The sequence below is a fragment of the Mucor velutinosus genome (assembly GCF_035048745.1).
Source record: "Mucor velutinosus strain NIH1002 chromosome Unknown tig00001542, whole genome shotgun sequence".
In the NCBI taxonomy this organism is placed as follows: Eukaryota; Fungi; Mucoromycota; class Mucoromycetes; order Mucorales; family Mucoraceae; genus Mucor; species Mucor velutinosus.
This window is the reverse complement of record NW_027041924.1, coordinates 876051-1396246: the sequence shown is the minus strand read 5'-3', so window position 1 is coordinate 1396246 and position 520196 is coordinate 876051. Positions and strand designations below refer to the sequence as shown.

General features: G+C 40.3%; 159 protein-coding genes and 2 non-coding genes across 161 annotated transcripts; 79 read left to right on the top strand and 82 right to left on the bottom strand.

Annotated features, from left to right (window-relative positions):
- Window positions 1-2412: 2412 nt before the first annotated feature.
- ATC70_005136 (uncharacterized protein) lies at window positions 2413-14857 on the bottom strand (the record flags this gene model as incomplete). Its single annotated transcript, XM_064824433.1, has 10 exons — window positions 2413-2523; window positions 2584-3084; window positions 3141-3233; window positions 3301-4794; window positions 4860-13446; window positions 13506-13897; window positions 13966-14175; window positions 14235-14525; window positions 14593-14750; window positions 14809-14857. The coding sequence occupies 10 exons, from the start codon at window positions 14855-14857 to the stop codon at window positions 2413-2415; spliced, it is 11886 nt and encodes a 3961-aa protein (XP_064677369.1).
- A 1853-nt stretch (window positions 14858-16710) lies between these two features.
- ATC70_005135 (uncharacterized protein) lies at window positions 16711-17349 on the top strand (the record flags this gene model as incomplete). The annotated part of the gene is made up of 1 exon (XM_064824432.1): window positions 16711-17349. One exon carries the CDS (start codon window positions 16711-16713, stop codon window positions 17347-17349), a length of 639 nt encoding a protein of 212 aa, XP_064677368.1.
- A 2994-nt stretch (window positions 17350-20343) lies between these two features.
- SNX4_1 (intercellular trafficking and secretion) lies at window positions 20344-22221 on the top strand (the record flags this gene model as incomplete). The annotated part of the gene is made up of 1 exon (XM_064824431.1): window positions 20344-22221. The coding sequence occupies one exon, from the start codon at window positions 20344-20346 to the stop codon at window positions 22219-22221; it is 1878 nt and encodes a 625-aa protein (XP_064677367.1).
- A 575-nt stretch (window positions 22222-22796) lies between these two features.
- Window positions 22797-24837, top strand: ATC70_005133 (uncharacterized protein; the record flags this gene model as incomplete). The annotated part of the gene is made up of 5 exons (XM_064824430.1): window positions 22797-22926; window positions 22992-23187; window positions 23240-23575; window positions 23640-23991; window positions 24055-24837. 5 exons carry the CDS (start codon window positions 22797-22799, stop codon window positions 24835-24837), a joined length of 1797 nt encoding a protein of 598 aa, XP_064677366.1.
- A 445-nt stretch (window positions 24838-25282) lies between these two features.
- CYS17 (Cysteine synthase 1) lies at window positions 25283-25531 on the bottom strand (the record flags this gene model as incomplete). The annotated part of the gene is made up of 1 exon (XM_064824429.1): window positions 25283-25531. The coding sequence occupies one exon, from the start codon at window positions 25529-25531 to the stop codon at window positions 25283-25285; it is 249 nt and encodes an 82-aa protein (XP_064677365.1).
- Window positions 25532-26641: 1110 nt separating this feature from the next.
- On the bottom strand, window positions 26642-28070 carry ATC70_005131 (uncharacterized protein; the record flags this gene model as incomplete). Its single annotated transcript, XM_064824428.1, has 5 exons — window positions 26642-27339; window positions 27415-27501; window positions 27567-27603; window positions 27666-27874; window positions 27941-28070. The coding sequence occupies 5 exons, from the start codon at window positions 28068-28070 to the stop codon at window positions 26642-26644; spliced, it is 1161 nt and encodes a 386-aa protein (XP_064677364.1).
- Window positions 28071-28231: 161 nt separating this feature from the next.
- Window positions 28232-28726, bottom strand: ATC70_005130 (uncharacterized protein; the record flags this gene model as incomplete). Its single annotated transcript, XM_064824427.1, has 1 exon — window positions 28232-28726. The coding sequence occupies one exon, from the start codon at window positions 28724-28726 to the stop codon at window positions 28232-28234; it is 495 nt and encodes a 164-aa protein (XP_064677363.1).
- Window positions 28727-30542: 1816 nt separating this feature from the next.
- Window positions 30543-31265, top strand: ATP1_2 (Alpha subunit of the F1 sector of mitochondrial F1F0 ATP synthase; the record flags this gene model as incomplete). Its single annotated transcript, XM_064824426.1, has 1 exon — window positions 30543-31265. The coding sequence occupies one exon, from the start codon at window positions 30543-30545 to the stop codon at window positions 31263-31265; it is 723 nt and encodes a 240-aa protein (XP_064677362.1).
- A 222-nt stretch (window positions 31266-31487) lies between these two features.
- ATC70_005128 (uncharacterized protein) lies at window positions 31488-32560 on the top strand (the record flags this gene model as incomplete). Its single annotated transcript, XM_064824425.1, has 4 exons — window positions 31488-31819; window positions 31877-31976; window positions 32037-32490; window positions 32544-32560. The coding sequence occupies 4 exons, from the start codon at window positions 31488-31490 to the stop codon at window positions 32558-32560; spliced, it is 903 nt and encodes a 300-aa protein (XP_064677361.1).
- A 44-nt stretch (window positions 32561-32604) lies between these two features.
- On the bottom strand, window positions 32605-34207 carry ATC70_005127 (uncharacterized protein; the record flags this gene model as incomplete). The annotated part of the gene is made up of 5 exons (XM_064824424.1): window positions 32605-32634; window positions 32728-33856; window positions 33911-33984; window positions 34034-34126; window positions 34178-34207. The coding sequence occupies 5 exons, from the start codon at window positions 34205-34207 to the stop codon at window positions 32605-32607; spliced, it is 1356 nt and encodes a 451-aa protein (XP_064677360.1).
- A 557-nt stretch (window positions 34208-34764) lies between these two features.
- On the top strand, window positions 34765-36030 carry ATC70_005126 (uncharacterized protein; the record flags this gene model as incomplete). Its single annotated transcript, XM_064824423.1, has 3 exons — window positions 34765-34777; window positions 34840-35065; window positions 35118-36030. The coding sequence occupies 3 exons, from the start codon at window positions 34765-34767 to the stop codon at window positions 36028-36030; spliced, it is 1152 nt and encodes a 383-aa protein (XP_064677359.1).
- Window positions 36031-38035: 2005 nt separating this feature from the next.
- ATC70_005125 (uncharacterized protein) lies at window positions 38036-39334 on the top strand (the record flags this gene model as incomplete). The annotated part of the gene is made up of 1 exon (XM_064824422.1): window positions 38036-39334. The coding sequence occupies one exon, from the start codon at window positions 38036-38038 to the stop codon at window positions 39332-39334; it is 1299 nt and encodes a 432-aa protein (XP_064677358.1).
- A 253-nt stretch (window positions 39335-39587) lies between these two features.
- On the bottom strand, window positions 39588-39660 carry ATC70_005124. Its single transcript has one exon. It is a non-coding gene; the product is annotated as a tRNA-Met (tRNA).
- Window positions 39661-44217: 4557 nt separating this feature from the next.
- Window positions 44218-47590, bottom strand: ATC70_005123 (uncharacterized protein; the record flags this gene model as incomplete). The annotated part of the gene is made up of 6 exons (XM_064824421.1): window positions 44218-45070; window positions 45144-45436; window positions 45517-46028; window positions 46112-46804; window positions 46883-47155; window positions 47224-47590. The coding sequence occupies 6 exons, from the start codon at window positions 47588-47590 to the stop codon at window positions 44218-44220; spliced, it is 2991 nt and encodes a 996-aa protein (XP_064677357.1).
- Window positions 47591-48030: 440 nt separating this feature from the next.
- Window positions 48031-48969, top strand: ATC70_005122 (uncharacterized protein; the record flags this gene model as incomplete). The annotated part of the gene is made up of 2 exons (XM_064824420.1): window positions 48031-48786; window positions 48859-48969. 2 exons carry the CDS (start codon window positions 48031-48033, stop codon window positions 48967-48969), a joined length of 867 nt encoding a protein of 288 aa, XP_064677356.1.
- A 4617-nt stretch (window positions 48970-53586) lies between these two features.
- ATC70_005121 (uncharacterized protein) lies at window positions 53587-56230 on the top strand (the record flags this gene model as incomplete). Its single annotated transcript, XM_064824419.1, has 5 exons — window positions 53587-53862; window positions 53919-55445; window positions 55494-55598; window positions 55652-56032; window positions 56096-56230. The coding sequence occupies 5 exons, from the start codon at window positions 53587-53589 to the stop codon at window positions 56228-56230; spliced, it is 2424 nt and encodes an 807-aa protein (XP_064677355.1).
- Window positions 56231-57579: 1349 nt separating this feature from the next.
- ATC70_005120 (uncharacterized protein) lies at window positions 57580-59410 on the top strand (the record flags this gene model as incomplete). Its single annotated transcript, XM_064824418.1, has 5 exons — window positions 57580-57712; window positions 57760-58404; window positions 58512-59165; window positions 59229-59337; window positions 59389-59410. The coding sequence occupies 5 exons, from the start codon at window positions 57580-57582 to the stop codon at window positions 59408-59410; spliced, it is 1563 nt and encodes a 520-aa protein (XP_064677354.1).
- Window positions 59411-60056: 646 nt separating this feature from the next.
- Window positions 60057-62747, top strand: ATC70_005119 (uncharacterized protein; the record flags this gene model as incomplete). The annotated part of the gene is made up of 6 exons (XM_064824417.1): window positions 60057-60269; window positions 60329-61001; window positions 61067-61121; window positions 61170-62001; window positions 62115-62474; window positions 62532-62747. 6 exons carry the CDS (start codon window positions 60057-60059, stop codon window positions 62745-62747), a joined length of 2349 nt encoding a protein of 782 aa, XP_064677353.1.
- Window positions 62748-62785: 38 nt separating this feature from the next.
- Window positions 62786-63456, bottom strand: CIR1 (putative electron transfer flavoprotein subunit; the record flags this gene model as incomplete). The annotated part of the gene is made up of 3 exons (XM_064824416.1): window positions 62786-62980; window positions 63036-63174; window positions 63239-63456. 3 exons carry the CDS (start codon window positions 63454-63456, stop codon window positions 62786-62788), a joined length of 552 nt encoding a protein of 183 aa, XP_064677352.1.
- A 4164-nt stretch (window positions 63457-67620) lies between these two features.
- ATC70_005117 (uncharacterized protein) lies at window positions 67621-68935 on the top strand (the record flags this gene model as incomplete). The annotated part of the gene is made up of 5 exons (XM_064824415.1): window positions 67621-67764; window positions 67821-67874; window positions 67935-68007; window positions 68060-68563; window positions 68625-68935. The coding sequence occupies 5 exons, from the start codon at window positions 67621-67623 to the stop codon at window positions 68933-68935; spliced, it is 1086 nt and encodes a 361-aa protein (XP_064677351.1).
- Window positions 68936-69123: 188 nt separating this feature from the next.
- ATC70_005116 (uncharacterized protein) lies at window positions 69124-70433 on the top strand (the record flags this gene model as incomplete). The annotated part of the gene is made up of 3 exons (XM_064824414.1): window positions 69124-69204; window positions 69268-70044; window positions 70098-70433. The coding sequence occupies 3 exons, from the start codon at window positions 69124-69126 to the stop codon at window positions 70431-70433; spliced, it is 1194 nt and encodes a 397-aa protein (XP_064677350.1).
- Window positions 70434-72298: 1865 nt separating this feature from the next.
- On the top strand, window positions 72299-73434 carry fcf2 (dTDP-fucopyranose mutase; the record flags this gene model as incomplete). The annotated part of the gene is made up of 3 exons (XM_064824413.1): window positions 72299-72448; window positions 72510-72763; window positions 72825-73434. 3 exons carry the CDS (start codon window positions 72299-72301, stop codon window positions 73432-73434), a joined length of 1014 nt encoding a protein of 337 aa, XP_064677349.1.
- A 934-nt stretch (window positions 73435-74368) lies between these two features.
- ATC70_005114 (uncharacterized protein) lies at window positions 74369-75536 on the top strand (the record flags this gene model as incomplete). The annotated part of the gene is made up of 2 exons (XM_064824412.1): window positions 74369-74519; window positions 74587-75536. The coding sequence occupies 2 exons, from the start codon at window positions 74369-74371 to the stop codon at window positions 75534-75536; spliced, it is 1101 nt and encodes a 366-aa protein (XP_064677348.1).
- A 1755-nt stretch (window positions 75537-77291) lies between these two features.
- Window positions 77292-78439, bottom strand: ATC70_005113 (uncharacterized protein; the record flags this gene model as incomplete). Its single annotated transcript, XM_064824411.1, has 2 exons — window positions 77292-77830; window positions 77887-78439. 2 exons carry the CDS (start codon window positions 78437-78439, stop codon window positions 77292-77294), a joined length of 1092 nt encoding a protein of 363 aa, XP_064677347.1.
- Window positions 78440-78939: 500 nt separating this feature from the next.
- Window positions 78940-81540, bottom strand: ATC70_005112 (uncharacterized protein; the record flags this gene model as incomplete). The annotated part of the gene is made up of 6 exons (XM_064824410.1): window positions 78940-80595; window positions 80651-80931; window positions 80994-81068; window positions 81128-81245; window positions 81310-81422; window positions 81498-81540. The coding sequence occupies 6 exons, from the start codon at window positions 81538-81540 to the stop codon at window positions 78940-78942; spliced, it is 2286 nt and encodes a 761-aa protein (XP_064677346.1).
- Window positions 81541-83246: 1706 nt separating this feature from the next.
- Window positions 83247-87243, top strand: ATC70_005111 (uncharacterized protein; the record flags this gene model as incomplete). Its single annotated transcript, XM_064824409.1, has 2 exons — window positions 83247-84630; window positions 84683-87243. The coding sequence occupies 2 exons, from the start codon at window positions 83247-83249 to the stop codon at window positions 87241-87243; spliced, it is 3945 nt and encodes a 1314-aa protein (XP_064677345.1).
- Window positions 87244-88424: 1181 nt separating this feature from the next.
- Window positions 88425-89398, bottom strand: YCK2_3 (Palmitoylated plasma membrane-bound casein kinase; the record flags this gene model as incomplete). The annotated part of the gene is made up of 3 exons (XM_064824408.1): window positions 88425-88980; window positions 89050-89238; window positions 89301-89398. The coding sequence occupies 3 exons, from the start codon at window positions 89396-89398 to the stop codon at window positions 88425-88427; spliced, it is 843 nt and encodes a 280-aa protein (XP_064677344.1).
- A 435-nt stretch (window positions 89399-89833) lies between these two features.
- FAR11_1 (Factor arrest protein 11) lies at window positions 89834-91325 on the top strand (the record flags this gene model as incomplete). The annotated part of the gene is made up of 3 exons (XM_064824407.1): window positions 89834-90346; window positions 90401-90469; window positions 90534-91325. 3 exons carry the CDS (start codon window positions 89834-89836, stop codon window positions 91323-91325), a joined length of 1374 nt encoding a protein of 457 aa, XP_064677343.1.
- Window positions 91326-91445: 120 nt separating this feature from the next.
- ATC70_005108 (uncharacterized protein) lies at window positions 91446-91745 on the bottom strand (the record flags this gene model as incomplete). The annotated part of the gene is made up of 1 exon (XM_064824406.1): window positions 91446-91745. The coding sequence occupies one exon, from the start codon at window positions 91743-91745 to the stop codon at window positions 91446-91448; it is 300 nt and encodes a 99-aa protein (XP_064677342.1).
- Window positions 91746-92349: 604 nt separating this feature from the next.
- On the top strand, window positions 92350-94664 carry CKB2_2 (casein kinase 2 regulatory subunit; the record flags this gene model as incomplete). Its single annotated transcript, XM_064824405.1, has 5 exons — window positions 92350-92403; window positions 92463-93212; window positions 93280-94260; window positions 94325-94555; window positions 94623-94664. 5 exons carry the CDS (start codon window positions 92350-92352, stop codon window positions 94662-94664), a joined length of 2058 nt encoding a protein of 685 aa, XP_064677341.1.
- Window positions 94665-94797: 133 nt separating this feature from the next.
- On the bottom strand, window positions 94798-96820 carry ATC70_005106 (uncharacterized protein; the record flags this gene model as incomplete). The annotated part of the gene is made up of 9 exons (XM_064824404.1): window positions 94798-95159; window positions 95215-95629; window positions 95689-95770; window positions 95827-95938; window positions 96000-96117; window positions 96184-96246; window positions 96319-96444; window positions 96513-96688; window positions 96757-96820. 9 exons carry the CDS (start codon window positions 96818-96820, stop codon window positions 94798-94800), a joined length of 1518 nt encoding a protein of 505 aa, XP_064677340.1.
- A 633-nt stretch (window positions 96821-97453) lies between these two features.
- On the top strand, window positions 97454-98377 carry ATC70_005105 (uncharacterized protein; the record flags this gene model as incomplete). The annotated part of the gene is made up of 5 exons (XM_064824403.1): window positions 97454-97570; window positions 97630-97711; window positions 97786-97820; window positions 97881-98235; window positions 98298-98377. The coding sequence occupies 5 exons, from the start codon at window positions 97454-97456 to the stop codon at window positions 98375-98377; spliced, it is 669 nt and encodes a 222-aa protein (XP_064677339.1).
- Window positions 98378-100714: 2337 nt separating this feature from the next.
- ATC70_005104 (t-SNARE coiled-coil homology domain-containing protein) lies at window positions 100715-101775 on the top strand (the record flags this gene model as incomplete). Its single annotated transcript, XM_064824402.1, has 4 exons — window positions 100715-100928; window positions 100984-101293; window positions 101353-101477; window positions 101534-101775. The coding sequence occupies 4 exons, from the start codon at window positions 100715-100717 to the stop codon at window positions 101773-101775; spliced, it is 891 nt and encodes a 296-aa protein (XP_064677338.1).
- A 104-nt stretch (window positions 101776-101879) lies between these two features.
- TMA22 (Translation machinery-associated protein 22) lies at window positions 101880-103048 on the bottom strand (the record flags this gene model as incomplete). The annotated part of the gene is made up of 4 exons (XM_064824401.1): window positions 101880-102435; window positions 102501-102627; window positions 102684-102873; window positions 102938-103048. 4 exons carry the CDS (start codon window positions 103046-103048, stop codon window positions 101880-101882), a joined length of 984 nt encoding a protein of 327 aa, XP_064677337.1.
- A 367-nt stretch (window positions 103049-103415) lies between these two features.
- On the bottom strand, window positions 103416-105167 carry ATC70_005102 (uncharacterized protein; the record flags this gene model as incomplete). Its single annotated transcript, XM_064824400.1, has 1 exon — window positions 103416-105167. One exon carries the CDS (start codon window positions 105165-105167, stop codon window positions 103416-103418), a length of 1752 nt encoding a protein of 583 aa, XP_064677336.1.
- A 7591-nt stretch (window positions 105168-112758) lies between these two features.
- On the bottom strand, window positions 112759-113451 carry ATC70_005101 (uncharacterized protein; the record flags this gene model as incomplete). Its single annotated transcript, XM_064824399.1, has 1 exon — window positions 112759-113451. The coding sequence occupies one exon, from the start codon at window positions 113449-113451 to the stop codon at window positions 112759-112761; it is 693 nt and encodes a 230-aa protein (XP_064677335.1).
- A 3662-nt stretch (window positions 113452-117113) lies between these two features.
- Window positions 117114-119143, bottom strand: ATC70_005100 (uncharacterized protein; the record flags this gene model as incomplete). Its single annotated transcript, XM_064824398.1, has 6 exons — window positions 117114-117314; window positions 117374-117943; window positions 118002-118394; window positions 118477-118626; window positions 118687-119024; window positions 119095-119143. 6 exons carry the CDS (start codon window positions 119141-119143, stop codon window positions 117114-117116), a joined length of 1701 nt encoding a protein of 566 aa, XP_064677334.1.
- Window positions 119144-120015: 872 nt separating this feature from the next.
- On the bottom strand, window positions 120016-121757 carry ATC70_005099 (NAD(P)H:quinone oxidoreductase, type IV; the record flags this gene model as incomplete). The annotated part of the gene is made up of 3 exons (XM_064824397.1): window positions 120016-120486; window positions 120544-120695; window positions 120752-121757. The coding sequence occupies 3 exons, from the start codon at window positions 121755-121757 to the stop codon at window positions 120016-120018; spliced, it is 1629 nt and encodes a 542-aa protein (XP_064677333.1).
- Window positions 121758-122628: 871 nt separating this feature from the next.
- On the bottom strand, window positions 122629-123113 carry ATC70_005098 (uncharacterized protein; the record flags this gene model as incomplete). The annotated part of the gene is made up of 2 exons (XM_064824396.1): window positions 122629-122735; window positions 122882-123113. 2 exons carry the CDS (start codon window positions 123111-123113, stop codon window positions 122629-122631), a joined length of 339 nt encoding a protein of 112 aa, XP_064677332.1.
- Window positions 123114-124499: 1386 nt separating this feature from the next.
- MSS4_4 (Phosphatidylinositol-4-phosphate 5-kinase) lies at window positions 124500-126278 on the bottom strand (the record flags this gene model as incomplete). Its single annotated transcript, XM_064824395.1, has 3 exons — window positions 124500-125764; window positions 125826-125997; window positions 126054-126278. 3 exons carry the CDS (start codon window positions 126276-126278, stop codon window positions 124500-124502), a joined length of 1662 nt encoding a protein of 553 aa, XP_064677331.1.
- A 1759-nt stretch (window positions 126279-128037) lies between these two features.
- On the bottom strand, window positions 128038-131974 carry ATC70_005096 (uncharacterized protein; the record flags this gene model as incomplete). The annotated part of the gene is made up of 11 exons (XM_064824394.1): window positions 128038-128961; window positions 129027-129240; window positions 129303-129415; window positions 129469-129550; window positions 129609-129707; window positions 129784-130891; window positions 130948-131059; window positions 131118-131427; window positions 131498-131600; window positions 131697-131801; window positions 131857-131974. 11 exons carry the CDS (start codon window positions 131972-131974, stop codon window positions 128038-128040), a joined length of 3288 nt encoding a protein of 1095 aa, XP_064677330.1.
- A 766-nt stretch (window positions 131975-132740) lies between these two features.
- Window positions 132741-133684, top strand: ATC70_005095 (uncharacterized protein; the record flags this gene model as incomplete). The annotated part of the gene is made up of 3 exons (XM_064824393.1): window positions 132741-132840; window positions 132898-133199; window positions 133259-133684. The coding sequence occupies 3 exons, from the start codon at window positions 132741-132743 to the stop codon at window positions 133682-133684; spliced, it is 828 nt and encodes a 275-aa protein (XP_064677329.1).
- A 30-nt stretch (window positions 133685-133714) lies between these two features.
- Window positions 133715-134167, bottom strand: ATC70_005094 (uncharacterized protein; the record flags this gene model as incomplete). The annotated part of the gene is made up of 1 exon (XM_064824392.1): window positions 133715-134167. One exon carries the CDS (start codon window positions 134165-134167, stop codon window positions 133715-133717), a length of 453 nt encoding a protein of 150 aa, XP_064677328.1.
- Window positions 134168-134334: 167 nt separating this feature from the next.
- Window positions 134335-135883, bottom strand: ATC70_005093 (uncharacterized protein; the record flags this gene model as incomplete). The annotated part of the gene is made up of 2 exons (XM_064824391.1): window positions 134335-135663; window positions 135716-135883. 2 exons carry the CDS (start codon window positions 135881-135883, stop codon window positions 134335-134337), a joined length of 1497 nt encoding a protein of 498 aa, XP_064677327.1.
- Window positions 135884-136543: 660 nt separating this feature from the next.
- Window positions 136544-137042, top strand: ATC70_005092 (uncharacterized protein; the record flags this gene model as incomplete). The annotated part of the gene is made up of 4 exons (XM_064824390.1): window positions 136544-136631; window positions 136692-136765; window positions 136822-136895; window positions 136961-137042. 4 exons carry the CDS (start codon window positions 136544-136546, stop codon window positions 137040-137042), a joined length of 318 nt encoding a protein of 105 aa, XP_064677326.1.
- A 93-nt stretch (window positions 137043-137135) lies between these two features.
- On the bottom strand, window positions 137136-138426 carry ATC70_005091 (uncharacterized protein; the record flags this gene model as incomplete). The annotated part of the gene is made up of 4 exons (XM_064824389.1): window positions 137136-138011; window positions 138076-138177; window positions 138232-138263; window positions 138345-138426. The coding sequence occupies 4 exons, from the start codon at window positions 138424-138426 to the stop codon at window positions 137136-137138; spliced, it is 1092 nt and encodes a 363-aa protein (XP_064677325.1).
- Window positions 138427-138553: 127 nt separating this feature from the next.
- On the bottom strand, window positions 138554-139500 carry ATC70_005090 (uncharacterized protein; the record flags this gene model as incomplete). Its single annotated transcript, XM_064824388.1, has 4 exons — window positions 138554-139156; window positions 139214-139285; window positions 139354-139395; window positions 139453-139500. The coding sequence occupies 4 exons, from the start codon at window positions 139498-139500 to the stop codon at window positions 138554-138556; spliced, it is 765 nt and encodes a 254-aa protein (XP_064677324.1).
- An 867-nt stretch (window positions 139501-140367) lies between these two features.
- ATC70_005089 (uncharacterized protein) lies at window positions 140368-141939 on the bottom strand (the record flags this gene model as incomplete). The annotated part of the gene is made up of 1 exon (XM_064824387.1): window positions 140368-141939. One exon carries the CDS (start codon window positions 141937-141939, stop codon window positions 140368-140370), a length of 1572 nt encoding a protein of 523 aa, XP_064677323.1.
- A 6578-nt stretch (window positions 141940-148517) lies between these two features.
- Window positions 148518-153123, top strand: ATC70_005088 (uncharacterized protein; the record flags this gene model as incomplete). Its single annotated transcript, XM_064824386.1, has 5 exons — window positions 148518-148698; window positions 148763-148965; window positions 149020-149180; window positions 149236-150301; window positions 150355-153123. The coding sequence occupies 5 exons, from the start codon at window positions 148518-148520 to the stop codon at window positions 153121-153123; spliced, it is 4380 nt and encodes a 1459-aa protein (XP_064677322.1).
- Window positions 153124-161271: 8148 nt separating this feature from the next.
- On the top strand, window positions 161272-163583 carry ATC70_005087 (uncharacterized protein; the record flags this gene model as incomplete). The annotated part of the gene is made up of 8 exons (XM_064824385.1): window positions 161272-161462; window positions 161516-161629; window positions 161683-161813; window positions 161868-161925; window positions 161987-162712; window positions 162765-162831; window positions 162904-163135; window positions 163195-163583. The coding sequence occupies 8 exons, from the start codon at window positions 161272-161274 to the stop codon at window positions 163581-163583; spliced, it is 1908 nt and encodes a 635-aa protein (XP_064677321.1).
- Window positions 163584-165340: 1757 nt separating this feature from the next.
- Window positions 165341-166681, top strand: ATC70_005086 (uncharacterized protein; the record flags this gene model as incomplete). The annotated part of the gene is made up of 3 exons (XM_064824384.1): window positions 165341-165541; window positions 165599-165722; window positions 165789-166681. The coding sequence occupies 3 exons, from the start codon at window positions 165341-165343 to the stop codon at window positions 166679-166681; spliced, it is 1218 nt and encodes a 405-aa protein (XP_064677320.1).
- A 3509-nt stretch (window positions 166682-170190) lies between these two features.
- ATC70_005085 (uncharacterized protein) lies at window positions 170191-171477 on the bottom strand (the record flags this gene model as incomplete). Its single annotated transcript, XM_064824383.1, has 2 exons — window positions 170191-170481; window positions 170545-171477. 2 exons carry the CDS (start codon window positions 171475-171477, stop codon window positions 170191-170193), a joined length of 1224 nt encoding a protein of 407 aa, XP_064677319.1.
- Window positions 171478-173875: 2398 nt separating this feature from the next.
- Window positions 173876-175195, top strand: ATC70_005084 (uncharacterized protein; the record flags this gene model as incomplete). The annotated part of the gene is made up of 2 exons (XM_064824382.1): window positions 173876-174862; window positions 174926-175195. 2 exons carry the CDS (start codon window positions 173876-173878, stop codon window positions 175193-175195), a joined length of 1257 nt encoding a protein of 418 aa, XP_064677318.1.
- A 726-nt stretch (window positions 175196-175921) lies between these two features.
- ATC70_005083 (uncharacterized protein) lies at window positions 175922-178188 on the top strand (the record flags this gene model as incomplete). The annotated part of the gene is made up of 5 exons (XM_064824381.1): window positions 175922-176049; window positions 176112-176325; window positions 176377-176791; window positions 176853-177562; window positions 177625-178188. The coding sequence occupies 5 exons, from the start codon at window positions 175922-175924 to the stop codon at window positions 178186-178188; spliced, it is 2031 nt and encodes a 676-aa protein (XP_064677317.1).
- Window positions 178189-178208: 20 nt separating this feature from the next.
- On the bottom strand, window positions 178209-179941 carry ATC70_005082 (uncharacterized protein; the record flags this gene model as incomplete). The annotated part of the gene is made up of 6 exons (XM_064824380.1): window positions 178209-178370; window positions 178426-178837; window positions 178891-179244; window positions 179301-179499; window positions 179557-179868; window positions 179923-179941. The coding sequence occupies 6 exons, from the start codon at window positions 179939-179941 to the stop codon at window positions 178209-178211; spliced, it is 1458 nt and encodes a 485-aa protein (XP_064677316.1).
- A 316-nt stretch (window positions 179942-180257) lies between these two features.
- Window positions 180258-182041, bottom strand: ATC70_005081 (uncharacterized protein; the record flags this gene model as incomplete). The annotated part of the gene is made up of 3 exons (XM_064824379.1): window positions 180258-181685; window positions 181748-181933; window positions 181988-182041. 3 exons carry the CDS (start codon window positions 182039-182041, stop codon window positions 180258-180260), a joined length of 1668 nt encoding a protein of 555 aa, XP_064677315.1.
- A 2143-nt stretch (window positions 182042-184184) lies between these two features.
- ATC70_005080 (uncharacterized protein) lies at window positions 184185-186275 on the top strand (the record flags this gene model as incomplete). The annotated part of the gene is made up of 14 exons (XM_064824378.1): window positions 184185-184294; window positions 184359-184404; window positions 184465-184551; window positions 184616-184668; window positions 184731-184863; window positions 184933-184957; window positions 185027-185061; window positions 185124-185195; window positions 185251-185314; window positions 185369-185440; window positions 185493-185572; window positions 185630-185696; window positions 185755-185876; window positions 185940-186275. 14 exons carry the CDS (start codon window positions 184185-184187, stop codon window positions 186273-186275), a joined length of 1302 nt encoding a protein of 433 aa, XP_064677314.1.
- Window positions 186276-187219: 944 nt separating this feature from the next.
- Window positions 187220-188038, top strand: ATC70_005079 (uncharacterized protein; the record flags this gene model as incomplete). The annotated part of the gene is made up of 1 exon (XM_064824377.1): window positions 187220-188038. The coding sequence occupies one exon, from the start codon at window positions 187220-187222 to the stop codon at window positions 188036-188038; it is 819 nt and encodes a 272-aa protein (XP_064677313.1).
- A 288-nt stretch (window positions 188039-188326) lies between these two features.
- ATC70_005078 (uncharacterized protein) lies at window positions 188327-188738 on the top strand (the record flags this gene model as incomplete). Its single annotated transcript, XM_064824376.1, has 2 exons — window positions 188327-188534; window positions 188602-188738. The coding sequence occupies 2 exons, from the start codon at window positions 188327-188329 to the stop codon at window positions 188736-188738; spliced, it is 345 nt and encodes a 114-aa protein (XP_064677312.1).
- A 312-nt stretch (window positions 188739-189050) lies between these two features.
- ATC70_005077 (uncharacterized protein) lies at window positions 189051-190852 on the top strand (the record flags this gene model as incomplete). The annotated part of the gene is made up of 4 exons (XM_064824375.1): window positions 189051-189468; window positions 189528-190294; window positions 190394-190532; window positions 190605-190852. 4 exons carry the CDS (start codon window positions 189051-189053, stop codon window positions 190850-190852), a joined length of 1572 nt encoding a protein of 523 aa, XP_064677311.1.
- A 1480-nt stretch (window positions 190853-192332) lies between these two features.
- On the top strand, window positions 192333-193193 carry ATC70_005076 (uncharacterized protein; the record flags this gene model as incomplete). Its single annotated transcript, XM_064824374.1, has 2 exons — window positions 192333-192640; window positions 192695-193193. 2 exons carry the CDS (start codon window positions 192333-192335, stop codon window positions 193191-193193), a joined length of 807 nt encoding a protein of 268 aa, XP_064677310.1.
- Window positions 193194-194117: 924 nt separating this feature from the next.
- On the bottom strand, window positions 194118-196366 carry ATC70_005075 (uncharacterized protein; the record flags this gene model as incomplete). The annotated part of the gene is made up of 10 exons (XM_064824373.1): window positions 194118-194172; window positions 194238-195059; window positions 195116-195166; window positions 195226-195274; window positions 195326-195416; window positions 195477-195569; window positions 195621-195917; window positions 195968-196065; window positions 196125-196209; window positions 196274-196366. The coding sequence occupies 10 exons, from the start codon at window positions 196364-196366 to the stop codon at window positions 194118-194120; spliced, it is 1734 nt and encodes a 577-aa protein (XP_064677309.1).
- Window positions 196367-200245: 3879 nt separating this feature from the next.
- ATC70_005074 (uncharacterized protein) lies at window positions 200246-201026 on the top strand (the record flags this gene model as incomplete). Its single annotated transcript, XM_064824372.1, has 3 exons — window positions 200246-200256; window positions 200661-200943; window positions 201003-201026. 3 exons carry the CDS (start codon window positions 200246-200248, stop codon window positions 201024-201026), a joined length of 318 nt encoding a protein of 105 aa, XP_064677308.1.
- Window positions 201027-201270: 244 nt separating this feature from the next.
- On the top strand, window positions 201271-201849 carry ATC70_005073 (30S ribosomal protein S6; the record flags this gene model as incomplete). Its single annotated transcript, XM_064824371.1, has 3 exons — window positions 201271-201366; window positions 201418-201724; window positions 201776-201849. 3 exons carry the CDS (start codon window positions 201271-201273, stop codon window positions 201847-201849), a joined length of 477 nt encoding a protein of 158 aa, XP_064677307.1.
- Window positions 201850-202247: 398 nt separating this feature from the next.
- Window positions 202248-203519, top strand: ATC70_005072 (uncharacterized protein; the record flags this gene model as incomplete). Its single annotated transcript, XM_064824370.1, has 4 exons — window positions 202248-202296; window positions 202360-202697; window positions 202757-203295; window positions 203354-203519. The coding sequence occupies 4 exons, from the start codon at window positions 202248-202250 to the stop codon at window positions 203517-203519; spliced, it is 1092 nt and encodes a 363-aa protein (XP_064677306.1).
- A 1129-nt stretch (window positions 203520-204648) lies between these two features.
- ATC70_005071 (uncharacterized protein) lies at window positions 204649-206134 on the top strand (the record flags this gene model as incomplete). The annotated part of the gene is made up of 3 exons (XM_064824369.1): window positions 204649-204715; window positions 204786-204953; window positions 205044-206134. The coding sequence occupies 3 exons, from the start codon at window positions 204649-204651 to the stop codon at window positions 206132-206134; spliced, it is 1326 nt and encodes a 441-aa protein (XP_064677305.1).
- Window positions 206135-206157: 23 nt separating this feature from the next.
- On the bottom strand, window positions 206158-208216 carry ATC70_005070 (uncharacterized protein; the record flags this gene model as incomplete). The annotated part of the gene is made up of 4 exons (XM_064824368.1): window positions 206158-206299; window positions 206364-206476; window positions 206538-207995; window positions 208085-208216. The coding sequence occupies 4 exons, from the start codon at window positions 208214-208216 to the stop codon at window positions 206158-206160; spliced, it is 1845 nt and encodes a 614-aa protein (XP_064677304.1).
- Window positions 208217-208304: 88 nt separating this feature from the next.
- ATC70_005069 (uncharacterized protein) lies at window positions 208305-210518 on the bottom strand (the record flags this gene model as incomplete). Its single annotated transcript, XM_064824367.1, has 2 exons — window positions 208305-209034; window positions 209092-210518. 2 exons carry the CDS (start codon window positions 210516-210518, stop codon window positions 208305-208307), a joined length of 2157 nt encoding a protein of 718 aa, XP_064677303.1.
- Window positions 210519-210894: 376 nt separating this feature from the next.
- TAZ1 (Lyso-phosphatidylcholine acyltransferase) lies at window positions 210895-212606 on the top strand (the record flags this gene model as incomplete). The annotated part of the gene is made up of 9 exons (XM_064824366.1): window positions 210895-211012; window positions 211077-211177; window positions 211228-211320; window positions 211372-211618; window positions 211675-211719; window positions 211777-211923; window positions 211988-212079; window positions 212134-212356; window positions 212413-212606. 9 exons carry the CDS (start codon window positions 210895-210897, stop codon window positions 212604-212606), a joined length of 1260 nt encoding a protein of 419 aa, XP_064677302.1.
- A 17377-nt stretch (window positions 212607-229983) lies between these two features.
- On the bottom strand, window positions 229984-230054 carry ATC70_005067. The gene has a single exon. It is a non-coding gene; the product is annotated as a tRNA-Gly (tRNA).
- Window positions 230055-231267: 1213 nt separating this feature from the next.
- On the bottom strand, window positions 231268-237237 carry ATC70_005066 (uncharacterized protein; the record flags this gene model as incomplete). Its single annotated transcript, XM_064824365.1, has 6 exons — window positions 231268-232683; window positions 232754-233996; window positions 234058-234617; window positions 234690-235556; window positions 235668-235863; window positions 235919-237237. The coding sequence occupies 6 exons, from the start codon at window positions 237235-237237 to the stop codon at window positions 231268-231270; spliced, it is 5601 nt and encodes a 1866-aa protein (XP_064677301.1).
- Window positions 237238-239121: 1884 nt separating this feature from the next.
- ATC70_005065 (uncharacterized protein) lies at window positions 239122-240446 on the bottom strand (the record flags this gene model as incomplete). The annotated part of the gene is made up of 4 exons (XM_064824364.1): window positions 239122-239669; window positions 239733-240138; window positions 240208-240235; window positions 240292-240446. The coding sequence occupies 4 exons, from the start codon at window positions 240444-240446 to the stop codon at window positions 239122-239124; spliced, it is 1137 nt and encodes a 378-aa protein (XP_064677300.1).
- Window positions 240447-242911: 2465 nt separating this feature from the next.
- On the top strand, window positions 242912-243848 carry ATC70_005064 (uncharacterized protein; the record flags this gene model as incomplete). The annotated part of the gene is made up of 3 exons (XM_064824363.1): window positions 242912-242921; window positions 243387-243708; window positions 243767-243848. 3 exons carry the CDS (start codon window positions 242912-242914, stop codon window positions 243846-243848), a joined length of 414 nt encoding a protein of 137 aa, XP_064677299.1.
- A 373-nt stretch (window positions 243849-244221) lies between these two features.
- On the bottom strand, window positions 244222-247516 carry ATC70_005063 (uncharacterized protein; the record flags this gene model as incomplete). Its single annotated transcript, XM_064824362.1, has 8 exons — window positions 244222-244368; window positions 244431-245519; window positions 245572-246492; window positions 246548-246626; window positions 246685-246713; window positions 246769-247061; window positions 247115-247179; window positions 247239-247516. 8 exons carry the CDS (start codon window positions 247514-247516, stop codon window positions 244222-244224), a joined length of 2901 nt encoding a protein of 966 aa, XP_064677298.1.
- Window positions 247517-248512: 996 nt separating this feature from the next.
- ATC70_005062 (uncharacterized protein) lies at window positions 248513-250175 on the top strand (the record flags this gene model as incomplete). Its single annotated transcript, XM_064824361.1, has 4 exons — window positions 248513-248615; window positions 248684-248742; window positions 248800-249951; window positions 250017-250175. The coding sequence occupies 4 exons, from the start codon at window positions 248513-248515 to the stop codon at window positions 250173-250175; spliced, it is 1473 nt and encodes a 490-aa protein (XP_064677297.1).
- A 1920-nt stretch (window positions 250176-252095) lies between these two features.
- Window positions 252096-253170, top strand: ATC70_005061 (uncharacterized protein; the record flags this gene model as incomplete). The annotated part of the gene is made up of 3 exons (XM_064824360.1): window positions 252096-252225; window positions 252358-252516; window positions 252572-253170. 3 exons carry the CDS (start codon window positions 252096-252098, stop codon window positions 253168-253170), a joined length of 888 nt encoding a protein of 295 aa, XP_064677296.1.
- Window positions 253171-253420: 250 nt separating this feature from the next.
- Window positions 253421-254510, bottom strand: ATC70_005060 (uncharacterized protein; the record flags this gene model as incomplete). The annotated part of the gene is made up of 4 exons (XM_064824359.1): window positions 253421-253612; window positions 253672-254162; window positions 254252-254397; window positions 254461-254510. The coding sequence occupies 4 exons, from the start codon at window positions 254508-254510 to the stop codon at window positions 253421-253423; spliced, it is 879 nt and encodes a 292-aa protein (XP_064677295.1).
- Window positions 254511-254691: 181 nt separating this feature from the next.
- Window positions 254692-257707, bottom strand: sed5_1 (Integral membrane protein SED5; the record flags this gene model as incomplete). Its single annotated transcript, XM_064824358.1, has 9 exons — window positions 254692-254877; window positions 254929-255619; window positions 255673-255945; window positions 256001-256584; window positions 256643-256814; window positions 256878-256951; window positions 257007-257084; window positions 257137-257251; window positions 257310-257707. 9 exons carry the CDS (start codon window positions 257705-257707, stop codon window positions 254692-254694), a joined length of 2571 nt encoding a protein of 856 aa, XP_064677294.1.
- Window positions 257708-264190: 6483 nt separating this feature from the next.
- Window positions 264191-265040, top strand: ATC70_005058 (uncharacterized protein; the record flags this gene model as incomplete). Its single annotated transcript, XM_064824357.1, has 2 exons — window positions 264191-264431; window positions 264493-265040. The coding sequence occupies 2 exons, from the start codon at window positions 264191-264193 to the stop codon at window positions 265038-265040; spliced, it is 789 nt and encodes a 262-aa protein (XP_064677293.1).
- A 940-nt stretch (window positions 265041-265980) lies between these two features.
- On the top strand, window positions 265981-267171 carry ATC70_005057 (uncharacterized protein; the record flags this gene model as incomplete). The annotated part of the gene is made up of 3 exons (XM_064824356.1): window positions 265981-266100; window positions 266366-267015; window positions 267093-267171. 3 exons carry the CDS (start codon window positions 265981-265983, stop codon window positions 267169-267171), a joined length of 849 nt encoding a protein of 282 aa, XP_064677292.1.
- A 150-nt stretch (window positions 267172-267321) lies between these two features.
- ATC70_005056 (uncharacterized protein) lies at window positions 267322-268271 on the top strand (the record flags this gene model as incomplete). The annotated part of the gene is made up of 2 exons (XM_064824355.1): window positions 267322-267940; window positions 268006-268271. 2 exons carry the CDS (start codon window positions 267322-267324, stop codon window positions 268269-268271), a joined length of 885 nt encoding a protein of 294 aa, XP_064677291.1.
- A 162-nt stretch (window positions 268272-268433) lies between these two features.
- Window positions 268434-268932, bottom strand: ATC70_005055 (uncharacterized protein; the record flags this gene model as incomplete). Its single annotated transcript, XM_064824354.1, has 4 exons — window positions 268434-268495; window positions 268559-268658; window positions 268717-268782; window positions 268846-268932. The coding sequence occupies 4 exons, from the start codon at window positions 268930-268932 to the stop codon at window positions 268434-268436; spliced, it is 315 nt and encodes a 104-aa protein (XP_064677290.1).
- Window positions 268933-269117: 185 nt separating this feature from the next.
- ATC70_005054 (uncharacterized protein) lies at window positions 269118-269802 on the top strand (the record flags this gene model as incomplete). The annotated part of the gene is made up of 3 exons (XM_064824353.1): window positions 269118-269304; window positions 269364-269650; window positions 269707-269802. 3 exons carry the CDS (start codon window positions 269118-269120, stop codon window positions 269800-269802), a joined length of 570 nt encoding a protein of 189 aa, XP_064677289.1.
- A 43-nt stretch (window positions 269803-269845) lies between these two features.
- ATC70_005053 (uncharacterized protein) lies at window positions 269846-270636 on the bottom strand (the record flags this gene model as incomplete). The annotated part of the gene is made up of 2 exons (XM_064824352.1): window positions 269846-270366; window positions 270429-270636. 2 exons carry the CDS (start codon window positions 270634-270636, stop codon window positions 269846-269848), a joined length of 729 nt encoding a protein of 242 aa, XP_064677288.1.
- A 625-nt stretch (window positions 270637-271261) lies between these two features.
- ATC70_005052 (uncharacterized protein) lies at window positions 271262-273542 on the top strand (the record flags this gene model as incomplete). Its single annotated transcript, XM_064824351.1, has 5 exons — window positions 271262-271517; window positions 271575-271826; window positions 271885-272857; window positions 272915-273385; window positions 273446-273542. 5 exons carry the CDS (start codon window positions 271262-271264, stop codon window positions 273540-273542), a joined length of 2049 nt encoding a protein of 682 aa, XP_064677287.1.
- Window positions 273543-273586: 44 nt separating this feature from the next.
- NdufA6 (ndufa6 NADH-ubiquinone oxidoreductase subunit) lies at window positions 273587-274027 on the bottom strand (the record flags this gene model as incomplete). Its single annotated transcript, XM_064824350.1, has 3 exons — window positions 273587-273825; window positions 273888-273944; window positions 274006-274027. 3 exons carry the CDS (start codon window positions 274025-274027, stop codon window positions 273587-273589), a joined length of 318 nt encoding a protein of 105 aa, XP_064677286.1.
- Window positions 274028-276596: 2569 nt separating this feature from the next.
- Window positions 276597-278959, bottom strand: ATC70_005050 (uncharacterized protein; the record flags this gene model as incomplete). Its single annotated transcript, XM_064824349.1, has 2 exons — window positions 276597-278699; window positions 278759-278959. The coding sequence occupies 2 exons, from the start codon at window positions 278957-278959 to the stop codon at window positions 276597-276599; spliced, it is 2304 nt and encodes a 767-aa protein (XP_064677285.1).
- An 813-nt stretch (window positions 278960-279772) lies between these two features.
- On the top strand, window positions 279773-280513 carry FOL2 (GTP cyclohydrolase I; the record flags this gene model as incomplete). The annotated part of the gene is made up of 3 exons (XM_064824348.1): window positions 279773-280049; window positions 280113-280184; window positions 280257-280513. 3 exons carry the CDS (start codon window positions 279773-279775, stop codon window positions 280511-280513), a joined length of 606 nt encoding a protein of 201 aa, XP_064677284.1.
- Window positions 280514-283394: 2881 nt separating this feature from the next.
- ATC70_005048 (uncharacterized protein) lies at window positions 283395-284528 on the top strand (the record flags this gene model as incomplete). Its single annotated transcript, XM_064824347.1, has 2 exons — window positions 283395-283521; window positions 283576-284528. 2 exons carry the CDS (start codon window positions 283395-283397, stop codon window positions 284526-284528), a joined length of 1080 nt encoding a protein of 359 aa, XP_064677283.1.
- A 3937-nt stretch (window positions 284529-288465) lies between these two features.
- On the bottom strand, window positions 288466-289012 carry ATC70_005047 (uncharacterized protein; the record flags this gene model as incomplete). Its single annotated transcript, XM_064824346.1, has 5 exons — window positions 288466-288521; window positions 288579-288657; window positions 288724-288786; window positions 288866-288892; window positions 288974-289012. 5 exons carry the CDS (start codon window positions 289010-289012, stop codon window positions 288466-288468), a joined length of 264 nt encoding a protein of 87 aa, XP_064677282.1.
- A 177-nt stretch (window positions 289013-289189) lies between these two features.
- Window positions 289190-291007, bottom strand: ATC70_005046 (uncharacterized protein; the record flags this gene model as incomplete). Its single annotated transcript, XM_064824345.1, has 5 exons — window positions 289190-289232; window positions 289285-289429; window positions 289486-290234; window positions 290294-290830; window positions 290892-291007. 5 exons carry the CDS (start codon window positions 291005-291007, stop codon window positions 289190-289192), a joined length of 1590 nt encoding a protein of 529 aa, XP_064677281.1.
- Window positions 291008-292674: 1667 nt separating this feature from the next.
- ATC70_005045 (uncharacterized protein) lies at window positions 292675-293196 on the top strand (the record flags this gene model as incomplete). Its single annotated transcript, XM_064824344.1, has 4 exons — window positions 292675-292758; window positions 292826-292957; window positions 293020-293118; window positions 293185-293196. The coding sequence occupies 4 exons, from the start codon at window positions 292675-292677 to the stop codon at window positions 293194-293196; spliced, it is 327 nt and encodes a 108-aa protein (XP_064677280.1).
- Window positions 293197-293676: 480 nt separating this feature from the next.
- Window positions 293677-294803, bottom strand: ATC70_005044 (uncharacterized protein; the record flags this gene model as incomplete). Its single annotated transcript, XM_064824343.1, has 4 exons — window positions 293677-293720; window positions 293774-294178; window positions 294254-294398; window positions 294453-294803. The coding sequence occupies 4 exons, from the start codon at window positions 294801-294803 to the stop codon at window positions 293677-293679; spliced, it is 945 nt and encodes a 314-aa protein (XP_064677279.1).
- Window positions 294804-295811: 1008 nt separating this feature from the next.
- On the bottom strand, window positions 295812-296750 carry ATC70_005043 (uncharacterized protein; the record flags this gene model as incomplete). Its single annotated transcript, XM_064824342.1, has 6 exons — window positions 295812-295845; window positions 295902-296126; window positions 296187-296293; window positions 296348-296388; window positions 296451-296553; window positions 296616-296750. 6 exons carry the CDS (start codon window positions 296748-296750, stop codon window positions 295812-295814), a joined length of 645 nt encoding a protein of 214 aa, XP_064677278.1.
- Window positions 296751-296922: 172 nt separating this feature from the next.
- Window positions 296923-298130, bottom strand: ATC70_005042 (uncharacterized protein; the record flags this gene model as incomplete). Its single annotated transcript, XM_064824341.1, has 2 exons — window positions 296923-297904; window positions 297961-298130. 2 exons carry the CDS (start codon window positions 298128-298130, stop codon window positions 296923-296925), a joined length of 1152 nt encoding a protein of 383 aa, XP_064677277.1.
- A 1457-nt stretch (window positions 298131-299587) lies between these two features.
- Window positions 299588-301808, bottom strand: ATC70_005041 (COX assembly mitochondrial protein; the record flags this gene model as incomplete). The annotated part of the gene is made up of 8 exons (XM_064824340.1): window positions 299588-299794; window positions 299857-299996; window positions 300056-300821; window positions 300917-300998; window positions 301102-301258; window positions 301311-301375; window positions 301432-301515; window positions 301570-301808. 8 exons carry the CDS (start codon window positions 301806-301808, stop codon window positions 299588-299590), a joined length of 1740 nt encoding a protein of 579 aa, XP_064677276.1.
- Window positions 301809-306645: 4837 nt separating this feature from the next.
- Window positions 306646-308225, top strand: PRP43 (DEAH-box ATP-dependent RNA helicase prp43; the record flags this gene model as incomplete). The annotated part of the gene is made up of 8 exons (XM_064824339.1): window positions 306646-306764; window positions 306840-306859; window positions 306918-307001; window positions 307060-307207; window positions 307263-307334; window positions 307391-307488; window positions 307561-307908; window positions 307963-308225. 8 exons carry the CDS (start codon window positions 306646-306648, stop codon window positions 308223-308225), a joined length of 1152 nt encoding a protein of 383 aa, XP_064677275.1.
- Window positions 308226-308501: 276 nt separating this feature from the next.
- On the top strand, window positions 308502-311902 carry ATC70_005039 (uncharacterized protein; the record flags this gene model as incomplete). The annotated part of the gene is made up of 6 exons (XM_064824338.1): window positions 308502-308765; window positions 308816-308925; window positions 308981-309604; window positions 309660-311403; window positions 311458-311679; window positions 311741-311902. 6 exons carry the CDS (start codon window positions 308502-308504, stop codon window positions 311900-311902), a joined length of 3126 nt encoding a protein of 1041 aa, XP_064677274.1.
- Window positions 311903-313388: 1486 nt separating this feature from the next.
- ATC70_005038 (uncharacterized protein) lies at window positions 313389-314963 on the bottom strand (the record flags this gene model as incomplete). Its single annotated transcript, XM_064824337.1, has 1 exon — window positions 313389-314963. The coding sequence occupies one exon, from the start codon at window positions 314961-314963 to the stop codon at window positions 313389-313391; it is 1575 nt and encodes a 524-aa protein (XP_064677273.1).
- A 923-nt stretch (window positions 314964-315886) lies between these two features.
- Window positions 315887-320436, bottom strand: ATC70_005037 (uncharacterized protein; the record flags this gene model as incomplete). Its single annotated transcript, XM_064824336.1, has 10 exons — window positions 315887-316300; window positions 316363-316537; window positions 316625-316749; window positions 316803-317264; window positions 317322-317373; window positions 317429-317721; window positions 317787-317927; window positions 317986-319746; window positions 319810-320179; window positions 320243-320436. 10 exons carry the CDS (start codon window positions 320434-320436, stop codon window positions 315887-315889), a joined length of 3987 nt encoding a protein of 1328 aa, XP_064677272.1.
- A 126-nt stretch (window positions 320437-320562) lies between these two features.
- On the bottom strand, window positions 320563-322261 carry ATC70_005036 (TPT domain-containing protein; the record flags this gene model as incomplete). Its single annotated transcript, XM_064824335.1, has 2 exons — window positions 320563-322149; window positions 322211-322261. 2 exons carry the CDS (start codon window positions 322259-322261, stop codon window positions 320563-320565), a joined length of 1638 nt encoding a protein of 545 aa, XP_064677271.1.
- A 672-nt stretch (window positions 322262-322933) lies between these two features.
- Window positions 322934-324686, bottom strand: ndk1_2 (nucleoside diphosphate kinase Ndk1; the record flags this gene model as incomplete). Its single annotated transcript, XM_064824334.1, has 4 exons — window positions 322934-323915; window positions 323970-324055; window positions 324130-324357; window positions 324408-324686. The coding sequence occupies 4 exons, from the start codon at window positions 324684-324686 to the stop codon at window positions 322934-322936; spliced, it is 1575 nt and encodes a 524-aa protein (XP_064677270.1).
- A 5360-nt stretch (window positions 324687-330046) lies between these two features.
- On the top strand, window positions 330047-331764 carry ATC70_005034 (uncharacterized protein; the record flags this gene model as incomplete). Its single annotated transcript, XM_064824333.1, has 3 exons — window positions 330047-330220; window positions 330281-330766; window positions 330832-331764. 3 exons carry the CDS (start codon window positions 330047-330049, stop codon window positions 331762-331764), a joined length of 1593 nt encoding a protein of 530 aa, XP_064677269.1.
- Window positions 331765-331852: 88 nt separating this feature from the next.
- On the top strand, window positions 331853-333512 carry ATC70_005033 (uncharacterized protein; the record flags this gene model as incomplete). The annotated part of the gene is made up of 3 exons (XM_064824332.1): window positions 331853-332978; window positions 333038-333349; window positions 333415-333512. The coding sequence occupies 3 exons, from the start codon at window positions 331853-331855 to the stop codon at window positions 333510-333512; spliced, it is 1536 nt and encodes a 511-aa protein (XP_064677268.1).
- Window positions 333513-334129: 617 nt separating this feature from the next.
- On the bottom strand, window positions 334130-337622 carry ATC70_005032 (uncharacterized protein; the record flags this gene model as incomplete). The annotated part of the gene is made up of 8 exons (XM_064824331.1): window positions 334130-334680; window positions 334739-335896; window positions 335946-336033; window positions 336089-336100; window positions 336165-336516; window positions 336571-337110; window positions 337246-337347; window positions 337414-337622. The coding sequence occupies 8 exons, from the start codon at window positions 337620-337622 to the stop codon at window positions 334130-334132; spliced, it is 3012 nt and encodes a 1003-aa protein (XP_064677267.1).
- A 1719-nt stretch (window positions 337623-339341) lies between these two features.
- TPK2_4 (cAMP-dependent protein kinase catalytic subunit) lies at window positions 339342-339560 on the bottom strand (the record flags this gene model as incomplete). Its single annotated transcript, XM_064824330.1, has 1 exon — window positions 339342-339560. One exon carries the CDS (start codon window positions 339558-339560, stop codon window positions 339342-339344), a length of 219 nt encoding a protein of 72 aa, XP_064677266.1.
- A 756-nt stretch (window positions 339561-340316) lies between these two features.
- ATC70_005030 (uncharacterized protein) lies at window positions 340317-342696 on the bottom strand (the record flags this gene model as incomplete). The annotated part of the gene is made up of 7 exons (XM_064824329.1): window positions 340317-341197; window positions 341251-341376; window positions 341430-341508; window positions 341587-341802; window positions 341856-342103; window positions 342178-342549; window positions 342600-342696. 7 exons carry the CDS (start codon window positions 342694-342696, stop codon window positions 340317-340319), a joined length of 2019 nt encoding a protein of 672 aa, XP_064677265.1.
- Window positions 342697-343291: 595 nt separating this feature from the next.
- ATC70_005029 (uncharacterized protein) lies at window positions 343292-347622 on the top strand (the record flags this gene model as incomplete). The annotated part of the gene is made up of 9 exons (XM_064824328.1): window positions 343292-343297; window positions 343353-343547; window positions 343606-343707; window positions 343777-344118; window positions 344182-344266; window positions 344329-344568; window positions 344619-346553; window positions 346614-347506; window positions 347566-347622. 9 exons carry the CDS (start codon window positions 343292-343294, stop codon window positions 347620-347622), a joined length of 3855 nt encoding a protein of 1284 aa, XP_064677264.1.
- A 7-nt stretch (window positions 347623-347629) lies between these two features.
- On the bottom strand, window positions 347630-349233 carry ATC70_005028 (uncharacterized protein; the record flags this gene model as incomplete). The annotated part of the gene is made up of 7 exons (XM_064824327.1): window positions 347630-347662; window positions 347717-347974; window positions 348023-348108; window positions 348163-348556; window positions 348627-348671; window positions 348729-348777; window positions 348836-349233. 7 exons carry the CDS (start codon window positions 349231-349233, stop codon window positions 347630-347632), a joined length of 1263 nt encoding a protein of 420 aa, XP_064677263.1.
- A 117-nt stretch (window positions 349234-349350) lies between these two features.
- VTC2_2 (Phosphate metabolism transcription protein) lies at window positions 349351-350247 on the bottom strand (the record flags this gene model as incomplete). The annotated part of the gene is made up of 2 exons (XM_064824326.1): window positions 349351-349861; window positions 349916-350247. The coding sequence occupies 2 exons, from the start codon at window positions 350245-350247 to the stop codon at window positions 349351-349353; spliced, it is 843 nt and encodes a 280-aa protein (XP_064677262.1).
- Window positions 350248-353004: 2757 nt separating this feature from the next.
- ATC70_005026 (uncharacterized protein) lies at window positions 353005-353611 on the bottom strand (the record flags this gene model as incomplete). Its single annotated transcript, XM_064824325.1, has 3 exons — window positions 353005-353256; window positions 353314-353430; window positions 353486-353611. 3 exons carry the CDS (start codon window positions 353609-353611, stop codon window positions 353005-353007), a joined length of 495 nt encoding a protein of 164 aa, XP_064677261.1.
- Window positions 353612-354140: 529 nt separating this feature from the next.
- On the top strand, window positions 354141-355092 carry ATC70_005025 (uncharacterized protein; the record flags this gene model as incomplete). The annotated part of the gene is made up of 5 exons (XM_064824324.1): window positions 354141-354304; window positions 354361-354592; window positions 354682-354752; window positions 354810-354942; window positions 354997-355092. The coding sequence occupies 5 exons, from the start codon at window positions 354141-354143 to the stop codon at window positions 355090-355092; spliced, it is 696 nt and encodes a 231-aa protein (XP_064677260.1).
- Window positions 355093-355399: 307 nt separating this feature from the next.
- Window positions 355400-362652, top strand: ATC70_005024 (uncharacterized protein; the record flags this gene model as incomplete). The annotated part of the gene is made up of 4 exons (XM_064824323.1): window positions 355400-355589; window positions 355659-360021; window positions 360088-362432; window positions 362495-362652. The coding sequence occupies 4 exons, from the start codon at window positions 355400-355402 to the stop codon at window positions 362650-362652; spliced, it is 7056 nt and encodes a 2351-aa protein (XP_064677259.1).
- A 110-nt stretch (window positions 362653-362762) lies between these two features.
- On the bottom strand, window positions 362763-364451 carry RPE1 (RIBULOSE-phosphate 3-epimerase; the record flags this gene model as incomplete). The annotated part of the gene is made up of 2 exons (XM_064824322.1): window positions 362763-364357; window positions 364409-364451. The coding sequence occupies 2 exons, from the start codon at window positions 364449-364451 to the stop codon at window positions 362763-362765; spliced, it is 1638 nt and encodes a 545-aa protein (XP_064677258.1).
- A 202-nt stretch (window positions 364452-364653) lies between these two features.
- Window positions 364654-366704, top strand: ATC70_005022 (uncharacterized protein; the record flags this gene model as incomplete). The annotated part of the gene is made up of 7 exons (XM_064824321.1): window positions 364654-364720; window positions 364783-365044; window positions 365096-365182; window positions 365239-365731; window positions 365787-366277; window positions 366332-366515; window positions 366570-366704. 7 exons carry the CDS (start codon window positions 364654-364656, stop codon window positions 366702-366704), a joined length of 1719 nt encoding a protein of 572 aa, XP_064677257.1.
- A 29-nt stretch (window positions 366705-366733) lies between these two features.
- ATC70_005021 (uncharacterized protein) lies at window positions 366734-367396 on the bottom strand (the record flags this gene model as incomplete). Its single annotated transcript, XM_064824320.1, has 4 exons — window positions 366734-367064; window positions 367122-367205; window positions 367258-367304; window positions 367361-367396. The coding sequence occupies 4 exons, from the start codon at window positions 367394-367396 to the stop codon at window positions 366734-366736; spliced, it is 498 nt and encodes a 165-aa protein (XP_064677256.1).
- A 723-nt stretch (window positions 367397-368119) lies between these two features.
- ATC70_005020 (uncharacterized protein) lies at window positions 368120-369312 on the top strand (the record flags this gene model as incomplete). Its single annotated transcript, XM_064824319.1, has 4 exons — window positions 368120-368352; window positions 368406-368521; window positions 368599-368842; window positions 368898-369312. 4 exons carry the CDS (start codon window positions 368120-368122, stop codon window positions 369310-369312), a joined length of 1008 nt encoding a protein of 335 aa, XP_064677255.1.
- Window positions 369313-370504: 1192 nt separating this feature from the next.
- Window positions 370505-371993, bottom strand: DEF1_2 (RNAPII degradation factor; the record flags this gene model as incomplete). The annotated part of the gene is made up of 6 exons (XM_064824318.1): window positions 370505-370521; window positions 370580-370815; window positions 370872-370987; window positions 371048-371712; window positions 371774-371876; window positions 371940-371993. 6 exons carry the CDS (start codon window positions 371991-371993, stop codon window positions 370505-370507), a joined length of 1191 nt encoding a protein of 396 aa, XP_064677254.1.
- A 405-nt stretch (window positions 371994-372398) lies between these two features.
- ATC70_005018 (uncharacterized protein) lies at window positions 372399-373598 on the bottom strand (the record flags this gene model as incomplete). Its single annotated transcript, XM_064824317.1, has 1 exon — window positions 372399-373598. One exon carries the CDS (start codon window positions 373596-373598, stop codon window positions 372399-372401), a length of 1200 nt encoding a protein of 399 aa, XP_064677253.1.
- Window positions 373599-374051: 453 nt separating this feature from the next.
- On the top strand, window positions 374052-375356 carry ATC70_005017 (uncharacterized protein; the record flags this gene model as incomplete). Its single annotated transcript, XM_064824316.1, has 3 exons — window positions 374052-374872; window positions 374931-375145; window positions 375205-375356. 3 exons carry the CDS (start codon window positions 374052-374054, stop codon window positions 375354-375356), a joined length of 1188 nt encoding a protein of 395 aa, XP_064677252.1.
- Window positions 375357-375538: 182 nt separating this feature from the next.
- Window positions 375539-376248, bottom strand: ATC70_005016 (uncharacterized protein; the record flags this gene model as incomplete). Its single annotated transcript, XM_064824315.1, has 2 exons — window positions 375539-376146; window positions 376209-376248. 2 exons carry the CDS (start codon window positions 376246-376248, stop codon window positions 375539-375541), a joined length of 648 nt encoding a protein of 215 aa, XP_064677251.1.
- Window positions 376249-376692: 444 nt separating this feature from the next.
- On the bottom strand, window positions 376693-378461 carry ATC70_005015 (MFS domain-containing protein; the record flags this gene model as incomplete). Its single annotated transcript, XM_064824314.1, has 4 exons — window positions 376693-377935; window positions 377998-378194; window positions 378271-378341; window positions 378407-378461. The coding sequence occupies 4 exons, from the start codon at window positions 378459-378461 to the stop codon at window positions 376693-376695; spliced, it is 1566 nt and encodes a 521-aa protein (XP_064677250.1).
- A 558-nt stretch (window positions 378462-379019) lies between these two features.
- TRA1_1 (transcription-associated protein 1) lies at window positions 379020-379466 on the top strand (the record flags this gene model as incomplete). The annotated part of the gene is made up of 1 exon (XM_064824313.1): window positions 379020-379466. One exon carries the CDS (start codon window positions 379020-379022, stop codon window positions 379464-379466), a length of 447 nt encoding a protein of 148 aa, XP_064677249.1.
- Window positions 379467-381345: 1879 nt separating this feature from the next.
- Window positions 381346-382691, bottom strand: ATC70_005013 (uncharacterized protein; the record flags this gene model as incomplete). The annotated part of the gene is made up of 7 exons (XM_064824312.1): window positions 381346-381369; window positions 381428-381575; window positions 381632-381742; window positions 381817-381966; window positions 382035-382249; window positions 382308-382465; window positions 382520-382691. The coding sequence occupies 7 exons, from the start codon at window positions 382689-382691 to the stop codon at window positions 381346-381348; spliced, it is 978 nt and encodes a 325-aa protein (XP_064677248.1).
- Window positions 382692-383046: 355 nt separating this feature from the next.
- Window positions 383047-384327, top strand: ATC70_005012 (uncharacterized protein; the record flags this gene model as incomplete). The annotated part of the gene is made up of 1 exon (XM_064824311.1): window positions 383047-384327. The coding sequence occupies one exon, from the start codon at window positions 383047-383049 to the stop codon at window positions 384325-384327; it is 1281 nt and encodes a 426-aa protein (XP_064677247.1).
- A 1158-nt stretch (window positions 384328-385485) lies between these two features.
- On the top strand, window positions 385486-389139 carry ATC70_005011 (FAD_binding_3 domain-containing protein; the record flags this gene model as incomplete). The annotated part of the gene is made up of 5 exons (XM_064824310.1): window positions 385486-385983; window positions 386037-386267; window positions 386326-386989; window positions 387044-388682; window positions 388746-389139. 5 exons carry the CDS (start codon window positions 385486-385488, stop codon window positions 389137-389139), a joined length of 3426 nt encoding a protein of 1141 aa, XP_064677246.1.
- Window positions 389140-389296: 157 nt separating this feature from the next.
- ATC70_005010 (uncharacterized protein) lies at window positions 389297-391972 on the top strand (the record flags this gene model as incomplete). Its single annotated transcript, XM_064824309.1, has 3 exons — window positions 389297-389599; window positions 389664-389811; window positions 389895-391972. 3 exons carry the CDS (start codon window positions 389297-389299, stop codon window positions 391970-391972), a joined length of 2529 nt encoding a protein of 842 aa, XP_064677245.1.
- A 4503-nt stretch (window positions 391973-396475) lies between these two features.
- Window positions 396476-401395, bottom strand: PCT1_1 (choline-phosphate cytidylyltransferase; the record flags this gene model as incomplete). The annotated part of the gene is made up of 1 exon (XM_064824308.1): window positions 396476-401395. The coding sequence occupies one exon, from the start codon at window positions 401393-401395 to the stop codon at window positions 396476-396478; it is 4920 nt and encodes a 1639-aa protein (XP_064677244.1).
- Window positions 401396-405712: 4317 nt separating this feature from the next.
- Window positions 405713-408970, bottom strand: ATC70_005008 (uncharacterized protein; the record flags this gene model as incomplete). The annotated part of the gene is made up of 11 exons (XM_064824307.1): window positions 405713-405831; window positions 405881-405998; window positions 406048-406404; window positions 406459-407464; window positions 407519-407793; window positions 407845-408079; window positions 408132-408254; window positions 408307-408559; window positions 408613-408783; window positions 408842-408874; window positions 408928-408970. 11 exons carry the CDS (start codon window positions 408968-408970, stop codon window positions 405713-405715), a joined length of 2733 nt encoding a protein of 910 aa, XP_064677243.1.
- A 679-nt stretch (window positions 408971-409649) lies between these two features.
- On the top strand, window positions 409650-411046 carry ATC70_005007 (uncharacterized protein; the record flags this gene model as incomplete). Its single annotated transcript, XM_064824306.1, has 4 exons — window positions 409650-409754; window positions 409806-410112; window positions 410172-410908; window positions 410960-411046. The coding sequence occupies 4 exons, from the start codon at window positions 409650-409652 to the stop codon at window positions 411044-411046; spliced, it is 1236 nt and encodes a 411-aa protein (XP_064677242.1).
- Window positions 411047-411887: 841 nt separating this feature from the next.
- ATC70_005006 (uncharacterized protein) lies at window positions 411888-412739 on the top strand (the record flags this gene model as incomplete). Its single annotated transcript, XM_064824305.1, has 5 exons — window positions 411888-411930; window positions 412020-412139; window positions 412207-412376; window positions 412446-412574; window positions 412632-412739. The coding sequence occupies 5 exons, from the start codon at window positions 411888-411890 to the stop codon at window positions 412737-412739; spliced, it is 570 nt and encodes a 189-aa protein (XP_064677241.1).
- A 1601-nt stretch (window positions 412740-414340) lies between these two features.
- On the top strand, window positions 414341-415180 carry ATC70_005005 (UPF0020 domain-containing protein; the record flags this gene model as incomplete). Its single annotated transcript, XM_064824304.1, has 1 exon — window positions 414341-415180. One exon carries the CDS (start codon window positions 414341-414343, stop codon window positions 415178-415180), a length of 840 nt encoding a protein of 279 aa, XP_064677240.1.
- A 347-nt stretch (window positions 415181-415527) lies between these two features.
- Window positions 415528-415911, top strand: SVF1_2 (putative cell survival pathways protein; the record flags this gene model as incomplete). Its single annotated transcript, XM_064824303.1, has 1 exon — window positions 415528-415911. The coding sequence occupies one exon, from the start codon at window positions 415528-415530 to the stop codon at window positions 415909-415911; it is 384 nt and encodes a 127-aa protein (XP_064677239.1).
- Window positions 415912-415937: 26 nt separating this feature from the next.
- Window positions 415938-417274, bottom strand: ATC70_005003 (uncharacterized protein; the record flags this gene model as incomplete). Its single annotated transcript, XM_064824302.1, has 5 exons — window positions 415938-416099; window positions 416162-416724; window positions 416785-416893; window positions 416958-417098; window positions 417173-417274. 5 exons carry the CDS (start codon window positions 417272-417274, stop codon window positions 415938-415940), a joined length of 1077 nt encoding a protein of 358 aa, XP_064677238.1.
- Window positions 417275-417504: 230 nt separating this feature from the next.
- ATC70_005002 (uncharacterized protein) lies at window positions 417505-419961 on the top strand (the record flags this gene model as incomplete). Its single annotated transcript, XM_064824301.1, has 4 exons — window positions 417505-417636; window positions 417688-418953; window positions 419010-419126; window positions 419188-419961. The coding sequence occupies 4 exons, from the start codon at window positions 417505-417507 to the stop codon at window positions 419959-419961; spliced, it is 2289 nt and encodes a 762-aa protein (XP_064677237.1).
- Window positions 419962-423680: 3719 nt separating this feature from the next.
- Window positions 423681-424445, bottom strand: ATC70_005001 (uncharacterized protein; the record flags this gene model as incomplete). The annotated part of the gene is made up of 2 exons (XM_064824300.1): window positions 423681-424126; window positions 424202-424445. 2 exons carry the CDS (start codon window positions 424443-424445, stop codon window positions 423681-423683), a joined length of 690 nt encoding a protein of 229 aa, XP_064677236.1.
- Window positions 424446-430005: 5560 nt separating this feature from the next.
- ATC70_005000 (uncharacterized protein) lies at window positions 430006-431615 on the bottom strand (the record flags this gene model as incomplete). The annotated part of the gene is made up of 2 exons (XM_064824299.1): window positions 430006-431341; window positions 431395-431615. 2 exons carry the CDS (start codon window positions 431613-431615, stop codon window positions 430006-430008), a joined length of 1557 nt encoding a protein of 518 aa, XP_064677235.1.
- A 646-nt stretch (window positions 431616-432261) lies between these two features.
- On the bottom strand, window positions 432262-434471 carry ATC70_004999 (uncharacterized protein; the record flags this gene model as incomplete). Its single annotated transcript, XM_064824298.1, has 2 exons — window positions 432262-432584; window positions 432650-434471. 2 exons carry the CDS (start codon window positions 434469-434471, stop codon window positions 432262-432264), a joined length of 2145 nt encoding a protein of 714 aa, XP_064677234.1.
- A 945-nt stretch (window positions 434472-435416) lies between these two features.
- ATC70_004998 (uncharacterized protein) lies at window positions 435417-436185 on the bottom strand (the record flags this gene model as incomplete). Its single annotated transcript, XM_064824297.1, has 4 exons — window positions 435417-435531; window positions 435590-435804; window positions 435864-435968; window positions 436021-436185. 4 exons carry the CDS (start codon window positions 436183-436185, stop codon window positions 435417-435419), a joined length of 600 nt encoding a protein of 199 aa, XP_064677233.1.
- A 180-nt stretch (window positions 436186-436365) lies between these two features.
- ATC70_004997 (uncharacterized protein) lies at window positions 436366-436935 on the bottom strand (the record flags this gene model as incomplete). Its single annotated transcript, XM_064824296.1, has 1 exon — window positions 436366-436935. The coding sequence occupies one exon, from the start codon at window positions 436933-436935 to the stop codon at window positions 436366-436368; it is 570 nt and encodes a 189-aa protein (XP_064677232.1).
- Window positions 436936-440092: 3157 nt separating this feature from the next.
- Window positions 440093-441238, bottom strand: ATC70_004996 (uncharacterized protein; the record flags this gene model as incomplete). Its single annotated transcript, XM_064824295.1, has 2 exons — window positions 440093-441057; window positions 441112-441238. The coding sequence occupies 2 exons, from the start codon at window positions 441236-441238 to the stop codon at window positions 440093-440095; spliced, it is 1092 nt and encodes a 363-aa protein (XP_064677231.1).
- A 1555-nt stretch (window positions 441239-442793) lies between these two features.
- On the bottom strand, window positions 442794-444541 carry ATC70_004995 (uncharacterized protein; the record flags this gene model as incomplete). The annotated part of the gene is made up of 3 exons (XM_064824294.1): window positions 442794-443117; window positions 443172-444419; window positions 444479-444541. The coding sequence occupies 3 exons, from the start codon at window positions 444539-444541 to the stop codon at window positions 442794-442796; spliced, it is 1635 nt and encodes a 544-aa protein (XP_064677230.1).
- Window positions 444542-445775: 1234 nt separating this feature from the next.
- Window positions 445776-446641, top strand: ATC70_004994 (uncharacterized protein; the record flags this gene model as incomplete). Its single annotated transcript, XM_064824293.1, has 2 exons — window positions 445776-445809; window positions 445863-446641. 2 exons carry the CDS (start codon window positions 445776-445778, stop codon window positions 446639-446641), a joined length of 813 nt encoding a protein of 270 aa, XP_064677229.1.
- Window positions 446642-446736: 95 nt separating this feature from the next.
- ATC70_004993 (uncharacterized protein) lies at window positions 446737-447204 on the top strand (the record flags this gene model as incomplete). Its single annotated transcript, XM_064824292.1, has 2 exons — window positions 446737-446790; window positions 446848-447204. 2 exons carry the CDS (start codon window positions 446737-446739, stop codon window positions 447202-447204), a joined length of 411 nt encoding a protein of 136 aa, XP_064677228.1.
- A 101-nt stretch (window positions 447205-447305) lies between these two features.
- SKS1_4 (Serine/threonine protein kinase) lies at window positions 447306-448703 on the top strand (the record flags this gene model as incomplete). The annotated part of the gene is made up of 4 exons (XM_064824291.1): window positions 447306-447601; window positions 447653-447762; window positions 447817-448041; window positions 448099-448703. The coding sequence occupies 4 exons, from the start codon at window positions 447306-447308 to the stop codon at window positions 448701-448703; spliced, it is 1236 nt and encodes a 411-aa protein (XP_064677227.1).
- Window positions 448704-449040: 337 nt separating this feature from the next.
- RPD3 (histone deacetylase) lies at window positions 449041-450139 on the top strand (the record flags this gene model as incomplete). The annotated part of the gene is made up of 6 exons (XM_064824290.1): window positions 449041-449271; window positions 449333-449632; window positions 449693-449746; window positions 449806-449864; window positions 449922-450027; window positions 450083-450139. 6 exons carry the CDS (start codon window positions 449041-449043, stop codon window positions 450137-450139), a joined length of 807 nt encoding a protein of 268 aa, XP_064677226.1.
- Window positions 450140-450757: 618 nt separating this feature from the next.
- On the bottom strand, window positions 450758-452178 carry ATC70_004990 (uncharacterized protein; the record flags this gene model as incomplete). Its single annotated transcript, XM_064824289.1, has 4 exons — window positions 450758-450830; window positions 450886-451858; window positions 451914-452059; window positions 452117-452178. The coding sequence occupies 4 exons, from the start codon at window positions 452176-452178 to the stop codon at window positions 450758-450760; spliced, it is 1254 nt and encodes a 417-aa protein (XP_064677225.1).
- A 1925-nt stretch (window positions 452179-454103) lies between these two features.
- On the top strand, window positions 454104-454334 carry ATC70_004989 (uncharacterized protein; the record flags this gene model as incomplete). Its single annotated transcript, XM_064824288.1, has 1 exon — window positions 454104-454334. The coding sequence occupies one exon, from the start codon at window positions 454104-454106 to the stop codon at window positions 454332-454334; it is 231 nt and encodes a 76-aa protein (XP_064677224.1).
- Window positions 454335-458847: 4513 nt separating this feature from the next.
- Window positions 458848-462033, top strand: ATC70_004988 (uncharacterized protein; the record flags this gene model as incomplete). The annotated part of the gene is made up of 8 exons (XM_064824287.1): window positions 458848-459675; window positions 459739-459837; window positions 459894-460010; window positions 460071-460181; window positions 460242-461085; window positions 461150-461287; window positions 461348-461827; window positions 461885-462033. The coding sequence occupies 8 exons, from the start codon at window positions 458848-458850 to the stop codon at window positions 462031-462033; spliced, it is 2766 nt and encodes a 921-aa protein (XP_064677223.1).
- Window positions 462034-474212: 12179 nt separating this feature from the next.
- MRP2 (40S ribosomal protein mrp2, mitochondrial) lies at window positions 474213-479369 on the top strand (the record flags this gene model as incomplete). The annotated part of the gene is made up of 1 exon (XM_064824286.1): window positions 474213-479369. One exon carries the CDS (start codon window positions 474213-474215, stop codon window positions 479367-479369), a length of 5157 nt encoding a protein of 1718 aa, XP_064677222.1.
- A 3622-nt stretch (window positions 479370-482991) lies between these two features.
- On the top strand, window positions 482992-484535 carry CLF1 (NineTeen Complex (NTC) component; the record flags this gene model as incomplete). The annotated part of the gene is made up of 7 exons (XM_064824285.1): window positions 482992-483072; window positions 483138-483287; window positions 483344-483518; window positions 483569-483627; window positions 483686-483875; window positions 483930-484330; window positions 484392-484535. The coding sequence occupies 7 exons, from the start codon at window positions 482992-482994 to the stop codon at window positions 484533-484535; spliced, it is 1200 nt and encodes a 399-aa protein (XP_064677221.1).
- Window positions 484536-485875: 1340 nt separating this feature from the next.
- Window positions 485876-487138, top strand: ATC70_004985 (uncharacterized protein; the record flags this gene model as incomplete). Its single annotated transcript, XM_064824284.1, has 5 exons — window positions 485876-486041; window positions 486128-486668; window positions 486722-486873; window positions 486926-487016; window positions 487075-487138. The coding sequence occupies 5 exons, from the start codon at window positions 485876-485878 to the stop codon at window positions 487136-487138; spliced, it is 1014 nt and encodes a 337-aa protein (XP_064677220.1).
- A 633-nt stretch (window positions 487139-487771) lies between these two features.
- ATC70_004984 (uncharacterized protein) lies at window positions 487772-493570 on the bottom strand (the record flags this gene model as incomplete). The annotated part of the gene is made up of 4 exons (XM_064824283.1): window positions 487772-491200; window positions 491254-492954; window positions 493025-493093; window positions 493148-493570. The coding sequence occupies 4 exons, from the start codon at window positions 493568-493570 to the stop codon at window positions 487772-487774; spliced, it is 5622 nt and encodes a 1873-aa protein (XP_064677219.1).
- Window positions 493571-493797: 227 nt separating this feature from the next.
- On the bottom strand, window positions 493798-494757 carry ATC70_004983 (uncharacterized protein; the record flags this gene model as incomplete). Its single annotated transcript, XM_064824282.1, has 1 exon — window positions 493798-494757. The coding sequence occupies one exon, from the start codon at window positions 494755-494757 to the stop codon at window positions 493798-493800; it is 960 nt and encodes a 319-aa protein (XP_064677218.1).
- Window positions 494758-494923: 166 nt separating this feature from the next.
- APA2 (bifunctional AP-4-A phosphorylase/ADP sulfurylase) lies at window positions 494924-496112 on the bottom strand (the record flags this gene model as incomplete). Its single annotated transcript, XM_064824281.1, has 6 exons — window positions 494924-495267; window positions 495326-495421; window positions 495489-495540; window positions 495604-495749; window positions 495812-495878; window positions 495963-496112. The coding sequence occupies 6 exons, from the start codon at window positions 496110-496112 to the stop codon at window positions 494924-494926; spliced, it is 855 nt and encodes a 284-aa protein (XP_064677217.1).
- Window positions 496113-496882: 770 nt separating this feature from the next.
- On the top strand, window positions 496883-497212 carry ATC70_004981 (uncharacterized protein; the record flags this gene model as incomplete). The annotated part of the gene is made up of 1 exon (XM_064824280.1): window positions 496883-497212. The coding sequence occupies one exon, from the start codon at window positions 496883-496885 to the stop codon at window positions 497210-497212; it is 330 nt and encodes a 109-aa protein (XP_064677216.1).
- A 3538-nt stretch (window positions 497213-500750) lies between these two features.
- ATC70_004980 (uncharacterized protein) lies at window positions 500751-502733 on the top strand (the record flags this gene model as incomplete). The annotated part of the gene is made up of 2 exons (XM_064824279.1): window positions 500751-502524; window positions 502591-502733. The coding sequence occupies 2 exons, from the start codon at window positions 500751-500753 to the stop codon at window positions 502731-502733; spliced, it is 1917 nt and encodes a 638-aa protein (XP_064677215.1).
- Window positions 502734-504704: 1971 nt separating this feature from the next.
- On the top strand, window positions 504705-504983 carry DED81 (asparagine--tRNA ligase; the record flags this gene model as incomplete). Its single annotated transcript, XM_064824278.1, has 1 exon — window positions 504705-504983. The coding sequence occupies one exon, from the start codon at window positions 504705-504707 to the stop codon at window positions 504981-504983; it is 279 nt and encodes a 92-aa protein (XP_064677214.1).
- A 3544-nt stretch (window positions 504984-508527) lies between these two features.
- Window positions 508528-509265, bottom strand: ATC70_004978 (uncharacterized protein; the record flags this gene model as incomplete). Its single annotated transcript, XM_064824277.1, has 2 exons — window positions 508528-508917; window positions 509212-509265. 2 exons carry the CDS (start codon window positions 509263-509265, stop codon window positions 508528-508530), a joined length of 444 nt encoding a protein of 147 aa, XP_064677213.1.
- A 379-nt stretch (window positions 509266-509644) lies between these two features.
- ATC70_004977 (uncharacterized protein) lies at window positions 509645-510824 on the bottom strand (the record flags this gene model as incomplete). The annotated part of the gene is made up of 5 exons (XM_064824276.1): window positions 509645-509929; window positions 509989-510071; window positions 510135-510589; window positions 510643-510751; window positions 510806-510824. The coding sequence occupies 5 exons, from the start codon at window positions 510822-510824 to the stop codon at window positions 509645-509647; spliced, it is 951 nt and encodes a 316-aa protein (XP_064677212.1).
- A 511-nt stretch (window positions 510825-511335) lies between these two features.
- Window positions 511336-511770, bottom strand: ATC70_004976 (uncharacterized protein; the record flags this gene model as incomplete). Its single annotated transcript, XM_064824275.1, has 2 exons — window positions 511336-511410; window positions 511471-511770. 2 exons carry the CDS (start codon window positions 511768-511770, stop codon window positions 511336-511338), a joined length of 375 nt encoding a protein of 124 aa, XP_064677211.1.
- Between the last annotated feature and the right edge of the window lie 8426 nt (window positions 511771-520196).

The following is a 520196-nucleotide window of genomic DNA, read 5'->3' as shown; positions in this document are numbered from 1 at the left end:
CTCCTCAGGGTGTGTGTTCCCTGAAGCCATTATTCCGAAATGACAGTGCCTATTGTCTTGGTTTGCTGTGCTGCTAATGTAGATGTATTCATAAAACTGGCCGTAAACGAGAGAAAAAGGTACGAATTGACCGTATATTTAGATTTACAATGCATCTTTATGTGTACCTAAAATTAGCTATAATATATATATTTGGGCATAAAATAGATCTTGTTATAAGAAAGAGAGAGAGAGACAGCGAACCAACAGAATCAGACGGTGATCGTCATCATAAAAAGAAACATTCTATAGCAGCAACAGCAGCAAAGAGTGGGACAGAAAGCTGCGTCCTGTTGTGCATTACAATAAACGAGTGTAGGTATCACAAACCATTATTTTTCTTTTGGTTTTCCCACCAAATGTCTTGTGAGAAAACAGGAAACCTTTTAGTCATTGCATTATGACAAGCTACAAAGCAAATGTATGATGTGGCTATCCTATGCGCAATGTATCTATGTAAAATATGTAATTTTTTATTATTAGAGGTCAAATGCATGAGAGCAGTAATTGAAAGCGAGAGATAGAGAGAGAGAGACATGTTGCTTGATCTGGCAGGTACTTCCTCGGATTCGCATGTATAAGGAACTGACCCTGACTCCCCACAAAACATAGCCTTATTTTTCATCTCAAATTGGCAAGTCTATTCTTGTGTTCAGTTGCAGAAGGATACTGTCTGCGGCATACTATTCATCCATTCTTGAAAAGAGTCATGTTATGTGTTACTGAAAGCATGCTTCAGCCTTCATGCTAGTCTATTTGTTTACCAATATCAAAAAATAGCATCGCAATGATAGGAATGGTAATAAATATACTATAGATATTCTAGCAGCCATCGACTAGAAAATGTGCAAGGCGAAATTCATGCACAACCGACATGTACGATGAGGGATCTTGAGATCGGATCAAAAAAATGTCCTTCGGCAAAATTTAAAAGATCCTAGAAAAAGTACACACACAATGTTGCTGAAACAGCAACATTCAACAACGGTTTTAACCTGGTGTCAACTTTTCTTTGTTTGGTGTTTGTGTCTAGTATAGAAATTCTGCCATTTTGTCCTTGTGATTACCTAAGTCATTTGAAAAAGGCTGGAATTCAGCTAATGTGAATTTTTCATTACAAGAAACAAAGTTTTTGCCCGGATTTCAGGAACCGGAATAATTCAATTCTCCTTTGTTCAGTGTGTGGATTTGCCAATTGATGTTTGTAAATGCGAACCCTATTCAGGCAGACGTCAATACGACGAATGTCATGGTAATACATGAATGGACGTCTATTTTCAGTAGTCATCCATTTTACGTGAGAATCATTATCTTAGTCCTAGTGTAAACCTTCACTATTGCATTCATTTCTAATCAAAAAGTATGTATTAGTAAGAATACATTTTGAAATTGTAATCGAGTTAGATGAAGTGACAAAGGATAAGCAAAACCTCGTCGTTGGTAGATTTGAGAGTATCCTGCAGTATCTATTACATCTCATACTCTTACAAAGGTAGATGTATGAAACCATGGCAACGCTACATGTTGTATAGCGCTTTGATGTTTCAGCTTAGGAGCGGTAGATGTCAATAACATTAGCAAGTTTTTAATCGCCATGTTTGCATCAAATAAAGCTGCGTTCACAGCGTTTTTCTTTGCTTTCTCTTCAGGTTTATTTCACTAGAAGGTCAGCTTATCAGAACGGTACCTATCAAAGCTTTCATGGCCATCATGCCGCGAAAGGGGCAAAGTACCTGTAAGTGGCGAATGATAGACATCTCTTCGTCTCTTGGAATTAATCACAAAACGAAACATAGACATCTAGTATGATACAAAAATGAGCTGTACAGTCCTACATACTGCAATACTCATGGGTACTAAATATATTTGAGTGCCTTTACAAGCAATGGCTCTCCAAGATCTGACTTGTTGCTCATTTGTCCTCTTCTGTTTTAGAAGAATAATCCGCTAAAAAACAAAGAGAACGAGCTACTTGATTATGGTATATTTATTCCAACATGCCTCACCATTTCCAACGGGAAAACATACACGCAGGCCGAAAATTACCACTTCGACATCTCCTCCACAGTAAACAATCATCATTTATGTATAGCCGACAGGTAGTGAGTGCATTGATGTGGCATTTCGAGTTAAAAATGTATTCGATTTGTTGTAATCATACATTGTTGATGTATCTATAATATGTTTCACGGTCAGAGATGTGATATATATATATTTTTTTGTGATAGCACGAGATAGACTGCGAGTTTGGTCAAAAAAACTTTGGGCAGACAATGCTGCTTCATTCACAGTATCAAGACAATAAGAGATGAATTTGTAGCAGGTAGCACTGCGCGGTGAAGTTTTATTGATTCTAGCTACTGGAAAGATGATCTACAACCATGGCATCCATGTAGATTCCATTTGAGCCATCTTTTGTGGGTTGCTTGCTTGAGAAATGAGATCAATGACGTTTTGACTGATAGGATGGTCAGCACTCATAGTCTATCATAAAAGTTATTAGCATCTCTTTCCAGGTTGCCGTCTCACACCTTGTTCTCTTACCTTGTCATTCTCTGTTCTACATGACAGGAATTGTGCTTTTGTAATCACTTGATTGACATTGGCTTGCACTCTCTCACGGAACTGCGCATCTGTCACAGATCGATGGTTAGACATGTGCCATGTAATCAACTCATCCCGCACAAAGAGACTCAAGTATTGATCCAGTTCCAAATCAGGTTCAGTCAAGCTACGCGCAGTGGCCATCAAGCAGCTGGTAAACAAGCCTTCCACACCCACAGGCGTGATATAATCTTGAATATTGGGTGTGAATCTAAAAGGCACAGTCTCTCCGTTTCCAAGCATAGGGTTGTTTTGGTTCCATCCAGGCAGTAATTCAGTCATCCAGATGCTGCCTGTCTCACGAGACATGGTGATTTTGTGAGGTGTACGGTGACCCACGCTGAAAAGATAAGACATGAATGTGGCAGTAGCATATTGGGCAATGAATTGCTTTCGATGCATCCAGTAATCCGTGTAAGATCCAAGGGTACGCAGCATATACTATATAATTGCATGAATAACATGTCCTATCAAAGAATGTAACATGCTGTACGAACCTTGCTCAAGATGTTGGCAGGCACCATATTCTTTGCAATTTCTTGGTTAATCTCCAGTCTCAAATTCAACATTTCTGTCTTCATGCCCACAACCTATGCAATGGCAAGTCAGTTCAGTTCCCCGTGTAGACATCTCTTTTTTTTTGCGCGTGGCACTTACATCTGTCGTCTTGTTTGCATTGTTCTTGAATTTTTCAATGAAATAAGCCAGTGGATCGTCTTTGTGCATATTCGTACTATCGCAGTGATCTTCATACACATCATACAAGGTACAGTAAGAAGGATCATCTTGCACCATACGCACATTGGGCGCCAGAGGCACAATAGCAGGTAAATGGAATCTCAGGTTTCTAGCACGACTCTCCGTTTTGCGCTCCAAGACACCATTCAAAATTCTAAACAGCTGCATCAATCGCTCCTCACGACGGAACTGACGCGCAGCAGGGTTCTGAATGACAAAAGGATGAAGACTGCCATCATGGCCACGAATGGTCAAACGACGGAAACAGTTGCCATAGCTACGCACCACTTCTACTTCAGGCAGGAATCGATCAATACGCAAAAAGTCGTTGGCGTTGTCCTTGAGCAACAAGTATTGGCCTGGAATCTCCACATCGTCAAACTTTTGGTGCTGGAATTCCACAAGATAATGGCTGCAAGCTTCCAGTTTCTGTTTGCGAGGACGAGCATCCAGCATGGCCTCAAACTTATCACGCCATAATCTCAGCTTGGCCACGTATTCCTCTAAATTCAATTTGGTGGTGGCGAAATCATGTACAAAAGCAGCCTTCATGTGTCCTGGATACAGACTATCGGCAAAACGAGCAATGTTGCCAATGGTGGCAGATGTCAGTTGCAAGGTGTCACTGGGGTTCATCAAACGAGAGAGCAATTGCTGAGCGCCTTCATTGTACAAGGCCACGACGAGACGATACATGTCTTCATCTGCTTGAGGCTTGAACTTGAGTTGGATTTGATCCACCATGGTTTCCATGGATAATGCCAAAAGTGGGTATCCCGTCTTGAGCATGGCCATGATTTCGTCCAACGGATGAGCAGGTGGCCCGGCAGCAGTAGTGGGTGTGCCTGGGCCAGCAGCGCCATTAGCAGAAGTAGCTGTAGTAGCAGCAGCAGCAGCAGCCATGGAAGGGCCTGTCAAGATGGGAGGAGGTGGGGCCTTGGTGTTGGCAGCTGCAGCTGTGGGCTCTAATTTGACTTCTTCTGCAGCAGCCGATTCCTCCTTTTTGCTGCTATCCTCGTCAGCTGGTTTCATTTCCGTATCTGAGTCCACCTTTTTGCTATCAGCAGCCTGGTCTCCATTCATTTCAGGCGTCTTTTCCTTAACATCCACATCCATTGCTTCCGTCTTGTTTTCATCTTTGATAGCATCTGTAGGCGTCTCCTTTGCTTCTGGGTTCTCACTAGGTGTTTCATCCTTCTTCTCCTTGTCACCAGACGTTTCTGTCTTGGAATCAGCACTCTCCTTGTCCTTCTGAGGCGTCTCTGGCTTGCTGGTGTTGGTATCCAAAGCAGATGTAGGTGTTGAGGTAGAACCAGCAGCAGCAGCAGCAGCAGCAGCATTCTTTGCAGCATTTGCAGCATTGGATCTTTTCAGCATGTCTTCTTTAGCCGTACGAAGTTGAAAGTGCAATGCCTAACATTGTCATTTCAGATGAGTCCATGTGTATCCATCATTATCTCCATGCGCATTTTACTTACCTGAGGAAATTGCTTTGCAATACGAATCAAGATGGCGCGCGCATGCTTGGCTTCTCTTTGTTGCAATCCCATCAATAATTGAGGAATGAACGTGATCCAATACCACACAGGCCATTCACCCTTGTACCCTTCAAAAGCACGCGAAATAGTGCCGTTGGTATCATCCAGACTCAACAGCCAAAGCACCCTCAAGAGATACTTTCTCGCCTTGGCATTCTTGTAGATACCCGCTGCTTGCAAGTAACAACTAACCGCATTGTTGGCCCAACTTAAATCCGTCGGATTTTCCTTGAATCTGCCATCGTTGTAGCGACCCCATTCGGCCCAGGCTCTTGGTAAAGACAGATCAATCTGCACCGCATTGACGAACGCTTCATTGGCTTCGTTGCATTGTTTCAATTTAGCCAAGAATTGACCCTTCAATGTAAAGAATTCAGCCTTTTGTTGCAGAGAAAAGTAGTTGAGGTTAGTGTTGGTAATGACATCCAAGCCAGCGGCCAGTGTTGTAGTGTCTTGGTAGTAGCATTTTGCTTGCTCGCGCAACTTGAAAAAGGCATCTTGGATCTCAATGTTGGGCAGCGTGTAAATCTTGTTCAATTGGTTCAAGCAGACGTCCTTGAGCTTGTGTTTGCGAGCCACATGTGCAAATTTGTTGATGATCCAGGCTGTTTCGTGGTAGCCGCGATAAGCAAAGGCGATGCCGTTCTGTTGTCCATTGGCTTGCTGATTAGGAAGCATTGGAATCATACGCAGGTAGACGCGGTTGATGGCGTTAAAGATGTGTCTACGCCAGGCCACAGCATCACTCCACATGTTGATATCATCCCAGACATTAGGCAAGCGATCACGCCATGTACCCAAGATGCTGCGAAGCTCGTTTGAGCGTTGTTCCAAGTTTTGGACATTGGTGCTGACCAGACTTGCAAACACTTGGCTGGCTTCGTGCAACTCGAGGTATTGCTGGAACACCTGCAGCAGAGGCAGATGGCTTTGAGACACGATACGAGGCAGAGCGTACCACTTTTGCAGGGACAATTGGACACCTTCTTCGCAAACACGAGTAAACTCCTGCAGTCTGTCATCAGTGGTTTGCGATTTGATAAGTGCCAGGTAGGCTTCCATGGCCTTTTGACGCGGTGTAGGTGCATCTGACAGCTGAGCCACAGCATGCTCTAAGCTTTCACGGTCGGCAGCCCAGTCAGATAATCGCCATGCACAATCCAACCATAGCTTGGTGTTACCATCATGCTTTGACAGGTCAGCCAAAATATCCCATTGTTGCAGTTTCTGAGAGCACGCAATCCAGTGATCCTCCCATAGCATGTACTCTGATTCAGTGAACGGAAGAACGCCACTACGCGCCTTGATTTGTGCATTTTCATACATGGTTTGTGCTTGAGACCAGTTGCCAATCTGCTCGCAAGACACTGCGACGTTAGTTTCAGCGTAGGCACTGCGACGTCTCCACAGCCCATCAAACATGTCGTCTTCATCTAAATCTGCATACAATTCAGACAGTGCATCCAGTGTGCGCTCGCGGTTATTGACATCGTCCTTGGAGAAAGAGTCCATAGCACAGCTGCTTTTCAGGGCAGATTGTTGCAGGATTTCCATCGAAATGTGCCAAGCATTGTGCGTCTTGCCGAGATACTTGACCAGATGAGGTGGCAGTTTGATGCTGGCATTGGTGTGTGCAATACCAGTCAACAGCGCTTGAATGACATTGGGTCTCAGTTCTGCTTGCTTGTTATGGTACTCTTTGGCCAATAACGTGATCATGACCTTGGCCATGTCATGTCTCTCGGTGCTGCTGAGCACAGACCAACACATGGGGAACAAATCTACCCACAGCTTGAAAGCCGTGTCATCATCCAGGTACTGCAAATAACGTGTGCTTGTGATGGCACTGTTGATATCGGAGGTCTGTAACTCTTTTAAAAAGGCTTGGTGTTGTTGAACAACAGTGTTGAGTTCAGAAGGCACATCCATCTCGGTAGGTTCCTCCTCATCAGCAGCAGCAGAAGCAGTGTGCAGGTTGCCAATGGACTTGATTGACTTGATTTTCAGTGTATGGGGTGTCATGATGTGAGTATTGACCTTGATGGCACCAAACAGCATATCCAGAGCCTGGTGAATCCAAAAGATATTGGCAAGAGACTCCCAGTTTTGCACGCCCAAAATGTAGTTCAAGCGCGTGTAGGTGGTACGACTAATACTGCGATCAAAGACACGCATAAACTGACTGCGGATATGAGGATTGTCATTACGAGTACCCAGCAGGAAGGCTTGCTCCAGACGCACCGTCAGTTCAGAACGAGCAAAAGAGGGGTTGCTGTAGATCTTGATGACGAGATCAAGGAAATCTTCTGTCAGTCGCGTATCATTGCGGCTCTCCAGGCTCATCATCTTGACCAACAAGCCAGCCTTTTCCTTGACGGTGGGGAAGGTCTCGGTCTTGTTGAGTGTCCAATCCTTGAGCATGTCCAAGATGGCGTGCAACAGTTGAACGTCAGGCGACTTTTCAATCAGTTGAATGAGACACGTCAAGAACCAACGACGCTGATCACCGAGATGCGAGATCCTCTTTTTCAGAAGATTAAGGCCCAAAATCAACAGATTGACTTGCGAATCATGACCCGAAGAAGAAGAAGAAGCAGCAACAGACGAGGTGGCAGCAGACGCGGCGGATGAGATGTGTTCTTTGGTCAGTTTTTGAAGCATCTTGACAATACCCGGCACAAAAGGATCTAGTTGTTCACTGCGTCCTGTGCTAGCCGCTTGAAGCAGCTTGAGCACCGCATAAATGTTGTTCATACTCGCCATACCATCTGTGATGGTGGAATCCACCAACGAAACAAACGCAGCGACATCAGGATGCTGAGGTTCCTCTCTGTTATCAGCACCTGTCGTCTGATTGATGGCGCCGAAAATGCAAGACAAAACAGGTTGAAGCGCCGTGTGCACCTTAACGTTATCCGACTTGATGCTGTTCTCCAGCAGGCGATAAAGCTGATTCATATTGACAAAGTACCATTCAGAGGGCTTGTGCGCAATATCAATATGGAGTATATCCAAGGCACTGCACACACTGGACACCAACATCTCGTTCATTTCCTTGATATTCAAAGTGCGTTCCAGATGAGTAAACTTGATATGGACATCAGGCCAGATTTCAGGGTCCAGGAACTTTTTGATCAGGTTCAATACACGCTGTACAAGACGACGCATCATATCAGAGGGCGTGTAGACACTGCAGGCAAGACGAACAAGATAGCCAATGGTGTTTTCTCTCAGTGTGAGTGTAGGTCCATACTCTTTGCTGGCATCAGAAGCATTAGCAGTGTTGGATGTGGAGAGAGCTGTAGAAGCAGCCTTGACTTGGCCATCTGCGCCTTCTGCCTTTGTCTTCTTTTGAGGTGTATCAGGCACAGCATCCGCCAATCTCTTACCAGAGGGAGACATGGGCACATCTCCTTGTTGCTCTTGCTCTTGTTGCTTCTTTTTCTGGTTCTGTAGACGCGTCTCTTCCCAACTCAACATCAGTTCTGTCAATTCCACAGTAAGTAGCTTGTTCTCGGGCGTAGCGTTCTGCAGCAAACCAAGCTTTGGCAGTGCATTGACAATCTGAGGCAGGAAATGTTCGCGGTAGTCGTAAAAGAGGGCAGGTTGACGCACCAATAATTGATACACATTGACCATTTGAGAGATACTGTGTGTATCTTCCACCACCACCTTACGCGTGAGACGAATCCAAGTAGGTACACGCTCATTACCAAGCAACGGTACACGTTTGGGAAGCACGGGAGAGATGATATCCAGACCTTGCTTGACCAAGGTGCGAGCCTCAGACAAATGCGCACGCAACAGAGCAGCGTAGACTTGAATCACAATCTTGCTGGGCGTCTCAAATGCGGTGATGAAGCGAGCAACAAGGACGTAGGCTGCTTGTTTACAGGTAGCATCTTCCAAACGCAAGTAGTGCCAGCCAAACTTGATCACGTCTTTGCGCATGTCTGTCATCAACTGTGGTGCGTATTGGATAATCATGGCTGTCAGTTGCAGCAGTTCAATACGAAGCGAATCCTCTGCATATTGGTCTTCATCGCCGCTAGATTCAGAGCTGAAATTGCCCCAAATCTTACTGTGCAATTGCTCCATCACTTTGACATCAAGCACTTGGGCACAGCTTTTCCGTGTCATGGTGACCAACAGGGCAGGATTGATGACATGGCGAAGCGCCATCATGCGCAGGTAAGGAGAGACAGTGATATCCGTGTATTGCTGCAAAAACTTGTCGATAATGAGACGCTTTCTCTCGGATGGATAGTTGAGGGCAACATCGTTGAGAAAGAACTCGCGTAGATAAGATAGATCCATGACAGATTCCTGTGCAAACAAAGCAGCTACTTCAAATGTGACCTCAATGTTGTCAGGGTTGAGACGCAGGTACGAGATGAAGATGTGAGACAGGTACAAGGACTCGCGTGTGGTCTGCAGACCTTGCTCGTCGTCCTTCTTCATGGTATCAAAGCGACCGGGCGAACGCCACAATGCCAACAAGCTTTCCAGAAGCTCGGGTTGGCCCAACAGCCACTGGGGATCATTTGCCACGATCTCACGCACAATCAGTACACCTTGGTAATGCATGGTAGCATTGTCAGCTACTTGGAACGTCTTTTCAATCAAGACCTTGGGCGATTTAGCCACCTCGTTGCGCAGCTGCTCTGCGTTTTCAGTACTGAGCACATCGATAAAGAGTCGACTGTGACGAGGCTGATCTAGGCGATCATAAAAGTAGGCAATGGTCTCTGTGGGATATCTGTTGAGGTACTTGATCAAGTTGGGTCGAAAGGGACTCGAGATGGAACGACGCAGATGGCCCTCCATTTCCAACACCACTGTGACCAGATCGTCCAAAAAGATGTGAGCAGCAGCAGGAAGTAGGTGGAAAATATTGAGAATAGCTACAATGATCTTAACTTCGTGGTTTTCGCTCAGATTCTTGTTGGCAGCCTCTTGCAATACCTTGGGTTCTGCCCATTGCTTCAGATGGTCCAACAGCTTCTTACCAATCTCCACCTTGAAATAGTTGGTCAACAGTTCGAGCAAACGCGCCAGACCCTCCAAACCAGCCACACTCAGCGTTTTGTGGTTGGACAATGTTGTCAAGATGGGACGCAGGCCTTGTTGCAGCAGTTCCTTGGGGAGCTTGTGTTGTTGAGCGAGCACTTGCTTTAGTCCACGATGCGCTGCTTCCACCACTTCTGGCGCCTTGGAATACAAGGATTTGAAAAAGACTTGAATGATACGAGCACGCGTGTGTGTTTGACGTTGGTTTGAGAAATCAGAGCATGCCATAGCGGCAGACAACAGCTTGATGCACACAATACGCAGGTTCATCAACGAGGTAGCGTTCTTATATTGAGAACTTCTACTGACCAGAGCCTGATCTTCTGCATCTGCGAGGGCCAATGCTTCATGCAGCAATCGAATCAGCTCGTCATTGAAATCCAAAAAGGGAGGTCGCAAGGTAAGGCAGTACGTAATGGCGTCAATGTGTCCAATTTGCATGGCAAAAGGAAGCGCTCTCAGGGGTTTAGCAAAGATGGGCGCTACAAGACGTTCACGCACAGGGGCCAGTAATTCGGTTACTTCGTTGCCGGTCAAATCAGCAAGTAGTTGGAAGGAAGATTGAATCGTTTCACGCACAGCACTGTTGGAGTTGGACAATTCACTCAACAGCAGCGCGATCAAGTTTTGGAACTTTTGTTGCGCTTCTGGAGACTCGTCGTCTTCAGGACGGTTGCAGACCTTGAGCACATGCGACAAAGTTTGTGTGGCTTCCACCGTATTGACATTGGCCATCTCTGGAGACGCGTCCTTGAGCACAAACAGCAGGGAACGAATGAAGTCAAGCTCATGTTCGCGCATCCATTTGGTGCCCATGTCCAATTGAGAGCTGATGATGGAGATACCTAGACATCCGCCACGTTTGCTGAACCATTCTTGTTTGTAGCAGCAAGAGCCAAACTGCGATGCGAATACACGAAAGATGGGCAGTTGCCATACGTAATCTTTACTTCCCAAGACCTTGACAGCCGTGTCGAAACAGAGCTGCACAGATTCCTCAGCACGCGCGCGAAGTTTAGCGTCTTCGGAGGAGATCACCTTGACAATAGCGTCCACTAAAATAGTTGTGTTGAGGCTTTGAACGGATAATCGCTCATCCATCATATCAGACAAGGGCTTGCTTCCTGTCTCCTTGGCTTCAATGGCCTCGCCAATGTGCAATAGCATGAAATGCCGGCAAATGTTTTCAAACAAGGGCCAAGCATCATCAGAAATCTCTGTCAGCGTGGATGCCTTGATAATAGCGACCATCATGGTGCGAAGTGCATCCTCCTGGCCCACACGTTTCGAGAGATACTTGATATACCCGTTGCCAGCTAATCTCTTGGGTTTCAAACCAGACTCTGAAAGTGCATCACCTACCACAGTGCTTTCGCTACTGCCTTCAGAGGGCTTTTCGTTTGGCTTACTATCCACATCCATGTCAGTGGCCGTGTCTTCTGTTGTTGTCTCGGTTGGTTTCTGTTGGTCCTCCGTTTGTTTATCAGCATCTGCAGCAGTAGTAGTAGCAGCAGTGGGTTCATTGGCTGTAGAGGATACAATGGCGTCTGCCTGCAAAAGATGTTGCTTAACGCGCTGATACAGTGACTGAGCCAAAGTGTCGGGCCCCTCATCCAACTCCAACATCATGACAATATTTGCCTTGAGGAATTCATAAGCCTGCTTCTTGTAGAATACATCAGCATCACGTTTCTCCAAAGTATTGCAAGCAACTTGAAGGCATTTATCCAGGGGAAGTGTATGAGGTGTACTGCTGGCATCAAACATGATTTCTACTGAAACACCACTCTCCACACGCTTGTCGTAATCCAGTCGGGGAGGTCTGTTTAGCATGCGTCTGTTTCTACCACCCAATTTACCCAAGATTCTCATAGCTACATGCGAGTGTTGCTGGCTGTAGGGCAAGGGACGCAGATGACTCCATAGAGCAGCCATGAGTTCCTCCATCACAGGTGCCATGATCTGATCCAGAAACTCGGGATTCAAATTGTCGTTGCAGAGCTCCATGGTTCTCAAGCCTTGTGTCACCAATTCATGATCTGCTTGAAGAGCAATTACCAAAGGCCTCATTAAATAGGGTAGATACGGTAGCAAGGTACTCAAACGCACAGGCACAGCCAAGCATAACTCGACAAACAGGTTTCTCATTTCAGTGCGATGAGCCAATGTCAGTAATGAGTTGAGATTTTCTAACAAGACTTGCAACAAGGGAGACACCTCCTTGTAGAGCAATTCAAATCTTCCACCACCAATGCTCTTGAACAAGGCACGCAACAGTAAAAAGTAGTTTGCTGGCTCTTTGGCCTTGGCAGAGAGCTTGAAGCAGGAGGTCACCAAGTTACCAAGGTAAGGCTGCAAGGTCACTTCATTGGCATCGGGAAACAGATTCACTGCCATGAACGCCAGACGGAACAGGTGGAGCATGACCGCTGAATAATGCATGTTTTCTTCGCCCAGATGGTCAATGCGATCAATCAAGAAGCGGAACAAGATGGCAGCAAAGCCTTGAGAAGAAATGTCGTTCACCAAAAAGTACTGAGCAATGTGCACCAAAGACGTGTTGATCAGCATGCGATCAAAAAAGAAGTTCATTTGAGATACAAAGATTTCTTGAAACACGGCTGGATCGAGCAACGTAAACACAATAGCAAACATGTCTAGAATCTCCTTTTCGGCAGCCACTTGCGTACCAATCTTGAGCGAGAGATCATTAGCGCCGATGGAACCCTCATCCACATCCTCTTGTTTGATGATCTCGTTTGGCAGTGTGCCATCAGGGCCATAATTCTCAATGTTGTAGTATTCAAAGCACATGATGCCCTCCTTGAACACACGCAGAAACACATGGATGTCATCTTCAGAGAATCCTCGCGCAAAAGAAGAGTAAATTTGCACATTGGCGTCAAGCGGTGGTGTTGGATTGCAGTGTCTCAATCCAATAAAGAGAGGCTTTAATCCAATGGCCAGATTTTTAAACAAGAAGCGGCCATCCTTGATGCCATCTTGCTGTGGATCCAATGCAAAAGAGGCTGTGTGAATGGACCGAGCTCTGTCAAAGTCAAAGTCGTCATTGATGATCCCTTCCATGTTATTTGCTGCTGTTGCTGCTGCTGCATTTGGTTCTGAGTCTGTGGTGCTTTTGGTGGATGTCTTTTTATTCTTTCTAATATGTTGTTTTAAGCATGACTTGAATTGAATGTTCAGGGCAGCAAATTTGCTGGCAAATGCATCCAAGATGCGCATTAGCAAATCTCGGCCTTCTTTCTTGTTGGGAATCTTTATAATACAGTCAATCAAGTTGAGTAACAGTTTGCCACACATGGTTTGTATGCTGGGCGCTAATGTAGCGTCATGTAGGTTGCGAGAGTAGATGTAGACTGTGCGGTACAGTTGGCTGGGCGTGAGTTCAGATCGAATATGGTGGACAAGATCTGCAAGCATGCTGTATGCCAAAGGTCTACAGCCATTGTAAGTCGCTGTTGTCTAATATTGACTGATCTATTGTGCAAATCTTACCTCAAGGTATCGTGCGATGTAACGCCTGTACCAATCAGCACTTTCTCATTGAGCAGTAGATCGATTTTTGGTACAAAAGAAGAGCGGAAATCAGTGGACAGGATGTGTCTTGTAGCTACCAGCAGTTCTTTTCTTGTGCCGGAGGATTCGGGTGGACATTCTCGCAGTAACCGTAACACAACATCTGGGATTTGGCTTTGAAATGATCGTAAAAGTGTTGCATAGCTGCGAAGAATGTAGGCCAAGAAGGACATGGTCTTGACTTGTGCGACAATAAAGTCATTGTAGACAGATCGGTTTTTGATCTCTGAACTGACACCCACAAATACTTCGCCACGGGCCTGCGCGGCATTAGCAGCCTCCGCTTGTGGTTTTGCTTGAAGACTCAATGTCTATTGCAGAAATCACAAAATGCTGTCAAATTATGATGGCGTATTTTTGATGGTTGTATCAAACGTACCTGGAATATTAATGGTACAAATTTCATAATGTTCTCTGTGGCGAAACGTCGATATGATTGAAACAATAATACCACAATGATGGGACATTCTGTAAGCACCTTGAAACTAAACATACTCTTTGGTAATGGTTTGGATGGCGATTCTGGTAATTCGGCTGCTGTTGGTGAGTTGGGTCTTGGGGATGTGGCTAATAATGGATTGGTGCCAGGCTAAGTCATCTCATGTTAGTCAACTTGGTCAAAAGCAATAGATCGGCAGACTACTTTACAGTGGCAGAGCCTATGGGTGTGCTGGGCGCATCAAATACATCTTTGACGGTTTGTTCCATATTTTTAAAGATTTCTTGCACTATATCCAGGAATGGTTGCACTTGATCCTCAAGAACATGTCGAAAACTTCGATGCAAATCAATGATAATTTTGACACATACAACAGCGTTGTCTTCATTTTCAACTCGCAGTAAATGCAACAGCATTTTACATAGTTCAGGTGCATATTCTTTCAGTGTATCTGTCTGTGGCAATCGATAAATAATCTCCAATATAATGTTGCGCAGTTTCTGTATTCAACGACATGTCAGTACAAGTGATTTGGTGACCCTAGGTCTGCGGTATAGTTCCTCTTACTTGCTCAGGCACGTTGCTTTGAAAAACTGGATTTCCGTTTTGTAAAATATCCACAAAGACTGGTATCAAAGTAGCCAAGAATCGAGAGTATTCCAAAGTTTGAAATACTTCTACTTGGTCTCTCAATTCATTTGCTATAGTTACTTTTAATGCTGGTGCTATATTGAAAAGAACAAGTCAGTATGGATGCAACATGATTAGCTTGGACACCTTTACCTAAATTTGGATCGCTTAGTCTATGCGCGTAGACTTGTAAAGTCGTCATATGCTGGGTGTATTAAGATGTGATGAGAGTTGTCTGGATTGAAACTACAGTGCTTGTTGATGAAATGTCGCTACAGAGGTCAATGTAATGTATTTGTTGGAAATCAGCCAGAAAATCGTCGCGAAATGTATGAAAAAGAGAAATCCCCCTCAATGTTGGAAAGTTCATTTCAAATGCTAAAATACCTGGAAATTTGGCACTCACGTGAGTAGACTGTCTTCTGAATGAGTTGTTTGTCACAGAAAGCCTGTCTCAATTTCGATGTGGCCATTGATGCAGTTGGCCAACTAAATGACAGGATGGTAAACCCCTTTGACTTTTGGATATTACATTTGTGTACTCTAAAGCAAATCGTCTGGCAGAGTTTTGGGTTGAGTGAATATGTAGATGTATGGTGAAAAGTATGTTTGATGACTATAGTCAAAATATCCACTATCAGCTACTAGCGATCCCTAGCAGCTTTTCTATTCTTTTATTGCGTGCTCGATGTTTCATCTATTGTGAATGCAATGTAATAGAAACATGGCATATATCCAGTCGGTAGATAGAATACTGTCAACATGTTGAGCGATCATCACTGTATATGTATCCAGTGATTATATACTCTTGGTAGATGATACTACATATATTGCTTATTACCATCACACAACATGTATCTCGCTTTGTTGGAAATTAAGTGAACTAATACACTCATCAAATTTGATAGAAAAAAACTTGTCTACCATATTGAATGCACCACTTCTGCAGATGTCAATCTCAAAAAGAAAAATGTCAGAAAACAGCATGAAACAGAACATGAGAGTTGTTATCAATCAGAGAATAGTTGCGCAATAAATGCAAAGACTGAAATCGTTTCATGTCAAAGCGTAATTATGAAATTCAAGCATGCCAACGAAGATTGCATAAATCTAATTTCAAGCTTGTCAAATGAATGAATATAGGGCTCGGAGCTACAGGGCTAGGAGTATGTAAAATAAACTATATACAGTACATTATACTACTCACAATAATTCATCCCCACCATATTAACTTGTTTTTTTATGAAACGTGGATACACGTGTCCTCCTATACAAGAACATACGTCATGATAAAAAGTATGTTGACAGAAATTCCTGTAAATGTAGTAAAAGGTGACTACATGCATGCAATCTAACAATGGTGTTGTAAACACTTCAAACACAATTTTTTAGATATGTCATCATGGATATACCAAAAATCATATAAAAAACGGGTCTATCGTAGAAAAATAAAGTTCCTGTAGATCATCAGAGATTTGATTCGGTATAGTTTGTTTCTGAAATGCGTGCTAAGTGAATTATCATAATTAATATTATTTTTTTTGGAGGTTCCAAAAAAAAAAATTGGGTTCCCAGCAAAATTGGAACCCGATTGGAGTGATAACTTTTGTTATAAGCCAATACTTTGTCAAATAACAATTGTTATTGATCTTTGGGTTCCAGTTTTCGTTCCAAGTGTGTATATTTGACATTTACATAAAAAATATTAGGATTTAATACATTCTAATGATATGTGCGTTATCCGAGGCCTTATCATAAAAAATATATGTATTCTTTTGGTTAATTAACACCTGAAAGAACTTTTTTTTTCGCTTTTAGTTTGTACTTATGTTCCTGAAATTTAATCAGAAACCCACTCTTTCTAGAATTTCAAAGGTATAAAGCTTTTTTTTTTTTTCAAAATGAAAACTGTGTGTCTGATCTTTTTGCTTTGTTTATAGAAAAGTAAAAGCTCACGTTGAGGAAAATGAAGTGCCCCATTCATTAATTATTGAAAGATTTGCTCCTGAAGTACAAGAGCAGCTTTCCAGCATCAATCGAAGTATAGCAAATACAATGCGAGAATTGAATGAACGTCAAAAGAAGTCGGATGAAATCCAGCAGCAAATGCAAAAAGTGTTTGACAATATAGTCACCGGAAAGCAGCAACTGCAACTGTCTTTTAGGATGGACCAAGGGAACCAAGCAGTAGCGACAACAGGCGCTGTCGCAAATACCTCTGCCTTGCCAAGATCAGAAGATGTATCGCAATCAAAACAATTTTCGAAAAAAGCCCAAGAAAGCCCACCACCACCAGATTACAACAACACCGCAGTTGCAACTATTTCACTTCCATATAATCAAGAAGGTGTACCGTTATACAAAATGAGTCGACAAGTGACAACTGTGTGTGATCTTTGGGACGAGTGGACAATAGGTCGAGATGGATTCTGGTCTGTTCAAGAGTTAGAAGACAAGTGGGGCGCTAAATGGAGAAGAGACGACAGAAAATGGTTCAATATCCGTAAAAAAATCATTGATTCCGTTGAAGACCTTCAGCTGGATCTTGGTCTCTCCCCCACTTCTGCTGTAGGCGCCCTACAAAAGGTGCTCAACACTCGCCACTGGTCTTTGGATCGCTTGGGCACCGAGCTCCAAAAAGGCGCTTTTTTTCCTTGCGAAGAAACGAAAAGAAGAGAATTGCAACACTTCTAGCTGAGCCTTTTTTACCATCAATAGTTGCATTTTCATTAATAAATATCTTTGTTTTTTCCTGTGGATTTTGTAAAAATCGCTTAAAATGTGTTATGTAAATCTGGGTCTCAAAATAGCAGGGAACCTCAAATGGCACCCACTACTGAGAGTTGGTAAATAATCCTTTATTATATTACCAATCGAGTAAATGTAAATACCATGTATGGCGTTTTACTATAGTCCCTCGAATCGCTCCAGTTAATAATTATAATAGAAGAAATTAGGTTGCACTTTAGCGCCAGCTTTTTTCTATTGCTTTCACTCTGGGACATCTTGAAACACAATTCAATTCTGATAAAGCCGAACCAACTTTTATTTTAGAGAACATTTCTTTGCACTTCTTTCAAAATCAAATAAAGACTTATTCAGGGCAGCACTTTAATTGGTCCAAGCAAAATTTCGAACTCCAATTTCCAATTCGGGTTCTATATTGAAATCCCGCTGTTGCCTTTTAAACGATGGTCGTTGAGAAAAGGATGATTTTAGAAAATAGCTCATTTTGAATAGATGCTGCTAGTAAAACTTTTTAAATTACTATATGAATGTGGAATGTATATGTAGTGAAAGTTGTAGAGAGTACTTTGATCGAGTAGGGCATGTTTGATGTGGGGTTATTGAGGGCGATGTCAATGAGTAATGATGGAAAATGTTCAAAATAGCCGATTTTCAAAGGGCCATACCGCTGGATTTTACTAAGTGAATGAGAGCTTCAAGCTTAATAGCTTTTGTTTTTTTTTTCAATTCTCTATACGATGGTATGACTATTATAGATAAATAAATAAAAAATTGGATATCTCCTGCTTATAACTCATAAAATATATGATTTTGAGCAAATTTATGAAGGGAACGTACACCTAGTACTTAAGACGCTTATATTATAATGGATATAATGTAGATCTATCGAATGGTCTTTGCTTTGTGTGAATCCAGTGAGTATTTGTCGAGATATGGTCAAAAAAGGGTATCATGCAAAATTATCGATTTTCCTTCAAAATCTGCCTGTGATAGCAAGCGAAAGATCTGGTGATTTTTTTGGTCAGGACAATATTATCAATATTTCATGAGAGGATTATGTAAAAACATTGAGTAAAGGCTCATTCGATAGGAAATTTTTTGGTCTACAATGTTTGGTAATGCTTAACAAAATGTTTTGATGACAGATAGTGATTAATCTTTAGAAAACAGTGAAAAAGTCGCAGAATTTATCTCATTAAATATCAGGTGAATAATGTACACCAAAAACTAAAAATAAATACCATTGTACTCTCCTTGCAATTCTCTACAAGTTTTATATAAATTTGAATGGGTGTTTACTATCAAGAATCAAGTAATTTTAAGGTCGATAGATTTCGGAATCCTATGGATCATCATTCAGAATAATAGAAATTGAATCTTCGTTTAGCCTTTGCATGTGTACACGGCACATGTATGAATTTGACTGAGCATTTTAAAAATCGGAGCGTACGAAAAGGGCCATATTAACTTGCTGGTTTCAAGTTATCAATATATACTTGACATGATGGAGAATCTTGATTTTAAGATTAGATAGTTGTAGCTTGCTTTGTTCGATTACAATAAGATTTGCAATTTAAAGCATGCATATTCCCCCGCTTAAAAATAGCATCTCCAATGTTGATTATCTCATGAAGTATGCATTTCCAGTATAATATTTCCACTTAGAATCTGCTCCAATACCTTGATGAAGCTTGTATTTGTTGCTTCAGAATATCAGATGCACTGTTATATGACAGCACATACTCTATAGCAGCTTAGGCACATTCAACTTGATACACATTATCAATTAACCTTTTGTAAAAAAGACTGGCAGAGAACTCCTCGGAATCAAGCCACTTGCGTCAGGGTATTGTCCATCTATACGCTTGTTGTATTAATTCCTTTGTTGCCTCCTGAATTAATAATAGTCAAACTCAAGCCAATCCTTTTGCAACGACGTATAAGCTATTTCCCAAAAAGTAAGACGTTTTGGCTGATGACAAACAAAGAATGCATCAGCAAACGAAAATAAATTAGGATAGACATTTAATTTTTGCTTTCAATGAAAGCTATATGGTGTGATTGAGGGAGGGGGGGGGAGCACTACAAGATTGGTGCAAGCGGATATACCTGTGGTTAGGTCTTGAATAGTGAGTAGAGCAAGTCTTTCACAAGATTTACCGTAGAGTTTTTTGAAAGTATAAATAGTCTATGCAATGCAATGACTCCAAGATACAAACCTCCAACAGTGATTTATTCTATATTATGGATGACTTCTACAATCGCAAGTTGTTGTCTTGTTAAGATCTGATTACCGACTTTAGAAGCTCACACTTGCAATGCATGCGGATGCTGTATATTCCCAGGTATTTACAGCAAAAAAAAAAATGTGTCCTGGATAGGATTGTGTGAGGGAAATCACTAGCAACAGGTGAAAACTGAGATATAAACAACGAATGGTGTGATGGTGGCATCAAAATTTCGTCTTATAAATGGGATCCTGTAGCACAAAAAATTGCTTCTTTTTCATGTTCTAAATTAAGCACCTGTTTCAAAAACAATGGCCCCAAAAGGTTTGAGTATAAGCAAATGTGCTTCGTATAAAATAACAGCATTTATTAATTTATTATCACCATTTAATATAGATGTGCATTCTAAATAATCAAATAATGACCTATTGTGCCGATTTTTTATGGATGTTAGAAAGGCATGGTACACACAATAAGAAAAGGGGAGGGCTAAAGTTTAATTGAGCGAGAGAAGGGAAAAATTCTTCGCTTCTCTCTATCTCTCTTTCTTTCTTCTTTCTCTTTGTTGCTCTCTATCTTTCTTTCTTTCTCTCTCTTTTTTTTAATACCTCTCTCTCTCTCTCTCTCTTTCTCTTTCTCTTGCCATATATCCATACTAAAAGTATACTTTAACTCATACTGAAAACCCTACCTCTCTTGACACACAAACAACATGGCAATGGTTATGACTGATAATCAACGCGAGCAGCAACAAGTTGATATCCCCTCTTTGCAAATCAACATAAAGGAAGCTCAGGAACAAAACCAAGACCCCGGAGAAGATGTACTGATACTGCTGGAAGACGAAGACGAGTTTCATTTGGATCCAAACGAGCAGGAAGAGAATCAACAAGCAGTATACTATCTTCAAGATCATGATGAGGAAGAAGAAGAGGAAGATGATAAAGACGACGAGGAGGATCAATTTAATATACCGCCAAATACAGAATTTCTACAGGAAGAGGAAGAGATTGAAGGAGATGAAGCATTCTATCTCGCTAACAGAACCTTCTACACAACATGCCATAAGATCTCGCGTCAGAACAGCCCATCATATAGGAAGAGACCGCCTTATACCTTTCTCGAAAACTGGTTGATACACAGCGTATTCAGCAAATCGCAACAGATTCTTTTGAGATTTCCTGTGATACATCCCAAAGTGATGATGACTGAAGGCGACTTTATTTATACCCCGCATCAGATGGCTACAGAAAGCACAAATGAATCTGATAATCAGCAGCAGCAGCAGCAGCAATACTATCAGAACGATGAGCATCAAGGACAGCAAATGGATTATGAATACGGCGATGAGGAAGAATACGACTATTATGATGATGCTTTCATTATTGGAGACGAAGGCGTGATGGTCATGAGTGCTTCGGCTCCCGATGCTTCACAGTTTATGGCTGAGGATGAGGATGAAGAGCAAGATGAGTTACATGCTTCGTCGCTGGTGATGGATGAGAACATGTGGATGGGCCACAGTCGATATAATTCTAGCGGGTTGACCCTTCATGTTGTTAATCCTGATGACAAACCAGAGGAAGACGATGATCCAATGTACCACAGCGTAGTTAGCTCCAACAACCCATACAAATCACTGGTCCACAATAGCAATTCGTATCAAGGTCAACTCCAAATGGTGCAAGAAGAGGAGGAGGAGGAAGAGGAGGAGGAGGAGGAGGAGGAGGAGGAGGAGGAGGAGGAGGAGGAGGAAGATAGATATGAGGAAGAAGGGGATGAGCGAATTGCAACGACAAATCAAGATAAATACAACGCAGCACTTGAGGGCCAGCACAATTACCAGCCAGCAGAAGGTGCTTTCGACACAGATGCACACAACATGAACCTTTCAATGTCACCAGAAGTACTCAACTGGTACCGCTCAGCAGATTTACGGCCTGTTACTCTTAGTACGCCCATCGTGGTAGACGATAGTAACGCATTATTAGCACCATTAATTAGCTGTGATAACGAACAGCAACAACATCATTCCCCTCATCACCATCACCATCATCAACAACACCAACAACATCATGCTCATTGTGGATGCAGTAGCAGTAGCAGCAGTACCAGCAGCGAAAACAGCTCTTGCAGCATAATCAGCAACAGTAGTCAGCGCACAGACCTTCGTACAGTACATTCCGACGAAAAGTCCATTACACAGCATTCGGCAGGTTCATATCAATCTTTGGCAGACATTTTAATGGAAGAAGAGGACATGCAGCATCATCAGATCAACTCCTATGGTACTCTACTACCAACGCATTATCAGAACCGATCCTTGACCATCACAGATTACAATGACACTCGCCACCATCCTTATCCATCAAATGCAATTTCACCCCTCATGCAGGTGTCTGTATGCCTTGTTGATGCAGCTTGGGTTGCTCTTGACCTAGCGCAAGCCTATGTGGAAGAAGCACCTGGAAATAAGGGGGCTATTGGGTTTATTACATGCATGTTTAGAATATGGAAAGTCTTGTTTTTGGGTGCGGAAACAATGCTAGGATGGGGCAATCATCGTTTGAATCCTCAGGCAGTTGTTTAAATATTTCATTAGATTACCCGTATATATTTATTTTATTTTATTTTTTTTTCTCATTCTTACTATCACTATCGCTACTTATTATTCTGTCGCTGCTACTCTTTAACCTTACGCTTTACATACTTGATATACATATATTATATACATACTAAACTCGCAATGATCCATTACATAACAAGACAAGCTGCTTGCTCTTAGAATAAGCTCGTAATGGATGAATCTGAAAATGGGCATCAAGGACAGCCAGCAGCTCGCATACATCATAAGGCCGTATAAAGCAATGGCAATGAGATCAAAATGCATTCTTGATCTTCGACGACCTACTACCAAGCGCCAGGGGTCAAATGCTTATGTTTGAAAGACAGAATCGAACCACAATCAGGTACATGCAACCGAGCGAAAAAAAATCATGCCACAATTTTCAGTAGTGTAGTAAACATTTCAAAATAGATCCATTTGAACCCTAAAAGCTCATGATTACACACACATGTAGAAAACAGTTTTTTAATATAAATGTATTGAGAATTATAAATTATCTCTTCTTCTTTTCTTACAGTTTCATTTACAAATTATATAATATGGTTACCCCTGATATGTCTATACCCGCCCCTGCATCCAAAGTCGATTTCCTTGTAGTTGGCGGTGGTCCCGTCGGTTTATTGGCTGCTAATCTCATTGTTCAAGCTGGTCTCACTGTTCGCATTGTTGGTAAGATGTTGATGTTGGGCCCGGTAGTATACATATGATGTTGATCAGACTCTCTTGCACATTAGATATCGAATATGAGCCCAATCATTGGGGACGTGGTGATTGGATCCATGGACGCACACTCGAGTTATTGGAAAGAGCAGGTCTAGAAGTTGAACTATTAAAGACAGGTGTTAAAGTGGACAAAATGTCATCTTATATGAATGGTCTCTTGCAGAAGGAAATTCCATTTGTTCCTGAGGAGACAGAGTCCAAGCATGAGTAAGTGATTGTCAGACGGGAAATAGGGTTGTGATGCTCAATCCATGCCTAGATACTTGCTCTGTGTTGGTCAGCACATTACTGAATCAAGCCTGCAAAGCCAATTGTCGCAATTTGATGTCCAGGTCGAGCGTCCTTCCACTGTAGTAAGCATGGATCGCGATGGAAACAAGGATGGCGAGTATCCTATTACTGCTACTGTCATGCATTTGCAAGAAGGAAGAGGCACAGAGGACGTTCAATGCAAGTATGTCTTGGGTTGTGATGGTGCTCACAGCGATATTCGTCAACAGCTTGGTATTACCAATGAGGGAGAGACGAGTGAGACGCATGCCGGTGTCCTGGATGCGCTTATTAGAACCAACTTTGCAAGCAGGAAAGAAGTCTGGTATGGTATCCCATGAATGAGTTACACATCCCGCACCAATCTTAATATTCCTTTATCTGCGTAGTATTGTGCAGAGTGATCATGCCAAAACAATCAGCATGTTTCCTAGAGAAAACGGCTTGACGCGTCTGTTTGTCCATTTCAATGAGAATGAACATGAGCAAAGGAAAGAGCAGCACAACAGAAACAAGATCATGCTCGAGGATATCCAAAGAGAAGCCAAAAGAGCCTTATTACCCCACCGTATTGAATTCTTGGGTATTCTGTATTGGTCAGTGTACGTGGTAGGACAACGCTATGCTTCTAGACTTGATTCAAAAGACCAAAGAGTCTTTCTCTGTGGCGATGCTGCTCATTCTCAGAGCCCAACACTTGGTCAAGGCTTGAACACGGGTCTTGGTGATGTCTTCAACTTGGTAAGTAGTCTTGTATTGCTATTGGCGTTACCATGCACTAAGCATAATACATGGTGTCGATAGATCTGGAAGATTGTTATGGTGGAAAGGGGTCAACTGGATCGCAAATTTCTCGCGACATATCATTCAGAAAGATGGCCCGTTGCTCAAAATGTACTAGACATTGACAGAATTGCAGCTAAAGCTGCTGCTGGACATAAAGCTGCAGACTACTGCGATGTGGTAGAGAAACATAGACTTTTCACAGCGGGATACGGTATCAGTTACGAGAAGAATAGCAAGGATGATGTGTCTCTGGTGTGGGCTCCAGGGGCAGAAGATGAAGCCATTGAACTCAAATCTGAATATCACATGAAGCCTGGTATGCGTGCTCCTAATTTCAAGGTATTCGGCTTTACCAGTGGTAAAAAGACGCGTCTCTTTGATGCCATTCCAAAGAATGGCAAGGTGCCCCAGTGGTTATCGTATACCTTGTTCGTGCTGGCCCATGACCTTCGATCGACACATGAGATTGTCGCTAGGTTTTTGGAAGAAACTAGCAAAGCAACCACTTTGTTGCCACCTACCAACGTTGTAGTTATCACGACAAGCACAGCGGATCAAGTTGCTGCCTACAAGAGCATGCTGGATAGTGACCGAGTGGTGATTGACAAACTAAACCAAGCCCAATGTCATAGAGCTTTCCATCGTAGAGCAGCTGGTTCTGGTAATCATCATTCAACCGAAGATGAAAAGGTTCAAGTAGTACTCGTGAGACCTGATGGCTATATTGGTACTATTATTAGGAGCGATGACGCTACTTTGTTAAGCAATAGAGTTTGCCAATACTTTTCAAATATTGTTTAAATAGACCTTGATAACCACGATACACTTTTTATATCCTTGCAATAAATATCTACACAGTTATATAGTATCAACGCTTTATGAACAAGCCAATCAAATGATGCTGTGGTCATGCATCTCATTCATTGCCTCGTTCGTTTGTTCCATGCCATCTGTTCAAGTGCTGCTTGAGATACTATATCCCAATGGTCATGTGTCTTGATCCATCTCTCACTAAAAGGATCAGTATACAGTTGATTTTGCGTAGCTTGCACTCGGCAGAAGCAATGTTACACATGAGGTAACGCACAAATGTCAAGCAATTTATGCAAGCAAAATAGCATACAAAATAAGAGTTTATTCAGATATTTTTTTTTGTGATGAATTTATAATATGTACAGCAAATTGAAGATGTCAGAATGACAACATCATGTTAAATAACAGGTTGAATAGATATGACCAAGCAAAGTTACCATTCTTTGCGAGTATATTTGCCTTCATACTTTTGGTTGAAAGCAGCCAACTTGACTTGTTCGCCATCCTTGACATGCTGCCATGGCTCAGCATTGGTTTTGTGATTCCAGACGACATCAGGAGCACGAGCTTGATGTGAACTCATGAAGACAATGCCAGTAAGAGCGCCACCGAGAATGACAAAAAGAGGATAGATTTCAGGCTGTGATGCAGAACGCTTGAAGAATTGAGAGATTTGATTCATTTTTGTTTAAGAAGAGTGTTGTATAAAAGAGATGTGAATTGATGTGAGAAGTATTCGAGATTCTCTGTTGCTTATATATGCGCAAATCAATGCAAAATAAATCATACGATTTAGGGTATCGAGGGATTATGACATTTGGACACGATTGGCTCCATTTTTCATCTCCATGATAGTGGATGTCTCACTCACTCATACAATAAAAAGAGAAAAATGGAAACAATAGCATGGGGTCAAAACTCAGCGAAAGGTAAACAATGGATTACTGTATTCATGCAAAACCTGTACAACAACATACAACGGTTTCTGATGCTTTTCTCGGTATGCAATGCTGTTGTTCGTTGGTGCCTAGACCAATTACTCGATAGACCACAATGCCAGACTTCCTGTATCTAATGGCGCTCTGGAAAGATAGAGGATTCTCTCCACATCCCTCACAAGAGATGTTCCATTTAGAAGGTGGAATGATGAAATGCAACCCACTTCTTCGGGGATTCAATTGAAAAGTTTCTTTTCAAACATCAACTCAGAACAGATTAACTTGATTGTAATGTACCCAAGTAGTATCCAGGCTTTCTGGGAACTGGGCCCGTAACTATAGTCTCCATTATGTGGCGAGATGACTGAAGTGGCTTACTTGCATTCAATTGACTTCCAACGGCGCATTTGCATCTTTAGAAGGGTATGCAGAGAAACGCAATAATTGCTTCATAAACATCATGCTTGCTTAGTGCTTATGTCCCTGTTATGCAACAATGATGGTAGCAATTGCCCTGTCGAGCTTGATTATTGACTGAACTGTGTTGCAATTCATATCAAATCTCACGTATTAAGGAATTATGGCCAGCGATGTATCGTTGCATAAATTCGTTCATCAACAAAGTGAAATGGACACCAAACAGTGGTCCTGACACTCATACTTACCCATTTATAGGTGCCTATTGTTCTTTTTTTGCCATTTCTGGCAGGTTTCGATCAGACACATCCTAAATTTGGCAGTTGTCATTCCAAACTTAGATTTGTTGGTGAGCTAATAGTGTTGCTGCTGCTGCTGCTGCTGCTTGTAGAGTATACAATTCGATTTTATTTTGATACAAGTGAGATGATGGCATATTATTTATCAGATGCAGAAGCAGAAGCGGATGCTGCCAAATCACTCTTCTTGGGGTCAAGTTCTTCATCCTCCTCCATCTCCTCTTCCTCCTCCGACTGCACTCTACTACTAGCACGACTACTTTCCACACTGTCAGACATCAATCTATTACGGTTACGGTATTTCCAGAGTTTATCGACCACATCTTCAGCTCCAAAAACTCCACTGAAGCCACGAATAAACTCATGGCTTTTGTCTTCCCACAACAACATGGTATCATTGATGGCCGTCTTGATGGTCTTTCTCAAATCTTGAATCGACTTTTTGGTCTTGATCTTTCTTTCCTTGAGGAAGGAGATATTCAACTCTTTAGCTGTTACGCCTCTTTCTAAATTTCTGCGCAGATAAGCGTCGTAATCACGGACAATGCGAGTGATAAGATCTGATGTGGATATACCGTCTGTACGTTCGGTAGGAAAAAAACGGCCTTGATCCTTGACAAATGCGTATACATCGCCGGATTCTTTACTTTGGTATGGATCCGCGTCATGAGCCACATAGTCAATCTGATGGCTATCCAGGAATTCCTGGTCGACAAACCAAGGAGCGTCAGAAATCACCTCATCCACCCATTTACAATGTCGAACTGCTTCATATCTCTCTATATCTGTCATGACTGTTTTGCCTTTGCGTTTATGAGTTTCTACATCACTACACACTGGATACAAAAGGGAATCAGTTATTTTTTTTTTTTTTGCTACCAGATGCGATCATTTCTGTGTGCTATACATGCCTCCAACCAATAAGTAGACATTGGGAAATGCCTTTTTAGCTTGCTCCAGGGCTTTAGCATGACCAAAATGAAACAAATCATAGATGCCTATTGTATCATGCCGTTGTTAAGACTATTACTGCCGCAACATGTGTGCCCGTGATATTTTTTACCATCGCAATAAATTCGGACAGGTCTGCCAATAGGGGGCTATGTAATATATGAACATGAGCAAAGGTGGGTCGTAGCCATAACACCATAAACACACTTACAGGATTGATTTTGAAGCCATACTGTTCCTCGATCCCTTCCGGTAAAGCAACAATGGCGTTGGCGTCAGATTCTTCTTCGCTTGTAGATGAAACAAAAGGACCCAAATGGCGCTGTCTCTTTGCCATAGGTATTAATTCATCTTTGGGCAAGCTGTGTGAACTGGAGAATGTAGGAGGTGGAGGCAGTAAAGTCTCTGTGTTGTCTTCATCTACATGGTGCCCATATTGTGAGATGTCTGCTCAAATAAGCTGTCTACCATACACTCATTTCATACCTGAAGCGTCACGAGAAGTGGGCTGATCATCAGGACCATCAGAGATGCTTTCGTCTTCTTCTATTTGTCTCTTTCTTTTTGATAGTCTGCGGGTTGAAGATGAAGCATGAGGCACAGCAAAAGAGCTCATAGTGGAAAAATATGAAAATAAAGTGAAAAGAAAAGAGAAGAAAAAGACCCAGTGAAACTTTACGATAGTTGTAACTTTGTGTATATAAACACGATGCTGACTTTGGAACCGGGGCATCATTCTTCATGAAATATCATCAAGCGTAGAATTGTGATGGCATTTTATTGCGATTTGTTCTTTTTCATAGTAACTACAGATAAGCTCTTTAAAATGGGATCGTCTTGGGGTAAGTTAGCCTCTAGCTGATCGTGCAACTCTTGGATGTAATCAATGGCTGCTTGGAGGACGCTCAATTTATGAATGGGTTGTTGTACAGTGGTTGGAAATTGGGATTTACAAGATGGGATCAGCGTCTTTAGCCTCTCAATTTTATCATTCATCTTCTCTCTTCTTCTCTTTTCCACAGCACTGTGCGATAGCCTTCTATTGTTTTCTTTGATGTTTGTTTTGGATGGGCTGGATGTGCGTGGACTGGGTGGTGTAGATGTTGAGGATTGCAATGGCCAGTTTTGATATGGTGATATTGGCGGAGGCGCAATGTAAAAATGTACAATAGGTGGTGGTAGCTGGATGGGAGGCAATCCTCCAGGTCTCAGCATGTCTTCTGATGGTGGACTTTGAGTGTGATGAATAGCAGTCGTGGGAGGTGTATTCATGTTTGTAAAGATGGGAGATGAAGAAGAAGAAAGAGTCGATTGATTAAAGATAAGAGGATAAATAAATAAAGGGAGAATACCTTACTGGAGCAGACTTGTTTAGACCTTCTTGGATCTCGCATCAGATATACATGGATTTAAGCATGACTCTATTCTATTCATTTATTGGGCCAATTTTGACATTGTGCACATGTGATGTGCCTTGAGCCAACTCTCGATCTGATTAGCGTGGACTTGACTTGTTGAATTGATTTGAAGAAAATTGTTTTCCCAGTTGCTGTATGGCATGAAACTCCTGCCCAGTCCCTTAAAATCTCTTTTTTAGAAATAATTGCTCAAGTAAAGTGTTTGAAAGAAGTCAAAGAGAGAGAGAGAGAGGCTCATTAGACCATCAATATTTGCAGACGATGTGCGAAAGGCCAAATAGTTTTGAAAGATCGACATTTGTTGCCAAAGCTAGATCAGACATCGCCAAGAAGATTGATTTAAGACCAATTACCGCTAATTACATTCGCAACAATAAATCCTGTTTTTATTGATTACCCGTGTAACTCGTGGTCTTTTCATCTAATCTGTTGAAAGTATCACAACAGAAACTCTAAAACAATGCTTTCTTTCTCGAATGTAGGGATGGAATGTCATGGAAACTCTACTCGGGGCACTTGATTGGACATGTCGATAGCTTGAGAGATTAAGGGCCTTTTGGGTTCAAGGAAGAAAAGCAAATAGAATGAAATGTTGCTTAGGTCAGCTTCAGCAAGCGCTATTTATTAACAAAGTCGCTGCTATCAACATACTTGAAAACGAAGAATTGGCAAGCGTAAATCAGTCCTAATAATGTCTATTAAATGATAGTGCGATAAACTAGGATTCATATTTGCTAAAGTCAATTCTATCAGATATAAAACCCCATAATTCAGTCAAAGTGGTTAAGCCGAGCTATAGCACTGTCCAATTCGCAATCGCCTTCATAAAAGCTTCCAACATTATCGATTACGTCCAAAGAGAGAGCATTGCATTCATTCTGCCAACCGCCAAAATAAATTAAAATACCGCTCCACTTTTGCTTGATTGGAAAATTCTGTTCAAAATCGACCCCATTGATCTATTCTGCAGAATTCGACTATGTGAAGTGTGGTGATTATCTCATGCTCCCTTAAGCTTTCTTGGACTACTTTTCGAGGCGCATACAATGGTACTAATTACCAGAGGTGTTTCTTAAACAACTATTGAGCCATGTTTGAAAATATGAAATAACGATTTGAGCCAAAATGTTGAAATTTTACATGTCAAGTTCTTATAAAATTGGTCTTAGGGGGTTGCATTGGATCAATAAAATCATTTTGATCTAATAGGTGCTATACAAAAAGTCTTCGTTTTTGGGGTCAAAAATGCGATTGTTTGGTTTTTGATGGCTTTCCATGAGGTACCCCTCATGCTTTTTGGGTTGATTTTTGATGATGTGTTTCCGGTCCCAAAAAAAAAGTCGAGCAACGGTATCAGTAAGTAGCTGCTAGTTGAAAGTAGTTGTTTAGTGTTATTTTGGCAATCGAAAACAGCTTTTAGCACGATAAATTGCTAGTCAAATACATACAAATTTCGCTGTATTTCATACAATTAAGAAGTAAAAAGTATTGCTATTGGTCACAGAGCCAGAATTAGCAATTTAGCGTGTGTTTCGGTCTATACTACATGCCGTCTGCCGCTCCCGGATAAATTCTGGCAAGCATTTCAAAAGGTATTTAAGACACGGAAGACCTTGCGTAGAGCGGTGGATTTTACCTTATTACACTTATATATATATATAGCCAACGCAATGCCTTCACCATCCGCTGTATCTCTCTCGTATTCTTGGCCTAATGGCAAATCTGTCGATAATACTCAAGTCGATTCCTGGGAATTGAAAGCCTCTCGTCGAGCACTCAAAAACCTAAAAACTCTGCTAGCTGGTCAGCCAATGCTTGATCTCATCAAGAATCAAATAGACGAGGCTGACGCTTACTATAAAGACATTATTGAAAAGTCGAATGGCGAGTTTAAGGAATCTCGTATCGATCTCAAAGCAAAGGGAATCACATTGACTCAATTCATGGCATGGTGGAAAGTGTGGATGGTAGAGTTACAACAGCCAGACATTAAGCAACAAGTTTTTATGGACACAATGGTACCAGCTCACCCAGAACATTATGCGCTTCCTGCAAACAAGGGTGGCATTGTCGAAACTATTGGCGAGCACATTGCGCGAGTTCATATTAGACCTTGCGCAAATCCCCCAGACTTTGTCAAGGCCTATGGTGATCCTTCGTATCAACATCTCCCAGCCATTGGCACTCTTGAAGACGGCAGTGTTCTGCTCTATATTTTACAAGAAATCAAAGATTCTGAAGAAGGCTGCGATTTCCGCTTGAGGCTCTTGTTCCCTGCCGCTGCCCCTCAAGTATTCTTTGACGAACATGCTGAACATCTTGCTATTGAGTTTAGAAGCTTCATCGATACCGCATTTAAATGGAACCAAAAGCACTCTGCTTCTAAGGATTGATTGACATGCTATGTTGTCTCATTTATATAAACTTAATAAATAACAAACTATGTGTTTTCGATATGGCTTTTATTAAATGCAACTGAATGTCTTTCACAATGAGGAGATTTTACATTTGAAAGCCTTACATCCCTTACGTCCGGAGGCCAGTCTCCGCATGATATAAATTTTTCAACAATCCCAGTGGCGTGCACTTTGTTTCTCTCAAATTAGATTCCTTTCATGTCAACAGCACCGTATTTCACTATTCTAAGCCCACCATTGCCACCGAATCCCGTTCTTTCTGATGTTCGAATCAATAAGAAAATAGACATTAATCATGACAAACAATTGAAAACGCTAAAGACCTATGTGGAACTGTTTCAAGATCGTAAATCATTCTGGATTGAAGTTGCTGTACTAGACCGTCTTCATTACAAAAACCTGAATCAACAAAGACCATTTCATCGGTTCAAGCGTTCCATGGAACTACGACGACTACTAAAGCGATTGAAATCTTTGCAGATTGACAAAGAGCTCGAGAGATTGTACAGTTCGTTCTGGGATGCCAAAAGGTAGCTACATCAGTTGTCGGCAAAGGATTACATGTATTGATAAAGATTCCTTTCTAGCTTGGATAAATGCACATTAAAATGGAATTATATCCCTAGCAAAGAGTCTACTCAATACACCCTACACCGACTCATTGGAGCTGCATTACTACTCGATAAGGTAAGTGGCATCCACATAAGGCGCTTGCTGATGAAAGGCATTAATCCCATCTCCTTCTAGATTAAAATTGCACTGATAGAAACTTACAGGGCAAACTCTACTTTGCTCAAGTTGGAGCATTTTGTATCACTTGCTATTGTCTACATGGGCATCTGCAGTCGACTGTACAAATTATGTCACGTTTGGGTGAATCAGATTGAAGAATGCTATCATATGCTGTATACTTGGTCCACTAGTTTTCCGAGTGGATTGAAGAACAAGGATCAGAAGCTGTTTACTGATCAACACAATCTACAGTGCGATGCAGATACACTTAAATCGGTTAGAACTCAATACGCTCAAAATGCATTGAAATCCAAATCATCGATACAACACAGAGTACATTTGGAGACCTATTTAGCGAATCAGTCTGTTGTTGATAAGGTAAAAAGCATACAGAGAGAGTGCGGCATCAGCAACGACAATGATTCAGAAGACATAGGTGAAGAGATGATGGATTTCGAAGATTTGGGAGGTAAATAGACTTTATGATGAGATGGCGTTCAATCTAACATGTGTTTGCGACAGAGGTGATTGAACGGTAAAATTACATTTTGCTTCTTTATTTTCTATTGATGTATAAATAAACTTAATTGCTTTCACGGCCAAAGTTAAAGTACTATCATTCAAAAAAAAAAAAAAAAAAAAAAAAAAAAAAAAAAAAAAGTATTATTAGTAAATGAAGCTTATCCATGGATAGAGAGTAAAATACCTTTTCACGGAACAAAAAGTGGCCTGGTCTCTTGGGATCTTCAGTACCCTTCTCCATGATTTCAGCCTTCTCAGCTTCAGACACAACAGATTGCTCAACAGAGGCTGATTCTTCTTTGTTCCAATCTCTCACCTTTTCCATCGTGATCAGGCGACGAGACCATTGGCCAAAGTTTTGCTCACTGTTGGATACTAAGGTCATGCAAGGATGTTGAGGCACATCGGCATTTGAGTATTCATCTACGACGGTGGGCAGCCAATACACCAATCTTCCTCCCAACACCAAATTCTCGGCGGCAAAGTTCAACAAATCAATGAGCACCTCAGACATTTCATAGGGCTTCGTGGGTGGATAGTAATCTTCGCGAGTATGCATTGGGATGCCATCATAGGTACGCATAGCAAGTTCTTTGCCATCATGTCTGCCTAATTTTTTGGCACCAGCACGCACACCGTATGGAGGATCAGTGACAATCGCATCTAGCCATTGTTGCGATCTCCAAGGATTGTGACAGATATCAAACACCAGAGCGTCCAGTACACGGCCCTGCAAGTTGTATTGTTCAATGTTGGATTTCACTCCTGATTTGCCTTTTCCACGAATCTGTCGTCCATCAATATCTGAACCCAATGTGAAGGAGCCAAAGTGAGCACAGGTAAACAAGAAACTACCTGTTCCCACAAATGGATCATACACAATCTTGCCAGGGGCAGCTAATGCTTGATTTGCCATCACTAGTGATAATTCTGCGTCCATAGAAGTTGTGCCCAAATATTTTCTCTTCTTCAAGTTGTACAAGTTGACCAAATCACGGCTGCCAGTGGCGATCAATCTACCCATATAGATGTGAATAGGTGCAGGTCTTTCTGTTCCATTTTCAAATCCATAATCAGCCAAAACGTGGAATTGCACCTCAGGATTCTTCATGTCAATGACACCTTGGAAGCCAAGGTAGGAGAAAGAGTTGATGATGGCAAGCTGCTCCTTGTATGTGATGGTGGATCCGAATGCTGACACGACAAATTTGAAAGAGCATGTCATGTAGTCGTTCCATCTATCGCTTGTCTTTTTCACTTGCTCGTGCACCTGCTCGTATGTCTCTCCATCTCCCCAGAGTTCGTAGATGTTTCTGATTCGATTCTATTAGTATGGTCATCATGTAAATGTCAGTGGCGCTATTTACTTGATCAAGATGGCTCTTTTGATGAGTTTCTGTGCCTCTTCTGTGGAATCAAGCTCGACTTTGAAAAAGGGGTTCTGTTGGCAAGATCAGTAAGATGTCTCTCGAGCACTTTTAGTTTCTTACATCAAGCTTGTACTCATCCTTGTTGTATTTCACATTGACTTTCTCCAATTTTGCAAGCGACAAAAATTCAGGAAGTCTAAACTCGTCATGAGACTACAATCGGGTCAGCATTTTGACACTATCAACTGTTCTCAACCAAGTTACCTGAGCAAACTGAATCAAAAAGGTTGGCATAATGTAAATATGGTTTTATCAACGGATTGAAAAATTGTTTTACTCTAATTGACAGTTGAGTTTGCTCCTCAAGCGGATAATCAAAGCTTTTTCTTTTCAACAAGCCACCGTCAGTTGGTTTTGTGTGATAATTACGAAACCTGCAAGTGAAAAACAGGGTTTCACCAAACATGTCTAACAGGAACGAGATGCCGAAAGTCAATTCTCATGGGAACACAGACTTTTGTTGTCATGGAACTGCCATTCATCCACGCAGATGCTTCCTTTTTATCGCTAATGCTTGTATTCAAATCAAGATTCATGCAATAGAGCACTCTATTGATATCCTCACTCTATGCATGATACTCCTCTTTTTTCTAAACCTTTACATCACGTGTGTGAATGATACCTTCGGGAATACTCCTTTTCCTTCCAATGAAAGACAACATGAATTGATCAGGCCTCTTTTTTCGAGAAGTGGAATTAAAAAAACCACCGAGTTTCTTTTTTTTTTTTTGCGTCTTTTCTCTTTCCCTTCTTTCTGTTCATATTACACAAAATCAAACAATTTCTAAACAATGGCGTCTTGGTGTAATTACTCTTGGAAAAAGAACAATCCATCAATGGCTGATTTACTCATCATCTCTCTATAGTATCTCAAATCACAAGTACTGTCACAAACATTGCTGGCCTCACCGAGGAGGGATCTGTAAAGACACCAGGTGATACAGCTAAAGATGGCCAATACTATAGCGAATTGGTAGAAAAGGATTACGAGTGGGCTTGTGCCTCTGGGTCGGCAACAGAGAACCAAATCTTTTACATGACAACCAAGACTGGTGGTTTTATCTTTGTTCAACTCATTTACTCTGCCATTGGGTAAGTTCAAATGCTGGTTCATGGCATAACAAGTACTAATTGCAACATACAGTCTCTGGAAACCCACTGTATCGTTCACTTGTCGTTTCTATGACCCCACTTCAAGCACAAACAAGTTTAAAAACTTTAATCAAGCATCTGAATTCACACTGTCCGAGGATCGCCGCTCTGTAAAGACAGAATTCTTCAACATTACACTGGATCCTACCTTGTCCAAGTTCAAGGTCTCCATCACTCATCCAGACTTGATTGCCGATTTGGATTATGCACGTATTGATAAGGGCTTCAAAGTAGGAGAAGGTAAAACTTATTTGGGCGGCAACGATCAATCATCTGCTGCTGGTATCGTATCACACAAGTTTTGGCCCCGTTGCTCTGGCAAAGGTACCATCATTATCGAAAAGCAATTCTATGAGGTGGATGCCCATGGCATGTTTATCCACGCTATCCAAGGTATGCAGCCTCAATTGATTGCTTCTAAATGGAATTTCGTGGATTTCCAGGCTCAGGATGCCGCACTTTCCATGATGCAATTCACTACAACAAAGCAATACGGTGGTGTTGAAGTCAACCAAGGCTCTATCGTTCTCCACGATAAACTGATTAGTGTTTGCGTTGAAAACAATGTTGAAATGATGGATCTCAAAAAGGACGATGAAACTGGGTATGATATTCCTCAACGTGTCAAGTTAACATGGAAGGGAAAGACTCTAAAGGAGAACGAGACGGATGAGGTCAAGGATGTCTCTGTTGTCATGATTGTCGATTTGAAAAACTTGATTGATAAAATTGATATTCTGTCTGAAATCCCCTGGTTCCTCAAAAAGCTCGTTCAAACATTTGTCGTAAAGCCCTTCATCTATCAATGGATTGACGATGCTACTGCTGAGATTATTGTTGGGGACGAGAAATTCGAATGCCCTGGCAGATGCTATCAAGAACTCGTCTTTGTCTCAGCCTTTTAGCATGTCTTTTAATGGAAAACAATACTAATTAGAATTCTTACACTTCATACCAACTAATAAAAAATTGACAATACATAACAATTCGATCCTTGTGGATTTTTCAAGCGCTTTTGGGCAATAATCTTTTTTTTCTCTGCTGCCGTTCATGCAAACAGATCAGTCAAGATTACACATAGTGTAACCTTAATGCTTTGGTTCTAGAAAGCTGGACATCAATAACGCATGGGTTAGGAAATATCACAACAATGCATGTATTGTAGATGCTTTCAACAGCTTACAATGATAAAAAACCAATAATGATATTCTTTTTAATCCGCTAGTTATCAGCCTTGCTGTAACAGGATTGACAACAATGAGCACCTGCCATTTTTGTAGAACGCTGAGCAATCTCACCAAGAGAGGACCTCAGCAATCCTTGGCTTTAAGTGCCAACGAGCAGGGGGCCAGTGATGCAAAGAAAATCAAGTTACTATTTGATACCTAAGCAATGCTTAAAACGTATATCTGGAATAGAAAATGTAAACCTCGGCCTCATCACAGCTTGGTGAATTGCTCAGGCATACATTCTTGCATATCTTGAAATATTGCGCGTGTATAGATATCATAGCAACATCCCTACACACTTTTGAAGCCTCAAATAGGAAACAAGTTGATCCTACAAGTATTTCGATAGACTGGCGCTATTAGATGCAAGGCTTCAAAAGAAAATACCATGTCTAAATATGTTATTATGTAACTCGCCATCTACTTTTTATTGGCTTCAAAAACATCTATTATTATTGCATTTATTATGATTAAAAGAACATTAAGTTTGCCAGCTTGCCCCGCCAGTTAAATTTTATTCCAATTCAGACTAATAGTCTTCCTTAGATTGGACAAATTTTAAAAATTTTCGACTTGAATAATCTGTTTTGCCATGTTCGATTAATTAAAATCTAATGATCATCCTCTACTTCTTTAAGTTTTCTTGGAGTGCTTTTCAAGGCGCATGTAATGGTACCAAGTAAAATAAATGTTTTGAATAAACTTATTGAGCAATTTCTGAAATATGAAATGAGGTTGTTGGCCAAAACGTCGATATTTTGAATATGGAGGTTTCACTAGAAAAGTTTCAAATGTTCCTTTGGATTGGGAGAAGCAATTTGAATTAATATATGTCATAGCAAAAGTCTTATTTTGAAGGTCAAAAACGCGATCGTTTAGTTTTCGATGAAAACCATGAAGGGCACCTCATGATGTGGAGTTGATTTTCGGTGATCCCAAAAAGGTTGCTGAAAAGTGTCAATAAGCAACCGCTAGGCGAGAACAACTGTTTGGTGCTACTCTGGCGGTCTGAAACGGCTTCTAAGGCGAGAAATGATGGCTTAAATGTACCCAATTTTAACTGTATTAGACACACTTTTGACTAGAAAAGGGGAATATCAGTATACTGCTTGCCCGTATATGAAATATCTCAGTTGTATACGAATATGGAACATCATATGAGCCAGATCCACAGATAATATGAGGGGTTCTCATGAATAAGTGGAGGGTTGAAATGAAAGTAGCAGTATTTTGATAAGATGAGTAAGGGCAATTGCTAGCTCGAGTGGCTGCTGCGTAGCGTAGGCAGACTCGTAGTTTTTAAAGTAGATCTAGACAAATGCACACAAAAAATGAATACATATGAGATGAAAAATGACGTTTTCTTTTTTTTACAAAATGTTTTGATATATATTAACTAAAGGGCTACACACAAAGTCTGTGTGTACCTGCTAATATTTGAGGAAATGACTTTGTTTCGACCATATACACTATTTTCAGAAATTATTGGGACATTTTTAAAAAAAATTGGTACTAATTCTGAATAAATATTGGGTCAATTTATAATTAAATTTGGGACAAATCTTGAACTATTTTGGAACACTTGCCTAATTAATATTGGGACACTTTTCGAAATTATAATGAGACAAAACTAAATGGGATTTGAGATGAAATCATAGTCGCTTTCTTCGTTATTCATAACATGTCAGATATCAGAATTTACTACGAAGACGGAATAAATGCTCCAGTCGATGGGCATGGAAACGAAGCTGTTGAGATGGATGTAGACAACGAAGCCTTCCCTCTCGGTAACATTACCAACTACAATACTTATGTTGATAGGAAGCCACCTGAAAGAGAATTGACCGTACTAAAAGAGAAAAAGATTAAAAATAAGAAAAATGTGCCCAAGACTGAATATAACAGCTACACAGACAAAGACAAGGCAAGATTCTTTATCCTTATCTACGACCATGGCATGAATCCTAATCAAGCTTGGAAAGCGCACGGCCATATATCAAGAACAACCGCTTACAGATGGTACGCAGAGGATCAAAAAAAGGTTAACAAAGAAATTGAGGACGATGAAGAGCCAGTTAAGAGAGCAGGTCGACCAAAGATTTTGAACGAAGACCATACGAAGCACCTAAAACTAGAATTTGAAGATAATCCATCAGTAACAATCGAACAAGCTCATGAGAGTCTTGTTAGGGCTTTCTCGGGTTTGACTATCAGCCAAACGACTATTTACAACTACATGACCAATGATCTTGCCTTGACTTTCAAGAAAGCTCATTTCCATTCCAAAGAAAGAAACTCGCCTGAAAACATTCAAAACCGGTACGACTGGGTAGTCAAATGGAGCCAAACCGACATGGATTACATGTCCAACTGTGTTTTCATTGATGAGTCAGCTTTCCATATTAACTTGAAGCGAACAATGGCTTGGTCAGAGAAAGGAACTCGAGCTGAAGTGCCTGTACCTCAAACAAGAGCGAAAACTACCACTATTATTGGCGCAACTAGCGTATGGGGAGTGTTGAATGTTCAAGTGAGGTTGCCTGGAACATCCAACAAGAAAAGAAAGTTAGCTGGCACTTCTTCTGGAAAAGCAACAACAACTGTGGGTACTGTAACTGGCCACTACTTTAACTTTATTGCGAAAACGATTGATATCATGGACCAGCATGAGCAATTCAAAGATTTTTATCTTGTTATGGACAATGCACCCATCCATACAGCCAAGGATATTGAGAGGTATATCATTCAGCGAGGTTACAGATGTGTTTACCTCCCACCATACTCCCCTGAGCTTAATCCTATTGAGCAATTCTGGCATGTGGTCAAGAGTAAACTCAAGAGGGAGAGGCTCTTAAAAACTGAAACACTTTCGACCAGGATTACCGATGCATGCAATGATGTATTGTACAGTGATCTTGAAGGTTCTGCTCGCTACTCTGTTAAGAAATTCGATGTTTGTTTGGCGAAAGAGCCATTGTAATAAATGAATTTTACTTTCCTGAAAATGTCTCAATGTTTTTTTTATATGTGTCCCAATATTAATTAGGCAAGTGTTCCAAAATAGTTCAAGATTTGTCCCAAATTTAATTATAAATTGACCCAATATTTATTCAGAATTAGTACCAATTTTTTTTAAAAATGTCCCAATAATTTCTGAAAATAGTGTAATGTCAAAAAGTCAAAACAACATTACATATCTACATGCACTGCATTTGCAAGAATGACAAAAAGTATAGCAGCAGTCCGTTTCGATCAGACGACCTCAGGGTTATGAGCCCTGCGCGCTTCCTGCTGCGCCATGCTGCTAGTTGATGTTTAGTTATTATTGAAAATAAATCTAACTAGTTGTTCTACGAATTTTTCTTATAGATTGTCACCTAAAATACTAGTAATAATCCATTGAATGTAACTTTTGTAGAATGTAACAAGAACTTAGGAATTAGGTTGAAAGACGATGTTTATTGAATACAATGTAGCTTATGCACTCGATACGAATTAGTCACCGAAATGATCACTGTTTGTTTTTATTTTTAAGAAAGTCGAATAACCCAATAGATGTGTAATGAAATAGCCACCCAAACGCAACTTGATTGAAAACCGAAATTCACCAAATAGCACTCATTCAAATTCATGCTATTTGGATCTATTAGTAAAAGCGCTCAAATGTACATCAACAACCATTTAAACATACTAAAGTAACGATACACGCTTATATCGCACATCGTGTGAATGAATCACTCCTGATCACAGTGTATTCAATCACACCCATGATGGTCGTAATAAGAGATGTTATCTTTATCCAAATAAAATCAAATCAATAACAAGCATATTCAAATATGACAACTATGTCCTGCTGCCATAGTTACACAATATCCCAGATAAAGGGTTCCAGACTTCAATAACAAACATCACACTTTAAACCATCAAGGTTACATTAAATCATGCTATGACGACAGCTCACCCAAGCCCGTCAAGGTTACTCAAATCGACCCTTATGGCCAGTGCTCTTGCATTGATTACCACTTTAAATCAAACATCAACAACATTTGTCAGATATCGCAATAGAAGAACCTATTGCTCTCTATCATCACTAATCCTACAAGCTAGATGCAAATGTATAAATACTCTTCTTTTTTTTACTCAATTCCAGGATCTTCAGTTCATTTGATACACAAATAAAACACAGTTAATTTCTATTTGTTAAGCACAAAGAATAAAAGGATTATTATTTGTAGCTTATAAAAAATGTTCGATATTATAAAAACAAGAAAAGACTTATTTGAATAAGATCAGACACAAAAAACTAGAGATTTATTGATGAAGACAAGAGTGATTCTATTTATACTAAGTTTTGAATGCCAAAGTAGCAATTTATCTTGTACAGCGCTTATCACATCTGGTGGACCTCAGCATTTAGATAGCTGAGATGTACTTCAATTATCATAGCTTGTCCATGTTGTTGCACAACACAGACATTGTGGAATTTGAGGCTTGATAGACTAAAATTCACGGAAAAAAAAGAATAAAAAAAACAGTAATGTCAACTTGATAAAGGTATTGTGGAATTTGAGGCTTTACAGACTAAAATTCACGGAAAAAAAAGAATAAAAAAACAGTAATGTCAACTTGATAAAGGTATGTTTTATTATCAAACTGACAGGTGTAAAGTAAACTGAAGTCTCTCTACTGGCCAGGTAGATGATCCTTCTTATATACTATAACAATGGATAAAAGTTCTATTAATTAGATTGACAAATAAGTCAACTCAGATCAACTAATGTCTAATCATGCTAAAAGACAACTCCAGCAAGCTAATCATGATTTAGCTCTGTCTGGATGAATAATTAGACTCTCATCCGAAGTACCCTGATCTATCCTTTCCATAAGGATAATTAATATCGATCTAGTAGCATGTATCCGATAGGTACAGTCTTCTTAGTCTATATTAATAGTACATATCTGAGTGTATATCGCTAAGCATACATCTTTAGCATGTATCTGGATATATGGCATGTCTATAGCATATCGTATGCATGTCTATAGCATGTCTCATATATAGTACAAGTCTGTAGTACATAACGTATCTGTAGCTAGTATCACGGATATAAGCATGTGTCTTATAGCGTGGATCATGAAGTACACATCTGAAGCAACAAGCTCATATTGCATTAATCTTGGTGCCTATCCAGATATGGTAAACATCCGTAGTCAATGTCGGAATACAAGTATAAGTCTATAGCGCTATCCATGTCCGTGGTGCCATCTATAGCCTATATCTTATATAGTATGAATCTTATAGTACTAGCGTATCTGAAGTCCATATCTTCTTATAGTATAAATCGATATCGTACATCTAATCCAGTGTACATACAGTTTATATCTAAATCTGGTAACTGGATGAACTGTCGGAATGCAGATCATAGTGGATGTACTCCACAGACATATTTACCCATCAAGAATACATTAATCTTTATAGACAGTTGTAACCCTTCTGGCACAACAATAATCATGCTATTAGTTGACTATTTGATGTGCCCTGCTGTGTCTATAGAATATAGTCTGATGTATGCTTTGTAGTGAATGTAGAAACCGATGAGATGTTGATGTGCTGTATGAGAGATATGATATGATGGATCATAGTGTGGAATGTGTCAGTAGATGTCATAAACTTCTGTTCAGTCCATTTAGATACGTGATTTCGTTGTTTGTCCCCACCCATCGTGCTGAAACTGACTTTTTAGTGTGTCCAGTAATAGCCATTTCTCCTTAAATATGAGTGTTTAACATTGTGCATAGACTTTAAATCTTGTTTCACGGCTGGATATGACATCTCCGTTGTGAACAACCATCGAAAGTATCTTGTTAAGCTGATAAACATGTCGTTTAATCTGAGCAAGTTGTTAGATTCAAACCTGCATAATAGCATTAACGCGCAAGTTTTAAATTTACTGTAACCAATCGCACATTTCAAAAAGAGAGATTTGAGACTTAAAATTAGAATAATAGTATCTATCACTTAGATACCAAGTTCCGTACAATGCAGAACATCTGGGTCATCAAACAAAACTGTAATATAGTGACTTCTTTAGCAACAAAATCTCGTACGCCTTATTTTTAGGCCAGATTCTGTCCAAACCTAGCCATTTTGAAGCACGAATAACTCATGCTACAGAGCGTTGTAGACGCTTGGAACAGGACTAAATCAATCTCCTTTAATACGCTTTACTTATTGATGCTTTATCTCAATTTTTTTTGGGTCGCTGCAAATTCATGAAAATCATCGTTTCTCCATGACTATTAGCAAGGCAAAACTCTTGAAAATCAAATGATCGCGTTCTTTACCCCAAAAATGAAGACTTGTCCTATGATACATACTAAATCAAATTGATTGTAAAGATGGAATGCAACATTGGAAACTCTTTCTATGAGACTTTCATATGCTAGATTTTGACATATTTACAGAAAACCTGTCTTTATATTTTTGGAAATTGCTCATTATTTTTGCTCTGAAAGCTGAAAGTAATCAGCACCATTCGATGCAGCTTTTTTAGTCCTCTAGAGATGTATTATAAAGTTGGGTGTGACAACGATAGTTTTCATAGTCGAATTTAGCAAAAACGTTCGAAGGATGTGAAATCAAGTCAAGTTTGAACACGAAAATACCCACTGCACAACTTCAAATTAAATTACCGCAATTAGGGCTGCTACGGTACAATACTGAGACTAAATCTACAGGCGGTGACGTCGGATAGGGTGCACTCTCATTATTCCATAAACCCGGTTTTTTTTCCCTTTTTGCAAAACGCGTTATGCATCAAACCATGGTCGTTTTGGAAACTGTTTGTTTGATAATAACACTCTAGCTTCCGATAACTCTGTCTTATACCGTTGGAAGAACTTGGTACTGCTTTTTTGACGTGGAATATGTTAGGTACCATTCGATAACGAGCACTGAAAGGCGTAGAATTAACACTACTAATTGAATTTGTTTATTAGGTTTTGATAATTCTTTTTGTCTGTTTGACGTGGATGCTACTGCCATCACTTCTCTGCTATCTCTGCTGTCTGCTTCTTTGGTTTATCATGTCTGGTGGTTGCTTCTTTGGTCTTTGTTTGGTCTCTGGTATCGTTCATTCCTTGGTTTTCTATGGTGCTGGTGTTGCTGCCGCTAACCTGGTCTTTCCTGGTCTGCTATATTTGGTGCATGCTTGTCACTACGGCCCAACTGATGTTCTCACAGAACATCGATGCGCTCTTTTGGGAACATCGATGTTCTCGTGAGCACCTCGATGTTCCCATATCAGAACATTTGGCTTTACACTGTGAAGATAGTTATCAGATATGCGCTTTTAAATGGTATGGTCAGACTTTTTGAGTTCTTTTGTTTATTTTTCGTACCGAACGCCAATTCGTAGCATCATTATCTACGAAGTTAGAAGCCTCCAAACTTGCTCAATTTGAAACAAATCAGGAGAAAAAATCACGTGACCCAAGTTTCTGGTTACTTTGAGTCGCTATGTCAAAGTGGTAATATTCCTGACTAACAAACTGAAGGTCGCCAGTTCGAATCCGAGCAAACTCGTTTTTTCTTCGTTGGACGTTAACCTTGCTGGGTTAATTATGCTTTTCTCAAAATGCTTTGATGGTCAGTGATGCGGATCCTTTTCTTTTATTATTTTTTTTTATAATTATTTTGCGCATGCCTTCATGGACAACAAAGCTGTAAGAGGTATACAAGTATGATTAATGAATGTAGCTATGTATTGTATTGACAAATGTATTATCTTTTATTTCGTAGCCTCAAGTGGGTAGTTTTACGCGAAAGCAAAAAAAAAAATCTGTATGTTGCGATTTCAATCCTCGTTAAAGGTTGCGAATATCGCCAGCATCGATCGACATATCTTGTTCAAACGCATGGTAGTTTGCAATGACGCTAAAGTGCAAGTCGTTATCCAAAGATTTCACCAATCCCACTTGCATCTCAACATCGTCAATAGAAATGACAGCATACTTGGGATCAATCACTCTCGGCACCCTTCTTGCAATTTGTTGTTCGACAGGCTCATTCATACGAACAAAAGGGACAGACCTGTCGTGAGAAGCAACACCATGATTTTTCATGGTTTCAACGAAAGCCAAAAAGTAGGTCGACCCATCATAGACATGTTGGAAAAAGAATATCACTCGCGAAACAAACCAACAGGAAACAGGGTGATTAAGTCGATTGAGGTGAGTTGACCTAAACATGACCAGATGGTTGCTTCTACGAAACTCATGCATCTTCTCTCTGTATATTTCTGATCCTATGACAGTAGAACCGATTAGAGCACGATGGGCAACCTTGATCGTCATTGACAATGGACTGTTCAGCCTTTGAAGAGAGAATATCCTGCAATAGTATTTCGACAAAGCACGCTTGAATCTTGCAATTGGAACACCATGGAGTTCAGCACGATCAGTACCATCGAAGCCAAAATGATGATCCAAATTTGTCTCTTCTTGATCAGGTTCCCACAACTGTGAGCTTGTTAGAGATTCTGGATGATTGAGGTATGTGATGGATGCATATGGCTGCGGTCGAATGCCTTGGAGGAACTCATTTGAGTCGAAGATCCTTTTCAGCTGGTTTCTGATTGCAACAATTTCAATCAAGTTGGAAGATTGCTTGCCTGTCCTTGACTTGCCAGTTATCAAATCACCAAACTTTCCAATGCTTCTGTAAAATGGATGATGTTGTTATGTAAGTAACTGGATGTGTGTGATAAACATAGCATGTATAGATGACTAACCGTTCTTGACTTCGTGAGGAGTAGGCTACAATTGGCCCCATTTCTCTTATCATCCACACTACATGTGTAAGCTGATGCATTACGGGACGGAAGACCGAAAGTGACAAGCACATGGCATCTCTCTGAGCTTTGCAGTAGTCAATGAAGAAGTCAATGCATTCATCAATCTCTGCCAACCTAGACTCAGTGAACTCCCATTGCAATGCAAGACAGACGCCTCTAACCAGCTTCATGATTGCTTTCCTAGCCTGTGGACTGGCTAATTCTGGGACAAAGAGAGTAGGTATGATGGTCTATTTCAAATCAGAATAATCAGATCCTAATTCACGCCTTACATGTGTACGTTTGCAGATTACAGTGGAACTGATCTTACCAGCAAATTATCAAGATAGTCAACACTGCGGGTGCCTCGTAGCTTCTCCACCAGATTCAAAAAGCTTCCATCAAATGCAACTGGTATATATGATCTTGTGTCCTCAATTGCTTTGCCAATCTCGAACAGCCGTTGCTTTGGAATGAAAAATGGATAATTTTCTCGCTCCAATTCACCATCTGGATATGTGTAGAAGAACTTTGTGTTGTTCGGAGACAGGTCGACAGTGAGCATCTCGAAGAGTTCTGAACCAACACCTCGTGCTAATGTATGCATTTCTTCGAATCCAAAGCATTGGGGTGCAATGCATGACGATAGCTGATTGAAAAGGCTAACACCGTTGAATCCAAGGTTGGACTCAGCCCTCTCGTAATCTTCATTCGTACGCATGCTTCCAGCATTTGGAAAGTACATCCCATGGCTGCGATTATCAGGGTGCATACCACGCGAAAGACACCAACGACAGCCATACTCAGATGCATGATGAGCACACTTGCTCCAGTCAAACACGGCTAGAATAAAGCAGGTAGGTAAATCAATTTCATGTTAGCCATTGTGGATGCTGATTAGTTGCTTTATCAATCAGGATAATTACCTGGAGTATCACCACCACAAATTAGAGGATGAACCTTCAAACGAATTGGCCCAGCATCATTTGTTTCGACTACCATTCCATACGTAGAAAGCCACTGGAGCTCTGCCAAGATGATGGAAATGAACGAGTCAAATGATTTGGGCTTCTTTTTTCCTGGAAAGATACAAAGCTCGTGCGTGTACTCCTCCTTGTAACGCTTGTGTGGATCGTAATTGAACACCATCAGATGAATAATTGTGAATAGCCGATCACCTCTCTTTTCAACTACAAAGCCATCATTCATGATCGCAACTGCGATATCCAGGTCATTTGTGAAATGCGTATTCTTGATGGACTTGTACGTGGCGCCGTCAAATACGTCAGCAATGATAACATCGGATGGATTTTCTTCAAGGTCTCTGTTGTCGTAGGCATGTCGGTACCGAAGCTCCTCTCTCGTTATTGGATTCGCAACTAATCGTGATACGATGTCTCCAATTGACATGACTTTCATTGTTGACAGGGCTCGACGATCTCCCCGTGCATCGTATCTTTCATGGGAACAAATATCACAAATTGTCTCCTCGTCATCTACTTCCAATGCGTACAGCTTACAGCCATTGATACACACATCATATTCATGGGATGTCAACGATGATTGGCGCTGAAGCATGCTTTGCACACGAGGGCCATGCATAATCTCCGGATTGCTTTCTATCAGTTCATGGGAGGGGGAGGATCGGAAGCTGGTGAGTTATTGTATAAATGACATGTCATTGCAATGCGAATTACCTCGACTAATTTTTTCTGTATCTCTCAAAACAGTGTTCATCAACCTGACCAACTTTCTGTATGCATCCCGTGGTATAGCAAAATCATTGACGATATCATACAGCTCAATCGAAACCAGTTCTGTGGTTGTATATGTATTTTGGTTGATGTCTTCGAGGGATCTGCAATCGTAGAAGCAAGCCTGATCTTCTGCATCTGGGTCGACTACTCCAACTGTCTTGTATTTGACATTTAGCAAATCAAATTCAAGCCCTGGTTCTTCTGGATTGTCTCCTGTTATCGCATGTGTGGAATCCGCTATTGTGAGTATATACATCTACTTTAGCGCTGCAATTCCTTACCATTATTATCGACAATAGGCAGCAGATCAGCAGCACCCGGCGTCTGTTCAAAGCCTGCGTAGTCGTAATCAGCATCGTCAGCAGCAGGAATCATTTCTTCAATATCACTCATGGCATCATCATCATGCAGCTGGTTTGCATGATCTGAATTGGCTGTGACTAGCGCACTGGGGGGAGATTGTGGCTGTATCAGCGTTGTTTCCATTGGAGGTTGCTCTTCCATTTCAACATCTTGATCTTCATTCAAAATGGGAGCACGACAGTTTCGGCGATGGTTGCGTAGAGCACGGGCACTGTCAAAGCTGGTATAGCAATTTGTACAGAAGGATGGCTCTGTTTCTCGTGATATACGGATTGAGAATGACATGTTTGGAGAAACCAAGAAAAATAGGCAAGTAAAAACAAATTTCAAGTGGCAGCTTTATATACTAATTCAAGTTTTATTTGCGCTCGCCAACAAATGCGTTTATCATCGTTTACAAGCAAGTGATACGTAGTCTTGCATATAACGTTTGGTAACTCAAAGTCCAAGATCAAGTAAGGAACGTGTTTCCTATGATGTGATATGTCGCCTCAGGCTACTTCTACGTCATTTCACTTTCAACATCATGTCAAATCGAGTGGTATTCACTGTGCACATATGCTTATACTATGGGCGTACAATGAGGTCAGCATTACTTGCATGAAGCCTGTGAACCGAATGACGTTCAACAACGTGGTGGTGTGTGCGCAACGAGATATACGGTATAACACAACTCTAAACATATCTTTTCTTTGCTTACTAAATTTTTATTATCAGCGCGAACCATGAACAACAACAACAACAACAACAACAACAACAACAACGCTGCCAGCATTGACTTCACCGCAAGACTCTTGCAAGAAATGATGGCAATGAGATCCGAAATCAGCCAACAAGGCGTACAACTGAACGTCTTGAATGATGGATTTCGACAGCAATTCATGTCGCCATTGGAAGACGCAGGCAGCGATTTGGCAACAAGAAGCATCCTGGATCCCACTTACAGAAGCCAGGTACTATCAAACAGCAACAGAAGAGGTCCTCGGGTAATTGAAGCAAACCCTACCGGCAGGGCCAGAGCTTCTCCTGTGGAGAGATACAACGCAATGCTCCAGCATCTACACAAACTATGCAATGGGGCATCTGTACCCGATTTGACACCAGGGCAGCTCAAATCGCGCAGGGAGAAGCTCCACCGCACAGCAAAGAGGGTCTTGGAGGCTATACTGGTGATGCATCCAAATATCTCGCATTGGAATGCCCTGGACCATGTGCAGGATGAACAGGTATATTACAGCCTGGCACTGGAGGAGCAGGCCCTGCAACGGGACAATCTCATGATTTGTCTCTGCAAGAAGCAGTGGTGTGCCAGGTTGTTGCTCTCCCAGGCCTTCAAAGCAAATAGAGCAAGCAGAAACCGAGCTGCTGCTGCTGATGCTGCTGCTGATGCTGCTGCTGATGCTGCTGCCAATGTTGCCAATGCTGCCAATGCTGCTGCCAATGTGTCTTTGCAAGAAAACGAGGCAAGAAGCCATCTTCTGGTAAGTAGCTCCTATTATTTGTTTTGGCCATGGCTAACATCTAAGTATTGGAAACATTTCAAATGCTTTTAGGAGACTGAATCAGCAATTGTTGGAGACAGTGATATTGCCCAGCTTGCTCAAACTGCCGGTGTTGGTAATGCTGAGGATGATGACAACCTTAGTACTACTAGCAATATGTAATGGTGTGTGCGTTTGTGAGATCTTGTATATTTCATCCAAAATAAAATTACTTTGCTTTTGTACATTTGATGCTGCCTTGCTCTATTGGGATTTGAGATGATGGATTAGCTGCGATGCCACATTTAAAATCACATTTGATAGGTCACTTCAGCTTAAAAAGTTACTTGATTTGGTTACATCAGTCTGATACTGTGCATGATTAGAGCGTGTTTCTATATTTTTAGATCGAAACTTTGTATATTTAGGTCATCCCTTGAGAAAAAAGTGCTTTTGTTTCTCTTTTTTCTTCATTTTTCATCTATTTTCACTTTAATTCTATCAGCATAAGAGACATGTACTCTGTAGCAGCAAGAAGAAGAGGCAGCATTTACCGTCCATGGCTTTAAAGGTGGAGGCTAGGTTTCAATGCCATTGAAGAAGGAATACCATTTCAAATGTGCGCCGTGGGAAGCTTCATATCCCTGCCATAGTATCCAGGATGGAATCTTCATTTACACCCTTTCGAGACAACAAATTTATGGTATGTCCAATGCTTCTTGCCATATAAAAGCTAACAAATATCTTGTAGAAATGTAAAGGCGACTTTGCCAGGTCAATTTCGATGTCGCAAGTATGCCATTTGGTTAACCGTTTCCCTCCATCTTGCTGGTTCCATTTATCTGCTTTCTTGCTTATCACTGTTCAAGTAGTAAGTCATCTTTTGCTGCATCACCAGGAAGAATCAGTCGTTACTCACCTGATAAGTTGACTAGTGCCAGCGTCGAGTGGGTCTGGCGGGTTTGGCTTGATAACTGAGCACATCTCTTGCATACTTTATGGATCCCCTTTTGCATCCAGTGAACAATGGCAGATGCTTCATAGTTGAATGATGCGGTCTATACATCTGATTCTTCTGACAGCATAAGACGCATTAACATTCGTTCGATGTTTTCTTTTCAAGAATGTCTGCTCCCAATGAGTCGCTGCCTGGTGGTGTGCTGTACTTTCTATCTGTCTTGTGAAAGAGGTATTGTAGTCATTACGCCTTTGCTGGAACGCTTTACTAACTTGATTCAGTTCACATCTTTGCTGATAGGTACATGCACATCTTTGATATTATGCTGGCTTTTGTACAATTCGTTGCTCTACATGGAACACTGTTGATGGCTTCAACCTTTTCATTCTATGCTCTCTCTGGATCTCGCCTGGAAACATCACTTTTATATTGCCCTAAAAACTGATAATATTGGGAAACACGAAACAGTTCATACTGATCCAGGCTATTATTCTCAATTATCTTTGACTCTACTATAGCCTACAGCATGACCATTACCACTACAAGGCTTTACTATTGCACGTTTTTGGCACGTAGCCTTCGTTTACCCATTAAAATTAACCAATAATAAATGTATAAATATTTAAACCACAATTTCTGAGCCAATGAAAGCTGCCAATATTTAAACCACGAATTATGGTCCAATAAAAGCTACCAATATTTAAGCTGATTCAGACCTTCAATGATCCCATTTCAGCTCATCGATAGGTTCATGCGCGATCATGAATGTTCTCATTTGAGAACATGGATTTGCTCATTTAAGAACATCGATATTTTGATTTGAGAACATCGATGCGCTCATAAACAGCTACATTTGCTCTTATTTAAGAACATGGATGTGCTCATATGGGAACATCTCGGATGTTCTTATGAGAACATCGGCCGACTTATAATAGATCTTTAGGAACGCCGATGTTCCCATATGAGAGCATTTTCCACTTTTTGGGAACATCGATGCTCTCGAATGAGAACATAAAATAGATTCTTATATGAGCACCTCGATGTTCTCATGAGAACATCAGTTGGGCCGTAGTGTGTTCTCTGGTCTGTCTCAGGTGATTGTCTATACTCTTCTGGTCTATCTGTGGCTGTGGTAAGTGGTAAGTATCTTCTTTCTTCTGGTCGCAAGGATATAAAACTTCTTTGAACGCTTATATCGTTGCTTCCTTTCTCGTGATAATGCATTCATGATGTTTGCCTTGTTGCGCTTTTTTCTTCTTTTTTTTTTGTTGGTGGTGTTTCCTCTGTGGCTTCACATGAAACAACATTAGTCATTATGTTGTATCGCAAACTTATAATACCACTATTGCTTTTGCAATTGTGCGTATTTGTGTCATGTTGCTTTACATCCGACTATTACTGCCATGCACGATGCTCATGTATGCATTTTTGTTGCAACAACAACGAGCTCTTTTGAGCATCTTTGATGCTGTATTCATGATATACTTTTCTTTAACCCACTTTGTGTGGGTGTCCTTTTTTTGCCTACATACTACTATACTCCTCCTATAGTGATATGTTCTTTTCTTTTTTCTTTTATTATTATTATGTTTCTTTTGAAGCATACCTTTTTTTACGTTGTGTGGATGTGCCTATCCCTGAAGCTCAACAAGACTTTATCCGAGGCTACGAGGTAGATAGGCTGCCTTCACTTGGTTATCGCTACTTACTTTAGTGATGATTGAGAGTCTCAACGACTGAATCTAAAGCTAGGTGGTGTAAGTAAGGCATGCTCTAGCACCTGGGGGAAATTTGATGATAGCTACCGCTATATTGCTATATAGCGGAACTTAAAATTTTGCCTCGCATCAAAACAGGGGGAAACCCTCGCAATTTTTTTTAAGGTCAGCGGAGTTTTTATGCAATCTGATTGGCTGAGAGGTTGAGACAACATAGGGTTACAACTAGTTGATTTCCTGTTGATGATCTGTCAATAAATTTGATTTTGTGTTTGTAATAAAAGGGTAGCCAAATGAATACAATTTAAAGCCTTCCTTATATGAAGCTATGATAAGGTGCAAGCGTTTGTTCTAGCATCGATTAATCACTTTCATATAAGCGATATCTTTTGAATTTATTATATGATAATAAAAAAAAAAACTTGTATAATAGTAGCCATAGTAGGTACTACACAGCAGTATAATAGGAACAGGATCCTCCCATCATTATCAAATGCCCCGCCAAACATGCGTTGTTTATCACTATTGTTTTCCAACAAGCTTCAGTTTCGTGCGTTACTATCTTTTACCTCATATAGATTCTGGATGAACGATAATATTTTCGGTTTTTTTTTTAGAGACTTGGGCCACCCAAATTTGAGTTTTGAACTACTGGTGGTGCTATAGCTCTGAAAGTAACATGTTACTCTAGTCAAATGTTGGTAAAAAATAATCATATTATATTAAATGTTCAGTCCCTAGACACTTTTACAGCCTTGATATTAATATGAAAGCTGAGTTTCCAGGCATCAATCAGGCCTGGTGGCTCATAAATGATTAATGATTTTACAATCAATCAACAAAAAACTACTGTTATTTCTACTTTCTTTCCTCTTCTGCTCAATGCTTTCAACGTTTTCTTTGAACGACGGCCCGAAGCGTCAGAGATTTAGCCAATGGCTGCGGTTGAGACAACAAAACGAACGTACTCGACCATCGAGAAAACCACGTCGTCGTAATAGAAACCTAAGTAACATATTCTTTGAAATACTAAAGAACGCGGAATTAAGAGGAGGGGGGTTTTTTTTTCCAAAGTTGATATTATTGATAACACCCGGTTTAATGAAACTGACCATCTTTGTTTATTATGTTATTCCAAGACTGAATGAAAATTAAAACTAGAGTAAATTTCGAAGGTAGTAATAGTTATTTGACAGTACTGCAGCAATAAGACCTTGATCGTGGATGAAAGACAATAGTAGAAGTCTAGAGGCAGTTAGCGAATACTCGCCACTGCGTAGGATTCTATGGACCTCCTGTCAGGAATGAACAACGATGGTGATCTAAGATAAGATGTTCTTCATGATAGTTTTGATGCAAAAACATTTGTCTGAATGGAGACAGGCTTTCAGGAACGATTTGTCATAGACTATCGCCCCACAGAAACCAAGGCATAGGTTAGCCATCTGATGGCACCACTCATGTCTCTTTGCTATGCCCAACTAAAGTGATCACACTACATTACGCATCTTTGCTCATGCTCAATCCTCATGGTGTATTATATGCTGTATAATACATTGCATATCCTATTCTAGATCATTACATGCCAAATGAAAATCGCAAAAAATAAACCAAGTTGTATGAACTGTTGAAGATCAATTGCTGTTACCTTGTCTAATCAAAGTATACTATACGACTTTCTTTGGTCATTATCCCTTACATGCGTTAAATTTGCATGAAATAGTATACAAAAAAGGTTAGTAGTTCAAGTTTATCAACCAGTGCACTAAATGAAATGTTGCTGATTATCACAAACCGTCTTGTCTTTATAGTCGCAGAATCACATCCGCCTTCCAATTGAGTCAACGAAAGACTACCATTCAGACTTGCATGTGATGACCGAGTTAATATCGTGGACATCGTTTATACTACCTATTTCAGACTTTGGAATGCAGTCAACTCGTCTTCAAATTTGTATGTGGCACAACTGAGAATGAAGGCTCATTCCACAAGACCAAGGTGTGTTTGTAGCTATGATACCACCATCATTAAGAGGATCCTCTTTCTTCACACACTCGCCGACATACACAAATACCCTTATCTTTCTCTCTTTTTATATAGATATACATTTCTGAAAAGAAAGCTATGAGTGCAGAAAGAGAACCTCTCCTACAGGATGAGCATGAAGGCCTTGGTGGTGGCAGTGATCACCAAGAAAGCCTCCGTCCTTCCTCCCGTCGAAATAACGGTATTCACAACGGAAAATTCACTCTTTTGGAAAAGGTCTTGTTCGCCTTGGCCATCACATTTTTCATCTCTCTATGTGTTGTAGCAGGGCTCTATACAAGACGTGTCTATGAAGAGAAGCCTAAAAACCCTCCACCCACTGTACCTGCACCTCCTGGAAGTAACAATACAGCAGTAAGATGAATTGTTTGTTTTTCTATGACTATCATGCTGATGAGGATTTCTGCTAGCCTATTTGCATTACACCTGATTGTGTCTTGACAGCAGCTCAAATCTTAAAGGATGTCGACTTGACAGCTGACCCTTGCAACGATTTTTATCAATACACCTGTAGCAATTGGGAAAAGAATCACGAGATTCCTGAGGGCAAGTCATCCATCAATTCGTTTGTATCTCTCGTCAATCAAAACAAGGACGCTCTCCGCATCATCTTTTCTGGTTCCTTTGATGACTTTTATGATCGCACGCACTCACCCGCTTCACAGTTGCCTGATCCCGAGAAAGTGATTGACAAGCAAAACTTTGAGAAAGTAAAGTCGCTGTATGACTCTTGCATGAATGAGGCTCTGATCGACGACCGTGGTGCTGAACCTATCTACCCACTGTTGAAAGAAATCCGCGACATGTACCCTGCTTCGTCCAAGGGCTCTTCTGAAACTCGTCGCTTGACTCAAACACTATCCTTCTTGGCAAAGAGAGACATTGGTGCGTTATTCGAGATCATTGTCGATGCTGATCCCAAAGATCCCAGTGTGAACTCCTTGCAATTGTACCAGTCTGGCTTGACTTTACCCAACAAAGTCTACTACACTCAAGATGAATCTGTCAAGGCTCTTTACGAAACCATCGCTGATACGCTGACCATCATCTACGAAAGCAAATCCAGCCTTGCCACCGAACTGTTCGCTGGATACGATGCCAACGCCACTGCTCGCTTGATTGTGGATTTCGAAAAGAGACTGGCATCCATCAGTCAGTTGCCTGAAGAGTTCCAAGATCCCGAGGCTACTTACAACCCCATGTCTCTCTCAGAGTTGGCTAAAATTGCCCCTAATGTTGATTGGGGACTCTACGTTAGCCATCTTTTACCCCCTAATGCTCCTCATCCTGGCAAGCTTGTTGTAACTTCACCTGCCTTTATCGGCAATGTTTCTACGCAACTACTTCAAGAAGAGACTACTCGCACTTTGCAAGCCTATTTCACTTGGAAGGTCATCTTTGCCTATGCTGATGCTCTTGGCGAGGAAATCCGCGCCCCTATTCACCGCTTAACATCCAAATTGATTGGCACTAACCCCAAATCCATCAAACCTCGCTGGGATACTTGTTTGGATGAAGTCAATGGCGCTATTGGTTTCTTGGCTGGACGTTACTATGTGATTGACAAGTTTGGCGGTGAGGCAAAGGAACGTGCTGATGACTTTATTAATAGCATCAAGGAAGTGTTCTTGAAGCGATTGCCTGAATTAGAATGGCTCGATGGTGCTACACGTGAAAAAGCTGTGGAGAAGGTTGAAAAGTTGATTCGTAAGGTTGGATATCCTGACAGCTCTCCCGATATCATGTCGCCTGTGTCTTTGTCCAACTTTTACAGTGAACTGAATTTGGCAAGCGATGACTATTTTGGTAACTATGTCAATGCTCGCAAGTTTGCCGTCTTGGACGGATGGCGTCAAGTCGGCAAGACACCTGACAGATCCAAATGGTTGATGAACCCTCAAGAGGTCAATGCGTACTACAACCCATCGTTCAATGAGGTAAGCTCAATTGTGCTGATGTGTACAACTAACTAACCGTCTATTCAGATCGTCTTCCCCGCTGGTATTCTTCAAAACCCCTTCTTTGGAAGCAACTACCCAGACTATCTGAACTATGGTGGCATTGGTGTTGTTGTTGGGCATGAGTTGACTGTATGTTTTGTGGATATGTTCAATGGATCAGGGATACTAACTGGGTGTGGTAGCACGGCTTTGATAGTATGGGCAGACACTTTGATGCCGAGGGCCGTCTTGTCCAATGGTGGACAAACGAAACAGCTGCTCAATTTGATGCAAAGGCGGATTGTTTTGTCAAGCAATACAGCAATTTCACCATGATCGATGAGAAAGGAGAAGCCATTCATGTCAATGGCAAATTCACACTGGGAGAGAATTTGGCTGACAATGGTGGGTTGGGAGAATCCTACATTGCCTGGAAGCAAAGATATGACAGCGATAAGGAGAACAAGCGTTACAACAATGTCAGATTACCTGGTTTAGATGGCTTGTCTCCTGAGCAATTGTTCTTTGTCAACTTTGGTCGTATTTGGTGCAATAAGGTGACACCTGCTCAAGCCAAGAAGGGCGTAAGTGTATTCTGAATGTGTATAAAAGTAGATAACCCATGATTTAATCATTGCCATGTACAGGTTCTTACGGATGAGCATTCGCCTGCCAAGTGGCGTGTCAACGGCGCAGTTCAGAACTCCAAATACTTTGCAGAGGTTTTCCAATGTCCATCAGGAAGTCCAATGAACCCTGTTGCCAAATGTGAATTATGGTAAAACTACCAACCTGAAGAATAAAATCTGAATTATTCCATCATGATATTTTGCAACAGCAGCAGGGAGATTTCAGTTGACTGTTGACAACCTCGTCCCTCCTTATACCATGACTTTCTCCTAATTGATCATGTAAATATAATAATAGAAGGATGCATACATTCAAAATTTTAAATGGAAGGAAGGCAAATCTCAAACAAAACCAGCAAAAGTCTTGGATGCTTGGCCGTGTCTTGCATCAAAAAAGACTGTGAGGATGAGCGTAGCCATGGCAATCATATATACTGTACAAAATACCGGGACATGATGCATTCTAGAGCTGTCAAATCCATATCGGCTCAATATGTGTTATCGTATGAAAACAACGCTAGTAATAGCCACTGCACACAAGCATGACTAATATGCCCATATTACGTAATGGGACAAGACGGATATTTCTACAATGCGGAATTTCATGCCCTACGTTGATGTAGAATTTCCAAAACTGCTGATATTTTATAGTGGGAAAACCCCAAAACGCAGATGATGGAAGATTCCAAATAGAAAAGGTACAGCAACCTTTATTTGTTTGATCAGGTTCTCCATTCACCACGTTCCAGCCAAACAAAGAAAATAGTATACTTGATCAAAAACATACATTGTATCTCACTAAAGCCATTTCTAATAGCATTATAACATGCAATTGCATACATGGTACATGTATAAAAAAGCAATTTTAAGCAGGGGAGTCTATACGCGATTCAGCATTGTCATCTTAATCGGGTGATACAACATCTTTTATCTTTGAACTGTAAATGTATCCAGAAAATCATGAATTCCCTTTTCGAGTCAAATGTTTGATCTCGCCAGATAAACACCAACGTTTCACTTCAACACTTGATAAACAAACATCCACACTAATAGTCCAGCAAGAGAGAAAGCTGGACGAGGAGACATGATAGGAGCGAATTCACCAGAAAAAAGGGGTGGTTAAATGTACATGTCAGGTTTGCCTGGATGGAACACAGGGATCAATAAGGAGCCCCATCATGGCTGTACACCATTTGAATAGGACCATGATGCCCTCTGCTTCGTGACTGGTGCGCACACCTCCTCCATAGCGTATGCCACCTCTCCATCTCTATACACACTGTATTTGTTCAAATAAGCATTGTCTCTTTCTGGATCTCGGTAGCATAAACGTTTTAAATCTATTTTGACCCATGAACTTCTTTTTTTCTTTCCTTTTTCCTTTCCCTTTTTTTTTCCCTTTCTTTTGTCTCACTCATATTCCCTTTTTCGCAACATTTCTCTCTCTCTCTCTCTCTCTCTCTCTCTCTCGCACACTCTCACATTTGGTTCCTTAAATTACCATGGATAGCATAAAAGCTGAAGATAACAACTTTGCATTACCACCTGCCAGAGATTTGTTGAGAACCTCATCTTTGTCTGTTGAAGAGAAAGACGACAAGATGATGATTGATGAGCCATTCATGGAGACAACAGGTATTGGAGGGCATTCAAATGATGAACGCTGTATTCACATTATGTAGATGCAAAACCAGTTCTGCCTTCCATGCAAGCAATTTCATCTCAAACAGATGACTATATTCGACATCGTATGTCAGACATGTCTGTATCTCAGCAGCAACAGCAACAGCAGCAGCAGCAGCAGCAGCAGCAGCAACCACAGCGTCCATATGACTCAGCATTGGCGACTACAAAGCCATTATCGCCCCTGGAACCAAGCTCACAGCAAACATACTATGAACAGCTCTCATACTCTCGAAGGGGTTCTGCAACAGACCCAGCCGCATTTCACAATCACAACTTCCGCAGACCCTCCGTCACAGACATGAGCAATTTGCCCCTACCAAATTCAACAGTGGTGAGTAGAAGAGGGTCCATTGCAACAACAGATTACGACTATTCATCAAGATCTCCATCTCCTTCACCTTTTACTTCTTCCAAAAGATATCACGAGAACGACGCAGCTGCTCCTCATCCTTATGCATTCAATAACAGTGGTAGACGGGATTCTCTGCCCAGCAACAATTTGCATCACCATCATATTTCAAACGGCAACAGTAGCAGCAACTCATATGAGCCCTACCAAAGAAGACATTCAATTGCTACTGCTGAACCCACCTACAACCACAGTAACAGAAACAGCGTACCATCATCCACCAAATACAGAGGTATTACAAAAAAAAAAAAAAAAAAAAAAAACGCAAAAGAGTGAATATGCATGAATGTACTGATCCTCGTATAAATATATCTAAAAAAAAAAAAAAAAAAAAAATAGCCTTCAAGTTTCCTGCAACTATTCAGGAATCGCCCAATTACAGAACCTACTCTGCACCTCCTAGCCCGCCGCAATCAGCATTAGGCAACGTGGGTCATCAGGAGCTCATGCATGAAAACAGAGACTTGAAATACAATGGTACTCCAAGCAGAAAAAATAGCATCAGTCGACTACCTTATACCTCAAACAGTAACAGCAGCAGCAGTGGTGGTGGTGGCGGTGGCCCTCTGTTGCCTTCTCGTCGTAGACCTTCTATCCTGGACGACTTGAATGATGGGCCTAGTGCTGAACATTTACTCGTAAGAAGAGCATCCATGCCAGTTGTCACATCATTGCACCGTGGCCACTATGACAGATCGAGCATACCGCCCCCACCGCCTTTACCTCAACAGCAACAATCCAGGCTCCATGAGCTGAGAAACGAAGATGCCAGTGAACCCTATATCAGTAGACATGGGCCTATGAGCGATGGCATGATGGAAGAGGAGAAAAGAAAGGAAACTCCTTATTCCCGCTCTCCAGAGCTACGCATTAGTCATAAATTAGCCGAACGTAAAAGAAGAAAAGAGATGAAGGATTTGTTTGACGAACTTCGAGATTCCTTGCCAGTGGAGAAGAACATGAAGACAAGCAAATGGGAGATTCTTAGCAAAGGTGAGCGGCGCTGTGCTTTTTGTAAGTTGCTGTAGCCATTTAACGATGATGCATTTACCATAGCCGTAGAGTATATATCCCTATTAAAACGTCGTGATTATGATATGGAGGCTGAAATCTCAGGACTGAGACGTGAGATTGACATGATTAAAAGAGAACGAGCAAGTTCGAGGTGAGAAGTATGCTGCTATTAAGTGGAAGTTGATACTAATGTGTAATGTAGCCATAAGCCGCCATTTGCATGATGATCAAGGTTGCCTTTTCTACCGTCATCAACAACTAGTACAGTAGCACATCCATCTATATATCTTGAAGCAATGTTTACAATTTATCATAATCTTTATACCATATCACATCTTTTTAATCTTTTGCTTGACATCTAAATATACATTATATACACTTGAGAAGGCAATTGGAAGCCAGAGCTATTGACATCGCAAACAAGCACCTGTAACATTTGAGGGCAATCAAATCTCTTTGTAACTGTTACAACACCCCCCCCTTTTTTTTTCAGAGATAAAAATAGCCTTTCAATATATAATTGCATGCTCCCGTATCATCTTTAATGCGATTTGGCAGCATTGGACCCACATTGCAGACTTTGATGACAGCACCAAACAACACAATATTTTGTCAGTTTCGACTATACATCCAACTCAATTGAATGCTTTAGGCTCACTTGTCTACATGCTGCTCACGATACAAAACGTCGCATTCCTGAAAATCATGTAATTTTGGCATTGACACTGATTTACAGGCGGAGAAGCAGGGTGAGGGAGCAAAAAAGGGACGTGATAAGCAGCTGTCGTACAAACTCATCCTTTTAAACCTTTTTCATTTATAACGCTATCATTTTTTTTTTCTTTTTCTTTTTACATTAAACCAAGAGACATGATAACATACTTTATTATAAACAAGCTAGGCACGGTTGTTTATCAGTCAACAAACACAAAAAAGCATCTCTCCAGTAATACAGCCACTGCCAACGAAAGCCAGAGGATACGCTACTTGCCTCTGCTTGTGATCAAAGATCTGATCAAAGCGAATCTCAACGACGTTGTCCAGTACATCAAAGTGGGAAACAAGACGGTCGCTTTCAGAGAGGTGAGTATTCAAAAGCAAGCACACGTTCTTGCTATTGACAGGCTTTGTATCTACAACAGCAACAGAATCTTTTGTATATAGCTTGCACCAAACGACACAATATACCAATCTCACTGCTACAACAACACTTGCGAGTTATGCACAGCTTTATAAAATTTCATTATGGACCTCATTGGTGTCTTCACATTCAGGGCAGCAGCAACAGCACCAACTACAATCGCAATAGCAGCATGAAATCACTCACATCATCAGATCTCAATGCCTGTCTATCCCTGTTGCCATTTCTTTGCGGTAAATTATCCATGCGATCGTGTGATAGCTTGTGTTTCAGTGAACAAGTGCAAGTGAGCGATGATCTACGATGTCGGTTAATGGAGAGTATGATGAATTGCTGTAACAGTGCATTTGTTCACCAGCACACACATCAGCATGGCCACCACCAGCATCATCATCGCAACTCCTTTTTTTCATCTGCCACAGCGTCATCTTCCAGAACAACAAACAGACCCACCTCCATCTTTGATTACCACCACTCTCAAGATAGCAGCAACAGCAGCAGCGTTGTGTCAACTATGACCACAACATGGAGTTATTGTTATTTGTTTGCGAGAGAAAAGCTCGTAACACAGTGTCATAATAGCAGCACTATAGAAAACAATGATCTGCCTGATGAGTTTATTTATTTTTTAAAGCTGGTAGTATCACAATTTATGCAGGAAAAGCAAGAGTCAGGTACTTGAGGAAAAGAAGCTAAACCAGGTGGTAGATTATTTACTTTTTTGTTGATTGAATCATAGGCAATTACTACCTGAATCACATACGGACAACCACATTACCGCAAAACATATCAAAGTAAGTTGTTACGAGGTTGCCTTCTCCAAGTGTATTCATTCCATCTAGCTCTCCATCCAGCACGGATACCACTGTCATTGCCCATTCCAACACAACAAATACCACCATCACAACAAACACTACGGGGAAAACCTTAAATAATAACACCACCACTACTACAGCAGCATCACCTACATCCACTAAATCAGAGACGTCTGCTAGCAACACAACCAATAGCTCCAGTCAGCCATCCTCGCTTGCATATGTGTACGACGCCAACTCTAGTTCAGCTCCATTTAAAATAAGGGAGAAGTCCGCATCTTCAGTAACTGTGGTATCCTCAGACTCTTCTGTATCCTACTGGAGCAATCCCTTGACAAACAGCAGCAGTATCCAAGCACATCACTTGGTGGCGCCCATGAAAGCCATGGAGATTGACCGTATACCCGCCAATGTACTGCAGCCACAGCATCATAATCCTCAACTGCAGCAATCCATGATAGCCGACATTTTGAATGCGGATGATACCACCAACAACATGTCTTTTTTGTCAAGCAGTGTGCCCTCTGAATCTACTACAGCCACATCCAATACAACAGCCACCACGTATAGTCAACAAAGAAACCCCTTCCAAAGAGTTTCATCTGCGCCATCATCCCCCACACACCGTTCTAGATCACAAAGTGTGTCCACAACAGCAGGAGGAGAAGATTCTTCGTTGAAGCATTTGCTCACCAACCTGATAAACGGTGAAACAAGCTATTTGGATCAAACAGAAGATGTCAAATTGGTGCGACGTTGGGTAAAGTTGGATGGCCATATCTATTTAGCCAATTTCCTGCTGATATTAATCAGTGATGGGTTGTGTGCTGTTGTTGTCTGCAAAGATGATCCTGACAAGGTAATTGTTACAACGAGAGAGAGAGAGAGAGAGAGAGAGAGAAAGAGAGAGAAAGAGAGAGAAAGAGAGAGAAAGAGTCCACACTGCTTTACTGATAGACTTCTGCCTTACAGCACCCTACAAATACCAATACCAAAATGCCACCCACAAGCACAAAATCTACCTGGAAACCTACATCATTGCAAGTGAAACGGTTTAAAGCATCCTTAAAGTCATGTTTATCCGATTTCACTACATTCTTACTCACAAAGGAAGCAACTCATTTCACGAATCTTTCATTTGCTGTGACCTATCCAGGCCTCGTTCACTTTGTTCACTTTGACAGGGGCATCATGACAGCGCCTTGTTTGGTGGATCTAAACGATTTGGACAAGAATCATGAACTCTTACATGAAGTTTATGGAAAATACAATGCCGCCATCACAGATCGGTGCAAATGGGTCTGGCCCAACGAACCCACCCTGAAGAAACTGGTAATACAAACAAACACCAACTCAAATAGCAATGTCAGTTAATGCCATTACCATTAGTGCAATGAGATGATCCACTTGGGCTTATGTTATCGTCAGGATCCACACAGATCCCGAGTATTGCAGGAATCCAATGACCGTGAATATTACTTTCTCTACCAAAAGACAAAGCACCAAGAGCTGCTGGCCATCTATTTCTCAATCATTCCACCCAACAGGCTCTGGAGCATGCATCAAAAGCTGTTCAATGACATCAGTCAACGTGTGCAAATCTAGCGCTTGTATTTATTTTTTTCTGTACATATGTATGATTTCTATTCTCTGGGTGCAAAGGTCAAGTTGCTTGGTAAAGACTCTCTGTGTTCTTCAAAGTAATCTGCAATGGTGGCCTTCTTTGCCAATGCCTTTTCACTCTTGAAGTAGTCCAGAATGTCCTTTGTAGTTTCGAAACTGTTCAATTCATGGTTGGGGACTTCTTTGCCAGTTTGTTTGATACTCTCCTTGACAATCTATCATAGCAATGATTAAAACCCTTACTTGTTCATTAAAGTGTACATATCTTACTTGAAATTTGGTGTTGCTGTCATTGACAGGTAATTCCTTCCAGTTTGTCTCGGTTGCGCCTTGCACATGCTGAAGAATGACAGATTTGACAGTGGATTCTAATTCTGCTGCATCAGTCAGGATGTCAGTTCTCTTCCAGCTAGTAGATATTGCAAATGTCAGTAATCCAGCCGCATTTCCACTGAAACCCCCTTATACTTTACGAAACAATATCATCTTCATCCTCGTATTTAACATTAAAGGTGACCTTGGGTTCTTCAGAGGTGTGTTGAGCAGGGGTAACTTGTTGTTGAGGTTGTTCTTTCTTTGCCCAGGGATTCAACTTTCCAAAAAGACCTTCGCTCTCTGCCATCATGGCGGGAACTGTGTGAAATTGACGTCTGGAAATAGCTGAAATTGCGATACGTTGACAGGCAAACATGTTGATTTATAAATGTAGAGAAAATAGGAATGGTGAAAGTGGAAGGGGGTATTTGAGCAATCCAAATGTGGGGTGTTGCGTCGTGACCATTTTGTCTCGATTGCAAGTCTGAAGGGCGGTAAAGATATGGAGTGCTCAACTAGAAAACATCTGGAGCTGAAAGTATGAACACATAGTTGCAATGAATCGTACTGGGTCAATTCCAAAGTTGTTGCAACTGACCTTGGCTTTACAAGTTGACAATGATCGAAATATGAAATTTGAGCCAGATTGGCTCTTTACGAGATTGATCCAATGACATGGTCAGGCATAATAAAAAGCCTACTATCACTGCTTGACATGTCAATCCAGACTGCGAATGGGAAACAATTTTGCTAGCCATGCAAAAATCACATATTCGTGGATCAAAAAGTACATCTTATTGTACACAGTATACTGGATGCAGACTATCTATTGCGTCTAAAATGTCCTGCCTGCCTTACAACCGCCATCGCCTCACTAATAAGCTGTATCATTGTGTTATAATACTGCGATACAACAGTGCAACTCAACCTGGACATTTGGATGTAACAGCATGCTCTGAATCCAGATTAATGCATACAATGTCTTTACGCCTTTGTATCATAACGAAAATGTGCCTATTAACAAGCAAATGCCCAAAGCACAGCCAAATTTGACAGCTTTTGAAGCTTCATATCTTTACATGTAAACGTTTCTGAGCCACCGGAGTGACACCAAACAACTGTACTCGAGTAGCAGCAACTTTCTGACACCTTTGCTCAACTTTTTCGAGACCCAAAAAACATGGCCAAAAATCGACCAAAAAGCATGAGGGACACCTCATGGTTTTCAACGAAAATCAAACGATCGCTTTTTTCACCTTGAAAACGAAGATTTTTACTATGGTATGTATTAGATCAATTTTTTTTTTTTTTTTTTTTGTATTATGTATTAGATCAAAATTTTTTTGTATTTATGTATTAGATCAAAATGTTCCTATCGATCCAAGGCAACCCCTGAAACCACGTTTGAGAGGTTATCATATGCAAATTTTCGACATTCTGGCCAAAAACGTTATTTCATATTTTCTGAAATTGCTCAGTAAGTTCAATCAAAACATCTATTTTACTTGGTACCATTGGGAGCGTCATAAAATGTACTCCAAGAATGTATTAGGAAGCATAGGTTGATCATCACGGCTTATATAGTCGAATCTTACAAAACAGATGAAAGAGGTTGAAAAAAGACGCAATCTGGCCAATCTTGAACAGAAAAAATGTACCGAGGTTAAATTAATTTTGGCAGCGGCCTCGCTGCTGCTGGCTGACCCAAAGGCCGTTTCGATGATGTGACAATGGTGATTGGGATGCTGATTAATGAGGTTCACCAGCCTGGCTTACCATCAAAATATACATATGTAATCGCAGCTTTCTAATCATGATTTTTAGCATTTCAACATGGCATGTAAGCAGTACGTGTTTCACTGATTCATGAAAAGAGACTATTGGCACTGTCTGACAACCTAGATCGGTATGCGATGAGGATATCTTTAAAACTTGTGTCATGATATTCATTAGGGATGATGACTGCAATCTCGTTGACAGTTGGCAGGCTCTGAGTGCGCGTATTTTCGCGAACAATTAGCTCCAATCTCACTTGACTTTTCAGTCGAATATGAACATGCTCGTTGACAAAATTTCAGGCTTATCGTTCCTCCTCTTTAGTCAGAACCTCATGAGCATGATTGTAAATGCGAACAAAGGTTTTTTTTATATGCATCTGATTAGTCACGACGATTCTTTTTTCATTTAAGTCTGTTATAAGATTTTGGAGAATAGTGATTGCCTAGACTATGGCTTTATGTTTATTATATAAAAAAAAAGGATAAATCACGGCCAGACAAAGGGAGGAAAACTAAGACCAAACGAGAGAGGAAAGCCAAAGCCAGACAAAGAGAGGAAAACCAAGACCAAAGGAGAAAGGAAACCAAGACCAAAGGAGAGAGGAAAACCAAGACCAAAGGAGAAAGGAAAGCCAAGACCAAAGGAGAGAGGAAAACCAAGACCAAAGGAGAGAGGAAAGCCAAAGCCAGACAAAGAGAGGAAAACCAAGACCAAAGGAGAGAAACTACTATCACTCCAATAGCAGTGATAACAGTTCACCAGAGAGGGTCGCCAGGCCAGAGTAGGTATCGATAGCCCGACTATTTACAACCGAGTGAGTGAAAGGAGGGTTGACCGCGGCGCACACAAACGATGCCCCCCTAATCACCCACGCCCATCAATAAATTTAGGGCGTAAAGCAGTTTTAAGCAGAGAAACAATATTAGTAAAAGGAACCTTTTGCATTCATAAAAGATACGTACCAGTTTGTATATGATTGCATATGGCCGCTTTGACTCGATTTCACCTCCAGAAAGAATATCAAAGCAGCCATACAGAACAGTTCCCTTGAGGATTGCATTCCCTAGATTGGATTGCTTTCATACACAGGAGGAACTTTTCCTTACTTTGGGCAGATAGCACACGAAGATTATCAGCTTGGTGAGCCGTTACCTCACCAACTACCTACTCTTCAATTACACTGTGTAGACCATATGCAAAAGAGCACATGATGTAACATGTATACGCGAGATCAACAGCTTGGTAGGCCGTCACCCTACCAACTACCCTATTCTCGTAACGAACCAATACGGATAGCGTACATAGCAACACGAAAGTTACTAGGAGATGGCATGTATTCCGTAGTATACGAATGGACGCATTTGTGGCTAAATCCGGTTTGGGGAGAGTTCAGACTAATACTCCATCATCGAATGATTGCCAAGATAGATCTGTATGAGAAGGCAAAGCAACCCAATCTCTTCGTAAAAAGCAGCATCTTTTCAGAGCCAAGACCAGTGACAAGCCGGCCAAGGATATAAAGGCACCACTTGATACCGCCAAAGGACCAGATAGAAAGAGACCAAGACCAGATAGAAAGAGACGACCAAAGGAGAGAAACTACTATCACTCCAATAGCAGTGATAACAGTTCACCAGAGAGGGTCGCCAGGCCAGAGTAGGTATCGATAGCCCGACTATTTACAACCGAGTGAGTGAAAGGAGGGTTGACCGCGGCGCACACAAACGATGCCCCCCTAATCACCCACGCCCATCAATAAATTTAGGGCGTAAAGCAGTTTTAAGCAGAGAAACAATATTAGTAAAAGGAACCTTTTGCATTCATAAAAGATACGTACCAGTTTGTATATGATTGCATATGGCCGCTTTGACTCGATTTCACCTCCAGAAAGAATATCAAAGCAGCCATACAGAACAGTTCCCTTGAGGATTGCATTCCCTAGATTGGATTGCTTTCATACACAGGAGGAACTTTTCCTTACTTTGGGCAGATAGCACACGAAGATTATCAGCTTGGTGAGCCGTTACCTCACCAACTACCTACTCTTCAATTACACTGTGTAGACCATATGCAAAAGAGCACATGATGTAACATGTATACGCGAGATCAACAGCTTGGTAGGCCGTCACCCTACCAACTACCCTATTCTCGTAACGAACCAATACGGATAGCGTACATAGCAACACGAAAGTTACTAGGAGATGGCATGTATTCCGTAGTATACGAATGGACGCATTTGTGGCTAAATCCGGTTTGGGGAGAGTTCAGACTAATACTCCATCATCGAATGATTGCCAAGATAGATCTGTATGAGAAGGCAAAGCAACCCAATCTCTTCGTAAAAAGCAGCATCTTTTCAGAGCCAAGACCAGTGACAAGCCGGCCAAGGATATAAAGGCACCACTTGATACCGCCAAAGGACCAGATAGAAAGAGACCAAGACCAGATCGAAAGAGACCAAGACCAGATCGAAAGAGACCAAGACCAGATCGAAAGAGTGAGAGGAAAGCCAAAAAAAAAAAAAAAAAAAAAAAAAAAAAAAAGGCTGAAAAAACCGAAAAACCGGTGCACTTTTGCATAAAGACAATACAACGCGTTTCAGGATCGCGTTCGGAAACATTATCATGACGTCGATATCACCCTCCCTAACGGCACTACGCTGCAAAATTCTTGAGTGGCGTAAAATTATAGGTTTCACTTGGAAGTCCTTTGAATAGAAATTTGGATACTTTTTGAGCTCAAACCAAAACGATTTCAAATCATGGCCGAAAAGAGAAAGGATACATCGAATGGCGGCAGTGGAGCCCTCATCAAGCGTGCCAAGCAAGATGAAGAAGACACCAGCAAATCACTCATCAACCTATCCAACCAAAGAGCTGGCACCAAGAATGCCATCGTAGGAACTGTACGCGTGTATGTCAGTCAACAGTCAACGTACAGTACTAACGTGTGGTCCTGTAGATTAAACGTACTTCTGGACTCGAAGCGCCTGTGATGCAACTGATAGGTCATGATGTAAAGATACAAAATGTCGATATTGAATATGACAGGATGTGCTAATGGGAGAATCTGTAGGGCGAGATTTACTCTTGTAAGTTTGATCAGTCAGGCGAATATATTGCTAGTGCTGGATTCGATAGACAAATTTGTAAGTAGAGAGCGCTCTGTTTGCTGACAGGCATACTCAACAATACCTATAGTATTATGGAATACGTATGGAGAAGTCAAAAACTACGGTGTATTGAAGGGCCATACAAATGCAGTGATGGAAATTCATTGGTCTCGAGACTCAAACCAGATATTCAGTTGTTCAGCCGATAAAACTGTTGGCATCTTTGATGTCAAGGCAGGCACGCGCACACGCAGATGGAGAGGACACACCGGCATCGTCAACAGCTGTCAAGTCGCACGCAGAGGAGCTGAATTGGTTGTATCTGGCAGTGATGATTGTACAGTAAAGATTTGGGATAGTAGAACAAAAGAGGCCGTCAGCACATTTGAAAGCGACTACCAAGTAACCAGTGTGTGCTTTAGTGATGCTGGCGACATGGTTTATTCAGCAGGGCTCGATAACGATATCAAAGTGTGGGATGTGCGCAAAAATCAGTTGGCATACACTATGAAGGGACACATGGATACGGTTTCGGGCATGTCTCTGAGTCCTGATGGCAACAATTTATTAACAAACTCCATGGATAACACAGGTATGGGGAGGTGCACAAAATGGCATTGTGTGTTTTTGCTCATTCATCTTTGATGCAACAGTTCGTATTTGGGACATCAAGCCATTTGCTGCCGCTGATCGCTGTCTCAAGATTTTCGAAGGAGCACCTCATGGTTTTGAAAAGAATTTGATCAAGCCATGTTGGGCAACAGATGGCAGTCAAATTGCATGTGGTTCCGCCGATAGATCAGTCGTTATTTGGGATGTAGATACTCGCAAGATTCTTTATAAGCTTCCTGGTCATAAGGGATGTGTCAATGATGTCGACTGGCATCCAAAGGAGCCCATCGTCATGAGTGCAAGTACGGATAAGACACTCTTCTTGGGTGAGGTTAAACCCACAAAATTGTAATAAATACACTTTTTTCCCAAAATGATTGGGACACTTTGCGAAAACGTAAGGGACAGAATTAAAAAAACAGATGGGACAATTCTCAAACAAAAATAAAAGTTGACTTGAGACACCTGAAAGAGTGAATTGAGACAAATTGCAAATGGGACACGAAACAAAATCATCTTCACCTTGTAATAATCATAAAAATGACTGCCTACAAATTTTATCAAGAGGATGGCATTAATCCTCCTGTAGACGAATATGAAAATGAGCCTGTCAACATGGAGGTAGATGAGGTGAACTATCCATGAGGAGACATTACAAACTGCAGTGTCTACTCCGATAAAAAGCCTGCTGAAAAAGAAAAGGTTACTCGCGACGTTGAGATGAAGAATGCCAAATACAAGGACACGTCTACTCGAGCCCATAATGTTTATACCGATCAATATAAGGCCAGGTTCTTCAACTTCATATACAATGACGATATGACCGCCGGCAAAGCTACTAAAGCTGCCAACATATCTCGGTCTACTGCGTACCGATGGTATAAAGATGACCAAGACAAAATCAATAGGAGAAGCGATAATGGCGAAGACACTCCTGGCTCAACTGAGACGAAGAAAGTTGGCCGATCAAAGCTTCTCAACGATGACCACAACGCGCACTTAAAGAAAGAGTTTGTGGACAGCCCTTCTGCCACTATAGATCAGGCCATGGAAAATTTAATTGGAGCTTTTCCTGGCTTAAAGATCAGTAAGTCGTTGGTCCATCAATATATGGTCAATGACTGTGCCTTGTCATTCAAGAAGGCCCATCTCCACTCAAAGCAAAGAAACTCCCCTGAAAGTATCCAAAATCGCTACGAATGGGTTAAGAAATGGGAGCAAACAGATATGGACTACATGTCGAACTACGTCTTCCTTGATGCATCTGCTTTCCTTATCAACCTGAAGCGAACAATGGCTTGGTCTGAGAGGGGAACTCGTGCTGAGGTGGCTGTTCCTGTACTGAGGGCCAAAACCACAACTATTCTCGGTGCAGTAAGTGTTTGGGGCATTACCAATGTTCAAGTAAGAATACCAGGTGCCTCTGTTAAGAAAAGAAAGATAGGCGGAGGCTCTGGCAAAGTAGGATCTGGGGGGGTACCGTAACAGGGCATTGTTTCAATTTTGTGGCTAAGACACTGGATGCTTTGGATAAGGATGATAGATTCAAAGGCTTCTATATCATAATGGATAATGCGCCTATTCATACGGCCAATGACATTGAAAGATATATCATTCAGCAAGGCTACAGATGTGTATATCTTCCTCCATACTCTCCTGAGCTAAACCCTATTGAACAATTTTGGCATGTCGTAAAAAGCAAGCTGAAAAGAGAAAGGTTATTGTCAGACGAGAACCTCACTAGTAGAATAGCCGATGTATGTAGCAGCGTTTTGTATAGCGATCTTGAGGGATTTGCTCGTTATTTTGTCAACAAATTTGAGGCATGCTTGAATAAACAGCCTTTGTAGTAAATAGGACACTCGAACCTCTGAGTTTGTCTCTTTTCATTTTTGGGAAAAAGTGTAAAAAAGGAAGACCGTGCTTATTACGCCGATTTTTGTTTGGTTTATCTACCTCTTGCCTTACAAACAGGAGCAATACAACCATGATGCTGCTTGATACACCTTGAGTGCTGCTCATACATTTAAAACATATTTTTGGAGCAGAATGATCATCGATAGAAACAGCTGTCAAACCGCCGTTCCTTTCTCTCCTCTTCAAAGCTTTGTAAAAGATCCCGGTGACTCCATAGTTCTATCCCTTCAAGCGGATCGAATCTTTGCCAAACATATCGGCTCGAAATAATACCAAAGACGTGCCTTTGGCTTGCGTTTAGTATAGTTTCTCTCTCTATCAAATACATTAATATGCATATACTGTATATATTTTTGCAGTAATGATATCCGGTCTACTGGTTTACAAAAGCAAACATATTGTCATTCTCTTCTCTCCTTTTGTTCCTGGCTTTCTGTTTCTGCTTGCTTCTTGATTTCTATTGTATTTTTTCTTAGTACCACCATCAGCTTAGGTGTCCTTTCTTTTTCTTGAATCAAGAAGGAACGGCTCTTTGCTGTAATACATGCTGAAGATCTGGCCATCATCAATTGTAGAAAGTTGCTTTCTTTTAACTGTTAAATTAGTAGTGATTTATTGATCTGTTGTGTCAGAATTAAACTTATACGTATTATGCGTGATAAACCAATTGATATTTTTCTTCCTTTCTCTTTCTCTTTCTATCGCAATATTCTGTTATCAAAGTTTCTAAGTTTATGTAAAATCTCTTTATGTACAAAGCAACAATTTTGAATAAGATTCGGTCTGTGAAAGAACAAAGGCGCTTAGAAGAAGGTATAAATATTGCAGAAAATATTGCATAACGTTTCTGTTAAACAGTTTTCAAGAAGGAGTTGGCTCTGCTAATAGTACAATTGTATGCAAAGACTGCAAAGAAACTGGTCATTTTTCAAAAGCTTATTTCAAATGCAAACTTTATAAACAAATCAATGCCGATGATGGTAAATATACATGTTTTGAAAGAGTATTTATAGCCTGTTTGTTTCTGATGTTATTATATCAAAGTTGGGACGTTCAGCAAAAAACGCAAACAGAGTGACAGTGTGAAAGCCGACAAAAGACATGCAAAGAAGCTTAGAGCTTCTTCCAGCAATGAAGGCAGCCAAGATATATGCAAGAAGTGTCACAAGACTGGCCATAAATCAGCAAGATCACCAAAATGTGAAGCTCATATCGCCTCCAAGCAAGCCACACTCAAAGAAAATCTTGGCCAGGGATATCAAGCTTTCACCAGAAAGCTGCCTCTCGACAACTGTGTCCACCAACAATATATAAACCGCCTGAAGCCAGCAATCATTTCTGTTAGCAGAGATATACGGGAGATAGTATTCCGTGCCAAGCTCTTTGTAAACTATTATATTACACTTCGCTCCCAACAACAGCAAAACAATGATATCCCTCACTGTATCTTTACTCAACAATTTTGGTATTCCGTCTGTCAAAATGGTGAATGCAAAAAGAGTTACAAGCAGTACAAACATACCATCAGATATACTAGTAGTCTGGAATAGATTTAGATCTACTCATAGGACTATTGTTTATGAAAAAAAGATTGAAGGAGGAGCCTCCCAATGTATAGCCGAAGTGTGCACTGAGATAGCTACTAGCTACCAGAACAATATAGTAGAGAATTTTGAGGCGCATCTTCTGAAATATCTATATTACCAGCTGCAAAACATTTTCAAGGTAAAGCAAAAATATAAAGCACTCCTTCTAAAATATATAACTCACACACATATATATATATGACATATAGCAAATGGATCCTAACACTGTGAAAAAGATTGCCAAAGATTATTCCTACCAATACGTGTGCCAAGGAGATCCAATATGGCCAAACGATTTGACTATACCCTCAGGCTTCTTAGAAGATGCTATAAAAAACCGTGTAGACCAAGAATGTGAGTCAGTAAGAGCTCTCATTGATCAAAGGGTGACCCTGATTACTCTATCCTCTGCCCCCCGAAAAGGTGTACAAATGTCTCGAGCACATCTTGAATCAATATGAAGGAGAACACGAGCTTCACCATGCCTTTGATGTTCGGCGGCTTCCTATACCAAGATTATTCAGTATCTTACCAACACCTTCAGTGCACTGGAGATCTTTGGCTATCAGTGCAAACGCGTTGTCTGTCTTTGTCAAGAATCCATTGCCTAGAGGCTATGCCAATCAACTTCGATTGTTTTACCAAGTATTCAATTTCAAATTACTAGGCTATAGCAGGTAAATACAATATCTCGAAATCTAAAACCAAGGAAAGACACCAACTTGACTTTAACCATAGTATTGAAGAACTGATGCCTAATGGAGAGAATGACGTGCTGTTTGGCAATATCGTCAGGTCTGATGGCTTCTGTGTTGATTTTCTCTTTTATAAAAGAACTTCTGGTACAGCGGACGAAATATCAACAGTAAACCACGATTTGGGTATAAAGGATTTTACCATAGAAGAGGTCACCCAATTGTATAGACCAAGTTTCCTTGACCCTGGCAGAAAGACAGTGTTTACTGCAGCTATTGGACTAGATCCTGATGTACATCAAGTGAGACGGTGCACAACAAAAGAGTACTACCATTTGACAGGCTCCACAGTGTATGCAAAGAAGTTGCAACAAGAAAAGGACACCGCCGGAATCACCGCAATTGAGTCTGCTATACCTTCAGCGAAAACTGCCAGAAATACCCAATTTTTACGATATGTAGATTACATACTTGCAAACATGGACACGTTGTTCACCTTTTATGGCTTCAGTACTGCTAAACATCGGTTTAACTTATACCAAGGAAAACAAAGAGCTCCTGACATGATGGTCAACATGTTGTTAAACGGCGGTGCTAAATACAATAAGAAGAAGCGTTTTAAAAAAGAAGAACAAAAAACAAAAACGACATAACAAGAAAACGAAGCCGTTGCACAAGTACAAAAATAAGAAAAGAAAGAATAAGCAACAGCAGTACAGAAAGTAAGTTCATTAATTCAGTTTCATGTGTTCCTATAAACCTACTCATTTTATGCACTTTACTAGGCGAAATAAGTGGAGACCTTTAAAATATCAGGAAGAAGACAAATCCAAAGTTCCACTTGTTGTATTTGGAAACGGAATGTTTGGAAAGGATCTGGTAAAACTGAAAGGGCTTACGCTGTGGTGTTGCTGGGGTCATGTAGAGATGTCTCAAGAAACGAGAAGCTGCTGGTGATCTTCTAGTCATAACTATTGACGAATTTCTGACCTCACAAATTTGCAATATATGCAAAAGTAGGACACTGACAGGCCATTCAAACGTCAAAGGTCAAAGTGTACTTGTCTGTACAACATGTAATACACTTTGGCAAAGAGATGTAAACGCTGCAAAAAAACATGATGTCCATTTCTCTTCCTGTCTGGATCGACAATGCAATACCCGAAATCTTCAGAAGAAACAATCGATAAACGTTACGTTCTCCCATCGCCGTTAATCAACACGGTTTCCCTCTTTGGGATTTAGATTATTACAGGTAAAAAAAAAAGTCTGAATGATCATCTCCATTAGTCTCAAAACTGACTCTTTTCTGTCTCAACTTCATTCTCTTATTTGTCTAAAAAAAGGTAAACACACTGTCCAAAAAAATTAATTTTGATTCGCCCAGAAAGAAATTAACATTGTCTGAACTTGAAGTGTAAAAACTGTATAGCTTTCCGTCTTACTTTTTCCTCTTTCCTTGCTTCTCTCTCTCTCTCTCTCTCTTTCTTTCCTCCTTTCTCTACTTTATTACATTACCTTATGTCGAATACAACGTCATTTCTATATCCCATAACTGAAGATCCGCCAATAAAGCAGCACGTCAATATGGAGTTTCCACTCACGATTGATGATAAAGAAGTGTTTCGGCTCTCGATTGCCTCTCAATCATCCACCACGACTACATCCGCGAGCACTTCCAGTCAAAGACTCAGTGTAGCCAGCAGTAGTAATGAAGACGATACGCAAGTGGCTTATTGTAATGTATCGATATGATTGGAAATGTTTGATACATCTGGGATTAACTGCCTCACTGTGTTATATAGGTCCACCAAATAATCTTGCAACCACATCTTCACTATCACCTTCTTCACGATACTTACTCTCTGGTTACTCAACATCCGAAAACCTTCGCAATAGAGTTTTAAGCAGATTCTACCCTTCTTCATTAGCATCATCATCATCGTCATCCAACCGTCATCAGAAATCACTCTCAGATCCGTTCATTGCCACTACTGTTATGCCGTCTTTATCTTCTCTAGATTTAGGCACGGAAAGCATAACGAACCACGTAGATCCATGGTGTATGTCCGTCAAACTAGCGATAGATACCTGTATTGTATCCGATTGGCTATGTAAATATGAGCAACCGACATTTGCATTCTCCCGATCATGGAAACGCAGGCTCTTCGTCCTTGTTGACCGCATTGTGTATAACTTCAAATCGTCCAAATCCACCACGCCAGCCAAAGAACATTTTGTATTAACAGATGACACATTTGTGTTTGTTACCGAAGAATTCAAAAAGGGCTTCATCATTGAACTGCGAAAACCCCTCTGCAAATGGTTTATTCGATGTGAATCAGTGAATCAAATGCGATGCTGGTTGGAGGCCATGAAGAAGATTGTGGCATGCATTAAAATTGGATACGATGGCTTGCTGAACAACTCGATACTGGCTTCCGTCAAGCTGACTGATGATTACCGCATCTTGATACCTTCCAAAGTTGCAGCCATTCGACTGGATAGAAAGCAGCACTACCGACAGAGTTTGCCTGTATCCATGACATTCAACAACAATAATACCGACATCTTACATAACCGAAAGAGGCCTCATTCTTCGTCCTCAAAGAATCGACAATCTTTGGCCGAGATACCAGACTGGGAGTCCATTTTACCACCTCAATTACCACCACCTAAAAGTAAACCACCACCTGTACCATCATCATACACATCAAACAATAACAATAACAACCTGCCTACTGTTTCTGAATAATGAAACTTTGTTACCATTTAGGCCTTACCCCCATTCCGATTTTGTACACTTTTTCCTTTTCTCCACTTGCTCTCACCCCCCCCCCCCCAACATTACACTATATTATACACACGCTCACCCTAACACACACACACACACACTCTCTCTCTCTCTCATCATTATTCGCATTCTGTTTTTGTACCTTTAAACTTGTATATTCCACATTCATTTCCACATCTCTTAACTGATAATAATACATACATATAATAACTTTACAGTAAAACAAACACCAGTTTTCGTTTATTCATTCATTTGATATTAGCTAATCTCGAATTGAAATGTATCACAAACTTATTAGTGGATTTCATAAGCTGAATGAAAATATCAGGCACATCCTGTGACATAGAAAGAAATCGCTTGAAATCATGTGCATCCCCCCTGTAGCAAGGTAAATATAGATTGCTGTATATAATTTCATACCATACTGTGTGTTATTATGTAATGTCTCGAGTGGTTAAAACATATACATGATGCAAATGCACTAAAATTCCATGCTGACCGAAATCTTATTGTGAAATAAAGTCAGCCAATGTCAAAATATACATGAACCTGCTTCCGAAGAAGTTTAGCCATCTGGATACAACGTTTTGTTGTACGGTACACATTGATATTATTTGTGAGGCTGAAGTACAAGAATATAAATACAGGTTCTTTCCGCTATTTACCCCTACAACAAGAGAAAGAAGAAGGAGGAGGAGGAGGAGGAACCAGCTTGGTCGAATGTCTCATGTAGGAGTTATTACATTTATGCCATATGGTGAATGACATTATTTTACGTCGCCTTGACAACAGAATAGGAGAGCTTATACTGCTCGATAGAAAACGTGTTTTTTGGGAGGCAAAAGCATGTCATCAATTCATCAGCTACGGAAAAACACAAATAATGATGATTAGTATATTTTCATGTTAGTAGCGTGTACCATGTATGCAAAACAATCAAACATTTCATGTTACATTTGACACATCTCTGAGTTTAGCAGCCAATGCCGTTTCAAATCAGCTCTACTTGACGGACCTCTCACAGTTTAACCCGGTTCTGTTTTATGCTTCCTGTTGGATGTTACACCTGAGTACAATCCCTTCTTTGCACCAAGGCAAATGCATGCTGTAACATCGGAAGTCAAGCATTAAATCCTGTCAAACTCATGCGCTCTTCTCTTGAGCTTTTCTCTCTACACGTACTATGAGGAAACAAAGTATATATATATATATATATATATTTATGTTTACATGTTAAATATGAGCTAGCGTTTATCTTTGGCTCTAAATTACATTTCATATGTAGCAGTAGCAGCAAATCTATTACAGTGTTAAAATTGAGGGGTTCCAAGATCAGAGCGGTAATTTAACCTTCTTTGGATCAAAAAGCTTATTTCAATGCACACGACGTGATGACTCCAATAGTACACCTCAACATGACTAATGGCACATGCTGATATCATATAGAGTCTCTAGGGCTTTCAGAAAATCAAGATATATGTAGTGATTGAATGGGTAGTGTACATGTATCATAACGATTTAATGCCAATATGCATTTATGTTTTCAGATGCATTCAACACGTAAACAAAAGAATGGCGTGTTATGTATTTGGTCTAATATAGTATACCAAAAACCGATAGATATAGATGTATATACATTTGACTCATATATGTATGTTTATTGAATGCAAATGGTGTATATATATATATATATATATATATATATATATATATATATTAATAGCAATAATCTTCATCCGTAAATCCATTCACATAATGCATCATGGTTTCAGTGACAGAGTCAGAGTAAGACATGGCATTCACAGCCGCTCGCTTCTTGGCCTTGGGTTGATGGATAGGGTGATGATAAAGATGATGGTTGTGTCTTTTAGCGGACACAAGCAATGATTTCTTCTTGTTCATATGCTGCACCATTGTTTGTGGTTGTACAAATGATTGGCACTTTTGAATGTAAAGGCGTAATTCTGGAAGTGATATGCGGCGAGCAGGATTGAGACAAAAAATGCGCAATAGTATGCGTTCTAGTTCCTCTGATATACACGGCAATATAGTTCTGAAGAAATGGCGTGGATTGCGAACATAGGCAGCAAACGTCGAGTTCTTGATGGTGGCTTGCTTCCAAGGATTTCTGCCTGCTGTCAGATTGATCAAAATGACACCCAGGCTCCAAATGTCATTTTTCTGTGTGCTGTATCCTTTCAATGGCTGTTGTGGATGCGCATACGTAGGTTGTGCAGCAGTAGCTCCTTGGCACTCTAATCAAGAATATGAGTTTTATTTTATCAATGTGCATCTATCATGCTGTGTGTACCTGGAGAAAAATAAAATGTTGATCCACATCCAAATTCGTTTGATACAGAGTTCAAAGTGGCCAAACCAAAATCAGCCAGTTTTACTTGCAATTGAGGCCCCAGCATAATATTTTCAGGCTTTAGATCACGGTGAGCAATGTTGTTTTGGTGGCAAAAGTGTACAGCGTCAATGATCTGTAAAAAGATGTGTCGAATGGCATCATTGTTACCCACAATGTTGTACTTGTTCTTTGTAATGGCAGCGAATAAATCACCTTCTGCTGTGTATTCAATCACCATGAATGTTTTGTGATTTTCCTGTACCACTTTTTCAAATTTGAGAATGTTGGGATGGCCCGATAGGTAAGCATGGATATCAGACTCTTTGTAGCTAATGTTCATGTGTGTCAATCGTTTGACGGCAACATAGCGGCCACTCAACACATGGACTCCCAAGTAGACAACACCGTAAGCGCCAATGCCGAGGATAGAGATGAGTCTGATTGAACAGTTGTCTATCGTTGTGTTTAATAAGCTTTGTGCTTCCAGTAGTGTCACTTTTTGAGAAGGCATTGGATGTATATATTTATAACGAAATGAGGAAAGAGAAGAAAGAAAGAAGAGGAGAAGCGAGAAGAAACGAGACGGATCTTCTCAATTGCAAGATATTTGATATATCGTAAATTGCATACATATACAACAACAACAACAACAACAACAACAACAACAAATTGATACATCCCCTTAATCTAAACATGAATTTACTTGTTGATGCAACGTCTGATTGCTCAGTGTACGCAGTGGCCATGAAAAACGATCTTCACAAAACCGCTAAATTACCATCTTGCTTTTTTGTCTCCCTCTTTTGTTTTCTGCTTACTCCTTGTCTTTCTCCCTCGGTAATCAAGCGTCATCAGTTCTGTTCAATTGACATCTCCTTGTTTCCATTCTTTTGTTTGTTGTATCCTCCTTCTTGCTCGCATGGTTGATTCAGCTTTTTTTTTTTTTTTTTTTTTTTTTTTTTTTATTTATTATTATTATTATTATATTACTATTTGGTTGAACAAGAAAATCTACTCTGCAATTTCACCATCTTCTAAAGCTTCTTCAATAGCTGTTGTAAATTCTTTCACTTTTTCTGCTTCAGTGAGTTCAGGTATAACAGGCTCTGAGGCTTGTTTGGTTTCAACACCATCATCATGTGTGGTAGTGTCAGTAGTGGTGATAGGTGTCGTAGTAGAGGTGCCAACACTGGGCTCAGCTTCTGATGTGGTGATGGCAGTAGCGGTTGTGTTTTCCGCAGCGGTAGGTTTATCAGCAGTGGCATCAGCACGAGCAGCAGCCGTATCATCAGCATCGGTACTAGATGTAGTATTAGTATTGGTGATGATAGCGGCTGTAGTGGTTGTAGTGGCGGAAGATGGGGAGGAAGTAGATAATGATAATGCGGTCTCTTGAGGAGGTGGGGTAGGAGGTGGTGGTGATTGAGACTTTATTGATTTGACTTCTCCTTCCTCTTCACTGTCTGCGGCTGTTGCGTTGGTAACGACAGGGCTTGAGGCAGCAGCAGCAGCAGCAGCAGCCTTTTCAGGCTCATCTGAATTGCCAATGGCTGTGTTGTTTGTGCTGGATGTCGTATCAGCTTCTGAAGACGGATGTGCTGGTAACTGACTATCAGCTGTGGTGGCTGTGGTTTCAATGTGTTCAGCTTCGACAAGAGGAGCAGTAGCTGAAGGTTCTGACTCACTAATGATTGCGTCAGTAGCAGCAGATGGTGATGTTGATGTGGAAGGCTCTTTTGTTTCAACGGCCTCTGTCATGACTATATCTTCTTGCACTGAGGCTGTATTCTGATCATCAATTACCATGCTCTCCATCACTGTATCTTGTTCCATTTGCTCTACTTTGACGGGCTTGCTCTCTTGCTCAACATTTGGAACTCTGCCGTGTTCATCGTGATTGTCATTACTATTCAATGCAGCGATTTGATCCTCTTCTTCCTGTGACATTTGAATATCCATATCAGATGGTTTATCATCGTTGTAATTTCTCTCGTGCTTGCTCTTCAAATTGCCGCCTGCGCCTTGTGCCTCTCCTTCATCCGAGTCGTAGTATTCGTTTTCAGGCATAATGCGACGATCCCAGTAGTTTTGGCCCATTCTATTGTCTGGATCTTGCTCATCTTCGTCTTCTGACATGTCGTGATCACGAGGCACTTCTTGCATTTGTACACTGGGAGCAAACAGAGTGCGCGATAGATTCTCAAACACTTCAGTCTTGATTTTTTCCAGGTAGTCGGGTGTGTTCATATTTTCCATGTTGCTAGGTCGTACATCCAGCTTGTAATCGGGACCAAAGTACTCGTAATAGTCGTTGTAAGGCATGTCAGGGCCCATTTCTTCGCCAACGACAACACCCGTTTCGTAAGCCCATGTTCTGGCCACGTTTCGCATAGTGTAGCCACCGCCACCCAGCACAAGGGTAGGCAGGTTGAACTTTTTGACAAATTTGACGCAATTGGCATGGCCCTTCATGGAGAGGTTGAAACAGCCGAGCTTGTCTCCGCTCAAGGAATCACCACCACACTGCAAAACAACGGCAGCGGGTCTGTACCATTCCATGACCTTCTCAATGACAGGCTCAAATGTAGATTGATAGCTATCATCGTCAATGCCGTCTCTGAGAGGCACATTGACACTGTAGTATTTGCCTTTTTGCACACCAACATCCTAATGCTATCATAAGTCAACCGCGCCACCATGCGTTGTGTTGCAGTATTCTTACCTTCAATTCACCAGTTCCTGGGAAGAATTCACCATACTTGTGGAAACTAACAGTCATGACGCGATCTGTTGTATAGAAGGCCTCCTCGACACCATCACCGTGATGGACATCAATATCAATGTACAAGACACGAGCATAGTATCGCAGCAACTCAAGGATACCCAAGACAATATCATTGACATAACAAAATCCAGATGCTTCAGACTTCTTTGCGTGATGAAGACCACCAGCCCAGTTGATGGCAATGTCGCACAGCCCGCGATTCAATCTAGCAGCTCCCTCTACATTCAAGATACTGATTAAGACAATATGCATGGAAATGTCCTGACGTGTCTGTCTATACCCATTGATCCACCAGCACTCAATCCACAGTACTCGAATAAACCTTCAAACACAGGCGAATCATCACCCACATTAACTATAGAGTAGGAGTATCAGTAGATGAATCTGAATGCACTTGCATCGCCATGTACTTACATTTGGCTTGATCTTTCTGATACGAATCCATATTTTCAGGAGTGACACGCGATAAGAATTCAATGTAATCGTCTGTATGAAATTGGGTCATCTCCCACTTGTTGGCTGGTTTCGCTCTCTAACAAAAGAAACATGTCTTTGTTTAATCTATTGCTTATATAAACACATTATAACATAGTTACATAGATTTCCATCTTTTTGTACAGTCCATAATTCATTACTAATCCATGGCACATTCTAATTCGATGTGGGCGCATGGGATGACCAGGTCCATAATGGTAATTACCAACGTTGGCTACATGGACATACACACACACATGATTAATTCTCTCTCTCTCTCTCTCTGGTTATCTCATAGCGTATAGATTACCATCATAGAAATAACAAACACGTTTCTTGTCTTCTGCTGCCATTTTTGTATTGTATGTATCTCTAGGTGTGAGGATGAGAAAAAGAAAAGAGAGATATAAAATTTTGATTCTTTAACCCTATTATTGCCAAACATGCGGCTATTCAAACCAGTGAAATCCCTTCCGTTGTTCCTTGCTCTCTCCCACTTTCATCTCTCATCCACTGAAATGCAAGCAAAGAGTTTAGCCGTTGGATTCTAAAAAAAAAAAAAAAAAAAAAAAAAAGCACAAACCATCCGTAACAGATACTTTTGCTTTTCTCATAACATCTTCCTATCTGCTCTAGTAAGCGTTTCAGTTCAGGGTATACATATTCCTCAATGCCATTGTCGAATGTATTTGGGATTTGGTTGGATGCTATGAAGAAGCAAGAAGATGTGATGCATACAGCTGTTATACTACTCTGGTAGCGCTTCTACATTGGCGGACATCAAGTTAGAAGAAAGCTGCTGATAACCTGTCAGGAGGTCAAAGGTGCAAAATAGCTACAGTAACAGAGACATCGCCTTTGATTTGTAGAGATGTGCGCATCATGTATGTATATACAACCGTCTCGATTTATGGGATAGCTTATCAGCATTCCTGCAATGGCACCATTAGCCTACTCCTGTAGTCCAGCATATCTCAAGACACCAGAGAGGCATCATCAGCCATGGCACAAATTTATGATCAACCCCTCCCCAGGGCCGCTATTGACAACATTGAAAGCACTCAAATATGCGCAGGGCTTTGTAATTGAAGCATTGAAGCATTCAGTGGATCATTTCTCTCTCACTTTCTGTGGAGCTTCCAATTCCCAGCTTCAAACGGCAATTAACGCAAATTTAAAGACTTATGCTCACCAACATATCTCATCCTGCGATATTCCTGTTGCATTCAGTCAACACAACAGATGGTTGAAAGTTTTCAATCTCTTGTGTATAATGATGGTGGCACTGATTGGACAGAAGACAATTTAGAGAACACTGATTGCAGAAAATGATGGTGATATTGGATTGAATGTAGGTGATATCATCTGCGCGATAGTTCCTTGGATAGCAAAAACCAACTATACATAGTCAAGGTAGTATCTTCTCAAAACAATAACAAAAAAAAAAAAAAAAAAAAAAGAGACCCAACGTAGCACGTTTTAAAAGAGCAACCTGATTAGAGACGAGTTCTTTAAGAGTAGTAGCGATGCCAAGCGATGCTACTGTGAAACTCGCTGTTCCCTTCTTGTTATTAGCTTCATACACACTGGCTGCCTTCATGGAAAGGCATTCGGGCAGCCAGCCAAAAATGATTAAAACTCAGAATCTACATTGTCGTGTAACACCATATCAATGGTATAAAGATCCAAGCATCCACATCAATAAACGTCAGTCTTTCTTCTTCCTACATATTATAGTGGTTCCTTTATTCCTGAACAATACATGGTGAGGCTCCCTAACTGAATTCTCGAACCCGGAAACCACTAGATATATCAAAGGCTCACACTCGACTACACCAAATCACACATATCGCAAGATCACACATATCGCAAGATCACAAAACATCGCTCCAGCACACAGCTGCAATCACCTACTCGCAAACAGGCCCGAACAACAGAACCAAAAAACTACTTCACGCAGCAAGTAAAATTTATCGCATCCCTTCGAAAGGTTTACACCACAACAAACAGTACCTCGTCTATCACATCATCTTATCACACCACCCCACAGTCCGTTAACATGGCCGATTCCAACACCAAGGAGTTCATCCAATACATGAACCTTGAAAAGGTCAAGTCTATTGACATGCCACGGTATGAATTGCATTCTAGCTTACGTACCTACATCAAAGAATTTGAATTACAGGCAAATTTCGTAGGCATTGAAAACATGGATATCTGTACCGTCCAACTAGGTCGCTTCATGCCTCCCGTCATCAAAAACTGGTTACCTACCTTACCTTCCTCAGTCAGACAAAACTGGGCCAACGTAACTGAACAAATGCTGTTACAATTTGGTCGTCCTGCCGACGAGGAATATCGAGAGTTCAAGTCCAATTTGAAGCGATGTCAACAACCCAAGCAGGAGTCCATCAAACTACATAGTGCTAAATGGAAACATTTGCTAAGTCTGCTGCCGGATAATCATATCTCGGATGCTCATCAAATATCTTTATTTACTCAATCGCTACACGACAGAGGATTACGTGCTACATTAACAGCGTATGTAGAACTCGCTAAGGTCACAACGGTGCAAGAAGTTATCACGAAGGCCATCGATTTTGAACACAAGGCTAGGCTCAATGATAATACTGATGAACAAGCACACTTTTCGGGATCCCACACTCAATCCACGATGGATGACCCAATGGAAGTTGATTATGTTAATAGCTCAAACTCGTACAAAGACAAAAGTACTAAAAGACCATTCAGAAATAGCAAAAAGTCATTCAATTCCAAACCTCGTTCACGATTTCCTCCGGATCCTGTACCTCGATTATACAACAAACAAGGACATCCTGTCTGCGGTCACTGCTTCGGCGAACATCGAAATTACGAATGTCCCACACAGGCATCCTCTGTGCATCAGACAGACACTATTGAACACCCAGAGGATGACTCAGGATTAATGGAATTGGGGTCCCCGGTTCCTCTTAATCACATTCGTGCTACTTCCATGCATGCTATTCGAACCACTCAACATGACAGTTTCACTCCCACAACTAAAATCGTCATTGGAGATCACACTATTCATGCATTATGGGACACAGGTTCTGCTATCACTGCCATGGATTATGACACATGCGTTACACTGCAGTTGACAATAGACAACAATCAGATCATCAGTTACACAGACGTGAACAATCGTACAGCACAAACGATGGGTATTACTAAATTGAATCTTTTTGGTTACGAAACGAAATTTCATGTTATACGCGGTTTGGCTCGTCAGGCTATCATCGGCTGGGATTTCATGTGCAGATTTCAGGTCAATATGAATACTAAACTCAAAATGTTCACACTACAAACTGACAATCATCTTATAAACTTACATTACGAGACCACGGCTACGAGGCGTTGTAACATCCAATTAACCGATTCCCAAGACGCTCGGATACAAGATGGTATTACAAGAGTTCAAAGAATTATTACGCAAAGACTCGGACAAGCCCTCAGTTACTACCAAAATGGAATTCACCATCGACACGGGAGACCATCCTCCCATTTACATTCGACCAAGACATTACCATCCTGACATACAATCGAAGATCGACGCCAAGCTCTCTGAACTGGAACGCAATGGAATTGTCAGCAAAGTCAACTTCACGGATTGGGGCTTCCCAGTAACAGCGGTCCCTAAGCCAAACGGCTCTCTTCGCATATGCGGAAACTACGTCAAACTAAATGCGATCACAAAGACTATCAAGTATCCGTTTATCAACCTCCATCATGCACTGCAGTCTCTGGGCAACGCAAAATATTTTTCAAAAATAGATCTCCTGTCAGGCTATTTTCAAATTCCCATTGCTGCTGCTGACAAGCCCAAGAGTGCCCTGGTAACACCTAACTCTACATATGTTTTTAACACGATGGCCATGGGGATGAAAAATGCCCCAGCACACTTTCAATTATTAATGGATCAGGTACTCGGGGACATGAGATACAGAACTGCTATCGCTTATCAAGACGACACCATACTGTTCTCTGATACCTTTGACAATCATGTGCTCCAGTTACGCAAACTCCTAACGAGACTGAGGGAAGCCAATTTGACCATCAACATTGAAAAGTGCCAATTTGGGCTAAATCAAATCAATTTCTTAGGTTTCATTGTCTCTGATCAGGGTGTCCATGCTGACATGGATAAAGTTACACCTATCACTAATCTACGGGCTCCCACAAATATAAAAGAGGTTGAAAGGTTACTCGGCATGGCAGGAGTGTATTCCAAGTTTATATCCAAGTATCAAGTAATGGTGGAACCAATTCGACGCTTGAAGATCAAAGATGTACCATTCGCTTGGGAATCCGAACAGGAGCACGCGTTTCAAGAACTCAAAAGGTCTCTCGCTGCATTACCTTACTTGAAACAACCCAATTTCAAACTTCCATTCGAGCTTCATTGCGATGCTGCCACCTCAGCAGGCATTGCTGTCATACTCTGCCAACGGTACGATGACACACCTTACCCTCTCTCCTTCGCATCCCGCAGTGTCACCAAGTTTGAAAAAAACTACTCCATCCGTGAATTGGAAGCTTTAGCCATCATCTTTGGGGTTAAGAAATTTAGAATGTATCTTGAATGCAACCAATTTACCGTATTCACTGACCATTCATCCCTCCAGTGGCTTCTTAATACCGATGCGGACAAACAACCCAGACTTTGGCGATGGTGCCTCTTTCTACAGGCTTATGATTTCAAGGTTATATACATACCTGGAAAGGTGAACCATGCTGCGGATACACTATCTCGTGCTGCGATTCATGCAATTGCCTCTCATCATCCGGACATCGATTGGGCCAAGGAACAAAGACTGGATCCCATGTTACGACCATACTTTAACAACACGAATGTCAAGTACTCCAAGCATAAAGTCGTCGATGGCATAATATACAAGGTAGAAAACAAACAGCACAAGACCATAGCCACAGACATGTACATAATGGTACCTAGCCATCTGGTAGCGAATCTGATCAGCAAACATCATGACTCCAAGTTTGCAGGACATGGCGGTATCGCCAAGACCAAGGCTTCCTTGGTAAAAGCGCACTTGTACTGGACCAACATGACTCATGATATCAATGCCTATATTCAGAAGTGTCAAATTTGTCAAAGAATCAAGGGACATGTTGCTACTAAGCATAATATGACCACTACCCATGGAACAGCTCCGTTCATCAAGGTCGCAATCGACTACTTTGGTCCTCTGCCAACGTCAAGCGCGGGACATCAATACGTGTTGGTGGTTATAGACACATTCACAAAATACGTAGAACTATATCCTACCAGGTCTACAGCATCTCAAGAATTGGCTTCCATCATGTACACTCAGTTTATATTGCGACATGGCGTTCCCAACGAGATCATGTGTGATAACGGAAACAGCCTTGGATCACAATTCGCCCAGCAAGTAGCAAGATATGTAGACATCAACATCGTATACACACCGCCGTATCATCCATCATCCAACGGGATAGTGGAACGATTCATGAAAACACTACGAACAATGATTTTATCATACACGGATATCAACCAGATTTCTACAAGATGGAGCAGCAACTTGAGGATAATTCGATTTGTATACAACAATATGTATCACCATTCTATCAAGACGTCCCCATTTGAGTTGGTCCACGGGCGCACAGCACGCACACCATTATCAACGATAATACCAGAGAAATTACCGGATTCATACAATGAACAAGACACCCCGGAATCACACTTCGCGAAACAGTTACAAATCAAGCTTCAAGTTACATTTGAACATGTACACAAACATTTGGAGAAAATATATGATAATCAAAAACTAACACCACAATTTGAAATCAATGACAAAGTATACATTTTCAACAATCGTATTTCCACTCGCAACAATCCAAGAAAACTACAAGTAGATTGGATAGGTCCTTGCACAATACAGAAGGTCCTGTCCACCACAAGATACGATGTAATCAATGATGCCACAGGTCAAAAACACAAAAACACCCATGTGTCTTTTCTGAAACCATCTCACTGATCAACTTCTACCTATCATCAAGCTTTTTCCTATATTAGGTTTTTTAACGCGATTTTCATTCATACATTTATATCATAGTCCTTATTTAAATTCTATATCTTATCACAGCGGTGGGATGTCGTGTAACACCATATCAATGGTATAAAGATCCAAGCATCCACATCAATAAACGTCAGTCTTTCTTCTTCCTACATATTATAGTGGTTCCTTTATTCCTGAACAATACAACATACTGATGAAGATTGGATGAGTCTTGACTTTTTCGACTTGAATCGAGCGATTTTACGATATTCGACTATGTAAATAGTCATAATCACTCGATACTTCCTTATGCTTTTTAATAGTACTTTTCAAGGCGCTTCCAATGGTGCCAAGTAAAATAGATGTTTTGATTGAACTTACTGAGCAATTTCAGAAAATATGAAATAACGTTTTTGGCCAGAATGCCGAAAATTTGCATATGATAACCTCTCAAACGTGGTTTCAGGGGTTGCCTTGGATCGATAGGAACATTTTGATCTAATACATACCATAGTAAAAGTCTTTGCTTTCAAGGTGAAAAACGCGATCGTTTGATTTTCGTTGAAAACCATGAGGTACCCCTCATGCTTTTTGGTCGATTTTTGGCCATGTTTTTTGGATCCCCAAAAAAGTTGAGCAAAGGTGTCAGCAAGTTAATGCTAGATAAGAGGGACTGTTTGGTGCTATTCTGGCTGTCTGAAACGGCTTATATCTCGAGAAAACAATGCTCAAAAGCAGCTAAATTACGCTGCGACTTGCATGCTTTTGAACAGTAAGAAGCAATCAAGTATGTATGTATGTGTGTATCCTACTTAATTTCATGCAAGTAAGCATCCTGGTAGGCGAGGTGGGTGTAGGCAGACCTTGAGTTACTTGGATACACTCAGAACAACTCATATACACATTGAGCTGCTCAAATGGCAGTGTGTGGTAGCTCAACTGGCAGCTCAAGGTAGCACCCAATCAATCTGGGTAGGCTTAAAGTAAATAGCGGTAGACTTGAGCAGGCCTGGGTATGTCCAGTCTTAACTAGTCTAGCATCTGTTGAACGATACCGTTCACAATAGCGATATGTCATACCTCATAAAAACATACGTGATTTTAAACCGCTCAATCTCTCATAGAGCAAACGCTTGAAATGCATCAGATTAACTCTATGTTTATTTCTTGCAATATTGTGCCAGTAGCTTGTTGGGTTCACCGTCTTTGCGATCTTTTCCCAAGGATATCAACTTGAGCATTGCATTCTTGAAGTCTTCAAAGAACCGATCTTGAGCCTCAGCGTACAGTTTCGTGTATTGCAGGAAAGGTTCTTGCAGCATGACCATGTCTGTAGGCAACATCATCAATTCATGCGTCTCTTCATCTTCAAATTGTCTAGGGCCATCCCACTTTTTTTCCTTCCATGTGCGCTCTAGCAGCATCTTGTAGAAATTGTTGGTAAATTCAGTTTGGTTTGGTGTCCATGGCCCGTCGAAGCCTTGATGGCTCTTGTGGCATTCACCTACTGCATGGGCGCCCATCAATGCCACTGTGTCTTGCACCGACATGCCCAAGCGATCAAGAAAGACATCAATGACGTGATTCTTGCCTAGCGAGCCATCAGGTAGACGGTTACGAGATGGTATGCTGTCCTTGTCGTTGGTGTCGTATCGGCCGCCTTCCCAAGGAATGTGAGGACCGCCCATTTGCTCCACTGCAACGCAACCACCAAGACTGAATGTAATGCGAGGTTTGTTAAGTATACAGTGTAGTCTCATACACTACATAGACTGTAGTACTCACGTATATAGATCTGCGTATGTGATCCAGGGGTGCTTTTCATGAACAGGCTCCAATGCGTTTCTGGCATTTTCCAGGCCCTTATTAGCAGGATCCGAGTATTGCTCCTCAAAGCGCATTGTACCACCCTGACTTCCTCCATTGTTTTGATGTCGATCATAAGTAGCACACGAATGCCATGTCAAACGAATCCTACCAGCCTATAATTAGTCATCTACTCTATTTACAGCCATCTCGCAGCATCAAATGCTTACATGGATGGCCCAAATGTGCCTTTATCGTATCGTTCCGTTGGAATGGCAGCAATGATATCTCTTCTCACGGCGCTGTAATCGCCAGCTTTACTCGTCATGGTTCTGATCAAAATAGCCAAACTCTTCTTATACATTGAACAAGAAGGAAACCACTCAAAATCGCATCAAGACACCCGAGTTTTATACTGAAATCCCATGTAAAACCAATGTTGATGTGTCTGATTATTGTAACATTTACCCAATCACATGGCTGTTTGTCCTGTCCTGTGTACTTTAGCCTCACCTATTATACTCTCAACGGAAGATCTACACAAAACTGGTTTCTCAACGTGAAACAAGCGTCCTCATCTTTACAGGCGTAGAGAGAAGCAGCCAGCTAGCCCGTGTATTCCTGCATGAGTGCACTTCAAATACACATTGCATGCCGGACCGGCAGGGGAGAAAGAGTAACACGATTTAAGTGATACTCTAATTTTGTTACAACTACAGTATCTTTACCCTTTTCCAGCTGTTTTGCCTCTATTGAATACATCATGAGCTTAGACGATGATCTCTCACTATCATTTGCATCGAGTATGGGCATTGGGAATATACAAGACGAGTATCTAGACCGCTCCAACTTATACACAGACTTGGACCAGCTTGAAAAATCAGTCGATGCAGAATTTGAAGAATACATGAACAGAGCACGCTCATTTCCATTCAAGCAAGACAACAAGCCATTAGACAATGTCTCTGTTCATTCCGACTATGAGATAGTGGGGGACAATCCAGCGAATCAAGATGTTGATCAAGAGGACATGGATGATGGCGATAATGATTCCTGGCAGCGTTATTTAGCAAACAGACATTCAGACGAGCATTATATTCCACTGGGAGGTCCAAGCTTCTCAAAAAGTCATAGTCGGTCAACGTCTCCAGGTGAATACTTTGGCGCTCGTTCTTTGCCATTTGATTATGATTGGCAAAAACAGACTGACGAAGAGGAAGAGCAGGAGGAGGAGGAGGAGGAGGAGGAGGAGGAGCAAATTGACAATAATACACATGTGAGTAGTATGGATTATGCTGCCTGTACAAATCAACTAAAATCCACATGCTAGTCATCATATAGAAGCAGCAGCAGGAGTCGACAGAAAACCGCCATCCAAACATCATTGGATTCAAGATTTGTAAGTAAAGCCCAATTGTCATTCAACAGAAAACTGATCAACCCCCCCCCCCCCTCCCCTATAGATAAGCCTGCCGAAATCCTTGGGCATCTACCCCAAATACGAGCTGCCCGACATAGAATTACACCACCCATATACCCAGAAGCAGACGTATTCAAACGGGTTCTCTGTTTCGTCCACCCGTCAACAATGCTCACCCAGAGAACAACAGCAACGACAACGGCAACGAGAGCTGCAACAGCAACTCCAGAATGCACAATCAGACAACAGCGACTACCATCAGAAAAGGGCTCCGTCATCATCAAACACCAGCACCGAATCCTCTTCCCATGCTCCTTTATCATTATACGCTATCGAACCCGCCTCTCCTCTTCAGTTTCTCTGCGAAATATCACCGAAAACCATCTACGCCAAAGTGATTCATTTGAAAATAGAAAACACCAGTTCGACATCTGTGAGGAACTTTTCATTATTTTCAGCCAAAAACATGCTTGATTTTGAGATGAGTGAAGGTTTGGTTTTGGAGCATGAGGTAGTAGAGATCAAGATCAAGATTCAATCCAGCGCTTTGGTTCAGTATCAGCGACAGCATTATCTCAAAGATGATTATCCACCCTTGTCTGACAAAATTCTGGTGCTGATAGATCATCGACATGTAAACGAGTTGGATGTACAGATCGATTTCATAGCGCTGGAAGATCCAGATCCAGAAGAAGTGCAGCAAGAGACGGATGCAACTGAGGAACTAGATAAAGAACGACAGCAACATGTGAATGAGCATAACCTTTTGTTATCCCATCGACCCAAATGCCGATTCTGTGCACTAGAAAAGGGCTACCCACTGTATAACCTGTAGTAAATAAATTCTAGTGTTTGCGAGAGTGTGTGTGTGTGTTTGTGTGTGCGATTTTATTGATTTTGACAGTTGAAGTGTAGTGATAATAAACGAGAAAAACAGATAGACAGTATAGTTGATCTACCAAGATGACTTCTTAACACCTGGAAGTTCACCATTCAAGGCCTTTAAACGGAACTGAAATCTACACAACTTGAATTCACGGAGCACACCACTGCCATGACCAGTGGCGACACAACGGTTGTGAATGTATGTAGGTGAAGAGTTTCTAGGCATGGCATTGAGTTGAAGTTGTGCTTGATGGCGCACACGAGCAGGTAATGTCTCATTGCGAGTGATGTATCTGAATGCTTGACGAGTAATTTCGTTGTTGGCAACTGCTTGACGAGCGTTGATATCACGGAGTACACGGCACCTCATTGTGGTTGTATTGTATATGTGTAGGGTTGGAGTGGTAAGGCAAGAAAAGAAAAAAGCAGGTTGATGGGAGCCTGTTGCAATTAGAAAAGGGTAGGGGTTGAAATTCAATTGTAGGTCCAAGGGATCCCGCAAAAGGGTCACACTGTGGATCAATTAGAATAGAAGCTTGCAAGACGGCAGCTCAGTTGAATGATGGGTCAGAGGTATACATACAACGCAGCATCCCTATTGTTGACTCAATTCAGCCCTGGCTTATGACTAGAGACCATGATCAACTTGATCAAACGAGTGCCAATGTCCATGGCCATGTCTGAGTTTGGGTAGCCTATATTCTACTAGAGACTTGGTCGTTTCTCATTCGAAATCTACCCTTTTTGTGGACATACAGAGGCTCACCGTACACTCCTGGACGCTGCACCTGTATCTGCCATACATCTGCAATGGAGTGCCATGCTTCTATTGTCTAGAAATGAGCATAATCTGTCGGTGACGTACCAAGAGGTGGCTTACAAGGCAGGATTCGGCACTCCGCGTATCCAATGTAGACACCAAATGGGCTCACATCACTTTTTTCTTGTATTCTTTACACACTTTATACATCATCATGGATCCTAAAGAAACAACCAGTGGATTCGGAAAAAACCCCAGACCTCCCAAGGTAAATACCATTTGGATGCGAGGCATATCTTTATACTTACGCTTCAATCTACTTGACAGGTCAAGAACAAGAGTGCCGCACCCGTTCAAATCACGGCTGAACAGATCCTTCGTGAAGCTCATGACCGTCGTCTTGAGCCCACACACAACATCCCACAGCAAAAGATTGCCGATTTAGAAGAACTATCAGAGTTTAGACAGCGTAAACGCAAGGAATTCGAGGACAATATCCGAAAGAATCGATTGAATATAAGTAATTGGATTAAATATGCCAACTGGGAAGAGAGTCAAATGGAATTTCAGCGTGCTCGTTCAGTGTTTGAGCGTGCTCTGGATGTTGAATGGAGAAACAATGCCTTGTGGTTACGCTACATTGATATGGAACTGAAGAATAAGAGTGTCAACCATGCCCGTAACTTGCTTGACCGTGCCACCACCTTGCTGCCTCGTGTTGATCAGTTTTGGTACAAGTACACCTACATGGAAGAGACGTTGGGCGATGTACCCAAGGCTCGCAACGTGTTTGAGCGCTGGATGAAGTGGGAGCCAACAGAGAATGCCTGGATGGCGTACATCAAGATGGAACTGCGTTACAACGAAAAGCAACGTGCTCGTGCCATTTATGAACGATTTGTCAGTATTCACCCTGAGCCTGCTAACTGGATCAAATGGGCCAAATTTGAAGAAGAACACAACAACCTCAACAAGTGCAGAGAAATCTATACAGCTGGTTTAGAGTATTTGGGAGAGGAAAAGATTGATCAAAAACTGCTGGTTGCATTTGCTAAATTTGAGATCAAGGCCAAAGAGGTAGAGTCCTTAACTGAAACTAAAGGCTGAAGGATGTGTTGCTAACCAACAACGCTTGTCTGTCTAGTTTGAAAGAGCTCGTGTTATTTTCAAGTACGGTTTAGACCGTCTTCCCAAGTCAAAATCACAATCCTTATACAACCAATACACCAATTTCGAAAAGCAATACGGTGATAAAGCAGGCATCGAGGATGTAGTCATTGGCAAAAGACGCGTGCAGTACGAGCAAGAGATTGAGGAGAGTCCAAAGAACTACGACATTTGGTTCGACTATGCAAAGCTGGAGGAATCAGCAGGTGATCCCACTCGCGTGCGTGAAGTGTATGAAAGAGCCATTGCGCAGGTGCCACCAGCAGAGGAAAAGCGATTCTGGAGACGATACATCTACCTCTGGATCAACTATGCGCTTTACGAAGAACTGGAGAGCCAAGATATAGAACGCACACGACAAATCTACGAACAATGCATCCAACTGATACCACACAAAAAGTTCACATTTGCAAAGATCTGGTTAATGTACGCACAATTCGAAATTAGACAAATGCAAGTGGGACAAGCAAGAAAGCTGCTGGGAAGAGCCATTGGCATGTGTCCCAAGAATAAGCTCTTTAAGGGATACATTGATTTGGAATTCCAGTTGAGAGAATTTGACCGCTGCCGTACAATTTACACTAAATACCTAGAATACGATTCCTCCAATTGCTCAGCCTGGATCCAGTTTGCAGAATTAGAAAAGAATGTGTTGGATGAAGTGGAGAGATGTCGTGCCATCTTTGAACTCGCTGTGTCTCAAGAGAACCTCAATATGCCTGAATTGTTGTGGAAAGCATACATTGATTTCGAAATTGGAGAGGAGGAATACGACAAGACAAGAGACCTATATTATCGCCTGTTGGAGCGCACAGAGCATGTCAAGGTGTATATCAGTTTTGCACAATTCGAGTTGTCTATACCTTATGAAGGAGGTAATGAACAAGGTGTGGTTCGTGCTCGCAAGATCTTTGAAGGTGCTTATAGCAAGATGAAGGAGAAGGAACTCAAGGAGGAGGTAGGTTTTATTGGTGGAGGCTTTCTAGGGAGAGAAGCATACTGACATGGTACCGGATGTACAGCGTGTCTTGTTACTTGAAGCATGGAAAGACTTTGAAGAAAACTATGGCGATGATACAACAAGAGAGATTGTCAAGAAGAAGATGCCCAAGGTGGTCAAGAAGAGAAGAAGAGCTGCCGATTCAACTGAGGACAACATTATTTGGGAGGAATACTTTGACTACATCTTTGCAGATGATGAAGTACAAAACCGCTCACTTAAATTCTTGCAAATGGCACAAGCCTGGCAAAAGGTAAGTTCAGTTATACTGCATTTCAGAGTGTGTGGCGTGACTAACACTGGGATCTGTATTATTCTAGAAAAAGGAGCAAGGTGGCGAAGAAAATAGTAATGAAGCCTGATCCATGTGTTTATAATAAAATGTCTATAGTGTGTTTCTTGACAAATGACTTGCTTTCAATGCATTGCATTTTACGGATAGATAATGAGCTTTATTATCTTTAGACTGTGCATTCCGCTACAATCTACTGTCGCTTACTGCATTATTACTGGATTTTTTTTTTTTTTTTTAGCAAAAAAGACATCTTGAGCAGATCCAATGGCCTTGAAAACAGCCTTCACTTTGCTGATGAAACCTTTAGGTAATCCTAATGTCAACAAGGAAAAGAGGACAGTTTTGCTGTCAGAGTAAGGAGGATAACGAGCAATCATGACGCTCTCTAAACCAGAGGATTTGATCATTGTCGTACGTTCATGCGTGAAAGTCTCAAAGGACTTGATCCCATGATAAGATCCCATGCCACTGGGTCCTACACCGCCAAAAGGTAGAGCAAGCTCTTGCACTTGCATCAATAAATCGTTGACAACGACGCCTCCAGATTGAGTTTGGTTTAAAACTAGCCAGTTGCATTAGGATACTCATACTACTCACGTTGTCACCATGGTACTTACTCTTGTTTCTTGTAGCGTTATCATCTGTGAAGATGTACAGTGCTAGAGGTGTGTCCTTGGAGTTGACAATGCGAATAGCTGCATCCATGTCTTCTACGGGTACAATGGGAAGAATGGGGCCAAAGATTTCTTGTTCCATGAGAGGATGTCCTGAAGGTGCCACTGGACCTACTACAGTAGGAGCAATGTAAAGGTCTTTTCGGTCTGTCTTTCCACCCACCACGATTTGCTTGGGATCAACATCATCAAGGAGCTTTTGAAGCGCATCAAATCGACGTTCATTGATCATTCTGCAGTAGGAATCCGACCTCTGAGGATCATCTCCAAACCTTGTTTGGATTGTCTTTCGACAGGCATCCATGAATTCATTCATTTGATGTTTGGAAATCAAGACGTAATCTGGAGCAACACAGATCTATACTACATTATGAGCACACTCTTTGTTTGTAATACAAATGTAGGCATCAAACTCACTTGTCCTCCGTTAAAACATTTCGCCCACATCACCCGACTAGCTGCAGTTTGGATGTTGGCATCAGGGGCAATGATAACTGGGCTATGAGTAATAGATGAGTGGACATGCAGTGCTTTGCCACTGAAGAAACAACTTACGATTTGCCACCCAATTCCAACGTAACAGGCGTCAAGTGTTTAGCTGCTGCTGCCATGACAATCTTGCCTACTGCACCGTTGCCTGTATAGAAAATGTGGTTGAATGGCTCAGCTGGTGTACAATTTGGATGAGTATGAGAAACAGTAAATAGAGTATAGTAATCGCTAAATACCCAATAAAGCTGTAGTCTCCTCTACAGCGCCTTGTACTACAGAAACAGAACGTGGATCAAGGTATTTGGGCACCATTTTAGCAATGTATTCTGCTGTATGACTAGCCACCTCAGATGGCTACAAACCGTATCATCATGAATATGATTTCCCTTTAGATGCGTGTGTATTGTAAATTGTTTATACCTTGATCACAGCACAATTGCCTGCAGCAATAGCACCAACAAGCGGCAAGAGAAGTAAATGAATCTATTATATCGTTCAATAGGCGATAAGTAAACAAAGCACCGCGTAACGCTGCATTGTGCGAGCAATACAAACAGGATAATTCCAGGCTCCAATGATCAACACGACGCCTTTTGGCTCCTTACGAATGGTGCATTTGTCCAGTGCATTGACCTTGTATTGCGGCTTGACCGTTTTTGTCTTGGTCAGCTTATCAAGGTTCTATATATATATATATATATACGTTAGAAAAGGGCTGCTCTCCATTTTAGGGCTATACATTTACTTACTGCAAGCATGTACTCAATCTCACCAACGACAGGTGCAATTTCACCAGAGATGATTTCAATTTTGTGCTTGTGCAAATCCTTCCCAACCGCATCAATAATGTCTTGCTGATTCTCGTTGAACAATTTCAAGAAGCTTTTCAATTGCTGTCTTCTGTATTCCTTGTCCTTGGTAAGACCTTTGATAGTAAATAGGGGCTCAATGGATTGCCAACATTGAATGCACAGAAGAGATCATCGTTTTTACCTGTTTGAAATGTCTCTCTCAAGGAATTTACAATTGAAGGAATTTCAGCTTTATCTGTATACATGATTATTTAAAATTGAAAAAAAAAGAAGAAAAAAGAGAGATGCTAAATTAGCATTGTGCTGCATTTATAAGAATAAGCTTTTTTCTTATGTGTGAATTTCAAGTCATTTTCAACTTTTCACTCTCTCCTGCATTTCAGGTAGTACAGAAAAGACATCTTGAATGGCCTTTGGTTGTTCTGTATTTACGTTGGGTTTCTATAGTCACCGCCATCACCGCCAAACAGTCATTCAATTCATAAAGCCTTTACTGCTCAAATGTGGACGAGATTCAACTTTTGTTGAAAATCGACAGTTGCTCAGTGCAGGCGGCCTCAGAACTGGAACTCCTTAAATTACAACAATTTGAATATCTCAGATGTTCTTGATGAAAATTGGATCGACAGGTGAGGTTGGAGTCGAGTACAATGCCATTTTCCTTTCAATGATGCTGGAGTCAACGTGGTGTAGTGCTGAATCCAATGACGTTCCAGATAGCCAGATCATGCTAAATCATGGAATCAGGCGAAGGATATTCCGTGCTACCAGTGGGGGTCCAATGTGTCACTTTGCGGCCAGTCAATTGTTCCATAGAAGAAACATCAGTGAACGATGTTTGCTTCTTCTTTGTTTTCTCTTTTCCAAATTATAGAAATATGCCATCCAAAGGATTGAACTTGTTGATTGTAGCTGCTGGTCTCGGCGTTAATTTGTACGGTTTGTATGGCGTAAAGTTTGGCTTGCCCATCGTGGGATATGGTGGTCATTTCCAAGTAAGTCGATGTAGTAAAGCAAGGTGCTGTACTCGTTGTTAAGCCTTGCTGCTATGTAGTTCTTGACAATTGTGGGGCTTTTGGTGGCTACATTATCCTCTATTGTTAGAATCGTCAATTTGTTGACAGGCACATTGAGACGTAAGTTTGACCACTGTTTATGTGTGCGTGTGTGTAGAGATGTCTGTGCGCTAAGTTAAGCTGTGATGTTTTAGCTGTTTACGAGGCATTAACAGCCATTGCCACGCCTGTAAGTACATACCAACTGATTTAGAGAATGTCGGTTACTGACGACACATCAAAAATGTAGGTAGAGGGATTGATCAGTGCTCTTTACTGGCCTATTGTATTATACGACAAGAAGATGTTGGTGCCCGATGACACCATCTTTGATTTACCTTTGGCTTTGGACGTCAGTTTGCATCTCATCCCTACCATTGTCTGCTGGGTTGACTTTATGGTATTCAATACTGGATATAAGCGATCTCCTATCCACATCTTGGCCATCTACGCCTTTACCATGATCTATTTTGTGTGGGTCAACATTTGCTATGAGCATAATGGTTATTGGCCATATCCTTTGTTGGGTATGTTCAAGAACGACGCACAAAGAGGCGCCTTCTTCTTGGGCTGTGGTTGGTTTTGCTCTCTTTTATACAAGATCAGTAAGTGTATAGTCGAATTTGTTTGGTATGAATGATGTGCTCATCTTTGCTTTCTTGTACAGTTGCTAAAGGACATTCCATGATTCATCCTGGCGATAAGAAGGAAACTGTGCAGGATCTCAAAAATAAAAAGAGTCTGTAAATTTCTTTCTTTGCGAAGCAGGAGATATAGTAGAAAAATTAATGCAAATCAATAAAGCCAGCTCTAGGTGTGGCGAAAACAGTTGTGTATCAAGTCGAATGTAGTAATTTATGACTCTGGAAACAGATATACTGTACTGTACAGTGTATAGTCTGCAGGCCTACCAAAAGCCTCACCATGAGGTCAGAAAACAATCGACAATCACTAATTCCAAAAGTAACTAAAGAGTTTGATGAACTACCTCATTGAGAAGCTTACCAGCTTACAAAAATTGGCATACAACTATACCAAATTCTCATTAGAGGGCTAAAGCCACATGGGATGTTACTAGATACAAGTTGCTTACTGTCATGTTCTGCATCAAAAATCTCTTTTGTAAAGTCGAAAATTATTAGATGCATACTATCTATTGCGTCTCAATGTCCACCATGACTTACAACCGCTACTACCTCATTAATAAGCTGTATCATTGTGCTATGATACTGCGACACAACAGTGCCACTCAATCTCATGTTTCCAGCTGAATATTTGGACATAATAGCATACTCTGAACCCAGATTAATGCGTATAATGTCTTTACGGCTTTGTATCATGACGGAAATGCGCCTATTGACAAGCAAATGCCCAAAACACAGCCAAACTTGACAGCTTTTGAAGCTTCATATCTTGACATGTAAGCCTTTCTGAGCTACCGGAATGACGCCAAACAACTGTACTTGAGTAGCAGCAACTTTCTGACACTTTTGCTCAACTTTTTGGGGATCCAAAAAACATGGCCAAAAATCGACCAAAAAGCCTGAGGGGTACCTCATGGTTTTCAACCAAAAAAAAAAAAAAAAAGTTTTCAACGAAAATCAAACGATCGTGTTTTTCACCTTGAAAGCGAAGACTTTTACTATGGTATGTATTAGATCAAAATGCTCCTATCGATCCAAGGCAACCCCTGAAACCACGTTTGAGAGGTTATCATATGCAAATTTTCGACATTCTGGCCAAAAACGTTGTTTCATATTTTCTGAAATTGCTCAGTAAGTTCAATCAAAACATCTATTTTACTTGGTACCATTGGGAGCGTCATAAAATGTACTCCAAGAATGTATTAGGAAGCATAGGTTGATCATCACGGCTTATATAGTCGAATCTTACAAAACAGATGAAAGAGGTTGAAAAAACACGCAATCTGGCCAATCTTGAACAGAAAAAATGTACTGAGGTTAAATTAATTTTGGCAGCGGCCTCGCTGCTGCTGGCTGACCCAAAGGCCGTTTCGAGGATGTGACAATGATGATTGGGATGCTGATTAATGAGGTTCACCAGCCTGGCTTACCATCAAAATATACATATGCAATCGCAGCTTTCTAATCATGATTTTCAGCATTTCAACATGGCATGTAAGCAGTACGTGTTTCATTGATTCATGAAAAAAAGACTATTGGCACTGTCTGACAACCTATGTCGGCATGTGATGAGGATATTTTGGAAGAGAGCTCTCAATTCATTTGGACATGGATGGTATGCTGGCTGATCTAGGTTAATTTTTATGTCAGTTCATGATGATATATAGTAGTAAAGCGTTTATCCATTGTCAAGGGTATAGAAAAAGAGTGTCGATTAGTGAAAGATATAAGACTGTAAAAAAAAAATCAATGCGATATCAACGGTATAAAACGTGTGAATGATGTATATGTAAAATAAAAGATGGTTGCAATATCAACGAAGTTTCTCCTTCATCATGTTATTGACGATGACTTTTATTACCCCATCCTGCTCTTCATCTCATGTTTTCGAAACAACGTGCTGTACGGTCAATAATTTCCAAGTAAATCAAAGACCCTAAACCATTTGCATAATCCAGTGGTACCTCACAAGATGGCATGTAATAGTGGGTGTGTATGGCTTTAGGTCTTTTCCTGCTTGCATTTTGCACAATGCCATGTCTGTTTTTGACCATTTGTATTTGAGAAACAGCTACTTGCTTCGTTGTTGTCTAGCTTGTGTTTGGAGTCTGTATGAGGCGGGCACTCAAAGATCCACAGGTATTGAGGTATATTTCATGCTTTGTTGTGGTTTGGCAAAGGGCCAAAGATGTGCTGTGTATTTTACCAAAAGGAGGAAATAGCTTCTTCTCGCCCTAGATTCATGCTAGAGACTTTATAGCAGTAAGATCAAAGAATAAAGAGATGCAAGGTTTAAGAATAGAGAGATATGCTAAATTAAAAGCTAAATACGTGTGTGTGTGTGGCGCAAAAATGGGCTAGCAAATACCATTGGCCGAGACAACACAAATATATAAATTTGCATCAATTGACTGAAAGGGTTTCTTTTGCTTTTACAACAATGGAACAGAATTCTACATCAAGACCTTACAATAATACGCTGTCAACATTCCTAGATCATGTCAAACAGTACCTTACCACCATTCCGCCCGTAACTAAAATCGCGCTATACACTCCCATCATCATTTGTATCCTCGATAGAATTGTATTTCCTCTGTTGAGCTTGCAATTCGATATTTCCTCCTTGATATCACTGAATGCCGTTAGTTTTCAAGGTACGTAAATGCTATGTCTCTACAGAATTCCATACTAAATGACAACGCGTACTAGTCTACAGGCTTGTATTGTATCCATTTGCAACAAATAGCTTCATCCAGTTGTTCATCATCGATATCTGGTTACTTCCTGAGCTGTACAAGCTGGAGAAAAAGCAGGGCTCACTGCGATTCTTATGGATTCTGCTCGTCTTGTTCACCATCATCCCGGGTATTGTCTACTCTTTAGTCATGGCATCCATCACAGCTGGTAAACTAAACACACATATACTGTTTGTCTGGGATTGTCGAGGAATGGCAGGTTGGGTCGTTGGATTGGTCTTTTGGTCATACTTGGAAGATGAAGAGGATCAGCAGGATAGAATGTAAGACAGACGAGCATTTGGAGAGGATTTTAAGAGACTGAAGCCATACATTTCTTTAGGATTGCTGGTGCTATTCGCATGCCAAAGAAGATGTGGCCTGTGCTCGTGTTTATTTTCTTTATCTTTTTGGTGCAAGATGCTTCTGTGTTTCTCAATATCAGTGCTGCCATTGTTGGCTTCCTCTGTAAGTACGACTTGATCTATCCCGACCACAGCCACTCATCTACTGCTTGTGTATAGATGCCAAAGGAAAGCTTGGCTTCCTGGTGCCTTCTGAAGACAAGTTTAATGAATACGAGTCCAAGAGCTGGCTGCAATTCTTTACTAGATCACACAACTTTGTTTCGATCGACTCGGCTGGCAATAGCTATTTACCCATTTTCATGCCTACCAATGCCAACACACCCATTCGTCCCTCCTCCAGTACAAACAACAATACACAAAACCAATTCCCTGGCCAAGGCGTTCGTTTGGGTTCTTGAAAATAAATTTATTTGACTCTATGTAGAAATGAAAATGGCATGGAAAATGTGTAAGTGAAGAGAGAGAGAGAGAGGGGGGGAGTAATGATAGTACAATTGGCTATTTAAACCAATTCAGCAGCTTCAGCGAGTTGTCTTTCAGCATCGTATTTCTCTGAATCCGGGCTCCATGCAACACCCACTTGAGTCAACATATCCATTAAATTCTCCTGTGCCTTCAGTGCCTCCAACTCTTCCTCCGTCTTGCACAAGATGGAACCAGAGAACCCTAATGAATTGATGGAGAACTCAAATTGCTTGCCCTTGTGTTCAATGGTAGCAGTTTCCTTGGAACGAGGCACCAACATCATGAAATCTTGGGTCATCAAAAAGTTGTAAGATGTGTCGAGAGGAAGCGAGTTTTCACGCAATTGCTGAAACATGGCATCCAAGATACCAAAGAACATTTGAGCCAAGTAGTTGGTGAGGGATTCTCTGTCCTTGGCGGCACGGATTATGTTGTTATCGAGTCCAATGATGACATGGACAAAGGGGAGTTTGTTGATGGCGTAGATTTGGCCAATTTGACGGTCGTAGATTTCGTCAAAGAGCTGCTTGAGAGGAGGTTGGAATTCGTAATCACGGTTCAATGGGATCACTTGAATATGCTTGTGTCCTTGGCTAATCCAAGTTGTCAGTATGTGCTTGATTGGCTTGGCCTCACTGTCTCTGCCTCTGTCCCTTACCTAGCACCCGAGTTGGGTCCACAGTTATAGAATGCAAGTGTTGGTTGAGAGGAACCGAAATCCTTGATGGTTTTGAATGCTTCATAAAGCTCATCCGGCAAAATAGGATCAGTTTGCTTTTTGAATTCTAGAAATAATCGATGGTGAGTGTGCTAATGCTAGCTATATAGGATGACGACTTACCTTTGGTCACAATGAGCAAATGGCAGGGAGTCACGGAAAACTTGTTCAAGAGAATCATGTGGTTATCGAGTTCCTTGACGACCAAGGCAGGATTGGGGTTCAAGAAAGGATTGTGCTTCTCCTCACCCTCCTTCTTGTCTTGCTTGGCCTTGGCCTTCTCAGCAAGGGCAGGAACCAAAGAAAGGATAAACTACGTTGCTGGTGAGCTCTCTTTTGGCCCTCCCTTCATGCATAGCTCCAACAATAATACTTACGTTCATACCTCCTGATTCCTTCTCAATTTCAGTTGTCTCGTACGAGACTAAATCTTTATTCTCCTTGGCAGCATCAAACTTCTTTTGTACTTCTCTAGTGAATGCAGACATGGTTTATATCTTGGTAATGCGTGTATATAGCGTAAAGAAAGGGGAGCGCGCGTTGCTCTTTTTTCCTCGTTTTATATAGTCTTCAGATGGTATCGCTGAAACCTATCAAAGGCCGTCACCGTGAAAGATCATGCTAGAATCTGTGGATGTTCCTGCCTGCCTTATTGAAAGGCAGAAGATCCATGTGTGGTGGAGTTTATCAGTCATCTGTCTAAAGGGGGTTTCTTTGATCTACCTTACCATTGATACAATTTTTCACTAATAAATACGTCATTTCAAAGAGGTTGTTTTATTTTCCAGAGAGTATTCAGCATGCTGAGTGATGTGGTATATTACATTTTATTGAAATTACAGGAACAAGTAGAATTTACCGTTTGAAAACAGAATTTATAAATTTAGTGGCCAATCCGCCATCCACTGATTTTGATCTTCTTACTACCGGATCTTTGGACACCAGTTGATTTGACACGACAAATCGATTTTGCTGACTAGGTAGACATGCAATGTCCAGTAAGATATGCTTTTGTCCACTGGAGCCAAACGAAAATGATGAATCATTGTCAAAGCACCATGCCGTAGCCTTATTCAGCGACACTATCACGGGGCCGCATAGCTGCGATTGCTTGCTCAAAGTGATCACATCATCTGGTAAGAACGACGTCGTTGCTGTCGTGTCTGCTGCTACTACTGTCGCTGGATCATTGTCATTCTCTTTCTGCTGCTGTTGCTGCTGCTGCTGCTGTTGGATCATTTGCTGCTTCTTTGATGTAAGCTTGGCATAATGATGATCTAATTTCCGTTGATTCTTCACATCAAATGCGGCCCATAAAGCAGCTTCTTCATTCTGCGGTTTGTAACACCAGATGTAATGTCGGCTTTGTAATGCATTCATCTTTTGCGACAATTTCAACGAATCCCGTCTAGAGAGTGCGGTGCTACCACCTTCTTCATTTTTGGTGCTGGATGCTGCTACTGCGGATGGAGCAGAGCCAACTGAGCGTGGTGATAAGCTGCTGGATATGGCACTGTCATTCTTGGCATCAGTATCATTTGCTTTACTAGTAGTGCCAAGTCTCAGTGCTTCGTTCAATGACACATAAGTGGATGGATCCCATGATTTGTGAGCGAGATTAGTACTACTTTGATTGTCCCCTAAAAGGGAAAATGAGGAGAGTACAGTTTCCATCATGGATCTTCTGCGTTGTAGGGGTACTTGCATAGGCCGTGCCATGGGTGTGGATGGTGTGGTCTTTGGCTGCTGTTCTTGCTGTGCTGGCGATGACTCTTGATTTGCGTTCGTGGTCCCTGTTTGATCTGTTTCATTGACTGCCTTGCTCTTGTTGCTGTTGTCTTGGATGCTCAAGGTATTAAACAAATCATTCAATAAAAGTGGAGGTGGCATAGGCTGTACAAATGAAAGCATGGCCTGCTGCTGTTGTGGATGATGAAATGCAAATGAGGGTGGGTAATTGGCACTCGCTGATGGCAATGGCATGAAATAAGGTTGTGTATGGTTGATCATGGGTGCTTGGGGCATTAACCCAAAATTGTTTGGAATTACGGGCATCATTGCATCTGTAGTACAAATGCCTAGAATCTGCTGCTGCTGCTGTTGCTGCTGCTGCTGCTGTAAGTTCATCATGGGATCTAGTATCATGGGTTGTGGATTAACAAAAGGAGTTGGCTGTATCCACGCTTCACTCTTCTTGAGAGAACTTTTATGGCGAAGCCGAGAGTGCTGTATATTTCGGTCTTTCCTTTTTGATGGTGATGCTGATCTTGCCCCGTGGCGATGATGAGGACTTTGGTGGTAATAGTAAATATCATTAGTCTCGTCTTCTGCTGGTTCGTAGTAATAATAGTCAGGGGCTGGGTAGTAAGTATCTGCATATCTATTGGGTGTGAGAGGGTGCTGCGTGAAGTACTCATCCATTGTGCCTGGTTTTCTGCGGAGGCTAGTATCGTATTGCCCGTGTCTCTTGTTGTTAATAGGTTCTGGATAGTAGTAATCATTTTCATCGTACATTTCATATTGATTGGGCGACAATGGATGATGAAATTCCTCCCAATGTCCTTGATTTTCATAAAAGTCAGGATGGTATTGAGGGTATGAGTACATTTCTTACAGTGGAGGTATGATGGGTGATGTAAGGAAGAAGAAGAAAAAGAAAGGGAGCAAACCTGTTTCCAATTTATAGTTTTTTTTTTTTTTGCATCTGTTTGACCGTAGTTGGCATTGCTGACACACTGCCATCACGATGTCGGGTACTACGGTTCCTTAGATCTACACTAGTGTCTATTTACAATGATTGCAAAATCGTCATTCAAGCGGTAGAATGACTGGACACGTTTGCATGGAACACAGACTCATTCTTGGTACTGCATCAAGAGCCAGTCGTTACACGGTGCTTTCAGTTACAGTAACAATGTGTATTTTTAGATGATGCACGGATCGTTTCTTATACAGTAGATGTGTAGCACCATTTTATCGATTGTTACAGAATACGCCACTCACATGGATGTTTAATTTTTGATGCTGTATTTCACCCTTGGGTAGAGTTTTGAAGAGTGTGTGCGATGAGTTGCATTGCATCAAAAATTGGCCATAGGACTTTGTCTGTCCGAGAATAATTGCGCGCCTCACAGTGTACAAGCGACAGGAGATTAATGGCTGCCATGGTTGCAAATAGAGCTTGCAAATTTCCTGTTTTAAATGTCTTGGCCAGTGCTTATTACATTGACGTAGGGAAACATATAGCACTCTAGATTGCAAAAGAGCTCTTGTTGTTTCGTATGCAAAATATTATAGCAAAGACCCTTCATGTTGCTGCAAGGAGCAATGCAAATGTTACAACAACATTTTTGATCCATGCAGTAATCACACACGTGTGAAAACACTGTAATCCTTAGTATATTGGCTGTTCGCAGACACGGTTTATTAACTGAGGCCATGCATCATTGCTTGGCTTGTGAAAAGCGAGTTTTTCAAATGTATGTAATTATTAGAAATGCTTGCTCTATATACCATAGATGCCAAGCTTTCTCCTAAAAATTCTTTCTAATGCTTGCGGAAAGAGCAATTTCAAATGAGCTGTTATGCATACTTTGCTCCAACTCATTTGTAAATACTCTTCAGACATGACATGAGTTTGGGGTATAATCAAATCCGCTTTGCTTACCAGAAAAATACAGGATTTATTGGTCTTTATCTGTTGATTACTACCTTATTGGGCTTGGGTCAAGCATTTGGCGCAAAAAAAACATCAAACAGCTCATTAACAGTGTATTTGGCATGAATCTATTCTTCAAGGATATGATTAAAGAATAATGTATCGGATGAACAATGACTCTTGTTGAGGCTTTGCTGGACAAGGTCTTTATCTTCAAGGAAGAATTGATGAGCGTGTCTATTCGATATGAAATCAAAAGCTTTCGCTCACACTTCTCACCTTGGAATGTTTATTCTTCAAGCAATTGATAGAGGTACATCTGAAACGAAAAGGGGTTTTCCGTTCTACATATATCATGCTCAAGAGCAGCTGCCTTTTGCTTGAAATCTCTATTGAGAGCTTATCAAAGAAATTGATCTACCACGTATACCAAGATTCTTCTTGACGAACATTTGGTTAGCATACCACCTAGTTGCTTGCATTGCGATGCTCTTTGTATACGGCAAAGAAATGCTATCCTAGGTCACTGTGGCCTGGTTGCTCTCCATTCAATGGACTTGCGGCCTCTCCGCTCAATGTGCTTGTTTAGTTATTCTTTCACAGCAACCGTCTACAGTTTAAACAATCATGTAGAGTTAGGAGGAGCTGTGTATTTTCTCCAAGCCTTAGGACTTGCCGGTATAGTGCCACTTTATAGTTATTGTGGTAAGAAGGCTATAAGATCAAACAACTACTTCGCAGCATGCGTGTAGATAAACCTCCTCGTGGCGCTGCTGGGCAAAGTTCTTCTTTGTGGAACAACAGGCAACGAACTACAACTTTATGTGCAAGTTTCTTATCTAGGATCTAGGATCTCTTCACTATGATACATGGTATACTTTATGAATAAAAGATGGGTTCGACACGTTATTCGTATACAACAATTTATTTTGTTGTTGTTTTGTGGAATGAAGAGAGTTGTAGACGGCCAGAATAGGGCCAAATCGCTCTCCTTTGATACACTTTACTTACTGATGCTTTATCTCAAAATTTTATGGGTCATTTCAAATCCATGAAAATATGAGGATTTTCATGAGTACTAGCAAGGGAAAATTCTTGAAAATCAAATGATCGCGTTTTTTACCCCAAAAATGAAGACTTTTTCTATAATACATATTATATTAAATTGATCGTAAAGATGGAATGCAGCACTGGGAACTGTTTTTATGAGACTGTTATATGCTAGATTTTGACATATTTACAGAAAACCTGTCTTTATATTTTTGGAAATTGCTCATTATTTTTGCTCTGAGAGCTGAAAGTAATCAGCACCATTCGATGCGGTTTCTTTAGTCCTCTCGAGATGTATTAGAAAGTTGGGTGTGACAACGATAGTTTTCATAGTCGAATTTAGCAAAAACGTTCGAAGGATGTGAAATCAAGTCAAGTTTGAACACGAAAATACCACTGCATAATTTCAAATTAAACTACCGCAATTACGGCTGCTACGGTACAAGACTGAGACTAAATCTACTGGTCGTGACGTCGGATAGGGTGCTCTCTCTTTTTTCCCTGCCGCCATTTTTACCCTTTTTGCAAAACGCGTTCTGCGTCAAACCATGGTCGTTTTGGAAACTGTTTGTTTGATAATAACACTCTAGCTTCCAATAACTCTGTCTTGTACCGTTGGAAGAACTTGATACTGCTTTTTTTGACGTGGAATATGCTAGGTACCATTCGATAACGAGCACTGAAAGGCGTAGAATTAACACTAATTGAGTTTGTTTATTGGACTTTGATAATTCTTTTTGTCTGTTTGACGTGAGTGCTACTGCCATTACTTCTCTACTATCTCTGCTGTCAGCTTCTTTGGTTTATCATGTCTGGTGATTGCTTCTTTGGTCTTCGTTTGGTCTCTGGTATCGTTCATTCTTTGGTTTTTCTATGGTGTTGGCGTTGCTGCCGCTAATCTGGTCTTCTCTGGTTTACTATGTTTGGTGCATGCTTGTTCTCTGGTCTGTCTTCAGTGATTGCCTACACTCGTATGGTCTATCTATGGTGGTAATAAGTGTTAAGTAACTTCTTTGGCGTTTGTCTGCTCTCTGCTGATGGCATTCGTTCTTTAGTTTTTCTATGGTGCTGGTGTTGCTGCCACTAATCTGATCTTTCCTGGTCTACTGTATTTGGTGCATGCTTGTTCTCCGGTCTGTCTCAGGTGATTGTCTATACTCATCTGGTCTATCTGTGGCTGTGGTAAGTGGTATCTTCTTTCTTCTGGTCGCAATGATATAAAACTTCTTTGAACGCTTATATCATTGCTTCCTTTTTCGTGATAATGCATTCATGATGTTTGCCTTGCTGCGCTTTTTTCTTTTTTTTTTCTTTTGCTGGTGGTGCTTCCTCTGTGGCTTCACATGAAAGAACATTAGTCATTATGTTATATTGCAAACTTATAATGCCACTGTTGCTTTTGCAGTTGTGTGCGTTTGTTTTGCTTTACATCCGACTATTACTGCCATGCATGATGCTCATATATGCATTTTTGTTGCAACAACAACGAGCTGTTGCGAACATCTTTGATTCTGTATTTGTTATGCTTTTCTTTGACTCATTGCGTGTGAGTATCCTTCTTTTTTCTTTGCCTACATATACTACTATACTCCTATAGTATTGTAGCATGTTCTTTTCTCCATTCTTTTTATATTATTATGTTTCTTTGAAGCATACCCTTTTTTACGTTGTGTGGATGTGCCTATCCCTGAAGCTCAACAAGACTTTATCCGAGGCTAGGAGGTCGATAGGCTGCCTCCACTTGGTTATCGCTACTTACTTTAGTGATGATTGAGGGTCTCAATGCCTGAATTTAAAGCTAGGTGGTGTAAGTAAGGCATGCTCTAGCACCTGAGGGAAATTTGATGATAGTAACAGCTATATTGCTATATAGCGGCGCTTAAAATTTTGCCTCACATCAAAACAGAGGGAAACCCTCGCAAATTTTTTTTTAGGTCAGCGGAGTTTTCAAGCAATCTGATTGGTTAAGAGGTTGAAACAACGAAGGTCTACAACTAGTTGATTTCCTATTGATTTGTCATTAAAACTGTTTCGTTTTTGTAATAAAAGAATGACCAAATGGATACAATATAAGTTCTTCATTCAAAAGTAAGATAGTGATGAATGCAACTATTCGGTCAGGCATTTATCACACAGTTTTATGTGGAGGATATTCTTTAGTAAATTCACTATTTAAGTACATGTTTTCCCATGAAACCCCTCAAATATCTGAAAAACAGGCTCTCCTGAATTGAAGCTGTAAGGTAGCTACGAAGAGTAGTATTACCCGAAGCGCATGACAATTCTATACAACCTCAATAATCAGTTTTGAAAAGGATTACCCAATTCTCACTTTTATAAATTGTTTCCCAATCTCCATACAGCGAAAAAAAAAGTCATCTGTCGTATCATCTTTATATATGATTATGTAATTGTTCATTGAGGTTTGATACAAAGATCAAGGCTTCCCGCTTTGATAGGCAATGCCACACATTCAATTCTAGGCAACGGCACTGTATTTTTGCTATGGACTGGCATGTGATGCTCTGGTAGTCTACTAAATGTACATACAGGACAGGAAATGGGTTTTTTTTTTTTATTCTTTTGGAAGGAGGTAAGTTCAGGTACACACAGGATTTGCGTTATTTTTCGATTACTGCCGTAATGTTTTTGATCGACTGCCTCAAAAGAAATATATTATTTAGATAAAAGAATGTAAAATTAATCTGGTGAGGGATATATTTATTATATTAGAAATAATAGGGTCTATATATTATTCGAAACAGAACAACTGAAGCGAGGCTAAGGTAGTATTAAATGGAATGATCCGGGTGATAGAATAATAGATCCAGTATACTGTCTTGAACATGCCATAATTGGGATTGTCACTGATTCAGTTTCATGTCATAAAAGGTTACGATCTGATGTGATCTTTGTGTGAACTGAGAAATGATCTTCGCAGTTAGCAACATCCGGATCTGTCGGTACTATTTAAATGGCAGCTCAAGGGTGTTAGCCCAGCCGAATATGTCGTCGACCTTGATTTCATAGTGTGCCGTAGCCTTCTCAATAAGTTGCTGCTTTCAAAATATCTATAGATAGTTGACATGTTGATGTGTTATGTTTCGAAGATCAGATGACTGTAGCTTACTATGTTGAGCTCTAGGAAGTCTTCCAGTTGAAGATATACATATTCTCCTCGTTTAAAAATCACATCCCTACAATGTACAATAATGTCGTTTAACTCACGTGCTAAGCTTTTTTCAAAGCAAATCCGTCTTCAAACTGTATACATATCGTTCAAATTGGAGTACTACAAAAGAAGCATCTATATTTTGATAGAAACAAAAACTCAGCACTAATCGTGTGGTTTGAAGGATACAAATGAACTCAAAAACGACGAGAGATAAAGTTAGTAGAGTGATTAGTTGCTATTATCTGATTTTGCCTCCAAAATACACCTGCTTATATTTTGCTTCTATGTCTACAAACGCAGAAATACATGTAGTGGCATGAGCGTATTTCCTTTTGCTGCTAGCTCAAAAGTACATGCTGCAGACCGAATGTTTTTTTTTTTTTTTTTGGTGGTGATAGTATCTAGCGTACCTATCTAATCAGAAATCATGATATTCCACCAATGTTCGTATGTGCAAAATAGTAGGTTTAATTTTAGGACATGAAATGTCCTCGGGGCATCTTTATAGATCTATGATCAAGGGGATGGGTGAGGGGTAAACTGGGGTTGTCTGGGTAGAAGAAGGGAAGGAGGCAACATTGTACACCTTCTCTAATACAGGATATACACTGCTTTCCATATCGCTGTTGCGTAGACTACTACAATATGTAGCACTAAACGGAATTTAATGCTGCTAGAAGATGCATGTACTTGGCGTCAATGTGATCATATATCGTGTAAAGTCAACTTCTCTGTTGATATCTATAGTATCAAATCTGTGAATCAAGTTAGTATCTGCTTCCATTAGTAGTCTCCTGGAAAACAGGTCAATGACAAACAAGAACGACTATCTTCTGTGGTGTATGCTGACCTTTGACCTTGTCAGATACATGTAATACCTTACTTTTCCTGATTTCTCAGCGTCAGCTGTGTCTTTTTACATGCGCAAGATCCAAGAAATCAAAAATAATGACAAAAGTAGTTGGCTCAGATCTAGCTTTTTTTTTTTATTCCTAGACATGAATTGGGCGTTACGAACATTTGTAAGCACATCGATAAGACGCTTTAGGTATGTATGTAGGGTTGTGTAGTGGCTTTAATTTATTCAAAGCGGAAATTTCAAAGATTTGAATCGGAAAGTTCTCATGTATGTATGCAAGTACATTTAGCTTCCAAAACATGGAAAAATTAGAATCGAATGCAAAGCACAATTTTTTTCTCATGTACATTGATACGCCCAAATCCCTTGTTTTTTTAATAAGTAGTAATTGGGTATTTGCTTGATAGAGAAATGCCATAAATAAAATCAACTCCTTTATTTTCTAGTGCCTTGTGTCCGTAAAATGTCTCACACTTACCCCTTTGTACCCCTCCCCCTAAGATTTTTTCTCGATAGTTATAGGCCTGTAAACGCACTGTTTTCAAATCTGGGTGTATCCTTATTGAGCGGGGCATTTGTATGTGTACAAACATGAGCAACTAAGCATATTGTCTATTTGTCTATTTGTCTATTTGTGGCAATGTTGAATGTATGTGTATACAGAGCTCTTGTCCGTTGTTTGGCAACTAAATTCAGGCCATGTGCTTCACACAAGTACATTCGGAATTGGGGGATAGTGAAGACATACAAAACAAACAAATCCATTTTGCTAAAAGTGCTAAAACCCATGAAAAAATCAGTTGATATAATCACCATTTTGTAGAAGCCAAGTCAAAAATGGTGGAATTGCATTTATTGATAAATATAGGTAATAGGTAGTATTTTTTTATATATATTTTCTTATGTCTTTATCTCAATTGCACCCGCCTCTTCACTCTGCTCTATTACTCATAGTGTACGCGGTTCAGTCAATAAACAAAATATACATATATATATAAAGATAGTAGGGAAATTGGTCAAGAAAGGGATTCTTATTGTTTGTACATTATCAGTGGATATTGTATTTCTCAAAAATGGTCTACATTTATCTGCTACCTCTATCTTTCTCCCTGAATCTTGTTAGAGTTAATACAAACTTGTTTATGTGAATACAACAGATTCAATAGGGAAACATCCAGCTCCTCCCTCTTTCCAATTGTGCCTACACTTGAATGATCACAGACACATACTATATATCATTAACGGCTATTCAGTTCGATATTATAGATGTATGAATTTATTCATTTATGTAAAAAGGAAGGACGACATGTAGATGTATATTTATATATGTAACGGTACAAAAGAAGGGGAAAGGGAGAAGGGGTATAATTTACTGTATGTGTTTGTAATTTTGTGCAATGTATGTACGCATGGGAAGCAAAAAAATAATAAAAAAGGAAAAAAAAAGCTTAGAATCTTATAATAATAGTGAGCGGATGGATGGCAAAGGCTCTGGCTTGTCTGCTAGTGCAGGTTTGAATTGCTGGTGATGTTGATGTTGTGCGAATTGAGGTATAGAGGCAGCACAAGTGCGGCTAGTATAGGTCTGATTGCTACTATCCATAAACAATTTTTTGTATTCAAAAAGAGATTGCATGGGCTTAAGACACAAAGAAACAACCGGTTTATCCTGATAAACATTGCATTCAAGTGGTTGTGGCTTTACAGGAGGGAAGGATCTCAAGGGAGGCAGCTTGATATGGTTTGATGGGTGATGAGGTGTTCTGTGCAGAAACTGAGACTGACTGAAGTCGGCAACGGAAGAGGGATGGTATCTGATTTGGTGTGACATGGCAGATTGGTGTTCCACCATATGGACATCTTGTTCTTGATCAGTGTCATACAGAGGTTCATGGGTTCTTACATGACGGATCAATTCATCTGAGCGGGAGAACCTCTTGTTGCAGCCTAAATGCGTACAGTGATGCGGTTTCTCGCCCGTGTGGATCCTTATATGTCTTGTGCAGTGTTCGAGACGGAAGAATGATTTTGAGCACATGGGACATTTGTATCTTCGTCTACTGTTTTCTGAAGACGAGGAGGAAGAGGAAGAGGGGGATTTCTTCCTAGGGAATGATTGGGCGTGAGATTGGTAAAAGATGGACGACATATTGAAGATGGTTCAGAGAGAGAGAGAGAGAAAATGAGTGAGAAGCAAAAAGAAAAGAAGGATGGCGTTGTAATCTTACAGATCATTAAACAAATTTATACTTTTGATTATTGTTGCACTAAAAAAAATGCATCTCATATTGGGGGTGGAGGCGGGGGATTCAATTCGCATTATGAGAACATATTTACATTTGGGAAAGAACAGAGCAGGAAAGATGGAACATATTTGTGTTTGTTTTGTCAGAGAGGGAAGAGAGGAAGGGGCGCTTTTTGAGGGGGGAGAGGAGACATGATTTTGAGCCAATACACCCCCTTGTGTATCTCATCCTATTGACTTGATTTAGTTTGATCGGCTGTGCCTTGCACTGCCAAAATCGTCTTAAATATAAGATTCTAATAAACAAACAAACGCACTTGTCTCGATCTGTGATTCCACTTCAAGATCGATAGCAAGTATTCATGCAATATCGCCTCTCTTGTCCCCCACTTTTGCTTATATAAATAGTGCACTCCTTAGACAAAAAAGGCTCCTTGATTGTCCCACCCAAACTAAGTAATCATGAACTTTCCTTCTTTTTTCTTCCATTTCAAATAATACAAATGAAACAGTATCTACTAGTTCAAATATCGTCAGGAGCAAAATCTACATTTGACTCTATTGTTCTAGTGCACAACAAGGGAAAAAGAGAAGAAATGTAAATAGGGGCAAGTTATTCAATGACCATAAGCTATTCACTTACTTTTAGTTACAACGCAATGGAGTGATCTATTCATGTAGCAAAGTTCAATATCATAAAGTTCATCAAGGAGGGCGGGGATAATTCATGCTTGATTTGTATATATCGAAATGTATAAATGATTTGTGAAATGTAAGTACATGGACGAAAAATAAATAAATAAATAAATAAATAATAACGATAAAGAAAAGAGTAAAGTGAAAGAGATATGTGCCTTTATATATACAAAATGTTGCAAAAAAAAAAACGAAACTAATAAGAAGGTTGTGTATATACATCATATTCTCGTCACTCGCGAGCCAACGCCATATAGCATCTATACGTTGAGATACTTTCCATAAGCTTCTATACAGACTTATTTGTTATTGAGACTTTATACCATCGAATACTATGGATACCCCAGAGAGATAGCATATCAATGTGTCGATGCAATAACAACTCGTGCTACACGTGTTATTACCGCGCAATAAAAGAGCAAAATGTCAATACAAAAAACGAGTTGTACGAATCAACCAAAAGTATGTAGCAAGCTGATCTACGTAAGCTATGATACCATTCACACTTTTGTTTTTGCATACAGCTCAATGACGAGAAATGATCCAAATTAGTCCATCGTTTTCTCGAGGCCCCTGAAGTTTTGTATAAATATTATGGTTGTTGAATAAACATTGCTACCCCTCCTCCTGCTTCTCCTTCTAGTCCTCATCCTCCTCGACATTTTATTCCCGTTTTTCTTCTCGGGTGAAAGCAATTGTTTTATCCACAATCAGTTATTAAAGTGATCGGACAGCCTTTTAAGGGGTGCATGGAATATAAAGAAAGCTGCAAATCATCACCATCGCGAGCATCAGAATTACAGTGTAGGTACAGTGGCACATGGTATCGTATAGAAAGTACAAGTCGCTCTATCTCGCTATGCTCGATGTCGGCGTCGCCCTGCAAGCTCTCGCCAAAGACATTTTAAATCGGATATGATAAAATTTTGGTATATCAAGTAGATTTTAAACAATTATTAGTAAAAAAAAAAGGTTATCTCAGAGCCATGAGGAGAAGAGGAGGCATTTCCCTCAGCACCCTTTTTGCTTACACTGATATCAAACGAAGCCTATTATTGAGACGATATGAAAGGAAATTGCAGCATTTGTTCACCACAATCTTCTTTTTTAGATTGTAGAATTGCCATACCATTCACTGTTGCTGATACTCTAAAGATGGCGACATAAAGCTGGCCATGCACAAATACAGGACTTGTGTAAGATCTACAGCGACTTTTTTGAGATATTGTCATTGCAAAAGACACATTCATGAGGCAAAAATCCCCCAAAAAAAAGTATTTGCACTAATCAATTGCCCTTTCAATTCCATGATCCCTATTTAATCAGCATCGCAATCATCATTGTCATCAACAGAAAGGCATTTAGGTCAGCCAGCAGCAATGCCGCCGCCAAAATTAATTCAAACTCAGTTTATTTTTTCTGTTCAAGATTGGACATATTTTGTTTTTTTTCGACTTCTTTAACTTATTTTGTGATATTCGACTATATTAACTGTGATGATCACCCTACGCTTCCTAATACATTCTTCAAGTACTTTTCAAGGCGCTTCCAATGGTGCTAAGTGTAATAAGTATTTTGACTGAAATTATTGAACAATTTAATAAAATTTGAAATGAGGTTTTTGGCAAAAATAGTCATATTTTGCATATGAAAACTTCATAAAAGTGGTTTCAGAGGTTGCTTTTGGATTGAGAGAAACATTTTGATTTAACACATACCATAGTGAAAGTCTTCATTATCAAGGTCAAAAACGTGATTGTTTGATTTTCGATGAAAACCATGAGGGGTACCTCATGCTTTTTGGTCGATTTTTGGACATGTTTTTTTTTCGGTCCAAAAAGTTGAGCAAAGATGTCAGGAAGTTGCTACTACTCGAGTACAATTGTTTGGCGTTATTCTGGTGGCTCAGAAAGGTCTACATGTCAAGATATGAAGGCTTGAAAGCTGTCAAGTTTGGTTATGTATTGCTTTATAGAGTTTATTTACATGGCATGAATCGCATCTTTGGTAGCTGCGGCTTGCTGGAAAGGTAGTTCTGTAGCTTGAGTAAATTTTAATTCGAATAGAAGGAATATTGATTTCGGTAGAGCTGATTCATGCAAATTTTGATGCGCTATGTTGCTGGTACGCTTATATACAATAGAAATGAAAACCCGAATTTGCTGCTGAATACTATGGTTTTGAACCTTCGCTTCGCTGCGATCAAGCCCTCATATTATAGATCAATGTTACCAAGTATTGGATTAGACGCCTGATTACCATGGCTTTGCACCTTTGCTTCGATATGGTAAACCCTCTCTATAAACTAATGCTATCAAGTGTTGAATTAGATGCATTATTATTTTCTTGGAGATAATGAGGCGGGATTCTTCTTAGCTCTGAAATAAAAGCGGCAGGCGCTCTCGGTGGTCTTGTTGCTCTGGATGGTCTTAATGTAGCTCTTTGTCTGGTGTAGTTTCGGGCACGTTCCTGAAACAAAAAATATATAAGATTCATTCAAATGTTTGTTTTTCATTTCTTTTCATTTATTTATCAAATTTCTCTAGCTTGAGCAGGAGGCATGACAATTCGATTTGGTTTTAACAGAAAATATTTCATAAACTTTATGCAAAATGTGATGCTTGATGTTCTTGTATTATATGATGTTAAGGACTACAAGACGAAACATTGTAAATATAAACTGATTTAGTCTGACAAGCTTGGATATGCAAGTGCCTGAATTACAGCAAAAAGGGCGCGCTTTCAGATCGCTAGATTAGAGTTTATGCGGCCACAAGATATACATGAAGTTATTGTTACAATGTCGATTTTGTTTGATTTTATCATGTAAAAATATATAAATGCCAATGAGTTCTATTCTATATTTCTGCTTAAGGAGTACATCTGCCAGTGAAGCGAGGATAGAGACTGCAATCACGAACAGTATAACGGTTGAGAAGCCAAGCAAGGAAACGCTCAACACCAAGACCGTAACCACCGTGAGGAGTAGTACCATACTTGCGTTGATCAGTGTACCAGTAGTAAGGAGCAGGGTCAATGCCAGCAGTACCATATGCTTCCAATAATTCCTCCTATTAAAAAGAGCCTTATTAGAATACTAATCATTGGGAATATACTATGGCGCACTTACTCTGTTGTCCATTCTCATACTACCACCAACAATTTCACCAACACCAGGCATCAAGACATCAACACTCTCAGTGACACGTCTGTCAGAGGGAACTTTTTGCATGTAGAAAGCCTTGATCTCAGCAGGGAAATGAGTGAGGAAGATAGGGCGACCAATCTTGTCAGTCATGGCGCGCTCAGGAGCTTCAGGAATATCCTCACCAAATTGATAGTAAGAACCATCTTCCTTCTTGATTTCGTTCTCCTTCAAGTAAGTAATGGCATCTTCATACTTCATGCGGAGGAAAGGACGAGCGGGCTTCTTGAAATCAGGGTTCAATTGCTTGACCAACTTGGAGGTTTCCTCATCGGCCAAGACACGATCAATGACAAAGCACATCATGTTCTCAAGATGGTCCAACAAATCGTCAAACTTAATGAAAGCCATCTCAGCTTCCAAGTGAGAGTATTCAGATAAATGTCTACGAGTGTGAGACTTTTCAGCACGATAAGATTCGGCAAGACAAAAAACATCACCAAGAGAAGGAAGACATGTCTCGAGATAAAGTTGAGAAGATTGAGTCAAATAAGCCTACGTTACAAAATTAATGAGCACACTCAGACTATCCTAGTCGTATCAATTGACTTACGTTCTCGCCATAGTAGTTGAAAGCAAACAATGTGGAACCACCCTCAACTTGAGTTTGGACCATACAAGGAGGAGTGACCTCGGTAAAGTGTTCCTCGTCATAGAAAGCACGGAAAGCCTTGATGACTTCAGCTCTAGCTCTGAGGACAGCGGAGGCGGTCTCACCACGAAGGACAAGATGGCGGTTATCCAAGAGATAGTAAGGATCGGCATCAGGAGTTACCTTGTTGTTGAAGGCATCATCACCGCTAGGAGCCTTACCAACGATTTCCCAGTAATCGGCAACCAACTCATGGTGGTCAGGAGCAGTCTTGCCTTCAGGGAGTTCGTTGATGACACCCCAAACAGTAATAGTGGATTCAATGGTGAGAGTAACAGCATCCAAAGAGTGACACTACCGCAATATTTACGTTAAAACACGGCCCTTTCCTCTCTCTCTCTATCTCTCTCTATCTCCCTGAATTCTCTCAACTTACCAATTTACCGGTCAAAACACATTGCAAGTAACCGGAGCCATCACGGAGGATGATGAACATCATGTCCTTACCTTGGACACGGAGACGATGAACCCAACCGGAGACCTTGACACGCTTACCTCTGCTGGCAACAGCTTGACGGATTTTGATCTACATATACGCACATGTCAATCAATGATATCATATCGTGTATCGATTCAATTGCCATACTTGTTGAGCCTCAGGAAGAGATTTGTCTTCGGTGAGAACGACAGACTTAGCGTACTCAAGAGCCTTGGCTTCATCTTCTTGCTTCTTTTTCAAATCAGCATCTTGCTTTGACTTTTGTTCCTGGAGCTTCTTTGCCTTCTTTTGTTGTTCAGCAAGCGATTTCTTGGCCTTCTTCAAAGCAGCGCCAGAAATGTCCTTGAATCCTTCAGCGTCCTTTTTGATTTGAACCTTAATGTTATCGCCCTTGACTTCAAGAGCCTTAATGACAGTTTTGAAGGGGGCAGCTTCTGTACCGTTGCCATTGGTGTCGCAACCAGCAACTTCGTCGACAAAGACGGCTATTCAATAAAAGATGGGCGTTAATGACATGAGTACAACACGGTTCAATCTGGAGGCCATGATACCTACTTTCAGCGATACTAAGCTTTTCTGTAGCTTGAGCTATATCAGTAGCCATTTTTTATATAATGTATAAATCCAGGTGAATTGATAGTTTCAAGAAAAAAAGAAGAAATGGGTGAGGTCGTGGAAATTGAATTAATATATCAAATATGCCCTAAGCCACTTATGACACATCTTCTCTCTTATTCGACTGGCTTTCATCTGTCTCCTGACAGCTTGCCCGTTTGGTTGATAGGTATCTTTTGGCATTGCAAGTTGCACAAAAGTAACATGACATATACCAGTCATTGTAACTCTTAACTGCATGAAATGACAAGCTATTGAGAGGGTAGTCTTAATAATAATTGAGTTTGCCTTGTTAACATTGATGGACTTGCTGCTAGAATAGATTTGAAACTCATTTGACATGTCTGATCTGCAAGACCATTATAGTCAAGAGTTGATATCTTGCTATTATATTTTGACCTGCTCTGCCTTGAACATAGATCGCATCATCGATTTTCAGTCAAGTCAATATGAAGAACGACAAATTGATTCTGCTTGAGATGATAAGCGCAAATAACAGCATATAATCTGGTATCTGAGGTAACAGGGCTATTTATAGATCTTATGTGCTGTAATCTGGTACGCTGTATCCAGCCCTAAACTATGGCGATGTACTTTATTGCAAACCTGAAAAAGTCCTTTACAAATTGTACAGTAGTCGCTCTATATAAGGCCGTCCTATATAAGGCTATGCGGGGAATAAGGCTGAAATTTTTCAGGTTTTTTTTTTTTTACCAGCTATTTAGCCTTAATAGCCTAATTTTATATAAGGCTACAGATTCTAAAAATTTTAGCCTTATTTCATAGTGGTGATCGCTGAGATTGAATTTAAGGCCAATCAGATAATAAAAAATATATAGCTTTTATTGAAAAATAACACATTTAAACAAAATAATCACGTAAATCTGTTTGATTTTTCTCTGCTACTTCCTCCGATCTGATATCGTTCAGATTCCTACGGATAGTTTTCAGCATAGACTTTTCTTTTTCATCCATTGGGATGGTATGGTACAAGATAGTTTCATACGCATGCTTCAACTTCTCTCTTATCTCCTTCGTATCAACATCGTAAATCTCTACTGGTTCTTCCTCTACCTCAAGCTCTTGTGATCCATGGGTAACATCATCGCCATCCTCAAATTCAACAATCACGGGATTAAAAACGATTGCATCAGACTCATCTGCATTTAGATCCAAGTCGTTTACTTCAGTTACCAATTGAACCCCATCATTACTTCTGTTTCCAGGAAGTTCAGGGATGATTTCGTTCAACTGGCTGACTAGATCATCGTCTAAAGGTAGCTCGAAAGATGGGAGTACATCCTCCGAGTCGACTCTCTGTCTCTGAGCAAACTTAAAATCAAGGATCTTCGTATGATCCCAGCAATTTTAGATTGTTTGAGGCTTAACTTTGATCCAAGAATCAGCAAGAAAATACAGAGCATCCACCTCATCCATTCTGTATTCCTCGGTAAGATCAAGGCTTACCCCAGCAAGATACTTGTTCACTGCCCTGTAGTATTGGTGCCAACGAAACTGAGCCTTGAAGTTCGCAATGATTCCTATCGAGTGTGTGATTAGAGATGAGTACGTATATCAATGAAATTTGTTGATTTACCGGCATCCAAAGGCTGCAACTTGCTTGTTGTGTTTGCTGGAAGGAAAATCAACTTAATATTGCTGAATTCTTCTTTCAATTTATGCACTGAAGCATTGTCAACCAAGAGAGCAACTTTTCTTCCGGCGTAAACGAAAGACGCATTCAAACGTTTTACGTACTTCCTAAAGATATCGGTGTTCATCCATGCATTGGGAGATGAATGGTACTCCACGTAATGGGATTGCCCGATGTTGGTGGTTCTTCTGTACAAAGCAGGTTTTTTGTTTGCTGCCTTTGGTGTCTTTCGTTTCCCAATTACAATGGGGTGCCCTTTATAGGATCCATCATAGTTGGTGATTAGTCCAACTGTGAATCGGTTCTTGCTTTTTCTTGAACCACCTAAAGGTTCCTGACAAATGGTGCGAGTTGGTTGTTGCTCGTAGTATAAGCCAGTTTCATCAAAGTTGAGAATATCTTTGGGATCATATGGCTCCAACAATTCTTCAATCTTTCTGAGTTCTTCGACAATCTTAGATGATGTTAAGTCGACTGAGCTTTTTTCACCATATAAATGTCTTGACTTGACACCAATTCTCTTGAAAACATCGGTTAGCCATCCATCTGAGAAATGGATTTGCTTATTCTTTGGCAATTCATGCATGCGGTACTTTCTGTGTGCGACTACTTTTGCAAAAGCTGCAATAGTTCCACGATTGACAGGAAGAGATTTTGCATTCATGGCTTGAATGTACTCCAAAATGTCATTGTCCAATTGTGGCATCGTCAAGGCTCTGCTGCTTTTTCCCTTCAAATTTCCTCCTTCGTAAGCTTTGATCACCTTGTCCTGTGAATTCAAGACGTTCGATACAGTTTTTTGCTTGACTGAGTGATGAAGGTTGAATTCCTTTTGAGCCCATTGACCGAGTTGCATTTGCGTCAGATTAGGAAAGTGCATGTTGTGCATAATAATGCGATACTTTTGCTCGATTGTGAGGCGATCTCTTGATCTTTGATTAAGGCACATGATAGGATATTACGTTCAATAGAAGTAAAATAAACAGATAAATGAATGTTACTGGGGAGGTATCAAGTTGATTTATTTGATCAACTATTATAGTAATAGATTCTACGCGCACGACTTTTTTGACAGAAGTCACGCGCGCCAGTTAAGGCTATGCGGGCAATAAGGCTAAAAAAACCTCGCCAAAAAAGTAGCCTTATATAGAGCGACTACTGTAAATGAAATTGTGATCCTCATTATCCGTCAAATTGAGATGGACATTTGTAGATGTAGTTGACCTCTGATCTATCCGCTTCTTGTTCAAATTGGATAGCCAGCATCTCACCAACAAAAGATATAGTATTACAGTGACATTGCAGCCAAAGTATCCCCACATGGCTCCATAATAAGACGGTGCTTGAGCATCTACAATCATCAATGAACCAACGAAATTGCCTAATGTATAAAATATCATCACCACGCCATTGTAAAAGATCTTTTTCGAGTAGCCAGATATAGTGGAGGTCAAGACTGTCAATGTCAATACAAACGACCTTACTTGAGCCCAAGTGAGGTAGTAACCGATCAGTTTTATAGCTGTATTTGGCAGTATTGTCAGTAGCAGACACCTCACCATAGAAATAGCTGATAACCCACATGCTGTGAAAACGAGCTGTTGTGTTCTGCGATGAATAAGAACTGCAATGGCAATATAAATGACGGTAAAGACGCCGTTTGGGATTTGAAGTAGAATGGAAGTGATGCTGTCAAATCCAAGACCATGTACAAAAAGAGTGCTGTATAAAAGGAGGCTGCCATTTTGGAGGTTGTTGCACAGCACTGCCAAGCAAATTAACCAGAATCGTGCTTCTCTGAGTGCTTCCCAATAATGACGCTATTCAATAGTGGATATTCTTACCACAGCGTTGTCCTTTGTGCGTTCTTGCATGATGGTTTCTTCTTCTTGTGTGATTCGCAATAGCCAATAGTTGGGACAATCGACTAGCATGAAAAAAGCTATGAGTCCCACTGTCACTGTGATAGTTCCCCATATAATGTACGTCCTGTATATCAATGTATGTGTAAGATACATCAATAACGCTGTTATGACTCGATTGAGCATGCTTACTATTTCCACACAGATATACCATGAGAGCTGCCCATCTTGGCAATGCCGACAAACGCAGCAGTACCCACAACGGAACTTACAGCATTACTAAGAAACACAAACCCCAAAGCCGCTGATTGCTCACTACGTCGATACATAGTGTTGAAAGTCAGCAAGATGGCAGGGTAAGTGCCTCCTTCAAATAAACCAAACAGAGTACGGCAGACCGCCAACCGATCAAAATCTTGCGCTAATGCTGTCAATGCTGTCATGATGCCCCACACGATCAACACGATGCCCAAGTATCGGCCCACCGGAATACGTTGAAGCAGACAGTTGTTGGGTAGTTGAAATGCCAGGTATCCCAAGAAGAAGAAAAAAACCTAACCAACTGTATTGAATTTTGTTCATGTGTGTTTCTTGTAGAATACCAAGCACTGCTGCCACGCTCAATGTTGACTTGTCTACAAACTAATGGCTCTATCGTAAGTATATATAAAGTTTCCCTTGATGTGAACGCTGATTATATCTGAAGAAATATGATCATGCCAGCAATAGGCAAAAGCGTACAGTGGATCTTTTTGAGCAACTTCTTCTCTGCTTTTGATTTGACGATTGGTGCGTTTTCAATGCAACATTGCTCTATTTGTGGTATAGATAAGCTTGATGGTATAGTATCAAGAGCGCTGATGACTGTATGATTTGATGCAGGGCAACCTTCTTTGATATCTCTCATCAAGTCTTTTGTGTGTGGAAAAGAGGAAAGAGAAGCCAACATTGAGTGGCCTTTGTATAAATCTGATGCTAATTGATAAACTGGCTCCTGCCTGCAGTTTTGCGTACAAGTTACTTATTACTTCTCTGTTTTATATGTGAAAATCATCAAATATGGCCTCCCAATTGACACTTCCATGTATTTGCTTTCTTATCCTCTTACTAGTCTTTCCTTTTGTATCTGATGTTAAGAACTGTTGTGTGATATTTTATAATGGTACTTGATTAAAAAAAACATTTTTTTCGCACAACATTTGTTTATTCATAGCCTATTAAATACCAAATGCAACACTATACGAATCTACTTCTACTTCTATTGATTGAGCCCTATAAAGAGAAAAGAAGCCACCAAAATGGTGAAGAAAATTGATTAGTAAACCTTAGAATATGTCAATTCAAAAAGTAGAACATACAAAGGAATCTTGCAAGAAGTCTTCTTCAAAGTCGGGCGTAAGCACCAAACAAAGCCAACCTCCTTGTCCACCTCTCAGTAAACGGAACTAGTACCCTTGACGAGAGGATTCAGAGATTGCTTGAAAAGCACCTCTCTAATTGGAAACGCTATAAACTGGTTGTCAATTAAACATAGTTCTTTTTCAAACAACATCTGTCTCAACTGAAAAGAATCCTAATTTCTAACAGCTTCCCAAAAGGCTGCCGACAGGATAAGGAGATCCACGTTTACTTGAAGCTTTACTATTGCAAGAAAAAGCCAACACGCAAAAAATGAACTTTACCAGTAAGCTTGATATCAATACTTTACTCGCTGTCAAGTTTTCTTGTGTTGGCGAAATTTATCATCATGTGAATTCAAAACATACAAACACAAACATATCAGCGTCAAGTGCAACATGGATCAATGTAAGAATGTTTGATGGCTTTATTTACTGCATTTTGACTTTCACATGCAAAGTATACCTCTTAAAGTAGGCGCTCAATGAGAACATGGCTGCAAATAACGGCAAACAAGCTATTACAAAACCAAATGCATAAACATCCATATTGTGAGCCTTGATAAAAGATAGGTCGCGCTTGACATCTCTGCGGTGATGGAGAAGAGTGTCTTGATGCATAAAAGCAACTTCCTCCACCAGGTCAGCACCCTTACCAACACCTGCTTTACTCTTGATCTGAACCAATGCCTGGAATCGATTGACGCTTGCTTGGAAAGAACCGTCTTCATCCCTAGCCACCCGCTGTATTACTCTGGCAGCCTCTTGTCGAGTGTCTTTATAGTTGACCTTGAGACCCATACCAAATTTTTCTCCCATCAACGAATTCACAGGTTGATCAGCAAAGAATGGGAAAAAGACCAGACGCTTGCCGGCGTGCAATCCTTCATGCCATGAACCGGCCCCAGCGTGTGTGACAAATACAACGGTCGATGGATGTTCGAGAATGGCTGTCTGAGGCGCCCAATTGAGGAATACAATATCATCAGTCGCTTCTTGTTTCATAAGCTCTTGAATGGCATACGTAGTGTTGGATTCTGTGGTTAATCTAACAGGAAAGATACCATCCAAACCTCGTGTTGACCAAATAATGCCATCAATATCACCTGCTTCGTATGCTTCTAGCAGCCCAGCCAGTAGGACAGTGATCTCACTTTCGGTAGATACGGCATGTTGTCCAAATGCAATGTACGCCACACGCTGATGACTGATGAGAAACTGTTCCAACTCGTTTGACAGTGCACTGGCCGCCGTTTTCGGAATGATGGGGCCTATAAACTCAACCAAGGGCCCCAAAGGCCTCGCTGGCTCAAAGCCGAATGCAGTATTGAACATTTTTATAGAATTCTTCCATCTCTCTTCGTGCGGGTACACTGGATCTTTGATACCCAAAGAAAGGTACCGTTGCTTTTGTTCCTGAATGAGCGTGTACGTCTTGAGAAATATCTCGACAGGTTCAATCAAATGCTTATAAACACGCTCGCTAAATGTCATTTCGAGGCTGGTTGGGGCTCGCATGAGCAAATCGTCGCTGTTGATGTACGGTGCTTCTGTGTCAGGCGTTACAGCAAGACTGTTTGTGATGAGAAAGGGGATTTGAAGTGTAGTGCTGGCCTCTTGACAGCTGATACAAAAGTGATCGCAGACAGCGACGTCGATTTGTCTTGACTTGAAAAACTCCAGAGTAGTTTGATAGTCTAAATAGCATGATGTGTCAGTGTATTACTGTTAGTGTAAACGAAAGAGTAGATAGTGTACCTTCTTCAAACGTGGCTCCCATCACTTTTATAAAATTCACACTTGTACTTGCCAGCGTCGCTTGTCTGATATTCTCGGATAACAGCTTGAACGCATTGTTGTTTTTGGTATCATCGCCCATGGACACAGTTTCTATCGAGGGAAAGTTCTTTCCAAACTTTTCGTGGCCATCCTGCAAAATGTGCGCGTTAATAAACGGCATTCGTCACGATACCAATCAAATATTACCTTTGTCAGAAAAGTAGTAATATGGCCTCTCTTGGAAAGCTCCTCTATAATGGAAAGAACCCAATTTGCATGAGAAGAACCACCACTAAAGACACTAAAAGCAATCTTCTTTGGCTGTCTGAATGTCTGTAATGTTGCGTTACTGGCACCTTCTTGATTGAGAGCACAAGCTACAAGAGAAACAGCCATCAAGCAGCATGCTACCAGCGATAAAAGTGGCTTCATGGTCAATGTGTACAAAACAAGAAAGAAAAAGGATGAAATTTCATTCAGATCATCGGCTATAGCTACTTATATGAATCGATAAAGAAATACCTGTAGATCATGCATACATTGATTCTGCACGCCTAGATATTATACTTTAATTTTGCGAATCCCATTCTCTCATGCAGCTACCTCCTTGGATCAAAAGATAACCAGAAGCTTTTTAATTTAATACCTTGAAGATTATTAATGATGTGTAATCTTTCTGGTTTATGCAAATTGCGTATGTAAGCAAACGTAAACAGAACATGAGCTCACAGTGCATACTGTTACTCCGTGCCATGTGTACCGTCCTTGATGCATTTCAGCCAGGGTTGTATATAAAGCTGCTTCAGGTTCTTTTTACATAATAAAAACTTTTCCCTCAGGTTCTGTAGGTATCAGGGAAATTACTCTATCTATCCACCAGGGGGGTGACTCAAGATAGAAAGTCTATTAAAATCAAGAATCTTCTTGGGATGACTAACCCTTATAAAGGTTAGTGATCTTCATTAGGATTCCAATAAAGTGGGTTTATTTCAAACTTGCGAGGCATTGTATATACAAATAGCTGATCCATTTTATCTCTGATCCAAGTGTATTCCGATTACTTTTTCCGTACCACAAGCATGTAGACTCGATAAGAGATTTTATGAGAGTACTGGCTGGCAAGATTTCATTTCACGCTACGGGTTCACGGTGGGATGAGCATTATTCAGAAATTAAACCTATCAAATGTATACATGCGCAAAAATAGTGAATAACAGTAGTAAGCCTAGGCTGTATAGCCTTTTAACTCGCTGTCACCCTCTTATTAGCTTTACAGACATCAATTGTCTTCATAATACGACAACCAGTAGCCTTTACCAGCCAAAAATCAAATTGAATATTCGTTCGAGTTTTCTCTTGAAATAGAAATGTCTGATCCATTTTCGACTTTGTTGAACTATTTTTGCAAGATTCGATTATATAATTGGTGATGCTCATCTCCTACCTCCTTAAGCTTTCTAAAAGTACTTTTCAAGGCGCATCTAATGATACTTGTTATAGCAGGTATTTTGAACAAGACTATTGATTAAATCCATAAAGTATGAAATAGCTATTTTGGCCAAAACGTCAAAAATTTCCATATCAAGGTATCATAAAAGCAGTTTCAGGGGTTGCTTTGGATCGAGAGAAAAACTTTGGTTTCATACATACCTTAATAATAAAAGTCTTCATTTTTGCGGTCAAAAACGCGATTGTTTGATTTTCGATAAAAATCATGAGGTATCCCTCATAGTTTGGAGTCGATTTTTGGCCATGTTTTTTCGACCCCCCCAAAAAAAAAAGAGAAATGGTATCAAAAAGTTAGTGCTGGATGAGAGCAATTGTTTGGTGCCATTCTGGAGGTCTAGAATGGGTTCTAATACGAGAAAACACGGCTCAAATACACTCAAATTTCGCTGTGATTTGCATAATTATGAGTAGCAAGAGGCTATGCAAGTATGCTGTCTACTCGTATATACATTGTTTTCATTAAAACAAAAGTAGAGCATCGCACGAGAACTACATTTACAATTTCAGATTGTTGGTGGACAGTTCTAGCACAAGACGGGAGGTTCAGACATAAAATTTCGGTATATATATATATATGTATAAAGAGAGACCACATGTACTCCATGTCAAGGCCATGTCGAAAACACAAGGCGCGCGTGATATTACCCTTTCAATAAAGCATTGTTTTTTATTACAAGAAATCCTAGTTACTAAGGATATCCTTCACCACAGGAAAGCGACTAATAAAGAGTTTCCCCAACTGTTCTTGTGTATATAGACGAGAATCCAACTCACGCACGGCTTGTCGTGCTTCCACATTATCTGTATTGCCTTCCAAAATGGCCTTGATGCGGCCCTGCATACCAGCCACCTTGATCAAGCCATTTACAAAGTCTTTAGCTTCAACATCCAGGTTTCCACATTGAGCATTGATTTGTGCTTGCGACAAGAGTTCAATGCGTTTATCCAAGTTCAAAACTTGAGAGGGTAGTGTGGCCAGTTTGCACAGACAATTGAACGCGTCTGCATACTGATGTTTTTGTCTGTAGAATTGGTACATGAAGCCAAGCGATTTCTCTCGATCAGGGATGTATTGTTCAAAGTATGGTATCAAGTAGGGTGTTTCGTATTCCAAAAGTTTGCTTTCAAGTCCATGAGACAAGAACCAGTTGTACAGTTGATAGTGGAATAGTTTGTCGTTGCTGGCCATGGCGTTATCAAACACTTTGGAGACGTAGCCAGACAAGTATCGACTGGCAATGGGGATGCGATTCTCAGGGACTCCCTTCGCTTGCAACTGCATAGCATCTTCCAGTGCATTGAAGATGTGTTTGTAAGTGTCCAAACGAGCTTTCAACAACTTGTCTGCGATTTCATTCAGGGATGCAACAGATTCAAATGCGGCCAGGCCCTTGTTTTGGGGATCTATCTGTTTAGCCCGTTCCAAAGCGAGCTCCAGAACACCAGTGTGGAAGGAGCATTCAATGTAGATGAGACAGATGGACCCTAATTTTGCATCAGAGATGCAGGCAGCCGCGTCTTTAAAGCTGTATAATGAGTTTTGCAAAGATTTCACTCGTTCCACATCTGTTTCCTCATGCATGGCTCGTCGAAGATATTCAATACCCTAATATACATAAAGTCCATTGAGCTCAGGGCTGTAAACATGGTGACAAGCCACTTGCGTCTTACCTTGAAGAAGGAAATGTCATTGGGACCAAAAAAGGAGCTGCAGAATCTTTCTAGATGCTTGCTCACAAAATCAAAACCACCCTGAGAGTAACTGGATCCGTATTTCGTAATGGCAGCAATCACCAGCTCGCGCGTTAATTCTCGGCCCTCTGTTGTTGTGAGAATTGCACTGATGTCCAAATTATAGATCTTTGTTTGATGTTCGTTATGTAAGCTGTGTGTGTACGTAGCACGTTAGACAGGGCTCTAGAAGGAGCTACCATGATGATAACTTACTACTCGGCGATGATGTGCTGTACTTGCGAATCAAACAGGAATTCTATAAAGGACAAAGCCTCGATGCATTGAATGAGCATCAGGTATAACTCGGTTGCTGATTTTTGCTCAGCCTGTCAAAAGCAATGAGTCCTTGAGCTCTGTTATATATGCATAGGATGCCTACCAGTTCTAAGGAAACACTATTGCTATCAACAGCTTGAAGTCTAGGATCTGAGATGCTTGCAGCATTGTGGAATTTAGGGTTGCTACAGTCGCACAAATTCAGTTGTAGGCCACCATGCAATTTTTAAATGAATACATTACCGGTCCATAAACCTTTTTAATTGATAGAGGTTCTCTTTGGTGTTTGATAACGTGCTCTGTGTTTGAGTATAGATGAGATGTGCATTCATGTCATTGCCACTAGTTGGAGGAAATAGTCAGAAAACGACAAAACCTCAACACATACACACACACACACACACACACACACACTTACTGGTTAGCAAATGCCTTCAATTTCCACACAGGCGATATAATCCTAGCAAAATAAAGCACAAATCCATCGTGCTTTCCGCTGTAGGCGACATCTGTTTGACCAATAGCACGTCCTAGATGGTTACCAGGAATTTGCGTTGGTAGCGTCGACGTAGGCAAACCACCATAAGCAAAAAAGGTGTCATTGGCCTTCATTTCAATATCCCTTTCATCACTAGCACACGCAATGGACAGGCACATGGCGCATGACTCTACTTGACCATATCTCTCAAAGAAGGACTGTATCAATTTTGTGTCTGGCTCCTCTCGTGTCTTGATGAATATTTTGTATAGGATATCTACAGGTCTCAGCTTGTTGAAAAAGAGGACCGAGAGTGTGGAAAGAGCCATGAACTGTCGAGGAGGGGATGCTAATTGCTGAGAGTTTTCCTTGATATAGTGTCGACCTACAAGATGCTGGTTTGTCTCTGTCACTGCAAGCACTCGTTCATCCAGTTCAAGTGCAATGTCTGTCTCGGTGTAAGTGGGTCTCGCTGGCTGTGTAAATGTAGCAGGTACTATTGTTGATGGCAACGTCGGTGTTGTAGCAGCCTTAGCCGATGTCACTGAAGTAATGCGGAGCGTGCTAGAATCCTCCGTCTTGGGAATGACAGAGACACTGATACCGCAATCGTAATAAGTCTGAAAGTAGGTGGGTGCTAATTCACCAATATTTCTCGTCAACGTAGGTGGAGGAAAGCGAACATGTCCTAATTCTAGTGCGTTTGGTTCAAGGGGTAACTGGCTGTTGCTGCTTCCAATCACACGGAACGAGTCTTTGTGATGTGAAAAGTATAAACGGTATCCAGTGGTGGTGATAGCCATCAAATGAATGTGCTTGGATTCAGCTTTGGAAATGACATGCAGTGTCTCAATATTGAGATCAGACGAGTTGGGGATGCGGTTAAATTGGCGACATATTTTAATGGCGTTCTCTTTGATGGTGGACAGTGTGCAGATTGACTTGTAGTTGTTGAATGGGTTTCCCAGGTAAACCACTTCAATAGCATCGGTCTTCTTGTACAAGATATAAAGCACCTTTCGCTCATTGTCAATGACAAAGGAACGTGCTATTCATCCTGCGTGTTAGCATGGCACACGACCTACATCTTGATCATTGGCTTACCTTCAGATGGGGAGTTCATATAGTTGCGAAGCTGTGGCAGGATATACTCCATGAAAGAGGATTCTGATCTCTTGATGAGTTTGCATCCCCTTGAAAGCCATTTCATTGGATTCTATCGATGAAATATTTAGTACAGCTCACCTGTGTCCATGATGATGCTATCCTCCTACATGATATTCAATTTCGTAGACATTTCCACTTTTGCCTATAGTGAAGATTCTGCCATCGTCTGTGCCTCCAATCTGCTCCATCTGTTCATCGTCTGCTGGCATGGCCATGTTGGTAGCGAATAAAGAGATTGTATCCGAATTGGTGTTTGATTGTGCCTGCGCGGTGGACACAGCCAAAAGAATGACTTGCAATGGTGTGGAAATGACCAAGACATATTTGATATGGTCACCAAAGACATCTGGTTTAGGCTTGACGAGTTCGGCTCTGACAATGATTTGGTCTTGGTCTGAATACTCGTAATAATCGTTTCTACCAGAGATACAATGTCCACATCAGTATTACCATCCTCCACGTCCAACATGTCAGTTCCAAAACTCACTCATCGTTCAAGTTCCAAATGTATAAATTGCAATCAATTGTTAGCCAAGCTCGGTTGATTTCAGGCAGCAAGCCCATAAAACAGCGACACTGTGTTTGCGAGTCTAAGATGGGGGCAATCAGTTGTCGTGTTTCCCCCCCCCCCTCCCTCTCTCTCTCTCTCTCTCTCTCTCTCTCTTTCTCGCCAAATAACTACTCACCGACAATTCTGTTGATGAACCTCTTGGGAATAGGCACTCGATTTGTTCGCACAATCTCTTCTTCTGGAGCAAGTAAAGGCTCGATATAAGATTCAACAGGAGACCCTATCGTCCGTGCGTCAGTTGATTTCACTTCAAGATGAAAAGACATTGCACATACCGTTCAGCAAGGTGGCCAAGTCTGGACAATCTTGGTCGCGGTTGATGGCTTGTTCAATGAGCTTTCCTGCATTGATACTCGTCTCCTGCGTGCTGTTTGGTGGCATTAAACTCGTCATTTCTCGGTCAGTACTCAATATGGATGAAGAAAAAGAGGCAAACAGAAAAAGAAGAGCAGCAGCAGCCTTTCATTGTCGCCTTTGATTTACGCGGTTCAACTGCAACATTGGGAAAGAGGGATTTTTTTGTGACATCATTTCCCAGCAGTCCAAATGGAATGCTAGTTGTTTGGATGGATTTGCATGAAATGGACGCCTGCTTTCTAGTTTGGCTTTTATTGCAACATGTAGATGTTGTAGAGAAAGAGGTTGGATCGCTTCCACCAATGTCAAATATACATCAATGATAGACGAGAATGAATGGGCTACGCTACGACTGTTTGATCCCTGAATACAGGATTCTCATCAACAGCGTACTTGAATGTACACATTGGATTGCGATGGATTCGACATGACACCAGTACACACTATACTCAATGCACCTCTACTGTATGGGCTATGTTATAAGAGAACTATCCACATGGCCAGTGCTAGCCATCGCCATGTGGCAGCTTTACACCCGACATTTACCCAACATTTGATACGACATGCCCTAGAAACACATCGTATTCAGTTATACAGAATACCAGGGCTTGTTCTTTTCGCTCTGATGCTGCCATTCCAATGCGATTTCACTCTCCAGACAGCACATCAAGAATGGTTCAAATGCATGGCAATAGTTGTTCTGTCTAAATTGGCAACCCAAATGTTGAAATCCAGTTGTTTATAATTCCCCACTAGAGAGTTTATTTGTTTCGCTCTTTTTTCCCCCCCTCTTCATTTCAACATGCTACAAAAGAGGAGCCTCTTCACTATAGGGGCTGGCATTATTGCAGTGGTGATCGTCATTGCTACATTTGCCATCTATCGCGCTACCGTCATGGACTGTAGGTTGCAGCTTGTGATCCATATGTTTGCTTGTTGCTCACTCATTCATATTCTAGTAATTCAATCCGTTGCTGTGGAATTGCGTACTCAGCCCTATAGTTTTCTTCTCTTGACACTGCTCATCATCATCACCTCAGTGCCGCCCATGATTGGATTCACATTTGCCTCTACACTCACTGGCTTTATATATGGTTGCCCTGGTGGTATATTTCCTGCTCAAATTGGTGCTTTTGTGGGCGCCATCGTTGCCTATGGACTCATCAAGAAATACAATTTCAATCGATTCATTAAACTATCGCCATCTAAGCAAGAGAAATACACAGCCATTCAAGAAGCCATCGAGCAGGGAGGCTTCAAGGTAAATTTGCTTTGTACTCTGATCTGTGTGAATCCAGTGCGTTAACAAAAAGAATACAGATGATCATGTTGATTCGACTCAGTCCCATTCCTTGGCCAATTCAGAACATGCTCTTGTCGATTCTACCCACCATCTCAACACAGCAATTTGTTTTGGCTTCATTCTTGTCATCCTTTAAAGTCTCAATGGAAGTATGGATCGGATCACAGCTGGCAGATATATCCAACCCAAATTTACCACCTTCCGCACACCGTGTTGCTATGATGGTGATGGGCGTCAGTGTTTTTATACTCGTCGCTGTAGCATGGTGGCTGTATCGATTGACCATGCAGAAAGTGAACGAGATGGCGGCAGTAGGCCGTTTAGGGGAGAAATACAATCGAACTGGTAACGAGTTACATGATATGGTCTCTGTGGTAACGCACGGCCCATCGTCATCCACACCATCCTCAGGCAATCAAAGTCCATCGAAAAAACAAGAATAAAACAGTGTGCAGAAAGATTTTATTACTGGATTAAGCGCTAGGAAGTACAATTTGTGGAAACTTTTGGTTGCATTTCTTGCATACTGTCTCTCGTTTACCTCTGAAACCACAACAATAAGGAATGATGAGTATAGCAAACAACAAAGATGAGGTCGTCAGATGCATGCGTAAATCATGGTAGCCACCATCTTTACATGTGGGACCCAAGGATTGCTCAATTTGATGTCTTTGTGCGATAAACTGAGGGATGATGGGGTTGCCTTGCGCATCGTAGCCTTGAATGCCTCTTGCTTCTGGAGGTGTGGCGCCTACGACGCCTGGATACCTGTTGCCATGGCTACTCTCTATTTGTTGTTGCACTTGCTGCTGTTCTTTTTGCTGTGGTGTGATGCCGTTTGTATTGGAAACACCATAGCTAGGCAAATTGCTGGCGTAGTAGTAGTCTTTATCATTGGCGGTGGGCTGTTTATTGTCGAAATTCATGGCGATGTATATAGTGTATAGAAGAAAGACAGATTAGGCTATTTTATTGAAGAAAAACCGAGGAAAAAAAAAGCAAAAAGAGAAACATGAATGATGCAATAATGTAAAATATAGAGTGTGATTCAGCATGAATCTAATAGCTACGCCTCTATATTTAGCTGGTCAGGTTAAATGGGAAGGGGGCTTTGACAGATCACACCAGCGCTGCTACTACTGCTGCTACTGCTGCTACTGCTACTGGTGTTGTTCTCTTCTTCCTTTGATCTTTCTTCAGCTTTCAATGCTTCTTTTTGCCAATTGGAAGACAACAAGACGACAACGGTGATAAAACAAGCAACAATCAAAGAGCCAGCTAAGGCAGCCCATAGACCAGATAGCTTCCAGCCTTTGCTGAAGCACAGATAGAACCCAATAGGTATAGCAAACAGATAATAAGAGGCCAAGTTGCACCAAGCGCCTACATGTTGACGACCCATACCATTCAAAGCACCATCAGCGATACCAGCAATATTGTCAGCAAACACAAAGAGAGCCACCAAGGGCAAGACATTGCTGACAAGTTGAGCGACTTCAGCATCACTGGTAAAGATATAAGCCCATTGTTTACGGAACACAAGCAATGCCACACTGTTTAGGGCGGCGACACCCGTAGCCACGCATAATGTAGTGCGAACAGCGATACGAGCTTGTTTAGGACGCTGAGCACCCAGCAAGTTACCAACACGGTTGGCGGAAGCAATACCGACGCCAAAAGCCAATGTATACAAGGCAGTAATCGAAGTTAAAATGATGCTCATAGCGCCCAAGTTGGGGGTATCAATCCAGCTTGCCCCTAAAGCAACAATTTCATAGGCCCATGTCTCGGTACAGATCAACAGGATACCAGGGACAGCGAGTTTGACCATAGGACCCCAATGACGCATATTGAAAGCAGCCGATGTAGACCAAGCAGGCCATGCTTGATAGCCATCCACCCAGTAAATGTAGAGAGCCATCAACAAGACGATCAGCCAATACGACAGACAACTTGCCATGGGAGCACCACTGAATCCAAATGAAGTAGCCGGAATCCAGACCAAGGCATAATTCAGGAGCAGGTTGATTGGAGTAGCCAACATCAACACCATGGTAGGAGCACGAAAAATGCCTTGTGCTTGTAGCATTTTCTTGAGCGCTTCAAACAAGGCAAAAGCAGGAGCAGCCAAGATCATCCAACGTACATAATGACCAGCGAGTTGTGCCACAACGGGATCTTGACGTAAGAGTAAAAAGATGTATTCCGCATGCCACCAGATGCCTATAATGGGAATATATAACAACGACATGAACGCAAGGCAGCGTTGCACATGGAGACCGACAATGGTCTTGTTGTCCGAGCTAGTGAAGGATTGAGAGCAGAGGGTATCGAGTGAGAGCGTAGCACCTGTGGCTACAGATAAACCAGTGATGGTGACAAACATGCTGCCCAATGTAGCAGAAGCCAATTCATTTGCGCCCTGCCCTACTTTATCAGCACACATGAATACAAACAAGACATCAACCACTTACCAAATGGCCAGCAGTAATGATACTGACACTTTGCAAACTATTCTGCAGCAAGTAACTGATCACTAGAGGCATTGCATTCTTGAGTAACCATTTCAACTCATGTCGATAGCCCTTATTCTGATCTTGTCTTTTACTCAACAAGAGTGTTGATTCGGATACGGTTGACATTGTTATTATTATTAAATCTGATATTGGACGATGATAGGATTAAGAAAAAGAGATTATTTTTCATTCAATTGCTTGTTAATGCCAACAGAAGTGTGTGTGTGTGTGAGAGAGAGAGTATATATATAAAAGGGGTAAGGGAAGAGAGAGAGAGAGAGAGAGAGGAGAGAGAGGGAAATGTTGTGATTGGAGTAAAAAAAGCTTTCCTTTATATATACAAATTTTTCTATTGGAAGCAACATCTCCGAAATGCTTAAATATCAGGATTTCAAATGGGATTGTATTACGCTGAACAAAGTGGTAGAATTACTGTTTTCAGTAAGAGTATCAACCTTATGAGTAATCAGCCATGCAAATGCTCCACTCATCATCATCCGTTGGCTTGTGCACACAAGCAAAAGGTAAAAAAAAAAAAAAAAAAAAAAAAAGCCTACAAGATCAAGATGATCTGATGTTTTGGTGCTTTATCTGTTATCTATTTGTTTCACAATCAAGAGGTAGGTTCACAATTAAGGATAGAAATGAGCATATGCTTTCATTTGCACCCTAATCGCTGTGCTGTCGGCTCTGTGACTCTGTGAGAGTGGGGTTCAATTTTCAACATCCATACAACCCATACCCCAGGCCCAGCATATTATTTTATTCATCTTTTACTTGTCTACAATGCTCGCATCTGTTCGTTCTAGTCTCATTCGTGGTGTTAGATACTCACACACTGCTGCCATCAACAATACGGTCCCTGCTCCTCGAGGTGAGTACGCATGACACGAAAGATTGCATCCAAACGCTGATCATTTTGCTCTATGGATAGGTCAAATTCAAGATGTGTCTACATTTTTAAAAGCAATTGGCCGTGGTTGTGATGAAGTTGCAGGCAAATTCGAGGTAATGTTTGGGTTGTACATGGTCCATGTCATTGACACTCACACTTTTCAATATAGACTTGGGATCAATTATTTACCACTGGCAGTCGAGCCATGAAGACTGACATGGGCATTAGCACAAAGCAAAGAAAGTGAGTATATGTCTGTCTGACATAGCCACCCATGGATGCATCCACTCACCTTGAACACTTGCTAGGTACATTTTGAGCTGGTTGGAAAGATACAGAAATGGCGTTGAGCCTTATGCCATTGCTGTTCCTGGCCCCAAAAAGAAGTAAATCAATCCACTTTATTTGATTTGCAACATGTATAGAAATGATATATAAATAAATAAATAAATAAAAAAATGCCTCAAGCTATTACTACCACTACTACCAGTCGTTGACTTTGCATGGATTGATCGATCTACCTCCTTTAGCAGCCAATCCAGTATCTAAGCTGAAGTTCCAATTATGCTTTGTACAGATCAAGCTACGGCCCATCACTTGACCCCAGCTAACTAGATCCACCTTTTTGTGAGGACAAAATCGATCTGCTTCGAATACATCACCATCGCTGGTTTTTATACGGATGCGATTACTGCTGACAGCCTTGATCGGACGACCCGTGAATACTTTGGGCTTCTTTTGCATGGCGGGTTCTTCAGGTTGTAGCTGCTGCTTGGCTTTTTTTTTATCACAATCCGAATCACTGCTACTATCGCTACTACTACTGCTGCTGCTGCTGCTACTGCTGCTAGATGTACTTGATTCAGTGCCGTTTGTCATTGGCTGTCTCATGACAGCAGCAGCAGCAGCTGCTGCAGCTGCAGCAAGAGGAGGCGTACCACCTACTGTCACTGGATCCAATTCAGAAAAGGAAACAGATTTCTTTCTACCACCAGCAGACGTGGGGGACAAGGGTTCCTCAATGGTAGTATCCACTTTTAAGTTTTGAATTGTGTTACGAATCGTCTCAGGATCTTCGCTGACTACACCTTCTGTAAACAAAGGCTTTTCATCTCTACCATCTGATAACGTAAAACTGCCGTTGGCAATGGGAACACCCAGGTTCTTCATCTTTCGCTTCTTGTCCTTTTTTTCCTTCTTTTTCTGCTTCTTCTTTTCCTTGTCCTTTTTATTCTTCTTGTTGCTCTTGTCGAGGGATTGTCCTTCAGGGTTCAATGCCTTTCTAAGGAGGTCTTTGACAATGGGCAAGAGTTCAATGGCTTTCCAACTGCTCTTTGATAATTCACGTAAATCGCTGACCTATCAATACCATGTTGATGTTACAATGACAAATTCACAAAGGGTGGTGATCATTGATGCATACGTAATACAGTCGATTTAGCTCCATCGTATGGATGTCTTGATTGATTTGTTGCTCGGACCATTTGTGATCTTGACCAATTTGCTCTAATAAAGTGGAGGTTCTCTAATCCCTTGTGAATTAATTTAACCCATTTAAAAGCTAATTCATAAAATTTACCATCGAGTCAGGCAGTGGTATATACTGAGTATCTATAATAGACTAGCTGATAAGAAAACAGAGGCTCTCTCTCTCTCTCTCTCACTCTATCCACTGAGATGCCCACCACCTACCCATGCCAGATGAACTTTGACTCGCAAGTCCAGATGCAATATAGCTTTCAAATAGATTGTAGCCGCCTTTATTTTTGCCCATCGTTTATTGTAAGATGTGGATGGTGTGAGAAAAAGGAAAAGAAAGGGAGTATAAACATACACACAGCGATCTTTTTTTATATATATATATATTTATAATTTGATCATTCATTCCATCATCTTTTGGTTTACTCTGCTTTGCTGTGTGACTCTTTAAACTCTTGAATACGGTAATTTGTCAAGGACAGCTCATTCAATAACTCGTTGACCTGATCGTTATATCCACTGAGCGTATTGTCAAACTCCAAGCCCTTGTCGTTCGCATCCTCCAAGATGTCCATCAACTCGTCATAGATGCCTTGATTTTCAATGATCTCTTGTTTGTTGGATTCGATTCTGGCTTTGATCTTGGTCATTTGTTCAATCTTGTGGTCGATCTCTTGTGCTTGCTGTGTCTTTTGTTTGAGTTCTTTACGAGCTGCTTGCACTTTTAACGACAATGCCTCCTTTTCTTTGATGGCTTCCTTCAATTCGTTTTCCAGCGCTTCTATCTTTGATCTCGTTGTGCTTGTGTCTGCGGTTTTGGGCTCAAATCGTAAGAAATTGGCTTCTTTGCGGTGGTGTATATTGATCTTGTTTGCAGGATATTCAAAGAGCTTCTCAATGGAATGTGGTGAGGGTGATCGTCGAGGCTGCTCTGGGATATATACAAGGACTTCTTCTTCTTTTTCAATTTGTACTTGTGTTTTGATGGCAGTTGTATGTGTTGATTTCTTTTCTTGGCTGTGCACCTAAATGGCATTAAGTAAGATTGACAACTCTCCAACATTCGCTTGTCATCAGCTTACCTTTGTATGATTGGCCGTTGTTTCCTTCAATCCAGGCTTTGAAAGTGGTTTGTTGGCATGTTTGGAGCTTTCCTACGAGATAATACATGTCTGTTATTAGGATATAAACCTGACGAGAGTGCTAGTGTTCGGGAGCGTACCTTGCTGTTGATTGATTTGGTTGAATCCAATAACGCCTTTTGCTATTGAATGAAACACAGGTTATTATTGTTTGGAAGCCATCAGCATGTCGTACGTACGTTTTCTCTCTTTTCAGATAATGGCATAACGTTTTCCTTGGTACTCATATTATATCTTTTTAGATGTTGAAAAAAGAAGAGGGATACAAATGAAAAAATACAGCTTTTTACTGGTGACTGGTTGCATCAAAGAGATATCGCGTTCAATCATCCGCGCTCTTTGGATTGCATTGCTGTCATTGATGTAGTGTTATACTTCACATGCCACCATAGGCTTGTTGTACGTAAATGCACTTACCGAAATCGTCTGTGCTCTTTAGTTGGCAAGCTAAAGCGAACAGAAAAACATAGGATATACGATGTGTATTGTGCGCCCGAAACCAGTGTTCTTTGGCTTTTTTTTTTTTTTTTTTTTTTCTCTCTTTTCAACAAGTGTGTCATCTTCAAGATGGCGTTGGCAGCCCAAATCTACTCAAACATGCACGCTCTTTTATCTGTAGCTTCTCTCGATGTTTGGCTTTTGAATGGTAATGTTTTCAAGTTTCAATAAGCCTCCACTAGCCCACGCTCTAGTCTTGAACACTAGACTAACTGTACTGTGCCTGTCGCGTCCAAAGCGTTGTTTTGAGAAGAGAATGCGCTTGTTTGTTGCCAACTTTATGTGATTGCATCGATGAAGAATGGAAAATACGTATATCCTGTTGGAAAAAACGCATGCCGACGGTACCAACGTATCAGTCACTGTAGCGATGAATGAGAAGGCTTCGCTTCCATCGGTACAATAGTTGACCATGAACCTTATTCATGCACGGATAAACAGCAGCACCTGGATGATGAGGAACCCATCCAACAAACAAGCGTTCATAAATGCACGAAAGAATAAAAACTAGACAGATGCATTTATATGTATATATGTAGTGGGAGGGGTAGTAATAGTAAAAGTTGATATATATTTTTGCATAGACTACAGCAAGTCTAATGAGCATGCTCTTTGTCATTAGCCCAAGTCTCGGCATTACTTTTGGCCACTTCATTCATAAAGCCAACTTGATCAGCCACAGACTTCAATGTACCCAAAACAACGCCGTTTCCAGTAGAGAAATTATACATGTAATAATGGAGACCCACTTCATCGCAAAACTTTTTGACCAAAGGGACGCATTGACGCAAATTATGGCGAGGAAGTCGAGGGAATAAATGATGCACTGCTTGATATTGCAAACCACCATGGAACCAGTCAAGCCACTCTGGACAATCGACATCCATTGTGGTACGCAACATTTTGGCGGGGAATGGCTCGTCTGGGCCTCTGTCCTCGGTTGACATGCCGAAATGGGACAATGTAATCTGCACATGAAGAGGGAATGTCAGCATATACGACACCATAATATAAGCGATACGGATGTTCCAAGTAGGCAGCGTAGATAGCAGTGCACCAAACCAGACAAAGAAGAAGCTAATACCAACTAGCTCCAGAGTTCTGGTACGGACGTTCTTGCAAGTCAACAGGTACGCAAATGATAATCGATGCAAATTGAATCTACCAAAGGACAGGATGAGGTAATACAAGTAGTGCTGGTGTCTGATGAAGAAGCGAGAAGCAGCATCAAACGGCAGTACACGCTTGTAGTAGGTGGAATAGATGTTGTTGAAGAATTTGGTGGTGATGGCCATGAAGGGGAGATGCTGGATATCGGGATCGTGCTCTGGATGATTTGTCACGATATGGTGTACGTTGTGATTGTCCTTCCACCAGCCCAAACTGAGCCCACCGATGAAGTTTGCGATAATGACACCAATAACATGGTCGATTTCAGACTTGCCAGTAATTTCATTGTGGCCCGCATCATGAGCTGTAAATACAAGTTGATGCCAAAACATGGCCATGAACGCAGCGCCTGCCATATAGTGCCATGTCTCGGTGCCATGCAGTGTAAACCACAGCGACAGAAATATAAGCAGTGTGTATCGACATCCCTCTCTTGCGTATTTCCAGTAATTACATTTGAACAGCCCCTTCTTGTATAGTTCAGCCTCTAATTTTCTGTATGCCATTCTGATTTGATCACCGTTTAAATCTTTTTGGAGCACTGCATCCTTCCTCAAGTCGTGTGCGTGGTGTTTATGCAGATCTTGAATGGCATCATCGTAAGCTTGTACGGTGAAGCCGCCTTCCCATGTCGCTGTCAGCACTGGCTTGTCCTCTGTTGGCTTTGTAAATGTGTGTTGTTGTTTCATCGATGCGGGTCTTATCACATCTGGCATATAGTCGCCAATGCAATAGAGGTTGATCATCTTTTCATACACCTGTGGAGGATGCATGGTACGGACTTCATCAGTGACATCTCTGCCCAATGCACTTTGCAGCGCTGCCTCACCACCTGGATGTTTGGCCAAAAAGTTGTTGACTCGATATACCTTTTGCTCATAGATGAATACAGAGTCTCCTTGCTTGATCAGCTCTTGAAACTGTTCTTCTGTGACAATGTTGGATGAACGCGTGGAGGTGGATGAGAGTAGTCTATCAGCCACTGTGTTTGGGGGCATTTTGTAAGAGGGAGAATGTGTAGAAAGACAACAAAAAGGAGGCAGGAAAAAAGTAGGCTATTTAAACAATAAAGAAAAAGGAACCAAAAAATTCAAGGGAGTCTTGTTGTACAGCTTTATATTTATATCCTTTCATATCCTTTAAATGTGCCAAGATGGAGTTCTAATGCCGTCGCTTGTGTATCTAGCAAAGCGTATTAATTAGCAAAGACCAATCGTTCCCCATGGGGTGTTTCAAATGTGTATGGTTGATTGGTCTTTTTTGCAACTTGTCATCGTTATTTATCATAGTAGATACAGGGCAAATCCATCAGATACACAAACAAATAAACAAGGCGAGCAAATTAAGCTTTTTTTTTTTTTTTCAATATGGGTACGCAGGATGAAAAACAACACGTTATGTTTTCAAAGAGATCTAAAGTTAGCATATCAATGGATTGGTCGACCATGTGTCGGAAAGGGTCCCGATTCATTGTGCATGTATCAGTCTATATTGAATAGAAAAGGAGGTTGATATACAAAGGAGAGATGCTGCAAATCCTACAAAACAGTGTTGAAATGGTTCATGTAGGACGAGATCAAATATTGCTGTCTGTTGAGAAGCTTCTTTTTATAAACATTTAACTTGTACACTCATCCGAAATGCCTGTTCATGTGTGTTCATGTAAACGTATTATTATCTAATACATACACGTGTATATATATATATATATATATATATATATATACTCGAGTGTTTCATTGCTGCTTGTCCTTCTTGTTATCAAAACTTGGCACCTGTGGCTGAAAAGAAAACCGAGAAAGAGACACCTGATCCAATACACTTGGAAATCAAGGGTCTCTTTTATAATCAACATGCGCGTCAGTCAAGTATGTCCCTTGCATTTGCTTTATGCTTTGATCCTATACAGATCATAAAATTACCCAAACACGACATAATTCTTGATGTATCATTTTATATAGCAACAGCAACATAGTTACACTAGATCTCAATAAAAAATAGGTTAATTGGTTTATGTAAATGCTTGGTATTCCACCTATTCCAATCTACGATGGCCTGTTAAGGCAAGAAAAGCTTAAAACAAACTTGTGTCAATTTCCTACAGCGTGTCATTTCAAACACGATCAAAGTTGAATGGATGCATGAAGCATAAATCAACATAAGAAGGCGCACTGGTCATGTATATACACTTACACTCTTCTGTGTACTATCAGCACTTGTTGATTCAAAATCTGATGCCAAGTTTGGTGTCACCCACGATATCCATCATAACATTGCTGTTGGACTAGATCAGAATTCTCGCGTCGTACTCGATATTTTTTGTTGACGAAAAAAAAAAATAAAGAGAGAAGCAAGAGCAACAGGTCTGTAGCAGCATCAGATGTTGGCTGGATCCAGTGCCTTTTCTCTCTGAATGATCTCGTATTCATCTCTTTTGATTCGGGAGAAACCAGTTCTGGATCACATCAAAAAGTGATTTCTCTACCGCATTTACCATTTTTTCGGATACCGTTTGAATTGGAATGTCTAGTGTCCTGGTATTTCCTTGTACAACAAGACACAAGATCAGGAATTGTATAAAAAGGTCAACATTTTATTCTCAAGCTTTGTTCTGGTCTGTGAGAACAAATGAGAGCCACCATGTTGTTTTACTCTTCATGTTAATTCACGGGACCTGCCTGTATTTTTTTTTTCTGTACCTGGATACTTGGGATATCGTAAACATTGACCTGCATTAAAACAGGAAATCAGAAGAGCAACTAAAAGTACCTGATACGTTTGGATAAAGAGCCAGTCGACTGATCTGTTTAATCGCAGTGAGTTCTGTTCTTGCTCACGGACGGTTGTTTGTATATTCACATTGGAGAAAACTTTTGGTGCAACGCTACTACAAAAATCGATCTACATCAAATGAAGCAAGCCCTGATGCACTAGTGCAGCGTCTCAATCTACTAGCAAGAAGAAGAGACACCAGTATATTTGCTGTTCTAAAACTCATATGACATAAATCGTGATTTCAACCAGAGTTTTTCATATACGCACAATCGACTCTGAACACTTTTGATAGTTGCTTGAAACCGAGCGAATTTTTACTAACTTACGAAGCCAGTTGATGATTTCTACTAGCTGAACCAGTCTTTCTTCTTTAGCTGTTGTAGATTAGACCCAAAAACAGAGATTGCTACAGTATTATAACTCGTACACATATACACTAAGCATTGATAAAACTTTGAAACACGTTACGATGAGCTATATCAAACAAATTTCTCTATTTCATTACTTTACTAGCCGATCTATCTCGCTACGCTCGATATCAGCGACGCCCTGCAGACTCTCGCCAAAGGCACTTCAAGTCAGAGATAATAAAAATCTGGTATTACAAGTGCATTTTAAACAATGACTATATTAGGCATGAAACTTGATTTAAAAGACATAACTTGGGAGGTACATAGTATTTTTTATGCAGCATTTACGCTATATTATTATAAGACTTCTGGTTCACTACATCCTCCGTCCGAGTCGCATTTTCTGGCGGCGGAACTGTGGTACCATTCGCGGGTGCTGCTCTTGAGATGGCGATACAGCGCTGGCCATGCGTAAATACAGGACGTATAAGAGATCTACAGCGACTTCTTTGAAAGGTTATCATTGCAAAAGGCACCTTTATAAAAACGCCCAAGAGAAAGAAATTATTCGGTCTAAGCAATTGTAATTTCAACTTTGTAATTCCCATTTGATCAGCATCGCAACCATCATTGTTATCATCATTGTTATCATCATTGTTATTATCATTGTCATCATCAGAAAGGCATTTGGGCCAGTCAGCAGCATCGCCTCCCGCTAAAATCAATTCAAACTCAGTTTATTTTTTATCTGCTCAAGATTGGACAGATTTTGTCTTTTTTTTTTGACTTCTTTAATCTATTTTATGATGTTCGACTATATAAACTGTGATGATCACCCTACGCTTCTTAATACATTCTTGAAGTACTTTTTAAGGCGCTTCCAATGGTGCTAACTGCAATAAGTGTTTTGACTAAAGTTGTCGAGCAGTTTAATAAAATTTGAAATGAAGTTTTTAGCGAAAATAGTCATATTTTGCATATGAAAACTTCATAAAAGTGGTTTCAGAGGTTGCTTTTGGATTGAGAGAAACATTTTGATTTGATAGATACCATAATAAAAGCATTCATTATCAAGGTCAAAAACGTGATTGTTTGATTTTCGATGAAAACCATGAGGGGTACCTCATGCTTTTTGGTCGATTTTTGGACATGTTTTTTTTCGGCCCAAAAAGTTGAGCAAAGATGTCAGGAAGTTGCTACTACTCAAGTACAATTGTTTGGCATCATTCCGGTGGCTCAGAAAGGTCTACATGTCAAGATATGAAGGCTTGAAAACTGTCAAGTTTGGTTATGTATTGCTTTATGGCTTTTATTTACATGGCATAAATCACATCCTTGGTAGCTACAATTTACTAGAAAGACAATTCTGTAGCTTGAGAAAATTTTAATTCGGATAGAAGGAACATTGATTTTGGTAAAGCTGATTCATGCAAATTTTGATACGCTATGTTGCTGGTAATATACAGTATATATTAGGAGATATCACGTACAAGGTCATTCGAAAGCCGTTAATTCAAAGCCAAGAATTCAACTTTTGTATATACCGCAGAGGGTTTACACCTGATATATCGTATGCAATTGTGAGCAAGTGGCAATCTTGCATTTAGCAGTGAGATTCGCATTTGGGTGAGCATTTTGCAATGATTCAATCCATAAAATACAAGAATTTGCAACAAAAAAAAAAACAAAGGATGATGTTCATTCTATGCTATGGCACGTTTCACGTCATAGTCCCCCTTTATATTAGCTTTAAAACGCCAATGGCTTTCTCGGTGAGAGCATTTGTGCCTTCGCCAGCAGCCGTCACCAAAAGCTAATTCAAAGGCAGATTTAGCACTGCTCCAGATTGGTCAAATTTTGATCAAAACCGACTCGATTCGTATATTTTGCAAGATCCGACTATGTAAACTGTAATAATCATCCTATACTTCCTAATGTAGCGTCCCTGGTGGTAGGGCGAAGTGGTAGAACTCCCGTATGCCAACGGGAGGATCCCGGTTCAAATCCTGGTGAACGCAAGTTGTTTGATTTTTTTGACGTAGTACTGATGTCCTCGTTTGGTGTTTTTGTACTCTATCCATTATCTATATTTTGACGATTTCCGCAAGACTGTATTGGCTCTAGGTGTCGCACCTTATTAGCAGTAGATTTCTTTCCCAACTTAATTCAAAAATATCTTATTCCCCTTCTTTGCAGACATTGGGTCCACCAACAGTCTTTTCTTTCCCTCAGCATGACATTTTAAGGACTTTAAATAAAACCTGGAGCTCGACTCCCCTACAAAAAAAAAATACTTCCTAATGCTTTTTCAGAGTACTTTTCAAGGCGCTTCTAATGGTGCTAATTAAAAAATATGATTTGAATAGACTTATTGAGCACTATTCAAAAATGTAAAATGAGGTTTTGGGCAGAAATGTTGAGATTTCATATATGGCGGTCTCCCGAAAGCACTTTCAGGGGTTGCTCTGGACCGAGAGGAACATTTTGATCTATTATATACCTTAGTAAAAGCCTTTAATTTTGGGATCAAAAACGCGATCGTTTAGTTTTTGTTAATTTTCCATGAGGTACCCCTCATGGTTTGAAGTCGATTTTTGGCAATCCCAAAAAAGTGGAGTAAAGATGTCAAAAGGTAAGTGCTGGATGAGAGCAACTGTTTGGTATTATTCTAAAGGTCTAAAACAGCTTCTAACACGGAAAAACATGATTCAAGTGCATCCGAAATTCTCTGTGCCTTGCATAGCTGGAAGTAATAAGCGATATTGCAAGTATGATATCTGCCCGTATATGAATTGCTCCCAATGATGCAGACGTGGTGCGTTTCGAGAGAGTTAAATCCACAGCTATAAAGAGCTCTTACGTGATAGTGAAAGGTTAAAGAGCGAAGTTCTAGTGTATATTAGTTAGTAGTGCAGAATATAAAAGTTTTTATATGACTGATGCGTGTGTTTGGGATAATTGATGTTAGCAGAAGTGAAGCATGGCAAGCATGGATATCTTTAGCCAGTCTGAAACCAGTTACAATTCCTGTATCACTTGGTATCACCTTGTACCAGCATAACGGTGCATCTTTTGGGGGCATACTTTACTCACTGTATCCCTTGCCAATGGGTTGCGCATTTGCAGCTTTTATACCGCGAATTACTGATCTGCCAAACACAAGCTTCTATCATTTAGGCATTCCAGAAACTTAAGTTGAAGTTGAAATGTCAAGCACTGCTTTGAAATAGCACAACTTGATTTAGAAACGATTGACAAGGTATCTAGATTTATGATGAACCGGAAACACATCACATTGACATTTGTGGGAGCGTTTTTTCTCATCAATTCTCTACGATAGGTCTAGCAGAGAGACCTGGATGTTCCATTTGAGTCATGTAATGGAGCTTTATTTCATGCATTATATGATATTTATCTACTTTTGAAGCAAGATCACATTTTGATGATGGTTAAGTGGTGTGCAGGATAATGTAAAGTGCTGCGGCAACATGTTAGTTTTCCATGACGAGATAAATTACTTACTATGTATTAATCTAGATTGCCCATGACCTGATGGAAAGCAGAAACGCCGAACAAGACGCTCTGGTTTGAAACAAACAAAATTTAAGTGTTCTTTCTGGTGCTACCAAAAGGCTAAATGGATTTGCCAATGTAGGTTCTTGGTATCCATCAACAAGCAAGATGATTGGGAGGATCAGTGCATGCACTCTGGAAAAAAACAAGACATGTTACACAATCGTTTCAAGAAGCAGAAGTTTGATCTGCAGGCAATGGTGCACACTTGGTCAGTGACGTTTTGCAGAATCCAAATCTGACAAAAAGGAAACATTTGCTCAAATTACTACCAAACTTGACATGAGATACACGTAAGATAGGTCGATAAAAGGTCCCTTGCTGGCAGCTATTGCAATTCACATCCTATAGTTGATTTACTTTCGGAAAAATGGCTTCCGAGATCACAGATCGAGAACTACAAAAAATTTTCTTCCCAACTTCTTTCAAATTTTTCACGCCAACAAGGCTCTTTTGTGCGATGATTTTTGACGTTTTGTGGTGAGATCTAGAGAGCGTGGATTGTCAAGAAAGCTTTCAAAAGCATCCACTGGTGGTATATGGGACTTGATTGATTATTAATACAACACCAAGACACTGAATTGAGTTTGGAATCATCAAGATCTCTTTTCCGATTTTGTAAACTGTCCACGTAACGTTTGGCACATTTAGTGAATGATCGAAGCTTCTAATTTGCTACTGCGATCCTTTTTTAGGGTCTACTGCTGCGGTTGATACCTAAAATGAATCGATTCGGTATTTTAAGATTTTCTAAATTGAAGGGCAAATCAAGATATAAATACCATGTTGATTCTGGAAAGAAAAATTTTCTCTTGTCTTTTTCCTTTTTCTTCAGTCTCACTTTTCTCTCCCCTCTGATTCAGCATTAGCATCATTACATGGAAGAGAAAAAGAACGCTCTGTACACTGAGCAAGTAGAAGAAGCTCATTTGAGAGATCAGCCGAATTATGCACATTCAAACAACAGCACCATTGATGCAGATGTCAATGCCAACAAAGAGAATATCGGCCACAACGACACATTTGGCGAATCAGAAGCAAATCAAGTCAACATTGAAGGTAAGAAAAGCTCTTTTTTTTAGCCCTGACATTGCGCTCATTCAACATCCAACTGGACCTATAGATGCCAAGAATGAGTATCAAGAGCTTCGTCGAGAATTGAGTACAAAAAGTCAGCGCTTATCACTTTCCAAAGCTGAGGAAGGTGCATCAAATTCCGAAGACTTTGATCTAGACCAATTTTTACATGGCATTTCCAAAGCACAAGATGAAAATGGACACAAGCGCAAACATCTAGGTGTTGCTTGGAGAAATTTGCATGTGGAGGTACGCTGGCTATTTGTTGATCTATCAATACCATACGCTAAACATGCACAATAGGGTCTTGGTGCCGACGCTTTCACAATTCCGACTGTCATCAGTAACATTCTCTCCGTTGTTCAATTCTGGAAATTTTTCCAAAAGAGCAAGGCCAGTACTAAAGTGATCATTGATGATCTTTCTGGTTGCTGCAAAGACGGCGAAATGCTTCTTGTCTTGGGGTAATTATCATGCTTGATCAAAATTGTCTTGTTACTAACATTGATTCTTCCATAGTCGCCCAGGAGCAGGCTGTACCAGTTTCCTCAAAGTGATTGCCAACATGCGAGACTCATATACCTACATTGGTGGTGATGTGAGTTACGGTGGTATTGATCCCAAGACCTTTGCTGAGCGCTTCAGGGGTCAAGTCTGTTACAATGAAGAGGAAGATCAGCATTACCCTACTCTTACTACCAAACAGACGCTCCAGTTTGCCCTCCGCACCAAGACTCCTGGAAAACGTATTCCCGGTGAAACCAAGAACGATTTCGTTGATCGTGTACTCTACATGCTTGGTAATATGCTTGGTTTGACAAAGCAGATGAACACCATGGTCGGTAATGCCTTTGTGCGTGGCTTATCTGGTGGTGAACGTAAACGTCTTTCCATTGCTGAACAAATGACAACCAGTAGTACCATCAATTGTTGGGATTGTTCCACCCGTGGTCTCGATGCCGCTTCAGCTCTTGATTATGTGCGCTCATTGAGAATTATGACTGACGTATTTGATATCACTACCATTGCTACTTTGTATCAAGCATCCAACAGCATTTTCAGCTTATTTGACAAGGTGCTTCTCTTGGATGAAGGTCGTTGTATCTACTTTGGTCCCACCAGTGGAGCCAAGCAATACTTTGATGATCTCGGTTTCCATTGTCCCCCTCGCAAATCTCTTCCTGATTTCTTGACTGGTCTTTGTAATCCTTTGGAGCGTGAATTTAAGCCTGGATTCGAGGATTCCGCACCCAAGCATGCCATTGAATTCCAAGAAAAGTACTACCAATCTGATGTCCACAAGGCTATGATGCGTGATTTGGAAGACTATGAAGACAAAATTGCTGCCGAGAACAAGGCGAATGCTTTTGAAGATGCCGTTCGTGAAGAACATCAAAAGCGTGCTCCCAAGAAGACTCCTTACATTGCCTCTTTTTTCCAACAAGTCAAGGCTCTTACTATCCGTGAACATCACTTGCTTATCAAGGATAGAGAAGCTCTAATTTCTCGCTACGGTACTATGCTTATTCAAGGCTTGATTACTGCCTCTTGTTTCTACTTGCTTCCTCTCACGGGCAGTGGTGCTGTAAGTGGATTCTATCTGTACATAGTTTGTTGATTTACTAACCGAATTTTCAGTTCTCTCGTGCTGGTGCCATCTTCTTCTCGGCCATGTTCAACACCTTCATCTCTCAGTCAGAATTAGTTAGATTTTTGATGGGCAGGCCCATCCTTGAAAAGCACAAGCAATATGCCTTGTACAGACCTTCTGCTTACTACATTGCTCAAGTCACTATGGATATTCCTTACAGTCTGGCTCAAGTTTTGCTCTACAACATTTGCTCGTACTTTATGATGGGCCTCAATCTGACAGCTGGCAGATTCTTCACTTCATTCATCATTCTCTTCTTCTTGACAATGTGTATGACTGGATTCTTCCGCTTCTTTGGTGCTATCACTTCTAGCTTCTTCATGGCTACTCAAATCACTGGTGTCTTGCTTATTGCCACTACCACTTATACAGGTTATACCATTCCCTATGACAAGATGCACCCTTGGTTGTTCTGGATTTATTATATCAATCCCATTACTTATGCTTACAAGGCTTTGGTTTCCAATGAAATGGAAGGTCAATTGTATTCTTGTGAGGGTGTTGGTAATGCTGTTCCCTTTGGACCTACTTATCAAGACTGGAACTATAAAGTCTGTACTATGGCTGGCGGTAACCCGGGCGAGAATTTTGTTCGTGGCGATGATTACCTTCGTACTGCTCTCTCATATAATCCTGAGGACCTTTGGGCCCCTGATTTCATTGTTGTCGTTGCCTTCTTCATCTTCTTTACCATTCTCACTGCTTTGGCTATGGAATACGTCAAGTTGAACAAGGCTGGAAGTTTGACCAAGCTTTATTTGCCAGGCAAGGCTCCTAAGCCTCGTACTACTGAAGAAGAAGATGAACGTCGTCGTCAACAAGACAAGATCACTGAAAACATGGACAAGATGTCTACTGGTACTACCTTTTCATGGCAACACGTCAACTACACTGTTCCCATCAAGGGCGGCTCCATTCAATTACTCAATGATATCAATGGTATAGTCAAACCGGGACATCTCTGCGCCTTGATGGGTTCTTCTGGTGCTGGTAAAACTACTCTTTTGGATGTACTCGCTCGCAGAAAGACTCTCGGTACTGTTTCAGGCGAGATCTTTTTGAACAATGAAGCTCTTATGACTGATTTCGAACGTATCACTGGTTACTGTGAGCAAATGGACGTCCATCAACCTGCTGTCACTGTTCGTGAAGCTCTTCGCTTCTCTGCTTATTTGCGTCAACCTGCTGAAGTCTCCAAGGAAGAAAAGGAGGAATATGTTGAGCAAATTATTCAACTCTTGGAAATGACCGATATTGGTGATGCTCAAATTGGTCAAGTCGAAACTGGTTTTGGTATCTCTGTTGAGGAGCGTAAGCGTCTTACTATCGGTATGGAGCTTGTGGGCAAGCCTCAATTGCTCTTCTTGGATGAACCTACTTCTGGTTTGGATGCTCAATCTTCTTTCAACATTATCCGCTTTATTCGTAAGCTTGCTGATGCCGGCTGGCCAGTGCTGTGTACCATTCATCAACCTTCTGCCATTCTGTTTGAACACTTTGATCACTTGTTGCTCTTGGTCAGAGGTGGCCGCACTGCTTACTATGGTGAAATTGGTCAGGACTCTCGTACCATGATTGATTACTTTGAGTCCAATGGTGGTCCTAAGTGTTCTCCTGATGCTAACCCTGCTGAATACATTCTTGAAGTCGTCGGTGCTGGTACCGCTGGTAAAGTCACCAAGGATTGGGCTGAAGTGTGGCAAAACTCAGAGGAATGTAAAAGACTCGATGCTGAACTCGATGAAATTGAGGCTAATGCAAACAAGAATCCCACTCGTGAAGCTCATACCTATGCCACATCAATGACAACTCAATTCCGTCTCGTATATGGTCGTATGGCTCTTGCTTACTGGCGTTCATCTGATTACAATATTGGCCGCTTCCTCAATCTCATGTTCACATCGCTTATCACTGGTTTTACCTTTTGGAAGCTGGGTGCTAGCTCATCTGATATGATGTACAAGATTTTTGCTTTGTTTGGTACCTTCATCATGTGTTTCACCATGATTATCCTGGCCCAGCCTAAATTTATGACAGAGCGTATGTATTTCCGTCGCGAATATGCTTCAAGTTACTACGGTTGGTTGCCCTGGGGTGTCTCTGCCATCTTGGTTGAAATTCCTTATGTCTTTTTCTTTGCTGCTACTTTCATGTTTGGTTTCTATTGGACTACCGGTATGCAAAACACGGCCTCTGCTTGTGGATACTTTTACATTACCTTTGTCATCCTTGTTTGCTGGGCTGTCACCTTGGGTTTCGTGATTGCCGCTGTAGCTGAATTGCCCACTATGGCTGCTATCATCAATCCGTTGGTTCTCTCTCTTCTTATCTTGTTCTGTGGTTTGATGCAATCTCCTAAGGCTATGCCTAAGTTCTGGAGTTCTTGGATGTACTGGTTGGATCCTTTCCATTACTATATTGAAGGTCTTACTGTGAATGAACTTGAAAACTTGAAGATTGTCTGTACAGATGGCGATTTGTTGCGCTTTTCAGTTCCTGAAGGCCAAACTTGTGGTCAATACACCGCTGATTTCTTTGCAAATGGTGCTCCTGGCTATATCGCCAATCCTGATGCTGTTCAACCTGAACAATGCGGCTACTGTACCTACAAATCAGGCCCTGAATTTTACGAGGGCAACATGGGATGGAGTGCCGCCAACAAATGGCGTAACTTTGGTATTTTGTTTGCTTTCTTTATCTTCAATATCATTGTCTTTTTAGGCCTTGTTTATTGGAAGAGAAAGGGCAGAAGATAAGCCTGCTTTATTTATATAGTTACTTTATTACACATGTACAAATTCAATCTTTAATTAATAGCATTCATATATAGACCTTTTGTTATTGCTTTTTTTTGCATTCTAAATATTGCAGCATATCCCCCTTCTTTACAACATACATAATTTTGTGAATAAATGATTTTGTTTATCAGAAAGTAAGTGAATCATCATGCTTCAAAGCTATATTATTCTGGTTTGGTGATTCCATAATTCATTGAATGAACAATGAATCAAATGCAACCGATAAATTTAGTCGATGATGTTGGTGTTCTTGTTTAAGATAATAAATTGTATCTAGCACCCCTATCACCCTGGCCACCACATTTTATACCTTATCTTCACATTACCTTCTTTAATTCGAATAGTATATAAGCCGTCTTATGATTTCCCAATAATATAATAAACGATTTTCTTGACATGAGTAAATTCATGGTCTTGTTAACTACTATTATTAAGTTATTTATGGTGAATCAGGGCTCTCTACTCAATTCAGCAGCATTGGAGCAGTTGCTCTTGCAACTACCCTGAATAAACACCGTTTTTTGTTATGTCAAATGTTCTGGCAAGGTCTCACACTAAGACTTCTGGGTTATTCTTGGGTCCTTTGGGTAAATCATGCTAATCGTGATTTACAAATCATTTGTTGGATAGATAGTAAGCCTACTTGTATTATCGTTCATCATCATGCTGTAAGCTATAGCGTAATGAAAAGTATATAAATGCATCCTCTGGATGCATTCTCAATAAAAACGCAATCGTTCTTTGGCAGATTCAATTTTACATTGTATTTTGACATAGCATTGTTGTGGCAACAACGTAAACAGCACTGCGCTGAAGAAGTACTTATATAACTCCCCTTAAATAATAAATTTAAAAGACACCCCTTACATCAAACTGTGTAATACCTTAGACGCCAGATCAAACAACTCTACCTTACGGCACTATTGAACAAAGAAAAATTTAAATGTTATCCGTTAAGATAATATCGTTTTATTACAGGAACAAAATCATACTAAATGACAAATCAACAGGAAATCAATTAGTTGTAGCCCTTCGCTGTCTCAACCTCTGAGCCAATCAAATTGCTTCAAAACTCCGCTGACCTAAAAAAAATTTGCGAGGGTTTCCCCCTGTTTTGATGTGAGGCAAAATTTTAAGCGCCGCTATAATAGCAATATAGCCGCTGCTATCATCAAACTTTCCCCAAGTGCTAGAGCATGCCTTACTTACACCACCTAGCTTTAAATTCAGGCATTGAGACCCTCAATCGTCACTAAAGTAAGTAGCGATAACCAAGTGGAGGCAGCCTATCCACCTCCTAGTCTCGGATAAAGTCTTGTTGAGCTTCAGCGATAGGCACATTCACCACAACGTAAAAAAAGGTATGCTTCAAAGAAACATAATAATATAAAAAGAATGGAGAAAAGAACATGCTACAATACTATAGGAGTATAGTAGTATATGTAGGCAAAGAAAAAAGAAGGATACTCACACGCAATGAGTCAAAGAAAAGCATAACAAATACAAAATCAAAGATGTTCACAACAGCTCGTTGTTGTTGCAACAAAAATGCATATATGAGCATCATGCATGGCAGTAATAGTCGGATGTAAAGCAAAACAAACGCACACAACTGCAAAAGCAACAGTGGGATTATAAGTTTGCAATATAACATAATGACTAATGTTCTTTCATGTGAAGCCACAGAGGAAGCACCACCAGCAAAAGAAAAAAAAAGAAAAAAGCGCAGCAAGGCAAACATCATGAATGCATTATCACGAAAAAGGAAGCAATGATATAAGCGTTCAGCGAAGTTTTATATCATTGCGACCAGAAGAAAGAAGATAATACTTACCACTTACCACAGCCACAGATAGACCAGATATTACGCTATCATCGGGTATGAACCAAAGAACGAGCATGCACCAAATACAGTATTATACCAGAAGAGGCCAGATTAGCAGCAGCAACATTAGTACCATAGACAAACTAAAGAACGAACGCCATCAGCAGAGAGCAGACAAACGCCAAAGAAGTTACTTACCACTTATCACCACCATAAATAGACCATACGAGTGTAGGCAATCACTGGAGACAGAACAGAGAACAAGCATGCACCAAACACAGTAGACCAGGAAAGACCAGATTAGCGGCAGCAACACCAGCACCATAGAAAAATCAAAGAATGAACGACACCAGAGACCAAACAAAGACCAAAGAAGCAACCACCAGAAATGATAAACCAAACAAGCAGACAGCAGAGAAAGCAGAGAAGCAATGGCAGCAGCAGCATCCACGTCAAACAAACAAAAAGAATTATCAAAGCCTAATAAACAAATTCAATCAGTGTTAATTCTACGCGTTTTAGTGCTCGTGATCGAATGGTACCTAGCATATTCCACGTCAAAAAAGCAGTATCAAGTTCTTCCAACGGTACAAGACAGAGTTATCGGAAGCTAGAGTGTTAATGTCAATCAAACAGTTTCCAAAACGACCATGGTTTGATGCTGAACGCGTTTCGCAAAAAGGGAAAAAAAACGGGTTTATGGAATAATGAGAGGGCACCCTATCCGACGTCACCGCCTGTAGATTTAGCCTCAGTATTGTACCGTAGCAGCCCTAATTGCGGTAATTTAATTTGAAATTGTGCAGTGGGTATTTTCGTGTTCAAACTTGACTTGATTTCATATCTGTTAAGCACAAAGAATAAAAGGATTATTATTTGTAGCTTATAAAAAATGTTCAATATTATAAAAACAAGAAAAGACTTATTTGAATAAGATCAGACACAAAAACTAAAGATTTATTGATGAAGACAAGAGTTATTCTATTTATACTAAGTTCTGAATGCCAAAGTAGCAATTTATCTTGTACAACGCTTATCACATCTGGTGAACCTCAGTATTTAGATAGCTGAGATGCACTTCACTTATCATAGCTTGTCCATGTTGTTGCACAACACAGACATATCTACCCATCAAGAATACCTTAATCTTTATAGACAGTTGAAGCCCTTCTGGCACAACAATATCCTTCGAACGTTTTTGCTAAATTCGACTATGAAAACTATCGTTGTCACACCCAACTTTCTAATACATCTCTAGAGGACTAAAAAAGCCGCATCGAATGGTGCTGATTACTTTCAGCTTTCAGACCAAAAATAATGAGCAATTTCCAAAAATATGAAAATAGGTTTTCTGTGAATATGTCAAAATCTAGCATATGAAAGTCTCATAGAAACAGTTCCCAGTGCTGTATTCCATTTTTACGATCAATTTGATCTAATATGTATCATAGAAAAAGTCTTCATTTTTGGGGTAAAAAACGCGATCATTTGATTTTCAAGAATTTTGCCTTGCTAATACTCATGAAAATATGAGAATTTTCATGAATTTGCAATGACCCAAAAAAAAAGAGATAAAGCATCAGTAAGTAAAGCGTATCAAAGAAGGGTGATTTGGTCCTATTCCAAGCGTCTACAACGCTTTGTAGCTTGAGTTATTCGTGCTTCAAAATGGCTAGATTTGAACAGAATCTGGCCTAAAAATAAGGCGTACTAGGTTTTGTTGCTAAAGAAGTAAGTAAATTACAATTTTGTTTGATGAACCAAATGTTTTGCACTGTATGGAACGTAGTTTCTAAATGATACCGTATATACTAACCAAGAAGTTTTACTAACAGCACCTGTCCAAAATTTGCAAATTTTTCAAATCTCAGATTTCTTATTATCACCGCATCCGATCTAAAATCCAATTGAACCATCATTTTCTACGCATAAAACTATCATAGAACTTTGTTACTTTTAAAGCTTTAGCATCAATTTTTTAAAAATGGAAGTTCGAACGTCCAAAGGTTGAAAACCTCAAAATCAAAAAACATTTTGTACACCAGTTCTTCATAGGTAAAAAGATTAGAATCTCGTTAAACTTAAATATATTGCAGAATAATGATATTGGAGCAAGTTCTTAGTGGGAACATTATATTGAAAATGCATACTTCATGAGATAATCAACATTGGAGATGCTATTTTTAAGCGGGGGAATATACATACTTTAAATTGGAAAAGTTATTATTCTTAAATAAAGCAAGCTACAGTTGTCTAGTCTTAACAACAAGATTTTTCAACATGTCAGGTATCCATTGATAACTTAAAACTAACAAGTTAATATGGCCCTTTTTGTACGCTCCGATTTCTAAAATGCTTGGCCAAATGCATACATGTGTGGTGTACACATGCGAAAGCTCAACAGAGATTTAATTTTTATTGTTCTTGTGGAATTTGAGGCTTTACAGACTAAAATTCACGGAAAAAAAAGAATAAAAAAACAGTAATGTCAACTTGATAAAGGTATATTTTATTATCAAACTGACAGGTGTAAAGTAAACTGAAGTCTCTCTACTGGCCAGGTAGATGATCCTTCTTATATACTATAACAATGGATAAAAGTTCTATTAATTAGATTGACAAATAAGTCAACTCAGATCAACTAATGTCTAATCATGCTAAAAGACAACTCCAGCAAGCTAATCATGATTTAGCTCTGTCTGGATGAATAATTAGACTCTCATCCGAAGTACCCTGATCTATCCTTTCCATAAGGATAATTAATATCGATCTAGTAGCATGTATCCGATAGGTACAGTCTTCTTAGTCTATATTAATAGTACATATCTGAGTGTATATCGCTAAGCATACATCTTTAGCATGTATCTGGATATATGGCATGTCTATAGCATATCGTATGCATGTCTATAGCATGTCTCATATATAGTACAAGTCTGTAGTACATAAAGTATCTGTAGCTAGTATCACGGATATAAGCATGTGTCTTATAGCGTGGATCATGAAGTGCACATCTGAAGCAACAAGCTCATATTGCATTAATCTTGGTGCCTATCCAGATATGGTAAACATCCGTAGTCAATGTCGGAATACAAGTATAAGTCTATAGTGCCATCCATGTCCGTGGTGCCATCTATAGCCTATATCTTATATAGTATGAATCTTATAGTACTAGCGTATCTGAAGTCCATATCTTCTTATAGTATAAATCGATATCGTACATCTAATCCAGCGTACATACAGTTTATATCTAAATCTGGTAACTGGATGAACTGTCGGAATGCAGATCATAGTGGATGTATTCCACAGTTCTGAATGATGATCCATGGGATTCCGAAATCTATCGATTATAAAAGTACGCATTTCTTGATAGCAACCACCCCTTCAAACTTATATGAAACTGGTAGAGAATTCAAAGGAAAATGCAATGATATCTATATCAAGTCTCCGGTGTACATTGTTCAACTGATATTTGGTGGGATAATTCTTGCAATTTTCTAACTTTTTTTTAAAGATTAATCAGTATCTGTCATCAAAACATCTTATTAAGCATTACTAAACATTGTAGACTAAACAATTCCCTATCAAATGAGCTATTGCTTGAAGCTCTGGCATAACTCTATCATGAGATATTGACAATATTGCTCTGACCAAAAAAAGGTCACCCAATTTTTTTGCTTGCTATCACACGTAGATTTTGAAGAAAAATCGATGATTTTGCATTATACCCTTTTTTATTATATCTCGACAAATACTCACTGGATTCGCACAAAACAAAGACCATTCGATAGCTTTACGCTATATCCATTATAATGTAAGAATTTTAGGTACCAGGTGGTGTATCTTCCCTTCTTAAATTTGCCCAAAATCTTATAATGCTTGAGCTACAAGCAGGGGATATTCAAAATTTCTTTATTTATCTATAATAACCATACCATTATATAGAGAATTAAAAAAGAAACAGAAGCTATTAAGCTTGAAACTCTCGTTCACTTAGTAAAATCCAGTAGTATGGCCCTTTGAAAATCAATCATCCTGACTATTTTCCGGCATTACTCATCAGCAGTAGCCGCACATTTAAACACGTCCTACTACTAGAAAAAGCAGTAGTTAATATTGTAGAGAAAAAGCATCCCTATCGAATAAACCCTGATTCAAATGCTCTAGCATGATTTTATCATCAGAAATCAACAATTTTGCACCTCCAAAAAAACTGCCACTCAAAATTTTGCCCTGCTCTCGAACAGATAAATTTGGGCCGAAAATCGATGATGCTGAAGGACGGCATTTTTGGTCATATCTTGGGAAAGGCGCATCAAATTCAGATAAAACAAACAACCAACTAATAGCTTTTTTACTTGGGGTCTTCCGTGATTTAAGAGTTTCAAGCCCCAAATATGCATTCTCTTCCTGATTTTCCCGGAAATTTTGTATTTTACGACTTTCAGGCAAAAAACTTGTCAAACTATTCCAAATAATAGAGATATATTAGCCACGTAACTTGGTAAAGAATTAAGATGCATGTGCACCAAACGAAACCTGTTGTGGTGCCAGAAGGGCTACAACTGTCTATAAAGATTAAGGTATTCTTGATGGGTAGATATTGTTGTATTCACACATCTAACTGCTCCTGAATCTCAATATCGTAGATTGAATTCAGTAATAAACTATGCACATATGGAGCATATGTAAATAAGCTGTATCAACATGTAAACGATAACCATGATATTCACATAAGCTAAGTTTCAGTAAGCTATTCTCTATGTGTCAAAAAATAGCAGATAAGGAATGTAAGTAATTAACGTTGCCAAGAGCAACTAAAGATATTTAGACTGATCATCTATATCTGAAATATTTACCATTTAGCAAAAGTGATGATTGACACTAAAACTTAGCTTGAGAACACCATTCTAGACGGGTGTGTAAGCAATCCATAAATCATACATATAAATAGCAGTAGACATTCACCCTTCCCTTTTCTCTCCATCTGATTTTACTGAAATAAGCTTATATCCATTCTCACGTACTTTCAGACATTTACAACAATACTATATAGCTTGTACACAACGAAGCTTATTATTTTATTGTATAGTCTCGAGAATCAATAAGGGGGATATGTTGTACTGAATCCGCACCACATAAAGTTAAAGTATTGCTCATTGTGTGGAGCCAAGAATTAGCTATCGTTTGAGGTCTTACTCGAAGCTGCATCGCTCGTTTCCATAGATCTGCCGTGCGCACCAGTAGATCATCAGCCCCAGCTTAAATTGTTGAAAAAACGATCGCTCAAGGCTGACTTTTGCCACCGTGGCGCATATAAATTTCTTCTTGTATGCCAGCATTAGTCAATGCTCACTGTTCATTTATATCATAGACTTGAGCACCACATAGGCTTTCATGTGCTGTTATTAAGGAAAAACGTCTTTTTGCCACTGTAAAAGCACTGTAATTTGGGGTGTTGAAAACTTAATTTTTGAAAGTATGGTAGGCGCCTGAACGAGGTCTCACTCTGTAAAGTAAACACAGGAAATCAAAAATAAGTTAATAGACAAGAAGCCTGGTTGAGTTGGCAGTTGTGCAGCTTATGGCGTCGAAATACTGGTTTGTGTTTATTGATTACCCTACGCTTTACTTGCTTAATTGTTTGACAACCAATGTAGTGAATGAACTCCCTTTATACCTTTAGCAACTCCTTCAAATGGGCAGAGGAACAACGGCTTAGCACTTGAAGTATCCGATAGCTTTCATTGTAAAGAGCCAAGTGCGTGCACATTTGGATTACAGAAAGGCCATACAGAAAATACGTGTCTCGTGTTGACCTAATAAAGGATGGTATCTGCCTTACACACTATATATCCATAGCTTGATAGAGCTTGATTTTGATTGAATATTTGTTCATCTTGATACACTATGCTGTACTCATGCACAAAGTACATGAGATCTGCATTACCAATAAACAATACAAAAGCACCCCCCCCCTTCGTACAAAGTCTTGAGTCATTTCAAATAGAATGTTCTAATGCTTTTAATAACAAAAGTACAAGGTGCAAGAGGCAGCAGCATAGAACGAGGCTCATCATTTGATGTACCTATGTACATGTGTTATAGATTTATGCATGATGATGCCTCTGAAAATTAATGCATAAAAGCAAATTATGAGCTACTATTGCATTTTCAGCAGATTATGTACGATAAAGACAATTCTCCTTTTCTTTCTTCTTTTTTCTCTTTTATTCTTCATTTGCTTTTTTCTTTTATACTTTTCATACACTAACTACAATAAAATGGCATTAGGTATCCCACCGCCAGATTCAGTTATAAAGGAAGGCATTTTCATACAACCATTAACCCCTATTGGCGATAGTCTCATTGGGTCGTTCTTTGTGGGCATCATACCGTTGATCGTTGTGCTCGCACTGCTAGGTATATTCCGTGTACCTGCTTATGGTGCGGCAGCAAGTGGACTCTTCACTTGGTAAGGTAGTGGAAATGCATTTCGTTTGGTTCATGGATGCTCATGCTGGTTAGTATATTCATCGCTATCTTTGGTTGGCATATGCCAGCTCAGCAAGCATTTGAAGCAATTGGAAATGGCATTGTTTACGCACTTTGGCCCATTATGTGGGTTGTGGTGAATGCAATGTAAGGTTGCATTATTAGACACGCTGGGTAGGCGATATAAACACATTCTTTAGGTACTTGTATAACATTACAATTCGATCTGGAGCCTTTCATTTATTTCGAAAATGGATGATGACCAACACACCTCCTGATAAGAGAATCATCCTGCTGATTATATCATTTTGCTTTGGATCTTTACTAGAAGGTTTTTGTTTCATAGTTAGGAAGAGATGCTCGTTGAAATAACATCAAGAATTAGGTGTAGCAGGGTTTGGCGTGCCTGGTGCCATTTGCTCGTCCATGTTGGTATCCTTGGGGTAAGTTATTCAGGTATCTATTTAATGTGTCTTGGCTGAACAAAAAAGAATTAATGAATAGTTTTGATCCGTTCGATGCGATTGTATATACCCTGTTATTCAACACAACGCCTGTGGCATTTGGCAGTTTAGGTATTCCAGTAACAACACTTGCATCCCTAACTGGACTGCCTGTCATGTCGCTGTCGGCCATGATGGGTCGTCAATTACCATTTATCAGTGTACTTTTACCTGGATATGTATTATCAATTTTCGCTGGATTCAAAGCTGGACTTGTTGAATGTTGGCCCGTGGCACTTGTGGCAGGCTTCGTCTTTGCCATTGTACAAGCAGTGTTTGCAAATTGGGTGGGTCCAGAATTACCAGATGTGATAGCTGGCTTGGTGTCCTTAATTTCCGTAATGGGGTTTGTACAGTACTGGAAACCACCTTATCGACGAGAATACGAAGCCAATATGGACTTTTTACTCGCCAACGACTCCTCAATGACGACAACTTCAGTCGACGGCAGCAGAGAGCATTTTGACGACCCAGCAAGCCCAAAAAAGGGGAAAATGATGGTGGAACATCAGGAATCCACAGCGTCCTCTACTGACTTTTCATCATCATCTGTGGATGTTATATCAGCAAAGAAAGATGGTGGTATTACTCATCAAAATGCGACAGAATCCCAAGTTATAGATACCGCAGAAACAAGACAAGAGCTGGGTAGTATGGAGAAATTGACCTGGAGAGAAACAGTTTTGGCATGGGCGCCATGGATCACTGTAGTCATTGTTGTAATGATGTAAGCGTGAAAAACAAGGTTATATCGAGCTTAGCTGACATGTATTCACCAGATGGTCTTTTGCAAAAGTGTCGCATGTAGGTCAGATTAATGTTCAATGGCCTCATCTGCATGAAAAGGTAGGACTGATTTCATGGATCACAAACCAGTAAACCAGAAAAAAACTAAGTATGGCAACTCAACATGCAAAGGTTTGGCTTACGCTGTATGGGAAGAAGTACGATGCCATCTGGGGCTTCCAACCCTTGGCCACAGGAACCGCTATTTTAGTATCTACCATACCATTTTCAGCTCTGGTTATGCTTCATGGAGTTCATCCCCGAATATTCCCTAAGGCTTTAAAGGATACCGCTGTGCAACTCTACAGACCCGTTGTCACAGTTTCATTCATAATGGCATTTGCGTACCTTTTAAATTATTCAGGTACTAAAAAAGTATAAATATCATACATACAATCTATTAATACAAGCATGTAAATATAGGTATCGTTTATACAATTGGTTACCAACTGTCATCTGTGGGTCGTGCATTTCCGTTTTTGTCAGCATGGCTAGGCTGGATTGCATGCTTTCTCTCAGGCAGCGATACATCAGCTAATTCATTGTTTGGTAATTTGCAAGTGGTGGCTGCCAGGGAGATTGGACTCTCAACTGTATTGATGGCTGCTACCAATTCTGCCGGTGCCATTACGAGCAAAATGGTGTCTCCTCAAAACTTGACTACTGGTGTCTCTACCATTGGCTTACAAGGCAAAGAAGGGCAAATTCTGAGACGCACATTAATACACTCTGTCGGTATGTGCTGTATCATGGGAGCTATGGCTTGCATCCAGCAATACTTGATTCCAGGGATGATCCCACCTGCCGAGTGAAAAATGCAACTTGTTGGGCAATGGATGTATAAATATAGATCCAAAGATCTAAATAGTGTGAGTGTGTGTGATTGCAATAAATTAAAATTGTATGTGCTACATCCCCCAATCCTTTAAAATCATCCTATCTAAAACTGTAATTTAAGCTTTTTGGGCTTATAAATTACGATAAACTGTAATATTTCGTCATACGCGCACAATGTTTGTGTTTTCTCGTATTTGCTGCATTCAGGGATTCTTCCTGGCCACAGTTATTTTTAAACATTGTCAACACGTTCAATATTACTATAATGAAGCTACCGTTTTTGAAGCGATTTAGACAATTTTGAAACCGACTTGAGGATGTCTATCACGATTACGCGAGTCAAACGTAATTCAAACGGTGGATTTGTAACAGATTACCCGGTGTAAGCAGCATTTGTCTGGATTTCACATTTTCTGCTTGGATCTAGTGCTCCACTATACAACTTTTCATCGAGTAAAAGCAGCCTGTATAACAGATAAAATACAAATGTTCATTTCCGATGTTATTTATGTGTGTGTTCAATCTAACAATAGTTGCAAGAAGTTTTCTTTAAGCAGAACATTAGGTCTCTAAAAAAAGAGTGTTTTGCTAAAAATAAAGAAATCCAATCTGCGAAAAAAAAAAAAAAAAAAAAAAAAAAAAACCTTGTTGGTACTGATGTTGTTTGTGTTTACTAAAGTTTGTTTCTTATACATTTGCCATTACATTTTAAGTTGCAATTGCATCCAACAACGTTTATCAGCCAAAGGTCATATTCATAATATAATTGAAAGGCGGCTGCCGTGGCTACCAGGGTTCAATTCGCTTGAATCAATCGTGATGGAGCATTGGTAATTTAAAACTCATGCATTGCGAAATTTAAGATACAGGAGTTATTTTTAGATGCTAAACTAGTATCAATGGCAGCATAAATTTTCTTTATAGCGCGAGGGTTTCTTATTATCGTGATTGCGCTGTCAGTCAATAAGGAGATAATATTATACTCAATCAAGACGGCACTCTCATAGTGCGCACGTACAATCATTCCCAGCAACTCATGCCGCATTGGGCTTGCACCGAGAACTGCAACCAAAATACAAGCAATCATTCAATTGGCATTCCATGATAGCAACTACATTTCCCATCACTCGGTTTGCTCGAGCAAATGTTGAAAGATCAAGGTACACAAAGAGATATTAGTGGTAGATCCAAATTCTGATGCAGATTTATTTTTAACCCATACATTTTATTCTGTGCCTGACTTTTTGGGCTGCCACACAAAACGTGGTTTTCAATATTACGTCTATCAATTTTATATTACACACAAATAACTTGCATTTTATTTTCTCTTCACCCCTTTCCCTCACACACGCACACTCAATTGATATCATAAAACTTCTACATGCGGGGAATTTAAACCCTTTTGTTCTACATACAACATTTTAGGCATATGATGATGTATTTGGGTTTAATGCACCGACTTAAGCTACCGATTTTTATTTTTAAACCTTTTTTTTTCTTTATTTTATATAAGCAACAAGTTTTTTGATATTTCCCTTTCCTTTTCCTCCTTTCCATTAAATTCTACACATCAATTGATTTTTCTTCTTTTTTTTTTGCATCTGAAAAGAGAACCTCCACCGAAAAAAAAGGGAGGCGAAGTTTAAAAATAAGAGCAAGAAAAATCAAGCGACATTTGCATTTATGCTATCATTCAGCATTTGAAGAAAGATAAATAAAAACTGTATTAAACATGCCTCCGAAACAGCCAAGTGATGCTTGTAATTCAACAAATTCTAGCATTGCTGCAGATGATCAAAATCAATCGTTCTATCAAAATGCAATCCAGACGAGCAATCTGAGTGACATCTCGGTGGGTGAATTGCTGGTGAAATATCAAGACAATTCGCAATTGCTGAATCACATACTAGCAGCAAAGGCAGAGGAGGACAAGGTGAGTACTGGTAGTGTGTATGAGTGGTAGAATGAATAGCTCATGTAGTGCATACAGAGAAGAACGGCGGAGGAATGGCGCCAAGCAGAAGAGGCTCGTTTGCAATCCAAATACATTGAATTCGAATTGAATCAACGTCAGGAGGGTAGCAATAGCGACAATGATATCAGTCAATCATTAGGTAAGATCTGTGCTGTCAATTGGTATCGTGGAAGGGTCTGCTCATTAATTTCATGGCTTAAAATAGACAATTTTCTGATGCATCATCAGCAAAACGATGCCACCATGTTTGATCCATTATACTTTGACCAGCAAGCATCAGATCAGCCAATGCAATTCTCCTCATCTGGTCTACCGAATTCCTTGCAGGCAAGGCTGGACGTGCCTCCATTACCTGGCACATCTATATCTGAGTACGCGTTCATGCAGCATCAATATCCTCAAGAAGCTGTCAGTGTCGCTTCCTCCTCTCCTTCCATAGATCTACTTTCTCCTTCGGCATTTGACATGTATCAACATCAGCGACCCCAGAGCATGTCTTGCTCTCCTCCTGACATGGATGATCTACCTCTCTTTCCTTGCTCCAATACCACAACAACACTGACACCGGCCCCTATCATTCCATCACACACACTTCCTAGTAATACCAGCAGCCAGAAACTCCACCGCTCGACAAAATCACCCAGTCAAAGCCCTGTGCCCGCAACTACTCCTGCAGTCTCCTCTTCCTCTTTATCTCCTCCTCCTCCTCCCTCTCATTCACAGCAAAATAGATCCAAATCCGGAAGATCAGCTAATATGCACAGAACTCTCTCTTATGAAAGCGTCATGAGCCTTGATGATTTGAATATGAACAAGAAATCTGGCTCCTCTCCTTCAGCACCACCCGCGCCTCCACCACAGCCATTAGACCATGACAAGGTGATGGAAGCACTTAGAGCTAAATTGCGCCGATCCTCATCTCCATATCAGACTACGAGACGAAAGCCATCTCCAGAACCTACACCACCACCAAACACATATCCAACTACTGGTGTGCTATTACTCAATCTAAAGAGCCGTCGTCGTACATCATCAGTGACAAAACGCGGTAGTGGGAGTGGGAGTGGGAGTGGTAGCGGAAGCGGTAGTAAGTCGTAACGGTTAGTTTACATGTATACATATGCACACATTTTTTCTTTTTCATTATACATATTCCTAAAGATCATAGATAATTCCTTCCTTTATACATTATGCCCTTCAATTTCATCATGCCTTATAAATATATATATATATAAAAACTCATTGTATGCCTCCTTCCCTCTTTTTTCATAAATAAAGCGCGTTCATTATACACTGTAAAAGTTGGCTATACAAAGGCTGCTCAACATACAACTCACTCGTCAAGTTCCGCTTAATTCATCGCCGGATTCCAGCTCTTTGCTTGTGATTTGCATTCAAGAATTTATGATATTTCGGTACGCATTCACTGACCACAGAGAAAGCAAGAAAAGGGCAAAAACTATTCTAGGAATGCGTGGTGTTTTGGATAAGCTGCTGTCTGCCCGAGTTGTGCGACACCCTGGGCAGATGATACGGGCAAAATCTTCTTAATTCGTCAGATTGCAGCTTTGACTATGAAGAAATTGAAAGACTAATACCTATTTGGAGAGATCGAAAAGTCAGGGAACCTCAAGATCACTCTCCTAAATCATGCGAACTAAAATACGATTCAGCCATATTGCGAGTTATAAATATCTACATGTCATTTGATGAATATCACTGTATAGATCTGAATTACACAAAAAGACATTCTATACCCATGCTGTCTATCAATCTAAAAATAATAGTATAATCTAAAGCCTGGTAAATTGCGAGTTTTCTCTCTTCCATTGCTATATTGCTACTGTCTCTTTTGCAAAATGGCATTCAGCTGAGTATTGAACCACAGCAATGTTCCATTGTATGACATGTATTTGATTGTGTACAAGGCCATTGTACCACCCACAAAATGAAAGTTTAATAATTCAATCGGAAGGATGGGTGTTGTGAGTGCAACATGGCACAAGCGTGGAAGTTTAGGATTTTAAAAATAGATTTATTTCTGCTTCTCTCAGTTTTGTGAACGCATAAATGTCTACCTTGTGAATAATCAAGGTTTTTCTCGAAGCATTTGCTCTTACTAATCACATCGCTGTTTAGGTAAAGATTCTTCATTCAGACTTAAATCAACACTTTTTAATTGTAATAGAAGCAGCTCATTGAAGTTTGCGCGTAGAGCGATTTGGCATGATCTCCCAGCGCGTTGCCTAAGAGAAATGAGTTCATGTCTATAATTAAATTACATTTGAAATGATGCTGCAGTAGACATTTGATTAAAGTTGTGGTAGAATACCACAAAGAGTGTACCGTTACTGATAGGTTGGATATCTGTATAGCTTGCTTAGGTTTTATACTGTTGATATACATTTAGTCTCGTCGCGTAAAGCCGGATTCACATTGAACAAACACTGCATACTCTTTTTGTTATTTTTATGAAGACATACAGCGTTGTTTGGAGAGAAGCTCATCCCACATAATTAGTTGAGCAAGAAAGACCGACTTCTTTCACACATTTGATTTTCTTGGTGGCAAAATCGCTGAATTAAAGCTCTCATAATGATAATTCAATGTATGTGAGCTTTCAGATTAACATTGTGATCAATAAGACATGCAACGCAAACAAAATATGTCAAGTTTGGAGCAACTCCTCATCGGATTTCTCACAGACTCGAGTTTCATTGCACTATTATATGTAGCAATAGCCCAATCGCTAAATCGAAATCCTTGCCCTGATTGCGGAGACAAAACATTTGATACCTGATTTTGTAGCGTGTGCTTTTTTGAGTTACATAGAGCCGCTTTGAAATAATAACAATCAAGTCAGCTATAAACATGCGCTGTTTACAGGAGCAACTATTGCATAGCCTTGGAATTAAATGTTATGATCCATCTAAATGCTAAATACCTATCTATGCGCGAGTTCGGCCGTGGTTTGCATCTTTAGAAAATCACATAAAGTATATGACACCATAAAAACAGATGTTGTCACTATGACTGACGCTGCGATTTGAATACAACTTAGTCTTGATTTTGATGTAAAAACTGAAGCGGTGATGAGCTGTTCTATATTTAAATCCTACTGCATTTATGAGAGCGACATTTAGCCGTAACCGATACTTGAAGGTTTATCCTTAAATAAGAGGTTTGATTGATGCATCCAAGTCTTCCTATTAATATATGCGAAATGCCCCCTTTTTACTTGGAATCATCATGCAAGAATTCTGAATAAACTACCTGTAACTGAAGATTGGACACTTCTCAGGGAGGAGTGGGGAGAGAGCTTCACGTCTATACACTCGAGAGCGACCATATAGGGGCAGACAACATACTTGTATCATCACCTACTACTCATAGTTATGCACTTCACAGCGAAATCTGGGTATATTTGAGCCGTGTTTTCTCGCGTCAGAATCCGTTTTCGACCTCAAGAACGGCACCAAACAATTGGTCTCATCCAGCATTAACTTACTGACACCTTTGCTCAACTTTTTTGAGACCTGAAAAACATGGCCGAAAATCATCTCCAAACCATGAGGGATACCTCATGGTTTTCATCAAAAATCATTAAGATTGTCAAATCTTAGGCAACTCTCCCATTAGTTTATTATTCAAGATTTATATATGGCAAGTCACTTTGTCTCCATACACTTGTCCATCTCTTTGATGCATTTGTTTTATTTCTAATTACTATCAATAAAATAATATCATCCAAAAAAAAAAAAAAAAAAAAAAAAAAAAAAGTTTTCATCAAAAATCAAACGATCACGATTTTGGCCTCCAAAATGAAGACTTTTACTAAGGTATATATTACATCAAAATGTTTCTCTCGATCCGAGGCAACCCCTAAAACTTTGTTTGTGAGACCCTTATACGTAAATCTCGACATTTTGGCACAAAACCGTTTTCCATATTTTTAGAAATTGCTCAAGTAGCTAATTCTTAATACCTATTATAATTGGAACCATAAGATGCGCCTTGGAAAGTAGTCCAAGGAAGCTTAAGGGAGGTTTTTTTTTTGTAGGGGAGACGAGCTCCAGGTTTATTTAAAGTCCTTTAAATGTCATACTGAGTGATAGAAAAGACTGTTGGTGGACCCAATGTCTGCAATGAAGGGGAATAAGATATTTTTGAACTAAGTTGGGAAAGAAATCTACTACTAATAAGGTGTGGCACCTAGAGCCAATATAATCTGCTTAAGGGAGGTTGGGACGATCACCACATTTCATATAGTCGAATGTAGCAAAATAAATAAATCAAGTCGATTTTGGTTACAATTTAGCCAATCTGGAGCAGTTGGATTATCTGATTTTAAGTTTAGGTTTGGTGCCTGCTGGCTGCTCGCAAACTCATTCCCTCAACATCTAGTACACGACACAGTTATATTGGAAAGCTATTCTCAGCATTTAGATTGAAATTGCAGTTTAATTTAGAAAGGGTTGTGTCTTGCAAGACAGTGCAAAATGGCCGCTGATTTTAAAAAGCGATTTATTTCTATTAGAAAAGTAAAATGGCGACGATATGGTACAATGGAGAATCTAATTAAGAAGAGGCAAAATGAATCAACACAACTAATTGGAGGTGGTGCTGTTATGGATGGCAGGATATTTAAAATCGGTTTCCCAGTAAGGTTGTAACACATTGTTACAGGTCATGGCAGACACAACATTGAATGTCTTTTTGACAGTTGGCAACCATGCTTCAGTCATGTTTACAGTGGCATGATTCAGCTCATGCTCCAGCACCAAGACACCTTCCTTATTCTTGCCAGCCTTCTCTTGCTCCAGCCAGGATCTGAAATAACCGTCTACTTTTGCTGGAGGCAATTTTCCTCCACCTGGAGCTGGCATGTCCCAATCATTCTATATAACAGACGACAAGAAATCAGTAAATGAATGTGGTAAGCTACTGATAATACAACTTACGGTATCACGGTTCCATAGCACAGTTCTCATACCCATCTGATGAGCAATAGCACGAACACGGTCATCAACATCACCTTGAGGAGGTCTCCAGCACTTGACTGTAACACCAGTAGCTTCCTTGATAGCCTTCAGAGTCCAATAGAGCTCAGCAACAACTTGCTCGTTCGTTTGAGTTGTCATGGGAGGATGTGACCATGTGTGAGAGCAGAGAGTATGGCCATCAGAGAGAGCACGACGAGCAGCAGCAGGGTATGTCATCACATTGGAGCCAATATAGAAGAGGGTAGCCTTCAAGTCTTCCTTTGCTAAAAAGTTGTATAATCTAGGCTCTGCATAGGGGTTTTCAGTCTTGGCATCATCGTCATCTTCATCAAGAAGGTTGAATGGTCCATCATCGTAAGTGAGACCCCAATCACCCTTAGTAGGACAAGCGTACAGATCAGGAGGCAAATACTTGACCTTTGGCTCAGTACACATGTTGGCGGACCACCAACAATCTGGATCAGCGTCTTCATCATAACCATCAAAGACCAGATCGTAATTCTTGACCTTACGAACCTTATACTTGGGAACAAGGTCCCAGTTGATTTGCTTGATAATTGCCTGAACTTCGGGATGCTTGGGGTCTGGCTTTTCCCAGGCGCCTGGATACGAGCTGAGGTCTAACGTTTCTCTTGATAAAGTGGAATTGACATCAAGAGGACCATCGTTGTACTTGGTGAGAGCATCTTTGGATACATTCAAGTTGGAGAACACAGGAGAGATTTGAGGGGCCCAGCCGTTTTGAGTGTGAGTAGGAAGAGTGATATTGGCAGCAGTCTCTGAATCAGTGTTAGTAGGAACAGTGATATTGGCAGTTTGAGGTGCAGGCATGGCAAAGACCAACTGGCCAGCAGTTGCTAAAAGAGCAGCACTGATGAATGAGATTTGCATGTTATAGATATGAACAATGTGGTGATTGATGAGAAAACCAAAACTATTTGCTCTGTATTTATACCCTTTAGATCAGAAAAAAATCGTGCGTGATATGATGAAAGTAGAGATGCCGTATCGTCTATAAATAAATATGAATCAAGCTCGTTTCTGTAACGCAATAAACCAGAATTGCAAGCTATAACAGCGTTAAGTATCCGCCAGCATCATTTGGATCAATTACCCTGTTGTAAACCTTCTTCCTTCCGTTACTCGTTCTACAATATTTTGTCTGACTTGCATTACAACGCATTGAACTGTCATAACATGATGGTAAAGCACGCATTGTTTAGGGATTAAAGAAGCGTGTACAGCCGTTGCAATTGCCACTGTGCGCTTTACCCATTTTATTGATATGACAAATATAATCACATTTGTCATCATCGTGTAAAAGTTGTGTTTTTTTCAACAAGATATAAATATAACATGCTGTGAGAAGCGCTCCGCTTGAACATGTCTTTATCAGTTGATACCTGGTAAAAGCAAATGAACAACTCATACTGAGGTTCTTTCAGAGGCTTGTCGCCAGAAATTGTGGTCTTGCGTGAACATAGGAAATTGCAGTAAATTCACTCACAATTGAGGGTCCTATTTCATATGAAAAAGTTTGATGTAAGCATACAATGCGCTTTCTTTTTGAAATCCAGGTCTAACAAGAGGTGGGACCCTTCTTTCTTTCTTGCCCCGATTTCGTTGCTTTTGACCTAAACTGAAACGAGATGTTCATTTCTGCCTCGGATGATGAGATCATTTGAACCTTATATAATTGCAGAATACAATCGAGAATGAACACCCGTCAATTCAGACGGATATTCTACAGTGTGTTATGAACGGATAGGTCGGCTAAAGTTTGTCTATGTAGAAAATCCAGAAATTATTCGTAGGAGAAACGGATGCAAAGGTAAATATCCCAACATTTTGCAATGCTGTATTTTAGCGTAGCTACTTTCAGGAAATAGGAAGCTCGTGCTATGCGGCTGGCAAAGTGCTTCAAGTCTGACAGGTTATTATGCCAGACTTGCATGTTAAGCGCTCAACGATCCAGGCACATTCGATACAATTACTTAAATTGCTCATAACATAATTACTATCGCATTTTATATGTTTGTCAAATAAACTTAAAGAACACAACTATACGGTCAAGCATCTGAAATACAACCGTACAATTTCTTAATGAGACTAGCCTGCTGCAAATGGGGTACAATACACATTTCAAATGGTTGCAATCCTCATCAATTGCCCTGTCCCTGAAATTTCCATTAAGCGTAATGATGCCATCATGTAACCGTGGTTAGTAACTATATTTGATATGTAGATTGGATTGGTAGGTCCGCTAAAGATCGGTATATTCATTGTAATGCTATATTATAAGTGAGCTCAAATCTCGCTCCAGCTGCCATAACGTTCTGCCGTATTCCATGTAAAAATAGCGAACAGGAAACAACGTGTTTGTAAATCCTGGAGTTCAAAATCCTGTAGTTCAAAATCCTGGATTCTTGTCAATTGTAAACAAGCAGCATCACAGCATGCTAAAGCACATGAAGGTAACAAGCACAGCGATGCTCTATATACATTTTTCACTGACATTTGAATCGCAAATTTCCGGCTCTATCTACATTCGCGTTCTGCACATGTGCGCATTGATCACTTTAATCCTGTGTAGTACAAATCAATGCCTTGAACGTACATTTGGCTGCTGAATCAAAATGTCAAAATGACTACAATGTGAATGATTTGACATGATATTGTTTTCCCGGGCAATCTTCTTGTACAAATACTTGCCATGCTCTGCAGTTCTGGAGTCAGAGCTTATACGACGAGCAACATTGCAATTAATTATACAATATTAAGCACATTTATTACCTCGCTGTTGGAAAATTGCGATACAGTGCATTGTGTTATTCCCATATTTAGAGATTTACAAGTTTCCCGGATAAATGAAACTTGCTTAAAGTAGATATATATATATATATAGACACTCGTTTGAATGGGTATGATAGCCGTGACAGTTGTAGAATCGTTTAGTAACACATCTAAAGGCGGACACGCTTATTCAAATAACTGTAGAAGCAGTTGGTAAACTCATTATTGCAAATGCAATACTTGCCTTTAATTTACACTTCTATAAATGCATAGACAATCAATACAATGAAGCACTCGTTCAAGTTTGTTGAGCGAGCCCTTGCCACATGTCATGTCATTATGAAATATACCAAGTGCTTCGATGAAACCAAAGGGTAGCAGATTTATTATGACTTACCCTTTAATTTTTTGGAACTCTCGGCTATGATCCGTATAAAAAGGGTACCAATTCGTTACAAAGAAGAATCGACATTTTGTTTATCAATTACTGGACAACATGCAACTTGCTCTCATTGCTGCTGCTCTCCTCGCAACTACTGGACACTATGTCCTCGCTGCTCCTGCTAATGCTACATTGACATCTGTCAATGCTACCATGACAACCCCCGATGCTCCCATGGCAACCATCATGAATGCTACTATGACAACTACCAATGCCACCATGACAGCTGGTATTGCTACTGTAACCACTACACCTACTGTTACCGATTCTTGGGCTGCTCAAATCTCTCCTGTTTTCTCCAACATGGCTATTTCTCCTGAGCCTCATTTCAACAATGGTACCATTGATACCAACTCTACTCTTTCCAGAGAAACATTGAACTTGACAAACTATCCAGAAGTCTGGAAAAGCCCTGACCCCAAGCACCCCGAGGTCCAAGCCATGATCGCCCGTCTCGATTGGGACCTCGTTCCAAATATCAAGAAGCGCAAGTCCAAGAAGGGTGATTTAGTGTTCAAAAAGTACGATGAAGACGCCGATCCTGATTGTTGGTGGTCAGCTAGCGGATGCACTGAACCCAAGCTTTCTTATTTGCCTCCTGATTTATATAATTGTCCTACGAAGGGTGATTGGGGTCTCACTTACGATGATGGACCATTCAACCTTCTTGATGAAGATGACGATGATGCCAAGACTGAAAACCCCTATGCAGAGCCTAGATTATACAACTTTTTAGCAAAGGAAGACTTGAAGGCTACCCTCTTCTATATTGGCTCCAATGTGATGACATACCCTGCTGCTGCTCGTCGTGCTCTCTCTGATGGCCATACTCTCTGCTCTCACACATGGTCACATCCTCCCATGACAACTCAAACGAACGAGCAAGTTGTTGCTGAGCTCTATTGGACTCTGAAGGCTATCAAGGAAGCTACTGGTGTTACAGTCAAGTGCTGGAGACCTCCTCAAGGTGATGTTGATGACCGTGTTCGTGCTATTGCTCATCAGATGGGTATGAGAACTGTGCTATGGAACCGTGATACCGTAAGTTGTATTATCAGTAGCTTACCACATTCATTTACTGATTTCTTGTCGTCTGTTATATAGAATGATTGGGACATGCCAGCTCCAGGTGGAGGAAAATTGCCTCCAGCAAAAGTAGACGGTTATTTCAGATCCTGGCTGGAGCAAGAGAAGGCTGGCAAGAATAAGGAAGGTGTCTTGGTGCTGGAGCATGAGCTGAATCATGCCACTGTAAACATGACTGAAGCATGGTTGCCAACTGTCAAAAAGACATTCAATGTTGTGTCTGCCATGACCTGTAACAATGTGTTACAACCTTACTGGGAAAATGTCACTTATCAGGCTATTCATTAATCTCTAACAACTATCATCTTACATCTCGATTAGACTTACCGTAATAATTTGTACATTTTACCAATAAACTGCAGCTCATTTACTTTTGTATGCCTGTTGTCGGTTCTCGCAATGTCAAATCAGTGATGGCATCAACGATATTTTAAGACATTTAGTGTTACAGAACAAGCCAGTGCGTTGTGTGCCTGAACTTGCTTATCCACTTTCCAACATGTCAGCCCATCCCTCAAATGAGTCTCAATATCTGAAGCTCAACTTTTTTACATGCGGTACATGCTCCTCCTCCTTAAAGGTAGACGAACTATTTTTAAGGAATAAGCTGTTTTTACAGGAAATCAAAAATACTCTATATGGAGTTTCATTTCAAGTTAATTTAGAATGTTTTACCATGTTTGTATATACATGAAAAGCTTTTGATTCGTTATCTGAGATCCCATCAAGGTGCTGTGTACAGAATTCACAAATGTTTGTGAACTTCATGTGTCGGCATAATCCGAGCAAGCCATCTATACAGGCAGAAATCGAGCCGAACCATGGTTTCATTGGCCAACTTGCCTTGCTGCAGAACGCAGGTTTATGTAATTTAAAATGCTTTCCAAACCAAGCCAAAAACATAAGGTAAAACGGTCTTTGATATTTTAGCTTACTTTTCTTCCCTTTCTTTCGCTTTTCCCTTTCTTCTATTATACTTTTTTACCTGCATTTCTTTTTCAGACTTTCAAGGAAATGGATGAGAGATACATGGCATCACTTCCCAAGTCTACAGCGGGCAAGAAGGGCAGCAAAAAGCATGCCAATCAAAGCGATCCTAGTAGCAATTCAACGGTACCTGACTTTATACAGAAATTGTTTCGGTTAGCATATAAAATTACTTCATATCAGGTGATGAAACTTATTTAGATCTATTCCCCTGTAGCATGCTAGAAAATCAAGCATTTAAAGATGTATTCTGTTGGGGTCCCTCAGGAACCAGCTTTCTAGTCAAGGATACCAACGAATTTTCAAAGTCGATTCTACCAAAGCATTTCAAACATTGTAATTTCGCTAGTTTTGTTCGGCAGCTAAACAAGTATGACTTTCACAAGATAAGAAGCAATACCGATGAGACTCAAAAGCTCTACGGGGATCAGGTAAGAAGAGCAATAACAACTTGATCTCCCTTGTATTAATGCACATGGTAGACTTGGGAGTTTGAACATTCGCATTTCAGACGAGACAGAAAAGATTTGCTGGAAGAAATCAAGAGAAAAACGCCTGGAAAGAAAAAGAAATTTGATAAGGAACAACAGTTACAACAAGATCAGTTACTCTCTCAAACACCCTCTCCTACGCTTCAATACAAAGCATCCAATGCATCGTCCATGTCCGAGATGGCAGCATTTCAGCAGCTGAATAAACTGACGAAAAGCCTTCAATCTCAAGTTGATCTGCTCAAACAATCGCAATCCGAATTGGAATCTACCTTGGAAAGCATGAGTGAAAAGGAAAAAATCATTATGACCGAGCTTTCGGGATTGCAGCAAAGCCTTTTAGCCAAAGATGAGCTGCTCAAGGATTGCCTCAAGCTGCAACAACAGGGAAACTCAAAGCAAGCAGGTAAGATCGGGTTAGAATTGCAAGAGAGCAACTTCATTCTCATTACAGAATCAAAATGTAGATGTTAAATTGGAAAATCCAGAAATACCCATTATTTCATCATCTGATGCCGTATCTACGGCAAATGCATCTTCTCAGGCTTGGGCTGAACAGCCATTGGAAAGCTTACTGACTGATATCTTTTTACCAACACCATCTCAGAGTTCAGTAGATACAGCTTCTGTTGCAGCAGCAGCAGCTCAATTAAATGGATCTAGTCTCATTGGCTCCTCTATCAAGACTTCAGACGGACTAACGTTTTTAGCACTTGGTAGACTTTCAAATAGTAAATCAGACCAGCAACAACAACAACAACAACAACAACAACAACAACAACAACAACATCATCATCATCATCATCATCATCATCATCATCATCATCAGCAGCAGCAGCAGCAGCAGCAGCAGCAGCAACAACAACAACAACAACAACAACACCACCACCATTTACAGCATCAGCATCCCCAACCACAGCCATATCCTCACCCACCACAGCAACAGCCACAACATCATGTGCTCTCTGAAACCCCCACTATTCTAGATAAAGGGAAAAAGAAGATGATGGCTAGTTGGACAACACCCCCACGTGTGCTACTCGTCGATGATGACTCTGTTTATCGAGATGTGAGTGGTCGCATGTTGAATATGGTGGGCTGCTCCATTGATCTAGCAAAAGATGGGTTGGAAGCTCTACAAAAGATGAGTGTAGAGAAGTATGATTTGATTCTCATGGTAGGATATGCTGGAAACATCTAGAAAAAGAGCAAATCATGACATTGACACTGTACATGTAGGATATTGTCATGCCCAAAATGGATGGTATTGCTACTACAAGAAATATCAGGCGGTATGACTCACTCACACCAATTGTTTCCATGACATCTAATTTCACACACAATGATATTATGGAGTACATCGGTATCGGCATGAATGACATTTTGCCAAAACCTTTTTCAAAGAATACGTTGTATGACATACTGGAGAAGCACTGTTCCCATCTCAAGATTATTCAGCAACAGCAACAGTTGCAACAACAACAACAACAACAACAACAGCAACATTCACAGACAGAGCAATTGATGATTCCCAGACTTTTAGATGATAACAATCTATATACCCCAGCGAGTGCAACATCAACCACCACATCTGCTACAACGACACCGACCACACCCAACACCACATCGCCTACTCAGCAACATCACACCAACAATTCAGATTACTGGCAGCCATTAGACAACAGCAATAGGAAATTGATATGGTCTTCATCTTCACCTGCATCTTCCTCTTCCTCTTCTTCTGTACATAGTCAGACTCCACATAACAAAAGACAAAAACTACATGAATTGTATGATAATTGAAATAAAATATTTATCTTTCTTTAACATCTTCTATGAACGATGGAATCGCCAAATTCTTCATATTCTTTTCGTGATACCCACAACTGATGGAATGTACCCAGGGAGGCCAAGATGGAGCCACCCAACCAGCTGCTACTTTTACGCTCAGTGGTATTACCAGCAGCATGAATCTTGATTTTGCTCTATTTCTTGGTGTTAGTAACTGTGCGAGTGTTTTCATAGCGTGCCACCACTTACTCCTGGTGCTTTCAATGGTAATTCGTGGTTCAGTCTCTCATTGAACCCCTTGAATAATGTATCTCCTCCAGTGACAACCACATTATTGAATAAAAGTGGGCGTAAGTCGATATCACAGTTGTTTATGCTGTTGTACACCATATCGTGCACCCCAATAAACTTGCTGTCCTTTTCTTGATCTACTTGCATGGCATCGTCTTTTTCTGTCGTCTCTTTTTCCTTGTCCTTGTCCTTGTCCTCAGAGGCTTCTCGATCCTCATGCTCTGTTTTCTCTTCAGTCTTTTTAGGAGCAGTACTATCGTATACATTGGGTTGGAAGAGCATTTCAGGAAGCTTGAATCTGTCCAGACCAAACGAATGACTGAATCCGTCAGGGAACTCGAACGTCTTTTTTGACCTTGAGGACAAGGCACTATCGTGAATGAATGAGTCAAATGTGGCATGAGCCCGAAAAGCTCCACTTACTCTTCCTCAAACCCTGTATCAGCTACTTGACATATGGTTTCCTTGAATTCGTTGAGCACTCTGTTGATCTGATACTCGTTAAAGCTGTCTGTAATGCCCTCTAGTGGACGAAGTTCAATGTCTGGCTGCTGATCCTTCTCTACTGCCTTCTTTTTGGCGATTTTGTAATGAGGTGTGATGGTGTAATTCAATTCAGCATCAAGTTGTTGCTTGATTTTGTCGACTATACTGTCACCAGCAAGAGGTTGATGTAAGATCCCCTTCTTCAACACAAATCCATCATACACTGGCACTGCGCTTGTAACTCCTCCTCCTGAATCAAGTACTAATGCCGTGGCTCTACCTACAGAGAATCTATTCAACGCATGTCAATGTAACTGTGGTTTGTAGTGTCTGTCGAGTCAACATACGCTGTCATGACGGCATCGGGTGTGAGGTAAAATGCTGGAAAATCAAACTTTTCAAATGCTAATTGCATTGTCTTTTGTCGGTTCTCTGGTGTATTCCAGGCAACTTCAGTGCATAGTAATGGATGATTGCGAGGATCAATTCGAAGCATTTGGTTAAACGTGGCATCCCAAATATGTTCCACAGCGTCCCAATCTTCCACTGTTCAATTCTAGCGCTCAGTGTGTGTTGCATCTCTTTCAAAGGTCCGTTATTTACCTAAGCCGTTACTCAACGGGCTCTTTATTTCCATGTTGCTTCTGAATGTGTTGATCTTGTTATCACCAATATAGTACTTTCTTGTGGTTTTAATACCAGTTTGTTGGGGTGCTGGTGCTGGTGGTTGCTCTGACGCTTCTGTCATGACAGTATCTTCAGCATTTGTTTGCTCAGTGGGTGCTTCCGCCACTTGCTCTTCCACATCTACATAGCCAAAGCTTGTAGGAAACATCACGCGAGGTGTATCTTCGCCTGCATAGCCTGCACGCGTCATGGTAGAACCCATGTCAAAAACAAGAGCATTTACTTCATCTATGCGTAATTGTGGTTAAAGCAGTGAGCTATCAAGTCGTCTTGTCATATTACCTCCTCCATAAGCAACCATGATATCGATTTTATAGTAAATTAATTGACTAGAGAGTCTTCAAAATGAAAGGAATCGAATGGTGGCCATTGATTCTCTTGAATAATGGTTTGATTCACAGTCGCCAAAGGACAGGTTGTGTGTGTTTAGGGTTAGAGACAAGATTGGCAATGATCCACCTCACATTACAAAAAGTAGTGTTGGAGCAAAAACTGCAAGCTTTATACAAATGACATGTATACAAGCTGTCATTTTTATTAATATAAACGTATTTTTTTAAACATGTATTTACAAGGAAAGAAGGGGAATAGATATATATTTTACTGGATCAGATAATTTAGACATCCACCTTGCGTTCCTCACCGATACTGCGAGCAGTACCAGCAGCCAACTCACTTTCCCATTCTAATTGCTTGTTGATGGCACCGAGATAAGCCTTGGCAGCAGCAGTAATGATGTCGACATCAGCAATGCTGGAGGCAAATGCAGCTTTAGCGACACGCTCATCTTGAGCAGCAGCGTTTCCATTGATGGCGTCGGTATCAGCCTTGACTTGAATCTCGGCCTTACCCAAAGCATCACTGCCCTCACCAACAGCGCTAATATCAAACTTGGTAAGACGGAAACGACGGCCCACACTACGTTGAATAGCCTCAAAGATAGCGTCAACAGGACCGTTGATACCTACAGCAGCATCACCAATTTCCTTTCCAGCCTTGACATCAAAGAGCTTGACACTAGCCATAGAAGTTGTGGCAGCACCGCCCACCACTTGAGTAGAGACAAGAGTATAGAAAGAGCTAGCAGCATGAGAACTGATTTGGTTACTGAGAATAGCAAGGATATCGGCATCATTGACATTCTTCTTCTTATCACAGAGAGCCTTGAAGTCATCAAAAGCAACTTGGAAATCGTCATCGGTAATATCACCAAAACCAAGGTCCTTGCATCGCTCGCGGAAGGCATTACGGCCAGAATGCTTTCCAAGAACAAGGTTGATGTCAGTAACACCCACAGTTTCGGGAGTGATAATCTCGTAAGTTTGACGGTTCTTGAGAACACCATCTTGATGAATACCAGATTCGTGAAGGAAAGCATTGCGGCCTACAATAGCCTTGTTGGGTTGAACCATCATACCAGATAAAGAAGACACCATTTGAGAAGTACGGTAGATCATGGTAGTGTTGATAGTGTGGTGCACAGGGAAGAAGTTGGGATGAGTGTGAATAGCCATCACCACTTCTTCCATGGCTGTGTTACCAGCACGCTCACCAATACCGTTAATTGTCACCTCTACTTGACGAGCACCATTGGAAATACCAGCAAGCGTGTTGGCAGTAGCTAAACCAAGGTCGTTGTGGCAATGAGTAGAGAAGATGGCCTTTTCAGAGCCGGGTGTGTTCTGGACGAGGTACTTGATCAAGTTACCATATTCTTCGGGCATGTTGTAACCGACAGTATCAGGGATGTTAAGAGTAGTGGCACCTGCTTCAATCACTTTACCGAGCACTTGACAGAGGAAATCAGGATCGGAACGGCCAGCATCTTCAGGAGAGAACTCAACATCGTCGACAAAGGAGCGAGCCAAGGTGACAGCAGCAACGGCACGCTTGATGCATTCGTCACGGTCAATCTTGAGCTTGTATTTGAGATGGAGATCAGATGTAGCAAGGAAAACGTGGATACGTTTACGAGGAGCAGATGCAATAGCTTCAGCACAACGCTTGATATCGCCAGGTGTGGAGCGAGCAAGACCACAAATTGTCTACAGCATAACAACGTCAATTGTCAATTGCCATCATCAGGAGTATATCAAACTTTTCTTACCATAGGATGACCAATCTTTTCTCTGCCTTCCATCATAGGGCCGACTTCATTCGCAATACGTTGTACTGCTTCAAAATCACCTACCGAAGCAATAGGGAAACCAGCTTCGAGGACATCGACACCAAGACGAGAGAGGGTCTTTGCAATCTCAATCTTTTCCTCTGTGTTTAAAGTGACACCAGGAGACTAATGATAGTTTAGCATTGATGGATTCGGGATTCCATTTGTATGCATTGTTACCTGTTCACCATCACGGAGAGTAGTATCAAAAATAATGAGCTTATCAGTAGACATGGTGTGTTGTAGTTTTTGGGGTTTTTTTTTTTTTATAAATGTAATAAAGAAAGAGAGAGAGAAAAAAAAAAGAAAAATGCAAAACACCAAAGTCTATTTTATACATCCATCAAATAAAAGTATAGGTTATGACCAATTTGGTACATTGGGCCAATCAAAGAAATTGATCTGCTTGGGCCATTATTACATGTAGCCAATCATATACAAAGTATCGCATAAGTCATACATGGTGGCACAAACACAGTTGACTTTGAGGAGCCTCTCTCTATCGTTCCCCACAGCTTTTTCGTTTGTAATAGCTGCTAGGCCATGAATTTCTCAGGCGGATAAAAGATGAGCATGTCAATGTGTAAATCAAAGGCTGACGCGTGGGCGCACCAGGCCGAGATGTATACTTTTACTGAATGCCATGTATGAGCTGATGTTATTCGAATTGCATTGTAACGTTCGCTCAAGTTTCATGACTCACTCGAATCAAAGGTTGACATTTTACCGCGGAAATTGGAAATATTACTCTAAAATGGGACCTAATCCATTTGAATGGACGTGAAATGTCTCTGTGCGATGATAAACATAAGGGAAAGCTATGATTTCTTTTGTATTTTGTGCTCTCTAAATGTTGCATGTAGGCAATAAAGCCTTCATGTGTGAGTCTGGGCAATGGTAGATCCGGAGATCGCTCAGATGGTTGCTCTTGGCAGGTATATGGATGAGATGTCTATATTCATGATTTGTAATGCAGGCCAGACCGATGCTATGTCGTCCCTGACTTATTTGATGCGCTTTGGCCGAATACGTTATGTTTCTCTACTTTGAAACAACTTCTCAATCAGAATGAGTGTATAAATTAATATGACTTAATCAGAAATGCATTTGGGCCAGCCAGCAGCAGCGCCGCCCACCGCTGCCGCTGCCGCTGCCGCTGCCGCTGCCGCCAACATTCATTCAAACTCAATTATTTTTTTCTCTTCAAGATTGGACAGATTTTGTCTTTCTTCGACTTCTTTAATCTATTTTATGATATTCGATTATATAAACTGTAATGATCATTCTACGCTTCCTAATACATCCTTGGAGTACTTTTCAAGGCGCTTCCAATGGTACCAAGTAAACTTGATGGCTTGAATGAACTTACTGAGCAATTTTAGAAAATGTGAAATGAGGTTTTTGGCCAAAATGTCGAAATTTTGCATATGAAGGTCTCATAAAAGCGGCTTCAGAAGTTGCTTTGGGTCGAGAGAGGCATTTTGATTCACTATGTACCATAGTAACAGTCTTCATTTTCAAGGTAAAAAATGCGATCGTTTGATTTTCGATGAAAACCATGAGGGGTACCTCATTGTTTGGAGGTGATTTTCAGCCATGTTTTTCAGGTCTCAAAAAATTTGAGCAAAGGCGTCAGTAAGTGAATGCTGGACGAGAGCAATTATTTGATGCTATTCTGGTTGTCTAAAACAGCTTCTGACGCGAGAAAACACGGGTCAAAGGCATCCAAATTTCCCTATGTTCTGTATATTTTTGAATAGTAAGAGGTTGTGCAAGTGTACTATCTGCTCGCACGTGAACTGTTTTCATTAATACAGACGTGTAGTATCCTACAAGAGCCAAATCTACAGTTACAGATCAATAAATATAGGCTTTCATGTAGATGTTTCTTGCTAAGCTCGAGAAACAGCGCGTTGAATTCATCAGTCTCACATGAGGATAATTCAGTTGTACTGGGATCATGGTAAACGATTATTGTGATCTGTATTTCGGTGTTCCTATCGGTTTCATCTTTGTGTAAATGCATGAAAGCATAAATTTCACTGGCAACACCAAGCTAAAGCGCATAATATATATACAAATGCTGTGACATAAAATATCAGCCAACTGTGTGAGCCAAGGAGAGTGCACTTTGCAACAATTTTTGTAAGCCATATAGTTCCATCATGCTTACATCGCCATGAGCAAACCATCATATTTTCTACTCGATAGCAGCCATCATCCGTCATTGGCTAAACGGTTTAAGCTTGTTGTGGTACCTTCCTCTCTTTAGTGTTCGTATAAATACCACAATCAATATTTGCGTAAACGTGTTCCTCCTCTTCTCCTTTTCTTTTCGTTTTTTTTTTGTATCTGCATCCAACGTACTAGTTTACACATGACTAACTCAGGCTATCAAGCTTTCCCTGTACTAAATCAGCAATTCATTGTGGATAAAAAGTTTCAGTTTATTCGTGAAATGGGACAAGGTGCATACGGTGTCGTATGGTAAAGTATACAAGTAAACAGAACAAAAAAAAATGGAATATCAGAAGCTTACAGGACGGCACAGTGCTGCCAAAGACACAGATTCAGATGAACAGGTGGCCATCAAAAAGGTAATAGACAACCGTATGGTATCTGATGTATACGCGCTTACATTTGTGATTCCATAACAGGTGTGCCGTATATTCGAAAAGACCATTCTTGCGAAAAGAGCTTTGCGTGAAGTCAAGTTGCTAAAGTTTTTCAATGGACATGAAAATGTAAGGCGATGATGGGCCGTGGATAAAAGAGGAAAGGTCTGATTGACGAGATACATCTTCTTAGATCACTTCGGTTCTTGACATGGATATCGTTAATTTGCAAGACTTTAATGAAATGTACGTATAGGCTGACCAGTGTGCGAGCGATTGTCAGTGCTCATTGCCTATCCATTGTGTAGTTATCTCGTGCAAGAACTCATGGAAGCTGATCTTCACCAGATTATTCGCTCCGGTCAACCGTTGACGGATGCTCATTTCCAATACTTTGTCTATCAAATCTGTAGAGGACTAAAGTACATTCACAGTGCCAATGTAAGCACACAGAGACTATTTGGCAGCATTAGATTTCATGTGTACTAATACATAGTCTTTGGTTTCAAGGTTTTGCACAGAGATCTCAAGCCAGGTAAGTTACGAATAAACGGCATAACACAGATCACGTATTGGTATTTATCATGTGATAATTTATAAACAGGCAACCTCCTTGTCAACGCTGATTGTGAATTAAAGGTAATACCACACAGGCTGTACAGTGTGTATGTGATTCGTATATTAAATCAAGACAATCATAGATTTGTGATTTCGGCCTGGCTCGTGGTTATTCTGAGAACGATGAACACAATGTTGGTTTCATGACTGAATATGTAAGTTTATCTGATGCTTGATTGTGGACATGGTGTAACGTTGTTTGTTTGAAAGGTTGCAACAAGATGGTATCGATCACCCGAGATCATGTTGAGTTTCCAAAACTACACTAAAGCCAGTGAGTTTCTCTTGAAAGACAACTTGTTTAGTTAGTAACATTGTCTGCTTGTAGTCGACATGTGGTCTGTAGGATGCATTTTTGCTGAAATGCTTGGTGGAAGACCGCTTTTCAAGGGAAGAGATTGTGAGTTTTGAGAGCATTGCATCTGCTTAGCTGTTACTCATTTCTGTAATAGATGTGGATCAGCTGAATCAAATTTTGGGTATCCTTGGTACACCTGATGAAGAGACCCTATGCCGTGTAGGGAGCGAAAGAGTAAGTTGTCAAGATGGCAATGCTAAAGGAGTTTAAATTGACGAATGTCCTCTTCAGGCACAAGTTTATATTCGCAGTTTACCTCGCATGCCGAAAATTCCATTTGAGAATTTGTATCCTAGAGGTATGAAATGCGGAAACGCCGCATCAAAACCAAGCCATTGATGTCAACTATTATATAGCGAATCCCATGGCAATCGATCTATTGAACAAACTATTGGAATTTGATCCATCTAAACGCATTGATGTGGATGAAGCATTAGCACATCCATACCTTAGTGCCTATCACGATGAAGACGACGAGGTAACATGAAAACATTCAACAAGACGACAAAGCTAAGCCGAGTTTTTTTTTTTTTTTTTATAGCCCACACATAGCTCTACTTTTGATTTTTCATTTGAGGTGGTGGATTCAATCGATGAGATGCGTCGCATGATTGCACAAGAAGTCATGTCTTTCAAAGCCAACAAGGAGAGCTCTGATCCACGCTATGCTGGTAACAGTGGCACAAACTTGAAGCGTCGTGAAAGTATGTCTGCTCAGGATCGTGAAACATTGGCAGCAGCACAAGCTAGAGCCACGCTCGAACCTTCAGCAGCTGCTGATTCTGGGCTAGCTGTTGCTGAAACTGCCGTGAATCCACCCACTACTCATCCTATGGAAGTCGATGATTTGGAAAGAGAACTAAGTGGAGCTATCTAATATAGCGATATCTATCAACCATTATATACCTCTTTTTTTCAATTTTAAGCTTACTCAATCAATAAAAGGAGGCCTAGTCGCGGCCTCGTATGTAGGTCATGCTTTTATAACATTTCCTAAGACGCACAAAGTTGAAGATGGGTTTGATCTGACTATGCAGTGCTGCTTATTGCCAGATAGCATTTACCAAGTGTGATGTCCATCAAGCCGATGGATCAAGTGATTGCATTCATAGTAAATGGCATGCCGCGTGCTTTTGATATGTGCCAGAAGCACAATTCTTGCCACGCCAAAGATGGATTGCTGCTGATAGAGTAAACAAAAAGTAAAGATATGCTCATACATACACTGAGATCAGCTAATCAACTTGATCAGTAATCTACAAAAAAAAAATTGCGGCAATAAAATGTTGCGAGACACAATTGCATTCTATTGTAAACTTGTAGGTGTGACCAATTTAAGAACAGAACAAGCTTTCATCCAAACATTAACATAAAAGGTGATTATTCTTCAAGCAGTGGTTTCATTGAGCTATAAAAGGTGATATTTGTCAAGACCTACCCTACTATGTTCAATAATGTTGATTTGGTGCCTGAAAAAAGCTGCGAGATCTCTTGAAAAAAAAAAAAGAGGCATGCACTATTCAATCATCATGAAATGTGCCTCGTGTAAATGTTCAGGCAAGCACAATACATGGACCTTGTCAATATCTAATAGCCAACATCAAGTACTGTGCTTACGGAATCAAGTACCATACTCTGTAACAAGGTATCATACGAAATCTGAGCTGTGGTAGAATGATATACACAATACATTGCCTATACGGTATTCCGCTATATGTCCAATCTCAGAGATGGTAATGCTATCCTCATCAATGCCTAGAAGGCTCCAAGAAAACAATACACAAGAGAACCTTTTCAAATGACGAGTTAGACAGGAAAGTCATGGAGCTGCTCAAGATTCAAGTTTATCAAGCATACCAGCACAAATGGGAGGAGTTCCTGAAAAACCCAGGGTCGTCCAATACCGTTGAAGACTTTAAGAAATCTCTTTCCACTAAGTCATTGCCCAACAAGATGGTGTCCAATGTGCATGTAGTGATGGAAAAGGAGCTGGGAGACATACAACCAGGTTGGACTCATAACGTAATTGCCCGATTACGACAGGCGAAGCAACTCTCCACTACGAAATACATTAAATCGTTCTGCGAAGAGTTGAAGAAGAAGCTAGAGACGGCACAAGCTGCAGAGCCAAAGACTGGTGGATCAAGTGCTGGTAAATCAAGTGCTGGTAAATCAAGTGCTGGTAAATCAAGTGCTGGTAAATCAAATGGTGGTGGATCAAGTGGTGGTAAATCTAAGAACGATGAACCTGAAGTTGATGATGACAAACCCACTGGGTCAGAGGCAGGTGGTGCTGGAGCTGATGGTGCTGGAGCTGGTGAGGCAACTGGTGGAGCGATGGTTGATCCAACCATAGAGCTTCGAAGTGTATCTCATTCTCTGAAGGCCATAATTCATCCTCGTTTTGATCACGGAGTCTTTCTTGGAGTGATTACAAAGTTCCAAGCTAATTGCCACTCATGCATTCGCGGCTTGTCGAAGGCTGTTGACATACTGGTCGATTTGGTCTTGGCTGGTCAACATGCGACACAGAAAAAGATGTCTTTCTTTGACATCAAAGCTGTTGATTTATTTGATTGTGGTTTGAGCAAGAGCGTCAATCCCATTGCAATTATTGACGACATCAGTGCCAGTGTTTAGGAATTATTCGTTTCTAGTGGCTTCTCTCACTCTTTTTGAGTCGATCAATCGGTTTCAAATGCTGCAAGATTATTCTGACACTGCAACCTCTCTTGGAAAACGAAGAAACATTCGTCAAGTATGAAATGACAGCCAACAAGAGTCGATAATGCTGCCCTCTCCAATAGGCGAAAGAAGAGGAAGAAGTCGTCAGTCAAGAAGCTACAGAAAGGAAGGGCAACTGGACGAATCCGCTTGAAGAAACTTCACCAACATTTGGTAGCCAGTGAAGCCAGATCTGCTGCAACCATGTCCACCTTCAACAAGCCAAAGATGGTTTCCTTCATAGGAAACTGGCGTCGCAATACTCAGTACCTCCGTGGCCACAGCACTCGATATATGAAGCCGTACATGTCAACGCTGTCCACAAGAAGCACAGTCAGATTGGTGGACGAATACAATTCTACAAGAATTTGCTGCTCATGTTTCAAGGCGACACAGAAACAACTGGTGCGTGGTGAGGAGAATAGAATGAAGAGGAACCTCGGTGCCGTTACATGCTTTAACCCTGAGTGTCCAAAAAGGCTGGCTAAAACAAACTACCATGAATCGTGATGAGCAAGGAGCGAGTAACATTGCCCTCATTGGTTTTTCGGCACTGGTCTCACTTGACAACAAGGTGTTGCCTCCTTTCAGTCGAGCTCAAAATCCTGATAAGTAAGTTGGCCTTTTCACTGGGATCTATCAGAAGATTTTTTGACCTCTTACTTTTTTTATAGGTACGTCTTATCCCCCCCCCCCCTCTTTTTCATATGTCTTTGCACGCCAGACTGGCAATGTGAGGACACCCGCTTAGTCGGTGAATTATTGCAATAACACCAATTGTAACCTGACATCATAGACTCATCATGCAGAGATTGATTTTCTATCAAGGAAACCTTATTTAGGAACTATAACACTACATTGTTTTTTTTTTTTTTTCCTTTCTTCTTCTTTCTATCCACTTATTTTCAAGATAAAAAAGCAACTACTGATGGTTCAATACCTTATACCCAAATTACTCTATATTTGTTTGTATGGCGTATTAGGTTCAGCCATCCCTTATCTATCGCTGTTTTATGCAGACAGCTTGCACCTGCCATCAAAGCAAATTGGTATCATTCTAGCAATTGCGCCGTTCATTCAAAGCGTAGCGTGTCCATTTTGGACACTGCAAGTGGACAAGCGGCCTCAATGGCATGGCGCTTTGATGGCCATCTTGATGCTGGTTGGTGGTTTCAGTGTGATAGCGCTGATGTTTATACCCGTGCTGATACCTCAAAATGCAACATCCGCTATCTTATCCATCACGATTGCGCTTGCAGTGAGCTTTGCGTTCTTTGGCCAGCCTGTTACTGTGCTGGTAGACAGTGCTGTATTGAAGATATTGGGAGAGAATGGAATTTACTATGGTAAGGGCGGGTCAGCAAGGATGAGGGGTACACAATCTAAACTGCGTCAAAATGGATAGGTGATCAGCGATTATGGGGATCGATATCAAATGGCGTTTGTATACTCATGGTTGGCTTTTTTATTGGCCAATTTGGCATCAACTGTGCGTTTTACATATTTGGAGCTAGTGTAATGGGATTCATCGCCATTGCACTTTGTACAAGTGTGATTCCGTCAGCGCAAGAGGGCAGTTTAACCAACGTGGCAGACGGGGAGCGGGAACCACTTTTGATTTCACAAGGAAATAACAAACCAACCAAGGGATTTTACACAACAGATCCAAATACTGACATGATGCTCGACCTGGATGTGCCTTCATCTAATATGCGACGTCTCAGTAGCACCACCAGTAGCCACGCGAATACACTGCTTCTAGATGGCGAACACAGCCTACTAAACTTACAACGCACCGTCACCTCTCTGGCCGCTCGGGATGTCTATGACGAGTCTAGCCTGCTGCTGGATCAAATAGATAGCTTACCGCCCTTGGGTCTTGCATTGTCGCATATACCCACCGTAGATACCTCATTAGCGGTATTTGCCAACATCATGGACGAAGAAGAGAGACATGAACTGAGCGTAAGTCTCAAGAGCACGATATTCGGATCAGTCAAAGTTTGGACATTCTTGTTGATGACGCTGCTATTTGGCGTATTCTACTCGATGGTTGCACAGTTCTTGTTCCTATTTTTAAAGCAAGACTTGAATCTAAGTTCATCCATCATAGGATGGACAGGTCCACTTGGAGGAGTTACAGAAGTCTCAACCTTCTATGTGTCACGGCTGGTAAGTACTGTTGTATGTGTGTGTGTGTGTGTGTGTGTGTGTGTGTGTGTGTGTGTGTGTTCTGTGTTTCTTATTAAATGGTGCAATCTATGTATGTAGTTGCTGAAAAAGTATGATATTCGTAGTTTGGTCACTTGCTCACATTTGACCATCATACTGAGAAATGTAATCTACAAGACATTGGTTCCAGGTCAGCAAAGCACGGTTTGGATAGCACTTTCCTTGCAGCTATTGAACGGTATGTAACATCACATCTTGAGTGATACCCACCACACAACTCACATCTTGTTTGTTGTTGCTGGCTATTAAGGTTTTTCGTATGCAATGATTTGGTCAACATGTGTGTCAGAGGTTGATCAAATGTTTCCAGTGAACCAAAGAGCTGTTGCTCAGGGCATCTTGGCTGCCTTGTTTTCAGGCCTTGGATTTGGTTTGGGCTGTATTCTAGGTGGTTTTGCATATGACAATTACGGGTCTCAAACGTTGTTTAACGTCTCCATCGCTGTAGCCATTGCTAGTTTGGTTGTTTTCTGGTGTGGAAGGCTGAAAAAATCATAATGCACGTTACTTGGCCCTTTGGCGCATCATTGATATTCCCTCTCCCGTTTCTTTTGTTTATATCTCCTTCACTCCTGTATACGGTTGTTACCTACTCCCCTAAATACAATTGACAGATGAAATAAGCTAATCAAGATTCTGCGAGATGATGGAATTTCAAGAGCCTTCTCTTTCATATTGTTTGTTATATGCTTGAAAATGTGGGTTGATCTTTTAATCGTCTTCTTTATTGGATAATTACCCACACATTGGCATTTTGTGCCACATATCATAGAGAAAAGCTTAATTTAGAGAAGCCGGGCTCTAATCTCCTATTTGTGCATATCTGGATAACCGACATTTGCCTTCCTCACTAAGGTTTTGTTTGTTTGGCATCTTCAGATTGTCAAATTTGCGCTAGTATTGGATCACGCTAGAGGGGAGGGGACAGGGAAATCGCTGATCTGTGCTTTATTTCATTATATTATCATGGATGGTTCTAGCAGCATCCCCCCCCCCAGAACGATGTGTCTATATTCACTCTTAAACAAAAAGTCAAGAGACGGATACCACAAGATGGATAAACAATGCATTTGGCAAGGCAGCACCGAGAAATAGCTGATACAGTTGATGTTCTTAGCTTCATTGTACATTATATGAGGCATATTTTATCTGAAGACCAGATCTGGTCTTGTTCCCTCTTGCAACAAACGCATTGTTGGATACAGTATGAATTTTGTTATTGGTTAGTTTAGCTACCGGGGCCTTGCTTTTTAGGCTTTTAGTCATTGAGCAAGAAGATGATTTGAGAAGAATGTAACGACACAAAGAATCTTTCGTGTAACAGAATCTGGAAAACATGGTGATTCAGATTACCTCTTCTAGATTTCCCCTCCTCTGCGCTTTTATAGGCTGCTTCTTTCTCTTCTATATATGACCTTTCTCCGTTTCTGTAATTTTTGTAAGCAATTGTCAGCATTTTCCTAGTTGATCTCGCATAGCAATTTGAGCTGCCAGGAAAATAGATGTTTGATTCTTTACTTTTTCTTAATTTTTCTTATAAAGAAGATCTAGAATAGATGATTGAGTAGCAGTAATAATAGACGCATCACCACGCACCCACAATAGCTACTTTCTAAACATGTTTCTTGTATGACATTTTATGCAGCGTTTACATGGCCTTTTCTTGAATCTACTTTTAATGAGCTTAGGGTAAAAAGAAATTGGCTATCAAGATGTAATTTGTACTTCCAAAAGAGACTCTACACATAAAAAAAACAGACCTCCTTATTTTGGCATTTTACTTTCCTTATGACCAGCAGCAATGCACGTTCCTAATATAGCAGTGGTTTTCCCCAATCTTGATATGATTTTGACGCATATCCTCACTCAAATGATTTCGCACTGTACTACCAGTCGTTTTTCTATTTCACTATAAATATCCAACATATATTCTAGCTTCTATATTCTTTATTCTTCTTTTTGCTTCTAGTCTACTGATATGAATCCTGTAAATCAGCCGTACCAACCACTGTCGCCTCACAGCGTATCCTATAGTGATAACGCCTTTGTCTCTCGATCCTCTACCTGTTCCTCTTCCTCGGCGTCGTCTTCTTTGGCTACTCCCGAGCCTGAATTTGATGACCAAAAGACAAAGAATAACATTATCCAACATTTGGTCTCTCAGCCGCCACCAAAGCCGAAGAAGCAGTATCAATGCCCCAAATGCTTAAAAAGCTTCACTCGTCCAAGTGCTCTTCAAACACATTCTTACACTCATACGGCTGAAAAGCCTTTCCAATGTCGAAGGTAAGTTACACATTTACATCTGCGTTGTGTGTCAAAGATTAACACATGTATTAGTCCCAACTGCGGTCGCTCATTCTCTGTTGTGTCCAATCTAAGACGCCATTTCAAGGTACATCAAAAAGCTGCTGCTGGAGACAAGTTGTCGGCTGAAGATCGACTTCGTTGTGTTCGCAATCTAATGGAAAGAAGTAGCAGGATACTCGCAAACAAAAAGCAGATCTTGCCTTACAGCAATGCTGCATCTCATCTTTATGCAGCACACCATGAACCCAGAAGGACATCCTACCCAATACTGCCCTTACCGCCACAGCAACCACAACCACAGCACCAGTATCAGCATTATCCTATTTTGCCTGATTTGAGCATAAACAACGATAAGTTCATGATGCAAGGTCCTCATCAAAACATGGTTTTGCCCCCAGAGTATCCTGCAAATGCTACATCTAACTCCAAGATACCAATATACTGGGTCAATCAATTTGGTGCTCCCACGCCATGTACTCCATTTGCAGATAGCGGTACATCTCCTAACGGTTCAAATACTCAAAATTGAAGAAACGGCAAGCAGATGACAAAAATAAGAAATCCACTCGTTTGATTCTATATCCATCATACACACACGCATACGCAAGCACACACACATTACATCTATCTTTTTGTATATACCATGACACTTATTCTTAGCTCTTGCTTTATAAGCACTATTCTATTACAAAATTATGCTCATTTTTTTTTCCGCATGCACACGTATTTTTTTTTTTTTTTCCATATATCGCCTACTATAAGTTACTCAACTCTAATAAAAGTTTCTCTTCCTCATGTTAGTAATCATTGACACTAGCCGTAAACAAAAAAAAACGTTGTGTTTAAGCTCTTTACGATAGCTCCTGTACTAGAGAAAGTATGCTCTTCTTCGTCATGAACTAGCATCCGTATCAATTAGGTGAATGTCTATATACAAGGAGGATGATACTTTAGCTACAAGGCGTCCTATCTCCTTGATCTTTTTGAGATGGTCGAGCTCTGTTTTGTTGTGCTGATCAATCGCCTCACCAATCTGGGGAACTGCAGTTTATATATATTGGTATAAGCAGAAGCTTTTTCGGGCTAGACAACTTGATTTCAGTACGGAATAAGCTTTTTCGTTTGTGGCACATTTGATAGGAGCTGCTGTGCCTAATTGCAATGAAAAAATATTTTATACCATTCTTGTCAAATATCATTTGAACATGTATGGTTTCAAATGCAAGAGTCCAATTGTCCCAACGGTATACTAAGGTCACAATCCTTAACATTGGTTTAGACAAAATGGTAATTTTAGCCAGCTTGGTCACCCTACATGTCTTCCGAAGCGCAAGTTGTTGCACAGCATTTTGACAAAAGCAATAGAATGTGTATTTGTGTACATTTCACGGAACATTCTATTTTCCATTTATCCTCTCTGGGAATACTCAAAGCAAAAAAGATATCTTTATTTTTATGTCTGTTTTCTGGCATTCTTTGTTAAGTGTGCATTTTCACCATCATCCAAACTATTGTACATCATACAAACGTGAGTCATTCTAGTACTGCGAATCTTTTGAAAACAATAACTTACTCTTCTTCATCGTCGTCTTCGTCATCTTGATCTACATGTAATAACGCACTCTGTTCACCTCCCTTGCCTCCTTTGGGGTTGTGATAGCCACTGCCAGTATTCTTTTTCGTGCTCAAATCAGACAACTCGACGTTTTTAGTGATGGGTTGATGATCGCGTTCATCCTCCTCATCTGTGAGCTCTCCGCCCAATTCAAAAATGGCTGCATCATCGTCGATTTCATGATGGTTTGCATTTGCTCCACCCAATCCGTTAGGATTACTGCGTCCTCCTTGATGTGCTTCTTGATCTTCGGCTCGTCTCAATCGCTCTTCCAAATCCAGGGCTTCCTCTTCATCTTGACTGATTTGCATCAAACCATAGCGAGCATTGTTACTAGTAGGTCTCCATAAAATGACAATAACCAAAAACACGATAAAGTACAAGACATTCAGCAAGCCGTCCAGCATGACCCAACGGTATTTCCAGTTGTTGGCAGCCCAATCAATGGCCATACGACCAGAGAATGCAAACATGTTGATGATAAAGATGGCAATCACGGCGAGCACAGAGAACAATAAGAGGCGATAAAGACGCTTGTACATGATCACCTTGACATGCTGTTTGCGTAATTCCAAATCATGGATAGTGCCTGTGATAGAATTGAGTGTCCAAACGTAGAAAGTGGTCATTGTAATGGAGAGAGGGAAAATCACCAGCAAGATCAAAAGACCTGCTGTTTCTGGTGACAAAAGCATAGTGCCTAGTGTGTAGATGACACCGAAAAAGAAGTGAGTGCAAGCGAGGATGATGCATTTCTTCATCATGGATCCAAGACTAGGCCTATAACGTGCGAATTAGTACAGGTACTCTGGTGTTGTATATACAAAATACATTACTTGACCACACTGTAGCCCATACACACAATCAGCAGCATGAAAAAGGACATACTAGAAAATAGACCATTTAGCTCGTCCATCCATGTCTCCCAGCGTACTTTCTGATTTACCTTGTTCTACCTGCATTTAATAATGCAACAAGTGCTAAAAGACCATAAGCTATACAAAAGATGAGAGTCTTATATTACGAAACGCACAAGCAATGCTTACAGGTCTTTCCAGTTTGGTTATACGCTTCCCAGAAACCAAAATTGAATGCCATTTCGACAATAAGATAGAAAATGGCTGCTGACAAAAAGTGCTAGATGGATCGTCTCTGAGCATCTCTCTCAAAAGGCCATGTACACGAATGTTTACTTACTTGAACAGGCAAAATATCATCCCAGTTACGATAGCTTTGAATAAACCAAAAGATACCCACAGCTAAATAGACACAAGCGAAGGTTCCATACAACTAGACAACGTCTGAGTAAACTCTAGTATTACCTATAAACATCCAACTTACCAAAAGCTTGGGATAATCAACAGCTGGTAATTCGCCATAAGGGAATTTCCATTCAACCCAAGCCTCAAACCAAGTGCCATTATCGTTTCCTGCAGGAACCAAAGCCACACAGTAGTAGCCAGTGTAATCCACTTTATACAAAGCCATTTCAGTTTGATTTCCTGTCATAGTAAAAGTAGATGTCAAGATGCTGGAGCTGTTCTGTTTATCAGATGGAAGGTTGGTGATGAATTGTCCAATGTCTGAGGACGAGCAAAGTTTGTGAGAAACAGCTAATTGATCGCAAACGTATACAGTCTAATGACAGTTATCAGTACACTAGGTCAGTGCGATAAGAAAGGCATTACCTCTCCACTCTTTTCATCGTAAGCTCCAAGATGCTCGAAATCCTGCCATTCGTATACAAGCAATGAAACGTTGCCACGAGACTCTTTTCCAAGAGACACTGTATCCAAAGATTAACGTTGGCTTTACGACGATGGGCTCTGCTAAATGAAAACTTGCCTTGGATAAATGGTTGGGATCCACCAGGAATAGATTCTTTGCTCCACACACCTGAGCAAGAGGTTGCTGAATAGTCATCGCTGGTCTAGCATAAATGCATTAATCTCGCATTGTTTTTTTGGGTCTTGAGAAGTCTGTAGTATAGTTACCAAGCGAATTTCCTCGGCATGCAATGTACTAATAAACGTTGCCAAGATACAAAAAAGAAGAAAACCCACTTTCCATGTCTTTATGTTTGCCATGGCTGTTTAATATATATATATATAAATGTATGAACAAAACTCGGGTCTACAGATGGCTGTTGCTGTTGTTATTCTTGTTGTAGTAGTAGTTTATAGTAGTAATGCTACTCTTTTATCAAACAAATGGTATATAGTCTACTCGTTGAAGATTTCACAGTGAAATGACTCGGATGTATTAGATATAAACCAAATAACTATGGTACAAAAGAAAGAAGAGAGAGTAGTGAGAAAAAGGTTTGTTTCGCGACGCATCTTGAATTTATATGTACATAAAGCGTAGTTTGTTTCTTGTCATTGTTAGAGTGGGTCGGTTGTCGGCGCCAAGAGAATTACTCACTAACATTTGATATCTCACACAGGGGTTCAAAGTAAAATCAATTTGCATTCGAGCAAATTACCATATAAAGAGCACTAGATACAGACTATATTGCGTCTGAAATGTCCAGCGCGCACTACAACTGCCATGACCTCACTACTAAGCTGCGTATCATTGTGCTATGATACAGCGATACACCAGTGCCACTCAACCTCATATTTCCAGCTGAATGTTTGGACGTAACAGCATGCGCTGAGTCTAGATGAATGAATACAATGTCTTTCTGCCATTGCATCATAACAAAAACGCGCCTCTTGACAGGCAAAATGTACAAAACACAGCCTAGTTTGACAGCTTTTAAGCCTTCATATCTTGACATGTAGACCTTTCTGAGCCACCGGAATGACGCTAAACAACTGTACTCGAGTAGGAGTAACTTCCTGGCACCTTTGCTCAACTTTCTGGGAACCCAAAAAACATGGCCAAAAATTGACCCAAAAAGCATGAGGCACCCCTCATGGTTTTCATCGAAAATTAAACGATCGCGGTTTTTGCCTTGAAAAATAAAGACTTTCACTATGGTACATTGTGAATCAAAATGTCTCTCTCGACCCAAAGCAACTTCTGACGCCGCTTTTATGAGACCTTCATATGCAAAATTTCGACATCTTGTCCAAAAACCTCATTTCACATTTTCTGAGATTGCTCAATAGGTGCATTCAAACCATCAAGTTTACTTGGTACCATTGGAAGCGCCTTGAAAAGTACTCCAAGGATGTATTAGAAAGTCGGGGCTGATCATTGCAATTTACATGGTCGAATAGCGCGAAACAGCTTAAAGAAGTCGAAAAACAACAAAATCTGGCCAATGTTGAGAAGAAAAATAGCTGAATTCGAATGTTTTGACGACGACGGCGGCGGACGGCGCTGCTACTGACTGGCCCAAAACCTTTCTGATGATGACAATAATGATTGCGATACTGATTAAATGGGGATCATGGAATTGAAAGAACAGTTGCTTAGCCCAAATACTTTGTTTTATGAGTAGTTTTCCCTGTAAAGGCGTCTTTTGCAATGACAATATTTTAAAAAAAATCGCTGCAGATCTTACACAAGTCCTGTATTTATGCATGGTCAGCTTTATGTCGCCATCTCATCAAGAACAGCATCAGCGAATGCGACAATTCTACTACCAAAAAAAAATGTAGTACGAACGAAGAATGCAGTATAAAAATGCTGCATAAAACTTGATCTCTCTTTGACATTGTTTCAATAATAGCTTCCGTTGATACCAGTGTATAAGCAAAGGGAGTAGGAATATCTCCCCCTCCTGACTCAGATATAGCCTTTTTTTTTAACTATCAATTGGTTGTTTAAAATCTACTTTTATGCCATATTGTTATTATCTCTGATTTGAAATGTCTTTGGCAGAGCCCACAAAGCGACACCATCATCGAGCGCAGCGAGATTGATCGGCTAGTACTTCATATACTCTAAAGACGTGTCATCATGGTCATTCAAAGGGATAGAGCATTAGAACCTTTAGAGCGTTCAGAACACTGAGCACCGGACAAGGCCTAACCTTTGTTCGCATTTGAAAACATGCTCATGAGATCCTGAGTAGAGAAGAAGAAAAAACGACAAGCCTGAAATCATATCAACAAGGATGCTCACATTCAACTCAACCCTCAAATGAGACTGGAGCTAATTGTTGGTGGACATGGACGCACTCAGAATCTACCAACTGTCAACAAGATTGCAGTCGTCATTCCCTATGGATATTATGATACAAGTTGCAAAAATATGCCCATCACACACCGAGATAACTTTTTAGCCAGCAGCAATAGTCCCTTTAACATGAATCAATGAAACGCAAACTCCCTGCTTGCCATTGAAGCGCTGTAAACCATGATTAGGAAGTTGCAATTACATGTATTTTCATGGTGAGCCAGGCTGAATAGCGTTATCAGGTATGAAAACACCCAACAAAAGCAAAAAAAAAAAAAAAAGTATTCAAGCTAAGCGATACTTCCTTCAGATTCATGAATCCCATTTGCCCAACATCCCAATCATCATAGTTATTGTCAGAAAGGTATTTTGGTCAGCCAGCAGTGCGAGAATAGATTAAAACTCAGCTATTTTTCTTCTCAACATTGGCCAGATTTTGTTGTTTTTCGACTTCTTTAAACTGTTTTGCGTTATTCGACTATGTAAACTGCAATGATCAGCCCCTACTTTCTAATACATCCTTGGAGTACTTTTCAAGGCGCTTCCAATGGTACCAAGTAAACTTGATGGTTTGAATGCACCTATTGAGCAATCTCAGAAAATGTGAAATGAGGTTTTTGGACAAGATGTCGAAATTTTGCATATGAAGGTCTCATAAAAGCGGCGTCAGAAGTTGCTTTGGGTCGAGAGAGACATTTTGATTCACAATGTACCATAGTGAAAGTCTTTATTTTTCAAGGCAAAAACCGCGATCGTTTAATTTTCGATGAAAACCATGAGGGGTGCCTCATGCTTTTTGGGTCAATTTTTGGCCATGTTTTTTGGGTTCCCAGAAAGTTGAGCAAAGGTGCCAGGAAGTTACTCCTACTCGAGTACAGTTGTTTAGCGTCATTCCGGTGGCTCAGAAAGGTCTACATGTCAAGATATGAAGGCTTAAAAGCTGTCAAACTTGGTTATGTTTTTGCTTTATAGCTATTATTTACACGGCATGAATCACACCTCTGGTAGCTGTACTCTTCTGGAAGGGCAATTCTGCAGCCTGTGCAATTGCTAGTTCGAATAGAAGGAATATATATTTTGGTAGAGCTCATTCATGCGGATTTTGATGCTTTATGTTGTTGGTAAGCTTGTTAATAATGAGAATGAGAACCCAAAATTGCTGTTTGAACACTATGGTCTTACACCTTTGCTTCCCTACGGTAAAACGCTCGTTAAGATCACTGTTACCTAGTATTGAATTGGATGTTTAGATACTATGGTTTTGCACCTTCGCTTTGCTAGGGTAAGAACCTTATATAAATCAATGCTAACAAATGTTTGATTAGATGCTTGATTGACATTGTCTTTCACCTTCGCTTTGCTACGGTAGAGTTCTCTTATAAGTTAATGTTTTTGTTGCAATATATATATAATGATGACGTGCCTCTGCTATCATCTCACTTAGGATAACTAGCGGCATATGGCATTGATTTCATACATTCACCAATGACTCTTGAGACGTCAGTGAACATTGGCAGTTTACTCGCGCTAAAGACAATCAATTATGGTCGTTATAGCGTCCATATTCAAACGACATATTGGAAAGCAATGTTGCTATAGTATGGTGCCTCTTTAAGAGATCTGCCTTACACATGGCAGCGCTCATATTAGTGTATGTGAGTGGAGTCTTAATGCTGCACACAACAGGCACCGAAGCACTCCGGTTCAATATACAATTTACTCGCGGCAGTCCGGTAATTTTTTTTTTTTTTTCATGGAAGGCTTGCTTTTTGAGAAAGAGCATTTTGTGATTGACACAATCAACAAAGCTTGAAGAACCTCCTCTTTTTATCAATATGTCAGACCGGTACGTTAGATTAAGATTTTGAGATAGATGCCTACAATCAGCATGTTGGATGAGAGAGAGAGAAACAGAGATGAAGTAGGAAGCATGATGAGCAACGCTGAGATGACTATACGATGGATGGATTAGACATGATGGATGGAAAAAAAAAGAGATGAAATGTGTGCCTTTTTTCTACACCTGAAAGTAAAAGGTCGTAGGCAACAGCAACAACATACCTCGCAGGTACTATTTGGTCCTGTAGAGTAAACCACATGTCAACATAGCAGTATGAGTCAGCATGGGATATTAAACATTTGACCATTGTAACCTCTCCTCTTTCTCTCTTTCTTGCCCGACTCTTTTGTGGTGTATTGCTTTCGGGATGCATATGAGTCCAATGTACTAACATAATCCTGTATATATAGTCTTTACAGTAAGGGCCGTGTTTTGGGTTTCGAGCGTGCTAAGCGTACCCAAAACCCCAATGTCTCCTTGATCCAAGTTGAGGGTGTCCAAACCACCAAGGATGCTCAATTCTACCTCGGTAAGCGTGTTGCCTATGTCTACCGTGCTCAACGTGAGATCAATGGTTCCAAGATTCGTGTTATCTGGGGTCGTATTGCCCGTACTCACGGTACTAACGGTGTTGTCAAGGCTCGTTTCAGAAAGAACTTGCCTCCCAAGGTTTTCGGTGCTTCCGTTCGTGTTGTAAGTGTTTATCTGAGATGGGGATTTACGGCCTTGAAACTAATCTTTTTTTATAACAGATGCTTTATCCTTCCAACATCTAAATTGTGTAATCTTTAAAACCATAATAAACCAAATCATTTTGAAAATATCCATCAGCTGTTCCAATTGTATCCATGCTCACCTACTAAAAAAGATCACATCAGATTACAGAGATTGACACATTTGTCAAGTTGAGCCAATCAGATAAACATGCTCAAATGAAACATGTTCAAAAAGTTTTATCAGATTGAAATGAAGATGATGACCATCATTCCCTTTCTTTTCCTCTGCTTTAGTGTATACAACATGCTCAGAACTGCTTTCCACATATCCAAGCAAAGCGCGGTGCTACACGCCAAGAGATCCATGTTGCTATCATCTACAAGATGCTATCATGAAAAGGTACATGTGGCATTTTGCGTCAACAGCCGCGCATTACTAATCCAACTCTAGGTGATTGACCATTATGAAAAGCCTCGCAATGTCGGATCCTTCCCAAAGACAGACACGAACGTAGGCACGGGCCTTGTGGGTGCTCCTGCTTGTGGCGATGTCATGAAATTACAGATCAAAGTAGACGATATTACCGGTAAAATCACAGATGTTAAATTCAAGACGTTTGGCTGTGGTTCAGCTATTGCCTCTTCCAGTCTCGTCACCGAGCGTGTTCGTGGTATGACACTGGATCAAGCTGGTGCCATCAAGAACACAGAGATCGCACAGGAATTATGCCTACCACCTGTCAAACTTCATTGTTCTAGTAAGTGCTCTGATATCAGTCATCCGTCTATCTCTAAACTATGCAATCTAGTGCTTGCCGAGGACGCCATTAAATCAGCCATCAGAGACTACAAGTCAAAGCGCAAAGCTATGCATGTTGCATGAAAAAAGAACTCGACTACAGTGGTAACACAAGCATACCATCTTCAAACACCTCTCTTTCTCTTTCTCTTTTTGTGGGTCATCTCGCCCCTATCGTCGTCTCGCTCTCGTTCGCTTTGTGATGTTGGGTTAAGCTGCCGACTCTTTCAACCCCCCATCTTGCCCTGTAACTTACACTGTATGCTACTTATACAATCAATACCCTTTCCTTGCATTCTCTCGCTTGCCCTGTATTGACGAATAAAATTGTAGTCCATCGTGTTTGTATGTTTATGTTACAAAGTGGCGTGTGAAGGTGAAAATTTAAGGAGATGCTGTTATAATATAAAGGGGATGTTTGTTTTATTTCGTAATTCTTTCTTTATTCCCTTTTTCTCTTCTTTTCCAGCAAAATACACAACATGTCTGCGGTTTATACCGTGTTTTTAACCATTGGATTGTTGTTATCAGGTATGTCTCTAGCTTGGAACTCCATAGACATATGCCTAGAGATAGACTGACAACGCCAAACAGGCGTTTCTATCCCTTTGATATTAACGTTTCAGGATAATCAAAAGATTTACGTCAAACAAGATGACAAAACACCAGATGAGCAAGAGTTTTACTATTTCAACCAGCCTCTACTGCAAACGTCCATGATATTCCTGGGTGAGCTCATCTGTATCTTGATTATCCACTTGGTGACAAAGACGCCCTCCATGCTGGATAGATCTATGCTTGAAGCTGTCCAGCCCCACAATCCCAACTCATACAGTGATTATAATGAGTGGACGATGCCCCGTACTTCAACCTGGTCTTGGTCTGCTGCTTGGTTTATCCTGCCCAGCGCATGCGATTTAATTGCTACGACCGTAATGTATAGCGCCATGGAAGATGTATACATGATGAAGCTGACCTATGCCACATGCAGCTGCTCAATCTAGGTTTGATCTATACCAGCCCCTCTGTATACCAAATGATGAAGAGTAGCATTGTTGGCTTTTCTGCCATCTTTAGCTGTTTGTTCCTTTCTCGCAAGTTTTTGGGTAAGGAATGGGTATCCATCTCTGCAATACTTATAGGCACTGTCACCATCATCGGCTCTGTTCTCTACAAGGATAAGTTCAATTACTGGGGCCCTATCTATTTAGTTGTAGCACAACTTTTTGTCGCTGCTCAGTTTATCTTGGAGGAGTATCTGATGGATCGTTTCAATCTTGATCCAGTCAGAGCCATGGGCATCGAGGGTATTTTTGGTACCTTGTTGCTGAGTGTTGCATTGGTTATCACTGCGTTATTCGGCCAAAACGTATTTGATATCACGCAAGGGCTGCAAGACGTATTCAGCTCTTATGTTTTGTGGCAAAGTGCCTTGCTGTTGGCATTTATGGTAGCTATCTTTAATTTCTTTGGTTTGGCAGTCAGTACCACGATCGGGGTACCTGGACGTAGCATGATTGACACATCAAGGTTGGTTTTTTATATGTAAATCGTTAGCACATCACTGACTCATTGGCATCAAAAATAGAACCGTTCTTACTTGGATTATTGCTGTTCATTACGGTTGGGATTCTTTCTCCTGGTTGGAGTGTGTCGGTTTTACCGTCTTGGTGGTTGGTGTCTTTATCTTCAATGGTGTCTTTACTAGCTTAAAATCAAGCGTTGTTGGTGAATCAACTCCTTTATTATCTTGAGATATCACCACTTCTATCTAGTTATGTAATAAAGTCGTTTTCTTATATACTATTACATAAATATTATGTTGGTCGATCCAATTAAGAGAGAACAACGATAACAATTTGCGTTACATACCAGCCAGGGATCTGCAAGCTGGAGAACTCTGTGCGTTTCAGATGCTGGTCGATACTAAAGTCAAAAACGGCTGTACTCAGTAACTGCTCACCTTCATTCAAGAGTTTTCATGCACTTGATTGCATTTGTTGGTGAGTTGGAAAAGATCGGTATGATTAAACTTGTGTGTCAAATGCATGAATAACCCAGATCACGTTGTAATAATGAATTCATGCTTGTTTGCTAATGATCCAACTTGAGCTGTGTTCCTTTCAATACGTAATTGCAATATGTTGGCAGCATGTGCGAAATTCCAACTGCTTGGAAGGCTACCCCAACAGCATCAGAATCAGCCAAGTCACCGATTACACTGCTGGAAAAATGGGCGACTCAATGAATGAGAACGGAAATGCGAGTACAGCAAGATACGTGTGAGTTTTACAAACCCATTAAAAGTATACATTGCTTTCCTTCAACTGAACGGTAGATCAAGTTTCAAAAAAAGGTCTTTTCAAGATGCCGCTTTACCTGCCTCCTCATACAATCTCTCTCAGCCTTCTTCATTTTGCTCATCACTTGTGCCACAAACGGCGATGTTTCTTTCAGATTTAGGCCAAGTTTTTGCGTAAAATTACCAAGACGTTGCCTTGGCAACCTAATCGACTAAGATTTGCAACCATCGGCATATCAATCCAATCGATTTGTGCTTTGTTGATGACAGTAAATGTCCATGTAAAGAACAGACCAATACGAACTTCTTACATCCATTTGGTTTCTGATGGAAAGTAAAATAGAGCAATATGAAGCTTAGGAGCTGCTTCAGGGGCATGGCTGTAAGATTACAGCTTGTGATAAAGAAGATCAATTTGCTAATCCACGGCGAAATGGGCATTGAACAACGATTTGAAACAAGCATTTATTTAAAGAACCGTGTTACAATAATATGTAAATTCCACTTCATCCAAACTTTATATCTTGGCGTTTTTCTCTCTTCCCGTTTTTTTTCCTCTTTGAATTCCATTCTTTGTAGCCATGCCAACTACCTTGCCGCCTTTGAAGATCGTGTATGCTACTCCCTGGTTTGGCACTAGAAAATTCAGTAAGGGTGTCCTGAACGCAACATGCTGCAATTGATATCTAACACCCTCCCCCCCTGAAACAATGAACAGTGGAAGACCAGAAAATCAGCGCAAAAGAATGCCCCATACCAGATGATTTCGACATTGATACAAATGAAAGTCATTGGTGTACACTGACAAGCACAACGGATGATATGGAGGATGCTGCTGCCTTGATATTCCATGCGCCAGATACAATGCTATTCAAATTGCCAGATCGTAGGTTTAAACCATATGAGGAGCATGCCCTTTTGTCTTCCCAATGCATTCGTATACTAATCATGTCTCTCTCTCTCTCTCTAAAAACAGATACCACCAATCAGCCCTGGATATTGGAGTCATTAGAAACGCCATTTTCAAGTTTATTCAGAGCAGATAAGGACATCATGACCAAGTTCAACTATTTGGCTTCATATCATTTCAAATCCACCTTCTTATTCTCGTATTTTTCACCTGCGATCATGGATGTCGTGAACAGACCACTTCCCAGGGACTTTATCAAAACAAAAACCAAATCTGCACCTATTTTATGGATAGCCAAAAACTGCAGAGCAACCAATGGAAGAGAGAAATACATTGAAAAGCTCATGGAATACGTGGATGTGCATAGTTACGGTGATTGCTTAAACAACAAGCCATTTCCATCTGACAAGTCCCGCACAGATCTCATCGCGGAATACAAGTTTTATTTGTCCATTGAAAACTCTAATTGCCAAGATTATGCCACTGAAAAGTTATATGATACCTTGGCCTTATCAGCGGTGCCTATTGTGGATGGACCCGCTAGCTACGCTGGCTATATACCAACAAACCGCTCTGTCATCTACATGGATGCGTATCCCGATCCAAAGGACTTAGCAGATTACATTAATTATTTACACAACAACGATACAGCTTATTTAGAGTACCTGTCATTCAGACAACACGCCATTGACGTTGCACCAAAAAATAGACTAGAACCTGAATTCATTAGTCGCTGGAATGATACCATGGACTTCAACCAAAAATCAAGCTACTGCTCTGTGTGTCGTGGTGTGTTACCTTGGTGGTCATACAAAAGTGATCCAAATCAAAAGCTTACCTACCATGACCCAAATGAAGCCAACCTCTTCTTGGTGGACGATACTTGTTCTGCCTCGGGAAAGTGGAATTATATTGCGGATGGTCCCCCTTATCAGCCCAAGTGGACGCCCAGACCTCGAGACGAATTCACTCGGCCCAACTCAACATTACAGGAAACGACAGAGACTACTGCCAATGACACGTTGACAGCCATAGATTCAAGCCAAACACAGAATGCACAAGACATTGCCTATAGAGTTTTAGTGGCTAATGTTTCTTTCATTGCCTTGTTTTTCGTATTTATTGTATTTTTATATAGAGAATCTAAAAAGCATTAAGATGGGAATAGTTTACATTGGATTTATCGTGTTTTATAATGCAATGACTCAATAAAATGCTCAATATCGTTATTATGTACTTGGATGACTGTTTGATCGAAACTGTCAAACGATATTCTAGCTTTGGTGCTTTCCACGGCTTCTTCAAATGCCAAGCCAAATGTGCTGCCATGAATAAACAGTGTGAGATTTTGAATTTGAAAAGTGGCAATCTCATATATAAACTTACTTTTTGCGCACTTCGCCGAATATGGGTGCACCTGAGAGTGCGATGACTAGACATGTATTGTATTCTTCATCAAACGAAGAGATGACAATGGGTAAATTCTTCTTTCCGTGTTCCTGAATGAAGTTTAAAACGGTCAATTGGCTGGCACATCTACCCTGAATTTTAGCAACTTACTCTGTACGCATCTGTCAAGAACAAGCCAAGTTTTGTCAATGAGGAAGGGTGTTGAAACATGGGTAGTTCAGCTGTATTTCGTATATTCACAAATCGAAAGTTCTTTAGCAGCTTGACCATACGCTTGTCAATGACGGAGGTGCCTTGTCGTACAATTGCTTTTTGAGTTTCCATGCACAACCGCAAGCCTTGCGAAATGATCCTTGGTGATGTATCTTTCAGAGCATCATAAGCGGTATAGAAATTTCGCATCCACCAATCCCTTCTCCCACATCGTAACTCTGCTGTGTCTGAGGATAAATGTGTTGGCTTCCAGTCATCGTCATTGCCATGTCGATGCTCAATTTCAACGCCTAACCGAATAGCAGCAGCAGGACTTGTCTCTAGAATGGTCGATAATGAATAGACAACATCACTTGCTGATAGACAGCACTCCCATCCATAGCTTCTCGTAAAACTGGGGAAACAAATATCAGTGAGGCCGTACAGTGGGGCCACCACTTCGATTTTGTTTCTGAGCATCTGCTTTAAATCCATGTCCATGTGGGTATATACTTGTTGACATTGCTGCAAAGAGAAGCCCATCTTGGCAAACATGTTGTTCAGTCTCTTTTTTCCTGCGTCTTTCCAGACCGCTAATTTACTGGATATATAGCCAGAATGGTACATGCTGTCGTATAAACTCCAGTGCCTGAACATCATGAATCTGTATTCGTCCTCTGATCTGATGACAGCAGTGTTTTTGTTTTGCGAGTGATTGTCGGCGCCCATGTCTACGTTGAGTCTTGCTCTGTCATCTCGAAATATATCCACCTGCTCTCCATACTTGATCGTATCAATTCGCTCAAACACATATTGCGATGTCACTCCAACAATGGCCAGCCATAATAAATCGTTATTCGTCTTTCCTAATTGTTGCGCCAAATTATACACTGATCCAGATACTGAGTTTGCAAAGAATACACCTTGGTTGTAATAATCCATGACTGTATGGCGGGCCTTGCGTCTTTCGCTTCTCTGCGCTGGCGTCAACGCTTCATTGAGCCGTCTTCTTTGTCTACTGCGAGGATTAAGTGGTCTGCCATCTTCATCTTCTTCTTCCTCTTCATCGTCCTCTTCGTTCGAATCTTCATCCTCTGCTGCCATCAACATTTCGAATGCACTGATCGCCGTCCCCATTTGATGTGAATTGCTTTCATCATCAAATACGCAAATGTGATTGTTGTCATCCAGCAGGTTTTCCAGCAACAGTGGTCGATGGCTATCAATGATGTACACTTTTGTATCCGCATGCGCCGTAAACAAGTTGCCAATCATGATGCTTCCCCCACAGTTGATCATGACGATGGAACGCAAATTTTCATCTTTGGACACAAGCTTCTCGTTGGCGTCTTCCAAATCCTTCATGCCTGAAACAGGAACAATTTTGTGAGGTATGATATCACTCCTTAACAGTGCCTGATGTCATGTGTGTATGTGTGTGTGTGTGTGTGTGTGTGTGGTTACTAAAGAGTGAGCGAGCATGCCATTCTAAGCATCCGACATACCTGAAAGATGTGAACCGCACAAATGGAATCTACATCAGAAGCTGCGAATATAATGCAATTGCCTCCCATGGCAGAGTCTTGCTTGATGTATTCATATGCTTCGTGATAGAGACTATTTGTAATTCTAACCATAAATTAAATAATGAAAAAAAAGAGACACGTATAATCGCGAAAGTGTACCAGAATTTTTTTATTTAAGCGCATTTCGCGAATTGAGACATCAATGATCCTTTGACAGTCCCATGGAGTAAAGGTCTTCTCCTCCCAAAGCCTTGTTCATGGTCTCTAGGCCTCGTCTAAACTCTTGCATTACAATCTTGTTTGAATCCAGTCCGTAGGCGTCGAATACTTGTCTCCACCAGCGGTACCAGTCGCTAATTTGGTCATAATTGATACTGTACATGTCTAAATTCAGCCATTGCACCAACACAGCATGCCACTTGGTAAAGAACTCATTCTTGAGCAATAGGCCCAACACGGTATCCGATAGTAGGTTCTTCCATGCCAAGCACCAGATGAACGCATCCAGGTTCTGGTTTCTGGGATCCACTTGGAACTCTTCTCGAAGGACAAGCGTTAATTTCGGTAGAATGGATTTCGATGTAAACTGCTCTAGTTGATCTGCTGTCCAGACATCTTTCCAAGGTGATATGATATGCAATGCTGATTCGTCAGAGGGATGCCATTGACGCAAAACAACAGAGAGCTTGTGTCGAATATGAGTGAATAGTTCTGCCAAGCGCCATGCTTTGAGTGTGGGGAACCAAGGATGGATCCATGTGTGGATCATGATGGGGTCTGTGCGAGGATTCCAGTCAGAGACAGCTCGGCTGATTTTGGGTAATATGAGTTGGTGAATGATGTTCTCGTGTATGAATCTCGGTAAGACGGGTTCCCATTCTTCCATTAGCTGAATAAGAGGATCAGGGTCGTGAATATCCCATTGATTACTATGAAACTAAATGTTAGTATACGACGCTACAAAAAAAAAATAACTAGACATTTACTTGATCGCGCTTCGCACTTTGTTTAGCCAAATTGTATTCATCATTGTCTCGAAAGGGGTGCAAATCAAACTCTTTTGTGTCCTGTTACGAGTCCATCCTCTCTCTGCATCACTATCATCGTTCTTTGTCAGTAGCATTTTCCACTTTTTGACATCAGCAACGCCCCACGTAGGCTCCTCCAAAACGTTCCAACTCATTGCTTTGTACTTCATGATAGGCGCCCATACAGATATCACCAGTGCATCAATGTTCATCGCTTTGACATCGTCTATATAGTCTCTTTCTAGCACTTGGAACTGTTCTCCAAATAAAGCTGTAATGTTGCCCGTTTCAAAAGCACCCGTAGCAAGTGCGTCTTTGCTGATCTGCTCCAATTGACTAGTAATCATCTTGAGTTGCTCTAATTTTCGTAATTGCTCTTGGTCTTTGTCCAAGTTTTCTCTGATTGCGCCCAATTCATCTTGCAAAGACTTCATTCTAAAGACGTTTGCTTGCTTTTCCCTTGATAGGTTCTCTAAATCTGCTCGCGACAGATCCACCATCAATCGCAAGTTGTGTCGCAATTCGGGTAATCGAGTCGTCACTTCCATCAAGGTCGGTGAATCTGTACGTTTGATATCTGCCAAGTTGATCTCACGGACGCCAGGCCCTGTCATATCAATGATCTTTTGCTGTAATGGTGGTATGTATTGTTGCTCGGTTTCTGCTAGAATTTCAGCCGCTGTCTTGTAGATTGTCTTTGGCTTTCTCTTTCGATGAATCTGTTGTTCCTTGGCAGTCGTGGGTGATACATCTGATTTCCAGGCGTTGCGTCTCCTTCCTTTAGGCCCTTGCTCTTGATCTTCTTCGTCTTCGCTAGGACTCTCGCCTCGGCGTGCCTTGGCCTCCATTTTGGCTTGTGTTGTACGTTCATCAAATCCTCTAAAACTCAAACCCATTCGAGCAGGACGCAATTTTGTCTCCACGGGATTGATGATACCTTCACCCTCAGCACCGAGACCTTTGCCTACAGTCCAGCCCATCTTTTCCAGCATCTTCTGGCCGAATCCCTTGGAGTGCTTGTTGAATTGTGCGAATCCTGGGCCTGGAGGTGGTGTACTCATGGTGGATCGGCTTCGCACTTTCTCCTTGACGGGATCTTTCTTTACAGGTGATGCTTCTGGTGTTTCTGATGCTTTCTTCGCTGGCAAAAATGAAGGGCCAAGGCCCAGTCCACCTCTTCCTAAACCTCCACGCATGTCTTCTTCGTCATCTTCGTCGTCGCTCTCGCCAAATCGTGCTTGCCGGCGTCTGTTGCGTTGCTGCCCAGAAAAACCAGCAACTTCTGCATCGAGATCGTCTTCGGTGATGTCAAAATTGATTCTTCCAGTTTCCTCGTCATCTGAAGAGTCTTGCCCATCGTCCATGTAATCCTTGCGTCTTCCCATATCGCAATTTATGCTGTTCTAGTGAAAGAGAGCGCTTTTTTTTTTCTTGGTTGTATCGACGATGGGACATGAAAAGCAAAGGCTCGTGACTGCCGCAGACATTGCTTTATGGTGTTTGTACGATGGATTAAGCATAATGCGACGTAAAATGCCCTTGGAAATGTATATTGACTGCATTGCAAACAGTATCACTGGCTTTACACGTGTTATGGCCAGTAATATGGCAATATATCACTTTCAATAGAGGTGAACTCATCTCCAATGTAGCATCGTTCGCAATGGGGACATGCGTAACACATCGGTCCATGAATTTATAATCCATCAAATCAACCTCTGCTTTCGAAGTGGTCTTTCTTCAATCCTTTTACTTTTCATCATGTCTGTAGAAACGTTACCTTTCGTATCGGTCCAAGCTGATTGGGACGAAGTTGTAAGAGAAGTCGCATCGAATACCATCCCTGAAGGCACATTTTGGATTGCTTGTTACATGACAGGTTGGAACCTTTGGAATACGTAAAATATACAAGTGAATGTAACTTCCCCAATTCTTCATACTAGGCAAAGAGAGTGTTCAGGGCTCAGTCGATGTGCGTCGTGTAGACAATTACGAAGCCACTCTCGAAGGAAACAATGGCATCAAAGTGACCATGTTGAACTCTGTATGACATTTGATCATGATGTTTGCATGTAATACTGATGGATCCTATAGCGTACCTTCAAAGTGGATTGCGAAGCATTGGGGGTGAAGGATGTCACTGTGTTTAGCCCCAAGAACCAGTTCTATCCTGTCAAGGACAAGGCTGTAAGTTGCATCTACTGGTGATTGTGCTTTTAAGCTGACATGTTTACCAAGGTCACTTGCATTGATATTTCCCCCAATGGCAGCTTGTTTGCTGCTGGTCATGGTACTGAAGTCTCATTGGGATCTGTCAGTTCAGGAGAGATTCAAATGACTCTCAAGGGCCATATTAGTGATGTTACGACTGTCCAATTCTTTCCCAGTAACTTGGTGGTATTGACAGGCGGTTCAGACTTCTTGCTCAAAATTTGGTCTGTATTGAACGGCAGCAACCCTGTTACACTTCAGGGCCATACTTCAGGTACATTACAAATGAAGCAAGCAGTAGCGCAACATGCTCAAATCCCATCTTTATAGCTATTACTAGCACAGCTATTATTTCTCAAGGACGCAATGTACTTTGTAAGCATTTCTACATCTAATTACAGCTGGAATATTCCCTTGACCACTTTCTTTTAGCATCATCCCGTGATGGCACTGTCAAATTATGGAATTGTGGTACATCTTCGACTATTGCAACTATGGGAAACTACAAGTTTGCCATCAACAAAATGATCCTCACGAAACTTCCAGCTCAATACAAGCCTGCTGAAATCGAAACTTTGGGTAGATATATATATATATACAGAGTAGAGAAATCCCCAGTATATCACTAACGAAATTGGCATAGACCCCATGGAGGTGGATACAGCTGATAAACTTGTGTTGGTGGCCCTAGACGATGGAAGTGTGCGTGGTATTCATGTGGGCACCAAAAAAGAGGTACATGTTACAGTTATTCCTCAGTGGATTTGATGTATTAATTCGTCTGCATAGATCTTTGCCACATCCACCAGTGATACACCTCTTACTGCTATTGCATACGAGCCAGAGACAGAGACCATCTTCACCGGTACTAAAAATGGCGTGGTGCAATGCTTTTCTATCAAAAACAGCCTTGCGACCCCTCAGTTGCAATGGAAGCGAAGTGGATATGCTATCACATCTCTTGCTATCAAAACGAATGAAGATGGTGAAAAGGTACTCTGTGTGAGTAGTGGTAAGTTCGAGTATAAAGCATCTTCTAGAATGGCTTGTATCTAAAGCATATTTTAGCGGATGGAAGTGTTTATCAAACTAGATCTGTAGCAGCTGTGGTAGCAGCTTCTGGCAGTGTTCATGTGGATGCTGAGTTCTCAGGCAGTGAATTGGAGACAGTGTATGACATCAAGGTGATGCCAAGTGAGATTGAAGCAGGTTGTCAACGCATAGCATGTGCTGTTCGCGATGGAAAGATTAAGGTTTTTTAATAAATCACGGCCATACCATCAAATTGGTCAAATCGTTGGACTCGACTACATTGAATACTTGTTAACTGACGGTTAGTAGCCCTTATATTGAAATGCTTGGGATCATATTTGGCACAGCCTGTCAAATAATTAAGCCATTCAGCTGTGTGCTTGTGATTCGGATTCTTGTTGTCATTGAGAATTCCCCAAAGCCCTTCATAGTCGTCCAATCCATCAGAATCTTTAAGAGGACAAGATGGTGCGCCACTAGCATATTTAGGATACGTTTTACACTTTTCACCTGGCATGAGCTTTTGCAGGATAATCTCATGTTTTCAACTATCGCCCATATTATAGGCATAGGAAAGCGCATCACCCACCTTTTTTGAAGCGAAGCAAATCTAGTTTAATGTCTTCTTCTTAGTGCACTTCGTCGTTTTCAAAGATACCATCATCGAATCAATCTTTGTTGGTAATCATGATGCCCTCTGTTGTTTCAAATTGATGCAAATTCCAATTAAAGCAATCCATGGTAGTTTGAATGATGTGATAAAAGTTTGTAAGAGGAGTGTTCAGATTCTATTATCATTTTCTTGGCCACACTTTTGGATTCAATATATGATTCTCTAGTACACGATGCGTCTTTCATCCCTTGAGTGTTTACTGACCATTTATTTCTCATTCCTTATGAGTAAATAGGACGATTCGCATACTTCCATATGTGAAGATACAGTTATCAGTACTTGAGCAATCACTGTTTGTTTGTTTATTAAGTGCTGCTGGATCAATGACCGATTCAATATTAATTTCGATGTGATTAACGGGGGTGTATCCTTTCTCTATTGTTGAAGGAGCTGCAGTAACATACTTTCCTTTATAAAATTCTTCGAAGTACATGAGTGAGGAAAACCTCATTCTGCTATGGCCATAAGATTAATTGTCGAAAATACTTTGAAAATAGCTCGCTAACCATTTGCACTAATGGTTGCATATTAGAAATGATATCAATAATTTGAAATTTGCTTCATCATTTGCAAAACGCTAGGTTGAAATATGATATGATCGTATACAACACATTTCATTCATTGTGTTGGCCATGTGTAATAATAGGTATGCATAACAGCCTTCATTTACTCAATTCACATGCCTATATTCCTCATCTCCCTTGATGTGTAAGTTTTTCTCTAAAGGTATTATAAGTGATTTTTTCTTCTAATTGCTAATGCCACTAAGTGCACATATCCATTAACATTTCCTTATAAGAAAAATGGGCTTCAAATAATTCGAACTCCGGTTTCGGGGTTTTTGGTTGCTTTGAGACCCCGCTCTTGCCCCTTAAACGAAGGTGCAATTGAAATTTGCGTAGGTAGCATGGTTATTGAGAAAAAGAAGATTTAAGAAAATAGTTAATTTTGAATAGATGCTGCTAGTAAAACTTTTTAAATTACTATATGAATGTGGAATGTATATGTAGTGAAAGTTGTAGAGAGTACTTTGATTGACTAGGGCATGTTTGATGTGGAGTTATTGAGGGCGATGTCGATGAGTAATGACGAAAAATGTTCCAAACGACCGATTTTCAAATGGCCATATCTCTGAATTTTACCAAGTGAACGAGAGCTTCAAACTTAATAGCTTCTGTTTCTTTTTCAATTCTCTATACAATGGTATGGCTATTATAGATAAATAAAAAAAAAAGTTGAATATCCCCTGCTTGTAGCTCATAAAATATATGATTTTGAGCAAATTTATGAAAGGAACGTACATCTGGTACTTGAGATTTTTATATTATAATGGATATAACGTAGAGCTATCGAATGGTTTTTGTTTTGTGCGAATCCAGTGAGTATTTGTCGAGTTATGGTCAAAAAAGGGTATAATGCAAAATCATGGATTTTTCCTCCAAATCTGCCTGTGATAGCAAGCGAAAAATCTGGTGACGATTTTTTGGTCAAGACAATATTGTCAATATTTCATGATAAAGTTATGCCAGAGCTTCAAGCGATAGCTCATTCGATAGGAAATTTTTTGGTCTAGAATGTTTAGTAATGCTTAACAAAATGTTTTGATGACAGATACTGATTAATCCTTAGAAAACAATCAAAGAATCGCAAAAACAGTCGTACCAAATATCAGGTGAACAATGTACACCAGAGACTTAATATAAATACCATTGTATTCTCCTTTGAGTTCTCTACAAGTTTCATATAAGTTTGAAGGGGTGTTTACTATCAAGAAACGCGTAATTTTAAGATTGATAGGTTTCAGAATCCCATGGACCATCATTCAGAACAATAGAAATTGAAGCTCCGTTGGCCTTCCGCATGTGTACACCTCACAAGGATGAATTTGACCGAGCATTTTAAAAATCGGAGCGTACGAAAAGGGCCATATTAACTTGTTGGTTTTAAGTTATTAATGGATACCTGACATGTTGAAGAATCTTGTTGTCAAGACTAGACAACTGTAGCTTGCTTTATTTAAGAATAATAACTTTTCCAATTTAAAGTATGTATATTCCCCCGCTTAAAAATAGCATCTCCAATGTTGATTATCTCATGAAGTATGCATTTTCAATATAATGTTTCCACTTATAAGTTGCTCCAATATTATTATTATACAACATATTTAAGTTTGACGAGATTCTAATTTTTTTTACCTATGAGGACCTGGATGTACAAAATGTTTTTTGATTTTGAAGTTTTCAACTTTTGGACGATCGAAAATCGATTTTCCAAATATTGATGCTAGAGCCTTGAGACTAGCATGTTCCTATACCAGTTTTCTGCCCTCTAAACGATGGTGCAACTTATATTTGCGTAAATGACATAGTTGCCGAGAAATTTAAGATTTTCACAATTGGTTAATTTTGAATAGATGCTGCTAGTAAAACTTTTTAAATTACTATATGAATGTGGAATGTATATGTAGTGAAAGTTGTAGAGAGTACTTTGATTGACTAGGGCATGTTTGATGTGGAGTTATTGAGGGCGATGTCGATGAGTAATGACGAAAAATGTTCCAAACGACCGATTTTCAAATGGCCATATCTCTGAATTTTACCAAGTGAACGAGAGCTTCAAACTTAATAGCTTCTGTTTCTTTTTCAATTCTCTATACAATGGTATGGCTATTATAGATAAATAAAAAAAAAAGTTGAATATCCCCTGCTTGTAGCTCATAAAATATATGATTTTGAGCAAATTTATGAAAGGAACGTACATCTGGTACTTGAGATTTTTATATTATAATGGATATAACGTAGAGCTATCGAATGGTTTTTGTTTTGTGCGAATCCAGTGAGTATTTGTCGAGTTATGGTCAAAAAAGGGTATAATGCAAAATCATGGATTTTTCTTCAAAGTCTACGTGTGATAGCAAGCAAAAAAATTGGGTGACCTTTTTTTGGTCAGGGCAATATTGTCAATATTTCATGATAGAGTTATACCAGAGCTTCAAGCAATAGCTCATTCGATAGGAAATTTTTTGGTCTACAATGCTTAATAATGCTTAATAAAATGTTTTGATGACAGATACTGGTTAATCTTTAGAAAACAGTCAAAAAATTGCAAAAACAATCGTGCCAAGTATCAGGTGAATAATGTATACCAGAGACTTGATATGGATACCATTGTATTTTCCTTTGAATTCTCTACAAGTTTCATATAAGTTTGAAGGGGTGGTTACTATCAAGAAACGCGTACTTTTATGATCGATAGATTTCAGAATCCCATGGATCATCATTCAGAACAATAGAAATTGAAGCTCCGTTGGCCTTCCGCATGTGTACACCTCACAAGGATGAATTTGACCGAGCATTTTAAAAATCGGAGCGTACGAAAAGGGCCATATTAACTTGTTGGTTTTAAGTTATTAATGGATACCTGACATGTTGAAGAATCTTGTTGTCAAGACTAGACAACTGTAGCTTGCTTTATTTAAGAATAATAACTTTTCCAATTTAAAGTATGTATATTCCCCCGCTTAAAAATAGCATCTCCAATGTTGATTATCTCATGAAGTATGCATTTTCAATATAATGTTTCCACTTATAAGTTGCTCCAATATTATTATTATACAACATATTTAAGTTTGACGAGATTCTAATTTTTTTTACCTATGAGGACCTGGATGTACAAAATGTTTTTTGATTTTGAAGTTTTCAACTTTTGGACGATCGAAAATCGATTTTCCAAATATTGATGCTAGAGCCTTGAGACTAGCATGTTCCTATACCAGTTTTCTGCCCTCTAAACGATGGTGCAACTTATATTTGCGTAAATGACATAGTTGCCGAGAAATTTAAGATTTTCACAATTGGTTAATTTTGAATAGATGCTGCTAGTAAAACTTTTTAAATTACTATATGAATGTGGAATGTATATGTAGTGAAAGTTGTAGAGAGTACTTTGATTGACTAGGGCATGTTTGATGTGGAGTTATTGAGGGCGATGTCGATGAGTAATGACGAAAAATGTTCCAAACGACCGATTTTCAAATGGCCATATCTCTGAATTTTACCAAGTGAACGAGAGCTTCAAACTTAATAGCTTCTGTTTCTTTTTCAATTCTCTATACAATGGTATGGCTATTATAGATAAATAAAAAAAAAAGTTGAATATCCCCTGCTTGTAGCTCATAAAATATATGATTTTGAGCAAATTTATGAAAGGAACGTACATCTGGTACTTGAGATTTTTATATTATAATGGATATAACGTAGAGCTATCGAATGGTTTTTGTTTTGTGCGAATCCAGTGAGTATTTGTCGAGTTATGGTCAAAAAAGGGTATAATGCAAAATCATGGATTTTTCTTCAAAGTCTACGTGTGATAGCAAGCAAAAAAATTGGGTGACCTTTTTTTGGTCAGGGCAATATTGTCAATATTTCATGATAGAGTTATACCAGAGCTTCAAGCAATAGCTCATTCGATAGGAAATTTTTTGGTCTACAATGCTTAATAATGCTTAATAAAATGTTTTGATGACAGATACTGGTTAATCTTTAGAAAACAGTCAAAAAATTGCAAAAACAATCGTGCCAAGTATCAGGTGAATAATGTATACCAGAGACTTGATATGGATACCATTGTATTTTCCTTTGAATTCTCTACAAGTTTCATATAAGTTTGAAGGGGTGGTTACTATCAAGAAACGCGTACTTTTATGATCGATAGATTTCAGAATCCCATGGATCATCATTCAGAACAATAGAAATTGAAGCTCCGTTGGCCTTCCGCATGTGTACACCTCACAAGGATGAATTTGACCGAGCATTTTAAAAATCGGAGCGTACGAAAAGGGCCATATTAACTTGTTGGTTTTAAGTTATTAATGGATACCTGACATGTTGAAGAATCTTGTTGTCAAGACTAGACAACTGTAGCTTGCTTTATTTAAGAATAATAACTTTTCCAATTTAAAGTATGTATATTCCCCCGCTTAAAAATAGCATCTCCAATGTTGATTATCTCATGAAGTATGCATTTTCAATATAATGTTTCCACTTATAAGTTGCTCCAATATTATTATTATACAACATATTTAAGTTTGACGAGATTCTAATTTTTTTTACCTATGAGGACCTGGATGTACAAAATGTTTTTTGATTTTGAAGTTTTCAACTTTTGGACGATCGAAAATCGATTTTCCAAATATTGATGCTAGAGCCTTGAGACTAGCATGTTCCTATACCAGTTTTCTGCCCTCTAAACGATGGTGCAACTTATATTTGCGTAAATGACATAGTTGCCGAGAAATTTAAGATTTTCACAATTGGTTAATTTTGAATAGATGCTGCTAGTAAAACTTTTTAAATTACTATATGAATGTGGAATGTATATGTAGTGAAAGTTGTAGAGAGTACTTTGATTGACTAGGGCATGTTTGATGTGGAGTTATTGAGGGCGATGTCGATGAGTAATGACGAAAAATGTTCCAAACGACCGATTTTCAAATGGCCATATCTCTGAATTTTACCAAGTGAACGAGAGCTTCAAACTTAATAGCTTCTGTTTCTTTTTCAATTCTCTATACAATGGTATGGCTATTATAGATAAATAAAAAAAAAAGTTGAATATCCCCTGCTTGTAGCTCATAAAATATATGATTTTGAGCAAATTTATGAAAGGAACGTACATCTGGTACTTGAGATTTTTATATTATAATGGATATAACGTAGAGCTATCGAATGGTTTTTGTTTTGTGCGAATCCAGTGAGTATTTGTCGAGTTATGGTCAAAAAAGGGTATAATGCAAAATCATGGATTTTTCTTCAAAGTCTACGTGTGATAGCAAGCAAAAAAATTGGGTGACCTTTTTTTGGTCAGGGCAATATTGTCAATATTTCATGATAGAGTTATACCAGAGCTTCAAGCAATAGCTCATTCGATAGGAAATTTTTTGGTCTACAATGCTTAATAATGCTTAATAAAATGTTTTGATGACAGATACTGGTTAATCTTTAGAAAACAGTCAAAAAATTGCAAAAACAATCGTGCCAAGTATCAGGTGAATAATGTATACCAGAGACTTGATATGGATACCATTGTATTTTCCTTTGAATTCTCTACAAGTTTCATATAAGTTTGAAGGGGTGGTTACTATCAAGAAACGCGTACTTTTATGATCGATAGATTTCAGAATCCCATGGATCATCATTCAGAACAATAGAAATTGAAGCTCCGTTGGCCTTCCGCATGTGTACACCTCACAAGGATGAATTTGACCGAGCATTTTAAAAATCGGAGCGTACGAAAAGGGCCATATTAACTTGTTGGTTTTAAGTTATTAATGGATACCTGACATGTTGAAGAATCTTGTTGTCAAGACTAGACAACTGTAGCTTGCTTTATTTAAGAATAATAACTTTTCCAATTTAAAGTATGTATATTCCCCCGCTTAAAAATAGCATCTCCAATGTTGATTATCTCATGAAGTATGCATTTTCAATATAATGTTTCCACTTATAAGTTGCTCCAATATTATTATTATACAACATATTTAAGTTTGACGAGATTCTAATTTTTTTTACCTATGAGGACCTGGATGTACAAAATGTTTTTTGATTTTGAAGTTTTCAACTTTTGGACGATCGAAAATCGATTTTCCAAATATTGATGCTAGAGCCTTGAGACTAGCATGTTCCTATACCAGTTTTCTGCCCTCTAAACGATGGTGCAACTTATATTTGCGTAAATGACATAGTTGCCGAGAAATTTAAGATTTTCACAATTGGTTAATTTTGAATAGATGCTGCTAGTAAAACTTTTTAAATTACTATATGAATGTGGAATGTATATGTAGTGAAAGTTGTAGAGAGTACTTTGATTGACTAGGGCATGTTTGATGTGGAGTTATTGAGGGCGATGTCGATGAGTAATGACGAAAAATGTTCCAAACGACCGATTTTCAAATGGCCATATCTCTGAATTTTACCAAGTGAACGAGAGCTTCAAACTTAATAGCTTCTGTTTCTTTTTCAATTCTCTATACAATGGTATGGCTATTATAGATAAATAAAAAAAAAAGTTGAATATCCCCTGCTTGTAGCTCATAAAATATATGATTTTGAGCAAATTTATGAAAGGAACGTACATCTGGTACTTGAGATTTTTATATTATAATGGATATAACGTAGAGCTATCGAATGGTTTTTGTTTTGTGCGAATCCAGTGAGTATTTGTCGAGTTATGGTCAAAAAAGGGTATAATGCAAAATCATGGATTTTTCTTCAAAATCTACGTGTGATAGCAAGCAAAAAAATTGGGTGACCTTTTTTTGGTCAGGGCAATATTGTCAATATTTCATGATAGAGTTATACCAGAGCTTCAAGCAATAGCTCATTCGATAGGAAATTTTTTGGTCTACAATGCTTAATAATGCTTAATAAAATGTTTTGATGACAGATACTGGTTAATCTTTAGAAAACAGTCAAAAAATTGCAAAAACAATCGTGCCAAGTATCAGGTGAATAATGTATACCAGAGACTTGATATGGATACCATTGTATTTTCCTTTGAATTCTCTACAAGTTTCATATAAGTTTGAAGGGGTGGTTACTATCAAGAAACGCGTACTTTTATGATCGATAGATTTCAGAATCCCATGGATCATCATTCAGAACAATAGAAATTGAAGCTCCGTTGGCCTTCCGCATGTGTACACCTCACAAGGATGAATTTGACCGAGCATTTTAAAAATCGGAGCGTACGAAAAGGGCCATATTAACTTGTTGGTTTTAAGTTATTAATGGATACCTGACATGTTGAAGAATCTTGTTGTCAAGACTAGACAACTGTAGCTTGCTTTATTTAAGAATAATAACTTTTCCAATTTAAAGTATGTATATTCCCCCGCTTAAAAATAGCATCTCCAATGTTGATTATCTCATGAAGTATGCATTTTCAATATAATGTTTCCACTTATAAGTTGCTCCAATATTATTATTATACAACATATTTAAGTTTGACGAGATTCTAATTTTTTTTACCTATGAGGACCTGGATGTACAAAATGTTTTTTGATTTTGAAGTTTTCAACTTTTGGACGATCGAAAATCGATTTTCCAAATATTGATGCTAGAGCCTTGAGACTAGCATGTTCCTATACCAGTTTTCTGCCCTCTAAACGATGGTGCAACTTATATTTGCGTAAATGACATAGTTGCCGAGAAATTTAAGATTTTCACAATTGGTTAATTTTGAATAGATGCTGCTAGTAAAACTTTTTAAATTACTATATGAATGTGGAATGTATATGTAGTGAAAGTTGTAGAGAGTACTTTGATTGACTAGGGCATGTTTGATGTGGAGTTATTGAGGGCGATGTCGATGAGTAATGACGAAAAATGTTCCAAACGACCGATTTTCAAATGGCCATATCTCTGAATTTTACCAAGTGAACGAGAGCTTCAAACTTAATAGCTTCTGTTTCTTTTTCAATTCTCTATACAATGGTATGGCTATTATAGATAAATAAAAAAAAAAGTTGAATATCCCCTGCTTGTAGCTCATAAAATATATGATTTTGAGCAAATTTATGAAAGGAACGTACATCTGGTACTTGAGATTTTTATATTATAATGGATATAACGTAGAGCTATCGAATGGTTTTTGTTTTGTGCGAATCCAGTGAGTATTTGTCGAGTTATGGTCAAAAAAGGGTATAATGCAAAATCATGGATTTTTCTTCAAAATCTACGTGTGATAGCAAGCAAAAAAATTGGGTGACCTTTTTTTGGTCAGGGCAATATTGTCAATATTTCATGATAGAGTTATACCAGAGCTTCAAGCAATAGCTCATTCGATAGGAAATTTTTTGGTCTACAATGCTTAATAATGCTTAATAAAATGTTTTGATGACAGATACTGGTTAATCTTTAGAAAACAGTCAAAAAATTGCAAAAACAATCGTGCCAAGTATCAGGTGAATAATGTATACCAGAGACTTGATATGGATACCATTGTATTTTCCTTTGAATTCTCTACAAGTTTCATATAAGTTTGAAGGGGTGGTTACTATCAAGAAACGCGTACTTTTATGATCGATAGATTTCAGAATCCCATGGATCATCATTCAGAACAATAAAAGTTAAATCTCCGTTGAGCTTTCGCATGTGTACACCACACATGTATGCATTTGACCAAGCATTTTAAAAATTGGAGCGTACGAAAAGGGCCATATTAACTTGTTGGTTTTAAGTTATTAATGGATACCTGACATGTTGAAGAATCTTGTTGTCAAGACTAGACAACTGTAGCTTGCTTTATTTAAGAATAATAACTTTTCCAATTTAAAGTATGTATATTCCCCCGCTTAAAAATAGCATCTCCAATGTTGATTATCTCATGAAGTATGCATTTTCAATATAATGTTTCCACTTATAAGTTGCTCCAATATTATTATTATACAACATATTTAAGTTTGACGAGATTCTAATTTTTTTTACCTATGAGGACCTGGATGTACAAAATGTTTTTTGATTTTGAAGTTTTCAACTTTTGGACGATCGAAAATCGATTTTCCAAATATTGATGTTAGAGCCTTGAGACTAGCATGTTCCTATACCAGTTTTCTGCCCTCTAAACGATGGTGCAACTTATATTTGCGTAAATGACATAGTTGCCGAGAAATTTAAGATTTTCACAATTGGTTAATTTTGAATAGATGCTGCTAGTAAAACTTTTTAAATTACTATATGAATGTGGAATGTTCGTGTAGTAAAAGTTGTAGAAGGTGATTTTTATGACTAGGTCATGTTTGATGTGGGGTTATAGAGGGTGGTATGGATGAGTAATGACGGAAAATAGTCTAAATGATCAATTTTCAAAGGGCCATACCGCACGATTTTACTAAGTAAACGAGAGCTTAAAGCTTAGTAGCTTCTGTTTCCTTTTTAATTCTCTATACGATGGTATGGTTATTATAGATAAATAAAATAAAAAAATGAATATCCCCTGCTTGTAGCTCATAAAATATATGATTTTGAGCAGATTTATGGAGGGAACGTACATCTGGTACTTGAAATTTTTATATTATAATGGATATAACGTAGAGCTATCGAATGGTCTTTGTTTTGTGCGAATCCAGTGAGTATTTGTCGAGATATGGTCAAAAAAGAGTATCATGCAAAATCATGGATTTTTCCTCTAAATCTGCCTGTGATAGCAAGCGAAAAATCTGGTGACGATTTTTTGGTCAAGACAATATTGTCAATATTTCATGATAAAGTTATGCCAGAGCTTCAAGCGATAGCTCATTCGATAGGAAATTTTTTGGTCTAGAATGTTTAGTAATGCTTAACAAAATGTTTTGATGACAGATACTGATTAATCCTTAGAAAACAATCAAAGAATCGCAAAAACAGTCGTACCAAATATCAGGTGAACAATGTACACCAGAGACTTAATATAAATACCATTGTATTCTCCTTTGAGTTCTCTACAAGTTTCATATAAGTTTGAAGGGGTGTTTACTATCAAGAAACGCGTAATTTTAAGATTGATAGGTTTCAGAATCCCATGGACCATCATTCAGAACAATAGAAATTGAAGCTCCGTTGGCCTTCCGCATGTGTACGCCTCACAAGGATGAATTTGACCGAGCATTTTAAAAATCGGAGCGTACGAAAAGGGCCATATTAACTTGTTGGTTTTAAGTTATTAATGGATACCTGACATGTTGAAGAATCTTGTTGTCAAGACTAGACAACTGTAGCTTGCTTTATTTAAGAATAATAACTTTTCCAATTTAAAGTATGTATATTCCCCCGCTTAAAAATAGCATCTCCAATGTTGATTATCTCATGAAGTATGCATTTCCAATATAATAGTCCCACTAAGAAGTTGCTCCAATATCATTATTCTACAACATATTTAAGTTTAACGAGATTCTAATTTTTTTTACCTATGAGGACCTGGATGTACAAAATGTTTTTTTGATTTTGAAGTTTTCAACTTTTGGACGATCGAAAATCGATTTTCCAAATATTGATGCTAGAGCCTTGAGACTAGCATGTTCCTATACCAGTTTTCTGCCCTCTAAACGATGGTGCAACTTATATTTGCGTAAATGACATAGTTGCCGAGAAATTTAAGATTTTCACAATTGGTTAATTTTGAATAGATGCTGCTAGTAAAACTTTTTAAATTACTATATGAATGTGGAATGTATATGTAGTGAAAGTTGTAGAGAGTACTTTGATTGACTAGGGCATGTTTGATGTGGAGTTATTGAGGGCGATGTCGATGAGTAATGACGAAAAATGTTCCAAACGACCGATTTTCAAATGGCCATATCTCTGAATTTTACCAAGTGAACGAGAGCTTCAAACTTAATAGCTTCTGTTTCTTTTTCAATTCTCTATACAATGGTATGGCTATTATAGATAAATAAAAAAAAAAGTTGAATATCCCCTGCTTGTAGCTCATAAAATATATGATTTTGAGCAAATTTATGAAAGGAACGTACATCTGGTACTTGAGATTTTTATATTATAATGGATATAACGTAGAGCTATCGAATGGTTTTTGTTTTGTGCGAATCCAGTGAGTATTTGTCGAGTTATGGTCAAAAAAGGGTATAATGCAAAATCATGGATTTTTCTTCAAAATCTACGTGTGATAGCAAGCAAAAAAATTGGGTGACCTTTTTTTGGTCAGGGCAATATTGTCAATATTTCATGATAGAGTTATACCAGAGCTTCAAGCAATAGCTCATTCGATAGGAAATTTTTTGGTCTACAATGCTTAATAATGCTTAATAAAATGTTTTGATGACAGATACTGGTTAATCTTTAGAAAACAGTCAAAAAATTGCAAAAACAATCGTGCCAAGTATCAGGTGAATAATGTATACCAGAGACTTGATATGGATACCATTGTATTTTCCTTTGAATTCTCTACAAGTTTCATATAAGTTTGAAGGGGTGGTTACTATCAAGAAACGCGTACTTTTATGATCGATAGATTTCAGAATCCCATGGATCATCATTCAGAACAATAGAAATTGAAGCTCCGTTGGCCTTCCGCATGTGTACACCTCACAAGGATGAATTTGACCGAGCATTTTAAAAATCGGAGCGTACGAAAAGGGCCATATTAACTTGTTGGTTTTAAGTTATTAATGGATACCTGACATGTTGAAGAATCTTGTTGTCAAGACTAGACAACTGTAGCTTGCTTTATTTAAGAATAATAACTTTTCCAATTTAAAGTATGTATATTCCCCCGCTTAAAAATAGCATCTCCAATGTTGATTATCTCATGAAGTATGCATTTTCAATATAATGTTTCCACTTATAAGTTGCTCCAATATTATTATTATACAACATATTTAAGTTTGACGAGATTCTAATTTTTTTTACCTATGAGGACCTGGATGTACAAAATGTTTTTTGATTTTGAAGTTTTCAACTTTTGGACGATCGAAAATCGATTTTCCAAATATTGATGCTAGAGCCTTGAGACTAGCATGTTCCTATACCAGTTTTCTGCCCTCTAAACGATGGTGCAACTTATATTTGCGTAAATGACATAGTTGCCGAGAAATTTAAGATTTTCACAATTGGTTAATTTTGAATAGATGCTGCTAGTAAAACTTTTTAAATTACTATATGAATGTGGAATGTTCGTGTAGTAAAAGTTGTAGAAGGTGATTTTTATGACTAGGTCATGTTTGATGTGGGGTTATAGAGGGTGGTATGGATGAGTAATGACGGAAAATAGTCTAAATGATCAATTTTCAAAGGGCCATACCGCACGATTTTACTAAGTAAACGAGAGCTTAAAGCTTAGTAGCTTCTGTTTCCTTTTTAATTCTCTATACGATGGTATGGTTATTATAGATAAATAAAATAAAAAAATGAATATCCCCTGCTTGTAGCTCATAAAATATATGATTTTGAGCAGATTTATGGAGGGAACGTACATCTGGTACTTGAAATTTTTATATTATAATGGATATAACGTAGAGCTATCGAATGGTCTTTGTTTTGTGCGAATCCAGTGAGTATTTGTCGAGATATGGTCAAAAAAGAGTATCATGCAAAATCATGGATTTTTCCTCTAAATCTGCCTGTGATAGCAAGCGAAAAATCTGGTGACGATTTTTTGGTCAAGACAATATTGTCAATATTTCATGATAAAGTTATGCCAGAGCTTCAAGCGATAGCTCATTCGATAGGAAATTTTTTGGTCTAGAATGTTTAGTAATGCTTAACAAAATGTTTTGATGACAGATACTGATTAATCCTTAGAAAACAATCAAAGAATCGCAAAAACAGTCGTACCAAATATCAGGTGAACAATGTACACCAGAGACTTAATATAAATACCATTGTATTCTCCTTTGAGTTCTCTACAAGTTTCATATAAGTTTGAAGGGGTGTTTACTATCAAGAAACGCGTAATTTTAAGATTGATAGGTTTCAGAATCCCATGGACCATCATTCAGAACAATAGAAATTGAAGCTCCGTTGGCCTTCCGCATGTGTACGCCTCACAAGGATGAATTTGACCGAGCATTTTAAAAATCGGAGCGTACGAAAAGGGCCATATTAACTTGTTGGTTTTAAGTTATTAATGGATACCTGACATGTTGAAGAATCTTGTTGTCAAGACTAGACAACTGTAGCTTGCTTTATTTAAGAATAATAACTTTTCCAATTTAAAGTATGTATATTCCCCCGCTTAAAAATAGCATCTCCAATGTTGATTATCTCATGAAGTATGCATTTCCAATATAATAGTCCCACTAAGAAGTTGCTCCAATATCATTATTCTACAACATATTTAAGTTTAACGAGATTCTAATTTTTTTTACCTATGAGGACCTGGATGTACAAAATGTTTTTTTGATTTTGAAGTTTTCAACTTTTGGACGATCGAAAATCGATTTTCCAAATATTGATGCTAGAGCCTTGAGACTAGCATGTTCCTATACCAGTTTTCTGCCCTCTAAACGATGGTGCAACTTATATTTGCGTAAATGACATAGTTGCCGAGAAATTTAAGATTTTCACAATTGGTTAATTTTGAATAGATGCTGCTAGTAAAACTTTTTAAATTACTATATGAATGTGGAATGTATATGTAGTGAAAGTTGTAGAGAGTACTTTGATTGACTAGGGCATGTTTGATGTGGAGTTATTGAGGGCGATGTCGATGAGTAATGACGAAAAATGTTCCAAACGACCGATTTTCAAATGGCCATATCTCTGAATTTTACCAAGTGAACGAGAGCTTCAAACTTAATAGCTTCTGTTTCTTTTTCAATTCTCTATACAATGGTATGGCTATTATAGATAAATAAAAAAAAAAGTTGAATATCCCCTGCTTGTAGCTCATAAAATATATGATTTTGAGCAAATTTATGAAGGGAACGTACATCTGGTACTTGAAATTTTTATATTATAATGGATATAACGTAGAGCTATCGAATGGTCTTTGTTTTGTGCGAATCCAGTGAGTATTTGTCGAGATATGGTCAAAAAAGGGTATAATGCAAAATCATGGATTTTTCTTCAAAATCTACGTGTGATAGCAAGCAAAAAAATTGGGTGACCTTTTTTTGGTCAGGGCAATATTGTCAATATTTTATGATAGAGTTATGCCAGAGCTTCTATAGCATGTCTCATATATAGTACAAGTCTTTAGTACATAAAGTATCTGTAGCTAGTATCACGGATATAAGCAAGTGTCTTATAGCGTGGATCATGAAGTGCACATCTGAAGCAACAAGCTCATATTGCATTAATCTTGGTGCCTATCCGGATATGGCAAACATCCGTAGTCAATGTCGAAATACAAGTATAAGTCTATAATAGCGCCATCCATGTCCGTGGTGCCATCTATAGCCTATATCTTATATAGTATGAATCTTATAGTACTGGCGTATCTGAAGTCCATATCTAATAGTATAAATTGATATCGTACATCTAATCCAGTGTACATACAGTTTATATCTAAATCTGGTAACTGGATGAACTGTCGGAATGCAGATCATAGTGGATGTATTCCACACTATATTTGCTGTTGAAAGATGGTGAATAAATGTGGAGTTGATTCCCATTAGTGTGCTTCTTCCATCATTAGAAAACAGAAATGTTTAAGAGTTTTGAATTAACATCTGTCAAAATGATACGAGGCTGAGTGTTAACTGGTTTGTAATTCTTGGATATAGAGCTCAGAGTATAATCGAATATAGTCACCTTTCTTTCCCCTTTTCTACGAAATTTTTGGTCATCAAACGGGGTGATTCCCTAGTTTTGTGCGGTAATGGCGCACATTATGGTCTCTCCCATCTCGATAGTTGACAGAGTACATAGTCGCTATGTTTTTCCCTTACCAAGGTTTTTTTTCAATATAGAAGAAAAACGTCAGGAGTAGCCAGGGTATGTGATTTATCACATATACTGAGTCTCTTCTGCTCTCAACTGTGGATGATGGGTTTCACTGACGTGAACGTTTGGTTTGTTGTTGGTGTGGTTCTGGTTGTTCTCTCTCTCGCTTACGGCTTCGGTCGAGTATCTTTGTTCTCTCGCAATAACCATCTGATCAAGTGCTGACAGTACTATTATCCTTAGTCAAAAATTTCTTGGTGTGGAATACATCCACTATGATCTGCATTCCGACAGTTCATCCAGTTACCAGATTTAGATATAAACTGTATGTACACTGGATTAGATGTACGATATCGATTTATACTATGATCATGAGAAGATATGGACTTCAGATACGCTAGTACTATAAGATTCATACTATATAAGATATAGGCTATAGATGGCACCACGGACATGGATGGCACTATAGACTTATACTTGTATTCCGACATTGACTACGGATGTTTACCATATCTGGATAGACACCAAGATTAATGCAATATGAGCTTGTTGCTTCAGATGTGCACTTTATGATCCACGCTATAAGACACATGCTTATATCCGTGATACTAGCTACAGATACTTTATGTACTACAGACTTGTACTATATATGAGACATGCTATAGACATGCATACGATATGCTATAGACATGCCATATATCCAGATACATGCTAAAGATGTATGCTTAGCGATATACACTCAGATATGTACTATTAATATAGACTAAGAAGACTGTACCTATCGGATACATGCTACTAGATCGATATTAATTATCCTTATGGAAAGGATAGATCAGGGTACTTCGGATGAGAGTCTAATTATTCATCCAGACAGAGCTAAATCATGATTAGCTTGCTGGAGTTGTCTTTTGGCATGATTAGACATTAGTTGATCTGAGTTGACTTATTTGTCAATCTAATTAATAGAACTTTTATCCATTGTTATAGTATATAAGAAGGATCATCTACCTGGCCAGTAGAGAGACTTCAGTTTACTTTACACCTGTCAGTTTGATAATAAAACATACCTTTATCAAGTTGACATTACTGTTTTTTTTATTCTTTTTTTTTCCGTGAATTTTAGTCTATCAAGCCTCAAATTCCACACTTGGGTCCTTCTCGTGGGAACACACTCTTTGCTCCAGTAACAATTCAAATTAGCAGCCATGCCCCTCTTGTCCCTCTTGTGCACACGCTTATAGACTAGTTGTTTTAGGTAAAATAATCTTCTGGTAACATGTTAATAACATAATAAATACGAGTGGTAGTAGCTTGCGTTCCTCCATACAAAAAAAAAATCGAATATAGAAAACATTTAAGAGTTTAATGTCAAATTGTAGCAACAGAAGTAGGATCCAATATAGTAGTAAACAATGAAACGTAGTTTATTCAATAGCGAAGGCAATTTACAGCAAAAAGAGAGATTCAGTTACAAAAAGTTTAAGAGGTAAAGCTGCTTAACAGCTAAATGCAACAGCACACTACAAGCACTACATCTCGTAAAATGTGCAAAAAGATTGCGCGGTCGGGGAATCGAACCCCGGCCCTTCGCGTGGCAGGCGAAGATTATACCACTTAACCAACCGCGCTTTGATGTTTTATCAATTCAAACACAAAAATATATAGATTTTTAAAAATTGCTTGAGCGATGCTACAATTATGAGCCAATAAGAGTATTATTCCTGAACTGGTGCTCAAGCCTTGTGCACTTGCATTTCGTGATCTATACCTCAATCTCAGAGTAAGCTGGACCCTCTTGCATTTATTATGTATGTTGGCGTTGGCAAACAGCTTCATTGTTACTTCATTGAATATATATATGATTGAAAGATAGCATGCTGCATGCTCAAAGCATTGTTGGCAGCTTGGATTTTTTTTTTGATTCCCTGTCGACATTTTTATTACAACAGGATCTCCACCGACAACCTACACATTGCACAAAAACAGCTCAGTATGATAATATTCATTTTTTTTCAATCAAAAATTGATTTGTGGTACTAATTTGCAACATAAGTGACATGTACAGTGCTTTAAATCGAAAGAACCAAACAGGGTTCTATTTCTAAGATCTGATACGATATCTGACAAGCTGTACTGTATTTGACAAACTTAATTGACTATATCTATCCGTTTCCAACATTTACACTGACTTTGCGATTACAATACTCTCGCTGCATTAGCTTTTCAAGTGTAATTTATGAATATCATTATCAAATTAAAGGCGCAACATTATATACGCCCTGTAATGAGGACAATATCCTGTATGTAGATTCGTCTTTTGGAGCAAAGATGTCTAATAGCGGGTGTTTATCGATATGTTCGAGCGAACAATAGTTTTATTGTCCTAATAAAATGTAGCAACAGTAATATAAGTATATCTTTCATTCACTCGTTATATAAATATTACTGACGACATTTTTCAACTCTCAGTTGAATAATACTTGACATACTTCTAGAAAGCTAAAATGAACATGTCAGCGTCTTCCTTTTCACACTTCTTCAACAACTTTCTCATGCACAATGTAGCTTGGCGAAAGAAACTGTTTTGTTCTTTATTCTTTTTCTCTTGCAACTAAATATATAGTACAGCTTTGCAACAGATATCGAGGGATGAATAAAAATACACAGAGTGCATCTTTTTAATAAATAATGATAATAAACTGATAACGACGTATATACAGCAAGAAATATATAATAATAATAGCAACAAAATGAGTGTAAATGGGGAATATAAATATGAAAAAAATAATTGATACAATGAGGAAAACGAAAATATTACATAAATTAAAACAAGGGAAGGGATTAGTCATATAGATTAGTATTTTGAAGCATAAGGGAGAGATAGTCTTGGGCAGCCTGAGAGCCTTTTCTAGCAGCAAGTCGATACAAATCATCTGCTTTCTTTGTGTCTCGAGACACCACCAAGCCTTGTCGATAGAATTCAGCCAGCTTGAACATGGCAGAGGCTTCATCTTCTTCAATCTCTTCATCCAGTAGCATCATGGGTAGTATTTCTTGCGAGGACTGTTGGTCGATCAAATAAGCTTTACTCACAACCTCGCCATACCAATGGAATGCTTGACGCAAGTTCTTTTCTACACCAAGGCCTTGCTCAAAGCATTCACCTACTTGTAAATAGACACGGTAGCCGTACTTTTCTTCTTGTGCAAATCGGATAAGTGTGGCAGCGGCTTCCTCTGCTTGCACAGTGACATTGGCCCAACCATGGAGATGATAACGAGCAATCATGATTTCAGAGAGAAACTTGTATTCTTGAGGTGCATGGAGATGAGCAGCTTGAAATAGTTGGTATGCACGAGCACGGCTTTCCAGATCATGATGCAAGATGCGAGCAAGATTGAATTCGGCTTGCCATCGGTCAGGTGCAGTGTCGTACTTTTCAAACAGTTCCACCGCAATTTCGAACTGTTCCAATGCAACAGCTAAATCAGGTGCGACAAATATGCCATGTTGATGGTAAATACCAAGATAGAAGGTTGCTGTCGGGTGCTTTTGTACTGCAGATCTGCAAAAGAGGTCGTAGGCCTTTTCAAAATCTTGCGGGATAATGACGCATTCTTCGTCTTGGTCGTCCTCCTCCGTGTGCTCCTGTTCGTCCTGATCCTCTTCCTCTGAACGGCTGGATACAATGACTTCTTTGCCGCGATGATAGAACAATCCAAGTTCGAATTGGGCTTCTCTCAAACCCAGCTGAGCAGCATGCTGCAGTCTCGACAGCCCTTCCTCTTGTTCTTCCAAAGAGTAGTCGTCATTCAGGAACAATACACCTAGCTGAAGCATGGCTTCTTGTACATTGAGGTCAGCTGCGGTTCTAAGATATTCAATCGACAAACAAATGTCAGGTGGCAGCAGGAATGAGTTACTATTCGATGGTGAGGGAATGCCCTTGAGATAATACAAGCCCAGTTGGTAGCAGGATGGACCGTGGCTGTCACTGGTGGCATTGACAGCCAGATTGTAGAATTTGCAGGCTTCCATGTCCTTGTTGACTGTGGCTTCAGTTGAGATGCGTTCTTGGGCGTACATGCGAGCAATGCGATAGAAAGCTTCGGCATCGTGCGTTGTATCTGCTGCACGCGCGTACCACTCGTATGCAAGTTGATCATTTTTTACTGTGCCAACTCCGTTTTCGTAACACTGAGCCAGCGTATTGTAAGCATGAACGCAATTCAGGTCATTGGCGCATATCAGCAGCTCCTAAAAATAGCCCCTCATTTAGTCAATTTGTTTGTTTGTTTGTTTGTTGTGTTACGTTTTTCTTTCTTACCTGGAAGCCTTTTTCTGGATTCAATTGACTGCCGCCGTATCCCTCAATGCAATAACGTGCGCAGAAGAAACGTGCTAGAACACTGCCTTGACTTGCAGCTTTTTCAAAAAATTCTAATGCGGCTGCGTATTGCTTTTGTTCGTACCAGGCTTCTGCTGCGTAGACTGTGGCATCCATATCACCCAGAGCAGAGGCGCGCTCAAAGCATTCAATGGCCAAATTCTTTTCATCTTCCTCGCATTGGAATCTTGATTCGCCTTCTTCCTCATCATCGTCATCACAGAAGCTGCTATGCGTGTTACTAGGTGTAGGCAAGCTGTGGTGCTGGTTCGTGTTGGTAGCAGAAAACTTGATCTTGGTTTTTGTGCAATTGTTGTAGGTTTTGCCTAAAAGAACCAGCGACTCTGTGTCACCTGCATCGCCAGCCATGTGGAGGTACTTGAGTGCTTCTTGCAGGTACTCTTGTTGCATTAAAGCGTTCAAGAAGGGGACATCCAGCTGTTTAAGGTACTTCTGGCCGAGGACGCGCATGGCAAGAACATGACCCAGTGATGCAGCTGTCTTTTGATACTGCAGCTCTAATTCGCTTTGGTTGATAAGACCTGCCATTTGAGACAACATCCATATGCTCTGAGCGTGCGATTTAGCTGCAGATAGTTTGAACCAGTTGGCTGCGGTACGTTCGTTCATACCTACACCATATTCACCTTGGAGATAGATCATACCCATACGATACTGTGCCTCCGTGTATCCCATATCAGCACTCTTGTTCAAATAGGACAGAGCCAATGGAATGTCCACAGGTACGCCTTGAACCAGCCCGCTGCCATAGATGTCAGCCAGATTGAAATAGGCAATACTGTCATTGAGCTCTTCCGCAGATTTACGGAACCAAAAGATGGCTTGCATTGGATTCACTTGAGTACCAGTGCCATTGAGATAGCAGCAGCCAAGCGGTTGAAATGCCTGAGGAAACTGGTCTTGAATAGCAAGTGTAGACAGCAAGTCAAAAGCAGCCTCAGCACTGATGGTCTTGTTGGACATGATGAGGTTTTGAAGGAGAGTGGGGTTTTCTTGAGCGAGAGGAATGTAACCAAGAGCTAAGCGAGCTATCATCATGCGAGCCGTCTTTCCAATTTTGTTGTGTGCGATTTTTGTTTGTTTAGATGCCAAAACATAGTAATCATATGCAAGCTCCATGTTGCCAATTTCGTAATAGAGTTCAGCAGTAGCTGAATAAGCGCTAATTGACACATTGTTGGTGAGATTAGGTACTTGATGTATGGCATGCTACTGGTACTTACTATGGGTAACCTAATGTCGCAGCACGTAAATAATGCTCAACGGCAGTGTCCATGTTCTTGTCAACACCAGTACCTTTGTGGTAACAGTCGCCCAGGAAAGTAATGGCCTCAGCATCGTTTTTTGCAGCTGCTTTGCTCAGTAAATCAACGGCCATTGCATAGTCTGTGGTCAAGCCTTTTCCTGTCAGATAGATCTTGCCTAGTTCACGCTGGGCATAGGTGTCGTTCTTTTCTGCAGACTTTTTGAGACATTGCACAGCCTTGACAAAATGTTGCTGAGCTAATTGTGGTTGGTTTGCATTTGCTACCATAAACTGCAGATAGATACGAGCCATGTAAGCCATGGCGTCCGATACCCCGAGTCGAGCAGCCTTCTCAAACCATTCCAGGGCAGTGTCTAGCTTGGGCTTGTTGTCTTCTTGCGCAATCCCCTTGTAGTAGCAGAGGCCCAGCGAATACATGGACATGGGATGGCCCTTGATAGCAGCCTTTTGATACCATGGAAAGGCATCAGCGGGGCCCTTGTGAGGGATTACATGATTCGACATCATATATGCAACCTAAAATATGCATGACAACGTTGTTGTTCCTTGTTAGTTTACATTCAAACACGCACGCTTGACTTTACTCACCAAAAAAGTGGCGTCATTGTCACCAGCATCTGCAGCAATCAAAAAGTGGTTGAATGCCTTTTCACGGTCAATATCAAACAAGCCTGGAATCCCCTCGTCATAAATAGAGCCTAACCAATAATGAGCATGAGGGTTGTTTGTAGTTTCAACCAGAGTTTGCAGCATAGAATGGGCCAGCAAGGGATCGTACCGCACGCTTGGAATATCACGGCAGAGATGGTATCGTGCAATGGAGAGTTTGGCTGTTTCAATCGATAGGGCGTCCTTGTCGGCAACGCCCTTCGTCAATACCGTCGTGTACAAGCGAAAAGCGTCTGTGTGTCTTGCCATCTTTTGCAGCAAAAGTGCTTGATCGATGTACGCATTGCAAACGTATGGACTGTCTCCTTCAGCAGCCCTGGCATAAAATGCAAGTGCTTTTTCCAAGTCAATGTCGACACCTATACCGTGTTCATGGCATTTACCAAGGATACCCAGAGCGCAGACGTCTTTTCCAGCAGCAGCACGCTTATACCATCGAATGGCCTCACGTTCATTCTTCTTTGTTCGTAGTCGGCTGTCTGAATTGGTTGTATTATCGTGTGATGATGACATGATGCTGCCTTGCTGATAGAGTTGGCCCAGTACACGTTGCGCATAAGGCAAACCCGCCATTGCAGATTGCTTAATTAAGCGAATGGCTTCCTTGTGGTTCTTTTGTCTACCCAATCGACCAAAATAGTAAACCAGACCGAGTATATACTGAGCTGCATGATTATTGTTCTCGACAGCTGCCTTGTAATGAAGGAGAGCCATATCATTGTTCTGCTGGATACCTTCTCCTTTATCATACAAAATGCCCAGTTGTACGTGCGCACGGCTATTGCCCTAAAATTACAAGTGAAACAAGGTTAGTCCACTGGCAAAAGAGAGAGAGAGAGAGAGAGAGAGAGAGAGAGAGAGAGAGAGGAGATAACTATTGCTACGACTACAACTTACCATCTGCACAGCCTTTTCAAGCCATTCGATGCCTTGTGCATAATTAGCCTCTGCTATTAACCTGCTGCCTAATGCAGCCTGTGCATCTGGAAAGCCTCTGTCCGCACTTTTTCCATAATAATGCTTTGCTTTTTCAAGATCTTGTGCAATATCGAATCCTCGCTCATAATGAACACCGATAAGGAACTGTGCATACCTATAACAATGTGTTGGTATTTTTATACAAAAAGCATTACATAATGCAAATTTACATGTTGTTGTTTTCGGCACTCTTCATTAAATAGTTCAAAGCTTCTTGTGTATTCTGGCTAACACCTTCACCTTGGAACAACATGCGGGCTAATGTGCATTGCGACTCGCCAATGGTAGACAGTATGGACTCGTTGGTAGCCTCATATTCGCTGGCGTTTTTAAAGCATTCAAACGCGGCTAATTTATCTACCCCCTGGATTTCTTTATGAACAGCAGCAGCAGCGGTTCCATCGAGATAACAACGGCCTAGAGCGTAGGTTGTCTCACATGATGGATGTGATTTCAGCAGCTTCCATCCACGTTCAATGTTGACCGAAACGCCCAAGCCAAACATGAAGCATTTGGCAAGATACACGATACCAATACTTTTGTAGCTGTTTGGCAGTGATATATACTGGTGCATAGCGAGGTAGAATTGATTCCAGTCGTAGCCATCATTCTGTTGCTGCGCCCTTTGATATGCCTCCTTAATAATTAAATGATGCGAATGCTGAGGGTGTTTCTCTAGCTGATCGAGGATATCAAACGACGAAATGCCAGGCGGCACGTTTGTTACTGACGATGATGCATGATGGTGGTGATGGTGATAATAAGAGGGCGGTGCGTTATTGACAGAAGAGGCCTCCAGTACAGGATAAAGCGATTTTCTTGAAATGGTCGATTGATCTGTGATTTCGGTAAATGCAGATGTGTTTGCTTCGATCTGAGAGAATGGGTCATTCGATAAGGTTGTCCAACCACCACTGCTTATATTGCTTTTGTTCGAGTAGTCTGTTGTTTGCGTTGTATTATTGCTAATAATAGATAGATGCTTCGTCGCAATTCCACTGCTACATCCTACCACGGATGGCGAGTTGGTTCGACGCATTTTCTTTGATTTCAGTGGATCGTACGGCGAATGTGAGCTGCTGTTTGATGGCGACGATCGTTTGGTCAAAATGTAGTTGGATTCGGCCTGCTCTGGTTGTTGTTGTTGTTGTTCTTGTACATGTTCTATTACCATGGTTTGATTAGGCAATTGGTGTTCTGTTGCACAGGTACTCGGAGTTTCGTGCAGTGTCGTAGCAGCAGTAGCAGTAGTAGCAGATGTTGGATGATGTGTCGATGGTAATGGTGTGTTATTATCATGATTATTGGATGTAACCATCTTCTTTTTTCTGCTCTTTGGCGTCAGCACTTGCTTGAGATGATTCCTCTTTCTCTGATAATAGTGTTGATGCGACCAAGATCTGTCATTTGTGGCTGACCTGCTGGCATGATTGATTCGAGAGATAGCATCCTCATCGTCAATGATACTTTTGCTGGGTTTCGCCCCCATTAAAATTCAATTGAAATATATTTAATGCAAATATAAAAAAAGTAGCAAATGAAGAAGGAAGAAGAAAAAGAAAGGAATGCCGTTTTTTCTTTCGTTCTCTTTTTATATTGTTTAAATAAGCTGAGATCAGGTGTTTTCCTGCAGCAAAACTACAGCAGCAACAGAAGCAAAAATTTTGAGTGTCTAAAAAAAAATGGATTCCAAAGGGGAAAGGAGAAGGAAGCAAAAGAAGAAGAGGAGGAGAAAGATGATTTGTTTGGAAATGAAAGGAGATCTTGTATAAAAAAAAAAAACCAGAGAAAAGAGAGAGAGAGAGAGAGAGAGAGAGAGAGAGGAAAAGGACGAAAATAAAAGGGGAGAGGCAAGACAAGAGAACCAAGGGGATAGAGCTTGCTGATGAGCTATGATGGTACAAACCAGATTCCCAAATTTGAGTGAAAACCCTCCAAAAATGTACATGGAAAAATAATCAACTAATGCGTTTACTGTTTCATGATTCAATGTAGAAAATTGATACATCTCATCATTCGCCTAGAGAGAGAGAGAGAGTGAGAGAGTGAGGGCTTTGATGTTACTCGCCATAATGTGGCATCCAACGCCCGTTGAAAGCGAAATTGCATAGACTGAACATTCAGCAAAGGAATTGTACAAATGGAAACACATGGAAAGCAAGGTTCTTGTTACCTCTTTATGTAACCAGCCTTGTAACTTGAGAAATCATGGCTATGCTTTGTTGTTGTACCCCGCGGTCGGACATCATCTTGTTACGCACCTCGTTGTTAAGCAAGATGTGTGACGAAAAGAACAGCAAAAACAACAACAAAACAATAGTGAACTGGTGATACACGGATTCTCATGATGTGCGTGTCTCTCCCCGATCGAACTCTATGGTCTGAAACGTTGTAAGATATCAGGAGGAGATCTGATCGAATAGCGACATCATTGGGTTCTTGAATTGACGTTATTTCGAACCATCACCAAGCTGTGCTCTTTTTTTTTTACCAGTCTGCGTTTTTGACCCAATACACACATACACATACATCATGTGTCTGTGTGCTGTTTATCCAGATTCTATTTACTGTTTCATAATGCAGGTGTAAGAAAGCCACAATATCACTTGTTGACCAAACATCTTATTGTTGCCATTGTGTACATGAAAACAAAAGAAAGCCAGAATTACAAGGTTGATGTAGCATGATGGGCGATACTAAGCCTTTGACCCATTCTTGAATGCTGAATTGACATTCAACGGGAGCTGTAGCATATCAAAAGGATCAGCTGTGCTTGTGTGTGTGTGTGTGTGTGTGTGTGTGTGTGTGTGTGTGTGTGTCAAACCACGAGCCCTCCACCTTGTAATTTAACCATTTAAAATGTTATTTGTTTTATCTCATTCGAATGCTGGCATTGTCAAGAATCACATTGTCTGTCGTCAATTTTGGGAAACGGCTTGTAATCAGATTACAAGTGTGTGTGCGCATAATTTAAACTGTGTTTGTTATTGTCATCTTGTTTCATGTTGTTTGGGTTATTCTGTCGTCATTTACTGTCTTGTTGTCTTTGTTCTGGATTTACATCGAGCTGTTGCCAATGTGCGCTGTAGCAACGATGACGGACAAGTGAACTATGCATGCTGTCATCTTGCTCATGTGGCAGACATAGCTTCTGCTCACTGTATTTCCCCCACGATCGACTCTGTGGCGATCACCATGTAAATGTGGCAACCGTAATGTAAACACAAATAAAGAATAGAACAGGAGCATTTCGTAAGCATAGTTCTGATATACAGCATCCCAAACAGCGTTTCCAGGGCCACTGAAAACACAAGAGAATCCTAAACCAAGATCAACATTTCATGCGGTATATATAACCTTTATTTTATAACATTTAAGCTTCTTTGTACATCCAACCACCCTCGCCCATAGTATCTATAAACTTGGAATCAGCTCTAGCTATGATCTTTTCACGCAAATCGCCGTAAATAGCCTCTCCTTCAACAGAGTTGAAGTGCTTGGGCTCCCATTTAGTTTCGTTTGTCTCACGTTCCTTGCGAAGAGCTCTTTGTTGGTTTTCGATGGCTGACTTTTCGCTGGAAGCAGTAGCATAATCTCCAGCCTTGAGTGCCTCAGATACCTTTTGCCAGATACGACGAGATTCTAATTCATCTTGTTCTTCTACAGGCCTGACAAAGGGCTTGGGCTTCTCCAAAGTAGTCAAATCAAGGAAATCCTCAGTCTTTTTGTTCTTGGTCAAAGTGGATTTACCTGTCCATTGACCCTCAATCACGGTAGGAGTAGAGAGCGATTCATGAGTAACGGAAGCCTTGAAGTGATGAACTTCACCAGAGATCCAACCCTTAGTGGTATATTCGATAGAAGCAGCAAATCCGCTTGTGGATTGGACAAAAGAGGTACCGTACAACTCAACATAAGGTGCTACAAAACAGATCCTATCAGTCTCACATGTGATTTCTTTTTTTTTGTCTGTAAATACTTTACCAGCGTACCAAATACCATTGACAGATACAGAGGGTAGTGTGAACAAGTAAGTTTCATCACGTTGAGTCAATTTAAGTGTACAGTAGCCAATCTGATCCACCAACATTTGTGTACCTGAAAAGCGAGTCTTTTGACCGTCATGACCATTGACAATAACACCTGCTTCCTTGTTTTCAATGTAGAAACCAGACACAGGAGGATGATGGGAGACTTGTTCGCAAACAATACGGGTATTATCATCCCATTTACAGAGGAATTGCTCACCAAGAATGGGGTTGAAGGGCTTCTTTTCCCATTCTCCCTTGGGGACACGGCTAGAGAAAGAGCCGTTCAAGGAAGAGATGAACCACTTGATAGCAGCGTAGAAGCGTTCTTCAGCGTTATCTGATTTACCGACAGCACTCAACTAGGTAGTAAAACAGACGTTAAACACCCTGTCTATATCCCCCCTCTCTAACACACTTGTGATACTTACGAGTCCAGGTTGATCAGCCCAAAAGGAGCTATTGATTAACATGAATACACAGATTGCTTTGTACTCTTGTAGCTCGTTACTTACGAATATTCCAATAATGAGATGGGGGCCAATAAGAACGATGGGCAGGTCAAACTGGAGAGATCTCCAGTGAAGGAGGCCAAGGTCTTTAGAAAGGAAGAGAAGCTGCCTTGTTGATCAGCGGGGATACTTTCAAGGGTATTATCTGAAGAAGTCATTCTACAAAAAAATAAGATATAAGGATATCAGAAGAGAGAAAAAGAGAGAAAAATTAAAGGGGTCAAAATTTTCTTATTTCAAAACTATTTTGCCCCTCCTTTTTTCGTAGGTTGCATTGTGATTCGCTCAAAACTATGGGGATACCTATAGAGTTAAATTGCAAAAGATATACGTTGGCATTGCCATTGAAACCCAGTGCTCACTGTGCATGTCAAGTAAGATGGATGAAACGTTTCAAAACATGAGCATCGTACCCGTATCTTATCAAGTACTCTTTGCATCCCTTGTGAGAAGCTTGAGTTCACTGACAGTGTGATCATCATCTGATAGTTGCACTCGCGAAGACTGCGATTGTGATGAAGAGAAAAAGCAATCATCATCATGTCACAGTGAGTGGGTTGTGCCAGCTGAAATCCTCGGAACGAGAACGGTAGCTGTAATTGGAACGCTCAGGCTGTAAGCTTATCTAGGCTGATAGGCAACTTACGCTGACGATGTCAGTAAATACCCCCAAACAAATCAAGCCGCCACACGTTAGACATGCATTATTTCCGTGCCAGCAAACCTACGCGTAATGCCAAACAAACATCAAGCCAAACAATTCATTCTACGCTTTCGGTGGCTCTCTACCTTCTTTGCATGGACGAGAACCAGCGCTGGTAATTGCCTTTGTCCATCTCATTAGATACCGTGAGCTTCTTTGGATATCCTACTCTATAAACGTTTTAGTCTTTTGTTGCTACGTAAGAGGCATTCATCATTGTGAATCTGACTCTTTTAGGATGCTCCACATTTGTTTCAATGGAAGAGATTCATATAAGGGCAGTTGCTATACTAGAATTACCTTTTACTCCTCAAATATATGCAAAAGCAGCAAAAATTGGGTGCATTTGAGTCGTGATTTCTCGTGTTTAAGGCCGTTTTAGATTGTCAGAATAGCACCAAACAATTGCCCTCATCTAGCATTTACTTCCTGGCACCTTTGCTCAACTTTTTAGGGACCAAAAAAACATGAACGAAAATCGACCAAAAAGCGTGAGATACCCCTCATGGTTTTCATTGAAAATCAAACGATCGCATTTTTCACCTTGAAAATGAAGACTTTTATTATGGTATGTATCACATCAAAATATTTCTCTTAATCCAAAGCAACCTCTGAAACTACTTTTATGAGGCTTTCATATGCAAAACATGGCTATTATCGCTAAAAGCTTCATTTCAAATTTTATTAAATTGCTCAATAATTTCAGTCAAAATGTCTCTTAAAAGGTACATTGATTTTGGTAAAGCTAATTCATGCAAATTTTGATGCGTTATATTATTGGTAGGCTTAATAATAATAGAAATAAAAAGCTGAATTGGCTGTTTGAATGCTATGGTTTTGCACCTTCGCTTCGCTAAGGTAAAACCCCTTATAGGTCAACGTTACCAAATGTTGAATTAGATGCGTTATGTTCTTGGTGGAGGGACCAAGTTTCCCCCCTCCCCAATGCTAGCTTCGCCGGTGGTTTTTTCGAGCCTTGTACGGTACTCAGTGCTTTAATTTTTTTACGTCTCTGATCTCTGATCGGTCACTCCGACGTTTTTTATATAGTTTTCTGGTAAATACTAGAGATGATGGTGGGTGGCAGATGTCAGACATTATGCTCGCAAGATTCAAGGCATGCAGCGAGCACCAGAGCGGGATTTTAATTCGTTGTGGAGGCAGGCAGAAATGATTGCTTGGCTTACTGATGGCCTTATTGTGAGGCAATCAATGCTTTTGAAGCCAGGAAGACGAAGGTTGCGGACCAGGTATTCCTACATCGTAGTCTGGCTAATGTCGGCTGCATTTATTTGGTATTTTTTATTTATTTATTCTAAAAGTGATATCATTGGACTGATCTGCTGCCATTAGACTGAAAGAGATGTTGCCAGTATATCCATGTCCCAAAACACGTATCCTGATGCAAGTGTCCATTGTGGATATGGCAAGTCTGCCTTTCTTTAGTCCTAATGAATGAATTCACCTGTGATTGAAGCAGTATTCACAACCTAGTCAAGCTCTCTCGAAAAAGTGTACTAGAATTGCAGATTTAATTGGCATCACCTCAAATGCCATTGCATAGGCAAGTGATTAGGCACACTCATCACTGCCGCATGTAGGCTCAAGTACCGTCCTTTGCATCCCATGTCAAAAAAAGCAGGCTAGTTTTTTTTTTTTTTTTTTTTTTTTTAGTCTCATTCGGTGGCATTCCATAGTGATCATGATGCCGTTTCCCTGCAAAAAGAGACACGGTGTGAATGCAGTGATGGATACAATGGATTTAATGCAGACGATCAATGAATAAAAGAAAAAAAAAAAAAAACTTCTCAGTCACTTTATTTGGCAATCGACGGGCTTTGGAAGCACAACGCTGTCGAACATTTAGCCTTTTGAGGGGATCAGAGAAAGAACTTCCTCTCTCATCCGTATCTCTACGCAATGCCTAAAGGTGCGTTCTAATCATCATGAATTCAGGAAAGCAGCGTCGATCTCTGGGTAGTGTCATATTGTATTCTATTGCAAGCAGCAACTAGTAGATGGATGGATGGATTGGGACATGATGGGATGGGTAGTTTCCATCGAGGGGGGGGGGGCAGATTGGATGCAAAATGTATGGCAATATGGATCCATCCATCAACAGTATTCAAATCAATCCATGGAATCAACTGCAATCGATTCAGCTCGTCTTTGCCAACAGAACCCTGTTCGAATTATATTGCCATCTGCTTTTTTCATGGATATGGCACCACCTCGTCGCCCAACCTTTTTGTACTTGACAGCCGCGCATCAACGCCCAGATACCATGATATGATATGATATGACACAGCCTGCACATAGAGAAAGAGAGAAAAAGAGGCGCTGCTTTCTTGTTGATTTAGTCATGTTGAATGTTGACATTAACGTGCTGTTCTAGTTAGTGTTTCCGGCACAAAGTACCGTATGACCCTCGGTCTCCCCGTTGGTGCTGTTATGAATTGCGCTGATAACTCTGGTGCCAAGAACTTGTATGTCATTGCTGTCCGTAACATCAAGGGTCGTTTGAACAGACTTCCCGCTGCTGGTTGTGGTGACATGGTTGTTGCTACCGTCAAGAAGGGTAAGCCTGAATTAAGAAAGAAGGTTATGGCCGCTGTTGTCATCCGTCAACGCAAGGCCTGGCGCCGTAGAGACGGTGTTTTCCTCTACTTTGAGGATAACGCTGGTGTCATTGTCAACCCCAAGGGTGAAATGAAGGGGTAAGTTGCTTGTTTACGAGTGTTTAAAAGAATGGAAAAACTAACATGGTACTTGCAGTTCTGCCATCACTGGTCCCGTTGCCAAGGAGTGTGCCGATTTGTGGCCTCGTATTGCTTCTGCCTCCGGTACCGTTGTCTAAGGTGTTTGATCATTTGAAATTTTATATCAGTTGTCTCCTTTACATTACCGAAATAAAAGTCATTGAATCGTAACATCATAGCTATACCCTTATGAGGTTCCAATTGTTGTGCTTGTCCAGTGTTTTGTCTAGGTACTACATGATTTTATGGAAGGATGGCATTTACAAGGCACGTAGGATCTGATAGCTTCCAGGCTGAACATCTGAAATAAGGCCAGTAGCTGTGCAGTGTGATTTTCACATCACAAAACTGAGCTGTTCAAACATACATACACTGACAATCATTTGGAATGACAAAAGGATACGCTCATATAGATGGAGAGAGTAGAACAACACTTTTGAGAGAGTTTTTATGCAAATTAGAACGAATAATTTAATATTTTGTAGAGATGGTTGCAGAAATTTGAGACACTTGCTGTTTCAACTTGTCCTTATCATACATGGTATAAGCGAGTTCGTCCAGCGGTACACTGTCGAGCAAACGAATTGTAATTTTGGGTGCTTGCTTGACACCCGTTGACTAGAAGAAAGAGAGGGAGATGAGCATTTTACAAGATTTGTCCATATTGACCCAATATATACCTTGACCAACGGAAACAATCGGTCGCCCAACGATTGCTTCTTTTCATGGAGTGGCAAGCCATCCAACGTTTTTAGAAATTTGCTAATCTCTTCACTTAATTCCTGAGCATTCATTGTATTTGAATCCAGGACTTTGGGATTGGTAGATGTACTGGGTTTGTTGTTTGACGCTGATGGTGGAGCAGCAGCGCTTGCTCCATTTGTTGCGCTTGCCGTTTTTGCACTGTGAGCCATTCCAGTCTTTGATGGGCTGGCAGCAGCAGCAGCAGTAGCAGCAGCAGCAGCAGCAGGCGAAGACGCTGTTGTAGGCGCAGGTGGAGGTGCAACAATTGGAATAGCTCGAGAACCTTTAGGAGGAAGAGCAACATGTTGAATGTAACTTGGCGCTGGCTCTTCTTTGGGCTGATAATAGTAGTTGGTCACCATCGTCGAGACAGGTGGAGGCGAAGACATATGAACAGTTGGCTCATGGAAAACGAGGTTCTGATGCATTGGTTGCTGTTGCTGTTGCTGCTCCTCAACAAAGATCTCTAAAGCATCTTTGGCTTGCTTGATCTTGGCCTTCAAAAAGACTTTATTGAACAAACAAGTGGCAAGATCCTTCTTCCTCAGTGTTAATAACATGTCTACAATGTCGTTCAAGTTGCTGTCGTTGCTCTTTTCAACAGCTAGCACAGCTTTTGTGATGGTTTGTCTTCGTGTTTGAGAGCTTGTTTCAGTCATGACACTAGCCATAGACTCCACAGAGCCTCGTCGACGAAAACTAGGTCTCTCTTGCTGCTGCTGCTTTTGAGCGTGAGGTGAATGGGACCAGTAGTTATTTGCATTGTGATATTGAGGTGGAGGTGGAGATATATGCTGTTGCTGGTAGTAGTTTGGGTGCTGATATGCATTGTTTGTTGAAGCTGAAGTGAGTGTAGTGGCATTGGTATGTTGAGGTGTGTTGATGAATGCACCCGATGCCAATGTGGACAGTGATGGAGGCTGTTGCACACTATCAGTAGCTGACGGAATTCGTTTGATAGGCGTGTTGTAGGTATGCTGTTGCCCTTGATAGGGTTCATATACCTTTTTGCTCGATCCTTGGTACTACATGAAACGTCAATACCGAATGAATACCATGTGTGGTAACATTACATACCTGGTTTGTTTGTTGCTGGTGCTGCCTCGGATCATACTGATTAGATGCACCCATGCTGCTCTGATGGTGTTGATGATGACTCAAGTTGCTATTGTTTCTTTCCATTGGCTGGTGGCTTGCCTTTAGGCCATCTGAAGAGGGTGGTGCTGGTGGAGGTGGCTGCGAAGGCGTATAGGTTTGTTGATAACTATTGCCATTAGTGCTGTATTTCTGTTGCGGCATCGTCAGATTACCGTATCGTTGATCGATACTATTACGGGTTCTTGTATTATTCTTGTTGTTGACTCTGTTGCCGTTCGTATAATACCCGCTACCGTTGCTCTGCTGCTTTTGCTGTTGCTGCTGTTCATACGCATTCTGGTGCGCAGGGGATGATGTGAAGGATGGAGTAGGAGGAGGGAGAGGGCTTAGTCTGTTGTACTGCTGTTGTTGCTGTTGATGTTGCACCAAATGGGGTGATACAGAAGTAGCAACCATCTGTTGACGTGAGGCACCGTTAAAAGTAGACTGAGTAGGTGACACACTGACGTCTGCTTCACGGGCTTTCTTGGGCTCATGAAAGGCAACAATGACAGGCTTTGACAGGATGAATTCACCATTCATTTCATGCTTTGCCTTTTGAGCTTCATCTGCTTTACTGAAACTGACAAACCCGAATCCCTTTGATTGTTTTGTTTGTGCATTCTTCATGACACGGGCCGAGATGATACGGCCAAATCTTCGAAAGTTGTTGAACAAATCAACGCTTTTCACATTCAAATCTAGATTCTTGATATAAAGATTGGTGTAATCGACCATGCTGGACCCGTCGCTGCGAATCACAGATGTGGGCGACGACGCTGTGTTGTTCATGGGCGCAGGTGTCGGTGGCAGCGGTGATGGGGGTGTGGCGATGTGAGCGGTGTTGGCAGTATCCAAAGTCTATATGATGATGGCTTTTAGTGATGATAGCATCTCATATTAATTTTACACATACAATGTCCTTTGTTTCGATAGAATGCACTGATGACCTTGCTGGTTTGCTGCTGCTGTTGGGAATGATAGGGAATACCGAGCTAACTCTGTTTTTTCAGCAGGCCGTGTCTTGTCTGATGAGCGATATGATTTACTTACATGGTGTTGCCTTGCACACTCTTGTTATTCTGCACAAAAAGAGGTGAGAACATGAGATGAAAAAGAACATTCGACAGTTTTTACCATCATGCTTTCTGCGTCTTGTGCATCTTGTGGATTGAAGTATTGTACCAGGGCAGTCCCCTTAAATGTCGAAGCTTGTTCCACCAGGATCTTGCATAAAATCATAGGTCCAAACGGACGGAACAGCTCATAGAGCAGGTTGTTGTTTGTATGACCTGGCAAGTTTTTAATGTGTAGAATACCTGCATGTGCTTCAGGTTCTGGGTAATCACTAGACGGAGGGTTTATCTTGAGCTGCAATCGCAGACCAGCCCGGAAAGTGACACCATTCAGCAGCGTATAAGCACGATCAGCTACAAGTTGATTTAGATGCATGTTTTGCAATACAGGCATACTATGAGCTTACCCATTTCTTTGCTCTTGAACTGAATGTAGCCAGATGCAAACTCACGGCCACGGTTCAGATAGATTCTATATATGCAGTTTTTTAAATATCATGTCGATCAACTGTTAACTGAATTTAAGGGTACCTTTCAGGGCAGCATGATTTGACAAGATCCATAATTTCAGTCTCAATAACAGAGTTTGGTAGCCCATCAATGTACAGCTTTTCAGTCACCAAAAAGCTGCTGTAGTACTCTTCCGATAGGGGAGACGCTTGCCGATGCGGTTTGGTAGCTGTGGTGGCATGTGTTGCCATGGTGCTGTAGTCTGAGGATGTATCCACCATGAAATGATGACTCAGCCTGTTGGCATTGGTCTTCTTTGGCAATTTTACCACAGCTTTGGTGACAAACAATTCAGTCATTGTGCAATTGGTATAATGTAACGCGTTGAAGAGAGAGAGAGAGAGAGAGAGAGAGGGTCAGGATCAAGCTAGGAACAACAGAGCAAAACAGAAAAAGGAAGAGGTAAGGCAAGTGTCCGCGCTCAAATCCTTTAAATATGACAGGGAAAAATCAACCCCAAGCGCAAGTGAGAAAGAGAATAATAAATAAACAGGTACATGTAATAAACAAAAGATAAATATCGTTCTTTTTATTCTACCTAGCTCTTTGCTCTTATTCTTTTTAACCTCTCTCTCTTTCTATTAATGCTTGTCTGTCCTGTCAGTGGCTATTTGCGTAATGATTCTCAATCTTTGAGTAACAAATGTTTGGAAAAAGAAGCATAGGGGTGCTGTGATTTTTCATATCATCATACTTTATGCGTCTCATCTGTTTGTTTTGCAAAGAGAGAAAGAGAATTCAGTTACACACATTCTCTTGAACCTGGTGGATCCGGGTGCCTTAATCTGTTCTTCTCTATTTGGCCCAGTGGATGAGATTGGATCCGCTCCCCCCCCCTCTCTCTCTTTCTCGACACATGATTTCCCTCTTTTTTTATTTCTTTCCCTCGTTTTTAATTTCATTACCACTTGGTAACAGCATAAAATGGCATTAGCAAATTCTCTCAAAGACTACTCAATGGGCCAAGTGCTTGGCAAAGGTTCATTTGCAGTTGTATATAAAGCCGAACACAAGGTAAAATATATGCCGAATAGCTCTGACTCAGTTTTATTGACGCTATCTACACTTAAGCCTACGAAAAAAGCAGTTGCTATCAAATCGATCAAACCAAAGCTCATCCTGAATGCTGATACCATGCGCTACGTAGAGACAGAGATAGAGATTATGAGAAGTATCTGCCATCCTCATTTGATTAGGTGCAGAGACTACATTGTAAGATCAAAATTTATGCTACATATTTCTGATTTACCAAACTCATTTTTTTTCAGAAATCTAATTCACACGTATATCTTGTTATGGAGTATTGTTCGATGGGCGATCTCAATGGCTATATCAAAAACACCTACCAAAGCCAAGGAATGCCAGAAGACATTGTTTTACATTTTCTCGGTCAATTAGGTAAGTTCTTGTTATAACATGATAAAATGAGTTGATCTTGTTCATCATAGCTTTCTTTTTTTTTTAAGCTTCTGGCTTGAAATATTTGCATGACCAGAATTTGATTCATCGTGACATTAAACCTAAAGTAAGGTATATATCAGGACGTTGATGAATTCATGGTAGGACTCAATAATTTTGACAGAATATCTTTCTCGTAACACCACCTACAACATCCGCAATCAATGTACCTGACGTTAAATTGGGCGATTTCGGCTTTGCAAAAGCGCTTCCAAAGACGAGTCTGGCCATGTCTGTCTTGGGATCACCAATCTATATGGCTCCTGAGGTTTTAAAAGGGGAGCCTTACAACTACAAGGCGGATCTATGGAGCCTGGGTGTAGTATTGTACGAATTGATGACTGGACACACATTATTTCAATCAACAGACATGGAAAATCTCCGTACAACAGTGGATGCATACAGAGACCATATTCCTTTCAAAGCGGAAAAGTATGTCTACAGTACTGAATTGAAAGATCTCGCCAAAGTACTACTGAAGAGATGTCCCGAGGAAAGAGCCTCTTGCGAAGAACTTTGCCATTATGTGACATTGATATCTCAAATGGATCGCCAGAAGGACATCGCCCTCAACTCATTGATCGATAGCAGTGAATTCCAACAGATTGAAGACGAATACATTGTCATTGAATGCGAACCGCCTCTAGCATCGTCCATCATATCACCAACGCCACCCTTGATTCCAAATATCCAAAGAAGTCATTCTGTCGACAATTATAAAAAGAAACCCACGCTGCCACCAGTAAGGGATAGGCGACATAGTGCTGGTGCGAATGCATCCATGTTGACTAAAGCAATCTCTATGGCTTCGTTCAGCTTATTTGGAGCTCACAGATGCACTGCTAGTACAGAGAAAGCGCCAGAACCTTCTTCCTCATCATCTACAATAGCCGGAGAATCCATTGTCGAAGAGGACGACATTGTTAAATATCTTAGCGAAAACATTAATCACAACACCACCACACTGAACATTCGATTATTTGAGACTATAAACTGTTTGATCAAACTATACAATAATTTGACCCACTCTAGTCAGATGTATGCGGCAAGACAAACACTGGGCGAAGAATCCGTTGCATTGGTGCGGAAGATTGTTTTTCTGTTGAGTAAAGCTGTCATGGTCAAGATGAGCCCTAGATACACAGACGAAGAGAGAGATATTTTAAGATGGGCAGCAGAGGAATTGAACAAGTTCACAATGATTCAATCAAACTACAAGAAAAAGATCGATCAACGGGTCATTCAAAGATTGCTGTACGATAATGCAGTGGAGATGGTATAGTATCGGTGATTTTTATTATTATTCAATGCAAAACTGCTAACAATGGAGTGTTGCTGTAGAGTCGTGAGGCAGCTGTTTCACAGCTTGTGGGCGAAGATTTGTTTAGCTGTAAAACAAAATACGAGGAATCAGTCCTTTTGCTAGAGGCCGTATTGATATTACCTCCTCATCAACATGTAAAACAGAAAGATGTTGTCATTATTGAAAACTGTAAGTAAAATCCATATCATATCTGAAATTCAATTAAAAAACTTTAAATATAGTAATTGAGTCTCTCAAGAGTCGAAGCCAGAAGATCTCGCCTAACATACTCTCCATACAAAAAGAAATTGAAACTTTGAGATTATGAATGCCTAATTTTACGAGTAATTAAATAAAATTATTGTGAACGATGTGCAAACCAAATACCCATAAAGCCACAACTAATAGGTTAAGCTTAATGTAAGGGGTGCCAAATATTTTATTCTACTGTCATACTGCTATGATTTGGATCATGCATCTGTCAAGCATTGTCCATCATGATGGACAGCTCCTCCTTTTGTAATTTGAACCGGCGATGAAAAAATTCAGGGCAGACGTTTTATTGGTTCAGGCTTTGATTTGATGAATTAAATCGTCAGCTTGAGCACTCTACGTTGTTACGACGTTTTACTTATGTCTGCTATTATAAAAGTGCTATTTCGCTCGGCTTATATGAACAAAAAAGCTGCGGGTTTGCTAATTACCTAGAGAAAGACAATTTTAGATCGTTTTGGTTCTGAATACAAATCATTTGAGGCAGGCGGGAGCATCAAGAATGGCTTAAATAGTCAGGGCCTTTTAGCGCCAAATATCTTTTGGAATTGAAGGTCCAAAACTTTGAAGTGAAATACAAAATTTTCGCCTATTCAAATGATGCATTGGCATAAAGCATAAACTTCCAGTGCACGCACCACCTTTATTCAAGTGCAGCATATCCATTTCTGTCATGGAGATATGTGAAAGGAGAACGATCAATGTTATATTTGATGAAATGAACACATGATGAAAGGCTCTATTGTGTGTATTCTCTGGGCAAACTAGAATCAACTTTTACTTGACCAATGATGTTCAGGAATTCTTAATTGCAAATGTACGCCTCTTTCGAATGAGCGTTCTCTTCCAAAAAAAAAAAAAGATTCAATCAAGCGTCTACCGCATCAGCATTGAATTTCGAATCGAGAACAAATTTGAAATTTAGCTCTATTTGCCTGCAGTTTCTTTCTTGATTGAGATTGTTGGAGATCTTGGATAGATCCCATCCTTGCACGATTCTTATTGCTATCACTATATGAAGACATCTGATAAATAAACATGTTGCAAAAGCATTCATAGTTTAGTGCCAGCATTATACTGAGAGTCATAGATTGGCTTTGCTGCTTCCAATACATCTCAATTCATGATGAAGATGTATTAAATCATGAATCTCAGTAGGGATTATTTTTTTTTTATTCACGCTGAGATGATATGTTGAAAGTAGTAGATTGAAATATGGGTGTGAATCGGAAATGTGCTTGGAAAACTCGCTTTCAATATTTCATAGAATGTAGGCAATGCTGATCCTTTTGAATAATCAACTATTAACATATAAATCACCTTGTATATGTACGACAAAAATAAAGGTGCGTGTATTCTTTGGATTTGGTCATCAAATTACTCCGCCCTTGCAATAAGAAATTTGTTTTTTTTCGTATTTATTTTCTTCCATCTCTTTCCATTTTGTATTCTTTTTCTTTTTGTTCGACCCTTTTTTTTAACAACCAGAAAAATCCCAAGGCTTTTTTCTTTTGTTTTACAAATCAAGTACTATTTTACATAAAAAGGTAGGTCAGCAAAAAGAGACGGAATCAAGAAAAGAAAGAAACTAAACGACAAAAGCAAAATAGAACCCCTTTCTACTTTTTTTTTCCACTGCCATTAAGAGTCAGTTTGTAGCGCCGCCTTTCATATCGTTACCTTCTTTCTACTCTTCTTTACTCTAAAGCCCATATAATCAACTGATAAAAAGGTAAAAAAAAACGCCTGGTATGATGTAAAAGTTGGTAACAGGTTTTGCTGATATGTTTGCTTGAAAAAAACACCTTGTAGCTCACTGCGTATCATCGTTTATTTACTCCAAAATGACTGTTCCAACTCCTACTCCCATTTTAGCCAACAATGCTAACGTTGTTGCTACTCTCAATCAACCTACTGGCCTTCCTAGACCAGCGGAAGCTCCTCCTAAACGTAACCAGGTCAAAAATGCTTGTAGTAAGTACCATTTCCTTTCTTTCTTCGCGCTTTTTTATTAGTCATGATATACAGATTTTATATATGAAAAAATTTTCACTTGAATTATGTGATGACGACATCTAATCTTGTCTATTTCTAACATTACTATAGCCAATTGCCAAAAAGCCTGTAAGAAGTGTGATGATGCAAGACCATGTCCACGTTGCGAGAAGTATGGCATTGCTGACTCTTGTGTTAACTCGGTAAGAAAAGAACGCAAGAAGGGCATCAAGCGTGGTCCATACAAGAGAAGACAAAAGAACATTGGAGGTAAATAATTAGGAAATTACACAATGGTGGGATCAAATGCTAATCAAATGTTCAGAAGAAAAGCCCAAAGAGCAACAACAACAGCAAGAACAACAACAACAAACACCCATCTACCAAGCTCCTGCTACTCAACCCCCCACTGTATCCGCTACAGCAAATGTTGTTCCAACGGCTGCTACTGTCGCTCCTGACTTTGGCTATCCTACTCAATTGAGCCAATATGCCTCATCTTACGAATCCTATGGCTACGCTACAGTCTACAATACGGATGGCACCAGCAAGGAAATAGTCCCTGGCCAGTATGTTCTCCCTGTATACTCTGCTTATCCTGCTCCCATCTTGGTCAACGGTAACACTACAGCACAAGCTTCAACTGCAGGTGAGGCTACTGCTACTACATCTGATGCCAGCGGCAAGCCTGATGCTTCTGAGTGTGCCAAAAATCAACCATTAACGCCCGTCCCTAGCACCTCCAACTCTTCAGGCACAACATCCCCATCTGAAACTCATGACGAAGATGAGCGATTCACTCGTTTGACTCAACTTTGTACTGCTGCTCTTCGTGAGAACAAGGAAGCTAAAGAGAAGGCTCAGGCATGTGCTGGAGGTGGTGAACAAAATGCTGAGACTCTCGTCAAAGAAGAACCACAATAATCCATCTGATCCATATCAAATCAGGCGTGATGATGCATTTTTTAATATTCCTTTTGCTTGCTATATCTTCTCATCTTCATCTTCATGATAAAATAGCCTTTGCCCCCCATCCCTAAATATCAACAAATTCATATATAAATATATCAAGCTCATTTAAGTGATTTCATTCTCTATGGTCTTCATTCTCTTTTAAATAAAACTTTTATTACTATCATACAATTAGCTTTTTTGACAGGTTGACTCCGATTTTTTACCAGCCGTTGGCTTGGAATGCGCGGATAGAAAGTTCGTAAGCCGTGAATGTTGCGCCTGCTGCAGGAATACTTCTCAATACTGTAGGTGTGAAGCCACGGAAGAGGCCTCCAAGACCATCACGTCTATATATTTGCTTTAGCACATGTGTGATATACAAGCCTTTAGGAGGTTCTACTTGGTTCTGAACCTAATCATCCATAGTTAATTGATATACCCATTTCCCTATTCAATGCCAAGGAGATTTACCACTGATTTCACCACATCCAAAGGGTATGAACACACCCAGTAGCTGACGCCACCCATAGCACCAGACATCATCAGCTGAAGCACGCTTGCCTCTTGACCCTGAGTCAGATGTCTCTTTGTGAACTCAAACCCTGAATAGAAACCAGCATAAGCTGGGATCTCGCGAGCAATTGTAGCCCACAATCCTCTGAATAGTCCATGAGCAATGCCGTCTCTCTGGATCAAATACTTTGCACAATCAATTGGGCCCGTGAAATGACGTTTTCCATCGACAGATTTGGATCCAAACTGTGCTTGCATCTTGATTTTGAGTAACTCAACAGGACTAGCTAGGATACTATTGACAAAACCAGCGCCGGCACCTGCTAATGCAATTTTGTCCAACGAGAGCAGCTCATCAGGATGCGTCTGAAGCTTGCTTTTGATGGATGAGTTGGCTGCAAACAAAAGCGCATTGACTGCACCGATACCAATCAGTGGACTTGCCATACCTTTCCTCGACAAAAAAAAAAAAAAAAAAAAAAAAAAAAGATTTTCAGGAACACACACCCAAATCAAGGATTCGAATCCAATACCCTACCTTTATATAGAGCAAAGAAGCCCTCTTTTTGTACAGTTTGCACAGTACAATCCCAGGCGCCTTTGAATCTGCCTTGATCCAATTGAAGTCTGACCTTGATAGTATCTAAAGGCTGACCCACAATGACTTGAGACATGCCACCGAAACTAATTTGATTTGAAAGCTTCATGTAAGCCTTGTTGAATATGCCATGTGTCGAGATTCCTTACTTTCCAGAGATAAAGTCGGCGGTTGCAGAGGTTTGCTTGTTTCTTGACATGCTTATGATGCGGTTTGAAATGAAAGAAAGTGTGAAAAAGACAAAAAGATAGTGAGGAAACGCTAAAATGAAATATAGATTTGTCTTTATTTCAAGATGATTGCGTGCTTTCTCCCACACTGAGAACAGTTGATATGACAAATACATATGGACTCCGAAAGTAGCATTTTATCATATAGACTTAAGCTTCACACAATCCACCCGTCAACAGTGTGGTGCTCATGATCCAAACAACATGAACCACCATCAGTAGGAAGCTGGGAGAGCTTGATTCGCTCCAAAAATCGAGAAGAGCAAACATTATAACAGGATACAGCGCACCGGGTTTTGCTGAATAGGGAGAGCAAGAATAGCTACACGACGCAATCTGGGATGAACATGTTAGAAACGTGTTACACCAATCCAGAGCATAGGTTACCTTCAACACAACAGTGACAATCTTTATAATCTGGATAGAATGATGATCGGATAACCAGCGAGTAGATGGATGCGACTCATCCAAATCAGGAGATCCGAGCAGCAATCGTGGCGTCTCTTGCGCTGCATCCGGCATTTCTTCTTCATCATTGACATCTTCGTCGTTTTCTGCCATAACCGTATCCTCATCTACCTCCACGTTTCCCAACAAACGTTGACGTTTTCGCAATGTATTGCTATCATTGGATGCTGAGCCGTCTCGACCTGTGGACATGGCAGAGGATGAATGTCGGTGCTTTGTTGCAGGACGCTGTTGGGAAGAGCTAGAGGGATCTATCACGTTTGCATCTACAATGATAGTGTCGTCGAGAGGAGACGGCGACTTGATTGTTGTTGCAGTGGGGTTTCTGTTGATGGATGTTGATGGCGCTGTATTACTTGTGGAAGAGCCATTCCATTCACTGGGTATATCTTGAAATATGGACGCTGTTTCATCTCGTCTGATACTTCGAAGCTTGGTCAAAATCTCGTTGCAGGAAGGGCGCTTTGAAGGATCAATGGATAACAGCATGCGAATGAGTAGTTTCAGCTCGTTTGGTATGTCGGATGTTATATTGGGATTATTCAATGCCTCAGTGTACAGTGCTGGATCGTTTTTGTAAATGTCGAATCTGGACGTTGGAAATTGCACACTATTCACAGCTGTTAGTTTGCTTAAAGACGATCAGGATTGATGGATACTTGCTCTCTGAAGTCGAGAATCTCTACTCTTAATATCTCCACATCATCAATCACACTGTAAGGAAGCCTGGAATAGCAAAGAAAATACAAAACCATGCCAAGGGACCACATGTCTGCCTTTGGCGAATAATCCACTGTGTTTCTACCTCTTGGATCAAGCTTGACATGTTCTGGAGCCATGAATTCCAATGTACCTGTGGCTCCAGTTCGATTATCATCGACACGAGTCTCATCCAAATCCTCGCATTCACCAAAATCAGAGATCAAAACTCGGGGTCTAGATGTACACCATCAGTCAAATAGTACTCTAATCCATAAACACCATACTTTACATCCTCTGATGGCCATTTCGGCTGCGTTCATCGTATTGCAGTAGTAAATTTGGCGGTTTCAAGTCCCTGTGCACAATGTTTTGCTGATGCAAATGAGCAAGACCTTGCACAATGTCCAAAAACAAGGACCAAATCTCAGTCATTGTCAATAAGCGTCTGGATACAGATGTTATAGGTGCAGATATATCCTGCTCTTTCTCAAAGGACTCTTGTGCCTGGTATTGCTTTCGAATGCGTTCGCGCTTCAGCTCTTTGGAGGACATGCGTCTTTTCTGTTGCATGTTGGCGGCAGATGCATTGGTTGATGTCTTTTCCGGTTTGCTGCTGCTTACACGCTCAAAATACTCTTCCAAATTGCCTCCATTCGCACATTCCATCAAAATAAAGAGACAAGGCACTTCAGGTCCAAAGGGCGTCAATCGATTGTATTCCAACCAAGAATGTTTATAACTGACAATGTTGGGATGTCGAAGTCTTTCCAATAGATGAACCTCTCGAAGCATGCGCACAAGCCATGGATGGTTGTTACCAATCGCTACCTTTTTCACTGCATATTTACCCAGTTTAACACCGTCGAGCATGTGCTGATTTATAAGAGCCATCAGACCAAGATGACAGATGCATTTATACAGTCTTGCTTACCTCGCACAAGAATACGCTGCCTCGAAATCCTTTCCCCAATTTGTTCATTTCCACGAAAAACTTGGAATAGTACCCTTGGTTGAATGCATTTGCGTTCAAATTTTGTGCACTGATAGGTGGCGGCCTCGCTGCGTCTGTGCTGAATGTGCTTGATCGAGACTGTACTGGAGAACTGTGAGAAAGCAGCGCCTGTCAGTTGATTTTGACCTGTTTTCAAGACTTGCATTGCACTTACTTTGCTGCCGTGTTTGTCTGCGATGATGCCAACAAACGAAAGTAGTTGCGATCCATGAAATCCGGTTCATCCCTCTAAATAGACGTCGTTGGTAAATCTTTCGCTCCAACCCTCAAAATTCATACAAACTTTTGGTTTGGGCCTTGATGAGGCATTATGCAAGGATTGGTGACAATAAGGACAATAATTTTCTTCATTTGATTTCATCTATCACAACTTCAGAGATGGCGAATATATTTGATTAGCTGCAAGTACATACTTGAATCGGTGTGTTGGGATCGAGGTGTGCGAAATGATCTGGCAAGTAGTTTTGAACAGTGACTAAATGACTATCTTGGTTATATAACACAAGTTGGCCTTTTTGGTTGTTTCGTCTAAAGGCGACGTGAGTAAGTTCAATGCTTTGCTGATGCCATGTATACGGTAGCTTACGCTATTACAGTCCATTCACGGTAGGGGACAAGCTCAAAATGCTCTCTGTTATTGACAAGCGTATTATTGGTGGTGGAAGAAGAGGAACCAGACACGCTACCCGAAGCTGATGCTCCTGCCGCCGTATTCTCGATCGCCAGAGGGTAACCTATAGAGCGAGAGCGCTGTCTTTTGTTGTGAGAGTTGTTATGAAGAGCATCGAAGAGCAGAGGATGTTGGGTTGCTACAAAATGACGCGGGCTGTCGGGAGAGGGTCTATAGTCGCTTGGTAAATAGGGTAAAGGTGGTGGCACCCTATTTTGTTGGCTATTAGCACTACTGATCAGGGCCATCGCCTCGCTCGCTTCCGGTTCACTTGCTCTACGTTTTGATATTGAGTTAGTTGTTATGGTATCCATTCATGAAATAAAGAAAGTCAAAAGAAAAAAAAAATACGAATTCATGCATCTTTTGTACTGGTTTATACGCTGGACATTGATTTACACTCAGGTTTTCACACACAAAAAAAAAAAAGACTGGTTAAAACATTGGTGATTGGAATGTCAAAGAGCAGCTATAAAGCCATCTTACGCATTTTGCACATTGAGGGCCTAACTTAAAGTTCAAAGCTGCTTGAAATGCTGAATTAAAAGAATATCAAGAGACAACAACTCACACAGGCAATAAGAAATGGGGTTATATCAGATGTTAGAGTTGCCCTCGTTGCTACGGTGCACTGAGATTTAGCATCATTGCGTAGGTATCGTTTGTGAGCACTTCTTTTAAAACATAGAGAAAAATGTCTCAAGTCATAAATGTATAGAATTTTATGATTCATAATGATATATTAGTTTGGAACGTACATTAGGAGCAAATAAAGCCAGATAAGAACACTGCTTTTAAGCCAAGGTGTCCCAGCACCTACTTGCTCATACATTGACGCTGCCACATACCGAATTTAGCGTTGATCACCCTTGATCTGGCATTACTGAGCTGCTGCTGGCTTAAATAAAACTAGAGTGATCCCGCAACATCAAACAGGATGCATATTTTCGCTTTCACTCGCTCAAACGCAATCTCTTTCATAGCGACCATTGCGTATTGAATAGTGCAACGTTTGATAATAATTTCACAGCTGCATGTATACAGAAAAGCCTGCTTTTCATGTTTTTAAGGGCATTCAAAGATAAGCAAGTACTAAATCTGTACCAACTTACCTGTAGCAGTATTTGTTACGTAGACTTAACTTATTGTCATAGTTTGAGGTCTTATTCGAGGTCGTAGCATCAGTTCAAATGCTTCTACAGCACCCAATAGGTCATTCCCAGCCAAATTGTCGAAAAACAATCGCTCAGAGCTAACTATTGCTGTAGTGGCGCATATAAAATTCTTTTTGTGCATTGTTACTAGCCGTACCGCTCCCTGAATTTATTTTATAGATTTGAGCACCACGTTGATGCTTTCGTGGTGTTATATATAAAGAGCGTGTTTTTGCCACTGTAAACTTCAATTTGACGACCAAAAAACCATTTTTACAAAGAAACATCGTAGGTGGTCAAACGAGGTCTCATTCTGTCGAGCAAACACAGGGAAGCAAAGGTTAATTGATGGAGAGACCGGGTTGAGTTGATAGTTAAACAAAGAATAGCGCCCAAATAGAGTGCTCTTTTATATTTATTGGGTTCGTTACACTTTCTTCGAGTAATTATTTAATAACTAAAGCAGGGACTGAAAATCCCTTTATACACTTAGCAGCGCCTCAAAATAGACATATAATGGCCGTGATATAAAGGCTGTGACATTAACATAGGGCTTGGAACAGCTGTTCCACAATTTTTGTAGAATGCGCAGCACAGCTTTAAACGTTTGCCACAACACAACGAAGTAAGATATCATCAAGCAGCGGATTTTATTATAGCGTCACCCATCATCTGCTCTATCGACTTATTACTCGTAATTAATGGTAATTACCAAGTTTTTATGTATAGCTTATTACTACTCAAAAATGGCTTATTTCGGAAATCTTTTACACCTCTGCAACAATTCATCCCATCTAAAATCTAATTACACCATCATTTCCCTCCTAAATTTGCTTTAGTAATATACTAATTTCAAAGCTCTCGTATCGATAATGATGTACCATTTTTAAACCAAATCGTTGAACGCAAAGAAACTCGCAGCTCAAGCACAGATCATAGCAGATCATAACACTTTGACATGAAACGGGATAGAATTACTGTTCCAGTTATGGAATGTTCAGGATAACAATTTAAAGCTATTATCCTATCACCTAGATGGCCTTATCTAATACCTTGTCCTCACATCAATTTCCGCATTACGACTAGCACAGTATTTGATTCTGTTTGTTAAGCATAGAGAATAAACAGATTATAATTTGCAGCTTATAAGAAATGTTTGATAATACCACAAAAACAAGAAAAGACATATTTGAATAAGATCAGGCCCAAAAAACTAAAGATTTGTTGATGAAGACAAGAGTTATCCTATTTATACTGAATTCTGGATATCAAAGTAGTAGCAATTTATCTTGTAGCGTGTTTATTATCACATCCGGTGGACCTCAGCATGTAGATGGATGAGATGCATTTCAATTATCATAGCTGGTCCATATTGTTGCACAACACAGACATATCTACCTCTCAAGAATACCTTAGTCTTTATAGACACGTGTAGCCTTTCTGGCACAACACGGTTAATAAAGCAGCGCTCATCAAATAGACAGTACTTGAACAATCACCAATTAAAATGCTAGAGTAATAAACATGCAGCCTTATTGTGTACATCGTTGTTTGAGTGGGTTATTCTTGATTATTACAGTGTATTCAATTATGAATGTCTAACATCGTGGATAGACTCGAAGCCCAATTTTATGGCTAGATATAGCATCTCCGTTGTGGGCAACCGTCAAAAGTGTCCTGCTAACTTAACGAACATTTATTCAATCCTAGCAAGTTGTTAGAATCAATATTTACGTAATATCATTGACACCTAAGTCTTCAAATTACTGTAAGAGCGTAATTCAAAAAAAAACTTTATGCCTTATTAGAATTACAATAAAAGCAACTATCACTTAGAAACTAAGTTCCGTACAATGCAGAACATCTGGCTCATCAAACAGAACTGTAATTCACCTACTTCTTTTGCAACAAAACCTAGTTAGTGCGCTTTATTTTTAGGCCAGATTCTGTTCGAATCTAGCCATTTTGAAGCACGAATAACTCATGCTACAAAGCATTGTAGACGCTTGGAATAGGACCAAGTCACCCTCCTTTGATACCCTTTACTTACTGATGCGTTATCTCAAATTTTTTGGATCATTGCAAATCCATGAAAATTCTCATATTTTCATGAGTATTAGCAAGGGAAAATTCCTGAAAATCAAACAATCGCGTTTTTCACCCCAAAAATGAAAACTTTTCCTATGGTATATATCAGATCAAATTGATCGTAAAGATGGAATGCAACATTGAAAACTCTTTCCATGAGATTTTGGTATGTGAAATCTCAACATTTTGGCAAAAAAACATGTTTTCATATTTTTGCAAATTGCTCATTATTTTTGGTCTGAAAGCTGAAAGTAATCAGCACCATTCGATGCCGCTTCGTTAGTCTTCTAGAGATGTAATAGAAAGTTGGGTGTGACAACGGCAGTTTTCATAGTCAAATTTAGCAAAAATATTCGAAGGATGTGATATCAAGTCAAGTTTGAACACGAAAACACCCACTGCACAATCTCAAATTAAATTGCCGCAATTACTGCTGCCACGACGACAGAAGACTGAGGCCAAATCTACTGGCCGTGACGTCGGATAGGATGCCCTCTCATTTTTCCATAAACCCGTGTTTTTTCCTTTTTTGCGAAACGCGTTCAGCATCAAACCATGGTCGTTTTGGAAACTGTTTGTTTGATAATAACACTCTAGCTTCCGATAACTCTCTCTTGTACCGTTGGAAGAACTTGATACTGCTTTTTTGACGTGGAATATGCTAGGTACCATTCGATAACGAGCACTGAAAGGCGTAGAATTAACACTAATTGAATTTGTTTATTAGGTTTTGATGATTTTTTGTCTGTTTGACGTGGGTGCTGCTGCTGCCATTGCTTCTCTGCTATCTCTGCTGTCTGCTTCTTTAGTTTGTCATGTCTGGTGGTTGCTTCTTTGGTCTTTGTTTGGTCTCTGGTGTCGTTCATTCTTTGATTTTTCTATGGTGCTGGTGTTGTTGCCGCTAAACTGGTCTTTCCTGGTCTACTGTATTTGGTGCATGCTTGTTCTCTGGTCTGTCTCTCCGGTGATTGCCTATACTCGTATGGTCTATCTGTGGAATACATCCACTATGATCTGCATTCCGACAGTTCATCCAGTTACCAGATTTAGATATAAACTGTATGTACACTGGATTAGATGTACGATATCGATTTATACTATGATCATGAGAAGATATGGACTTCAGATACGCTAGTACTATAAGATTCATACTATATAAGATATAGGCTATAGATGGCACCACGGACATGGATGGCACTATAGACTTATACTTGTATTCCGACATTGACTACGGATGTTTACCATATCTGGATAGGCACCAAGATTAATGCAATATGAGCTTGTTGCTTCAGATGTGCACTTCATGATCCACGCTATAAGACACATGCTTATATCCGTGATACTAGCTACAGATACTTTATGTACTACAGACTTGTACTATATATGAGACATGCTATAGACATGCATACGATATGCTATAGACATGCCATATATCCAGATACATGCTAAAGATGTATGCTTAGCGATATACACTCAGATATGTACTATTAATATAGACTAAGAAGACTGTACCTATCGGATACATGCTACTAGATCGATATTAATTATCCTTATGGAAAGGATAGATCAGGGTACTTCGGATGAGAGTCTAATTATTCATCCAGACAGAGCTAAATCATGATTAGCTTGCTGGAGTTGTCTTTTGGCATGATTAGACATTAGTTGATCTGAGTTGACTTATTTGTCAATCTAATTAATAGAACTTTTATCCATTGTTATAGTATATAAGAAGGACCATCTACCTGGCCAGTAGAGAGACTTCAGTTTACTTTACACCTGTCAGTTTGATAATAAAATATACCTTTATCAAGTTGACATTACTGTTTTTTTTATTCTTTTTTTTCCGTGAATTTTAGTCTGTAAAGCCTCAAATTCCACACTATCTGTGGCTGTGGTAAGTGGTAAGTATCTTCTTTCTTCTGGTCGCAATGATATAAAACTTCTTTGAACGCTTATATCGTTGCTTCCTTTCTCGTGATAATGCATTCATGATGTTTGCCTTGTTGCGCTTTTTTCTTCTTTTTTCTTTTTTTGTTGGTGGTGTTTCCTCTGTGGCTTCACATGAAACAACATTAGTCATTATGTTGTATTGCAAACTTATAATACCACTATTGCTTTTGCAGTTGTGCGTGTTTATTTTGCTTTACAGCCGACTACTACTGCCATGCACGATGCTCATGTATGCATTTTTGTTGCAACAACAACGAGCTCTTTTGAACATCTTTGATGTTGTATTTGTGATATACTTTTCTTTGACTCATTTTGTGCGAGTATTCTTTTTTTTTTTGCCAACATACTACTATACTGCTATAGTAATATTCTCTTTTTTTCTTTCTTTTTACATTATCATGTTTCTTTGAAGCATACTTCTTTACGTTGTGTGGATGTGCCTATCCCTGAAGCTCAACAAAACTTTATCCGAGGCTAGGAGGTAGATAGGCTGCCTCCACTTGGTTATCGCTACTTACTTTAGTGATAATTGAGGGTCTCAATGCCTGAATTTAAAGCTAGGTGGTGTAAGCAAGGCATGCTCTAGCACCTGAGGGAAATTTGATGATAGCTACCGCTATATTGCTATATATATAGCGGTGTTTAAAATTTTGCCTCACATCAAAACAGGGGGAAACCCTCGCAAATTTTTTTTAGGTCAGCGGAGTTTTCAAGCAATCTGATTGGCTGAGAGGTTGAGACAACAAAGGGTTACAACTAGTTAATTTCCTATTGATCTGTCATTTATCATGGTATAGTTGTTGTAATAAAAGTGTCATAACCGAATGCATACAACTTGAATTTTTTTTTATTCTTAATCATACTTCCTTGTAAAAGTTAGTTTTCTGGCCCAAATTAGATATGCAAATAATCATTAGACTGTACCAGGAGACAAAATATCTATGTTCACCACTGGTGAAGACAATCTTGTCGATTCTGTCCACAGCATTACCGAAAATCTCTTACATTTTCTATTAAAATTCAAATCAAGGATGAAGCATTCGGTTTGCCTATTGCCAAAGTTAATGTGTTACGGGATCGTTGGTAAACGGCAGGAAACAGAAACAAGATTATATACCACTGCAGCTTATAAAATTACTAAAATTATCTTATTTATTATGTCTTAATAAACTTTTATCTATACAGCTTTATAGCTCGCTACCTCTGTCATTTCGTTGATTTTATTATATATTTACATGGTTCCTTAAATTCCTTATATATCTCATGATAATGGATAGGATATAAACCTGTTGAATTCTGTAAATTGTTAAATAATTCTTCATAACTTTCGCCTTCTGGTGTGTATTTATAATACAGTTGTTACTGTAAAAGCTCCACGGAATCGAGATCTCAAGGCGACTTTCAGTGCCGTACAAATAGGTGCAGGCATCAAGCACATGCAGATTATATCTCTAAATAAGAAACAAAGGACTGTATAAAGGATGAGTTTGATTAAAGCATTCACAGATACACAAAGCCGAATAATTAAAGCTGACGTGAGTCGTATCACATTCTCACCATTCTTCTTTTGCCTTTTACTTTTTTCTTATTCATCGTCTTTAGTAAATGAACAAGACAATTGAGCTACTTGCCAGCAAAGGTCAAGGTACTATAAGACTAGATCTCTATTACCAGCCGGGAATCGCTCTCTTAACCATCGACAATCCCAAAAGGCACAACGCATTATCCGGAAAGATGATGGTTGAGTTCCATCATGCCGTCTCTAAATTGGAGCGCAACTCAACAAATGATCTAGTTGCCCTTTTAGTAAAGGGAGGAGGTCAATCGTCATTTTGTGCTGGTTTAGGTAGATTAATTACTGGTATGCAGCTAGCAATCTTCTCAAATTCTCATTGATTTATATATAGATCTCAGTTTTGCTCGTGAACATGTGAAATCCGCAGACATGTCTTTGGCCATGAATGAGTTGATGCAACAGACAATCGAAAGACTTTATCGACTGCCCTTAATCACAATGGCTGTGGTAACAGGAGGTGCTATCGGCGGTGGGTCAGAATTAGTTACAGCATTTGATTTTGTCTGTATGAGTCAGACAGCATTTGTTCATTTTGTACAAACCAGGATGGGGGTGTCGAGTCCGTGGTCTGGCGCAAGACGTTTGGTGGCACTTGTGGGGAGAAAGAAAGCTCTTTTATGGATGGCAGGCGGCTACCGATTGACTGCACAGGAGTGCATTGAAGGAGGGCTTGCAGACTTGATAGTAGAAAAAGACAGTGAATGTTTGAATGCAAGTTTATTATACTTGAAGCCATTTTTGGTGGATGATAGAACCGGTAAACGAGTCTCTCCCAACGCAGTGAGAGGTATGAAGCAATTGATTTCACGTCAAATGAAAGAGGATGATGGAGATTTTGAAAAGAAGATATTCGCTGGCACTGCTTTCTCAAAACTTTGATTTTATTTACGTATCATCACAGCTTTTACATTTTGGCTCAACCAATTTAACCCTTCAAATAAACCTTCGCCTGTTGTAGCGCAGGAAGGATGAACATACCATAGTCTATCACGCATTTTAGTCAGGCCCAGTATTTCAGTAACCTCTGCAGGTGTAAATGCTCCTGGAAGGTCCTGCTTGTTTGCAAAAATTAATAACAAACAATCTCTCATTTCTCTATCTGACATGATCCGATGCAATTCTTGCTTTGCTTCTTCAATTCTGTCGCGATCCTGTGAATCAATGACAAATATCAGGCCCTGCGTACCAGTATAGTAATGTCTCCATAAATTACGAATCTTATCTTGCCCTCCAACATCCTTTTCATGCCATGTCAATACAGTGCTATATTGAGCATAAGCCAAACTTACACATTACCCAAACGTTGAATTTCACATTTTTGTACGTAACTGATTCGACATTGAACCCCACAGTTGGAATTGTAGTAACCGATTGATTTAGTTTTAATTTATATAGAATTGCTTCCTTGTATTAGATCAAATTCAATCATGTAATGACACACATGGAAATCGCTTACTTGTTTTGCCTGCTGCATCTAATCCCAACATCAGGATACGCATTTCCTTGGTCCCGAATATCTTGTTTAGCGCTTTTGACATGTTGGCTCCCATTGTGTATGATTAGAATGTTGAAAGAAAGAAAGAGAAAAGGCAAACCTGCCACAACATTTTCGTTTTTGATTCATCAACCATACTTGCTCCTTTTTTCCCTTTTGCTCGCCATTGTATGTGAGCCAAACAACTTGAAAAAAGTAGTTTTTCTAAGGAGACTTACATTTAAGATTGACAGATTTTTATTGGCAGCAGTCTTCTTTCTCTCTTCTTCCATCCACTTGAAAACACGTCCTTTCTTTTCCACACATTTAACAATCAAAAGCAAAATGGAGGATGCATTGTGGGCTCAGTTACAGAACACTTCGCTGGAGGAAATCGAAGATAAGCGTAGAATAGAGCCAGAATCAGGTTCAGAATCAGAGCAGGACGATCATAATGAATCTTTGGTAAGTTTTTTAACCCCACATCCATCATTTCATCCTCTCTCTCTCTCTTTTCATTGCGTCTCCTAAAAAAAAGTTACCCCTGAATTTTTGTTTGCCTGTAACCATGGTAACAAAGATTGGAGATGTACCCCCCCCCCCCTTTTGTAAATAAGCTGCCCAGGGTAACCCGAAAAATAAATAAGATTTCTACCAGCATATGATTTACATACATTCCATCTTATACCATGACTAACAAATTGTCTCCCACACACACAACCTTATACAGGTAAATTCTATTCCGCACGAAGAAAGACAATCAGGACCCCACACTGGACCTAAAGGAGTGCGAGCAGATTATGATTATCAGCAACAAATACAGTTAGCGTTGAAAAACAAAGCACGTGCAGATTATAATGCAAGCATGTTGGCCAAAGCACCTACAACTACCACCTATTTGCAAGATGCCAAAGAGCAAGAGCTACTGATATTACAACAGCAACAGCAGCAAGATGAGCTGGATGAGGATGATCTCAAATTTTACAGAGAAAAGAGATTGAATGAGCTAAAAAGATTAAAGCAAGGAAATCAGTCGATCCGACAACAACAAAAGCTATTTGGAACCTACCACACGATTGATGCAGATGACTATGCGAATGAGATTGATGATGAATGGAGGACGATACCTGTGATTATCCACATATATGATGATAGTCTACCCAAATGCAAAGAACTGGACACCATCTTGTTTGATTTAGCACAGAAATACAGGCTTGCCAAGTTTATTCGAGTATCAGCTAATGATCTTGACTTTGATCTGGTTGGATCACCAGCCATTTTAGCTTACACAAGTGGAATATTGGTTGCAAATTTAGTGAGAATTATTGATATAGCAGGGTCCCGGTTTGATATAGATGCGATAGAAGATACATTGCTCAGGTACGTCATATATTCCTTATGTCATGCAAAATGATATATATAGTTAACCGTATTTGTAAAAACCGCCAAAACATTAGACACGGTGCCTTATCTGACAATGATCTCTACGATATACCCAGTGTTGGCTCTGATGAAGAAGAACAAGATGATGAATAGCGTCATTTAACCCCGTGAGGACATCCTTTCCTTTGATAGAGTCACACAGAAAAAATTTCATTGCATAAATATCTCTCTCTCTCTTCTCAATTGATATAAAAATAAAGCTAAATGTCTTCTTTGAACCGATTACAAACAATTACATCTCATATGGTCTCTACAACTCTCCAATCCGCTGCAAACACACTGCGTGGCAAGCAAATTACAAAGCCAATCATCTCATTCATCGGTGGTGGCAACATGGCCGAAGCTATTCTCTGTGGTCTCCAATCAAGCGGTCATCCCAGCAAGCATTTGCGTTATTCTGAGCCCTTTGAGCAACGTCGACAATACATGCAATCTAAATATCCTGATATGATCGGCTCTGATAATAATCAAGAAATCGTTGACGGTGCAAATGTTGTTATTTTGGCCGTAAAGCCTCAGGTCCTTCGCTCGGTAGTGAGTGATCTCAAATTAAAAGCGGATACATTGATTGTGTCGATTGCTGCTGGCATCACTACTGCTGATATTTATAAATGGATGAATACCACTGATCCTGCTGCTATTGTGAGATGCATGCCAAATACACCTGCACTGGTCGGTGAAGGTGCTGTTGGGTTATTTGCTACTGACGCTGTCAATGAGGATCAAAGAAACATGACTGAAGAAATTATGAAGGCTGTAGCCAAGCAAGTATCCTGGGTGGAAGATGAATCACTGATTGATACTGTTACGGGCATCAGTGGCAGTGGACCAGCCTATTTCTTCTTGATTATGGAAGCCATGCGTAAGTATCTCATCAGATTACGTTTTAGACCATGCTTCATTCTTATTCAATCACATTTACTATAGAAAACGCTGGTATTGAAGCAGGTTTATCATCCGAAGATGCCAAGGCATTGACACTGCAGACCTGCATTGGTGCTGCCCGCATGGCTCTTACATCAGAAGACGATCTGGCTACACTACGTCGCAAAGTAACTTCTCCCAAGGGAACCACTGAAGCAGCCATCAACTCGATGGAGTCCAACAACATTAGAAAGCTTATGGCCGATGCAGTGTTCTCAGCACAAGATCGTGGCAGAGAATTAGCAGAGCAATTAGGCAAAGAACTTTAAGGCATTTTTCAATCACATTTTCACAAGCAAAGCATACATATAAATTCACGCACATATCAATAAATTCGAGCTGCATTATCAGACATCTTATCAAAGCAATCGTGACATTTTATTTACAGGGCCACATACACACACACACACACACAAACATATTTGGCTCTCTCAGAGGAACATATCAGGGCATTTTTGAGAGTATTCGACCACCTTATTTGCCAATTCAAGATCTAATAAATAAGTGTGAATGACCTCTTACTCTTATCATTGCCTTTTATATAACTTGTACTAACCGAAATCATTTCCAAAGTTAGTCGTCTTGAATTCTTTCAGGGTGAAATCAGGTTCGACTTGTCCAATGACTTCAATGTAATCTGTACCCCATTGACTCTCCTAATGATATGATCAGTACCGTCGTGGTCCTTGTGCGATGTAAATAAAGAAGACTTACTCCATTCAAGTGAACCAAGATTTGGCCGTGATCTGTTGATTCGAGTACTGCGGTATTACCAGAGAGCTGTGCGATTTCGCAGCGGCTTAATACAATCCACTCGCACCTTCATCAAATGATAGTACTTACCGAGACAAGTTTACCAGTGACACGCACTGTTTGCCCAACAAACTTTTCTCTCAGGGCAGAGTTGATGCGAGGTGTAGGTTTATCCATTTTTCTGGTTTGTAGTGTTTGAAAGAGAAAAAGAAAAGAGATTGGAAATTGGCACGCGCAAAAACGCAACTCGCGTTCTACTTGCAATGCTATCAATGCAAACCAGTCACCGAGACAAGATCAGGATATATAAAGGCAGAGGAAAATCTTTTTCGACATTTCAATACATTTCTGGGAGCATCACAATGGCATCAGCAGCAGCATCAGCAGCAACACAACATCCTAACAAACTCGCCTTTGAGGAAGGCGTGTCTTACATCTTTCATAACTGGACCGCATTGAGGCTTGCTGTCGAGCAGGATTGGGGAGGCGTCGATTCAGCCGAGAAGAGGGAGTGGTTCATTGATGTAATCATTGATCACTTTGGCAAGCGTAAGTGTGGTGGTTCTTCATTTGCAGCTCCAAATCTGCATGGCTCATACGGTTTGTAGATGGAAAGAAGCTGGACATTGATGAAGTAGAGGATATTTTAGCACAGATCATGACAGATGAATTCAATGCTACACTGGAGGATGATTCGCCTTATTTAGTTGCTAAACATTTGATTCTGTTATTCAACCAATGCATCAATGGCAACTATGAAGAAGTAGAGCGTCTCCGTGAAAAGGCAAAGACACAGAATACCTTTGTTGCCTCCACATGTGTCCAGCAGGGCGATGACAGCAATGACGAGGATGAAGGAGATGAGGGCCAAGACACCAATAGCAATCACAATGATGTAAGATGAGGGCCATGGCGATGGTGTCGATATAATAGTCTAATCGCAATGTCTAGGGCAATGGTAATGATGATCAAGACGATGACATGGATGAGGCACCTCAAGAGCCCTTAGTGGACGCTGATGGTTGGGAAATCGTGCGTCGTAAATAAACTACTGTCATGTAATAAATCTATTTGTATATACACATATCCTTTATTTAAATGCCTTAAACTCCTTTGCAAAGTTTTGTAATTCATCCAAATCTTCCTTGGGAAGCTTCACTTCCTTGACTGGAGGAGCAACGGCAGCAGCAGCAGTGGCCTTGTTCTTGGTCACCTTGGACTTTTTGTCTGTCTTGGCCTTCAATGCCTTTTTGTTCTTTTGCTCTGCTGTGGAAGCCTTCTTGTCTGATGATGGAGATGCTGGCACTGGCTTTTTATTAGCTTTTGACTTGTTGCTAGTGGATTTTTGTTGAGTGCCTGTCAAGATTGCTGTCATGTCCATATTCATGCTGTCCTCGTCCTCCTTTCTCTTCTTGTCCTTTTTGGCTTGCTCTTCCTTATCAGCCTCTAATTCTTCTTCTGTCTTGACAGGTTTAGCCTTTTCCATCAAATCAGCCCAAGACGATCCAACACCGCTCTGGATCACTCTTTGCACACGGGATTTGTCCTTTTCATTCAAGGCAGGGTAACCTCTAAATTGTTCAATTGGCACACGCACCAAGAGTTCAGGCACTAAAGAGTAGAGATTACGAGTTTGACATGTGCTTGAGTAGCAATGGATCAAGCTGACTTACCTTTGAAACACTTGAAATGATACCATGTATGCTTGGCTAAATCCTTCTTGATCTTTTTACTCTTTCTAAAGATCTCGGCTACACGCAGGGATTTGTGGGGAATCGTCTTTTCACAGGCGGCACATTTAGATTGCTGGGTCTTTGCGTGCTCGATACAGTAGGTTGTAATGGAACCGTCGGTTTTAGCGGTGGTGTTTTGTTCAGTCATTCTGTCAAAATGTAAAGAGGGTTTGCTACAAGAACAAATTTTTTATCGTAGAATTTGATCGTCTCAAATGAATATAGGTTGTATTGGCTTCCCGGACCGGATGAAATGTACAGTCCAGATGGCTTTCATCATGCTCCTGAGACAGATCCAGCATTCATGCTTCCATATGGGAGGCCAGAAAAGGTAGTTGATTCACCATTCAGCAACATGTAGTTAGAGCCATGCTGCCTTCTTTTGGCAGCTCTTGTGTTGGCACATGCTGACGAGTTATGGACATGCTCAACCAGCATCATCTCATGCGACATGTCTTGAAGTAATGGCATCTTCAAGCTAGCATCCATGCTCTGCCATGCAGGGCTTGCCTTGGCTGTTTGCTCTTGATGGCTATCATCTTGAAATGTCAAATTATATCAATAGCGTTGATTGCAGACACCTTTATCAGGGACATTGTCGATATCCAATCAACTGAATGATACTGCGGCTTTGCTTAGACTAATGGATTGTATACTACTGGCTTTCAAAATGTCACTCGTTTTACTTGCAGTGATATGGCATGTCTTGAAATAAATGCGGAAGCTCTTATCAAGAGCTCTCTTTCTTTGCACTTATTAGAAATACATTGACAATGCCCGGTCGTGGAAAAAGAGGAAATGGACGAGGCAGAGGCAGAGGTGGAGCAGGTGCCAGAGGACGTGGCAGAGGCAGAATCAGCATTGGCGGCGGTGGCAGAGGCCGTAACAGGGAACTCATTCCATCGGCTATCGGCTACGTTTACCGTCCTCGCTCCAATGTAGATGAATTCGACGACGATTTTAGAATCTATGGGCAGTTTGGCAGTGACCAAGACGATTCCGAGAGTGAATTTTCACCTCATGCTAAAAGTAAACTATCAATGTGTTTTTTGCTCTATATCAGCCTGACTGATACAGTGATGATAGAAGGCAATGGCAGCCAAAAGCAGCACAAGAAGAACAAGCTTGGTTTTTTCAGAGAAAGTAGACCCTCCTTTGGCTCCAATTACGATGACAACTACGACGATGCCATGGATCGTGCTGGTTTAGGAGCATCCTCTTCCTCCAGCCAGCAAAATGCCGCAGTAAATTCAAACCAGCAATTTGCCAAAGGAAAATCAAAGTACCTGAAGACAGTGCTGTTCACCAAATCATCCTCCTCAATCGACTTGACCAAAGGTACATGGACTTGTTACTAGAGTGTGGGTGGAGCATGCGTAGTAACCTCTGGCTTTAGAAGCAGAAAATGTTGTCATTGAACAGGAGGCCATTGTGTCCGAGCAGCAACAAACTGTGCAAGAGTCTATGTCTAATTTGTCATTAGAAGACGCTACAGTGGATGAAAAGCTTCTAGCCAAGAAGGAACTCTGGGGCATGTTGAAGGGAAAAAATCCGGCCACCAATGTCACTGTAGAAACATTCGATTACGCTGAATTCACTGCCGCAGTACCTGACACACCAAGCCATGGTACGAAGAACAAAGTGGACGAAGCAACAGACTCCTCTGATCAGGAAGATATCAATTTGTCAAGTGAAGATGAAGACAAGCAAGATCAAGTTGAAGACACATCTGATGATGAGATTGATCTAGGCACATCATCTGACGAACAAGACTTTGCGCAAAGTCTGTCCTCCGAAGACGAAGAAGATTATCAAGAATTGTATGACACGGAAGAGGATGAATTATTGGAAGACGACATGCTCGTTATGGAAGACTACTTGGAACACATTGAGTTGGATGATGAAGAAGACCTGAACGAGTTACTAGCTTGGTCTGCTATGCAAGAAGGCAACTGTGAAGTAGATCTAGAAGACGATTTGTATGACTATGCAACGTTGGATCAGCCATCTACTAGAGAAATTCCTATCATGGAGGAAGAAGAAGCCAAATTTACCAGCAAAAAGGGAAAACGAGCCACTGCTGTTGACGAAGACACAAGAAAGAAGGTTGGGCACCGTACGCGAGATGACAACTCTGTAGTGGACCCAGAAATCTTTGGACGAACATTGAAAGCAGCCTTGGCCGATGTTCCACCGGGACTGAGACCTGGCATGAGAAGATGGTATGAAAAGCAGCAGCGCAAAGAAGACAAGAAAAAGAAGAGGGAAGAGGCCAAAGCACATCGAAAGGAAAAGAAGAAGAATGGCAAAGGAAGAGCCAACGAGATAGAAGACCCTGATTTCACAAACCAAATGGCGAAGATTGACGAGTAAGTGTTTAGTGCGAGAGATTCAGCAAGAATGAAAGCTAAATATGGATACTACAGACGTATGCGTGATTTTGTTCAAGATGACAGTATTAGCAGCTTCCAATTCGCACCCATGGCCACCAATGTCCGCAGACAGCTGCATGTGCTTGCCGCAGTATACAATTTGAAATCCAAAAGCACTGGTGGCGGCGGATCAAGATGCACCATTGTCACCAAAACCCCTACAACTTGTATACCCAATGATCGACGCTACATCAGTCGTTACTTGTTAGACATTCAAACGAATATGGATGAACAGAATCGTATTATTGGGAAAAATAGGTCGAAAGGTGGACCGCCTCATCAGAAGGGCAAAAAGAAGTTTATCAATAGCAGCAAAAAGAACAATAGCAGTGGTACATCGACACCCAAACAGAAGCGAGGAGATGGCCAATTCCCTGCTGGGCCATCGCACGGTACGGTGGTCGCCTTTGACGCTGCTCCTATTGGTGAATCTAATGTTGGGCATCGTATGCTCGCTGCTATGGGGTAAAGTATATAGTATATGCAAATGTCAAACTCTAGACTAATAGGTTTTATTTGAATTAGCTGGAAACAAGGTGAAGCATTGGGATCAAAGAGTGAAGGTATTGTTGCTCCCATTGAAGCAATCATTCGTAAAAAGGGTAGAGGTCTTGGATCGTAAATCAATGCTGCTGGTTGAATCATGAAATAAAAAAAAAAATGCTTCTAATCCCAAAGTTGCTTTCCAAGTTTGCGCTTCTCTGCTTTTGATTGTGCTATTTCGATTCTCTTTTCTTCTTTGTCTGCCACCATAAGAGCTCTAGCCAATTTCTTTTGCTTCTTTGCACTGACTCCTCGCTTTGTAGTAGCCTTTTTAACTTTATGTACTGTAGGTGCTTTGGTGCTTGTGATGGCTTGCTTACGAACGTTGAGTAAATGCAATTCATGTTCAATACGTTCCTTGGCTACATATAGAAATAGAGCTGAATACAACAGGTGCTTGGAAGGAACAAATTGTGATGATTACCATTTTGTGGTTCGTATTCTGCATTGGCATATTTGGATACACTCTTCTTTTTCTCAGCTATGTTGTAAACATTTACATTGAGAAAAGATCAATTAATGTGTCCAGTGTTCATCTTTACCTTTCTTTTGCACTTTTCCCATCTTGAAGAGATATATTTTATGTGTGTGTTTGTTGAAAAGATAAGGTAACAGTGAAAGATTCTTGAAAACCTAGCGGAAAAAGTAAAAACATGGACAGAAATACCCAGTGGCTTTTTTTTGGCCAATAGATCAGAATCAGGGCATGATTTGTGTGTAAAATGACCTCGCATTACTAGCAAATACGGCAGCTCCTAGTAGTGTACAGACGACAAACCAATTGATGCCTTTCTATAGGGGACATGGCTACTAGCATTGACAGTGTTGGGTCATTCAAACGCTCATGAAATGTTAGAATTGCTCTGGATAATTGATAATTTGTGCAAACGCCAGACTGTTTGGATGACCAGAACAAGCTGTACTTGTAGAACTTTGGTTTGGTACTCTAGGAGAATAACTGAATAGTATGAAAGAAGTTTAGCATATACACAAGTCTATCTATGATATAGATTAGTCCAGTGTCCTTAGTAGAGCTGCTCATTCCGCGCATCACAGTATGCAACTAATAGGGTTTACCCCGAAAGAAATTTGCAAAAAGGCAAGTTACAGTAGCTATACAAAGCTTCGATGCTTTTTTGTTTGCGCTTTCTTTCTCACTAGTTTCATAAATATCGATTTTCTTCATGAGAAAGGCATTTGGCCAGCTTAAGCATTTTGAGGTTCCAACTTGTTGTATATTTGTCCCAGGTTGGATAAACTCCAAACAAATTCGACTTCTTTAATCTATTTTGCTTGACTTGACTATATAAATTGTGATAATTATTCCATACTCCCTTAAGCGACATTTAAAGGACTTTAAATAAAACCTGGAGCTCGTCTCCCCTACAAAAAAAAAAAATACTCCCTTAAGCTTTAGAGTACTTTTCAAGGCGCATCCAATGGTATTAAATACGAGAGATGTTTTGAATAAACTTATTGAGCAGTTCGTAAAAATATGAAATGAGGTTTTTGGCAAAAATGTCGAGGTTTTATATATTACAGCCCCACAATAGTGATTTCAGGAGCTATTTTGAATCAAGAGAAACATTTTGATTTAGCATATGTCATAGTAAAAATCTTCATTTTGAAGGTCAAAAACGCGATCGTTTGATTTTTGATAAAAATCATGAGGGGTACCTCATGGTTTTTGGTCAATTTTTGGCCATGTTTTTTGGGTGTTCCTAAAGTTGAGCAAAGGTGTCAGTAAGTTGGTGCTAGTTGAAAGTAACTGTTGAATGCTATTCCGGCAGTCTAAAACGGCTTTTAACGCGAGAAAACACGCCTCAAGGGCGTTTAAATTTCACTATGCTATACATATTTTTGAATGGTAGGAGATATTGCTGGCATACTGCGCACCTGTATATGAAGTTTTTTGTTGATACAGACGTGGAGCATCATAGAAGAAAGAGACCTACAGTTGTGGTGTGTCCCGCGTAATGGTGATCGGTCAAAACGTGAAGTTTTTGTACATATCAGTAGGATAATGAGAAACAATCACTCCCAAAGCGTAGTTAGCTTGACAAAGAGTTGTGTATTTTCTGCTAATTTGACTGATTATTCTTATAATAAGAAATCAACCAAATCTCTCAACTTTACAGCGTTTCTTGACGCTGTATTTTAGGCACTACATAACTGAATGCTGTCAAATCCATTGAAACAGCGTACAATTGTCTACTTACTATAAGCTATAACACAGATCAAAAAGTATCAGAGGGTAGCGTGAAGGACGGTACTCCTATTTTGATTCCAACTGACTCGTCTGTTTTTTAAAAGGATGCCACTATTCACTTCTCAATGTGCATATATTCTGAATGTTTATGGTCCAGCAGACCGGGCCGCGGTAAGATTACAATTTACAGCAATAATGATGGTGTATTTTCTATCGTCAGATCATGCTTATATTGAAAGTGTAGCACAAATTGTTTTTATGGGATTTCCTGACCTGATACTCACAGAGCCAGGAGAAATCAGCTTCAAGGTGCATCAAATGGATAATTTTCTGTTTTATTGAATGGTACAGCTACAAATATAGGCATAAACAAGAGAGTTTGAATAAATGAGTAGAACCATTCCTGAAAAAGCTAACACAAATCTGAGCAAAGAAAAGGAGATGAAATCGGCTATCTTCAAGCGTCAAGTTACACTGAAATTGGCTACAACAATCAATATTATCATAATTTAGGCAGACAGTAAGCAAATCATTTGCTGTATATTAGTGCGACATTTGCAGCAAATACAACCTGCATAGAAAAATGTTATGATGTGGCCATCAATGCCGTCTCTTTCTTGCAGAGAAATTTGCTTCTCTTTTGCTATATATGTTAAACAAGAACAGTGCCGAGATATATTTAAACTGAACAAATAGCAAAAGACAGTTGTTGTTTTATGGTTGTACTAGGCCATTCACTCTTTGTATCACTCTGCTCACTCGCACACGTTTTTCTTTGCTTGAGCGAGAAATCAGACTAAAAAAAGATGCATGTAATACAGGGGAAAAATAAAAAACCATATGATTTGTAAAAAAAAAAAAAAAAAAAAAAAAAACATAGAAAGGGATGTTTATTCTAAATGGTATAACTGCTTCTATAGCAACTTAGTGAACAATGACAATCTGTCCAAAAGAACCCTCCAGACCTTGTAATTCACTCACACTCACAACGCTTGCTGTGTCGCTCCCACTTCCGGAATGATCCAAGACAAGGCTCTCTCGGTTTCTTCTTTGACGTCTTTGTTGCTGGTAAGTTTGCCTTTTGGCAGAAGTGTTTGAACAAGAGCTTGATCGCTTATTGATCATATCATCGTCATCTTCTATTCCGCCGCCATTGATATCATCAAATAGGCCCACGGACCCCACTCTTGCCAAGGTCATCTTTCTTCGATGTTGCATTACCTGCCTGAATGTATTCAATAAAGGGGATGAAGCCAAGAGTTTCAGGTGGGACATGAAACTATAATATCCGCAAACTGCAACAAGTCTATCTCGGCAAAACCTGTCAATAGGCAACCAAGGTTGTTGCTGTTGCTGTTGTTGTGGTTGAAGTCGGGATGTACCGCTGTTGCTGGTGTTGATGTTGCTCTTGCTGGCGATGGGTAATCTCATTTTGAATTCACACACTCTTAGTATATTACAGCATGCACATTTGGTCTTTGGAGGCATGATGACCGAAGAGGAATTAACACTATGTTGTGAGGAAGAGGATATATGGCTTGTCGCAGGAGATGTATTGGTAGACAGCGAAGAGGAAGTTGTGGTGCTTGTTATATTAGAAATGTAGTTTGGATCATGCCAGCCCTGAATTTCGCACTTGTTCTTGGAAATGGCATCCAACAGCTTCTTTTTGAACCACGGAGATTTCCACCAACCTTGCGATTGAGGAAAGAATAAACAAGGTTCCACATCCTCATTAAACACTCTCTTGACAAATGGAGTCGACGGTATCACTGATGTGTTACTTTCCATGACAGCTTTGAGGTGGTGCTGGAATTCGGCTAACACAAAGCCATCAATATGTATAGTGTTGGCATCATGGTGTCTGGTGTGATGCATGCTGCTACTGCCACTGCTGTCTATGGACGGTAATCTCATGGCAGATCGAGATGAGAGACGATAATTAGAAGTTGTGGGTGTAGGAACAGGTGATTTGTGTTGCTTTATTTGTTGTTGTTGATGTGGGTGCTGCTGCTGCTGCTGCTGCTGAGAGTAACGACGTGAGATTGTACAGCTTGCATTGGCACTTTGATGCACTACCGAGTCCAACTCTATCAACAGATCCTTGACTTGCTTCAGCCTCAAGTCTCGTGTATCCCAAGCGTCTAGTATTTGAGATAGCTTGCCATTTGTTTCGCGGTGGATTTGGATGATACCATCTCTGTCTGTCACTTCATCCATCAAAATTTGATTCAGGGATAAGAATAATGCAGATGTAATGTCTCCAACATCTTGCTCCAGTAGTTCCTTGTCTTGTTCCACAGCTGATCGAATGTCTTCCTCTTCTGACAATGCAGATGCAAGGGAGCTGAGATCTCGTTTCAGATAGGCTTGTCTCTCTACTTGTGAATCGAGTTGAGATAGAAGCTGTTTACAGTTTGTACAAAAGCTAGTGTGGTCTTGGTCATCGTTCACAGCGTAGGTGGTGGGCAATGTCAAGGAAGAATCATTGTTGCCGTGGTGATGATGGTGGTGGTGGTGGTGTTGAAGGTGCTTATTGTCGCTGCTAGTGGATGAGCAAGTGGAAAGTGAGGATGATAACTCGTCTTCTGTTAAATGCACTGGGCCTTCATCATCACATGCCTTTTTTTTATTTACTATGGCTACTGGGTCGGTTGAAGAACGGTCTGGTATGTTGTTATTATTGTCTGTGAGCCTCCATTCTGCTACGGCTGCTTGTCGGCGTTCCAGTTCGCCTTCTTCCAAATCATCGATGCCATCGTCCCTGATGGGCTCCTCTTGTTGTTGTACAGAAGAAGAAGTGGAAGAAGTTTGTCGAAGATAATTTAGACATAATGTTACAGTTGATTTCATTTGTTCCTCCATGTTCACATTGTTGATGAATAAATCGGATAGCAGAACAATGACTTCCTTGCTATTGAAATCTGTCTTTTGCAGTTTGCTTGATAGATGTGTGATGTACTGATCTTTCTGAGACAGACCTACTAGCCATTCACCTCGATCATGTTCATACTTTCTATGGATTGTCTGTTGGCTGTGTTGAGTTTCTTACTAGTGTATTCATAAAATACAAAAAAAAAACTTACTGATAAATCATGCTCCAACTCGACAACTCTCGATTCCAACTTGGATATAATGTCTTGCGCTTGCAGCAGAAAGGGTAGAACGTCTTGTTCTGTAAATTCTTGTTCAAACAAGCTGCTCGTCTCATCTTGAAGCAAGTGCTCTTTTTCAAAGGAAATTCCTACTTCAGATACCGAGTCTGGTATACTTTCAATAACATCCATCTACGTTTATTTGAAATGTTGAAAAGAATAGTAAAAAAATGGGTATATAAAGAAAATGGATATATCAGCAAGTGAGGATATTGTTTGTGTATAAGAATCAAGGGCGGGCGGGCGGTTGAGCGAGCGAGTGTGGGTGGAGTGGATGACTTTACTAGCGTGTGTGTATGTGTACAAACAAGCCTTATTTTTTTTTTTTACAGGTACTGTACACACACACACACACACACACACCACAACCTCCGCCCTTCATCTGTTGCCCTGAAATGTGTTGGAGGATGTGGTATGCAACAAGGATGAAATGGACCTGATACAATTGCAAATGAGGTTAATAAATTTGATATTAAGGCATCTGGACGGAAGCTGAATACCATGCCATCTCTCCCCATCTCTCTATATCGCTCTTGCTATCTCAAATGTCGAGACATATACACCATCATCATTTTCCAAGCTAAAACTAAAAATACTTGCTGTAATACGCAAAAACTCATGGTGTAAAACTAAAAAGGTGTGTGCGCACACTCTCTTTTTTTTTTTTGCAGGTACGATTCGACGATCAGTAATAAATTTTTGTGTTCACTTGCATTCATCCTATCATCATACATGCTCATAGCAATATTTTTTGTGTTACTATTCCGGGAAGAACTTTTTCGTTGTTAAATCTCCACTTGTATTATTAAATCAAAAATACACTCGAAGCAATTCCACAGAAATCGAAAGGGTATATAAACCACCATGTTTATTCCATCTTGCTTTCTTCTTGTTTTCCTTTCGATTCATTAATTCACTCTTTCTTTCCTTAAATAAATTAAAAAAATGAAGTCTGTCATCGCTGCCATCGCTGCCATTGCCGCTACCGTCGTCTCTGCTCAAAACATTGTTTCCAGCCAACCCTCCACCAACCAAGTCCTCACTGCTGGTACCACTGCCAACATTGTCTGGGCTCCTGTTGACGGCACCATCTCCACCATTGACCTTCGTCAAGGTGCTGCCTCTGCCCTCACCCTTCTCCAAAACATTGCCACCAACGTCCCTGCTTCTACTGGCTCTTACTCTTGGAACATCCCTGCTACCATCCCCGCTGGTACCGATTGTAAGTTGCTTTGAATGGTCAATGATCTTGTTGCAATTGATATACTAACCCCCAATGATAAAGATGCTCTTTCTTTCGGTCAAAGCCCCAACGTCACCTACACTCCCTTCTTCACCATTAAGGCTGCTGCTGGTGGTAAGTTTATTGTGTGATACATGTGAGGGATTGGGAAATGTTTGCTGACTCAAATCATTTCGAACAATTTAGGCGCTGCTTCTTCCGGTGCTGCCTCCTCTGGTGCTGCCTCTTCTTCTGCTGCCCCCGCCTCTAGCGCTGCTTCCGCTGCTAGCTCTGCTACCAGCAAGGCTTCTTCTGCCGCTTCCTCTGCCACCAGCAAGGCCTCCTCTGCTGCCTCCTCTGCTGCCTCCGCTACCACCACTCCTGCCGCTTCTGCTGGTAACAAGAACATGGCCGCTGTTGGTGCTGCTGCCGTCGCTGGTGCTGTTGTCGCTGCTTTGATCTAAATTATATCATTTCCAACTTCTTTTTTTTAATTTATAATTCCCTTTTCACCAAGATTTCTCTTATATAGCAATTTTTTTTTTTTAATATCGATCCAATATGAAAAAAACTACCCATATTAAACTTTCTATACTCTGTATCACTTCTCTAATCAATTCAATGTGTCCTTGCTTTATCAATCACTTGCAATTGACTACAATCAGATCGATCCTTTTTAGTCTGTTGAATGTTACATTTACATTATATTACGTTCGATGATGGGAAAATAAAATAATTGAACACCAAACAAATTACGGCATCTAAAATGTATAATAATAAACGGCCCTGTTCTTGTGTTACGAGATGCAACTGTTCCATATTTCTATAGGTAATTTCTTCTTTTTAGAGATATAACGAATAAAAAGAGGAAAAACGTGCAAGACTTTGCTGCTGTGCGTGCTTTTCGATGATGTATCTTTAGAATGGAAAGCCGAGTGATGCTTACATGAATGATTCCCTGATTGTTTTTGCGGAGACTGCATGTCAAAATGTATAATCTATATACGCGCGAGCTGGTGTAGAAAGATGAGATGTGTACATGCACAGAATTACACGCGCTCACAGTGTTTATTTGAGATTCAGTGCAGAAACAAGACCATTTATTGTTCATACTATAATTGCATTCTTCTTGGCTCTCTTATTTTCGCTCAAAGCGATACAGCAGCTTGACTCAGGTAGAATGCACTGGACAGCATTGTAGATGTATAAATACACTGATACTTCTTGGGTTTCCGGGAAAAATCGACATGACATCAGAATGAGTCTACATGATAACTTTATATTTCATCCTGCTAAAAAAAACACAACAAATATATAGATAAAAGGAGGGGGGTTACAAAGGGAAAAAGTTGTCATTTTAGGCTGGAAAGGTGTAATTTTTGAATGAACGATTAAGACATCTTGCAATAGTTATCTCTCAATGAATATTGGTTTGTGCGTGCGGAAAGTTGGCTTTGTACAGATGATGTGGTTAAACCATATCATCCGCATTGGCAAAATGTATAGAACACTAAAAAAAACGCTCAACAATAACACACACAACTTTAATCTTATTTTCCACCATGTAAAATGTTACTGTTCATATCGTCGGAAAAGGAGCATCAGCGTTCACGAGATTCTCGGATTCTTTTGTATATTTGGGTTAGTTGGCGTGCTTGAGTTTGCAAATAAAGAAAAAAAAACACTTGGCAATGGAATAGAATGATCGCTATAATCCGGCATGATTTGTACAGCTATTCATAGTTTTCCACGATGTTCTATTTTTGCAAACATCAGTCAATATAGGCTAGACGACGCATCTACCAACAAACAGTTTCAGCCTTTGCATACTCATGTACAAGCCTATCATTATCATATGAATGGGAATCCAATGTTGTCACACCTTTAAAATTGAGCATATTTTGTTGAAAGGACCAAGAGAGCAATCAGCATGTCTCCTTTCGCATCCAATGCTAAAATTATACTTGTTTCGTACGTACTTTTTTCCCATCGAGTATTCTTTCTATGATTCCATTTACTCCTCTTTTAACCCCTAGGTTTGAAACAAATCTTAATTGACAATGGATCGCCATCTTATCTCTTATTGTACCATGATTGGTAGCGTTTCAAATTAATAAAGACAGACCTACTAGAAGTCCTGTTGCCAGACAGCATGAGGCATCCTATGTGAATACTAGATTGAAAACGAAAAGTGGAATCATCTGGCCATCCCTATCTTTCGACCTTGCTAACACTCTTGCTTCTACATTGTGGCTTGATAATCTGGCAGAGAAGAACCTCTGAAATGCCTGTGAACTCATCTCCAAGTTATACCGAGGAGGCTAGCTTCACTCTTACTTAATATCACTGTTGTCTTTCTATTGCCACATGAAATTTTTTTATAAATGAGGTCTGATTGCAGATATGACTCCTTCGATGTCTCATATTTGCATATGTAAAAAGAATTTACATACGAGCAGGCAGCACATTTGTTATGTCTCTTGCTATTCAGAAATTTGCAAATCACAGCAAAACTTGGATGGGTTTGAGCCGTGTTTTCTGGCGTTAGAAGCCGTTTTAGACTTCCAGAACAGCATCAAATAATTGCTCTCGACTAGCAGTTACTTCCTGACACTTTCGCTCAACTTTTTTGGGATCGCCAAAAATCGACCAAAAATTACATCAAAATCATGAACAATACCTCATGGTTTTCATCAAAAATAGCCGAATTGATAAGATTGTCAAATCTTAGGAAACTCTAAATAGCTTATATATGGCACGTCACTTTGTTTACATACACTTGTCCATCCCTTGATGCGTTTAATTTATTTCTAATAAATCAAATATCATCCAAAAAAAAAAAAAAAAAAAAAAAAAAGTTTTCATCAAAAATCAGACGATCGCATTTTTGACACCAAAAACGAAGATTTCTACTATAGCATATATCAAGTCAAATTGTTTGTCTCGATCCAAAGCAATCTCTGAAACCACTTTTGCGAGGCCTTTATATGCAAAACCTTGACATTTTGGCCAAAAACCGCTTTTCATATTTTCTTGAATTGCTCGATAAATTCAGTCAAAACATTTATTTTACTCGGCACCATTGGAAACGCCTTGAAACGTACTCCAAGAATGTATTAGGAAGTACGGGCTGATTATCACATTTCATATAGTCGAAAAAATTATAATGCGTTGTTATAGCAAATAAGAGTACGAAATTGCTATAACATTTGGTTATAGCAAAGGACACTGTTGATTGGCTAGTTATTAGCTGTTCAACTTGATATTTTAAAAACTATAATGCGTTGTTATAGCTCTGTGTCTTTTCATATATTTCCGTGTTATACTGTTGTTATAGCTAAAAATATGGCAGACGGCGTCAACCTCAAGACCTTTTCTCTTCCAAGGAAGTATTTACCCGGAACCGATTTAATGAGCAAGCTCTTGTTAGCTGATCAAGATGTTATTAATATTGTTGTCTCAGCAGTTATTGGTATGATCTTAAATATGCCTGTTAGTATGCTACTAATTCTTTTCGTTTGTGTAGGACCAAAGGCAAAAGATCAATACATTGCCATTCCAACTGAGTGGATTGATTTCACTCGCTCTGATGTCGCGTACGAGCCAATCAACTGCTCTAATGACCTACCTCGTATTCTAATCGAGATTCAAAACAAGGCAGATATGAATTTTTATCAACGACTAATCGACTACTCGCGTTCGGTTTCTAGACAACATAAAGCGTCTAAGCTCCCTATTGTTGTGGCAATTGTGATTAATTCGACAACCAGATATCTACTTGAAACTGAAATACCTGGTTCTCGTATCCCTTTCGCAAAGCAGCTGTCGAGTATTGGCTGGGCCAGCTCATGTCTATTTTTCAATGCAGAGACTATTGCGCCCTATCTCAACGAAACCCCGTTAAACCCATTACTTGCACTTGTTCACTGTCTTATTGAACAAGAGACATCATTTATCAACTTTACACAATGCAATGATCCAACATTAATTTGTCTGTATACCAAAATGAAAAATATATTTGGTAGCCATATCCATGACAACGAAAACTCTATCCATGCATTAAAAAGTGTATGTGCCCAATCAAAATCAGAATGCTATAAGGCAAAGGCAGCCCTTGAAAATCAAGATCAACCTGTTGGCGTGCGTATTGAAACAGCCGTAAACATTTTGAGTAATGTCATTGCGTATGTCGATGGAATAGCACAAAAGCGACGCTTAGAGGATCCATTATCCGATTTCGAATTTGCTGAGCAACAAGTGGACAAAAACGGACACATACCATGGAAAGCTCAATTTCAACAGTGGAAAATACTGGGCCGCTTTGAGCAGTATAAGTCGTACAAAAGTGCTCAAAGTGCTTATCACCGCGCTATGAAAAAGCAAAAGCAAAAGCAAAAGCAGACTGAACAACAACAGAGAACACCTGTAGTAACGTCCTCATCATCATCGCCTTCCGGAGCAAGACAGTCATCATTTTAAATTGAATTTCTGATATTAGTTATTGATATGTTCCCCTTGTCATAGTTAAAAAATTAGGAAAAAAAAAGTATTCTAGGCATTAAGAACCAACGAAGGATCGCTTGATAGTTGAGCGTATAAATTGCGCAGAGAAGACGTAAAGAAGCAGAGAGGCGTTGTTGTAGCATTAAAAGGAAATCACTTAAACGATTTGACGCCGTCTGCCATCAATTTTTTTAGCTATAACAACAGCTATAACAACACATTATAATTTTTGAAATATCAAGTTGAGCAGCTAATAACTAGCCAATCAACAGTGTCCTTTGCTATAACATTATGTTATAGTACTCTTATTTGCTATAACATTATGTTATAGTACTCCTATTTGCTATAACATTATGTTATAGTACTCTTATTTGCTATAACCAAATGTTATAGCTATTTCGTACTCTTATTTGCTATAACATTATGTTATAGCAACTTTGTACTCTTATTTGCTATAACATTATGTTGTAGTACTCCTATTTGCTATAACATTATGTTATAGTACTCTTATTTGCTATAACCAAATGTTATAGCTATCTTGTACTCCTATTTGCTATAACCAAATGTTATAGCAATTTCATACTCTTATTTGCTATAACATTATGTTATAGTACTCCTATTTGCTATAACATTATGTTATAGTACTCTTATTTGCTATAACATTATGTTATAGTACTCCTATTTGCTATAACATTATGTTATAGTACTCTTATTTGCTATAACCAAATGTTATAGCTATTTCGTACTCTTATTTGCTATAACATTATGTTGTAGTACTCTTATTTGCTATAACATTATGTTATAGTACTCTTATTTGCTATAACATTATGTTATAGCAGACACACCAGTTCGCTAAGTCCCTGAAATGCTATTTTGTACTCCTATTTGCTATAACATAATGTTATAGCAAAAAAAATTTCCCAATACGACATTGTCTAAGGCTTACCGAAACGGGCTCTTCTGCTTTATAATTCATCCCTTTTCCCACTAGTTTAGCGGATACGTCCATTATTTCAAATGTTGTATATTTCGAAATATGTCGTAACCAACTACACATCACTAATCACTATCACTAATCACTATCACTAATCTGAAATATATACTGTAAAACATTCTAAAAAAAAAAAGTAAACAAGCTGATCATATCCTTTCAAAAATTTGTAGTATTGAGAGCTGGGCAAAGGTGAATAAAGACACCGGCGAATCCAGCAATGGGAGGGGTTTAGCCCCTCCACCAAGAACATAATAATGCATCTAACCCAACATTGGGTAGCATTGATTTATAGGAAGGTTAGGAGCTTGATCGCAGCGAGGCGAAGGTTCAAAACCATAGTATTCAACAGCAAATTCGATTTCTCATTTCCATTGTTAATACGTTTACCAACAACATAATGCAACAAAATTTGCATGAATTAGCTTTACCAAAATCAATACGTCTTCTATTCAAATTAGAAGTTGTACAGACTGCAGAACTGCCCTTCCAGAAGACTTCAGCTACCAAAGATGTGATTCATGCCGTGTAAATAAACTCTATAAAGCAATACATAACCAAATTTGACAGCTTTCAAGCCTTCATATCTTGGCATGTAGATCTTTATGAGCCACCGGAATGACACCAAACAATTGTACTTGAGTAGTAGTAACTTCCTGACATCTTTGCTCAACTTTTTCGGCAAAAAAAAAAGGCCAAAAATCGATCAAAAACCATGAGGGGTACCTCATGGTTTTCATCAAAAATCAAACGATCGCATTTTTCACCTTGAAAATGAAGACTTTTACTATGGTATATATTGGATCAAAATGTTTCTCTCGATCCAAAGCCACCTCTGAAACTACTTTTATGAGGTGTTCATATGCAAAATTTCAATATTTTGGCCAAAAACCTTGTCCCAGATCTTTTGGGATTGCTTATTAAGTTCAGTTAAAACATGTATCTTACTTGGCATTATTGGAAGCGCCTTGAAAAGTACTCCAAGAGTGTATTAGGAAGCGTTTTTTTTTTTTTTTTTTTTTTTTTTTTTTTTGTAGGGGAGTCGAGCTCCAGGTTTTATTTAAAGTCCTTTAAATGTCATACTGAGGGATAGAAAAGACTGTTGGTGGACCCAATGTCTGCAAAGAAGGGGAATAAGAAATTTTGAACTAAGTTGGGAAAGAAATCTACTACTAATAAGGTGCGACTCCTAGAGCCAGTACAGTCTTGCGGAAATCGTCAAAATATAGGTCATGGATAAGAGTACAAAACACCAAACGAGGACATCAGTACTACGTCAAAAAAATCAAACAACTTGCGTTCACCAGGATTTGAACCGGGGATCCTCCCGTTGGCATACGGGAGTTCTACCACTTCGCCCTACCACCAGGGACTTGTATTAGGAAGCGTAGGGTGATCATCACAGTTTATATAGTCAAATACCTTAAAATAGATCAAAGAAGTCGTAAAAAGACAAAATCCGTCCAATCTTAAGCAGAAAAAAATAAATGGAGTTTGAATGAATTTTGGCGGCGGCATTGCTGCTGGCTGACCTAAATGCCTTTCTGTTGATGGCAATGATGATTGTGATGCTGATTAATTGGGGATCATGAATTTGAAAGGACAGTTGCTTAGCGCAAATACTTTTTTTTTGGGGAGCTTTGCCTTATGAAGATGTCTTTTGCAATGACAATATCTCAAAAAGCCGCTATAGATCTTACACAGGTCCTGTAGTTTACTATGGCCAGCTTTACGCTGCGATTGTGATGTACAAACGTTGCATAAAACTTGAACTTCTTTCACATTGTCCCAATAATAGGCTTTGTTTGATATCAGTGTAAGCAAAAAGGATATTGAGTGAGATACCTCTTCTCCTCCTCCTAATGGCTCTGATATAACCTTTCTTTTACTAACTAAGAATTGGTTGTTTAAAATCTACTTGATATACTAAAATGTTATAATATCTGATTTAAAATGTCTTTGGCGAGAGACCACAGGGCAACGCCGACATCGAGCGTAGCGAGGTAGATCGGCTAGTACCAATGTACTCAAATGCAGAAGTGCAGGGTTGAAACAGCTGCTAAGATTAAATACTGTGGCATCATTCTCGTGTTAAAGTGTCTCTATCATCTTTCTGCCACTATGTATACAGCTGAATCACCATCTTCAATCTATAGTTGATAGTGGAATCACCTGCTCATTGAACGGCAAAGTAGGATACTGCGTTTAGGCTACGCTCACAAATGAAGTCGGTGCTCTACAGGAGATGACCAGGTATTGATCAAAGCGCTTGTCTATGTTTCATAAGCAATTGTGTCTACAGTGATATATCTAAATAAGAAATTGGCGAAATTGGATCTACATTATTGCCACGTCGAGTTACGATTCGGTGAATGTATAAATGGCATAAAAAGCATAGCAACAACATAGCACTGACATTTGCACACCAGTTGATCAGATAGTCATTCATGTAGAGGACACTTGCGTAAGGATTCCGGCGATAGAGCAAATGGCGTACATTAAACAGAATCACTGTAATTCCCTCGTTTACATAGATACACTGTAGCTATCATAAAAGCAGCGCCAATAGACAAGATACAACAGATCATATCAATCTTTACTCTCACTAACTAAATGAGTGTGCTGGAAGCATGCACAATGCATATTTCGCTTGCGGCTGTCGTCTTTCTAAACATCAGCAGACTCTGAAAAGTTCCCCATCTTCTAATTATCCAATTTCTCGTATAAATAAAGCATCCAAATCCCAAATACACCATAAATTCATATTCATTTTGTCAAAGCTTTGAGAATCCAACTATTTTTTTTTATTATATGCTGTTTGCTTGCAAGTGAGAGGTGAGAAAGTGGGCTGCAAAACCAAAAGAGGCGTTCATGTGTGTATCTGTGTAGGTTGATGTGCTTTCGACTTTTTTTTTTTTCCATTTAATTCTCGACACCTTGTATCAGAGTGATGTTGTCGCCCTTCAACATGAGACGGCCTATAATGAAGTGTCAATGTCAAGAGTGCATTTACCAATCTTTTGAAAAGTACTAACCAACTTTGAGTCTAGTATTGTTCTTGGTATCAATCTCTTCAGCGCTGTCAAGAACCAAGTTCATGAATTCATCGAAACCCTAATTTAAACGCGTTAAGATACGTTTCATCTTGTGATTTATGTGTCTATGATTGCTTCTGCTTACAATGATTTGACCCTCAATTCTTAAATCACTTTTGTCAAACAACCAGATTTGGACTCTGGATTTCTAATGGAATTGCAATTAGGTTAGTCGTCTACTCGTTATACTTGTCTAGGTTCTCGACAGGTGCTATCCATCGACTTACGTTTTGAAGGTATCTGAAAATCAGATTCTAAAAAGGTTAAGAAAAATTTTCAATACAACAATTCAATACTAGAAACCGTTTTTTTTTTTACGGCCAAGATCAACTTACAATGGGTTGAACCATAATCTTTTGCACTTTAGAAGACATCTTTATATATTAACAACTAGTACTCTGATGGACAAAGGGAAGAGTGGACGAAATTTGATATGAAAAGAATGAAAAAACTGTTGGAAAAGTAGTCATTTGAACCCCAGTGATGGATTGGTACGTCACTGAGAGATGTGTGCTATGGTTTATTACACTAAATTGTATCAAGCGATACACCTACAGCTCCATATCTTCTGTCAAATCAAGACTAGATCCCCATCTATATGATTTGTTTAGTGTACTGAAGCTTTCGAACAGCAATACCAACTTACACTCTGATTGTATGATCATCACTCGCAGACACAAACTGCATTGGCTCTGAAGGACACCAGGCAACGCAGTTCACTGTATTCTCATGTCCTTCTAACGTCTCCAAGAGCGTCTCATGATCTCGACTCCAAATATATACACGATTGTCTGTAAAAAGGCCATGTCAATAATGTTGTATAAATCACATTTCCACATGTCTGTACCTTCACTGCCACTAATTACAAATGATTCGTTATGCCCGCCCAATGTTGATCGAATAATGTAGGTATTCTGCCTCTGCCCACTGTACTTGTGCACCAGAATTCTCTCCTCCAGGTCCCATAAGTGCAATGTTTGAGAGTCTTGCACATTGACAAGCGCATATCGGCCATCTTTTGACAAGGTTAATGACGTGATTGTGCCTTCTTCTTGGATTTTGACAGTTTCTGTGATTCTCAAGCCATCCACATCGTACACAGTGATACATTTATCCAGTCCAATCGTTACAAAGCGCTTGCCGTCTTGAGTCATCTTCATGTCGGTGGTGCGTTGCACTGGCCAACGAGTGATGGGTTGCGACAAGGTGATTTCAGAGTCCCATAAACATAACACTTTATCGCAAGCGCCCGAGATGAAATGCTGATTGTCTGGCAGCCATACACAGCTTGTCACTTGATCTTTGTGGCATTGGTAGGTATGGAGTAAGGTGCCGTGATAAGGATCCCATAGGCGTATCGAGAAGTCTGTGCCACAGATCAATAACTTTGAGTCGTCAGGCGACCACGCACAGTATGATCCACTCACATCACTCGTTAATTTCTGAACTTGGCTAAAGTTATCCATATCCCAAATGATGCATGTCTTGTCTTTAGATACAGATGCCAGATATTTACCGTTGTTCGAGTAATGGACGTGCCAAATTTCGTCTGCATGACCGTTGAGCGTTTTGATCGTCGTAGAAGGAAATGATGCTCTGCATGAAATAGAATGAATACCAGATTTTGCATGCATCGCGAGGTTGGCTATACTCACTTGTCGCAGTGATGGTCAGAGTACAAGGAGAGCTGTGTATCTTGTCTAGGGTTATGGTAAAGGCAGTTTCTCTTTTGCCATTCGAGCGACTGATTGATCAGATGGAATAGGCGTTGTTTTGGTATCATGGCAGCAGGATCAATGAACTTTTGAATGTCTGCCAGCAATTGCTCTCTCGATGCCCCCGTTGTGCCGTCCCACGAGGCTTGCTCCTTGATATCGTCCACGTTAGAGCATAGAATAAGACTCGTGAGAAGGTGTAATCGCTCCGTGTTCTGTCCCAAGGGCGTAATTTCTGTTCTCAACACATGTAACGCCTGCATTGTCTCTTGCATTTCTAGTAGCTCTAGAAACTTTTGCTGTCGAATCAAGAACTGGACTTTGGGTATGCATGTTTGTGGATTGATAAAGGGCACTTGTGATAAAAGACTCTCTGCATTATGCCACTGTCCTAGGAGGATGCTTGATCTCAATTCAACAATGTTCTTGGACTCGAGATTGTAGCCTGACTCTGCTTCCAAAGCATCAGCCGCTTTTCTACATTGGATAGAAGAAGTTAGTATGCTTGCATTCATGCCACAGTTGCAATCATGCTTACTGATAGCCGAGATCCTGGAGTGATTGCAGCATCAGTCTAACAAGCTCCTCTTTATTGATGTTGCTCGCTGGAGATTTGCGCGGGTCTTTGACGGGATTGTTCTTGGTTATCTGCATAGCTTAGACGTGAAAGTGTGAAGAAAAATAATGATTGAAAAGGGAAAGAAAAGGAAGCAAAAGAGAAATGAGCATCTTCTTCCCACATGTGATCACAATTCCATATCAAACTCAAAACACATTGGTGCACCAACGCAACCAGTGGCGACACCGCGTCACAATGACCCGTATTGGGTTTCGTTTGCTGCATATAGATAATGGTACGAGCTGTCACCCTATCTATCTCGAGTCAAACTGGCAAGTTTTCTGGCTTATTTGATACACTAGATACTGAAGAATCTCGTTGAAACTTGCCTAAAGCCGCCACATGTTGCCTATTATGTAGTTATTTAGCCTACAGAGAATTCACTTTCATTGGTACACATGAAAGGATCAAGATGCAGCCAAATGTCAGCATTATGTTGCTGTTGTTTTCGAAATCAACGAGCAATGGTAGCTACTACACGGTAACAAACGGTACTCCAGGATGTTCCGAAAGTACCTCAATGCTGCCTATTATTCATAACCGCAGTGTAGCAAAGTGTTGCACTAATCACATTTGACAAACGTTTCTCAAGGCAGAACTTTCTAAGCGATTTTCCTAAATGGCATTCACAGTTCTAACCACACATTGAGAACCAAGTATGTTATTGAAGCATCCGTCAAGCCAAATGTTTATTCAAATCTTCTTGATGTTATGCAAACTTAATTGGGGTTGATTTGCTTCGATAGCCAACATGTAATCACAAGTATCATACAGTGCAACGTATAGTTGTAATGCACATCTCCTGCTGTGCTGGGTGCCTTGATTCCCAACTCTATCAACTATATTAAATGACATGTACTATTTGTCCACCGTAGTTCAATGTTTCGCCCGGTATTCTCACTTTGATTGGTAACTCGAGACGATCATGTTGATTGGATGAACAATGCTACATCCATTAGGTATCTCGATCCTGTGGAGCGCAGCTATAACGACAACAGAGACAAGAGAGATGTCCACAAGCCGAGTGGTGGTTGTGCAACACCATTTCATGATCGACAGTCTTTTGCTGACCCCCTCTCCATATATGGCTCCTCAATGAAACTGACGTAAATTTTACCCTATTCTAAACAGGGAAGGGGATCCGACGGGCGAAATGTGTGTCATACTGCCATCGTTGTGCGCACATGGAATAATGATTATCTCATACATGGGCCTATAGCGGTGAAAGCGCTTAGCATGATTGTTTCATCAGCAGCACTGATGCTTGTATACTGTAGTTTATCTTCCCCTTTTTTTAATCAATATGAAGCAGCATGACGACATGATGAAGATTCCAATGGAAGACCCCATTTTTTTCTGTTCAAACAACCTAGCACTAGCGAAAATGTCTTGAATTCATTCAGGTCAAACAGCAACAATAACGGAGGGGAATGGAGCGCGGGATGTGCGGCAATTGAAACAGCCCAGGGTATCTGGAAGGGTACCGAAGCTTACAATACATGAGGGACAATGGAATTTACGATAAATCAGATGGAAAGTTATGGAGAGAGAGGGGAGGGGGGGGGGGGGGGGGGGGCTTGTAAATTGTTTGAAAAAAAAATATAAATTTCAATTACGACAGGACGTATTTCAGATTTCTTCTTTTCCCTTCTTACAATAACACTTTTTTCTTTCAACCCCCCACTCGCTTATATTATAAAAGATGTCTACTCCTGGTGCAGGTAACGCTACTGCTGGTGCTAAGCTTTTCAAGACTCGTTGTGCTCAATGTCACACCGTTGAAGAGGTAAATGGGTTGATCTCCTGTGCTAGGCTTGGCTCAAATGTTGACCTTGTTTTGTTTAATTTTACAGGGTGGACCCCACAAGGTTGGTCCTAACCTTCACGGTTTGTTCGGTCGTAAGTCTGGTCAAGCTGCTGGTTACTCTTATACCGCTGCTAACCAAGAGAAGGGTGTCGTTTGGGATGATCAAACCCTCTTCGATGTAAGTTTCAAAAGTGTTGCGTGCAATGTTCCTTTTTTTATTGAAATTTTGCAATACATTAGTACCTCGAGAACCCCAAGAAGTACATTCCCGGTACCAAGATGGCCTTTGCTGGTTTCAAGAAGCCCAAGGATCGTGCTGATGTTGTCGCCTACTTGAAGGTAATTTGAGCCGGATGCCTCTGCTTATAAAAACAATTGTACTCACTGTGCCTTGCCCTTTTATAGGATTCTTGTTAAGCAATCAACGTGCTGAGAAACAGAAAATCAAATTGAATCATATATTGTGAAGGGAGCAACAAGGTCATAGCAAATGATTAGTATTTATTCTATTTATTTCTCTATTTATCTTATAATTGTTTGTGTCCAAGATGAACTTGCTTGCCCTTTTCGCAGATCAGTTTGATGCTTCGTTTCAATTCGACAAAATATTTTAGAATTCTCTTTACACTCCTCTTCTCTTTTTGCAATTTTTATTCTTATTAAAACTATCACTCTTTCATTAATAACCAAGTAACTGTCTGTTTGTTTAATGGTTTGTTATCAAGGATGACCCCAGTACATACAAATTTGATGTTGCCATCACATTTTTTAATGGTCCGATTTGAATGAAATTTTTTTTTTTCTCTTTAATTTTATGAAATGAATAGATATGAATATATATATATATATATATATATATATTTCAAGGAACGTGATGGTGAGCCAAGGAGACATGGATCAATCAAGTGCAATGCTCAATCTCTTAATATCGTTTTCGTCAACTATAAGAAATCATGAGTAAAAGCAGCCCTGCACATTTCGTCCGACAACCTACTTCTCATGGAGCTTCTGTTGGAAGATCTGCTGGCTGCAGAAGGAACGTTATTGCCGTTGTAAGCATTGAATGATTGCCTCTTGAAATCCATAGACATGGGCCTGTTCATGGTTCTCTGTTGCTGTTGTGCTGGCGTATTCATGTCTTTTAAGAAATCCATTGGGCCATCGTAAGGACGGATTTTAGCCAAAGCGTGTGTGACATTGTCAATGTAGGCCTTTTTAGCGGTAGCAGGATGGTCGAAAATAATCAAAGCACGAGTATCTGATAGCCACTTGATCTTGTATCCACCACGGCTACTCTCATAGCTTCTAAAAATATCATGTAAATGATGAGTTTTAAAGGCAGGAGGAAAATCATAACAATCCAAAACGACAGTTGGTTCATCCACCATTGGTACCTCCACTATACATGTACAGTAATAATAGGTATTAGAACTCCACATTTCGCCAATAGCAATTAATTTAAATCGCTGCTAACCTGGTAAATCCTGATATGAATCCATGATACGACTTGCTCTTTTGCTCTTTCTTTTGTCATCGTCATTCATGCTGTATCGGTCGTACTGTCTAAGGATATTTTCCCAGTCCTCACTCTGTTCATTGTGGTTATCGTAATCCAAAGACTAAATCGTACAAGAATTAGGACCACGCTCGAACGATACCCCTATATGACTTACATAATCAGCATCATCATCACCCAAGAAACTGTTGCGACTGTAGCGATTGTTGCTGTTGCTGTTGTTGTTGTTGTTGTTGTTGTTGTTGCTGTTGCTGTTGTTCGCATTAGATGAAGTGGAGCGACGATAGCCCATCATCGAGGCCCTCTTGTTGTTGTTGCTCAAAGATCCAGAGGAAACGCTTGACTCGAGTTGTAAATCATGGCTCATGGAGGATCGATATTTGTTATTATTACCATTTGTGCGTTTTTCGTCGTCTTCGTTGCGACGATGAATAGGTACGTAAGCCAACATACTACTACGCTTATTTTTTAGTTGCTGCTGATGGGGAGGAGGGGAATAGACGTCCATGAGAAGGTAAGGAAAGAATGGGGGTATAGTATCAAATGTAGATGGGAGGAGGAGGAAGTAGAAAAAAGGGAAGAAAAAGAGTAAAAATACACTCACACGCACGTTGTTGTCTCCCACCTTATTTATATGAGTTTCAAAACCATTAATTGGCTCTAGACGGAAGGGCTTAATGTCGCTGCTGTCTTATGGCGTTTGTCGTTTTCTCGGATACAGAACTTCATCTCCCTAATACTAGTTGCACTCGAAAGGATTAGATTTATGTGTCGATACCCCCCTTTTCTTATGTTGAATCGTCAGTTACAAACTATTGCATTTAGCGGAGAGATCTCTCGGCATGGGAGATTGGATCCAGCAAAGAAATATATTGGAGCAGTGCATTCAGAATGTGGGTAATCTGTTCTTTCGCGATACTTTCTTCTACCCCATGTGATAGGTCCAGTTAGCATAGATCAAAGCGTCCTTTATGTGTACGAATCAATGTTTGTTTCTAGCAAGGCGTAAATCGTATACAATGACGCTCTTTGTTTGCGATTTTTCGCCTCTGAGCAATAGCTGATGCTTTTTTTACAAGGTTTCTTGCCAATCATATCTGGTTCTGCTACATATTTGACATTGGATGATTGCCGTCGTAATCCCTCGCATTGGATGTATTCATCATCACTCGAGCTCATGCTTCTGAAGGCTGCCAAATGCCTGCTGATTCCCATTTCATCACGAAACTAAACTCCAATAATAATATTTAATATCTATCGAACGTTTATATATGTACAAGCACTTTTGTAAGCAAACAACACAATATATACACACTTTTTGCCCTCCTTTTCATCTCTTTTATCTCTTTTTTTTTCTTTTGAAATGTTTCTTTTTATCATTCCTCTTTTTCTCTTTTTTTTTTAGACCTCTTTTGTGTGTGCATTGGTGTGGTTCTCCAAATGAAATCATGCATTAAAGTTTTTAAAAAAAAATAGCAAGGAGGATTATAAACAAAGTAGACGAAAAACAAGTTATCTAGTATGGTGAATAGTAACCACCTCTTCCACGGCTAACAAAGTAGTTGAGTATGCATGCCTTACAAACCAAAATGCTGCTTCAACTTACCCTCTACCACGATAACCATACATGGGTGAGTGTCCATAATAGCCAGGTGGTCCACCCATGCCACCACGGTATCCTCCACGGCCACGACCTCTTCCACGAGCAGAGAATCCAGGGACATTTGTACGCTTGGGCTTCACACTTAACAAACGAGAACGGAATAGACTCTCATTAAGTGCGACAGCAGCATTGACGAAGCTAGGTTCAGCAAACTCGACATATGCAAAACTAAAGGTTGTCATTAGCAATGAGAGCAATCTCAATTCGACTATAAAGCATTCAACATACCCCTTGGGATGGCCAGTGAATTTATCGCAGAGAATTGTAACTCTGTTGATGGTTCCGCAAGATTGGAAATGAGCTTGGAGTTCTTCAGGAGAGGCTCCATAATCAACCTTTTAAAGCATATTAGTCTCAAGAGCGCCATTCTGTAGTGGGTGGGTCCTTACATTTCCAACGTAGACTGAACGAGCATCGACAGCTTCTTTATCTAATGAAATGGTGCAGTCGAATCAGAATTTTGTAGTGATATTGTACCAAACAATGCCATACCTTCTTCGGGTGCAAGTTGTTGCTCGACTTCGGCTTGCATGTCTCTCAACTTGGCAGCCTCGGCTTCCATGTCTTTCACTCTTTGCTTCATAGCCTCCAATTCCTACATTCACAGCATTGTCGTTATAGTGTGCGTTCAACAAGTATCATTTCGTGTGGCTCTACCTTATCAACTTCAGTGGAATCTTCAGTAGTCTCATTGGCTTCCTCTGTTGTGGCAGAGGGCTTTGAGTCAGTAACAGGTTCCAAATCTTTCAAGTCATCAGACTCGTTGTTAAGTTCGTCTTTCCATTCGCTCATTTTGTATACGTGGATTCAAGTTTTAGAATTTGAAAGAAGAAAAGAAATGAAAAAATTTAAACGCGCTTCATTTTTGCGTCTAGTTTAAATGGACTTCTTTTCTTTACGTCACTTCGACATGGAACAGCACACGCACATCACAGCAGGAAGATGACAATACACACAGTTTTATTTACAATTTGGACACAAACTCACTGGCATTTCTCTTGGCCAAAGCTAGTTTTTGCTTAAACAAGTCCTCAGCTCCTTGCCAGACGGAAGACTGATCTCTTGTTCTTAGAGTCAGCATCGTTGGCAGCAGATCATGAGAGAACATGTCCGAGCTTTCGCGAGGCAGAAGAGTAGGCAGATGGTCTATGGAGATGACGTCCAGCGGTCGAGGGTTGCTTGTCTTGACGGGAACAGTGGGCTTATCAAATGTTGTATTGATGCTATACACAGGGATAGGATTATTAGGGTTGGTTGTATCGCAACTGACATCGCAAATCACAGATAGTTTTCTGTCGCGGCCATCAATCATCTCTTGTGTGATAAAAGGTGGGATCTTTTTGTTTAGATAGATGCAGTTGACAAAGATGTCAGAAGCAATGATTTCAGGAAAAGGCCCTCCACGCTTAGTTTCTTGCATATCCCACTTGATGATGTTTTCCTCGGGAATACCTGCCTTACGAGCAAAGTCAACAGCACCAGAGCCGCAACGACCAAGAGCCCCCATGACCATCAAAGAAGGATAGCGGTTACCATTCAACGGCAATGCAGCAGATAGTCTCTTCTTGGCATAGTCAATCAAAGCTTGTTCATTAGGGAAGGGCTTCAATTCACCAAAGGTTTCCGTGGGGTTTGTCTTTTGGTGACACCAGACATCTAAACTGACAGCTGCACCTGCAAAACCAGCCATAAAGCCAAAAGCAGCTACACGACGACCCTGCTTATCATTCAAGAACTCGAGATCTAAAACTGTGCCCTTTCCTGCTTCGAAGCGATGTAATAATTCCTTCCAGCCGCCTTGGTTCTTGAAGCAATGAGCAAAGAAGATGTGCGTGTGATGCAAAGGAGAATCGTCATTTTCAGGAAGCTCCTTCAAGCCGACTATATAAGCATCAGTAGGTGCCTTGCTTTTCCAGCTTTGAAAGGGAACAATTGTACAGCCAACACTATATCAAATTGAAAATGAGTATATTGCATTTCTTTAGTCGAACAAATACGTTACTCTGCATATTCCTTGTCATCAAAGATACGTTGCGTGGATTTCTCAACTGTGATTTTAAAGCCTGCATCAAGAAGCTTCTTTGCAGTAGCGGGCGTTAATGCTGCACGGTGCTCCATAGGCTTAGTTTCGGCACGAAGCCAGAGATGAGGATGACTTGTATTACGGGGCATGTTAACAAAGATGTGTATATGAGAAAGAGTTGAAATTTAGAGAAAAACTTGGGTAAACGCGGAGGGGTTTTTATGTCAATTCATTTTGCAGCATGAAACCTCACCAAGCTTAATTCCTCTTTACATCTCAGAGACGTAGTGTTAGTTGAATCAAAGATTGAACCAATTGCGGTTGTTGGATTGACGGAAAACAAGATGGATAAAATAGACGATCACTGATAACAGATTATCTCATCAGCCTACATGATTTAACATAATCATCTGATCGCGAGCTGATATCCAGATAGAGAGATATTTACCACTTGATCAGATACTGTAGGAATAATAAGCAGGATTTCAAAAAGCTGTATATAGACATTGATCTTTGATTGAAAGGTGGTCTTGCGTCAAGTATTTTGATAGCTTCAAAAACTTCGATTGCCTTCAAGAGAAAGGCATTTCGACAGCCAACAATTATTTTAATCTCCGATGTGTTTTTTTTTTTTCGTTCCAGATTGGTCACATCGTGGCCAAATTCGACTTTGTAAATCTATTTTGCAAGGTTCGACTATGTAAGATGTGATAATTATTCTATACTTCCTTAAGCTTTCTTGGAGTACTTTTCAAGGTGCATCTGATGGTACTACATTTGATAAATGTTTTGAACAAGGTTATCGAGCAATTTCTGGAAATATGAAGTGCGGTTTTTGACCAAAATGCTGAGATTTTACATATGAAAGTTTCGCAAACAAAGTTTCAGAGGTTGCTTTGGATTGAGACAAACAATTTGACTTGATATATGCTATAGTAGAAATCTTCGTTTTTGGTGTCAAAAATGCAATTGTCTGATTTTTGATGAAAATCATGAGGTATCCCTCATGGTTTTTGGTCGATTTTTGACGATCCTGAAAAAGTTGAACAAAGTTGACAGTAAGTTAACCCTGGTTGAGAGTGATCGTTTGGTGCTATTCTGGCGGTCTAAAACAGTTTTGAACCCGAGAAATCGCGTCTCAAATGCATCCAAATTACGCTGTGTTTTACATAGTTTTGGGTAGTAAGAGGCAATGCAAGTATGTTGTCTGCCAGTATGTAATCTGTTCTCATCGTTCTAAAAAAAAAGTCAGATTTGTAGTTACAGGCTGTTTTTGCCGATAGTGGAATACTGAAAAGTGATATCTCAGTGTTTATATAGGACATGCATAATCATCATATCAGCTTCCATTATATAAACATTGGGATGTTAATATATGCATTGTACATAGTGTTTCCAGCGCTTCTAAACGATGTATTGAAGTTTGGATACGTACAATAACAAGGGATAATACCTATTGTAAAAGACCCTGAATATGGATGGTGTAAATACACGCCATTTATTTGGCTTTCTTTTTCCATACACAATCAAGAGCATCTTCTCTGCATGGCAAGATAGGTTATAATGATATAGGTTTATTCATGGTGATATAGGATGCTGTTCGAAATTATTTTCTTTTATTAACGGTAATTTTAGTACCAAGCTCAAAACTTTGAATGAAAAGAGAGCAGATGACTGTAAGACAACTAATCAATGCACAGGATCCATAAGTGTAGCGAAGGCCTATCTTGTATGCGTCAAGCACAATGTCAAGGATATCAGGGGGTAGTAAACCTCTGACTTCGGTCATTGATTTACGAGCAATCTCAATATACTGCATCAAAGTAAAAGGGATGTTAATCCAGAGTATGTTTAGCAAAATCCAACTCGACTTACCAAGTCAGCATTAGGTCCAGTGATTTTCTCTACTAGAATATGTTTGACGATGCCTTGAAAGATAGCAGATGTCAAAGAAATACCAATGACGCCGCCTACAGAGCGGAAAAGGTAGGACATGGACGTGATTGTTGCCATTTCTACGAGATGGAAGTGTCAAAAACTAATACAGTTGTGAGAGCGTGTGCCGAGTGCTTACCCGAATGCTCCACGCAAGAGTGCATTGCGATTAAAGTACATGTAATGATACCGCCCATGGAAAGCCCATCAGCTGTCAAACAAGCCAGCAGGATGATTTTGGGTGTATGTGGCGTCCAAGCAGTATAGCCTATCATGGAAACCATTGATAATACAGCCCAGCCAATGGTAATCCTGCGATATTCACCAGTTCTTGACATGTACATACCAGCAAGGACCGAGCCGATAGAGATAGAAGCTGCTTTAGGTAAAAAGTAAAGACCAGCAACGGATGGGGTTAAACCTAAAAGCGCTTGAAAGTAAAGAGGTGTGATATAAATCAGAGCAGTGGTAGCCATAACACACCACAAGTTTGTCAATGAACTGGCTAATGGAGTGCGGCTGGATATAATCTCCCAAGGCATTAATGGGTGAAGGGCATATTTGGCTTCGATGACACAGAACAACAGAGCAAGAACGATTGAGCTTGCAAAGCAACCCAGTACGAGAGGATCACTCCAGGGCTTGATGTTACCGCCCAAAGAAGTGGCAATTAGGAACCCGATGACGGCTAATACAATTGTGGTTGCACCTGCATAATCGATGCGCTTCAACCTTTCACGGAAGGTTTCACCATCTTGGTTTTCTTCCAAATTATAGTTTGTCAAAAGCTTTGTAGCGACATAAATGGTCATTAGCATGAGCGGCAAATTGATGTAGAAGCAGAAACGCCACCCAAACGAGTCTGTGATAAAACCACCCAATGGAGCACCAAGCACAGATCCAACCTGCACAACACAAATGAGAAAATTTAAGATTTAGTTAAAGTGTTACACATGGAATAATTCAGTAGTAATCAGAAAAGATTATCAAGGGTACTTACAGCATAAGCAATGTTACCGTAGCTTTGAAATCTACCTCGCTCTCTTAAAGGAATCAGATCTGATGTGATGACTGTGGTCATACTATGTCATATATATATATATATATATATATTTGAGTCAGTATGATTGTTAAACTGTGAGCAATGTGTATTGCCCTCTGTCTGAGTTGGCTGTATCACTATACCAGTTGATTCCTCCGCCTCCTACACCTGCAATTGCACGAGCAATGACCAATGCCCATAAATTGGTTGCAGCACCGCACAGAAAAGACCCAATGAAAAATACAGTGCTAGCAAATAGTAATGCTGACTTGCGACCAAACACATCCGAAATACGGCCATCTGTTTATGATTACTACTAGTGCTTGACCTCACCTCATCTACTTTCACTTACATAATGGCTGTAATGCTGTATAACTCAACATGTATGATGTTGCAATCCACACAATTTCGTTTGATCTGAGCAAGACAAGGTTAAATCGTCTGAAATCCCAGAACTGATAGTAGCATTTTACCTTTTGAACTCAGTGCCTATTTGTGGGTAAATTGTAGCTACAATAGAAGAATCTAAAGAAGACAGAACAACAGCAATGTACAAGCTACAAGCACAGTGTCAATACAAAGATCGTTGAAGTGATTTCTATACATTTTACCCAAAGAAAATAGCAAACACTGAGGACCCTTTTAGTCTTTCTTTCAGTAGGTCATCTGCATTATTCACCGATGTAGTGTCATCTCCATTGGATGTTGTGTATTTCAGACTGGGTGGATTAGATGTCAGGATGGTGATCACTTCGTCACTGCTTCCACTGTTGGCATCACCGACATTTGACCTGTAATTTGAGCTGTTGCCATTATTATTTAATAATGGCGATGATTCATTTCGAGCCATCTTGATGCAAATGCGAGCAAGGATAAGGAAAGAGATGAGAAAGACGACAGAGCAAAGATCTTGAGTTTATTTAATTTCAAAATTTTTGAGCATGAATTCGACCTCAGTGAAATTATTAGTGGCCCACATGAAGCCCGAGACCCGGTGTTTCTCTGTTTGCGCATCAAAAGAGTGAACACAAATTAGGCAGGTAGTAAGAGCATATTGAGCATGTTAGCAGTGTGGGGAACAGGGGTAAATTCGAAAGAAAGATAACCACTACATACCAAGACAAATTCCTTACAACAGCCCTCTTAGATGTGACATATTTACATATGCCATTGTCTACATATACATCAATGTAAATGTCCCATCAAGATAATCTACAATGTGTGTAATAGGGTTTGATTAATGTTACATATCCGTAATCCGGATGAACGATACATGCCTAATATAAAAAGTTTAAAACATTTTATTAGTCTATAATCAAAATCAATTCAAAGCGAGCACTATTCGACTGATTCAAGAGCTTTGATATCTGCTAGATCCTTTAAATAACAACAAAGATACATGTTCCAGATGTAAAGCTTAAAATATATTGATACACTTAAAGTTGTATGAAATATCAACTAGGGCGATCCTTGTCACTTGCAGCAGCGTCAGGTATATATTAATAGGTAGACCACTGGTTGATTCCCCCCTGGCGTTTACTAGGATATCACTGAATTAATCAGCCGATTTTGAATAGGCAGTATTTTCGGTATTTTTCGTGCTTAAGATATAGATTCCCATTCAAATAAACTCAGGCACGCTCATTACTGTCAAGAGCAGGCTCGTACAATGCTATTTATGTTTCTGGAGAAACGTGCAACTCATGTGACATTGTACAACTAAGTACGCAGAAATTACCACAGCTACAGCAGTGCTCGAATGCAGTTGGCAAGATGTGTTCATAACCTCAGTAAAAATAAGTCTTGTAATATATTGAGTCTATTGCTTGATATCTCATAGACAAGGCGATGATAGTAAGGATCTAACATGCGGAACATCTTTATGAACAAATTCTAGAAAGTTTGGTATATCTAACCTGTAGATTGGAGTTTAACAGTGGCTGATATTCCATTTACTTCAAAATTCCTAAAGGTTTGAGTTCAAAGAGATCAATAATGAATCTTGGAAACAATGGGAAATCTTGAGCATGGTTTGGCATTGGTTAACAAACTCAAACACTACAGAACTCTCCCAATCTTGGAAACAAGTTAAAAACATGCAGTAGATGCATCGACTGTCCTCATGAATATGAAAGCATCTCTTGATCTGTATTAAGAAAGCTTTGACATGCTGCTAGGCTAAATCAGACTTTGCCAGAATGCGATCTGTGTTAGAGCCATGCTAGGAACGTACAGGCAGGGCAATCTTTGCAATGTGATAGAATATCATAACATGATAAATTTATAGCTCCTAGGCACTTTTACGGCCCTAACAGGAAAACTGAGTTGCCTGGTATTTTGTCAGGCATGGTTCATATATGATTAGAGATCTTATAAATTACTCTCAATCAACAATCAAGTTTCTTCTAACATTTTAGCTATTATTAATTTTGCAATATTGGCCAAATATCTGTCGCAGCGCGGTCTACCTGATTGTAGCTTGGCTCTCACCAAAGCGAAGCGTAGGCCAGAAAACCAACTGAAGAGTCGAATTGCTTATCGTAACGTAGTAAATTTATGGTCCCTACTAGGCACTTTCAAAGCATCAAAAAGGAAAAAAATTGACCTATCAAGTATTTTGATAGACTGGTGTTATTAAATATGGAATGTAAAGAGAATAGAATGGCTAAAAACAGTACTTTGTAATTTGCTATCTACCTTCCATACGTTTCAAAAGCATCTATTACTGTGTTGCCTTCATGATTGAAAGGGTATTGAGTTTGCCAGCGTACCCCACAAGCCAAAATTTATTGCAACTCAGACATTCAGTCTATTCTAGATTGGACAAATTCTGATGATTATCGACTTGATCAAACTATTTTACCAGATTCGACTATATAAAATATGATGATCATCCTATGCGTCTTTAAGCTTTCTTGAAGTGCTTTTCAAGGCACATCCAATGGTACCAAGTAACGTAAATTTTTTGAATAAACTTATTGAGCAATCTATGAAAATATGAAAAGAGGTTTCTGGCCAAAATGTCGAAATTTTACATATCAAGATCCCACAAATGTTGTATTCAAAGATACAGTATTAACAAATTAAGATAGATTTCAAAAAAGGAAGACTATAAAAAGTAACCAGATACGAAAACTTCTGATTTATTAACTGATTCAAACACATCCTATTTATAAGAGATCATTACTGATGAATCATCAATCTATCTTGTTGTTTCAACTGAGTCAATACATCGTATCATGTTTATCTAATATCAGTCAATTGAAGGATCTGATTCGTTCAATCAGCCATGATGATACGATCTGTAGCCATCATTATCCTTCACTATCAGAGACCATCATAATCGATTATATGATTCACTTCTGTGTCGAACCTAATGTCCTAATGTAGACAGTGAGAAACAATGTAAATCATGATCCGACTCTTGCTGAGTTACTGAATGTCCGCAACCGCTACAGACTCAACAACAAAGATGCTTTCAGGACTTGCGTTAGATCGATAGAAACATTTTGATTCAATACATACCATAATAAAAGTCTTTATTTTCAAGGCGAAAAACGCGATCGTTTGATTTTCGACGAAAACCATGAGAGGTTCCTCATGCTTTTTGGTCGATTTTTGGCCATATTTTTTAGGTCCCCAAAAAGTAGAGCAAAGGTGTCAGGAAGTAAGTGTTAGATGAGAGCATTTGTTTGGTGCTATTCTGAAGAACTAAAATGGCCTTGAAGGCGAGGAAACGCGGCTCAAATACATTAAGATTTTGCTATATTACGCACATTCTTGACTAAAAAGAGATAATATCTGTATGATACTTGCCCGTATATGAAATAGCTACGTGTATATGGATGCAGAGCATCACATAAGAATCAGATCCACATATATAATATAAAGGGTTTTCATGTGTAAGTGGAGGATCAACATGAAAGTAGCAGTATTTTGATAAGATACGCAATGGCAATCGGTAGCGTGCGCTGCCGCTGCGCAGGTTGGTTCTCTCTGAGCGAAGCAAAGGTAGAGAGCCATCCGAAGCGTAAACACTCGTATTTAATACAAAAGTCAATTGTTCGTATGTGCATGTATTGAAATGGATCATTTAAATGCCGTGTTAACCTGAAATCGTCGTCTGATGCTATACATGTAAGAATCATTAATCAACGTTGAATTCTGCGTATTTACAGATTGCTAATTTGCTAATGAAGCTACAAAATTTCGTTCTCTGAATTATAAATCAGAGTTTTGCAATTCTATCAAAACAGGAAGAGAGTAAATATCCAATTGCTTGTTGCAGCAAGTCTTTTGAAGCATTTTGTACGTTTAATTTGATTTCACACTTGCATTTTTGGGTTTATAGAGCCGTATTTTGCATTGTTCTCAGATGGAAACATATTTTGGAGTTGTGATTCATCTTTAGATCATTCTGATAAGAATGGGCTGTCAAGGCAATGCTTCTTTGAGACATTTCATATGTCAAATGTGACTTTACGCGCAAATCAAACAGCAAGAAAGGGTATGACATGGATGTGCCTATAGCAACTTCGGTTTACTACGGATAAAATATTAGTTCCTTAATCAAGAAAACGCAATGAAAAAACCAACATCAAGTACGTATAGTCAGGGCAGTAACATACGATTTTATTTCAATCATGTAATAGGACGCAATCAGGAACAGTAGCTGAGACGATTTCTTTTTATTTAGCATAACAAAGATAATATAGCATGAGCTTTCTATCCTAGAGCAACATTTATCCCCATTTTGATGATATAATAGTCATACAGCTCCTCTACAAAAGTCTCGTGGTGCTACAAAAGAGTGCAAGAAACATACAATGAAATGAGTACAGGGTACTACAAGCCGCACTCCATTGCCATGTTTGTACAAATCCATTGTACTATTCCATGACCAATATTTCAATAATATTAGACATTCGATTGGTCCTATTTTGATTGGTCGCTGATAATAAATACGCTTAGGAAATCAATCTGATAAAAAAAGATCTAGAGATCATTGAAACCATCGTCATCAGCAAATGCATGAAAATCTGATAAGGCTGAAAAAAATGATTTAGATTAAAATCGTATCTATCATAGTTTGATTCGTTCTTTTGCCCTATTATGGTAGAATCAATGATAAGCGCCTTCGTAATATAGCATTTTTGTGCATCCAGTGCTTTGTGAAAAGAAAAAAATACATTAAATGGAACAATAAGAAGGATGCTTACTTGAAATTCAGTCAGCTCAAAAAAGACCAATTAGAGTATTGATAACTATCAGATCTCTTCATCAGGGCCAAACCACCTTTGATACTATTCATTGTTTGAAACAGACCAACAACAACAGGCCATTTTTATCTTGGAATCAAAGCTGCATGTAAGGCAAAACAACCATATGGTTACGAAGTATTCTGTTAATCGGATGATTGCGGGGATGAATATAAAGAAGAATCCAAATGTTCACAGCGCATGATACATAATTCACAGCGGAGATGGGCCTTAATTTGATACAGACAAAAAATGGGGGTCAATAAAACCAAAATCACTCAAATTTTATACCACAGGGGGGTCTAATGATGATATGCGAGTTTATCAGATTCACTGTCACGAAAGAGTTTGTTTATAAATAGAGCCTAGGGAAAAAGATCTGATAAAAAGTTGTTTCCCATCTCTTGCATATCTATTTGTTTATCCATCATGAGTGCTCCTACTACCTGCCCTGCTTCCTCTGTCAACAAGACCCAAGATGCCTGTCCTCTTACTCTTGTAGATCAAGAGCCCCAGCATACTAGCTTGGCTTCCGCAGTCGAAAATCGGTAATTTCATCAATTCCAAGATCTTTCTGACATCCAATACTCACTAAAACTTCACTTTTTTGTATCGCTCATCAGTCCCACTACCAGAAATGAAGGTACTGATGAATTTGAACCAGAAAATTGTAGTTTAGATACCCAACGTCGACTTTTTAGGTGGCTGCCCCTTTGCATCAAAGGCCAAGGACGACATTAAGGATATGATGACTCAGTCATATGTTGATCATCCCATCACACATGGTAAATATGTACATTTGCGTTCCTATCAAGCTCAAGTTATTAAAGCAACTCAATATAGAGGTCAAGATCAGCAACTTGAATCATTACTTGCCCGAAACCAAATCAAAGAAGAGTCAAGATTTTCTTTCTGATCCTCAGCTTGCTATGGCTATGAAGGAAGGCACCAAGGTTATTCACAGTGCTGCTGAAAATAGTGTCTTTACAAAGTATGTACACATTGAATTTTGTTGTAAGGGATATGCTAATAAAGCCCATGCTTAGGCGCTTCATGAGCGGCACCATCAGCATTGATGAGTACGGCAGATACATCAACTCGTTGTACTTTGTATACAAGTAAGAACCTAAAGTATGGCGCAATTCAGAGATAGATAACTCATGGCTCCATGTAGAACAATGGAAGATTTGTTGGCTCAACACAAGGATAACCCACTCATCAAGCTGGTCTATTTCCCATACGAGCTTACTCGTGAAAAGTCTCTGATGAAAGGTAAAAAAAAAAAACCAAGACACACAACAAGTATTTCAAGACTCCACTTTATTAACGAGCCAATATCATTAGATCTTGAATATTACTATGGTAAAGACCGTGTTGCTGAACTGACTGATTTCAAGAATATCACTCCTGCTGTCAAGACTTATGTCAATGCTTTGAAAGATGCCGCTGAAAAGAACCCCGCTCTCCTGATAGCCCATAGCTATTCGCGTTACCTGGGTGATCTCAGTGGTGGTCAGATTTTGGCTAAACGTTTAAAGAAGCATGTGCTCAAGAGAGATGTCACTGACGCAAGCTGGGATTCCTATCATGGTCTTGAGTTTTACAACTTCAATCATATTCGTAGCCCCAATGAATTCAAAAACCTCTACCGCCAACGTTTAGATGAATCGCCTGTAACCCAATACACCAAAGGTAAACTAAACCGTGTGTAATGCTTTGAATCGCCATTACCTAACTTGAATGTAGATTTGATTGTTGCTGAGGCGATCTATTCTTTCGAATTAAACATTGCTTTGTTTGATGAGATCCAGGCTCTTTCTGACAGCAAGCAGTTGCACCCCACTGTAGACTACGACGATGTTGAATCCATCGATTCCGCGCTTGGCACTACTGGTGAAACGAAGCACGCTTTCCTGCCCAACGCTGACTGGCTTGTTGGATTTGCTACTGGCATGGCCACTTTTGCTGTTGGATTGTCGCTCTACCATCGTTTCTCTGACAGCTTGTAAACACCTTGACCAACTTGTCTTCTTTTATTTATTTTTGGATCTGATCCAGTGCTTTCTCTCTTGAAAGACACCTTATTTATTCGTTTTGCTTTTCTAATATCGCATCTCATCATTCACCTTTTCATACTGGCGGCACCTCAAATCATATAAACATGGCTTCATGCTGTGTTGTCCCAAAATTGCATTAATAAATCCGCAGTTGAAATATAAAATCGTTTTGCTACGCAGTTGACTGGAGACTTGTCTTTCTTTCGCTTTTTATACTCTTCTTGGATTATGGGTGTTCAGGGTCTTTGGTCTTTAGTTGGCCCAGCAGCAAGACCAACGCAATTAGAGTCCATGCGACAAAAGCGAGTTGCAGTGGATGCATCCATTTGGATTCACCAATTCATGCGAACCATGCGCGATAAAGAAGGAAATGCTCTGCGAAATGGCCATCTGATGGGCTTCTTTCGACGTATCTGCAAACTGCTGTTCTTTGACATAAAGCCTGTGTTCGTGTTTGATGGTGGCGCACCAACACTTAAAAGAAGCACTATTGTAAGTTTCCAGGTGGATCCAATGACGCCAATTGATCTAACTCCACATAGAGAGAGAGACGAAAGAGAAGAGAAGGTGTCAAAGAAAATCTTAAGGTCACTGCAAAGAAAATTTTGAGCGCACAGGTGAAATCTCGGGTTTTATACCAGGAGGAGCAAAAGTAGGGCATTTCCATCACCGTAGACGTTATGGGATACTAATGGACATTGTATCAGGTTACATGGTGGAGATCATGCAACTTCCAAAGACCAGGAATACATATACTATGATGCAGCCAAGGATGTGCTGTCAAAGAAGCGAAAATTGGACCAGTTTGAGCTGCCTGAAGTCGACAGCATTGAAAACCGCACCAACAAACTAGACCCACGATTATCGACACATGAAGAAATCAGAGATTTTGTGAATGAATTTGATCCCAACGAACTCGACATTGATTCGGAGGCTTTTTTTGCCCTGCCACCTGAAGTGCAGTATGAAGTGATTCAAGATATGATGTGGAAATCTAGATCAACCTCTTGGGCTCGATTAGATGAGATGGTCCGCGGATCAAAAACAGCTTTGGATTTTTCGAAACAACAGATCAAGTTACTGAAGCATCGAAACAAAATGTCGCAGCGATTGATGCAGGCTAACAACGCTTCCAGCGGCACGAAAATCGAGTCTACTCGAGTAGCAGGAGAACGAGGCAGACAATATATGCTGTATAAGAACGAGGATATCAGTCAAGGTTTGGGCTGGAAGTTACCTGGATTAAGCGCTGCAGAGCCCGTCATTTTAGATCCTACTGCCACAGCGGATACAACCAGACCTGAACCGAAATTAGAAGTGCCTGATGGAAGGTTTGTTGTGATTTGATGCGCAGATAGACAGCTTTGGTCTCATGTCTCGATTTAGTGATTTCAAACCAGCAGATGAAGAGCCAACAGACAAAGTTGCTGCAGCCATGGCAGCCAACCCCAAATTAGCAGCGTTGTTTGACGGTTTACTCAGTGATGATGATGATGATGAGGAGGAGGAGGAGGAGGAAGAGGAAGAGGAAATGGAGGACGTTCTCCCTGAGAAGCTTGAAGATGACAAACCCTTGTTTGAGAATAACGATACGACCAGCAGCAGCGACATTGTGAACGACATGAGAGCATACGTGGTTGATGATGATGACGACGATGCTGCAATGAACCAGGTGATATCCCGCATCTATGACACAGATAACTTGCCGCAAGACTCATTTGAGGAAGTTGGAGACGCTGACCAAGAGGATGGTGGTGCCATTCTTTCATTGAGTACAGATGATTTCTACAAGCTGTGGTTATCTCGGGTGCCTGATGCATTTCTGTACCTACATTCATTCAATGACGAATACAAGGCCATTTTGAAGAAAGCCATAGACGAACCAAACTTGGATCAGCTAAACAGAGATCTTCAATCTGTTCGCAGGCAGTTTGGAAAAACAAATGAAGGTGACGAATTAACATTGGAGGCCTTGAAGTTTCAAGAGGCATTCTTAGAATCAACGTGTCGATGGAGAGAGCAACGAGGCGCTACACAACAAGCTGCTATTCATTCACCCCCTTTGTATCCTACAACCGACAAAAATATCATACTGGACGATAACGACGAAGACGATATTCAATTTGTAGATGCCTCAACTACCAAGGACGATGCATCCACAGACGATGAAGCACGCACTGCATCAAATTATGTGCATCTAGACATACTGCAATCATCATTGTACTCAACTGCCCCTGATACCCATGTGGAGTCTGTAAATAATAACAACACAACAAACAATGTAGAAAAAGTGAACAACATAGCGTCACCTCCAAACGATAGCATTGAGCCTCTTAGCCAACACTCACCCAGTCAAAGTAGTGCTGCCCCGCTAATACCACACGCAGAACCTATTAACGATGAAGCTGCATTGAATGATCCGGTTGCAGGAAAAGATGCTCATTTGGAAGCAGCAGCAAGTGCGAATCTAGTGGATCATGGCTATAACTCAGAGGACGAGGTTCCAGATGTTCGGGGAGAAGAAGACGAATACGCACGTTTCGTGTCTGACATTGCATCTAAGAAATTAGAGGATGTTCGCACTGAACTGTACAAAGACCTGAAAGAATTGAACAAGCAGCAGCGAAAAGAATTGGGCAATTCAGATGACATTACAGATCAGATGGTGCGAGACATCCAGGAGCTACTCAAACTTTTTGGTATCCCGTATTTGGTATCGCCTATGGAAGCTGAAGCTCAGTGCGCAACATTAGAGGCTTTGAAGCTTGTAGATGGCACGGTGACAGATGACTCTGATGTGTTTTTGTTTGGTGCCTCTCGTGTGTACAAGAACATGTTTAATCAGCAGCGTTATGTGGAGTGTTACCTAGCACAGGATGTTGAAAGAGAGATGCTGCTCACAAGAAAGAAACTGATCCAGCTGGCCTTTTTACTTGGAAGTGATTATACAGAAGGCATTCCTGGCGTGGGCCCAGTCGCTGCTATGGAGATCTTGTCTGAATTCTCGGGAACAAAAGAAGGTGAAGATGATGGCCAAGAGGAAGAGGAAGAACCACTGGAGGCGCCTTTGAAGAGATTCAAGGAGTGGTATAACAAGGGCGTAGACGAGACACCTTTCCAGAGAAAATTTGTAAGTAGCAGTAAATCTTGACTTATTGCCCTGCTTGACTAACCTATTGAATAGAGAAAGAGACATGATGCATTGGATATACCAGACGATTTCCCAAACCCCTTGGTGATCGCAGCCTATTATCATCCAACTGTGGACGACTCTGCTCAAAAGTTTGAGTGGGGACAACCTCAATTAGACTCCCTTCGTATATTTTTGACAGAAGCTTTTGGATGGTCAGAAGACAAGGCAGATCAAGTGCTGTTACCCGTGTTGCGTGAAATGAATAGTCGCAAAGTAAGTCTTCCATACACACATGCTGTACCCTTTGCACCACGACTAATCGTGTGTTTTTTAGTCCACGGGGGAGCAAACAACCATTGGATCCTTTTTTGGAGTGACAGGAACCGTTTCTTCAGGCGGTGCTGCTGGTCAAGGCAACAGACATTCTAGTAAAAGAGTGCAAAGCATTGTCGACAACTGGCGTAAAAAGCAAAAGAAGAGCAAAAAGAGCAAGTAACGACATTTTGAGCCATTGCTACAATAAACATTGCCTTTGCCTAATCCTCATGACTAGCTAAAGTGTGTCTTGAAGCTATGCATAGCAAACAGATAGAAGGCCAACAGGAGCCACTTTATATGACTGAGACTGATAAAAGGGGTATTTATTTACTAATGTGATATAGGATGCATTCAGGATAGTTGTATCTGGCTAGAAAGGCCTCCTCAGCTTTGCATATTTGTTCATGTAGCTCCTGTTTATCAATAACTACGTTCTCGATATCGGGTTTTAAGAACAGTGGCCAGTCTCCCAAGGAATTAGCGAAGCAATCTCCCAAGGCAGTTGTTTAAGATCAAGATATGAACCAATGTTGATTTCTCGAGGCACCAACCACAGATTGCATCCAATGCATATAGCAACCTTTCAAAGTCGCAGCATGCCTCTTTGTCAACGCAATCTTGGGGATCTCCCTGCTGCCTAATGTAGAGATACAACCACACCTACAAAGTGTATTTCGCATGCCAGATTCTCCTGTCGCCACCATTCCTTATGGTAGCTTGAAAAATACGACTTTTAGTGACTCAAATCACCACTATAACATTGGGTACCTACACAGCACGTTATGACGCTTCGATTGGAAACGAGCCCCCCCCCCCAAACAGGCTGGAGTCATCATCCGAGGGACCGCGATATTTTTGATTCCCTGAGTTGCGTACTGTAATGTGTGTTGTAACCCTTTTCATGGAGACAGCATTGGCTTTGTGGTTGCATTGGTGAAATCAATTGCCAGATCGTTCCTCGTCAGCATATCAAGTTTTGATTACTTTTCGACATATGGCGCATCCAAGTGAATGGCGCTGCATGTTTAAGAAGCGGTTGGACTCACCAATTCTCTGTTCTCTTGGAGATATACCGCTTTCCGTGGCCTATCACCTCGGTTAAGTCTGTAAGGATTTACCAGAACTGACTGATAAGAGGTGTTGGTGGATAATATTGGAAAGAAATTGCGATGCGCTTCTTTTTTTCCTCTAGAAGATCTTTTCAGGACTGGAATTGATGTTGAAAATGACAGAATTAAGCAGTGTGGAAAGCGCAGGCCAACCAAGTTAGCTATCTCTGTGGATGATCGCTGAAGCCATGGATTGCTGCAAGTTAAGCAGCATCATGACTGCAAAGCAAACATACATGTAAGGATAACTCTATCATCACAAGATTAACACTTAATATGTGCATATCATGCATGGAAGGGTCTGATAGATATGATATAGATGATTTGATAATGAGATCGAAACTTTCCATGGCTAAAATAGCACAACTCATTATTTGCATAAACCATGCTTCTTTTATAAATCAAACAGTGATACTTTGTATTAATTATTCAGTTATAATTTTATTACATTTATACCATGGTGGTCTACGTTTAAGTTAAGGAAAGTAAAGGGGAATAAAGAGGATATTACGATATATAAAAAATCAAAAGAGTATCAGTAGATACTACACATAATTACAAAGAAAACTTGAAAGTCTTAGCAACTACTTTGGACTTCTTTGCAATCCATTCAGTAAGGCCATATTCAGCACCACCGCCATTGTGATTAGGCGCATCAACTCCCTCAAACAGATTGTCATAAGATTGGTCATAATTCCAGCCATAGTTGATGCCAGGTGACAATTGCTTGATGGAACGATCCCACTTGATATCAGGAGCAATAAATTCACGGTAAGCCATAATATGTTTACCAAGGGTATCATTGTTGAACAGTTGCTTGACGGTATCTTGAATATAACCTTCAAATGTATCGGCCAGCTTTTGATTTTGCAAAAAACCATTGATCAAGACAGCACCCGTGTAGTTGGCAATGTACTTTTGATACGTCCAGTTGAGAGGATCTACGGGCAAGTTGACACCAAAGGTACCGTCGTAGTCTTGACCGAGATAATACCATGTGTTGTTGTTTGCATAGTCCTTGTAAGCACCGTCATTGGTTTGCATTGCCCAATAACCATCCCAACTACCACCCAGATACTCCATCACCATGAAACGCAGGAATTGATCCACATCAAACATCTCTTCAAAGTCCTTGATATCATCGTCGTTCTTGACATCGAGTTGATGGAAAGCCTTGGCCAATGGATAAATAGCTTCTGATCCTTCAGGAGAACCGACAGTGGGCTTGAAGCTTCCGTAACCATAGGGGTCTTCAATGTATTGGAAACCAGCACCAGTAGAACCATCAAACAAAGGACCCATTTGCTTGGGAGGGTTGCCATTGTAAAAGACAGAGCGAATGTAGGAGTAATCCTTGACGTCGTCCAGCATGTTGAATGTACCAAACCCACGGCCATTGATAAAGTAACGCACCATATTCGCTTGATTGGCATAAGTACCCATAGCGCGAAGACAATCCGCATACAGCTTTTCACGCATTTGAGTGGGATCCTCTTCCATATGGCGAATCTTGAAATTGTTACGTTCATTGATGTAATCACCTGGTGAAAGAGTCCATCTCCAAGATTGTTTGGCGGGATTGTTCTTCTTGCCAGCGCCAGAGATACTGAGTGAAACATTGGTAAAGGTCTGAACATAGTCTCTGGCCACAATAGCAAGATCTACAGTGTACCGATCCTTGGGTGTATCTTTGATCAGTGTGTTCATATCTTGACTGTCGCCTGTAACAAAGATGCTGGGAATATAGTTGGTATCAAAAAGATCTGGATCTTGATATGCACGAGTCCACTCCTTGCCGTTATCCAAGGGACGAGGGAGAACAGGGATATCTGCAACAGTGATAGGACGGGCATAGAAATCATTGAATGTCGAGCTGCGATTCTTTGGTAGATTACGATCAAAGCTTTCCACCTTGCTATCCGAGACATACGAGTAGGTAGACGCAGAGCCAACATTGACGGTGCCATTGAAGAAGGGGACATTGGGAATAGGCGCTTTGAGTGTCGTCGTCACACCATTGACCTTGACCTGGACCTGTTTAGCATTGGGAGATACCACATTGAATGTCACTGAAGCAGCTTGAGCCGAAATAAGCATGCAAGTTGCAAGCGTAAAGAGAGTGAATTTCATTTCTGGAATAGATGATTTGAATAAGGTACACAAGAAGAAGAAGAAGAAAAAAAAAAGGGAAACATGGACCAACATTGGGCACGATTTATATAGGGAAATTTGTTTTTGACAAGCAAACTATCAAACCACAGGCTGTGCTCCGATCCAAAAATAGAACCTGATATGTTTTTTTTTTGGTACGGATGTAAAATAGAAAAAAGGAGTGTTTAAATAGAAGCAAAACATGGCCTGTCTCTGTGCGACGAATAGAAAATGCGGGATTACAACATGATGCGTCTTGTAACTGTCATACATGGTCCAAGCGTCTGCTGTTTGGTGTAACTGTCATAACATCTGGATGTGTGTATTATGTATGCAGGTATCTGTATTATGTATTGCCCTCTCCCCCCCCCTGGTTTAGGTGGATTTGACCCAAAAAATCAAAATCGTTGAGTAAACTCAAAATTAGACATATCCCTGAAGAGTGTCTAATAAGCAACATTTGACATTGTACCATCTTTTAAGCGCTATAAAACTTGGCCTATCCAAGTCAACAGATCAGTGTAGGTGGGATCATTGTGTGCCATGTACGCCAAACAAATCAAATGTACAATGGCACCATCCATGCCTAACACTAAAAAGTGATGCGTATATGTCTGCAATTTAGACATGCCCAAATAGATATCAAAATCAACTATAAATACTGTGAGGCTCGGGATGGATCCCAATTGAATCCATGTTACTGGATTCTTGTTGAGTGCCATAATGTTGTCATTATTCACTCATGAAACCTCTACTTTTCAGTTACCATACTTGGGGAATGGACTGGCCGATCAGGAAAAGGTTCCATCTTGCTGATCAAATCAATGCCAAGGATGCGTAAGTGATATCCAAGGGTCAATTAAGGTTTTTATTTCTATTTTTCCTTTTCAGCTCCCTGATGTCTAAGCTACCTTGGAAGTGGTGGTTGTGTTTTGCATTAGTATCTTTGCCTGTGTGGAGAGTGTTTCGAGCAGTATCTTGCCGTTGTTTTCATCCTCGTTGCTACCCTCTGAAAGCCTCTCTTGCGTGTGTTCTCCACTAAATGCTACCACTGCAAAGCACATTTGTATCGCATCATCCAGGCCATCACTATCGGAATCCGTTACTGATATAAAGCCTTGCGTTAATCGTCTCAATTCAGCCAAATCCTGTATCAATGCATACAGCTCGGGATCGGTTAATGATTTATCTTCACTGAGGGATCTCACACAAGTGCTGCAGATTGCCTCAAAGTTAAGCTTGTCTAGGCGAGAATGCCTGATTCTTTCCAAAATACTCTCTGAGTGGTGGAGACTGATCAGATGAACCTTGATAATCTATTTTGGGATACGGATCCATTACTAATCCTGCAGTCATTCGACCAAAAGGAAAACTTTACCTCCAAGAAGGCACGATAGGCGCTGCGAAAGACCTGCTTTTCATTCATAAGCACTTGCTTGGCCTTTTTGAGTTTGCGGTACAAGTTTTTCAATGTCTGAGCATCATTCGATTCTCTTGCCAGTTCAATCAGAAATAACGTGTATTTCTTTACAAACACATAATGCTTTGCAGGCCTACAAAGAGGTGTATCAGTACACGTGTGCATGAATGTGTCTCGTGATGAAACAAAGTGCCTCACAAGGCTCGACATAGAAACCTACAATTCAAACCCGTGCTTCCAGATGTTGGCATGGTGCTTGCTATTTCCCTTGAGCGAGAACAGCTGCAGCAAAGTGGATTTGGCCTCCTCAGTCTGATGGTACACATGATAGTACATCCAAGCCATCTAATAAACACATGTTAGCCATCTCATCCAACCTCGTTTTGTGCTTGACTTACTCTATAAATAACACGATGATGCAGTCCTTTGCTGTCCGCTGCTCTGATTTCAACAAGACGTTTAAAGATGGAATTGTAGGCATTGGCCGTATCGACGGGTAGGTATCCTGAGAATATGGCCAGTTCATTCAAAACCCTATCTGTTGCGGAGGTGCTGGGTGCGGGTCGCTGTTGTTGCTGTTCCTGAGGCGGCACTACAGCCATATTATCAGCACTGCTGCCCATAAAAACCACATCTGGATCCTTCTCTCCTTGTTGTTGTTGTTGCTTCAACGATGACGCCTGTTGCAGTAACTGTTCCTTGTTCAAAAATTCGAGTACAGTATTAGCATCGATCTTTCCTTGGTACAAGAATTTAACCAGAGCAGAGCAAAAGTTATAAATAGGTTCCAGTACATGTTCATGTCTTCCGTTCTTGAGTTTTGTTCTGCGAATAGCCTGCAGGTACCAATCAAGTACCTCCTATGATGGATTGTTAGTAGATGTATATAATAGGCAATTCATAGGAGCTATTTTTACCGTGGGTGGTCTGTCAAGTTTAGCACAACATTTGCCAACCATGTAATAAGAGCTATTATTGTAACAACGGTTAAACAAACCAACACTGCGTCATTGCATCCACTGACCTCCACTCGTATTTATCCGCTGTCTTGTACTTGATTGCATGGCCAAAGAGTCGCATGGCAAGCTTGTAGGCAGAGTGCAAGGAGGGCGTTTTCGTCTGTGCATTGACTAGCTGGCCATCAGGACCCAGTGTCTTCTTTTTGCTGCGAGTCGCCTTAAATGCTTCCATGTTCATAGGACGCGATGCGATAGAATAAACCAGACAACCAAATCCAAAGAACAGCTCGTTCTTTGCTGCATCCGTCAAGGGCAAGCCACGTAAGTAAAGACCCCGTGCAAATGCATGAAATGATTTCTGTTTTCTACAGTGTAAGCAATGGGGGGGGGGGACACAAACACAGCGCGCATGCGTCAGCTTACCTTTTGGTACTCTGTGATCTGGTCTTTGTGGTCAAGAATGTTGCTTGCACTCCAGTTTAGCTCTTCTGTAGCGAGCAGTTGGTAGGTAAAGCCAAGCTCGCACCAACCGTCAGCATCATTTGGATTCAAAATAACGTGCGACTATACATAGGTTTTGTAAGCTCGTTTGGTCCTATAAAAGCAGCAGCGTCCAACTTACAGTCAGCTCCTCCACAGCCTCCTCCAAGTCAGCCATGCTTCTGTCGTTTGAACTCTTGCTTCTGTTCCTGACTTGCAGTCGAATTGTCTTGCCACGAATGTAAAATATCTTGAAGAACACGGATGATATGTCTGTCTTTTTTGGATCAATATCAACTGCTGGTATAATCGCTGCTCTGAGCATCATGTCAAAGGATGAGTGCAGTTCAATTGGGCTGTCGAGGTAGTCCTCAATGATTTTCTTGTTGTTTCTCACTTGGACATGCTGCTTTGTATCCAGCTCCTCAAATAATCTTGAAACGGTCTCGACCACGCCTTTGAGATCGTTCTTGAGCAGTAGGCCTCCTTGCAGTTTCTCAATGGCTTCATCTGCAATGAGCGTAAAGAGCGGTTCAGCCGCCTTTTGGTCCAGATGGCTATGCACAGAGTGATGCTCCTCCACCCCACTTATAGGAATATGTTCGACGCCATACAGACAAACATAACATTGGTAAAACTCCAGTCTGAAGACAGGGCCATCCAGTTGACGGAACACTGCTCTCATGTGTTGCAAAAGGATAGACTTGCCTGAGCCGCATATTTCTCTTTCACCCAACTCATAGTGCAAGTCCTTCAATACCTCAGCCCATACCACCATGGTATCTTCAGGCACGGAGTCCTTGTTCATCTTGACCATGTGGAGCATCAGATGAGAGTGCAGCACCCACGACTTGGCTAGGATGTCGTTGAAACCATTGACTCTGCTTGTCTTGGATGGTGTATGCGGTGGTAGGTCGTTAAAGTTGTTGACTACAGGCACGAAATCCGGGTGTCTGTAAATATAGTAAATGCCCATTTTCAATAGGACTGACAATGTATCCAAGAGTTCTTGATGGATAGTACGGGGCATCCAGTCTTGACGTGCATTGCCCTCCTTCTCCTTCTCCTGCTGCTGTTCCTGTTCGACTAGTTGAATCAATGCATCCAGAATACAGCTAATGCGAGCCAATATGCTTGTGAATTCGACGTCTTCATTCTTGCTTGGTCTAGAAGAAACAGCTACTATGGTTTGTGCTTCACCGTAAGAGAGGAATTGTTTCATAGCGCAACAAAACATACGCATATAGCAATTCCAGGCATCTAGATAGCGGTGATTCTCGAAGTACGCCTTGGCCAACATGGAGGTCATTTGTATGCTTTCGTCTGAATCAACAGGGTTCTGTTTGCTGGATAATTGAGGCTCCACAATGCCTTGTAAATCCTGAATAACACCATTGTAGTCATTGTTGGCCATCTTTTGCTTGGCAGTGACAAACAACTTGCCCACCTGCAGTAGCTCTAGTTTCTTGTCAATGCTCACCGTGTTGATAAACGAATCGTACATGCTGCCAATGTCAATTTCAACTGTAGCGTTCTCTGCCAATAGTTGTCTGCATTTGTTGTACCAAGCATAGGCGCTCTCAATGTCATTGCTGCATTGAGACAATTTGCCCTTCAAGACACAGTAGCGCAGCTGTATATGGTAAAGTTCGTCTGTTGCTGTGTTGGTGTGAGATGAGAATAGATCCATGGACGTGACATAGACGCTTTGCTCTACAAGGCTGATCCAGAATCCCGCCTGCTCAATCAAGCTGTCCAGTGCCCTCAATTTAGCTTGCTTTGCCAGTGAAATCGACATGCGCTTCTTGTTTGTGCTGGGTGTAGTCAAAGGCATCTCCTCCAGAGTAGTAATCGTGTTTCGAATCAATCGGTCGATTAAATACTCACTGATGCGCAAGTAGACCTATGCATGTCAAACGTGTCTGTATCAGGATGGGCACAGTATCATTAGCATATTAATACTTACAAAGACGCGCTCCTGCTGTGTGAGTGCCGCGTTAGACGCAATGTCTTGATGGAGGTTTAGCTGCACTTGACTGATGGTGTCCGTAACTAGTTCCAGCATCTCGGTGCTCATGATCTCTTGCTGCTGCTGCTGTGCGAGATGTGAATCATGGGAAACAATGGTGGTGATCAATTTACACAAGCTGTCTACAATGCCAGAGTTGTTGCTGTTTAGCTCAAGAATAAATTGCTTGATCAATGCTCGGTGCTGAGTCTCGTATGTGCCATTTGAAACAGAGGGTCTCAATGCAGTAAACAATTGTAAACTTTTTCCAGCGGCTCTTGCATTGTGAATGCTGGTGTCACCAACAGTTTTACTTGAATCAAAAAAGCTTATAAAAAAAAAAAAGGTGAGTGCGCGCTATTACAAATATCACCCACATGCTATACTTTACATAGCATTATTCACCGTATCAATGTCCCAGCAGTACGTGCTGTCCAGTTCTGATATCTTCTTGTCAAACCACTCCCAAAAGGACTCGGCAGATGAATTGAACCATGGTACGTGAGGCTTCAATTGAGGCACACGATCCAGCTTGTCATAAAAGTTGCGTACTTTTTCAGTAAACGACTCTTCTTCCTGTAACATTTTAAGCCGTGAGGTTTCTTCGTTGGCAATTTTTTCGCGTTGCCGTTTTGACGCTCTATTGAGAAAAAAAAAGAGGGGGGGGGGGAGGCTATATTTAGATAATTTATCCAGTTTTGGGATATGTCATTACCTCAGCGATAGTCTCTTTTCTTCGGCTTCATCTTCCTCCTCTTCGTCTTCCTCGTTTTCCCCATCCTCCCCATCATTTTCATCACGGCCGCCAACATTCTCATGGGTTGTGTCTGTTTGAGACGCTGAATCATCGTCGCCGCGATCGTCTCTTTTACGTTTTAATGGAATCGCATGGGTAGCATCTGTCATTTCAGCATCATTGCTGATATCAGGTATGGATTCAATCACAATAGGCTTTGTTGCTGTTGGGTTGGGCAAAAGGGTCAATAACGGCATCGGTACACTGGCAGACTGGGACAATAAATCAGAAATGGCGATTGCGTTGGGTCGACTGGATTCCGCTTGTGGATCAGTCCTGACTTGATCATTTGTCGCTGATGCTGCTGTTGCTGCTACTGGCTGTTCAGTGGCTGTATTCTGATCCACAAGCTCTCCAGAGCCAGCATTGGCAGTTGACTCTAACACGACCGAAGGTTCTTCAACCATTGAAGCATCTGGTCTTTCTACCGACACTACAAGCTCTTGGATAGCATCGACATCCATCGCACTCGTACTATCGCTCTCATCGTTGACTGGCCTTTCAAGTATGATGGTTGGCTCTTTTGGCAGTTGTTCCTGACCTACCGGCTTTTCCAGTATAATGGCTGGCTCTGGTATCGCAGCTACAGCTTCTGAAGCTTGCTGTGATGGATTATCGACTGCTTGTTGTCTCTCCTCTTTTCCCTCGTCTTCGCCTTTTTCTTCTTTATCGTTCACATGGATCATTATAGCATGGCTGATAAAAAAATCCTCCTCTGGCTGCTCTGCTTCTGTAGCATTCACGCCCGTCGCTGTCTTCAATGTGTTGCTATTTGCAGCATCCTTGTAAACCAAGCGTTTGTGTTCATCCAAGAGTGATTTGATCAACAAAATCCAATCTGATTTTTCCAGGTGAATTGTGATGGGATTTCTGTCCTTGCAGTCTGTCTCCATTGCTTCAGCACCCCAAGCACCTATTTCTGCTGACGGCAGCTTACTGTCATTCAGCTGCTGCTTGAGCTGTAAGCCTGCTTCCCAATGCGCATTTCTTTTCAAAACAAGATCCAAATAAAATGTACATAATCGATAGTCGCCAATGTCGTACAGCACTTGACACAGATTCTCCAGACATCTCCATTGCATTATTGTGAATTTGCCTCCTTTCACAATGCGAATAGCATCGTTGGGACGTATAGTGGGCAGTTTCAATGTTCGTTCTTGATCAGACATGTAAAATCCAGTTTCATAAGCAAGTCTGGCAAATCGAAGTTTGTGTAGTTTTTGAGAAAGATAGCCGATATAATACCAGAGCGAATAATCCGTTGGATCAATCTTCACTGCTTGGAGATAGTTGTAAAGCGCTTTGTCTGCAATAGCTGCGTTTTGTTGCTCTTGCCCTGTCATGTAGTCGTCTTTTAGGATTGATGCATAATTCTTGAACACCAAGAATCGAAGGGTGGATAGTGGTGATTCTTCGACATGGTCCACATCGTTGTTGGTAGCATTATTACTACTAGCGTTGCTGGAAGTCGTTGAGGAGGCTGCTGCTGCTGATTTCTTCTTCTACAGTGATTAGGCTAAATATGCAATCTGTTGGGAGGGCAGTGAGAGTGGATCGACTTACAGGCTTTGGTTCTCTTTTGACAAGATGATGTGCAACTAATTCCTCGTACATTTGCTTTGCTGACTGAAGCTGGCCCTTGTGTTGTAGTTTAAGCGTGCTCTGATATTTTTCTAATAGTCTTTCCACCTATATCATTCATGTCAATGACACGCTCATGGTACTACCCAAAAAAAACAAACTTGCCTGTAACTCGACAGCATCTTTTACAGAAGCCGTTAAGCCATTGTTAAGAGTGTTCCAGTTGCTCTATTGCCATCCATGTTGATTAAATATCGTATAGGCAGCTTTGCCGTTGTTCATTACCATGATGAAGGTGCGTTGAGCGATTAGATCTCTAAAGCTATCTCTGCTTGAAAGGTTTTTTTTTATAAGAAAAAGAAAAAAAAAGAAACAGAGAAAAGGGTCACCAAATTAGGCATTTAAAAAGGCACACATCCCTAAGCTCAAAGTAGCCCATCATGCCATTTGCATAGAGTTTGGATTCATAGCTTATGAGTGGATGTAAATCGAGCGCAATGCAAGTCTGTGTAGATAGCCTTGATTGATGGTAAAACAGCACATCCAAATGTCATGAGAAAGCACACTGAGGTCCATGAAACGCACATGGCTTCATGTCAGATCTAAGCTTCTCAATTATTCAGCTATAAGAGCACTCCAAACACGCAAAAAAGCTCGGTATACTATGCAAATGTGTTTATAGTTTATTGTTGATATAACTGATGCTTATCCTGCATGTTCAACGGTAACAGTAGTCAATTTACCGTCCACAATAGTAGTCTTGAATTGTTCAGGAACAGGAACTTCCTTGAAATCACTATCTTCAGCATCTGTCTCGGGTACAAGGACATTCAAAGCGGTTGACTTTGCAGACAAGATTTCAACGCCCAAACACTCCTTTGATAAATAGATCTCACCACTATCACACTTGTCAACAGCAATGGTAGGAACCACCTTAAACACCTGAAGAGCAAACGATTTGGAGTTGACGATATCGACAGTAGAGACAGTAGAATCAACAGCAATGCCACACTTGGTACAAGAATCCATGGTCACTGCATTCACCTTACCCTTAATGCGAATAGTTGAATTCTTGCAGTTGAAGATATAAACAGCTTGATTGATGGCGGTTTCCTCAATCACTACTTGATGATTTCCCTCGTGATTTTCCACAACCCATTTGTTGGCTTCCAGGGATGTCTTGGCAGCTTTCTTGAGTGTATACTTATCAGGTTTGTTGGGAGTAGGAGGTCCTTGACGTTTGGGAGAAGTGGGAGCGGCAACAGTAGAGCTTGTACGGAGACTGGGGTTCTTGTGCGTCATTTCACTCTTGTCAACTTTACGGAGACCAGCTGTAACGCTAGTGCCCTTGTTGATTTCGGCAAACACAGCAGCTGCGCCTGTGGGTTGTTGAGCAGGCTTGTTGTCGTCTTCAATGACCATGGGTGGTGGTGGAGGTGGTGGTGGAGGAGGACCGCCAGCAGAAGGGGCGGGAGGAGCAGCGGGAGGAGCAGCAGCGTCAGAGGCAGCAGGGGCAGCAGGAGCAGCAGATGCGCCAGCATTGGATGGCGATTTTCCAATGAAAGCATCGGGCTTATCACCCTTGGGGTTCCAAGGCAAACCAGTTGGGAAGTTTTCCTTGACATAGACAGCTAAATCCTCGAGGAATGCCAAGAAGGACTGGCACCATGCAACATGCTTGGGTTCCCTAATTGATAGCCTTAATAACATATCACAGTCAATTGGATCAACATGGTCTTACTTTTCCTTCCATTCCTTCACAACACGGTTAGAGTAGAATTGAGCAGCGTCTTTCATATCGCGAATAAAAGGCACAGGTGTAGGTTCCTGCAACAAAATCCATCAGCATACCACACACACACACACACTCTCTCTCTCTTACGTCTCTGCTCATTACTTACACAAGTAAACCAACCCAAAGCAGGAATACCTTCAGCAACAGTGCTCAAATTGTTGAATAAAGGACTAGGACGATTGGCATCCTTGATCTCGATGATGCTGGCCAAAGCCTTTTGAATAGGCTCGAGAAGTTTCATGAATGTAGCAGAGCCCATCTCAGGCTTTTGAGCCAAGGCTGAAATATAGAGAATATCCCGTTCAGCAGCAACAGCTTGCTTTACAAGAATAGCCTACCCAACGAGTCAGTGTACACTTCTAATCACGATAGTTACTTGCTTACCTGCTCGGCAATAGGGCCACCCAGCTCTTGAGACAAACTGAAATACTTTTCGAGAGAAGGGTTAACAGCAGCATCGTGTTTCTCGACGAGAGCAGGCGTTTCTGATGTGGATGAAGGAGCAGCAGCAGCACCAGCACCAGCGCCAACAGTCTTGGGTGAAGAAGGCGAGTTGGCAGCGACAGCAGAAGCGGAGGAAGAAGACATGGCCAAATCCTCTAAACGTGTTGTAGCAACTTCGAGTCGTTTGATGAGGTTGGCGAGTGAGTGGAATTCAGACATTTTTCTCTGCGGATAGGTGAAGAGAGAAAAAGAAAATGAGAAAAAAGCAATCTACATGTGGATTATAGGGTTGTTTAATTATCGGAAGGCTAATTGCAAATGTTGTGCTGCTTCAAATGACATCAACATCAATAAGCGTTCCTATAAGAAACGAATCATGCAATTTTAAATGCGCGCCAATGCGTTTTGGTCATTCATCCTATGCGTACTAGAGGGCAAGATCATATTCTCTTGGCCTAAAAAATGCCATCTGTACAGTGTCGTTTGCCTTGTCTACTGGGCCATCCTAGCTTCCCAGTAGCAGTAATCAAATATGCTTTATTTAATATAAATGTACCGCAGATTTCATTCTTGTGGGGTGCTATCGTAGTATCAGATTTCGAATGTACAAAACGCTTTTTAATGTCGATTTTTTAATCATTTAGAATCGAGTCTCTAATATTAATGCTAGAGCTCTGAAAACAACTGTTCGTATGGCAAATTTTCGCGAGAAAAAACGATGGTGCAATTGAATTTTAGATTAAATGGGATGTTGCTGAGAAATAGAGGATTTTGAGTAATGAGCTCCATATAAGAGCATGTTAATTACGTGTGATTACGAATCATTGATCGATGAACCAGATGTTGGGAAACGTTGTAGCAAAAACCGCTTGATGATATCTTTTCTCGCTGTGGTTGGCGAAGGTTTGAAGCTGTGTTGCTCATCTCAGCGGGTTGCTTTTTTGAGCCCCATGTTAACGCTACAGACTTCATATCACAACGATTATATGCCTGCTTTGATGGGTTGTTAAACATATGGTCAGATTTTTAGTCGCTACATTGGTTGCCAAATGTTTACGCGAGGAAAGTATATAGTAATCGATGTACAAAAGAAAAGTATTTAGACGCTATCCGTTGTTCCACTCCCAACTCAACCTGGGCTCGCCATTAATTACATTTTGTTCCACTCTATTTTGTCTACAAAATGAGGCCCTGTTTGGCCATCTACAATGCTTCGTTTCAAATTTCGAACTGTCAGCTCCCACATTGAAGTTTTTTTTTGCCATAGCAAAAATACGTTTTCCCTTAATACCAGCAGCACAGAACCGTCCATGTGATGAACATGTCTATCTATGAAATAAATTCAGGGCGTTGTATGACTCATGCTGGCACACAAAAAGGATTTTATATGCGCCACTGTAGCAAACGTTAGATTTGAGCAATTGATTTTGGGCAATTTGGCTGGAGCTGACGTTTTCAATAGTATAAGTCCGTGAAACGATTTAAACCCAATTTCACTGCAATCTCCTGGTGTCGAACCTTGTATTACAGAAATTGTAGGTATCATGAGTCTCTAATCGCTCGGCTTTGATACAAAATTTTGTTATATGCTTCCCCAATTGTGCTTACAGTGACTCAGCCTTCCAGTTTTAGCCATTTCCCCTTAAATATGAAGGTTTAACATTGTGCATAGACTTTATTAAGTCTAGTTTTACGGCTAGATATGGCATTTATGTTGTGGTCAGCCATGAAAAATATCCTGTTAACCTGATAGACATCTCGTACAATCTGAGCGAGTTGTTAGATTCAAATTTGCATAATAGCATGAAGGCGCAAGTCTTAAATTTACGGTAATCGATCGCGCATTTCAAAAAGATAGATTTGAGCCTTAGAATTAGAATAAAAGCATCTGTCACTTAGAAACTAAGTTCCGTACAGTGCAGAACGTCTGGGTCATCAGACAGAAGTATAATTTTCTTCTTCTTTAGGAACTAAACCTCGTACGCCTTATTTTTAGGTCGAATTCTGTTCAAATCTAGTCATTTTCAAGCATGAATAACTCATGCCACAAAGCGTTTTGAGCGCTTGGAATAGCACCAGACACCTCCTCTTGGCCACGCTTTACTTCCTGATGCTCTACCTCAATTTTTTTGGGTCGCTACAAATTTATGAAAATCATCGTTTTTCCATGAGTATTAGCAAGGGAAAATTGATGAAAATCAAATGATCGCGTTTTTCACCCCAAAAATGAGGACTTTTTCTATGATACATATTAGATCAAATTGATCGTAAAGACAGAATACAACATTGGAAACTCTTTCTATGAGAATTGCGTATGCTCAATTTTGACATAATCACAGAGAACCTGTTTTCATGTTTTTGGAAATTGCTCATTATTTTTGGTCTGAAAGCTGAAAGTAACTAGCGCCATTCGATGTGGCTTCTTTAGTCCTCTAGAAATGTATTAGAAAGTTGGGTGTGGCAACGACAGCTTTCATAGTCAAATTTAGCAAAAATATTCGAAGGATGTGATATCAAGTCAAGTTTGAACACGAAAATACCCCCACTGCACAATTTCAAGTTAAATTACCGCAACTACGGCTGCTGCGGTACAATACTGAAACTAAATTTACAGGCGGTGACGTCGGATAGGGTGCCCTCTCATTATTCCATAAACCCGTTTTTTTTCCCTTTTTGCAAAACGCGTTCAGCATCAAACCATGGTCGTTTTGAAAACTGTTTGATTGATAGTAACACTCTAGCTTTTGATAGCTCTGTCTTGTACCGTTGGAAGAGCTTGATACTGCTTCTTTGAAGTGGAATATGCTAGGTACCATGCGATAACGAGCACTGAAAGGCGTAGAATTAACACTAATTGAATTTGTTTATTAGGCTTTGATAATTCTTTTTGTTTGTTTGACGTGGATGCTGCTGCTGCCATTGCTTCTCTGCTATCTCTGCTGTCTTCTTGTTTGGTTTATCATGTCTGGTGGTTGCTTCTTTGGTCTTTGTTTGGTCTCTGGTGTCGTTCATTCTTTGATTTTTCTATGGTGCTAGTGTTGTTGCCGCTAATCTGGTCTTTCCTGGTCTACTATGTTTGGTGCATGCTTGTTCTCTGGTCTGTCTTCAGTGATTGCCTATACTCGTATGGTCTATCTGTAGCTGTGGTAAGTGGTAAGTATCTTCTTTCTTCTGGTCGCAATGATATAAAACTTCTTTGAACGCTTATATTATTGCTTCCTTTCTCGTGATAATGCATTCATGATGCTTGCCTTGTTGCGCTTTTTTCTTCTTTTTTCTTTTGCTGGTGGTGCTTCCTCTGTGGCTTCACATGAAATAACATTAGTCATTATGTTATATTGCAAACTCATAATGCCACTGTTGCTTTTGCAATTGTGCGTATTTGTGCTATGTTGCTTTACATCCGACTATTACTGCCATGCACGATGCTCAAGTATGCATTTTTGTTGCAACAACAACGAGCTCTTTTAAACATCTTTGATGTTGCATTTATGATATTCCTTTCTTTGACCCACTTCGTGTGAGTATCCTTTTTTTTGTTTACATACTACTATACTCCTATAGTAATATGTTCTTTTCTTCTTTCGTTTATTATTATTATGTTTCTTTTGAAGCATATCTTTTTTTGCGTTGTGTGGATGTGCCTATCCCTGAAGCTCAACAAGACTTTATCCGAGGCTAGGAGGTAGATAGGCTGCCTTCACTTGGTTATCGCTACTTACTTTAGTGATGATTGAGGGTCTCAATGCCTGAATTTAAAGCTAGGTGGTGTAAGTAAGGCATGCTCTAGCACCTGAGGGAAATTTGATGATAGTAACAGCTATATTGCTATATAGCGGCGCTTAAATTTTTGCCTCACATCAAAACAGAGGGAAACCCTCGCAAATTTTTTTTAGGTCAGCGGAGTTTTCAAGCAATCTGATTGGCTAAGAGGTTGAAACAACGAAGGTCTACAACTAGTTGATTTCATATTGAATTGTCATTAAAACTGTTTCGTTTTTGTAATAAAAGGCTATCCAAATAGTTTAAATTTATATTCTTCTTTATTCAAAAATATGATAAGGTGGAAGCATTTAATCTAGCATCTATTGCACAGTTTTATGCAATGGATATTCTTTATAAATTCATTATATGAGGAAATTCATATAGGTGCTACTACAGCAGTACACTAGGTACCAGGTCCTCCCAAAGCCATATGCCTTGCTAAACATACCGGTACAACGTTTTTGATTGATTCCCAACATGTTTCAATTTCATGGGTTGCTACTTTTTATCCCATATCACTTCTGAATGTATACAAAGTTTTCCAATTTCGTTGTTGTTTATGCCATCCAACAAAATCAAGTTTTGAAATATTGTCCCTAGAATTCTGAAAGTAGCATTCTTTTACAGCAAAAAATTGTGAGAAAACAGACAATGTAACTAGAATTTAGCTTGGATGGGTTATTGCTGATGACTGATGAGAAACTGATAATTGCAAGTTATTACAAGTAGTTGCTCAATGGATGCAATGTTGAAAAGCGTTATATGAAAAAAAAACGATACTTCTTGAATAATCAGTCTTGTTGCAAATTTACTCTCGATACTCCAAGAAAAACAGTTTGGCATCATGTTCCTGAATCAGATCTGTAGACTACTTAAAAACTTTGGGCGTCTGTTTCGTCGGCAATTTTGCGGCAAAGTGTCAACGTTCTGTTGCAATGTTGTTCCAAATGGCATGCTCCTTTCAAGGGTGTTTATACTTTCTGTAATTTGATATGCCAATTCTCGTGCTCATTTTTGCTATAGATTTAGCTGCCCATCACTAGATAGGCCGGTAGCAATTGCAACACCACTGCCAGATCAGCCCCAGAAAACCAGTGCCAGTGTATGACTTTGGCCTGACGACAAACCACAAATAATTTCAAAATAAATCCCTCAAAAATCATCGCAAACTATAAAATTACATACCGTTATGAAGTCGACAACTGGCACCGCATGCGTCGCAAAGTATGATTCATCTCTTTTAGCATATACCTTAAACCTGCAAAAGGTTACATCTCCAGGCATAGCTTTACATGCCAATCTCACTATTATAACCACATTACTATTTCAGATGGCGCATCAAATGCGCATTTTAGCAGTAAACACGGCAACGATCCCTTGACAAATCAACCAGAATACGATCTGCTGCAGTCATGGACATCACATTGATTATACCACTCTTCCAAATGAGGCGGGCTTGAAAGCATAAACGGTAATCAATGTCCAAATGAGCATCTGCATTGGGATTGCCAACATGATTTCCGAAATAGCAAATACGGAACCACCTGTCAAATTTTGGAGTTGCTATCGCAATAACTAACTAGTCGGCATGTCAAAGCGGGCAAGCTACTAGGCATTTACTTCACCTCCCTATGAGTTCATTCTCTGGAGCATGTCTCGCATTATGTTTTGAACCTGGGCATACACATCCCTGCAGTCACAATTTTAAGACTTTTAAACATGATATCATCTTGCCCCAGTTGGTTACATTCTTCTTTTTTTCTATTCTTCTCCATTAGTATCTCAAAAACTACGAAAAAACCGGGGTAACAAAGATGGCAGATAACGACGAACAGCTTCAAACCAACACCTATGTTTGGAGCCAAAGCAATGATCAAGTAACCATCTCCTTCTTGGTTCCTGAAACAGCGAAAGCAAAGGATTTGGATATTACCATTGAAAGACAATATCTGAAAGCAGGCATTAAAGGAGAGGAACCTGTCATCCAGGTAAACCGATCAACATTTAATATAAATAATCCGTCATTAAACACTTGCACTATTTTGTAGGCTAAATTGTTCCAACCTATCAATCATTTCGAATCATTATGGCAGCTCGAAAAGAACAGTATGTCACCCTTTTCATCGCTTACAGCCTCTCCTAGTCTCTCAGTTGCATCATCTTATGCATTCATGTCATCACCCAACCACTCGCCCAACTCCTCCATGATCCTGCCATCAGCCGCTGATACTGGCATGTCGGAAATGTCAGATCTGCTCGCTGCTGCACAGTCCAACAACTCACCTACCATGTCCGAAGACAGCATCTCACAGCCTAATTCACCTACGTTACTTCATACCCCACCTTCGATCGCTACCCCACCTCATCTCAAGAAACCCAAATATAGAATTCTGACCATTCATCTGGAGAAAGAAGACGATATTGCCGAGTGGGCTGTTCCCATTGCGGGACCACATCAAAAGACAAACACAATGGATGTCACTTCATCTTATTTATTGGGTCAATGGTTTGAAGTGCGCATGGGCGATCTTGTGGTAAGTTAATGTATGTTGGATGAGATGTACCGTGTGGTGTTGATGTTGTTGCTGGCATTTGTTAGAAAGCGCTCGAGTATTTTGAATCAGCTGCCGAAAGAGGCCATACTCTGTCAATGATCAAAGCAGCAGGATTGTACGAAACCAACAAGGAAACCACCATTGCAAAGAAGATCCCCGAAAAAGACAGCAAAAAGGCATTTGAATGGTACAAGCGTGCAGCGGATTGTGAGGAGCAACCATTTGGCAGAGAGCTCAGCAATGGCCCTGATCCATTAGCATGCTATATTGTGGGTACATCTTATGGAAGTGGACTGCCCGAGGCAGATGTGGAGAAAGACTACCAAAGCGCATTGTACTATTACAACCGTTGCATGACCATCACAGCACCTCGTATTGATATCGACTTTTCCCTGCTGGATCTGGAACATATCCCCAAGAGCAAATTGCGCAACCATGCACCCCATACTCGCGATGAGCGTTATTTCTGTAGCTCAGCCTTCCAAACAGGTCTCATCTATTTATACGGCTCACAGCCTGAAGGCGAACAAATGCACTCTACTACATTGGTCGAGGTTGATCCGGATCTTGCAGTCAGATATTGGAAGGAGGCTGCCATGCTGGGCCATGCTCAAGCATGTTTCAACATTGGCATTTTGTATGCAAATGGTATGGGCATCGAGCAAGACATTTGGACAGCAGGCAAATGGTTTGGCAGAGCGATGAAACTGGACACAACTGGCAATCTGGTCGTCCCTGAAGGCGTCCGCATCATTGACTGGGATTTGACCAAAGAGCAACAAGAGGAACAAGAGGAGCAAGAAAAGAAGACGGTTACCAGTGACAAGAAAAAGAAGAGAAAGAGAAGAGTCAAGCGTACAAACAAGACCAAGCAAAGAGGAGATATTGTGGGTGCCATTGTGGCGTTAGGATCTGTTATTGCGGTGGCTAGTATCGCATGGTATTTGTATTCAAGAGGAAAGAAGAGTCACCGTTAAATCCAAAATAAAGTTGTGTAAACATCCGATTTCGCTTTTTTTTTTTTTTTTTTTTCCTTTCTTTCACTTTTTCCCCCTTCCAAGCAGAATGCGCCAACAATCCTTTGGTCAAGGGTCAAATCACAATGTTATATTAGCACTAGCACCCGCTGAGAAGCATCTATACAGCAATTCCGATTCAGGGACAAGTGATAGTTTGAATAGCAGCAGCAGCTGTAGCTCAAACGTGCCTGAAAAGACTCATTGGGTATGTCACAAAGATGTGCTTAAATCAACATCCCATTACTTTGATGCAGTCTTCAACAGCCAATTTCAGGAAGCTGAAGCGTCCATTGTTTTCTTGCCAAGAGGCATATTTACATCGACAGTGCTGGATGACGTACTTTACTACATGTACACAAAATCAATAAAAGAATCGGGTGATCGGAATATGGAGAAGTTGGAGCAGCTCGAATCAGTCTACCTGGCAGCAGATTATCTTGGAATAGAAGGCCTTTGCTCCGCCATCAAAGATCATATTATCCAATTGACACATGGTCTAGTATGTTACTGTAACAGTTGTACCGAATTGGTCCCCCAGCTACTCTCCTTTACCGGCTCACATCAACAAAACGACCCTTATCTGAACCAAATCACACATGCCATCTTGCGATTGCTAGATCAAGATCCAGAAAAGACACTCCCTAGCTACTGGTCCAGCGACTCGATGGCTGCTTTGTTTACCGAAACAGAGTCTCTGCATGACTACTTGGAATCAAGGTTATTGAATCATGTCAACAGGAATAATGCCATTGAAACACTACATGGTTGCTTCTTAGCCAAGGATCGGGTATCAGCCAAAAACGCCGATGTAAGATGTACACTAGAGAAGATACAAAAAATGGGATCAACATTGCTGGCAGATCACTTTGACTTTTATTGCACAAAGTATCCCAAACTGCTGTCGTGCGTTGATGGCATCACCTATTCTTTCGAATTCCTGGACTACTTGATGTCTTGCATCCTGGAGGAAATGAACGACATGAACGCATGCTCCTTGTACAAGGGTATTGTCAAATCGCTCATGTGCAGAGACACCGTTCAGCGTACACCGCTTGTCAAGGATATACTGCAATCAGCAAAATCAAAAACAATAAGATACATTGCCAAACACTTGGCTCAAATAAAGCAACTGGATACAATTGACAAGAATGTGATAGAACAGCTCGCACAAGGTAGATATACAAATCAAATCATAAGACATGCCTCTGTATACAAACAAATTTCACTTTAGACTTGGTTGTACCAGCGAATACTCTATTAGTACAGAATCATAAACCTGGTAATTACACTACTACGAAAACACCGCTGCCACCTCCACAATCACCGCCTGTGTCATCTAAACAAAGAAAGGGCGCTTCCTGGAATATGAAATTTCGCTCACGACTATGTACCATGGTCTTTGGACAAGCCGCACTCCATTTCAAGGTGGGCCAGCGTGTACAGCTACTGAATAAACCAGTTTTGACTATGGGTACCATCCTATATGTGGGAAAAGTGGAAAACAGACCTGGTCATTTCTTGGGTGTCGAGTTGGACAGAAGTGGTGAGTTTATCACACACATTGCAATGCATTATATTGTGTTACTAATATTGTTTCTCCTATAAAAGTTGGTTCCAATGATGGCTCTATTGATGGTAAGCGTTATTTCAGCACTTTAACTAATAGAGGTATATTTGTTAAACAATCTGAAGTTGCGCTTCTTTGAGCCAAAGGTCTCTCTCCTCTCATTTTCCACATCATATATACCACATTCATTTAATACAACATCTATCATATCTATATATTTACCTTATGTATTACCACTATCATATGTACAATAAACTATCCTCCAAGTATGCAGTAGACTTGAGCCTCTCTCTTATCTTCTACTCGAGGCACTATTCCTGAGAATATAATGCAACGAACCTCGAATGACTCGTCTGAGAATGTCACTGCAATGTACGAATTGAGCCAAAAGATCATCATCATCAACAGTTGTACGATAAGAAATTGTTACTTGCGTCGTAATATTTACTACATATGCTACTTAAGGCAGAAGCTCATATACAATGTTTTAAGGAGCATTTGATCGACAAGTTATTACCATACAGCATCGTGTAAGACTTGAAGCGCTAGTATCGCATGCAGTATCACAGATGATACAGTGTCATATTCAATAGAAGAGTGCTTTCATGTCTTGACAGAATCTGATCCTGATTCTAGTAGTTTGAATGCCTCAAATCCCTAGAAGTGAATATCCACTGTAAGAATACTCGACATCCTATTCGTAAGGTTAAGACTTAATATGATGATGCATTCTCAAATAAGTTTAAATTGGGGTCTTTATTGTTGCTGCTGTCTTTGTTGCTGCTCTTGCTGATGTGGCAACAAGTAAGCTTGCCAGTCGTCAGCTTCCATGCTGCTCGGTATCCCCCAAAATGGATTATCCGGACGATAACGAAAGAGAGCTGAAGGGTCATTCTGATAGATGAAATTGACATTGTTGCTATTATTGATCCAGCCATTTGGAATCGAGTTGTCAGTATTGGTAGCCGGTATAGCTGCTGTATTTGTTGCAGTAGGTATCACGTTTCCGTAATTATAAGGAAAGGAGAAATCTGAGTAATCGAATAATGCAGTGGAAGGCGCAGATGATGTTGTGTTACTATGGTTGAGTGATGCGTTGTTGTTTGCATTCAGAGGTGAAACCTCTTTGTAGCAAGCTTGGGGTTGGGGTTGATTGGAAGTAGTTGCTATGCCTTGCTGTACTTGATCCACTCCAAATCCAAACTGTCGAATGGAATAAGCATCCACTTTACTCGGCTGCTGCTGGTATTGTTGCTGCGTCGTAGCATTGATAATTGACGATTCGTTTTGTTTGTTGGACTCGTCATCTACACAATACATGTGTCAGTTATCGTAAAATAGCGTGTTATGCGTATCCAAACATACCATGTAGATTAAAATTAGGCTGTGTGGGTGTATACAGTTGACTAAGCCAATCCTCATCCCACGCCGGTGCTGTGACATTACCGATGGAAGGCTTCTTGTCCTTTGCAGATCCGCTGCTGCTGCTGTTATGATCAAACCACTGATCTTGCAAGCTGCTTGCGACGGTTTCGTTGGCATCTGGAACCGATGTGTGTTGGTGAGCAGGCGAATCTGGAGTATGATCGTCAGGCTTAGAGTATGGGTCACCCACTCTTTCCAAGCCCTCAGAATCGACTGCGCTTTTCTTGATATTGACCATAGCCACAAATTCAGGATCATTCACAAAGATGGGACTCAATGCAATCACTTTTTTGAGAATGTTGCTCATATTCATTGTCATGGGCGATAGCAAGCACAGTTTGTCGACCACAGCCAACGCACGCACCAGATTCGACTTGGCCACATCAGAGACGATGGAGTCAGGGTTGGAAGAGTTGTAAATGTGAATCAAAGCTGCTGTAAACAGCGGATATAGCGCAAACCCCCATGAGACCATCAAAAAGTCCCTATAGTGCATGCTTTCTGACACCTCTACAATACGAATAGCAGCGCTAGTGCAAATGGTCAACGAGCTTCTTGACGACATTCTTGAGTTCTTGTTGTTGTGCGGCTCCTTTTCAATAAAAGGTCGATGTAGTAGGATTAGCAGCGTGCAATAAGACATGCAAATCAGGCCCGACATAGATAGTAGAGGGTGGTGTTCTTTGGACTGCATTGTTCTCTCGCCAGCGGATGATATCTCTAGTAGGGGTGGCAGTGCTGCTCTCCATTTCGACAGTTGGTCATCCAAATAAGCAACCATAGCATCACTTCCGTACTGTGCGCTGTGCTTTTTGGCTTTTGGCGTGTAGAGGCACTGCAATATCCGGCCCAGTATCTCTGATAGCTTGAGCAACTGCACAAATGGCTGATACATGGGTATCGAGCTGTCGTTTGCTTTCTCTGCAATGTGCTTGTCCAGCGACGGGAATCGTGGAAGATGCTGATCTGTTTCCGTCATTGTGTCCATTACTTCATCCAAATTCACATTTTCGGATGGATGCAATTCATCGCAATCTTCGTCGAATACTGTCAATGGACGGCCTGTCCCTGCGGAAAACCAACGATCCAGCACGTAGCCTACTAATGTGTCAACAAATGGAGCTATGCTTGCCAATCCCCAGCTTACCTGATGCCCACACCATTCTTCTTGTTTGCTTTTCTTGCTCGGAAATAGTCCATCCTTCGGTTGATCTGTTCAGCCCTATATCCTGACTCTGTAGTGCAATCATTAGAATCCATATCATACCATTTTTTGTTGGCCTACAATACCATCCTCACAGCCTGAAAGTTTTTCGTACAATGTTAGACGTGCTGGATAAAAAAAAATCAATATTTTTACACCTACGATGCAGTTGAGAAGCCATCCAGACGTCCAGCTTTCCACATTGGCAGAGTGATTATGCGCAATGAGAATGGCTTGAATAGTGGACAAACGCGGGTTGTATCTCCCCTTGACAAAGATGATCAAATTTTGAAATAGCTTCTCTGAAAAGTTGTGAGGAAACACCCATTCTCTACCATTGTCTAGTCGCTGCCAGTCGTTGAATTTGATGCAATTGTTCACGTATCTCACTGATGCACCATAGATGGCATTCAGCAAGGTTGCTGCGGGAAAGGTTGCCCTGATGCCCCGGTACTCTTCGAGAAAGGCTGTTTTATTGATGACGGGCAGCAGCGGATGTATGTATGCAAAGTACCTGCATAAGAACGATTAGAGATGCTGTGATCCGTGGTTGCCATATGGTACATACACTTTCAATAGCCTATCACTGAGGCTTCGATCTATACCAGCAACTTTGAATATCCAGTCATCTATGTTCATGATGGCGTCGCGCGATTTGATCACACCCAAACTGAGCAGCTCTCGGATCTGTTCCTTTCGCTTGTCATCAAACGATTCAATTCGTTTCATGTGGAAGTAGTCGCTATTTTTACTATGCTGGATATCAATGCCATACGATGACAGGTTGTTCTTCTTGAATTCCTCGAATTTATCGGTATTGATGATATGTGACATGCTGTAGCCACTGTAAAATCGACCTTCTGATGTCAGATGTGTGCTCTTGAGTCTGTCAAGCAACCATCTCGTATTTCGCTCTGTAATGCTTGTCTTGTCGTTGTTGGTCTTTGTCTTTTTACCCACATGCTGATCCTCCATCTCGTTTGCGGCATCACCACACGTTGCTGGACGCTTTGACGTGGAGGAATCACTCGAGGCAATGGCTGAAGATGAAATGCCGTCAATCAGCCCTTCAATACGCTTCAATCTATTTTCCAATAGTCCAATGTATCTGCCGTATACTTTTAGTTTGAATCAATCATTGGATATATTCTCAAACTCACCCTCGAGGAGGACCCCTCTTTTTTAAGCTTTAATTGTAGTAACTGTGAATCAAATTGAAAGCTTGCACCAGCAACTTACATACCTTGTATTATAAGTACACCCTTTCTCGTAGGCAATGCAATTCTTGCATGTTCTGGCACCCTCGGCCGTTTGGCATTTGATCTTTTTGCGTCTGCATTCATCACTACAAATTGTGTTAGAGGGGAAATTGTCAAAGCATGGGAAGCTGTAGCTTTTAGAGATTACATACCAGGCTCTATTGTTTCGTCGCTTCTCAGGTGTTTTCTCTTGTCCAGCAGATCCGCCAAACGGTGCAATGGGTGTGTATCGCATTCCTGGTACTGGCGAAACGGGTGAAGATGTGCTGCTCGGGTAGATAGGAGTATCTCGTTGCCCTGAAGGTGGATGAGGTTGTTGTTGAGGGGCTCGTCCCTGGAAAGATCCCCATGGTGTAGACATTGCTTCAAAAAAAGTTGTTTTTATCCGTTAGAGAGCAATGAAATGCAATGAAAAAGTAAGAAATGAGAAGCTGGATGCAGAAGATAATGTTTTTTTTTGCTGTTGTAAAATGCCGTTTATCTCGGTCCATATTTAAGCGAAAAGAGTGTATTGGCTAGCTGGGTTCGCCACATTCAAAGATATAATGTCAAGTGTTGGAGACCTCAAGTAACACATGAGAAATACACAGATCGAATTGATATTGTACCTTGTTCCCAGGTCAAGGAATCAGAGAGCTTGCCTTGCAAATGTTCTCGTACGATAAATAGCTATGGTTGCGAACGCAAAAAACTAATTGATATTGATATAGAGGCCAGTCTATACGGTAGTCCGAATTCAATGCGCAGAAGCCTCATAAACTAATCAGCTGTTATGTTTGAAAACCAATATTACTACTTGCATTATATAAATCATTGGGTGAGAGATACTTTACGTATGTTTATAAAAGTCTTCTGCTGTGCCCCACGTCCGTTTCAATGAAACAACTCATATACATGCAGACAAGAAGCCATCATTACTTCTTAATACTCAAACCTATGCAAAGCACAGCAAAATTTGGGCGCATTTCGGCTGTATTTTCTCACGTTAAAAGCCGTTTCAGACCGCCAGAATAGTACCAAACAGTTGCTCTCGACCAGCACTTGCTTACTGCTGCCTTTACTCAACTTTTCTGGAATCTCAAAAACACGGCCAAAAAGCATGAGGCACCCCTCATGCTTTTCATCAAAAATCAAACGATCGCGTTTTTTACCACAAAACTGAAGACTTTTACTATAGCATGTATTAATTCAAAACGTTTCTATTGATCCAACGCAGCCCCTGAAGCCACTTTTGTGGCACGTTGATATGCAAATTCTCGACATTTTGGCCAAACACCTCATTTTACATTTTTTAAAAATTGTTCAATAAGTTTATCAATATTACTTCTTATAAATGGCACCATTAGAAGTGTCTTAAAAAGTACTCCAAGAAAGCTTAAGGAGGGATACAATGACCATCACAATTTACATAGTCGAACCTAGCAAAATAGATCGACCAAGTCGAAAATCAAAGGAAAGTTCCTATTTCGAGTAAAAGAAATGCACGAAGATTCAATTGAGTTTCCGCTGCTGGTGCTTGCTAGCAAACATATGCCATGGCTCATTGTGAACGTAATTGATGCTGTTGGAAGTAGGTATGAATAGGATCACAAATTAGACGATTCGATAACCTATCTAATTGTGTTGTGTTTTGGATATGCTGCACGCTTCATATTTGATCAATTTAATGGGTATCTATATAGGAAGTCCAGCAATACCAAATGTGAAATGTCGCTCTGAACAAAGTCGCGTATGATACTTTAAATGGACATCTTGACATCCATCAATCCCATGAGTCCTTGTCTAGATGATATCAGATACGTGCAAATGAATGATTGGGACAAAAGAATATGGTTACATCCAGCATTCACGTCTCTTCCAGCATGAAATACCTGCAAGAAACAGCTTGCATTAGGCTAGGAACTGGTTTCAGACGTATGTTCTGAATTAATGATACACACATGCCAAACTGAATTTTGATTAATTTGCTTTGCACACAGGCGATTAGAGGTATTTCGTTTATTAAAAGCAATAATAATTGAAATATTTAAAATATTTACATATTAACAGTGTCTTGAAATCAATGCAGTGTATTGTAGATTTACTTCTTCAATTCAGTACCGGGCTTGGTGGTATCCTTGTCATCGCTGGATTGAGTGGCGAATCCCTTAGCAGTAGCTTCCTTGGCAGCATCGAGGTTCTTGTCGCCGAAACTTTGGGCCTTGGCGGGAACAGAGCCCTTACCGGTATCGAGACCTTCATGGGAGGCCATGGATTGAATGTTTTGGGCATCAGCTTTAGTAATAGGAGTGTTGGACATTTTGATTTGTAGTTTTTATGTTATGAATATAAGATGAGTCTTGTAAGCATCTGTCAAATTCAACCTTTATATACATTTTCTCAAGCGGATTCACTTTTGTAAAGTAATCATTCTGACGTAAATGCAAATCACTTTGAAATACATCACATAGGTTTGGTTATGCATAGGAAAACTTCGCTGGTGTTTTTCCCCCCATACACTACGCTAATAAAAAAAAAAAAAAAAAAAAAAACCACGCCAGCCATTTTTCATTATGACGTTATCTTCTGCAAGCATCTACGCAAATCCACGTAAAATGTCAAACCAGAACCATGCTCAATGTGCATTTGCAGGGATCTATCCACGAATGCAAACATAACCAAGCGTATTCATTCTGCTAGATGGTTTTCACGCAATTTAGATGGTTGGTCAAGACGGTGGTGTATTGCTGTAACTGATTCTTCCAAACCGCAATAAACATGTTATTGATTTTTTTTTAAAACTGATTTCGAACTTTGACGCTAAATTAATCCACTGAAGCACAAGAGAGAAAGAGATGACATAAGAGACATTCCATAAACTTCTTTATTACAGAAAACCCCAAATTAGGCAAATAAACTTCTACAACAAACTCGGTAAATACAACTGTTGGCTTGACTGGTGCTGCTGTTTATTCGCGAAAGATGAAAGGCGAGTAGCCATTTGCTATTTTCAGTGACATATAGACATGATGGATGGATATTTTACATGACAACGTTGGGGAAAAGGGGCAGGGCTCTATTCTGTTTTTCTAGCTTTAGATGTATGGCCTTGATCGTCTTGATCTTCCTCGGTGGAATCTCTATTTCTTTTCACATGGGTTGCAAAACTAGGAGGCAAAGGGATATCCAATTCGTCATAGCCCGCTCCACCAGCTGGCACACTCTCGTTATTGTCGATGATGGTAGGCTTGTTGCTGATATTGTTGGCGGCCAAGATAGATGCTGTGCTGTTATAATTCACCGTCTTTCTGGGTCCATACAATGCTTGCCATTGCTGATGTGAAATCAGTTCAATTCGGCTGGCCTCTTTTGTAATGCCATAGCCAGCACCTTCATTTTGACGCGAGCAGCCAGGGAGAAAGCTTTGCACTAAACTCAAACCGAGCATGCCAGTTTTCACTAAAGGAATCTTGGTTTCATCCTTCAATATAATCCAAGCACTGTTGTCGTTGATCCATGACACTGCAAATGGTACCAAGGAGGGATATAATAGCTCGATAGCAGCATTGGTCAGTCCAGCAGGGATGTTGTGGAGGTAAAATCGATTGGGGTAGGTAATCATCTCCATGGCCTCTTCTCCTTTGAGGTTGATGTATGGAATGTCGCTACGCATCAAGTAGATGCGACCATAGTAGGGTACAATCGCTTTATCCATGAATATACTGTTCTTACTGGCAATTTCTTCGTCGGAATCATCTGAATCTGATGCGCTGACTTCTCCTTCTTCCTCCTCCTCTTCATTTTCCTTTGTATTGTCAGAGGCTACTTTTGAGGCGGATTCTGCTGATGATGTGGATGTTGAAGATTCAACAGACGAGGAGGATACACTAGTATTTGTGCTGCTTATAGAGTCATTTCTCTTCCTCTTGTCGCCAACTTGTGTATCGGGTTTCTCTGCTTTAGGCACAAGTTAGCTCAACACGGTATAGCACGCAAGTGGATCACTTTACCCTTCTTTTCGTGAATAAAGCAAATGAACGCCAGATAAATGACACCTGTCATGTAAGCATCGTAGCCAGCCTCATGCTCCACATCGTTTCCAGTGCCTGTGTATCTATCGAACCCCTCTGCCATCACTGTGCATATGTGAATACATGCATACTCCACTTACAGACTCTGTCTCGCTTACCAACATCTTGCCCCGCTTCTTTCAATTCCTCGTACACTGTGTTGAATAATGATCCCAAAACTGAAGTGTTGAAACAATTCTAGGATAAACAGAAACTTGAGCTTGACTCCCCTCCCCCTTTTTGTTTTAGTGTTCCAAGCAGAGGATGGCAGCTTACCTTTAATGAAGGGTGATATTCTGCCAAATACTTGGTATCTACAATGTTTGGCCACATGCTGTTTGCCACCTTTTTGAATTCGTCGATTGTCTGAGGTAAGTACTGCCAAAATTGATCTACAGTATGGAAGATGTCAAAGGCGGCATTGTGTGCTACAACAGGACACTTTGCTTTGCGAATCAACTCAATGACAGCACGAAAATTTAATTTGGGCGACTGTAACAAACAAATAAGCAATGGCATTCATTCAAGGTAAGATAGATACTTACATTGGCTGCTTTCTTTCGCTTGTCCTCTTCCTTGAGTCGAGAAATCTGCAGATGTTTACTGTCTCTTTGTGTTGCTTGCAAGAATCCATTGTATTTGCTGTCCTGAATCTCTTGGTATATTAATTTCTTGTAAAAGTTGCTGTTAACTTGAATGATCAGAGGCTGCTCTGTGTTGCCTTGAAGCCATTTACTGATTGAATTTCTATTGTATTCCAAGAAGCCTCTTCCGGACTTGTTCAAATCAGATTCTAACAAGGCAAGAGAATAAGTAGATGTTGATATATGTGTGTGTGTGTGTGTGTGTGTGTGTCTACGCATATACCTTTGATCATGGCTCGTCGATTCACTACATTGGTGCCTTGATTTGATTGAAACATGGAGCCTTCTTCGGTGTAGTTGTAGAATGGAATGCCTTCCTCGATCAATTTATTGAAATCAAACTTGTTTTGTCTCAAAAAGGCCAAACTGCTAGGTGTTGCTGAGAATACACGTCGACTTTGGACTTCGTGGGTGTCTGCGCCAAATATGTAAAAGTTGAAGGGTTTGGCAATGTAGTTGCCGTTGGATGGGTCTCGTTTGAAGGCACATACACCGTACTGAATGACCGTAAACTCTTGCACACAACGCTTGAGCTTGGAGTATCTGGTTGAGATTTCATCTGCATGTTGAAACTGGATATCAGGTGTGGAAAGACCTTTATGGATATTAGCAAAGAATAAAGCGCTCATGTGGTCTCATCTATACCTGTGAATTCTGTATCAATTGCGATAAAATCTGCCTCGGTCATGGCTTCCTCAATGAGGGGTAAGTTCTCTTCAAACTCTTTTCGCAAGACTTCCATTGCTAATGACAAAGTACAATGCTTTTTGAAAGTTTTGAGACAGAACGATGCTCTCTTTTTATAAGTGTGCAGCTGTTTCCCTGAAAAGTACTGCTTTTCGTGGCTCGCTTAAGCCTTTTGAGTAGCACAACCATTGGACCCACCTGCTTTATTTCCAGTAGACATGCATGAAATTGATTTGATCCCATACAAATTGGCCGTGTGAGCTTTGCCAATGTAGGAATGCTTGTTGCATGTTTATTGCGTTTGTTTCTTAGCTTTATAGCTCAAGATGGCCATCATGTCGCTTTTTTTCTCGGAGACATTTTGTATTGCTGATTGCAGTCGTATATAAATGATGCTCATCCAAGGCTTTATAAACAAAACGACTCTTGACATAAAAGCAAGGTAGAGCATGCCCTTATCATTCAGTCGTCGGGAACCCTTGAAAACAAAGTAATAGCGTGGTATATCTTGCCCACATGCAAATTAAGAATCCAACTCACTGAAACATTGTCAGAAACCACATACAATGAATTGGTCTTTTTATTTTCCTCTTTTCTTTCTTTTCACTATTTCTCCTTTTCCAATTTTCATCTACTGATAATCGTTCATTATGAAAGTAAGCACTTGACATATTGCTATATATGTCATTGTTATACTGAATCTATCCATAGCGATTTGGAGGAAAGAAGGCCGGAAATGCAGGCGACAAAAAGGTGATCAAGGCCAACCGACCTGCCAGAGCTGATTGGAAAGAAGGCATGAAGAAGAGGCAGGTGGGTGTGTCTGACATGACTCTGCTGACAAAGATTACGGATGAAGCGATCAATGAGAATCTGGAATTGCGTTGGAAAAATGGAGACATTTACGTAAGCTATCACAGTGCAAAGGAGAAGAGATGCCGTGATACTAACTCACGATGAGTAGACGTATATCGGCCATGTGCTCATCAGTGTAAATCCGTTTAAGGATCTAGGCATTTATACAGATGAGATATTGCAATCTTACAAAGGAAAGAACTTGTTGGAAGTAAGGATAGACATCAGTGTGTGTGTGTGTGTATATGTGTGTAAAAGATCGCTCACACCGACGGTGTAGGCTACACCGCATGTATTTGCAATCGCAGAAGCGTCGTATCACCACATGAACAGCTACCAGGAGAATCAGTGCATCATTATCAGTGGAGAATCGGGTGCTGGTAAAACGGAGGCAGCCAAACGAATCATGCAGTACATTGCTGCTGTCTCTGAAGGCAAGAGTGCTGCTATTCAAGAGATCAAGGACATGGTATTGGCTACAAATCCACTGTTGGAGAGTTTTGGTTGTGCAAAAACACTGAGAAACAATAATTCCAGTCGACATGGCAAATACCTCGAGATTCAGTTTAGTGCTCAAGGTGAGCCTGTGGGTGCAGTCATTACAAATTATTTGCTGGAGAAGGTGTGTACCATCCATTGTACGAACTGCATTGCATATATAGACTGAGCCTGTCCTGCGATGTAGAACCGTGTTGTTGGCCAGATTGAAAACGAGCGAAATTTCCATATCTTTTATCAACTTACGAAATCTGCTCCTGCTGAATACAAAGGTGGGCGCTGTTGCACTACTAGTTGTAGACGCTATACTCACATCTGAATTACATATGGATAGAGCAATATGGCTTGCAAGGTCCAGAGAGCTTTCTGTACACAAGCCGTAGTAATTGCTTGAACGTTGAAGGCATCAACGACATGAATGACTTTCAAGACACACTCAAGGCAATGGATGTCATTGGACTGCAACAAACAGAAAAAGACGACATCTTCAAGATGCTATCCGTTATTCTATGGCTCGGAAACATCATGTTCACAGAGAATGAGCAGGGCCATGCCGTGGTGACTGACGCAGAAGGTATGATCTACTAAACAAGACATGCATGTAGGCTTATCGTGCTTCATTAGTTGTCAATTTTATTGCCTATCTCACACAAGTAGAGTACGCGGATCTCAACAAGGCATTGACAGTGCGTATCATGGAAACACAGCATGGCGGTCGTCGTGGCAGTATTTACGAGGTGCCTCTCAACATCAATCAAGCAACATCCGTGCGAGACGCGCTTGCAAAATCTATTTACGAGCGACTGTTTGAATGGATTGTCACTCGCGTCAATGTCTCGTTACAAGCTCGAGCTGACGTACACCATACGATTGGTGTTTTGGATATCTACGGCTTTGAGATATTTGAAAACAATAATTTCGAGCAACTGTGTATCAACTATGTCAATGAAAAATTACAGCAAATTTTTATTGAGCTCACACTGAAGGCGGAACAAGACGAGTATGTCAAGGAGCAGATTGAGTGGACCCCCATCAAGTTTTTTGACAACAAAGTAGTGTGCGATTTGATCGAAGCGAAGCGTCCTCCTGGTATCTTTGCTGCTTTAAACGATGCGTGTGCTACTGCTCATGCAGATCCCGGAGCTGCTGACAGTTCGTTTGTTCAAAGACTAGGCTTCTTGTCTTCCAACCCTTACTTTGAAGCACGTGGGTCTCAATTCTTGGTTCGCCATTACGCAGGCGATGTGTATTATAACATTGCCGGCATCACTGACAAAAACAAGGATGCGCTATTGAAAGACCTACTGGATCTGGCAGCCAGCTCAAAGGACCCCTTTATCTCCAGCACACTATTTCCGGAGAGAATTGACCCCAACTCCAAAAAGAGGCCACCCACGGCAAGCGACAAGATCAAATTCTCTTGCAATGCGCTTGTAGAAAAGTTAATGATGTGCCACCCAAGCTATATTCGTACCATCAAACCCAACGACAATCGAAGTTCAACAGAATACAATGTGCAGAGAGTACACCATCAGATCAAATACCTTGGTTTATGCGAAAATATCCGCGTGAGAAGAGCCGGTTTTGCTTACAGAACTGTATTTGACAAGTTTGTCGAGAGGTTCTACCTGCTGTGTCCTGCTACTGGCTATGCTGGCGATTATATCTGGCAAGGAGATGCTCGAAGCGGCTGTTTGGAGATATTAAAGCACAACCACATACCTGCAGATGAATGGCAAATGGGCACTTCCAAGGTCTTTATTAAGCATCCGGAGACGATCTTTGGCTTGGAAGGGTTAAGAGACAAGTATTGGCACAATATGGCTATCCGTATTCAACGTGCCTGGAGGGCTCATATGCGGTACAAGAATGAATGCGCAGCAAAGATCCAGCGGTTCTGGAGAGGAAATAAGCACAATATTGGATATTTACAACTGAGAGACTACGGTCATCAACTACTAGGCAGTAAGAAAGAACGCCGGCGCTTCTCTTTGGTGAGTCAGCGTATGTTTCTGGGCGATTACCTGGACGTGCAAAATGGCTCTGGTCTAGCTACTATGATTCGTAACGCTATCAACCTCAAGCCTGGAGAGGAAATCTTGTTTAGCATGAAGGGTACCACGCTGGTTCCCAGAGCCATGCGTTCAAGCGTACCTAGTCCTCGAACATTTGTCATGACAAATCAAAAGTTTCATATCGTAGTTACCACAAAGAACGGGAAAGCAATTCAAATGGTAGATGAAAAGATGATCTTGCTAAACACCATTAGAAGTACCAGCGTCTCTACACTTCGTGATGATTGGGTTGTCTTGCATCTAGATACCTCGCCTGATGGCAGTGATTGTGTTATATCATGCGTTTTCAAGACTGAATTGCTTGCTCGTTTGTCTCAGGCTACCAATGGCAGAATCACAGTAAATGTAGAGCCTCAAATCCAATACAAAAAGAAGGGCGGAAAGATGGTTACCATGCAGTTTGTCAAAGATGAAAAGATTCCACGTGATGATTTCTACAAAAGCCATGTAGTGCGTGTTCCATCAGGTGAACCTGCTAATAGTCGTAAGTGTCTAGCAAGAAATGGCATGTACAATGACAATTTACTTAAATAATTGCTTTCAGAGTCTGGCCCTCCCGCTGCCAGAAAATCCAAGTTGCCTAGCAGCCAGCAGCATCCACAGGCAAAGAAACCTACTGCTGTTACTGCTGCTGCTAAGTCTATTCCACAAAAAATAGCAGCTCCTAAATCAGCTTTCGCATCCAATGTCAACAACGGAACTCAAGCTAGATCAAGTCTCCCTGCTCCTCCCATTTCCACGCCACAACCACCTGCTCCTGCTGTTCCATCCAAGCTACCTCTTTACAAAGCAATCTATCCATTCCAACCTCAAGAAGAAGGCGAAGTCTCATTCCAGAAGGGTGATACCATGGAAATTGTAGAAAAGGACGAAAATGGTTGGTGGCTGGCTCGTATCAATGGCAAGGATGGTTGGGTCCCAAGCAATTATCTGGAAGAATGCGTTGCCGTCAAACCTTCAATGCCTCCACCTCCACCTGTTAGAAGACGAGCACCGCCTCCAATCCCACAACAGCAACAACAACAACAACAACAACAACAACAACAACAACAAAATGTTCAGCAACCAACACCTCAATGTCAGCCTGAATCTATCACACCAGTCAATCGCATGAGTCAATATGGCGATGCAGTCTCTGTGATGCCAGGTGTAGGTGGTCCAACCACAAATGGCATTCCAGCATGGAGAGCTGCCTTGAATGCTAAGAATGCCTCTGCACACGAGGCAGTAAATGATACCACCGCAGCATCTACACCAGCAAGCAGAGGCCCGCCTGTGCCTGCTAAACCCTTTGTTCCTGGAAGTCGACCAACTCCCAGCATCCCATCATCAGCAGGCAAACCTGCGCCTAGTATTCCTGAAAGGCCTCAAGCAGCTCTCATTCCACAAGCACCACCTAGAAACAGTAGTCCGGCAGCACTTTCATTAGCTGATGCAGTAAGTATTTCATGTAAGGTGTATTTTATTAGATAATGGCTGATGAATAATGAATGTAGATTAAAGCAAGAAGACAGCAAGCAGCCGAAAGTGACGATGATGATGAGGACTGGTAGAAAAAGGTTATTGCTGCTCCTGTCTCTCTCTTCGTTTAGCCTAGTATCATTATTTTAGTACTCTTATTCATTCATAGACGCATTAAACACTTACATCAAAATACTCTTGAACATCCTCTTTTGTAACAATCTTGCCTTCTTCCTTGAATTTTCCAAAAAATTGCTTTAAATCTGACGCTAATGTTTGAAATGCTCTTACGCTCTCTATAGCTTGTACTCGGTCCATACGCTGCAACTGTTCCATGCCTACTTCAAGTAGAGACTTTCCGGCATCTTCGTCATTCTCAGGCTCCACGGTGTGTTCCTCCTCCAAAAGATATTCCACTTGATGCGTTTTGTAATCCTCCATACACTAGAAAATCGTTAATATACATACAAATAATAAGAGGACCTCCATTACCTTGACACATCTACATAGGCTTTGTCTCCAATCATCCTGTAAAAACACTTCGATGTGATCGTGTTCTGGAAGAAGCGATACATCCACTATAATATGATGATATGAGCTTATTTCAAACAGACTACAAGTGTATGCATTACCGTTTTGGCAATTCGATTCGCATTTCGCTTTCTTAAACACATTGACAATGATGTTTTGGTTGCTCGTAGGCTCTTCCTCTTCACGCTTTCTCTTTTCACCGGGAGTTGCCACTCCTTGATCTGAAGAAACCGTGTCTTGATTTGCCACTGCTGCTGTGTCCGCATTTGAAGTACCATCTGTCGCCGTAGTAGCCTCTGGAACTGCTACTGTGCTGTCCTCTTTCTGCTGTATATCCTTCACTTGTGATGCCGGTAATATCCACTGTTGAATAGGCTCATCTCCCTTTGACAGACCATAACTGAATTTGGCATCCTTTCCATTCATCAAAAAGGGGTATTTCTTTGTGCAATCTCGGCAAATGTAACAATCAAACTCATCAATGGCTTCGGGGATCTATATTTTGACAGATGAAGCAGGAAACGCGTTAGTGATTAACAAGACTTACACGCGTTTTGATATTTACATTTCCGATACATCTTTCATGATACCAGTCTTCACAGACAATACACTAAAGTCGGACGATGAGCAAACAGCATCTGCTTGTGGAAAGCATACAAAACGCTACCTGATACATGGTTTCCTCTTCTTTTTCGGGATCATAGGTTTGATTACATCTAAATAAACGGAATAAATGATATACCCTCCTACTATTAACGAAGATTGCAACACTACCGGCAGTATAGATTATTAAAGTTGTGGTTGTATTGGTTCTTTTCATTTGCTGCAAACTCTAATTTTTCAGGCACCATTCGAGAGCAGGCATGCCCACCGAATTTTCCTGATAAACCACAATCGCATCTGAAAGCTCTCTTTGGAAACAGCTCAAACAAATCATGGCTGGCATGACAAGCAATGGAACAGCTATAGCACATACCAGCAGGCTCTTCGTTTTGATCTACGGTACAAGTTTTGCACGCATAAAGGGGCTGACGGATGTAACCCAAGGAAAAAGTGCATTTGTCAAAGTTTCCGGGAAGAATGTCTTGAGCATCCTTCTCTAGTTTCTCTTGTCGCTGGATGTAATCTAACGCAGTTTCAGTGTCGTCTTCTTTGTTGATATTGTTTGTCATTGGGTTGCCTAATTGATGTAACGATTGGTGTTCAAAGAGAGAGAGAAAAAAAGAGAAAAAGAGAAATGAAAGCTTTATTCAAGAAGGCAAACACATCACTTTAAGCTGTACTGGGTTTCAATTAATTGCTCTATAAGCAGGTGGAGCATCTTCCCACATTTCATCATTTTGCTCCATCTCTGCTTCGTCTTCCTCCTCCTCGCCGTCGCCGTCGTCTTCGTCAATGTCTTCCCATTGATCGTCTTCAAATACTAACGGAATATCAGGCCGTGTATTGTCCCCAAAGAGAGCGCCTTGCTGAAATGTTCTCTCTCCAAGCACGTTGTAACAATCCTGCAAATCAATGTAGCGCAAAGTTTTACATTCACTAGTCACTTTATCCACGCCTATCTCTGATATGTATTCGCATCCTGGCAAGTGCAGATGTGTCAATAGAATAAACTTGGTGGCTATCAGATTCAGTGAGTTGTCTGTGATGTGTGTCGATCCCAAGTAGAGCTCTTGTATGTACGGGCAGTTGTTCACCAGTGCTTCTATTGATTCATCACCGATTAATTCGCATTGATCCACTGACAATATCCTCAGATCGTGCAACGGCTTTGTAATCTTTATTAGTGCTTTGTTGGTTCTATAAAGTTGATCTATCAGTAAAGCACGTATGAGCTTCATATTATACACTTACAGTTGTGAGCATAGATCTAAATTGAGCAACTCGAGATCCGGCGTCTTTTCAGATAAGGTGAACAGGAGATTGTTTATCTTGAATGAATCCCAACGGTGAGGTACCATGTGCAGATCAATATGCCGAACAAACAATCCATTAGCCTCGGTTAACGTAGTTGCAAACAACTCAAAGCAGCTGAATGACTCGAATTTAGGTGTTTTGAATAAAAGTGGTAACGAAACCTCATGGAGTTTCTTGCATGTTCTGTTGATTTGTAATAGTGCTGATTGATCTTCTTTTAGATAGCTTAGTATTTGCGATAATGTCTCATACGCTAATCTTGTATCCATAATGAATGTAAAAAGAAGAAAAGCAAAAATTTTGCATGTCGCAGTATTAAGGAACTACGTTGAGTATGATTGGATGATTTATCCAGACATTGGGGAAGAATCATAGTTCTATTGCTTGGTAATTGTTTGAATGGAGGATACGTAAAGGCGGATATACAATCAATTGTGCAGATGAGAGTGCAGGCAAGTTTGCAGTCTTTGTCAAAGAATGTCATCATCCAATAGTTTACTAATGTCGTCTACTTTATGGCCTGTAACTGCTAATGGAAATAACTTGCCCTCAAAATTGAAGTGCAATTGATGTCTATCAAACATATACATACATCATGATTGCATGATCGAAATTGGAACAAAACGATTCATCGTTCCTGTAGAAATCACGTTGGCCTGCATAACGAGCCTTTGGCTAGTATCGCAAAATTGATATAGCTAAAATGTTAGAAGAGCCTTGATTACTGATTGATGTAAAATCACACACCATAGAAAAGTTTATGCTTCGGATGGCTTTCTACCTTCGTTTCGCTTCGGTGAAAACCAACCTGCGCAGCAGCTTCTCGCGCTACTGATTGCCCTTGCGTATCTCATCAGAATACTGCTACCTTCATGTTGACTTTCTACTTACACATGAAAATACTTCATAGTATCAGTGGATCTGATCCTTATGTGATGCTCTACACCCATATACACGTAGCTACTTCATATATGAGGCAGGTCTGACAGATGCCTGGAAACTCAGTTTCCATATTAATAAGGCTGTAAAAGTGTGTAGGGACTGAACATTTATTATAATATGACTAATGCTAGCTATTAGGACAGGGGAGTTCTGTTTTGAAGATGGTATAATAATAACAGTGACTAGAGCTCGCACCCGTCATATGCAATGTGAGCAACATGAATCTTTTGCACCTCGCCTTAGGATTCGCCCTCAGATGGGCAATTTGCAACAACCAACTATGTTATATATATATAAAACATAAGCTTCAGAGTTAATATAAAGTAGCTATATAAAGCTATTGTGCTTTTGAATTCGTATTCCCCTCTTATTATCCTTACAAACATGGATTGTCTTTACTTGAAGATACTCCTGGTAGCAGGCCAAGGTGGTTGTATCTCCGACGTTTTTTCTTCCTCGAAATTTTTGATCAATTTTCGACTTCGTCAGTCTATTTTGCCAGATTCGACTATATAAACTGCGATGATTATCCCAAACTCTCTTAAGCTTTCTAGAAGTACTTTTCAAGGCGCATCCAACGATGTTAACTATAATAAATGTTTTGAATAAACTTATTGGGCAATATCATAAAATATGAAATGATGTTTTTGGCAAAAATGTCGAGATTTTACATATCAAGGTGTCACAAATAAGGTTTCAGGGGTTGCATTGGATCAAGAGAAAAGTTTTGATGTTATATGTATCATAGTAAAGGTCCTTATTTTTGAGGTCAAAAACGCGATTGTTTGTTTTTCGATGATTTCCATGAGGTATCACTCATGGTTTTTTGTCGATTTTGACGATCTCGAAAAAGTTGAGCAAAAGTGTTAGGAAGTAACTGCTAATTGAGAGCAATTGTTTGATACTATTCTGGTGGTCTCAAACAGCCTCTAACACGAAAAAATACGGCTAAAATACATCCAATTATGCTGTGTTTTGCACATTTCAGAGTAGTGAGAGGGATTGCAGATATGCTGTATGCTCGTAAATGAGATAGTCTCATGTATACGGTTGTGAGACATCGTGGAAGAGACAAATGCGCATTCATAACAGGGTTCTACTTGAGAATCTGTAGCAAAAACGTGATAAAATTGGCAATATAAAACGCGAAGCGAACTCGCACTCAATAATAAACGTACGAACTTTCGAGATCGTCCACCATCTGATTATAAGAAATGCACCGAGATAAAGCTATCGTACCTGACTTTTTTTTTTATTTTTTATTTTTATTTTTATTTTTTTGCATGGATCATGTGTAACTGGCTTGTCAACCAAACGTCGAGACTGCAAATGAGGTGCCAAGCAAAGCTTAGGTTGGTTTGTTGTAGCTGCACATCTGCCAGTGAAGCCGAACTATAGTAATTCCTGTAGGACAACATTACGTAATACGTGATTGACCACATAGAGTATTAGTGTCAATTGTAGTCATCAATTGTAAGGAAATGACATCAGGTTTCCGTTATTACAATAGATGCAATCTTAGTTGATACTTGGGTTCGTGTTTGGGTCATCTTAATTCTCGGTGACATTGTCCCGGTGGAGAGCAACAGTGCATTTAAGCTGTGTAAGCGGAAAGATGGGATATAAATCTTTTGAGTAACGGAATTCACATACTCTGGCCAATGATGAACACACACAATGCAGGTGTGCTACAGTTACTCAATATATCAAAATGAAATGATTCGAATTAACGCAATTGTCAGCAATAGAGCAATCATTTGTACGTTAGTAACAAACAAGCACAATGTCATGCCTTGTATTTAATTTCATGCAACATGTACGAAAAAGTAAAGCCACCCAGTTTTGGCATCTTACATGTAAATCACATGTTGATCCAACAAGCACCATTTTTCCAGTGCCTCGTGCTAAAAAACCAAAATCATTTGGTAGTACAACAGATTTACAGAAAAAAAAAAGAGAAGATTATAAACGGGAGGAATATTATTACAACAAGAAAACAGTTGATTTTGTTAGGGAGGCGAACCTATATATGAAATTGGGGGGGGGGGAATATTTACAAAATTTAGAGTATATGCTATGGGAGATCAGATGTGTTTAGGATCTCTCAAGCTTAAAATACTCCGAACATCAGCAGTAAAGCGTAGTGCATCTAATAAGGGTAGTAAATCTAGTAGACAATCGTCTTTAGGGTTGGATATCCAGGTAGGTAATGGAATGGCATTCTCTTGACACAGTTCATACGCTGACGGGCTATTGTCAATCAAGCAAACTTTGGATAGATCAGATTCAGCAAGAGAGATGTCTTTTAGAAAGTTTCCATTTTTAAGCAAACATGACTAGAATCATGTGAATACACAGGATAATTTGTTTGTATATTATCACAACCAGCATACCTGTCTAAAATAGCGTTGGCTGATAAATGTTTGATCTTGGTCCAGCCAGTCAATGACAGGGTCAGCGTATTCTGACATGGAAGCAGTGAAGATAACCACTTTATACCATTGACTTATCTGTGCGCATAGTTTAGTATTCTGTTGGTATGATCAAGTATACAGCAATACATACAGTCGACAGAAAGAAATCAACATGTGGTCTCTTGTAGACTTGATACAAAATGCTTTGTTTATCACTCGTTACTTCAATTGTTTTTTTCTTGATCGAGGCATTCACAGTTGATTCGGTCGTTCCCATCCTGACTGAGTGGACCAGCGTTTCATCTAGATCTAGCACCAGCGTCTTTCCCTTATAATATTGAAGGTTTATTGAGTTATGCACTGTCGTAGATGTTTTTGTAACAGGAGTTTGAGTTTTAATGAATAATATCGATTGAAGATATTTATATAGAAACGTGAATAGCTGATACAATTGCTGAAATATAAGGGGCCTTGTAGTCGTTGTGGTACTTGGTGTGCTAGTTTTTGGCATCTCGATGAGTGTAGTAAAGAAAGAAAAAGGAATAAAATCATGTTTTTTTTGTCTTTCAAATCGCTTTAACAGTGACGTAAATTTTGCTATACATCCCAAATCAAGGTGTCTAATGAAATAAGCATATTTACCCGCTAAAACACATTATCAATCACACTATATATATACGCACGACAAAGGTACTGGTTGTATTGATCAAAGGCTGAGCATTATTTATTTATTTTCATTTCCCCTCCCCCCTCCTTCCTCTTTCTCTCTCTCTCTCTTTCTCCCTCATTTCCAACATTTGAACAACATGTTGACCCCTTTCACCCACCTCTTTATATCGAAAAACCGTAAAGTCAACTTTGAATTGTCGCTGATCATTCGAGATTTAGTCAATGTGCCACTTGTGAGTGGCTATTACTATGTCAATTGGAAGCTGCGAAATGCATCGCATACAACAGGCACAACAGAAAGGTAAGATTTGATACTAAGATATCCTTGGACGATCTCTAATTGGGGAGGTCCGTTAGAGTGCACATTAAAGATCACCAAATTACATGGAATCATCCAATCAATACAATGGTGCAACTAGTCATCAACAAGCAGCAGGTGCTCAACGATTGCGAGCTGAAACTCGACATTTATCAGAAAGGCGGCAAAGAGATTGGCACATTATCAATCAATTTGTCTGAATACGCTGGTTCAGGAGTAACAACCGAACGATACCTACTGCAAAACTGTAAATTTAATTCGACTATTAAGGTATTATAACATCATTATGGGCTTCTTGTGGTCGACGTTACTAAGCTTATCTTGTTTATTATTATTTGTATCACTCTGTTGTGTATTAGCTATCATTACGGATGAATATAAAACCCGATTCCACGTCAAACCAACCATCATCATACCCTCAATTCCAAACGTAATGTCTATCGTAGTGTGTAACACTTGTCAATGTCGAACTTAACAGTGCAAATAGGCCCCCGTTATCGAGAAAGCAGATTTTCAAAGATATACCCACTGTCATTCAAGAACGGAAGGAGCGAAACAAAAAGGTCGATCTGCCTCCTCCTATATTGACCATTCGCAAATCACAATCCGTCATGTCGTTGGTAAGTATTTAACTGCCCATCTTATTCTCCATGTACTGATACATTGGAATGAAGCCGGGATTCTGTAAATTGCAGACCTCAAACGAAGAACCATCTCCTATAGACGTCGTAGAAAAACTGTTTGCAGTGAGAGTCGTGGAGCCAGTTTGAAGCATTTGACATGCGAATGGATCTTGAAACAAGAAGGGCCATGCTTGATTCAGTCACAGCGATGTGGTGTATAACATCCCTTTCTCCATAAAGAACTAGAAATTTTTTTTTTTACAACGCAGCAATTTCTTTGCTGCTTTATTCCCATCATCATCACATTTCTTTCTAGAAATCAACATCAATAAACATTTAAATAAAAACAGCATCGTTTTCTTTAAATAGTATTGTTTAGGTAAATGAAGAATATGTCACAAGAAATGCATGTTCACGTCCATGGCTCAGAAACACTAACATTTTCATGTAGATAATGGCAAATAACGACTCGGGAGTTCCTATCCCTGTTGGTGGAGCACCATCAGCTTATTCAAATCAATACAATCAATACGCTTATGAATCCAACCCTCAAACAGAAAAATCCCAACAAGACAAACTCAAGGAGAAGGCTAGAAAATGGCAACAATTACAGAACAAGCGCTATGGTGAAAAGAGAAAATTTGGTACGTAGTATATATCACGATTGCTAGAACTGCGCCACGAAAACATGTAGACTAACAAGGGCACATTAGGCTTCATTGAACACGAGAAAGCTGATATGCCTCCTGAGCATCTTCGCAAAATCATCAAAGATCATGGTGATATGACAGCAAAGAAGTTTAGACATGACAAGCGTATCTATTTGGGTGCTCTCAAATATGTACCTCATGCTGTTCTCAAATTATTGGAAAACATGCCCATGCCTTGGGAACAAGTCAGAGAAGTCAACGTCTTGTACCATATCACAGGTGCTATTACCTTTGTCAATGAAATCCCTTGGGTCATTGAACCTGTGTACATTGCTCAATGGGGCTCTCAATGGATCATGATGCGTAGAGAAAAGCGTGACAGAAGACACTTTAAGCGTATGCGTTTCCCTCCATTTGATGACGAAGAGCCTCCTCTTGATTACGGCGACAATATCATGGACGTGGAGCCTTTGGAAGCAATTCAGATGGAATTGGATGAAGATGAAGATGAAGCTATTTACGATTGGTTTTACGACAACAAGCCTTTGATGGACACCAAATACGTCAATGGCTCCACTTACCGCAAATGGCGTCTTGATTTGCCCATCATGTCCACCTTGTACCGTGTTGCTAATCAATTGCTGTCTGATCTCAACGACAAGAACTATTTTTATCTGTTTGATCTCAACTCATTCTTCACTGCCAAGGCATTGAGCATGGCCATTCCAGGTGGTCCCAAGTTTGAACCCTTGTACCGTGATATGGACACTGCTGACGATGACTGGAACGAGTTTAACGACATCAACAAGATCATCATTCGCCAGCCTGTGCGTACCGAATACAAAATTGCATTCCCCTTCTTGTACAACTCTCTTCCCCGTAGTGTCAAGGTCTCTTGGTATCACTATCCTTCTGTCGTTTTTATTCGTACCGAGGATCCTGATCTCCCTGCCTTTTACTTTGATCCCATCATCAACCCCATCTCTTCACGCAATGTAGATGCTGCCAGCAAGGAACACGAAGACGAGATCTTTGGCGACAATGACGAGGACACTGAATTCACTTTGCCCGGCCATGTTGTCCCCTTCTTGGATGAAACTGAACTTTACACAGACAACACTTCCAGTGCCATTACTCTCTATTGGGCTCCTCATCCTTTCGACAAGCGATCTGGTCGCACCCGTCGTGCCCAAGATGTACCTTTGGTCAAGAGCTGGTACCTTGAACACTGTCCCGCTGGCCAACCTGTCAAGGTCCGTGTCTCGTACCAAAAGTTACTCAAGTGCTATGTCCTGAATGCTCTCCACCAACGTCCTCCCAAGGCACTGAACAAAAAGTACCTCTTCCGCAGCCTCAAGTCCACCAAGTTTTTCCAAACCACTCAGATTGATTGGGTTGAAGCAGGTCTTCAAGTGTGTCGCCAAGGCTACAACATGTTGAATCTGTTGATCCACAGAAAGAACCTCAACTACCTCCATCTTGATTACAATTTCAACTTGAAGCCTGTCAAGACCTTGACCACCAAAGAAAGAAAGAAGTCTCGTTTCGGTAACGCTTTCCACTTGTGCAGAGAAATCTTGCGCTTGACTAAGCTGATTGTCGATTCTCATGTACAATATCGTCTTGGTAATGTGGATGCCTTCCAATTGGCTGACGGTTTGCAGTACATCTTTTCTCATGTGGGTCAATTGACCGGTATGTATCGTTACAAGTACCGTTTGATGCGTCAAATTCGTATGTGTAAGGATTTGAAGCACTTGATCTACTACCGTTTCAATACGGGCCCTGTTGGTAAAGGTCCAGGTGTAGGTATCTGGGCTCCTGGATGGAGAGTGTGGCTCTTCTTCATGCGTGGTATCGTGCCTTTGCTTGAGCGTTGGTTGGGTAACTTGCTTGCTCGTCAATTCGAGGGTAGACACTCCAAGGGTATCGCCAAGACTGTCACCAAGCAACGTGTGGATTCTCACTATGATTTGGAGCTGAGAGCTGCTGTTCTCCACGATATTATGGATGCTATGCCCGAGGGTATCAAGGGTAACAAATCGCGTACTATTCTTCAGCATTTGTCTGAAGCCTGGAGAGCTTGGAAGGCCAACATTCCATGGAAGGTGCCTGGTATGCCTGCTCCTATTGAAAACATGATTTTGCGTTATATCAAGGCCAAGGCAGACTGGTGGACCAGTGTTGCTCACTATAATCGTGAGCGTATTCGAAGAGGTGCTACTGTCGATAAGACCATCTGTCGCAAGAACTTGGGTCGTTTGACTCGTCTTTGGCTCAAGGCTGAACAAGAGCGCCAACACAACTACCTCAAGGACGGTCCTTACATTACTGCTGAAGAGGCTGTTGCCATCTACACCTCCACTGTCCACTGGCTCGAAAGCAGAAAGTTCTCCCCCATTCCTTTCCCTCCTCTTTCCTACAAGCATGATACCAAGTTGCTTATTCTTGCTCTTGAACGTCTCCGTGAAGCCTACTCTGTCCAAGGCCGTCTAAACCAGAGTCAGAGAGAGGAACTCGGTCTGATTGAACAAGCGTACGACAACCCCCATGAAGCTCTTTCTCGTATCAAACGTCTCTTATTGACTCAACGTGCTTTCAAGGAAGTTGGCATCGAGTTTATGGATCTCTACTCTCACTTGATTCCTGTCTACGACATTGAGCCTCTTGAAAAGATTACGGATGCCTACCTCGATCAGTACTTGTGGTATGAGGCTGACAAGCGTCATCTCTTCCCTGCCTGGATCAAACCCTCTGATTCTGAGCCTCCACCATTGCTCGTCTACAAGTGGTGTCAAGGTATCAACAACCTGACTGATGTCTGGGACACCACCGAAGGCCAATGTAATGTGATGATGGAGACCACCTTTAGCCGTGTGTATGAAAAGATTGATCTCACCTTGCTGGGTCGTCTGTTGCGTCTTATTCTGGATCACAATTTGGCTGATTATGCCACTGCAAAGAACAACGTTGTGCTCAACTACAAGGATATGAATCACGTCAATGCCTTTGGTCTAATTCGTGGTCTTCAGTTTGCTTCCTTCATCTTCCAGTACTACGGTCTCGTTCTGGATCTGTTAGTGCTGGGTCTTCATCGCGCTAGTGAAATGGCTGGTCCTCCTCAACTGCCCAACGATTTCTTGCAATACCGTGATGTGGATACAGAGACTCGCCATCCCATCCGTTTGTACTCTCGCTACATTGACCGCATTCACATCTTCTTCCGCTTCACTGCGGATGAAGCGCGTGATCTGATCCAGCGCTATTTGACTGAACATCCTGATCCCAACTTTGAGAACATTGTGGGCTACAACAACAAAAAGTGCTGGCCTCGTGATTGCCGTATGCGTTTGATGAAGCATGATGTCAACTTGGGCCGTGCTGCTTTCTGGGACATCAAGAATCGTCTTCCTCGCTCACTGACCACCATTGAATGGGAGAACAGCTTTGTCAGCGTCTACTCCAAGGACAACCCGAACTTGCTCTTCTCCATGAGCGGCTTTGAGATCCGTATCCTGCCCAAGATCAGAAGCATGAATGAAGAGTTTACGCTCAAGGACGGTGTCTGGAACTTGGTGAACGAACAGACCAAGGAGAGAACCGCTCAAGCCTATTTGCGTGTAGACCAGGAATCCATGGACAAGTTCCACAACCGTATTCGTCAAATCCTGATGGCTTCTGGTAGTACCACCTTCAGTAAGATTGCCAACAAGTGGAACACGGCTTTGATCGGCTTGATGACCTACTACCGTGAGGCTGTTGTGCACACGCGTGAGTTGCTGGATTTGCTCGTCAAGTGTGAAAACAAGATTCAAACGCGTGTCAAGATTGGTCTCAACTCCAAGATGCCTTCTCGTTTCCCTCCTGTTGTGTTTATGACACCCAAAGAACTCGGTGGTCTTGGTATGCTCTCTATGGGTCACGTCTTGATCCCTCAGTCTGATCTGCGTTGGTCGAAGCAAACAGACACTGGCATCACTCATTTCCGCTCTGGTATGAGCCATGATGAAGACACTTTGATCCCCAACTTGTATCGTTACATCCAATCTTGGGAATCTGAATTTGTGGATTCCAAGCGTGTGTGGGCTGAATACGCATTGAAGCGTCAAGAAGCCAATGCCCAGAACAGACGTTTGACCTTGGAAGATTTAGAAGACTCGTGGGACCGTGGTATTCCTCGTATCAACACACTGTTCCAAAAGGATCGCCATACGCTTGCTTATGACAAGGGCTGGCGTGTGCGTACTGACTTTAAGCAATATCAAGTGCTCAAGAACAACCCCTTCTGGTGGACTCATCAACGCCATGATGGTAAACTCTGGAACTTGAACAACTACCGTACCGATATGATCCAAGCTTTGGGTGGTGTTGAAGGTATTTTGGAGCACACGCTGTTTAAGGGCACTGGCCACACGTCTTGGGAAGGGTAAAGTAGCATGATAGGGATAGTTTAAAAAAAAAGGCTTGTAACTAATGCTTATGTATTCTATAGTCTTTTCTGGGAAAAGAGCAGTGGTTTCGAACAATCCATGGCCTCCAAGAAGCTTACGAACGCTCAGCGATCCGGTTTGAACCAAATCCCCAATCGTCGTTTCACTCTCTGGTGGAGTCCTACCATCAATCGTGCCAACGTCTATGTCGGTTTCCAAGTGCAGCTTGATTTGACCGGTATCTTTATGCACGGTAAGATTCCTACGCTCAAGATTTCTCTCATCCAGATCTTCCGTGCCCATTTGTGGCAAAAGATCCACGAAGCCTTGACCATGGATTTTGCCCAAGTCTTTGATCGTGAATTGGAGGCTCTCCAGATTGAAACTGTGCAAAAGGAGACGATCCATCCCAGAAAGTCCTACAAGATGAACTCGTCTGCCTCTGATATTCTCTTGTTTGCTGCTTACAAGTGGCCTGTGTCTCGTCCCTCGCTCCTGAACGATCCCAAAGATGTCATGGAGGGCCCTACCACCACCAAGTACTGGCTCGATATCCAATTGAGATGGGGTGATTTCGATTCGCATGATATTGAGAGATATACGCGTGCCAAATTTTTGGATTACACTACAGACAACATGAGTATCTATCCCTCGCCTACTGGTCTGATGGTCGGTGTCGATCTCGCTTACAACATGTACTCTGCCTATGGTAACTGGATTCCTGGTATGAAGCCTTTGGTGCAACAGGCTATGGGTAAGGTCATGAAGGCTAATCCTGCCCTGTATGTCCTGCGCGAACGTATTCGTAAGGCTCTTCAACTGTATTCATCTGAACCTACTGAACCCTACCTGTCCTCTACCAACTATGGTGAGCTGTTCAGTAACCAGATCATCTGGTTTGTCGATGATACCAACGTCTATCGTGTCACTATCCACAAGACCTTTGAAGGTAACTTGACCACCAAACCCATCAACGGTGCTATTTTCATCTTCAACCCTCGTACTGGTCAACTCTTCTTGAAGATCATTCATACATCCGTATGGGCTGGCCAGAAGCGTTTGGGTCAATTGGCCAAGTGGAAGACTGCAGAAGAAGTTGCTGCCTTGATTCGTTCCTTGCCTGTAGAAGAACAGCCTAAGCAAATCATTGTCACTAGAAAGGGTATGTTGGATCCTCTTGAAGTCCACTTGCTCGATTTCCCCAACATTGTCATCAAGGGTTCAGAGCTGCAACTGCCTTTCCAAGCATGTCTCAAGGTGGAGAAGTTTGGTGATTTAATTCTGAGAGCCACTGAGCCTCAAATGGTCTTGTTCAACTTGTACGATGACTGGCTCAAGACATTCTCATCCTACACTGCCTTCTCTCGTTTGGTGCTCATCTTGCGTGCTCTCCATGTCAACACGGACAAAACCAAGATGATTCTGCGTCCCGACAGAAGCACCATCACAGAGCCTCATCACATCTGGCCCACCTTGTCTGACGAAGAATGGGCCAAGGTCGAAGTGCAACTGAAGGATTTGATTTTAGCTGATTACGGCAAGAAGAACAATGTCAACGTCGCCTCTCTCACACAATCTGAAATCAGAGACATCATTTTGGGTATGGAGATCCAGGCACCCTCTCTTCAACGTCAACAAATTGCCGAGATCGAAAAGCAAACCAAGGAGCAATCCCAATTGACTGCAGTGACCACCAAGACACACAACATTCATGGTGATGAGATGGTTGTTACCACTACTAGTAACTACGAACAAGCCACCTTCTCTAGCAAGACGGAATGGCGTATTCGTGCCATCTCTGCTACCAATCTGTACTTGAGAACCAACCACATCTATGTCAACTCGGACGATATCAAGGAAGATACTTACACCTATGTCATGCCCAAGAACGTCTTGAAGCGATTCATCACCATCTCTGACTTGCGTACTCAAATTGCTGGTTTCATGTACGGTGTCAGTCCTCCTGATGCTCCCAATGTCAAGGAAATCCGCTGTGTTGTCATTCCTCCTCAATGGGGTACCCATCAGACAGTCCATCTGCCCAACACGCTCCCTGAGCATGAGTATTTGAATGATCTGGAGCCCTTGGGTTGGATCCACACACAACCACAAGAGTTGATGAACATCTCTCCTCAAGATGTCACTACACATGCCAAATTGTTGGTCAACAACAAGACATGGGATGGTGAAAAGACAGTTGTCTTAACCTGTTCCTTCACCCCTGGTTCCTGCTCTCTTACTGCCTACAAGCTGTCTCCTGCTGGTTTCGAGTGGGGCAAAACCAACGTTGACCCTGGAAGTCAACCTCAAGGTTACTTGCCCACACACGGTGAAAAGGTGCAAGTTCTCTTGTCTGACCGTTTCCTGGGTTATTTCATGGTTCCCTCTGACATTTGGAATTACAACTGTAAGTACTTTTGGATCGTTTTAAAGTGTGCATTGTACTCATCTATTCTTTTTAATCACTAGTTATGGGTGCTCAATTCAGTGCTAATCTCAACTATAGACTCGTTTTGGATGTACCAAAGGAGTTTTACCATGAATCTCACCGTGCTGCTCACTTTATGAACTTTAGTAGTGAAGTGGAAGCCTCTACTGAAGCAGACATTGAAGATGCCTTTGCTTAAATTTCATTCATTTTTTCAACCAAATCTTGCCATATTATCAATTTTCAATAAAGCTATTCTCCAAGTATACTACAACACATGCTTTTTATTTATTTACTAGTATCTGTCTATTATGACGAGCCCAAAAAGAAATTTTGCACCTTGGATTGGCCATCCACAAAGTACTCGATTTCACATTCTAACTCTCTGGGATTGTCAGTTCCCTTGTGACATGTGAAGACGCCTTGGATCTTGTCGCCTGCCTTGACTGGAATGGGTGTCTCGAGAATAAATGAAGTTTGCTTCCAATGTGTGTCTTGTCCAAATGGACCTGTTGTCATAAAGACCTCGCCTTCCACCTTTTGTGCCTCTCTGTCTGCAGGAATAGCATGTCCATCTCTTGTAAACCAGGTATCAAACCAACCGCCAAAAGCAGTAACCACACCATCACGCTTTATTTGCACTTCAAACTTGCTGACAAAATCCAACTGCTTGATAGTGATAGTCTGCAAAGGCAAGTCTTTCAGTGTGACAATATCAGACACAACACTGTTGGCATTGAAGAAATCCACAACGGCTTCATTGACAACGGGCTCCTTCATGGCGGTCATTTTGAATCCGTACACATCATTCCAAAAGTTGTTGCGATCGTCTTTGAGGTCCTTGTCGTCGAGAGCAGCCATCAAGATGCGGGTTTGGCTGGGTGCCATGATACCGTTGGGCGCTAACCAACGATCACGAGCTACCAGCACGGAATCCAACATGGCTTCAAACAATAAAAAGTAGCCCATCCACTCTGAAATAATGATGTCGACCTGGGACACAGGCAACTCGATTTCCTCTACTTTACCACGCACGCACGTAATGATGTGATCGAGCTCATTTTCCTTGATATTGAGCTTGGCCTTCTCAATGATGGCAGAGTTGTCCACAGAGAAAACTTGCTTGGCACCTGCTCTGGCAGCAAACATGGATAAAATACCAGTACCACAACCAACATCCAGGACAACCTTGCCCTTGAACACATCCTTGTTTTCGTATACAAAATCACGGTATGCCTCTGTACGTGCTGTGTCCTTGAGCATCTGCTCGTGAATATCGTTGTGAGCATAACCATTGTAATAGTAATTGCCTTCATCCACGAGAGCAACCGACTTCTTGTTGGCATCAGCAGCACTGCCTTCGTTGGCCAGAGGCTCAAAGAATGTCTTTTTCACCATGTTTTTGTATTCCTCAAACTGGCCTTCCAAGTTGCTGTTGTTTTCTTGAGTTGCTTGCAGTAATTTGAGCAATTGTCGTTCGAGCTCAGTGCTGGTCTGGATTTGAGAGAGGTCGATGGCAGGCAAAGGAGGAAACGCTGTGTTCTCGGGTGCAGCAGGACCATCATTCTCGTTGAGATCAAGCTCGTCAAATGCAAACAGAAGAGCGTCCTCTTCCATTACAGGCTGCAAGAAAGCATCGTCGTTGAAGAAGGCTTCTGTGCCGTTGAACTGGACGCTGTTGAACTCGGGATTTGCTTTGACTTGTTGACGGATATAGTTGATCATACGAATGCATTTGTAGAAATCGAGTTGGAGGGATTGTCGAACAGATTGGAAATCAAACCCATGGGCTTCTTTGATGTGCTTGAATGTCTCTAAGGGCTGAGGGAAGACCTGGGGGCAGAACAGACATTGGGAGTCCTCTTGCTCTTCTTCATCGTTGGACCAGTCGTCCCAAGCTTGATCTGGTTCGCTTGAGTGAGTACTCGCCATCTAACAAGTGATTGATTGCTTACCTTGAGGATCAATTTCTGAGGGTTCGTATTGTGAGTCTGCCATGGTGTTGTGGGTTGTTAGTTAAGAAGAAAGCAAAATTTGTTATTGACATTTTCTTTCTTTTGCAGGACAAGGCAAACGAGTCATAACGTTTAGCCACTGATTGTCCAAAGGGGTTGAGCGCGCGCGACTTTATTAGATTTGGAATGCTTTGAAGCACGCGATTGACTTTTTGACTCTTTCTTTCACATTCAACCGCACAAAAATGAGTGATATCAAGCCCTTGTTTTCACTTGGAAACAGCAGAGACGACCAGGAAGTGGCAACTGAATGTAAGTTGGCAAGTTGTTGCGACATTAATGTATCAAGGCTCACCAGCTGTCTCTTTCATTAGTATCGTCCCTGTGCACCATTTACACCATTACACCAGAGGTATTGCGAAACAAATGGGAGGCATTCGCTTTGACAACGGGATGTGCTTTGAAGCCATCTCTTCCCTACGTCAAACATCTGAAGAACTCGCTCCAAAGAGAGTTTGACAGACAGCTCAAAAAGCAAAAGACATCAAGGGGAGCTGTTGTTACCAAGAAACCCCGTATGAATCTATCAGATTACGGCATCAACACGGATAGTCAAGAAGACTCGGTAGAGAGTTTGTAAGCTGCTACCAAAGCAAAACTGGAGCCTATTTACTGACTTGTATGTAGCATGTCCAACATGTTTAGCAGCTCTCATGCCAGGCCCGCCAAGGTCATGCCAATGACTCCATCTGCCTCGTTGAATGACACACAATTGTAAGTTTCCAGCAGGAAGGCATGATACTCAAGACTAATATAATGCCTCTTGATAGATCACAAGTTTCCAGCCAGTTCTTGACTAGAAAATCAGCACATGTCATGGATGGACAGTACAACCCTCACCTTCCCCGTCGCGGCGACTACACAGAGGACAAACCCACCATGTTCAATCACTTACAAGACCCCATCAAACCCTATCGATTCATGTATGAAAAGACTAGAGAAAAGGCAGATATGATGGATGAGCATATCGACTACATTGGCAGTTTGATCAGGGAATATCACAACATTGAGGCATTTGCAAACCCTGCTCGTGCAAGTCAGGACCCTATTTATGCGTACGGTCGCATCTGCTCGGATGCTTCTGAGGGTCGATTGAATGATCAGTCTGTGTTGCTCCAGCTCTCTAGAGATGTGGGCATGGGTAAGCGAGTCAGACTCAACTTGGCCAAAGTCAGTGATTATACGCTGTTTCCTGGACAGATTGTGGGTGTCTTTGGAACCAACATCCGTGGCGATGTATTTCATGTAGACCAATTCCTCTTGGTAAGCAATTACATAATACCATCTTGGTCTGTGTGTTTACTGACATACTTGATAGCCTCCTATGCCAAACAGCATTGAATCCGACATTCTCACTGATAGAAAGCCCGTAGAGATGATTGTAGCAAGTGGACCTTACACATTAGACGACGATTTATCATACCAGCCATTAGAGGATCTACTAAACAAATGCGAGCAGGACCAGCCCAATGTGATTTTGTTGATGGGGCCCTTCATTTCAGCAAATCACCCCAGAGTGGCAAGCGGTAAAATCGAATCTCTGCCAGAAGATGTGTTCCACAATCAAATCGCCAAAAGATTAGAACAATTTTTAGAAAAGAGCCAGCATTCGCATGTGTTGCTTATGCCTCATGCTGACGACATGATTCAATCCTTTCCTCTATATCCTCAACCACCACTTGGAAACACGATTCGACATGGCCGTTTGCACCAGTTGAGCAATCCTGCACAGATCAGCATCAATGGACACAACATCTCAGCCAGTAACATTGACATTTTGTTCAGATTGGCCAAAGAAGAAATTTCAAAGTAAGTTATCATTGTTCGAGTGCTTATGGTACACTGTACTGAGCTGTGATGTAGATCACCAGAGCATACAGATCGTTTCTCGAGACTGGTTCGACATGTTTTACAGCAACACACATACTATCCCCTGTTTCCTCATGCACTAGGCGACAGTATAGACGCCAGTCAGCTAGTCAATATCCAAGTATCATGGCTGCCTGACATTTTGATTCTCCCATCACAGTTCAAATACTTTGTCAAGGTAATTGTTTGGTTCTACAGTGTCTGATACGAATACTGATATACCTGAATTTAGAACATAGATGATGTCGTATGTATAAATCCCGGCCATTTATGCAAGAGTTTAGCAGCAGGAAGCTATGCTCGTGTTGTACTTTATCCTACCACCGATGTGAATAACCAAGTGCGTGTCGATTTATTCAAGTTATAATTATATGTAATCGCTAATAAACATTGTACTTAATATGCACTTATTGATGAGTTGTCTGTCATTGTCAAATGAACAACCATGTCTCCCACAGGTTGAATATCAATGTGTTGCAGAGCATCCTGAATCTCATCCATCGTTTGATACAACCAATCTACTTCACCATCAGTCATTCCACCATTGGGCTTTGCATTGGCTAATATATCAACGGTGTTGTTAATACTGGTATCGATGGCTAATGTAGACTGTTGTTGGATTTTGGGCTTGATTTGTTCTAAGAGATGTCTGTATTTGCTTTCACGTTCTTGTACATCTGTATCCTGCAGAGGATCTGTTTGTGCGCTTGAAATGTCAATCAAATTCCTAGAGCAGAGAGATCAGTAACTGTATAGAGTGTTACTCCTAGGTAGTACTGCTTACTGTGTTGTTCGATCAATGATATTATTCCAAAACTCTTGTTCCTTTTGTACATCGATAGTCTCGTAAGTCTGGTAGTTCATACGGCTACATAGAGGGTGAGTGGTCCATCAAATGGACATCTGTAGGCTGTGCTTACTTGTCTCCAACGATATCATCGTTTAATAAAGGTGCATTCACATCATCCTGGGTGGCAAAACAGTGAATAAAAACTCCCGGAAAAGTAATGGTTGAATACATACTTCATCACGGTCTTCTTTACTTCCACAGCACCCCATTGATTTTATCTATTGAGTTTAATATTGGAAACCAAGGGCGAAAGTGAATAGCTTTGTATAGAAAAACTTTTTTTTTTTATTTTTTTTATTTGTGCAGTAGTAAAAAGATGCTTTGAATGGGTCATTGAGTACACAGTTATATGTGTGTGTATGGTTTAGAAACCGTAAAAGGAAGTCTTGCTCGACGTCATTGGGAGCAATGTTGAGGGTATGGCACTTGAATGAGCAATGATACCAAGATGGCAACATGAAGTGAACATTCAACCTCTTTACCATGACAACAGGATACGCTTATGCAATGTTAAATAGCGGATTGCAATAGAAGAGTGTTGGAAAATGGGGTTTATTTGTGCATAGTACATAATAACGCACAATTAGTAATAGATGGTAAACATTCACACCGATTCCTACAAATACCAGAATTTCTTAACAGCATGTTACAAAATCTCAAAACGGCGTACGTAGATGATGATCCATTTTGTACAGCCTTTCACAGAAATACTTCATGTGGTGTATTTTATTCAATCATTATTCTGGAATTGGGAGGGTTGTGTATAACATGGTTCAAGCGGCATATTTCCTCCTGTTTTTTTCTTTTTTTTTGCTCTTCCACTCTTCTTTCTCTTATTAATTTTTTTCTTTTAGATATACATATCACCCCTTTAAACAATTTCATTGTTAGTTTCATTATTTGGTTCAGTACTCTTTCGCCACTTTTTCATCATGGTTTTAACTCGGTATCAACAAGCAAATTTGAAGCCAACATCAGATGAAAAAGAGAACAAGCAAAAGAGAAGGATAGCAGCTTTGACGGAAACTAATGACCACAATGAAGCTGTACTCGTCAAAGATCCGCCTCTGCTCACTATATCTCGTTCCAGAGACACATTTGACGACGATTCGTTCGAACTAGATACTGCATTTAAAGTAGATGTGTTGTTGGAGCAATTGGACGAGTAAGTTATCATGGACTGACCCCAGTTTCATATCTAACCCATCGTCGAAATAGCTTTGAATGCTCAACGTTAGATGCTTTGATGGCTCGCTGGCCCTCGATGCATGCTAGATTGAAAGGAATGAAGCCTCATTTACCACCGAAAAAAGACGATTATAAGCCTACATTAGGTAAGTTGCATTTTTCTACAACAAAAAAAAAAAAAATCTTTTTTCAGAAAAACTAAAGGGCAGGCATCAAATTATAGTGCTGGATTTGGACGAAACATTACTACACACCTATCGTGATACAATCAACAATGGCGAAGTGGATTATGTGGTTTATGCAAAAGACGGATACAGCTGCTTATTAGCGGGTAGACTACGACCGGGAGTGATAGACTTCTTGACTTGGGCTGCAAGTTCATTTGAAGTGGTTGTATGGACAGCTGGTAGAGAGGACTATGCGAGGATGGCTCGTGATTGCCTGGATCCTGAGAACAAGCTGATAACGTAAGTAGGATGTAGATGTTGGATCAATGATCAGTCTCTCATGTTCATTGTATAGACACATGTTGACCCGAAACTCATGTATAAGAATGAGATCTGCTTCTACCAAAGAAGTATTGTATATAAAAGATCTTTGTGCGCTCGGGCGTGATTTGAGCAAGACCTTTCTAGTCGACAATACCCCTCATGCAGCATCTCTCAACCTCAGCAACTTAATACCCATTGAGGCATATGTAGGCGGTAAATCAGATACGGAATTGGTCGAATTGAGACGCTTTTTAGAGTCAAATCTAGTGCGATTAACGGATCGAAAAGACGATATGAGGATTATTTTACACAGACAATTTAATTTGAAAAGAAGGATTCGAGAAAGAGTCGGTAACTGGAAACAACAACAGTTGAAGCAACAACAGAGACAGCAGAAAGAGCTACAAAAGCAAAAGCAGAAGCAACAGCAACCTCGACAGCATTAAACATTTCACTTGTATATCCACCGTTCTTAATTCTGTCATTATTTTTCTTTCACAAGTTGTAGATACCTATTTCACTATTCTTTTCTTTTCCTTCACTTTGCTACATAAATAAATTCAAACAATTAATTCCCATAATGATCTTCAGGAGAATCCAGGGGTAGGGCAGGAGAGTTTTTTTTTGCTCAAACAACGTTATATAAATGGCATAAATAATACATTCATATAAATACAAAACGTATGTGCACAACTGCATTAATAACTACAAACGTAGTATAGTATTGACTGATGCTGCTTACTGCCGCTACTGCTTGTCAAAATCCTTCGCCCTTCATGGCACAGACTATTTGCAAATTAGATGCCAAATGTTGTAATGTACAACATCACACACACAAATACAGATATGCATAAAAGAACACAATGAAAAGTTGATACAAGGACGACAGGTATTTGCAGAATCAGGGTACAAATACCGTGGATAAAGAAAGTATCACAAAATGTGGCGACATTGACTTGAATCATTACCGCCACAACTGTAACCGTAAACTTAATTTCGATTGATAGGATCAGATAAGAGAGCACCTTGCTTTCAGGGGAGTTTTCGGTATGTACTAAGCCTTATGCGCGTGAAAATATACTTAAAGTACGACTGAGCATAATCTAACGGGTCTTTGTATATGCTCCAATTTATGGTTAGCAAACATTGAGATGATGAATCGTGTTTTCATGGAATTAAAAAGGCTGAAATGATCATATTAGGCGTTCCTGAAGTATATATATACTGGTTGCTGTTCGTGTAAACGCTTGCCTCGATCGAAAAAAGTATATCTCTCGTAAAAAAAAAAACCTGGTATATAACATGTAGAATGTATCATATTGATATCCATCCCCATCCATGACCCAATGAGCAATGGTTTTGGTCAGTAATACCGCAGATAACATAATGAGAGTCTCGTCGCTTATGCATTTCCTATAAGGCCAGTCATACTTGAGAACAGCCAAGCAGGAGAATGCTGCATTGATTGCTTCCCTTGTGATGGCAATGGGAATAAATTCAAAGAAACGATTTCACTGCTGTAGTCTACTAGTAATGGCCATCTCGTGTAGATCTATTTCATGACTTTTTACACTGTTTTTTTCAACGTTTTATTATATAATTTTTATTCAAATGTCCAATCCATATCAAGCGTTGTGATTAAATTAAGTCGGTAACTAGAGGATACAAAATTAGTTCACATCTACAGATCAGAAGATCGAGCTCCTCACTTACCGTTCATTGGCATTTCGTCAATTTGTGTACTGTAGTATTGTTCGATATCACGCAGAATCTTGAGATCATCATTCTTTACAAAGTTGATTGCAACACCCTTACGACCGAAACGACCTGATCTACCAATACGATGAATATAGTTTTCACGGTTAGCAGGCAAGTCGTAGTTGATGACTAATGAGACTTGTTGAACATCGATACCACGAGCCCAAACGTCAGTTGTGATCAACACTCGACTATAAATGACATGTTAGCTTTGTTGCAGGATCAGATCAGAAAGAGATCCATTTACCTAGCGCCTTGACGGAATTCTTGCATAATGGCATCACGCTCCTTTTGAGGCATTTCGCCGTGCATGGCAGATACAGTGAAATTTGCTTCTCTCATCTTTTCAGTCAGCCAGTCAACCTATAAGGCAAGCCATTGTGAGCCTCACCCCTCCTCTTGCAGCAAACCATCCTCACTTACCTTTCTTCTAGTATTACAGAAAATTACTGCTTGTGTAATTGTCAACGTATCATACAAATCACATAATGTATCAAACTTCCATTCTTCACGCTCGACAGCCACAAAGAATTGCTTGATGCCTTCCAAGGTCAGTTCATCACGCTTGACAAGAATACGAATGGGATCTGTCATAAAGTTGTTTGTCATTTCCAAAACATCGTTGGGTAGAGTGGCGGACAAAAGGACAACTTGTGTTCCAGGAGGCAGATAGCGATAAACATCGTAAATTTGATCCTTGAAACCCATATTCAAAAGTTCATCAGCTTCATCGAGAACCAACATTTTGATGTTGCGGGTGCGTAGCGTACGACGACGGATCATATCATAGACACGACCAGGTGTACCAGAGATGACTTGCACACCTGCTTCCAATTTACGGATATCCTCTCCCACACTGGTGCCACCAATACATGCGTGGCATTGCACGTTCATGTAATCGCCAAGAGCTAAAACAACACTTTGAATTTGTGTAGCTAATTCACGGGTGGGCGATAGAATCAATGCCTGTGTTTCCTTGATGCTGGTGTCGATAGCTTGTAAGGTTGAGATGGAGAAAGTGGCTGTTTTACCAGTACCAGACTGAGCTTGGGCGATAACATCACGTCCCTTGATGATAGGTACGATAGCTAAGTGATGGATGAATGGATAAATACCACAATGCACTCTCTTGAATCAATCAGAACAAACCTCTTTGTTGAATAGCTGAGGGCTTTTCAAAGTTGTAGGCGTAAATACCACGAAGTAAATCCTCCTTTAATCCAATGGAGTCGAAAGTGGGCACAACTTTAACCTAACAGCCAAAAAAAAACAAGGTCAATATTACAGCATATCATGCAATGTGGGCACCACTCACACTTTCAGATGTCTCGAAGGCGAGTTTATCGTCAGTAGAATGGTCAAAAGACATGGTAATGAAATGCTACGTGTAGAAGAAATGCTTTCCAACGTTTGCAGTTGAGTGGATATGTTGAAATATGAAAAAAATTCGCCCAAATGACGTCTGAAGCACAGTCCCAGAAAGGCACTTCTGATAGTAGGCGATCGGTTGACCTGACAGCCTCGTTATGCTTGATAGCGTTGAGGAATCATCAATGGCCGGCAGTGATTTGTAGCTAAATACAGGGCTGTCGCAAGTTGGTTTTATTAACTGAAAAATACTGAATGAGAGAGAGAGAGATCACAAATAGATGTACAGGGATGATGATGGTGATTGGGAAGAGAGATGAATGGTTGAGATGTATGAAGGATGTATATAGAGCAAAAAAAAAAAAAAAAAAAAAAAGGAGGATGCGAGAATCAAATGTGGGGATGCCTACAAAGTGTAATGATCCATGAAAAAGCTAGTAAATTCTGGATCATCGTCTTCGAGCTCATCGTATACAGAATACACCAAATCTTCAGCTAGTTCCTCGTCAAAATCCTCGAAATAGGCTTCCTCCTCCATAACATCTATGTCTTCCATAAAGTCATTCATAAAGTACTGACGGCTCAAACCTTCCAGGAATAAAAAGTTGTGTGTGATCCAGGATGGTCTCTTTTTACCGTTGTTTTCATGGAAATGCTCATTCTTGTATTTGTAAGACACATGGATACGCTTGGGCTTCACGGCAAAGGCTTTGAATTCACTCAGAATGTTCTTTGCCTGTGTTTCATTCAAGGAGTTGTCAGGCACAACAGTGGATGTCAGCAGACGCAGGCTTTGAAGCTGAGTGAATCTCTTTGTGATATATTCTAGAGACTTGATGTTGATGGCTGATACTTCTAATTTGAGCTTTGTCAATGATGGAAACTCCATTTGAGTCGCTTCTGACGATATTTCATTCAATGTGTTGGTGATTTTACCAATGCCGTACAGCTTGAGCTCTTGCAGCCGATCATTGTTCTTTAGCAGTTCCGTCAAATTGATGTTGAGCTCCTTTTCGGTCAGTGTGGTACATTGTGCCTTGAGTGATGTGAGTTGAGGGAAGCATGAAGCAAATGTAACCAGACCACCATAGTCCTTTAAAGCGGCGTTATCCTTCATGTCCATGATTTCGATGCTTGTGATGGTAGAACGAAAGCGATAATTGACCCACAAATGAAAACGTCTTACTGCTGGAGAGCACTCCAACAAGCTTCGAACCTGTATCTTTTGGATGTTTGGCATTGAAGCCTCTTTGCAGTTGAGGCTCTTGAGATAGTGATACACGTCAGCGATTTCAAACTCGAGTTCCAGGAGGTTGGGACAATGGTTGATGACCGACCTAAAAGTCTCTGGAGTAGCCATGCCCGTGGACAGGTGGTTGATGGTAATGCGCGATATCTTGGAGCCAAGATGGGCATGTGCCTTGATATCCTTTTCCAGTCGACGAAGATGGCTATCGTTCAAATTGACTTGAATGTCTTCGCTAAAGAAAGAGCGAGCGACATAGTGCCACGATTTGGAGACAAGCAAGCAGGTTTTGAGATCCTTTTTGTTGGTGCATGTAAACACTTGTTTCCACAGTTCAGTAGGTAAATGAGGCTCTGTCATGGTAGCGTGTGTGTGTGTGTGTGTGTGTGTGTGTGTATTTTGGCTAGTACGAGAGAGTGAGAGAAAAAAAAAAAAAAGAGAGAGAGAGAGAGAGAGAGAGAGAGAGAGAGAGAGAGACAGACAAAACAGCTTTTCTCACAGCAAAGCGGTCTTTTGTTTCTCTTCGCAGCATTGAGCACAGTGTTATCTCCATGAGAATTGCATGAAATCAGGCTACAATATAATGGCAAATTAAAGTTGCATTTCTATCATGAAACACCTTGTATGTGCATAATGCAAGGCACATAAATTTCTTCAAATATCAACTAGCAATTTTCCTATCATGTCCAAATATGGTGGTGCTTCGTTGTCTCTGGTATGTTTGGATAGGTATGTGCCTATATAAACACTTTCATTCCATGATGGAGTGAACAGCATTATCTGCCTCTTCTTCTTTTTTATATCATCAGCGCAATGGGTTTTGGACAGAGTGATCAAAACGATACCAGATACCAGCAGATATCGCTGACGGTCAACACATTGGAGCTCCCATCACCTACCAATACCTCCTCTGTTGTAGCGTCCAGAAAGGTCAACAGCATGCCGCCATGGGTTACTGCTGGACTGCCCATCTTTACCTACTGCGTTGCCAGCATCGTGATGACAGTGACCAACAAGTTTGTTGTGAGTGGCGACTTCAACATGGTCTTCTTCTTGCTGACCATTCAGAGTCTGGTCACTGTGTTCTTTTTGCAAGCATTCAAATTCTTGAACCTGATCAAGTACCGCGAGTTTGACGCTGAAACAGCAAAGAAATGGTATCCTATCGTTGTCTTCTTGGTAGCCATGATCTACACTGGCTCAAAAGCACTGCAATATCTGCCTATCCCGGTGTATACTATCTTTAAGAACCTAACTATTATCTTGATTGCTTATGGCGAGGTGTTGTGGTTTGGCGGAAATGTTACGTCCATGATGATGATGTCCTTTGGTTTGATGACCTTGTCGTCTGTGGTGGCTGGCTGGAACGATGTCTCTGCTGCGATACAGTCAATGCTAGATGTAACAAAGGCTCTGACAAGCGTGAATGGTACCACCATGCTGGGCTACTTTTGGATGGCTGTCAACTGTCTCTCATCGGCCTCATTTGTATTGTACATGCGCAAACGCATCAAGCTGACCAATTTCAAGGATTTCGATACAGTCTACTACAACAACTTGCTCTCTATTCCCTTGCTGATCGTTCCTAGCTTACTGCTGGAGGATTGGTCTCATGAGAACTTGATGGTAAATTTGTAAGTACATATAGTGTGAAAAAGTAGGCGTGCCTGTACTGATTACGCCGTACATTAGTCCTCCTGAGCAACGTCAAGCACGCATTTGGGCCATGATCTTCTCTGGCGTCTCCGCGTTTGGCATGTCGTATGCTTCTGCCTGGTGTGTACGTACAACATCCTCCACAACATACTCGATGGTGGGCTCACTCAACAAGCTGCCCATTGCCATCTCAGGTATCGTGTTTTTCGGTGATGTAGCAACCTTTGGCAATGTGTCGGCTATTCTGATGGGTAAGTGTGTGTTGCGTAAACTCTAGTTGCATGTACTGATGTGTGTATGTTGATGGTAGGCTTTGTTGCTGGTATGGTGTACTCGTATGCAAAGGCGTTTCCCAGCAAAAAGCCCAAGGATACGACTACCATCTCCTCTGCCTCAAGCCAAAGCTACTCTGATGCTGCCAATGTGATTGAAAAGATCAACATCGAGAAAATGAACTCATAGACACCACATTACCCACATTCTCTGCATTTCTTATCTATGTCTATTCAATTTTATTCCATCTAATTCTAACCAAATTCTATAAAGACATCATCTGTTGGCGTGTACTATGTATACATATGTGTGTGTGTGTGTGCGTGTGTGTGCGTGTGTGTGTGTGTGTAGTTCCAAAAATAAGGGGTATTCTATTGTTGTTCTTTATGCTTAAGGGCCATGCTAACAAAGAACTGATGGAGACGGTTGTCGCTTGTCAATTCAGGATGGAAAGCAGTTGCAAAAAGATGATCCTCAATGACGGCCACAGCTGTCTCTGCCTCAGTTTGACCATGCTTGTGCTCCAAACGACCCACAATCTTCACCTTGGGAGATTTGATCTCGGCAATGACAGGTGCACGGATGAACACAGCATCAAATGGCTCGTCGCCCAACAACTCTGGCAAATGCAACAGAGTTCTGAAACTCTCCTTTTGAGATCCAAACTGGTTGCGGTTAACAACAACATCCAATCCATTGAACAGTTGTTGGCCGCCCTTCTTGGCTCCTGTGGCTTCCTTGGCCAACATAATCATACCTGCACAAGTTCCCCAAGTAGGCTTCTTTTGGACAAAAGCACGCAGAGGTTCCAACATGTTGCAACGCTCGGCAATAAGAGCCATAGCAGTTGATTCGCCACCGGGAATGATGAGACAATCGACAGAGTTAAGTTGTTCTTCAGTGCGAACAGGGATGGCTTCCTTGACCTCAGGGATTCTGTTGAGCATGTGGATGTGCTCGATGAAAGCACCTTGCAAGGCTAAAAGTTCATTCTCACTTAATACGTTGCTCAATGCATCTCTTGCTTCATTTACTGCTTACCAAGGACACCAACAGTGATAGGAGTAGTAGAAGTGGTCATTTTTGTTGTAAGAGATGAAAAAGAAGGAGGAAATGGATAGATGTTGCTCGGGAAAAATCTTATAACTGGAACTCAATCCAAAGAGATGACTCCCAAATGATGGTTGCCGTAGTTCGATCAAAGCGTCACAGGCATCTCCGATCTACCAATGTATCAAATGTCAACTTTTTCACCATTTTTGGCATTCTTTAAACCAATAAAACGTGCGAGAGTGTTCTCAGGAACATGCACAATCACCGCCTTGATCTGTGTGATCCAGCAACAGCTGCGATTCACCATGGTTTCTGCTTGAAATCGAGCAGCCCTTGGCGTTGAGATGGCCCTTTTTCATGACTGAGCTCAAGAATAAGCAGTTCAGTTACCCCTCTACCAAAACATCTTTATCATCGTGGGAATAATGCACTGATCTGGGTACAAAATCAATCAGAATGCAAAATCAGTTTATTAGAGCAAAGGAGCATTGGTTGGGTGCGGCTCTACTTTATTTGTAATTGATTCAAGCACTGTCTGGAGTGTAGCAGAGTTGTATCTTGGTTCTGTGCTGGTCGGATCAGGATCGGCAACAACGCAAGTGATACCCAAGGCCTCGACAGCCTTCACATCGACATGCACCAAGGAATTGGACAGGTAGATCATATGTGTAATGTACGTTGAGGGAGGTCTATTGGGAACTAGCTCTGGCGGAAATGGTGCTGAGGTGCAGGGAGCATTGGTATAGGCTCCATTAGCAGGATAGCCTTCTTGCTGACCGCTGGCTGTCGAGCTGGAGGAGGATGTCTGCAATTTACCAATGCCAGGTGGTGGCCAATGTCTAAATCCATGATCTACAGGTCTGCGATAAAAGTTATTTTGCGAATGGCCATGTTGACGTAGACTGCCAGCCATGGGGTCCTCCTCAGCATATGTGTCGTAGTACTTTCTGCGAGCATCAATCAACTGACTCTCATTCAGTGCATTGGTGATTGTGCCTATAAAATCAAGGGCCGTGTAACCATCTGTTTCGCGATCAGTCGTGCCATTGAGGATGAGGATTTTGTGTCGCAAGGAAGGTGAGTGAGCAATGGCATGACCCACCTTCCGAAGAATCAAGCATGGCAGTATGGACGTGTACAGTGAGCCGATTGAGTAGACGAGATCAGTGCGTTTAGTCAAATGATCCAAGATTTTGGGATTGGGAAGAGGATAGATTTCTTGGCCGTATTCGTTCATGTAGTAGATTCTGGCAATTGCAGCAGAGAGTTTCTCCTCTGTTGATTTGCTAAACACTAGGTTCCCATTCACTTGATCGTCGTCTAGCTGAGGCGAATTAGGTAGGGCCAGTTTGGAGAATGCGTCAATGGGGTTCATGGATTTGATGCAACTTTGGTTCTGTCCTGGATGACTGATTTCACATTGGCCACGCAGGGTCTGTCCATCTTCCAAGAGAGCTGCAATAGCTGCTGTGTGATTGGTATTGATGACAGGCAGGACATAGGTGGGTTCACGGATAGCAGTGATGGATGAGAACAAAAAGATGGCTGCTTCCAATGAGCCAAAGAATAATCTAGCACCTGTTAAAAAGAAATTGCCAATAGATCCATTACGAAAGTTGAAATGCTTGTGAGCTCGTTTTAAAATTTCAAAGTTGAACAAGACTAGAAAGCCTCTGATCGTTTCCTTTTTCTCTATAGAAATGCTCTCCCACAATCTAGTACAAAAGGAGGAGTTTATCAATCATAAGGTGACATGTGTTAGTTTGGGGATTTGTACCTATGACGCCCTTCCACAATCATGGCCCATTCATCTCGAATGACATGCTCATCTCCCACTGATGTGAGACGGTAACTAAGGAGCTCTTTGATAGCTACTCGTTCTTCAGAATCATGGCCATCTGAATTGATCAAACGTGTGAGACGAGAACGAAGATCACCAATGCTAGGTCCTCCCAGCACTCGCAGCAGTTCGCTCTACAGTGTATGTGTGTGTGTGTGTGTGTGTCGTTTAGTATGTGTGGGTGTATATGATGATGTAGGTGGTAATTACAGTAGAGCCACCGTTATCAGAGACACCTAGAATGTAGCAGACGCTGGGTGTGATGGACTGGAATGCAGCAGCTATAGATACAATGTAGGATGTTATACATCAAGCGATAGGTATCCACCAATTTGGGCATAGTTACAAATAAAATTACAGGCAGAACCTCCTGAAAATACGACAAATGAAGAATCCGACATGGTAATAATGTGGAGAGAAAGAGGAGAACAATGCTTAGTTCTCAACACTTGGCTTTAACTTTGGAACTGCGCAGCACCTCTCACAGTCACCTAGCATGGATCAAGCATTGGAAGCTGTCATTATCCACTACGTATTCAAAATCGATAGGCATACCAACTAGTATACTAAAAATTCCACGTTTTTGCCCTACAATATCAAGTGAAGCCCATTTCAAGACCTCCTTTGACTGCAGACCTTTCTCTTCTGCGATACCACATGCCTGTCTCATTGAAAATGACTCATGTATGGGCTGATACAGTCGACGAAAAAAGGTTGGCCCAAAAAAAAAAAAAAAAAAAAAATGGCCAGTTTGAAATGAAAATGGGTCATAATTTGAAAGTGGGTCAGCCAATGAAAATGGGTCATAATTTGAAAATGGATCACTTAGTACGAAAATGGTTCATAATTTGAAAATGGGTCACTTAGTACGAAAATGGGTCACCAATACAGAAATGTAATGAGGATTGGCCAAATTCTCTCTTCTTTTTCACTTCTTGATTTTTTTCATATTGCTAAACATGAACGAAGAATACAATTTTGACAGTGAGACAGTACCTATGATGATACAATCATATATGGACTGGGAAGAAACTACAGCAGTAAATGCAGCACAAAAAGAAGCTAAGAGGAAGACCAAACTTCACTCCAAGGAGCCCTCCCTTGATGTAGTGAAGAAGGAAAGGGGATCATACATTACCAAGAACGAAGCAAAGGTAGTCAATTTGATCAATTTGTTGCAAGAGTTTGAGAATATGTCTATCAGTGAAGCAGGTAGAAAGGTAGGGCTCTCCAAGTCAACAGCTATTCGTAAAGTCAAGCAGTGGAATCAAATGACAAGCGAAATAGCTGAAAAAGGGTTCCCTGATTCTATCGCAATCAAAGAAGGAAAGGGACGACCACAATACTCAAAGACGAACATACTACTGTATTTATATTTGAGCTGCTGGCTAATGAGCCAACATTGACAGTCGAAGCTGTTACAGACCACCTGTCAAAAGAATTTAGAGATATACAGATCACCCCCAGATCAGTGGAGAATCACATGAAGAAGAAGCGTCGCCTAACCTACAAGCGTATCATTCCTAGATATTATGGCAGGAACAAGGATGAAACTGTTGCCAAAAGACGAGATGCGGTAGCATACTGGGTTAGCCAGAACATAGACTTTATGAATGAATGTGTATTCTTGGATGAAGCTGGCTTTAACAGGAGTATGCATCGCTCATATGGATGGTCTGAGGCTGAAACACCTTGCAAAATTGATGTTCAAACGAAGGGAGCAAATGTCAGCATCTTGGGTGCTATTTGTAAAAGTGGTTTAATCACATTATCCAGAAAAGAAGTTGTACTTGGTGCTAGGAGTGGAAAACGAACTCGAACTGGTGAGAAATCTCAGGCCCCCAAGAGGAAAGGCACTACTAAAATAAAAAAATCGTGCCAAAACAAAAAAAAAATTTGTGCCATCAATTTTGAAGTGATTTGAAAAAGAATGTATGTAAAAACTTTTATTTTTTTGCTCGGTAGTAGGAACGTTTCATGGATGCAGCATTGATATAGGTAGAGAACAATCCATGGCCTTTTCCTTCCTGGTATACAGCTTTCCAAGAAATCTGATCTTCCTCATTGAGCTTTTGAATACAATTTTCCACAAAGTCCCAGTTAGCGTCAGTTTTTTGGGGCTGTGTTTGTAAATGAGGGGGAGAGGCAGCAGAAGTGGATGGCTCAGGATGGATGGTGATGGTGATGGTGAAAACACAGGGTGAGAATCAGCAGCAGTAAAAGACTCTTTGAACTTCTCTTGATATGAATTGACTAATGAAATTGTGTTTTTAAGGTATGATATAGCCGCATTGTTGTCATGGTCGTTTTCTTGAAGGTGTAGTACTTCTTCCAGCCGAGTCTTCATTTCATTGGAAAAGGACAAAACATCGTCAATGATGTGATCATGATCCAACATGGTACTTCCGACATGATGTTGAGCCAAACGGTATAAAAGCTGTATTGTTTGATCAGAATTATATGGTGAGCGAAGGAGAGATGAATCTTGTCGCATCAAGAACAAACATACACTGGCAAAGGGGATCAAAGGCTGCTGTAAGTTTTCTTGTAAACTGTCTTGATCAACAATAAAGCAAGATTGAGCCCAAGGATGGCAGGGATAGTGGATGAGTAATGGGTGTGATTTGCGTTTTCTGATTCTGTTCATTATTTCAAATCTTATTGAGGAGATAGGAAAAATTAAAACTATAGGCAAAACACCGTATTGTTTCTCTAAGGAAAGGCAGTAACCAAGGAGACGTCGCATGAAGTTGTCATCCAACACGTGTTGTACTTTGATGAGTACTGGAGGCAGGGTACTATCGTTTTCATCGCAAATAAATAAAACATCAGATCGAGAGCCATTGATCCATTCAGTTGGATTTGCTCTATACTTGTCCTTAGCTCTGGTTCCTACCAAATGAGAATAAGAATAAGAATAAAATAAAATAAAAACCAAATGATCGCGCGTTAGATTCATACCAATTACATATTCGACGATGAAATTAGCGATTTGTTTTTCTTGAAGGACGAGCTTGGAAATCATGTCAGTGCCAGGACGGTGGCGCTTCAATTTCAAACGCAAAAAAATAGCGGCGGCGTTACAACTAAATTTGGCTGGCAACTGATCAGTAAATGCATTTCTCATGAAGGCAACCTAGCTGATATGACGGGGCTTTCAAGCAGAACAGTACCAAGACATGGTCTGGCTACTCTTCTCTGACCCTGAGGATATGAAAAAGAAATGGAATACGTGAAAATATACAAAATGGTACACTTTTATTTAATTAAAAGCTAATGATTTGTTTACATAAACATATCGTTGTATCCCTATGTAATGGTGAATGAGTGCCAAGACATCATATCAAGTTGGTCTATATTGACTTACAGGAGGCTGGAGCTCATCGTTATCAGGCTCGCCGCTGTGCAATCCTCTTGGATCTCTTCTTCCACCAGGTCGATTACCAGATGGTCTGGCAGGTAAGCCTCCAAATGGTCCAATGGGGTCAAATCGCGCACCAGGAGGCACCGACCCTCTATTTCAATCCACCAGCATCAATATAAAAACGCATTGGAGCTGTTTAAGACCTACCTGGGTAAGGGCTGAGGTCCCCCAAACAAGCCTGATGGATCGTCCAAGCTACTACCACCTCGATTTCCAAATATAGGATGATCAGGGCCAACAAACATGCCTCCTCCAGATCTACATCAGTGGATGGGTTAAGACTGTTGTATATAAAAAAAAAAAAAACTAAGGCTGTGCGTATCTATATTTACCCAGGCATACGTAAGCCTCCTCCAGTTCCTCCTAATGGATTTAAATCTGATCCACCAACATCAGGATAGGTAGGATCATCTGTTGAACGAAAATTGGGTGGTGGTTGTGTTGCTGTATTTGGGTTAGAAGGTCTTGTATCAGTGGATGATCTATAATAATTGAAATGCGGGTCGTTGGATTTACGCAAGAACGTCATGGTTTCATGCAACATGATTACCTGCTGTTACTATTGTCCTCGTAGCCAGGTTTGTTCAATCCAGGAATCAGTTTCTGCAAAATGTTCAATTTATAAGCCTTGATAAGATCCTCAAAGCGGTTGGAAGAGATAAATGCATGAATCAAGGGCTGATCTGATGTGGCAGCGTCAAACGGAAAGAAGGAGGCTGATGTGTAGTCTTCTGTTGTAATGTCCAAGGTTGCGGTTTTGTTGTCCTATCAATCAAAGCTTAGACATCCATCGCCATCATGAGGTGATATGCCATGTTCTTACCCCAATACCCAAACCAAGAATGATACATTTATCACCTAATCTTACAACCTTGATCACAAAGGTCAGGCTTGACTGCGGATGACTGTATCGAAAGTTGTAGCAATGTGGTCCATGCTGATTCCAACCTTCTGGCAGCTTTTTTGTAGTGCCGTCTCCTTCTATATAGAAAATGAGTGTTTGTTGTTCTTTAGCCTGAGAGTGTATGCACCTACCTTGGCGTGCGTCGTCGCCAAGTCCTGCAAAACGAAATCCGACACTAAGCATAATACTATGACATGCAGCCGCAATCGCATCGTATGGACTGGCCAATGTCGCAATGTTTTGTCTGGTTGCATGGATAATGACTGAAGGGTCTAGTATGTTTTTGTTTTCTTGTTCTGACATGGTGTTTTAATGAAACAAAAAGAGAGAGAATTATCTAGAGAGACTCGTAATCCAGGCTGAATAATGCGAAAAAGAGAGTGGTGCAACGTGACGTTGGCGAGGGAAACGGTTCACATTTGGATAATGGTCGTTGGTGTGTGCTGTGTTCTTGAGCTCCCCCCCCCCATTGCGATTTCTTGGGACGTATGGAATGGCATGTGGTTTATTTCTTGTTTAGCAGCCCGTTTTATCAACCGTATTTAATCACATTCAATAGCATTTCTTTCTTCTTTCATATCTTTCTCTTCTATTTTGTTGCTCCCTCATCCTTTTACTACCATCACATCTAGTACCCCCACCCACCTCAACTCCGCCAATGACCAACGCTTTCTCGTCAGTGTTGTCCTTGAAGAGGAACAGATCAACGAGCACAGCCAAAGCGCACAGTGTTGGCTCATCTGAACCTGTGAGCAAACTATCAAGATTAAAGTCAGGACTCAACATTTTCTCAAAGATATCAGATGCCATCACTCAGCATCATCAGCAAGATAACCAGTTCAACAACTATACCAAACGAACATCCTTTGTAGGAATTTTACAATATTTCCGCAATGATCAAGATACCGGAAGCCAGTCTCGCTTACGACGCAAAGCTACTTATGACAGCGATGGATACTTTGAATACCACCAATACCATCAGAAGCTAAACAGAAAACAGACGCATGCCCGTCAAGCTGAGAGAAACATCCACACGTTGCCTGCTCCTCAGGCTAAAAAGCTGACCAGCATTTTGATCAAACGAAGTGGCACAAACCCCATGAGTCAGCAACCACAACGACATCATCATCAGCAGCACCAGCCGCAGTTGACCAAGGTCAGCTCCAGACGATCAAACGCAACCCATGTGTCCACATCCAACATTACCATCAACTCTGAAGATCTCACTGCCAAAGAATTTGCTGATATTGCCGGTATCCGCATCTTGCCCGAAGACGACATTGGGGAAGAAGAAAGGTACAACGACGATCCAGACAATTTGCTTGACATTGAGAGGAAATTCAGCAACGGCACACCTACAGACGACGATATCCAAATGCACACAGTGTCCACCACTTCCAAGAGCTATCTGGACTATTTGGATGAACACCATCGGCTGTCAGTCGTTAGCTATGTGTCTCTGCAGAGCTATTCCATCAGCAGCAAGCCAAAAATCTGGGATAATGAGTTTTGGTTGAACCCGGAAGACCATCATCTTTACCAACAGAGCATCAGAATTAGCCGAAGCAATAGCACAGCTACCCATCGATCCAATCACACGACATCCAATGAATCTACCACATCGAAAAAGCTTCTAGACCGAAAGCCAAGCACAGTAGTCGTGGTTGAACCACCTATTTTGCATGAACTACGTGCTAGAAACAACGAAAAGAAGGCAGACCAAAATAGCCATTGTGTAATAAAGAAGGGCCGCTTTGAGATCCATCTAGGCGATGGTAATTCAACATCTGGTGAGCCCTCGTGTATAATACCGACCACAACAGCGAGCGACTGTAGCCATTATAACGATCAGCAGACCACTGCGGCAACGACGACCACTGCTACTGCTGGTGGTGCTAATGAGGGCGTTCTGGAATGGAAGAGAAAAAGAAAAGACTAGCTCTTTTGAGAGACCTTATACAGTATGATTTTCTTCCTTTTGTACAATAACTACATATATATATATATATATATATATATATACCCTCCATTCATTTATTTATTAGCTCCCCTTTTCAAGATAAATTTTATATATACACACAGCATTCATTCATATATATATACATATAAAAAGTCTATTTTACGCAACCATACCAGATTACGGCAATTTGCCTTTTTGTTTTGCCATTTTTCACCATATTTCATACAATCATATGACATCAATTTCATGCTAAATTAGGGAGGCAGAATCTCCCGAAATGTCGCTGCAACAAATGCCATTCAATTGTAGACAGATCCAAGCATAAGCTTGCTACAATGCCTCTTTTTTTTTTTTTTTTTTTTTTTTGCTTGGAAATGCACAGGTAACGAATATATGGCTCATGGTTGGCCTTTTTTGATGTATGTGCAAAAAAGTATTGGAACGGTCTTGATTGCAATTCTATCCAGCAAATTGCTTATTGAGTGCAGTTGCTCTTGTTTTTGTGTATAAGATTGCATAAAGGAGCTGGCAAACCACGGCTTTTGTGGTAATTTGATTCTTGGGGCAGCTTGCAACACATTTGACATATGCTAGCTTGTATCTCAATGCATTTGGATCTGGCTGAATATCAAGTTCAGCAAGTATTTGTTAGAGTAGGTTCTTCTACTAAATAGTAGAAACAATGCTGGATAACAAATGTATCAAGTTCAATAAAGGTCTCTCTCTCTCTCTCTCTCTCTCAGCTCATGCTGTTGTCAAAAGGAGATTTAAGGAGCCACGTATTTATCGCTCTTGAATAGACTAAATGGTAAATCTCCTTGAACATTGATCTCTCTGTGCCCCTGAATTAGCTCCTGAATAAAGAAATACAGTTGCTGACACTTGATGGGAGCCGTAATATGACTAAAACTGAGATCAATAGTCAACATACAATGGACTCTCGGTCTAACATCCATATACAGTGTACAACACAAGGAATAAGGGGCTCTGACTAAGATGGTGCAAGATGATCCCTACCTCACTGAGTAGCATTTATTAGAAACACCTTTTTCTCTCTCTCTCTTTTCCTGTTGTGTTTTATAAAATAATCATCGTACATCATTTTAAATCATTTTTTTCTTGAATAAACTACACGCGATGAGAGGCTCAGACGATCAAGATTCATATCCATCGTCACTGGAGCTACCAGAACTCGCTACACCAGAGACAGGCAGCACCCTCAAGCCCAGTTCGTCAACGGATATGGAGATATTACAACACATTGATCCAGCAAACCCTTTTGCCTTCTCGCAGGAGCAAATGACAAGCATAGTAGACCACAAGCACTTTCAGTTTCTGCAACATGTAGGCGGCATTGATGGCCTTGCCAAAGGGCTACACTCTAGCATCAAGTCAGGGCTTGACTGGAACGAAACTAATCTCGCTTACATTCGCATATTTGATTTACAAAATGAAAAGAAGCAGCAAAAAGAGGAAGAGCAGGAGGCCTTCTATGATGCCCAGTTTCCGCTGTCCTTGCACGATTCAGAAACATTCATACAACGAAGACAAGTATTTGGCTCCAATGTACTGCCGATAGTGGAAGAAGTGACATTATTGCAACTGATGTGGGAGTCGTTTCAAGACAAAACACTGGTATAACAGCTAACGGGACTCCTATATAGACGCCCACTAACCCAATAGCATAGATATTGTTGACCATTTCAGCCATGGTTTCACTGACAGTAGGCATTTACGAGGACATTCACACCATCGAGTACGACACATTTGGCAACAAGATACCTGGTGTAAAATGGGTGGAAGGCGTAGCTATTATTGTCGCTGTTGTGCTGGTCGTTGTCGTAGGCAGTGTCAATGACTATCAAAAGGAAAAGCAATTCCGTAGCTTGAATGCCAAAAAGGAGGATCGACACGTATCAGTAAGTAACCTGTGTGCTGCGTGCATGGTGCTCTACTTACCAGCTATCTGATGACTAGGCTATTCGATCAGGCAAACATGTGCTGCTATCTGTCAACGATGTTCAAGTAGGTGATATTCTCAAGCTGGAGCCAGGAGACATTGTGTGCGCAGATGGTGTGTTTATCGAAGGACACAACTTGAAGTGCGATGAATCAGCAGCGACAGGCGAATCGAATGCAGTGCGAAAGCTCCCTTGGAAAGAGTGCCACCACTACCAACAAGCACATCGAGACTCGTTTCATTCACTGGTCTGTATATCCGAAGAGGATTTTGTTGCGCATAAGGAGCAGAGAAACAACGATGAGTTTGGAGAGAGACAGCCTGACCCTTTCCTGATTTCAGGGTCCAAGATCATTGAGGGCATCTGCAGCTACCTTGTTACAGCCATTGGGCCCAATTCGTTTCATGGACGTACACTGATGGCTCTTCGCACCAAAGATGAGAACACACCGCTGCAAGACAAGCTGGATGTGCTGGCAACCAGTATTGCCAAGTGTGGTTTAGGCGCTGCTGTGTTTCTATTGTCCGTATTGCTCATCCGCAGCATCGTGGGTTACGCAACCGGCAGCCTGTCCTCCGTGCCTTCAGATGTCGCGTCTCATATCATGCAAATCTTGATTACTACAGTTACAGTCATTGTCGTTGCCGTGCCTGAGGGATTGCCACTGGCTGTTACGCTGGGTAAGTGAAATCCAACATAGAATAAGCATCGGCTTATTCACCCTCTCACAATAGCTTTGGCCTACGCTACACAGAGAATGTTAAAAGACAACAACCTTGTACGAGTTTTGGCAGCGTGTGAGACAATGGGTAACGCGACCACCATCTGTTCAGACAAGACAGGCACCTTGACACAAAACAGAATGGCTGTGGTCGCGGGCACATTTGGCTCCTCCTTTCGATTCCTCAGAGATCCACCGGCATCCAGGACGGATCTCATCGATACCGCACATGTCAAGTCCAAGATACCCCATGCTGTGCGCAACTTTATCAACCAAGCCATGGCTGTCAACTCGACAGCCTTTCAAAACACCAATGCTGTGGGCGACACATCGCTGGTAGGCAACAAGACGGAAACTGCCATGCTCAACTTTGCTCAGGAGCATATGGGATCAGAGCCATTTGAGCTATTACGCACCTTTTGGCAGGTGGAAGCCGTGTTTCCATTTAGTTCCTCACGTAAAGCCATGGCTACGGTGATTCGTATCCCAACAGAGGGTGCTCCCATCTACCGTGTACATCTCAAGGGCGCTTCTGAGCTGCTATTGAGCAAGTGCGCTCGCATTGTCTCCATGCATGATCCATCCTATCGCTATCAAGACACACACCAGTACGACATTGCAACACGCACAATGACGACCGAGAACAGGAGCAGAATGTCCAAGATCATACAAAGCTATGCTACTCGCTGTCTGCGAACGCTGGCCATCTGCTATCAAGACTTTGAGAGTTGGCCCACACATACCAAGATTGAACAGGTGATTGCAAGTGGTGGATTAACACTGCTCGGTATCGTCGGCATTGAGGATCCATTGCGTTCTGGTGTTACTGAAGCAGTGTCAGCGTGCCAACGAGCTGGTGTTTTTGTGAGGATGATTACGGGTGACAACATGCTGACTGCAAAGTCCATTGCTCGTCAATGCGGCATCTACTCGTATGGCTCGATTGCTATGGATGGGCCCACGTTTCGACAGTTGAGTACAACAGAGCGCATGCAAGTACTTCCAAGGCTGTCTGTGCTGGCGAGATCAAGTCCGGAAGATAAGCGATTGCTGGTCAACGCATTACGCGAAACAGGAGAGATTGTGGCAGTAACTGGGGATGGCACCAATGATGGACCTGCTCTCAAAGCAGCTGATGTGGGCTTTAGTATGGGTATCGCAGGCACAGAAGTAGCCAAGGAGGCCTCCAGCATCATTCTGATGGACGACAACTTTTCAAGCATTGTACGAGCCATCTCATGGGGTCGATGTGTCAATGACTCAGTCAAGAAGTTTCTGCAATTCCAGTTGACCATCAACATCACCGCAGTCATGCTCACCATCTTTTCAGCCATTGTCAGCAGCAAACAGAAATCAGTGCTTTCTGCGGTGCAACTCTTGTGGGTGAATTTGATCATGGATACGTTTGCTGCTTTGGCTCTTGCCACTGATCCGCCTTCCCCTGATTTGCTGAATAGACTACCAGAGGCAAGAACAGACCCACTGATTGACACTTGCATGTGGAAAATGATCATAGGACAGTCCATCTATCAACTCGGCGTCATTTTAGTATTGTTGTATACGGACATTCTCCATTTAAGCCATGATTTAGCAACATTGCAAACTGTCATTTTCACCACATTTGTGTTTTGCCAGATATTCAATGAAGTCAAGTGAGTGATAATCATACACGTGCTGCTAAATGTCTCATTGTTAACGTATATATGTATTTATAGCTGTAGACGCATAGACAATCAGCTAAACGTTTTTAAAGGGATCTATCAAAACAAGTTCTTTATGCTGATCTTTTCCATCAGTGTTATTGGCCAGATTGTCATTGTTTGTTATGGTGGAACAGCGTTTCAAACAGTGCGATTGTCCAAGAGCCATTGGCTGCTTTGCGTCCTTATTGGATTAGCATCTATTCCTATCGGGGTCATGATTCGGCTGGTACCAGATACATTGCTTCAAGTTTCACACAGACAAAAGACCCGAATTGAGGTGAATCAGCACAACGAATGCAATGCTTATGAGCTAGCAACATGCAAGGAGCAGCAACCAAATCGGCCATCAGCTACCACAAATGATTCGTATCAAGGAGGACTTATTGATTGCTCTCGCATGGTATAAATGAATCATCCTTTTTAAGCTACTTCCATTCGCCGTGACGTATAGGATTGGTGGGCGTTGTTTACATTGCTTAGATGTATTAGATGAAGAAATCTTTTCCTTTTTCGCTCTTCTCTTTTTTTTTTTTCTTTTATACAAATCTAAATACATATAATAAATGTCTTTGGAACTTACTGAACTCGTCAAGCGTCCTGGTGCTGGTAGATCTGGTCAACCCGTTCGCGTCAGAGCCAATTTCTTTGAAGTTAACTCTTTCCCCACTCAAAACATCCACCACTACGATGTTACCATTGATCCTATTGACAAACCTCCTATGGTTTACCGTAATGTCTGGCAAAAGTTTGAAGATAGCAATGGCCAAGGTATTCTCACTGGTATCAAGACTATCTTTGATGGTCGCAAGAATGTCTTCTCTCCCAAGCCTCTTGATTTGGGTGAAGAGCAAGCCAGAGCCTTTGAGGTTAGTCTATTAACCCCCTTCTTATCGTTAAATATTCTTCTTAAAACTGACCCTTACTTTGTAGGTTGACCTTGCTGAAGGTGGTGCTGCTGGTACTAAGCGTCACAGCGACATCTTCAAGATCCGTATCAAGAAGGCTGGTGAAGTCAACATGGAAGAGCTCAGACGCTTCTTGTTGGGTCAATCTGCCTGTACCTCCAACTGTCTCACCGGTAAGTTTTTCAGTCAAAAAGACCACATAGGAAATTTATCACAAAGGACACGTAAACTAATTAATGGCAATGACTCATTCTAGCCATCATGGTGCTTGATATCTTGGTTCGCCATGTTCCTTCTACACTCTACACCACTGTTGGCCGCTCTTTCTTCACTCCTGCTGATAAGAGACCTCTTCCTAATGGTGCTGAAGTCTGGCAAGGCTACTACCAATCCGTTCGTCCCACTGTAGGCAAGATGATGGTCAACATTGATGTCAGCTCCACTGCTTTCTACGAGTCTGGTCCTTTGCCTGATGTCGTCGCTAAGATCTTGGGTCGTCGTTCTCTTGATGAACTTCGTCGCGGTATCCCTGAACGCGATCTCTCCAAGCTTGAAAAGATTCTCAAGGCCTTGAGAATCCAAGTCGTCCATCGCGGTGAGAAGAAGCTCAAGTATAAGATTTCCAAGCTCACTCCTTCTCCTGCTGACCGCACTGTCTTCAAGGATGATGCCGGCAATGAAATGACTGTTGCCAACTACTTTGCCAAGCAATACAACAAGCGTCTCGCCTATCCTTTCTTGCCTTGTGTTGTCGTCAAGAAGGACATCTTCTTGCCCATGGAAGTCTGTGAGATTCTCCCTGGTCAACGTCATCAAAAGAAGCTCAATGAGAAGCAAACCGCTGAAATGATCAAGCACACCTGCCAAAAGCCCAACGTCCGTGCCAACAAGATCAAGCAAGGTCTCGGTCTTTTGCAATACAACAACCCTTACATGCAACAATTTGGTATGTCTGTCAAGCCCGAAATGTCCGTCATCAACGCTCGTGTCCTCCCTACCCCCAAGATCTCTTATCACCCCTCATCTCAAGAAGCTGAATTCGCTCCTCAAGGTGGTGCTTGGAATTTGAGAGGCAAGAAGGTTGCTCAAGGCGCTACCCTTGGTTCTTGGTCCGTTGTTAACTTTGCTGGTGCCATCCCCATGCCTGCCATCCAACGTTTCATCCGTGAATTATGTCAAACCTTTGCTGATACTGGTTTGAACGTTGTCAACCGTCAACCTCCTATTTCCTCTGCTGATCCTCAAGGCAACATTGAACGTACCCTCAAGGAAGCTTGGTTGAAGGCTGGTAACGCAGCCAAGGCAAACCCTCAATTGATCGTCTGTATCTTGCCCAACACTGGTGTTCCTTTGTATGCTGAAATCAAGCGTATCTCTGATACTATTATTGGTGTCCCCACACAATGTGTCCAATCCAAGCATATTGCTGATGCCAAGAAGCAATACTGTGCCAATGTCTGTCTCAAGGTCAACATGAAGTTGGGCGGTATGAACTTGTTCCTTAATCCTCCTCACATTCCTTTCATTGCTCAAAGACCTACTATTGTCTTGGGTGCCGATGTTACTCACCCTGCTCCTGGTGACATGAACCGTCCTTCCATCGCTGCTCTCGCTGCCTCCATGGATGCTCGTGCCTCAAGATACTCTTCATCTATCCGTGTCCAAGCTAACCGCACTGAAATCATTGCTGATCTTCCCAACATGATCAAGGAGGTTCTCAAGAGCTTTTACCAATCTTGCGGTCAAAAGCCTGAAAGAATTCTGTTCTACCGTGATGGTGTCTCTGAAGGTCAATTCAAGCAAGTCATGGATTCTGAAGTCGCTGCCATCCGTGCTGCCTGTGCCTCTCTTGACAAGAACTACAAGCCTACTCTTACCTTTGTCGTTGTCCAAAAGAGACATCATGCTAGATTCTTCCCCATTGAAATGCGTGATGCTGATAGAACTGGTAATTGTAAGCCTGGTACCGTTGTTGACACTGATATCGTCCATCCCTTTGAGTTTGATTTCTACCTTCAATCTCATGCTGGTTTGCAAGGTACTTCAAGACCTACTCACTACCACGTCCTTTATGATGAGAACAAATTCACTTCTGATGCCCTTCAAGAATTGACGTATAACCTCTGTTATATCTATGGTCGTGCTACTCGTGCTGTCTCCATCGTCCCTGCTGCTTACTATGCCGATCTTATCGCAGCTCGTGCCAGATTCCACCGACGTGGTGAGAACTGGTCTGATACCGATGCCACTTCTGAATCCATGGATTCTGATGCTCAAATGGCCTCTTTCGCTGTTGTCAAGCCTGAATTGCAAAAGGTTATGTACTTTATGTAATCTTGTCCATTCCCTCTCCATCTACACCAATTGCATTTTTTTTCTATTATTTCATGATAATTACAATTAAAACTCTTTACATTGGTTGCTAAATCTCGTTTGCCCCTTGAGTGTTTGTGTATGCACTATCTTCAATATGTCACATTCTTGATCCAGCCACTATTCTTGTCATGTTGAGCGCAGTTGCATTGTATATTGAACATACTTTACCGCTTCTGTTTAATTAAAAGTAGATGTAAAAATCACTACAGTTTTATTTCAAGAATGTGAATGACACAGTTTAGATGCTCTGCTTTTACATATGCGAAATATGATGTGCATCTATAATTCAATGGCTTGATGTGTAAAAGGTAGGCTATAGAATTATGTTTGTCTTCATCCTCCCATTGTGTCTACTACGCATTTAAGAATTGAGGTATCATATCAATATGTCCTACAATTTAAATTATCTTGAACTAAAGCCAACATTTGCTATGTATAATTATTGTGAGCATCGTCAGATCTATTGCTGCTTAAAACCACCTTAGTACATGCACCATGAGCAGTGGAAGATGAACCAGAACACCAGACTCTATGACCTTGAAAGTGTCACAACAAAGACCTATCGCAAGGTATCGACAAAATTGTACATATCCGGTAAAAATAAATCTACAATATACATACTGTTGCCAAAATTTGCCTGTAATAGCAAGGCAAAAATTTGGAGGGCAAAAATTTGGAGGGCAAAAATTTGGAGGTGAAAAACTGTTGATTTCTCATAATATAATTGTGCTAGAGCTTCAAGGAAGAGCTCATTTGATAGGAATGTTTTGGCTCTAAAATATGATAAGCATTAGAAGTAGATTTTTGATGACCAAAGCTTGATAATCTGTCAAAAACAACCGAAAAAACGCAAAAACTATTTTATCAAGAATCAGCCTAATAGCCCCGGCCAAAGCACTTAAAACTGGTATCATTCGCTTCTTCTTTAAATTTCACCCTAAGTTTAATTTAGTTGGAAAGCAATGCTATTATCAGGATTGCACAGTATTAAGGCTGAAAGATTTCAAACATCCATGAATCCTATTTTGAACATTTTGGAGGCTGGGCTATTGATAGCTTGAAATGGTGTTTTCTTTTTTTTCTTTTTTTTTCTTTTTTTTCTAGTATATGATGTAATGTAATAACCACCCAAACGCAACTTGATTGAAAACCGGAATTCATCAAATAGTACTCATTCAGATCCACGCACTCAAATGTACATCAACAACCATTTAAACATACTAAAGTAAAGATGCACGCTTATCTCGCACATCGTGTGTGTTGTGCCAGAAGGGCCACAACTGTCTATAAAGATTAGGGTATTCTTGATGGGTAGATATGTCTGTGTTGTGCAACAACATGGACAAGCTATGATAAGTGAAGTGCATCTCAGATATCTAGATGCTAAGGTTCAACAGATGTGGTAAGCATTGTACAAGATACTGTAAATTGCTATTTGGGCATTCAGAATTTAGTATAAATAGAATAACTCTTGTCTTCATCAATAAATCTTTAGTTTTTGTGTCTGATCTTGTTCAGATAAGTCTATTCTTGTTTTTATAATATCGAACATTTTTTATAAGCTACAAATAATAATCCTTTTATTCTTTGTGCTTAACATTAATTATCCTTATAGAAAGGATAGATCAGGGTACTTCGGATGAGAGTCTCATTATTCATCCAGGCAAAAGCTAAATCATGATTAGCTTGCTGGAGTTGTCTTTTAGCATGATTAGACATTACTTGATCTGAGTTGACTTATTTGTCAATCTAATTAATAGAACTTTTATCCATTGTTATAGTATATAAAAAGGATCATCTACCTGGCCAGTAGAGAGACTTCAGTTTACTTTACACCTGTCAGTTTGATAATAAAACATGCCTTTATCAAGTTGACTTTACTGTTTTTTTTATTCTTTTTTTTTTCGTGAATTTTAGTCTATCAAGCCTCAAATTCCACAGCGTCGATTGCCTAGATGTTGAGCTCTGTACAATGCAAAACATCAGATATATCAGACAGAACTTTAGTCTATTTCTTTGGCAACACAACCTTGCTACGCCTTATTTTTAGGTCAGCTTTTGTTCAAATCTAGCCATTTTCAAGCACGAATAACTCATATCACAGAGCGTTCTGCGCGCTTGAAATAGCGCCAAAAGGCTCTTCTTTGATACGCTTTACTTACTGATGCTTTATCTCAAAATTTTTTAGGTCATTACAAATTCATGAAAATCCTCATTTTTACATGTATACTAGCAAGGGAAAATTCTTGAAAATCAAACGATCATGTTTTTCACCCTAAAAATGAAGACTTTTCCTATGATACACATTAGATCAAATTGATCACAAAGATGGAATACAACATCGGAAACTATTTCTATGAGGCTTGTATATGCTAAATTTTGACATATTCACAGAAAACCTGTTTTCATATTTTTGCAACTTGCTTATTATTTTTGGTCTGAAAACAAGATGTAACCAGCACCATTCGATGCGGCTTCTTTAGCTCTCTAGAGATGTATTAAAAAGCTGGTTGTGACAACGACAGTTTCCATAGTCAAATTCAGCAAAAGCGTTTAAAGAATGTCAGATCAAGTCAAATTTGAACACGAAAATACCCCCACTGCACAAATTCAAATTAGATTGCCGCAGTTACGGCTGCCTCGGAAGAAGACTGAGACCAAATCTACTGGCCGTGACGTCGGATAGCGTGCCGTCTTATTTTTTCCATACACCTGTTTTTTTTCCCTTTTTGCAAGACGCGTTTAGCATCAAACCATAGTCGTTTTGGAAACCACTTGACTGATGATAATAACACTCTAGCTTCCGATAACTCTGTCTTGTACTGTTGGAAGAACTTGATACTGCTTCTTTGACGTGGAATATATTAGGCATCATTCGGTAACAAGCACTGGAAGGCGTAGAACTAACACTAATTGAGTTTGTTTTTTTTATTAGGTTTTAGTAATTTTTTGCTTGTATGAGTGAGTGCTGCTGCTATTACTTCTCTGCAATCTCCGCTACCTGCTTCTTTGGTTCAACATGTCTGGTGATTGCTTCTTGTTTGGTCTTTGTCTGGTCTCTGCTGGTGTCGTTCGTTCTTTGGTTCTTCTATGGTGCTGGTGTTGCTGCTGCTGCTGCTGCTGCTAATATGGTCTTCCCTGGTCTACTGTCTTTAGTGCATGTTTGTCTTCTGGTTTATCTCTGGTGATTGCCTATTCTTTGGTCTATCTGTGGTTATGGTAAGTGGTAAGTATCATTTTTTCTTCTGGTCGCAATGATAAAAGACTTCTTTGAACGTTGGTATTATTGCTTCCTTTCTCATGATATTGCATTCATGATGTTTTCTTTGTTGCGCTTTGTTGCGTTTTCTTTTTCTTTTGCTGGTTGTGTTTCCTTTGTGGCTTCACGTGAAACAACATTAGTCATTATTGTGGAATTTGAGGCTTTACAGACTAAAATTCACGGAAAAAAAAGAATAAAAAAACAGTAATGTCAACTTGATAAAGGTATATTTTATTATCAAACTGACAGGTGTAAAGTAAACTGAAGTCTCTCTACTGGCCAGGTAGATGATCCTTCTTATATACTATAACAATGGATAAAAGTTCTATTAATTAGATTGACAAATAAGTCAACTCAGATCAACTAATGTCTAATCATGCTAAAAGACAACTCCAGCAAGCTAATCATGATTTAGCTCTGTCTGGATGAATAATTAGACTCTCATCCGAAGTACCCTGATCTATCCTTTCCATAAGGATAATTAATATCGATCTAGTAGCATGTATCCGATAGGTACAGTCTTCTTAGTCTATATTAATAGTACATATCTGAGTGTATATCGCTAAGCATACATCTTTAGCATGTATCTGGATATATGGCATGTCTATAGCATATCGTATGCATGTCTATAGCATGTCTCATATATAGTACAAGTCTGTAGTACATAAAGTATCTGTAGCTAGTATCACGGATATAAGCATGTGTCTTATAGCGTGGATCATGAAGTGCACATCTGAAGCAACAAGCTCATATTGCATTAATCTTGGTGCCTATCCAGATATGGTAAACATCCGTAGTTAATGTCGGAATACAAGTATAAGTCTATAGTGCCATCCATGTCCGTGGTGCCATCTATAGCCTATATCTTATATAGTATGAATCTTATAGTACTAGCGTATCTGAAGTCCATATCTTCTCATGATCATAGTATAAATCGATATCGTACATCTAATCCAGTGTACATACAGTTTATATCTAAATCTGGTAACTGGATGAACTGTCGGAATGCAGATCATAGTGGATGTATTCCACATTTGCCCCCACCAGTTTCAACGCATGTTGACTAATTCAAAGAATTATGTAAACGATCAATGATCTGTATTTCGCATTCGCTGACAAAGATATAACGCAATGTGATAGTCTAAAGGTGCTACTGCAATTTGCATGTTGCCCTGATATATCCCATGACAAACATCACTTTACTGTTCTGCAACGTTGAGTCTCTTAGAGCCTCTCAAACGCTTGTCAGAATCATCACGCTTACGCTTTGATTTGGAGGAAGCAGTGTCACTATTTAGTGCCTGTCTTCTCTTCTCAAGCAGCTCATATTCCTTGATCTTTGCCCAGTACTTACGAATGGTTTGAGGGTTGTTGAACGATGCAGCAGTTTCCCAGGAGTTGGCAGCTTCTCCAAATGTCTTCCATTTTACCAAATACTCTCTATTGTGTTCAGGACCACGATGCGCTCTGATCTCGTCAACCTCATATACTTCTTGTTCGATGATAGACTCGTCGATTGCTACCAGCTTCAATTCAGATGGCACATAGTCGCGATGTAGTAGTTCATTCATATCGTCTTTCAACACATATGTAGATCTTTTCTTTTGAACAACTTGATAAGGTCCATCATAAGCGGCCTCAAGTTTGCTTTCTCTATGCGGAAGTCTTACCATAACCCAATCACCAACTTTGAAGTGTGTAATCTTGTGATGCTTATTGAATCGCGTTGCTTGCTCTTCAATAATGCGTTGTGTTCTTTGGTTAATAGCTGGAAAGACAACCTGGTTCATAATCTCTGCCTTCTTGCGTAGCTCACCGAGAGTCATTGGCTTCTTTGGTAAGTTGTCCTTGATCTTAGGATCATCGTAGTCTACGAATCTATTCAATGGTCTAGCAAACATCAATTGAAAAGGTGCACTCTCAGTGCGATACCTAATTTTTGTGTTTATAGCCAGTTGAGTTCCAGGTAGAACCGAGTCCCAGTCATAGATGTGTTCACTGACCATCTTACGAAGTGCATTAAGAATATTTTTAACACCTGATTCGGATGCACCATTGCCCCTAGCGTGGAAAGCCGTAGAGTATCTTTGATTGATGCCAAGTGCTTTACCGATCTCGCTCATCAAAGCACTCTTGAATTCACGTCCATTATCAGATTGTAGTATTTGTACTACGCCAAAGTCTCCAAAGATGGTAGTCAGAGCTCTAGCGACAGTATCGGTTTGTTTGTTGGGCAATGCACGAGTTATAATAAATCTGGTGCAAATGTCGTATACAACTAATATATATATATTGCCATTGTTGGTTGGAGTTAACGGACCAAGAAAGTCAATGCCTATGTGATCAAATGGACCATACGCTACAACGTTTCTCAGTTCATGGTAACCCTTTTGAACTACATTATGCCTTGCACATTCCATACATGATTGACAAATTGCCTTTGCATCATCATATAGACCTGTCCAATGAATACCTTCTTCATGTAGTTTCTTGACAATACTAGTGGCACCAAAGTGTCCAAATTCATGAGTTTCACGAAGCAGTTGGTCTCTCTCATTGTCAGGTGGTGCAATGTAAGCAACGCTTTCATAATTGCCCTCCTTGATCTTCATAGCAAGTACATTCAAGTGCTTGTCTTTATTATAGACTACGTTGTTCTTGGTTAGATAATGCTTTGTTTGCTTATTGTTGCCAATGAATCGTTTCTTGGAGCCTTTGCTTCTCATGATATTCTTTTGTAATTTAGCAATTTTCTTATCACTGTCTCCCGCCAGCTCTGTATGATCTTCTAAAGGTTCATACAAGCGACTAAGTTTGTCAGGTAAGATGTTGTCTAAGCCCTTGATATGAGTGAATTGCAGTTGGGGATACTCGTTTAAAATCTCCATGTAATTTTGAATGACTCTAGTAGGACATTTACATGTGTAGATATAAATCAGAGCTCGATGATCTGTCATAACCTCAATCTCAGGATGCCCGTACAATAAGGGTCGCAAACGAACTAAACCGAATAACACGGCATACAGTTCTCGTCTCAGGACAGGCCAGTTCTGTTGGGATTTGGTCAGAGATTTGCTCAACATCGCCACATAGACTGTGCGTCCTTGATCGTCGCGCTGCGTCAAAATGACTGCAACTGCATATAAGCTAGCATCACATTCAAGATAAAATTTCTTATTCATGTCTGGTGCAGTCAGTAAAGCTTCAGATAACAAGACCTTCTTGATAATCTCAAGTCGTTTGGTGTGCTCCTCAGTCCATTTGCTACCAGCATCTGGATCATTTCGTAGAGCATCAATAGGCGCCATCAGTTTTGACAGATTTGGGATGTGTGGTCTCAAATATGAAATAACACCAGCTAGTTGTTTAACCTGTTTGGCAGATTTGCATGGACCCCAATGATCAATGTCAGAGAGACGTCGCATGTCAACCTTGGAAACATGAGGACCAACTACAAAGCCTAGCAAGTAGATGCTAGATCGAAACCAGGAGCACTTTTCAACACCAATCTTTAAGTTGGCATGTGTCAAGCGTCTCAGCACCTCCTTAATCAATTCGCAATGACTGGATAAGGATGAAGATACGAGGCATAGGTCGTCCACATAGACCTCCACGTTGGGCATATCAGAAAACAAAATGTTCATGACAGAGCTAAAGACAGATGTGATTGGGCGCAACCCGAAACAGCAGCCTAACCATCTATACGATTTTCCTCTAAAATTGAACAAAAGCACATTTCTTGATATGTCAGAAATTCTAAATGAAAAATATGCGTTTTTCAGATCGATTTTCGAAAATATTGTCCCCTTCTGCTTGATCCGGGTGAAGATATCCTGTATATTTGGTATCTCAAATTGGTTTGTATTGTTGGGCATATGCTGGTTGATCCTCCGCACATCCATACAAACTCGAGTTTTGGTGGGTTTGCCATCATTGTCCTTCTTTGATACTGCAATGAGAGGGCTGTTGAATAAGCCGTTAGGTCTACACTGTTCTACAATTCCTGCATCCAGCCATTCATTCAATTGCTTTTCGATTTCGGGCATTGCATGATGTGCGATCGGATATTGCTTGACGTAGTAATCAACATTCTCCTTGATTGGTATAGTGATCTCAGATTCAGGCACGTTACAAAACGTTCCAGGCTTGATTCTCTGATTCTCATCAATAGCATCTTGGATGTTGCTCATATACTTATTCTCCTCAGCTTGGGATTCAAAGATTGATGCGGTTTCTGGATCAATAGAATGTTTAGTATCAAAATTGACATTTTCGAAATCGATGCTTTCAAGAAGCTCTGATTTCTCTTCCTCTGTAAGATGTCCAATATCAGCAAACTTGTGAGCAACGCCAGTTAGCCCAATTCTAAGTCGACTCAATGTGTCTACACCCAGTAGCACATCAAAATCGCCTAGGTCCTGAATAAAATTGGATAGCTCAAACGAGTGATCAAATGCAATGTCATTAAGATATCTTATCTTGATAGCTGGTGTTTTACCCAATCTCTTTACTGAATGACTCAGAAAGTTCAAATTGCCTTCAACAGAAATAATATCTTGGGAAGTGAATAGTAATTTATTGTGAAAAATGTTTTTATTTAAGAAGGTGGAATCTGATCCCGTATCTACTTTCGCGATCAAACGGACTGGTTTTCCTTCTTTGCTCTCTAAAATAATAGGAGTCAGTAACTGAAATGGATTGAAACTTTCAGGTACATTTTTCACATTAGACTTACAGTTGAGCGAGGCATCCTCTGCTTCAATCTCGTCCAAGCAAGCATCTATTTCCTCCATGGTGACATCTCCAACAGCATCACCAATGTCAGAATCAGTGCTACTTTCCATGGTAACATCGTTGGTCTCAGAACCAGAACCAGACTTGTTGTCCTTGCGAACAGTGGTTGTTTGTACAGTATGCACACCAATGTTCTTCCTTGATTCTCTCTCCTTCTTCCAGTCGTAGAACTCTTGACAACGATGACCGTAAGCACGGGGCTTACCACAAAAGTTGCAGGTTTTGGGATCAGAGGATGAGGAATTCATAGAATACGGAGCAGCAGTAGTAGCCCGGTTAGGCTTGTTGTCAGAGCCAAAGTGCTTCAATCTTGACTTACAGTCAATGGTGTTGTGGTTGGCATTGCTCCCGCCATGCTTCGCACAGAAATACCCAGTGGCAGATACCCTTGCCATCTTTGTTCTCGAACCAGAACCACCAGAACCACCCTTACACTTACCTCTGATGTCGACCTCAACATCATCATCACCACGATTTTGCTCGTCAACAAGGAACAAAGGCAACACACACTCATAGATCTCGTTGATAGTCCATTTGTGGTTGGAACCATGCTTGACGGACATTTGGTTGACCATCATTTGCTGATTCTTGCGTAACAGCGTGAACTGATAGAACTTGGCTAACATGTTGCTGTTAGGAGGGAAGCCACAATCCTTGACGTACTTCATGAACTTATTCGTATAGTCCTGTAGAGTATCTTTGTTCTTCATGCGCATGCTGAAGAGTTTGGCCATGGATTCCTCAGAGTTGATGGGAGCACCAAAATGTTTGCGGAACAATGCCTTGGCTTGATCCCAATCATTGCATGCCAGAAGATCATTCTTGGTCCATGATTCGAAGTCAAATGGCAGTGAAACAGGCACGTAGCGTTTCCAAACCAAATTTACTTCATTACCGGATGCTCTGATGACGTTCTCAAAAGCACTGAAGAAATGATCGACTGTGGTGAATCTTGGATGGTCAGGCCAATGCTTAGCTTGTCCTACCACCTGGAAACGGGGGATCTCATTGAGATTGACAGGTCTTGCTTTGGAATCAGCCCTCTTAGTAATCGCATTGACTTGCTTGCTGAGCCATTCGATAGACGCAGATGCTTCATCAGCCGCCAAGCGTTCTTCCTCAGTGTAAGTATCACCAGCGTTACGATGGATCTGATCCAAGCGAGCCTGAGCAGTGTCAATCTTCTTGAGAAGATGATCAACTGCAGAAAGTTGAGCGTGCTCATCCACTTGCATAGATGAGTCATAAGGAGAAGAAACACGGATAGAGTCTTGAGCAATATCCTCTTGAGTGTTTTCGGTAGCGTTGTATTGGTTGTGAGACATGATAAAAATAGTTTTTAAAGTAGAATAATAAAATGTAGAGTATAAGATAAAGTGTAAAAGTGATAACCTTTGAGTTGAAAAAAATGTGGAATTTGAGGCTTTACAGACTAAAATTCACGGAAAAAAAAGAATAAAAAAACAGTAATGTCAACTTGATAAAGGTATATTTTATTATCAAACTGACAGGTGTAAAGTAAACTGAAGTCTCTCTACTGGCCAGGTAGATGATCCTTCTTATATACTATAACAATGGATAAAAGTTCTATTAATTAGATTGACAAATAAGTCAACTCAGATCAACTAATGTCTAATCATGCTAAAAGACAACTCCAGCAAGCTAATCATGATTTAGCTCTGTCTGGATGAATAATTAGACTCTCATCCGAAGTACCCTGATCTATCCTTTCCATAAGGATAATTAATATCGATCTAGTAGCATGTATCCGATAGGTACAGTCTTCTTAGTCTATATTAATAGTACATATCTGAGTGTATATCGCTAAGCATACATCTTTAGCATGTATCTGGATATATGGCATGTCTATAGCATATCGTATGCATGTCTATAGCATGTCTCATATATAGTACAAGTCTGTAGTACATAAAGTATCTGTAGCTAGTATCACGGATATAAGCATGTGTCTTATAGCGTGGATCATGAAGTGCACATCTGAAGCAACAAGCTCATATTGCATTAATCTTGGTGCCTATCCAGATATGGTAAACATCCGTAGTTAATGTCGGAATACAAGTATAAGTCTATAGTGCCATCCATGTCCGTGGTGCCATCTATAGCCTATATCTTATATAGTATGAATCTTATAGTACTAGCGTATCTGAAGTCCATATCTTCTCATGATCATAGTATAAATCGATATCGTACATCTAATCCAGTGTACATACAGTTTATATCTAAATCTGGTAACTGGATGAACTGTCGGAATGCAGATCATAGTGGATGTATTCCACAATTATGTTGTATTGCAAACTTATAATACCACTGTTGCTTTTGCAGCTGTTGTGCGTGTTTGTGTTGCTTTACATCCGACTAATACTGCCATGCACGTTGCTCATGTATGCATTTTTGTTGCAACAACAACGAGCTGTTTTAAACATCTTTGATATTGTATTTATGATATTCCTTTCTTTGACCCACTTTGTGTGAGTGTCCTTTTTTTGTCTACATACTACTATACTCCTATAGTAATATGTTCTTTTCTTCTTTCGTTTATTATTATTATGTTTCTTTTGAAGCATACCTTTTTTTACGTTGTTGTGGATGTGCCTATCGCTGAAGCTCAACAAGACTTTATCCGAGGCTAGGAGGTAGATAGGCTGCCTCCACTTGGTTATTGCTACTTACTTTAGTGATGATTGAGGGTCTCAATGCCAGAACTCAAAAGCTAGGTGATGTAAGTAAGGCATGCTCTAGCACCTGAGGGAAATTTGATGATAGTAACAGCTATATTGCTGTATAGCGGCGCTTAAAATTTTGCCTCACATCAAAACAGAGGGAAACCCTCGCAAATTTTTTTTAGGTCAGCGGAGTTTTCAAGTAATCTGATTGGCTAAGAGGTTGAAACAACGAAGGTCTACAACTAGTTGATTTTCTGTTGGTTTGCTATCTAATAAGATATTGTCTTTTGTAATAATAAAAGCTTAATAAAATGGAAATAAAAGTGTATAATCATACTTGTTGTATTCACACATATAGCTGTTTCTAAATCACAATACCGTAGACTGAATTCAGTAATAAACTATGCACATATGGAGCATATGTAAATGAAACGTATTGTTGCATACAAGCATGCATCTTAGGGTACATTCACTTTCTCCTCAAGCCGCCTTTTACAGTGTAGCAGCATAGATGATGTTTATCGTATCACATCACATCTATGTTTACAAGTCCAGTCAATTGTGTGTGCACAGGTGCCTCAGGAACTACAATACATTCAATTTCCCCAATGTCAAGATATCGAGATCCACCTACACTACATGAAACATATCGACTTAGGTGGCCTCTCAACAAGCCATACCAACAATCCATAAGGCCCCAGTGGCCTGCTATTTATATACCATCTCAACGTAGCAGTCATTGACCAGGAATCTACCATATTTAAGCAAGCTAGATGCCCTGTAATAAAGAAGCTTTTTGTTTTCGTTTTAGATACAGTTGACAACTGATTATTATCATCGACTTATTATTACGAATTTATCACCATCAAGGTTACATTAAATCATGCTATGACGATAGCTCACCCAAGCCCATCAAGTTTACTCAAATCGACCCTTATGGCCAGTGCTCTTGCATTGATTACCACTTTAAATCAAACATCAACAACATTTGCCAGATATCGCAATAGCAGAACCTATTGCTCTCTATCATCACTAATCCTACAAGCTAGTTGCAAATGTATAAATACTCTTCTTTTTTTTTTTACTCAATTCCAGGATCTTCAGTTCATTTTATACATAAATAAAATACAGTTGATTTCTATTGTATTTTACCTTTGCTTTATTTTTTTGTGAAATCCATTCAACCTGATTTCACTGCAGATTTTATTCTATTTGGATAAAGATACCATCACTTATTACGACCATCTTGTGCGTGATTGAATACACTGTGATCAGGAGTGATTCATTCACTCGATGTGCGATATAAGCATGCATCTTTACTTTAGTATTTTTAAATGGTTTTTTGATGTACATTTGAGCGCTTTCATTACTAGATCCAAATAGCATGAATTTGAATGAGTGTTGTTTGATGAACTTTGGTTTTTCAATTGAGTTGCGTTTGGGTGGCTATTTCATTACAACCAGGATATAGAGTAGCCATTTAATGGCACCACTCATGTCCCTTTGTGCTGCTTGAATAAAGACTTCCCACTTCTTTGCCTCTCAGAGATGATCTATATCCTAAACAACATGGATCATCATTCAGAACAATGAAGATTCATTCTCCGTTTAACCTTTGCATGTGTACACGACAGAAGTATGCATTTGACCCAGCATTTTAAAAATCGGAGGGTACGAAAAGGGCCATACTAACTTGCTGGTTTTAAGTTATCAATAGATACTTGACGTGTTGAAAAATCTTGCTTTTAGGACTAGACAACTGTAGCTTGCTTTATTCAAGAATAATAACGTTTCCAATTTAAAGTATGTATATTCCCCCGCTTAAAAATAGCATCTCCAATGTCGATTATCTCATGGAGTATGCATTTCGAATATAATGTTTCCACTTATAAGTTGCTCCAATATTATTATTATACAACATATTTAAGTTTGATGAGGTTCTATTTCTTTGACTTAGAGGATCTGGATGTACAAAATGTTTTTTAATTTTGAGGTTTTCAACTTTTGGACGATCGAAAATCGATTTTCTATATATTGATGCTAGAGCCTTGAGACGAGCATGTTTCTATACCAATTTTTTGCCCTCTAAACGATTGTGCAATTGAAATTTGCGTAGGTAGTTTGGTTGTTGAGAAAATGGAGAATTTTGAAATTGGCTAATTTTTGACAGATGCTTCTAGTAAAACTTTTAAGATTACCATATAAAGTCGCAGAGGGCGTTTTGTTTGACTACGGCATGTTTCATATGGGGTTACTAAGGGTGATGCGGATGAGTGGTGACTGAAAATAGCCTAAATGAGCGATTTTCAAAGGGCTATTCCTCAGGATTTTATTAAGTGAACGGGAGCTTAAAGCTTAGTAGCTTCTGCTTCTTTTTTAGTCCTCTATACGATGGGATGTTTTGGGATTAAGAGATGCTGTAGCAGAAGTCTATGAAAGAGAGTAGGTACGAGCTAAGAAATCGCTTTTTTTTTCTTCTTCTTTGCAAAGAAACACCGGATTTGTGTGTTGTTTTTTGATGAGTCGAAATATCAAATCAATTTGCGATACATTAAAAACCATCTTCCATCTCATGTATATTCTGGGTGATTGTTCTACCTGACTACATATGAAATATACTAGTTAGGCAGCCGGATTCGAAGATTAAGATTTGGTGAGATATGGCTCAGATTTAAAAGAGCCCTGTCATTAGTTAACGAAAGTATCAATGTTAGCATCAATTGCTTGGCATCAAGTAAGCATCCAAAATTAAAGGTAATTACTAATAATTTAATAAAGGCTTTATAATGAAACTACTATCCTTAGCAAGATTCAAATTTGAAGTCTCTGGCGTAGGCCAATGTTCAGCAAGCATTGCCAGAAAGCCAAGTACTAAAAAAAAAAAAAACAAGAGTACAGTATAGAATACTAGTTTTTATCAAAGAAATTGGGTAAAAATACAAAAGGCATGTTTCTTCCTTCTCATGTTTGAAGTGATTTCAACAATTGAGATATAAACTTTTCACGCTTTTCCTTTGCTACAACAGGATTACGCTCTTTGAAGTCAATGGGAGGTCTTAGCAAGACGGTAAACAATTCAACTAACATGAGAGTTAGTATTATTGCTATTGCAAATGTTGGTGTACTTACTAATACGGCTCTCTCTTTGTTTCTTCACGGGAGCAGGTGCTTTGTCAATTGCCTGTCTCAAAAACATACCAATGTATAATAGCACATTTCGATGGAAAGGAGGCAATGATTCCTTGAGCTGGGTATTGGTTAATAAAGGATGAGTGCATAGATAATGAGGTACTTACAATGTTCATTGCCTCAATAGATTCAGATGCCTCTAAGGCGCGCTCATACATGTTGGTTGTGATAACAGGCTCCGGTAAGCATTCCAAAAAGGCGACTAAAACATCAATCATCGAATTGGCGCTGATAGCTTCTTTTCCAAGTTTATCATTATCCAAGCTCAATTCAGAAAGAGTGCTCTTGACATCAAACAACTCGTCGCTCTCATCTGGCTCTTGACTTGTTATAGGTTCGACATGATCGGCAGTAGCTGGCTCACCGCCAAGCAGCACATTGGTATCAAATTGCTCCCCATTATCCAAGCATTTTCTAATGTAAGTTGATACAATGAGATCGCCGTGCTCCAAAAACAAAGATTCCTATATAATGGATCAGGCCAACGACCTTGCTCTTTTTTTTTAGTAGATACTTACAATTCTAAACATATTGGCATTCCACAAAAAGTTCATCAACTTCCATAGCTCTTTTGGCAAATCTATCTGATTCAGAACTGGAGAAGGCGGTTGCTGAGGGTTGTTGGCATTAGCGGGTTTGCTTCTTTGCAAATTCTTTGCGGCTGCTTCACTGATAGGCACAACCATCTCTGATAATTGCTCCAGGGGCACGCCAAAGCAAGTAGGTATGTAGTCTCCAGAGACAGAAATGAAAAAGTCCTTGCTGTTTTCCAGACGCAGAATCAGAATGTCGTCCATATTCTCTTCTCCTCGGTTCAATGGAGCTGAGATGGTGGGATCAATAGTAACTTCAAATCGGATAATCACCTTTTCACCAGGAGCCACAACGCCAGACAAAGGGCTCACTTGCAACCAAGGAGGCAAAACAGTGCCATCTGCATCTTTTGGCAGGAATTTAAACACTGTCAATACAGTACCTGTGTTTGTCAAAATGACATTTTGCTCCTTGTACTCCATGAACTGCACTTTTCCAAAATCAACATAAGAAGACGAAATCTCACCGCGAGGCTGATCGTCTTGGCTGTCTTTGAGCTGCTTGACGAGTTTCTCTTGCGTTTGCTTCTGAAGTCGACTATCAATCTTGCGAACATTCATCGCCAGCAAAGCTCTTACAGGCTTATGATCACTCATCATCATCTCCATGCAATCTTTGTAACTCTTCAATTCCAGGCTTGGCTCAGCAGTTCCTTTTCTGTCCTTTTTCCACAAAATACGGTCTGTCCAGGAGGGAGCTCGTCGCTTTTCGCTGGTATCGTACAGGTTCGTGCCTGCATCGTACTTGTAAGTAGGTGCAAAGTTGATGGGTCCCTCATCAAACATCTGGAAAGTTCTGCCTGCATCTCGTTCAATGGATAGCTGGTCGTAATCCAACAATACATCCAACCTATCTTGTCGAAGCCAGTTCTTAATAACTGCTTCATTCAAGTTGACTCGATAGTTCAAATCGCCGCACCAAACCAAGAAGCTATCACACCCGTTAATCTAGTAGCTGGATAATCGATCGCAGAGTTATACTCACTCATTATGAAAAATAGATGCTTCCGCTCTCCAGTCTCTGAGTACATTGTTAGCTTCCAAGAAAGACACACCTTCATCACCACCATCATTCCAAGAATAAAAGACATATTCAGTCAGTGGATCTGGTCTTTGAGGGAATACGAGCCGTTTAGATAATTCAGTGAAATCTTGATTTCTCTTTTCGGTTTTGTCAGTGAACGCTGCCAAATGACTGGTAACAAAGCAAAGATAGCTATCGTGAAATCGTAAACGGACCGAGATGCCACCCTTATTGCCCTACAACGTCATGTCAGCAGAGACACCGAATGCATCTCTTTCACGTTTTACCATCATGTTCATTAATCCGACTCCTGCGTAGGTGCTTGTCACTTCTGAAATGAAGGGTCGATGGTTCTTCTTTGCAATCACAATCATGAGCATGGTTACCAGCTGCTTAGATTCAACCTTGTAATAGTCCTTTCCATTATCCTTCAATGACTCAATGATGGCTTTCACCCAAGCATTTTCTTTTGTTGGGTCATACCGAATATATGCTTCGGTGTTTGTTTCCATCTCTTGAAGACTAAACATTGCATAAGAAACACATCTAGAAGCCATCCACCTACATAGCTTACCCGATAACATAAAAGTCAGGGTCAAAGAGAGTGCCATCATCGGTTTTGAGTGTTCCCTGCAGCCAGGTCTTCAAAGAAGATGAAGGCAGGCTACCATGCACATTCCATGTACCCACAAAAACACTATATAAACAGTTCAGCACTCAATCTACAAAAATCAAGTCAATGTACATACTTTGTCTGTTGCCACCTGACAAACTCATCCTCCTTCTTCATCAATTGTGCATTAATCCAGTGATCTTTTGCCGCTTCAAATGTAATTTTGCGCTCTCTTGGCTCATTCACAGTTCTGGTACGCTTCAGGTTGATCTTGGCAATAGTTTCTGCTCTTTGCAAAGGTAAGACATAACGTAGTGAACTGTCTCCCAAATCATCAGATGCTGGTAGGGAATTGGCTCTCGCAGGTGGCAATTTCTCTGGCTTTTGTTCTACAACAGATGTGTCACAAAAGAGCAAGTATATGAAATCATGTAGTCATTACCGCTATATTTGGAATAATGCTTTGCCCACTCATAGATGTTTTCGTTGGTAGAGTCGACTTTGGCGCTGTATTTCAGTTGTTTGATCTGGCTCAACATGTCTGACATGATGGATTTCTCTGGAAATATGACGCTGGCGGAGTCTTGTTGAATTGAAAATGTAACAAGGAGATCTTTATGGTTTGCATTAACAATAGAAACTTTAATCAGGTTGCGAAGTATACCACGAACCTGACTTGCTGCTACCGAGTGAACTTGATTGTGCTGTAGTAAGAGAGTGAGCAGGCTAGATAGTTGAGTTCGCTCATCAGACTTACCAATGTCAATCTGCAAATCTGAATAAATAGGAATAACTTTCATTACAATTGGTGGCATGGATGGCGTTTGAGGTTCTTCAAACAGAATCAGACTACATCAAGATTGGTTATTCACAACATTGGCCAACTTTAGGCAGGCTTTACCATGATTCATCCACTGAATGGACTATAGCAGCTAGTAAACCTTGCACATGCTTCTTTGATTTGCCATCTACAATCGTAACTTTTGAGCAGTATGAAAAAAAAAAAAAAACAAAAAAAAAAGAGTCAAGGATATATCATTAGTAGATGACACGAGAAAACAGATACACCACCATGGCAACGCTTATGGTTGAGATGGTAACAGCTTTTATGTAAATGATGAAAAGGATATAAGTTGGGCTTTGTCTGGAGGATTTACCAAGCCATCTACTGCACTCCCTCCTTTCTTTGTATTCGACATGTTGTTGCAGCAGATGAAAAAAAAAAAAAAATTGGAAAAAGAGAGAAGAAAAGAGAGCTGGTATCACAGTGTTTTAGTTTCGCTACATGTTTTTATGTATTACTTTGGGGTGGCTCTCTGCAAACCAAACAAAATGTCGGCCCATCTATTTACCGTATCAAATGCTCATTCTCTCATTCAAAACCACACCACAGGGTGACTATTCAAAGCGAATCCCCATCTTGGCTCAAGAGATTTTTTCTGTTGGAACGCGTTTTAGGTGAACCAGAACATTTGTAATATGTCTATCGCACTCCGAGAAGAAAACTTTGTTGTTATCAATGTTGGGTCCACCATTACAACAGCTGGCATTGGTATGCACGATACCAATAAGCCTCCCACGGTGGTAAGACATGATGCTTGATGTTGTAGTGCAATAAATTAACGTTGATCTTAGATTGTCAACATGGCTGATTTCAACTATCCCATCAAAAACAACGCCATTGTCAACTGGAAAGACCTTGAGGAGTGCTGGCATCACATTCTCTTCAAGGAACTCAACATTAAGAAATCACGTAACGAGAGTCCAGTATTGATTGCTGTCCCTGTTCAATGGACAAAGCTGGAGCATGAGCGAATCACTCAAATCTGCTTTGAAAACTTTAATGTACCTGGTGTATATATTGCACCTCAACCTCTTTTGACATTGTTTGGTTGCGGATCCGTATCTGGCATGGTAGTTGATATCGGAAGTGAGAATACGGGTAACATAGTGCAATCGCTAGGAGAATATGGAAATGGATTACTGAATCTGGGCGTGTAGATGTCAATATCATTGTCGACAGCAATGTCCAATCTCAATCCAACTTTTCCGTCCCCATTGGAGGCAACCACTTTGACGCATATTTACTGGAATTGTTAAAGAAAGACAGTAAACTCGTTCAGCAATTCACAGATGCCGGTTTAGAGTTGGATATAGAATTCGCCAAATTTGTTCGTGAACAGTCTGGTGTCTGCAATGTGTCTGTTGGCCATGAATTAGCAGACAACATGTTGGCAGCAGAATTGTCGAATGCTATGGAGGAGCTGCCTACAGAATCAACTGAAGAATTAATAGACGAGGATAACCCAAAGAAGGTGGAAGAGGAGGAGGTGGGCGACGTACCCGAGAATGCTGAAGTAGAATACAAAAACCACAAATTCAACATTGGCCCTTATCGACATGACTGCATGGATCCATTATTCAACCCTGAACTATTGAAAATAGACACTCCATCACTTCCAGAGGCGATGAGATTATCGGCCATGAATTGCGAACCTCCAGAAATCAGACCTAAGCTTTGGGAGAATATCACTGTTGCTGGCGGCTGTTGCATGACTATAGGAACCACAAAACGCATCAAGACTGAAGTGCAACTGTTCTTGCCTCATTCAGAAAATGCAGGTGATACACAACCGCGTCAATTGAGCTTTCTCAGAATACCAGACTACTTCACTGTGCTCAAAGACAAACAATATCAGCAATATTCAACTTGGTTAGGAGCAGAAATTGTTGCAAAGGTAATGTTGCATGGACTTGGACTATAGAATGAGTGATTGACATGAATTTAGCTTGTATTCATTGATGCAAAGAATTATATCAGCAAAGTGGACTACAACGAATCTGGCCCTTCTGTGGTTCACACAAAAACATACTAACTGCTCTCACTTTTCTTTCCTCTTTCACGCGGTTGCTCTATCATTTTGCGAATAAAATCGATCATTTAGCGTATCAATCATTGGATCTTACGGTTGCTAAACGGTGTAGATCAATTTGCATGAATGGGCATCAAAAGTCTGACCCCAAATCGCTCTTATCATTTGATTGTTGACATCGAATCACCAATTGTTTCCGTTGTAATCATTCTTCCTTTTCACAAGAACAATTCCTCGCTTAGGTCTAAAACAATACAAAGCTCATCAAAGCCAGGTGTTCATTGTGCAGTAGGGTGAAGTGGCTGAATGTCAAGAAATCAACAGCACAAATGCTATATATATTTTTTTTCTGTGCGAGATATGCTGTGTACCTGCTGACATGTTGTGCTTATTTGATAACTGAGCTCTTGAAACATGTGAAAATGGCTCTCCCTATGGATTATTTGAACGTCTCGAAAATAAATCAGTCGATTGAATTGGCAATGGGGTAGGATACATGCTGGACGTCTTAAATCTCAGGTGATGCATCTTTCTATTATTTCAATGCAATGCTGCCTTCAACATACACAAGCCGCATCCCACAATGAATCTGAATTAAGGAGAGCTTGATTCAACAAAAAGAGCCAATTACTAGATGACAAAACTGAAGTTAAATTGCGTCCTTATCGACGGACTCATTGTTGTGTTGGTGTGGTGGATTGTGATGGAATTTCTCTGTGCCGCCAGCCAACCAACCAACCAACAAAGCACCGCGTCTTCCATTTGAGATTTCAAAGCTCTCCTTTGCTATTTTTTTTCTTTTATATAAATACCATTTAATAATTACTACAACACATTATCAAAAATGTTTATCGTCAACTGGTTTTGGGATGTTTTGTCATCTTTAGGTAATTTTGCGTAAAAGGAGCTTTGGATTGTCGATACATGGAGGCTGATGTTATCGCGTCGTTTTCCTTTGCTTTTTTTTTGTACGTAGGTCTTATGAACAAGAATGCAAAGATTCTCTTCTTGGGTCTTGATAACGCTGGTAAAACTACCTTGTTACACATGCTGAAGAATGATCGTTTGGCTACCTTGCAGCCTACGCTTCATCCTAGTAAGTCTATAGACATGTTGGGTTGTTGGATCTTCCAGATGGTTAATGTATCAAATGAACCATTTAGCCTCAGAAGAACTTTCTATTGGTAATGTCAAGTTCACCACCTATGATTTGGGTGGCCATCAACAAGCTCGTAGATTGTGGAGGGATTATTTCCCTGAAGTTGGAGGCATTGTCTTTTTGGTTGATTGCGCTGATCACTCTCGTTTCCCGGAGGCCAAGGCCGAGTTGGATGTAAGTGGATGTAACTGCTCTTTGGTCATCACAAGATGTCTTATTTCGATATGTGTGTATGTGTGTTAGGCTCTTTTGGCTATTGAACAACTCTCCAAGGTCCCTTTCTTGATTCTCGGTAACAAGATTGATGCACCTGGTGCTGTTAGTGAGGAGACTCTCAGACAAGAATTAGGTTTATTCCAAACAACTGGCAAGGTAAGAAGGAAGAATGCTGATTTGAGTGTTTCAAATGATTGAACTGTTGAAAAATAGGGTAAGGTTGCTCTGACTGATATTCGTCCTATCGAAGTTTTCATGTGTTCTGTTGTCATGAGACAAGGTTACGGCGATGGTTTCCGCTGGATCTCTCAATATGTCTAAAAAAAAAAATTATATACGCAAATGCAAATAAACAGAAAAAAAAACAAGTTAACATGCCATGGTTTATTGATATTGTATGTGTGTTCAGGCTATACTTTGCAAGTGAGAAAAAAATGTATGCTAAAATAGTGAAGAGGTGTATTCTCAAGTGATGAAAACCAGAAAGCGAATAATGTAAACACGTATTTAATGAAGTTTTAGACTAATGTACCCTTCCATGACCTACAAATCTATTCTACACATCAATCTATGCCAACCACTTGAGCGTTTTCTCCTTACTTGCTCTCTTGGTCCTGTGTTTTTTGATTACCTTGCTCTTTGTATTGGCTCAAGATCTATGATTACTGCACATCTTGCTGCGTTATTCTCTTAACTGAAGATACTACAAAAGCTTCAAGTACAGATCGACCGCATTTTGTATAAAATCCTTGTCGAAGAGAGCCGTATTGCGATTTCTCTGCTTTAAGATTCCAAATAAATCGCTTAAACTATCAACATCTTCTCTTGATGATGCTTCATAGCCAAAAACAGTTGATCGTGAAATAGTTGAACCTCATTCGAAAGCTTCACAAAATAAGTTCTCACGCATCCTCGGCTAGATACGAGCAACATGGCAACAGAACCAGGCGTTCTCGTATAAACGCAGAAACCATGTCGTATTGTATGTTGAGGAAGCGCAATAAACCATACCATGCGGCTTCAAATGTTGAATGGAACCAAAGCTTCATTCCATTCATTCAAGCAACCCATTTCAGCCAATTCAAGAGATGGCCAATGTGCAATGAAGGTATTTCCATTAGAGGCAACGAAAATAGGGGAGGTTTTTTTTTTTTTTTTTTTTTTTTTGTATGACGAGATTGTTTTATTGTAAAACAATTATATGGAAGCTTTTATATAAGCATGATGAAACTTGTAAGTGAAAGCACTGTGATTTGTGAGTGTAAGATACACAGACTGATCGGGATTGACTTTTTTGATAGTATTGTAAAATATGGAATGAATGTATAGGGACCCGTGATTTTAAGCTTTTTCTTTTTCCTGTCCTGTCCAGCAGTTCTTTTAATGGTAAGCAATGAGTGGGGTAGAATATAAAGAGAAGAGTATATACAGTATATGAGCAATGTGTTATTGCGGAGAATTTACAATATTGATCCGAGCGTTTTGTTGCCAGGTACCCTCAAAACGGCATTGCAGGTTGTCATGGTAATTGCAATCTTTTAAATGATATGCAAACCAACAGGCTCGATACATGACATTGGAAAACCAACTATACAGTGTATGGATCAGTGTTTTCATGTGGTTTTAGTGCGTGTGTAATTACTCACATTTAACTTTAAATTTTTCACCCCCCCCCCCCCATCGTTTGTGATTTAAGGGGTTAAATATCACATATAAATAGTTTACAATAGGATTGCACATAATATATTTTGACGGGAAGCTTATTAAATCACTGTAAAGGGCAATTCCGGATTTTATATAGAAGTGAAAATCATATATAAAAAAAAGATACCATATATATGCGTATATAAATGCCTTAATTTTTTTTCCCCACATCCCCTTTGTCTTTTTTTCTTTTCTTTTCCCTTCTCCTTTACCTTTAAATGCTTCAAATCACGAATCAAGAGAAATTGGATTCTTTAATTGCAGTTCAGCGTCCATACCAATGCGATTTCTGCTTCAAATCATTCTACAGATTGGAGCATAAAGTACGTCATGTCAGAACCCACACCGGAGAGAAGCCCCACATGTGTACCTTTCCACAATGTGATAAAAGGTTCGCTCGTTCCGATGAATTGAGTAGACACATGCGTGTACACAGTGCTCCGCCTACTGTCCTGTTGCAACGACGTAGAAAAATCCGTAGATTCCAGAAAACAAAGTCCAGATCAAAAGATGATGAGGAGGCATATTTGAAGCAACAACAACATTGCTCCATCCTGCGGTTCATTCATCCTTCCGCTGCCGCCGCCGCTGCTGCTTCTAGCGCCATCGATACCGCTTTATCTACTGATCCAATTTCTGATGCTAACAAGACAACAACAACAACAAACAAAAGTCGCACTAGTCCTTACAAACAATCACCAAGTACTAAATTAAATCATTGCCCGGCACCTACATGCTTCAAGTCATTTTGGCGTAAAGGACAGCTATCCCGACATTTACAAAAACAACATAATATAACATCATTCTGTAACATTGATAGCATGGAGATGGTCGATACGGCAGCAGCAACTACTCCTTTCACATCAGCATCTACATACACTAGTAGCTCGGAGGAAGATGTGCCTAGCCCTCCATCTCTCCACGATTTCAATAGCATCACTGAAGAGATCTACTTACCACCACTGGACGATACTACCATGTTGGCAATGGATTATCGATTGCCCTCTATCAAATCGCTATTACATTTCGCTGCACAAACACCTCAAGGCAATCAGTAATTTTATACACCCATATACACACAACATCTCCTTACTCTTCTTACTCCTTGTTTTTCCTCTCTTGCAGTTCATTTTGTGTATACATGTACATTCAGTTCAATCATCTCTTTTTCCTCTTCATACAGACATGTATAAACACATTTCATTGTATCGCGATATAGTCAATCAATATGTATACAATGCTTATCTTTAAATAAAGTGTAAATACCAAGTAAATTATTTGTGTTTTATCCACAGTAGATATCAAAGGAGTAAATCAATAATAATTACCAGCATCAAGAGGAGAGTCCTATATATAATGGCTGAAATCAAGGAATTGCTGCTTCCTTTATTCATCATTATATACCATGTTCAAGCACAACTATCAGCTGCAACGTCCTCTAGAGGACGATGATATTCCACTCTGTCAATATGTGATACCATATCATCATCAGCAACAGCAGCAGCCCATGCCATACCAATGGAAGCTTCGACAACCATCACCTGCACCAAGATATATGTCTGGTGCTAGCTACTTTCCTCCCATAATTATTACACAACCACAACCTGTTATACGAAGACCTTTTTACCTAACCACGCCGTCTTCCCTGCTTGACACATTCTCAGACGAAGATGAGGACGACGAAGATCTGGTGCCAATCGCTGTGCTACAGAGCCCAATTCGAAATCAACAGCAATTCCAATCAGCCGCAGAAAAATACAAGGAAAAAGTAAAGGCTCAATTACAATAATCATTGCTGTTTATTCAATAAATCTTTCAGTGATGATAAGCTGGTGTTGCTTTGTTTCTAACGTCTTCCTCTTTTGCATTGGCTTTCAATTCCTTCCACAGAGTGTCTTTTTGCATGCTTGCTTTACATAATTTATTGCGAGCTCCTTGGAGACGAGAGATGTATTCGTTACTGTAATTGATATTTTCCTAAATGTAGTAACATGAGTGAGAAACAGCGCTCCCTTTGAACAGGCTTGAGCTTGGCTTACCAATAGCAACTCCTTGACTCGTTTCACAACCTCTCTGGCCTCGACATCAGCATCCATGTCATGGTCTTGATCTTGCTGTGGCGGCTGTGCATCGTTGTTTTCTTCCTCGTCTTCCTGTTTCTCCTCCACATGGTCTTGATGCATGGCATGATCTTCATTGCCGTCAATATTGTCTTTTGTTGTTGATGTTGCTGGTGTACGTTCCTTTATCTTGGCTTCGATTTCCTGATCTAGTTCCTTGGGATCCAAAGCATCAACAACATTGCTTGTTACTCCTGTGGCAGCAGCAGTCAAGGTCGATGCAGCGGCATTAGCAGCCTCGACGTCTTCTTTGTACTTTTGGCGCTGCTCAGTGGTACGATCAAATGTTAAATCTAGATAGCGAGGGTCATCTTGGTGCATGATGGCTGAAAGACGACACAAAATCTTGTTGAAATTCTTCTCGCCCTCAATAAATTCCATGGATGTCTTTGCGAGCGCATCGATTTGAGTAGATAGTAAGATTCTTCTTAAGGCTGGTCTGCGAACAATGTCTGTTGGTAGCTCAATAGGACTTAGAATGTCTGTAGAGCACACAAGGAGTGTCAATAAGTGGGCTATTGTATCGTTTCCTTGTTTCTTACCCTCGATATTAATCAATGTGTATGGATCCTCTTCTTCGTCTGAAATGCCATCTTCTACTCTCTTTCTCTTTCTCTTGACAATTGTTCGCTTCTTTCCACCATTTAAAAACTTTTTTCAATATGTCGTTAGTTTATTGGATTCGCGCTCACATGGATAGATGAGTCTCTCCCACCTCTGTTTCTTCAGCAAGTGTCTTTGGTGCACGTAACTTGTTTCCTCCAAATTGCGAATCTGATGCTGCCCATCTCTTCAGTGTTTGATCGAAATATAAAGGGTTAAGGTAATAGCAGACATAATGGATAGGGTTAATAAGCTGTTAGTATCATAAATTGAGGGAAAAAAAAAAAAAAAAAAAAGGATATGTTTATAGCCTCTGTTGTGAGGAACCAGGCCAACTTGATCGCCATCACTGTCATCATTGTCGTTCTGTATCCACTTGGCAGCAGGAAACTGCATAGAGGGGTGTGGTGGTTGTGGTGGATGTGACATGAAAGAGATTATGAGAGAAAGAAAAAAAAGAAAAGGGAAATACATTCTTCCTTGATGCTCATTTTGCATGTAACCATGAGAGCCACCATGGTGTGTGATCTTTTGGTTTGGCTCTCCGGCTCTTTCCACACATTGTGCTCTTGCTCTTCTTACAGTCACATTGGAATCTATTCAAACAAGAGAGTCGAGCAATAGACATATTGTACTCATTCATTTCTTTCAAATCAAACATGTCGCAAGCAAACGGCATTTCGTACGGCGTAAGACCAGAGGATGATGGATCTGATATGGATGTTTCATCTGATGATGAAGGCCTTTACATGTATGAACCTCTGCCCAGCGACCCTCAAGAGCAAATTCAAGTAAGTATCTTGTTGTGCCGTTCTCTGATATACATACTCACCATTGTCTAGTGTTCGAAGCAAGATCAACTGCAGCATGACTCTCGAGAGCAGCAGCAACCTCTATCGACACCATCAGGCTCCAAATCCAGTTCATCGCGTTTGACCACAATTACCAATTGCTGGACAACATTTGTTGATAAAGTGGCACAGCATCAAGCCCCCATTGCTACTAGAGACGGAGCTTCCGACACTGAATCAACGAGCTCCTTTTATACCGCACCAAATTCACCTATTGACTTGACACTGGACGACGATCAGGGTGCTGATATGGATCGACAACAGGCTACAGACATCATTAATGAACTTGTCAGTGAGCAGGATAAATTGACTCAGGAACTCGAGCGCATTACCAACGAGGAGAAGAGAATAGCTAGCTTAATCGAGGCAAAGAAAGCAAAATTAGAGGCAGTTAGAGTGAGGCAATTAGAGCTTCAAGTACGCAAATCGATTCAAAAGAACAGAAAAGCTGTAGTCACTCCAGTAAAATCAAAGAAGGGGAAAGAAAAAGCATCCCTTGACAAACAGTTTCGCAGCTATAGTAGTTCAGATGAGGAGGACACACAGCAACGACCTAGGAAAGCAAAAGCAGTTATGGACCCTACTAGCGGACGGCCAGAGAGACGGCCTGTGGAGGAACCCGCAAGAGCAGAGCCAAATGTTGAATTTGTTAAGGAGCAGGAGGCACAGGTGGAGACAAAGGAGGATGTAGTAAAGAAGACTGATGAAAATCAAACACAACGTGATGCAGTGATTGCAGAGAGAGAGAAAGTATCCTCACTTATAGCTGCATCTAACAAGCCATGCATCGCGAATATTGCCAAGCAGAACAAAAGCACTTTGCAAGCAATCAGACGCAGTCAAAAGCTGGGCAATACTTCTGTGGGCCAAATGAAGATGTTTCTGTGCGATCTTTATGACAAGTTCTTGGAGGACGGAACACTGTCAAGAGTACAAAAAGTCCACTACAAAGAGCTAGTCAGACAGGTGTCAAGGTATGATGCGTTTGGTGACGACCACATCCCCGGAAGAGCTACACCAAAGAAGGCCAAAAAGCTGGAGCGAAAGGTGCAGCCTGAAAAGTACCATATGCTGCCCAATGAGTTTTACGGTCATCCCAAAAAACTGGATTTTAGAAATTTGAAAGTCGACAGACGCAAGCTACTGGATGCTCTCAGCTGTCCGCAAATCGAATCACCTTTTATACTAGGCAAGGCTAGAAAATTACTAGCAAAGGGGCCAACCGAGCTTAAGTTGTCTGATTTCGAGGGTGTTATTGTAAGTAAACCATGAGACAAGAGCGCGTTCAATGGCTGATGGTGATTTATCTGTAGGGCCCTGATGGTAAAGTGATAGATAAGGAAGAGCTTAGAATGCATATGGCAAATCGAAAGATCAATCGATTACTTGCTTTGTACCAGGAAGTAAAAAGCAATGCTTACCTTGCAGCTGTAAGTAACCTTATTCTAGCCTTGACAAGGTCATACTGATAGAACATATTCTTTTTTGTAGCCAATGTCAATGGGTCAGAGAACAAGACATGAGTATGACATGGCTCAGCGCCGACTTGAAGAATCCGTGATGAGAGAGACTGGTACTATCTCACCTGAGCCCTCAACTACTGAAAATCCGCTCGTCTCTGATAATTCTACAGCTACGTTGAACCCTGTGATGGTATCGCTGGCACCTTCCTCCAAGGCAGTGGAATCAAAGCCCATCACAACTATTACCTACGTTCCTACTGAAACAAGCTTTATACGAAGTATATTACCCGGTGGACGAGAGCCAACCAACTCGATCAAGCAACCTAAAACAGCTCAAAAAGCCAAGGCTTCTCAGCAATCCAAATTACCACCTCCGCCCAAAGCATCAAAAGCATCCAATGCGAAGCCTGTCTCTTTACCAAAAGCTCCTACAAAAAGCTCGACACAAGCTTCAGCTTCAGTGCAAATACCTACTATACCAAAGAATTTCTCACCATCAGGGTTATCGGATAATCTCTCGCTGTCAGCACCAAACACACCGTCTTCATCACCCACCTTATCCACAACAAACACAAATACAATCCATCCACAACCAAGTGCATCACAAACCCCACCACCTCAACAAAATACATCTTCTACATTTCAACCATACCGTTCTGCATTGAATTCCCTTGGCGTTACCCGTAGCGTGGATGTGAGACCCGTGAAAAGTGGTATCTTGTGTCGTGCTGAAAGCAATGGTGGTGTTTGTAATGATAAATCCTGTTGTGATATGCACTTTACTGATTTCATAAATAAATAATGGAATGAATCCATCTATAGCAATCCCCATGATTACTTTGATACATTAGTATCAATTAATAAAAGAAGGTCTTTGAGGTCTCAAAGAGCAATCAATTATGTATTGATAGTCGCTAGACACATATGGCGGCCTTATTACTAACAAGGAAATTAAGCTGACAAGCACTTTGGTGATAAGAAGCCAGCTTAATTGGCGCAATTAGATATAAAATGCGCAACAAAAGCAAAAGAGAGTAGCTGACCAAGACAGCAGTACTACTACTCAATTCGTATTTCTCTTCTTTTAGTTTCCAAAAGCATTAATTACCTTCATGATGAGGAAAGCATTTTGCCACTCACCAGCAGCCAAAACTGATCAATTTCCCGCTTGAAATTCTGTTCTGATTTGTTGATATTTGAAATTTGTGGTAAAATAATGCTAGTGGAGCTACTTTTGGAGTTAATCAACATCAGACATGCTATTTTTAAACGGGAGAATATACATACTTTAAATTGGAAACGTTATTATTCTGGAATAAAGCAAGCTACAGTTGTCTAGTCTCAACAGCAAAATTCTCCAACATGTCAAGTACCTATTGATAACTTGAAATCAGCAAGTTAATATGGCCCTCTTCGTACGCTCCAATTTTTAAAATGCTCAATCAAATGCACACTTATGTGATGTACACATGCGGAAGGTTAACGGAGTTTCAGTCATTAATATTCTGAATGAGGATCCATGGGATTCTGAAATCTATCGATCATAAAAGTACGCGTTTCTTGATAGTAAACACCCCCTTCAGACTTATATGAAACCTGTAGAGAATTCAAAGGAAAATACAATGGTACCCATATCAAGTCTCTGGTGTACATTGTTCAACCGATATTTGGCACGATAGTTTTTGCGATTTTTTGACTGTTTTCAAAAGATTAATCTGTATCTGTCATCAAAACATTTTGTTGAGCATTACTAAACATTGTAGACCAAAAGACTTCCTATCGAATGAGCTATTGCTAGAAGCTCTAGCATAACTCTATCTGTGGAATTTGAGTCTTTATAAACTAAAATTCACGGAAAAAAAAGAATAAGAAAAAACAGTAAAGTCAACTTGATAAAGGTATGTTTTATTATCAAACTGACAGGTGTAAAGTAAAACTGAAGTCTCTCTACTGGCCAGGTAGATGATCCTTTTTATATACTATAACAATGGATAAAAGTTCTATTAATTAGATTGACAAATAAGTCAACTCAGATCAACTAATGTCTAATTGTGCTAAAAGACAACTCCAGCAAGCTAATCATGGTTTAGCTTTTGCCTGGATGAATAATTAGACTCTCATCCGAAGTACCCTGATCTATCCTTTCTATAAGGATAATTAATATCGATCTAGTAGCATGTATCCGATAGGTACAGTCTTCTTAGTCTATATTAATAGTACATATCTGAGTGTATATCGCTAAGCATACATCTTTAGCATGTACCTGGATATATGGCATGTCTATAGCATATCGTATGCATGTCTATAGCATGTCTCATATATAGTACAAGTCTGTAGTACATAAAGTATCTGTAGCTAGTATCACGGATATAAGCATGTGTCTTGTAGCGTGGATCATAAAGTGCACATCTGAAGCAACAAGCTCATATTGCATTATTAATCTTGATGTCTATCCAGATATGGTAAACATCCGTAGTCAATGTCGGAATACAAGTATAAATCTATAGTGCCATCCATGTCCGTGGTGCCATCTATAGCCTATATCTTATATAGTATGAATCTTATAGTACTAGCGTATCTGAAGTCCATATCTTCTTATAGTATAAATCGATATCGTACATCTAATCCAGTGTACATATAGTTTATATCTAAATTTGGTAACTGGATGAACTGTCGGAATGCAGATCATAATGGATGTATTCCACACTATTGTCATAGCATGATTTAATGTAACCTTGATGGTTTAAAGTGTGATGTTTGTTATTGAAGTGTAGAACCCTTTATCTGGGATATTGTGAAACTATGGCAGCAGAGCATAGTTGTCATATCTGAATATGCTTGTTACTGATTTGGTTTTATTTGGATAAAAATAACTTCTCTTATTACGACCATCATGGGTGTGAGTGAATACATTGCGATCAGGAGGAGTGATTCATTCACACGATGTGCGATATAAGCGTGCATCTTTACTATAGTATGTTTAAATGGTTGTTGATGTAAATTTGAGCGCTTTTATTAATAGATCCAAATAGCATGAATTTAAATGAGTGCTATTATTTGATGAATTTCGGTTTTCAATCAAGTTGCGTTTGGGTGGCTATTTCATTACATCTACCCATCAAGAATACCTTAATCTTTATAGACAGTTGCAGCCCTTCTGGCACAACAGAAGCTATGTAAACTTGATTACACTATAACTTGTTGATGTCGATTATTATATCGCAGGATTTGCAGGCATCATGAATTTCTGTTTGCTCGGCTATGATACAGGGTTTCGTTGTTTGATTTTTCTAATCTTGCTGAGACCAACTCGGTCTGTCTCGTATCAGCCATTTCTCCTTGATTATAATTGTCCAACACTGTGAATACACTTTATATCTATCTTTAAGGCTAGATATGCAGTAGTGCCTCTGTTGTGGACGACCATAAAAAAATGCTCTGCTGACCTGACAAGCATTTTGATTAATCTGAGCAAGTCGTGAGATTCGAAGAATTTGCAAAATATCATTGACGCTCAAGTTTTAAAATTACTGTAATCGTGCATTTCAAAAAGAAAGACTTGAGTCTTCGAATTAGAATAAAAGCATCTATCACTTAGAAACTAAGTTCCATACAGTGCAGAACATCTGGTTTATCAAACAGAATTGTAATTATTTACTTACTTCTTTAGCAACAAACCCTATTACGCCTTATTTTTAGTCCAGATTCTGTCCAAATCTAGTCCTTTTGAAGTACGAATAGCTCATGCTACAGAGCGTTGTAGATGCTTAAAATAGGACCACATCACTCTCCTTTGCTACGCTTTACTCATTGATGCTTTATCTCAAATTTTTTTGGATCATTGCAAATCCATGAAAATTCTCATATTTTCATAAGTATTAGCAAGGGAATATTCTTGAAAATCAAACAATCGCATTTTTTACCCCAGAAATGAGGAGTTTTTTTATGATACATATCGAATCAAACTGATCGTAAAGACGGAATGGATCATTGAAAACTCTTTCTAAGAGATTTATATATGCGAAATCTTGAAATACAGTGCGCGAAAAAAATGTTCCAGTGTTTTGCCAAGGTGCACTTATAGCCAGTTTTCTCTGCAAATATCAAAGCTACTAAGGTTTGCTTAGTTTCATAAATAGCCTAAGTAGTTGGCTATCAGATGATATATTATGCACTTTATTCACGTAATTAGAAAAAGAATGGTAGCCTCATTAAAAGTGAAAAGTCGAACTTATTAAATTTTATAAAAAAGCTCAATATTTAGTTGGACCACCTTTACTCTTGATAACCGCTTTGATTCGGCGTGGCATGCTGCCTATGTATTTAAGACAGTCTTCTTTTGTGAATTTATACCATTCCTGTTCAATTCTGTCTTCTAGCTCAGAAAGGCTGGTGGCCCTAGTAGGGTACTTGTTCAAACGACGTTTTAGTTGATGCCAGACATGTTCAATGGGGTTTAGGTCAGGGCTTTGGGGAGGGCCAATCAAGGACACTTTGCACAGAGAATCCGTGATGCGTGAACTATTTCTTAATGGGACCAGAAGTATGTGGTCTTGCGTTATCTTGCTGGAGTCTAAACGTTTTCTTGTCCAGCCCATAGTACTCGATAGTGTCTAGCAAAGATGAGTCCAGAATTTCAGCATAAACTTCTGAGTTAACAGTTCCTTCGGTAATGGTGGAGCCATAGCTGGGTCCCTCCGCTGTTATCATGCCCCAGAAAATAACGCCACCACCATCTCCCTGAACTTGAGCCTCAGTTTGATGAGGCATCAACTCAGTGGGCCTGTCAGTCCAGTAGAAAGATTTGCCGTCAGATCCCCACATGTTGACCCTAGTTTCATCGGAAAATCCCCATTTACGCCAATCGTCCGCAGTCAAATGTCGATGTCTCTTGGTTTTTACAAGGCGCTTTTTCCGGTTCTCCGCAGACACGAAATTGGTCTTTGCCTTTCTTTTAGCCTTGAACCCTTTGCGCTTGAGTATATACTGTATATTCCTCAAAGTCATCTGAACTCCCATATAAGCAAGGTAGCACTACACACCCCTGGGGCCGTCTAAATTACCATTGCGGAGATTCCTCTCAATGTAGTTTATATTCTGCGTAGTGATTTTGCTGCGTCTTCCGGGTTTGGCATGTTTTGAATGACCAAGAAACTTCTTCCTGTAGCGAGAAAGTACACTGACGGACAAATCTGGGATGATTTTTTGAATGGCACGGAGGGAACAACCTTGGTTGAAAAGAGCCTTGACAGATCCTTGAACCTCCTGAGGAATGGAACGTGTCATGTTAAAGTAAGTGATGAAGTAAAGATGGTAAAATATAATGAGGGAAAAGACCAAAATCTCACGCTTCTTTATACTTTTTAAGCATTCTTCGGATAACTAACATTTTAAACATAAACGATATAAAAAATTACGGCTCCCGGATCATTTTCGTGGAATGTATACAAACAATAAGGTCATCAAGCGATATTTCCAATTTTACAAAATCGAAATTTTTTACCTTACGTCAGTTGCACTAGCTCAATATCTACTGTATCAATTATTTTAGTAGCTCATTTTGTGGCTAAAAATCCAAGCTTTTGTAGTCTTACTTTAGTTTTAAAACTGGAAAAAATTTGACAGAGCTGTAAGTGTAAAACTACGAATTGGCAAAACACTGGAACGTTTTTTTCGCGCACTGTATTTAGAGAAAACCTGTTTTCATATTTTTGGAAATTTCTCATTATTTTTGGTCTAAAAACTGTATATAAATAGCATCATTCGATGCGGCTTCTTTAAATCTCTAAAGCTGTATTTGAAAGTTGGGTGTAACAACGACAATTCTTATAGTCAAATTTGGCAAAAACATTTAAAAGATGTAAGATCAAGTCAAATTTGAACACGAAAATACCCCCACTGCACAAATTCAAATTAGATTGCCGCAGTTACGGCTGCCTCGGAAGAAGACTGAGACCAAATCTACTGGCCGTGACGTCGGATAGCGTGCCGTCTTATTTTTTCCATACACCTGTTTTTTTTCCCTTTTTGCAAGACGCGTTTAGCATCAAACCATAGTCGTTTTGGAAACCACTTGACTGATGATAATAACACTCTAGCTTCCGATAACTCTGTCTTGTACTGTTGGAAGAACTTGATACTGCTTATTTGACGTGGAATATATTAGGCATCATTCGGTAACAAGCACTGGAAGGCGTAGAACTAACACTAATTGAGTTTGTTTTTTTTATTAGGTTTTAGTAATTTTTTGCTTGTATGAGTGAGTGCTGCTGCTATTACTTCTCTGAAATCTCCGCTACCTGCTTCTTTGGTTCAACATGTCTGGTGATTGCTTCTTATTTGGTCTTTGTCTGGTCTCTGCTGGTGTCGTTCGTTCTTTGATTCTTTTATGGTGCTGGTGTTACTGCTGCTGCTGCTAATATGGTCTTCCCTGGTCTACTGTCTTTAGTGCATGTTTGTCTTCTGGTTTATCTCTGGTGATTGCCTATTCTTTGGTCTATCTGTGGTTATGGTAAGTGGTAAGTATCTTTTTTTCTTCTGGTCGCAATGATAAAAGACTTCCTTGAACGTTGGTATTATTGCTTCCTTTCTCATGATATTGCATTCATGATGTTTTCTTTGTTGCGCTTTGTTGCGTTTTCTTTTTCTTTTTCTTTTGCTGGTTGTGTTTCCTCTGTGGCTTCACGTGAAACAACATTAGTCATTATGTTGTATTGCAAACTTATAATACCACTGTTGCTTTTGCAGCTGTTGTGCGTGTTTGTGTTGCTTTACATCCGACTAATACTGCCATGCACGTTGCTCATGTATGCATTTTTGTTGCAACAACAACGAGCTGTTTTAAACATCTTTGATATTGTATTTATGATATTCCTTTTTTTGACCCACTTTGTGTGAGTGTCCTTTTTTTGTCTACATACTACTATACTCCTATAGTAATATGTTCTTTTCTTCTTTCGTTTATTATTATTATGTTTCTTTTGAAGCATACCTTTTTTTACGTTGTTGTGGATGTGCCTATCGCTGAAGCTCAACAAGACTTTATCCGAGGCTAGGAGGTAGATAGGCTGCCTCCACTTGGTTATCGCTACTTACTTTAGTGATGATTGAGGGTCTCAATGCCAGAACTCAAAAGCTAGGTGGTGTAAGTAAGGCATGCTCTAGCACCTGGGGAAAATTTGATGATAACTACCGTTATATTGCTATATATAGCGGTGTTTAAAATTTTGCCTCACATCAAAACAGAGGGAAACCCTCGCAAATTTTTTTTAGGTCAGCGGAGTTTTCAAGTAATCTGATTGGCTAAGAGGTTGAAACAACGAAGGTCTACAACTAGCTGATTTTCTGTTGGTTTGCTATTTAATAAGATATTGTCTTTTGTAATAATAAAAGCTTAATAAAATGGAAATAAAAGTGTATAATCATACTTGTTGTATTCACACATATAGCTGTTTCTAAATCACAATACCGTAGACTGAATTCAGTAATAAACTATGCACATATGGAGCATATGTAAATGAAACGTATTGTTGCATACAAGCATGCATCTTAGGGTACATTCACTTTCTCCTCAAGCCGCCTTTTACAGTGTAGCAGCATAGATGATGTTTATCGTATCACATCACATCTATGTTTAAAAGTCCAGTCAATTGTGTGTGCACAGGTGCCTCAGGAACTACAATACATTCAATCTCCCCAATGTCAAGATATCGAGATCCACCTACACTACATGAAACATATCGACTTAGGTGGCCTCTCAACAAGCCATACCAACAATCCATAAGGCCCCAGTGGCCTGCTATTTATATACCATCTCAACGTAGCAGTCATTGACCAGGAATCTACCATATTTAAGCAAGCTAGATGCCCTGTAATAAAGAAGCTTTTTGCTTTCGTTTTAGATACAGTTGACAACTGATTATTATCATCGACTTATTATTACGAATTTATCACCATCAAGGTTACATTAAATCATGCTATGACGATAGCTCACCCAAGCCCATCAAGTTTACTCAAATCGACCCTTATGGCCAGTGCTCTTGCATTGATTACCACTTTAAATCAAACATCAACAACATTTGCCAGATATCGCAATAGCAGAACCTATTGCTCTCTATCATCACTAATCCTACAAGCTAGTTGCAAATGTATAAATACTCTTCTTTTTTTTACTCAATTCCAGGATCTTCAGTTCATTTTATACACAAATAAAATACAGTTTATTTCTATTGTATTTTACTATTGCTTTATTTTTTTGTGAAATCTATTCAAACCTGATTTCACTGCAGTAGATATGTCTGTGTTGTGCAACAACATGGACAAGCTATGATAATTGAAGTGCATCTCAGCTATCTAAATACTGAGGTTCACCAGATGTGATAAGCGTTGTACAAGATAAATTGCTACTTTGACATTCAGAACTTAGGATAAATAGAATAACTCTTGTCTTCATCAATAAGTCTTTAGTTTTTGTGTCTGATCTTATTCAAATAAGTCTTTTCTTGTTTTTATAATATCGAACATTTTTTATAAACTACAAATAATAATCCTTTTATTCTTTGTGCTTAACAGCTTCAAGGAGTTACACTGCCGAAAAGGTTACCGCCCGCCAAATTACCAAAAAATGATCACTCAAGGCTAACTTTTGTTATATTGACACATATGCAGCTCTTTTTGAGCATTGCGACTACTAGCCATACCACGCCCTGTATATATTTTATAGGCTTGAGCACCGTATGGATGTTTCTGTTGTGCTATGGTTATTGAAGGAAAACATGGTGTTTTGCGACTGAGAGCTTCAATTTAAGTGCTAAACCCCGGTTTTAGAAAGAAGGTATCACAGTAGGTGCCCAAATGAGACTGTGGAATTTGAGGCTTTACAGACTAAAATTCACGGAAAAAAAAGAATAAAAAAACAGTAAAGTCAAATTGATAAAGGTATGTTTTATTATCAAACTGACAGGTGTAAAGTAAACTAAAGTCTCTCTACTGGCCAGGTAGATGATCCTTCTTATATACTATAACAATGGATAAAAGTTCTATTAATTAGATTGACAAATAAGTCAACTCAGATCAACTAATGTCTAATCATGCTAAAAGACAACCCCAGCAAGCTAATCATGATTTAGCTCTGTCTGGATGAATAATTAGACTCTCATCCGAAGTACCCTGATCTATCCTTTCTATAAGGATAATTAATATCGATCTAGTAGCAAGTATCCGATAGGTACAGTCTACTTAGTCTATATTAATAGTACATATCTGAGTGTATATCGCTAAGCATACATCTTTAGCATGTATCTGGATATATGGCATGTCTATAGCATATCGTATGCATGTCTATAGCATGTCTCATATATAGTACAAGTCTGTAGTACATAAAGTATCTGTAGCTAGTATCACGGATATAAGCATGTGTCTTATAGCGTGGATCATGAAGTGCACATCTGAAGCAACAAGCTCATATTGCATTAATCTTGGTGCCTATCCAGATATGGTAAACATCCGTAGTCAATATCGGAATACAAGTATAAGTCTATAGTGCCATCCATGTCCGTGGTGCCATCTATAGCCTATATCTTATATAGTATGAATCTTATAGTACTAGCGTATCTGAAGTCCATATCTTCTCATGATCATAGTATAAATCGATATCGTACATCTAATCCAGTGTACATACAGTTTATATCTAAATCTGGTAACTGGATGAACTGTCGGAATGCAGATCATAGTGGATGTATTCCACAGAGACCATATTTGGTAGATCAAACATAGGAGAACAAAGTCTGGTTAAAAGAGAAGAAGCATGGTTGAATTGGCAGTTGTGCATTGTTGTGCCAAAAAGGCTACAAGTGTCTTTAAAGGCTAAGGTATTCTTTTTGGGTAGATATGTCTGTGTTGTGCAATAACATCATGGACAAGCAATGTTAATGGAAGTGCATCTCACCCATCTGGATGCTGAGATTCGCCAGATGCGATAAGCGTTGTACAAGAAAATTGCTACTTCGGCATCCAGAATCTGTTATAAATAGGTTAACTCTTGTCTTCATCAATAAATCTTTAATTTTTGTGTCTGATCATATTCAACTAAGTCTTTTTACTTCTTTTTGTGGTATCAAACATTTTTTATAAGCTACAAATTATAACCCATTTATTCTTTTTGCTTAACAAAAGTATTACTGTATATTGTAGACCAAAAATTTCCTATCGAATGAGCTTTTGCTTAAAGCTCCAGCATAGGTCTATCACGAAATATTGACAATCTTGTCCTGACCAAAAAAAAGTCGCCCAAATTTTTCATTTGCTATCACAGGCCAGATTTTGTCTATTTTCGACTTCTTTAATTTATTTTATGATACTCGACTATGAAAACTCTGGTTATCATCCAATGCTTCTTAATGCAATCTTGGAGTACTTTTCAAGGCGCTTTCAATGGTACTAGTTTTAATAGATGTTTTGAATAAACTTACTGAGAAATTTTAATAAATATGAAATGAAGTTTATGGCCAAAATACCGAGATTATATATATTAAAATTTCATAAATGAAATTTCAGGGATTGCGTTGGATTCAGGGAAACATTTTGACTCAATATATACCATAGTACAAATCCTCATTTTCAAGATGAAAAACGCAATCGTTTGTTTTTCGATGAAAACCATGAGGTACCTTTTTTTTTAAAAAAAAATATTTTTATTGATTGCTCCGTGTAAATAGGTCCCTAGGGCATTACCAAGAGGCGGGCGCAATTGTTATGATATTCAATTAAATTTAGGATTAAGCGATAGATGACGGGAACAGATGATAGATGACAATTGTGATTAGAGAATTACAATTGTTTATGAATTTCAGTTTGGGCATATAGTTGAAAGAGCTCGTTCTTGATCTGCTGGACCACATCGATCCATGTAAATGGAGTCGAGTGAAAGATCATACGAACTTGAGCTCGCCATATTGTTGCCAAGTGTTACCAGTACGACCATGTGAGCAGTGGTGTACGATTTGGAGACATACTTGATGTTTTCAAAGTCAAGAGAGGAACAGGCTTGGATAATATCACCAATCGAAACGGTTGGCCACAGGAATTCAAAGATGATAGCTTTCCAGATGGATACCTTACTGGAACAGAGGAAAAGCAAGTGTACAGCATTTTCTAAGTTACCACAGATCGGGCAGAAAGGTGACTCAGCTATCTCAAAGTAGTGTAGCAGGCGTTTGGTCGGGATGGTGTGGGTGAGGAAGCGATAGATGACATTACGGTGGACAAGGTTCAGGGACAGAGACCAGAAGAAATTCCAGTTGGACCTGGCGATGCTGGAGGTGCGAGCCTCGATGCATGCTGTGCGGAATGTTCTGGTTGAAATCTGTCGAGTGAGGCCTTGCTGGCTGTTGAAGTCATAGGAGTCAATGAACGGTTTAAAGGAGATGTCGGTTGTGCGATTGGTGCCATCCTGAGGGGGTTGTAGCATGAGGTTAAAGTACGGTTGGATATGTACTTTGTTCTCGTTCATTTGCTTCAGGATTTTCTTGCAAGCGCGTCGAATGTCAGTTGGAATGGTTGATGCTTTTCGTGCTTCGAGTTGCAGAGGTTGGTCAGGATTGGGTTGATAGAGATCCTTTACTTGCAACTGAGTGGCCCTAATTGGCATTTTGGAGACAGTGACAGACGGCTGCAGAATGGCTTTGACAGGTAGGATTAAGGCGGTAGCAATGTTGAGGTGGACTGGTTTGTGGATGCGTTTGAGGCGGTCAACTGATTTGTAGATCATTGTTACCGTGTTGGTGCGTTGTTTAGTGAGACCAGTGGTTCGTGTGAGGGGAAAGAGCAACGGAACCTGCACGTGCGCACTCTGATTTTGCTTATTCACTAGCATGACCAGTATGAGATCTAGGATGTGGGGCGAGTTAGAGGGATGGAGGAGCGGTTGAACCCAACGAAAGTATAGGGCTGATTGTTGCAGAGCAACATCCAGAACACCTAATCCACCTAATGGCTTCGGCTTGGTCCATGTGGCCCAGGGGATAACAGGAAAGATGCCGTTTCGTAGAAACTTGGTGCAAATGGACTGGATAGCTTGGACATTACTTTGAGCAAACGGGGTTACTCGTAGTACATACCAGCATTTGGACAAAATCAAACTGTTGAGCACTGTAGCTTTGCCAACGACGGAGAGATTTCTTACACTGTGGATTTTGGTAGCTGTCCGGAGATTGTCGACAAGACCACCGATAAATACTTCACGTTGTTGAACCGATTGCAGCAGAGGAAACCCGAGATAAGACTAAGGCCAATTGCTTTGGGCATTTGGTGTGTCACATTGTTCTTCTTTGCTAAGTTCATGGTTCGTTCAGCATCTTCCATTATGATCTGACACCGCAGAGCGTTTTGGGCAATGAACCTCCCTGGTACGAAGCCCGCTTGGTTCTCGTTGATCAGTTGCTTAGCGACTTCCATCATTCGATGATTAAGCAAACGTGTCAAGAGTTTGTAGTCAGTGTTGCAGAGGGAGATAGGTCTATAATTTGCCATGTCATTGGGGTCATTTTTCTTGTAGAGGATTGTCATTGCCATGAGGTACCCCTCATGGTTTTGAATCAATTTTTGATGATATTTTTTTGGGTCCCCAGAAAGTTGAGCAAAGATATCAGAAAATTAAAGCTGATTGAGAGAGATTGCTTGGTGCTATTCTGGTCGCCTGAAAAGGCTCCTGGTGCGAGAAATCAGGGCTCAAATATACCCAGATTTTGCTATGTTTCGCTTGCTTTGATTAGTGAGAGGCATTACAAACATGCAGTCTGTCCGTGTAAAAGTTGTATCCATTGATACAGATGTAAAGCAGCAGGAAAAAAGTCGGTTCCACAGTCATGGACGGTTTTCGTACGATAACGCAAAGTTAAGAACTCGCCAATGGTAGAATATTCGGTGGAGCTGATAACGTCTTTACTAAATGGACAAAGGCGATCGTTAGCGTAAGTCGCCACCTTGTATGTTGGTTCTTTTCAAAGCGAAACAAAGGCAAAGAACTATTCAAAGTGAAGGTGCACTCGTTTGATTATTTAATTTATTCAAAAATTTACCACAGAATGACATTGCGTTTGGACTATCACACTTGTGCCGCAGTTTGCCAGGCCTTTTCTAATTGAAACAATTCATTTGCGTATTCAGGGCTCGGTAAAGACGTAGATTGCCAGTCAGATTCTAAAAAGCTGCTCACACGGCCATGCACTTGTGCCTCCATCTTCATGAGTTCAGATATAAAACCAATGTTAGGAGACATATTGGGTCGTGCTTTGATGACATGGCGGTATGCCCTCTTGAGTGTCCATCGTTCCGAAGTGACCAAGTAAGCCAAGATAGCTGTGATAGAACGTGATTTACCAGCCTTGCAATGTACATAAATAGGTTCATGATTTCTCTTTGCCTCCTCTAGAATCAAAAAAGTGTTAACATCTCGGTGTTTCTTTTGAAGCCCATACACTGATCCACGCTACCTATAAATTGCACAGCTTCCATCATGACAAGCTCGATATTCTTCATCTCCAAGGTATCACGAGCTGCTATTTTATGATAATGAACTGAACGTTGACTCAAGCCTTCATCTTGGCATTCTTCCGCCATATTGAGTACGCGCTTGATATGGCGTTCTTGTATCAATTGATCTGCTTGTTCTGACGTTTCAATTTCTGGGCCCACAAACAAGAATCCAGGTATGATTTCTGAAATAACAAATCCAAAATCTGATTCAGTACGTGGAGAGCAATCTGCTGTCATGACTTCATCGTCCTCTGCCACACGGTTTAAAAGAGGATTGCTGTCTGAAGGGGCAGCCATATTGGTATCGAGATGGATGCCGTTAGTGGTAGATGTCGCGGTAGCATGGATGGCAGCATGAGGTTGAAATGAGGTGGTATCTTGTGCTTGTTGATGAGATCTTCTTTTTGCTCTTCGCGCCAGCGCATTTGCATTATTTACTCGGGCAGCTTGTGTATCTAGACTGAATAAACTTGTTCTCTTGTGTAGATCTGTTTTCGATTCTCCAATGGTATAACTGATAGAGCGTCTCGGTATATTGTTCTGTTTAGTAGTAATAGTGCCAGCACTATTTGTCGAAGGGATATTAGGGGGTAAAGAAGATTGTTGCCATTGAGATGATTCGAGCCAATCCTGACACTGAAGAAAGGATTGAAAGCCGCCGCATAAATAATACACTTTTCCTGGATTCTTCTTGTCAGCTCCAACGAGTCTTTCCAATACGTTGAGAAGTGTCCAAGCATGCGATGTTTGATCGTCCTCTGACATTTCATAATCGTACACGATCCAGATTGGCTTACTCTTCTTTTTCTGCTCTGCTTCCATGGCTTTTTGCTCAAGAATAGTAGAAAATTTGGGTAATGATGCTTGTTGCTTTTTGGAGAGATACATGTCTCGACCTTCGGGAGTTGTAATAAAGTTTTCCAAGTTGAAGTTTGAAACCGTACCTCGTTGATATCGTTTGATGAGCAACGAAGGCAGATTAACGTTCAAAGAGCCCTTGATACGGCATTTTTGGTATTCCATGATATTTCGAACATCAATGAGTGTCACTAACGGGCCCTGGCCTTGCTGTTCAGTAGTAAGAAGCTCAATCAATTCATCTGGTTCAATGGGATCGGCCTCTCTTTCCATCGTTTTGGCATGCGATTCGGAATGTGTGCGATTGAGTTTTTGATGCGGCTGTTGTAGAGGGATCTGTAGGTGCTGGTGACTGATGGATCTATGTGGGACAAGTAAAGGAGGTTGTGTTGTGCCTAATTGAGCCAGTAACGCATCAGTGTTATCCTGTAGTCCTACCAACTTGTCCAATTTCGCCAATTGAGCGGCAGTTAAGGACAGTTCAGCCATCGTGAGTTTGTTGGATTTGTTGGATGGTAAATGACCAAATGTGAAAGAGTGTCTGTGAACGTCTTGGATAGAGACCAGATGATGACGCCTCTTACGCTGCTCTGCTGAATGCCGCTTTCTTTGTCTTGCCATGGACGCACTTTCTTTGTGCGACGCCGAAGGGGTAATTTGAGGGAGAGAAGGATGAACTGATTGAAGTGGTGCTTTGGAAGTGATGATAGGTGAATCAACATGTAGCTCAATAGCCGTAATGTTTGGCAATGATACTGACGGTCTTGGTTGATTTATCACATTGAGTTTTTCGTCCTGCTTTTTGAGCTTCCTGGAGGAGGTGAGGTTGATTGGAAATCTCTTCAAGATACTATTCGCTAAACTTGATTTTTTTTTATCATTGGTTGTATTCGGCTTCTTTCTGTATTTATCAAATAGCATTTTTCTGAAGGGGGAGAAGAAAAAGAAAGAGAAAAAGAGAAAGAAAGAAAGAAGACTGTACAACACTGTAGATAATTCACTTTTTGATGATAATTTCTTTGTGAGACTTGCAGAAGAGTGAAATTTTTACAGCTTTTGATGTCTCCTTTTGACCTTGCTGCTTTGGAGAAATCTCTCGTCATGAAGCGAAAAGGACCATCGCTTGTGCGCTCGGCAGCAGAGTCTATTGATTTACATCCCACTCAATTGACCAGTATGATCAATGTTTGATGTAAAAACCTATGCTGACAAACAAAAAAGCAGCCGAAAAAATCTACATTTATTTGATTTAATATTTGGTGTTACTTGCCCCTGTACAAAAACAGCACCTCAATCATTTACTATTAATACATCTAATGTGTAAAAATAAAAATATATAAAAAAGAAGAGAGAGATTATATAAACTGTGCCCTGATTCTATGCCAAACCAAGCTCCATTAAACGCATCAAACGACTACATGTCCGTAAATATCTGTGAATATGTGGAAAAAGTGTGTGCGATGAGTAACATTTCTTTTTATGACATTTTGGCCGAGGTACACTCGCCAAATAAATTGCTCTGCATGCTCAATTAGAGATGCTGGGGGGGTTTTTTTTTTTAACAGAACAAGACAGATTTCCATCAAGGCTGATTTAGCTGCGTGTAACAATGAATACACCTACTCCATTCGATGATAAAACATGCCTTTGGTTGTACATTCATTGAAAATGAGAAGATCAGCAAGTAATCAATTTAGATTAAAATAATTGCAAATGACAACGTTTGCATGTATAAATATGTACATGTGAGAGCAGTTGTCCGCTGCTGTTCATTTTTTATTAAGGTAGCAAATATACACAAGCAAAAAAGAAAAGAAAAGAAAAGAAAAGAAAAAAAAAAAAAAAAAGAGTGGTAGTGGTATTCGTTCATCGAAACACATCTGTGTTGCGGAAACTGCTGTTGTCTCGAAGCGCATCGTTGTGGGTTTTGTATTCCATTGTTGTTTCTGATGGTAAATTCAAGTGCTTTTTGATTGTATCTCTGCAGAGAAGAATGAGTCAAACACACTCTCTGCTTATAGACGCTCTACGCAACCTACCTAATCTTGAGATTGATCTTTCCGTTGGAGGATGTCTTATTCCAAATTGAAATGATATCCTCTGATCCTCTGATGGATAAGACCGCACCGCAAATCTCGTCTTTCACGTCAAATTGATCTCCAATAATGGCTAATACTAACGACTCCCAATATCTGCTTGCCAATCCCTTTTTGATTCTAACAATCCACTTTCCACCATTGATATTTACATTGTCCTATAGTTCAGCTCAATAAAAAGGACGCACATAGACACTGTACCGCTCTATAGCTTTACCTCCCAAACAGGTCGAACGCCTTCTTTGAATAAATGATAATCACTGATATTGGGCAATTCACTGGGGCGACGAAGATGACTATACACAGCCCAAAATTCCTCAATCTTGAAACAAAAAATCAATACCTAACGAGGCTAACGTAATGCATGAAATTACCGTATTGAATGTTGCAATCTTCTTCATGGCACCCTCATAATTTGTGATTTTCTCTCCTGGAGAACGGTGCATAAACCAAAAAACCCACCCATAATGAAGCGCGTGTGATTTCTCCTCATTAAACCGAGTTTCATCTGCTGTTTCGAAGGATGCTGTGTTGTTCATGGTGGCAATTATTATGTGATGTGTTTAGTATGTATACTTTTCAGAATAAACTCGGTGCAAACAGGTTTATTAGGTAGGTGTTTTCCAAAGGAAAAAAGTAAAAAGTAAGGTGTATCTTGGAGTGGAGGGAGAGAGAAATTTTTTCATCTTTATTGGTAGCACATTTTGACAAGAGAAAGGTCACAAAAGGGGCGTCAGTTCAGCACAGCAAGCATGAAGGCAATGATCCCAACGCTCTCTTTCTCGCTCTACATTGCTTTCAGTCGTATCAGTTTTTGCTCCATATTGATGACGCTTTTTTTCAAGTTGATTGATCTGGAGATTGAGATCATCATAAGCAATCAGAAGCTCCTTTTCCATGTCACAAAGTCGAGTGACATTTCCTTGCTGCTCAATGCTCCACTTGCTCTTGTTGTACGTCTGGCGTAGACTTGTGTAAACAACATTGATGGTGGCTAGCCAGTCGTATGAGGACTCGAGCTCGGTGATCAGGCCATCAAACTTTGATTTGGCTGTATTATCAGCGGCTAATGTGTGCTTTTTTGGTAGTGATTTGCATGTGAGGTGATTGGAAGGATTGCCTCTTCGTTTCTTTCTTGCTGAAGGCTCCATATGATGCTGCTGTTGATCTTGTAACCTCCTTTTGAGTATGACTATAATCTTGCTGGCATCTTGTCTCTTTCGGTTGAGCATTTGTTGGCTCTGTCTAGTCTTTAGAATAAAGCCATGTTGCTGATAGTGGGTAGGCATAACTGTACGCTTTAGAAATCATAAGAAAGAATGAAAAAGAGAGGCGTAAAGCATGAAAGTGGAGAGGATTTGAGGTGTAGATGCTTATTTCTTGTACGACAAGTGTCTCAAAATGGCCCAGTGTTTCGCGTTTTATGTTGGCATCACAAATGTTGAAGTGTACCAGGTAAACACAAACAAATGCTCTATGTTTTGATGCTTATAAAGCATTATGCAGACGCGATAAACAAGTGCACAGTGCCTGTAAACTGCTATACCTATTAAAGTAGTAGCGTATTCTGGGAAATCTCGTAAAGATCCTCTCAATTTGTATCTATAGACGCGTAGAGAGTAAAATTGCTCTGACGTTTCGGCAGATCAAGTGGGGATTGCAGTATGCTAATCAAATTAGTAGAAAAGCATATCAATATGATGCAGGCGTTTGAATTGTATGCCATGTGTTATTCAGCTTTCGAATAAAGATGCTGTAAATAATTACCAAATGTATCAATTATAAACCTAGTTTTGAAAAAACATACTGTAGATGGTGGTTTGAGCTCTGATAATGTGAATGAATGGTTGCAGTAATGTAAAAATGAACAAGACAGAATCATACGCCATAATTTAGAGTATAATTCTAGCAATTTGTACGTGCATTATTGCTGTGTACGCTTTAGAACCATCAATTGGTAGTATCCTGAATACTAGCCGATCTATCTCGCTACGCCCGACGTCGGCGTCGCCCTGCGGGCTCTCGCCGAAGACATTTCAAATCAGAGATATCAAGTAGATTTTAAACAATCAATTAATAGTAAAAGAAAGGCTATGTCAGAGTTAGGAGGGGAGGCACCTATTCGCTAATGTTTCTCTTGAGCTGGCGACATAAAGCTGGCCATGCGTAAATACAGGACTTCTGCAAGATCTTTAGCAACTTTTTTTTGAGGTATTGCCAGTGCAAAGGACACCTTTTTTACAGGAAAAACCTCTCATAAAAAAAGTATTCATCAGGTTAAGAAATTGTCCTTTCAATTCCATGATCCCCATTTAAAAAGCATCGCAATCATCATTTTCATCATCAGAAAGGCATTTGGTGGGTCAGCCAACAGCAGAGCCAAAATTGATTCAAATCCAGATTGTTTTTTCTGCTCAAATATTGGCCAAATCTCGTCTTTTTTCGACTTGATTGAACAATTTTATGAGATTCGACTATAGAAACTGTGATGATCACCCTACGTTTCCTAATACATTCTTGAAGTACTTTTCAAGGCGTTTATAATGGTTCTAACTGTAATAAGTATTTTGACTGAAGTTATTGAGCAATTTAGTAAAGTTTGAAATGAGGTTTTTGGCCAAAATGTCGAAATTTTGCATATGAACACCTCGCAAAAGTAGTTTCAGAGGTGGCTTTGGATCGAGAGAAACATTTTGATCCAATATATACCATAGTAAAAGTCTTCATTTTCAAGGTGAAAAATGCGATCGTTTGATTTTTGATGAAAACCATGAGGTATCCCTCATGGTTTTTGGTCGATTTTTGGCCATGTTTTTTTGCCGAAAAAGTTGAGCAAAGATGTCAGGAAGTTACTACTACTCAAGTACAATTGTTTGGTGTCATTCCGGTGGCTCATAAAGGTCTACATGCCAAGATATGAAGGCTTGAAAGCTGTCAAATTTGGTTATGTATTGCTTTATAGAGTTTATTTACACGGCATGAATCACATCTTTGGTAGCTGAAGTCTTCTGGAAGGGCAGTTCTGCAGTCTGTACAACTTCTAATTTGAATAGAAGACGTATTGATTTTGGTAAAGCTAATTCATGCAAATTTTGTTGCATTATGTTGTTGGTAAACGTATTAACAATGGAAATGAGAAATCGAATTTGCTGCTGAATACTATGGTTTTGAACCTTCGCCTCGCTGCGATCAAGCTCCTAACCTTCCTATAAATCAATGCTACCCAATATTGGGTTAGATGCATTATTATGTTCTTGGTGGAGGGGTTAAACCCCTCCCCATTGCTGGATTCGCCGGTGTCTTTATTCACCTTTGCCCAGCTCTCAATACTACAAATTTTTGAAAGGATATGATCAGCTTGTTTACTTTTTTTTTAGAATGTTTTACAGTATATATTTCAGATCAGTGATAGTGATTAGTGATAGTGATTAGTGATGTGTGGTTGGTTACGACATATTTCGAAATATACAACATTTGAAAAAATGGACGTATCCGCTAAACTAGCGGGAAAAGGGATGAATTATAAAGCAGAAGAGCCCGTTTCGGTAAGCGGTAGACAATGTCGTATTGGGAAATTTTTTTTGCTATAACATTATGTTATAGCAAATAGGAGTACAAAATAGCATTTCAGGGACTTAGCGAACTGGTGTGTCTGCATTTCAGGGACTTAACGAACTGGTGTGTTTGCATTTTGATGATTTAGCGAACTGGTGTGTCTGCTATAACATTTGGTTATAGCAAATAAGAGTACGAAATTGCTATAACATAATGTTATAGCAAATAGGAGTACAAGATAGCTATAACATTTGGTTATAGCAAATAAGGGTACTATAACATAATGTTATAGCAAATAGGAGTACTATAACATAATGTTATAGCAAATAAGAGTACAAGATAAATATAACATTTGGTTATAGCAAATAAGAGTACGAAATAGCTATAACATTTGGTTATAGCAAATAAGATTACTATAACATTTGGTTATAGCAAATAAGATTACTATAACATAATGTTATAGCAAATAAGAGTACAAGATAGCTATAACATTTGGTTATAGCAAATAAGAGTACTATAACATAATGTTATAGCAAATAAGAGTACGAAATTGCTATAACATTTGGTTATAGCAAAGGACACTGTTGATTGGCTAGTTATTAGCTGCTCAACTTGATATTTCAAAAATTATAATGTGTTGTTATAGCTGTTGTTATAGCTAAAAAAATTGATGGCAGACGGCGTCAAATCGTTTAAGTGATTTCCTTTTAATGCTACAACAACGCCTCTCTGCTTCTTTACGTCTTCTCTGCGCAATTTATACGCTCAACTATCAAGCAATCCTTCGTTGGTTCTTAATGCCTAGAATACTTTTTTTTTCCTATTTTTTTTTTCCTAATTTTTTAACTATGACAAGGGGAACATATCAATAACTAATATCAGAAATTCAATTTAAAATGATAACTGTCTTGCTCCGGGATGTGATGATGATGAGGACGCTACTACAGGTGTTCTCTGTTGTTGTTCAGTTTGCTTTTGCTTTTGCTTTTGCTTTTGCTTTTGCTTTTTCATAGCGCGGTGATAAGCACTTTGAGCACTTTTGTACGACTTATACTGCTCAAAGCGGCCCAGTATTTTCCACTGTTGGAATTGAGCTTTCCATGGTATGTGTCCGTTTTTGTCCACTTGTTGCTCAGCAAATTCGAAATCGGATAATGGATCCTCTAAGCGTCGCTTTTGTGCTATTCCATCGACATACGCAATGACATTACTCAAAATGTTTACGGCTGTTTCAATACGCACGCCAACAGGTTGATCTTGATTTTCAAGGGCTGCCTTTGCCTTATAGCATTCTGATTTTGATTGGGCACATACACTTTTTAATGCATGTATAGAGTTTTCGTTGTCATGGATATGGCTACCACGTATATTTTTCATTTTGGTATACAGACAAATTAATGTTGGATCATTGCATTGTGTAAAGTTGATAAGTGATGTCTCTTGTTCAATAAGACAGTGAACAAGTGCAAGTAATGGGTTTAACGGGGTTTCGTTGAGATAGGGCGCAATAGTCTCTGCATTGAAAAATAGACATGAGCTGGCCCAGCCAATACTCGACAGCTGCTTTGCGAAAGGGATACGAGAACCAGGTATTTCAGTTTCAAGTAGATATCTGGTTGTCGAATTAATCACAATTGCCACAACAATAGGGAGCTTAGACGCTTTATGTTGTCTAGAAACCGAACGCGAGTAGTCGATTAGTCGTTGATAAAAATTCATATCTGCCTTGTTTTGAATCTCGATTAGAATACAAGGTAGGTCATTAGAGCAGTTGATTGGCTCGTACGCGACATCAGAGCGAGTGAAATCAATCCACTCAGTTGGAATGGCAATGTATTGATCTTTTGCCTTTGGTCCTACACAAACGAAAAGAATTAGTAGCATACTAACAGGCATATTTAAGATCATACCAATAACTGCTGAGACAACAATATTAATAACATCTTGATCAGCTAACAAGAGCTTGCTCATTAAATCGGTTCCGGGTAAATACTTCCTTGGAAGAGAAAAGGTCTTGAGGTTGACGCCGTCTGCCATATTTTTAGCTATAACAACAGTATAACACGGAAATATATGGAAAGACACAGAGCTATAACAACGCATTATAGTTTTTAAAATATCAAGTTGAACAGCTAATAACTAGCCAATCAACAGTGTCCTTTGCTATAACCAAATGTTATAGCAATTTCGTACTCTTATTTGCTATAACAACGCATTATAATTTTTTCGACTATATGAAATGTGATAATCAGCACGTACTTCCTAATACATTCTTGGAGTACGTTTCAAGGCGTTTCCAATGGTGCCGAGTAAAATAAATGTTTTGACTGAATTTATCGAGCAATTCAAGAAAATATGAAAAGCGGTTTTTGGCCAAAATGTCAAGGTTTTGCATATATAGGCCTCGCAAAAGTGGTTTCAGAGGTTGCTTTGGATCGAGAGAAACATTTTGATTTATGATGTACCATAGTAAAAGTCTTCATTATCAAGGTCAAAAAACGCGATCGTTTGATTTTCAATGAAAACCATGAGGGGTATCTCATGCTTTTTGGTCGATTTTTGGACCATGTTTTTGGGGTCCTAAAAAAAGTTGAGCAAAGGTGTCAGAAAGTAACTGCCAGATGAGAGCAACCATTTGGTCCTATTATGACAATCTAAAACGGCCTTGGACGCGAGAAAACGCAGCTCAAATGCATTCGAATTTTGCTGTATTATGGACACTAAAGACTAAAAAGTGGAAATACCAGTATGTTACTTGCCCGTATATGAAGTAGCTAGATGTATATGGATGTAGAGCATCACATAAGAATCAGATCCACGCATAATATGAAGGGTTTTCATATGCAAGTAGACGGTCAGCTTGAACGTAGTAGTATTATGATAAGGTACGCAAGGGCAACCGGTAGCTCGAGCTGTCGCTGTACAGGTTGATTCTCACCGAAACGAAGCGAAGGTAAAGAACAATCTGAAGCATAAACACTCATATGATTAGTGATTATATATCAATCAACAATCAGGGTTCTTCTTCTAACATTTTAGCTATATTCATTTTGGGATATTAGCCAAAGACCCGCGGCAGCGCGAGCCGTTTGAACGTAGGTTGGTTTCCACCGAAGCGAAGCGTAGGTCAGGAAACCACCCAAAGTGCTGAAAGGCTCGTATGGTATAGTAAAAGTCTCTATTTTTGGGATCAAAAATGTGATTGTTCAATTTTCGATGAAAATCATGAGATACCCACTCATGGTGTGGAGTCGATTTTCGACGATCCCAAAAAAGTTCAGGAAAGATGTCAGAAAATAACTGCCAGATGAGAGTAACTGGTTGGCGCTCATCTGGCTGCCTAAAACGGCCTGTAGCACAAGAAAACACTGCTCGAATGCACCTAGCATTCGCGCTCTGTTTTGCACATTTAAGAGTAGTGAGGGGTAGTGCCAGCATAAAGTCTGCTCTTACATGCATTGGCTCCTTCGAGACAGCCGTAGAGGATTGCAAAAAAGTCAGCTCCGCAGTTATAGGACATGCATTAAATCACCATCAACATGTATTGTACAGTAAATGCCGCGATAAATTATTTTATAAGTAAACAAGATGGTTATAACGTAAAACTAGCTCTCTGGTTATCCAACTGTGGTTTCGTTGACTTGTAAATATTATTCAATAACTGTTGCAAATCTTCATTGTCATCAGCAGCACCACCAGCAGCTTTGGAAGAGAGTTCGGCATCTTGATTCACAAGGCGACAGCCCTCAAGGCTTTCAACCTTATTGAACAGTCCAGACATGAACAGGGTGCGTTCTTTGGCTGCTGATAGACTGAATCGTTGTCTATGATAAGCAGGTCGATCAAGAGACTTGACCAGCAAGTCTGTGGTGTGCCTTAGGTCATTGATCAAATGCTCTTCATGAGAGATCCAATCCTACAATTAGGCAATGAGCAACGGATGTCTACTGCTTTTGACTTGAAGACCCACCTGATCGGCATATCTTCCCTTGTCTAGACGTTTCAAAACACCATGAATAGAAGCAAATTCCATTTTCTTTCGTTGATCCGCATTGAGTGCTACACGCTGATTATCCAATGACCTTGACGCTGATTTCTGAATCTGTTGAACCAGGTCTTGCAGCACTTGATGCTTTGGTAAAGGAGCTCGCTGATCCTCCATTCGACCCCTTGATAATCGCTGCACTGTTTTACCCAAGGTGGCAGCAGCCAACTCCTTGACTTGTTTCTCTGTCAGATCGACTCTTTGATTATTCAGTCTTGGTGCTACGTGAGAGAGCCGATCAATGGCATCCAAGAGTTGATCCAAATCACCAGCAGATCCAGTGGCGGGCTCGCCAGTCTTTTCTTCCTTGATACTAAACCCATGTGGAGTAATTGAGTGGTATGCAGGAGGAGGAGGCGTAAACGGAGTGCTGTCGTGTTCGTCGTCATCATCAGCGTGGAGAGCGTCTTTTGTCGTCGAAAACGTCTCATGATGGGCATTGTAAGCAGGAGGATCCTGTTGTTGCTGTTGCTGTTGCTGAACGGCCAATTTGCACACAATGTTCATCAGGTGGTCCATTTCGTCCCATAGCATGATCATTTCTTGACTGGCATCGGCTTCATCAATAGACATGATGCCTTCTGCCCGTTTGCGTTGAAAGACAGAGACTTGATCATGCAGTTCCTGCTGCAGCAGATTCACATCGTCCTCTTGTTCTGTCTTGACCAGCTCTTGTTGCTGCTGGCTGGAGTTCAGTTCTAATAGTCTATATACATCGTTCAACAGAGCAGCCAGTGAGCAAGACAGTGTGTAGTCTTGTGCATTGAATTGGCGTTGAGGATGAGCATCCAGGATACGATATACGTCTGATATGCTGGTCGCTGGGGGCGATGATTTACTGCGTGCCATGGAAGTGGACGAAAGTTCTTGCAGCAGGTTTGTGTTTTGCGTGATGGAGCCCAGCAGGTTCTTGGGTTGGTGGGGTGGTGGCTCAGTGGCTGCTGATGGATCAGATAATCGTCGTGCATGTTTGCTATGTAGGTTTCTAACGATTTGCAGCAGTAGCAGATCCAGTACACAGAGACAAATGTGCTTTACTGATTGCAGTGATTCAACGACGGGGGCTGATAGACAGCAGGTGTTTTCGTAGTCGACCGGCTCTTTGGACAGATTCTCTAAAATGGGGTCGTCTGTGATGTTATCCACTGGTTCCGGAACTGCTGGTTCTTGTTCCTATCAAAAAAGAAATGTTCAAAATACATTGCAAATGGGACTATGATGGACGCTATTACTGTGACACAGGCAGAGGCAGAGACAGAGGAAGAAGGCTTTTTCTCTCTTTGTAGCATAGCCATGATATATACGTATAGATAAATAGACAAAAGGGAAAAAAGAGACCACCAGAAATTTAAATCGTTGAAAACCTTATATATACACACGCTTGTGCCCACAAATAGAAAAAAAGGGGAGCTGGTTAGCATATCTCCTTTTCAGAAATAATAGTACGATTTAATGAACAAGCATCTCCCTATTGTTTATATGGAACAACAACAACAACAACAACAACAACAACAACAACAACAACAATTAAACGCATAGCAAGCAAGACAGCAACATGACATGGACTTGGTATGGTTACTAGCGGATGGGAAGACTATAAAACCACACTGTTTCGTTTGCTTTGTCTTGTCTTCCCAACACACACACACACACACACACACACACACGATGCAGCTGTTAAACAAATGGATTCTACTGTTGATCATAGTCATTGTTTCGCTCGAGTATGCCATCCACAGCATAGATTTGGCCAACACAACAACCAAGAAAGAGCGCAAATTAAAGAGCACGTAACCCTTCCCGTGAGCCTCAATCCAGTTGACGGCACTAATGCGTTTTGTTTAGTTTCTTTGCTAAAGGAAAAAATTGTGCTTGATCATGGTTTAGGTATGCTATTAGAAAAAAAAACCTGTTTTTATTAGATCAACACATGCTTCGTGTCACCAACACATCTGTTTAGAGCTGTATAAGAATTTGCAACAGCACGAATCTGATTGCTTCAAGAAAGTGACAATGATGCTGAGTGAAGGGTGCGATTCATTAGCCAACTTGGATAGCATCAAAAGCATGACATGTAACAGACGTACATTGTTTAGCTGGGTTGACATAGTGTAGCTCATACTCTCTCTCTATTTTCGCTGTTGTATAGATGCCATCTTGTTGACGTTATGCGAGTTGTCGACAGCGGCTATTCCAATTCCACATGAATGCAGAGCGATACAAAGCCATAATGCCAATGCCAGCCATGATGTAGTTACTCAGTGTGCTCTGTAAGCCAGTATTCTGTATTCTGCTTCTTGTAACATCTTACTAAAGAGTACGCTTAGCACGCTCTCCAAAGCGCCTCAAACATGGACGTCGTACAGCGGCAAGTAACAGGATGCATTCATCAATGAATTGGGCTCTTACTTCCTATCTAACCATACAGGTTACCATCGAGATGTAGGCAAGTAATTTAAAGCATGTATTGACCGTACGCCACCATTTTAATTGACTTGATCCTGTTTGTGCAACCCTCCTGCAGTCATGATGTGCTTTGCTATCCGATATCCCATGGAAAAAGGTAGGCCCTTGCATGTGCTATGATGGTCCTTGTATCTGACAACGCAAGAACAGAGATCCTGGAGAAGCTGCATGAAAACATCACACTAAACCAGGCCAAAAACTACGAGATACTCAAGAATCAGCATGAATACTTGGCCCAGTGGCACCAGCAGGAGATGCATACTTTTGATCACTTGAAAAGGTCGCAGCGTGAGCTCTGGTACCAGATGCAAGCCATACAGCAAGTCCATCTCCAAACTGCAAACCAGGTTCAAATGATATTCGACACGCTGAAGCTGCTGCAAAACTCGACAGAGCTGGCAGTGAACAAATACAACAGCATACTCCAGATCCACACACAAGAGTTGCAGTCTCAATTGAATGAGATCACCATGCGACACGCCATAGAGATCGATCAGTTGGTGGACAGAGTGCTTGGTGATTTTTCACAGGTGGAAAAGGGTCTCTCTCGCATGATGACGGCGCAGCGCAAGGTGGTTCAAGACTGGGAAGAGACCAAGATGATTCAGCAAGAATACCTGGATGTATGGCGAGACTCCATTGAGCAAGTCAACAGTAGGCTGACTGAAGTAATGAATCACTCAATGCAGCATATAATCAGCATCAAGCAAGACATCTCCATTATACAAGATCAAATAGCTTGGCTCACTGTACCGTTCAAAAGGCTACATGCATCCGTCGCCTGTGTGTACGGTGAAATTCGACATTATGCTCTCCAATTCCTGATGCATGCGCTCGTCTTCAACTATGTGATGAATGCAAAAACAGGAGGCTTGATCAAGAAACTGGGATCTGCATCCATGGCTACGTTCGGTATGTTTCATCGCTAAACAACATGGCATGCCGTCTTTTTTTTCCTTCCATCTAATACTCTTTTTTTTTTTTAAAAAAAAAAAAAGCACACTTCTATTTGTATCGTATCTTGATGGAACACTTGAAAGATGAGCCTTACATTGATTGTGCCGTACTCATAGTAGAGGTATATAAATGACTGCACGCAGCATGCGAATGAGTTCAACAATTGACCGCAAATTAGTATGCCTTTGCCAATGGAGCGCTCTCTAGATACGTGGCATGGACTCGCCCCCACCTGCTTTGGGATGATGCTTCTGTTAGGCAAGCACCCCCTTCTCATCCAAATGTCAGTGAGCAGCCGCGCTCGCCTAGTCCTGCTGTCGTGTCACAGACAAGCAATGTGGCGGGCCCATCTACTGCTACAACTAGTCCTATCCGGCAATACCATTTCCATACTTACTACATCAAAGAACGCCCATCAGAGCTCGTAGAGACAACAGACGAAGAACTGGAAGATGAAGAGAACGATGCATGCAATGCTATTTTGCCTATGGAAGTTGAGAATTACAGGTTTCCTCCTCAACCATTTCAACGTTGATAATAAAAAACCATTACTGGCTTTCAATCCAAAGCATTTTGCTTATAAACCCACCCTCTACAAAGTTTCCCATTTCAGACTTTTTCTTTCTATCTTTACTCATGTCTGCTTCTGTTGCAAACTCTACAGGACCCTCAACACCTGTGTCAGCTTCACCAAAGCCAGCTCCAAAAGCAAGCGATGTTCAAACCGCAAAGAATCCAGAAGAAAAGAAAAAGAAGAGAACCAAGAGAAAGCCCAAACGACACTCACGTAAACCTACGCTAAAGACAAAGGTAGTGGTAAGAAGACTACCCCCCAACTTGCCAGAGGAAATTTTCAACACGTCAGTCAAGCCATGGATTTCAGAAGACACAGTGGATTACTCGGTATACGTGCCCGGAAAACTGAGTAAAAGGTAATAGCAACTGGCCATGATAAATGGACAATAAATAACGAGATGGAATAGCAAAGCAAAGGAAAGCATATTTTCGCGTGCTTATTTTCACTTCAAATCTATGGAAGCTGTTATCGCATTTCATCAGGGCTATGATGGACATGCATTTGTGGACAGTCGTGGTCAGTATCTTGGGTGAATGGCTTGTCGAGCCGACGATTAATTGATATCTATAGGCAATGAATTCAGAGCTGTCGTCGAGTTTGCATTATATCAAAAGATACCGAAAGAGCCTAAAGCCGCTGATGCTCGCCAGGGAACCATTGATGAAGATCAAGATTATCTGGATTTCTTGGAATCATTAAAGGCAGAAGAAAAGGCGCAAACAGAATTACAAAACGAACCTGCAGATGGCCTCACTCAAATTGAGCGATTGGAAAATAGAATTGCCATGGTTACAGGTAAGATAGCTGTCTGGTGGTTATGAGAAGGGCAGCGTGTATTCATCCCACCCATAGCCAAAACGTTGGCTGCTGAGCAAGCCAACAAGCCAAAGACCACGCCTCTTTTGGAACATCTGCGAGCCCAAAAAGCTGCGCAGGCTGCTGCAAAAGCCAAGGCCACAGCAAAGAAGAATGCTCGAAAGAGGGCTGAAAAGACGGCTCAGAAGAAGGCTGAACAGCAAGGAGCGGGTAAAGTCCCTAGCCCATCCTCTCAGCAAGCAGCAGGACAGCAAACAGCATCTGGAGAGGGAAAGAAGAAGAGAGAGAGAAACAGAAAGAAGAAGGATGCAGATGGATCAGCAAAGAAGAATAGCAATGGCGCAGGAGGAGATACATCAAGTGTGAGTTCTGCTACTGGATCCACTGTGTCCAATACATCCAAGAGCCGACCCTCTAGGGACAATGCAAAGAATAAGGACGCACGACCTACTAGACCACCCAAAGAGCCTAAAGCACCCAGACCACCCAGAGATGGTGCCAACAGCACTGACAACTCTACGACATCTAATCCCAAACCTAAGCGACAAAACAATAAGAAATCGAGTGAATCAAAGCCTCAAGTAGTCAAGATTCTCGGTCGTCAATCACCTGCGCCCAAGAAGCAAGAGACAAGCGGATAAAAGAGCCATTGCATGATGTTCCATGTTCTCTCACGTACACATACAATGAATGCTTTTTACTTCAGCAAGAAACAGATGTTCAACAATAGAGACAGGGAGAGAAAGCGTTTTATTCAATGCAACAACAACAACAACAGCGGATTCAGCATGTGCCTGTATATTCTGGATGCGTGCTTGCTTGCGTGAGTCTGTATGTATCTTGATATGGTGTGGATCTCTCTTTTATCTTTTCTGTCGCTCGTATTCACACAGCTGCATTTATCTACATTTTCAACCTGAATAAATTCGAATGTGACACGCTCACTCAAACACGTCTCTTTCTTTTGTGCCCAATCTCATGTCGAATCCACACAATATCAACGTGAACAGTAGTAAAGAAGAGGAGATGCATACCGTCTTTGATACACTGATCCCGTCCCTTGAAGCGCTGTCTGACGGCTTCAAAGATATGCACAAGCAGTTTGACAAGCTCAAAAAGGTCAATGACAATCTAGTGGAATTCAATGATTCTTTCGGTGCCTTTCTGTTTGGATTAGCAGCGAACGATACAACAATAAAGTGGCGTTCGGTAAGAAGCCATACACAGTGTCGCTAGCACGAGACCTTTTGCTCATATACAATTCACGTAGCCGATTACCGAGAGCGAAATTGCAAAGCACAAGAAACACTTAAATCAGTTACAAACACACGAAGCGACAAAGGCGGTTCAGATTGTCAAGCAGCCCCCTCATACAGCCACAGCAGCCTCCTCCTCATCAACAGCAGTAGCAACAGCATCCTCATCATCAGCAGCAAAAGCGAAATCTGCGCCGAGGCCCCTTCTCAAAAGACCCATAACCGAGAAATCACCTGAAAATGCCCGCAAAAAGCAAAAGACTATACCAGAGATACCAAAGCAGCTCGTCTCAAATCGTCGCTTCGAACCCAAGGTAAACTTGGAATCTATTGCTGGCGATTAACTAAGCTCATCTCACTTTTTTTTTGTCCAGGTAAATGTCACCAGTATCATCAATCGATTGCCCATAAAATACCAGGACAGAGGAGTAGGTATTATGAAATCGCATTAGTGGAGATTTGACTCAATCGCCCTTTATTTGACTAGGCGCCACACGACCATATGACAAGCGTATTGAAGATCCTAGGATTGCACCCGGAAGGATTGTAAGTAGTCAAGAGTTGAATGTCAAGTAGATGACTTATGGAGTGTACATTGGATAGAACTGCTAGAAAATTATCATCAGAGACACGGTTAGCGCAACGATTCATTACAGATTGTGTCAACACATTGGTCTTTCGAAAGGAGGTGATCAAGGTCCAGGAAGAGGTAAGGTTGGAGTACTCATTCCATCTGTTCAAATACCAATGCCATGATTGCTTAGGGCCAATATGCAAGGTATCTTTTTGATCCAGCTCGATTCCCCAGTGTACCCAAATAAAACGAAACTCTCTTGGAAAGACTGTCTTGTTTTGTGACGATTTGAGACGCTAAAAATTTTCTTGAAAAACACATAAAAGGTGGATCCAAGTTGGCAAATTGTTGGAGCTTCTTTAATTCACGTATCTGCCTTAGATCCTTTGTCAAGGTTCTGATGTCTATCATCTTGACCTACAGAGCTTATGTTTTGCTTTTCGTTGACAAAGCTTGAGTCATTCAGATACAAGATTACTTATACCTCCATCTCGGTCCAGATGTATGGTTTCTTGGCTCTCTGTACTGTGTAGGTCTTGTTTATGCTGATACTTGTATCTTTGTAGACAAGGTTTACAGAGTCCTCAAGTCGTTGCCATGGATTCTTTTGGGGAAATTTTCTCTTAAATATATAAAAAATCTAAATGAAAAAGAAAACATTTGCATCATTTACCAAAATGTCGCAGTGGCTTTGCATGTAGATGGACCAGCGTCAGATCTTGCCGTAGATACCAGCTTAGAAATCGCATGCTTCTATACTGTATCTTTTGAGGTGCAATGACATGGACATCTGGTCAGTGCCTAATCGATGTTGCCATTGCGTATGCTACATTGTTGATTTCTAAATGTCGCGATATATATTTATTTACAGTGTAGTGTCTTCTTGATCATAGTTGTCATTGATGAGTCTATACACATAAGTGGGTGGTGCAGATCCTCTATATAAAAGGCATTAGAAAATCGCATCTCATCCGCATCACACAGTCAACTTACAAATTATGGATGAACAAACTGACTAATCCTGGCTGCACATAATCATAGTAAGGATTGGAGACTGTAACCTTGTCTGTGATGGATCCTTCTTGAAACTGCAGAACGCTATGAGGGCTTACAGTGACATTGAAGGTATCGGAATCATACGCAAAGAGAGGAGATAATTTGTAAAGCGCTGTGCAAACCAAGACAGGTGTCGAATGATGCTTAGCTGCTGCTGCCAATAAATGAGATCCTGTAACAGCTACTAATCCACCATTAGCCAAGACAGCGTGGGATCCAAGAACGACCTTGTTTACTCTAGGCATTGCTGCAAAGATGGCAGAATCCGAAATGACAGTGGTGTCAATGCCGGCAGCTGATAAACTGCGAGCCATTTCATGGCCTTGATATGTAGGTGAAGTTTCTGCAACAATGACTTGAAATTTACGTTTGTGTGCTGCTCTTTTCAAAAACTCTTCCACAGTGCGAGATTTGCCAATGGTCATGATCACCTCGTTGGCATGGATAAAATCAGTCGCTTGATCAGCAATGCCCTTGTATACACTCTCCAAATCAGCAATCACTTCGTCGTTGATTTCCTGGATGATCAATGGCTTGAGATTGTAAGTGGTCTTCTTGACATGGTGCGCAGATACTTGTCCACTCTGTTGGTGATGGTGGCTATGATGATGGTGCTTTGTGTTGGGTCCATCAGATAAAAGGTTGAACATGGAAGATTGAGACAAGAGTGGATGTTCGTTTAATTGAATGTTGATGTTGGTTTTGGTTTGGCGAGGCTCTTCTTCTTCTTCTTCTTCTTCTTCATGTGAAAAATCACTGTCGTCTTGCTCAAAATCATCGTCTTTCTCGTCACCCTCATCTTCCTCGTCATTCTCTGTCATGTCTCCACTATTCAAATGATCTAATTCGCCATGAGCAACCTCACGAATGATTTTCAGCACACGGCGCACAATGTTTCCAACAGCCAACTCTATTTTGATCGTCATTAAATGCATATCAGACGACGTTTCGGTAATGCATCTTACCTTTGGGTTGAGCAGCAACGAGTCGACTACCCAATTCAGTGATAAACTCAATCAAGAGATCAACATTATACCAGCGAGTAGTGGAAACGGCTTGTCTAAGGATGATGGCAGTTTCCTTGGCTACTTCATATGAGCCAATGATCTCTCTAATATATGGCCAAATGTTGAGCCAAAGGAAATCCAAGCATTGCATCGATTATTACCTAGTTTTCAACCTCAAGATGAAGCTATCTACTTGAGCTTCCAATGCTTTCGTAAGTGCCATTGTGATGATTCACAGAGAAAAGATTTTTTTTTACAATATACAAGCTGATTAGTTTGACAGATGGGGGTGTGTGTGTTTGAATCCAAAGCGATTTCCGGGACTGGTTTACCGCTTTGATCTGTAATCAAAAAATGTTGCAAAACCAAAATTTTCTCTCCCTCTTTCAACCATCATTCAATCGTTACATTACAAATGGAAGGATATCAAGGAGCGCCTATTCGTCAACCCGTTGCCATGACATACCTGTGTGCTGGTAATATGGCTTGTATTTGCTCTACCTTTACAAAGCATTAACAAGTTGGATACTTAGATTGTGGCGCAGAGAATCAATTGAAGCCAAGAGAGCCCATCCGTTGTCAAGATTGTGGCCACAGAATCATGTATAAGAAGAGAACAAAGAGAAGTAAGTGCATCGGTGGAGAAATTAAGGAGGGAACTGTTCTAATGGTGGCATTTAGTGGTTCAATTCGAAGCTCGTTAACGTGGCATTTCTTTCTTTACAATCATCTCAATTCCATTTGTATTATATCATCAATAAACTACCTATTTAATGAATCAGAAGCTCGATTAGAGAGATTGGGCAATATATAATTGATAGCCAACTCATTACCGATATGTCTAAATCAGCTCTATTGTTCCTTTTAAAGCTGTAGAGTTTACATTTCTGTGATTTAGGTCTACTGGATGATGTTTTTTCCTGGATTTTGGAATATTATGAATCAAAATAAACTTTGTAACACGAGTTGGGATGCATTTCACAGATGCTGGAGGGTTTCTAGAATGCTATATCATATCAAATTACCAAATCATCAACAGGGTTCGTTTTTCATACGCATGAAAATGTTGAAATACGAGACCTGAATTCAGCCTTTTGGCTGCAAATGTTTGATCTGGTGTATTTTGGTCAAATTCAGGGATACATATATCAGTTTGGAGACGGTGCAGAACACTGCCACTAGAATGTTGCTTTTCTTTACATATTAGCAAAGCTACATTTTAATTTTATGGTAAAATACAACAAAGATTTCGTATCAAGACTCTGATAACATGATTCATAGAAACATGAACCAGCTATGATTCAACGGATCTATCATTATTCATTGACATATGATACGGAAGGGAGCAGGAGTTGTCAGTACCCAAAAACGAGCCTTATAGCAGCTTTTTATTGGTGAGCTTATATCAAAGAAACCAGATGTAGTGTAACATCTTGTACCCTAAAAAACTTGGAAGTATACGGAACAAACATTAGGCTCACAATTTGCTGTAAATCAAGATATACTACTTGCGAAGCAGATTTTCGTATTGTAATTAGCATATGCTATTTGTTATGACACTTCTGTCAACAATTTAGAATTGATTTGTCGTCTATAGACGTTTGATGTCATTGTGTCCAAAGAATAGATATGACATCGTACTTGATAAGAGCCATGAAAGATTGTGATTTTTGTACACAACGGACGAATATGATGTAAAGACGTATCTATCGCTCAATTCCCCAATGCTTGTAGTGTAGGGTGATGGGATGTCATTTTAAGTATGGTGTGATATTCTCGGTACCTTGGACAAGGAATACAGAAAATAAAAGCTTACCAAATAACGTATGATAAACCGTTTTATATATTAAAACCGATGGTAGAACCCGGATAATGCCACTGATGTGTCGGTAAAGCGAGCAAAAGAGAGAAAGATTTAATATACAGATTAAGAAGTATTCCTAATGGTGGCATTTATACACAAAAAAGGAACTTGAAGTGATGAAATGTGTTACAGCATGTGAAATAGAAATCATATGAAAAGTTATAATGCATTCACGTAAATGGGATGGATCAAGAAACCTCACTTTTATATAAAAGGATGTAGGATCAACCTGGAATTCAGAAATTATCAAACACATCAATCAAAACAAAACAAATCAAATCAAAATGAAGTTCTCTGCTACTCTCATCGCTACTGTTGCTTTCTTGGCTTCTGCTATGGCTCTTCCTACCAATAGCACTGTACCCAACAATGGTATGGGTGGCACCCTCGCTACTGCTAGTATCACAGTTGATAACCCTAATGCTGTTGCTCAAAGTGCTTCTACTAAGCTCAATACTGGGATCATGGCTATTACCTTGACCTCTGCTGTCACTGCTGCTTATGCTTTGATCTGAAGCACATACCTCTAATTCATCTAGACTTTAATATACTGATCAAGCATGCAAATGCTCTGATTGAATACCTCTTTACTACTGTTCATACTTACGATTACATAACATTCTAATAAATAAATCCTATTTCTTATAAATAACACTTACCAAAATTTTGATCAAGCCATTCGATTCACAAAAGCTTGATTTCGGACAGTTGTAAGAGAAACTATACACATTAAGTTGACACGATCGTTGTTATTCAAAATACTCGTAGCTGGCATCTTCATGTATTTGCTGGCCAAATGGTCTGATTACAGCTGTAACTATAGACATGTGCATTAGACTAAAATTCGTGTCAATAGGTGATTGCTGTATTGGCAGAATTTTATGATCTCTATACTACATGAAACATTCAAAAAAAAGTAGACAAACAAATTATATCCTTTCAAAAATTTGAAGAATTGGGTGCCGTACAAGGTGAATGAAGCCGGCAAGGGGGAGAGGGTTTGGAGGATGTGCTAAGCCCATCCACCAAAAACATAACGCATCTAACTTAACATTTCGTAACATTGTCCTATGAGGCAGTTTGCCGTAGCGAAGTGAAAGAAAAAAATTATGGCAGCTTAGCCTCTAACCCACCATTTGGTAATATTAATCTTAATGAGGGGTTTACAGTAGTGAAGCAAAGATGTAAAACCATAGTATTCAAGCAGCAAATTCGGTTTCTCATTTCCATTATTATCAAGCTTACCAGCAACACAACGCATCAAAATTTGCATGAATCAGCATTACCAAAATCAATATGCCTCCTATTTGAATTAAAATTTGCTCAAGCTACAGAACTGTCTTTCCAGAAGATTTCAGTAACCAAAGATGTGATTTATGCCGTGTAAATAAACTCTATAAAGCAATACATAACCAAATTTGACAGTTTTCAAGCCGTCATATCTTGACATGTAGACTTTTATGAGCCACCGGAATGACACCAAACAATTATAGTTGAGTAGTAGTAACTTCCTGTCACCTTTGCTCAACTTTTGGAAGACCAAAAAAAAAAAAAAAAAAAAAAAAATGGCCAAAAATCGACCGAAAAGCATGAGGTACCCCTCATGGTTTACATTGAAAATCAAACGATCGCATTTTTCACCTTGAAAATAAAGACTTTTATTATGGTATACGAGCCTTTCAGCACTTCGGGTGGTTTCCTGACCTACGCTTCGCTTCGGTGGAAACCAACCTACGTTCAAACGGCTCGCGCTGCCGCGGGCCTTTGGCTAATATCCCAAAATTAATATAGCTAAAATGTTAGAAGAGGAACCCTGATTGTTGATTGATATATAATCACTAATCATATGAGTGTTTATGCTTCGGATGGTTCTCACCGAAGCGTAGCGAAGGTAGAGAACCAACCTGCGCAGCGGCAGCTCGTGCTACTGATTGCTCTTGCGTATTTTATCAAAATACTGCTACTTTCATTTTGACCCTCCACTTACACATAGTAACCCTTCATATTATCTGTGGATCTGATTCTTATGTGGTGTTCTACATCCATATACACGTAGCTACTTCATATACGGGCAAGCAGCATACTGGCATTCCCACTTTTTAGTCCTTAGTGTCCCTAATACAGTAAAGTATGGGTGCATTTGAGCTGAATTTTCTTGCGTTCAAGGCCGTTTTAGATCGTCAGAATAGCCCCAAATGGTTGCTTTCATCTGGCAGTTACTTTCTGACACTTTTGCTCGACTTTTTGGGGACCAAAAAAACATGGTCAAAAATCGACCAAAAAGCATGAGGTATCCCTCATGGTTTTCATCGAAAATCAAACGATCGCATTTTTCATCTTGATAATGGAGACTTTTACTATGGTATATCTTGAATCAAAATGTTTCTATCAATCCAAAGCAACCTCTGAAATTATCTTTGTGGGACTTTGATTTGTAAAATTTCGACATTTTGGCCATAAATCTCTTTTCATATGTTACAAATCATTCAATAAGTGAATTCAAAACATCTATTTTACTTAGTACCATTGGAAGCGCCTTGAAAAGTACTCCAGGAAAGCTTAAGGAAGCATGTGGTGATTATCATACTTCACTTAGTCGAATCTGCAAAAATAGCTCGATCGAGTCCAGAATCATCAAGATTTGTCCAATCTGGAACAGACTATGATTCTGGGTTTGAATGGATTTTGGCTTGTGGGGCCAGCTGGCAAACTCAACGCCCTTTTCATACTGCAATACAGTAGTAAATGCTCTTGAAGCGTATGAAAAAGTAGGTGGCAGGCCATAAAGCTATCGTTTATAATGATATTTTATTGCATTCTATATCGTTCATAATGACATCGTCTTGCATTCTATATTTAATAACGTTAGTCTGGACATTGGCGATTCATGGGCTGCGTAAGATGTCTGCAGTAAGTAGTGAAATCTGTGAGGCTCTGAGACGTCGTTCAAATAAAACGTTGACAGCATTGAGTGGAGGAAAGAGGGTAGAACTAACAGTGGTTTTTGTTGATTGATTGTAAAATCATTATTCTCATATGAGCCAGGTCTGATATTAAATCAAAATGCTTCTCTTGATCCAAAGCAACCTCTGAAACCAATTTTATGAGGTTTTCATATGCAAAATATGGCTATTTTCGCTAAAAATCTCATTTCAAACTTTATTAAATTGCTCAATAATTTCAGTCAAAACGCTCAACACAGTTAGCACCATTTGAAGCGTCTTGAAAAGTGCTTCAAGAATGTATTAGGAAGCGTAGGGTGATCATCACAGTTTATATAGTCGAATATTACCAAATATATTAAAAAAGTCGAAAAAAGACAATATCTGTCCAATCTTGAACAGAAAAAAATAAGCTGAGATTGAATTATTTTTGGCGACGGCTTGCTGCTGGCTGATCTAAATGCCTTTCTGTTGATGACAATGATGATTGCGATGCTGATTAAACGGGGATCATGGAATTGAAAGGACAATTGCTTAGCGCAAATACTTTTTTTGGGGGAGTTTTGCCTCATAAAGATGTCTTTTTCAATGACAATATCTCAAAAAGTCGCTGTAGATCTTACACAAGTCCTGTATTTACACATAGCCAGCTTTATATCGCCATCTTATTAAGAGCATCAGCAGCAGCGAATAGTGTGACAATTCTACTATCAGAAAATGGCATAAAATTTGAATTTTCTTTCATATCGTCTCAATAATTGGTTTCGTTTGATATCAGTGTGAGCAAAAAGGATACTAAGGGAGATACCTCCTCTCCCCCTGGCTCTGATATAACGTTTCTTTTTTTTTTTTTTTTACTCAGAATAAATTGTTTAAAATCTACTTGATATACCAAAATTTTATTATATCTGATTTAAAATGTCTTTGGAGAGAGCCCACAGGGCGACGCTGATATCGAGCGTAATGAGATAGATTGGCTAGTGATTTCTATACTACATAAAACATTGCACCGCATTGTGCACCTGAAAGGAACATGTAAAAGATGAGTATTTATGGTTGTATCAGTATATCAGTTACATTTTCACTGCCCAACAAACGCATTGGGTGTATATATATATATATATCTAGTTTACAAAGATTGTTTGACTTTAGCATAGACTTGGACTTCAATTCCGCGTAATTTCCTTATTAAACACTATAAATTCAACCCAGGTTTCATCCATCATACAGAACAGGCCATTGCTCTGCGAATGCGGAAACAAAATGTATTTGAAAACCTTCATCTCAATTGGAAAGTCGATATAATTAACCAAGACAAGAAAATGCAGGCGATGCCTCATTAAAGCTATCATCTCTTAATTGCTTTTTCTCAACATCGAAGCCGAGGTTTTAGCATGCACAGACCATAATAGATGGTACATAAGGTTCACTGGTTGTAGATGATGTGAGAAAACTATTAAATATGACGAGAATTTGAATCTAAGAACACCCTCGGCGTTCATCGAACAATCGAGCTAGCACCCACGATACATAATATCTGACTTGATAGCAGGGCTAAACTAAATAGTTATATGAATGGCATCTTTCTCTGCTTGGAACATTCCCCCTGCTCAAAGATGAAATTCACATATTCGTTTACTGCATGCGGTTAAACAGATATTGGTTCGGTCTATGACTAACAATTTTCAACGGAATTACACAAAGGAGGTACAAACAACGTAGACAATTCGTAATCTAGCTTTTTAGGATAAAACGTGCAAAGTGTTACACGACCATACGGCCGAGACATACGAATATTTATATGATTGACAAAGCACCGTGTCTGAAGAAACAGCAATTTGCCCCTGAACATCACAGTTCATCATGCATGATTGTCATGTAATCTATCTAATGTTATTACAAACACATCAATTTAGCAAATACACTTGTAATGGGATCATCAACGCATGGTTGTCCTACTTGGAGGATGCATTCGGAGAGCTAAAAAAAACATTTATATATTTCTGACAAGATTTCTTTTTTCCCTTCGATCTTTAGATGGGGTTCCCTTTCACTTGTTTACCATTTTCATATATTTCGAGATAACATGCCAATGAATACAATTGCTTCTCCTGCTGCTTCAATAGAGATGAGGACAATTGACGATTATAAAACACAGAACGATCAATACTGGACAATCATCGAAAAGCAAAGATTAATCATCAAAACAATGCAGAAATCACTCAATCAATTGACGAGTGAAAATGAGATGCTGATCAAGAAAAACAAGGAATTAGAGTCATCTATCAAGAATACTGGCAATTCAGCGTCTACACCATTATCAATGGAGGCTACCACAGCCACAAGCACAGCCACAGCCACAACATTAGCTTCAACGCCTGCCGTACCACCTAGATCACCGTATCGCATCAATCACAATCATAGCAATCATCCATTAGACGCCAGCGTTGATCTACCAAAGAGGCCGCCTGTATTGAAATTAGCCATGTCGAATCATGCTCACTTCCAGAACCGAGCAGCAGACCAACCAGCAAGCACAACCAAAAAGACAAGATCCAAGGTGCAACACAAGAGAAATCACTCGCAAACAAGCAATCAGCCTAGTAACAGCGCCACTAGTAACTTGAATATACCAGTGATGTCCAAAAGTAAATCTGAACCTTCTACCCCTGCCCAACCACGCACGCCTCGCTATGATTCACTTCATAACAACCATCCACTAGACAGCCATGTTGCTACGCCAACGACAGCCACTGCTATTTTAAGAAATCTGTCCAACGTAAATGTCAAAGTTATATCAAGTATCAACACAAACGAAAAGGGCTTTACCATTGGCATTCTGCAGAAAGAAGATGACCGGGAGATATGGAGAATAGAGAAATCACTATCAGACTTGATGAGCTTGGATTCAAATGTGAGTTTCTAGCCAGATCATTTAATGAAAATTACCATATTTAACAAATTTATTTTGTTCTAGCTCAAATCATCAAATCCAGCTTTGGCGTCAACATTCAAGAAATTACCTGACAAGTCTCTATTTGCAACCCATGCGCCAACCAAAGTGGACGAAAGAAAGGTATGCCTGCACTGTTACATGTATTGTCATGTCCTATATCTAATCCAAATGGGTAGAGCATGGCCCAGGATTACTTGCAACATGCCATCACCTTGAAATCTATAAATAATGATATTCTGTGTGAGTTTTTGAGTACCGACAGAATCCACAATCTATCCATTACTCTCACCAATGTAAGGATTTAGCTTGCTACCTATAGAAAGAGCAGCATGACTAAAGTCAGCGTATTTTAGGATGCTGGAACCAAAGAAGGCTATCTGACAAAGAAGGGAAAGAACTTTGGTGGCTGGAAATCAAGATATTTCATGTTGGATCATAGTGGCATCTTGCGATACTATGAAACTGTAGGTTATTTGTAATGTAAATCATGGAAAAGTGGTAGACTGACCAATTCTATCCTGCAGAAAAATGGAGCTTTCCTTGGAAACATCAACCTCATCAACTCGCAAATTGCCTCCCAACCTCAATACGAATCGAAACATGAGAGCCATTTCCGTCATGCGTTTTTGATTGTCGAGCCAAAACCCAATGGTGGATCACACAGCAAACATATTTTCTGTGCTGATTCTGACGCTGAGCGAGACAGTTGGGTCGATGCCCTTCGTTTTTATACAAACCAGCTACACATTACCGAAGACATTATCAATTCCTCATTTGCCGCTGACGATTCAATGATGACCATTGATCATTTGGTGGTGGAGCCGTCCTCTTCAACAGAGAGCAATAAATCGTCCATACTTAAGAAGAGACCCAGCATTGATTACATTTTAAACTATTTTCAACAGACAAATGCCAGTCGTCGAAGATCATCTACGTCAAAGACATCATCACCTACAACCTCTGCCGACTCTTCATCTGTTGATGCTTTTCCCGCTACAGTCAGTTCTCCAGCAACAACGGAAGAGCAATCCGAGGAACACATAAAAAAATCAAGACACAAGAGCAATCGCAAAACCTTCTGGGGCAAGAAGATGTTTGCATCTCACACGGATAATCCAACATCCCCTCATAGTCTCACTTTTGGCACAAGTGATTATGAAGAGACGTGCGGCCCTAACCAGATCTTTGGTATCCCTCTTGAAAATGCAGTTAATGTGTCTCGAGTGTGTGATCATTACGATTTACCTGCAATTATTCATCGCTGCATTGAATACCTGGAGGCGAGAGATGCTCTTACCGAGGAAGGCATCTATAGACTGAGCGGAAGCTCTGCAAAGGTGAAGATTTTAAAGAAGCGTTTCAACAATGGTGAGTGCGCTTGTCAGAGATTCGCTAATTTCCATGCTGATCATCTTTTTTCTTTGATATATAGCTGGAGATGTCAGGCTCTTGGAAGATGAGGAATTCCATGATGTGCATGCTATTGCTGGTCTTTTGAAGATGTGGCTCCGGGAAATGCCAGAAAATATCCTTACCGAGGCCCTGCTGGGAGATTTCCTGAATAGCATTCGTAATGTATACTGTGCCTGTGATGATTCAAATATGTCTAATTGATGATGTGTATTATTAGATCTCGATAAGGAACAAAACAAAATATGCGAAGTCGGCAGATTGATTTCCACTCTCCCCCTCGCCAACTATACACTTTTACGTTCCTTATGTGCTCACTTGATTCGGGTAATCGAGAATTCTGACAAGAATAAAATGACACTCAAGAATATCAGCATTGTCTTTTCTGCTACGCTGGGCATTCCGTCCAGCATTTTCAATATGCTTCTCAAGAACTTTGACTACATCTTTTGGACAGATCGATGCGATGATCAGCAAGTAACTGAAGATACCATCAAGATATACATGGCAGAAGAAGAAGTCTCCTTTGATGCACAGCAGTTGCACCATCCTCACGATTTTGTTCATCCTGTGATGAAACGAGTGGCTGAGTCGTCTTACCAAGATGGCTTTATCGACAGTGGTAGATCCAGAAGAAATAGTATTCATTACAAGGACAATACGCCAAAAGAGTTCATCTCTTTAGAAAAGCAGCTTGATGGTATGTAATCTTCACTGGTTTAAAGGCATTCGTGTTAATGTGTTATGTTTGTAATAGCTGTTTTGGATGACTCTTCACAGCTGGATGATGACATTTACTACAGTGATGGCGAACTAGAGATTGCTTATTTCGCTTCTAGATACAATGCCAACAGCAAGACTTCAAATCATCTTCCATCAACAGAATATGCATCAACAGCAATTTAATACCCCTTTATACTATCATGAGCCATTTCTTGCTTGATTGATTCAGCGAAGATGGCCTCGGCCATTGTACATATGCAACAGCTACAATTCTCTCGTTTACTTTATCTTAATACTGTACTTCCGCTCCTTCTGCTCTATTCCTTGACAAGTTTACTCGTCAACTTTCCTCTTACAGTCCTTACCAATCAATCTATACATACTATACACAAATTCATTCCAAACAATCCCTATTATTTAATCACTCCCTTATATACTACTATCATTTACTCAATAAAATAATTCCTTATAATAATCTTCATTCACTGATGGTACTCTTAAGATGGTGACACCAAACTGGCCATGCGTAAATACAGGAATTCTGTAAGATTTACAGCGACTTTTTTGAGAGGTTGTCATTGCAAAAGAAACCTTATAGGGAAAACTTCGAACAAAAGAAAAAAAAAGTATTCAAGATAGGCGATTGTCCTTACAAATTTATGATCCCCCTTTAAGCATCATTGTCATCATCATTGTCATCATTAGAAAAGGTATTTGGGCCAGCCAGCAACAGCACTGCCCGCTGCCAAAATTGATTCGACGTCAGATTATCTTTCCTGTTTAAGATTGGCCAAATTTTGCTTCTTTTGACTTGATTGAATTATTTTGTTACATTCGACTATATAAATTGTGATGATCATTCGATACTTCCTAATACTTGTCCCTGGTGGTAGGGCGAAGTGGTAAAACTCCCGTATGCCAACAGGAGGATTCCGGTTCAAATCCTGGTGAACGCAAGTTGTTTGATTTTTTTGAGGTAGTACTGATGTCCTCGTTTGGTGTTTTGTGCTCTTATCCATGATCTATATTTTGACGATTTTCCGCAAGACTGTACTGGCTCTAGGAGTCGCACCTTATTAGTAGTAGATTTCTTTCCCAACTTAGTTCAAAAAATATCTTATTCCCCTTCATTGCAGACATTGGGTCCACCGACAGTCTTTTCTATCCCTTAGTATGACATTTAAAGGACTTTAAATAGAACCTGGAGCTCGACTCCCCTACAAAAAAAAATTCCTAATATATTCTTGGAGTACTTTTCAAGGCACTTCCAATGGTGCTAATTGCAATACGTGTTTTAAATAAACTTATTGAGCAATCTGGTAAAATAAGAAATGAGGTTTGTATTGAAAATGTCCAGATTTTGCATATGAAGGCCTTACAAACGTGGTTTCAGAGGTTGCTTTGGATCAAGAGAAACATTTTGAATTAATATATGCCATAGTAAAAGTCTTCATTTTCAAGGTAAAAAATGCGATCGTTTGATTTTCGATGAAAACCATGAGGGGTATCTCATGCTTTTTGGTCGATTTTTGGCCATGTTTTTTGGGTCCTAAAAAAAGTTGAGCAAAGATATCAGCAAGTTACTGTTACTCAAGTATAATTGTTTGGTGTCTTTCCAGTGGTTCAAAATAGCCTACATGTCAATAAATGAAGGTCTGTACGCTATCATGTTTGGTTATGTGTTAGCTTTATAGAGTTTATTTACACGGCATGAATCACATCTTTGGAAGATGAAATCTTCTGAAAAGGCAGTTCTGCAGCCTGCGCAACTTCTTATTCGAATAAGATGCTTAATATTGATTCTGGTAAAGCTGATGCATATGCATGTCTAGATTTCTGAATAGTGTGGTTTGATCACGCTAGGTTCATGATATGCACTATTATTTTTTCCGCACAAAATTTCGCTATGAGATCATGCTACCTCCAGAGTTCTAGCATCAATCTTTTAAAACTTAATTTTGGATGATGACCTAAAGCTCGAAACAAAAAATACCTTTGTAATACAGAATCTTTAACATGAGTTAAAAGATTGCATCCCATGAGATTGAGACATGTTGGAAATCAATGACAAACGACGTTGTTTAGAATATAGATCATATTTGAGAGGCAAATGTATTATACAACGTATAATACATGAAAAGGATTGAAAAGGGGCAGAGATGCGTGCGTGGTATAGTGAGATCTCTTTGTTCCCACAGTGCAAAAAAATAAGGGTGGTGCCATCAAATGGCTAATCTATATCCTGGATCCTGAAATGTGGTAACCTATAGCCTTTCGTCCCTAAAAGCGGGTTCCAATTTTGACAAATACTCCTCCATCAAATCGACTATGAAGAACATTCTATTCTGGATTTTCACTGTTGTTTTTTTTCTAACTGACAGTCCACGAGCTTTCACGCAACACATCTGCGTTAACTGGTTTGTCCAAGGCTTATACAATTATCCCGTATTCAAGATTAAGATCCTATTGCGGCGGCACTGTCAAGTAACTATAAAAACCTTCGAAATTTATACTAGTTTAAATCCTCATTCAATCTTGGGATGACATAATAAATATATTCAGCTCTAATTGTATTTTCTCTGTCTATATTTCGTTATTCTAAACAGACGTATGATGCTTGCCATGCCATTTGGTACTGGGGGCGGGTATCTGCTGACTAGTAGTGTACTGCTGCTGTATCTATTATATTATTGCTATTCCTACGTAATTAATAAAAATATTAAAGGAAATCGCTCTCGTAAAACTGTTTAATGGATGCTAGATAATTTTGCATTGAAGACAAGTCCAAGAGATTTCATGAAAATGAAGCAACAATAAATTTCAATAGAAATCAGCTGTATTTTATTTGTGTATAAAATGAAATGAAGATCCTAAAATTGAGTAAAAAAAGAAGCGTATTGTACATTTGTAACTAACTTGTAGGATTAGTGATGATAGAGAGAAATTAGTGCTACAATTGCGAAATCTGGCAAATGATGTTGATGTTTGATTTAAAGTGGTAATCAATGCAAGAGCACTGCCCATAAAGGTCGATTCGGATTTGAGTAGCCTGGATGGGGTTGGATGAACTATTGTTATAAAATGATTTAACGTAACCTTTAAAGTTTAAGGCGTGATGTTTGTTATTGAAGTGTAAGACCCTTTACCTGAAGTACTGTGCAGCATCTATGGCATCAGGGCATAGTTGTAATATTTGAATATGCTTGCTATTGGTTTGATTTTATTTGGATAAAGATAACAACATTCATTACGACCATCATGGATGTGATTGAATACACTGCGATCAAGAGTGATTCATTCACACGGTGTGTGAGATAAGAGCGCATCTTTACTTTAGTATGATTAAATGGTATATCGATGCACAGTTGAGTGCTTTCTTGGTAGATTGTTCAAATATCATAAACTTGAATGAGTGATATTTGATAACTTCCGGCTTTCAATGAAATTTCTTTTAGGAGGTTATTTTATTACACTTGTGATTGCACCACATTATTATACATTTAAATAAAGAAGAAGATACACTTTTATTGCAAACACATAACTATTACAAATGACAAATCAATAGGAAATCAACTAGTTGTAACCTTTCGGTGCCTCAACGTCTCAGCCAATCAAATTGCTTGAAAACTCCGCTGACCTAAAAAAAATTTTGCGAGGGTTTCCCCCTGTTTTGATGTGAGGCAAAATTTTAAGCTCCGCTATATAGCAATATAGCTGTTACTATCATCAAATTTTCCCCAGGTGCTAGAGCATGCCTTACTTACACCACCTAGCTTTTAGATTCTGGCGTTGAGACTCTCAATCATCACTAAAGTAAGTAGCGATAACTAAGTGGAGGCAGCCTATCTACCTCCTAGCCTCGGATAAAGTCTTGTTGAGCTTCAGGGATAGGCACATCCACACAACGTAAAAAGGTATGCTTCAAAAGAAACATAATAAAAAAAAAACAAATGAACAAAAGAAAAGAGCATGCTACAGTAGTACTACAGGAGTATGAAGGCAAAAAAGGAATACTCATACGCAATGAGTCAAAGAAAAGCATAACAAATACAACATCAGAGAATGTTCAGAACAGCTCGTTGTTGTTGCAACAGAAATGAATACATGAGCAACGTGCATGATAATAGTCTGTTGCAGAGGAACACAAACACACACAGTTGCATGAGCAATAGTAGTATAAGTGTGCAATACAACATAATGACTAATGTTGTTTCATGTGAAGCCACAGATGCAACACAAACAACAATCCACGGCTATATAACATAGTAGTATTACAACGGTAATACAGATATATAGCAGTGCATCACGCTTGTTGTTCGTATATACGAAACAACAGTGTTGCAAGTACTCGTTGAGCTGATCATATCACAGCCAACGAAAGAAGAAAAAAGCGCAACAAAGAAAACATCATGATGCATTATCATGAGAAAGGAAGCAATAATACAAATGTTCAAAGAAGGTTTATATCATTACGACCAGAAGAAAGAAGATACTTACCACTTACCACAGCCACAGCCACAGATAGACCAGAAGAGTATAGGCAATTACCGGAGACAGACCAGAGAACGAGCATGCACCAAGTATAGTAGACCAGAAAAGACCAGATGAGCAGCAGTAACACCAGTACCATAGACAAACTAAAGAACGAACGCCATCAGCAGAGAGCAGACAAAGACCAAAGAAGTTACTTACCACTTATCACCGCCACAGATAGACCAGAGAACGAGCATGCACCAAGTATAGTAGACCGGGAAAGACCAAATGGGTAGCAGCAACACCAGCACCATAGAAAAACTAAAGAACGAATACCATCAGAAGAGAGCACACAAACACCAAAGAAGTTACCACTTATCACCACCACAGATAGAGATATTACGCAATTACCGGGTATGGACCAGAGAACGAGCATGTGTCAAATACAGTAGACCAGGAAAGACCGAATTAGCAGCAGCAGCAATACCAGTGCTATAGAAACACCGAAGAATGAACGACATCAGAGACCAGACGAAGACCAAAGAAGCAACCACCAGATATGATAAGCCAAAGAAGCAAACAGTAGAGATAGCAGAGACGTAATGGCAGCACCACCCACGTCAACCAGACAAAAAGAATCATCAAAGCCTAATAAATAAATTTAATTAGTGTTAATTCTACGTCTTCCAGTGCTCGTTATCGAATGGTACTTAATAATATTCCACTTCAAAGAAGCAGTATTAAGTTCTTTCAACGGTACATGACAGTGCTATCAGAAGCTAGAGTGTTATTATCAATCAAACGGTTTTCAAAATTACCATGGTTTGATACTAAACGCGTTTTGCAAAAAAGGAAAAAAAAACGGGGGTATGGGAGTATGAGAGGGCGCCCTACCCGACGTCACGACCAGTAAATCTGATCTCAGTCTTCTGCAGCGGCAGCCATAGTTGCGGTAATTTAATATGAATTTGTGCTGTGGATATTTTCGTGTTCAAACTTGTCTTGATCTGACATCTTTTAAACGTTTTTGCTAAACTTGACTATGAAAACTGTCGATATCACACCCAGCTTTCTAATATACTTTTAAAGGAATAGAGAAGCCGCATCGAATGATGTTGATTACATTTAGCTTTCAGACCGAAAATAATGAGCAATTTGCAAAAGTACGAAAACATGTTTTTTGCCAAAATGTTGAAGTCTTATACAGGAAAACCTCATAGAAAGTGTTTCCAGTGTTGCATCTCATTTTTACAATCAATTTGATTGTATATGTATCATAGGAAAAGTCTTCATTTTTGGGATGAAAAACGCGATCGTTTGATTTTCAAGAATTTTCCCTTGCTAATACTCATAAAAAAACAACGATTTTCATGAATTTGCGATGACAAAAAAATTTCTAGATAAAGTATCAGTAAGTAGAGTATATCAAAGGAGAGTGATTTGGTCCTATTCCAAGCGTCTGCAACACTTTGTAGCATGAGCTATTCGTGCTTCAAAATGACTGAATTTAGGCAGAATTTGACCTAAAAATAAAGCGTAGTAGATTCTGTTGCCAAAAAAGTAAGTAAATTATAGCTTTGTTTGACGTCTCTGATGTTCTGCACTGTACGAAACCCAACACCAAAGCGGTCGACCCATTCATCTGATTCTGACAAAGTTCAGACCTCACTTTTTGATATGCGCGAATACAGTAATTTCTGATTCATCAGAAATAAATTTAGAAAACAGTGTATGAAATTAATCAGGTAGTAAAGAATATCGTTTATTACGTTGGAAATAAGAGGATTTATATACTATTCGAGCTGAAGGATTCGATGTGAGGAGGATATGGTATTAGATGGGTTGATTTCGATAACAGAATAATAGATTGGATCTATTATCCTGGACATGCCATGATTCGGATCGTAACTGAATCCTGTTTCATGTCAAATTTTATGATCTGATGTAATCTGATGTGATGTATGCTTGAACTGATTGTTTTTACGCATTTGGAGACCCGGTTTATAAATGATACATCACGATCAAACATCGATTTTTGAAGTATTGATGCTGGAGTCTTGAGACTAACATATTCCTATACCATTTTTTTGCCCTCTGTTGCATACAAGCATGCATCTTAGGGTACATTCACTTTCTCCTCAAGCCACCTTTTACAGTGTAGCAGCATAGCTGATGTTTATTGCATCACATCACATCTATGTTTACAAGTCCAGTCAATTGTGTGTGCACGGGTGCCTCAGGAACTACAATACATTCAATCTCCCTAATGTCAAGATATCGAGATCCACCTACACTACATAAAACATATCGACTTAGGTGGCCTCTCAACAAGCTATACCAACAATCCATAAGGCCCCAGTGGCCTGCTATTTATATACTATCTCAACGTAATAGTCATTGACCAGGGATCTATCATATTTAAACTATTGTAGGGGGAAAAACTGTCCCGTTCGTTTAAAAAATTGTCTTTTTGCATTAGGTTTTAGTCATTTCTTTGTATACAAAGTCGAGATATATATTGTTTGAATGAGAGAAAGTAGTGCTATCTATACATGTTTATGACTTTTCAAAAACTAAAATCGAATGATTTTATTATTTAAAGAATGAATATAGAAAAATATACATTATATTATAAAATCATTAATAGTGAGTTGAACCACTTTTGCTCTTGATGACAGCGTTGATTCGGGCAGACATACTGTCAATATATTTTTGGCACTCTTTTTCTGTTATTTTGTATTATTCTATGTAAATATGCCGCTCTAGTTCTTCTTTTGTAGAGGGTCTAGTGGAACACTTATTAAGACGAAGCTTTAGGAGATGCCATACATGTTCAATGGGATTAAGATCTGGACTTCGGGGTGGACAATTCATATTTTCGTCTAGATTTAACCCATTGTCGGTGAACCATCGCTTAGTAATGCCCGAGGTATGCGGCGTTGCTTTGTCTTGTTGAATTCGCACATCAGATGGTGTCTTCCCGAAGTGCTCAAGAGTGTCGTTCAATGATGTCTTCGAAATATCATCGACATACAAGCCCGAGTTTATTGCGTCTTCAGTAATGGTGGTACCATGACTAGGCTCCTCCGCTGTTATGCAACTCCAAAACATGACTCCACCGTCATTTCCCTGCACCTGAGACTTGACTTAATACGGCTGCATGGTTCGGCCACCATTTGTCTAGTAAAAACATTTAACATCTGAGCCCCAAATATTTACTTTTGTTTCATCCGAAAACACTCTACAACGCCAGAAAGCAATAGTAAGATGCCTATGCTTTTTAGCCCACGCCAATCGAAGCCGCTTGTTTGTCTTGCTAACAAAATTTATCTTTGCTTTTATTCGAGATTTAAGACCATTTCTTCTCAATGACTTGCGAATGTCACCAATTGACATTGTGGAATACATCCACTATGATCTGCATTCCGACAGTTCATCCAGTTACCAGATTTAGATATAAACTGTATGTACACTGGATTAGATGCACGATATCGATTTATACTATAAGAAGATATGGACTTCAGATACGCTAGTACTATAAGATTCATACTATATAAGATATAGGCTATAGATGGCACCACGGACATGGATGGCACTATAGACTTATACTTGTATTCCGACATTGACTACGGATGTTTACCATATCTGGATAGGCACCAAGATTAATGCAATATGAGCTTGTTGCTTCAGATGTGCACTTCATGATCCACGCTATAAGACACATGCTTATATCCGTGATACTAGCTACAGATACTTTATGTACTACAGACTTGTACTATATATGAGACATGCTATAGACATGCATACGATATGCTACAGACATGCCATATATCCAGATACATGCTAAAGATGTATGCTTAGCGATATACACTCAGATATGTACTATTAATATAGACTAAGAAGACTGTACCTATCGGATACATGCTACTAGATCGATATTAATTATCCTTATAGAAAGGATAGATCAGGGTACTTCGGATGAGAGTCTAATTATTCATCCAGACAGAGCTAAATCATGATTAGCTTGCTGGAGTTGTCTTTTAGCATGATTAGACATTAGTTGATCTGAGTTGACTTATTTGTCAATCTAATTAATAGAACTTTTATCCATTGTTATAGTATATAAGATGGATCATCTACCTGGCCAGTAGAGAGACTTCAGTTTACTTGACACTTGTCAGTTTGATAATAAAACATACCTTTATCAAGTTGACTTTACTGTTTTTTTTATTCTTTTTTTTTCCGTGAATTTTAGTCTATAAAGCCTCAGATTCCACAATAATGGCTCCTTTACTACATTTTCCTCGCTTAATTGTTCGACAACAGACGTAGTAACTTGAATTCACTCTAGATGTGTAGCAACCCTTCAACGTAAACACAGAATGACCCTGATATAAAAGCTTTGGCGTCAGTATAGAGATTGGAATAGCTCTTTCTCCTTTTCCGTAAAATGAGCAGTTTAGATTCGAATTTCTCCCACGACAACACAACAAAGCAAGCTTTCACCAAGTAGTTTTGCACAGCATTCTCCAGTATCAATTCCATTGATCTCTTACTTCTAGTCGCTCGTAATCAAGAAGTATTTATAAGAAGTTCATTACTCAAAAGCTGTTAAGATACGTAACACACTTCTGACTTTTTAGGAAATCTTCACCAAGATATAACCAATTTTTCATTACAACGCAACACCTAATTCATTGATCTTATACTTTTAAACGTTTGCAATTACAACAGCTTTCAACAGTAGCTTTTATAAGTATATCTTTGTTCATAACCGTTTACGTTTGGAATCATTTGTATTTGATCAGCAACGCACCATCCGATCTAAGATCCAACTATACTACTGTTTTCCTTGCAGGATTTTGCTATAGGAATATGCTGTTGTCAGAGCTCTAGCATTAACGGAATGGCAAAGCCAAATTTCGGATGGCCCAAACCTCAAAACCGAAAATACCTTTGCATCTCCAGAGTCTTGGATGTTAGGTAGAAGATATCAAACCATGATGAAAACATTGAAACATATATGATGGAAATCAATGATTTACATTGCATGTTTGGCGGGACATTTGACACTGGGAGAATCCTGTGCCTAGTATACTGCTGTGTAGTACTAGATTCAAGTCTGTATAATGTCATTGATGCTCGAGCTTTTAAATCACTGTAATTTCACATTTCAAAATACAAATCTGGTTTATTGCAACGCAGAAAATTCTAGTCACTATAAAGCACTGTAGTTTATCTACTTGTTCCGCAACACAGCCCGCTATACCATATTTTTAGGTCGAATTCTGTCCAAATGTAACCATTTTTCAACTCGAATAAGTTATGCCAAAAAGCATTTTGGACGCTTGGAATAGGGCTAAACGACTCCCCTTGGTTGCGCTTTACTTACTGATGCTTTATCTCAATTTTTTTTGGGTCATCGCAAATTCATGAAAATCGTTGTTTTTTTATGAGTATTAGCAAGGGAAAATTCTTGAAAATCAAACGATCGCGTTTTTCATCCCAAAAATGAAGACTTTTCCTATGATACATATACAATCAAATTGATCGCAAACATGCAATACATCACTGAAAACTCTTTTTATGAGACTTTCATTTGCTAAATTTTGACGTATTCACAAAAGACCTGTTTTGATATTTTTGGAGATTGCTCGTTATTTTCGGTCTGAAAGCTAAATGTAACCAACACCATTCGATGCGGCTTCTCTATTCCTTTAAAAGTATATTAGAAAGCTGGGTGTGATATCGACAGTTTTCATAGTCAAGTTTAGCAAAAACGTTTAAAAGATGTCAGATCAAGACAAGTTTGAACACGAAAATATCCACAGCACAAATTCATATTAAATTACCGCAACTATGGCTGCCGCTGCAGAAGACTGAGATCAGATTTACTGGTCGTGACGTCGGGTAGGGCGCCCTCTCATACTCCCATACCCCCGTTTTTTTTTCCTTTTTTGCAAAACGCGTTTAGTATCAAACCATGGTAATTTTGAAAACCGTTTGATTGATAATAACACTCTAGCTTCTGATAGCACTGTCATGTACCGTTGAAAGAACTTAATACTGCTTCTTTGAAGTGGAATATTATTAAGTACCATTCGATAACGAGCACTGGAAGACGTAGAATTAACACTAATTAAATTTATTTATTAGGCTTTGATGATTCTTTTTGTCTGGTTGACGTGGGTGGTGCTGCCATTACGTCTCTGCTATCTCTACTGTTTGCTTCTTTGGCTTATCATATCTGGTGGTTGCTTCTTTGGTCTTCGTCTGGTCTCTGATGTCGTTCATTCTTCGGTGTTTCTATAGCACTGGTATTGCTGCTGCTGCTAATTCGGTCTTTCCTGGTCTACTGTATTTGACACATGCTCGTTCTCTGGTCCATACCCGGTAATTGCGTAATATCTCTATCTGTGGTGGTGATAAGTGGTAACTTCTTTGGTGTTTGTGTGCTCTCTTCTGATGGTATTCGTTCTTTAGTTTTTCTATGGTGCTGGTGTTGCTGCTACCCATTTGGTCTTTCCCGGTCTACTATACTTGGTGCATGCTCGTTCTCTGGTCTATCTGTGGCGGTGATAAGTGGTAAGTAACTTCTTTGGTCTTTGTCTGCTCTCTGCTGATGGCGTTCGTTCTTTAGTTTGTCTATGGTACTGGTGTTACTGCTGCTCATCTGGTCTTTTCTGGTCTACTATACTTGGTGCATGCTCGTTCTCTGGTCTGTCTCCGGTAATTGCCTATACTCTTCTGGTCTATCTGTGGCTGTGGCTGTGGTAAGTGGTAAGTATCTTCTTTCTTCTGGTCGTAATGATATAAACCTTCTTTGAACATTTGTATTATTGCTTCCTTTCTCATGATAATGCATCATGATGTTTTCTTTGTTGCGCTTTTTTCTTCTTTCGTTGGCTGTGATATGATCAGCTCAACGAGTACTTGCAACACTGTTGTTTCGTATATACGAACAACAAGCGTGATGCACTGCTATATATCTGTATTACCGTTGTAATACTACTATGTTATATAGCCGTGGATTGTTGTTTGTGTTGCATCTGTGGCTTCACATGAAACAACATTAGTCATTATGTTGTATTGCACACTTATACTACTATTGCTCATGCAACTGTGTGTGTTTGTGTTCCTCTGTGTAATGAAATAGCCACCCAAACGCAACTTAATTGAAAACCAAAGTTCATCAAATAGCACTCATTCAAATTCATGCTATTTGGATCTATTAATGAAAGCGCTCAAATGTACATCAAAAACCCATTTAAAAATACTAAAGTAAAGATACACGCTTATATCGCACATCGTGTGAATGAATCACTCCTGATCACAGTGTATTCAATCACACCCATGATGGTCGTAATAGGTGATGGTATCTTTATCCAAATAGAATTAAATCAATAACAAGCATATTCAAATATGACAACTATGCCCTGCTGCCATAGTTGCACAATATCCCAGATAAAGGATTCCATGCTTCAATAACAAACATCACACTTTAAACCATCAAGGTTACATTAAATCATGCTATGACGATAGCTCACCCAAGCCCATCAAGGTTACTCAAATCGACCCTTATGGCCAGTGCTCCTGCATTGATTACCACTTTAAATCAAACATCAACAACATTTGCCAGATATCGCAATAGCAGCACCTATTGCTCTCTATCATCACTAATCCTACAAGCCAGATGCAAATGTATAAATACTCTTCTTTTTTTACTCAATTCCAGGATCTTCAGTTCATTTTATACACAAAATAAAATACAGTTGATTTCTATTGTATTTTACCTTTGCTTTATTTTTTTTGTGAAATCTATTTAAACCTGATTTCACTGCATTTTTTACAATATTCAAACTATATTTTATTAAACAAACCTTATCACAATGTCTGACAATACCAACAACTCTGGCTCTCCTTCTGTCCCCTCTGCTCAAGGTTCTCCTGCTCAACGTCAACCTGGTGACGATACCATTGAGCACACTAGACAGCAAGTCCAGGCCATCCACTTGGATCAAAGTACTAATGTCGGACAACAACCTCAACCTTCAAACCATCAAGAGGATATTGCCATGATGGATGCTACGCCATTGCGATCCTCTCCTGTTTCTGATTTGGCTAACCATGCTCCCAATGACGGTGGTGAATCCTCATCTCAAGTTACTTCTCATTTGTCTGCGTCGACATCATGTTCATCAGGTAATGCATCCTCCTCTGCTGCTGGTTCTAGCACGTTGAATTCCATCAAGAAATTGGTCTGGCGTCGGGATTCGTTTGTGCGTCTGTTGCTGGACATGGTCGAGGGAACTGATATGAACAATGAGCACGGTCAAAAGCATATTGAAGATATGCGATCCAAGATCGAGGACCTGAATCGTCTGATCTCCACTGTCAAACACTCAGCCAAGCTATCCGAATCTAATGTCACCGCATCACTCACTGGTGACAATGAGGGCATCTCATTGTCCAAGCAAGACCTACCTAAATTCCAACTTCGTTCGCATGCCACCAAGTACTTTCCCAACGAAATCTCCTATGATTCGATTCACCATTTTCTGCGCTCCTTTGAGAAGGTAATTTCGTCTTCAGGCAAGGCTGTCGAAAATGTATGGCGGCGATACATTCCACTCACGATTCCATACGACCTTGATCTCTGGTTGAATCAAGACCTGCTGACAGCAAAGTCGTGGTCCATGGCTAAGGAAAAATTCACGTCCAAGTTCAGTAATGCTGCTCTACGCTTGGATGCTCGTCGTGAAGTTCAAACCGCTACCATGCGATCTGGAGAAACTACGGAGGAGTACTACAACCGTTTCGCTCGGGCTATGATGGAGGCAGGCTACTCATCTGAAGATACCACTCTTGGCGATACATTCTTGCTCGGCTTCCCCAATGAATGGCAGATCCAAATCAACGCTGTTCTCGGTGTTCACTTCCCTGGGTGTTCTAACTTCACCGCCAGTCAGATTGTCACCTGTGCCATGAACGTCCTCAACAGTCAAAAGTGTCCTGTTTCGTTTGTCAACGCAAAGCGACATGGTGGTTCTCGTGCTTCGTCCTCTTCATCCGGTTCATCTGGATTCTCTTCCTCTGCTGCTGCTTCTTCTTCTGCTCCTCGTTACTACTGCTCAAACCATGGAGGCTCTCAGGCCAGACATCACGAGAAGGACTGTCGTCTGAACAAAGGTGGTTCTTCATCAAGACGTGTAGTTGAAAAGGCAAACGTACCCAAGAAGGCCAGCGGAAACACTTTCTGCAAGTGGTGTGGCAAAACTTGGTTCCACGGTCACTCTTGCCCTGAGTACCAAGCTATGAAGGGTTCGTTCAAGGTGTTGAGCGTGAGAAGAGAAAATAGTGGTCATCGACCCTATACAACTGGCTCCAGTAGTCAGAAACAAAAGCGTCATTCCCGTAATGGCAAAGGAAAGCAAAAGGACTCCGGGTCCAGCGAAAGTGACCTCTTCCGCGAGGCTATGGAAGACAAAGAATGTAAGTCTTCCACATCAAACAAAAACACTTTCAATTTAATAACACCATTGCTTCTCAATAACATTAGAATCATCGGAAAGGTGGATCCTGGTTCAGATGTTAGCATCATTAACAAATCCGTTTTGAATAAAAAATTCTCTACCATAAAAAATATCAAAGCATTGGGTGGTTATTTAACCTTTTTGAGCATGAACAAAGATGGTAGTGCATCTAAAGCTGAACGCATTGGAAGCACCGAACCCATCAAAGTAACTTATATGAATGGAATCACATTTGAACATTCCTTTGAAATCATTGACTTCAATGATTCCATGGCTGAAGAGTTTGATGTACTCCTAGGAGTCGACATCTTGCCTCGCCTCAACATCTATCTTAGTGGAGTAGCTCATTGCTTTCCTGACACCGAAAACGAAATTGCTCAATTCAAGAATATAAACTATGACACTGAAAACGTCTATAATCCAGAAAATGCTGATTATGGTACTTCTCAGGAACGTCACATCCTTCTACAACAGATCGAACAATCTCTGAATGCCAACAAGAACATCCCTGCTGACGCAGTATGTTCCATGCCTGAAAGTGTAGTGCATGTTCCTATATCCAATCCCAAGGATTGCTTCATTCGCCAGTATCCATTATCCATCAACTCGCATGCCGAGATTGACAAACAAATCAAAGAATGGCTTCAAAATAAGATTGTTGAACGCTGCAAACCCTCATCAGTGTTCCATTCACCTCTGATTACGGTGACAAAGAAGGATGAGAACGATCAACCCACCAAATTGAGAGTGTGTTGTGATCTCCGTCGCATCAATGCGTCCATTGATGACAATTACCATGAAAATTATGCGGTTCCCAAGATTCACGAAATCTTTGAACGAGTGTCCTCTAGCGCACGCATAATAAGTAAAATTGACTTACACCAAGCATACTATTCGTATGGTGTGCATGAAGCATCTCGCAATGCCCTTATATTCTCGCATAATGGCATTTTTTACAGATGGTGTAGGGCCCCTTTTGGCCTAAAATTTATGAGCTCTCTGTTCGTAAAATGCATGTCAATTTTATTCACTGGTTTATCCGACGAACTAAAATTCGAAATGGAAAAGAACATGGATCCTTCCCAAGTTGATCCAACCAAAGTATGGGGTGGCATTGAACACTACATAGATGACTGTGTCCTGCATAGTATCTGTGAGAAAAGCCACATCAAGCTTATCAATCTTGCCGTTAATCGCTTGACATCCGTCAACCTGCGCATCAATGTGAAAAAATGTTCATGGTTCCAGACATCAGTCTTTTTACTAGGCTTTGTGGTTGGACCTGGCATACAAAAGATTGATATGCGTCGTTTATCTGACATAGACGAATGGCCCATTCCCAAAACTGCAAAACAAGTTCGCTCGCTTATGGGTGTCGTTTCCCATCTGCGAAACTTTTGTCCCATGCTGTCCAAGGTTGCTGAGCCCATCGATAGTCTTCGAAATGACAGTGACGTAAAAAAGAATTGGACACAATTGCATACTGATCGGTTCAATACCATCAAGCAAATACTGCTCTCAAACCAAATACTGCATGCTCCAGTGTTGGACGACAAAATGTTCCTCCAATGCGATGCTAGCCTCTATGGCATCGCTGCCTGTCTTTATCAAAAGGATAAACTGGGTAGAATCAAGCATATTGCATTTGTTAGCAGATCTCTCAACTCAGCTGAGCGCAACTGGTCTACAAACCGTAGAGAGTGCGCCGCTGTTGTCTTTGGATTCATCAAATTTAGATCGCTACTGTGGGGTCATAATGATATCGAGGTCCTGACCGATCATTTGGCATTGACCTACATGTTCACATCTACTTCACTAAACAGTACGCTCCAGAGCTACTTGGAAATCTTGGGAGAATTTCACTTCACAATTTCACATGTGAAAGGCATTGAAAATGTTCTCTGTGATGCTCTTTCAAGGGTATATTCAATAATTGATGAAGACAAATGGCTGGAAGATGAAAATGATCGACAGATGAGAAAACTGCATAAGCTCATTCTGATCAAAAGGGACACCAACAAAAAGATTGAAGTAAACCGTCAACGCACAGTCTATTCTCAGGACCGCAATCTCAACGTACTTGCTGTGAAACTAAATAGCAAAGAATTCCAGAATTCTACAACGGATTACATTGCTCCTCCAGAAGCAGATCGGGCTCAAATCATCAAAGATGCACATAAAATAGGCCATTTTGGCATTGAGTCTGTGGTTCAACATATCCACACGTATTTGGGTTTACATTGGAACACCATCTACGCTGATTGCAAGGAAATACTTAAAGCATGTCCTGAATGTGCAAAGCACAACGTCGCTCGTCGAGGTTTCAACCCTGCTAAAAGCATCGTCAGCTTTGACGCCTTTGATCACATTGCTATGGATATCTTAGGTCCTATGTCGATCACCGATAAGGGAAATGTTTATGTGCTGGTTGTGATTGATCTCTGTACTCGCTACATTATAGCTCGTCCAATTCCTAACAAAAATGGCGCTACAGTCGCTCAAGCCATACTATCCATCTATGGTGACTATGGTGTTGCTGTTAGCATCCAACAAGCTGACAACGGCAAGGAATTTAAATCCAATCTCATGGATCACTTCACAAAAACGCTTGGCATCAAGCAGCGACATTCTCTTCCTTACTACAAACAATCCAATGGTAGTGCTGAGAACGCTATCAAACAATTCGAGCATACGCTACGCAAAATGTGTGGTAATGACACGCATAACTGGGATGATCGCGTACCCATCGTCCAACTTGCACTCAACATGAAAGTCAAAGAGCGTACTGCCAATACCCCATTCAGTCTCATGTTTGCTCGTCAAGTTAACGTCAATCCCAATCCAAATAAACTCAACCTCAATGGACGTCCTGCACTATCCATTCAAGAGCTCCAACAGCGTATCGAACACATGAATACCATCGTGTTTCCTGCTCTCCAAGAGCGTACACAACGGCTTGCTGAGGAATACAATAAGCGTATGGATAAACGTCGATACATCCTACCTGAACTAGCCTTTGACTCTCCTGTCATGGTCCGCCTTGAAGAAGGTCGTTCATCCAAACTCGCGCCTCTCTATGCTGGCCCATATTTCGTTGTCAAGCGTACCCAAGCTGGCAATTACATTCTAAAAGACGAAACCAATTCTCTCATGCATCGTGAATATACTCCTTCTGAACTCAAACCTGTCAACATTGATGAAACTACCATTGAAGACGAAATCTTTGAAGTTGAGGACATTCGCGATCATCGCTACCGCGATGATGATGAGATCGAATACCTAGTTAAATGGGCTGGTTATTCTGAACGTGAAAATGAATACATTACAGCTGATCTGTTCTCCTCTCCCATTCCCATCAAAAAATACTGGGAAAAGGTCAAGCTCAACAAGGAACTGCAACATCAAAGACATGCACCACTACCTACAAACAAACGCCCCTCAAAACAGGCTGGTAACAAGCGAAAAGCAGGCACTGATCACACAAGCCGCGAAAACACTCGCCGCAAACATTAGTAGCTTCCAGCTTTCCTTCCTCCACTGCCTTCGGCACTTGTTTCTCTGCTCTTGCTTATATCTATGTCTTCCTTCCTTCTACATGTTCCAATCAAATCACTTTTGGTCGTCTAAATTCATAACTCTGTCAACTTTTTCCCCACAAAAAGTTTGGCTGGGGGCAATGTAATGAAATAGCCACCCAAACGCAACTTAATTGAAAACCAAAGTTCATCAAATAGCACTCATTCAAATTCATGCTATTTGGATCTATTAATGAAAGCGCTCAAATGTACATCAAAAACCCATTTAAAAATACTAAAGTAAAGATACACGCTTATATCGCACATCGTGTGAATGAATCACTCCTGATCACAGTGTATTCAATCACACCCATGATGGTCGTAATAGGTGATGGTATCTTTATCCAAATAGAATTAAATCAATAACAAGCATATTCAAATATGACAACTATGCCCTGCTGCCATAGTTGCACAATATCCCAGATAAAGGATTCCATGCTTCAATAACAAACATCACACTTTAAACCATCAAGGTTACATTAAATCATGCTATGACGATAGCTCACCCAAGCCCATCAAGGTTACTCAAATCGACCCTTATGGCCAGTGCTCCTGCATTGATTACCACTTTAAATCAAACATCAACAACATTTGCCAGATATCGCAATAGCAGCACCTATTGCTCTCTATCATCACTAATCCTACAAGCCAGATGCAAATGTATAAATACTCTTCTTTTTTTACTCAATTCCAGGATCTTCAGTTCATTTTATACACAAAATAAAATACAGTTGATTTCTATTGTATTTTACCTTTGCTTTATTTTTTTTGTGAAATCTATTTAAACCTGATTTCACTGCACTCTGCAACAGACTATTATCATGCACGTTGCTCATGTATTCATTTCTGTTGCAACAACAACGAGCTGTTCTGAACATTCTCTGATGTTGTATTTGTTATGCTTTTCTTTGACTCATTGCGTATGAGTATTCCTTTTTTGCCTTCATACTCCTGTAGTACTACTGTAGCATGCTCTTTTCTTTTGTTCATTTGTTTTTTTTTATTATGTTTCTTTTGAAGCATACCTTTTTACGTTGTGTGGATGTGCCTATCCCTGAAGCTCAACAAGACTTTATCCGAGGCTAGGAGGTAGATAGGCTGCCTCCACTTAGTTATCGCTACTTACTTTAGTGATGATTGAGAGTCTCAACGCCAGAATCTAAAAGCTAGGTGGTGTAAGTAAGGCATGCTCTAGCACCTGGGGAAAATTTGATGATAGTAACAGCTATATTGCTATATAGCGGAGCTTAAAATTTTGCCTCACATCAAAACAGGGGGAAACCCTCGCAAAATTTTTTTTAGGTCAGCGGAGTTTTCAAGCAATTTGATTGGCTGAGACGTTGAGGCACCGAAAGGTTACAGCTAGTTGATTTCCTATTGATTTGTCATTTGTAATCGTTATGTGTTTGTAATAAAAGTGTATCCAAATAGTTAAATTTTAAATTCTTCTTCTTTATTTAAATGTATTACGATAAGGTGCAGTCATTTGATCTAGCTGATGAATTCGTAATAATAAGTCGATGATAATAATCAGTTGTCAACTGTATCTCAAAACGAAAGCAAAAAGCTTCTTTATTACAGGGCATCTAGCTTGCTTAAATATGGTAGACCCCTGGTCAATGACTACTACGTTGAGATAGTATATAAATAGCAGGCCACTGGGGCCTTATGGATTGTTGGTATAGCTTGTTGAGAGGCCACCTAAGTCGATATGTTTTATGTAGTGTAGGTGGATCTCGATATCTTGACATTAGGGAGATTGAATCTATTGTAGTTCCTGAGGCACCCGTGCACACACAATTGACTGGACTTGTAAACATAGATGTGATGCGATACGATAAACATCAGCTATGCTGCTACACTGTAAAAGGTGGCTTGAGGAGAAAGTGAATGTACCCTAAGATGCATGCTTGTATGCAACACTAGCATCTACCAAACAGCTTTATGCGAGTAACGTCCTTTAGATTTATTATATGAAGAAAGTTTTATAGTAGGTATAACAATACATTGGATATCAGTTCCTCCCTGCTGTACCAAATGCTCCACTTAACTTGTGTCGTTTATCATTAATTTTCAACATGTTTCAACTTCATGGGTTGCTACCGTTTGCTTCATAAAATTAAGTTCTGAATGTGCCAAGGTATTTTTTTTGTTTCGAGGTTTGGGCCATCCAAAATCAAGTTTTAACATACTGATGCTAGAGCTGTGAAAGCAGCATGTTCTTTTAGCAATAGGGCGAGAAAAATCATAGTAGTAGTGTAGTTGGATTAGGTTGGATGATGGTGGGTTGTTGTTCAGAAACAGATGATTTTAGAAATAATAAGACAATTCCGAGCACAGACCCACTATGTATAAAACCTATTGTAAGCTGTTAATTACAAGTGAGTACGAGTCATAGATTGAAATGGCATTTATTTGGAGTATTTTTATGATGGGAATCTAGTCTTCTAGTTCACTTCACCAGCCAAATTGCCGAAAAACTTGCTTTGACCACTGTAAATTTCAATTTGAGGCTTGAGAACCCGATCTTGGAAAGGAAGTATCGCAGATCGATAGCCAAACTAGGTCTCATTCTGTAGCGCAAACACAATAGAGGATCAAAAATCAGTTAATAGAGAAGGAACCTGGTTGAGCTGCCAGCTGTACCGATAGTAGCATCGAAACACTACTGGTTGTTTTATATCAGTTTCGCTACACTTTACTCGCTCAACTATTTGATAACCAATGTTGTAGCGACCGAACAACCGTTTGTATGTTAAGCAGCCCCTCAAAATGGACATACAATCGTTCTGATATGAGGTCTCTAGCATCAACATGGAACATGAAAAAGCTATGCCCGTCTTTGGTGAAATGCGTAGCACAACTTCGACCCTTTGTCAGACAATAGCAAAACAAGGTATGTTCGAGCTGTTTTTGACTATAAAGAGCTCCAGACCTTGTCTTTCAATTTGCGATTTGTAGTTATTCGTAATTGACAAACTGTAAGAAAGATGGGACAAGCAAGGGCAAAGTTGACATGTTTAATTCTCTGAGGTGAGTACGGGTATTATAGATTAATGAATGAATTACTAATGAGTATTTGTTTCTGTGCTTGTGCCAAACGTTTGATCCACAATAAATAGGATAGTAGAAAATAAATTATGCGTTCCTGTGGTAATTTACTGGCTTCGATTAGACGTCAAACACATGCCATGCCTGAGAGGCTTTCTCAAGTAAAACAGAGGGAACTAAATGCCTAATGCCAATATAAAACCAACCTTGCAGCTGTCTGGAAACGCCTCAACAAGAGGGGAAAGCTTGACGCTTATGACAGGTGATTTTAATCTAAAGCGCCTTACAAAGATGTATCCCATGGCTGTAATTGCTTGACGACATTGCTACTTTGAATGCTACTACAGATCATTTATAGTAGAGATATTCCCTATTCAGGCAATCATTAAGTTTGGTGCCCTATAAGCACCATGACTCCCCTCACACTCAGTCGTACATTTACCCCCCGTCAAATACAAATTGTTTACACTCTCTTTTGCATAAATCTCTCTATTATTTATTATAACACCATGAGCAGTATACTAAGAATGCGAGGACTAGTACCTCACTCTAGGCGAATTGTACAAATGGCCAATAGGCAAGCTATCAGAGTATGTATAGGGCTATGGATGGCTCATCGGCCAAGAACTGACGCGTCGCCCATGACACTGTGTAGGCTTCGCCATTAATGCAAAGAAGCATAGCATTCTATGGAGGCTATGGCTACAACAATGAATATGACAACAACTACGGAGGTGGACCTCAAGTTGGTTCAGGCAGCTCTTGGGGCTCAGGTTCAGAGCGTCAATCATTACCTAGAAATACAGTACGTTGGGTACAATGCGTAGTAGTTTGAGTGACGACTTACAATTTGGACTCTAGATTATCAAATTTGTGCCTCAACAAGAAGCATGGATTGTCGAACGTATGGGAAAGTTTGATAGAATGTTGGAGCCTGGTTTGAATATTTTGATCCCTTTCATCGATCGTATCAAGTATGTAAAGAGTTTAAAGGAAACCGCCATTGAAGTTCCTAGTCAAAGTGCTATTACCCAAGGTTTGTTCTGCTGAACATGGTATATGGGGCGTGTTCTTACGTCACTGTAGATAATGTCACTCTTGAATTGGATGGTGTGTTGTACTTTAGGTGTGTAGATCCCTTCAAGGTAGGTTTTGGTATATAGATGCACAGAGAGCGATGATGTGTATTTGACATGTATCCAGGCATCTTATGGTGTTGAGGACGCAGAATTCGCAATTACGCAACTTGCGCAGACAACAATGCGTGCAGAAATTGGCCAAATGACTTTGGATCGTACATTAGCAGAGCGTGCTCATTTGAATTCCAACATTGTTGATGCGATTAATTCTGCAGCAGAGGATTGGGGTATTCGATGCTTGCGTTATGAGATTCGTAAGGAGAGAGAAAGATCATAACATGAAACCATGTATTGATTATATAAATTAGGCGACATTCATCCTCCCTCCAAGGTGGTTGAGTCCATGCATCAACAAGTGTCAGCAGAGCGTACAAAGAGAGCACAAATTCTCGAATCTGAGGGTGCTAGACAAGCAGCTATCAACGTCGCCGAAGGTCGCAAACAATCCACCATTTTAGCTTCAGAAGCTGAAAAGGCAGAGAGAATCAATATGGCTGCTGGTGAGGCAGAAGCTATTCTCTTGCGTGCAAAGGCATCTGCTGAAGGTATTGAGCGTGTTGCTCGTGCCATTGCTACTAACCATGGCAACGATGCTGTTTCCATGACAGTTGCCGAAAAGTATGTTGATGCCTTTGGTAAGATGGCCAAGGAAGGCACTACTATGATTGTGCCTGCATCCACCAACGATGCTGCTTCCATGGTAACACAGGTCAGTGTTGACACAAATGTTGTGTTGGAGTGATAGACACTGATGACGCTTTTCAACGTAGGCATTGGCTATTTACAATACCATCAACAACAAAAAGAGCCCTGCTCGCCCCACGCCACCACCCACCTCTTCAGATGAGCCATTAAATATCGAGGAAAACATCCTTAGCACATTGGAGACAGATGCTTTGAACGACGACAAATAAATAAACATACATTTGCTGAGCAATCTCTTTATTTTTGACTGATCGGCCTCCTATTTCATGCTTTCAAAGTGCTATCCCGCTAATGAACGGCAATGTAACACATGCAATATATATATAGAGAAACTCAAAAATAAAAATGTGCAGTGTAAAAATAACAAGAATTCAGCAAGTCAAGTTTTATCAGCCCTCCTTTTATGTCCATTCTGCATGCGATGGATACCTGATCTTTGGTTTCATTTTACAAGAATAGAATCTCCTTAATTTATTCATTGGAATGTGCTACCACTACAAGAAGTCTATACTTCTATATAGCCATAGCAGTGATGTAACGACAGCAGTAAGAGCAAGGTTGAAGAGAAAGGCACTGCATAGAGTCTATCCAGAGTAGACGTATGTGCGTATAGTAATGCACAAGGATGTCCTTGTATACAACGAATGATGTATGCAAGCACTGGAGTCCTATACTACTACTGCTCCTAAATTGAATGGAAATGATTTCTCGATCAATTCATACGGTTGTTTCGAATACCAAGTAGCAAGACTATGACTATTTGATAATAGCTTGGTCAATTTAGGTGCAAGCTAATTTGTATACCATACATCCACAGATGCTTGTTGTTTGTCAAGGTGTTTGCTCTAGAGTTTATACATGTTTTATCCCTTGACATCCTCTTTCTCCCCCCCCCCCTTTTTTTTTTCATGACCCTGATGTCTCTGCTTGCAAGTCGAATGAGCGTTCATGAACGTATCCAACATCTCTGAGGGAACATATATTTAACTAGATTATCCGGTCATGCACTCATCATACACACCAGCATTACATACATGATGAATTATATTGGTAACACCTTGTCAAACATGGATCGTATATGAGAAAAAACCAAGTGTGCTCTGTAAACGTTTTAATATGGTTCACAAGGGACACATTGATTTAGTCTCAGTTTCACCGTTTAGGTTGATAAATGTAACTTGTATCTCTGCTTATTGCTGCTTACTCTGCGTAAAAGAAAGCATGATCTTTTTTTAAGGTTTCTATATAAAAGCTTGATTTGATCACTGCTGCTCTTCTTTTTTATTCTTTCTATTATCTTTCTTTTCATCTTTATTGAATGCTGAAGAGAACATAACCCATTTTACATATCCAATTCACTGCTAAACACATTTACACTCCTTATAAACCCAAACCCACTTGATCACCCTTCCTTTGCAACAACACCAACCTCTACAACAGCTTCTTTTATATAACGCAACTCCCCTTTCTCTTTACACACATATATCTAACACTGATTCTACATCTCTCTTCTCTATATATTTACCCCTGAATTTATTACCTATACGAAATGAGTCAACAGCGTACTATACCTTCTTCTTCCTCTGCTAATACCACCACTACTACTAACGAATTTCAACCATCTAATTTCAACATCTCTACCTATCCTGCTCCTCCTCCTCCTCCAGCACCTGTAGCCAAGCTTGATCTTCCTGATCAATCGATTGTATATCCAGGTAAGCATCAGGAACAAGGGCTTTGATGGTCCAAATTTTAGATCTGCCCATCATTTCATAAACATCTAATCCTGACTTTTATAAAGGTGCTTCATTTTACGTTTCTCCAATGACAACTACTCAACCTTCACCTTCTAATTCTTCTTATTACTACGACAGTCAGTATCAACATCAACAGTTTATTCAGCAAAATAGTCCTGATTCAACCTTCATGTCGTCCTCTCCACCTGCTCATCCACCTTCTCATCACCATCAGCCCACTAGAATTAACACTTGCTCGCCCTCTTCCATCATGATTCAAGACCCACCCATGTTGGTTGCTTCTTCCTCTTCAACCACAACAACATCTACCATGTCTTCTTCGTCTGTGGATTTCTTGAATGAGGCATTTGCAAAGGCAACTTCTTTACCCGAATCCTTTTATCCGGAATTCTTGCAATACTCAAAGGAAACCTACGAGCAATCTACTGGCGGTGGCCCCAATCGTAAAAAGCAAAGAAGATGTGCTGAAAACAAGGATAATGATCAAGCCAAGTTCGAGTCGCAACCTCAACAACAACCTCAACAACAGCAACAACAACAAAATGAAGCTGAAGGTGAATCTGATGAGAATGAAGAACATAACAGGTACACCTGGATAGTCATTCCATCTTGAACATGTATTTATCTTTACACTATAGCAACTTGACCTCCACCGAGCTTCGAAGACAAATTCACATCCAGTCTGAGCAAAAGAGAAGAGCTCAAATCAAGGATGGCTTTGAAGAACTGAGAAACGAATTGCCTGCCTGTTTGAATAAAAAGATGAGCAAAGTTGCCTTGTTGCATCGCAGTAAGTACACATCAACTACCTTGTGTGTATATGTCTACTCACAAACAAAAAGCTGTTCAACATATTCAGCATCTAAAAGACACTCAAATGTCCATCTTGTCCGAATTGGAACGACTTGTTCATGAGAACGAGCAACTTCGCAAGTAAGTTGCTATCTATTTGTAACGAAAAGAAAGATACTAATCAAAAACGCACCTGTAGATTCCAAGAAGGTGTCCTTCAGAAACAAGCTTTGGAGAACATGTACACCATGACAAACATGTAAAACTACAAATCCATCAACCATTTCACTCAATATTTTGCATTCATCTCGCATTATCGTTTAATTATTCCGTTTTTCTTTACTACTAATAGCTCTTTCTTTTGATAATAATACTTCTTTCTCCAATAGATTCCATCTTTTTTTTTTTTTTTTTTTTTTTTTTGATACACTACTACTACTTTTTTTTTTAAAAAATAAAATTTCTCAATTCAAACAATCTGTAACTGGTACTACAGTAATATATGACCATGCTTTCGACATATTGGGCAATGTGCTCCAGGATATGGCCTCAGCACAAACGCATAAAAAGAAGCACTTTCTTACTGTGAAACACATGGACCATGATGTATTCAATGAGTGGTGTTGCATCTTGGACGCATATTTCCTTTATACAGAGTGAGCATATATTGTATCATCTATTCATGAATCGAGCCGAGAATCTTTATTAATTCATAAATCTGTATTACAATGAAGCTATATATGTTCAATCAATTATCTAAAGAGGTAGCGTACAATGTGTTTCTTGACAGATAATACCACGATAGCAAATGATGAGTAATCTTAACTTTATATATTCAATTTATTAAAGTAAAGCTATTTATATATGTACATGTGTATTGACTAGATAATAAAACGTCAATCCTTCAACGACGGACTATGCAGCGTATTAGCATTGGTATTTGCATCAGTGGTGTTTGGTGGTGAGGAAGCGGAGACCGTGACAGTAATGTTGTGAGTGCTACCATGATGTGCATTAGCACCAGGAATATCAATTACACTAGACGAGTTTCCAATGGAAGGTGTTGTTGGTGATGTTACAGTAGAAGCGTCATTTGTATTATTTCCCTCTTCAGTAGCCCCTGTTCTGTTGGTATCCACTTGGACGATGGCACCTGAATTTTCATAGACCCAACAAGCGTCCGAGCTATCAGGATCAATGCCTTCCATAAAATTGGTCTTCGTGGTCTCCCAGAATTCAGCCAGCCATTGCGCATCGCTACAGTGCTCAATGAACTTGAGTCTCAGGGCATCGGGGTGACACAGCTGCGATGTTGGTTGACGCCGGTTGGCGATGAGAGCAGGTGTATGGTTTGTGTACAATCGATTGTTGACCCAATAGAAGCCTTGGCAATCAGGTCGGATTTGTACAAAAGCGACGCCTGATCGATGGATATATTGATCGTATTTGTACACTTCCTTGATATAGGAATATTCCAAATCCACGCCTTCTGCCTTTGCACGTTCAAAGTTAAAGTCAGCTTCTACGTCTAGAACAAACATTAAATGGCGTACAAGCGCAATTTCATAAAACTGTGCAGGTACATTGATCTTGGAAGCGGCGACAAGTTCATCTACAGGCGGTGGCGGACATGCCATGGGGATCGGGACAGGGCATTGAAATGGATTGTCGTTCTCAGAGTCCTCGTACGCCTGGTCGACTGAGCCCTCTACCAGTTTAAGACCGCATCGCTCTGCCTGTCTGCTCCAGTTCTGAAGCAGCTCTTGCACTAATTGCGCTGTACATCCCAGCCAATTCAGTTGAAAGTGGTAGCAGTTATTGGGATTGTGTATTGTATCGTAGTGTAAGATGGCAGTCTCTCTTCGGTCGCTCTTTTTATAAGGGTCTACATCAATGATCATGGATTTGGACATTTCAAAATCAATGCGCTTGGGAGACATGCTGGAGTGCGTGCTGGGCACTTGGCGGAGTCCGTTGCTGCTACTGTCCATCTCCTTCTCCTTGATGGGTGTTGTCACTGTTGAGTTGGTAGCGGAATCCTTCCGAGGGCTTTGTTGTTGTTGCTTGGAAGATTTTCTGACCGCAAATTCCTCATTGACATGGTAAAAGTAGTTGCCATCCAGGAAGCTATGTCGCTTGGTAGCCGAGTGGAACAAGGGCGGTTTTCTTTGCATCAACGAGTTACCAAACTGCACGGCCTGCTCTCGTGTCGTGATCTCCTCAATCTGTCCTATAATCCAGTCCACAAACTCTGTGCCCGTAAACACATCACTAAACATTCTAAAATGCCAGCGACGGTCCATGATCTTGACACCGCCTTTTGGATCCTGCAGAGCAATAGCAATGTCTTTGGACCGTGAATCTCTGGTCAAGCCTTGCCCAATGATGATGGAAGACAAGATGTTGCCATGAGTCGACTTGGATTCATGCAGAGACGCGGGCAATGTAACTCGCATTGCATCACTCGCCACGTAAGCCGAGGGATCCATGGTAGTCAATTTGACGCCTAGATCAGAGAAGCCAATCTCCTTTTTGCGACGCTTTAGTAGCTCTTCTCGTTCTTCAGGAGTCAGCCATTTGGCCTTCCGGATGTTTTGTATCCAGGCTTCAAACAAGGCCAATCGTTTTTCTTCTTCGTTTAGATGATCGTGCAGTGCTCCTGTCAGTGTGATGTTGGTTGGCAGAGATTCACGCGGTATCACGATAAAGCGAGCTCTCCAGAAGCGCAAGTTGTCTGTCAGCTCCTCTTGATAGCCAGCCACAAGATGGTCCAAGTAGTTCCATGCATACAGCAAACTGGGATAGCTGAATACCACGTTCTTTGGGCGGTAGGTGGGCATGTTTTTTGGCCACACAGCACATTTGTAGTTGCTCTTCCCTACATCAAAATTAATCATGCGCACATAGCGACGCACTTCCACATTTTGGCCAGACGAATCAAAGGTGAGTTGATGTACTTGATGGCCCATGGACAGCCACCATACCATGTGTTTCCACTTGTGATTCTCGCTGTCGTCCTGAGGTCCTTTTCCACCCACAGTGGGGATATGGTTGGCACCCACAGGCGTCAGTTTCGTATTGCCGCCAATCGTCATGGTTGTCGCCAAAGTAGTGGTTGCATTGTTGCCGCTGGATGGACTGCCGCTCCGTGTGGCCGTGGTGTTGTTTTCAATCTCTTTTCCGGCATTGGCAGCAGCAGTGGCAGCATTTGCAATGCCAGAATTACTCATGCCATCCTTGTTGTGTACATTGCCAAACCCACCCAAGACAGAAATCAGACTGTCGCCCTTGACAGCAGCCATTTTAGCATAGGTAGAGCTGTTTGTATTATCCACAATGATCTGGAAGCCTTGTGCTAGTCGTTGACTCAGCATTTCAATCAGCAGATTCTCTGTCTTTTTGTGTTCAGACAAGTTTCTGTCGCCTGCTTGATACAAGTTGGTGTCTTCACTAGCAGAGACAGTGTACATGTAGTGATTATAGCGACGCGCTAATTCTTCGTTGGAGGGGAAATAGTCTGTGGTCAATGGTAAGCAAGCAGGTGTCGCCAATGATTTCCAATGCACCACGGGACCGTCGTACTCTTCTGCCTTGGGTAGTGCGTGCTGCCAGCGACGCAAATGAGACGTAAACAAGTTTTGATTATCAGAGGGATTGCAAGGGTTAATCATCATGTGTTTGAATGGGTTGTGTCGGCTCAAGTTGTGAGAAGGCGAGGATCGATTCGCTGCATTGGCACCACCAAAGCTGGTGCGCATCAAATCACTGTTGCCAGATTGCTTGTGGATGGATGGAAGACTGCCAGAGACCATGCCTTGACGCGGTGAATGGTTCAAAGGCTTTCGACTGGCGTCTGAACGTCCGCTGATACCTCCCTTGATGGGTACTGGGTCCACTGTGCTTGAGCTCACTACTGCAAATTCATCGTCCTCGTTGCCTGCTTGATTGTTTATCTGTAAATGCTGAGAAGGCTGCTGTTGCTGGGATGGCTGTGTCGACTGCTGCTGTAACTGCGACGCTTGTTGTTGTTGCTGATGCTGATGTGCGTGCGTGTTGTGATGCTGATTGGAGCCAGCCATAGCTGCAGCCATGGAGCTATACTTTCCATCTGTGCTGTTCATAGTGCCTCTGCGAATGGATCTAAATCTCGATGCAGTGGCATCGTCTCTTGTAAATGTAGGGGATGCTTTGAAGGGATCCAGGATGTTTCTGTCGTCTTTTCGAGGAGGTAAATGGTGGCTATCAAAAGGACCCTTACCGCCAAACTGCTGTGATTGAGAGAGCACAGAGGGGATGCGGCGTTGATCTCCCGTATGATGCCATGTCTAATAACCGAGATTGAGTATACACATGATCCTTTACTAGCATTGATACTTACTGTCGTTGATTTGTGCCTGGCATTTGCATTCTGCCATAATTCATTGCTGTCGGATCTCTCAGGGCCATCAAATGAGTTTTTGGAAGAATGAATGGGCTTCACTGATTTAGCAGAGCTAGGTGGTGGGCCTGCCGTTGTCACCCGTTTGCTAAATCTTGGCTCAGAAGATGTTTTGAACAGATCGCTGTCGTACGTTTCATACAAATTGCTCGGTTTCTCTGCTATGCCATTGTGTTTGTATGGTTGAGCAGCGGCACCAGTGGCAGGCGTCATTTCGGTGGTAGCAAAAAAAGAGGGGCGTCTAGCACTGCCTGTGATGTTGGCAGACCTAGAGAGATACGTTTCTCCATTGCTGGTATAAGACTTGGTTTCTTCGCCAGTGCGCAATTTGTCGTTCAAACTGCTACTGCTTCTCTGCTGTCGAATGGTGTGGTGGTTTTGACTCGATTCTTTACTGGCCAATGCCGCTCCATCTGTCAAATAAGGCACAGAAATACCACGAATATCATGCTCCATGATGCCCATCATCTGAAGTTCGTACATCTTGCACCTTGTTTTGAACTTGTCCTGTTTCAAAAATCTGCCTGTTTCATGATGGTAAAAGCTACAGTCTACCCAGTGCGGGACAGCATAATACGCTTGCGTTGCAGCGTCGTCTGAGTCTCTGTACAGTGGATCCACAAAGCCAATCTTTTGGTTTGTATTGGCATGGAGGGCAGGTTTTTCGGGGGAGTTGCCTGTCATCAATGGCGGCTTGCCTAGTCCACCACGAGGCACTAATGTGTCTGTGACAGGGCTCACAGTGTCAGCTTCTCCAGTCAGAGGTGCATCCATATAACACATCAGAGGTGTGATGTGCAGTGGCAGCGGCGATAAACACACAAGATCCATAGCAATGCCGTTGTCTGTCATGCGTTCGTTGGTCAATCGCAGCAGTTTCTTGTTCACCCAGAATTTGCCTACACCCGGTGTAATGAGTATGATGGAGAGACCTGTTCTCATCAAATCTCTGTCCACAAAATGCTTGTCAAAAGGGTTCAATGCCAAATTTACAGCCTCCAGCACATTTCCCTCGTAAGCCATCGAGATCTGTCCGCTCACCACTTTGCGTCCCTCTTCTGTTCTGAGCAGCACATTCGGCTGAAAGTTGAGTTGCTCCTTCTTCAACGGTCCTATCACCGACATCCAGTCGTCTGTTGTCTCCCAGTCTGCCAACACCTTGTAGAAATCCTTGTAATACCTTCCATCTGCCGCTTGGTTGATCAACGGATCATCAATCTTTGTCTCGTAAAACACTCGCGTAAACAGCACAATGGACACCACATGGTTAGTGCCTTCATCTTTCCAGCGAGTAAACAAGTGCGGTAGAAAGTTACTGACAGCCTTTTCAAAGTAGAGTTCGCCATCTTCGTCGAATTCCCACATCTCTCTAGACATTTGGATAAACAAAAAGTACTTTGCAGAGGCAGATCGAAATATCATGCGTGTGGTCTCTGTAATGTATCCAGATGTCATTTGTTCGTCGTGTGCAAAGAGCCTTTTCACTGTTGCTTTGATGGATCCTGCAAACAATATCTTCTTTTCGTGGTAGACGCAGGTGCCTTTGAGGTTTTGCTGGAGTCTCCACATGTCGCTTCGACCGAGGTATTGCTCCTTGAATGCTAATTCGACATGATCCAGAGCTACTTGCAAGGGATCAATCTAGTATGGGCGTGTGTGTGTGTGTGTGTGAGTTGTGTAAATCATGCAGTATTTCTGACAACGCACTCACCAACTCCACAAAGACCTCCTGTCTTGATCTCAAATTGAATCTATCGGCAATATCCTTGGATATAGACAGCTGCGATAGTGGGAATAAGGATAGCTATCCATCAATCAAGTGCTGGAAACCTACCTGAAGCTGTTGTTGTTTTGCTAGGCTCTCTTTATCAACAGCATGTCCTTTGACAATGACAGAATCCAACTGCTCCTGATGATGGTCTTCTGCTTGATTCAACATGGATTGCTCAGTTTGCTGTGCTTGTGTCTGTTGCTGTGTCTGCGCCTGTGTCTGTTGCCCTTGATGGTGATCATGCTGTTTCTTTTGGTCTTGCTGGTCACTGCCTGTATTCTGAGATTGCTGTTGCTGTGGCTGTATGCTATTGCTGCGAGGACAGTGGATCCTCAGCAGTTGGCCATCGCGAAAGTTGCTGAATATCTCGGGATTGACGACAGCATCATGATTGTACATGGCTCCAGGATCATGGATCCAGAGCACCACAGGCTTTTGGGACAGTAAAAAGCCCCGGGGTATCGCACTATGAGTTGCTGTAGGCATAAAAAAGATGAACAAAAGAGAAGAAAAGAGAGTTTTGTCAACGGGATTTCAACAAACAACATGAAAAGCACTGACTTCCAAACTGCTTGCTATTCGACGCTTGCAAATCAATCCATGCTTCTTTGCCTGTTATGCTCTAATGTCAAGTATCTGCACTATCTGTCTACACATCAACAGCCAGCTACTCAAACTACTCTAAATATATATATATATATATATACTTTATTTTAAACATCGGAAAATAACGTGGAGCTAATGACAATGCCAATCACCACAAAAATAGTAACCACAGTAATGATGCTCACAACCAGCTTATTGCGTCGTTCTCGCTTACGCAGCAAAGCTTCAAAATCGATATGTGTACCCACCAGCGTCTTCTCCAGCAGATTTAAATTGTCGTCAATCACATAGACGGAATCACCTTCCTTGAGTATAACTGGCCATCGACGTCTATAGCGTTCAATCACGATGTTTACTTCATTTCGCATTTCTGATAGCTGAGCGAATGTGATTGCCAGCAGCCGCAGATCCTGATGTATGTCTTGCACAATATGCATGATACGTTGTGTGTCTTTATCGTTCTTACGGATTCCCCTTTGCATCAGTATCTGCACAAACACAGACGGACAGTCATCGCCAGTGGAGCTGATGGCTCGCTCCAGATCAAAGGCTGTGGCGTGTGGATTGACTGATTTGATTTGGTTTTCAAACAAGACCGAGGTGAATCGCTGGCTCTCCAATGTGATGTTGATGTATTTCTCTAGCAGGTCCTTGTACGATCTGAGAATAATCTTGAATCTCTGATTTCTCAGGTCAAGATCTGATAACGTTGGCTTTGACGGTTCAATGGTAGCGATGGTCTGTCGAATGTAGTTGAGACGATCATTTACGAAAGCTGTCTGCTTTTCTAGCACACGTCTGTTGTTTTGAGCTGTATTGTCAATGTCAATGGCATGCTCATAGACTTCTTTTTGCGCCTCCTTGATCTTGTTCACATGCTGATGGCTCTCTTCAATATTGAACATGATATTGTCAGAGAGTGTGACATAGTTGCTGTAGTATCTGGCATCCAGTACCTGACTGCCTGCCCTGGACGGAAGTTTTGTCTTGTGCTCCTCTTTAGGCAAGGTAGTAGTGATGTCTAAAGGTGGATTCAAGGGCTGTTTTTCAATGTCAAATTCAGGCATGGCTGTTGTGTATTGTTTAAAGGGATATAGAGTAGAGAAAAAGAGGAAAGAAAGAGATGAAATATAAGCTTTGAAGCCATCTCTCTTAGTCTACGCACATACAAATGGTGCAAACGAAGCGAATTTATTTTTAACTGTTTGTGAAATTGGGCTTAGTATTTTCACTCTATAAAACTCTATCAGAAGCAGCAGCAGCGTCGTTGTTACACCACAAAGAGGCGTATTCCTCACTTGATTCAACCAAGCGGATAGCCTTTTCTAATCCATATTCAATCTGATATCCTAATAGGCCACCGTTCTCCTGATGTGTGCTAGGTGTGCCATCTAGGTCGTCGTCTTGCTGGATAGCCTTGTTCACAATCAGAGGTATCCGTAAAACAAGTTTTGCCATCAAAACAGATAATGTGAGTCGGCGCCACACATCAAAGTAAGATAGATTTCGCAGTTCGTCTTGTAAATCATACAAGCGCAATAACTCACACTGAATGATGGAGTAGTACTTTTGTGAGGCTGAATATATGTGTGTCAATCATGCGAACCATACCGCAGACTCAATAGCCAGACTTACTGGTTAAAATATCCCTGATCTTTAGAAAGCCCACTTCTGCAATCGACAAAATATCGTCATTGATGTGAATCAGTCTATTCGTTTCATTCATGGCATCTATGTAGTTCACAGCGAAAATTAGTTGCTTGTACGTTTATAAATATTTAGATCCAAAGAGCCTCACGAATCACTGTGCGTAATGTTTGAAATTCCCCTTCCATGATTTCAATGTAAAGCTGCTTACACAAACATAAACACACAAGTAACTTTTGTACATGTCCTCACAGTGTATCTATTACCTGCCGAATGACTTGTTGAAATACGTCCACTGCGTTGTCCTCGGAGCAATAGGTGGTATAATGATCTAATCCAGCTGATCTTTGGTGTGTGTCATAGCTCAACTTTTTCGTTGGTTGACTCAGTGTATTGTATGCTGCTGATAGTACTGTATAGGGCTCATGTTGAATAAACTGTGGCATTCAAGCTGCATAAACTATCATAATTCACCTTGAAAACTTCTGGTTGCTCTTGGATAAGGTGGTACGAATTTATCTGGATGGCATATTCTACTTTTCTATGTGTGCGACATGGGTCCAAGCATGCATTAGCATGTGTTGCCTCACACATAAGCACCCGTCCAAGCAATGTTATTAAATACCTGAATGTAAGCTCTGCGAATCTCGTCAAAGGAAGAATTGTCTGGTAATCCCAATGCCTCGTAGTAATTGGATGCTGATAAAATGTCCTCGACTAGATTGTACTTGTCCTCCTTTTCGTCGGTAACTATGGTTGAAATATGGCTGATCATACGATAAGAGAGAAGATATGTATTTATGAAAGCTAAAGGAATAATAAGAAACTATAATATTTTTTATGTGTTTATTTTGTTGTTGTTTTTTAATTTATTCAAAAGTAGAACTGGATCAAAATAACCCATCAAATGCAGCTATCCTATAGTGCACATTGAATAACTCCGAATTGGCCATGCTCATGATCAGTTCTGTTTCGTTTGATCAAAGGAGCAGCTGTACCATGCAATTTGTATAGAGTTGTTGGCAACCTCAGAAAAAAATTTCAGGCGGTAGACCCCATAAGCTCGATGCTTATACAAATGCCTAGACTTCAATGCAGTAGATCAACATCCCAAATGTACCAAATCTCGGGATTCTTGAGTTCATGTAGGTTCTCAGAATGCAAGCATAAACAGAGTCGCATATGCCAGCATCACGAACGGTTTCGTTGGTGTGTATATTGCATGCTCTGGTTTTGAGCAAAGTGCACCATGTATCTAAATAACAGACCTCTATCGCATCATTAGCCATGAGTTTCTCGGGAATTTAAGCAGTAATTGCAAAAATTCAAGCTTTCATAGGCATTGATTTGGGTGCAAATCTCCCTGGATGTCGTATTTACTGACCAATGAAGGTAAACAGCTGAACTCAGTAACCAGAAAATGCATTGGAAGATCGCAAGTAGTGGCTTAGAGCCTGTCGAGCATGAATTTAAAGGTTTTTTTTTTTTCTTTTAGGAGATGTCCCAAATCGTCTTGTCATCTCACATTGTATATATAAAACCACTATGGGTAAATCTGCCAAATTCTATAAACGACCATCAAAGAAAGAAAAGGAGGGTCTTGCTATTAAGAAGCTCATTGAACCTACAACAATCACAAAAAAAGGTAGCAAGGATAACAAAAAGATCCATGTCCCAGCTTCCATGTTTGCCGACAAAAAGAACAAGGATGTTGCACCGCCAGCAGCAGTAGATCAAGATGTAGAGATGGATACAGACGAAACTCCCAATACTGCTCAAAAGAGCAAGAAGGAGAAGGAGCCAGAGTTACCAGACTATGTGGATTTGTTCTCTGGAAAGAAGACCTTCAAGAAGATTCCCAAGAAGAGAAAGTAAAGCTCAACTACTGTCTTCCGATTGTACATTATCATTACATTACATTGTAGCAGAACCTATTACTACAATAAAAAAGCAACATAGACTCATTATCGTTAACTTGAATACATGGAATGGACCGTAGATACCGTTACATCTCATGAAGATCCATGAAAAGCGTCAAAATCAATGCATGCTGTTTGAATTAACAAATCTAGCTGTAGCTTCCCAAATATCAATTGGAGAGCACCTTAGAGTATATCGTGGAATGGGGCAAGGTTGATGAAGAATGTAGATCGCTTTTGCGTGAATGTGCACCATACTGATTGCAGTTAATCCGTCAAAGATGCATTGAAATGTCGCTAATTTACGAAATGTGCTCCTTGAATTGCGTCAAAGTGGCACTTTTCGAGCGTTTTGAGCACTCTAAAAGAGGCCGAATTGTTGCTTTGGATCAGTGCTTGCATGCTGTTCATATTTCAGCAATTTTTTTATAAAATGATTTCAACTCGATTTTGGCCCATTTTGCCCTTCCTATCACTAAAGATTTTCGTCAAATTTTACCAAATATCCATTTTTGAGCTGAAAAACTTTTCATTTTTCTATAATACATATTGGAACAAAATGATCGTAAGGCGCCTCTTTTTCATTTGAAGCGTTCATATTTTGTGTTTGCTATCAGATCTTTCGACTTTATGCCTGAAAACTGACATTCAACAATTTGATTGCTGGCTCCTGCAATTTTTAAGCTATGCGAAAATAAAAAATACCATCGTGTAGAGCACTCAATTTTACATTAGTCGTTTTAGAGCAAGTGCTTGAAGTTATTAGATGGAAGGTGTTGAAAGAATCCCTGAAAGATCAAAAAAATCTAAATTTGGCAAAATTTGATTCTGGAATCCATTTTTCTCTATTCATACTTAAACTCCGCATGGGCATTTCCAGGTAGCCTTGAGCCTGCTCAGCATCGAAAGGTCTCTCCAATTAAATGAACGGTTAAATGCGTATACAATAGCTTGTATCAGTTTTTCTCAGTGCACAACACGTACGATTTATAGAGTATTGACAAAAAAAGTTGGCCAAAGTGCATCAAGGCGAAACGCTGTTTGTATAACGTGCAATGATGATATGATGATCATAATCATGCTGGACAAAACAATTTGACGCAGGCCATTCATCCTGCTGTGGAATTTCCTGGTGCCAATAATTGAGGAAACATTTGCTCAGAGTTATGAAGAATGATGCAAATGAGGGCCAAAAACAACAAAGGAGGAACATGACACAAGAAAGAGGATTTGAATCATGTTTGAATGATTTGATAATCTTACATCAAGCTATGACAATCAATACATGTTACAATATTGGCGCGCATAAACAACATGAAACATGTAGACATGGATTTATACAAATTAAATTTTGCGTTTGGTCAATCATTCCCCAGTTATGTACAAATGAACAACAAGATGTGAAAAAAAGTATTAGCAAGACTAACCAATTTGAATCATTTTCTCATAAGACGATAAAAAGAAGGTCTGATTTCTCTCCTACATAGGGTGTAAAGTGTAACATTTTGCTGCTTTTTGCATGTGTGTATACGAAATGATGATGATGATGGAAACAAAAGGGTACCAAACCATAGAAACAAGCCTGGGATCTCGGCTGCATGGCATTAGGGTATACATGTAAAGAGTTACATTTATAGCAGCAAATATTGAGATGTAGCGAGCCAGTTACAGCGCAGAATCTAGTTTCTTTAGATAAGATAAATAGATACATCTATGATGGGCCCTCTCACCAGTGTTTGTTTGAATGGTCCGTGTTATAAAGTCAAGCGTTTTATATCGAAGGGAAAAAAAGCAAACCTTAAAACACTCAGGGTATGCCGAATTGTGCTCGCCAGCAGAGCTTCTCCCCCTCATTTACGTGAGAAAAATGTCATACAAACACTCGTTTTTGTGGGGTTTTTCCTTTTTGCTGATCGACGTCGTTGTTGTCGTCGTCCTAGTTATCGTCGTCGTGCTCTGGTGAAATCTCGAATTACAAATACTATAAATACAAGACGAAATTCCTCTCTTCTTTCTCTCATTCAACAACATTTGCTTTTTTTTTTCTTTATTCAAATCACACATACACATGTCTACTCAATCTACAGCAATGGTGCAGGCGGTGCATCACAATGCAAATTCAGGTTGTTCCTTCTGTGGAGATACTAGCCATATTGCATGGTCCTGTCCAAAGAGAAATCGGCCCAAATGATGAAATATCACAGTGCAAATCTATCCAATTTTACTTGTTCCCTCCTTAATTCTATACAGTTATCCGTCATCCAATCAGGCTTTTGATTTATATCACCCAATCGATTGTTAAATAAAGATTGCAATTGGTTTTCCATGTCTTGTTGTTGTTTGTTGCTTAAGAGAAGAAAGGTGAAGCTAAGTAGCATATGATCAGATATCCAAATCTGAACAAGATTGAGTGTTCGACTGCCAAGGCAATTTGATTTAGCCTCCCATTCATCTAATTCATCCTCGGGATCATCCGTGATTAAATGCGTTGTATAAATGACAGGATATTCAAGGGCCCAACCCGTAAAAGCGACAAGACATGTTGGTAGAATACTAGAGTAGTATACCAATTGAGACGAATGGATGAAAGGAACGAGTTTTTCCTGTAGCAAGGCAATGAGTTGCATAGGAGGATCCGTCTAAAAAAAAAAGAGAGGGGGGGGGGGTACATTACGCTGAGATACATGCTTTACCGATGCTGATGTATGATTGCTTACTTTGACAGGCTCTTTTCCTTCGACTGAAATGTAGATCCGCTTGGTTGGCTCCTCTAATGTTGATTCCAGATGTTGTTTCAGTCGATATTTGTTACATAAAAAGGTAAATCTATCCTTAAACTGCACCAATACGAGTGATTGACAAACTAAAATCTGGTTTTTGTTGCGGGATGTTAATAACCAAATGTCAAATTTTTCGTTTCCTTTCGTTTGTGTACCTTTCTTAGTCTGTTCAATAGCAATGTCGCTTTTTTCAGGTCTAGATAGGCGATATCCACCAAATGAGAGGCTCTGTTGTAAATGTCTAATTTATTACGGCAATTTTGTAATAGATCCACCTTAATTACCTAAGTCCAATGGCTACACAAATTATAGCTTCACATCCGACGTTAATTAATCAGTGTTGTGAAGGGAGACGATCCTGTACCTTTAGTGAGTGATTCCAGCTTGTGGTTGTTTAAAGATTTAAAGAAACCCTTTAATACATTATAAATTTCTTTCATAGGGGGGGGGGGGGGAGACAAAGCAAGGAGAAGGCTTTTTTGTATTAAAAAGGGGGACTTTAAGCAAAGGAAGAGGGGGAGAGAGAAGCAAAAGAAATATATATATAAAAAAAAAAAAAAGACAAATAGAAAAGAAAGGATTTATTGGTGGGTAGCACTCAAAGTTTGAACCAACCCTATTCACTATATAACGTTTGCCCCTTTTTCATTATTATAAGATGGATCCAATTTGTTATCTTTTTCTTTTTTTTTTCCTCTTGTACTATTTAAAAACATGTCTTTTTCAAATATACTGAATCGATCCAAGCAAGCTTTATTCAAAAACAACATGTTACAGCAACAGCCACCCACATCATCAGATACAGCAACCCTGCCATTAGACGGCCAGCACTACTTTGATAAGGCAAATAATCATCTATTCGGTAGAAAGGGACACTCAGTCGACCCAATCACTGCCGTATACTACTATAGAAAAGCAATCAACATCTTTCAACATGGGAAATCAGAAGGTGTCTTGGGATTTTGCTACGAATTCGGTCTTGGAGTGCCCAAAGATTTCGTTCAAGCCGAAAAACACTACCTCTCAGCCGCTAAAAAGTCAAGCGATAGTTTATCCATGGCTCGCCTTGCTTTTTTGAGAAAATACGGTCGACCTTCCGTCAAGATCGATAGAGTGGAGGCAGAGGAATGGGCTGAGAAAGTCAAGCAATGCCCTCATGCTGTAGATTGGATCATCCATGCTGCTACGATCGACAATGATTCATCCGCTCAGTATGCATTGGGCGTATGCTATCATGATGGTGTTGGCATGCCTAAAGACGAAATGGCTGCGTTTCGCTGGTATAAAGCAAGTGCTGATCAAGGAAATGCCCGTGGTCAAGGTATTTTAGGTTATTGTTACGGCGAGGGCTTTGGTGTTGCCAAGGACGAATTAGAAGCGATGCGTTATTACCGACTAGCTGCCGCTCAAGGGGAAACTGTGGCTATTTATAATGTCGGATACTGCTATGAGGACGGAATTGGAGTCGAGAAGAATGTCTATGAAGCTGTAAAGTACTACCAATTGGCTGCAGAACAGGGCAACGCATTTGCTCAGAACTCTTTGGGATACTGTTACGAGGACGGCATTGGTGTGTCTCAAGATTTTAGAAAGGCAACACAGTGGTACCAGCTGTCTGCAGAGCAGGGATATCCATGGGCTGAGTGCAATCTTGGCTACTGCTATCAGAACGGTATTGGTGTTGATAAAGACGATGCACTAGGTGCAATGTGGTATAGAAAGGCTGCTCTTCAGGGCCATGCAAGAGCTCAACACAATCTTGGATTTTGCTACCAGAACGGCATTGGCGTGGAGAGAGACGAAGCAGAAAGTGTGAAATGGTACAGACGATCAGCGGAGAGAGGAAATATCTTTGCATATCATTCCCTGGGGTACTGCTATCAGAATGGTATTGGAGTCGAAGTCAACGAGCAAGAAAGCGTGTTCTGGTACTATCTCTCGGCCGAAGAGAATCATGCCCCTGCTCAATTGTCGCTGGGCTATTGCTACCGTAACGGTATTGGTGTCCCCAAGAACGAACGCGAAGCTTGCAAGTGGTTCAGACTGTCAGCAGAACAAGGTAATGCACTGGCACAAAACTCGCTGGGATTCTGCTATGAAGAAGGATTGGGTGTCAAGAAAGATTGTCAAAGAGCATGCTTCTGGTATCACAAATCTGCCCGTCAAAACAATCCATGGGCTCAGTGTAACTTGGGATTCTGTTATGCAAATGGCATTGGCGTGCCAAAAGATGACGCTAAAGCTGTGATGTGGTATCGTAAAGCAAGTGCACAAAATCATGCTAGGGCTCAGGACAAGTTGGGTCTTCATCTACAGAGTGGACTTGGTGTCGAAAAGGATTTAACTGCTGCCTTTGAGTTATTCCAGAAAGCAGCCGGCAATGATCATGTATCTGCTTACTATCATCTGGCCAACTGTTACGAAAAGGGTTTGGGATGCGCTGTAGATCTTCGACAGGCAACTAGATGGTTTGAAAAGGCCGCATTGGGTGAGTTTTGTATTTTGTTTATTTATTGACCACTGGTATTAACAATGATGTTGTATATATATATAGCCGGTTGTCGAAGCTCCCATGAGAGACTAAGAAGACTACTAGTCAGAGTGTGTCTGATCTCGCCTGGCACATTGCCTGCAATGAGTGATGATGATTTGATGTGCTCTGGGTTCATCTGTGGGCACAGTGCGCCGGCCGCATAAGTCCTCGCCCCAACGTTGTATTTATTCACTCTTCCATATACTCCTTATACATATACGCTCAACATTTTCTAATAAAAGCTACCTACAATGCTGATTTAATAATGATCAGATCTTTTAAATTAGGGTGATACGGATCACATGAAAATTATACATACTAGGCTCATCAGAATGATTTCTTGGATCTTGCTCTTTCTCTACCTACAATGAAGCAATTGCAAATTAACGTTGATGCTATAAATATGGATGGGGACGACTTGTCATCACCTCCTTCATCCCCTCCACCTGCACATATAATCTACTTGCCAGAGACATATCATTATGCAGGTAATAACCTCAACCAAGACAATCAGGACAACGAAAAAAGAGATCAAAGATTTATCCCTTATTATGCAATCATTTCGAGGAGAAAGCTACTTAATGTTGCCAAGACATTGATCAGGTTTATATTCAAAAACAATAATATACTCCTCTTTATCAACATTGTCAACAATCTATGGAAACAGAGGCTACAGTTTATTCGACCCACTGTGCACATATCCAAGCAAATCTTGTTTATCGTTCAACATGGCAGCTATAAACAGTGCATCACATACCTCATGCATTTTATGAATTACCACTTCGACAAGGTGTTTTCAAAGAAGCAACATATGCATTTAATGACAACAGCCAAAAATTCATCAAGGAGCCCACTCACAACCATGATTTTAATGCTATCCACAGTGACTCATTTGTTGGCTGTAACTACAAAGATCGGATCAAAATGGACTCAAAACTTTATCAAAAGCCTGGGAGGGTTAGACTCAGTAGTGCTGGCTGTTTGCACAATCGCCTTTACAAAATTATTGCAATCAGACCGAATTTTCTAACAATAAAGATGCAATACACCTCTATCACATAATCATCATCAATGCTAAATCAATTATCCTACGATTGTCATTGGGCAGGATAAAAGTATATATACAATGCCCGCTGCAAATGCTCTATATGAGGATATCATTTCAGTGTAAATCCCTTCAGTTGCAGCCTTAGTTTCCGTTTCTTTCCCCTTGGTTTGATATTTTATTGGTTTATCATCATGGCGGGTCTAGGAGATGATAAAGCAGAGACAAGGGCCCTGAACATGAGTGCATTGGAAACGGATGTAACAGGCTCAAAATGGGAAATGTGCATGTTGAAGTAGAATGGAGTGATTTAAGCACTGCTTTCTTGATAGTACAGAATAGTGCTTAATGCCCACTTTGCTCTTGAGCCACAAAAAAAAAGCTGCAGCCGAGGAGAATGTTCCATTTGAAATATGGAGCACACATTGCAAAGATGATGCACGGGCTACCAGAGTTCCTTATATGTATTATATACGTTTGTGTGATATGAAAGTGATTGCTTATCTAATCCCATCATATATATATATATATATATATATATCTAATAATCGTCATGAGTCTTTTCTGAATGATGATACGATAGTACCAACAACCACAACAAAAGCTTATTTCTGATACATTGGAGCAGCGGATAAAGTGTTATCCTACTTGAACCCTTCAATGGAGTTTCAATGCATTTGATTTTGAGCATTGTACATATTTGGTGTCTTGAATGATTTCGTCCGTTTCAATCCGATGACACTATTAGAGGCCATCCCAAATCCAACATGACAGCATACCAATATCATGCTGTAACTCAACCGTGAAAATAAATTGCTTATCGTCATGTCACAACACTAGATCAATGATTCTAGACAATCTAAAATACTATGAGAAAATACCAAATATCAGGATTTTCTAATGTGGATCCCTTGCTGTTCCGCCAATCAGCGAATTTCAGTGAATCCATTATAGAATTGACGTTTAGCGGCTAACTGTTTAAGCCGGTACGCTTTTGTATATAAATACGAGACAAAAAAAAAAACACACACTGGTCAAAAGCTAGCATTTTACTCTGCATTTCATTTTCTATCATACAATATACATTACAATGGGATTCTTTGACCATTTCAAGCCTACCAAAACAACAAAAAAGACTCCCAATGTCGATGACGATAACATGTCGACTGCAAGCACAATCGCTCCATCTAAATCTCGTTCTGCTATTGATGCATTTTTGGCCTCATTCAGTACAGACAAATACATGAATGATCCTACCCGTACAACAAGTCATCCTGATGTTGTTGGCTACTACTATGATCCAATGAGTTGCGGTGGCCAACGCAATATCGTTTCAGTCGGATACGACTGCACAAACACTGGCGCTTAACGACACTCTAAAGCACTACTACTTCCATATATTTATATCACTACACTACATATACTTTCTTTTAGTCTACACTACGGAATCAATGACAAACGTTTAGACACTATTATACCTTTTCCCATACTCGTTATCTACAATCTTAATCTTTCATCTATAAAATAAAACATTCATTTAACATTCACAGACATACAAATTTAGAATACATTACGAGTTATCTATCACTATCATAAGGATGCTCTTCTATGAAATCGTGTAACCAGCATACTGATGATTATCAAATTTATCTTGATTTAAACCTAATGCCGTGGAATAAGTTTCACTTTGGGTATGTCTTGATCCAAACGATGATTTACATCTAAACAGTGGCTCTCCGTCTCAAATATTGTGGAGCGTCATTTTTACTATGAAATCATGGCTAATGTGCCTTAGCATAGATGACATCTAAGAAGATCAAGAAATATACATCTTGTATCATTGTTGTAACTAGAACTCATGATATCATGACCTTTAGACTGGTGTGAGTGGGACGATAGTTTATTTTCTTGTAGTGCAAATTACAAACAAATATAGCAAGTTGTGTCATGCTGGTCATCATATTCGCCAACCCGACTTTTTAAGCATATGGAGTAACATAAATTAGCTAATGTCCAGTGTTGGCATTCTTTATTTAGTAATTGGAAATAGCGTTTCTTGAGAGATTGCTGATATTTGCGATTCAAGCAATGTAAAGCATAGTGGACACTAGTTGCAGCATACAATCCTTTAATGGAATTGTATAAAAAAGCATGCCAGTTCAATGTTTGACCTGCTAGCTCAATACTAATATTAAGTGTTCCTGTAGCGGTATGATACATTATCTGACCCACTCAATGTTACATAGAGGCTTCTAAACATTTATTGTCATATATTCAAACATTTAGAAACTTTAGGCTGTACAAATCCTACTTTCAATCATTATATGCACTGTAAAACATTCAGAAAAGTAGGCAAACTAAAGAATTGAGTACCGTAAGCGAAGTTGCAAAACCATAGTATTCAAGCAGCAAATTCGGGTTTTCATTTCCATTGTTAATAAGCTTACCAGCATTATAGCGCATCAAAGTTTGCATGAATTAGTCTTACCAAAATCAATTCAAACTAGAAATTGCACAGGCTGCAGAACCACACTCCAGAAGATTCCAGCTACCAAAGATGTGATTCATGCCGTGTAGATAAAGCTGTATAGCAATACATAACCAAATTTGACAGCTTTCAAGCCTTCCTATCTTGACATGCAGACCTTTATGAGCCACCGGAATAACGCCAAACAATTGTACTCGAGTAGTAGTAACTTTCTGGCATCTTCTGCTCAACTTTTTGGGGACCTAAAAAACATGGCCAAAAATCGACCAAAAACCATGAGAAGTACCTCATACCCTTCATCGAAAATCAAACGATCGCATTTTTTGCCTTGAAAACGAAGACTTTTACTATGGTATATACTAATTCAAAATGTTTCTCTCGATCCAAAGCAGCCTCTGAATCCACTTTTAAGAGGTTTTCATATGCAAAATATGGCTATTTTCGCTAAAAACCTCATTTCAAATTTTATTAAATTGCTCAATAATTTCAGTCAAAACACTTAACTCAGTTAGCACCATTGGAAGCGCCTTGAAAAGTACTTCAAAGATGTATTAGGAAGCATAGGGTGATCATCACAATTTATATAGTCGAGTATCAAAAAATGAAGTAAAGAAGTCGAAAAAGGACAAAATCTATCCAATCTTGAACAGAAACAATAAACTGAATTTGAATCAATTTTGGCGACGGCACTGCTGCTGGCTGGCCCAAATGCCTTTCTGATGATGACAATGATGATAACAATGATGGTTGCGATGCTGATCAAATGGGAATTATGGAGTTAAAATAACAATTGCTTAGCCCAAATAATTTCTTTTTCTTGGGAGTTTATCCCTATAAAGGTGTCTTTTGCAATAACAATATCTCAAAAAAGTCGCTAGAGATCTTACGCAAGTTCTGTATTTACTTATGACCAGCTTTATGCCTCCATCTCAAGAACAATATCAATAGATAGACAATCCCCCCTTCTGACTCTGGTAGTATAGCTTCTTTTTTTTTTTTTTACTATTAAATGGTTGTTTAAAATCTATGGGATATGCCAAATTTTTATTATCTCTGATTTGAAGTGTCTTCGGCGAGAGTCTGCAAGGCGACGACATCATCGAGCGTAGCGAGAATGATCGGCTAGTGCTCATTTACTCAAAGTCTATCATAATTTGTCATTCGTAATGCTCTTGCTTCTCAATGTAACAAGAGAAACAGTGATAAGATAGGTTAAACACAAGGCTGAAACCGTCTTGCATCGCGACTGTTGAAGCAAAGAGCCTAGACAAGGCTTCTTTGAATATTATTCAAGACTTTGTATGATATAATGTTCGTTTCGGTGCTGGTTTGCTTGTAATTGTATTTCATCATGAATACTCAAAGAGATGGGGCTCTGTTGATTGGATCAAAGAGTCATTTTCGTACGACTTTACATATTAGGTAACCCCATTCTGGCTGATTAGAAGTTCAAGATTCTTCTGTTGTTGTTCGTATGATAAGGAGGTTACTTCTCAAAATGTGATTTTCAGCACATCAAACTGTGGCGACAGCCTCTATAGAAATTTGACATTGTTCTGTTGGTACAACCATTGAGAGGACGGACCAATAGGTACGTACATCTATGAGCCACAGAGACAAGCATTATTACAACCAAACAGTGTGCAAGCTCCTCAGACCTTCTCGCTTGCCTATGTTAGATGGTATTTGAAAACCTACATTTTTGGAAGACTAATCGTACGAGGTTACTTGTTAAGCTTCATTCATTGTGCATTAATAACTTGTAAGAAATGCTTCAATAATTATACTTGTAAATCAACACTTGTTAGTGTTTGGAATTTTATGATTTACTATACATTATCTTTCACAATTCGATACCAAATGCTCTGGAAAGTCTATTCAATGAAAAATTAGCTCGCAAGAGAAGGATTTATATCCCATAAAAGGCAGCCTGTTATCCATAAATGGAACGTCAATGAGGTGCTAAAGCCAAATCTTTGGCTTGAAGCACCAAAACACATTGCCAGAGATGCATAATAGAACCAGTTCAAGTGTCTGACAACTTGATCTATGAAGGCTATGTGACATTGGAGGATAAGCAGCAGCTTCAGTTCTGGTAAAAGGAGCATAAAGTCTTGAATCTCTACATTTTAGTATTTTTGGTTGTGATGAATCGTCGGAAAAAGACAAATAGCATCTACATCAAATTTTCAATCTTGACTCAAGCAATTAGAGTGCTGCACTGATTCATTTTAGCTGAAGCATTGCTCTGTAGTATAGTAAATCAAAACAAAGTCCTCACATGTAGTGCATTTGTAAGTACACATCTCATCAAATCCAACACGCACACGCACACGCACACACAATACACGACATTGACTGAAGTTGGTAAAGAAAGAAAGCATATTCTCCAATTTTAATAAAACGAATACATTTTTTAAAAGATTTACTCCTTTCTGGGCTTCTTGGACTTTCTGACACCACGGAACTTCTTCTCGCGGTTCTTCTTTTCCTTGCGTTGCTTGCGACCACCCTTGGGAGCTTCAGCAAGACCGATGCGGACAAGACGGTGCTTGGGCTCGAACTTCTTCAAAGCTTCAACATTGTCGTAGATCAAAGCGAAACCAGTGGTCTTTCCACCACCAAAGTGGGTCTTGAAACCAAAGACAGAGACAACTTCCTTCTCGGCCTTGTACATCTTACCAATCTTGGAACGGAGCTCATCCTTGGAGACGTTGGCGAGTCCAGGGTGGATGACATCGACGACCATTTGCTTACGTTGGAGCAAACGGTTGGTGAGGAACTTGCGAGTTCTGATAGTGACAGCAGCGTCGGCCTACATGTGAATGTAAAATCAGTTTCCAAGTTCTCAATCGTACTATACAATGGTTCGATCAAAAAGAGCAAGAAACAACAGGAACTCGGAAGCTAGGGTGCTGGTGTGGGTTGAATTGTATCATGGTAGGCTAACTTCAATTTCGTACACATGTTGCAACATCTGTAATAAAGGGCGATAATCCATCCATCTCTTTGTGCAATTTCCAATCCATCCACTCGAGCTCCCATTGCTTTGCGTTGCTCTTTCGTTGATGATCATCTGCCATCTATTCATGTCATATCTTATACGTACCATATTGGTCAGTTCGAAAGAGGATGTGATTACTTTTGCCACCAACGGCTTCATATGGGTATCTTTCCCTCTCTCCCCTTCTTGCTGCCACTTGCTGACTGCCCGCACAACCGCAAATGTGACTATTTGAAAGCCCTTTGGCCGACATTTTGATGCACCTTCTTAATGGCATTGGTGCGGTGAACTTTAGCAGGTCTGACTGTCGGACACGATTACCATATACTAAGGATGATGGACATGCTCCTTTCAACACTGATTTCATTCCAACCTTAGTATAATCAAGGGATCTGGCTTCAACCCACGTTTAACGATCGTTTGATGCAAAAATTGTATCCATTCATTCAATAAATGTGCCCTTTTGTATAGGTTTTTGCCCAATTGACATGTATTAGATTTTATTGCGTATTTTCAAATCTTTTTTTTTTTTTTATTATTATTCTCTCTTGAGAGGACGAGTAACTTTCATGGCCTTGTAATCACCATTGAGACGAAGACCGAGCTTCATAATCTCAGTAAACACATTCCAGTCCAACACCTTTGTCATAAAGATCTTCATGACAACAGTGATAGGTCCTTGATCAGAGACAACAATCTTACCGGCATTGCGACAGATGGTATCAGCAATAACAGAGGGAGGAGATGAAAGTTTCTGAGCAGAAGTGAGAGCAGACATCTTACCAGCATTACTATAAAAGTTGGAGTCGATAGGAGAAGGATGCTATTCGCAGAATCAGAATTTGTATATGTATTTGAGCGATATGTCTAATGCAAACTTACGATAACAAGAACATCAATCTTGGCCTCAGCTAATTCAGCGGCAATGGAGGCAGCAAAAGTGGTGAGGAAGATCTTGGAAGAAGCTATGGATAATCCAGTGTTGTTTCAGCATCACGTTGTTTTAAATGCCCATGAGATCAACTTACAGTACAAGGCAGACATAGGGTTAGGAATGAAACCAGCACTGGATGATGTGAAGGTGATAAGGCCTCTGAGGCTCTTATTCAACATCTCGTCAGCAAAATGATGAGTCAAAATCAAACCAGAAGTGACATTTGTATGGAAGTTGGCCATTTCACGCTTCATGGCGACATCAGCATAGCCACCAGTAGTGATAAAACCAGCATTGTTACACAAAATTTGCACATCAATATCAGCAGTAGCTTGCTTGACAGCGTTCAAGTAGGTCTCGCCAGTAGGTTCAGAAAGATCACAACCAACAAAACGGAATTCAACATTGGGAAACTCCTTTGTAATGGTTTCCTTGAAGTTGGCAAGCACAGCATCATCGAGAGCAACGATGACAACGTTCAAACCTTGACCAGCAAATTTACGAACAATAGCAGCACCAATACCAGATGAACCGCCTGTGACCAAAGCCCTATGCTCTCTCATTTACTACATGCCTATTACCATCACTGTAGTGCTGCTTACCATTTGGCATTATACTTTTGCCTCAAATTTTGTTCGGGACAACCGTAAGCACCATAAGCAACCAGAGCAAGGTAGGGGCAGACAGTCAATACACCGATCCAGAAAAAGACTAAATGGAATGATTAGATTTGGTTCTAGCAATCAACAATACAGAGACACCTACTTGAAGCAATAGAAATCATACTTGCCAATCCGGAATGAAGAGAATAACAAAGAGAAGAAAGAAGAAAAAGAAAATCAAATTTAGCTTCGCGTCCTCCTTTATTTCGCTGAGAAAGAACTTCAGGTCCATGTAGCCCGAAATGTTCAATTTGCCTTTCTCATTGCTTAATGAGTGAGAATCATCGTGCTCTCCTGGTCTTGAAGCATTGTGAGCAGGTCTACCAAGCAGTATATGCACTTATTTTGCAAGGGTGGCATTGAATGTTGACAGGCTTTCGCTGCTCTTTGCGTTCTTAATGTGCCCGAAATCATTCAATGCTTTGTTTCAAATATAGAGCTGCCCAGGGCACCGTGCCGTAGAAACTAACTTTTGTGATCTCAATTATTGCAGGTACTCTGCACATCGCGGCTAAATGTATATCTCGTCCATTACAAACAGTTCCTGCAGAGACATATCACAATGCCGATTGCCATTTCATACCTGCCAAATGATCTGATAAACATATTTTATTTTTATGATACTACAATAAGCTAATTTCCAACAAATTTAGCGAGCTTGTTAACATCAGCACACTCTTCCTCGACTAACTTTTCGCCAGGCCCAGCCTGTATAAACGAATGATTTAGTAAAATGAATTAGCCATGCGTCAATATAAAAAAACTTACAGCAGACCACTTGAACAAGGTAGGAATGGCAGGAACATTGAAACGAACACGGTAAGGATGAGTAGTGTTGCCCTTCCATTCATTACGAGCACCAACGGGAGCTTCCAAGAGAATGGCATTCTGGACGGGGATAATGGCTTTGCGAACGAGAGGATCAGCAATGACACAGTCAGGACACCAAGATTCAGAGGTCTCAGGAGTTTCGGTACCAAAGAAGAGAACAAAGACAGGGTTGCCTGTCTCAACGGCCTTGCTGACCTCTTGATCAAAGTTTTCGATATTAACACGGACAGACTTCATTTTTGTATATGTATATGCAAAGAAAGCAATGAAAAATTTTTATCCCATGAGAGCTACTTTTATACGCTGGGGTTCAATCATGCAATTATTCAGCATTTCACTGATTCATCATTTCATATACCAAAGACGCAATGCACCCAATACTACTACATTTTATAGGCGAATAAAAACAGCTTATATATGTTCTTTGCTGTAGCACTAGATGAGGCAACTTGAAACTTCTGTAATGGCAAATTTGAGTCGCAATATGGCGATATTGGCATGTTGGACACCTCAATGTTGAGTAATACTCGATTTGAGACATACAAAATATCCAGGCATAGATCAAGGTAGACAGTAGAACAACTCTGTCTATGCTCTCGCTGTCTCCATTATGCTTGAGGAATCTCCAAATCTTAGCGTTCCAGAGCAGACATCATGACGATTAGCATTTACATGTCTAGATTCGGTCAAGTGAAAACTCGCATCATCTTTATCTAGAAGAATTCCCTTCAACGAATTCCTCACTTCAAGTTATACACAAATACTTACTGACTTAACATCAAAGAATGAGGCGGCTTGTCATTGCCAGTGGCTATTGCTGTATTTTGTGGTCAATTTCGTGGTTTTGATTTTATTTCGTTAAGCTACCCATTCAATTTTGCCAATGTAGATGAAATCTATCAAATAGCACTCGTAAAAATTTAAGCGTTTCAAATCTAACATTTATAGGTAAATCAGGAAATTAACGTACAGAGGCTTTCTCACCAAGACCAACATATAAATAAGTTACTTTTTATCACATTGTAGTACTGATCGCTTCTTGTTAATGTGTCCGTCGTCAAGGCGAATTCATACCTCTTCTTGTATGATCCGCAGATATACACTCACTTTTCCCTCCAAATCAACCATTCGTCGTCCGTAGTAAGTTTGTACAAAGATGAAATGCGCATTGAATGGTACCGCTTTTGATGGTTTCCCCATAAATTGTATTCAAACAGGCTGCTTTTTCATGATTTTGAAGGTTCTCAAAGGAAATCATCTACCAGATCTGTTTCTACTTACCTGTAGCAACGTTCATTGCGTAAAACCAGGAATTACTTATAGTTTGAGACCTTAATCGAAGCTGTAGCATCAGTTCTTATGGATCTGCAGTACCTAATAGGCAAGCCCTGCCAAACCGTTGAAAAACGATCGCTAAAGGCTAACTTTTGCTACAGTGGTGTCGCGTATAGAATTCTTTTGTGAATCGCTATTAGCCATATCATCCCCCTAGACTTATTTCATAGACTTGAGCAGAAGAACATAGACGATCCCATAGTGTTATTTAAAAATACGTGTTTTTGCCACTGTGAACTCCAATCTGGGAGGGTCGAAAAATCAATTTTTTCAACGAAATATCGTAGATGCCAAAACGTAGCCTCATTTTGAAGGGAAAACAAAGGGGGAAAATCCAATTGATAACAAAATGGGTTGAACTGACAGTTAAATAAATTGTAGCGTTCAAACTGTTTTTTTTTATATATATTGATTTAGTTACACTTTCCTCGCTTCATTATTCGACAACAATCAATCAAGCAAGAATCCGTTTAGGTCCTTAACAGTCGCTCAAAGTGAGCAAATATTCTTTTTGATATAAAGTCTCTAGCACCAGCATGGGGTACAAAAAAGCAATTCATCCTTTTGCTTCAATGCGCAGCACAGCTTCAAATCTTTGCCAAACCAGAGCGAAACAAAATATCCCCAAGCGGTTTTCACTACAATATTTTCCAGCACATTTCATTGATACATAACTCGTAATCACCTGTAATTAGCAACTTTCAATAGGCTTCATACAAAGATTCTTTCTCAAAATTGGTCTGATTATCTAATTAATTTATTCGTTTCTCAACAGCAATAACTCATTCAGTCTAAAAATCCAATTACACCATCGTTTTTCTAGCAAAATCCGGCTATTATAGGAATGCGCTACTTTCAGAACTCTAGCATCAACATTTGTTCAAAACTTGATTTTGGATAGCCCAAACGTAACCTCGAAATTGGAAACACCTCTGTACATTATTTAAAACTTAACATGTTTTAAAAGATAACAGCCCATGAAGTTGAATTAGTAGTTGGAAATCTATGACAAACGACGCATGTTTGACGGCACGTTCCGTTCAGGAAGAAACTAATATCTACTGTATTGCTGTACCACCTATATTGTCTACAGCTTTTTTTTTCGCACATCATGAACAATTTAATAGATATCACACTTATAAAATTGTGTGATGGTAGATGCCAGATCGAGTAATTGCATCCTGTCTTACTTTTGAATAAAGAAGAACTTAAAGTGTATCTATTTAAATGCCTTTTTATTACAAACACAACTACTACTATAAATGACAGATCAATAGGAGATCAACTAGTTGTAGACCTTCGTTGTTTCAACCTCTTAGCCAATCAGATTGCTTGAAAACTCCGCTGACCTAAAAAAAATTTGCGAGGGTTTCCCCCTGCTTTGATGTGAGGCAAAATTTTAAGCGCCGCTATAATAGCAATATAGCCGCTGCTATCATCAAACTTCCCCCAAGTGCTAGAGCATGCCTTACTTACACCACCTAGCTTTAAATTCAGGCATTGAGACCCTCAATCATCACTAAAGTAAGCAGCGATAACCAAGTGAAGGCAGCCTATCTACCTCCTAGCCTCGGATAAAGACTTGTTGAGCTTCAGGGATAGGCACATCCACACAACGTAAAAAAGGTATGCTTCAAAGAAACATACTAATAATAAAAGAAAAAAGAAAAGAATATAAAACTATACGAGTATAGTAGTATATGTAGACAAAAAGGAATACTCATACGCAATGAGTTAAAGAAAAGCATAACAAATACAACACCAGAGAATATTCAAAAAAGCTCGTTGCTGTTGCAAGAAAAATGCATACATGAGCAACGCGCATGGTAGTAATAGTCGGATGTAAAGCAACATGACACAAATACGCACAATTGCAAAAGCAACAGTGGTATTATGAGTTTGCAATACAACATAATGACTAATGTTGTTTCATGTACAACTACAGAGGAAACACTACCAACAAAAGAAAAAGAAGGAGTAAGCGCAACAAGACAAACATGATGAATGCATTATCACGATATAGGAAGCAATAATATAAGCGTTCAAAGAAGTTTTATATCATTGCGACCAGAAGAAAGAAAATACTTACCACTTACCACAGCCACAGATAGACCAGAAGAGTATAGGCAATCACTGGAGACAAACCAGAGAACGAGCATGCACCAAATACGGTAGACCGGGAAAGACCGTATTAGCAGCAGCAACAGCAGCAGCAACATCAGCACCATAGAAAAACTAGAGAACGAACACCATCAACAGAAGGAAGACAAAGACCAAAAAATAAGTTACTTACCACTTATCACCACCACAGATAGACCAAATATTGCACAATCAACGGATATAAATCAGAGAACGAGCATGTACCAAATACAGTAAACCAGGAAAGACCAGATTAGCGGCGGCAACACCAGCACCATAGAAGAACCGAAGAATGAACGACACCAGAGACCAGACAAAGACCAAATAAGCAGCCGCCAGACATAACGAACCAAAGAAGCAGACATCAGAGATAGCAGAGAAGTAATGGTAGCAGCGTCCACGTCAAACAGGCAAAAAAAGTATCAAAACCTAATAAACAAATTCAATCAGCGTTAATTCTACGTCTTCCAGTGCTCCTAATGTATTCCACTTCAAAGAAGCAGTATCAAGCTCTTCTAGCAGTACAAGACAGTGTTATCAGGAGCTGGGGTGTTATTATCAATCAAACGGTTTCCTAAAGAGCCATGGTTTGATACTAAAACACGTTTTGCAAAAAGGGTAAAAAACGGGGGCATAAAAAAATGAGAGGGCACCCTATCCGACGTCACGACGACCAGTAGATTTAGCCTCAGCCTTGTACCGTAGCAGCCGTAATTGCGGCAGTTTAATTTGAAATTGTGCAGTGGTATTTTCGTGTTCAAACTTGACATGATCTCACATTTTTTAAACGTTTTTGCTAAACTTGACTATGAAAACTGTCCTTGTCACAACCAACTTTCTAATACATCTCTAGAGGACCAAAAAAGCCGTATCGAATGGTGCTGATTACTCTCAGCTTTCAGACCAAAAATAATGAGCAATTTTCAGAAATATGAAAACAGGTTTTCTGTGAATATGTCAGAATTTAGCATATGAAAGTCTCATAGAAAGAGTTTCCAATGTTTCACTTCATCTTTACGATCAATTTGATTTAATATGTATCATAGAAAAGGTTTTCATTTTTGACGTGAAAAACGCGATCGTTTGATTTTCAAGAATTTTCCCTTGCTAATACTCATGGAAAAACGATGATTTTCATGAATTTGCAACGACCCAAAAAAAATTGAGATAAAACATCTGGAAATAAAGCGTGGCCAAGAGGAGGTGTTTGCTGCTAATCCAAGCGCTCAAAACGCTTTGTGGCATAAGTTATTCGTGCTTGAAAATGACTAGATTTGCACAGAATTCGACCTAAAACAACGGCGTAGTGGGCTACGTTACCAGAAGAGTAAGTGAATTGCACTTCTGTCTAATGACCCAGATGCTCTGTATCGTACATTAAGAAATCTCTAGTGTCAACCCTAGGCGTGGAAAAGCTGTCTGCCCTTCGTGGTGAGATCTAAGAGGTTTATGTACTGAACCCGTGTCACTTTGCCTATAGAATTGTTCATTATTATTATTCTATAAACCCAAGAAAACCCCATTCAAATTGTTCGAAATCGATTCATAAAGGTAACCTTTGCTACAACAGTGGTGCATATAAGTTTCCTTTTGTGCGCCAACATTAGTAAATAAACGCCCTGAACTTATTTTATGGACTTTAGCATTGTATGGAGGTTTTTTTGCTGTTGTTGCTATCAAAGTAAAACGTGGTTTTGCCACTGTAAACTACTCCCATATGGGGCTGGAAATCGATTTCTGAAAGGAAGCATTGTATAACGTGCCCAAACGAGTTCTTATTTGTAGAGCAAATACAGGGGAGCAAAATCTAGTTAATAGAGAAGAAGTCTAGCTGAATTGGCAGTTGTACTGATAATAATGTCGAACAGCTGTTTTCTTATTACATCAGGATGGTTACTCTATACTTTACTCGTTTACTTATTGGACAATCAATGTAGCAAATAAAGATCCCTTTATTATATGTTTACCAACCTTTCATAGTGGGCATATAATCTTCCTAATATGAAGCCTTTACATGCCGTCAACATAAGGAGTGAAAAAGCTGTTCCCCTTCTTGGTGTGGTGCGCTTCTTCATAGCTTAAACTCTTTGTTAATCACAATGTAACAAAATATCAACCAACAATGTTGAATACAACATCTCCCAACACTGTACCTATCGATCTGATACTCGTAATTACTTGTAATTAACAGCTTCTCATATGAAGCTCATTACTCAAAATTGGCTTATTTCGAAAATCCTTTATTTTTCATCAAGAACTCTTTGCCAAACCACAACGAAGCTAGGTATAACCAAGCAATTTTCAATACAGTGTGTGGAATTTGAGGCTTTACAAGACTAAAATTCACGGAAAAAAACAAAAAACAATAAAGTCAATTTGATATAGGTATGTTTTATTATCAAACTGACAGGTGTAAAGTAAACTGAAGTATCTCTACTGGCCAGGTAGATGATCCTTCTTATATACTATAACAATGGATAAAAGTTTGACAAATAAGTCAACTCAGATCAACTAATGTCTAATCATGCTAAAAGACAACTGCAGCAAGCTAATTAATGTATCATTTCTAAACCGGATCTCCAAATGCGTAGAAACAAGCAGCTCAAGCACGGATCACATCAGATCATAAACTTTGACATGAAACAGGATTCAGTTACGATCCATATTGTTAAGCACAAAGAATAAAAGGATTATTATTTGTAGCTTATAAAAAATGTTCGATATTATAAAAACAAGAAAAGACTTATTTGAATAAGATCAGACACAAAAACTAAAGATTTATTGATGAAGACAAGAGTTATTCTATTTGTTTAGAATAACAAAATATAGACAGAGTAAATACAATTAGAACTGAATATATTTATTATGTTATTCCAAGATTGAATCGGGATCAAAACTAGTGTAGATATCAAAGGTATTTATAGTTATTTGACAGTGCCGCAGCAATAGGACCTTGATCTTGAATGCGGGATAATTGTATAAGCCTTGAACCAGTAACGAGGATGTGCTGCATCAGAACTCATGAACCACCAGTCAAGGATAAACAACAAAGATGATTCAGGATAGAATGTTCTTCCTAATAGCTTTGACGGAAGAACATTTGTCGGAATTGAAACCCACTTCCAGGGACGAAAGGCCATAGGCTACCACTCTCTAGGAACCAGGATATAGATTAGCCATTTGATGGCACCACTCATGTTCCTTCGTGCTGCTTGAATAAAGACCTCTCACTTCTACTATTATGCATCTCAGCTCATTCTCAGATCCTCTTATGTAATAAACGACGCCTAATACATTTGCCTCTCAGAGATGATCTATATCCTCAACACTATTTATACTAAGTTCTGAATGCCAAAGTAGCAATTTATCTTGTACAACGCTTATCACATCTGGTGAACAACCTCAGTAGTATTTAGATAGCTGAGATGCACTTCACTTATCATAGCTTGTCCATGTTGTTGCACAACACAAACATATCTACCCATCAAGAATACCTTAATCTTTATAGACAGTTGTAGCCCTTCTGGCACAACACATTGATTACCACTTTAAATCAAACATCAACAACATTTGCCAGATATCGCAATAGCAGCACCTATTGCTCTCTATCATCACTAATCCTACAAGCTAGATGCAAATGTATAAATACTCTTCTTTTTTTTATTCAATTCCAGGATCTTCAGTTCATTTTATACACAAATAAAATACAGTTGATTTCTATTGTATTTTACTATTGCTTTATTTTTTTTGTGAAATCTATTCGAACCTGATTTCACTGCATGCACCATTGTAATCCTGATAAAGAGCTGGTATAGAAACATGCTAGTTTCAAAGCTCTAGCGGGAATCTTAGAAAATCGATTGTCGATCGTCAAAAAGCTGAAAACCTCAGAATCAAAAAAATATTTGTACATCCAGGTCCTCTTGTGAGGAAAAATTAGAATACAGCCATGAAACTAAAATATGTTGTAGAACAATAATATATTTGGATCTACGTCTGAGGTAGGAACTGGTGTTGGAAATGCTTATTTCTTAAGCTCATCGACGTTGGAAATGCTATTTTTAAGCAGGGGAATATGCATACCTTAAATTGAAAGACTTACTATAATCGAACAAAGCAAGCTACAACTGTCTAATGTTAAAAGTAAAATTTTTCAACATGTCGAGTATCTATTGATAACTTGAAACCAGCAAGTTAATATGGCCCTTTTTGCACGCTCCGATTTTTAAAATGCTTGGTCAAATGCATGCTTGTGTAGTATACACATGCGGAAGGTCAACGGAGCTTCAATTCCTAATATTCTGAATGATGATCCGTAGGATTCCGAAATCTATCGACCTTCAAATTACGCGTTTCTTGATAGTAACCACCCCTTCAAGCTTATATACAACTTGTAGAGAATTTAAAGGAAAATACAGTGGTATCTATATCATGTGTTTGGTGTACATTGCTAAACTGATTTTTGATGTGATTGTTTTTTGGAGCTTTTTTGACTGTTTTCTAAAGATTAATCACTATCTGTTATTAAAACATTTTGTTAAGCACTACTAAACATTGTAGACCAAAAAATTTCCTATCGAATGAGCCATTGCTTGAAGCTCTGGCATTACTCTATCATGAAATATTGACAATCTTGTCTTGACTAAAAAATCACCACCCAAATTTTTCCCTTGCTACCACAGGCAGATGTTCAACAAAAATTCATGATTTTGCATGATATCCTTTTTTGGTTATATCGCGACAAATACTGGCCGGATTAGCACAAAACAAAAACCATTCGATAGCTCTATGTTGTATCCATCATATTGCGAGGGTTAATGTAATAAAATGTTTGATTTTTTCTGGCAGCTCGGTTTGATCTTGAGTAAGCAGCACTTTTTTTTGCCTGAGCCTTTTAATTTCGTCGAAAGCTGTTCCTAGCTCAACTCGACCGAGATAATAGTTATTCTTACACACGACATATCTGGCGACAGCAGAAACAATATGACGATTTTAGCTCGCAATTATTCTTAAATTCATCTAGCAAATCCTAATATTATTTGTCATTCGTCAAACTCACTATTGCTTACAAACACATTACATAGAAAAGAAATTTTGATGGCACGGTGAAGAAGTTTACTCATCAGGATTGTACATTGTGTATCAAAATACAACGGCAATCGAATCCGTTAAAGAATTATACTTTATTC